The sequence below is a fragment of the Pipra filicauda genome, unplaced genomic scaffold (genome assembly GCF_003945595.2).
Source record: "Pipra filicauda isolate LSUMZ 115617 unplaced genomic scaffold, ASM394559v2 scaffold176_size3548034_pilon, whole genome shotgun sequence".
In the NCBI taxonomy this organism is placed as follows: Eukaryota; Metazoa; Chordata; class Aves; order Passeriformes; family Pipridae; genus Pipra; species Pipra filicauda.
In genome coordinates, this window is record NW_024104283.1 from 2969251 (window position 1) to 3545966 (window position 576716).

General features: G+C 40.3%; 9 protein-coding genes and 1 long non-coding RNA gene across 22 annotated transcripts; 6 read left to right on the plus strand and 4 right to left on the minus strand.

Annotated features, from left to right (window-relative positions):
* Window positions 1-20257: 20257 nt before the first annotated feature.
* On the plus strand, window positions 20258-28713 carry GTF3C6 (general transcription factor IIIC subunit 6). Of its 3 annotated transcripts, none has more exons than XM_027742113.2 (6): window positions 20258-20404; window positions 21825-21905; window positions 24271-24334; window positions 24875-24919; window positions 25052-25162; window positions 28070-28713. In XM_027742113.2, exons 1-6 carry the CDS (start codon window positions 20273-20275, stop codon window positions 28363-28365), a joined length of 729 nt encoding a protein of 242 aa, XP_027597914.1. In that variant the 5' UTR covers window positions 20258-20272; the 3' UTR covers window positions 28366-28713. The 3 variants fall into 3 exon arrangements, with proteins under 3 accessions (XP_027597914.1, XP_027597915.1, XP_039235756.1); XM_027742114.2 differs by having other exon boundaries at window positions 20322-20404; window positions 25049-25162; XM_039379822.1 differs by lacking the exon at window positions 20258-20404 and adding an exon at window positions 20992-21636 and having other exon boundaries at window positions 25049-25162.
* A 2034-nt stretch (window positions 28714-30747) lies between these two features.
* On the plus strand, window positions 30748-44382 carry RPF2 (ribosome production factor 2 homolog). The gene is made up of 10 exons (XM_027742139.2): window positions 30748-30825; window positions 31984-32116; window positions 32872-32909; window positions 33446-33485; window positions 36156-36237; window positions 36330-36406; window positions 37565-37664; window positions 42461-42563; window positions 43509-43653; window positions 43958-44382. Exons 1-10 carry the CDS (start codon window positions 30803-30805, stop codon window positions 44135-44137), a joined length of 921 nt encoding a protein of 306 aa, XP_027597940.1. The 5' UTR covers window positions 30748-30802; the 3' UTR covers window positions 44138-44382.
* A 25639-nt stretch (window positions 44383-70021) lies between these two features.
* Window positions 70022-135827, plus strand: SLC16A10 (solute carrier family 16 member 10). The gene is made up of 6 exons (XM_027742122.2): window positions 70022-70748; window positions 107636-107780; window positions 111116-111554; window positions 127562-127705; window positions 129177-129405; window positions 130511-135827. The coding sequence occupies exons 1-6, from the start codon at window positions 70382-70384 to the stop codon at window positions 130744-130746; spliced, it is 1560 nt and encodes a 519-aa protein (XP_027597923.1). The 5' UTR covers window positions 70022-70381; the 3' UTR covers window positions 130747-135827.
* A 1641-nt stretch (window positions 135828-137468) lies between these two features.
* MFSD4B (major facilitator superfamily domain containing 4B) lies at window positions 137469-145790 on the plus strand. The gene is made up of 4 exons (XM_027742121.2): window positions 137469-137936; window positions 138044-138212; window positions 141017-141133; window positions 143697-145790. Exons 1-4 carry the CDS (start codon window positions 137583-137585, stop codon window positions 144947-144949), a joined length of 1893 nt encoding a protein of 630 aa, XP_027597922.2. The 5' UTR covers window positions 137469-137582; the 3' UTR covers window positions 144950-145790.
* Window positions 145791-149654: 3864 nt separating this feature from the next.
* REV3L (REV3 like, DNA directed polymerase zeta catalytic subunit) lies at window positions 149655-275120 on the minus strand. Of its 2 annotated transcripts, XM_027742119.2 has the most exons (32): window positions 274907-275045; window positions 229899-230088; window positions 227086-227160; window positions 225499-225659; window positions 220119-220215; window positions 211214-211308; window positions 210540-210644; window positions 209518-209602; window positions 209284-209432; window positions 208875-209000; window positions 206069-206306; window positions 202052-202191; window positions 195500-199700; window positions 194159-195135; window positions 193485-193567; window positions 192289-192414; window positions 190532-190724; window positions 188070-188181; window positions 177724-177839; window positions 172590-172708; window positions 171780-171898; window positions 170672-170813; window positions 164401-164645; window positions 163296-163404; window positions 162247-162453; window positions 161506-161615; window positions 160348-160462; window positions 157230-157367; window positions 156131-156321; window positions 154815-155061; window positions 153231-153440; window positions 149655-150820 (listed from the first exon to the last, which is right to left on the minus strand). In XM_027742119.2, the coding sequence occupies exons 1-32, from the start codon at window positions 275043-275045 to the stop codon at window positions 150680-150682; spliced, it is 9501 nt and encodes a 3166-aa protein (XP_027597920.2). In that variant the 3' UTR covers window positions 149655-150679. The 2 variants fall into 2 exon arrangements, with proteins under 2 accessions (XP_027597920.2, XP_039235762.1); XM_039379828.1 differs by lacking the exon at window positions 149655-150820 and having other exon boundaries at window positions 150836-153440; window positions 274907-275120.
* A 463-nt stretch (window positions 275121-275583) lies between these two features.
* LOC120322963 lies at window positions 275584-309529 on the plus strand. Of its 3 annotated transcripts, XR_005562960.1 has the most exons (6): window positions 275584-275873; window positions 277643-277749; window positions 300523-300670; window positions 304482-304599; window positions 306708-307167; window positions 308964-309529. It is a non-coding gene; the product is annotated as an uncharacterized LOC120322963 (long non-coding RNA). The 3 variants fall into 3 exon arrangements; XR_005562959.1 differs by lacking the exon at window positions 277643-277749 and having other exon boundaries at window positions 275587-275873; XR_005562958.1 differs by lacking the exons at window positions 277643-277749; window positions 300523-300670 and having other exon boundaries at window positions 275592-275873.
* TRAF3IP2 (TRAF3 interacting protein 2) lies at window positions 308687-334605 on the minus strand. Of its 2 annotated transcripts, XM_027742115.2 has the most exons (10): window positions 334199-334605; window positions 327426-327510; window positions 326430-327185; window positions 323250-323442; window positions 320880-321055; window positions 319384-319472; window positions 317545-317613; window positions 315122-315238; window positions 313950-314024; window positions 308687-309329 (listed from the first exon to the last, which is right to left on the minus strand). In XM_027742115.2, exons 1-10 carry the CDS (start codon window positions 334403-334405, stop codon window positions 309183-309185), a joined length of 1914 nt encoding a protein of 637 aa, XP_027597916.1. In that variant the 5' UTR covers window positions 334406-334605; the 3' UTR covers window positions 308687-309182. The 2 variants fall into 2 exon arrangements, with proteins under 2 accessions (XP_027597916.1, XP_039235713.1); XM_039379779.1 differs by lacking the exon at window positions 315122-315238 and having other exon boundaries at window positions 308688-309329.
* Window positions 334606-341957: 7352 nt separating this feature from the next.
* Window positions 341958-485642, minus strand: FYN (FYN proto-oncogene, Src family tyrosine kinase). Of its 5 annotated transcripts, XM_027742126.2 has the most exons (15): window positions 485290-485642; window positions 424950-425020; window positions 399595-399729; window positions 383515-383772; window positions 382860-382956; window positions 377970-378068; window positions 376765-376868; window positions 372405-372554; window positions 369012-369176; window positions 368384-368539; window positions 364650-364829; window positions 362826-362902; window positions 362572-362725; window positions 354072-354203; window positions 341958-344866 (listed from the first exon to the last, which is right to left on the minus strand). In XM_027742126.2, the coding sequence occupies exons 4-15, from the start codon at window positions 383759-383761 to the stop codon at window positions 344658-344660; spliced, it is 1770 nt and encodes a 589-aa protein (XP_027597927.1). In that variant the 5' UTR covers window positions 383762-383772; window positions 399595-399729; window positions 424950-425020; window positions 485290-485642; the 3' UTR covers window positions 341958-344657. The 5 variants fall into 5 exon arrangements, with proteins under 5 accessions (XP_027597927.1, XP_027597926.1, XP_027597924.1 ...); XM_027742125.2 differs by lacking the exon at window positions 369012-369176 and having other exon boundaries at window positions 485290-485641; XM_027742123.2 differs by lacking the exon at window positions 368384-368539 and having other exon boundaries at window positions 485290-485637.
* A 61830-nt stretch (window positions 485643-547472) lies between these two features.
* Window positions 547473-556019, plus strand: CCN6 (cellular communication network factor 6). Its single transcript, XM_027742133.2, has 5 exons — window positions 547473-547568; window positions 550888-551164; window positions 551525-551767; window positions 554165-554358; window positions 554774-556019. The coding sequence occupies exons 1-5, from the start codon at window positions 547506-547508 to the stop codon at window positions 555053-555055; spliced, it is 1059 nt and encodes a 352-aa protein (XP_027597934.1). The 5' UTR covers window positions 547473-547505; the 3' UTR covers window positions 555056-556019.
* Window positions 553736-571187, minus strand: TUBE1 (tubulin epsilon 1). 3 transcript variants are annotated; one of them, XR_005562973.1, is made up of 13 exons: window positions 571114-571187; window positions 570964-571037; window positions 568070-568122; window positions 566069-566144; window positions 565388-565503; window positions 564251-564372; window positions 562792-562979; window positions 561825-562000; window positions 560943-561083; window positions 559326-559466; window positions 558189-558363; window positions 554910-556952; window positions 553736-554240 (listed from the first exon to the last, which is right to left on the minus strand). XR_005562973.1 is itself a non-coding variant. In XM_039379800.1 (12 exons), the coding sequence occupies exons 1-12, from the start codon at window positions 571136-571138 to the stop codon at window positions 556794-556796; spliced, it is 1428 nt and encodes a 475-aa protein (XP_039235734.1). In that variant the 5' UTR covers window positions 571139-571187; the 3' UTR covers window positions 553736-556793. The 3 variants fall into 3 exon arrangements, 2 of the variants coding, with proteins under 2 accessions (XP_039235734.1, XP_039235733.1); XM_039379800.1 differs by having other exon boundaries at window positions 553736-556952; window positions 566087-566144; XM_039379799.1 differs by having other exon boundaries at window positions 553736-556952.
* Window positions 571188-576716: the final 5529 nt, after the last annotated feature.

The following is a 576716-nucleotide window of genomic DNA, read 5'->3' on the forward strand; positions in this document are numbered from 1 at the left end:
AACAGGATACTTCAGTGCTGACCTGTTATGTTCCCATGCAGCCACAGTAATGACAATTCAGTAGAAAGGTTAATGAATAACTGAGGAGCTACTCAGTTGCATGGAGCTAAGCAAAATGGGCTTAGCCCATTTGGGGACTTGTGTCAAACGGATGCAGAGAATCACCTGCATGTTCTCAAACATACTTAAAAACCATTCCAATTTCAAATGCACGTACAGCCACAATGTGAATGTACCTACAGGCAAGCCCTGGGAAGAGAACACTGTCATTTGGAACATACTGAGACAGGCATTTCCCGGTAGTTTGTTCCATTGACTTTCAATTATGTGTTTAAGTTCAGGTTAAGTTACACTTGCACTTTTTCATCCTGCTTAATTTCATACTATGGGATTACTGATGGTGTGGTCCGTGGGGTATTCTGCATGTTGCTTACAGTTCAGCCAGGCCTCTGCTGTCCAGGAGAGGTTGGATTAGGGTAAAAATTGCTTATAGTGTTTGGTGTTAGTTTATTTCCTGCCAACAAGGAAGCATTGCTGGAAATAAGGTTTAACAAAATTTCAAGTTAACAATTCAGTTTTCTTCTACTGCTTGTTATACACTGTACTTACAATACCAGAACTGCTGTTATATTTAATAATAATAAAAAAAATTAGGCAGGCCCTAGAGAGTCTTGCTTCTGCAGCTGCCTGAGAGCCATAACTTTTTACAAATTTTACATTCTCTATAACATGCTTAGTTCTGCCTTTGGCAACTGCTATTAATTTTAAGTATATGTATACAACTAAAATATGTAAAGTCACATTTAGGAGCAAGTCCAGACATATGAATACCATAATCTCAGCATTTTTCATTCCTATATTAGCCAGAACATGAATCCACATTTTTATATCATAAAATTCCTAATGTGGGTACTTTACCTAATCACTAACTCCAAATTATGTCATTTATAGCATTCCTGTTGTTTTCCCTGTGTCTTTTTCTAGATTATACTGATCTTCTCAGTCCATCACTCTTTCTCTTAAAGTATTAAGATTTCGAAATAGCATGCAAGGCATCTGCAGAATCACAGAATGGTTTGGATTGGAAGGGAAATTAGAGACCATCTAGTTCCAACCCCTCTGCTATGGGCAGGGACACCTTCCACTAGACCAGGTTGCTCAGAGCCCCATCCAACCTGGCCTTGAACACTTCAGAGGTGGGGCATCCACAACCTCCTTGGGCAACCTGTTCCAGTGTCTCACCACCCTCACAGTATAGAATTTCTTCCTTACATCTAGGTCTACTCATTTTACGTTCACTTGATTAGGGAGACTTGTGTTCTTTATTTGCTGCACATTGCCTAAAGCCACATTATTAGCTAGGTTTATAGATGGGATACTCTGTCCAAGCCATCTCTCTTGCAGCCTGAATTTGCCAGTTTTAAGGGTTCTTACAGACATGTATTTTACAGACACATTCTGATGATCTAGCATTTAATAGTTTCTAAATCTCAAATCCTATAATTTTTTTAAAGTGAAAGTCTGATATAAAACTGAAAGCATTGATAGAGTTGCTGATTTAAATAAAGACATGATTTATTTATTCCCTCAAAGTGTTGTAAAATATGAGGGGACGATGGGGAGGACAGAAAAATACGAAAATTACTCATTCTGGTTACAGAAGGTATAATTTACCCAGTGAAAACTGGCATATATAAAACCAACATAAAGCTGCAAAGGCTTCAGGCCGTAACTGCTGAAGCTATGGTACCTACAACTGAAGGATACTGAGCAGAAAGCTGATGAGATTAGTGAAAGCAGTTAAGCAAACAAACAAACAGCCATTGTTGTAATTGTCTATGTTCTTCTATGATTAATATTAGTTTCAATGTTAGTATTTAATTTGCTCAGCTGTTCTTTCACTGCTTTTAGGCAGATAATCAACTGTAAATCCACATGTTTTAATACTCTAGTTTTAAGCATGCTAAAAAGTTTATTTGGAGTTGTATTCTGTTGTTAAGTGCCATGACACGGAAAAGATGAACAATTTATATTTGTGCCTTTCAACTCTTCCATTTAATGTGCTGCTACATAACAGGAAAATATGTTTTCTGATTACCTGCTCTCTTAACACTGTAATCTCTTAAATACTTCATTCTTGAAGTGTTTAAACTATGCAGACCACCCAGAAGGGCCCAGCAGACAAGAGGTTACAAACCAGTGATTTTCCCTTCAACTCCTCATGTTACTATGTCAAGCAGTAGGTAAGAAATGAATCAGCTATGCAAAAAAGCTATCCAATTTGATTTTTCATAAAGAAAAAAGTCTAGGGATACACAGAAATCGTGTTTAAACCAGCTTTCATAAAACTGTCCTAACTCCTTTTTAAAGATTTGTAATCCTAGTTATTCTTACTAAATTTGGACAACTGCCACCTCATTGAGCCACTGCTCAATTTCTTATAGTAGTCAAGCTTGACTATAGGATTTCAGTGTAAAAGCTGAACTATACATTTGTTTCCTGATATAATAGATCTCAATCAAATAATTGTAGTACAACACTTCATCTTATGTAACACAAGTATACTTCTTTATATACTTCTTTATCTGCCAGTATTATTTCAAAGCAAAGCATGTTATTATACATCTGGTTAAAATTTACTGAAACCTGTGTATAAATACAACCACTGCTTGTCCAGGTTAAGAGTTCTCAAAATACATAATTGTCTAAAATTAACATATATATGAATTGTTGTGGTTTGAGACCCCCAAAAATCCAATCTCCGAGTCCAAGCCCCCCTCACACAACTCACCCCAGTGTGAGAGGGGTTTTCTAGACACAAGACTCAATATGGGGGAAAGGGAATTATATTACAATTACTACACAAATAAATATTATAATACATTATATACACAATCCTAACTATCTCTCCTATGATAAAGCAGTATTTACATTGGATCAAATCTCGTCTCCCTCAAATAAAAGTCCAGAAGGGAAGAAGGAAAGATCCTTTCCACCTTCAGGGCAGCAGCGTCTCTCTCTTCTGCATGCAGCAGTCATAGCTAGAGTTGTAGGTGGATCTCTTTCCATTACACACAAGGGGGTCTCCTCTCACCCCTCTCGGCCCTTCGACTCCAAGCGAAGGTCTCTCTCCCATGGACTGCGAAGCAGGGACAAGGCTCGCCTCACCATGTTATATCACAAAGTGCAGGGCATCTTCATGAAAGTCCCTTTCCTCAGGTGATTTAAGTTCCCCTTGAGTCAGAACGTTTAGGGCAGCTTTCAGTTCAGTCTTTTGCCCCAAGCTTTCTACCAGAGCTCCTGTGCTGTCTCAGCTGCCAGCTTGGCAGCAGCAGCGGGGGGGCAAGGCCACTTCCCCCACATTCAGGACAACTCCGAGCTCTTAGCTCCTCTTTCTCTGCTGCATGCTGCATTTTAGGACTTCCATCCAGTAGGAGTCCACCCCCTCCTCCTAGGAGGTGTCTCAAAGGAGTTTTGGGGGAGTTTGATTCAGTTCTTACCCCAAAACTGTCTCTGCTGAGCTTTCTCTCTCTCTCCATCAGACATCTCTGTGTCTCTCTGCTTAGCGGCATGCTGTCTTTTGCTGCTTGTTTCTTATCTTCTTGGCTTTCTGCCACAGTTCTCCATTCACTGCTGCTCTGCCGCCGCTTTCAGTTTCTTTGGCTGTCCACTCACAGCAAGGAAACTTCCCCCAGCTCTTAGCTACAGTACTTGGTCCAGTTTAACACTGTTCCAAGTTCCTGCAGCCCCCCAGCTGGGGGCTGGGGGGGCCCCAGCCCCCAGTGGGGCTCCTGGCTCTTCTCTCTCCTCATGGTCTCAGAACATGGCCACTTCTTCAACAGCTATCTCATCATCCTTCTTTTCTGGTCTGGTGTGATATGTTTAAATTTTGCAGGGGCACTGATTGGGTCAACATCAAGACACCACCCCCTCGGGGGTTACCATTTTTTTAACTCCAGGGGAAAAACACTTTTTTTCCCCACTACACGAATCTCTTCAGAAATCAGAAGGGTATAAGTAGGAGGGAGTTGCTTGGTACTGTTCTGTGTGAATTTATGTGTGCATGGGTTTGCTAGAGAGAAGACCTAACACAGGAATACGTACAAAAGGAACAGAAAGCCAGTCCCAAAAGGGCTAAGAATACGACTCTTAAAAGAAAAGCATATGGTTAAAACTATTAGGTTGAGTGCTAATTGAAAAAGAGTGACCAAGGTAAGTCTCTGTTTGATGCCTTCTGTGCTCAGAGAAGGAGGACTCTGTATAGTTTTTTGCAGTATTGTATTCAATTCCCTGGGGAATTTAAAAGATTTGGAGAACAGGAGATATAATGGACAAAAAATACGTGGTTACAGAAACAGATGTTCAGTCTATACTGAATATCACAAAATATTTTCTTTTTAAATTTATGTGATGGTGACTCAAGAAATTAATACAATCTTTATATTCCACATTATACATATTTTAGATACCAAATATATATGCACCAGTATATATTTATATAAAATTACGCAAACTATAAATGACACCCAAAATATAAACAGTTCTAGACTACCTTTTTTGTAACAGTTCCTGAAGTTTTATTGGTTTGGAATGCTTAATTTTCAAGATTGTTTAAGACTCTGAAGGAACTTTAAATTATTTTGATCACTCTATCTGCAAATCTAACCAAGTCGCCCTCCAACAATAAAGCCCAAGCTCTGAGGCAGTGTGATATGAAGTTTCTGTTATTCCGGGAACCATACATCCCATACAATTTCTTAATGGACCTCTAGTCATCTGCAGAAAGATTTTTTTTTTCTGCGCTGTGGGGTGGAATGGGAAGATTTGAAGTCAGGCCTTTTTGCAGATGCTGGATCATTCCTTCCACCATTACAGGGACCCTATAAGAACCAGAGGAACGCTTCCTTATAGACTGATGAGAATACAAATGTCAAGTGCGTCTCCCCCTTAAAAGGACACTGTGTTGCCTTACAAAAAAAGACATGCAGGATTGTACTGTACTGATAAGCAACCTGGAATACAGTTACATCTGATTTAATCTGAAACCACATAGGAAGACAGACAATTATCTCTTATAAGCTTTAAGGACCAAGTGGGAATGAGACATGACCACTTCATCTTGAAACTTGGACTTCTGTTGAGTCATGAGGACTGTCTGAAGGAATGGAAGTCCTTACTCTTTTCACAATACTGTAAACCAGTTATACAGTATGGAAATAATGGTATTTACCTTATTTGACAGAAGCACCAGTGGCAACTAGAATGTTAAAAAAGGTGGCAATATGCAGAGGCTCAATGAAATAATCCTTCATTGGTAATTACCCTGACTCCACAATATTATGAGGATATTTTTTTGATAAGACAATCTTAAGGCTACACAAGAATACGTATATTCTAAGTCAGGTCAAGAGATTTGAACTACTCACCCTCTTTTGAGTAACCAAAATTACACTGATAAAAGACACCAGTGTAAAGATTGAATAGTGTAGAGGTTGAATATTTTTTAGGTTTTTTGCTGTCTCCAGCAGTGAAAATACTCATCATAGTAACTCTTATTTCAGTGCAGTATTAGGATTAGTTTTATAGTTTGTAAAATTCTTGGGCACATTTCCTGAAAAAAAAAAAAAAGGATGCAGTTCAGGAATTCCAGAGAAGCAGCAAAGCCAGCTAAATTAATAATTTACTGCTGGTCACTGTGTATGTGCTAATATGGGAGGAAGAGCTGACTGGAGTAGCATACAAGAAGGCAAGAGAGAAAATTATTTGTTGCTTCTAGTCCCAAATTCAGGGCTGTTGCCTGCTAATTCTGAGCTGATTAGAGAAAGTGAAGTAAAAGAGAGATGTTGGCAGTGACCACTGCTCCCGTTAGCAATGCCAGACCTGGCCATTCGTAGCTTTTGCCAAACACACAGTCCCTTGCCCAGACTGGTCCAAAGCTGGTCTTTTGAGCAGAATCTTTCCATCTGGACTGCTCCCAAAATGAAGACAACAGAAGGGCATTTGTAATGCTTGTAATGCTTTGCCTTGTCTTTTGTGGTTTCCAGAGCAGTAATGGCTGAATAAGCTTAAAGAAACTGAAATGGTGCCAGTTACACATCATTATATGTTTCAACACACCGAATATAAGGGAGAGCAAGTCTGAGGTGTTACTTAGCTTCTACAAGGGGAAAAACTTTTCTGCTTCCAAGGGACTGGGCATGCTTTCATGCACAGTGGAAGTGTACTATACTATACAACTCTTACTTAAAGACAGAAAGTCTTGGGTTTTACCATAATACCTTCTAAAAAAATTATCCTCCTCAAAAATAAAATGTTTTTGTATCTTAAAGTTGGTACCTGGTGGTTTTTTCAGAAGTAATATGTATCTGTATGGCAGCATAAACATCTATTTTTTAAAACAGAAGTCTCTAACTTCTTTGCAAGGGAATTTTGAGCCCATGATAGATACTAATGGTGGACCTTATGACTAAGATGTTCAAGTCTGACGTTTGGATGTCAAGTTCAATCCTTTAAGGAGGATAAAGCAGAAATATCAGCTCAAAATACAGATATGACAGTATAAACTTAGAGGCATCTTCTCTCATCTCCTATAATTTTGTTGCTCAATTACAGTGTGAAGACCCTGTAAATAAAAATAAAGCAATACTTATTAGCAATCTTTTAAAAAAAAACCACCCCATGCAGCACATGTTCAGGTGAATGTACTTTGGCATCAGTCACCATTCAATAAATAATAATTTTATTCAGTATAAACTACTCTGAATGCAAGAACTGCCATAAAAAGTTATTAGTTACAAAAGAAGGTGTTAGAAGGTGATGCACTGGGGACCTAGGTACAACACATGCTTGTAAGAACAGAAATAGGAACAGAAAGTCCTGAATTAATTATGTGAAGAGGGTATATATATGTGTTTTGCTACTAGCTGTAAAAGATGAACCTAAGTGTAAACAACATGTCTTCAGAATCTCCAAGAGAGCACATAAAGAGCTAAAAAGGTCAAGGCCAATAGAATTCAATATTTTCCATTTTCAATATGGACTTGTATAGAGCAGCTCAAGTCTATCCACCATTCAGAAATCCATATAAGTTCTCCTCAGAACAAATCTCTATAGCAAAAAAAAAAAAATCACATCAGCAGTAAGTACTGCTGAGGCATTTTCAGACAGCTAATAACTCCCTCCAGAGCTGGCTAGGTCTAATTTGGAATCTGAGCTGACAATTGTATTCCCCTCTTTCGACTGCTTGCTGGGAAAAAAACAGCTATGCTTCCCTGCAAATGTAAGTAATAAAAGATAGTGAGGTCTTCAAGCCTTAAGGCTCATAGATCTTTGGTTTTTAGAAAGATCGTCCACCTGCTTTTCTAGGGAGAAAAAAAACAAAATTAAAATTATTCTTTTTAAAAAATAATCTGTTCTGATATAGGTTAGAAATCAAAAGTCTACATTCATACATACTGAAAAATATCGTGAGCTTACTGCAAACTAAATGAGGCAATTGTCAGCAGTGACTTTTTTTTTTAATAAAGACAAAAATCTCATTGACAGCAGCTATAGAAATATAGATAAATTCTTTCACACTTCATCTCCTGACCTGCATTTCTGACTAGCTTACAGAAAGACACAGTCATGTCTTTGATCTATTTGTGCTTTGAGCCAGCTGGACATAAGACCAACTTCTTTTCAGAAATCCTGTTGCCACATTAGCACAGTTCTGAGCCCAAGCTAATGTACCCTGCCTCACAGCCAGCCTTATTAACTCACATTCAGCGAATCACAAATTGCAGCTACACAGCTGCTACACTGGAGCTGGCTCCCAGCTGGCTGGTTCAGGCCACAGGCAGAAGGAACATGTCACTGTCAACACCCATTCATGTAGATATACCCTCAAATGACCCTAGGCACTGTGTGCTGTAACCAAAGCTATTTTTAAGAATTGGTCCTCCAAATAATTGCACTTTAATTACATAATGCAAACCATATTAGAAATGGAGCAAAAATCTTACAGGATATGGTAATGTGAGTTTGTGTCAATGTAGCCCCAACAGTGTAGCACCTAAGCTTGTCTATGAACCAACTTTAAAAAAATTAACAGATCCACTAACCTGCTTTATTTTTTCATTGTTACTGAAAATACATACAAAAATTTACATCTTGTCCTGTAGCAGGCAATTGATACTCTACAGAATGCTTCTACATTGCCATGTAGTACTTTTCACCATTTCCATTGTTGCATCTAAAGCACTACTCTCCTCTTAAAACAGCAATACATAAAAGACATTTAAAATTATACAACAGTCATGGGAAAGATTATCACATTGCATTTGTTGCCTTGCTTTCCTACTTGAAAGAATGTGGTCAACCATGACAGTGTCCTTCTTTACACTTTTTGCTTGGTGTTTCTGAACAGTATTCCTCAGTCAGTGTAAATTACCCTTCCTCTTGCAAAGACAGAGGTAAGGCATGCTGGCAGTGGGTCAGTGCACTGGCTTTGCATCAGATCAACCTGACACAACTCCTCAAAATTACTTTTCCAATAGCTTTAAAGGCTTAAAACTCATTCACAACAGTACTTTTCACAGTCTTCCTACACAGAATTCCTAAAGAGCTCAATAACAGCTTTTTCCAGGTAATGACGCCTTCGTGAGTAAAAGCAGTAATTGTAAGCAAACCAAAGGTCATGGTATGCTAAGTGACAATGGGAACTTCACAGGGATTTAAACTTCTCGTTCTGTTATCTGCTGTGATTGATCTACTGCGTTCTATTCCTCTGCTTCTGTACAAGAGACGGTGGAGTTAAATAGTTGGAATTAAAAATAAAGCTACTAAACAGAATTTATTGTGGCTACCCACTGTGGAGGATGCAAGTACATACGGTGTGCTCCCAGCTGTTTTCAGTCCGGTTATGTCCTCAGTCTGATATCTGATGCCAGTGGATCCCTCCTTCAAGTACTTGTCCAGTCTCCCAATGAGGTTTTGCACGGCCCAGCGCGGGGAAAGACGCGGGGCAGCCCCGGCGCGAAGTATGGGGCGACGGCGGCGGGACTGCTCTCCGTTCCCCCTGCCACCCCCTCCGCCATTTCCGGGACGCGGGCGGGAGCTCCGGCTCTGAGGCGCGGTCTGGGGTCTCGGCGCGCCGCGGGCGGGAGCGGGGCAGCAGCAGCCCCGGGCGGCGTCAGTCAGGCGGGGGCCGCCAGGCTGTCTTAGTGCACCGACCCGCCCCCGCGACCCCCCGCCCTGCGCCCCCGCGGCCGCGCCGCCCCCGCACACACCCACACAGGCACATCCACACACGTGCACTTTCGCACACCTGCACGCTGGCACACGCCACGCAGTTACACACACACTCACGCACACACACACACACGCACTCACCCCACACACACCGTGCACCTCTCAGCACATGCACCCACCGCACGCCGCCCCCTCGCCGGGCTCATCCGTCCGCAGACGCCGCGTTCTGCCCCTCCGGCACACGGGCACCTCTCTGACAGAGTTCACCGCAAGGCACAGCCATACGCCCCCCCCCCCCCCTTCCGGCACGGAACCCGCCCTTCACACACACACCCGCACACATACACACACCTGCTCCCACTCGCCCCCAGCCCAGCGCCCGGCGGGAGCGCAGCCCGCTGAGGCGCCGCCATTTCTCCGCCCCGCGGCTCCGCGCTGAGGCGGCACCCCTGTTCCTGCCCTGCCCGAGGCTGTGCGGGGCCGGCGCGGCGCTTGCGTGCGGCCGCCGGGCCGCCCCGAGGCAGAACCTCCGCCCGGTGCCCCCGCAGCCGGACCTTCCCGGTGGCCCTTCTCGCAAGCCTCCGAGTCCCCGAGGATGGACGCAGCGACCAAGCGGGGCGTGGGGCATCTTCGCCCCGCGCCGCAATGGGTGCTGCTGGGGATCCCAGCCTCTGAGGATAGGGGACAAACCCTGGCTGTGGGGAGAAACTTGGACAATGTCACTCTGGAGCGGTTGGGCAGCACAGCTGCAGAGGGGTTTGGGGGCCAGGTTGTACCTTCCCACACTGGCTGTATAGGGATCCCATCATTGCACAGGACTGGTCAGAGAACGGGAAACTGCAACTGGCACTGGCGAGCAGATGAATTTTCCCCTCCAGAGATTACCTATTAAGTCCTCATGTTACTTAGGAGTAACCATCTCTAGCTACGTACCATATTGTATTAGCTGTAATAAGGAAGGGCTGAAAGAGAAATATCAGCAAAGTCAAGTGGCTTCAAGGACACTGGACATAAAAGCTACTTGTGAAATTGGGGCTCCAGGCAGTGCTAGGAACAGGCACCAGCTGAACCCAGCCGTGGCTGCACTGAGGGGCTCCGATTAAATTACACTGAGCCTTTTGAGGTCAATCAATAAATGTGATTAAAGATACCAGCCTGCTGACATTTTCACCAAATTTTTTTTACATTGTAAACATGACAGTAAAGCTAATGTTGTTTGAGTAAACATCAAAAAGCCACAATGGAATTAACAGCTCTGCAGCGCAAATTTATGGAAGCATGAGAGTGTGAGAGTTGTGGTGCAATAAGGAGACATAATGTAATGCCCCAAAATATCTTTGTTTCCCACTTTGGCCTGAAACATCTTAAAATACCAGCAGCTTCCCTACCGCTGTCTGGCTTCCACAGGAGACTTCTCGACAGATGAGTGGCAGAAGAGATGCTGTTATTTATAAATCACTGTAAACATTAATAGAGTGCTGGTCACACATTCTAACTCGGCATGATTTCAGATTTTATATCCATAATGATGTTTATTTTTAACTGAAGACATCACACTGTAAACTCTACACACACGGACAGTTGGGGTGGCTCGGCTGAGGTTTGGTGTGTAACTTAGTGAGGCATGGCTCTTGCTCATGAATCTGAGGGCTCTCAATGCTAGGTCTCACTGCATCTCTTTCAGGTGTTGAAACTGCCGGTTTCTCGTGCCTCTGCTCACAGTTGCTGTTAACCAACAAAGAGACGGCAGCACAAGGTGGGTCTGTATTCTCGCTGCTCTGGTGCAGAGCCTGCTGTACTATGTCCAGTCCATCTTCATTGATAGGGTTCATTAAAATGCCAGTACTGCTACTGGAGCAATCCCAGCCAGCGGGGGATAGCAGCAGAGCCACTGCTGAGATTGATCAGTCAGTTCCTAAAGCTTTACTTTGGTTGAAGCTTCCAGTTAAATAGGCATAAACTATTTGTGAAATGACTGAACTGCATTCATATTTGTGTGGTGCCAATTTTAATTGTGCTATTATAAAAAAAGTCTATCTAACAGAGATTAGATGGGTATATATACTACCAGAGTTTGATATACTATAGATTATAGAGCAGGCAACCACTTTTTGCATACAGTTGTATTTCAGATCATGTGACATGCACGCATAGATGTTTTATTATGATAGCTGAATATATGCTGGTGTTACCTGCTGGTGTTATCTGCTAAACCCTTTGAACTATGTGTCTTCTCTGGAGCAGGGCTCACATCTCCTTCCCCCTCTCTCCACACACACTTTCAGACCCATTCCTCATTCCAAATCTTCTGCATGGCTTTCAAAGTCTGTGTCCTCTTTGTAAGGCTCTGCTCCTCCTTCCAGGGTGACTCATTATCTGTCCTTCCTCTGCACTGCCTGGGCTCTGCTAATTCCATTTCTCATTTGCCATTATCCCTCTTGAGTGCCTCATTTCCCATCCTGCCCCTTGTAAATGCCCTCCCTTAGTCTGTACATGATAACTTATCTTCTCAAATCCTGTCCTGTAAAACATGGGCCAACCTTCTTTAATCATAAACAAAATCCTGACATGAGGGTATTCTCCTCATTTTGGTCTGTATTTTGTCTTTTTATGCTGGGTAGCTCTGTAAAGAAAATCAAATAAAAGGTTAAGTAGAAAATAGTAAAGATTGGATGTAGCTGTAAAAGAGAAGGAAGCATTCTAATTCCTTTTAGCATTAAAACTGTGTAAAACACATAGAATAACATGAATTTTCCACTTGGAGAGAACTGCAAGTTCCTAAGAGCTGTAAATCTGTTGAGTCTGTATGTACTGCTCCAGGGCTCCGCTGAAGTACTGGCATTATCCTCCACCTAATAAGGAATAGCTGTTAAAACAGCAGTGTCATGTGCTGTGTGATGGAGATACCTCAAACAGCTCCAAGTGTGCTCGTGCAGGCACTAGAAGACTTCTAGCCACAGTATCACGGATTTACTGAGTGAGTTACATTTTCCTCAAGGGCTTTATCCAGGCAAAGACACAGCAGGCACTTGCCTCTAGCAGCAGACTTTAGAGAACAGCAACATAGCTGTGGTTCTGTTGCCCACTTTGCCTGTACCAGAGCCCCAGAAAGTGAGGGCTTTTCCTGTATTGCAGGGTGGAGTCAGACATGCAGGGCAGTGGGGCCAAGAAGCAGCTGACTATTCCAGCAGCAGCAATCACCATCTCACTCCCTCAGTGGGTGCCTGAATATCGAGCCCAAGCCCTGCCAGGATGCCTAGCTCCACACCTTTAGCTCCCCTTTCCAGGAGAGGACTGGGCCAGTCCCAACCCCTCACCTTGACTAAATTTGGTGTCTCTTGTGCTGTCTAGAACCTTGAAGCTTGCTCAGTTTACTCTGCTTCTTATTCACAGGCAGTTTGGATATCTCAGTATCTTAACTAATGTCCGGCCAGTTTGGACACATCTATATCAGGGTGAAACATAAACACCTGAACCATCAGGGAGTCTTCCATCACACCTCTTTTCCAGCATCAGCATGATGAAATATTTGCTCTTTACAAATATTTTTCATGTTACTCATGTCAATTTTCCTGAATGTTTGTGGCTTAAGATGCTAATTCTCATAAGAAAAGCAGGTGGAAAAAGCAGCTGCAATCTTGTGCAACATGTTGGTGAATGCGGCATTGCAGAGATTGTGCTGGGCAGCTGGGTTCTCTGTTCTGCCACAGCAAAGGCATTACAATTGCTCATCTCGCTGGTCTTTGCTTCAGACTCTAAAAGTGAAGCTATAAATCCAGAGACACAGAAGAAGGAGGTAACCAGGCAGATTGGGAGATCTGTGCCTAAAGAGAGAGAAGGAAAAAAGGGAACCAACAGGACAGTGGATGTGTAACAAGGACCACCTGAGAAGACTGTAAAACAATAGTTCAGAAATACTGGGAGACATAGAGGTGATCAGGCTGAGTGGCTTCATGTATTGCCACTAGGATGTGGATTCTGACCCTTTTGGGTCAGATGACCAGTAAGATCTAAAATCTATCATTTAGCTTCATGGTATTTTTCATCTGGAGTTGAAAGAGGTGTAAAAAGTGAATGAGCATACTGTGATATGGACAAATGAACTTAAAACAGTCTTGATAACTTTCAAGTACCAACCAAAAAAGACTCAGGAAAACATTTGCCCAGGTTACTACAGTTTTCAGAAGTTGAAAGGATAATTTCCTACCCAGAACTGTAATTGAGCTAAAGATTTTTGTTAATGTGTGTATGGAAGTACCTGCTGAAGCAGTTGCACAAGAATGAAATCATATTATTTGTGATTAAAGATTTTGGGGATGAATTCTGCTCTGAGCTAAAACCCCATAAATTTTAAGGAATCCCAGTGAAATTTGTCACCATTGTATTACATCAAAGCTCTATAGACTCCCTTGTTTTTTTCCTTTTCTTTGATGTACAAAGGCTTGGCTTTAATTCACCAAAGTTTTTAATGCATTGAGATCCAGCTACTTGTCTTGTTATTCGTGTTGAGTTTGTTCTCTGCTGCAGAGAATAAGACTCAAGATGTTCAGAACAATATGATGGTTGAGATGACTTTTTATTCCAAGAGATGTGGATTGACTCCAGACTAGCTGAGATTAGTCTGAAGTACAAGATCTTCCAGTTGATAGAGTCTGTTACTTTCTCCTCAAAACTATGAGACCATGGGGAGGAAGAGGACAGACTCAATCCACTTTTGTACTTCTTGTTCCTTTTGCATAGCAATGTTGATGACTTAGTAAACCTTAGAAGGTAAACTGTAGAAGGATTCTGTTTCCACCCTTTTTTAGCCAGCACTGGCTGAAATGTGTAATAAATTACTTCCCTGATGTTTGCTTGATTTGGATGAAATATTTATGTGCCTCTGGCTCAGCTGGCATTGGTTCAAGAACCACTGTAATCCCCTGCCTTCACTTCACCTTCTGAACTTCACACCTAATGTTGGGAAGAATCAGATGAACTGTCAGCCATTTTATGTAAGTCCACTCTTTAGCTTACTAACTTGAACAGTTTTCTTGTTGTTGATGATTTGCTTGGATGAAAAGAAACAGTATGGAAAAGAAACAGTATATAAAGATTTATAAATGTTAAGAATGAACCACTGTCCTCTGACCTCACATACATACATAGGTCCCAGGATTTCCCTGAACTGTGGCATCAAAGCCAACAGCTATGGTTGAGCTAGAGCAAATCTTCTGGATAAAGAGATTTCGAAATCTTTAGCAATGGAAAATCCATTACAAATCTTGCTAAGTTGTTCCATGGTTAGGTTTATCCTTGGCTGTAAAGAAAAATGGCTTACTCTGCTCTGAATTTTCCTAGCTTCAGCTACTAGCAGTTTGATCTTGTGTCTTTACACATGAGATTAAAAATTCATTATTACATGTCTGTTCCTTTACAGGAACACGATTATGCTACCTTTTCCTTCATACACTTGGGAATGGCTATTAAGTATCCGGTGATTAAATCATCCTAAGAGTTGCTGGGCTCTCCTTTGAGCCCCTTCCAAATTCTTAACATCTTTCTGAATTGTGGACATCAAGAACCCAGGCTTCTTCACCTCTATCAGACATTAGGGGACATACACAGAGCATAGTCAACTTTGTTAAACTTGTATGCCTTCATTTCAACCTATAGAGATCACATCAGCATTTAATAATTTTGGCTCATGCTGAGATGAAGCCCAAAATTTATTTAGATTCCAGCTTAGACTCCCCATCTTCTCATACCCTGATCTGCAAACATTCTTCACTCCAGCATGTCACCTTACTTTGAGGGTGCAGAAGCAGCTGCTGAATGTGAGGGTGGTGAGGCATTGAAACAGGTTGCCCAGAGAAGCTGTGGACTCCCCATCCCTGGAAGTGTTCAAGGCCAGGTTGGAAGGGGATTTGAGCAAGCTGGCCTAGTGCCAGGTTCCCTGCCCATGGCAGGGGGTTGGAACTAAATGATCTTTAAGATCACTTCCAACCCAAACCATTCTCTGATTCTATGAAATACAGACAGGTCAGCTGAGATTAAATAAGAGCTTGGCCCTGAAAAATAGTTATTCCTGGTGAACTTTGAAGTCAAGGGCTTTCAACTGCTTTCAGCCCAATAGAAGTAAGAATTTCCATCTTGATACCTCAAATAACTGATGCCAAATAATCTGAGGTCATGTAAAAGATTCCAAACTTTGATATTTCATAAATTAGCAAGTCAGTTATATAGATAGATATCCTCTTCTAATCCAGCTGGATAACAAGTAGCATAATTTACTCCCTATCTGTTACCACCTGCTTCCGAAGCTTGTCATTTGCCAAGTTTTACTAGGAGAGATCCGAGTTTTAGGACTCCATGCAGGACAGTGCAGCTGTTCTCAGCTTTGCCACTCTCTTCCTGCCCCATCACTCACAGACATGAAGATGCATTCCTTCCACATGTGGATATAGCACCAAGTTTCCTCAGGATGTTTCCAACTGCTCTTGCCCTCATACGCTCCAGGACATGAGACTGGCAGGAGACAACTCAGTAGAAAGAAGAAGTAGTTGAAGCTCTGAGCTTGATGAGATTATTTTTAACAGCTAAGTTCTTTTTCCCTGAGGAAGACAAGATGGGTCTTTTCAAGGACTCTTGGTGGAGTCCTATGGGATAAGGCCCTTGAAGGAAAAGGGAGCTCAAGGTTAATATTCAAGGATCACCTCCTCCAAGCTCAACAGCTGTCCATCCCAATCAGTAGGAAGTCAAGACCTCTGTGGATGAACAAGGAGCTCCTAGCCAAACTCAAACACAAAAAGAAAGCATAGTAAATGTGGAATCAAGGACAGATAACCTGTGAGGAATACAGAGACATTGTTCAAGCATACAGGTCAGGAAAGTTAAAGAGCAGCTAGAACTGAAGCCGGTGAGGGATGTCAAAGAAAACCAGAAGTGCTTCTGTAAGTGACAAAAGAAAGATTAGGGAAAATGTGAGCCCAGTGCTCCCTCCCTCCTACTGTACTGCGTCTCACTCCATTGTCTTAGACTAGACACAGTAAACAAGCTCTGTGTAAATAAAGCACCCCTTACTACTTTACCCTACTCTTCTCTGAGTAGGGTAAGGATTTCCTCACATAATGTTTAAGGAGTTATGGAAAAGACAAAGGCACATATGCAAAGGAAACAAGCGGGTTTTGTTTTGTTTTTTTTTTGGCAACACCTACGAGCTGGTTTGGCTTGCAAACTGAAGAAACTCAGCAATGTAGCTGCAGGGAAATTGAAATCCTCTTCTGTAATACTACGGGCAAATTACCTTTGTCCTGGGGCTGATTTACCTTTTGTAACCCTGGCTACAGCCAAGAATACACATTAGCCTCTTACAAGCTTCCTTCTGCATCTCTCTGCACCTTACAATGCTGTATCTTTGCATTTAGCCATTTCACATGGTAACATTTTACTGAGAATCTCTTCTGATATCCAACTTTTGTCACATCATCACTTTTAGTTACCCTTCCAACTTAAAAAAAGCCTGGGAACTACAACACCCTTCTCCTGAGGCAGCCAATTCAGTAAACAGTACAGATACAAAGACTAAACATATAGTGTGTGTATAGATGCACGCATATGTTCTATTACCATTTTTAAATGCTAAATTTTGTGGGGTTTCACTCCATAATAAAAAAGGCTTTCAACCAGAGGCATTCACAATCAAATTAGACAGAAAAAAACCACAAGAACTTAAAAAAGACTCTTATCCTGTGTTTTTACAAAACATTTAACCTTTTACTTAGACTAGTGCCATAGCCTCACAAAGAAAGCAAGTGCTCAGGATGGAATGGAGAAAGGCTGCTTCCCTTCTGCAAAAGGATTGAGAAGGAATTCCAAGCATGAAGATAAAAATCAAAAGAAAATGAAAAAGTTAGACAAAGTAGAAAGCCAGAATTTATTATGTGTTTCAGTGAACTTTCTCTGATTTCCTATACTGTACCTTAACTGCAACAATGTTTATTTGCTAAAATAGATAGTCCAAGCCTCTAATCTATGAACTTCCACAACTAAAATTTGCAAACTACAGGGCCCAAAATAAAACACGTATTAATTGCAAGTGAACCCACTGAAACTACTGCATCCATATGCAGATCTCGAACATGATCATGTATTTTAAACTGACCATTTAGTTGTCACTGACTCAAAATGACCTAAGTGCCATCAAGTTACTGGCCTCTGGCAGCATGCATACAATAAATCTGCTCATGGACTGACAGCATTGTTAGCTGAGGCCTCAGAAACACAAAATCTGGATCCTCAACAGATGTATTTCCATATTTATCTCATCAAGCAGTTCATCTCACTGGCAGACTGAGGACAGTCTCTTTTAAGAGATAGGTTGTTGAAATACTCCTGCCAGGATATGAAAGACCACGGTAAACAACTAATGCCCATGGCAAATTTAGCCTGAAAACGAGGTATTCTCTTCTGAAATACATTTGGCACTAACACACCAAAAATGTCCCATATCCAACTGCATGCCCTGAACCATGATAACCAGGAGACTGAGATGCCCCAGATACTACGTGATGCTTAGGCTGATATAAAAGAAAACAAATATACTGGCTCCCTCACAGCATTTCATGCCAGTCTATGATTTACACAGGCTGATCTGGCACAGGTTTATGTTCCTATAAGGGATTTGTCTAGTTTTAACTATGAAACTTAACCTCCTCTCAGCTATAAAAAGAGAACAATGACATTAAATGTAACATTACAGAAGCACTGTCAGTTATGACAATTAATTAAAAAAATATATTCAGAATAGGGAGTTTATTCTGCTTTATTGAGGTAGAACTTTGTTTTAAAACAACAAAAAATTTATCTAAACAGAAAGACCTGGTGCAAAAATGTAACTGCCAAGAATAATGATTAACAAATAGAAAACAGTAGTTAAGAATTATTGAAAGGTTGGGTTTACACACATGTACTCATATTGTACAGCATGAGTACAACTAGCTAAAGTTACCAACATTTAAATACAGCTTTAAAAGTTAGACGCACATTAAAAACCTCTGTCAGAAATTCTGAACAAGCTATTCATAATTTTATTTATCTATGTCCTTCTAGTGGCAGAACATGAAATCAGATACTAAAAAAATTATTTTTGTTATCTTCTACAATTCCCAAATACAGTGGCCCATACTAACCAAATTATACAAATATTATTTTAAAATATCTGATATTAGTAGTATATCAAACATCTGTTCCACAGCTATTATCCCCTGCAGTCAAAATTCAAGGCTTTGCAATTTGCCTGGTGAAGAAGTAACATGCCCCAGAATATTTTCCTGTATTTAGAACTAATCCAAATTTACAGGCTGTTTTTACCACATTAGTATGTAATATTCTAAAGCAAGCTCTACGAAAAAATAATTAAAAATGTGAAGCTTAACAGAAAATTAGATGAAGCCTAATGCTGGCTTCCCAAAGAACAATCCTACCAAACTTATTTGATATAAGATCAGTGATTTTTCTAGGAAAAGCAGAAATGCATTAAATCACACCTACCTGGACACAGTTAAACACTTACTGACATTTATGTTTATCTTATGGAAGATAAGTAGAGGCCAGAGAAAAATTTACAGTGAACTCCCTTGTGATCAGTTTTTATTTAACATTTTAATAGATGACTTTGACACAACAAGTAGCAAGACACTTTTGGTACAAAATCAGAAAACATAGCATATGGAAGGAAAACAGGGAAGAATTACATTACAAAACCAGTATGAGACTGAGGACTATGGAGTGCAAAATTATTGGAATATATAAAATTTTCTTGAGGAAGGATGTTCTTTAATGTTTGATCTTTGTATAGTTTTAAGCCTAACCAACAAGAAGTGAGATTTAATCCATGAAACAGAGAGCAGCTAACAAGCTCTAAGTGATGTTCATGTGTTAGAAAACAAATTACTTGTTGGTAAATTGCCTTGTTAAGATTTAGGGCTTGACATGCTTCAATGATCTCGGACCTAGAGGGGAGTTACCAAAACTTGGGAAGAAGGATATACCAATATACTGATAGTGGACACAGAGAATACAGAATTTACGGGCCGCAAGGACATTTGACAGAATCCTCAAGGAAGAAACTAGTAAAGCCAACTCAGCAATTGTGCTGAAATCAGCTCCGACTGGGTGAAAGGTAATTCCAGCAGGAGGAGATCATGACCACCAACTCATGGGCCACTGACCCAAGAAACCCACTGACTCAGAAGAGAAAGCCTGAGCATGGGACTAATTAGCATGAGAAACGAGAGAATCATTAACCAACAGAAGACAGAATACTAATTAATAGGAGTACTATGTAACTTGCAGCCAATGAACACTAATTCCTTTGTTTGCTCAAGTGTATGAATGGTAAAAGGTTTTGTTAGTTGGTGTACTTGATTTGTGGAATACCACCAAACACCCAGGCATGTGCAACTCTGAATTAAATAATCAGTGTCTCTCTCGAGTGTGTAATTACTGGCTTATTGCACAACAAATAACAAATCTGATTTTTGTGGACAACAACGTCCTGTACTTACAAACACACAAGTCAAGAAGGTATCTCAAAAACCCACTGCAGATGGAAATCAGGCAGGGGGTGTATTTAAACCTGACAGGATCACCAGAAAGCATCAGGCAAAGGACATAACCCACTGAAATGAACTGTATATTTTATTATTTTATTATTTAATTATTTGATAAAACCTTTCTAACCCAATGGTCTGTACCGGAAGCAGTGCATTACTTGTGTCAAGAAAAAGATGTATCTGACAGCCCTTTCTCAAAACAAACAAACAAACAAAACAAACGGAGGATGATGGAAGATATTTTAGGAATCTCCATTTTCCAGTACCACTTCTGAGATTCAAGAAAAACCTGCAGAGCATTTGGGAGAGCCAAACAGTAATTTATTTATTTTTTTTTTAAATATTCAGCGCAGGGTCGGGGCTGTGTACCGCTGAGGGAGCGCAGGCCCTGGCACAGCCCGCCCAGGGGCGCTGTAGGGGCGAGGCGGGGCCGCTCCCGCTCTAAGATGGCGGCACCGGCACCACGTGGTGCGCGCCGAGGCGCGGGCGGGGCTCGGGCGGGCGCTGGTGATATGGCGGCGGCGGCGGCGGGCACGGGGAGCGAGAGGAGCGATGAAGCGGAGGAAGACGAGGTGGAGGTTGGTGCACGCCGACGTCCCCCCAGCCTTAGGGGAAGGGGCCGGCCCCCGGCGGGGCGTGTCTCGCCCGTGGCCCCCGCCTGGCCCTTCCCGGCCCGCCCCCTCTCCGCCCGCTCGGCAGGGCAGGCAGTAATGCGGCCCGGTGTTCCTGTGCCCGGGCTGGCAGCGGGGCCGGGCACAGAGAGAGCGCTTTTCCCTGGGTCCGGCGGGTTTTTCTGCCCCTGCAGCGGTGCCGTCGCCAGAGCTGCGTGGTTCTGGCGGTTCTGCTGCAGATTTTCTGGAAAAGGGCGCTGTCAGAAAGAGATCTTCCAGTTTCACTTGCTTCCTGACCTCATAAAATCATAGAACGGTTTGGGTTGGAAGGGACCTTACAGATCATCTAGTTCCAACCCCCCCCCGACGTGCAGGGATGCCACCCCCTAGACCAGATTGTTCAGAACCCCATCCAACCTGGCCTTGAACGCTTCCGGGGATGGGGCATCCACAGCTGCACTGGGCAGCATGTTCCAGTGCCTCATTGCCCTCACAATAAAGAATTTCTTCCTAATATCTAATCTAAACCCACCCTCTTTCAGTTTAAAGCCATTCACCCTTGTCCTATCATTACATGCCCTTGTAAAATGTCCCTCTCCAGCTTGTAGTTCCCTTTAGGTACTGGAAGTTGCTGTAAGGTGTGCCTAGAGCTTTCTGTTCCCCATGCAGAACAATCCCAACTCAGCCTTTCCTTGTAGGATAGGTGTTCTAACCCTCTAATCATCTTGGTGGCCCTCTTCTGGACTCACTCCAACAAAATCCTAAAATACAAACTTACTCTTCTATTATTATGTATGTTTATGCATGTGTAGTAGATGGTGACTCTTAAAAGCTCTTGTTTTCCTTGAATATTTTTCAAGGCAGACTTTTTTTTGCTTTGTTTTTGCATTTTGCTTACTCAAAATTGTAATGAATTGCATATAGGAATTAATTTCAGAACAATATGTTATAAAAAGTAACTATTTCAGTTAACACATTGCTTAACCTCCCCTGTGATGTCATATTTAGGTATGCACTAAGGCTTTAGGAAAAAAATTAGTTTGGAATATGCAACTGGTCATACTGTTATAATTCATAAATCACCATATTGATGCTCATTTTTCAAGGGTGGAGAAAAGAGCTCCATTCCTATCTAGGAAGAAGAGGCCAGGAAATTCATGTGTGAAACGGGTGTCTGATGGATCGCTACATTTCCCTGGGTATTACAAGAGCTGTCTGTCTCTTGATGAACTGTCAAATAACTCCCATTTGGGGTCTGTTTATTCTGAAGGTCTGGGTCTTTTGTATACTGTTCTGTTTGGTTTGGGTTGTGTTTTGGGGGGCTTTTTTTTTTTTCCCCTGAACTCAGATATCTGTTACAGGTGTACATTATAAACTTATCTTGTAGGAGCAGCTGGTCATGGTGGAACTATCAGGAATTATTGATTCAGACTTCTTAGAAAAATGTGAAAACAAATGCAAGATTTTGGTGAGTGATTACAGCACAATAGGAAAGGGGTAAGTCATTATAGATGTGAACAAGGGATCGACACTGCTTCTAAACTTCTTGACATTAATAACATTTATTTCAAATCTTTGATAGAGAATTACGTGCGCTGTACTTGGCTGGATGTTGTGGGCTCTATTCAGAAACAGCATAAGGTTTTTGAATATAGTATTGTGTAAATATAAGGAAACTTTTTCAGAGGTATGGATAAGTTAGTACCAGTATCCGCTCCGATTTCAAGCTCTAAGTTATTTTTTAAAAATTGTGTATTTCACATTAAAAATGTGATTTTCATTAAAAAATATATATTGTTAAGCACCCTTCTTCAAATCACTTAAATACATCTGACAGGTAAAGTCAAAATCTTTCTGATTTGCACTGTATTTATAATGTGTTTTTTTGCAGAGACTGCCTGGCAAGTTCAAGTTTTGTAAAGGATAACTGGTCATTAAGCATTTGGTAAACAGTTTTGGATGTTGTTTGCTTCACTGTGAGGTTCTTATAAGAATCTGGTTTACCTGTCCTTTTCCTTTTGAGTTGTTTAATCACTTTCTCTGTATGGGACAGATGCTATTTGCCCTTCAAACCCTATGTAGACTATGAGAGCTGTCTAGATAGTACTAGTACTATTGATTTGCAAATACTTTCTGAAAGTAGACCTTTATTACAGACAGAAAAGATGGAAGAGAACATCTGAGTGTGCCACTGATCAGAATATATGTGGGGTGGTAAAGTCAGTTTTGAATGTCTCAAATGTAGAAACAATCAAAATTCATAAATGATCCATCTTTGGATGGATATGCTGTTATAAGCAGATTTACTTCCTGGATCTGCCCTAATTCTCTTGAAATGTATTACACACGTGTTTCATTACTGGTGGCTGAAATGGCATATGCTTCAGTAGTGTTAATGGGATTCTTTTAAATGTTGTGCTTTGAGATTCTCTTGTAATTATCCTGTGTGATATGCTGTATTTTATGGAATTTACCATATAGTGCCTCATCTTCAAAACTTTTAGCATCTGCTTATCTTCATGTCCTGAATAATTCTGATGTTCACAAGGTACTTTTCAAAGCCATTTTGCCTTAATTAGTGTAGTCTGTTCAGACATCAGTTTCTATCAATCTATAATCTATAATTATAAATCATATTAAGAGATAATACATTATATTATCATATATATATAAGAGATATATAATGGGATCCTGGCTCATGTATTTGGAAAACCTGTGCTGTAGAGGAAAGGAATGAGCTGATAGAAGTACTGCCTTACCCTCCCACTCCTTGTTTAAAAAAATGCAATAACAACACTTTCCAACTCCTTCACGATATAGACACAGAAATCACAGAAGCTTCTGTGACCCAGCAATTGCACTTCTTGTGCTGATGCAATGGTTTATGCTGGATTTCTTCACCTTGTGTATTTTCCAAAGGCTTTTGAAAGTTTCTAGAACTTGCATTAATTGGAGCTTGGAAAATAACATCTTTTTCGTGCAAACATATACATTTTTGTTAATTTGAAATGGAGGTTACATTAATTTCCTAGAGGAAATAAACAGTAACTTAAATAAACTGTAAATAGACCATTTACAGTTGTAAATAGACCATTGGCTGCAGTTTGATCTAAATTTATTTTAACATACTAGAGCATTTCCTATGACAGTTCTATACTAAGTTCTGCTATGATTACTAGAAGGGTATTATCTGGTATATTTTTGTATTTAATATAGTTAAAGTGACATGTTTGATGATAGTCTGAAAAAATGTCATTACATTTTATTAACAGTGCACTGATTCTACAGTAAGATTGGCTGAACCCTTTGTAGCAGTTGTTATCGCTGCTTAACTAAGCCTCCTACAAAAACAAAGAAAACTCCTTCTCCCCCCCATCCCAGATGTTTAACATTGCAGAAGACCTCAGGGTCAATTGTAATGACTAAAACTACTTTTATTACATTTTTTTGAAAACTAATAAATATTAATTTAATTGCATGGTTTTTCACAAGTCTACTTGCTTCTGTAAAATCATATCCTCTGCAGAAATCTCTTGTCCACTTCCATAAATCCTGTTTTAAAGATGTACTTCTCTTCATATGAACCTGGCAGTTTGAGAAAGCTTTACAGACTGGAATCCATTCCTTTCTTCTAATAACAAAAGAAACTTTATCTTGTATTTACTTGTTTTGTTCTTTTTACCTTATGGTTTGGAGTTTTGGACCAATTATCTTTACGAGGAATTGATGTGATCTGGATTCTGCTATGTCTGTCTTCTCTGATTGTATAGCGAGAAATTTGCCTGGGCTAATAGAGACTTGACAACTGTGCAATTTTGTCCCTCTTTTTGTAGGGAATAGAGACAGAGAAGCCCATTTTACAAGTGGACAGATATGTATTTGCAGGAGAATATGAAGGTAGGAAAAATTACGATGAATACAGTCTCTCCTTTTTCATGTGACCCAGAGAGCTTTCTTAACATTAGTTAATTATCCTGCAATTGGTCCTATGAGATGCTGAAGTTCTGGGTGGTTGTATAACACCATACAGAGCAGCAGCAGTCTGAGTTCACTGCTAAATTAACTGTGCATCTGTGGTACTCCTGGGAAGTAGGCCTGGAAGCTGACTCCAGGGTGCACCAGCTAGTATGTCAGCAGACAGACATATGGGACATAAACCACCTTAAAGTAAGTGCCTATTGTCTCCTGTGTAAGCAGGACTGACGTGTTGTACAATCTGTAGTTCTCTCATTTGCCTTACGGTGACAACGGTGGCCTGGGAGAAATGGTCTGGGATCCTCCTGTGATACTCCTGTCTGTTCCTGAGTTGGCAGTGTGCTTACTAGTGCCTTTGGGAGGGGCTGGAAATCAGAACGTTCCCAGAGTTGGGCTAGTGGGTACAGTATCTGCAGCTGATATAAGTTGGTCTCTAAAACTTTCTCACTTTGATTTACGTAGATACCTTGGGAACCTGTGTGGTTTTTGAAGAAAACACAGAGCACGGTAATTGTTGTGATTTAATGTCCTTTTCATTGTGGTAGCTGGGGAGGTTAAAAATACTTATTTCAGTTGATAGTGGAATTCACTATAATGATTGGGGTCTGGGTATTGTTTTTTCTCCTCTCTTCTTAGTAGATGCGGAAGGCAACCAAAAAGTACAGCTGAAATACAAGTGTCACACAGTGAAGAAGTTGAACATGACACGGACCCTTCTGACAGAAAAGAAGGAAGGAGAAGAGAATGTTGGTTAGTGCCTTTATGCATACAGACATGGATGACATATGCTTGGGAATGTCAGCCTTTATTAAGTGTTTGATTCAAGAGCATGTAGAAAGTTAAAGGAGCTTTCTTCTTTAGGCAGCAAATATGTATATTTCAATGCAAAAGTACAAAACACACATGGAAAGAGGAGAGATACTCCTGAGCAGTGCTGCCTCCAGAAACAGCTAGTAGGAGACTCCTACGAAAGAGTTTAAGAGCAGGGCAAACACGTGCTGATGTACCCTGGTATGTTTTCCTGTCATCTAAAAGTTTTGAAATTGGAGATGTTGTTTAGTAGTTCTTTGTTGATTTTGTTTTTTCCTACTTTCATCAATTTTTCTAATTCATTTTTGAGTCTCTGTGACTGTTGAAAATAGTAGTAAGAAGTTCCATGTTGTATGTACTAGAACTGAATTGTACTTTCTGAATTTACAGCTAAATGCAAATGAGTTTAACTTGCAACAACATACCTAGAAGACCATTCATATTGATTTTCATTGTGTAGGCAGAACTCAGTGCTCATATTTTTGTTTTTTATTTTAGTGGTGCTTTTTTGTACAAAAGTCAGTACTTTTACATAGTGAAATATTGAGTATCCTACTATATATAGTAGTATTCATTAGCAGTATCCTATTGCTTTTTATTGCTTTTTTCGCTCAAGTCAGCGTTACTGAGTCATATTTTAAGAATATGTAGCCATTTTACATTAAATCTGAGCAGTCAGCTGGACATTGGTCATAGGGGATATAAAATGAAATGCCATCTACAATCTAACCAAACATCAGCATTCTTATCAGTACCATGTACTGTTTCTTCTCTCCATATATTTAACTATTAAACAAACTATTATTTTTAAAGTACAATAGACTAGAGAATATTTTGCTTAATAAAAAGGCCTTTTTTGTTCTGGAACAGCAATAATGATGATACTTGCTGAAAAACGTTTTTGTTTCTGTACCCTAACAGAAGTTTAATGTTGTGCATGCAGAGTAACTACCACCTCTTGTGAATTGACAACATGTAATGCATAAAAATTGAAGTGGGAGGTGAATCCCAGTTCTATTTAAGGTCTGTTCCAAGAGCTTGATACACCTGAGTTTCAAGGAACGATTCAAATTCTTGCACTAATTCTAATGTCATTCCTTATATTACCAGATGTTCTAAAATTTAGGTGAAGAAACATTCTGTTCTCTTTATTGCATTTGTAAAATATTTTCTCAGCATTTTGAATTATGTTTCAGTTATTTTAAGAGTCTAAGGGTGGTGTCAGACACTTAAATACAACAGGAACTCTCATACTGGATCAGAACAAATGTGGTTTTATTCCTGTATTGTATTTCTAACTGTGGGCAGTAGTAAATCATAGAATCATAGAATAGCCTGAGTTCAAAGGCACCATCTAGTTCCAACCCTCCTGCCATGGGCAGGGACCCTTTCCACTAGACCAGATAGCTCAGAACCCCGTCCAACCTGGCCTTAAACGTTTCCAGGGATGGGGCATCCACAACTGCACTAGGCAACATGTTCTGGTGCCTCACCACCCTCACAGTAAAGAATTTCTTCCTAATATCTAATCTAAAACCACCCTCCTTCAGTTTAAAGCCATTCCCCCTTGTCCTATCACTACATGCCCTTGTAAATAGTCCTTCTCCATATTTATTGTAGGCTCCCTTTAGATACTGGAAGGCCACAATTAGGTCACTTAAGCCTTCTCTTTTCCAGGCTGAACAATCCCAATTCTCTCAGCCTTTCCTTGTATGAGAGGTGCTCCATCCCTCTAATCACCTTGGTGGCCTGCCTCTAGACTCGCCCCAGCAGGTCGATGTCCTTCCTGATCTGGTATAAATGGGTGTATAAGAAGTAGTAGGAGGGGACATACACATGAGTAATTTTTTTTTTGCTATCCTTCTGGTATTCAGCAGTTCATCAGTACCCTGACAAAAGTTCTCATTTGGACTACTATTTCTTTAGTCCATAAACGCTCTGTCATTTTTACTTGCTTTTTGAACCTGTTTATACTTTTGACTTCTTCCATTTTTATGACAGTTTTCAAATCACATTTCTGTTTGGAAAAAGTGCAACTTTACTGTGGGTGTTCCTGATTGTTTGTTTGCTTTTGTGGTTGTTACAAATATGCGATCTGGTGCTTTCAATGAGTGTGTGTTACTTATTTTGTCATCAGAATTAGGAGATAAGTCAGTCCCTACTTGTTTTCCCAGGCCAGCCTTATAAACAGCTGTCTCCTTTGAGTGGAATTCTAGTCTCTGTCTTTTGTTGCAATTGTTTTATGATTTTTGTAGTTGTTGGTTACTTGGCTTCCCTTTCCCTGTATAGCTAACTTGACTCACCAATTCTTGTTTCCCTTTTCTAGTTTTACAGTGTGGGTTGAGCAGAACACAGCACTCATGATATGGACATAGCATAGTTTTGTATCTTGCTTTTCATTACTTTCATAATAATTTTATCTCCCTCATGACTGCTCTTTAGAGATGGAGCTGGTGACATAAGGAACCTTGCACAATGCCTCCAGTATCTGGATAAGAACCTGTAGCTATATGTCTTGGAGAAGTTGGTTTAGCCTGTGCATGTGTTGTTAATTTATCAACAGTCAAGTTTCTCTTCATTTTAAGATGGCCTTTCTTTACCAAATATCTTCCTGTTATTTGTAGCCTTGTTTACAAGGAAGATGAGTGGTTTAAGCCCCACACAAGGCTTGCAACAAAAATTAGTGTTGGTTCAAATTCTTGAAAGACATCCTTTTGTCCTAAGCGGTTCTTTTACTTAGATGTTGGTCAGGCTCAGCCTTAATAACAGTGAACTTAGCTAAGAAAAAACTGCCGTTAACTCTTAACTCCTTTTGTCACTAATACAAGTTTTCCTTCTTTGCATCAGGTGGAGTGGAGTGGTTACAGATCAAGGACAGAGATTTTTCCTACAGCAGGCCTAATATGATTTGCAGTTTTATGCGTGAAAAGGATGATTCTGAGGAGTCAGGCCAGACCCAAGACAAATTGACTGAAGAGTCAGAGGGAGAGGTGAGTGGTGAAGGAAATTCTGACATGAATTGTGATCTGGAGAAGCAGCACACCTTGGAAATAGATGCTTCTATTCCTCTGCCTGAAAGCCCTGCTTCTGGGACAGAGGAATCTCCTTCTGGAAATACTGCCTTAGAGGATGTCCCTTCATGATATAAACTCTGATTTTGTCATGATTTTTTCACGGAATTAACAGGCCAACTTTTACAGGCTATGACGTGATTTCCACTTTATCTGAGCAATTAATAATGGAAAAACAGACATTGTGTTCTTGTGCATTGCTTTTGTGTTTGAAATATAGTGGGAAGGGCTGAAGTGTTTTTAAAAAACTGATTTGAAATGTATGTATCTCTACCTCAAACTTGAACAAGGGGAAATGGTTACATAATTAAAAGAAACTCATAACTTAGAAAAATGTTGATGTATTGTACAGTCTGGAACATTTTGTAAAAATTAAAAAACATCATTATTTAAAATAAAGTCTTGAATTTTTCAAATATAGCTTCCCCTTGTGTGTCATATTCAGCTGCATATGTGTCTGCTCTTATTTGATTTTTTTCCTTTCAATAACTGCAGTACAAATATGCCTTCTATTGACTGTTTGAATAGCAGATTGCTTAGTTTGGATTTTCTCTAGTGTCCTTTGTCTCCTTGATGGATCTTAGAAATCCTTCATGTGGGAAGGGACTTTAGGAGGTCTCTAATCTAGCTTCTTATATAAAATAGGGTCAACACAGGGCAAGTTGTTCAGGTCTTTGTCCACTCAAGTTTTGAAAACCCCTGCAAACTTGTCAGCAACTGAAACCTAGGTCTTAAAGAGGCATCTGTCACTCTCCTTCCCCCATTTTCTGTATAACATAATGTACATTATACAAAAGGAACTGTGGTCCCCTCCCTTTTTATTTTTCCTCCCAGTAACTTCTTGGCTCTAATATTCTCCTCTGGCATTTTTCTAAAGGTTTTTATACTTAAGATCCTGTACCCATGCATCAGTGGTTCCCAAACTGGTCCATGGAAATGTATTGTGGAGCCTAGCTACTCTGTGGGTTGACACTACATAATGCTACATAATTTATATTGCTACCCACCATTTTATATCACAGTTGAGTGTGTGGTGCACTCAGAATAATGTTTTTAAAAGCACATTTTTTTAAACAGAAAACATTTTCTTCCTGACCTTTCTACCTTCCTACCTTTGCCTCCCTCAAAACAGTGTAACTGCAATAGTGAGGATGGGAACACCTAACTAATTCCAGATTAATTATGGAATAGTTTAGTAATGATCAGAGAAGTTCACTCCCAGCGTTGTTCACAGCACAGGATCGGTAAAGACAAGTCATCAAAACACAGCAGTTGCAAACCATCAATCCCACTATTCTGCTTTTTCTATGTAGAAGCAACTTGAATCAAAGGGGAAAGGGAGGCAGGGAGAGGAAGGTGAAGAAGAAGAGGGACCATGTTCTGTATGCCTCCAGCCTGGGTATGGATCTTTTACATGGTAGTGTCTGCGCTTGAGGTTTCAGGGAGACCGCTCAGTCGTCTCTCTGGCTTTAACTGCAACCACGGAAGTTTAAAAGCATCCTTCAGACTTGATTTGTGTGGTGCTGATAGAGGATAATTATAACTGGAATAACGATCTTGGGAATGTTATGAACTGATGAAACACGTGCTCTTGTCTGCTGGGGGGAGCATTTGCGGAGCTGGGCTGCACTTGCTGACAGCTGAATCTCCTGCAGAGGAGGCTGGGTGGGTGGTAGGTTCAGCATGCTTGCCATGGCCCCTTGAGAACAGAGAGGTGCTTCCAAGAGTTTGTTCTGTCACAATGCAACTCTATCTCATGTTTTCTTAACCAGTTGCCAAGTCTGTAGCTACGTATGCGTGAGCTTTTTTCCTTATGTACAAGGAATATTCTAGCAGAATTGGTTTCTGGCCTTTTTACCAATTTTGTAGAAAAAAAAGGCCCAGCAAGTTGTTTATTTGAAATGCAGTTAAAAATTGGTGGGCAGGGGGGACAGAATCACAGAATATGCTGAGTTGGAAGGGACCCACATGGATCATCCAAGTCCAACTCCCAGCTCCACACAGGACCATCCCCAAGAGTCACACCATGTGTCTGAGAGTATCATCCAAATGCTTCTTGAACTCCGTCAGACTTGATGCTCTGACCATTTCCCTGGGGAGCCTGTTCCAGTACCCAACTACCCTCTGGGTGAAGAACCCTTCCCTAATACCCAACCGAAACCTCCCCGACCCAGCTTCAGGCCATTCCCTTGGGTCCTGTCACTGGTCACCACAGAGTGCCTGCCCCTCCTCTTCCCCTCGTGAGGAAGCTGCAGTGAGGTCTCCCCTCAGTCTCCTCCAGGCTGAACAGACTGAGTGACCTCAGCCGCTCCCCGTATGGCTCCCGCTCCAAGCCCTTCTCCACGTGGGACGAGTGACGCTGTGAACTCAGCCGGACGCCGGGGTCCCGCAGCCCTGCCCCGCGCACGCGCATTGCCCGGCCCGGCGCGCTCCCTCCCGCCCGCTCCCGGCGGACGTGACGCGACGGACGGCGGTGCCCGCCCGTCCTTCCGCATGTGAGGCGGCGGCGATGGATCCGCTGGACCGCGTCGTGTGAGTGTGCCAGGGGTCTCCTCCCGCCCTGGGCGGCCTCCGAGCTTTGTTGCCTCCCCGGGCTCTGGGAAGCGAGAGCGGGCGGCTGCGGGGCTGTGGGGAGGGTCGCGGAAGGGAAGTCAGCAGAGGGAAAAGCCCTCTGCAAAACATGCGGGAAGGAGGAAAACGGAGCGCTACCGTCTTTTTAGTGATGGCCCGTCAGCCCTTACTCAGTTGGTGGCTTAAAGGAGTCGCGGTGCCCAGCTGGTATTGAATTTGTGTGTTTCTGTAAACCTGAGAGAACTGCCTTCGTCTCTGCTGGAAGTTTCATTGGTGCCAGCGACAGGACGAGGAGCAATGGCCATAAAGTAAAACACAGGAAGTTTCACCTCAACATGAAAAAGAAGAACTTCTTTAGATTGAGAGTGGCAGAGCACTGGAACGGGCTGCCCAGGGAGATCATGGAGTCTCTCTCTCTCTGGAGACATCCAAAACCCACCTGGATGCGTTTCTGTTTTACCTTCCCCAGGTGACCCTGCCTTGGCGAGAAGGTTGGATTAGATGATCTTCAGAGGTCCCTTCCAACCCTAGTTTTTCTGTGGTCCTGTGATACCTGTGTGTTTGGGGGTTTTGTTTGTTTTGAAAAAGAAATTAAAAATAATGTTTAACGGAGAAGATAACCTGGTGGAGAAATGTATTTCTGAAGCCGTGTAGTTACGGATTTATATAAGCTGTGTGCCCCTGCGAAGGCTGATGTATTTCACTTGACTAATGCCCTGCTCTCTGGTTCCTGCCAGCAGATGTGCCATACTCTTCCCAGAAGCAAGTCTCTGGCTTGGGGAGGGAGCTGGTGTGAGGGGAAGCTTTCAGCCTGTCAGTAGGCTGGGAATCCTGGTATATCTTAACCTCTAAATTAGGAGAAACGGAAAAGTACAAGACTGTAAAATCACCTTTTGTACCTGGGGGGAACAGAGAGGAAGAGGAGTGGCAGTAAAACACATTCATCTGAGACTGAGCTTTTGGCATTGATTGTATTTCTGCTGGTTGGGATTAGTTTGAGTCATTGAAACAAGTTACTTGAACATAGCTTGTTCCAATTCTAGTTTGGTTTCACTGTTTTCTGTGGTGTCAGGTGTTGTTACTAATATTAAGTTATTAACTATTAATTTATTGTTACAGGAAGCCTAAAACTAAGAGAGCAAAAAGATTTCTTGAGAAGAGAGAACCCAAGCTTAACGAAAATACAAAAAATGCTATGCTCATAAGAGGGGGAAATGCAAACTTAACAGTGACTGCAGTGCTTAAAGATATTGTAAGTTGTTGGACATAGTGTGCAGCCTTCCTTTCTCTTTCTTACAATTTGCATATTCTCTGCTGGACTGTCAGTATTTTCATACTCTCCCTGTACCCCAAATCTCAGATTGACCAGTACTCCAAAGGTGTCATTACCTGCTTATTGATGGAGATTATTTTCTTCCAATTTCTTCTTTGCCAGAAATTTTGAGCTTGCTCTCTTATTTTTTCCACAATTGTCCAGTATATAAAGTGAAGTTCTGCCAAGTCCCTTTGAAAACAAGAGGATTAGGTACAGAACTGGGACTGTATCACACAGCTAAGTCATATCCCAGAATCCTGTAAACTGCTTGTATGTATTGATATGGAGCTTTCAGCCTCTCCTAAAACTTTAAGTTACCAATTCTGTCTCCTAAGTCCATAGCTGAAAAACATAGCTGTTCCTACACTCTTTTCTTACATTGCTTTGTTGTTTTCTTACCATCTTAGGCTGCTGTTTGTCCTCATATCCCTAGAAGCAGAGGGATTCCTTTACATGACTTTGATTTCAGCTGCTTCTCAATTTCTACAAATAACTCCTTCAATTAATTTGAAACCAAGATTGTCACCAACATGAAGGGTGTTACTATCAGCAAGCTTTTTGAGGTGCCTTCTTCTAGACTGATCTGCACAAACAGTTACTGTTTCATATGATCATGTAAATTGTAGGGTTATAGCAAAAACAGTGCTGGGCATGTTTTAGAGATGACACGTGTTTAACTTTGTGTTTTGCAGTATGCTGTGAAGAAGCCTTTTGCTGTCCTGTATAAAAAGTAAGTGATCTCACTTTGATGTCTTTGAGTCCTCTGACAGACAGACAGCTTTTGGTAATTTCAGACCATGAATAAAGATGCTGACCAGTATGGGGGCTTGAACAATGACAAGGGTCACCTGAGGTGGCTGAGATTGATCATAATTTTGAATAGACTGGAAACAAGCTACACATGATCAGCATTGATGCTGAGCCCTGTTCTGTGGCAGGTGGTATGGAGCAGGATTCAGCTGTAAGTCTTGCTCAAAATGGGAACCCAATATCTGTATGGCTGTAGTGCAGAGACAGTCGTAATTGCTAAATTTAATGTTGAATGAACAGGCAAATGCAACTGTTCATGGAGTGTCACTGGTGGTGATGGTGGTCTGGAAGTCTATTAATATGACTTGTGGTTTGAACTCTAACTGAGCCTCTACTGCTGGAGTTTCAGTAGAATGCAGAACTTTATTATTATTGGAGAACTAAGTAGAAGTGGCTATCTGAGCCTGTTGTCTTTTTTTTTTTTCTTCTAACTTTTTTTTTTCCCTCTCCTCTCAGGAAAAATATTACCAGGCCTTTTGAGGATCAGACATCATTGGTAAGTATAAACAATGTTTTCTCTTACAACATTTTTGAGCAGGCTCATGTGCCTCATGTGCCAAAAGATGAACCATCAGGGAAGAAGACCAGCCTGGCTGAACAGAGAGCTTTGGCTGGAACTCAGGGATAAAAAGAGACTGTATCACCTTTGGAAGAAGAGGCAGACAACTCAGGAGTATTACAAGGATGTTGTGAGGGTATGCAGGGAGAAAGTTTGAAAGGCCCAAGCCTAACTAGAATTTAATCTGGTTACTGCCATAAAAGACAATTTAAAATGTTTTTACAAATACATCAACAACAAAGCGAGGGTTAAGGAGAATCTCCATCCTTTACTGGATGCAGGAGGAAACATAAAGACAAAGGATGAGGAAAAGGCTGACGTACTTAATGCCTTCTTTGCCTTGGTCTTTTAATAGCAACACCAGTTGCTCTCTGGGTACCCAGACCTCTGAGCTGGAAGACAGGGACAAGGAGCAGAATGAAGCTCCCATAATCCAGGAGGAAATGGTTGGTGACCTGTTACACCACTTAGACATGCACATGTATGGGGCCACATGGGATCCCATCCAAGGTTAATCAGGGGGCTGGTGGAAAAGCTCACCAAGCCCCTTTCAATCATTTAGCAGCAGTCCTGGCTAACTGGGGAGGTCTCAGTTGACTGGTGATTAACCAGTGTGATGCCCATCTACAAGAAGGGCCGGAAGGAGGATCTGGGGAACTACAGGCCTGTCAGCCTGACCTCAGTGCTGGGGAAGGTCACAAACAGAGTGTATTGAGCACTATCACACGGTATGTGCAGAACAACCAGGGGATCAGGCCCAGCCAGCATGGGTTTGTGAAAGCAGGTCTTGCTTGACCAACCTGATTTCCTTCTATGAGAGGGTGACCTGCTTAGTGGATGAGGGAAAGGTAGTGGATGTTGTCTACCTGGACAATAATAAAGCCATTGACACTGTGTCCCACAGGATTCTCCTAGAGAAACTGGCTGCTCGTGGCTTGGACAGGTGCACTGTTCACTGGGTAAAAACCTGGCTGGTTGACTGGGCCCAGAGGATCGTGGTGAATGGTGCCACATCCAGCTGGTGGCTGGTCACCAGTGGGGTTCCCCAGGGCTCAGTATTGGGGCCAGTCCTGTTCTGTGTCTTTATTGATGATCTGGACGAGGGGATGGAGTGCATCCTCAGTCAGTTTGAAGACGACACCAAGTTGGGTGGGAGTGTTGACCTGCTTGAGACTTGGCAGGGTCTACAGAGGAATCTGGAGTGGCTGGATTGATGGGCTGGAGCCAATTGTACGAGGTTCAACAAGGTGAAGGGCAGAGTCCTGCACTTGGCTCACAACAACCCCATGCAGCGTTACAAGCTGGGGCAAAAGTAGCTGGAAAGCTGCCAAGCAGAAAATCAGAGCCTAGAAAGGTATAGAAAGTCAAATAAAGTTAGTTTGTGGGGTTTTTTTCACTTGGTTACAGGCATTTTTTTAAAAGGGCAACTTTGCAATGTATGTGTTGTAGCAGTATATGCAGGGCACATATGAGGCATTTGAGTTTTTTGCATCTCTTTAATATACAGCTATTAGAGAGTGTATAGATATCAACACACAGTAATTAACAGAGCTGTATGAGCACATGTTTCAAGGGTAGTCCCCTCTGGTCTGTTCTTGGCCTGTCCAGAGTCAGCATTTTTCAGGGACCTGGTGACAAAACTCTGTGCTGAGCTGTGTGATTTGTACATGCAATAAATCCAACCTCTCCAGGTGTCTCTCGACCTCCCAGAGGGACAGAGCTGCTGTGTCCTCTCTGAGCCAATGCTGTTGCAGGAGTGGGAGGAGTTGAAGTGTCCTTTTCTGCTTCACAACTGCTAGGTGCAGGTATATGCTTCTGGGGAGTACTGGATAAATAGTGTATGTGTGTGTATCACAGAACCATTGATACACAAAATGAGGAGCTGCCCTGAGAAGCAACAGTGTATAAAAAGACTTTGGAGCTAGACATCCTCAAAAAGAACTACTGTAATGTTGGCTCTGGACATAATATCATAATAGGTTCTCTATCTACTCCACATGGAAAAAAGATCTTCTCTATGATAGTCACTACTGGCGTGGCTTTAAGTAGCATCTTAAATAATTGATAGGAAGTTGCTCTGTAGTAGGACTCTTGTGGTGAGTGTGAGAAGGTTAGATATTTAAAGATATTCATAGACTTGCTGTTGAGGAAATTAACTGATTGTTCAGAAGCTGTTAGGCAAAGCTAATGGGCTACGTAAAGTTTAGCTGGGGAGCTAAAATGAGGCATTACTACTGCACCCAGCTTGCAAATACTTACTCTTCAGGCAAAGAGAAGTGGATGAAGGTATCTTATGTAAAAGTAAATAATGAGAAATTATGAAAAATGGTGTTACAGATAAAATGACAAGAAAAAAATTGCCTGGGTTGACCTTTAAGATGCAGTGGAAAATAAAAAAAAAATAAAAAGAAATTATTTGAACCTTAAATCCAGCTGCCAATTTTAACTTAAGTGGACCTAGACATGCTCAAAACTCTTCTGGTAAGTGCAGTAGCTCTTCTCATTAAGCAGCTCCTAAACTCACAGGTTTGTGATCTATACCTTTGCAGAATATTTTAAACCCTACAATTTATAACTCATGGGTTTTATTCTTTTCCTCAATTGCAGGAATTTTTTTCCAAGAAATCAGATTGTTCTCTGTTTCTGTTTGGCTGTCATAACAAGAAGCGACCTAACAACCTGATAATAGGTAATATGTCTCACTTTGGTTTTTATTGGGATGACAGGTGTAGTTTTCAGTGAATATTTAAATAGCTAGATATTCTTGTTTTACTCTCATAGGTCGCATGTTTGACTATCACGTCCTGGACATGATTGAGCTAGGCGTGGAGAAGTTTGTATCCCTAAAAGATGTCAAGGTAAGGAATCACTAATCTAGTATTTCAGTGACACCTACTGGTGGATTTTTGGTGCATTTTTTTTTGTTTAAAAAAGTGTTTCGTGCAGTATGTGAGGATTGGTAATTTGTGTACTCCAAAACGTTAATTTTATGCTCTGCTTTTTAATTTATTTTGGTTGTTTTAAGTAAGCTTGCAACTTTCTTTGCAAATTCTGTTTTAGTCTTGGTTTATTTCTAATATTTTCCTTTTAATTAAAGAGCTACATTTATGAAATTGTCAGATTCTGCCCATGGTTCCTATATAAACTGGTGCAATCTTTGAAAACTGAAATCCTTGTTCACAAATTATAACTAAAGAGAATCACTCTGCTGACTGAGATAATTCCAGAACTTTCTTTAGCTTTTAGTAGCACATAAATGCCATTTTTCAGGGAACTATACTTCATTCAGACAAGGAGCTAACATCTTTATTATTTAAACACAGAGAAAATTCACATTTTTGGCTATGGTAGGCTCATTTTGACAAGACTAAAACTTATTTCATATGTGTGTACTTCTGTGTCAAGCAGTTCATGCACTGGAAAAATAAATAATTTTTACGGTACTTATTACAGTGTATAAATTGGTAGAGCAGTTCAGAAGGATAGTGAAGAAATTATGGTTTATAAATGTGAATCCTTCCCTTGAAGTCAGATTGTAGTGTGTCTTCATAACACTGTTTATAACAGGGAAGTTACAGTTAAATAAATGTACCTGTTTTCCAGAATTAAAATTATGTGATTGACTAAACTGTTCTTTTAGCCTTTTTCGTGTACTCTCCAATGTCAGAAGTAGAATAAACTTGTTTGCCTCTAATTTTAGTTTTCTTGTTATTAACTGCAGTCAAATTCACTCTTTTTTTTTTTCCACTGGAAGCTGTTATCTTATACATTTTATAGTAAAGAAGCCCTCTTTCTTTGATCCAGAACAAAGAATAATACAATTCACCCTTTTAAAAACAAAGTCCCTCCATACATTTGCAGCATTGTTCAGTGAAAAAAAAAGTGTCTATTCTGTCTGCAGTGATCATAGGTCACCACAGTGTTTTATTCAGTGTTGAATGGCTAACCACCTAAGTCAATAATATGTTCCTTAACACAGTCTGAATTTTTGTTGTTTTAAAATTCTTATTCCACAGAACAGTAAATGTCCCGAAGGAACAAAACCTATGTTGATATTTGCTGGCGACGTGTTTGATGTAAATGAAGAATACAGAAGACTGAAGAGCCTTCTTATTGGTCAGTATTTTGATTATTTAAACAGTAGGATTGCATAAATCTGTAGTAATGGGATCTATTGGGAAATGCTGGTTTGTCAAAAAATGTTTGCTTATGTTCAGCACAGAAAGAAAACAAGAGCAGGCACTTGTAACTTTCATGTCACACTCAATTAAAGTTAACCAATCATCATGACTCTTAGAGGGGGGAAAAAAAAGACTAGCCTAAAAGACTCTGAAATTGAAACTTTGGATTCCTAAAATTCATTACTTTGATTATGGGAAAACTGTCATTTTTCAAAATGTCTTGACCTTGTAATTGTACTGAATTGTCACTTTTCTAACCAAATAATATTTTTGAAGTATCTAAATTGAAACCAGTGGATTAAGTTCAGAAAGTACAATATTTTTGCTTACAGAAAAGTCAGATCAGTATATTTGAGGTTCTGTTTTGTAATGAAAGCATTTTCTGTTGGAAATTCCACCAATTCTAACAAATGTGCCATTGATTAGAGTACTTGGAAAGAACATGTGCAGTAAAAGTCAGCTGCAGATAATAGCTGTGGCCTAACTTCAAGGCAGGCCTGGAGCTTAGGAAACAAACTGGCATTTCTTACTATCTCAAGGTTGGAGGCTCTGGAAGATAAAGCACATTGTAGCTCAGTCAGACATAGAGGTCATAGGGTACTGTGTCTCTTGACACTTAATGCATCTTACTTGGTAGAACTAGACCTAATAAGTAGGGTGGTGTGTTTTTTCTTTTTAATAGGTTTCCTAAAAGTAGATTACTTATTTTTTTAAGCTCTGATAAAATACTGAAACTGGCCCAATAACAGTCTTGTTCTTTCAGTTCCATTCATGGGTTTCTAGGCAAACAGGTAAATAATTATTCTTTGGAAACAGACCTTAAAAATGAGAATTTTTTTTCCTTAGCATTATAATTCCTTAAAGCAAGGTGTCTCATCTGGAATGAGACTGAAAGGGAGCAGGAGAGGAGGAAATTTTCATCCTCTCCATACAGCTGACTGGTTCTCGGGGATGGGTGAAAGGCTAGTGATTGAGCTTATAAGTCTGTGAAATTGGGTGAATACTGAATACAAAGATAAGTGAGTTTTAATACTGGATGTTTATGTTGTTGTAAATGAGTATTTATACTGCAGGAAGCAGGTGCATTTATTTTCTGAAGTGTATTTTGTTCAGGCAATTTCACAGAATCACAGAATCAGCTAGGCTGGAAAAGACCTCTGAGATCACCAAGTCCAACCTATGACCAAACAGCACCTTGTCAACTAGACCGTGGCACTAAGTGCCACATGCATTCATTCATGGCTGGGCTTCACGAACGAAGATTTGGGAAGGCTCTAACCACATTTGTTACAGGCACGTTGGTGACTTATGAGGCCAATACGAGATAGACATATCCGATTGCAAAAGGCACAGCAGAAAGACTCTTTAGATGGTAAATTCTGCAGAACACGGTTCTTTCTGCGTTGCCTTTTCTCCTCAAGAGTGATCCTGCGTGTGTTCTCAAAGGAGACAGCTGTGTTATAGATGGTGTGTCTCCAGGCCTCCCGATTTGAGGCCAGAGTAGACCAGTTATGTTGATCAATATGGCCAAGGTTGAGATGTTGCTTCAGGGAGCCCTTGTATCTTTTCTTCGGGGCTCCTCTCTTGCGCCAGCCAGTGGCAAGTTCACCATAAAGCAAGATCTTAGGGAGGCGGTGGTCCTTCCCTAAGATCGTGCCACATGCAGTGTTTTCTTAAACACCTTCAGGGTCAGTGACTCCGCCACCTCCGTGGGCACCCCATGATCAAACAGCTTCAATGGGAGACATGCATAGCAAGATAGTTACCCAATAACTAAGTAATTTGTCCTGTCCTTTTTCTTTGTTCATCTGTCCTTTTCTCCTCTCCTATTTATTTGCTGTTAATGACTCTGCAGTCAAATGTACCCTACACCCAATCATTCTTCTTGAGTATATGCCAAAGTACTCAAGGTCTTAATTGTTCTGCTGACTTTTGTGAAATACCTGGATGCAAAGCAATAGACAAAGGAAAAGGTTAAGGAGAGTAAAGGCTTGAAGGTATTACTAATCAATTAAAATCATTTGGGTAATAATTTGACCTGCTTCAAAACTGGCCTTAACTGATAGGGAAGAACTGATTCATTCTGTTTCTGCAAAAGATGGTGCCTTTAACCTGCCACTCGATTGCTAAGAAAGATAGAAAAATGTCTTTGTAACAACAGCAGCAAATATTTTGTTGCTGTACCAGTGTTGTTGGGATCCCAGAGGGAATATTAGATAGCTAGCAGCTTCTTGTTGCCAAAGCACTGTGATGCCAGTGATGCTGGTGAACAACCAAGCTTTCATTGGCTTTTGTGATACCAAAGGGGCTAATGCATGTTTGGAATATCATCTTAGCAGCAGTTTCTTTGTAAAAATAAAGGCAAGGGTGATTTATTGTCTTCATGGTAACCAAAACCTATAGTCTGGTTAAACTGTGAAGTGGAAGAATTTATTTAGGAGAAATAAATGACAGCTGCTTTTTCCTTAGAGACCTGGAAGACAAAGACATCCCATTCTTTCTCTTTTGGTTTTCATTGCCCTCTGATGTGGTAGTGTAGGAGTTAATTTACAATATAAGTCTTTGGAATGCAGTTCATGAAATTCTAATAAATTTTTATATAAAATGTTTTAACTCTTACAACACTGCCTGCTTGCCAGTTCTGTTATCACACACCCATTTTATCCTAAAAATGGCTAGGCACTATAGAGCTTGCTTATATACTTTCTAAAACATTGGTTTGCAGGAGACCTCTGCAATTTTAGATTGACTGTGACCTTGTTCTGCATACAGCCTTCCTCACGCAGACTTTTTTTGAGTATTTCAAAAGATTTGTGGGCTCCTTCTGGCCAATAAAGGGCATGGCTGGGAAATGTCTGGGATAGAGTTTAACTGCCTTAATGCTAACTATAGCTACATAGAATACAGTGTTACCAGCTCTTAGATACAAATTGATATAGAAAAAACTGCGTAGACTTACGTTCCAAAATAATTTAGAAATTTAATCTGGAAATGGAAAGGTCCTGTGAAGCTCTCTGCAGGAAAGAGTAAATTAGAAGTTCTAGAAACATGTTTGAGGACAAGGGGGAGAGAGAACTAGGAATGGAAAGAAAGGAGAAAGCAAGTCTGTAATCCAACCAAAGCCAGAGTTGTAAATTAGGAGTACATTAAAAAAAACTTCAACTCTCTGGGTATACTGAAGTGTAAGGTTTCTGCAGCTCTTCAGTGTTGCCAGGAAACAGAAATTCCTGACCACCTGCGTTTATTGGAAGAGATCATCCTGTGGGTAAAAGGATGTATGATGCCACAGGAAAATATGAAGGGGAGGTGTTGCCAATTAAACCACTGTAAATGTAAACTTCAGAGAACTAGTCGAAGGGGAAAAAATATGCCACAAGCAAACAAAATGTTTTATTTGCAACTTTTCCTCTAACTACAAGCTCGACTCAAAAGAAGAGGAAAGAGAGTATTTAATTGACAAGGAAATTTCCTGGCCTGACTCCAGCTGGTATTTGCCAGCAAGACTTTGTTTTGGATGTCATTCCAGTGCTGATTCTCTTGAAAAAAGGTAGTGGAGGAAAGGACAACTAGCCAAGGGATCTGAAAATGGGACAGAGCAGGAAAGACTGATGGTTTTTGCATCTGTTAGCGGTTCTCCTATGTTTCAGCATTGCCCTGTCGTGTTTATTAGCACACCTTGTTCCCTTGGTCAAGGTCACATTCTTTCTCCACCCTCTGCATATGTTGGACAGATTGCTGTGCTCCTTGCAAGCTCTCTGATTGCACAGTATATTTTCATAGCTTGATATAAGAACCTCACTACAGGCAGCTTATTATTTAATCTGTGTGTTTCAGTGTTCTCTTTGCAGACTAAGCAAGTATTTCAAGTGCCTTAATTTTATAGATGTGTTGCTTATTAAATAGAGAAAACATTAGATTTAATGCCAAATATTGTTCTACCCAGAGGACAAAAGTGCCTTGTTGTGAGGGATGTATGAAAGAAATTATACATCTAAACGTTTTTCCCAAGTCAGAGAGAGAGAGTGTAGGTAAGAGTAAACAAGATACAGTTTCAATCTATTGTGTAATGGTTTTGATCCCTCTTTCTGTTCTTCCAAATCTGGCTATGATTAAGAACCAAGTATCAGGTTTGAACGATGTCTTTAAACAGACACCTGAGCTAATGGCTTCTTTGTACTGATCTGTACAAAGATCTGATTATTAGCTAACTATTAACTAACCTAAACACAAGATAATTTTTTTCCCTGACTTTAGAGCTGAATATTTAAAAGAATAGACAATGCAATTATTCCAATTAGCTTAATAATGTGAAGCCACTGCTCTGGAAGTACCTTTGCTCTTTTCCATGTACTTACTTTTAGATAGCATATATTGCTACCACATTATCTCTGGGAAGTCACTGTGTTCCTGTCAGGATTTCTACACACGTTTGGATTCACCAGTGCACACTAACACATGCACTGAACTTTCTCTCTTGTGTTTTGGCCAGACTGCAGTTTTAAGTAGCGGCTATTTTGTGAAATTCCCACTGAACATCCAGCTTTTCTAGGCCATCCCTTGTATAGTCTTGCTTAGTTAGTTAGATGCAGGAAAAATATCCTTATAGGAATGGAGTTCCCATCAGTGATGTGGGCCTGTTTTGAGATAAACCAGTTCGTTATAGCCATCTGTTGGTTTTATTCTCAGCCAAGAACTTACTCTTGCACTTACTCTTTTTAAATACTCTTTCAGATTTCTTCAGAGGTCCTACTGTGCCCAGTATTCGTCTGGCTGGTTTAGAGTACGTTCTGCATTTCACAGCTGTAGATGGCAAAATTTACATGCGAAGCTATAAGTGAGTATGTGTTTTATTTATTTGGTTTTTGGTACACTTGTCAGCTTTTCCCCAAATTTAACCCATAGTTGTGTAATTGAACTGGCTTGAGCTGCATTTAAAACATGCAGTGTGTAGAAGTGCTCCAGCGTAACACAGAGTAACTTGTACTGCAGAAGGAAAACACTTGAGCCCTAAATCTGCTGGTTCCTTCCTTGTTTAGCTCCTCCTTCTAGCTTGGATTAGTAAGGTGATGTGAATTAACTTGGTAGATTCTGAGTACTGTGTAAGACTTCATAGACTTAGCCTGTTCTCAGGTTGATTTCTCGGACTCTCCTCACTTAGGTGTTTGCTGGAGAGCGACAGGTGGTAGGCTGCAGCCAGAGATACACAAGGAAAAACAGAAAAAGGCAGGACAATCTTTCTTGCTGAGTTGGTGTTCACCCTCAGGTTCATGACCTGCCTTAGGAGGCTGTGAACATTCATAGCTTGTGTTCCATGCGATTTTGATTCCTTTTATTACAAAATCACTTTAATCAGTCTCATTCTAAAAACAAAAAACCAAAACACTTCCTCAGATACTGCTCAGGTTATTTTGCTGTAAATGATAATAAATATTTTTCATGTCTGTTAATACCAAGGGTGCTGTTTTGGATTTGAGGAGTAATATGGCTTTCAGGGTACTGGGACTGAGTTTTAACAGTAATACTGATTATACTGGTCTCATTAAAAAAAACCAGACAAACAAACAACATTAGCCAGGTATTTTTTGGGTATGTTGAAATAATAATGGGACAGATTTTGTATTTTATGAATTGTTATTGACAGATGTCTTTCTTGATAATACAGTTAGTGGTAGCAGTTGATTTCTGTTTTGAACTGCAAGATTGAACCTGCCCTTCAGGAAGATGGATAATTCTTTATCACTTGGGACAATATTTATTTTGGTTGTTTTTCCCCTTCTAGAGTGCTTCTGAAGAAATCTGGCTGTAAAATACCTAGAATTGAACTGGAAGAGATGGGACCTTCATTAGATCTGGTTATGAGGAGGACACATTTAGCTTCAGATGACCTTTATAAGCTATCTTTAAAACAACCAAAAGCCCTGAAGGTACGTACCTTCGAAAGTGCATTACTTTCAGCTCTATCTGTAAAGAAGAAAAAAAGCTGAAGTATTACTTATTGTATGTTTGACTAAAGCTGACTTTTATCTAGACCAGCTGAGATTTCTAGGGCCACAGCATTTCTGTGGTGATCAGCTGGCATCCAAACTCTCCTCTGGAAGCACTTAGAACATACAGCACAAATCTTCATCTCTAAACTCTAGACAACGTGCCCTTGCTTTTGGGCACTTGATTCTCGCCAGAGCTCCTGGGACTCTACTCAGAAATAGTAACATTGTTCTTTCCTTACAGCCTAAGAAGAAGAAGAATATCTCCCATGATGTGTTTGGTACAACTTATGGTCGAATCCACATGCAGAAGCAAGATCTTAGTAAACTGCAGACGCGGAAAATGAAAGGGTTAAAAAAGAGACCAGCAGAGAAGTTGGCTGAAGATGGCGGGGCTACTCCCAAAAAGTCAAAATCAGCTTGATAGCCTGGAACAGCTTTGAAAACTCACTGTACCTTCAAATTTAGTATATATATATATATATATATATATATGTAGTAATATAGGTTGTCAGACATAAAAGATTTAGCTGCTGTTAGCTTTAGTTTTATAAAAAACACCTTTTGAATCATTTGTCATTTTAAAGGCAACATTGGGGTATTCAGCTTTAACATGGAACTTGGTTATTTAAAATAAAAAATGTGATATGACTTCCTTAGTTTTCCAAAGCTGAGTATTTGTTCTCTTGGTATTAACAACTGTATGCTAGTCAAGCAGGTGACTCATTTCCCGAACAGTTTTCATAGAATGGTTTGGTTTGGAAGGGACCTTAAAGACCATCTAGTTGCAACCCCCCTGCCGTGGGCAGGGACACCTTCCACTAGACCAGGCTACTCAAGGCCCCATCCAACCTGGCCTTGAACAGTTCTGAGGATGGGGCATCCCCAAGTTCTCATGGGCAACCTGTTCCAGTGCCTCACCACCCTCAGAGTGAAGAATTTCTTTCTAATACCTAATCTAAACCTACTCTCAGTTTAAAGCCATTCCCGCTTGTCCTGTCACCACATGCTCTTATAAGAAGTCCCTTTCCAGCTCTCTTGCAGGCTGCCATTAGTACTGGAAGGTGCTATAAGGTCTCCCTGGAGCCTTCTTCAGACTGAACAGCCTCAACTCTCTCAGCCTGTTGCCATAGGAGGGATGCTCCAGCCCCCTGATCATCTTTGTGGCCCTCCTCTGGGCTTGCTTCAATAGGTTCACATGCTTGTTATGTTGGGGACTCCAGAGCTGGATGCAGTACTCCAGGTGTGATCTCAGGAGCATGGAATAGAGGTGCAGAATCTCTTCCCTCAACCTGCTGGTCCCACTGCTTTTGATGCAGCCCAGGGTATGGTTGTGCTTCTGGGCTGTGAGCACACATTGCTGACTCATGTTGAGCTTCTTGTCCACCAACACCCCCAAGTCCTTCTCAATCCATTCATCCCTCAGCCTGTATTTGTGCTTGGGATTGCTCCAACCCAGGTGCAGGACCTTGCACTTGGCCTTGTTGAACTTCATGAGGTTTGCACAGTCCCACCTCTCCAGCCTGTCCAGGTCCCTCTGGATGGCATCCCTTCCCTCCAGCGTGTCAACCTCATCACACAGCTTGGTGTCATTGGCAGACTTGCTGAGGGTGCACTGTCCATGTTGCTGACAAAGATGTTAAACAGCACCAGCACCAGTACTGACCCCTGAGGGGCATCTTCACTTGGGACACCATCCCCTCCTTGTTGAGAACAAGGTCCATCATGGCACCTCTCCTTGTTGGCTGCTCTATCACTTGGAATTTGTCATCAGTGCACTCCAGGAATCTCATGGATTACTTATGTCCTGCTGTGCTGTCCCTCCAACCACCCTTGAGGTGGTTGAAGTCACCTGTGATGACCAGGGCTTGTGAAGGTGAGGTTACCCCAACCGTCTATAGAGGGACTCATCCACTCGGTGTTTCTGGTCAGGCAACCCAGTATAATGTCACCTGTCTCTGCCCTGTCTTTAATCCTTACCCATAAGCTTTTGGTTGGCTCCTCATCCATCCCCAAGCAGAGTTCCCTGCACTCCCTGATCACTGACATAGAGGGCTATGCTCCTTCCTCATCTCTGCTGCCTGTCCTTCCTAAAGACCCTGCAGTTGTGGGAGCCATCCCACTAGGTCTCAGTGATGAAAATGGGATCATAGCCCTGCAGGTGTGTGCACATCTTTAACTCTTCTTATTTATCTCCCATGCTCTGTGTGTTAGCATAGAGGCATTTAAATTGGATCTCCAAATAAGCAACTTACTGATAGCAGTCGCTGAAATTTTTCGGTGCTGCCCCTCAGGTGCTCTCCTGTTGACCTGCAATCCCTCTCCAGCCTTTGGGCATCTCTTGCTGGCATCAAACTGGAAGGAGTGGGATAGATTGAGTTTTCCTTCCCCCAGTAACTTCAGTTTTATTGCTATTACGTTGGGAACCTTTCATCAATCAATTCTTCTTGAAACTCCGTGCAGGACCAGAGCAGTGTATGTGCATAATATACACTTCTCTGTTCATTTATTGTTTATGTATTTCAGGTTTTGCACAACTGCAACACTCAATAAACTATAAACCATTTTCTAAAGTGTGAACTCAATACGTGTCTGATGCCATGCTATGCTTTTAACTGTTGCATCAAGCCCTGCTTTACACTGGCAGAATCGGGAATGATTAAGGTGTTTTTACTGTGTTCATCACCATGGTAACAAACTACCTGGTATTTACTTTAGGCATAAATGAAACCTTTACAGTTTGAATTTCAATCTTTGCTGCTCGATTTGTGCCCAGAATGGAAGTATGTGAAGCAACCACAAAAGGTACATTGTTTTTAGATCTTTTTTCTTCTTACCCTGCTTTCCTCCCAAGTCTGTGCTCATGAATTAGTGAAGACTCAGCAAAAGACTTGGGTGAAGGGGATGAGAGTTTAAGAGTTCAGTGGGACTTTGGTGTGGTGTTCTGTTTTGGAACACATTAAAAAACCTGGCTATTTTACTTCTGCTTGTCTCTTTTGAAGAAGCCGTTACTCTGACCTTAAGCATAATTATAATAAAAGCATTATTAAGCATAATTATGATAAAAGTGTACACACACTTCATCATGAACACAGCAAGCTTGCTCGTCCTAGTTATGTTTTTAATGCTTTATCTTTTCTTGCTAGTTTTCTAATCAGCTGAAAAGTCACATCAGAAATAGGCGGTTTGTTATTTTCAATTGTCTTCTGCATCCTGGATGGAAGCTGCTGTGCAGCTTTGCTTTCCTTATGGGAAACAGAGCCGAGCCATAACTGTGGCTGTGCAAATGCCACACATGGCGTTCTTGCTGTGTTCATTTGATAAAATTTGTAGTGTGAAAAAGGAGGGGCTTTACAGGTTTGGGATCACTATGGGGGTGCAAACATATTTATCATCAATATATTTGCATGGCTCTCTCTAAATCCTTTTCTCTGATCTATAACCATGTGATTGAGAAATTGATGATTCCATAAGGTACTTCAGATTTGTATTTCCCACTGCATCTTTCTGAAGGACGAATCACTAGGCTTTTTTTCTGAAAGCTGTGTTTGGTAATTGCTGTAGAAGAGCTGTACTAATGGGCATGCTGTCTTTTACAAGCTTAGACTTGTAAAAGTAATAGTAAAATACTGTAAGTTCATAAAAGACAGCATGGCCATAAAAAGGCTGTAAGTTGTATTTTCTTAATTTGGAAGCTAATTTTGGTGCTTAATTTGGTATTTAAAAACTTCATTTCTTAGCAGTAGCGTAGACTATCTAACATCCTGCTACCTCTTAATGTAAAAAGTGAGACAGTTGTTCAGTAGAAGCCCTCAGAGATATGGGTTTTGTTTAATGCTGCTGCTGGGTTGCTCCTTGTATGAAGAGGAGTCTCAGGCAGGTGAGGGCTACTGTAGCTTCCAACACCTGAGTGTGGTTACTGTGCAGCTTCAGAGAGATGATAAAGCCTCGGGCATGGGAAATCAGTCAGTGGGGAGAACCCAAGTGCGTTTATTCGCTCTTTGCAGGGTCTTTTGTCTCTCATAACTAGAGGTGGAACTTGAAGTGTCTAATGTCCCACACCTGTAGCTGTTTGTGTGAATACCCTTTTATTTGTAGCTTTTGTCAAAGTTGTGCCATTTTGGTGCAAATTCTTGTGTGGGAAGTGGAAAAGCTCTCTCTTATTTTTCGTGGCAGAAATGAACCATTCTGATCTCTCTATGACGAGATAGGATGAAGCCAAATTAACAAAAGAGATCACCTCATGCCTTTCAGAGAAGTTTCAACCTTGATATGAAGCACTGATAGGCAGGTGGCTAATGCATATGGCTTGTATAACAGCACCTCTGCATGGTAGGCAATTGCTACATTCCAAATATCTAATTTAACTCAAGGTGAGTGGCAATGGGAAGGCTAAATATAACCTTTCTAGTGACATGATCTTATTTCCCGGAGTCTCTCAAAGTATAGGAAATTTGTCTGTAGCTGTGTGCATTGAGAACAGAATATGCAGTGCTCAAAGGGCAGCTGATGAAAGGGGCTTGCCTTACCTCAATTACCCTTGCTTTCAGAGTTCACTAGGCTCTGAAAACACATAAACATGGCCCCAGGGTCTGCATGGCATGGGCAAGGCAAAACTGGCATGTTCATCCCTCTCCTCTGGCTTTCATCTTACCTCCCAGTGCACTGGAGAGATAACTTTATTTATGGGCTGAGCATAGTAATTGCTTTGGTTTCAAGAAAATCCCTGTGGGCAAAGCATGGCTCCCGAGGCTGTACCTATATGGTAAAACAGAGGTAGAGTTGCAAATCAGCAGTCAAGCCTGTGCTCTCTTTAGTCTAGCTGGTAGGATGGTAAGGGCAAGGAAGGTATGATTTGAGCTTTCTGTGGACCCTCGGTCCATGTGCTGATGTTGTCCAGCTGTGCTGGTGTCTTCATTGCTGCTGTTAACTAGTCCATTGTGTCATTATAAATAACTAACAATATACATATAATTCATAGCCTATCTGCACTGTAAGTTTACTTGGCTGTTTTTTGTGTGGAGGAATTATAAAAAGTAGCAAGAAAGGTAGATACTGAGTGTCAAAACCCGCTAGGTTCTTGGGATTCCTGCATTTTTGGGAATCCATCCTGGGTGCACACCATCACAGCCTTAGCTCTGTGCTAGTGTAGTCTGACAGACTGAGCGCTGAGAGCAATGAGTGGTATGTATTTGAAAAGAGCATATGAACTCCCTTCTCATTCCTGGATTTTGTAGGTTTGAGTTTATCTTTACAGTTCCTTAGCAACCTTATTTGTTTTCAGTAAGTACTTTCTGGGTTTGATTGTGAGAGATTCCCTCCCCCACTGGCTTGGTTGCATCTGGGAAGGGTTAGAAAAGAGCGTGAAAAGAGGACATGGCAGACACACTGGGTAGTGCACTGACTGCTGCATCCTCCAGCCAGAGGAAAAAAGGCTGAGCATTGCTTATTCTAGATACTATCAAATACAGGGGAGCAGGGTAAGGAGACTAGAGCAGAACTGTTAGAGACATTTTCATTATTAAAGAGAGGAAAGTGGAAAATGTTAGCTATGCATGATATATATAACATAGCCATACATAATACATGTTGACATGTGTATTACACACGGTGCAGAGAGTTCTCCCATGTCCCCAAGCGCAATTTATCTCCTTTTGAAATCTGCTAAAGTGCTTCTAGCAGTGCTGACACATCCCAGATGCAATCCAAAGACATAGCTGAGAAATAGGTCAGTTGCATGAGAAGTCAGGTTTCCTAAAAATGTACAAGGAAAAGAGACGTGAGGCTTCTGAATGTGAAGTCTCTGTGGGATTGCCTTCCTAAATGGGTGAATGTTCAAAGTTAACAATATGGCTAACATTGTATAGGAAAAACTGCTTTGCTGTCACACTACTACGTAGAACATAGTAAGGAGAAGTTGTCAAAAACTCCAAAACTTTGGGAGGATGTGGTTTCTGAGAGACCTACCTGATGAGGATGGGAATCAACTATCTTGGAGATCATGGTAGGCAGGAGGGATCTAAGTGCTGTGTGGGCAAAGAAATGAAGGTGGGCATTGGGAAAGGAAAAATTTATAGGTAATCTGGGATTAAGTCTTATCCTAAATAACATGGGAATCGTCTACTCAGAGCAATCGGTGAACACAGTAGATATTCACTGATCAAGAAAATTCTAAGACATCTCAAGTTCCTTGTTTGTTCTTCTTTTCTTTGACTTTCAGTCATATTCTCTCTACTTGATCTCCCCTGCCCCACCTCCTGTTTATGTAACATAAGCACGGAGTAATTCAGGGGAAGTAAATGTAAAGTTTTGAGTAGAACTTAGCAGAGAGTATGCATGGTTAACGACATTCCCCCAAAATCTCATTTTATTCCTCCTTTCCCCCTTGATAATCCCATAAGTCTTCCTGTGATGCAACACAACACCTATGACATATGGATTTCTCACTTGGTTTCATGATCCTGAAGTATGCCCATGTGGGCCCTGTCTCCTGTTTTGATTGCTGCAAATTTCTCCTCTTGACTTCCTTCACTCTCACAACCTCCAAACCAAACCAGACACAGCTGCAGTGACCCGTTTCCTATTGTTTGTCCAGACCATCTCTTTGTGCTGGCAAGAACTTGAGTTTCTTGTTCTTTATTGTTTATGCACAATAAACTATTTTTCACATATACAGTGCTGCAATACAAAGTAAGATGAACTTCAAAATCTATGTTTATCTCCCTCTTTCCTGACATTAGCATGTACTCTGTGGAGAAGGCAGTGCTCAGCAGGCATGCAGTGAAAGGGCCTTCACTTAAGACCAAGCTCTGTGTGATCAATTCTAAGGCTGATTTAGGTGCTGAAGTTATTTCTCCTCCTTTTAAATCTGCAAAATTAAACCACTGATCACTACTGCTGGCCTCTAGGCAGGACAATTACTGGTACTGCTTTATGCTCTGGAATTATTGCTGCAACTCTAGCTGTAGAGAGGCATGCTGGGGCCTTACATCATCTTTTGCCAAAATATAGTTTAAAAGCCTCTTCCCTCTCTGCTTGTTTTTCAGATAAAGGCATATTCTTCATTCTAAGTCACGGTTTCTCTCTTTCTAATCCAAAGAATTTCATGAGTAGTTACGTCTTTTCAGTTTTAAGTGCAAGTTACTAATGTTTTTCTCCAGTGGCAACTGAGCTCCTTGGCTCAGAAGCTGCTTTCTCCTCTGGAGGAAGGTGAGGAAGGGAATGCAGAAGTGAGGTGGAAGAAAAAATTCAGGCAAAATGTCTCCTCTTTCTCCTGGTGTGTCATCCTCTTGTGTGTGACAGGAACTAGTCTGCCAGTGCAACAAAGAAATGTAAAATATTTAGCAGTACAAATTCACCCCAAACGTGTCTAAGGGAAGTTAAACTCTCCTGATTCTCATGAGCAAGGACCTGTTTGGCATGAGTCACTGCCAAAGATGGGCAGTCACAGCTGCTGTATCAGGGAGTTTGTACTGGGATGGTTTGCTGCAAAGAGTGTGATGAAGAACTTGCATTCGCCTCCCATAACCACCTTTTTTTTTTTTCAATGAAAACATATTATTATGAAGAATTAATGAGGCTCTCCAAAGTGCACATACAGCATGCCAATAAATAGTAATGAGCTTTTAATTCATAAGAGATGATGAATTTTGGCTCCTGCTGGCTTACTTTGCATACAGAAATAATTCCTTGCTCAGTAGGGTTATTTGAAAGAAATATTAGACAGGCTTTATATTTTATGTCTTGAAAGGAAGTTTGTAGGTGGTTTTCTTCTTTTTTTTTTCTTTCTTCTCCTTTCTTCTCTGAACATACCTGAGATACCTAAGGGCTTCTAGGGTATTGTAGGCAAACAGCTGTACTACTCAAGTGCACTCTGTAGTTGATGAGTGAGGGGTTTCTGTTTGTGTTTCAGATGCTCGTCTCTTCAGAGCTGAGCAGAAAGGCACACTCAAAGATTCAGAGACCTGGTAACTGCTGAGTGTTTCCTTCTTGCTTTCCTTCCAGGGAGAGAGGGATACCCACCCTTCCTGCCATTAGCCTTCCCCAATTTCTCAGAGGCAGTAGGTCATACATAATGATATTTCTTTGAAAAAAACCCCAAACCCACAAACCAAACACTTTATAGATAACACCATGTGGGGAGTTCAGCAGCGGTGCTGACTTAAGGAGCTTGGAAAGTGCAGCTGTTTATGGGACTGGCAACCAGGTCAGGGAATTGAACTCGCTTGAAAAGGTGAAGGGGGGAGGAGGGGAAAGGGGGCTTGCTTTGTTTTGAAGCCTACATCAGCTCCCTGATCTGACTCACAGCACAGTTAGGTGGTGGACTGCTGCACTGGAGAGGAAGTAAAAGGCTTGGGGTGGGACAGGAGATATGAGGGAACTCCTGCCTTGTATTGCTGCTTAGAGTAATATCTGTAAGATGGTGCCCAGGTTTTGAGAATTACTATGGTTCTGAGTTTGTTCTTCAGGAAACCAATGGGGGTTTTCGGGACCTACATTTGCCAGTAAGCTTCATCACAACTTTCCTGATGAAGATCACTTTTAACACTATTTTACAGATGAGACAGCAAAAGTTAACTGACTTTTTCCAAATGGATTTGCTTTGGGAACCAAGGTAAAATGTGAAAGTTGTGAGTTCCTTGTTGGTGTGGGCTCTGTTGGTGGCTTTCATGTACCTCCCTGTGGCTGAAGCCTGTGCTGTCTGTGCTGTGGTGGAGCTGGCACGGCTGTGAGCAGCACTTGGTCAGGAAGAAGTTGACCTAAGTAGAATCGCTTAGGATTTTTGATTTTCTTTGCAAAGAAAACCTCTCAGAAATGCTGAGGTTTTTCAACAAAGATCGACACCACCCAGCCCTAGTCAGTCATAAGAGAGATGCCAGGTCATTCTGTGTGCCTTTTAGCAAAACATGAAGAAATCTGTACAGATTGGTTTTAAGGCAACCTTCAAAATATTCAGGAAACTTCTCCTTTCCATCAGGAGTAATCTTCTGATAAAACTCCTTATGTGGCCTCTGGTTTAGATGAAAGTGTTTTCTATGCTATAAAGATTTTTCAACACACTTCTTTTCCCTCTGATGCTATGGAGCCATGGCCATGAACAAGACTTTCTGAGCTGTGTTAAATGATTTTGTTTAATGAACTTGAATAAAAGATCAAATTGGGCTTATTCTAGTCTGAGCATGATCAGAAATACTGCATGGTATATTATGCTTGGAAACCTAACACTACATTCTAGCATGAGCCTCAGGTCTTTTGAAGGCAGATTTAGTTATTTTCTCCAGTTATGAAAAATATTTTAAACTTCATTTAAATTCCATTAGACCCATGTTGGTGTTTTCAGGATGCAATAGCTGATTAGGTTCTCAGTTACTTTTAATTCCTGGAAGGAAATCTATTCTGTGGCTTATGTGGTAAAGTGACTGAAGGGTTTAAGTGTGTATAGACAAAGTTAAGGAAAACGTATAGTTATAGGAATATTATGAAAAAGTTAAAGGTGAAATGCTTTCTCAGCATGCAGGCTTCAAAGGACACAATAAACCTACCCGAAAGATGGTCTCGTGCATGAGATTCTGTCAAAGGGAATTTTTGTTCCTTTAGAGACTCATGCTTGTGGCAGGAGATTTATGCCACCTGACTGGTATGTCTGGAGAAAAAGATGTTTTAAATGTTAGCAGAGAAGAAGTAAAAAATTTGTCAAAACTTGTGGTTTATTAAAATGGTGCCAACATTTGGTCAGAGACAGCTACACTAGACTTGTAATCGATTCTGGGAGCTGAGTTTACAGGAAAGTTTTGTCATTCTATTAAAAAGTAGAACAGGATGAACTTTTCAACTTAGTAGGTCAAGAGCTAGTTTCCATGGGTCTAGCTCTGTCAGCAAAACAAATGAGTGCTGAGAAAGAACAGGCAAACTATTAAGACAAGGCAATAGCAGAGGTGTTTTCTCACAGTGAAAGCCAGATGACTGCAATCAGAAACTTTCTGGTCTTCTATGTCCCCTCTTGGACATTGAACTAGACACATGACTTGGAAGACAGGAAAAGGAGAGATAAAAACTTATATGATACATAATCACATCTGCAAAAATAATTTTGCAACTTCTATGAAAAGTGTTTTTTCTTGCAGTGGAGAAAGAATCATCTGTGTGCAATCACACAGCACCTACAGGATGGACAAGGGATCAGACCCAGCCAGCATGGGTTTCGGAAGGGCAGGTCCTGTCTGACCAACGGGATCTCCTTTTATGATCAGGTGACCTGCCTGGTGGATGAGGGGAAGGCTGTGGATGTGGTCTGTCTGGACTTCAGCAAAGCCTTTGACACTGTCTCCCACAGCATACTCCTGAAAAAGCTGGCAGCCCATGGCTTGGACAGGGGCACTCTGTGCTGGGTTAGGAACTGGCTGGAGGGCCGGGCCCAGAGAGTGCTGGTGAACAGTGCTGCATCCAGTTGGCAGCCAGGCACTAGTGGTGTCCCCCAGGGATCAGTGTTGGGCCCAGTTCTGTTTAATATCTTTATTGATGATTTAGATGAGGGGATTGAGTCCACCATCAGCAAATTTGCAGATGATACCAAGTTGGGGAGGAGTGTTGATCTGCTGGAAGGCAGGAGGGCTCCTCAGAGGGACCTGGACAAACTGGAGAGATGGTCTGATTCTAACAGGATGAGGTTCAACAAGGCCAAGTGCTGGGTCCTGCACTTTGGCCACAACAACCCCCTGCAGCGCTACAGGCTGGGCACAGAGTGGCTGGAGAGCAGCCAGGCAGAAAGGGACCTGGGAGTTTGGATTGACAGGAAGCTGAACATGAGCCAGCAGTGTGCCCAGGTGGCCAAGAAGGCCAATGGCATCCTGGCCTGGATCAGGAACGGTGTGGCCAACAGGTCCAGGGAAGTGATTCTTCCCCTGTACTCAGCGCTGGTGAGGCCACACCTGGAGTACTGTGTCCAGTTCTGGGCCCCTCAGTTCAGGAAGGACATTGAGGTGCTGGAGCAGGTCCAGAGAAGAGCAGTGAGGCTGGGGAAGGGACTCGAACACAAGTCCTATGAGGAGAGGCTGAGGGAGCTGGAGTTGTTTAGCCTGGAGAAGAGGAGGCTCAGGGGAGACCTCATCACTCTCTACAGCTACCTGAAAGGAGGTTGTAGCTGGGTGGAGGTTGGTCTCTTCTCCCAGGCAACCCACTGTAAGACAAGAGGGCATGGTCTTAAGCTCTGCCAGGGGATGTTTCGGTTGGATATTAGGAAGAAATTTTTTTACAGAGAGGGTAATCAGATATTGGAATGGGCTGCCCAGGGAGGTGGTGGATTTGCTGTCCCTGGAGGTTTTTAAGATGAGACTGGATGTGGCACTTAGTGCCATGGTCTAGTAACCATGGTGGTATTATATCAAGGGTTGGACTTGATGATCTCAGAGGTCCCTTCCAACCCAGTTGATTCTATGACTGTAAGTACTTGTGTGATTAAAGTGCTTTGTTGTTGTAGATCGATAGTTTGGGTGTGGGATGCATCCAGCTTCCATGGACCCAAAAATCTAAGTGAGCTCACTGCCGCTCTAGTTTCCTGCTGAGGGAGAGACCTCAACAGGATCACTAAGGATTAGCAGTTGTATGAATAAATATATCTACAAAATGAATGTTTTTAAGTGACACAAACCTTCCTTTTCCAGACAAATACACTGATATTTCATAGTCAGTCTATGACAAAGAACAAGCTGTTAGAAAAATGGAATTTCTGGGAATTCCAACATTTGCAAACCTTGTGTTGTTCCAAATCAGAATTAAAAGCCAAAACGTCCCACTGTATGAAAACTCTGGGGATAGGAAGAAGTTGATTTGTCACCATGTCATCATTCATACCTTTATATTCAATAAAACATGCCAATAATGTAAATATCAATTCTACTGTTTTGTAAGTTGAAGAAAAAGAAAAATTCAGTTAAGTGGAAGCACATTGCTTTACTTTGACATTTTTTACTTCAACCCATTTTGAATTTTCATCTATGTCACAAGACAACAACTACACTCAATTCTCATGAAAGGTTCTTTTCAGCTGAGTGGACATGAATTAGACACTTCCTTTCCCAAAGGTAAGACTTATCCCCTACATGCTGGATGGGTTGTCCATGTGACTTCCTCAAATATGGGAAAATACACTGCAGTGTCTGCAGTAGCAGGGAATGGCATTTGTGCTTCACCCTGGAAGTTTAAAATGAATATTAATTGTCCTGTTCCTTGTGCTTTGGGAAAGAGTGTGAGAACATGAAAACTCGACAGAGCTTTATTTCAATGCCTTTCTTGTTATTTTCCAGTATAAAGAAAGTTCCTGAGCTGGAAGTAATCTCCAGTTTGTTGTGTTTTGTTGTTACTGCATCTTTCTTTTCTGACTCTTCTCATTGTTTGGTTAAGTATGCAGTTTTGGCATCTTAAACACCCTGTATTGATTAGTTTCATAATTCAGTTTTGTTGAGTGACATAGAAATTACTGGATTAAACTTGAGGCCTGATCATATTCTTGGATCTTCCTTGGGTCTTTTATTTGCGAGTTAGCAGATAAACATTTTCTTTCAACTGTTTCATGCCAGTCATGATTTTACATGCCTCAGTTTCTTTACTGATTTCTTTCCCAAGCTGAAGAGTCTTGATCAGTTTAAATGCTTTTCACACAGAAACTGTAACATATTGTTTATTTGTCCTCCTTGTACTCTTTCTAGTTCTGTTATATTCTTTCTGAGAAAAGAATTTTATGTAATATCAAAGGTATTGTATGACTAATTCTGACGTGTTCGGCACTTCCTTTTTTATTTTCTCTTCTTAGTAATGATTAATGTTCATCTGGAATGTTTACATGCAGCATGGTCTTGGCAATGCCAATATCAGCAGATGAAAGTGCTGCAGAAACAGGAGGACCCTTCCAAAAAAACTGCTGCTGGGGCTTTTGCTCAGCTGCAGACTTGGATATATGGTGCTTAGGTACATGATGTAGCAGTGGACTCGGCAGTATAATGTTTATGGTTGCACTCAATAATCTTAAAGGTCTTTTCCAACCTAAATGATTCTATGATTTTATATACCTGTTAGACATTGTTTAGGGAGCTATTGCTACCACAGAAATAACCAAAATAAACCCAAGATCTCTCTTCTCAAATAAACTTTCAAATTATAATAATATACCAGGGACCATTATTTTATGTACCTGGAGAAGGGTTTTTTCACATTGATGTTTCTCAGTATCTAATTTAACCTGCTATTTTTCTTCCCAGTTACCGGCTATATTCAAATTCTTCCACAGCTTGTAGTTTTATAACATGATATGACAAAGTTTGATGATGATGTTGGATAAATTGGTGTGTAGATGAATGCCACCTGCAAAAGTATCCAGAAGACTCTTGTGAGGGTGAGGGTGCATTCTAATGCCATTCAAATTATGTGTTGTATGTACAAATGATGAACAAAGCTGACATTGGCTTAAAAAAAAGGGAATAAGACCTTGCAATTGTAGCAGAGGGGGAAAGAGTTATCCTGATACTTACAGCCAAAAAGGAAATCAAATGTTAAGAATTACTATGGGAAAATAAGAATGAATAGGAGGAAAATGAAATCAAGGATAAAAATTTGATGCTGTATAAATTCAAAGTATGCCCATATCCTGACTGCTGTGTGCAGTTCAGCTATGCCTGTCCTCCACCTTGAAAAGGATTGTAAGAGAACTAGTTCAGAGAAAGTGAAAGACGATCTTAAAATATGGAATGGCTTCTACAGGAAGAATGAATGAATAATCTCTTCTGCCTGGAAAAGATATAACTGAAGGGGAATATTGCAAAAATATATGTATTCATGAATGACATGGAGATCACAGAATAATTTAGGCTGGAAAAGACCTCGAAGAGCATCAAGTCCAACTATTAACCCAGCACTGCTACATCCAACACTAAGTCATGTCCCAAGTGCATAATCCACATGTCTTTTAAGTACCTCCAGTGATGGTGATTCAACCACTTCCCTGAGCAGCCTGTTCCAATGCTCGACAACCCTTTCTGTGAAGAAATTGTTCTCAATACCCAGTCTAAACTTCCCCTGGTGCAACTTCAAGCCATTTTATCCTGTCCTAGATGTTCTTGTATGGGAAAAGACAGTTAATTTGGGACTAGCCAATGAATAAAATAGATGGCACATAAAAGAATGCAACTTTTTAACACAGGCGGTTAAGCTATGGAACTCCTGCTAGAAAATATGAGTGACAGGAAAAAAAGTCCATTTATCATAATTCCACTAAGGCTGGGGAATACTAAGAGGAAGTTACTGCTTTACTTCTTTGTCAACCACCTGCGCAGTGGGATGGTCTGCACCGGCATGCAGCTCATGAATAACATTGAACTGGAGAAAGCAGACACTCTGCTGGAGGGCAGGACAGGTCATTCCTCTATTTTAGCAAGTTTCTTCGAAATGGCCAACAAAAACCTCATGGAGTTCAGTAAAGGTAGAGGCAAGATCCCACACCTGGGATGTCATAAGCCCATGCACCAGTGCAGGGTGGAATACAGAGGATAAAAATTAGCTTTGCAGAAAGGTTCTGGTGAGCAATCAGATAATTAAGCATCTGCAGTTTCTCTTGCAGCAACGAGGACTAACTGATCTGTATTAGCAAGAGCACAGCCAGTAGGTGGAGGAAAATTAAACCTTCTTTGCATCTGTGTTTTCCAAGACTTGTCATACCTTTCCACTTGCTCTGTCTTGTCTTGACTTCAGAGAGGTAGAATTGTTCTGAGCGGGTGAAGCAGGAGAATTCAAGCAGCTGGGACAGATGTGAGGGCCTGCACTGGGGGCAAGGATGTGTGCCCAATGGGCTGGAGTTTCTTGGAGTAATACAGCTGAGGATGTAGAAGAGTGTGAGAGTTAATACAGTTGGTATGAAAGAAAGTTTAAGGAAGGATGGGGAAGAAGACTGAAGATGTTAGGGTTTCTGAATTGAAAGGATGAGGAGAAGTGGTTTGACTCTGAGAGCTGGGGGGGGGTTGTGAAAGGAGTTTGGAGATAGAAGGGCTTGGGAGATAAAAAAGTCACAGCTGTGAAAAAGCAGATGAGAGAGGAGAGTCAGGGGATGAGCATGCTGTGCTATATAGGATTTGGGGTGAAAATGGGCAGGGAATATTGTGGTGCTTCCCTGATCCCTCTAACCAGCTCTGATCTGGACACGGAAATTCGCAGAGACCTGGCCTTCCTCTCCCAGCAGCAAGGGTTTTGTCACCCCTACCTTCTCTTTTTGCCACTCAAAAGTATAAAAATTAGAGTGTCATTTCCAGATGAGAAGATAAAAATAGTTTTACTGGCTATCTATTTTTAAATCAACACCTCAATAAACCATAGTAATGTCATGGATCCCCCAAACTCATCTTCTCCTTTTCCAGTGTGACAAGGAGAAGTATGCGCACACTTCTGTCCCAGTGGGCAGACTTGCCTGCCAGTTGCATTGTCTCCTTTGTTCAAATCCATTTCCAAATTTAGCCAGAGAGATGTAGTAATAAATTGTGGACAAAGCCCATTCTCGGCTTGGCCGGTAGATGGCAATTCCTGCTCTGTAAGATATCCTTAGGTGGCCTTCAAGGCATACAGAAACAGGAGTTTGCAGTAGTTGAGTATCCGTAATTTATATTGAGCACAAAAACACCTCTGGAAATTGAATTCAGGTTTCCTGTCAGCTACTAACAGATCAGATGCCAGAGCTATTCAGTGTGTGAAATAAGTGCTGTCAGACATTGAGAAGAAAAGAACTTCATATTGTTTTGTTCACTCAGCAGTTAACTCTGTTTCACTACCATAACAGGCAGCACAGGAATTTTGGTCCCATTTTAAAGGTATTGCAGGAACTACATTGTTTTGGGGATGTGTCCTGTCACATCAAATGGTCCTGATATGCATTGACATGGAAAGTTGAAATTAAAGTTAATGTAAGTGGTTGTTTCCTACTGTTGTTACAGATCTACAGGAAATGAGCTGTTTAATTTCATAAGAAAAAATAGCAGAGCATGCAGGTACAGATAATATATGTATTAAATTACAAACTTCTGGAACAGATTAGCAGAGAAGGCTGCTGCAGAAAAATCAATATAAACTTGCATTACGTTCTTTGCTGTATAAGGAGAAAGTTTCAGGAATGATATAAAAAGCTAGCAAGGCAGAACAATGGTTAATGGACAAATACACTGACATTTTCCTTTCCTAGCCCAAATTTCTCTTTCATTTTCACAGTGAAATGGCTCTGTAGAGCTAACTACAACGTGATACATTTGTTATTTAGGGAATGTTGTGAGTTTTTATGTCTCAGGAGTGGTAACTCCCAATGTAGGGAGGAGGAAGGGTTAAGAAGGGAGTCCAAGCTGGCATCACAGATTGGTTCCTAACTATCATGCTGACTGGACAAGAAAGGGGTACAGAAGTTCTCAGTAAGTATTGGGGAAAACATTTCTTAAATCATTCCCTGGTGACCTTTTTGCCTGGAGAAGCATAAATAGGATATGAAGCAAGCTTTACCTACCTTTGTGTGGCTCAAAGTTTAGTTGCCCTGATGTGAGACTGAGGCCTGAAGGAAGAAAAAAAGGAAAATTATTGGAAGAGGTACTAGGGGTCCTGCCAAAAAGGCCTGGTTTGCTTTTAAACAATGAATATTTGAGGCTGACCAAAAGACTGATCAAAACATGTTTTACTTTCCAGTCGTACTGATACGATTGAACTATAACGGGAGAATTCGTTCCTAGTCTGAGAGTGTGAATAACACCCACTTGCGTGTAACAAAACACTTCAGTTTTTGATTCAAGGACCTTTCCTGAGCTATTGCAGATACACCAGAAGCGTGCAAAGTCTGCCTTTGTGTTTCTATCGTTAGTGGTCTGTGCTCTGTGACACCCCGAGTTACAAGTTTTCTCATTCTCATAGAAGAAAGTGCTTCCTTGAGTAAGAGAAAGTCTGTACCGCCACAAACAAGGCAGCTGAAGCAGAAGTCTAGAGGGGCTGTTTGGCCTCAGACTTCAAAGAAAGGCCAGGATTTGCTGGTGGTGAATAGTTTAGGCAGACTGCAGGGACTATGTTAAAAAATTTGTTTAAAAACAAACAAACCTGTAACTCTTACATGGTCATGGGTAAGAAATTCTTGTACTAAGCCTATGCCCCTTACTTTAACATCAAAATTGTTTCTGAAAACCGTTAGGAAGCCATGTTTTAGGAAAGAGAAAGATAGAGTCAGGAGGAATTTCTCCAAGTAATTAGGTGGGTTGGTTTGGGGGTAAGAGACAGAAGAGGCTCATGGTGGTGAGAATGGAATTAAACAAGGAATCTGCATCTGGAGATTTGCTCAGGAAATCCAGAGTTAGAACTCTGGATCTATCTGTATCAGCAAAACTTTGAAATGTGAGAGACTGTGTTTGGATACAACCATGATAAGATGTCTAACCAGAGAACATACATCAACCCTCCTGTGACAACTAGTGCTTCCAGCTAATATCTCATGCATACATTGCTTTCCAAAAGGAGAGTGACATTTCATCTTTACAAGAAGCACACATCTGGACTGGAGACAGTCAGAAGTCTGTCTCTCTCACATTGCTCCTGCATATCAGGAATATCTAGGTGGAGAAAAGTGCCACTCAAATCCCCATGGAAGTTACCCTAAAGTATCAGTGCTACTGTGAAAGCTGAAGTCAAACACAACGTTGGGGTTTTCTGTTAGTGTTCGTAATTCCTGGCTATGCTTGGTTTCATTGCACAACCAAAAAACTACTTTTTCCAACCAATAGCCTTGCAAAGTCGTAATGAAAACAGAAAATACTGTGTACTTTGGCTGAGGTACTACCAGCCATAAAGATCTGGCAACTGCAACTTGTGTAACAATCTTGCTAATTGTATTTAAATTGGAGTGAATCAACCCTCCCAACACTGAATAAACGACAACTTTATTTTTCCCCAGGAGAAAAGCAGATAGGAGACTGGATATATACAGATGAGTAGGGTTTTACCAAGTGTTTCCACACCAAAATTTGACACAGTGTTAACTATTCCCATTCCCTAGGAGGGTGCAAGTTATTACATTGTATAAAGTAAAAGACAGTCTGAAGTTAAAGCTCTGTAGTTACTCCTCAGTATTTCATATGTGAACAGTCTTTCTTCTTTTTCAAGTTTTTTCACATGTCCGTGATATATTAAACTAACTTATGAAAAAATAAGCCCTCTTCTATATGTGGATATGTACTGGCATGAATAAGAAAGGATTGATAGTCCCCTGGCTTCTGCTTTTGTACTGACTGGTGGCAGTACATCAAACATCCTGCAGAAATACAATTAGTAAAATGCCTTAAGATCACAGGAACTACAAAATTACAACGTCTGGGAACAAAGTGGGTCATAAAAGGTTAGAAAACATTATTTCTGTAAAAATAAGGGTCCTGAGTTATTTGTAAGATCACATCCTTATGTCAGTGGTGACTTTCTTAGTGAGAATACTAGGTATGTTTGGATAATACAGAAGCCTGAGATGACTTAATGATTAATAATGCTATTCTCCATAGCAAATTTACCTCAAATAGAAGAACTGTACACAGTTGAGTACACAGTTTTCATTATAGGTCTTACTAATAGTAAAATCCTGCTAGTACACAGCAGTATCCTTCAGTAAATTCCAGCAAAGTGAATTCCTTAACTGTGATACCACTCCTTGTGCATGGTTATAAATCAGTTTTCTAAGTGTCTGGGAATCATTCATGTGATTTAAATGGCTTGGATTTATATCGTCTTATTGCTTATTTGGCCCAATTTGAGTACGTGAGCTTTCCCTTAGAGGGTGGTACTCTGTGTGCTATTATTTTAACAGCTGGCAACTTTTTAAAGGTTTAGAAGATGCTACTTGAGGAGCTTAGAGGAGTTGAAGGCTTTTAGTAAAATAATTAGGTAGAGTGTAATTTAATTTTAAATATTACTATCCCAGAGATAGTAAGATGACCTTGATTTCACCCTGGTGAGGGAAGGAGGGAAGACTCACCTTTTCCTTTCAAGTGTTTCTAACTAAAATGTAAGACACGTATGGCCACTTAGGTAGTTAGACATTTTATATACTGAACAATTCTGCCTGAAAACTGATACTGCATCTGTTATGTCACATTCCTGTGATCAGAAGCTTCTGTAATGCAAAATCTTTCCATGGTCTTTCTTTTAAATAATTGGGAGGATCATTATGATGACAAAGCAAAATGATTATTAATTTTATCTGTCTTGGGGAATGCAGTTAGGTTTTCCTGAGAGAAATCTTAGTCTATTTGAATCCCTTGATTTACCAAAAATGCTGTTTCAGAGGGAATACAAATAGCACTGGGATCTACTGAATCTGAGTGATATACATCTGGCTTTCAAGTAAATGCTGCACGACGAATGACCAGCTATACGGTAACATAGTAGTCCTTATGGGCAAGGCTAGCCGGGGCAGTGCATTGTCTCTCTCAGCCTAAGCAATATGGAAGGCAATTTAGGATTCCTTAATGAAATTTATTTGTGTGAATATATCCTATACTATAAAATCCTTCTTTCTGGATTAATTTATTCTATTTCTGTATGTAAAGTAAGGGTTATCCCATTAATCTGGTAGGGATGGATTTTATCAGAGTATAAATAGAAAGTGCAGGGCCTATGTGTGTGGTTACTTTTCAACAGCTGGAGTATTTTTATTTAGCCACAAAGTAAATACATATTTAGAGGAAGGCCATTGATATAGGATTTATTTAACTTAAAGATAATACACCCTGTCAATACAAGGATTAATTTAGTTCTGCTTTTGAAAGAGAGGATATATTTGATGGTGTTTATTTCATGAAATACAGTCATTGCTAACTAAATGAGGCATTTCCATGTGCCTTTTTTTTAAAAATCTGTTTTACACATATTATCATATATGGGATGAATTGTGGGTTAAATAACCTATCAACTGGAGAAAAGTGAACGAGAGATAGTACATAAATTTTTTTCTGAGCTGACCTGCAACAGACTAGATTTTTTCTTGTGGGATACTCGACTTCAAATTCAGGATTTGAGATAGTAGTTAAGAAATAAATGTAGACTGAGGACAATAATTTAGGAAAAAGAAATTGGAAAAAGATTGCTTTTCTGTTAATTTTCATATATTAAAACAACTATCTGTGAGTAGAAAAGTAGGATGAAATTAAGTCTTTTTGTGCCAGCTATGGGGTAGCTGCATGAAGTTATTTTTAATATATTTAATGTCCTATATAGTTTAAGTATTTCAATGCAAATATATACAACCCCAAACTATTCTTTGCTATATTTAGTACTCTTATACTACTCTTAAAATGTCATATTTTTTTAATATTGTATTTCTCAACACAAATACGTTCAATTTGCAAAGGCAAGTAGACTTTCTACATGGAAGACTTTGTTAACAATTTTCGTATGCCTTAATATTTGAATTGACTCACTTAGATACATAGTTTTGCTTACCTACTAAGTAAAATGCTGACACTGTTGTAAATCATACCTTAAAATGGGGCTACTAACACCTGCTAACCCTTGCTATAGCCTTTAATGCAGAAACACTTTTGAAGTGACAAATAGAAAGTTATGATAAACAAAGTTTATTTAACTTCCATAGAAACTAGAATTCTTAAAAATCAAGTGAGCAAGAGTAGTGTCGCTTGTATTCCTTGTGGTTCATTACTCCAGGTAGTACTGGCAGAGGTAGTAGCTTTTTGCTTTTTGGACTTTTTGCAACCTGAAATGTCAGTTGACTGATGACTGAGCAAACAACCAAAATCTGCTTCTAGACAACAATTGGATTGGGTTTATTTGACAAAACATTTTCTTCTAGGGCGCTCCAAACTTTTGTTGGAAGCAAAATTGAGTTCTTGAGATTGCAAAGGTGGTCTGGAAGATATCAAGTCTATGCAAAACAAAGAAGGAACACTGAGTTGCTTAAATCCTATGATAATGCATGTAATATGAAATACTTGACCTGGATTATGGTATCAAACCAAACCTGAAGACAGCCTAAAACAATGACTTGATGCAGTTCCTGCTCATTCGAAAACTTTGAAGATGAATGATGTTACCAACAGTGTTAGTTATTTCACTGCCAAGAAAGAGGTGAATGATCATGCTAGGAGAATGTATTCTTAATGCTTCCTCATTTAGCAATATGATCAAAACAAATTCCATGTTTGAGGTCAGAATAAAAATTATCTTAAGTTGTTCTTCAACTTAATATACAAGGGTGGGATTAATTTCGCCAAATTTTAGGTATCTAGAGTTCTCATTTGTACATCTAAGCTAGTCATCTGGGCTCCTTCAATATCAGTTATCATAAATGTTAATGTTTAAAGTAATTGTGCCCCCGTCCCTGTACAGTCACAAGGTAGGCTAGAGGAATACTACACCAAAAGTCTACCATCAAAAACTTAGCTTTGTACAACTGGAGATTTACAGGGGCAGAGGGCTTTTACAGGTAATGCCTGCCACTTTCTTTCACTTGCCTACCTTTAATAATAGCTCTGTGTTAACTATGTTCCAGACAACAATCTGTCTAGTCCCATCCACACTTCACTGAATAATGAACTAAACCTGAAGTTAATTTGTAATGGAGCCAGCCTGAGCCATAATCCATGCTTTAGGTGAACCTAAAAAAGGAAAATGTTAAGTCTGGAACTGATGTTTTAAATAAATATGGAAGTGGGAATTGGATGTGTTGCTTTTCCTTTGCTTCACTAGTTAGATTTTTAGGTTACTTCCTTTCTCTCTCTCATTCTGCTTGGTATTTCTGTTGCTAAAGCACAAATAAGAAACTAGCTATTATTGAATTAGGAGGGAACCTATATCTTGACAACTAGTAGCAGTTTAGGAAACTTCTACTGTAGGTATTATCAAATTAAGGCTAGATGCTCCCAACACTTCCCACAGTAAACAAATAAAATCTGTGGGTTTTATCTTTGAGAATGTGACTCATTTGCTCAGCAATCAGATGCAGCCCTTGTACTTCATACGACTCAGCTGGAGCCCAGTCTGAAACATCAGCAGAACATCCTGTCTGGCTGAGAGATGCATAAACACTGCTTACTGAATGGGATTTAATGTAATGTTGATCTTCACACAGTTGGCGATACCGTATGTTTTTGTGTTTTAATGGTTATCCTGTTTATCTCATCTTTCTGACTTAAGTCCAAATCCTTCTGCTGAATAGGTGCCTTACTTATACTAGCTGAAAATTATACAACGAAAAAGCTTCATCATTAAGAGCATGCGTTAGTCTAAGTGGTCACAAAATTTTTTGTTAGCTTCGTGTCTTCTGTATAGTTCCTCAATCTCTTGTGTTTGTATCTATTGTACCACTTGTAGCAAATTGTGATAAAGTTAGGCATTTTACTGAAGATTTTTTTTTCCTGGATGATGTAGGTATACCCTTTTCATTGATTACAGTACAAATTCGAATCAGATTAATGGAATAAGGAAGAATTAAACTCTCTGAACATGTACTCTCCAGGCTTTGTATCCTGTTCACTTTACCTTCGCAGAATACTACATAATTTTGAAACACTCTACAGATATAAAGGTTTATGGAAAAGTCTTGGTGTGTCACTAACAGAGTACTTCAACAATAAAGGTAATTTTTTTAAAGTCACTGGCAATTGAAATATTCCTTATGGTCAAAGAAAATGCTGCATGTGAGAGCTACTGAAGTAGTGGTCTATTTTCAATAGCTTGTGAGAAAACAAGTGAATGTTTATTGGGAAGCTGGCTACGATTCCAGATAGGGTTGCAGAAGATGCCATTTTGTGGTCTCTGGGGCTTTTGAGAGCCCACAGGTGACAGAGCAAATTCCTCCTTTGGCACTGGCCTTTATGTATTGATCCTAAAAGAGGCACAACCTAAGTACCATCATAGCAGATGTCTGTCACGAAGCATTATGTCTTTTGAATGCACGGTTGCTGTCTGTTATCAGCTGTAAGGTATTAATAAAACGTAAAATAAGTACATTATTATAAACAGGAACACATCTTAGACAAACCCAAGGTTTTTCTTACATCACATTTTTCAGCTTATCCATCCTCTCTTGATTTTTTTCCACTTTTCTCTCTGTTTTGCCATCATGATTCTTTTTCATTGCTCATAACAACAATTTAGCTAAAACAGATACCGTTACCTGTATACAAGGTATATCTTTTATAACTCTAACCTCTTTATTTTCACAGGTTTTTATGACAATTATCTCATGTTCATCTCTCTTCTTGTTCCTTTTCAACTGTTTTTCTTGTGAGCATACAGGGCTCAAATAGCAGAGCCACAAAGGTGGCTTTCCTTTCACATATCTTTCCACAGTATTATTTTTTGCAAATAATCTTTTTTAAATTCTTTGACAGTAATAATTTAAGCACCAATGTTTTTACTGTGAATGATTTGGGTTACAAAAACTTTAGCAATCAAACTGAAGTCAAACCTGCCCATTTTCTGTTTGCAAAGTACATTTTCCGTGGAAAGTGATGGTTGAAAATCATCTGACTATGAAGAGTGAGCTTTCATTGTTCTTGTTCTTGGGAACTACCAGGAAAATAGCTGAGATCTCAAGAGACTTCTCTCAAAATGGAAGAGGTTTAGCTCTTGACAGGAGCAGAGTGTACCAAAGTTTCCCTAGATGTCTACTTGAGGCCCATAGAGGAAGGCCCCATGTGCCCTAATTTAAAAAAAAATAAAAATTAAGTTTAGATAGATAACAATAGGACAACAAGGTATAGAATATGGAAGAAACATTCAGAACAGATATAGACAACACATTTATAAAACCTGTATATACTGAAGAATCAGATTTTATGACTCTCTATTCCCAAACGTGAGGAGAAAGGGAAAATAATTAGTTCATACTAATCAGGGTATAAGAAACATTCAATGACTGGAAAATAGAATTTGTTTTCAAAAATGCACAGAAGTGGAAGCTGTTCACAATACATTCACAATGGGTTTTTTCAAATACACATCCTTTATCTTAAAGACTGGGGGAGTTGTTACAGTGTTTGTAGGAAACAGGGAAATGAAATGCAGTACCTAAATATTACACCGAAAAACATGCAGAGAAGGAATTACTCTCGTGCTTAACTGAACACTGTCCAAAACTGAAAAAATATCTGGTTCTTCCCTCCGGCTGATTTGACTATCTATCATACAGTTTGCAGCCCCCATTCGGGGAGGTAAGTGAAGTAATCTGAGGAGTCTAACTAAAAGTTAGAAATATATAATGTTGCACTGGCAGAACTGTGCTGCTTTGTATCAATCGTATTAAGATCCAATCTTGGATTCTGCCTTTGTCTATTCTTACGCAACCGAAAGTTTAATTAAGTTAATCATTGCTGGCAAACGTAATGAAGATTGATTCAAAAAAAGGTTTTCTCTATCACAACTGTTCAAAAAATGTTATATTGGGGTGGGGAAAATTATTGTAAGAAAGCTCTACAGATCTGGAAAACAGCCTCTGTACAAAGACTTACTGGAGAATGTGAAGTGTTAACTGTTGCGTGTTAAATTGCTTATGAAGTAGATTGAGCGTAGTTAAGCTTGGGGTTTTTCATAACCATCAAAACTTGTTTCTTGGGGGAACAGATGTGTTTTTCAATGGTCAGCCAAGTGTTCTCTCTTTGCTTTGACAATTATTATGTATTTCATACAGCTAGATTGTGTTTTGTTATAGGCTTTTATGTTTTCCATATTCTACTGCTGTTGTACGTGTACATGTAATGTTTTTATGTTTAACTCAGATGCACATAGGCAACAAGACAAATGGAGTACGCAGCAAGATTAGCGCATCTATAAAATGCACTTCATTGTAATCATAAATGTGTTTGTAAACTTTTTTAAAAAGAAACTTATTTTAAAACAAATGCGAACCCACTAATCATGCAAAATCAAAAATCCAAAGGTCGATATCGTTCTAAAAGCTAACACCTGCTCAGTGTACATTACACAGGCTTTCATTACCCTGTTACATGGTTTTCTTTCTTTAGCTGCTACTTTTCACGTGGAGAGTGACCAAGTAATGTGTGCAGAACAAGAAGACATGGTCTTATGGATCTGTGCTTTATTTTGGACTAAGTTTTTTCTACCCGTGTGGCCACTGGTACGTATAGGACGGAGAAGGCGATTCAGAGTCAAAAAAAGGAGGAAGAGGCTTTAACAGGCAGGCAAAGGAGTTGCATGGTGCAGATGATATAGCAGTAACAGCCCAGGTTCTGAGGGAAAAAGTCGGGATAGTGTACAAGAGCAAGAGGCTGCTTTGAGCACCCCAGGTTTCACAGGGAAGGACGAAGCATCCAGATTTATTCTGCTGATTTTCTTTGAAGAAGCTGCTCTTCCCCATCAAGCCCAAACTGCTTAAAACATAAGTAGCTGCCAAATGCCGGAACAGATGTGCAGCTGAAAGCTTGGAAGCAAGATCATGGGTCAAAAAGCTTGTCATCTAACACTTCAGACCTCTCCTTTCCCTATCCTCTTACTTTGTTGGCTGTGGGGAAGAAAGGTCAAGAGTTGATGCCTCTGTGCAAATGGGAGGCATGCCATGAGGTGTGCAAGAGCAGTATTTTCTCTTCCTTTGTATACAGAGAGTATTTTCCCTGCTTTTAAACAGAGATGACAAACGAGGAGACGCGGTTCCCCCATGGCCCCCTCTGGCACAGGGTGGCCCAAGGAGAGGTGGACAGCTGTCCAGGAGGACAGCGGATGCCCCGAGGGCCCCGAGGCCCCTGCCGGGGCTGGCAGCCTTCCCCTCGGGAAGGAGGGTGGACGATGGAGCTCCCCGGAGGCCCAAGAGCGCCGGGCAGGGCCGAGCGCCAATTGTCATCGCGTGCGTGTCTGTGTGTGTGTCGGGGTGTGCGCATTTTGGGGCGGTTTCTCTTTACTTGGTTGTTGTTTGCAAACAGCCGGGGCGGGAGTTTCAGACTTTCCCCTCTCAGCTCGGTCGGCTGCAGCGGGTGCAGCTGCCCTGCCTCGTGGGGAGCGGGCTCGGCCTGGGAGCGGGGCCAGGGGCTTGTTTACCGCCCTGCCTGCCGAGGGCAGTGCGCGGTACCTGTGTGCGGGCTCGGGGCGCTCGCTCGCTCGCCCGCCCGCCCGCCTCCTGCCTCCCTCCTCCCGCCCAGCGCCCGCAGCGGCCGCTAACCGCTGACTTCCAGCCTCGCCCCCCTCTTCCTCGATTCCCCGCTCCCCCTCTCCGAGCGGCCAGGGCAGGAGCTCTTATCGCCGCCGCCGCTGACACGGCGCGGTCCCGCCCCGCTCCACCCCCTCCGCTGGAGAGGCAGAGCTGGAGGGCGGGGGGGGAAGGAGGGCTGGCGAGGCGCGTGGCTTCGCCTCCCTTCCCCTTGCCCCCCTCCCGTCCCGCCTCCCGTCCCGCGGCCAATCGGCGCGGAGGGAAGCGCTCGTGCCGCTTACGCCCCCAGGGGAGCCCCCCTTTTAAAATAAAGCGGCGGCGGCACGGCGGGAAGAGGGCGGGTGTGTTGTGGCCTCGTTAGGTCTGGCACATCGACGGGCGGACACATAGACGGGGCGCTGCAGGATGCCCGCGGTGAGGAGGTGAGGCAGGCGGGGGACGAAAGGTCGTGAAGAGAAGGAGGAAAGCGGGAGCGGCGCGCCTGAGGGTCTCTTGCCCGCTCCGAGGATGGCGCCGGTGAGCGAGCAACTGGAGCCTCAGGGTGCGGAGGGGGACCCCGCCGCCGCGCCCCCCCTACCCGGCCCATCGGCGGCTGAGGAGCCGCGGCGGGAGAACGGCAGCGAGTGGCGCCCCGGGACCGGCGAGAGTAGGGCCCAGCCCCGGGCGGCGGCGGAGGCCCCCGGGGGCGCGGGCTGCCCCGGGAGCGCGGCTGCGCCGGAGCCCCCCGAGGGCGGCTGGGGCTGGGTGGTGATGCTGGCCGCCATGTGGTGCAACGGCGCCGTCTTCGGCATCCAGAACTCGTGCGGGGTCCTCTTCGTCTCCATGCTCCAGCTCTTCGGCGGCAGCGAGGACAAGCAGCTGGCCTTCAAAACAGGTGAGAGGCGGCCGGGAGAGGGGTCGGCGTCGCTTACAGCCCGTTCCGCCTCGGGCCTTCCCCGCCCCCAGCCCGAGCGCAGGAGGTGTCCCGGCCGGGGCTCTTGCTGCTGGCGGTGCCGCCGCCCGGCGGTCGGTGTCCGAGCCCCGCGGGGCTCTCGGGGCCGGCCGCGGGCAGCGAGACCCTCGGCAGGGGCGTGAGGGCCGGGCGGAGCCTGCCCGTGCCCCGCCGCAAGCACGTGGGGCTGGGCTGAGGCTCTCGGAAACACTCCTTTCATCGGGGGCAGGAGAAGCTGCTGTCGCCTCCCGGCGAAGGTGCGCGCTCGCAGCCGTGGCCCCGAGGCAGTGCCGGGGGCAGCAAGATCCGGGGATATCGGGGAGAAGCTGCAGGGAGAGAAGCAGGTGTACTCTGGCTTCTTCCGCAGCTGTATCTTTGTGTCTGTCATCGTGCATTGTTGGGAAGAGTGCACGCTCCCGGTCCCAGAAATCTTTAATCCCCTGCCCTCGTGAGCCTAATGGTTAGTCTAAATGATTAATTAATAGTGGGGTATAGTGGCACTTAAAACATTTCAAAAATGGTCTTAACAGTTGCTAAAAAGAGCATGTCAATGTGCAGATTTACTGCTGTAACCAATATCACAAAACTCATGAGTAAAATTAATGGTGTTTACTCGACTTTAAAGACCTTAACAGTACTATCACAATCAAATATCCACTCTGCCATTACTGATCTAAATCACTCTGGACACATAAGTATCAATTAGTTCAAAGATGAGCATAAATTCTATTTTATTTTACGTAAGTTTTCTTTGGAATGTGTCTTGTGCTTTGACTTTGCAAGCTGAGGAAATGCAGTTTTTGGATCTCGCAATAATAACAAATTAATAGCTATAATTATTATAGTAAATAAAGTTGGCTTATTTAAAAGGTAGCTTCATTTAAACTATTAAAAATGAAATATTAAAAGAGCAAATGTTGTCTTTTATGTTTTTGTTCCTTTCTAAAAAAAAAAAAAAGGTGTTCCAGGTAGTAGCCTTGCAGAGGTGGAAGCCTTCTAGGAAACTCACTACTTAGTAGGTGATACAGATCTTTAAAAGAGTTTTGAAATCTATGTCTTCCTTAATAGTGAGATAAGTGGGCCTAAAGTTGAGATGTAGGAAACAAAGAGGCTAATTTTCCTCCCCCAGCTTAATAACAATATTTTTGGCTGAAGTAGAAAACCAAGGCAGGTGTTTCTACTGAAGTAGGAAAGCTGGAAAGCTGTGGTGGAGCATTAAGTGATGTGTTCTCCAGCATTTGAACTGTTTATGGTGATATAGAAGGTGTATCCCTCAGTGTCCTTGAGCTATAAAGATGAGACGCTACATCTACACGTCAGGTATGGCAGTATCTGCTTTGCAGCTGGGAAATTCATATCCAGAAGTAGGTGTCTGGGCTCCTTAGCCTGCACAGGGGAAGAAAGAGGTTCAGAGAAGGTGCTGTGAACATTTGCATACTGACCTGGGAGTCCCTGGCCAGTCAGAAATGCAGAAGCAAATGGGTGGCTGATGCTCTCTCTGTTCATGATGCAGAGGTGTAATTGCTTTTTCTGGTTCTGTAGTAACAACCTCTCAAAACTGTTGTCATGTACTTAAAAAAAGTCTTTAAGTACTAGTGCAGTAGTCAAAATAATCCAAAAGAGACAGATTGAAACTATTATGTTTTACCTTCCAGAAGAGTAGTTGCACCACTGGTGTTTGAGTGAGGCGAGATTGTGGGTGTGCTCCACCCATGTTTTTGAAAATTTGCCCAATTGAAGAAAAGAGTGTGTGGGGGGGAAATGGGAACTGGCTTTAAAGCCTAGATCTTTTGCATCCTGCTTAGAAGAGCAGAAAGAGTCCTGGATGGAGCCAGCACCTCCTGCATTGCTTTTTAAGTGATCTGAAAAACAAAACCAACCAGCTGCAGCTGCAGTTTGTTTTGCTCTATCAGATGTGCTCTGGTTTGGGTAATGCAGAAGACACTATTTTTGCCTTTTTTTTTAAACTCAAGTTGGTTTAAGTTGGGGGAAATACCATGAGATAGCTGCCTTGGCTAGACAACTTGTGTGCATGTGAAGGAGGACTGCAAATTAAAAAAAAAGGAGTCTCCTGTGAACAGCAGATAAAAAGGTGTCCTTGCTTTCAATGCCTAAAAGTACCTTGATGAGTCAGGGGCACTGTAAGAGCTAAGCAGCAGCTGTCAGAGAGAGCTTTTTGTTTCTTAATGTTGAGCCTCATTGGCTAGTTACTGTTTGCTATTTTTTTCTTGTCTTGTGAAGATAGGACCAAATGTGAACTGAATTAAAGTCCTCATACAATATTTAGCTTGCCAAAAGGGGGAGCTATGATCAGGATGGCCAGTTGCACTTAGTGTAATGTAGCTCTTATTGAACACTGATGGATTAGCTGGCACTGGTGTAGAAAGAAAAAGAATGACTAATGGAAAAAGTCACTATTTAGTGTTGGAGAAAACTCTAACCTGATTATTCCCATTATATTGATTATAGTACTTAATCTAGTTGGTTTATTTGTTTGTTTGTTTATTTTTTTTGTGCTAGGACTAATTGCTACCCAAATCTGGGAGTGGAAACTGCATTTGAGTTAGATTTAGTGAGTTGGAAGACTGGAATTTGTAGTGAATTGCTGTGTGGTTTTGATTTTTTTAATAGTCTAATTCTTCTGAAATTTTTTTTTTTTTTTTAAATCTAAAATGCTGATTTTTGAGAGGTGTGAATATTCCAGGTAATATCTTCAGGGATCCCAGGTGTCTGTTTCATCTTACTTTTGATCCAGAGTACCACAGAATTCAGATTTTTTTTTTCTTTTAAGTTCCAGGATTACTTAGCCTCTGCCATAAACACATGTGTTGCCAGAGGTTTCTGTGTGGCTACTCTTTTGGGACTAATCAGTAGTTGTCTCTTGCTTGTTTTTCTCAAAAACAGGAATTAAGTAGGTTATAGTACATGCTGTTTTTGTTATCTCTTAAGAGCATTTTGTAATATCTTAAAAATGTATGCCTATTTCTTCGTGTAAGGCAAAATGGGATGACATTAAGTATCATAGTCTGTGCTATTTTTATTAGTTTTAGTAGATGGATGGATATTTATCAGTACGAAAGGCAAAAAGGGAGGAGGCAGAATGGAGTAGGATGTAGTCAAGAAGTGACTCTGCCTTGTAGATGAGAAGTGGAAGGAACCAAAAGTACAGGCAAGGCAGCAGGGCCATTTCCAAAATGCAGCATCAGCACTGGATGTGTAAGGTAAATAACTATAATTAACATTGTTGCAGGATTTAGGAGCAGCAACGGAAAAACCCGGGCTGCGGATAATAGAGGGTTCACAAATGTCTTCAAGGAGCACCTTGTTATAATTATTTTTATGTAAAAATTTGAACATAACTAGTATACAATATTTTGGTATTCTATTAGTAAAAAGCTCACTTCCTTGCTCATGTAGTGCACTATATAAGCAAATCTATTGTTTCCTTGGGTAGCTACTTTTTTGTTCAAAAGCTAATTGATGTACAGCTGCAGAAGAGGAAAAGCCCCCAATGTAAGTATAAAACTTCTAGAAAGGTGTGCCTGAAGTCTCAGGAAACTACTCTGTTCATTGTTTATAGTTCATTGTGTTTGAGGAACAAGTCGGGTGGAAAAAACCCATGTCAATGAAATACAGGACGCTCTTGGCCCTTGGAAATAGAGCAGACCTAGTGGGCCTCTAGTGCTCAAGTGCAATTGTAGCCTAATCATCCTTGAAGGGAACGGATCACGTTCTGGGACCATTCCAGGCTCTGGCAGGAAAAATGCTTGGTTCCTTTCCCTGTTGGAGTTGCCACATGGGGATGAGGAGCACTGAGCCAGTCCCATTGTTATCTAAGTTAGGCATCTGTGTGTGAGTCTCATCTAGTCCTGTGTTGTGCTGTCTTCATAGATGCCTCTACTGTACAGGGTTTTGTGTGTGTATGTACACATACCTGTTTTCAAAAGGGAAGTAAATACTATGATACTAGTGGCAACAGAGATAAAAAGGCTAGGTTTCAGTTTAAAAAGTTAGATAAAACTAGTTTAATTGCTCCTTGTTCTATAATTTACAATGCCGGTTCTGTAATTCCCCTGGATTATTATCTCATATGTCTGGAGCGCTTCTCTTGAACTCTTGATAAGTTGTCTGCAGACTGATTAGCCTTGAGTCTGCTAGTTAGGTTGGGTTTTTTGTGTTTTTTTTTTTTCTCATCTTGAATTCACGTTGGTTAGATCATTTTATTTCCAGGTGCAGGTTAACTTGCAACAAGTTGCTTAGTTAGGGAGAATACTCTTCCTAATGTGTCTGAAAGCTGGTTACCGGTTTATTTTTGTGGGTTTCTTAAGAGGCAGTACTTTCATTTCTCTCTAAAGACGGCTGGCTATTGCCACCACTCTGCCTTAAATTCACATGCCTCAAGTTATTAGCTTTGGTGTGCTGCCTGTCAGACAAAACTGTATCCTCTAAAATCAACTTCATACAAATCCATTGAAATGCTAAGTTTTTACCGTACTTTATTCATAACAGTTTTGTTCCATGTGAAATACTTTTCATACTTTCAATGTTACTACTTTGTCATCGTCTCTGCTCCCATAAGCTTCTGTAATGTAGAGAAGAAAGGTACTGTGTCATGTTACAAAATGAGGCTTTGCTGTTTTCTGGCATGAATGATGTACTATGATAACATTGTGCTGTCTAGTTTGCATTATTTACATAACCTAATGTTTTTCATGCTACTTATTATTAGTACCTGCAGCCAGTGAAGTTTAGTTGACTTTGAAGTTTTCCAGTGTGCATTGCTCCTTGCTCTTCAACCTTGTTTTGTTTAACTGATCCCTGTAATCTGTTCAGTGTCATCTTATTCATCCATTTTGGCTGCCATTCTTTGAGGTTTCTCAACTCCCTTCCTCATTTTGAGTTGGCCTAAATAACTGCTGTCTAAAGGGGAAGTTAGTAATATGTGTGTGTTTATTAATAGACCTTCTTCTTGGACTTAGCTAGATGTACCAGGGCTTAGTGTTTGCCTATCTATAAAGATGATTTCATTTTTCAATGCAGTCTGCTTTGTGTCCAGACACTTTAAGTTTCTTGATAATGTTCTCTCTCTTATCATGATTTCTTTAGCCTCCTTAGATGAGTACTGTTAAAAGCCATCTTGAAGTTTAAATGTAATGGCCTTTTTTTTGTGTGTGTGTGTGTGAAGAAACAGTAGACTGTTCTTAAACTATTATAGCACAATTTGTCTACTTACTCTTTTAGCAAGTTTGAGTTAATTCAGTAATTAGAAATAAGAACAAAATGGTTAAGATTGTGGCCTTTCTGCCTGGAGCAATGTCTACTAGAGCAGGCTGCTGAGGACCTTGCCCAGGGAGGTTTTGACCATCTACAAGGATGGAGACTCTGCAGGCTCTGAGGGTTATCTGTGCAAGTGTTTGACCACCCTCACAGTAAAGAAGATTTTTCTTACCTTTGAATGGAATTTTCTGTACTGCAATTTGTGCCCTTTGGCTCTTGCTTCTTGAGAAGAGTTTGACTCAGTCTTTTTTAATTTCCTCTCATCAGATATTTATGCATGCTGGTAAAATTGCTGTCCTTCCCCCCAGCGTTTTCTTGAACCTAAGCAACTCCACCTCTCTCAGCCTCTCACCGTGTGTCAGATGCTTCAGTTCCCTTCTCATTTTTGCAGTCCTTTGCTGGATTCACAGTAATAAGAAGACTACCTGCTCCACCTTTGGCGTAGTTGGGGGTTCAGACTCTTGAAGCTTGAGGATGTCAGAGAAGGTAAAGTCAATCTCTTGCCACCTCCAGTGCCGTGCAGTGTTCTGACCCCCTCCCACATTTCCTTCACCTGGTAACACAAGCATACGCCTCCTTAGGCATCTGAGTGCCTGCCTGCCTCAGTGGGGAGCCACAGACCTGTTCCATGCATCCTTCCTGAGGAGCACAGTCTGAGTTGGGACCTATGGTGTCATGGGAGACATTTGCTGCAGTGTGTGCTGGGGAGTGTGCCCTGTGGCAGCACCACTGGTGAGCGAGTGTTGGCTGCTCTGAGAAGAGCAGCTGGTCCCCTTTGCTATGCCCTGTTGTTGGCCAGCTGCCTTGGCTCTGCTGTTGGAACTGTGCTCTAGGTCAGCCCCTTCATGATGTGAGGGCTCAGCAATCATATGAAACTTAGTATTTAATGTTTTCTGAGTTTTATATACATATTACCCACCGTTTGAAGAGCCACATACAGATAATCTTAACTGAGGAACTCAGTGGCAGTTCAGATTTAGCTGTAGCATTGTTGTTGCTTGGAGACTATCCTAATCTGTATTTCAGTTCCTCATTTCTAAATTTGTGGATTAATTTATTAATACATTTGGGAATTAGTATTTAATCAGTCACATAAACATTTTCAATAAACATTGATCTATAATGCTCAGCAGGTAATTACCCAATTTGAAATGGCTTCTGCTCTGTGAACTCCATGGAAGGAGATGCACTGATTACTTGCATCCAAGCTAATGCAGCGCTTATAAGGTAGCTGCTTGACATTAGAATAGTCAATTCCTTCATTATGTGAAGGAATTATATAGGTTGTTTCTTATATATTCTTATATATTTTGTATATTTATTCTTTCATTTTGTGAACAAACAAACAATGCAGTTAGACTACTGCAGTTCAATCTTCAGCAAACATGTACAGGAAGGACAATTCTATGAGAAAACATTCTCTTGTGATCTTACACTATCTGTTCTAGTTCCAGAGATCTAATTTATTACAATAACAGCAGCTCTGGTTTATATCTTGCTGTTAATTTTCATGGGAACTGGACAGGAATGACTGGTTTTAATAGCGAAGTTAGAGTAGCAGTCCTTTAGTAAGGATGGGACCAATTTAAAAATCATCAGTGTTAGTTCCCACACACAGGAAGGGATTACTGGGATGTTGAGCCCAGGCTCTTGCTATCAGCAACATGTCTGTAATCCCATGGAACGCGGTCTCAGACTTGAAGTTGCAAAGCAACTTTTTTGTTCTCTTTTTCCTGAATAAGAGAAGTAGTGAGTTCTTTGGCTGTTTATCTTTTGCAGTGTGCTTTGTACAGTAGAGCTGTATTTTATGTATATGTCCAAAGTAACTCAATAGTTCTTTTTCTTTTGCATTTTTAAGAACACAGATAGGAAGACTAATAAGTAATTTAAAACATATTAGCTATTAATTTAATTCTCTTAGTTTCTAGCTATTGTCCTCTGGGAAGTTCTTTGTAAAATTGTCAGTAAGGGTTGTCTTTTGGCTCCTGCTCTGGGTTTTAGCCATTTTTTCAAGATACTTCAATAAAAATGTTGCAAATAGAAAATGCATTGGGTAAATAAAAAAAGTCTTTCTACTTCATTGTAAAGAAGTATCTTGATATCACATAATTTTAGCTGTATTTTGTCAATGCTCTAACTCTAAACAGGGATAATACACTATGGCATAATGTTCTAAATATATTGTGATCTTTAAGCTTTTGCAGTCTAGAAGGAATAAACAATCCTTTCTTTTGGAACGAAACATAGCTTTCATAGTTGCAAGTTCATTATATGAGACTAGGAACAGTGTTCTTGTGTATAAGGTAGGAAACCTGCTCTTTTACCAAAAAAAAAAAAAAAAAAGAATAAAAACAACCAAAAAACCAACACATCACTTAACTAAGGCAGCAAAAAGAGATTGTTCCAATTAGACAAATCCTAGTTTTAGCACTTACTATATTGCAGTGAATGCTTAAGAACTCAATGCAAGAAGAAAAGAGAAGGTTAGTATTCATTTAAAAAGTGATCTTGAGTGAGTGTTGAGATGGGCTGTATCTTTGTAGGCTTTTGTGCTGTCTCTCTAGAACTCCCTGTTGTCCTTGGACTGACTTTTGTGACTTTGTCTTGTCAATTTTCTATACCCAGGCATGTACTAGCCATGCTCATGTTAAGTAACTACTCAGTCTGCTCTAGACTGGAATCTGAATGGCAGCTAAGGCACATAAAGAATGAACAGTTGAACAACAAAGACATTGGTATAGAACAGAAACCAATTTGGTTTGTCCAAGCAGGCCTGTATCTCTTGTCAGAAGAACTGGAAGCACTAAGTGTGCTTGGCCTACACAGCCAGGGCTTACTTGGACAGTAACCTGATCCTATGTTATAATTAAACATGTTGGAGATGTGCTGGTTTGGAATAATCTCAATGGGTTGCACAGGTGAGACTGAAAGCCTACTTGTTGTCAGTTTGCTCCATGTTTAGCACATGTAGTAGTTTCAAAGTGGTTTGATGTCAGCTTCTATGTAATGCTGCTTGTTTTTATGAGAGGGAAGAAGGTGTGGTAATGGTGTTTTACCTAAAGATGTTCTTAATCTCAAGCATGTGAGATTGAAATTGAGAAGCTGAACTGTGGTGCGTATTTTGGACATATTAGTGGTATGTGTCATAATTCAGAGTAACAGCCTTATTAGAAAGTTGATGTAGTGTTGCTAGATAATATTTTTTCAAATCTTGAGTGTGCTATTTATATGATGACTTTTGGGTTCTTATTCAGTTTATTTATGAAAATACTGCCTGTGGCCCCTTGAGTTCATTGATTTAAGTTGTCGTGTGTGTGACAAAACTGAAGGTATGTACTTTAAACAAAGCCTTTGTGGTTTTGGCACACGAAAAGGAATTTGAAATTGACCTTTGTTCTTTTGTAACTTAAAGTAATTTTCTACCTTTGAAATATTTATGTAGCTTATGCGCATCAAAACCCAACCTTTCATTCCAGACTTGAAAGAAATTAGGACTCTCAGCTTATAGTTTCTGACACAGCTGGGTTCTGGCAGTGATCTAGAAAATTAAATCAACACTAGGGAGGCTTCTGGAAGCTTAAATAAATTGTGCAAGCCTGGGATGTATTTTATAATCCTATCAGAGTAACCCCATTTTTTACAGATTGAAGCACGAAGCATTAACAGCTTTTTATACCTCTCTGTATCAAAGTATTTTGTTAATGGTGCAGCAGTTTAATGAACGTTTAGTTTCATGCAGTGAAATCACTGACCCTTGAAAGATGTGTGTTGGGGGACTGGGATAGAATTGGGTGGATTACTGGGATGGCTGGAATAGAACTGCACAAAATCAGTATGGACAATATTAGTCTTTGCGTAGTCAGAAGTTTAGTCAGAATGACCCAACTCTGGTGTTCTGAATTTTTATTGCTTTTTCTGATATCAGGCAAAGAAAACAGTATGTTGCATGCAATTTGTGCTCTCTCATGCTGTGTTGTTGATCTTTTGTATATGTGGTATAAGGCATTTAACTTAATGTATGTTATGTGATACAGGTTCAGTCTCAGCATCAAGGTCTGTGACAACAACTGTATACTGTATTAATAATTTTTTTAGATGAACATGGTCATTAATTCAGCAATTGGTCAAAATTTTAAAATATTTTAAAAATAATTTAACTGTATTTATTAAGGATAATTGGGAAAATACAGGTAGGGAAAGGTGGATATCCTACAAACTACTCTGCTGCTTGTTCTTTGGGACATTGTCAATGCTACTTCTGAGCATTTGAGATTTCTTTTCTGGTTTATGCGGTGTCCCACCTACCAGCATTCTAAGTATGTATTTTCCTGATCATAGATAAGTGAGGTGCTATAAACAGTAATTTAAAAGCCAGGTGAAAAATTCTATAATTTTGTTAAAATTGCCTGCATCTGGACCTATGTGGTTGTTCTGGAGTTTCAAACAAAAAGGATATGGATTCTTAATGTGAGAAGGATTAGAATGGAAAGGATAGAAACTTCATTTCAATATGAAAATTTGCTGCAAGTTTTATATTGTCTTCTGAAGGTGATCAATCTTAGCACGTCTCACAATTTCTTGTTTATAAGCAGTTTGGATTCTATGGAAGCTTTGAATGCTAGTTCTTTGGGATATGATCTCTGCCAGCTGAGATGCTGATTGCTGCTCAGTGTTTACTGTGCAGAAGATGTGGGTATTACAAACAGTATTCTTAGAATGAAAGGATTTCCATCATTTTTATCAAGACATTGCTTTACAAAAAAATGTTAGATCTCTGCTTTCCTTGAGCTTTTGCAGAGCTCTATAGAGAGTGCTGTGTGAACTGTTCTGGGATTCCTCTTCAACACACCTTTTTGGTTTTTTGGAAGAGAATAATTTCTGTGACTACAACAGCACAGCTTTGTCACATTGCCTTAGAACCTGGTCACTGCTTTTCTTTTTTGTGTTAAACTAAAATCTGAAGTACAAGGGGCTCAGTGGACTCTAACAGATAATTAGGAGTGGTCGTATTTAGAAATTAGAATTAACAGTTTAGAAATGAGTACTAACAGTAATGTGAATAAGGTGACTAGGCTTGTGACTCTCTGGCTGGTGTGATTGTAGCCAATCAGTGGATTTATTGGGTCTTACCAGAAATTAGGTAAATCATGCTTTTTTTTTTTTTTTTTTTACATTTTAAGACATTAAATGCTACTTTGACCACACAGTTTTTAATACTGTTTCCTGTGCTGTGCACCATTGTTGATTCTGATAAAATACGTTACCATGGTTGATTCTTAACTATATAACTATTTCCCATTCTAAAGCTTAAGATTCATCTTTTCATTTTACTCTGCATCCTGCTTAATAGATAAGTAACATGTTAATTTTATATATATTTGACCTATATGTCATAAAATCCGTAAACCTTTCAACTAGAGTGGGGGAGAGGTTGCCCCTTAGCAACCTTACTTGTTTCCTAACAAGCTACAGACCCTGTAGAGTATGTAGACTCTATTTTTACAAAAGGCAGTGGATTTACTCTGCAATGTAGAGCCCTCCATTACAGAATCATAGGATATCCTGAGTTTGAAGGGACCTACGAGGATTATCGAAGTCCAGTTCCTGGGCCTGCACAGAACAGCCCCAAGAATAACACCATGTGCCTGAGAGCATTGTCTAAACACTTCTTGAACTCTGTCAGGCTTGGCGCTGTGACCACTTCCCTGGGGAGCATGTTGCAATACTTAACCACCCTCTGGGTGCCCGCCCCTCTTCTTCCCCTCATGAGGAAGTTGTAGACTGCCATGAGGTCTCCCCTTGGTCTTCTCTTCTCCAGACTGAACAAGCCAAGTGACCTCGGTGTCTCCTCATGTGGCTTCCACTCTAGACTCTCCACCACCTTCGTAGCCCTCCTTTGGACGTGCTCTAATAGCTTTACACCCTTCTTATATTGTGACACCCAAAACTGCATACAGAACTTGAGGTGAGGCTGCACCAGTGCAGAGCAAAGCAGAACAATCACCTCCCTCGACTGCGTGGCAGTGCTGTGCTTGATGCACCCCAGGATATGATTTGCCCTTGAGTTTGTAAGCTCTGCTTTTTCTTAACTTTAAATTTCCTGACAGAAGACTCACGAGGGTCATAAACTGTTTTTTTTCTCAGGCTATTACTGCCAGAATTGCCACGTATCTTTGTGCAAAACTCATAGCTTGGGAGTGTGATGAATTAATTTTAAGGTAATCTTGCCATTAAGTGTGAAATTGTATAATGAATAAAATCCTTTTTTCTTGAATAAGTGCCTGTAGTGGCCAATGTTTTAGTGAAATGTTGTGTAGCTTTGTGTAAAACATCAATTGAACTGTGTGATTAAGGGTTTGTGATTGGGGGAGTACGTGAATGTTTAGTGGGAATCTAAGAGATGGTTAAAGAAGGGTTTAGCAGTATTTACATAAAGGTAGTTGAAATAAGGGGAGTTTAGGACTTGTGTAAATGCAGAGGAAGGAAGAAGGAGCCTCCACCTATTGTTAGGCCTGGTGAAAGAGATCAAAGGTAAAATCAATCTGCATATTTTGAAAGTGGGACATCTTGTTAAACTTAGTGAAAATGCTGCATCCACACAGATTTATTTGCTTTTTTGTGTACGGACTTGCCTTTTAAATTGACTGTATTGCTTCTGATAACAGCTATGCTTTGCTGTTGACATTGTAATTTGCTTTAGCAGTTACTTTTTGTCTTTAGCTACTGTGTCCATTTTTTATGAAGTAACTTCACGATTGAAAAGCCTCTTCCTGTGCAGTTGGTTTAGCTTAGGATGGGCACATGGCCTTTGAAGTTCAGTAAGTCATGAATTTCGGTTTAGTGTAAGACAAGGATATCACTGTTTTATGATAGAAAACAGTACCATGGGCTTTTAGAGCTGATCTGTTCATATGCTTGACTCAATTTAAGGATTATCAGTTTGAAGTATTATAGTTACATTTTTGCCCTCGGTAGTTATATCTGGCATGTGTTAAAATATTAAATGGGCAAACTATATATAGTCGTTCCCCTCCGTACCTTTTTTCCTGTTTTTATCTGGGTCACTATGGGAGTGCTGAAGCAAATGTGATTATCAGAAGGTTTTGTTATGTTCTGAAAGGCATGATATGTACTGAGGTGAGAGGCAGCCTTCCTAAATGGCACTGGTGCTGATCATTCTGTGATGCTTTGCATCACACTGTACCAGTAATGTGCGTTTTGCGTTCATTGGTGTTTTTTTCTTTTGCCTTGCTCTGCTTGTCTGTTTTGCTGCACTGGAATGTCGGGGGACGTTTTCAGACAGTGATGTAAAATATGCAAGGGTGATATTACACCTGGAGAGACCTGGCAAGGCATAGAATTCAACTGGCAGATTATAGCAGATGGAGATCTATTCAGTTCATTCAGTGGTGTGTGGAGAGTTACTCAGCTGGCCAGATGCGGGCTTTAACTTTAAGGTGGGCTCAAACTCTGCAGTTTACCCTAGCTTTGCTGACTGGATCTCCACTGACTCTAATGGGAGCTTTGACTCCACATTCACATGGGCATCTACACTTGGGTTCTTTAATATGCTTTAACTTGGAAGTTGAATCCAACTCCAGGTGTCCTGTAGTGACCCTGGGCACAACAAAAAATACTGTCATACACTTGTGTGTGCTGCATCTGTATGGTCTTTGTTCTGACTAATAATATTCCACTTTGGTGTGCAGACCAGTGCATGCTACTTAGAGACCACATTTGCAAACCCAGTTAGTTGAATCTTTAGGGGGTTTATTGTCAAAGTTATCTTTCCTTTTGAAGGTTTATCAGAGCCTGATAAGATCGATACAGAAAGCAATGCCCCATAGAACTCTTTGATGCTCTTGATGTAGTATGTAGTCAGGAATTTAGCTCTATTTGCCGAACTGTCTTCCATGTGATGTTATAGGAGCTTCAGCTTCTAATTGCTCTAGAATTTACTTAATGGCATATAGAAAACAGGCTGATACTGACTTTCTGTGGCCAACACTTTTGTATGATTCCATTCCTCAAAGCAAATGTAAATTCGTCTTGTATTTGGAATGCTTAAATTCGTTTATATAGCTCCCAGCAGTTAGACTGTAATTGTGGGTGCTGTGTTCTTTTGAATTATTTCCAAATATAAGGCAGTTATAGGCAGCTTTTCCCAGCATGATTGTGGCCAGTGGTTTGTTGATGAGCAAAGTTAGGCTACACAGAAGAAAATAAAAATTAATGTGAGAACATCAATAAAGTTGAATCTTACCAGCCAGCAGTGGTAGACCTCTAAAGCGTGTTCTTGGAGACAAATTATAGCTGCTTGGTGGTGTGATTTCTTTTTTTTTTTTTTTTTTTTTTCCTCCTCCTCCCCTCTGTAACCTTTTTGTTTCCAGTTTTTGTCTTGGCAAGATTACAGAGCCCCTGGCATACACGGCGGCCAGACAGTGCTAGTCAGTTATGTCCTGTCTCTGGGAGATGGAGTTCATGCTGAGCACCACATTTGGTAGAAGTTGGAAGCTGTAAATTGCTTCCCTGAAATTTGTCATGGCAGGACCTAATGCTTTGCCAAAGTATCTGAGACATGCCAGTTGGTACCTGCCATTCAACACTTTTTTTTTTTTTTAATTTAAAGTGTTGGCTGGGCTAATATGCTATTTGAGACTTTTGGTCGTATGTTAGTTATATCTCATCAAGATCTCCAAATTTAATTTACAAGTATTTGGTTGGTTTTTAGGAGGAAACTGTCTAATAAGTAAATGATCTGACTAGGATTTAACTGGATATTACCAAATACAAGTGGAATCATTCTGGTAATGTTTTCTGATTCTAAGGAAAACACTTAAAACGTTGTAGCGATTAAAACTTGAAAGTATTAGCTGTACCATAGAATTTGTAGTTACTTCTAGGTTATGTTGGTGTTACAGGTTAGATAGAACAATAATAGAAAAATTGAATCTGAAGGCTTAGACATTATTTATGCTTATCTCTTGATGTAAAAAGCCCTGATTATGATCACATTGGTACTCACTCTTATGTATGCCAAATATATATTATATAGGAAATAATTGTATTTTGGTTTTTTTTTTGTTTGGTTGGTTGGTTTTTTTTTCACTTACTTAACTTGAACATTCTGCCTTTTATGTTTGTTCTGTAATGTTTTGGTTTCTCTGAAAATAGACCAGTTGCTATGAAAATAGGTTGTTGGAATAGCATGCTGCCTGGTTTTGGCTTAAACAGGCGTAGGCAACCAGTGGCATTACTGTGGTTCTGCCTGTTAATGAAGGGCCACTTTCTTTTTTTCTTAACAGTTATTATCTGTATGTGGGCAGCATCTGGAAAGGTCAGTGCTGTGCTATTAGAAAATGACTCCAATGCTATTTTAGTTTTTTTCTTAAGAAAGAATGTTATCTAGACAACTTATCTCAAGATTTTGCTGTGTTGTTGATCTTCAGCATCAAGATGTAAGGTCTACATGTTCCTGTATGTATTAGCTCTCAGTATTTTACTGATGTGAATTGCCAAGATGAAGCACTGGTTTCTACAGTTTCTGTTTGCAATTGTCTGCTTTTCTGAGCTTTCAAACCAGAGAAGAAATGCAGGAAAATGGAAATGCTCTTCTGTTATTTTAATAGTTTTACTACTCTTATTACATTTACTTTTACATTTCTTATATTAAATGAGTTAAGATGTTCTCCACTTTTGATTGGAAAAGAGAGAAATGTAAAAGTAACACTTAATCCAATTAATGTATTTTCCTGCTCCGATTCATTGTGATGACTTAGAGCATCTGGTGGTAACTGAGCATGAGCTGCTTAAAGTCACAGAAACCCAATTCCCATTATTTCTGCTCATTGAAGGGAATAAATAAATTACCAGACACTAATCTTGGGATAATTGCTTGCTGAGCAGGAGATCTTAGCTTTTAAAGAAATTAGTTTTGTAAGTTTATGGAGCTGTCAGAACAAGTGAACTATTAAAAAAGGTTAACCACAAATGAACAGAAACCGAGTTTTCAGTCTTTTATTTGTAACTATAGCAGTTGAACTTTGCAGCATACAAATATATGCAGTGAAGATAGATATTTTCTTTTCCCCTATGCTGTGGTGTAATCACAGCCAAAACTAGGACACCTTTATGAGTTTTACTGTAATTTATCAACTGAAGTTTAAGCTGGAGACTAAAATTTATGTCAATGTTTCTGGCAGTACAGAGTTAGGACATGTGTGCAGTAAGATACAGTGTGTACTGCTGTTTTTGAATGACCAAACCTTTGAGTTTGAAGTAACTGTTATTTTGGGTTGGTACTCTGATTTGGACATAGGCATGTGTTCTTTAGGTCTAGACAGTCTGCCCTGTGACATTACATGAATTTTCCTTATTCTCCTTTATTTGACATGACTTAGGCAGGTCAATATTCAAAATCCTTTTGTTCTAAAATAACTGCGTGGCCTTGTGATTTATGTCTTTAGGGTTTTGGTATTTGAAAGTCATGCCCCTTGTTGCTGGTGGTCCTCACTCCTTTGTCTTTGGAGAGCAACTTGAAAAAGGGGGTGTTAGGAGTCATCATTCATAGCTCCTGCTCAGCAGCCACCCTTGCTGCATTGACCTCACTGGAGTCGTCTTCTTTGCCTGGCAGCAGACTTCCTCCCCCACACATATATCTGTAAGTATTCAGAGCCCACAAATAAGTAGATAAACAAGCCTCAAATACACCTAGATTTTTTTTTTTCCCTGTAGAATAAAATACCTAACATATTTTCAACACCTTCTATTTGCAGGATAACTAAGAAGTAATTTCTGGCCTGATGGGTATTTTCTATCTCTGTAGCTTGTTGCTATGGGCAGTTTATGCATTTTTTTGAGGCTATAAAAATCTGTATTTGCCTCTGTGTCAAATTCCTGTTCTGTAGCTGGTCTTTACATATAACAGTATATGTTCATTCTGATTCTCTTATGCTGTTTATTATAATGTTTACTAGATTACATCTTTGATCAAAATTCCACAGGGATTCTGGGAAAGTGATGACAATACCCTGGGTTAACTTGGATTAAGTACTCTGATTGGAAGTAATTGTTTCATGCAATATGTTTTTGTCTGTCAATGAGAACTGCATTTTTTTTCCTGTAGATAGTCTTTTCATTGTGGAATCTCTGCTTGAAACTTCCTCAATTTAAAGAAGTAGGCTTTACTTATTCTCCTTCTGTTTATTTTAACTACTGTCAAAATATCAGGATGTAGCAGACTTGCCATATAAGGACACAATTATTAATATTCTTTAAGTTTCAAGTGATCTCAGTAAGTTATGTTTAACTTGTATTTAGAGGGGGCATGGAGGCTTCAGAGCACTCCTTCAGTTCATGTTCAGATATCATCCATGGGTTGGCAACAGCAGAAGTGTAAAAGCCGTGTAGTGCCACAGGTACTTGCTTCAGATATATGATGTTTTAGTTTTGACACAAGCAGAAAACAGCATTTCCTTTTGCACACAGGGACTTCTATTGCTGAATGCACACACATACTTATAGGACAGTACAAAAGCAGAATCAAACCCAGCCTGCTGTTTGCAGATTTGTTTCTGCCACAGCAGAGCCCTAGTGCTGCCTTTTTTTTTTTTTTTTTTTTTTTTTTTTTTTTTTTTTTTTTTTTTTTTTTTAAGCTGTACACAGTAGAAATACATTCATCTAGGGGGAAAAAAGTCAGTATTGTATGTATTTTTCATTGCAGATCTGAATTTTGATATTTAAAATATTAATTAAAGTCAGATTTATTAAAAAATTCTTTAGTAGACTGATACAAAATGCAGAAGTGTGGGGCTTCATATTTATGGGTCTTCTGTACCATGCACATGCAGTTGTTGTAGAAACAAGAAAATGGATTATTCTTGGCCCTTTCAGGTTAGGGACATCATACTGTTCACAGTTTATCAGAAGCAGAGCAAATTGAACTGTGTTACTTTTTTCCCACCGTTGTCCTGGAGTTTGTAAGTACTTTAACTAGTATTTTGCTTTCCTGGGCTACTGCTAGTAGAGACTTCCTTGATTTGGCATTTCCCAATGTCTTTTTAATGCTGATTTTGAGTTAATTAGAGTTGCTTTATAGCTTTCTCAAACACTTGAAAGTTTGTTTTAAACTGAGATGGCTCAAATTCTGAATTTTATGAAGAAGTTAGTTCTTCAAAAGTTCTGTAAAAGAATTTATACATATGTTGTAGAATCACAGAATTGTTAAGGTTGGAAAAGACCTCTGAGATCAAGTCCAACCATTAACACAGCACTACCAAGTCCACTAATGAACCATGTCTGTAAGCCCACATCCACATGTTTTTTGAACACTTACAGGGATGGTGATTCCACCACTTCCCTGGGCAGCCTTTTCCAAATGCCTGGCCATCTTTTTGGGGAAGAAATTTTTTCCTACTGTCCAGTTCCCAATATCCTCTCCTGGTACAACTTGAGGCCGTTTCCTTCTGTCCTGTCCTGGGAGAGGAAACCAACCCCCACCTCAATACAAGCTTCTTGCAGGTTTTAACTTCTGAATGCAAATAGAGACCACGACACAATAAGCAACGGTAGCTTTTATTTTGCACACAAATAACTGCCTACATCCCTGGGTGTGTGACTTACTGCTTTTTTTAAACAGGATTTGAGTGGTTGTGACTGAGTGGTTGTGTCAGTGTGCTCAGTGGCATGACTGGTTGAGAAAATAAACTAACTTGGTGCTGAACTTGATTATAAAGATTTTTGAATAATTAAATTCAACTTGTGTTTTTTAAAGTAGAATCTTCAGTGGTATGATAACTCTCTTCCAAGAAGAATCAGTAGCTGCTGAAAGAAACATGTAATAGATTCTGTAATTTTCTGGCAGAAATTTAATTATTAAAATTGAGATTATATTTATGATTATCAACTTAAGCTACTTGGGAACAAACCTCCAGGGTAAACTGAGGGATGTTTAATTTATCAAGATATATGGTTGTTATTTTTGTTGTATCTTCTATTTGTGTTTGGTAGCTATGGAGATGAGAAATTCATCACATAAAAATGTCCCAAAATCTCAATGCATGGACACTCCTATTAATTTGCAAGAAAGATCTATGACCTTTCCTTTCAAGTACGTTGGCTGTGGATTTTAGAGGAAATAGCTGTGCTTGTAAAAATTCTTCTAGCTGTGGTGTCTCTATTTGTAGAATTGCACAGTGATAGTAGGCTGGGTAGGATCTCTGGAGACCGTCTTGTTCAACCCACTCTTCAGAACAAGTTCATTCAGATCAGGTTACTTGGCCCTTGTCAGGTTGGGTTCAGATAGAGATCCAATATTCCATCTTCTGTCTCTTGTGTAATAGCTGGGCCCCTTTGAGCAGTGTAGTTACACTTTCACTGTCTTTTAGGTAGTTACAGATGTCAATAAGATCTGCACTGCTCGTGCCTCCCAAGCCTGTTCTTCAGGTTAAAAAAAACCCAACTCTCCCAACCTTTCCTCCTATGTCAGGTGCTCCAACCCTCAGTCACTTTGGCCTTCTCTTGCATTCAGTCTGATACATCAATGTCTGTCTCTTGTTCTGGAGAGCACAAAACTCAGTGCAGCCCAGATACAGCCTCATGAAAGTGGAATGCCCATGTCCCTCAGCCTGCTGGTAATGCTCCTGCTAATGTAACTTGGAATGCAGTCAGTTTTTACTGCTGAAGGGCACTCTGCTGACTCAGATTCAACTTGTGGCCGTTGGCTCCCAGGTGTCCCTTTCTGTAAATCTGCTTTCTAAGCAATTGACCTGTGGTCTGTACTGGCTTTCATCCCAGGTTGGAAGACTTTACATCTGCCTTTGAGTTCCTTCTGTTTGCTGTTGTCCCGTTTCTCAGCGTTGAGATCCTTGAACATAGCAGCCCTTTCCCTCAGCAGATTAGTCATTCCTTCCAATGTTGTATCTGGTGCATGTGAAGTGTTTCTTTTCGTACGTGTTATCTCTTGTACAACCAGCTGTATATTTTTAATGCTTAATGAAAGACTTTCAGACTCGAAATTATTTTAAGACAGTGTTCTGTATCCTATACTAGTAACTGATTAAAAAGTAATCCATCCTGCCATATACCTTCTCCCCTTTGGCCAGTCAGTGATTTTTGAACTCGGAGAGGCAGAAGTACAACTTATATCAATTTCTTTTTTGAAGGGTGCTTAATACCTGTGGACTTCAAAACACTCAGTTGTAGGGTATGCACAGTTAAATATTTTTTCTTAACATAATTCACTCTTCCTTGTGTTCTAAATGTGCCTTCTGATAACTTTTGGGAGTCCCGTTTATGTTGGAGAAGTAAAAAAAAAATTATCAGATCATCTGTATGTATTCTCTCTTAAAAAAAAAATAAAAAAAATCCCAAAACACACAAAAGCAACTAAACCAAAAAGATACCTTTCAACTACAGTCACCTGAATTGTGTTTTGAGATAAAGAGTTTTGTCTCTCAGCCCTTCTTCCTTTCCCAGGTGATTTGCTAAGATTGCCAAACAGCAGAGACTCAACATGGATTCTTTCTGGATGTTGCTGGTAACTACTCTCTGTATGCTAATTTGACCTCTCTCTGTTTCTTTCACTCCGTTTATTCATACCTCCAGGGGGTTTTCTTATATCCAATGGAAACTTTGTTTTTTCTAAGAATCTTTTGTGATGGATGAACCCTTTGTTGAAAGCTGCTAGAACATTAAACTTACTTTGAATGGCATGTTACTTTAGCATATCCAGATAATTCTTAGTAAGTGATTATATCTAAACAGAGTTTTTTCTTAAATCTTTTTATTCAAAAGATGTTTAATTGCATGATTCATGATTGCTTGATGACTGATAAGTATTTAAAGCTGCTTTTAGGTGTGCAAAAGCTTATGATATTCAGCCCCTTTGAAGAGGCCTTGTATCAGAGGTAGTGACCTCCTCATTGTGGTGAAGAACTATTTCTGTCTTGTTTTATTGCTTTCTAGAAAAAAATTAGATGAGGGAATACTCCTTAAAAACTAAGCCTTGTAAAAGAATAAGGTAATTCTCACTTCTTGTTCTAAGTTTTATTCTAGTTTTTCTAAGAAAATGCAGAAAACATATTTAAAAATATAAATTTGCTAGTCATGTACTGAAGAGCCTTTGTTCTTCTTGTGGAGTAGTTATATCTTTGCCATGTGGAAATACTGGGTTTTTTCCCCTCAAACAAGAACAAAAATCTTTTTTCCTTCCTCCATTTTTTTCATAACACTTTTGTTGTATCTGGGTATATTAAAGCTATGAAAAGGATAAGTATTCTTCTTAAAGCTCCTACCAACCTGCACCTAGAGGATATTTAGTTCTGATTGTCATGAAAACTATTATTTATGGTCACTAATGCTGAAGTGTATGGTGTCATCTGTTTGCCTTGGAAGGATTATGTGAAGAAATTCTTTGATTGGGGGAGAGGGGCAACGAAAAAAGATACTTTCATGTCTTGTTCCTTGCAGGCTTTTTAAGAATAGGAATGACACAGTTTGATAGAAGCCATCCTGAGCATTAGCAGCTTGAGTGAATTTGTCTTCTGTCTTCTAAGGATCTGTCTACAGTTGTATTTATCAAGGGAAGATAAATACTTAAAAATAGCATTTTTATTTTGGGTCTTTTTACTTTCAAGTTTCTGTAATTTCTTATATGAAGTCTGTAATATTCTTAAGAGTAAAATGGTTGTAGAACTACCATAATCCTTTGTTTTCATTATTGGATATGTTATTAAGTGGGTTTTTTTTTTTCTTTTAATTGAGTCACTTCAGATCTCCTGAAAGTAAAAGCATTGCCTCAAGCTAGGCATGATGTTGGCAGGAGCTGTGCAAACTTCTTTATGTTATTTTGCCAAAGAACCTCATTCTTGACCTGAAATATCCCTCCTGTTTCCAGCTGTGAGCTTCATGAACAAACACTGAATTTTGACAAGCTGATCATTATTCATGCAGAATAATTTATTAGATCAAATTCCTGTCCTAATTAGTCTCCCTTTGTTTTTTAACAAGCTCTACTTTTTTTTTATTTTCACTTGTTTTCTTAACAACTCTTACTTTTTGCCAATTCCATTGGGTTGAGTAGGTAATCCTAAGAAATGACTGAAGGATGTAAGTGATGTGGGACATTGCATTGTCTAGCTTAAATGGAAGGTTCCACATGTAAGTTACTGTCTCAGAATGTATTAAAATGCAACATCCTTTTATTGGTGCATGGAATTACCTGAATTGATCTTTAAATTGTGATGTTCATAAGCCAGGAATACCCAGGAAGAGAATTAATTAAATTTAAAGCTTTAAAAGAAGATTGAATTTGGAGTGCTTTGGCATTTTTTTTTTCACAGTAAACTAGTGTTATATGCTATTTAGGAAAGCAGGAATTTCTCCTGCAACTTAGTCTTTCCCTCAGTCAAATAGTGGGAAATGTTGAGTCAGACATAAAATGGCTTGTACTAAGGCTAGTACATGTGGTTCCTTAATGTCTGAATGATATGTGGATGGAAGTTATGGACTGCTTCCCTTGTTGATGTAGTATGATTTCCCCCCCCCTTCTTACCTGTCCCATTCATCCTCTTCTATTTCCATGATGAATAATGTTGAAGCAAATCTCATGAGTCCTTTGAGGCTGGGAGGTGGTTTTTAAATGAAACAAACCAACCCAAAAACTCATACAAAACTCAACCAAAACCTGCCCCCCACACCAACATTGACACATGCATACAAGTCATCTCCACATACCCAATATCCACTGTTGAGCAACCAGACCACATAGATGAATGTATCAAAGTGGCCTTGCTAGAAATCCTCCCAATGAAATGAGAGATGAGAGGTTCCTGCTATCAAATCCTCACGTCTGCTGGGTTTTCTTGGGTCAGCATTTGTGTGCTGATTTTGGATGTGACTTTGGTACCCCATGAGAACTCACAGTGGCGAGAATTTCTTCATCCTGTTCCACCTCTGAGTCATTACTTAGATTAGGATTTACTCAGTCTTTTGAATCCCTTTCTTGGCTGCCTTCCATCTTGAACCCTGTTATCTTCCCACCATTATCTCTTAATGACTTAACCTATAGCTTGTCCCTTGCTTTACTGTAAATGTAGTCCCTGTTTTATTGACTTGGGAGCAGATATGGAGGTGTTAGAATCTTTTTGCTCCTATCCTGTCCTCCAAGAAATCTCTCTAGTCTTCTTTCTCTCCTTTTTCTTGCTTCTCTACCTTGCTGGTGCCAGACAAAACAGAAGACTCTGTCACACCAGCTTTAGTGTTGGGGCTTATCAACTTAATGCTTTTCTTGTTTTTGGTATTGTGGGCTCCTGTCTTGTTCATACCTGCAGATTTATCGATCCTCAGATCCTATTAATGTGCTCAGCACTTGTCAATTCCTCTGTTTCATGCTTCTGATTCACTTCCTCATGGGCTCAGTATGCATTCCTTGCACAGTAACCTACTCTTGTTTTCCTCGAAGAAACTCTCTGAAGAGCAGCCACCTTCTTCTGGAGATGGATTACTAGAGAACTGGTGGGGTGGTTGTCACCAGGTTTGAACTGCCAAGGTCTCCTCACATTACTGCTTATTTCATCCTTTGGCACTCAGTGCTTTTTACTAAATAAAGCACAAGCCACAAAGCTTTCTGCACTCCCGTCTGCAGGGTGAATTGAAAGCAAGTGGGCTTTCTTGATTCTTTGTTTTCTTTGGGCTGCCTGTGGGGGGATGCCAACTGTCAACAGCTTTTCTTTGAAGTGCTTCAGCTAAAGAAACATGCACGGTATACTTTAGTCTTTAATAATTTCAGAATAATTAAAATAGATACCATTCTTCTGCTGTCCGCACGCCCAATAGACTTGTGGAGTCTATTGGACTGATATTTTAATTTGCAGTCTTACCTGAAAATTCTTCCAAACTCATGAGCAGGCACACTATTTATGTTGTTTGATTACTTTTACCTAGTGCTGGTTTACACTATGCTATGTTATCAAGGTCAAGCTATGTGCACTAAATTTCCATATTTCTGTTTAGGAATCAGTCATGGAAGTGTGTTGTTTTTCCCGTAAAAATATTTGGACTTTGCATTGTGGAAATTTAGAACAGCTGCTGAACTCACTAACTTGTATTCCAGCTGCTGCAAGGAGAGCATTCTGTGCTAGCAACTCTTATGCCGGGGGACTCATTGGGAAGTGCAGAGCTTCCCAGAGGTTTTCTTTGTGATAGAGTAATACTTGTAATTACTCATTTTATCAATATAAGAGCTACTTGTGACTTAACATGACAGAGAGACCTCTAGGGTGAGGGCATTATTTTAGTGCAACTGAGATGCCTTCTTGCCCCCTCTGATACAATGTAGCGCTCCTGATACCAGATCAGTTAGCTCTGTAGTAGCTGGGAGTAAATGCTACAGTAGCTCTCCAGGAGGACAAGCTTGTTTCCAAATGGACAGTGTGCATGAGAAACCCTTTGTTAAGATGGTGGAATTGAAACTGAACTTCGAAAATTGGAAATGTCCTCTTTAGACAGATCTACTAAGCTTTGCTATATCGCTTGTCTTTCATTGACTCTTTTACCAGACGTGGTGTAGGAAAGAACTAATTGTTCTTGTACAAGTGCAACTTTCTGAAAATACAAGCTTAGACCAGAAGGGAAGGACTAGTGTATTTTAAATAGGACTATAATTATTTATTTTTTTTGTCTTTTAGTTATAAGTGTTTGGGGAAATCTCAGGCCAGATCTGACAGCCTGAGGAGGGTGAAGCTGCCTCAGCTTTGCGTCCCTGGTTTAGCCAGTAGTGAGGCTGAAAATGTGTTTCCAGTAGGGTCTTGGAAAAAAACAAAAACAACCAAAAAACCCAAACCCAACTTTCATGTATTAAGGAAGTAATAAAGAATGTTTTAATCCAGGACCTCAGAGAAAAAATTTGCACTGGACGATGTGTGCCTGTTTGTTTGTTCATGGTGGGTACAAAGAGTCTTTTTAATAGAGACACCCAGAAGCTTGAAGGGCTAAAGGCATTGGTGAAAAACAGGGGAGGAAAAGAACCAGCAGTATGATTGGCTCAGTTTTGTGAGGTTTTACCTAATTGTGTTATAAATAAGAGCTTTGGACTTCTGATATTTTTCCAGAATATAGCAAAATAGTCACCCATTGGTTTTGTTACTGAGATAGTGTGATCTTTATCAAGCAAAACTTTTTTTCTTTAAAAGAACCTTCAGAAGGTTGTAATCCTAACCAAAATTTGATTTTTTTTCTTTTTTTTTTTCTTCCTGGAAGCAGGTATTGTAGTTGTGATAAAGGAACACCAATAGGTGAATACAAAGTCAAATAGTCATATAAAAAAAGTCAAATAAGTCATATAGTACCAGTATTATTGGAATGGAATGCTGTGTTTCTTGACTTAAATAACAAATTTATTCCAGATATCACTGTTTATACATGCTTTTTGTTTTCTATATAAGATATATAGACTTTATTACTTTCTTATCTTTGACTAGAATTTATCTATATAAATAGATAACAAAATTATTTTTTTACAGGAATACTCAATATTTTGAGAACTGATTTGATGTCTTAAGCATAATCATATTATTTTTGGAGAATAGTACGGTACAATAAGGGAGACAGCTTGTAATACTAAAAATCACTTATCGATGTGACAAATGTTGCAGAATAAAACTTGTGCCCTATCTCAAGGAAATGGAGTTTTAGCTCAAAAGACATATTGTTATTTTAAAATTATAAAACAATGCTCAAGTAGCTCAATTACTTGCCCATTTATTTGTATTTTAAAATTAAGTTGCTACATTTTGCTATGGAAGTACTTGGTGCTGAGTGTGAAATAACAAACTTATGTGAAAATGGCTACAAAAAATGGAGTCTAAATTGTTTTTATGAAGGAACCCACAGTGCAGCATGTTTGCTGTGATCCTCTGGGGGGACCCATGCTGGAGGAATCTGTTTGTGAAGCACTGCACCCCATGGAAGGGATCCACATAGGAACAGTTTGTAAGAACCGCAGCCCATGGGAAGGACCCCCACTGGAGTAGTTCATGGAGGACTGTCTCCTGTAAGAGGGACCCCATGCTGGAGCAGGGGAAGACCATGAGGAGTCCTGCTGCTGGGAAGGAAAGAGTGGCAGAGACAATGTGTCAGATGAACTGACTGCAGCCCCAATTCCCTGTCCTCTTGTACTGCTGGAGGGAGGAGCTAGAAAATTTTGGAATGAAGTTGAGCCCAGGAATAAAGGAGAGGTGGAAGGTGTGTTTTAGGATTTGGTTTTTATTTCTCATTACTCTGATTTGATTGGTAATAAATTAAACTAATTTCCCTGAGTTGAGTTTGTTTTGCTTATGACAGTAATTGGTGAATGATCTCACTGTCCTTTGATCTTGACCCATGAGCCTTTAGTTATATTTTCTTTCCCCGGTCTGGCTGTGGAGGGGCAGTGAGAATGGCTTGGTAGGCACCTGGTGTCCAGCCAAGGGCAATCCACCACAAATTTAAATTCTCAGCTCTAGATTATTAACTTAAGTGTGGTGCTCCTTTAAAATAGTTTTTGGAAATGTTTGCTTTCATGTTTGACTCAGTGTTTCCTAATTAAAAAAAAACAAAAACAAAAACCAAAAAACAAACCCAAAAACCACTTTAAGCATAAAAGCTTAGAAAGGCTTGAGACAGAAGGGACCTTAAGTATCATCTAGTTCAACCACCCTGATGCCATGCCTGGATGCCACCCGTGGCTCTTGAGGGGGTCTGTTCCTTAAGCCAGAAATTCTTATTTGAGATGCCAGGAAAGCATCACCAGGGCTGGGAGTGTGGGCTGCTTCTACTGCTGCAGTAGAAGTTTGGGAACCACTCTTCTGGGAAACCACTTTTGGTTTATGGCTTGTTTTTAACTAGGGGAAAGTGGCATGTTTAGAAACATAAATAACTTACAGCCCTAGGGCATGCTGGCATTATAAGGGTAAGTACTTCTGTGGTAGGTGCTCAACCCATGCTGTCTTTGTCAGCACTGAGTATTCAAAGCCTCCTTTCCTTTCTCTTCCACCTCCTTGTGGAAGGAAAAACATTAAAGATTGATCAAAAGAGACTTTCCTACTTTGCTGCCCATTTGTTTGACTCCAGGATCTTGCCGAGAATGGGCTTTGGACAGTGTATTTTATCTTGGGAGAGTGTATCTATGATTCAGCAGCTTACTGGGAAGCTTTTTGTTTAAAAAAGGTTTGTGCCTTACTAACTGTAAATATCTAAATTGTAACTGCAACCTGTGGTACGTATTTGCAATGTCAAGATTCCAGTCAAAACCTGTTGTTATTAATGGAATAAAAAAATATATATAACCTGTTGTTTTTCTGTTGTTTATTTTCCCCCAAACTAGATATTAGACTGGATGGGACAGATGTGAACTACAAATTTGCTAAGTACCTCAATAGGCTGTATTTCACATACCGTCCATCTGTCAGACTGATTTATCTCAGTTGGGTATGTGATATATTACATATGCACTAAGTCACATCCAGGAGGGTTTATCAGCTGATTATCTAAGATAAAATTACTCTGTGTATGCAAAGTAGCAATTTGTTCAGGTTTTCTAGATGTATGGCAACCTGGGCATTTGGATTGCTGGAAATCAGATAATTGCCTGAGTAGCTGGGCACTAAATTAATGAGAAATAGTTTGTCTCAGTGAATTACATTGTCAGACTTGATTATTTTATATGGGGATGAGATAGAAGAACAAGGTCAGGAGTTACAGGGGCTGGTTCACTTTGTTGCAAGGGTTAATGCACAAGCTGAGTCACAAGTGAGTGTAACTGATGTAAAGGGCATATGCTGACATAAAGATTTACCCTGTCATACATCCTTTTTCCTGTATCTGCTCTTACTGAGCTTTCCATGCAGATGATTTCCTCTCCCTATTAGTCCTCTGAAAGGGACAATACTAATTAATTTGTTTGCTGTGCAAAAACTTAAGATGCCCCTGTTGTTTGACTAAGCTTTCAGTATTTGAAGGGAAGAGATTGGGTGACAGGGGTGAAAGAAAATGAGATTCATGAAAGTCCCCTTTTTTTCTTCAGCCTAGGACAACAACATCTAATTCTTAGTGTTGCTTAAAAATATTGCAGTTTTGGACTTCTGTGTCCACTTGGCATTGTATTTGTGATAAGGCTGATAAAATTATATGAAAATATTGGAGAAACAAGAAAACTTTCTTTATGAAAGAGACCCATACTGAACTTCTTAATTGTCACCTCACTTTATCTGAAGATTCCTTGCTTTAAAGTCAAATATAGCTTTCCACATAACTTATAGCACAAAATAATGTTATGATTGCAAGGACAGAAATTTGCTGTATAGTTCAGTTTTGTACTTATATTGCTAAATGCAGGCACTTGAACACTTGTCTGTTTTTTGGATTGTAGTGTTCTGTTTCAAAATAGACACTTTTGTGTCTGCTTCTCCTCTGAAGCAGATGTAAGTTAAACAACCAGATCTTACCTTGAAAAATACTTACCTGATACAGCATCTAAATGATTTACCCTAAAATCACTTGTCCTTATGTTTTATTTAATCTGTATAATAGTATTTGGTTTGGTTAGTGTTTTCTTTATGGTAACTAGTCTGTCCCTTGCTTAAAATGGCTATTGACTAATGACTATTTTGGGGTGGAGAATGGGAAAGGGTGGTTTGTAACACTGGAAGATCTTTTAGATAACAGTTTGAACCTTGAAGGTATGGATTTAAAACCCAAATTAAGTTTCATTATTTTGGTAGGGACCCATAGAGCATAAGAGAAATACACTGATGTAATCAGGAAATATGTACTGTTACAATCTGTCCTGAGGATGTGCATGAAGTTACTGAGATGTGATGGAGTCCTTTAGCCAGTTCTGATGGATTCAGAAGGGTGTTTGCATTTTAAAAGTTGGGGTTAGTTTGTGAGTTGCTCGATGGAAATCTGTGCTCCTGAACTTTAAATAGTGTACCAAACGTACTGGTGAAGTAAGATTTCTTTATCGCAGCTGTCTTCATCTTCGTGGTCTCCCAAGGGCTTCTGATACTGTAGAAGTGAAATGTATGCCTGTGTCATTTAAAAGGCAACCTTGATATGCAGGTCTTGCCCCAGTGCAAGTGAGGGGAGGGTAAAGAAAGAAGACTGGTAGTTCTGATAAGAACTTAGGAATTTGGATCTTGAGGTCTAATCTATGCTATAGCTCTAAAACATGAGACCGTTGTATGACATGTTTGGTTGCAGATATGTTTGGAATGTGTGTAACTGTTGGTTGTGAGAGCAGTTAGGATTAAACCTTTCTGGTAAATCAGACTGTCACGTTTGAAATTAATAGCTTATACTTTCTTATGCAGAACATTACCTATCCTAAATCAAAACAACATAATTTTTGGCCTTCAACTGTTTGGAATTGAAAAAAAAAAATGAATAAACAAACCAGTGCTAATTTGGAGGGAGGAAAGGGAAGATAAAAATGTGCCTGGAAATCAGTTCTGGAATTCAGCTTTTAGGCCATTAGTTAAAAATATGATTACCTTGTGCTTTGAAAACCATCTCAGATAGTCAGCAGAAAACATTCTTGTATGACTCCTAAAAGGAAAAACAAGTGGCTACAACCTTTTCTTATCGATTTGTTCCTTGTTTATTCTTCCTGCCACAGCATTTTCAGACTTTACTAAGTGTCAAAGGTCAAGCTCAGTTTGCTATGAAATCTGAATGCACGTGTTTTTCTGTTAATGATTTACTTCAGCCTTCCTTTAAAGGTTCCTGAAGGCTTAATACTTATCTCTAGCAGCAATATTTTTTCTAACGCTGCATTTTTTAGCTTTTGCTTTAGCTTTTACTAACTCAAGCATTTGTTTATTTTCTTCTAACTTTTTAAAATACACAAAGAGCTGCAGTCTTTCTAGTAGTAAACATTGTTTACCTATAAGAACATCTTTTTCTTTAGCTGTTCAGGTTTCTATTTTGTGACTTACAGTTTGAAGAAAATGTTATGGTCAACTTCCCACGATATTTGCTTTGGGTTCACCATTACAAAACTGTGCTTTGTTAAAGGGGGAACTAATGAGAAAAAATAAGAAGCCCACAAAACTCTGCCTAAGCTAGTGTTATTATAGCACGTGTAAATTGTATGTTAGTTAAGTAATCAGTTAGTTGAAGTGGTATGGGATGTTTTGTCAGTATATGAATACACATTGGTTTTACTTTTCTGTTGCTTATGCCCACAAGGACTTGATTTCAGTAGAAATTCTGATTTTGTGTTGTCATTACTTTTCAAGGCAGAAGGTGAAACTACTGTAGTCCAATTTTTGTAAATGGCAAGTTTGGGGAGGCTCACTGTATTAAGGATGTATGTGAATCTCTTCTGGCCCTTGGTTTTTCACCTATCACACATCTTCAGAGAATGATGTATAAAGCCTTGAAAGAAATAGGTCTATATTTTGGCTTGGTAGAACATTTGGTTTTGTTTCTTACTCCTACTATAAGCTTATTTTACTGATTTTACAACATATTTGCAAGTTTATGGTTTTTTCCACCTTCTTGCATCAAGTTCAACGTGGCTTATACAAACCTGAAGTAGCATTTTGGACTGTCACAAGGCACGTATGTTGAAGAGATGCTATGCATAAGCACAGGAAACCTTACAGCTATTGGCAAAATCTGTGAGCTCAATCAGAATAAACTCATTCAAACTGCCTGAGAATGACCTCATGTTTGCTGAAAGCAGAGGTTATGCTTTCATGCTTGTGATATGGAAACAGGGTATCTATTCGAAGGTCTCTTTATTGTGATCCAGTGGGTCACATATAGTTCTTGGTTTCTGATTCCAATCATAACTAGTAGTACCTTTCAGTAATAATGTTATTCAGTAAAAGGTTTGTTCCCCAGGAAACAAGAAAAAAGAGTAGGGAAAAACCTCCAATATCTTGTATTGTGGTTGGGTACTTCCACTATTGCCTGGTTTATAAATCTTTGTGTATTGACCATGATCTCTTGAGTGTGTTGTGGAAATCTGAATAGATCCTTTACAGATAACTGTGATTTCCAAACCCTGTTCAAGATAGCTTTGGTGTCCAAATGAGATAGTATTTCTTTGTGCTAAATTATCTTTGCCCAAAATATTCTAGAATTTTCATTTAAATTAGGGTGATTTTTGGGGGAGTGGGGGGGTAAGGGAGGGTGTTGATAGTATTGGTTTAAGGGAAGCCTAGCTCAGATGTCTGCAAACTAAACACTGGAAAGTAAGCGAACTGAAAGCTGTAGTCATGTAACCTGAGTTCAGAGTATAGAATACTTCCTGTGGCAGCATTATGTCATAAATTTATTTTTAGTCTTTAAACAGATAGTTTCTCTAATGGCATCAGCAGATCTCTTTTTGGATAGAACTTGCAGTGCACTTTTTTGACAGTAGGAATTCTAAATGTGTCAGTGCATGCATTTTAGCATCCACTTTTTCCTTTTCTACTGGCATACTGATCTGTGATCTGTGGATTGCTCAGTAATAGGAGCAGCTGTGTGGAAACCAGTTACTCTTCCTTTTGCACCTACAACTAACGAAATTCCTCGCGATTCATGAGAAGTTACTGAGCAGGCTCTGAAACAATTTTCACGGGCATGTGTAAGCAAGGCATGTAGCACAAGGTATTTGGTGCTATAAAAATAGGATGGCAGTTTCCAGGAGGCTGACCTACAGAGGCTCTCAAAGGACATGGGAGGATATTGGAATACTTGTTGCGTGTAATGGTTCTGTTGATCTGTTGGTTACCTAACGTCTGCTGAACAATTCCCTCTTTTGGAAAACTAGCTTGCCCTGGAGAAAGAAAAATAGATAATGGATAAAAGAGGATGTGTCTGGAGTGCCTTAGGCAAAGGGTAAACCAGTGCTTCTGGGCACAGGCAACAAGAATAAAACGATACTGATGAAAAAATTGCCATCAGTAGGAGGTAGATACAGTAATTCTAAGCAATGAAGTTTACATCTATGGTGCTAATAATAGATTTCAAGAGATTACTTATAAGGATATTTTTGGCTTAGAATTCAAGGACATCTTCAACTCCTTCCCATTTTTGAAGGGGGGGAAAACCCTAAAGGTTTTCATTTCATGGCTTAGTTTTATTTCTTTTTTTCTTACCTGAGCAAGTTAATATTGCCAACTTAATTTTTTTTCCTGAAGAACTGCTGATGTTTAACATGATCTTCAGAATCCAGTTTCAAGAAGCAGGGGTTTAGAACAGTATTCTTGCATACATTATATGCAGTTACTTGAGTTGGAGGAGACTCTCTGGTTCTGGTCTGACTCCCTTCACTCAAAGTCAGGCCAAGCTAAAATACATTGAGCTTCTCAGTTAGATCAGATTGTTCTGTATTTGTAGCAGGAGGAATGTTGCAAAGTATTATGGGACTTGTAGTCTTTGGTACTCATGCATGCTCAGTGGAATACTTTAATGTCATTGGTTGAGAGATCATGTGACACGATTTAAACACTGTATTTAAACTGATGCCCTTTGTAATAAAGTTTAATTCTGCTCTCGGACTCCTTGGTGTGAGTAGTGGGGTTCGTGCAACAACAAGCACCTCAAGTATTGTCCTGTCAAGTTTTGAATATATCCAAGGATGGAATTTCCGCAACTTTCTTGGATCAGACCTTCTGATGTTTGACCACTTTCGTTGTGGAAAATTTTCATAACATCTAACTGGAGTGTTCTTTATTGCAGTTTCAGTTGGGATTTTTTTGTCCTGTCACTGTGCATCAATGAAAAGAAGCTGGCTTTATATTCTGTAATGATCACCTGTTAGATACCTGGAGGCACAGATTAGATTTCTTTTGAGCTGCTTGTCTTCTGCACGCTGAACAAATTCAAACTCTATAGCCTGTCCTTATATGAGTGTGTTGATTGCTGACCTCTAGACTTGCTGAGTTATTCTGTTATTGCTGAGTGATTAATATGACAGATTAAATTCAGTTTATGTATGTGTCTCATGGGGAGAAATGTAATGCAAATAAGTGCTAAAAAAAAAAGGCATCTACCTCTTTAGACAGCATTGCTATTTGAAGGAAAATAAGGTCATGGATAGTTTTTCTAAACATATTTACTCTGAACCAAAAAAAAAAAAAACTAAAAAGAAAAAAGAAAGGATAATTACAACATGGAGACTGTAAAAAAATTATTTTAGCATAGAAACTTATTGTTTGTCCTGTATTAAATGCTGTATGCAGTTCTGGCTACCCCATCTCAGAAAAAGTATGATACACTCAATCAGACTCAATATAAAGAGGCAAGAGGGAAGAGTACATCTATAAAAAGACAGACTGAATCAAAATGTTGCTTCAGTTTGGTGAAGAAATTAGTATGAACAGATCTGATTTAGGCATATAAAATCATAGGTTTCAAGAGGAATTTTGAGCAGGGATGATTAATTCATATTTCTCACGGTAGGGGAATTAAACTATGGGTAAGTTCAAAACAAAGGGGGTTTCTGGTGTTGCTGGTGCTTGAGCATGTTCTGTAACTGATTACAATAAAAGCAGTGAAGCCAAAGTAATACTGATGGAACTAAATGTTCTTAAAGCTTATTGCTGGATATTGGGAGAACATAGCCAGTGTTCTTTGTCTAAGTACTTTGTGGTGATCAGAAACAGGATACTGGGCTAAATCAGTCTTCGATCTACACAGTATTGCAGTTATTTTGTTCTTAAAAATAAATGTCATGTAAATGTGATTATATGGGCAAGAAATTATTAATATTAGCTGGAGATGAGCGAACTGGCTCCAGAAATAGCTTTCGACAACCACTTTTGTTTCCTCCAGAACAGGATCTCTCAAATTCTTGAACTATTTGTTTATTCTGAAAAGAATTACACGATTTGAGGAACTAATTCTTAACTTCTAGTGCCTCAAGGAATGTTTAAGTCCTTAAAGTAGGAATAGCTTTTCTTCTATGGCAATCAAAATGTTTTGTGTATGAATATGAATGCAGTTATATGTAGTAATTAAGAGCTGTATTAGTATCTGAATTAGCAGCTCTGGAATATAGCCAGCTTGTGGCCAGGAAAGCAGCCAATAGCCTAGAGGAGAAATGCTTTAATTATTATGTAATAGCTGCTCTAGAGAGCTCTCCGTGTTCTGTCCAGCTGCATTTGTAATTTTTTTGTATTATTTGGGACAGTTGTAATTTCTATTTAAAAAACTGTGGAAGACAACTCATTGTACATTTTTCATACTGCATAGAAAGTGTAAGACTGCTGGAAAGCTTACTTGAACAAAGCAAAATTGAAAGTTACTTGATCTATTGAATATACTTGATAGCCATTAATTTCTTCATAGGATGAGAATATTGCAGCAAGAGTTACTTGCCTTAAGGAACTTAAAGATTTATGCATGTGCTGTTTTGTTTATATCTTAATTATTTTTGATGCTAGGTTTCTTCATAAAGGATGAATACGGTACATTTTCTTGAACTCTGGATACATGTGAAGTTTAACTTCAGGAACATTTTGTCCAATAAATAATAAAGCTGTTCATACAAGACATACCAACAGTATCTATTATGTTTCTGTAGACCACAAGAGCCTCGCATTAGCTTGACATTGTAATTTAATGACTCCAGTTTTCATTAGGTAGATAAGTGGTATAGTATGGGCTTCCATTTCTTTAGTGGGACTTCTTTGCACATAACCAGTCTGTTCTGAAATGCTTCAGATAGGGCTGTTGTTCTTCCTGTTAACTGTCTGTTGTGTTGAAAACCAGTGGAAACCTTTCTTCTCTTTTATGCTTTGCCCTGTCATTGTTGTAACAAAAAAAAAGAGAGAATCAAGGGATAACTAAGGCATACTTCTTTCATTAGTACCTGGAAGCATGAAGAGCAAAATCAGCACATTGTTAACTCAGTGTAACTTGTGCTGAATGGCTTCACTTCAAGCTTTTATATTCCAATTGTTTTATTAGCTGTATAAACCATTAAAAACACAGTAAACTTGATTTCAGTAAGGAGAATGCTAATTAAATCACAGCCTGTAGCTCTGAGGTAATTTAGTCTGTTATTTCATGCAAGTAACAGATGGCCACTTTCTTTGCCTGTGTTCATGAATAGAGTGCATGTACCTGTCCACGTGCAATGGGATTCTCAAAAGAAAGTAACCTGTGGTGGGCTTGTCTAGTGCCAGTTGCCTTTGTGTCTTCTTGTACCTCGGCAGGGAGTGTGATAGGAGGTTCAGCCATTTCATGGTACCTTCATACCACATGAAACTACTGTTGACAGTGAGTCTTGTGATGCCCACTTCTCAAGATTTAGCTGCCTTTTCTCTTGGCCTTGCAGATACCCCCAGGTATCTGGTTACCCCCATGTACTTTGTTTCTTAGTGCTGCCCTGCTAATCAAGCAGAGATGCTGAGGACTGTTCATGGTGGTGTAGCTACCATTTATTTGGGAGGATGACAAGAAGACATGGACATTCCTAGTGTTTGCAGTTCCCTTTTGTACGGTAAAACTGCAGGCTCACTCTGGGAAAGATAAGTAAAGAGGAGTCTTGTAGGAGTTGGACTGCTTGGAAGCTTTGTAACTGGCTGGTCTCCAGGCTATATGAGAGCATCTGTTCTCTCTGACTCCTGCTTACAAATTGTAGTTGGTATCATGTTGTCTTGTACCATCAGTAACCACATAGGCTGTAAAATGGGGCAGATCTTCAAGTCGTCTCCTGCAACACCCAAGGTGCATTCGAGTCTTCCTTAACAGCAGAGGAAGAGTAAGTACAGACCTTTCATAAATTCAGTCTTTGCTTTTCAGTTGCTGTCACAGGCCTTGTTCCTGAGTCCTTTGTGCTCTCCCTTCATATTGCTTGAGTGTTTGATGCAGAAGGGCAAGGCTGACAGGGGTATTATATATGGGTTAGTCCTACCCAGGAAACACAGAAAATGCCCATGAAAGTACCTCACTCTTCAGACTGTGCCTTGAAACACATTTATCACATGCTCAAAAAACATGCCCAATAACACCACCCTCCCACCCCAAACAGTTATGTCATGGTTCACTGAGATCACTGTTTGCCCTAAAATAAAGGTTTTGTTTCTTGTACTAATTTCTTGTTTTCTCTAGACATCTGTTCTCTTGTCTTTCATTTACATTGTAAATTCTTGGAAGAAACAATTTTTTTGTTTGCTGGTTTGTTTTTCTGTCTTTAGTGCCTTGCACAGTGGGTCTTCATCAATGGGTCCAGCTTACTAGCACTTTAACAACACATCTTCTAAGCCTCGGTATTGGTAGATATACTTGCAAATATTCTTCATCAGGTCTTGGGGTTATATATGTTTTTTCAGATAGTTTTATTTGCCCTTATAATTGAATCACAATTGTTTATCCAACTGTGTCTTTAGGAAAGATATTGTAAAAAGAAATCCCAGGTTACACAGATTTATATCAATTCCAGGTTGAAAGAGGTCTTATGTTTTCTGTACCGTTAAAAAAGAAGCTAAAGTGGTTTTTTTCCCTCCAATGTATCTTGCATCAGCAGATTTTTCTACTTTTTGTTCAGACCATTTTTTCCCCGAAATAGATGGGGATATTTGCAATACATGGTAACATATATGCCAGATATATTAGTTGTAACTATTGTGCTATGGCAGTCTGATTGACCTTTATGTCCTGGGAGAACTATTAAGTGTAAGATCAGTAGTACCTGTTTCAAAGATTGTTAGATTATAAGTGGGGAGTGATGTGGTCCTGAACACCCATATGAAGTAAAGCAGAAAGCTGACTTTTAATTGAAAATTAAACAAATTATGTTCTACCTAAGCTATTTGAAGATATTCTACCTAAGCTATTTGAAGTAAAAAGCACTGGTAGCTGAAACTATAGTGGACTCATCTGAATTGAATCTTAATGATTTAAAGACTCATTTATAACCAAGTACAGTTTTAATGAGGTCTGTAAAGCTGGAGAAGCATCAGATGTGGTGACATTGTTCCATCATATATGGAAATGGTTTTACTACACTGGTTTGTTTAGTATAAAGTAAAATCAAATTCCTAATGTGCATATTACAGTATAAAAGTCTGTTGTTGTTTACTCGTTATTGATGTTCAATATGATCTAGAACTAGTAATTAATTTAAAAATTATTTTTTTCAGCAAACCTACCTATTTAAAGTCAATAAAGTCTAGAATTAAGTCAAGTGACTTGAAGTCAGAATGGATATGAAGCCTCAAAGGTATTTTTAATGACTTAGTCATCAGACTGAATATTAGGTTATTTACTAGAGGAATGTTTCTGTGTTTTAAAAAAAAGGTAGAAGTAATAGCTACAAAAAAGTTAAATGCATTCTTTGAGCTGATAAAATCTAAATTAGTTGATTATGTACATTGTTAGGCTTTTTTTTACCATGTTAGGTAAATATATTTAAAAATGCATTTAAAGGTTTTTAAAATAGTTACCTAGTTGCTACCCTGCTTTAGTTGAGCAACATAAAATCTCAGATGAAAATAAATACTAGTTGAAAGCTGAAATCTCTTGGTCTTCTAATTTTTTTTTGTTTTTTTTTTGTTTCTTTTTTAATTTTGCAGCATGGGTGAACTCTCTTTCTATGGGGATGGTCTTCTTCTGTTCTCCAATAGTCAGCATATTCACAGACCTATTTGGTTGTCGAAAAGTTGCTGTTGTTGGAGCTGCAGCAGGGTTTGCTGGACTCCTTGCAAGTTCTTTTGTAAGGTAAAAAAATTGAATTCTTAACTTTCAAAGTATTTTATCAGTTTTACAGGGTAGAGGTAATGCTGATTCTAGCAACAGAATATGAAGGAGTAAACATAAAGTGCTACTTTATATTTTCTGTTAAAGTAGAAAACTTGTTTTGTTTTTTGTTTTGTCTTTCAAACTATGACTTGTGAATGTTCAACTTCAAAAGTAATTTAAAAAATACAATAGAATGTCGTAACAGCACTTGCTATTTAACAGAACCTCTATGTATAAATGTATCACCAACGAGACTATTGCTATAAGATAATAGCATTGTCCTGAATAAACTTGTTATATGTTTGCTTAATGTATGCTGTGTTTTAGCAGGTACAAAAGCATTGCTACTGTCTTCCCTCCCTGCCCTGTCCCCTCAATTTGCTTTTAAAACAGTTTTAATGTTGATAAATACACAGTAGGGCCTCCAGGAAAGTGCTTATGTTCTAATAAAATTTGTTGTTTTCATCTGTTTTTAGTGATTTAATTGCCAAACATGGAGATAGCAAAAACCTTAGTGTAATGATATATACTTAGGCCTTATTTTCTTTCTTAAGAAAATCTCTGGGATTTTTGTGTTACTGAAAAAAACTTTGAGTGGGGTTTTTTCTCCAGTTTACAATTTTTGTACGTTTCTATAACTTCCACAGAATAAATCCTAAGAAATTCAAGAGTGACAGATTTGTTGGACGTGCCTAGTAGAAGATGAGGAAACAGGAAGTTTACTTATTCTAGTTATCAACAGAAATTGGTTAGTGAAGATAGGCTAAGAAGCAGCAGGAAAATAAGCCAGTTATCTCTAGTTCTCAGACTGCTGTTTTTTCCCCCCACCCTTGTCAGAATAAGTAGAGGAACAATCAAGAGCTACATTTGGAAGAATTTCCTACATAGATGAAAATATATTTGTACAGATAAGCTCATGAAAATGTCTCTTCTGTGCTTGTCCTCTGAACCAGATAGATGTGAGCTGGCTGTGATGTGGATGGATGACTGTCCATGCTATGTGGCACTGTGCCTGATCTATTATTACATCTAGCTTGGACATATATCCCCTAATGTGAAAACATGTCCACAAATTGACAGGAAGAGAAGGCAAATATTTCTGTCTTAGATACTGAGACTAATGTTTATATTTATTCTTGGATTAACCTGTATTTGTAGGAAAAATAAAGTTTGTTTTCTTGTTACTTGAGCTACTTTCCAATTTTTATTTTATTTTTTGGTTAATCGAAGTGCAAATATTTTGCTTAATTCATTTTATTAAAGCAAGCAAACAAACAAAACCCCCACTTCCTGATATGTTTTAAGAAACTGCTTACTAAAGGTGAGGTAAAAACTAAAAGATTCATCTTGGAAAAGTCTTTCTTCTTCCTTGCTTCCTAGTAGTATGTTAAGTGTTGTCTGATATCCAGTGGAACAAAGGCAAAGAAGAGGCATGCGAGAGGAATTTGTTTTGTAAAGGCTTTAAAAATATTTTAGCTTAATTGAATTTTGTTTTGAAGAGCCTTTTGAGAGTGAATTCTTCTAAGAGTACATGCCAGGTTGCTGTGCATACTTGGTGTTTCATTATGTTACTTACACTAAAATGATTTATGACTAAGATGTTATCAGTTAATTGAAGGAGTATAATTCAGATATAGAAGTCCGTGTTCTAAAAGTAAAGTATTGTAAAGTAGATAAATGGAAATATGATTTACTGCTGTTTCTAATTTCTTAATATAAATTTTATCTCTTAGGAAGTTGAGATGTAAGAGTGTTTATAAAGTAGGACAATATTTTAATATGTATGTTGTGCTGCAGACTCTTTGAATGAATGTACAGATTGAAGCACAAGTTCTTTGCCCTTACTGTATTATATTCCTCCTCTCATTTTATAATGTCTGTTCTTATTTTTCCTGGTTATTTTTGGTTGATAACGGTAAAAAATAAGTCTTTCCCCCATATGTTGTTTCCGCTGGCTTACGCTGTGTGTAGTCAGTTTCAGAAACTGATAGTTTAATATAGAAAGTGACAATATTATATTATACAAATATTTTTCTCTGTAATACGCTAAACCAGAGTTCCTGGTGTCAGACCTTTATTAGTCAAATACTATTTTCTAAGAATTTCTTCAAATGTATGGGAAGCTTGTGGAGTGTATTTTTCCATAGAGGGGTGCTGTAGAAGTGCTTTCCTGTGATGGAAAGCACTACGTAAAGCATTCATACTCCCCTGAAAAAATTAATATGTGGTCTAACAGATTAAACTTTTTATAACGGTTTGTTAAAACCACTTTAAAAGTGGGTGTTGGCTGATAAAAAAAGAGATGATAGTTCATTGAAAACATAATATTAAAAATAATTATATGAACCATCATGTGCTGCCTCAGAAAGCTTGTATAAAAATTTCTCCTCCATCATCTAAATGTAAATAAATGTTTCCTTTGACTTTATTAATACTACAAAACTAATTTAATTAGTTATACTGATACTGTTGCTTCATACCTTTAACATTTCTTGCACAAATACCTTTTAATGGCACATAATTGCCTGTGATCCCTTAAAACAGCTCTGCTTCATTTCAGTTGTATAGTAGATGGTAATGGTGGAGAACCTTATGATGAAGATCCACCTTACTATGAGTTGAAATATTTCATGATTAACATTTTTCAATTTCTTTCTTAGCATATTCAATATATGGATTGCAACACTGAGTTTAAAATAATTAATCTAGAGGGAATTCGTTGTCTGAAAAATTTAATACCTAAAAAAGTTTATCATTTGCTAATAATGTGTTATATTACCAAAACTTGTCAGTATTTAAATGTTTTATTTTTCATTAATAATGATGTTTACTACTTTGGTACTGTATTTTAATAAGAAATTGTTTAAATATTTGACTTTTCTGCGTTCATGACAAGTGTTCAGTATTACGTTTGAACTGCTAGCACAGTGAAGAAATGTCTAAATCGAAACAGTATGCCGTTCTTTGGAAAACAAAAATCCAGCTACAGTTTAATTTATATTTGGCTAATATACCCCGACAATGATTTTTAAAACTTTTTAGCTATAATATTTGTTGTAATTATAATTGAATATAATTTTTCTTTTTGACTTGTTCAGTGAATTCTGTCAAATTTTCAGCGGAATAAAATAGAATAATCATTGAATTAAGCTGACACAGAGCATTTCAACTATAAGTATATGCAAACTCAACTCACTTCTGTAATTATGTTTGTTGCTTGAAAAGCTGTCATGTAAATAGTGGGTGAACATGACATCCACTATCTTACAAAACACTAATGATTTTTTCTTTTTTTTTTTTTTCTTTTGGTACAGCACCATTGAACCTCTATATTTCACCTACGGAATCTTGTTTGCCTGTGGCTGCTCCTTTGCGTACCAGCCGTCCTTGGTCATTCTTGGGCACTATTTCAAGAAGCGCCTGGGACTAGTGAATGGCATCGTCACTGCAGGCAGCAGCTTGTTCACAGTGTCACTGCCCTTCCTCTTGAGAGTTTTGCTCGATTCTGTCAACCTGTTCAACACCTTGCGGGTCCTGTGCATCCTTATGTTTATTCTGTTCCTGGCTGGATTTACTTATAAACCCCTTGTTTCTGACACCAAAGACAAGGAGGGAGGAAAAAAGGGGAAGTTCAAATTTCCCCCTGGAAAAAAGATTTGCAATTTCTCCGTTTTCAAAGTTCTCAGTTACCGAATCTGGGCTTTTGGGATCCCAGTTGCCCTTTTTGGATATTTTGTGCCTTATGTTCACTTGGTAAGTGCACATTTCTTCCAACATATGACATGCTTGAAACTACAGCTATTTGCCTTTGTGTTATGGACTAAGAAAGCAATTGCTGGTAGGAAGCAAGATTTAAGCTGCAAGTTGTGTTTGGGAGAAATGAAAAATTAACTTGGTTGTTGTCTGGTTGAAAGAGGGCTTTAATCAGGACTGTTAGTTAAGCCAGTTAAAATTTTTGCTCTTTGTCCTCGGTCTAAAGTTTAAAATACTTCAACCATGAAAAGAGACATTTGAAAAATATTCTGTGCTGTTCCAAAGAGAATTCTTCATTTTGGTACTCAGTTGCATACATTGCCAATGACACTTGTGTGTTTTAGAGGAAGTGTGAAAGGAGTAGAAAACAGAAATGGGTAAAAATTGTAATTTTTGTTCCTTTATATTGAGGTGTGTTAAAGAATTGTTTTTTTAGGATGCATTTTATTCACCATTTTTCAGCTTTATTAAAAGCAAAATACTTGTATTTTTCTGTCTCTCAAACTTTAGCTTTGTGGTTTACTACTATAGCAGTAATATAACTGATCCTCTTACCTGGTCCCTACTAGCTGCTAGTTGAGCTGTGTTTTACTGCTGTCTACAGTGACTGACAGAGCTTTGGCTTCTGATGATGGAGAAGCTGTCAGTCAGCCATCATTTCTTGTACATGTGCTAGAGTTAATTTTTTTCCCTAGCAGATTTTTTTCTGTAGTACACTGTTAAACTACGAAATTTAGGTGCAACTGGGGATACATTGTATCTGACAGGCACTCATTACACTACTGAAATGGTGAATTATTTTTTTAATGGCTTGCTGGTGGTGCTGTCTAAACTGAAGTGGTGTAAAACCAAAAGGCTTAAAAGGGACAGATGGGGGGGGGGAAAGAGCCCACGACCTGCAGTGAGGTGCTCTATTTAGACCATTACACATCCTTACATTCAAGAGTATTTGATTGGACTAGTAGAAGTAGTATGCACTGTGAAAACAGAAGAATCATTTTAATATTTGTTATTCACCCATGATAGAACATTAAGATTAATGATAATAAATACCTTTTAATTCTGTCAAAAAATTTTCAATGACTTAAAAGCCCAGGGGTTTTTATGCAATATAACAGATGGTGTCACATCTTTCTGGTAATACATTGGTTAGATTACTGACTCTGCATCAGATACTTATTTTCAAAATTACCTTGTGTTGGGGGCTAGTTTGTTTTTGAGCAGCTGTAAACTGAATTTTATTAGTGGCTAGTTCTTGTTACTTAGTTTTTAATCATGTAAATCTTACTCTTTAATACTTTGAACCAGGCTATTTCAAAGGACTGTACAATCTAAATGACTAAGCTGTTGTGACATCTTATGCTATTTCCTCATAAGCTTCATAGCGATATTTTGAAATAAGTCTTCAGAGGAGTTGGTGGTGTAGAGAAAGCTATTGGTCAAATCCTAAATGATTGTTAACTCATGCAGAGAATTGAAGAGTAAGGCTATACAAGCAGTCAAATAGAACTTCTGAAATACATTTATTGAACAAAAAGCTTGTAAGTTTTTACCAAGATGCTTGTACAAATGCTTGTAGTTTATAGGCTGGACTAAAGGTGCTGGTTGACTTGTAGAGGACAAAGTTCTTTATCTTTTTTTATACTATAGTATACATTTTTTTCTTTTTATAGGGTGCTTTCACTCCTGTTGAATGAGGATAATACTTTTAACGGAAAGAGGTGTTTATTTTTATGGAAACATGAATAAGTGAAGTGGCGCTTATTGCTGGTGGGCAATGATGTATCCTGGGGGGACTAAAACCTTAGAAAGTCCACGTGGATCTGTATTTGAGACAGTGAATAAATCAGTGTTCATGAAGGAACAGTATGGATTCTGCCTTCAACAGATACTTCAACTCAAGTAGATAGCTCTGGACATTTTTTATCCTAGTTTTGTCTGCTTCTGATAAACCCCCCACATTTTATGTACTTCCAGAAGTACATAGAAGTATGCACTCACAAATAAGTCAAGGGCTATAAGAAAAAATAAGGTTTTTTGCTGGTACGTCTACTAAACCACAGAGTGCTTACCTGATCTTTTGAACATGAAAGTTACTATTGTCTCATTGCTGCAATTTTAAAAATGCAGTAAACAATACTGGAAAAGGGATACGATCCTTAGGTGAGTGACAGCTTATTCTTGAATTTTTCCCACTGTTGGGGTTGGCCAACAGCAGCCAGACTGCTAGAATGCTGGTTGCAAGCACCTTAAGAAGTAAACACTTATACAAATGAACCTGCTGCCTACAGCTCTCCTCTTAGACCTCAGAACTGGCTTCTCTACTTCACCAAGTCCCATTTTTCCCACCTGGAAGGATAGTTTCAGCCGGAATGGCTGCTCTTGACCGTGTGATGGAGTGCAGGTGCCACAGGCCCTATGGATTGGGGTCCTTGTGTGTCACCCCCCAGGCCCATAGTGGCTGGAGGTCACAGATTCGGTGTGCTCGAGTCACTGCATATCAGCTGCTGAATGCCAGCTTGGCACAGCTGAGGAGCTCCTGAGGGTGCAGGCAGGGTCTCCATTTGCTTCAGGGCCAGCCCTGATTTCTGTTCATGTCTCTTGCATTTCCTGAAGTATATTGGAAAGGAGAACATGCACTGTGAAACTTGTAGTACGAAAGAAGTGAAAACTCATTTTGGGCTTTGGAATAATAGAATTGGCCAAGTATTTGCAGTTTTAACTATCTGCACTGTATTTGCTTCATCAAGTAAAAACTGGAGAAATAACCTGCTTATGAAGTGGGCTCTAACTAAAACACATTGATTATATGGCAAGCTAGATAGTATTCATGTCAAGGAGCTGGCAAGAATTACCAGTCCCTGACTGGTAGATATCAGCTGCATGTGAAATAGGCATCATATTCCTTTTGGCTCTTGCAAGGGAGAACCAAAAGGGAAAGCTTTTCTTATCCCAGTTTAATTGGTGTCAAATTCCATTAATAGGTGTTCCATTACATGTCACTTGGAAATTGGGTTGAGATAAACACTATAAATAAGTTTTGACTTAATTTTATTCTATACTTTCAGCATTAATTCAGATTTTTGAAGAACAAACTGATAAGTCAGAAGATTACTAGATCAAATAGTTATTATTCCTCTCAATTTTAAAATCAGTCTAAACTGCAGTGATTGAGAGTGGGGTTTTTTTGATGACCCTCTAAAATAGGCAAATTTTTTGATGACCCTCTAAGATAGACAAAGAAAATCCTAGTTTAGTCCATTCAAGTTTAAATAGTGAGTTCACAACAGCACTCTGTCAGATCAGGTGAAAACACTTTCCAAGTGTTTTTAGTAAGGACTATCTTACAAGGAAATTATTAAGTACATTTGAAAGAAAGCGTACCTACTCTCTGTGTCACTTGTCCTGTGCTTGTTTTGATAATAAATAGAGAACTTCTGTTTTTCAGCAGTCAGTCTGATGTTGAAGGGTTTAGTGTTGTTCTTTTACCCTTAGAAAATATTTACTTAATCAGAATCATGCATCCTTAATTCTTATGAGCTTGTTAGGTCAATTCCATTAAACTTTGATACAAAGTCACGTGCCAGGTAGCTTAAAAGATATGTTGTTGCTTTTTGTACTTTATTTAGCCACATTGAAAAGAAATACCGCTTAAAAAGAAATACTGTTGCTGCCTAGTCTTTTCTAAGCAGTGGCCAAGGTCACTACCAAGTTTCAGTATGCGTTTAGGACAATATTGATTATGACACACTTTCAAAAGAAGGGGCTGAGTATTGTGTTTTGTTTTTAATGCAGTGTTTCAGTCCTGTAGTAATTTGTCTTGGGACAAATATAGTTTAATTTAGCAGTTACTTTTATTAAATGCCTCTTGCTAATGGTAGGCCCTGCCTTATTTATAGTGTCTTACACCTTGCAGGATGAAAAACTGAATTTAACAACTGAATAGTTGAACAAAATATTGCATATATTTCTTATGTGTTTTACTTTTTTTAAAAAAAGCAGCTAGATTGTAGATAATGCAATAGAAATATGTATTGATAAAGTTTACCTTTCTGTGTTGAAATATTTTTTAGCAAAGGAAATACTCTTAAAGAATTACTAGATATATTTGAAAATTAGGCTTGCTGTTCAGATATGGCTACAGGCTTGTATACAAAGCTACTAATGAATTGATATGCAATGTGGAAGTTACCATGACGCTGACTGTACTTTTAAAACTTCAGAATAGCTCAAGAAAAATATTTCAGTATTTTGCACCTTGCTTTGCTGCCCATTTCTTAATTTACTGAGTAAATCTGACTTCTCCTTTTGATGCTTATCCACGATCATATTCCATGATGGGTGCATCCTTGTATATGTAGAGATTTTTGGTAAGCAGTAGCTATGTGGAGTGTATGTGTTCTGTGTCTGTTTGCTTCATGTTTAAGATATGAAAAAATGGTGTGTATCTGGCCATTTTTTCCAACAACTTTCTTGGGAGAATCTGTCTTGGGAGGGAGATAAGTACTGGATTTAATGTCCTCTGTAGATTATACTGAAGATCCAGTGTCTCATTGCTTCACTGAAATCTGCGTTGCCAGGAATAAGTTCAGCTGGAACTCCAAGGAACAGGGAAGTGAGACTGGACTGCAGACAATGCTTGGAAAAAAAATGTTGCCACTGAGAAACAGAGCATCACCTTGGACTCTGCTCTAAGATTCTCATAAACTGTATTGGGAAAGAAAATGCACCTCAGAATGAAAAGTAAAGATGCTTCCAAGCATTTTTATTCATGGGAGAGGCATGATGCTATTTGGAATCTCTGTAGAGTACATGTTAGTCATAAGAACTTCTTGATGTATATAAACAAACTCACTTTCTTGGCTGCATTGCAAAATATTAATCTGTCCCCTGGGTGGCTTAACCTGTCTCCAGATCTTCTGTGTTTTTTACTTTAGAGTTGCTGAGTCTAGTGCTGTGCCCACATAGTCTGTCCTTGGACAAAAAGATAGTGCTGTGTACTGGTCTGTTACTTATCTTTTGCTGGAAAATCCATTTTTTCCCCCACGTTCTTTAGATAAAAGTAGTCTTTTTCACTTTAGAAATATAAAAATTAACAGGAGGACTTGCTGATATGGATTACAGATGACACAGACTTCTGTTGCCAGATTTCATTCCCCCACGCTTCTGGTCTGTAGTGTAAGTTCTGTGCCTCTGCGTGATTTAACTGTTCTACAACTACTTTATCACCTTGGACTACCTTCTTAAATTGAACCAGGATGACTTGACCTTCAGCTCTGTTCTTTACAAGCCAGCTATTTTGACTTTTCCCAAATCTTCATTCGCAAAGCCTAGCCATGAATTTTGACTTTTATCTGCCCATTTCTCACTCTGTATCAGTGATGTGTCTTGTTTTTGTTAATAAGAGATCAGACTCTGCTGTGAAAATTCAGTGTTTGAATCTTTGCCCCCAAGAATATGTGCCAATAAAAACTGTTGACTTGTGCAATCAACTTGGAGAAATGAACAGCTGAGTTCTTGGAAGATCCTCTGTAGCCACAGTTTTCCTAGGAATTTATCTGAAATTCTTGCTCTATAATTTGAAAATTGTATTCACTTCCATATACTCTGGAAATTTATGAGAGGCCTTACTTATTCAGGACAAAACATTCTCTCTATTCTGCCAATACACAAAAATTGACATTTTCCACTTGTGAATTGCACCCTCCCCAAGCAAAAGTATCGGGTCACTTGGAGGAATTACACAGGAAAGTATGAAGGGGGTATAGAAACCACCTAAGATTCTTGAACCACATTTGAGCTCTGCTGTATCAGGATAAGCTATGATAGTCAGGATGAATCTCACTGCAATAGTTCTGCCTGACAAGACCCTAGTCATCATCTATAACACTGCTTGCAAATATATTTGTAACTCTTCAAGCCTCCCCTACTGACATCGTGTTCCCTAAGTATTGTCAGATGTGATATCTCTAAATTAGACTCTTCATTTGAGAAACCAGTGTTTCAGTTGCTGTCCTTGTAAGAGGGGTCATCTCTACAAAGACAGTGGCAGTTGCTCTGTGTCCTTTGCAGTGGGAGAATTGCTCAAGGAGCCATAGGAGAATGGAGTTCTATACCTTGCAATAAGCGAAGCTGGTCAGGTTGTGCATTCTATGTGTACAGTCCTAGTCCTGCACCTCTCTTCTCCCTTTAATTCCTATGCCCCTGGATTCCACAGTGGAGACAAACAGAAGCACAGGGATAAATGCTGTCCTTTATGTCTGTGTGCAGAGCATGGTGAAAAGTCTGTATGGACTCTGTTAACCAAAAATCTCTAAACTTCACCGTGGATATGCAGATTTTATAAGTTAAAGTGCATACACATAACAGCTCTTAAAGAAATTCAGTTCTTGTAAGGTAAGTACTGTCTGTGTTTTGTGAACCACCTGTATTGTGTCATAAATTTGCTACTTTTAGAATGTTATGTAAAGTAATGCTTAATATCTAATTGGTGTGTTGCAATATTTTTTCCTGAAACTGGAAAATTCAGTGTCCATCACTACATTCACTTGCTTTTATGGGCTGCTGTTCAAGAATTCTCATTTCTTCACATCTACATCAGTCATTTGTCTGAGGTCTACTACATCTTTTATTTCCCAGAATCTGCTGTTAGTCTGTTTTGTAGTGGTAGGACAGTATCTCTTAAATTATGTCCAGTACTAACAGATAACTGTGTGTCAAACAGATATTTCTCTGTACTGTAGGTATAGCTGTCAATTTTAGCACTATTACCTTTCTCATCCACTTTATCATATTTCTGTCTCCAATGGAAGACTAACAAGGCTCTGGTTTTGTAAAGGTCCAATGTAATTATTAAGCAGATACCTCTGAGACCCAAAGTCTTCAGTGGCTCCCCATGCTTTACTTGCTTTTCTAATCTTTGCATTTATCTCCCTTCAGATCTCAACATCTGCTGCAGTTTGACTGCCCAGGTTAGTGAAATTTTCCCCCTTTATCCACTTCTGTAATTATCCTGTGCACCCATTTCTTTTTCAGTATTCCTCGATGTTGACCTGGCAGTATTTATTCTTGGTTAGATTGCCCACTTTGGACAGTGGGGGTGGGGGTGGGAGAAAGAATTAAATTAATTCCTATTTTATCCTTGTGATTGTTATGACAGTGTATTTAAGCTATGCTTTTCAAATAAGTACTGGAGATGAATAAAAAATATATAGTTTCAGAAAGAATAGAAATGGAAAAGAATAAAACTGATATTTTCTGATTTTTTGAGAAGTAAACGTAAATGAAAGTTTAAAAAAAATAGATTGCAGGTATACTCGTGTAGAAATTAAAAGGATAAGAGGAAAGGAGTCTTCCTCAGGTCTGGAATGCTGGCAGATTGAAAGGTCTGAGTTACATTGTGATTTCCTTTGTATCAATCTCTAACGCCGCATTAGTTATTGTACTACGACATAATACAAACCATTCTAATAGCAGATAGAGCATATAAGTCAGAGTAAATTGTGTGGTTTTTTTTTTTTAATGCTATTTTAATGGTAGACTCGGCATCTTAGTTTTGAACGTTTGAAGCATTTTGACCTGAACTAAACTCTTCAAACTCCACAAGTGCCCAGAAGCCTGAGATCACAACTGATGTTTTTTCCTTGCTACCCTCCTACAAAGTAGCCAAATACCTTCAGTCATATACAGACCAGCTTTTGTGTCCAGTTTCTGCTCCAAGAAGAGCTTCGTAGAAACCTTCTTTGCTTTTTAAATCCTGTTCAGATCTGTGAATTTTTTAGTATGTGTTTTGATTCTTCCTTTGAGAAAATCTCAGAACCTAACTCTTTCTATTTGATTGCCAGTAATTGTCAGGCTGTGAGCTATTTTTCACATTCTTTTCTGATGATTGAGTTAAAATTTGTCATTACTTCTGAGCAGAATATTTCCTAGGAAAGGAGAGAGGTGGTTTTGGATTAGTCCAGGTGGGAAAAAAACCCAGAGCATAAATATCTGTATCCTGATGATTGAGTTAAAATTAGTCATTACTTCTGAGCACAGTATTTCCTAGGGAAAGGGAGAGGTGGGTTTGGATTGCTTCAGGCAGAAGAAAAAAAGGGAAAAGAAATGTTTGTATCCTGAGTAAGGACTGTATCTCTATGAGGAGGAGAGGCTATCATCATCTTTTTGTTGTGTTTTAAATGAAAATTTGACTACTTGATTCAATTTCTCAGATCCTGGTCTGGTAGATACTTGCCAGTGTATTTGGGACTTGCAAGTGGAATTGAAACCCTTGTGAGAGCTTTCTTCTGTTTCCCAGTAGAATAAATAAGGTATTTCACTCAGGTCTGTGAAAGCTGAGGTGATTATGGCGATGTACACAAGTAGATTTCTAATACTGAAGTGTCACGGATGCCCTGGTGGCTGAATAGAGGTTTGAGAATCAGTTTTGATCTTACTCACTCCTTAAACTTCTGTGTTTAAGGAGTCTGTCTAGTCCTGAGAGACATAATAAAAGCAGCACAAATTCTGTTGTAGAGTCAACCTCTCTTAGGACATGACAATAGCATTGTAGCATGTAGGCAGATAATGAATCCTTAGTTTACTAACCAGTTGACTCTAAGTTGCTTACTGTGTTGTTCTTCAAGATAGGCAAAAAGTAAAATCTTTATATTTGTAATTTTTAAAGGGGCTACTCTAAGAAGCTGCCTTTTGACAATCTTGTCTGGTAATCTTATTGTTAATTCTACTGGTGAGCTGAAAAATTTACTTGAGGTAGCAGCACTCTTCTGTAAAATGAAAACCTGTCCTTTTGTAAAAGCTGTTTGTTCCTGGCTAATTACTTTTACTGATGCAAATAAATACTTATTTTCATTCTGATCTTAGTCTAGCTTCCATTGTTTCTCTTTGCCATTGTCACCTTCCTGTCTGAGTAGTTACAGAAGAACTCTACTGGTAAATTTTTTAGTCTGGCAGATTCCAGAGATCTTGAATCAGTCTCATAGCTGTCTTTCAGAACATCTTTTAAGCTGAGGGATACTCTTCTCACTTGACTTGAGGATTTTAGTTTGACTGACTAGTCCTTATGGTCCAAGAAGCTGCTCCACAGAGCAATTTGGAGCATTGGAATCAGGCTTCCAAATTACCTCTCAAAGAATTTTTTTTTTTATCAGTTTGGAAAGCTAGCTGTCTAAGAAAAACACCTTAAGTTAAGAAGTGAGAAGACATCCTTTTTGTGAAATGTAAATGCTGTAGCTAACACGATATTGTAATAAAGGTCTTGCTTCTCGTAGTGGTGTGTTAGCAGTTCTCTTTTCCTACTTACTATGTCATTTAGTTGGTCAGTACAGTCCCATTTGTCTTCCCATATATTCAGTTGTAAATTTACCTTCAGTGTTGCTGAACTGAACTGTCAGAAGCTAAATGTATACTTTCTGTAAAATCTATGTAATATTTCCAGTGATGTCTAATATAGGCAAAAATAAGGAAAGAAATTGGGTACTTAACTGAAGTAACTGTAACTACTAATAGATCTTGGTTTAAGAAAATCACTTTTGTTAAGTTGTCTTTCCATTTCTTTCTGCACAAATAGTATATGCTGCTATATTCATCTTCTCAAGGTTTATTATTGTTATTTTTAAGCTGGAGTGTTGAAGTCTGACCATATTTGTTTGAAAGTCAAGGCCAAAGCATTATCATCCCTAAAGTGAATAGTACAATAGGAATTTTTTTTTTTTTTTTAGAGTTGAGGAAGACTAAACTGGATGTGAAGCAGCAGACTTGTATTAAAATTTTACTGAAGTATGCTAAATAAAATTAATCCATACTATAAGCTTTTAATTTAATATTATAAAGGGGATGGAGTTGCTATATTAGGTTTTAGTTGCTTCACTTGTATTAGCTACTTTGAGAATCCATCTTAAATGGTGTTTAAAACAATTAGCCAAAAAGTGTGTGTTTTTTTTTTTTTTAAGAAGTCCAGTACATACAATATTAATCATCAGTGGTTAATGAAATATATTCTTGTTTTTTTGGGTGTTTGTGTAGGATATCTTGATCCATAGTTTTGATATTCCATAATTTCATAATCGTAGAATGTCATGTAATGTGCTCACTTTTAATTACGTAAATTGTAAACTGATAACACTATATCACATTAGTAAATACCACAATGATTTGAAAATAATTACTTAGCTCTTTAGGAGTGTAACGTAAGTAATGATGTCAGGAAATTGCTTCCTCCAGTCATAAGGTTACTTTTTATCAAAGATACAGCAATGTTTTACCAATCTAGAGCTAAACAAAGATTTTTTAAGTTTTAACACTCAATAAGTATGCATTTGTGACTATTCTAAGACATCCATCAAATCACTCCAGGAATCATAGAAAATAAGACTGGAGGTATGCCAGTACTTCATCCAATTTACTCAATTTTTTTTGAGTACAGATTTGGTGTAGGACCTTTTTTAATATTTCTTTTTAAAAATCTTTTTTCACAGGTCATAGTTGTCAAATTTCTGCTTATTGCCAGGTCTTTTGTATTCTGTACACATGGTCCATGTCTTTAATAATGAGTAATGGACAAAACAGGACATAAAATCTCAGCTGAGCCCTTACTGGTACTGAGCAGTATGTGAAGGTCACATCATGTAATAAATTCATGTCTTTTATTACTTTTGTAATATGACATTATTGGAACATGCTGAAGTTTTAATCTGCTAAAACTTTAGTTTCCTTTCTAAAGAGCTGTTGCCAGAGCATTCTTCCATCTTGTATTCATGCACCTGATTTTTTTGCCTCAGTGTTTTTTCAATATAGTTTAATTTCCATAAAAACATTATGAATTAATAACTAATTTCACATTATTGACTGAGGTGCCAGTTTGCCAAGATCACTTTGAATTCCAGTCTTTTTCTTTACAGTGCCTGCCATATTCATAATTTGATGTAATTTGCAGATTTAAAAGTATATTATCTATTTCACTGTCCATATAATTAACAGAAATGTTAAATAGCAATACATTGGGGAAGATTTTGGTTGTGCCTTCTTTGGCATATTCAGTTTTGCAGTGAATCGCTATTTTGAAATAGCCTTTCCAAACATTTGAACATTCATCTTTACAATTGTTTCATTTAAGACATGTATTCCAAACTGGCTCATAAGAATTATGTTTGAGAGAATTCCTAAATGCTGGCCAAAGTCAAGATTTGTTACATCTGCCCTTACCCCTGTAGGCAAGGTTTGCTACCCACCACGTAATAGAGAGAAATTAGAGTTGTTTGGGTTTTTTCCCCACAAATCTGTGTTGATCCTTAGATTGTGATGTTGCCTGCTAGATGTTTACAAATAGTTCTGGTTTTGTTTCCTTTTCTGCTGTTATTCTGGAAATTCAAGTTAATGTGATTGACCTGTAACTCTCTAGGACTTGCTGATAGTAGCTAATTTTGGACATAGTGGCTAGTTGAGTTTTGAGAGTAGAATAAGCCCTGAAACACTGTTTTAGGCCACAAGAAACAGATAGAACTGAGACTCTAAATTATGGATTGTAATCACAAATGATAATTTTAAAAAATACTTTAAAAGAGTAAGTTATCCAACAGTTTAACTCTCATCCCTTGTGTATGTTACAGTTCAGTTCTTGCAGATCCCTGGCTTTATTCCTTGTTCTTGTTCTCAGTCACTGCGAGCTTCCTCAGATATGTGTGTGCCTTATCTGTCTTGCTGCTGACACCCAAGCCACACCAATCCACCAGTGTGCTTGTGCCCATTTCTTTATACTGTCTCTTGTGGCTCCACCCTTACGAGAAAGGGAGCACCTAGGATTGATAGAAGGTCATGTTCAAAAGGAACAAAACAAGTGAGAGGGTCTGCAAAAGTTTACAAAGTCTTATTAGTAAATTACACACTTGGCATGGAAATTGGTATGTTAGTCTCTGATCTCCTAGATAAACACATGGCAGTGAGTTTTGGATAAAGTGAAAAAGAGAGATGAATTAAAGAGTGTGAGAAAGGAAAGAAGGAAGAAAGAAACAAACCCCCAGTCAGTCCTGGATCCAGTGTCAATCAATCCAGGTGATAGGGATGTCCAGGGTTTTGGGGGCACTGCATGGACTTGATAGGGGTACGTCTCTCTGCCCTGGAGATTTCTCATTTTCTATGCAAATTAGTTGCTTATCATGTGCAGCCTGTTCTTTTAGACCTTTCTGGAGATGGATCAGAGGGATTCTGATGTCTTTAGTCTTGCTTTTTCCCTACAGTCCATGCTTGCTTCTCAGCCTCATTCCGGTGCGCTGCACCGTTATGCTTATCTCTTAGAGCTAGAACAAGGACATTTGTCCTGGAAAAGTGCTGCCCTCCCTCCATATGGCCCCCTTCTCCAGCCACATCCTGTTCTTTCTCACAGTGTGTTATTACCAACAATCCTTGGCTGTTACTGATTGGTTCCAGAGCTATGTGGCTATCGGTGTTTGAGACATACACATTAGCCCCCTTATCATCTAGGCCTCTACACCCTTTCAGCTCTTTCAGGAAACTTAATTTGGAGCAGTTAGGAATAGTATCTCCAATATATGAATGGTACCAGCAGTACCCCATAAGCATTTGCTTTTTTCCTTACACTTGTCTTGAATGAAAGTGTCAGACGTAGGGACTTGAATCAGTCCCTACTGAGCGCATTAAACCCACTATTTTCTTCAGAGTTTTCTAGGTTATATGTTGCTGTTGAGCATCTCTTTCGGTGAGAAAGACTGTATTATATTTAGCCTACTAAGGCTGTGCTTCATTGGGAATCCTCAAAATGGAATATACATGGGAAGAAAACAGTTGACAGAGAAAGAGTTGTTTCTTGCTAGCTCATAACCGCTTCTGTGGATTCAAGTTCTTTGTGTTTGGAAAAAAAAGAGCTACAGCTCTGCTCAGATTGCTGTCTTTGATTTACTGCGTGAATATAGCTGAATTGTATGTGCAGTGAAGGGAAGGTCTTGGCAAAATCTGGTCTTAGTTGGATGGAGAGAGGTTAACCAAGACTATAAATCTTAAAGCATTGCAGCCATGTGTAGTGGCTAATATTTCTTCTAGTCTCATTCTAACAGTAATGAGAATTTGGGCAATGAGATCTGTGCATGTTACCCTGATGATAGAGAGCACAGGTAGAATGCTGGTGCCAGGGATGCATTCAGTTATGTTCTTCACTGTCTATGTCTTGATTTGGAAAACTGGATTGTATGAAGTTAAATTCTAGCTTTAAAAACAAAGAAGCTGTGCTAGTCTGGGATGTAATTTTGCCTGAGCCAACTAGGTCTTTTCTACGTGTGGAAAAATCAGACCTGCGATTCAGCAATGAAGAGCCAACCACATTACTGAGAAGCAGCAGAACCCATAGGAAAATGCTTCGGAAATGCTTTGTATGCCTGGGTCCCCATTTAACTGTGGTATCTATACTGCCTAAAGTATCTATACTGCCTAAAGAGTCATACAATTACAACTTGTATAATTCTGCAATGACAGGAACGTTAATACATGAAATGCTGCCTGAGAAGGTTCACAAGCAATTGCTCATCATGGGATTTTTGAGTAGTTCTAGCAGCTAAATCTGCGGAAATCTGAATCTTGTTTGAGCTACTTCATCATAAAGATATTTAACCTATAGTTAATAAGTGTCTCTAAGTCCTTAAAGAGTTAGCACTTACAGTAGTGAATTAATCCTGAATCACTGTATTTCCAGACATTTAGTTAATACTGCTGTTGATTAAAGTTTACCTAGTGACTGCATTGCTGAAGGCTGAATATGCTGTTAAGAATCTGAGGATGAGACCAGGTTGCTCAGGGCTTTGTGCACTTGGACCTGAAAAACCTCCAAGGAAGGAGACTGAACAAGCTCTATGGGCAGACTGTGCTACTGCCCTCCTGTGGGAGAAGTTTCTCCTTACATCTAGTTAGAAGCTTTCTTTAAGGTTATGATGTACTTAAAAACAGTGAAAGCTGGAAAAAAAAAAAGCTAATTCAGATATTTGAAGTTTGAGATGAGTAGTGGTTTTTTTCCTGATTAAGGAGTTGATTGAATCCAGTATTTTTCCCCATTGATCTAAGAGGACAGCATTTCACCCTGCGTGCTGCTTTGAGAAACCCAGTTACTGAGTTGCAGGTGCAGGGTTAAAAGTTATCTAGATGTGGAGCTTTATCTTACCTCTTGAAAAGTCTCTAGGGAGCAGATGAATCAGGCCTGCTAATTAAACAAGCTAGAGGCTGCAAACACATGGAAGTGGAACAGGTGACAAGAATAGCATAAAACACCTTGGCTTCTCTTGCCAGCTGGGCCAGCCTGCAGGTGTTGACAGGCACGTGAAGGTAGAGGTGGAAAAACTGTCAGCTTTTCTTCTTCTTACCTTTGATGGAAAGGGAATAAAAAGAACAGCTTATCTTTTATGTTTAAATATCATTCCAGATGAAAAATTTCATCAGATTCTGTTCCCAAGTGTGTCTCAAAAAGCAAAGAGAAGAATAAACTTAAAAAATAGAAAGAGCATGCATCTGTCTTCAATTTAACTTAGAGGGAATTTTTAAAAACCAAACCAAACCCACTAACCCTTATTTTTTTTTCCCTTTCTTACAAAATCAGTTATATGGGACAAATTAATATTGGATTTAATAGGCTTTCTGTGCCCAATAGATTTTATACTTAAGAAAATTACTATCACTAGCAAATCCTGTTTATGTTGGAAAAAAAGGCACTGCTTGTATACTAACATTCTTGCCAGAAAAGAATCTAGACTATTTTGCTTTAGAAGTGTTTACTAAAATGGAACTTTTAAATTTTATAGATAGGAAATTAAGGGTTCACTTGTTTGAAGTTTTATCACGTACTCAGATTTAATAATAAGTTGGTGTGCAGCTTTTACTATCTGGGTCCGTCAGCCTCTGGTTACCTTGTTTCTCAAATGTTTTTACTACATCTTTACTTAAAATCTGTTTCTTCTCTTTGCTCTTTCACACTTCTGAGTCTTTACTTTCTTGTTCAGAACTACTTATGAGCACAGAGTTTGCAGGGCTGTGCAAATGACTTCTACATCTTCTAATGCCCCCTTTGGCATATTTGGTATTGGCAAATGTGTTTCAAAAGGTAATAGTGCAAAAAAATCTTCCCTGTGGGTAATTTCTGGTCTTTAAGGTTGATTTAAAAACCACAAACACACAAACAAACATAATCCACTGTGGAACCAGGGAGGCTATAAAAAATCCATCAAGCCATGGTAATATTTTTTTTTTAACAACTTTAAAGTTGTAATGACTGATACAGGGGTCAGGACCATTGATCAGTTACCTTAGTTCTTTAGGTTGAAGTGGCTGATAATTCATTCTTCCAGGCTGCCTTGTTTGTCGCTGCTGTAGCTGTACCCTCTTGAGGAAGTGCTTGCTGTAGTGTTTGGCGTTGCAAGTGGTTCCTGCTCCTCTGCCTCCTTGCCCCTGAACATCATAGTGGTGGTTGTGGATGTCAGGATGAGGCATTCTGGAGGGCCTCTTCTACTTGCATTGTCTGGTTTCTTACTTGCATTGTCTGGTCTCCAGCTCTCTGCTTCTTGCTCCTGCCCTGAGCTGTGTTGCAAGTTTGGTGGCCTGTGTCTCTGTCTTACTGCACAGAGCGGAATTGCAGTGATTCCAATTAATCACTCAGTACCTTCACACCTCTGAGTCTGCCCTGGCCAGGGAAGCAGCCAGTTTCAGTCAGCCCTTGTGGATTCTATGTTACATTATAAATATGACTAGTAAATTAAGAGTGGCTGGGGAGAACTGTTCTAAGATCGATCTCTCTCTCTCTCTCTCTCTCTCTCTCTCTTTTTTTTTTTTTTTTTTGGTATTAGACAGAGCCTACCTGTTCTAAAATCTGTAAAAGCAGAGTAATGTAGATGACCATTTGTAGCTGAATTTGTAAATCTGAGATTGACAGATTAACTTCTATTTAACTCAAGTTTTCCAAGGTCTATCTTTTAATTCTAAAGCAAATTTATTTTCTCAACCTTCTTTTTAAACAGATGAATCATGTAAAAGACAGATTTGGTGACAGTGTGCCAGAAGAAGTCCTTCTGCTGTGTCTGGGCATTACTTCAGGAGTTGGCAGGTTGATCTTTGGCAGAGTTGCTGATTATATTCCTGGTGCAAAAAAAATTTATTTACAGGTATGTTTTTGTTATTTCTATATTCCTTCAGAACTGTGTATTCTGAAGGCTTTGGTTTCAGGTACTGCTAATAAGTAAGCAGAGCTAACTGATTGGAAATTCAAATTTGAAAACTTTCAAAACTCTGGGAAATTCAGTGTATGGTGTTTGATACTAGGAGTCTTTGGTGCAAAGTTTATGAATATGACTTTTATTTTTAATGCTAAGAAAATGTCTATTTGCTGCTTACTGTTTTCAGCTGGGAATGGAAGAAATTACAAATCATTAGCATGTGAGTGAGAAGCTCTGGAGATTCTCTAGATTCTACTTTCTCTGTTTTATCCCATGATTTCATAATGGTTGCAGAAAGGTTAATTTTTTTCCACATGTTCCTCTATTAAGGATTTTGGATCTCTTTTCTTGATCTTTGATAGGTGCTGATTTGGTGTTAAGTATGTTCTGAGTATAGTACGCAGTGGTATGGCCGTGGGAACATAAGAGGTGCTTAATCGAGGAGATTTTGCAGAAGGAGTCACAGCTTTGAGAAATGCTGAAGCTTGGGGATGAAGGAGGATATACACTTCTTTCCCTCCACACTTATAAACGATATTTTTTTAAGGCAGAATGTGGGATTTTGGAAAAGCTTTAGTCCACTTGCCTGTTGGCAACTGCGAGGTGTTCTCCATTTGGTCTTTTAAAATGAATAGCAAGGGAGGCATCTAGTGGATGTTGTCTGCACTGCATTATGGAAAACAAAAATTCTTAGGAAATAATTACCTTCCTGGAGTATTCGGTGTCATAGAAAAACTTAGATTTCCTGATGTGTTTGGGACATTGATTTCCTATGCTGACATATGGATGGTCCACAGGCAAAACTATTACCTTTTTTATTTTCTTTTTAATTCTGCTTTATTTTGCTGAAAGACAGTTTTATTCCTTTAGTCTAAAACAAATAAATAATCTAAGGTTATATTAGAAAATCTTTGTAAGTATGCATGACTACAGCAGTACACTTTTTTTGTGGAAAAATTGTAATGGTTTCACTTCTATTGAATATAAGCATCCTGAAGTAATCATTCACAATACTGATATTTTTACTTAAATTACAATAGTGAGGAGTCTAATTACAGTGTTTCAGCTATAATAAACTTTTGATATTTCTGTGACTTTCATTTGTGGAAAGAGCTGGGAACAACTTCTCAAAAAATTTTGGTGCATGAGAAATGACCTTACAGAGTCACTGCAGGATAGTTGATTACAAATGCATTTTCAAAGCTTGCGAAATGGGTAGTGGAATTTCTTTGCCTGTCATGAGTTATATATTTGTTTTATCTTGGTATGTAACCTCTGATGGTGGTAATCCGTGTATGTATTTTAAAGCAAATACAGGCAGATAATTTAATTCACTACAAATGCAAGGAAGCTTGTCTGTCCCTAATATTTGTGAATTTGGTGCAATGTGTTTTTAAATCTCTTCCTTGGTCATGTTTAGGTGGCCTCATTCTTCTTTATTGGCTTGATGTCTATGATGATTCCACTGTGCCATGTCTTTGGAGCTCTCATAGCCGTGTGTCTCTTCATGGGCCTATTTGATGGATGCTTCATTTGCATTATGGCTCCTATTGCCTTTGAGCTTGTTGGGGCTCAGGATGTCTCCCAGGCTATAGGATTTCTACTAGGACTCATGTCAGTCCCTATGACAGTTGGACCACCCATTGCAGGTGAGTATAATGTTCTGTGGCTGTAAATATGTTTCTATGCTTGCGTGACTTTTTGGCCATGTTTTCCATTCCTACATCGTATGCAGTGCACTGACATTGTAGGTTTTCTTGGTACATTCTTGAGAAGATGTGGTGAATTTAACTGCTGTGCATTGATTATTAGTTTACTGCACTCTTCAAAGTTTGATCGATCTTTTTCATTAAGTATGCAGATGTAAAACATTTCTCAAAAGAAAGGTAAGTTTCCAGTTGGATTTAGGACCTGACATTTTCCATGCTATTGAAGTGACAGCCTATAGGTTGCCTGTATTAGAGTAGGACTCCAGATTAGAATCCGAAAATTAACTGGATTCCAAAATGAGCTTTATTCATTCTTTGATGAGAGACTGTTTGATGAAATAAAGGTTTTGAAGCTGAATACTAGAAGTTCTTTGGGAGATATAAATAGCTAAAGCTGTGTTCCTTACCGCTGATGGTTTTCAATGCTAATTTACTCTGAGATCTGGTGAGTTCTACTGAAAGGTAAGTTGTAACTGAACTATGCAGCATTATAAAGGACAACATTTTAAAGCTAGAACGCCATAGACTAGGTACTTCCTGATCTGGATATACTGTCACAGCTATTAATACTTAAATAGAATTTGACTAATGGGAGGAATTTGGAGAGAGCAATTAGAGTGAATTATTGGCAAACATGCTTTTTAATAAGAGGCTACTAGGAATGCAATATATGCAGTATATTGAGAATAAGAGGAAGAGGCACATTTAATAGAAGCAACTGTAACTAAAAGAGGGATAATTTCTCCAAGTCATGGCAAGATATAAGTGCTGGAGAAGCTCAAATGAGCAACTTTCAAATAGGAAAAATTGTACTTGTTTTTGATGGGTGATAGTTAAGCAGTCGAGGGGTGATATACTCTGAGCTCTTCATTACTACTTTCAAATCAACTCTGAAATACCTTTCTACCTATATGTACATGTATATTTGGCCATCAGGTTGTCAGTGGTTATAATCTGTGCCAGCTCTCAGGTTTCTGAATCCAAGACGTGTTTGTAGATTCCTGAGGCCCCTTTATTTATGAGTGGTTATTTCCTGTCTTTCCAGGCTTGCTGCGTGATAAGCTGGGCACCTATGATGTAGCATTTTACCTGGCTGGAGTCCCTCCCCTCATTGGCGGGGCTATTTTATGTTGCATCCCCTGGATCCATGAACAGCAGAAGTTAAAAGAAAGAGCAAAACCTGTTGATGGAGAAACTACTGAGAAAATGCTGGAAAATGAAAGCACTTTGGTGTCAAACACAACAGAAAAGCTAGTCAGAGAACTGGAATCTGGCATTTGATGTTTTCTTTTCCCTATACCATCCTGACCTCTACTGAAGTTTGATTTCTACTTTTTGGCTGAAGATATTATACTACACTGAAGAAGTCTTGAACTATTGCTCAAATTGCAAAACTGTTACAAGAATCTTTTATACCATTGAACTTTCTTGATGAGTCGTTGAATTTGATCTCAAGCCACATTTTCAAGGTATTTGAAGTTTTGTAGCTTTTAGTGTGTATGTGTGTAGTGATTCTGTGTGTGAAGAGAATATTTTTCTAATCCATCAGAACCGATTTCTGGAAATGTGAGAGCTGTTTTTGGTTCACTGACCCAGGATTCTTCAATCAGGTCTATGGCCCATCCAATGCAGGCACACCCATGGGTGTTTATACTGGATAATGTAGTAGCTCTTATGACTGATTTGTTTTTTGAAGTTTCTCATGCTGTTTACAGTCTTTTATAATTCTATATCATGAACATGAATATGCATATTTTTGATTCCCTAAACTCTTGATGAAATGATTTTTCATTAGAAAACTAAATTATTAAACATCTTTTTTATTTTCTCTAAATACCCCAGCCTGTTTAGTTTGCCAAAACACTCACTTGTGTTTGCATTCACCTTTCACGGTAGCCCAAACAAAGAATGTTCAGGAGGAAATTCTTGGGCTCAAGTTTTGAATATGTACAAACTAAGCTCTGAGTGCGAACATGTTCAGAAGTAAAGCTGCTGAATTATAGACTTTTTTTATTTACTGAAGGCAATACTATTAAGATGCATGTGTATAATTTTTTTTCAGTGAAACCTCAGAGTAGTTGATAGTTTTGAAACTGTAATGACTAATTCTTTGGAGCAGTATTGTGAATTAGACTGAATTTCAAATTATTCTGTTGTACTTGTTAGAGGGTTTTTTTATTCTTAAAAACAAGACAGCTTTAAAAGATACATTCTAAGTGCAATACCAAGTTGTTTTTAATGTGGAAATATACATGAACTATTAAAACGAAGTTCATCAATTAAGGATTTTTGCACTAAGTGAACATGCAGATTGATTACAGGTCTATATAGGTGTGTTCAATTACCTGTAGGATATAGCTCCATATTTTATTCAAATATAAAGAAATGTCTTTGCATGTCCTATTTCTTGCTTAACATCCTAAACATATGGCTCCATTGCTTATGTATTCTTAAGTATTATACACTGTTTGTCAAGCAGGTATTTCTGAAAACCTCTTTTTCTGAAAAATATTTAAAAGCATAACACTTTGAGATGAAAACGCTGCTTTTCAGTTTATCATAAAACACTTCTAAGTGCAGTTCTTATTTGTGGATATGGATCAGCAATCACTGAAATAATTAATAATTCTTTTTTTCAGGTCCATTGAATACCAATAATTTTTGTTTCCTTGTTTAGAACTGTCATAGTGAAGAGTAAATTAAATGTGATCTGGACAAAGTGTATATTTAAGTGCATTTTCTTAATTAGTAACAGTACTTGTTCTTTACACAAACCGTGGAGGCATACTGTTTTTTTGAATTATAGCCTTTATTGTCTTTGCTATTTTCATTATTTTTCCTTCTCCAGTGTTGTTGTAGTAAATTGCTCAGAAAACCCACGTGGGTTTGTGATACAAAACAGCAATACTATTGCATTGAATGTTTACGTCTAGCAATTGATGGAAGTTCTTTAAATATAATATACAGAGCATCCTAATTATTGTAGATGAAACCTCAGACCCTTTTTCTATTGCAGACTTTCAATCCCTACTTTACATGAGTGAGCTCTGAATAATTGAATCTTAAAATATTAGAGGTGTATAGGGAAAAACTTGGAGGTGGGGAAAAAACCCTAAACCAATCTGGAAAACAGAGGTCCCTTCAGGTTCATAGATGCATAGTACTGTTAATTAAAATTACTATGAAATGCTGCCTTCATTACAAAAGTGATGTTAACAGTTGATGTTGCTCTTGTCTGGAGTGTTTCTGTAGAACATGTTATTCAGTATTATTTTCCAGTTGGGCAACGCAAAAAGTGTTGTTGAGTAAATGTGGTAAAAGCCTCTTATTTCCTAATGCTTTGTTATGAAAAATTAATGTTCATCACAGATCTTGCATTTCACGTGTTTTAGTGTTGAGTTTTAAACCAAAAACAAGGCTGCTCTTTATCACTGGTGCAATTTGAAATGATTGTGATCAGATATCTTGATATAATTGTGACATGGTCCCGACTTGCTGCTCTGTATCTCTATAAATTATCTAGCAGAGTATATAAAGTAGTTGTTGTTAGGTTTTAGAAATGACACAGAAATGGTATAACAATAATATGGATTAATTATTGGCATGCCCTTTAAAAATAAAAATCCAAACTCTCACATTTGAGTAACGAAAAGCATTATATTGCTCACAAATACGAAGGACAGCATTTATTAAAAAAAACCCCAAACCAAAAAACCCCAACAAACAAATGACTCCAGGAGGAGGTACAATGAGTGAATAACTGTTTAGGAGTCATTACTATGTCAAAACCAGCTAGTGAGTGGGGTATTAAATGAGAGGGAAGCAGAGTTAAGGATAAGGAAGCTATGCTGGTGTGGTGAGGTGATGTTGGAATAATGAACCTATTTCTAATGCCAGTGCTTGTTTTGCAAGAACGCTAAAATTGGAAAGGCTTCTCAGAGAAGATAAAGTAAATTGATGCAGAAGAATTCTGTTAGCATCTTTTCTGTTAGCTTGTATCTATGGGGGAAATGTCCAATAGAAAATACTCTTTTTTTGGACAAAAGCATAAGGAGTTTGTGTCCTAAAGCTAGATAAGACATAGCTAAAAGTGAAAAAAAAATTCAGATTTTTAGTGGTGAGGCCAACCAATCATTGAGAAACTTACTGAGAAATATACTGAATTCTGTATGCCCTGAGTTTTAAAAATGAGGTTAGCTGTCTCCCTTTAAAAAACCCCAAAAAATCCCAACCCAAACCAACACAGAAAACCCCCAAACAAATAGCTATTTATTACATTGATGAAAATGATTAAATATTGTTGAAATGGTTGCAGTTCTGAAAACTAGGAGAGAAAAGGACTGAATACTCAATTTTATTCTAACTGAATAAATGTAAATAAATTTTTGTAGCAATTTATTTTCAGGTGTGAAAACCTGTTCATGGGAAGCCTTGCTGAACTTACATTTTGATGACTCAGTTCATTCCAGACTTAATTTTGTTGGCTGGTAGATTCTAAAATTAAAATATTAGCTTAATTCAAGAAGACTCTTAAATTATTCTGATGTATCCCTCTCTTGAGAACGGTTCGTAAGAGTACTTTCCATAGACATTGCTCTCTCATCCTATAAACAGAGTAATCATTTTTTTTCCATTGAATGTTCTCAGGGTAAGCTTCAGAAGAAATTCGGTCAAGAGAAGTTCACTTAAAATGGTGATGTGAAATTTCCAGTCCTACTTAATGCTGTAATTAATACACCAGAAATTAGTCTTGAAACCAAGACTAATTTTGAGCAAGGTTTGATTGTCTTCATGTCTGGCTGACACATCTTTTCAGTACATATGAGATCCTTGTAAATCTTAATATAGCTGTTCAGCAAAGAGTCAAATAATGAAAACCCTTCAGGTTATTATTACATCTATGCTATACAACAATATGAAATTATTAATTAATAAAGAAAGTATTGTTGGATTTGCTTTGGCTACAGTAGAAGACCCATACAAGTCTCAAACCAAGACTTCAAATTATAATTAGAATTGTTTTCATCCAGATCTTCTTCTGTTCAGCATTAACATTTTAATTATTTTTCTAAATTTATTTTCAGTGACCATTTATTGCCCCTGAAAATTGTTCTCTCACCTCAAAGATGCATTAGGCATTCTGTGGCCGTTCCTCAGGGTATATTTGGTACCAGAGGTAGACAGCGGACATTTTTCTCCTTTGGTCCTTCACGTCCAATGTCTGGGCATATACATTCCCCCCTGCCCTTCAGAGACACTGGATTGTCAAACTGATGCACACCATATTGGATATGGATAGTACTTTTCAGCCTTCCTTGCATTAAATCTTTGAGTAGCCATAGCCTGGCAGACCAGCCAAGTTTTGGTGAAGAGAGAGGGGTGAGATTGGATCACCTCCCAGGAGCACTGAAGGCAGCTCTTGCATATGCCAGGTGAATGCTTTGATCACAGGCTTGTGATGTAAAAAAAATGGACACTGCCATTGTAAAGAAAAAATGCCCTGCTCGATTCTTTGCATCAGGTAGTACATGCCAAAGGGATGGGAGATGCTTCCTTGCAGCCCCAAAGGGAGTATGTCAGGATGGGAATCAGTGCTACTATTCTTACTATCATTTGTGTAGTTTAGCTTAAGCAGCCGGGCTCTCCCTGTGCTGGCATGGAGCAGCTCCCTGCCTCAGGAGCTCACATGGAGTGGCTCAGCTGTGCCCTCTGAGCAGGGAGCAGAGGTGGTGCCTTGTCTGGGGCCTGGATTGCCCTTCGGAGAGCTGGAAGTGTTACAGAAGCTGGCATCTGAAAGCTTGTGTCAGAAATGACCCTCTGCTATTAAGAGTGTCTGTGTATGTATATATCAATACAATGTATTTTGACCTGGGCATACACAAACTTTCTGCATTTAACTAGAGGAGGTGTAGCACTGGAATGTGAGAGATGGCTGAGGAAAAAGTAATTATTTTCATTGTGTGTTTCACTGTTGACAAGCACAGCACCATTACAGTTCCAGCCGGCCAGTGAGTTTCCAGCCCTGTAAACTTTGGCATATGTTCAGTATGCCCTTTAGAATATATATATTTTATCAACAATCGTAATGTTTTGGAACTGCATATGCTAAGATTAGAGTGATTTTTATACCAAAATGTTTGCTAATATTGATAACACTGACATGTTTAAGTATCTTTATAGACATCTTATTTTGTATGTTGTTTTTGATATTAAAGGATATATGTTTTGCTAGCCTTAACTACTTTCTTTCAAGTTCTGCTTTGTTAAGAGGGTAAGAAATGAATGTCTAATGTTTTTCATGGTGCTAAAATAACTGTGATCAGCCTCAAATTATTCAGAATAAAGATGGTAGTTCTTAAGTGCCCCCTTTGTTACTGCATGCATCATTTTTAGTCTTATTCTCCTGTAAAACCTGTAATTTTTAAAAGTAATTTTATGTTATATTATGATAATTATTGAACTTAGCGTGCAGACTTCTGTCTAAAAGATTTTACATCTTTTGTTACCACTGTGGTCTGAGTGAAATGTCCCCATTTGATCCTAAGTTAATATATGGTGCTACCCATATAATTCTAATTGTACTGACAATCCATTTTAAGATTAATTATTTATAAACCTTTACTTCTTTCTGAAAAAAATTATCTTCTCTTTTCATTCTGGGGCTTAATATCAAACTTACAGAAAGAGATACATTCACAAAAGGCAAAAGTAAAATTGAGGGGGGGGAGAGAAATGGGTAGAATAAGCTTGAATGGTGTTTTAAAAGAATTCCAATTTTTAATATTTTTTTTTCTTATTTTTGCTTCATGAACTGCCAGTGTAATTCAGTAGGGCCTTTGATCATTTACTGGCCTGCTACCAATTTCATTTTGATTTACCTTGGCGGCACGAAGCATGGAGTGTTTCCTCATTGACAACTTAGGTAAATCTCAGGAGTTCATTCACCTTTTCTTTGTAGTAGGGTCAAATATTTAATTTTCTTTAATAAACGTATCTGATGATGTGGAGGAAATATCCCCTTTTCACCTGGGGTTATTCTCTAAGCTGCTTGTAGTTCAAATTTAAATTTGAAAAAGGTGCCCAAAACCTTTATAAGAGCCTGGGTGCTGTTTCCATTTTTACACTCTTGAGGTACAAAGCCTCTTTGTAAGTGTTTAAAACAACAGTGAGGACAAGCCTAGGGAATACATTTCAAATACTGCTGTATCTTTTCTGGGAAGCTGTTTTTATAAAAAGGCAAAATACTAAAACTTAAAAATGCAGTTTGACTTGTATATGACTTTCAGAAAATAAATGCTGATGTTTTATACTTGAAATTGTTTTATCTGGAATTGTCTCTGCTGCTGGACCTATGAACAGAAGCTCAGCAGTGTTCTGCAGATAGCTCAAAGTTCAGACTGCACTCTTGCAAAAGTATTGACACGGCTGTGAACTATCCAGGTTTAAATGTTATCTCTCGTTGTTACTTGTGGCAGCTAAATTTTTTTAATGCATAAATTCCCCCAGGCTACCCGGAACAGGAGTGTACTTGCAACATGCTTGCCAGTGCCAGGAGAAACAGGAATTGGTTGCTACATTCTCCATGCACTGTTATATTCCAGTATATATTTGTTATGAACAACTTGCAAAACAAAACAAGCCAGTTTGGAATTATCTTTGAGTTGTTTTTGAGGCTTAAATATACCAAGTAGGCTGAAGATTAGAGCCTTTCTTACAAAGAATAGCATCTCTGTTGCAGATAATGAGAATGAAACAAAACATGTTGCACAGCCTGTGAGCTGCTCCAGGTGAATGGTGGGAATTTATAGAGTTTTATAATACTTTTATGATACCACTAGGAATGTTTTAATACTTGTTCTGAGGAGACCCAGCAGCTCTTTGCGTCTTGAGAAGGTTTATCAACATAACGTGACAGTCACTGTAGGAGATAAGGACCTTTTATGCTCAGTTGTCTGAAAGGTGGAGTTCTGTGATAACACAGATTAAATAAATAAATAAATAAGTGCTGGTTTATAGGGGCTTATTTAACTAATGAGCTCCTCCCGAGCGTGATAGCGGTGTGGTATAAAACAGCAGCTGAGTGTAAGGTGCAAAGTGGAGTGTGAACTGCCCTGAGAATGCCGGTCCTGGAGACAGAGCAGTGTTCCGAGGAGAAGGCAGCGGCGATGGCAGAGGCGCCTCCATCCCCCTCCCCTGCCGAGTCCGGCGCTCCGGCAGCTCCTCCCGACGCCGTGCGCGGGGTGGAGCCGCGGCCGCGCTCCCCGGGCCCGGAGCGGCCCTCGGAGCCGGCGCAGGGAGCCATGGCCCGTGGGGAACGGGAGAGGTACGTCCGGTTCTCGGGCCCGGGGGAGCCGGCGGAGGAAGAGGAGGCGGCAGGGCCGGCGGACGGCGGGCGCTGTGGCTGCGGCGGGGATGGAGCCGCCCTGCGCTGGTGCATCACCGGGGCGCTGTGCGCGGCGTTCCTGGGGTTGGTGAGTGAGTCCGTCCACGGGAATGGGGAGAGCGGGGGGCAGTGCGGCCCCTTCCCGGCCCGGCCGGGGGAAGGGTCGGGCGAGGTGACCCCGCATCTGCCCTGCAGGGGATGAGCATCGCGGTGCTGGGTCCCACCTTCCCCAACCTGGCCGCCAACGTCGGCAAGAACGTCAGCGACATCTACTACATCTTCGTGGGCCGGTCCCTAGGATACCTGGGCGGGTCGGTGATCGGCGGGGTGCTCTTCGACTGCATGAACGCCAGTCTCCTGCTTGGTGAGTGCTGCCCCGTCGGCCCCAAGGCCACCAGGAAAATCGGCCCGCCCCAAACTGTTCAGGGCAACTTGGCCTTCTCCTCAGCGTGCACAGCCCGAGGGGGAGAGGTGTCGCCCTTACGTAGCCGTGCCGAGTCGTGGGAAGGGGCGGCCGTGTCACATGGTGCTGCAGCTCCCCGTAAATCCCCGTGGCACTTGGTGCTGCTCCCCGTAAATCCCGGCAGTTACGCTGCTGCTCGCTGTCGCCATATTCCACCCTGCTGGATTCCTGACACTACGTGTGCTCGGGCACTACAGCGTCACTGCCAACAGGCTGGGCCCGCCGGGCACATCAGCAGTGGTAGCTGGAATTGAACTGACAAGATCTGTTTGGACTGAAAAGTATGGTTGGACTTTTCTTAGTTTGTATTAAGTAATGTGCCTAGCGTAGATCCTGTTGGAACATACAGTGCCACTCCACGAAACACACAAGCAAACCAGGAAGCTGTGTTTTGGCTGTCATGCACACAGCAGAAACCCCCAGCAGTCATGCTGAGGCACGTTTCTGTGGGGAGAGTTTTCTAAAACCCTTCCCTTACTTAACACTCATCAGACATGATCATCTTCATGTGGACAGAAGTCTGGACATTTTGACTGGAGGGCCTTAGCCAAATTACAACTTATTTTAAATGGAAAACATTAAATACTGTCTGTGATGGTGGAAACATTTAAACTGTAGGAACTGCAGCTGATGATCTTAACAGTTTTCTGGACATGTGGAAACTTGCCTTGGACTGGCCTTGTTCTGGCAGACCAGGGCTGCTCAGCCGTCAGGGTGCCAAGAGCCACACTCAGCACCCAGAAACGAGGGGCTCCTTTTAGAGTTGTGTTAGTGTCACATTCCAGTAGAGATTCTCAGAGCACACCTGAAACAGTGGAAGCTCTGCCTTTTTTTCTTTCAAGTCCAGTAGTGTCAGTGCGTGCCTTGATGCTGTAAATTAGGGATTAAATCATACACCAGGGCTCGCTCTTTTCTTCTTTATTCAGGGAAATTCAAAGAGAGTTGTGCTTTTCTTGAGGGTCGTGTTGTAATCACAGGGTAAGTTCAGAGAATATGAGAAGATCCCTTTTTCCATTGCTAAATGTTTGAACAAAGTCTCTTTGTATCCCCATGTGCCTGTCTCCTATAAGGAGCAGTCATATCATATGTCATTCTCCCCTCTCATCTTCATTTTCATGGATCAGTTCTTATTTGCTCTTGTTCTAAGATGCCTATATTCAGTCTTCTCCCTGTCCTTTTCCTGTCTTCTCCAGAACACCTGCAAAGTGGGTTTCCTTTAGCCTCCTCCTTGTGCATCTGACAAGGTCAAAGTTGTCTGTGTCTCGCATTTAAGACTTTATCTTCCATAATGGAATCAGTACACCTGTGGAAGTGCATGTCAACTTGAAATAGTTTAGTATTTACTTCTTTTTCTGAGGTATCACGCAGGATAGCTTTCTGTCAACAATGCTTGGAAAATGATTGATCTAATCCTTTCCAATCTGGTAGTGCTATGGCAAGACCACAATTAGAACTACTGACCCTCCTCTCAATTTTTATCATCTGAGGGCTGCCTGTAAGAGATTTTGGCTTGTGTAGTTTTACCTCCTACCTTTCAACTGCTGGAACCCTGCTACTGTACTGAGAAAAAATTGAAGACGTAATCTGTCTTTGTCAGGGTTGCTTTTAAGTGCCAATCTTCAGGTGTGAAGCTGAAATGGGCAAATGAGCACCTGCTAAGAAGTTAGTTTTCAGCTCTGAGTGGGGCACCTGAGAAGCTGTACTCGATACACCCCATCTCTAGCATTTTCTTCACGCAGCTCAGCATGCATGCCTTCAAAAATGTTTGGAGGCATATATTCCAAGTATCTTGATAGGACTTCAGGGTTCTGGGTATTTATTTTTTCCACTGTTGTTTTTGTTTGGAATTAACCAAAGTTCTTAATTATATCAGTCCCCATCAATCTTTTTAATATCTGCCGCATCTATGATCAGACATTGATTTGAAAAATAAGAGAGACATCTGAAATGATACAAGCCTTCTAAAAACATAATACTGTATATTCAAGATATTAATTGCAGATTATTTTATTATGCAGGTAATTATAAGCATAGAATTTAACTGCTGAATTTCCTCCCAAATGGTAATAAAAATAATTTTCATCTGCTAAAAAACATTTTTTTGGAAAGGCATGTTCGAAGTGTAGTCAGTAATGGCAAAACTAACAGAGTTAGTGAATTGCTGCTAAATTTATGACGAGAAATTTTGTAACCCTGTCTCTTAAAACTCCAGAAATCCCTTGGAATATATTCCTCATGTGGGAACAGAATATAAATGAAAGCCAGCATATACAGAGGTCTCTTGGTGGCCAAGGTGCAATTACTTTAAAGGATTTTAAGAGTTTAGTGATTTGTGTTCTTTTAAAATGGAGCCAAATAAAATGCTGTGCAGTTCTCAGAGGGCAAACTTGATACTGGTTTCATGGTGAAGTAGATCAGAAGTTTGCAGAAGACTTCTTAGTGTCCTAGCAGCAGCTGCTATTCCCTTAGCTTCAGCGGGTTTGTCACACAGTGTTTATATCCTGATAAAATTCTTTTTTTTCCAAACGAAAAATGATCTGTTGAACCTTCTGTTACTGCTCAAACCACGGATTGGGTTGCATCACTTATTAGGGTTATCTGTAACTTTGATAATATGAATGTATTTGTTTTTCTTGGTCTTCTGTGTAGTTTAAATGGAAACTGCAGTACATGAAGGTTTTGTTTTGTTTTTTTAACCTTTCCAGCGTTATCCATGGTTGCAACAACGGTTGGTCTTTATGGGATACCCTGGTGTAAGGACTCCCTGCTGTTAACTGCCTTGATGTCAGTTATTGGAGGCTCCATGGGAATTCTGGACACAGGTAAGGTTCCTTCACCAAAATAATTGGAAACTTCAGGCATACCAAAATGATTGCTGTTTTTTTTCTTGTGACACATCTTGAATTAAAAGAGGGGAGCTGTTTTACCTGACTGGGATTCTTGGATTAATCTGGTCCTGAGGCTTCCAGTGTTTGTGTGTCTGTGACAGGCCTTCCTTTAAGGGGCTTGGGGCGTGGGGTGACCAGTGTGCATTTCAGTGGAACATTACAGGTGTAAAGGAAGTGTCCTGTGCTCTTTAAGCAGTGTTTTCTTTAAATTACAGGAACCAGTCAGGATACGGTTCATTAACATTAGCTGGAGCTGAGTTAATCCTGAGCAAGCTCTCATGTTTGAGAGAGAGATTCTCACAGTTGTTGTGTTGGACTGTTTCCCACCTAAAGCCAACTAGGCAGAAGTTGGGAATTCACAGCAGGCATTTACTGCCATAGCTCACAGCACCTATCTCCCTGAATCAAGGAATATTTTCCACCCTTGGCCGGCTTAGCTTAGGTGGCTGGGAATACAAATTTGCTCTGTCCCCCAAATTGTAAGTCTGTGGCATGTGCATCCTGCAAATGGCCTGGAAAGAAAACCAAAAAACAATGACACTTTTGCTGGAAAACTGTTCAAAACCAGGTTTTTAATACGTTCCTTATTGGAGGGAGATGATCTCAGAGATCTTTTCCAGCCTAAATGACTCTACGATTCTAAGATGTACCAGTGAAGTTGCAGAGCAAATGCTACAGGTGTGGATAGAAAGGTCAGTCATACTGAAGGTACAAAAAATAAACTCCCACAGAAATAAGTTCATAAGTTCATTGGGCACAGCTTAGAAAGGATGAGTTAGGGATGACTGGCTTTAGCAGGCAGTTTTCATCAGGAGGCAAAGACATGGCAAGAGACCTGAGCACACTTAGAGATGTCTGGGAAATGCCATCATACTTGCATGTGGAGATTAGGAAATGACTACAAATACATCAGCAGTGGAGTGTTCTGGCATTGCTGTAGAATGTGGTGGTGCAGCTGCAACAGGTGGCCACTCACCCGGGACCTCTCCAGTGATGTCCCAGCAGCGTGCTGGGAGCCTGGGGATGCTTACTAGCCAGCAAAGTACTTCGGGATCCAGTTGACCAGCTTCAGGGAAGCCTTTATTTCTGAGAAAGAAAGAGCTGGCTCATGTATTAACCTAGCTGTCCAAACACTCTGGAAGCATCCCAGCCAGGGCCTGGTTGTTGTGGCTCGCCTGGTTGGCCACACAAAGGAACGATGGCTGCACGTGTGAACCATCTGCCATAATTCTGTGGGGTTTGAGGGAGCTCTGGTAAGATTGAAAAGAGCACGATACAGGGATCCAGTAGTGAAAAGATGGTTTTGTGTGGCACAGGCCATGGTAAATAACCCAAGTGCCAAGGTGCATTTGCTGTCTCTGGTAGGATCATTATACACAGCACTTGGTTGAAAAATTCTTCAGATGGGAAAATCTTATTGGATAATGGTAAAAATACCTTCAGTGGGTGGATGTACTGCTTGGAAGTCAGATCTGAGAGGCAGGGAGACCTCTCAGCCTGATCAGGAGTAGCAGAAGAAAGTAAGAGCAAGGCAGTAAAGCGTAACTGAATTAATTTGGAAGAGCGTTCATGCTGAGTGATAAGGGCTGCTGTACTGCAGTACAGGAATTTGATTACTGTTCTTGTTTTCCTGCATTTGTCTGAGGGACTACTTTAAAACATCTCTCCGGGATCGTATTTTCTAGCATTATTGTTGATCTGAAGGTATTGTAGTTTGATCTTTGCAGCAGTATTGATGTGAACCTTTCTGCTTCTGGAAAGTCCTTTTAATGCAGTTGAGGTAGTTCCAGCCCATCAGAAGCAAGTGACTGATGTTGTTTCCTGGGATGTTGTTTAATGGGACATCTGATTCTTAGTGCTGTGCATTGTTGCTTTTAATACTTAAAGAAATGAGCAGCAGTTAAATTTGTTCTTTTAAAAAAGGCTGAAAAATGCTGCATATTGTCAAGTAGAGTAATTAGATACACAGAATCAGTCGTTTAGATTGAAAAAGACCTTTAAGGTCATCAAGTCCAACTGTTAAGCCAGCACTGCTGAGTCTACCACTAAACCACATGTCCCTAATGCCACATCTACCTGTCTTTTAAATACCTCCAGGGATGGTGACTCAACTACTTCCCTGGGCAGCTTGTTCCAATGCTTGACAACCCCTTCTGTGAAGAAATTTTTTCTAATATCCAACCTAAACCTCGCCTGGCACAATTGTGGCTGTCCACTGTTGCTGGATTAAGCCACTGCGTGGCTCTTAGTTTTGACTACTGTGAATACCCTCCTAAAGCTCAATTAATCACATGGATTTAAGGCAGAATTTCAGTTAACTACTGTTTTGCACATTGTATTTGCTAAATCTGAATTAGTAATTGCACAATCTGAATTAGTTGCACATTGAATTAGTAATACAGGTTATGGTTTGTTTTGTATATGTTTGTTTTTTGTCTTTAAAACAGTATCTGGTCTCAGACTAAAACGACTGAATCCTCCTCTCTCCAATCTGCAGGTGGCAATGTACTGGCACTGAATACCTGGGGAGCAGAGGCTGGGCCACACATGCAGGCCTTACACTTCAGTTTCGCTGTCGGTGCATTTGTGGCTCCAATCCTGGCTAAAATGGCCTTGGGAGGTTCTGAATCTAAAGAACTTCCAGTGGTTGAAAAGACAAACCAATCTGTCCTGAAGTCTGTGCCAACAGCATCAGCTGCATCAGCTACACCAGCACTGCAGGACCATCTTGAGGAAGACTTTTTGTGGTCCTATGTTGTCATAGGGACCTATCTTCTCTTAGTTTCCCTCTTCCTTTTTGTTTTGTATTCAAAGGGCAGCTCAGCTCGAGACAAATCAAAGACTTCTCTGCAGAAGGACAAGCTTGCCAAATACCACTGTGCTCTAATTGGCCTCCTGTTCATATTCTTTCTTTTCTATGTGGGAGCAGAGGTCACTTATGGCTCTTATGTATTTACTTATGCAGTGGTCTTTGCTGAGATGAAAGAAAGTGAAGCAGCTGCTTTGAATTCTGTCTTCTGGGGTACGTTTGCTGCTTGCAGAGGACTGGCAATATTTGGTGCTGCTTTCTTGTACCCTGGCACCATGATCACCCTCAGTCTTGCAGCATCTGCTGTCTCCTCTTCAGCCTTGGCCTTCTTTGCACATTACCGAGCCTCCCTGTGGGGGGGAACTGCCGTGTATGGAGCATCAATGGCTTCTGTCTTCCCCAGTGGCATTTCCTGGATAGAACAGTACACGGTCGTGGAAGGAAAATCGGCTTCTCTGTTTGTGGTTGGTGCTGCGCTGGGTGAGATGTGCATTCCTGCTGTGGTGGGGTATCTCCAAGGCAGGTTTCACCACATTCCTGTGGTTATGTACGCTGCCTTCGTGTCTTCTGTAATGACAGTTGTACTCTTCCCAGTGATGTACAAATTGGCCACCTCTCCCCGTGAGAATGACTTGAAAGAAGTGAGTGACAGCGAGACCCAGAAAGCTTTGTTGTCAAACTCAAGGCTTACGGAGGATGAAGAGGATGAGGATGATGATGAGGATGTGAGAGAGTGGAACGAAGCAGACTTTGAGGTAATAGAAATGAATGACAAGCTCAAAAACTCTCTGATAGACACCTCCCAGAAGATACCAAGGGACTCTCCAGCCCAAGTCGCTCTCCAGCCCCCTCTGGACAATGTATCAGGTGATTCTCCAGTGGTTGCTGGTGGCTCCCCTGGGAGACAAAATGGGAATGTTGACTGGGAGAAGAGTGATTAAAGTTAAAGCTGACTTCCTTTTTTTAAAATGGAAATTCGGCCTGCAGCGATGTGTCTCAGAGTTGGCAGGTCCTCAATGATGTGAATGGGGTACCATGATAAATGTGTAGGCTATGCCGAAACTGTTAAAATGTTAAGAGATGTTTTCTAAGTGTGAGGCATGCATCCAAGTATGATATGCTGTGATAAGTGGGAAAGAAGGGGACTGCTCAGACTACTCAGTTTTTTGGGATTGGTGAACAGTGCAGGTCCAAGGTGCTTTGTCACAAAATGTTTTCACGAGAGAGGAGAGAGAACTGTTATCTGTTACGCTGAACTGTCTTACCCTGTGAAAGAGGAATATTTTTATTGCATTTGAAAGTTGTGTGTGATCAGGAAATCAGTTAAAATTTCAGGTGATGCCCAGCGGCTGTAAATTGAATAACGTTTTGGCAAAATATATAGATTCCTGGTTCTATCACTAAGATGAGAAAAAACTGGAAATTATTTCTTGGGAGTGGAACCATGCCTTTGGGTCACTTCAAAGCAGTTTATGCGAAGAGGCACAAAATGGGTCATTGTTAATCTGCTCTAATGCACAACTCTGACTTATTGAACAGTGGTGACAAACCTAAATAATCTAAAATATTTGTGATTTTAATTACGGCACTACCACTGAAATCAACAAATATATGTAGAAGATGATAAAATTATCATAGAATCATAGAATGGTTTGTGTTGGAAGGGACCTTAAAGATCACTTAGTTCCAACCCTCCACTAGATCAGCTTGCTCAGAGCTCCATCTAGCCTGGCCTTGAACACTTCTCTGGGCAACCTGCTCCAGTGCCTCAACACCCTCACAACAAAGAATTTTTTTCCTAAAATCTAATCTAAACCTACTTTCTTTTAGTTTGAATCCATTCCCCCTTGTCCTGTCACTACATGCCCTTGTAAAAAGTCCCTCTCTGTCTTTCTTGTTGGCTCCCTTCAGCTAAAAGAGATTACTTAATATATGGTATTGGCATAGGGATGTGTTATTTTTAAGCCAGTTGTTTAAATTAAAGTTACAACAACTTCTCTGGTTTCCTGTGCCAAGACGTTCACGAAGTAATGTGTTAAAATGAAAATTTTAGAAGGAGAGGGAATTATCAATGAGACAAACCTTTCCGGTTGTACTGTATGACTACTTGCCCCTGGCCAGTTGGATTGGTGCCATTTGGGTTTCTGTGGGGGATGATATTAGCAGAGAAGCTGTGGCTTATACGTGTAGGTTCATTACTGCTAAGCAGGAAGCCCTGGGCAGGAGCAGTCACACCAATGAGCCCTTGTAAGAGGGGGGGAAAAAAAAAGGAATAGTAGCCAATGGCAAAAGCTGCCTCTCAACAAATTTGGAGTTTCAAGTTGATAGATGCCAAGATTACTGTTAAGTGTTGTATTTTTTAAGGATGTGTGATCAGAATGTGCTCATGTTTGGTTTTTTTAAACTATGCACTTTTACTAGTATTTTTCTTGCTAAGGGGTTTTCATTTACTAACAAAAGAGCTCTAGGTGTAACACAGGTGCCCAGGTGGCCAAGAAGGCCAATGACATCCTGGGCTGGATCAGGAAGAGTGTGGCCAGCAGGAGCAGGGAAGTGATTCTTCTCCTGTACTCAGTGCTGGTGAGGCCACACCTGGAGTACTGTGTCCAGTTCTGGGCCCCTCAGTTCAGGAAGGATATTGAGGTGCTGGAGCAGGTCCAGAGAAGAGCAGTGAGGCTGGGGAAGGGACTCGAGCACAGGTCCTATGAGGAGAGGCTGAGGGAGCTGGGGTTGTTTAGCCTGGGGAAGAGGAGGCTCAGGGGAGACCTCATCACTCTCTACAACTCCCTGAAGGAGGTTGTAGTGAGGTGGGTGTTGGTCTCTTCTCCCAGGCAACCAGCAGTAGGACAAGAAGGCACAATCTTAAGCTGTGCCACAGGAGTTTTACATTGGATATTAGGAAGAAATTCTTTACAGAGAGGGTCATCAGACGTTGGAATGGGCTGCCCAGGGAGGTGGTGGATTCACTGTCCCTGGAGGGTTTTAAGATGAGACTGGATGTGGCACTTAGTGCCACGGTCTAGTAACCACAGCGGTAGTGGATCCAGGGTTGGACTGGATGATCTCACAGGTCTTTTCCAACTCGGCTGATTCTATGATTCCATGATAGCACAGAACCTTAGATGTTCCCTGTATTTGAGGTCTGGTTTTGTTCCCTCTCTCGTCCTCCAAATGTGCAACCTAGAATTGCATGGCTTTTTCCTTTCCTCTGAGAAGTTAGTGAGCAGCTGGAATCAATGTGCAGTGAAAATGCCTTTTTTTTTTTTTTGTTTGCATCTTGCCATGTTGCAGGGTGTCTCCCTCCCTCTGCCATCTGTACTTAAATGCCATTGTGGTTTTGCCAGATTCCTTCTGTGGCAATTTTTCCAGTGCAATGCATAAACCTGCACTTAAAAATGAGGCCTTGTTTCACTTGTGGCACAAGATTTCTCTCTTTGCTTACGATGATGGTAAACGCTTTTAAATATCGGGCCAAGTCCTGTCCTAGGCACAGGTGACAGGAGCAAGTCAGTGTGGTCTTGTGTGCTCAGTTGGTTTGCCCTGGTAACAAATGGCACGGTAGGCACACGTGAAATGAGTGCAGCTCCAACGTGCATTTCATCATTTTTTCTTTTTCTATTTTTCCTCCTGCACACGGCAGGAACTGCTGTGTGTGGAAAGTAGGCGGTGTTTGCTGACAGGGAGGACAAATCCCACTGGTGGATGGGGAGAAAGTGCAGGACACACAATGAAAGATATGGAAACTTTTCTGTGGCAGCTCCCCACTGCAGCCGCAATCCATGGGCTTCACCTGCATTGACATCAGTGTAACAAAGTTTCCCTATACCCGAGATCTTGTTGCCAGAAGAAAATTATTTAAAGAAATAAACCAGGCAACCAGGAAGATTTTAAATATCCTCAATTCATACATTAATTTTTGACAAATTTCCATATTGGAATGTCCTGCATGTAAGTTTGTTCTCAGGGATACTTTACATGTCTTGCATAATTGAGTACTAAAAATCCCAGAAAATTAAATCAAAACTGCATTGGGAAATACCCTGTAACCTCTTTGAAGCTTATCTATTATGTATATACACACACTTATTTGTGTTTCTGACCAATGTCTTCCCAACAAATGTAGAAATATTGCGCAAAAGAAAGATTTATTTTTTTAACTGTCTGTATTAATTCCTGTGTAAGTAACTTGAATTCATTCCCATTTCCCCCTTAAAAAGCAGGAGGCCTGTGTAGTAGGAATGGAGCAACAGGCTGGAATGCCAAGGTAAGAGCAGCCTTTTCCCAAAAATAGAGGATCCAAAAAGTAGTGGCTGTAAGTTGAACTTGCAGAATTATCTTGAATGGTACCATGTAGAATCGTGTCCTACTGATGCCTGGAGACCTTTGTCTGAATGACATCTAAATTTAGAGTCATCTTAGCCAGGACTTGGAGCATTCAAGGTCTTAATTCTGGTCTCAAACTTGAACTGGGATGTACTGACAGAAGGTGTTCTCCTTATCCCCTAACCAACCTGCTTTTAATTGCAGGGACTGTCCTTGAATGAAAATTAAATGTTTGAAGCAATTTAAGTTTAAAACAAGTCCTAGGACATTTCCAATAATGAGTCCAGCTCACAACAATTCTAGGCACCCTTGATGTTCAAGGCTTAGCTTTCCCTGTTCTTGGATTTTGGTGTTCCTCAAGGGTTGTTTTTAGACAGTGAGTGTTAGTTTTCACATGTTTAAATATCCTTTCCAAGTAAGTTGCTTCCTGGCCTATAGTTAGCGAGAGTCTGTTTACAGTGCGGATCTATTTACATTGCCTTTTAAGTGACAGGTCCTCCAGAAAGTTTCAGTGCTTACATGTTAGGGGTTGAAACTACTTGAAACAAACTGTATTATGTTACTATCATCCTGCTTATGCTAGAAAAGTAATCTCTCTGTTGAGGACAAGAGCTGTGATCCAAGGATTAGATATCTGAATTTGGTAAGAATCCTATTTTTGTTCATAAAACCAGGAATGGGTTGAAGATGAGCACTCTGCTACAGTGTGAAAGGTAACCTCTTGCAGTTAAGTGTTATTTAATACTTTATCTCCATAGCACTGCCACGTACTGGAATGTACTGCAAGCACTCACACTCCTCGCATTTGCACTTTTATTCTGTACATGACCAATGCTTGAATGCAGGAGCAGGCAAAGTTTTATGCCTTGATGGTTTATTTTTTTATCCACTTTGCATACAAGTACATTGCAATCTGTGGATGTTCCATTATATATTTAATAGTTTTTATTCTGCTTGGTGTGGGCTTTACATCATACTGTATAATGTGAAATTTAATAGATTGACTTGTGTCTTGACTGTAATAAATCCTTATCTGGAGAAGACACTCAGGTTCCTTGATGTAAATAAAGTTTTGGTCTATTTTTCAAAGCTACTCTGGACTCTAAATCTAAAACTTAGTCCTGTTCTGACTAATGCAAAACTGGAAATATTTATCTTCTGGTTTGGGGAAGGCCTCTAAGAATTGCTACTGAGATTTTAGATCCTAAAGTTTAAGCTGGATTCTTAACTCTTATTTGAGCAGTCTTTTTCATATTACTGTGTGTGCCAGACAAGGGAAACAAAGGTATCTGCAACTGAGGGTAAATATAAAAAAAAAAATAAAAAAAATTTACCATATTGTTTTATTCAATTTTAATATGGTTTCCATTATTAACTTCTAAAACAAAATGATTTCCAGTTTAGAAAACAATGCACTGACCACATAATTCCTTTTCCATTTTATACAGTTATACAAATATTCTAAATACACATTTTGTCAAGATGGTGGCAAATAAGATTTAACTGTACAGTATGTAAGGAAAGAAAATATTTTAAGCATATTTAGAAGCAATAGAAATGTCTATACAAAACAAGCAAAAATGGAATAAAATTTTATATTTAAAGTATTGCAACAGTCCCACAGGTTTGTAACAAAAATGTCTTTGCACAGTTCCTCACAATGCCCCATTAATAGCTAAAGCAAGACAGCAATTTTTAGAAAATGATGTTTCAAAATGCTACACATGATACTACTGCTTGCACAGTTTGATCAAATAATAATCTACTTGGAATCAAGCAAAACTTAGGAGGAGATATACCAACCAACTTTAAAATTATCTGTATAAAAGTCATTGCACATTATTTTACTCAGTTGTTTGAAAAGTAAAAAAGTGTATTTACAAAATATTTCGCAGACAAAATTATAAAGTGAATGGATAATATATAAGTAACACGTCTTGATACTGACAGTTCAAAAACACACACAAATGGTTTTATCATTTCAAGAGGTTTTCAGTGCTCGTTCCTCCAGGAAGTAAACGACTTCTACTTTGAAATGGATTTACAAGATGGTACACAGAGCTATTTCAACATCAGCATTATAAAACAGTATGTTAGAAACATGAAAGGAAGAAGAAATTTGTACATCTTAAAAAGTGAGCGATTCATAGATCAACAAATGGGTTGGGTTTGGTTTTTTTTAATTTAGTTATGATAAGTGTTCATTATTCTTCAGATAATAAACCCAACAGGTAAAATGGAAATCCTGGACTAGATGAGAATTGAAAAAAGCACCATGCACAATAGTCTTAGTGTGGTAAACACTGAAGAAAAAAAAATAGCACCTGGAATCCTGTAACACAGATCATTTAAAACTGGTCAAGTAGCTGGCGAAGATACGGTGCCTTTGACAGTTCTCTGCTTACTCTGGAGAGCTTGAAAAGTATTGGGCAGTTGAGGGAGATGCACTGGATCTGTCGATCAGAGCAGCCTGTACAGTTCTTGCATATCTACATTACATGTAAAAAAAGCAAACCAGATTATTTTAAGTGACACAAGCAAGGCATAAACCACTTGGGACTACTAAGTCAAGACTATCACCAGGACAGGCTGCTGCACTGAGCTTTTCCCCAACACAGAGGGATCCAGAGGAGCTCCCTTCTCTGCTGCAGCCCCTCCCGTCGCTACCAGGTGGCTCATTTGGCCGTGGGTGGGGTGGCTGGCAGGCACCCACTCTAAATTGGGCAGAGAACAACAGCAGGACTGTATAGCCCGGGGTTCAAATCCTGCTAATTAAATTCTACTCGCACGTGGTGGTACTTGAAAAAGCAAGGTAAATACGTTAAGTGGATTTAAGCGGGACAGAGCGTTCTATTCATGATAAAATGTATAAAAGTTTCCTAGTGAAAAAATAAACATCTCTTATTCTGCAGTTATTCTCTGCAGAGGAAAGGGACGTTAAATAAATTACTCTTGTTTCAAAATAAGCTTCAATTAGAGTTTTATCTAGTCAGAGTCAATCACTCCTAAGACAGGAATACACAGGCCACATAAGTTGCACTGCTCTCCTTGTTCAAGGAATTCCTTGTTAATGCTGCTTGAAAGTACTTTTAACATGAGATACCAGGTTGACTAAAATAGCAGCAGGCACAGTTTTTCCAATGGTAGCTACCTTCAGAAAACTAAAGTCCTCTGCTTTGCTATTTTATTTTTATCCTTTGCAACATTTGCCACCTCCAGTGGTTTTTCCAAAACCTCAGAAGTTTCCTTCCAACCACACCTGTGTTTTGTAACATTAAAATGTTACACAGTTTATCCTACCATTTGCATAGCTTGAACAACAAACCAAAATTGTATCACTTTGCTTTTAAAACTAGTTCTTTTCCTTCTTTCCATGTTAAAATTATTTGGGAACCAGCACCCTCTCAAGCCAGACCTGCATCAGCACCAAATTCCTGCAGACCAGAAACTCAGACTGACAATAGCCAGAGAGGAGCAGCCCCTCTTGGCCAAGTCCCCGTGTGGTACCTCAGAGGATACCAGTCCTTTGGCCTGCAACCATGACCAAAAGGAACAGGATTTAAACAACTTGTTCCAGGGTTTGTAACCTCAGAAATACATCTGCCCTAGTTCTTTTAAAAGAGGCTGTGGCTGGTTCAAATGCAAGAGACCAAACTAAACTGTACTTTGGACACGTTCTAAATTCAGTTTGTGAGGGGAGAAGTCTATTGGTCTTAATCTACAGCACATAATTTTTAAGTAATTTTCTGCTGGCTCCAGCATGTTTATAGTCACAGAGGGCCAAAAATTTAGGCTGTGAAGGATATATATGTCTTCATATTAAAATAAGACAGGTGTTCTTACAGAGACGTCAAACACTGACTGGATCAGGATCCTAGGCCTTGCCGAGCTGTTGCAGGGACAAGAGAATGTTCTAATCAAACCCACTGATCCTTCTGTGGAGCTGGACCAATCTGCCAAGTTCTGATTTATTCCAGAACAAGAGCAATGTAGAAGATTCAGAGTACCGTAGGAAAACTGCAGAACATGCATCTCCTTACTTACTGCCATTTATAATGCAGATAAGAGCAAATATTACAAAATACATCAAGAAGTCCACACCTCAGTAATGCAATATTTATGAATAGTAAATTACTGTGGGTTTATAACTACCCCATGAGAACCTACTAAATCAATGCTTAGACTACAGGAATGTTTATGTCTCTGAAATTCAGACAAGTCTTCAAAATCGTTCTTGTGGTAGTGCAAAAAATAAATTTTAACCAATATATTTATTAATTATAAAATACAACAGTATGAAAATTAGGTGAGGGTACATACGTTTCCACAAGAGGAGACACTGTGCTTTGCTATCATATATTCACGAGCACAGTCAGCTACCCTCTTAATTGATTTCTAGCTCAAGAGAAAAAACAGCTTGGAAAATTCCTATGGAGAGGAAAGGTAACAGGAAAGGTAACAAGAAAACCTCCAAGCTAAAACACATCCATGGTATACATATAAATAAATAAGTTTTCTGGCACAAATGTTTTTGTTACTAGAGCATCATCCGTTATCTTAATGCAAAAAAGGTGAATCTTTCATACTTTCACAGCTCTCCATCACTGTCATTATAAAAAGGCACCTACAAACCATACAAGATGATCTTAAAAAAAAGAAGAAAATGAGAAAAGCATCTTCTGTTCTGAGCCCCTCTTTGCCTTCAGTTTTATGCAAAGCTAAGGAGAGTAACAGCTGCTACGCTGCCTGCGACAGCAATGGGAAAAGCAAACAAGCTGCAGTGCATTTAACACCTGAACTGTACTTCCCATTTCTGTTGTGAGCATTCAGTGACACCCCGTTTTGAAATTCCAGCCCCTGTCTTTTGCTGACAGACATATGACAATGCTTTAATCGTACCTTGACCAGCTGTTCTTGCTTACGCTCCAACTCTCGGATTTCTTGGTTGAGAATCACTGCCACATGCTGTGGCTGACTTCTGCATTTATTACAGATCCCATACTGGGTCAGTTCATCACACACAGGACAGTGTAAGGTCGTGAAATATTGGGAGATGGTGCCTTTGCGTCCTTCTAGCTCAGTGCGGGCAGTTGAGGCAGCCTTCTGAATCTGTTAAGAAAAATAATTAAGAGGTAATGAACTTTCAAAGAGCAGCTTGCCTTACTTCTAGATTACATAAGTGTTTTTTTTTAAGGAATAAGAAGGTACAAGACAGCCTGCAGGGCATGAGTTCATATACAAATTATGAACATGGATTGCATCACTCTGAAGAGTGCAGCATTGGCCTGAAGTGAATAGAACCCACACCTACATTTATTTCACAGGTAACCTCACCAGAGAAGAGAAAGAATAACCAAAGAAATCCTCGGTCACATGCTAAACTCCTGATCTCAACTCAAACTCCACCTCCTGCAGTTGTTCCTTTTTTAGCTGCTGATCTGATTGACATCTAAACATGCCCTGGCTGCAGCCCCAGTGACTGCCTTCCAGATTCTGCCTGCCTTAGAGTTTCTGTGCTGGTGCAGTCCTGGTCATAGAGCTGCCATGGTGCTTTGGTCCATGGCACTAACTCATGCTCTGATTTCCTTGGACAAGGCTCCACCACTGCTCTGTCACCCAGAGAAGTTTGTTCTCTTCACTTGCTCCTGCTGCTGCATGACTTAAGCTTTGTGCTACCCTTCAGTCTCCTGCTACTCTGCTCTCTGTGACTTCCTTGGTGCTACCTGGCCTTGCAGAAAGCCAGGGCTCTTTTCACCTTTTTAGAGCAGCTTATTTGAGATACTTAAGGTGACTGGCACAGTGCCATTGGAAAGGTAGAGAAAAGAACTGAAGTCAATCGAGGCTGTATTAAAAGTCTGCAGTGGGAAATATGAGATACTACTATGTTGCTGAAGTCCACACTGAGCAGAGTAACACAGATACACACTGTCTTTCGCTATCCCTTTTTTGTAAGGAGTATCATGAACTAAAATCCAGCTATCTAACGCTTCTCTTCCTGCATCCCAATGACTTTTTTAACTTTTAGGAAAGTCAGGTTTGGATATAATTATTTTAAAATTTCGGGTGATACAAATTTTTGATGTTTTCCTGCTGCTGGGGCATACCACCTTTTCTATACAGAGGAAGAATCGTCAGAATGTTTTGGAAAATAGGATTTCCAACATCTGTTTGCTAAACAGATGCATATACACATACTACTAAAAATATACAGCACAGCAAAACATTCTCACGAACTATGGAAGGGGTCAGAAAACAGAATATGACTGTGTGACCAACCCTGCACAGAACAGCTGGCTGAAAAAATTGAAGTGAAAAAACCACACAGAAGATCTAAGAATCAGGACTGCATGTTTGAGCATCAAACACTGCTTTGTAAAATACTCTCTGCTGTTGCCTCATATAAACCTCATTCCATTACAAGTCACAATGAAGCCAAACCCTGTACAGATGCACTGCACTTGTTAACTGTTTGAAAACATTTACCCGTGGCAACTCATGGTACCAGCTGAAGACGTCTATGCCGATAAGTGAGAACACCCTGGCCAGTGGGGGCAGGATCTGTTTGGTGATATAGTACGTGGCGTTCAGCCTCAGGTTGGGATCCTGCAGGACTTCGATGGGCCGCCTCACCAGCTGTATCAGGGGCAGGCCGGGCATGCCGTACACAATGACGTAGGGCACTCGCTCCCCAACCCGTGGTTCAGAGCGACGGTCATAGGCAAGCATTCTCCTGTTTAAAAAATAGTCTTTGTAATGCATCCAGAGGCAAATTCATAGTTAATCCATTTGGTTATAAGCTTCCCCATCTGATTATATCAGTTGCTCTCCAGATGACTGGAACTAACATCTATTATGAAGTACAGGACCAAATTGTTTCATTTTTAATTTATCTTGTGATCAGACCTGAATTTTAGAACTTGGAACATGTGCCCTAAAAACACATTCTGTTTCATGTCACTTGGATTTGCATGCAGGTTGCTTTTTAGCTACCTCTTCCTTAAAGAAATATTTTAATAAAGAGCAGCCATGGAATTAAAAAGAGCTCAAGTAGAATTTGCTTTCTGGTCAAATTGTCCTTTGCTTTCTGAGATTGCTTGCTCAGTAGATTGATACCTGCTTCAAATTGAATTGTCCTTTGCTCAGAAAGCAAAGGACAATTCAGTTTGGACTTGGATTTTATTTTACTAAAAAAGTATAGCTTAATTGGAAGACCTTTTGTATTAAGCAAGGTGGCAAAATGTGCCAACTCACACTATCTATTTCTAATAAACATTATCAGTGGAATGAAATATTAACTTTAAGTAAAGTACTTTTTTAAAAATGAAAAATTATGCCTGGTAATGTATTTCACAGCACTGGGAGACATCATTATTACAATTTTTATCATATCTAATATCTGTGAGTGATAGGTGGAGAGTCAAGCCCCTATGCAAAACCCAAAACATAAGTAACAGGAGTGAACACACTGTTACAACATCCGGACAAACATGTTACTCTCAAACATGTGTGGCTGCTTCCAGGACTACGAAATGGCTTTCTAGGACCATCTCATGCCTGATCTCTTTTCACACACAGAAGGAAGCCAGGGACAACTGCTGCAACAGTATCTGAAGGAGAGATCTTACTGCTACCCACAATTTGACAGTATAAAGGTCAAGAGAACAAATATCAATGATCTACTCATAATGTGTCAGTACAAAGATCAAGATAAAAAATACCTATGATCTCCTCCTCATAACTTGTCAGCACAAAGGTCGAGATAAAAAATATCGATGATTAGCACTTCTTAATCTCATTACCTGGTGATTTCTAGGGCAGGTACACAGGCTCCAGGTCTGTAAGCTGAGCTCCCTCTGTACTCTTTTGCAAAGATAAAGTCTTGCATGCTGGCTTTTCCTTCCAGTAGCTTCATGCATTGATTCTGAACATACTGTTTGATCTGACTTATGTCCCGTGTTTCAAATAGCAGCTTGATAGAACACTCAAGTATCTTTTTAAATAAATGAGAAAGGTGAGAAAACCATGTATGTTTAACTAAAAACAATTAATTCCAATTTATTCAGTAAATTATAAGGAAATATGAATACACTGCTCAGAAAAAGTACCAGTGGTGAACTAGAATGTTAATATGACAATAGGTTACAATCACTTCCACTCAAAGACATTCGTAAACACACTACTCGACAACTTTTTCCTCAGTTCGACATATCTTTCATGACATCATCCATACTCCAGCACTAAGACTGCTTCAACAATTCCAGAGGTCTTCCAGAGTATGAGAGAGGTTTTTCCCTGTCATCTAAAACATTTTGCCATGACTTTCTGACCACCTCAGCAAACAAAAGAATAAGGATTAAAAAAGAAAAAAAAGAAAAAAAAAAGAGAAGGGAAAAGGAGCAGTAAGTCCTCCTACTTGGTTACCTTTCTTACTGTCATAAAATTGTTTTAATTTGGCTAACAACAAGAGCCATTTCTTTACAGCCTCCCAATATATAGTTTAAAATATACAGGTAAGAAAGCTTATTTTAAATGAATTCTTAACAAGCCTAGATTTATGTAAGTGAGCTATTCAGCAGACGTATCAGTGTGTCTCACTCATCTGGGAGTTAATACTTACTTTCCATTAAAGTGAACTGGATCAAGAATGGTCTTTTAAAGAACTTACATGGGCCAAGGGCTTTTTATGGGGTCTTTAGGGATGAAATATAAGATTTAAAATGCAAGTCCTTGTAATGCTGTGAAAGATCTTCAATTTATCTTTCAAATGGCTCATACTAGAAAAACAGATGAAGTCTCAGACAACTCAAAAGGACTAGGAACTCTGAGCAAAGAACAAATATAAAATGAAATAACAGAATACTATAATTTCGCTCAGGAAGAAATCTACGAATATTTTACCTTGGAAACAGCAGGACAGGAGTCCCTTCGGACTGTCTCTATGCCTTTTGCATCAAATACTGGGTCCTTCTGGTCCAATGTTTCATACATGTAACCCACGTACCTCTTTTTAGTTTGCAGGACACATGGCAAGTACACCTGAAATGTTTAGAAAGAAGATAGCCCAATCTGGCATGTGTTGAGAATATAAGGTGGTTTTGAACATAGATGGTTTCCTAAGGAATACTTTACTTTGTTGCCATTGTTGTGTTTTGGTTTTTTTGTTAAATCATTGAAACTGATAAACTAGAACAAAGGACTGTTAAAGGATGGCTGACGAAGTTGGGATTCTGTGGAGTTCCATTCTTAAATCACTTTCTACTTCATCTAGCTGAAGCTCAAATGAAAATTGACAGTATAAATTGTTGCAAGTACCCTTAATTTTTGGATTGTACCTGTCACCATTTCTAATGTAACTCCATTATCTTTCTTTCTTATAAAGGCAACTTCATTTTAAACATCAGAGAAGAAAATGTTCCCAGGAAAAGTAGTGCTTAGAATTTTCTGTTTTCAAACTTTATCTAATTAGGAAGTGCCAAAAATCAGCTAGTATCTCCATCTGGGAAAGTATGCTTTCTTAATGTCTATGCTTGGAGGAATGGTTTTCTCATGAATGGATATTTAGGGTAATGTCTCTTTTGTTTGTTTTCTCCAACCTATTATTTCATTCTTGATTGTGTCAGTATTCCTTGACCAGTTTTAAATGAATGAATGGAGAATGAATGGAGAATGATTTCTTCACAGTGTTATTAGGATAACACCACATCTTCCTGGCTCTTGTGGAAGAGGGAGCAGTGAATTTAGATTGCCTCAGGCTGAAGAGGGTCCTGCATATAGGTATCCTATCTTCCTGAACAGATGCTCCGGCTTTGAGGCATTTTCCTGTTCCTATGCAAGGAAGCTACTGTATAAAGTGTACTCAGTATTTTGACCCACAGGTGAAGAAGAGCACTTAAAAGCGAAGCACTCAGATATCTTCTCAAGTGGATCCTTGCACCTAGTGAATTATTTTCTGGCCAATTAATCCTTCAGCTTAATGACACAGAAATGCCTCAAAGTGGAAAGGGTCCCTGTACATCACTCAGTGAGCAAAAGTTGCTGTGCCTTCTACAGGAATCCTGACTTTTCTTGCTAATATTTTTCTACTGTATTTTCCATGGAAAATGGCAATTTGCTTACAGATTCTGACTGAACTCGTTGAGTCAGGTATGTACTTTGAAAATATCCGGATCGCTAGAACTAATGCTAACTCACGTGAACACCCTGCTAAGGATTTTACAATTATAAACTTTCGGCAAAATTAGTAACACATTGCCTTGCTCTTCTACAAAAGACTTGTCATCAGTATTTCTTCCAGAAGCCTACTGAATGGATTTTTATGATTTTTCATTTTATAGGTATATGTATGTATCACATGGACATACCCTGAAGTGTGCTAAGGCTGACTAAAGAATAAATATCAGGCTTGTAATTAATGCACTGGCATCAGGGATGGTGAACATTTTCTCTACTAAGTCGCACAAGTTGGTTTGAATGTAGGTATGTAACAGAGAATGACAGAATATGCTGAGTTGGAGAGGACCTACAAGGATCACCGAGTCCAACTCTTAGTCCTGCACAGGACCATCCACAAGACTTACACCATGTGCCTGAGAGTATCATCCAAACGCTTCTTGAACTCAGACTTGGTGCTGTGACCACTTTTCTGGGGAGCCTGTTCCAGCACCCAGCACCCTCTGGGTGAGGAACCTTTCTCTAATATCCAACCTAAACTTCCCCTGACACAACTTCAGGCCATTCTCTTGGGTCCTGTCACTGGTCACCACAGAGAAGAAATCAGTGCCTGCCCCTCCTCTTCCCCTCATGAGGAAGTTGCAGACTGCAATGAGGTCTCCTCTCAGTCTCCTCTTCTCCAGGTTGAACAGACATGTGCCCTCAGCAGCTCCTCATACAGCTTCCCCTCAGGGCCCTTCACCATCTTCGTTGCCCTCTTTTGAATGCTCTCTAACAGCTTAATATCTTTTTTACATTGTGGTGCCCAAAACTGCACACAGGACTCAAGATGAGGCCACACCAGTGCAGAGCAGAGCGGGACAATCCCCTCCCTCGACCAGCTGGCAATGCTTAGCCTGATGCCCCCAGGACACAGTTGACCTTTCTGACTGCCAGGACACTGCTGACTCATATTCAACTTGCCATCAAACAGGATCCCAGGTCCCTTTCTGTGGCACTGCTCTCCAGCATCTCATTCCCCAGTCTGTACAAACATCCAAGACTGCCCCATCCCAAGTGCAGAACCCAGCACTTTCCCTTGTTGAACTTCATATGGTTGATGATTGCCCAGTCCTCTAATTTGTCGAGGTCTCTCTGAAGGGCCTCCCTGCCTTCAAGGGAGTCAACAGCTCCTCAGAGTTTTGTATCATCTGCGAACTTGTTTAGTATCCCTTCCAGTCCTGCATCCAAGTCATTCGTGAAGATGTTGAAGAGCACAGGGCCTAAGATGGAGCCCTGTGGAACCCCACTAGTGACAGGTCACCAGTCTCATGTTACCCCATTCACTATCATCCTCTGTGCTCAACCCATGAGCCAATTGCTCACCCACCACATGATGTGTTTATCCAGCTGTGTGCTGGACATTTTGTCCAGAAGGATCCTGGGAGAGATCTTGAAAGCTTTGCTGAAATCCAAAAAGTTTATATCAACTGGCTTCCCTTGTCAACTAGGGGTGTTACCTTGTCATATAAGGTAATCAGTAATGCCAAACCCAGGGAGATGCTTCCCAAAACTGATGAGACAGGAATTTCAAACTGTCTGATGCTGCCAGCACAACAGGCCACCATGCATCCTGATGTGAAAGTAGGAATATTTCTTTTTGTTGTTGATACTGCAGTGCTCCTCTGACAAGGTCCCTGAGGCATTAAGGGGCTTGCAATACATACCCAGAGAAACACCACAGCACATGACTGTTGTATATCCTTATCCTACATTAGGGTCCAGAAAGATCTTTTATCTTCTTTTTTTTTTTTTTAATAACAGTGTTTTCACTCAACATACTCAAAGTAAAGTATTTTCCTTTTACCTTTTCAAACTTCAGTTTAACAGGTTTGGGGTTTGTTGCTGTTACAGCTTCAGCAATTTCTTGACCAATCTTAAAAGACTGCTCCTTCGTGGCTCCTTTCAAGAGTACAAACATGCTACAAGAAATCAGACATAGGAAATAAGTGCAAATCTGCTCAACTTGGTTCCTGAAAATTATAAACTATAGTTTCTGGGGTAGCAAGGCAGGGATTTTGTTATCAATTGCATTCCCTTCCTTCAGCTAGAAAAGTGAAAAATCTGAGAAACTTCAGCGTTCAGTATGAAATGAGGAGTGCCAAAGGCCTGACGAAGCTGTGACTAGCTGCTGAGGCAGGCAACACAACCGTTCTCAGGGACTGCAAAACTTGAGTTCACAGGAGAGAACTGTAAAGAACTCTGGGTACGCCACTTTTGCTGTCCATGAGCAGCAATAGGATTTTACTTCCTTTCTCCAACAATTTTTTTAAGTGAAACTGCTATGAATGCAGTATCTTTGAAATTTCAAGTCTTTTATCAAATCGAGCTGAAATCAGTCATTGGAGTCACAAGTTGTTACAGAAGGACAGTCAGACAAGCTTTGTTTCCCAATGGCTGAAAAATTATCTGAGTGTAGAACAGAGATAGGTATGCCTAGAGCATGGCTATTATTTAGATGAAAGATTGACTGAGAAAGGGGAGATATTTATATGATGTATTTCAGGCAGCCTAATAATATCTTTGCATGCTCTGGTGGCTGCTTCTGAATTGTATCCACTTTTGAAGCTTAAAATAGTGCCTTCCTCAAGAGGTAATGCCTACTATGTTATAAATACTCTATTTTCTAAAATAAAAGCAACATCAGAAATGGGCACAAAACCAGTAATTTGGTAAATTAGATTTATACTAATTCACAACTGAAATAATATTATTTCCCCCCCTCTTTCTGTTCCACATAATTTTCAAATGAAAGGAAACCTTCAAAGTTCTAAGAGTCCTAACAAACTTGAGGAAACTGGATATTATTTACTTTGCATATTCTGCAAGACAGTAAGCAACATCCAAAGAGGGTCCACGTACTCTTTTCAGCATCATACGTTCCCCTTTTTGAGACAAAAGAAAAATCTATCTACAAAGAATTACTATGATTTTAAAACATTATAAGAAGCAGACCATTAATTACCTGTCTGTATCACCATACACAACGTGAGCACCCCATTTTTTTGTATCATTCACCAATTTAATGGCACGCTCCAATGTTTCTCTGGCTTTGTGGACAATGCTATCTCCAATCTGCAAAGTTAAAGACAGATTGAAAGCTTTATTCTGCTGTTAAACCAAACACTAGCTCATGGTAAACACAGCCTAACTGTCTTTGATCTGTTTATGAAAATTACTATATTGAGACAATATATTTTATTTTATGGTTTAAATGCATATAAGAAATAAAAAGCTTGCTTAAATTACCCTAAAATAACAAGAATTGAAGGAATAATGACAAAAAACATTAAGAATTAAAAGAAAGAAAAATTTGGTTTAAACTTCTTCAGACATATTGAAAGTGTAAGGAGCAAGACATGACTGCTTTGGACCACTTTCTCTAGGTTTTGGATTCTGCTGATTCCTCTGAAAACTATGAAATAGCTACAATGTTTTATTTTATTTCCACTATTAGAACTGTAATCCAATCCACCTTTGGAGATAGTTCTATAGAAATGCCAACTTCAAATGCTCTTTATGGGAAGAAGAAAAATAAGACATTTCTTTCCAAAAGGTCACAAATAAATCCTAAGTTGCTGATTTGCAGTATTACAAATAAAACCAGTTTTTTTTAGTTTAAGTATGTTTCAAAAAATTATAATACTATGTTATCTGACTAGTGCCTTTCCCACATTTTTTATGTGTTTTTATTTGTAAGCCTTACCTCAGTGCACGGCATTCTTCCAGAAAAATTAGCAGCAGTATAACCAAATGTAAAATTAGCAATATATTTAAGACCCAACTGACGAGCTTCAAGCATTCGAGTCACAGCCTTGTCATGCTTATAAGCCTTCATTGACTGTTTGACCATTATCCTAGTCTTCAAGATTTCTTCCAGCATCCTTGGCAGCACACCCTTTCTTACTGAAGGCTGCCATAAAGGGAACAAAGAAAAAAATTATGTTTAAAAGCGTAACCTAAACAGGTAGGAGTAAAATCAAAACCCTGAACTGTTAGTTAACCTCTGTCAGGAAGACAAAGTAATTAGTAAGATGCCCTAGCCACCAACAGCTTGGCTTTTCCCACAAATATTACAAGGAATCTAGAATATAGGCAAAGCTCTTAAGGGCAGAGTAAACAACTTTTTGTTATTTGTTTTCATCAGCCCTGCTAATGCAATGTTCAGATAATCTTATTAAATAAAATGAGACTTCAATACTGTTAATTCTCAAAATATTAAATGTTGAAGGAATATTGTCTTTTAAAAATTCTGCAAATATTCTTTACTTAAAGTTTTTGTTTTCCATTAAATACATGTATGCTGGTGATTGGCTAACCATTTGTAGGAACTCCAGGCCATATCCATTACAAATCAGCCAGCAGAATACAAAATGAGAACAACAGTCAGGGAGTTTCATCTCCCAGTCCATGACTCTTTTTCTAGGAAAGCATTCTACAGGCAGGAGAGGAATGAAGAGTTACACACAGATAATTACTGCTTGATCCCCAAACCACACAAGTAAAATACAATTTAATTATAGATGAAATAAGCCTTCAGTAAAAAGGAAAACATAAAATGACATTTTACTTCCTGAACTGCCAGAAGTTCAACGCTTTGACAAATATCAAAGAACATTGCGAAATGGGAGATTGAACCTCCCTTTTCTGTCTGCTCTTAATGTAGCAAAATATAAACTACAATATCAATTTGACCTTAAGCTAGGCAGCCAACACGGAGTGAAAATGCCTGTCAAAGAGTACTAGTATAATTACCTTGACAAAAGCTACTCCACTGGGTGACACTGTGATATCATGCCTAATCTGGTAAAGTAAGTCAGGAGGTATTCTGAGAGATGTACAGCCAAATTTGAATGCATCATATCTAATAAAGAGAGAATTTATATAAGAAGACAAGTCATTCATTTACAGCCCAATCAAGCACAGCATCAGCTCACATTGAAATGCTGATAATGCCAGCAAGGATAGAATAAACTCAGGTATAAACAAACATAACATAATTTCATATTTTTTAGCCAAAGGCAAAAGGCTCTAGGAATAAAGTACTAATAAATGGCTAAATTCCAATGCATGCATAATTTATCAAGTCTCTTCTGTGTTAATGAATTATTTCCAAATTCTGAGTTGGTGGAGGCATGTATTCATACAGTAATGCCCTATGGAAACCATACATGTTTACCGAGTACCACATTCCACAAATTTTCTTCCTACAAACTCAGAATTTCAAATCAGAAACTTAAAAGCCTGATGGTGATGCCTAGCAATTACCGTATGCATCTTCCCATTCTTCAAAATACTGTTTTATAGAGGTAATTATAAAGAGCAATGAGATTTTTTTCCAATTAACAGAATAACTGTTAAGCTCAATAAAAGATGCTACACATCTATTCATGAGAATAACTCATTGTATCTTTTAATTTTAAATAGTTAAGATCAGAGTGAACTACAACTGTTAAAAGAACTACCATAATCTATTAAGGAGTAGTACTAGTCCAGTTTTGAAGATAGGTTGTGCATTTACATTACCTTATTTTGAAGCAATATTAAAAAACAGCATCACCACGATAATGAAAGAGGTGTATGTACACACACACACATACACATCGTTGTTTGTTGCTTTTTTTAACAGAACACAGTCTAATTCTATATTTAATTAAAAATACATATTGATGTGTATATGTATATATGTGCTTACGCACACATCCACATGGTATATTTTTATCATCCCTACTGTGTAACAGAAAATGATGCTATTCATACCTGCCCATTTTTTCCAAGAACAACCAAGGGTTCTCAGTATCTTAGAGAAGACATTAAAGTCTCTATGGAATAAAAGTTTGAGAAAAGAAGAATAACTTACTTTCCTAAGTTTTCAACGTGTCCCAGGCAGGTTGAAAAACAGTAGTTGTACGCTATCACAATGGAAGGATATAATGACTGGAAATCTAAGACAAGAACAGCATTGCTGTAGAAGCGGGATTCTGGTTCCATTATTAAGGGAACACATTGTGGGGCTTTCATTTGAGCTCGCTGTTGGACACTGGGTGTCACAGCAATGTAATTCATTGGCTTCGCAATACGCAGCATCACAGACTCCACACGATACTGCAAAATAGTTTGGATATTATATCAGTTTGGATATATATATTATTTGGATATATAATCATTATAATTTCAAAACACAGAACAAACACGTGTGCATTAAAACAGTGCAAATGCACACTTATATTTTCTAAATTTAAAGTACAGAAAAGTAGTTTTCCAAAATAAATAGCTCCTAATGTATATTTTAATGGATTGTTTTATCACCAGATCATCTTCAGGGTCCCTTCCAACCCTAAACATTCTATGATTCTATATTTTCTACCACATATAGTGACACTTTTCCATGTTTCCTCTTCATTTAGCCCTGATCACTGAAAGTAAAGTACTTCTTATTTTTATCTATGGAAAAAATAAACATCTAACAGGCTGCAACAACATATATGGATAGCCATGCTACAGTTGTTGAATAAGCATTTGCTAAACTGTACTTCTGTTAGAGTTGCACATTATTGAAGAAAACAAAGTATATACAGTTGATGACCATTTTCCATAGGACTCTGCACAGCAATTTTATTTCAATATTTGGGGAAACAAAAACAATGTGTGAGTCGTATAAGCTGATAATTGTGCCTCCATGCTTTTAACCATGAGAAGTAACTGGAATGTACTTGGCAATAAGAGAACCAAGGGAAGAATTTAAGTCAACTCATCTCAAAACTCTGCCATTTTGCACTGGGTAACATGCTTTCTCCCTGATGATACCACAAGTAGTACAGGAAGCATAAAATAACAAAGACCTTGTTGAAGACATGACAAAATGTCATATTTGGAACTAACAACATGAGTAAAAAAACAGCTCTATTTATTTATGTCTAATTCAATGCTTTAGTAAAGGCTTTACAAGCAGGTATTCACTGTATCCATTCACAATAAAAACCCAAAATAGCTGAAAAGTATACATGGGTGGCAAAGGACTGAAAATCACAAAATATAAAAGAACAATTCTATATAATGCTGTGCATTGTAAGCAACTAAATCACTACTTAAAGGCCCTCTGCCTGATGCACTACATATTCAATCATTGTACTGAATAGGTTAGATATAATTTCTTTAACCTTGATGTTATAAATGAACCTACAGAAACAACAGCTTTAACATGATCCAGCACCTTACAAACAGGTTGGAGTTTGAAAGTGTAGGTAGGCAGCAACATTAGCTGCTGCTGCTGCTGTGTACTAATAGCACACTAATTTGTGATCAGTGATGCGCTCGGATGTGTGACAAAGTGGCCAGGGAGTGGATCTGGCAAGAGATAGATTTTCGTTTTTTTTCCACCTCATTTTCATAGAATGATTGATTTAGTTTGGAAAAGACCTCTAAGATCATCAAGTCCAGCCATTAACCCAGCATTATCAAGAGCCACATCTACACATCACTTAAATACCTCCAGGGATGGTGACCCTGGGCAGCCTGTTCCAATGGCTGACCATTCTCTTGCGGAAGAAATTTTTTTAATATCCAATCCAAACCAGCCCTGGTATGAATTGAGGCTACTTCCTCTTGTCCTATCAGTTGTTACCTTGGAGAAGAGACAGATGCCCAACCTCCTTTTCAGGTAGTTGTAGAGAGCGATAAGGTCCCTCTTGAGTCTCCTTTTCTCCAGGCTGAATAATCCCAGCCACTCCTCACAAGATTTGTGTCCAGGTCCTTCACCAGCTCCGTTGCCCTTCTTTGGACCTGCTCCAGCACCTCAATGTCCTTCTTGTACTGATGGGTCCAGAACTGGACACAGTACTTCAAGTGCAGCCTCACCAGTGCCGAGTACAGGGGAAGAATCACTTCCCTGGTCCTGCTGGCCACACTATTGCTAACACAGGCCAGGAAGCCATTGGCCTTCTTGGCCACCTTAGCACACTGCTGGCTTATGTTCAGCCTCTGTCAACTAGCACCCCCAGGTCCTTTTCCTCTGGGCAGCTTTCCAGCCACTCTGTCCCCAGCTTGTAGCACTGCATGGGATTGTCTGGAGCCAAGGGCAGGACTCTCATGCAACTGGCCTCAGCCCATCAATCCAGCCTATCCAGATCCCTCTGTATAGCCTTCTTACCCTCAAGCAGATCAGTGTCTCACCCAACTTGGTGCCATCTGTGAACTTACTGAGGGTGCACTCAGTCCCTTTGTCCCTTTGATCATTGATAAAGATATTAAACTAGACAGGTCCCAATACTGAGCCCTGGGGAACTCCACTGGTAATCAGCCACCAGCTGGATGTGGCACCATTCACCATCACTCTCGGCGCCTGGCCAACCAGTCAGGTTTTTTCACAGTGGAGAGTACACCCATCCAAGCCATGAGCAGCCAGTTTCTCTAGGGGAATCCTGTGGACACAGTGTCAAAGGTTTAACTGAAGTCCAGATGGATAACATCCACTGCCTTTCCCTCGTCCATTAAGTGGGTCACCCTGTCGTAGAAGGAGATCAAGTTGGTCAAGCAGGACCTGCCTTTCCTAAACGCATGCTGGCTGGGCCTGATCCCCTGGTTGCTGTGCACATGCTGCGTGACAGCACTCAAGATGATCTGCTCCATGACTTTCCCAGGAACTGAGGTCAGGCTGACAGGTCTGTAGTTCCTTGGATCCTCCTTCCAGCCCTTCTTGTAGATGGGCATCAGATTTGCTAATTACCAGTCAACTGAGACCTCCAGATAAACTGAACTGTTGGTAAAGGACTGAAAGGGGTTTAGCGAGCATTTCCACCAGTTCCCTCAGTACCCTTGGATGGGATCCCATGTGGCACCATACAAGTGTGTGTCTAAGTGGTGTGGCACATCACCTGGCCACTTTCACCTGGAATCTGGGGGCTTCATTCTGCTCCCTGTCTTCCAGCTAAGGGGTCTGGGTACCCAGAGACCAACTGGTGTTGCTGTTAAAGACTGAGGTAAAGAAGGCACTAAGTACCTCAGCCTTATCCTCTTCCTTTGCCACTATATTTCCCCCCTGCATTCAATAAAGGATGGAGATTCTCCTTAACATTCCTTTTGTTGATGATGTATTTGTAAAAATATCTTTTGTTGTCTTTTATGGCAGTAACCAGATTAAGTTCTGGTTGGACTTCGGCTCTTCTAATTTTCCTCCTTCATAATAACTCACAACATCCTTGTAGTCCTCTCAAGTTGCCTGACCCTTCTTCTGAAGGTGATACACTCTCCCCTGTGTTCCAGCCAAAGGTCTCTGTTCATCCATGCTGGTCCTTCTCCCTCACTAGCTCGTCTTTCAGCACACGGGAACAGGCTGCTCCTGCGCCTTTACGATTTTCTTGTATATCCAGCTTTCCAAGACTCCTTTGCCCCTCAGGACTGCCTCCTGTGGGACTGTCTCAACCAGTCTCCTAAACCGGATGAAGTCTGCCCTCTGGAAGTCCAAGGTGGCAATTCTGCTGAACCCCCTCTCTACTTCTCCAAGAACCGCAAACTCTACCATTTTGTGATCTGTGTGCCCAAGATGGTCTCCAGTCATCACATCACTTACCTGTCCTTCTCTGTTCACAAACAACAGGTCCAACCTTCCCTAGCTGGCTCACTTACCAGCTGCATCAAAGTTCTCTTCTACACACACCAGGAACCTCCTGGATTGTTTCCTCTCTGCTGTGTTGTATTCCCAACAGACACTGGGTAAGTTGAAGTCTCCCATGATAACAAAGCCTAGAGATAATGAGACTTCTCCCAGCTACTTACAGAATATTTCATCTGCCTCTTCATTCTGGTTGAGTGGTCTATAACAGATCCCCTCCAGGACATCTGTCCTGTTGACCTTCTCACTGATTCTCACCCTCAAACACTCAACCCTATAATGATTGTCAACATCATTAAGCTGCAGACAATCGAAACACTCCCTTAACATACAGGGATACCTCTCCTTCCTTGCCTCTTCCTTCTGAAGAGCTTATAGCTGTCCATTGCAGCACTACAGTTGTGCGAGTCATGCCATCATGTTTTCATGATGGCAACAATGTAATAGTTTTCCTGCTGCACAATGGCTTCCAGCTCCTCCTGTTTGTTGCCCATGCTGTGTGCATTGCTGTACATGCAGTTCAGTCAGGTTATCGATCTCTTTTCCCCTCTTTTGGGGGTGGGGGGTGGGGGGAAAGCCCTAATCTCTACATGACCGTTCTCAGGCACATCTGTGGTTTCTAACACAGTAATAATCCTTTTGTCTTTGCTGCCACATAGATCTCCATCCCCTACCTCCACTGAGACAGCAGACTGAAAGACTTTGCTAGGACACGGTTTCTCAAACATTGGTGTGATGCTCCCAGGCTTATCTCTAGTGAGCCTGGTTTTATCCCTTTCCCCCTTCAAATCGAGTTTAAAGGTCTTTCAAATGAGCTCTGCTAACTCCTGTGCAAAAATCAGCAAGTTCTTCAATCATCTCACTAATAATTTGTATGCCTATAACCCTTTCCTGTTAGATTTGTTTAGTCTACTATGGAGTGTTCAAGATGGTTTCATACAACAAAATAATAAAAAGATACTTTAAAAAGTTATTGTAAAACTTAGTGAGAGATAGAAACATGGAAAAATAACTTAAGATATCTGAAATCTGTTCTTACTACTATTCCATTTTAAAATCTCTTTCAGCTAAAGAGAAAAGGAATATCTTCACAAAAGGAAGTGATGATTCTTCTGAGTGAATAAAAAATTATTTGAAGTGACTGGGAATTGTTGCAACTGCTGTTTCTGTGATCCAGAAAGTTTCACTGGAAACAGAACATAGGTGCACAGAAGGGAAGAAAAAAGAACAGTCAGGATAGAAAATGCAGTATGCTTCTGTTGCTCACTCCCACTCACAGACATTTGAGAAAATGACAGGCAGAACAGTGTTTGTGGGCTGCAATCATGACAGTTTAAGCATATCTATGTTGGCAGTATGCCAGTCCCACACTCTCTGTGCATTTCTCTTCCCTTGCTCCAAGAGCGGTTATTTTCTGATAATATGGTAAATCAGGGAGATAAACTGGCAAATACCTACTGAATGCCACCATGGCTCTGCTATGGGTGCCTGCCTGCCTGCTCCCCACTCCCTCACAGAGGGCCATTACCAGCAAAACCAACAAGAACCTGCACTGGGTCAAGAGATGACATAACAATTGCAGTCAAAGGAAAAAAGCTGGCAAAAGTTTTTTAATTGGACTGAATTGTTAAGGAAACTGCAGCTTTAGACACTCCCATATCTGCCTGTCTTATGACAATGGTGTCTGCTTAGGACATTAGTCTTTAAGTTGTCTTTTTGTCCATAGAAGTTGGCAAAAAAAAAAAAAATCAGTTTTGGTCTGCTGTTTTTTAGAAAGCAGAAAGATTGTAGGAGAAGAAGTATGGTAGGAAAGAAGATGACAAGAGAAGAGCTGTAACACATGAGAGAGTAGCTGCCTCATTTCAGGTGCTGTTCAGGTCTCACATGAAGCCACGACAACAGTCGAGTTAGTCAAGTCACTCAGAACCTGGGCAAGGAAAGCCTTTAGTAGTACTGGAGCATGCTGGGGTCTCAAACAGTAGCTCTCACTCTGTCCTTCTCCCTTTCTCTCTGATGCTAGTACCAAAATAATAGAACTGCACACATCTTGCATGGCAAATCTCACTCAGAAGTCTGCTTCACAGGAAATGTCACTTAGAATATATTCGATGCAGCTTTGTCTGCCTGGAAGAAAATAATCTCATCTTTCTAAAACACACCCAATTATATTTATGTTTTAGAGAGCACTCATTTTCAGACTCATCTAAGTATGAACAATACCAACTCAAAGTGAAAGCTTAGTACTTCTGAAGTGAGTAGAAGACAGAGATTTACTGGTATGATTAAATTTGGGCAACTCTATTTTTAACAGCTATTTTTAAACTCTGAGACTAGCCAACTCAAAAGCAGCAATAATGGACTAAATGGTATTCTTTATGTTTCACTTTCACACTAATTTCATGTCAACAGTCTTCTGTGACCCTATGAAAATACATTTATGGACTGAACAGATACTGAAGAACTAAAACATTTTGTAAAACCTATTTTGATTTTGTGAAGTATAAGAAAAACTAAGTCTTACCTGGGAGCCTCTTGTTAATACATGTAAGAACTGAATGCCAAAAAGTCTCGCCATTTCACTTGTTCTGTCAATCAAATCCAGTTTGTCTAACAACAGGAGATTTCCACGGACCCGGCTAACATAATGATCAACCATTTTCCATCTGTGAAAGCAAATGCCTCGTTATAAACAATCCGGAGAGTGCTGCTCCTTCTACTAAGAAAAAGGTATTTTTATGATAACTTGTTAAAAACCAGCAAATAAAATTACCTCTAGGACATTTTCATATGTTTTTTTCAAAAATGTTGCATACATAAATATATACTTACATATTCTAAAGATATTCACAGAATGTGTTACAGCAAACTACTTTTAAGGCATCTCTCAATGACATGTTATATTCTGTTTTCCTTACTGTCCTAAAGGATTATCAAAACAGAAACTGAGTTTCTCTTCATGTGTTTACATGTTTTTTTTAACAGAGTGACCTTTTGTGGAGACATCCTTCTATATTAAGAACGCCTATCTCAGCTGAACATAGATTTAGAATTTCAGTATAAACCAAGTTTCTACCTAGTTAAAAAGTATTTAACTTTTACAGAAATTATATGTATGTCACAAACAACATGCAGATCAGTACTCAGTTTTATGAATTGTTCATATCATGCAATACCAAATCACTCATGGAAGAGTGAAGCTCAATATGACACACGCTATATAAAGGTATTTTCAAGCAGCTATAGTTACTGTCTTAACATGTTGCACACTGTTTTGTACTACTTTTAAGCCTAGTTTGTTTGACATGCACTGTGAAGTGAAACAGAAGTTGACAGTTCATTAAAAGCCCTGATGAATAGCATACACAAAATAAAAGACATTACAGAACTTCAAAATAGTACATCTATTCAGATATGTTGAAACTCTAACTGAAAATGTCTTGTTGAAATATTGAGGGTATAACTATACAACAGAACAGCCAAGTAAATAAGCTCATCTTGCTGCATATACACTGTTCTAGTGCTTGAACTAAACTGATTATTTCTTCCTATGCTGACTTCAGCTTATACCTATCCAATGTTAAGAATCTGGTCTCAAAAACAACAAACAAAATGGATTAATAGATCATTACCTGTAGACATCTGCCTTATTATCAAACCAATCAGACAAAACTCGGAAAGTAAATAAAGGAAAACGATGATGAAGAACATGAAAGCCCACATTTTCAAAAGTGTAATTTGTTAGATTCACCTAGAAAAACACAGTGGACACATTAAAGATGAACAATGGTTTTCATAATCAAAGAAATCTCTACTTTTCAAAAACTGTAACAATTAAAGTTTTTTTTTTTTTTTTGGTATTTTGTTAAAAAGGTAAGCATTTATACTTAGAAGTCCCTAACAAGTCAGGAAAGAGTATCCCTCATCAACTGAAAAGAATATGCAGAATTAAGCAGTTCATAAAGATAAAGTCTGAATTTAGTCAGAACGAGATTTGTAAAGACTGAACCATTTGAGTATTAAATGTAAGGTCATAAATGGAAAAAAAAAAAAAAGAAAAAAAGAGAAAAGAGTAAATCTGACAGCTTAAAATAAGTTCAAGTATTTAATTTTGTAAAAGAACCATATTAGACAAATTTAAATTTTTAAAACAGGTAAGTTGTTCTCCAAACCCACAAAGAAGGGAAAAGGAATATATCATTATAAAACATTACTGATTCAAGACTTTTTTATTTTTATTTTTTTATTTTATTTATTTTATTTTATTTTTTATTTTAGCAATATGCAAAATCCATTCTCAAAAAGCAGCAAACTACTCTATTTGAAAAGGTGTAGAAAGAAAAAGATCAAAGAGTTACACAAATTACATGAAACTTTCAACAAAGTCTACAATAATTAAAAAATGCCAGTAAGTGAAAACATTAACCTTTTAAAAACTTTACCTCATTTCTCATCATTCTCCAAATATTCAACATAATTCGCCCAACAATATTTATTTCACTCATTGTATCCGATCCATATTCATCCAGCTCGGTTGCAAATCTGTTCTCCTTCTTTTCATCTAAAGACATTAAAAGAGAATTTTATACGAATTATAAGACAGTCAAGACCAGATCAAGCTATCCCTCTTCCAGCTTGAACTCTCTAGAAAAATAAGAATTCATAAAGACTGTTACTGATTGCACAAGATTATTTATTTACCAGTCATCTACATGATCTCTAAATAAAAGTCCCCCAGGTTTTTCTGCTCTTGCACATTCCTCCGAATGAAACTTCAGTTTCATTGAAATGGTGTCCAAGGCAATATATTCTCTACAGTGAATACATTGGTTAAGCAATGCTGAATGTTACTTGAGAGTTAGCTGCACACACATTAGTGCACAACATAAAAAAATTATAATTGAAAAAAAGTGACTTCTGCCCGAAAGAGTTTATAACTCAAGGTTTTACTTGCAAAGATCTTACACAGTTGGAACCAGGTCATGGGAGAGAAAAGTCAGTGCTTTTCATAGAGTAAAAGCAAACCCACCGCAGTGGGACCAGGTAGACATGAGTTCTGGATAGCACAGAGAGAGAAGATAAAAAGAAGGAACAAATTCAGCACTCTGCATCTTTCTGCGAGACAGCGGTGACCAAAGTACAGAACTACATTGTCTTTTGCCATCCTTGATTTTTGTCATGCTTTGGAATACTAGAACACAAGAAAAGACAGTCTTTTTGGTATACATTTCTTGAAACCATCTTTTTTTTTCAGTCAGCATAAGTCTACAGTTTTGGTATTCTTTCCAGAGTTCACATAGACGTTTTTTTAAATGTACCACGCAGATTTAAATTCAATAGAAAAACACACTGATTTGATCCTCCTGTCTTATTTCTTCTTAATAATTTAATGGAAGAGAAAGCACTTTGAAGCAATTTCCTCACATTTCTAAATTCATACCCATTTTTCAACTGTTGGTTGTTTTGTATTCTGCCATCACTCATTTATCAGGTATACCTGTACAGTATTCTGTTAATAAAAAGCAGAACATTTTGGACAGTGTGCATCAGTGTGGATACATAACGCTTTGCAATAATGATCTGAACTGAGCAATCAGTTCCTCAGACAGCCAAGAAACACATTTACTCTTGAAGACAGAAGTAAAAACTGCATGAAATTCTGCAGAACTGCTGTGAAACACAATACAGACTTAATTTCATCTGTTGACCTTTCAAATGTGTATCCTATCAACTAAAATATGGCTAACAAAACCTATTTGTCATTTGCTGACCTAATCAATTCTGTTTTGAGTAAAACTTTAGCAGACCTTTCATTTGCTTCACCAAAATGCATACTATCTTTTTAACAGCCTTGTTTCAGATTTTTAAGGAACAAAAATAGCAATTTCTTTTTTCATGTTTGCATGGAAAAAATGGCCTACAAGCAGCAACATTTTGTCTTCTGCTTTTCTTCATTTCCACATGCCAGATCTCCCGTGAACGCGAGGAACTTATGATTTCCCCCCCTCAATTTTTTTTTGTTTTATTGGAAGAAGAAACTATTGGTTAGTTCTAGTTTCTGCAGAGTCTCCTAGTTCTCTTTTGACTTGTTTAGGAGATGCCCTGTATTTCTCAAGTTTGCTTCATGTCTTGCAGGTAAAGACAGGTAACAAAGTGTACTGTGGTCACAAGGAAGACCCATTACCCTGATGAACCAGACTCTGCATGTGATGAGCACTGCCAAATTACAAAAACCTGTACTACTCTACAACTGGTATGGGGAACGTATCACCGGAAATACCTAAGCCTCTTTGGGAACTATGCTGTTGAGAAGCAGAACTGGACATTCTTCCTATCTTTCAAGTGTATGAGATGAAATGAAGTCTCCTCTTATCCTCTGTTATCCACTCCCTAACTTTGAGCTGTGATGCAAAGAAGGAAACAGGAGGCCACAGTGCACACACAAAAAATTGCCACTACGCACAGGCACAGTACTCACTTCTGTTGTGATGTGTCCTAATGACTTATGAATAGTTCACTTGTAAATGGCAGAGGCAGCACCAGACTCAGCCAATAAAGCAAAACCAGAGAGAAGTCCAGCTTTCTTTTTGTTAAGTTGAAATCACAGGAAAGGGAAGGAAAAGTACCTTCCATCTTTATTTCAATAGGAGGAAAGAGGAGCATACTGCTTGAAGGAACTTCCTGTTCTGAAAATACAGCATGTGAAGAAGGGAGGGAAATATGAAGCATAGGGGTTGGAAAAGCAAGAGGAATGGGGTCAAAACTGTGGACAAGGAGGCCACAAAGCAACAGAGAACACAACAACTTGAACGCATATGATCTTGCATGCAAGCCCACACTTATGGCATGACATTTTTGGGAAGAGCTCATCAGTGTGAACATATTCTTATCTTCTGCAACTGTGTAAAAAAAAAAAAATTACTTACCTTACAATAACACCAGTTCTAAGAAACACTTTAAAGTATGTATTCTACTTCTGAATGTGCATCTACCAAGATGCACAAGAACATCTGCACTATGAATACCAGTGCTGTGGACATCAGGCCTATGTCCTGCATGCCCCCTTGAATTTCATGTTCAAAAATGTTAAGGGCTACAATCCTAGTTTCCTTCACTAGAACTGAACCCACGTTGTGTGGGACTTGATATTTGTGGGGAAGGAAGTCCGACTGTGAAATACATAATGACATCACCATTAAGAACCATACAGTCACCTTTCTCTGAGGACTGATTAATGTGTATCTCAATACCAGTAACTTGAGTAAGAGCTTATGTCAGGAAGATGGGTATTATTAAGAGCTTTGCTGATCTAACTGTTGATTCTGCATCAACTATAGTGCAGACAGAGCTGCCCTGCAAGACAAGAGCTTTGACTCAGCCTTTGAGAACAACAGTAGTTACCTGTCCCAAACTGAAGAGATTGTTCAGCCATACTTCTACAGTAGAGCAGTAAACCTTTCTGATCCTTGGAGGTTAAAGAACCTTTGACTACAACACTTACTGCTCCTCTTACCAAAGACATTGAAAATCTTGAGGTGTAACAGGTCAAAAATTTTTCAGAGCATTCTTCAGTGCTTCTGAAGACTGAGTGCAGAGGCATTATTATTGCAGTCAGTGTATTATCTCAATTTGAACCATCAGGGGAATTGCATAACAAGATTCATGCAATCAGTTATTATTTCTAAAGAACAAATTTGAGAGCTTTGTGCTAAAAAATAAAACTTGTGAGCCAATTCATATTTAAACTATCATGCGCTCCTGTTTTCACATATTAAGTATTTAAAAATTCACCAAAGTCCAATTCCCAACTTTCAACTGAAGATACAAATTTTATCTTATGTTTTCTTGTCCCTGGGAGGACTCTATAACTCAGATCTTTTCTAAACATGTCACAGGTATCAAAAGCATCAAGAGTGTACAAATATTCAAACCTGAAGGAAGGAGTATGTGAACATAGTGCTTCTAAAACATCGTGTTCTTCTGCACAGGCACATAGGACTCCAACATAAAAGATGCTATTCCTATGCTGGGTATGCCCAAAGATTCAACTAGCCCATATCATGTTCTATCATGTACTCAAAAGCAGATGCTTCAAGATGGGGGAAGCAATTATTGATACTCCCTCTAGGTCTCTCCCAGCTTCTAACCATTTGCAGCTTCCTGGCGAGACATTATTTTCACATATATCATAGATCCCAATGGATTTTTCTTCCAATAATTTATCTCCTCTTAAAGCAATATACACCTTAAGCATTTGTATTATCTTGTGACAAGGAACTCAACAGTTCAATAACATAGGGATGAAAAATTAACTTCTATTTTGTAGCTGCCATTTATTAGCTTCACTTGATTTCTGGTTCTTGCATTGGAAAAGACCATGAAAAACCAATCCATATTTCCCTTTATCCCTCAAGATTTCATAGGCTTTTAGCTTTCCTATACAGTTTTGTCTCTTCTGGAATCCCAGCTTATTAAATTACTAGACACATTTGGATTATCCTTCTCATCTTTACCAGTTCTCCTTTATCCACTTAGGGAGGGGGGAAGGTTATGAGGAAGCTAGAACCACAGTACTTGACGTACAAGCACACTACAGATTTTTACATTTTTCACATTTACATTCATTGCTTCATATTCTCCTTGCTCCATAATTCCTAAAACATGCTTTTGCAACCACTACAAAGCAACAGGCTCAAATTTTTAATAGAACAATCACAGTAAAGTACTTCTTATTTCATGGCTATTTAGTTTCTGTGCAGATCTTTGGCAAGAGCCCCGAAAAAACCATTTTTTTCAATGGGTTTGATTTTTAAAATCTCCCTCATCTATATCCTCTTCATGACCGCAAAGAGTAACAACAAATTTTTGAGACAGTTTGTAATTTTACAGTCATCTTGGTTCTCCTCAGGTGCAAGAGCACATTTATTTAGCTCTTCACTAACTGCATTCTTCAAAATGATAGCTTCTTTTGATTGGCTAAATATAGACACTAGGCTTACCATTCTCATGGATAATTTTCTCTCCAGGTTTTCAAGAAAAAAAATCCAAACAGACTTTTCCCCAATGTTGGAGGAAAGCATCAGCACTTGGGCCCAATAAAATTTGCCCACAGTAAAAGAGTGGGTATTGAAGGTGAGGACTTTATTACAGTGTTGCTGGCCAGGGCAAGTGCTGTGCAGGAGCATTTTTATATCCTCATATTCCAGCCAGAGAAACCACAGGTGATGATTATGATAGGTATCTGAATGACTGAAGTCAATGAGAAGCAAGGGAAGGTTTGGTGCAGAAGCACCTCCAAGAATTGAAAAGTTAACATACAATTATAGAAAATGAGTTCAGGTTTATGAATAGAGGACACACCCAGAAGTGGAATACACAAGGAATTTGACAATTCAGAAAACACCAGAATCTCACTGGTATTTCAATTTTTGGTGTGTGTGATTATGCTATAACAACACATAAGCAAGAACAAAAAAGAGGTCCATCTGAAGAAACACTCTACATTTATTTTTTTAATTTCATAGATTTCAACTTGCTTCTATTGGAACTGAACTGAAACCCTCTACAATAACTTACCTGGCACACGAGAAATCATCTGGCATAAATCAACATTTAGTGCAGCAGCCCTCTGTAAGAGATAACCCCAGGAATGCATCTGGACTTCATAGCCTAACAAAATGTCTGGGTCATATCTAGAGAGGTGGGGGGAAAAGAAAAAATGAGCCTCATATTATTTAAGAAAGTATTTTCCATGAACAGAGTATAAACAGGATTTCATTCAAATCATGTTGAGTTTAAAAAAGATTCAGTCACAATGGGTTTCTATAACAGCAGCATCTGGACTAGGAGACTATTTAAAACACAATCTTTTAGGATTTTCAATAACATTCAACTGCAAAGATATTTAGAAGGAGTATTTTCACTGGAATTTTTTTAGCATATTTCTGTTATTTCAGTCTTTACAAATAAAGAACAAAATTGAGGTCTTGTTAGGTTTTATTGATGGAATCAGGATGTATCGAGTATAAACTGAAACCTAGCTACTGGCACAAGACAGATGTGGAATGAAACAGTCATGCCTATGGAACAGAATTTGCCACTAGATTTGCCACTAGGTTAACTTGAATGTTTTGCAAATAACAATGTGTCATGCATGCTGCAGTGTAGCTTATAGTAATCATGGGGCACTTCTGGTCCTAAATGATAACCCTTTATTAGGAGTTACAATTTGCAGTTGAGTGAGAGCTGTCTAAAATGAAACACAGAGCAAAGCAACCATATCTACCAGTTCTCTTTAAATATCTCTTCCTTTACGAAACTCTCTTTCTAGAAGATATGCAGAAAAAACTCATTTTATGCTGTATCTCATTCTAGCTGGCTGGTTTAAGTACAATAAAGTCAGAATTGTCTCCTGAAACAGTAATTGCCTGCCTTACAATAAGGCTCAGAGAAGAGCTGACTAGACAGAAGGACAAACAACATGCCTTCAAAGACAAAGCACAGGTAGGAATTAGCTCAGAGCCAATATCACCTACCTTTTGAGTAGGCACTATTAAAATCAGAAGTTGAGATCTGGTTACTTGCCAAAGAGACTAAGAATGATTTTCTTGGACTGGGCAGAGAGACTGGCCAAAGTAACATCTGTCATTCTTATAGCAAAAAAAAAAGAAAAGAAGCTTCAGTGGGAAGCTTTTTGGTTGGACTAGATGATCTTTAGGGTATTTTCCAACCTTGATGATTCTATGATTCTTTCAATGCAGCTCAGTCAAGGGGTTTTGAGTTCCAGCAGGCAGCATTTAATACAAATGAATGACAAAAGGGCAACGGTCAAGGGGTGGAGGACTGGACAATAGGCTGAGCACAGTCTATGCCCAACCCCACAACAGAATGCAGGTTTGTAGACCTTAGTTTATGGGAGAAGTAGACAGGGGCCTTGGTTTAACAGGATCTCTGTATTTTTTGCATCCTTAGCACATAAAAAAATGCCGACATTTCCTGACTGTTGAATATAAGAGAACACCCTTTCCCCAAATACTGAGTTAGCTGTATCACAGCCATTACAAATGAAGCTTCACAATTTATCAGGAAGTGTCTTCCTCGCTTGTGAGTCCCAGCCAAAGGCAGATGACTACTCACTTTGAAGTTACTAATTATTTTGAGAATAGCTCCAGAAAAGAGCTTCTCCACACTTCTGTCATAGACAATAACTTCCAGTGAAATATATTTAAAGCTTCTTACTCAGTATGACTATTGCTTTATTACAATTTGGGCTTTAGCAAAATTTCCCTTTATCACCTGCTTCTACTTGTGAGGGAATCATTTTTTGATACAATTTTTGCATAAAGCAGAGGATTCTAAAGTAAGTTTTTGATTTCTAGCATTATAGAGAAAGTAAAAGAACTAGCACTTTGCATTTGCTGCAATCACACCACACCTACAGGATGGACAAGGGATCAGACCCAGTCAACATGGGTTTAGGAAGGGCAGGTCCTGTCTGACCAAGCTGATCTCCCTTTATAATCAGGTGACCCGCCTGGTGGACGAGGGGAAGGCTGTGGATGTGGTGTGGATGTGGTCTATCTGAACTTCAAGCAAAGCCTTTGACACCATCTCCCATAGCGTTCTCCTGAAAAAGCTGGTAGCCCACGACTTGGACAGGGGCACTCTGTGCTGGGTTAGGAACTGGCTGGAGGGCTGGGCCCAGAGAGTGGTGGTGAACGGTGCTGCATCCAGTTGGCAGCCGGTCACTCGTAGTGTGATCAGTGTTGGGCCCAGTTCTGTTTAATATCTTTATTGATGATCTGGATGAGGGGATCGAGTGTACCATTGGCAAATTTGCAGATGACACCAGGTTGGGGGGGAGTGTTGATCTGCTGGAAGGCAGGAGGGCTCTGCAGAGGGAGCCGGACAAGCTGGAGAGATGGTCTGATTCTAACGGGATGAGGTTCAAGAAAGCCAAGTGCCGGGTCCTGCACTTTGGCCACAACAACCCCCTGCAGCGCTACAGGCTGGGGACAGAGTGGCTGGAGAGCAGCCAGGCAGAAAGGGACCTGGGAGTTTGGATTGACAGGAAGCTGAACATGAGCCAGCAGTGTGCCCAGGTGGCCAAGAAGGCCAATGGCATCCTGGTCTGGATCAGGAACAGTGTGGCCAGCAGGACCAGGGAAGTGATTCTTCTCCTGTACTCAGCACTGGTGAGGCCATACCTGCAGTACTGTGTCCAGTTCTGGGCCCCTCAGTTCAGGAAAGGATACTGAGGTGCTGGAGCAGGTCCAGAGAAGAGCAGTGAGGCTGAGGAAGGGACTCGAGCACAAGTCCTGTGAGGAGAGGTTGAGGGAGCTGGAGTTGTTTAGCCTGGGGAAGAGGAGGTTCAGGGGAGACCTCATCACTCTCTACAGCTACCTGAAAGGAGGTTGTAGCCGGGTGGAGGTTGGTCTCTTCTCCCAAGCAACCCACAGTAAGACAAGAGGGCACGGTCTTAAGCTCTGCCAGGGGACGTTTCGGTTGGATATTAGGAAGAAATTTTTACAGAGAGAGTAATAAGACATTGGAGTGGGCTGCCCAGGAATGTGGTGGATTCACCATCCTTGGAGGTTTTTAAGATGAGACTGGATGTGGCACTTAGTGCCATGGTCTAGTAACCATGGTGGTATTTGATTAAGGGTTGGACTTGATGATCTTGGAGGTCTTTTCCAACCCAGTTGATTCTATGATATTGCGCTATCTGCTGTTCATGTCAAAAGAATGATTCTTTGGTTTTGGAGAGAGGAAATTATCATCAGGATTGGATGCAGTAAATTTAGTCATTTTGGAAGCTTACTCTACCAATGGTACAAACCCAAAGCTACTTGGAACAATTTATGGACAAATGACTGAAGCTAGCCTGCAGTTCATTCCAGCAACGAAATCAGCATCAAAAAGAGTTATGACCACTTGCTGCTCTGCACAACAAACGATTGCCAAATGACATTCCAAAATTATGAATAGCTCCATCTAAGCTTTGAAATAAGAAATTATGTGATGGTTTATACAGGCATAAAAGAAAAGTTACAAAAATCAACATATTTTCAAATTAATTCTGATAATTAAACTATAGCATATTGAAAAACACTACTGATTATTTAAAATCAGGGAAGTACTCATTTATGTTCATATTTGAAAACTGATTTCTAAATTCTAAAAGGAAAACACTTGCAGATTTACACAGTGCAAGGCATTATGCAGATAGGTTCCATGATAGATGCAAATGTGAATGAGAAACTCGTGAAGAACTGCTTATGTGGTACATAAAACAGTATTCATTATGCCAGAGATTTGCTTGCTCTTTTAAGCCTGTTCTGAACTGAAACAAGCATACAGTTTGGAAGCAGCAAGTTGCCATAACTGCATTGGCACCTACCACCTGTGATGAAGGACAGTTACTTTGAGTTTTAACTTGCCCAACAGTGCATTACCTTTCTCACTTCCTACTTAAAATTTTAGTGGGCTATTATATTACTACTGTAAATATCCCTGTATTAAAACTGAATACATTCCATCAATTCTGGACCTAATCTTCCTATTCTCTTTTAACCTAATGAACAAAATGACCTCTGTAATCCATCTGCATATAATCTCAAGAACTGTTTCTCTAGTATCCTTCAAATGGGAAGATGTTTTATAAGACAAGACATAAAAGCACTTTAGTTTATGCTGTTTTCAGACACATGCATTTTCTCACATAAATAAATTGTATCTAACTTAAATATCACATATTTTAGCACAATTTTGCGGAAATTCACATGTAAATTGGAAAGCTTATCACTCAAACGATTTTTAAAAAAAACAGTGTGCTAGTTTTGGACTCAGTCTTGCTTGTACAGGCCATTAGGGATTGCCTATAACGGTACATTAGTGAGTCATAGACTATCACTTTACAGCACATGACTTACTCTGCTTTTCCATCCCAACCAGACATACATTGCACATGTATTCATTCAGGGAAGGGTCTCATTTCAATTAATTTTGTCACCTCAAGTTTTCTAAGATGGTTTCTTTATTGTCATTGAACAAAAAAGGCTTCTTTGGGTAATCTTTTTTTTATATTTTAGCCACCTCTTGTAGAATGAGATCCTGCTCTTTCCATTCAACTTCCATGGTGATGAGGGTAGCTAGTTAAGACACCAACAATGAAGTACAGATGTCTAAGTTTCAGTTAGATGAAAAGTCATACAAAGCTATCTACATGGAAAATCAAGGTTGAATAGCCAGTAAGTGGTGAAATCAAACCTTAATGTAAATTCCCTGTAAACACAGTCCCTTAATGTCAGTTTGCCCATATATAAAACTTGGATCCAAATGGTATCCTTCTAAAAGCATAAAAAAAAATAAATATACTACCAGCAACTGAGTTGCTCAAATACTGCAGAAAGTCACACATACATGTATTTTATGTGTATCTGTATGCATTCACAAGTGTATTGCTGAATTATCTCCAAAGGAAAAAATGAAGATAGATTAAATTGAAGAGCTCCTTTCTGCTGAACAATACTTAGAACACCAAACTCTTGCATGACAGCATGCGTAAGATCTACCTTACAAAACAGGTTCAACAGACCTATCAGATTTCTTGCACCTAACAAGAGACACTGTTGTTTCTCGCTTCTAATTTCCTTGTTGATCAATTCTGCCTCAACTTATGCTGCAGAAATGCCCTCTCCTGTAGCCCAATCTCATGTAGCAGCTGTACCAATGAACCAGTGTGTTATCTGTCAAGACCTCCTGTGGTATTCTTTTTCCTATTACAGAAGAAGAGACATCTGGAGCTAAAAGATGACATTATTCCAAATGGGAAAATGAACAGGTAAACCCAAGTTTAGTTGATGTGAGCTAAGCTGAAGTCTCTCTGTCTCTCAACCCTTTTCATGCGGTGCCACAAAGACGACAGGCTGTGAGCTAAGAGGACAAGTTTTGTATGTTTCATTCTCCCTTCTCACAATTTTTACAGTATACTATGCAGTTGGTCTTCATCATCAGTGTAAGCTGTTTTATTAAAAGAAATTGTAATGAGACCAGCTGTTACAAATGCAAGAAACTAGTAAATTGTAATACTGATATTTGAAAGCTGCTGGCTAGGACTAACACAACAAGAATAAGAGGTGCGTCTGCCAACATAGTGCTCTTTTGTTAAAAGGATGGGCACTATACTGTTTTGCATGCTGTTGCCAGTCTCTGTGCAAAGATGAAAAGCAGTATTTATGCCGGCAGGATTTAAACACAACAGCATTAACATTCAACCCATACATGCTGCAGAGAGAAGAAATGCGATTATTTTCCTTTCCAGTTAAGTAGTATATGCTGTTATGACATCTCTTTCTCATTTGACAATTTCATGAATGAATACTAAAGCTCCCAGTTATACCTTCCCTTCTATTATGTGTCTGGTTTTCCTGACTGCTATTTTTCTTCCAGCTAAGATTAAGGGAAAAAGGGGGGGGAAAAATTAGGTCACACCTAGGATACAGACAAAAGCAGTAACTGTGCACAGCAACAGAATACTTGGTGACTCAAATACAAAACTGAAATATCTGAAACATTTTTCCATTTGCCTTAGACAATAAAAATCCATAAAGTTGATATAGGACATTAAAGATTTCTACAGGAAAATGCCACAGAAGATGATACTGGCCTGGAAAAAGAAGGTTAGTTTAACACATCCCTATTTTAAAAAGAAAATGTTGCTAGAGCATTTATAGAAGAAGAAATATAATGCACTGTATTCAAACAAGAAATTCATTAGCATTATACCTTACAAGAAAAACATTATACAAAATATTTAAGTGTTAAACATTAACAGTTAATTATTATGCAAATGTTATCCCCAAAATCTTTTAAGTAAAGTCTCATGTTATACTCTCATTTTGTAATTTTATCAAAAACTACTTAACTACTTCCACGGAGAGAGAGAGCTGTGGGTGTCTGGTAAGTCTCACGCAGCAGTGAATCTACTACTCTTTTTTTCAAGCCCATCCTGTTTCTACGTTCTCTGTGTGTCACAGAGACAGAGACTGTGCATTCCTACATGAATTCCCCAAAATTTTGCTCCTCTCATGCCTGCAGGACCAGCCCTTTTGTACTATCTAGTAGTATCTGCACTTATAGAAGAAAAGCACAGTATGCCTTAAAAGTGTAGGAGAGGCCCAGACATTTAATTTCTCTTTCATGGGAATCCACTGCTCCATCAGGCTTGGACATCTCTAATTTTCCCACGTTTTAAATCTCCAAGACAAACATTCTTGTAGCATTCCCTTCCACCTCCTCCTCTTCAGTCAGCTTTCCTGTGTTTTGTACTGGCTAGTTTATGGAGCTACGTAAATATGTTTACTCCTTTTCCTGCCTTCAGGCTCAGAGAGATGGTTCTCTTACTTTCTCAAGCAGACAGATTCTTCCAATTTTTCTCACAATTCAGTGCAGCTTACACCGTAAGATAAAGAGAGGGTTTATTCAAGGAAGCTGTTCAGGCAGCATGACAGAATTCTTCAGGACAGCAATACAGATACAGGCTCCATTTCAAGAAAAAAAATGTACAACTTGGATCTCTGTGGTTGTAGATCATCCCCAGTGGCTGCACAGGATGGGAAGGAGGTTGTTTCTCAGCTGCTTTTTGCCAGTTTTGAGCTGAAATCCCTTTTTTTTTTTTTTTAATTGTTTACAGCTAGAGGATAGCTTACCAAAGAAGGGAAATTTGGACCCCTAGTAGGTGCAGCTTCCTCTCAAGCTCTAAGATGGTTGTCAGGGTACCAAGAACCAATTTATCGATGGTTTTCTTTGTTGCAAATCCATGCTGTTTATCCTTCCCTGCTTCCTCCAAACTCACCTCCATGGCTCTTCCTGTCTGTTCCCTGTCTCTCCATCCTCAACCTCAGTGTTTCACTACCTTTTAGAATTAAAGTTGTCTCTACATAGACTTTGGTACTCACACTTGTAAGTACTCCCATTTCACAGATAAGTCACTCTCAGTAATAATCTCCTAGAAATAAAGGTCCTTATTTCCCTCAGTATTTGGACAAATCTAGTTTTCAGTATAGATGAAATCACAGATCACAATTCAACAGAAACAACCAGGTCTTCTTCCGGTCTACATCTATGCTCGAGATGATAATTCTGTTTGCCAACAGCTCTGAGTTAATCAGAGACAACATCTACTAATTCCACAGAAGAATATTTAACCTGGTATTTACTTTATGGATGTCTAGGCAGAAACACATTAATCTTACTGTGGTCATTCAGAGCTAGCACATGCTGAACAACTTCACAGTGAAGGTGTTAACTGAATCCAACTTCAGCTCATCAATTCCAGTGAACTTTCAGGAGCAATACTCAATGTCAGTTGACAGAGAGTTGACTTTAGCTCTGCTACAAAAAAATTAGATTTGGGAAACACTCTTCAGTGACAGAAGCCTAGTCAAAACAAGAGATCGATGAGCTAAGAGTGTTGCAGGAAGTTACAAATTGTCCGGGAATCACTTTGCCCTCATCTGTGTGCTGGAAATAGTGGTCAAGAATTCTCTGTTGTGCTCTTCCAGAGTTTACATCTATTGACAAGAAGTGACAGAATCAACCTTCTTTTATTTTCAGTAACCAGGACAGAAAAAAACCCAAAAGGCCTAAGCAGAGGAGTAGAAGGCTGGAACTTGAAACAAATGAGTATGTTTCACAACTTCACATATATGAAATAAGAGAAAGAATTAGGCCAACTACTAAGAGAATGACTAGAAATGGGAACAAGAATTCTTAAACTGGACTGCATAAGACAATTCCTCCTTCCTTCTTACTCTCTGTTCAGTGCTCCAAAAAGTTGATTAAGTCTGTTCATGATATTGACAATCAATATTGAACAGATATTCTGTCATTCATTATACCAGGAACCTAGAATTTCAATCTTCCATCCTTCCCTCCAACAGCCAAAGACACCAAGAACATGAACCAAAAGCAAGCTGCAGTCATGCTGGACATGCTATTTGGTCACAAGAACTTATTGTTATCTAGCCTAAAGCATGTATCAGCATATAAGATACTGATACGATCCTCAGCTGAAAAATTGAGGTGATTTTGAGTTTTACTCTATGAAGTTGAAGCGGTAATGTTTCTTAAACATGGCCCGATAGTTTTTTTCTTCTAACCTATCAGACCTACTATTAAGTGCACTATCAGAACAACCAAAGTACCTAGCTTGTGGTGGGAAAAATAACACTAAGAAGAGCAACAGAAGATTTTTTTATAAAATAATTACTGATTTTCACTAAAGCTGTTTCCTTGTTCATTTCTCATTGAGGAAGACTTTTACAGTCCACTACTTTTCAATCATGTAGTTTTATCATACTTTTACCTTCAGTTAAAGCTATTCTGGGCCAAGACACTCATTTTGTGCTTAAGAAATACAAAACATATACTCCAACAAAATTTCTTATTCTTTTTTCCCCAGGCTACAGAAAATAAAGGGATGGAAAAGAGTAGCAAACTGTAGATGCAGTAGAAGTTTCAAAATCATCTTTGTTGAGAGTTCATCAGAAGTCTGATACCTGAGGTGTTATTTAATAGAGGAGGGAGGATAGTAGGCTAAGACAATGACAGCAGGCTGCCTCTCCATTAATAGATCAAACCCTTCATCTTCCAGGAATACAAGTTAACTAACTCAATCTTTGATGATAAAGTTGTGGCAGCAAAAAGGCATGATAGCACATGCTAGAGAAGATCTCTCAAGCGGAGATTTCTCAGTCAGCAATCTGCTGATTGCTACATTCCATCTTGAAGTACACCAAAACTGCATGCTTTTTTTCATTCTGTAATGCCTTCAATATGTACAGATATAGATGACTTCTGTTCTTCAGCGATAAATATGTATTTTAACTGCTGAGTTCTCTCAAATTCCATACAACTGGTGGAGAATTCTTAATTTATTGATAGTTTCTCATTCTCAGTAATTTTCCTAAGTTTGATGGAGCACTAGATTTCCCAGAAAGAGAAAAATAAAATTATGTTCCTTACCTGAATTTTGTCTTCTCTGAACAGGGATCTGCTGCTCTGTCAGGACCCACCCTGTGTTGGTTGCATTCAGCAACTCTTTTTGTATTCTGGCTTCATGGGGTTGGTCAAAGTCTTTCTCATCAGAGGTTTTCTGGTTGGAGAGAGAAAGAATTGCAAATGTACTCTGCCTAGTTTTTTTTTCTTGTGCCTCTATTCCAGCAGGGTGACTCATAGTTTAAATCTGTTTATTTTTCTTTGCAATTTTACAGGTTTGCACCTCTGTCAGTAGGGTCTGGAGAGACGTCTGTGGTTCCACCTATTCACCAGCCAAGAGGGCTTCCAAAGAGGCTTCCCAGCCTTGGTGGAGATGGGGAAAACCAGCAGTTTTCCAAGTCTGATGGAGCAGGGGATTTCCATTCAGAGAAGACAAAGCTAATGAAGGAAACTGGTTTTTCAGCTAACCGTTATTTTAAACTGTCCACAGCAGTTTCAGTACCATGTAGGGTTCTTTCTGTCTTGCCTCAGAGTTTCTAGAAAACTCTTCTTGTCTGAGGGATTTTCTATAGCTCTCAGCACTGTCAATAACTACTATTCTGAGAGTTTCAGAGAGAGATGTGTAATGAATTCTGGGGTTAACAGGAAAAGTTATATGTTAAAGAAGATTACTTATATGGCTGATTAGTTTCAAGACTGTAACTCAGCTGCTTAAGAGGATCTCAATGTTCTTGCTGTCAGAGAAAAAGAGAAGCAAAAAGTATTTTTATTTGAAAGACCACCACGCTTGTCCACTCTAGAAATAAGCCTTTGAGGGAAACAACAACAAAAAAATCAGTATTTGAAAGACTGGTAAGGGTTGAAGGAACTAAATCTGCTGTTCCAAGCCTGAAAAATAAAAGCAGAACGTACAGATATGCTACCTTTTTACAATATTCACTACTTCCTGGAAAAGAGTTCTTTCATCAGTAGCGTAACTGACTTCTAGTCCTGTAACTCCAGATCTTGTGAGCAAGGGGGCTTGGTCTCTGCTCCCTAGAAAATAAAAGTAAAAAAACCCATTACAATTTAGAAGGAACTCCATTACTTCAGTCAACAATATTGCTTTAGAATAAAACATACAACTAAAAAGAAATATGGAACATAACTTGTTTTTATCCTTAACACTAATAATTAACACAATTAATTCCATGGACTTATTTTGTTCCTCTTGAGTGGAAAAAATTATTCTTTTCACTTTGTAAATTTTAGTGGTAATCCTGCACAAATTGTCAGATATATGATTCAAGAGAAATTTCACCATTTTACATGTACAAGAGTCCACCTATTAGAAAATTATTTTTAATAAGAAATATTGAAGGACTATATGAACAGCTTACATAGTGTTTTCATGAAAAATATATATTTTAATTGCTAGCTTAGAGTAGTGCTTTGTAAAAAGCCTTACAGAATGAAAATGCTAAATAACAGTACTTTTTTTCAGCACATTGCTGATTTACTAATAGAAATGGAAAAACATGAGCAATTGCTCACTTAGTGACATTAGGAGCGTCTACACTGATAATGTCTGAATAATATCTAAATTTGTATGCATACAGAACTCGTCATTTGCCTTCCATATTAAAAAACCCCTCTTCTGTGTTTTCAGTTTCTCTATACGACAGATAGTAAGATTTCTATTAAGGCAATGCTGTGGATTTTAAAAACTGGAGTTTTTACAAGGTATTCTACTTTGACACATTCTGAGGATTGAGAATTTAAAAAAAGTGCTTTCAGAAATAAATGTTAAAATGAGTACTGTAACACAGAAAGGGGAAAAAAAGGTGTATTTCAACGCCAATCACTCCACAGGTATCTCAAAAAGTTCTAACCAAGAAAGTATTGACAGTACATATCCATTAAAACAACGAATGTCACAATAACATTTAAACACATCATTTTATTTCGCTAAAAAAATCAGATCAGAACCTTGTTTTTTCAAAATATCACTGGACCTCTTTACAGAGAGCTTTTTCTTGATAAATTATCAGTGGCACACACCTAGTGAGCCATAGTGACTATACTGTGGAAAAATCTCACTTAATAAGGTAATGGAGATAAATTTTTTAAAGATAGTAACAAGCATATAATACCAGAATAAAATTCATTGAGAATAATAAGAACTTAACATGATATAATATCTACAATACTTTGAAAAATAAACTGGTAAAAGAAGAAGCTGTTGCCTTAATGCTAAATTTATTTTTGCTAGGTTTTTGTCCACACTTAAAATTTTAGACAGTATTTTGTGGTTTAATACACATCACAATGCCAAAGAAACTCTGAAAGAAAGAGGACTACTCTGGGGATGGTTTCTGTTTGGTTTTTTTGTTTGTTTGTTTGTTTGATTTTTTTACTAGCCTAAACCAGTGGTACTCAACCTTTAACAGCTGGAGAGCCACTTCTGTATAAAATGGAATTGCAGAGCACCATATAAATCAAGTATCAACAGTGTGATTTTTTTTTTTTCCATCATGACACTTCAATGTGTGATGATGCTGCCTTAACATCACCACACATTGATACATCACGATATGACACATCAGCATCCTCTCTCCTAGCAGCATTCTGTCTTCAATCCCTTCTGGCTGCTAGGAAGGAGTGGGGTGGAGGGGTGGAAGGGGCAAAAGGGCAAGTTTTTCCCCATTTTGCCCCACAGCTGCTGGGTGGGAGGTGATCTCTACTCTTACCTGTGGGGGGATCCCAGCAGCTCCTTTTCTTTCCCCCTATGGGAGGGGGAACTTCAGCGACTCCCACACTGCTGGTCCATTTGCTCAGTGCTCCCCGCGCTGCCTGATAGAGTGGAGCGCCGATCAGATGCCTACATTGCGAGAGCCGCCTGTAGGGCCATGAAGAGCCACATCCGGCTCTAGAGCCACAGGTTGAGTATCACTGGTCTAAACAAAGCCAAAAAGGTACAATAGAATAAGGGCCCCTGTTTAGATCCTAAAAGGATCAGATAAAACCACAAAAATAACCCTTAAGTAAAATATAAAACATACTGTCTTGCTTTTAACATTTTCTACTTGTAGCTTCCAGCAACTTGAGTAGGAAAGTAAAGGCAGGTTTTCCTCTTTACACTTTCAGAACACTGCAGGAGCTTGTCCACAAGTACGCAAACATCGGTATTTTGCACACGTGTATGTTATTTGTGGTTTACAGCTCATGCAATAGTTCTTTTGAAGATATAAGCAGGAAAACTCTATATTTAATATGGCCATTCAACAAGACAAAATTAAATGAGATACACAGTAATATAGGTACTCAATTACATTTTGCTTGCTACTGTTTGATTAGTATGAAATAGCATTTTTGTAAAATACAGTAAGAAAAAAGAAATAAGAACCTTGGCTTGAGAGAGTCCTGTCTCTATAGATCACTATAGCACCAGTGATTTCTTTTTTATCAGTATTTGGCAGTGCTGTGTCTGATGAAATGCAATAGAATAAAGCACAGATCGGATCGAACTCTGGGTCTGGTTCCAAATCTCGTCTCGTTCGAGCATGTAACTCCATACTGATGAGGGTAAGGTGTTGGACCTACCAACAAATAAACACAGTAAGTTAATTTGTAAAAAATTAAGAGGAGATTATTAGTGCAAATTAAGACAGTGCAGACATTTATATGGTCATATTATATTGTAACTAAGAGGTCACACCTGAAAATTAACAGAAGTGATTAAATATGCATCTCTGGATCTCACTTTTTGCAAAAAGCACCATCTTAGAAAAAAAAAGATTAATCACTTAATACATTTTTATACTCAGTTATGAAAATTCAGTATGTGTTTCTGAGTACTGTACTCTTCTACCAAAAGCAGAAAATAGGAAAAAAACCAGATCATGTTCACTGTCAACAATTGTAAATTCCTGTAGAGTTTTCAAACAGCTTTGTATATCGAGCTGAATTACATTTCTGAACTGATCAAGAACAAGGAATCACTCCTGGTCTTTGTTTTCCTTTCCCTCCCTCACCCAAGACGTGCAAGCAAGCATGAAGACTAAGTCATTTACAGGAAGGTATGAAGAATACGTAACTTCCTCTTCACTTGCATTAATAAATTATATTGCCACAGCTTTTTGCAGAATGGTTTACATTAAGAAAATGTTAATCCCTATATACTGTCAAGTTTTGACTCTACAATAAATATTTAATATCGTTTCAACTCTATATCTTTGCTCTGTTGTCTTGCATAATATAGCTGATAATGTGGATTAATGGACAGGTTGGAGGGATTAGGAGGGAAGAGTTACAAATACTTCTGTGCATGTAACCTGCCCTGGGGGCAGTCTGATTTCTTCTAGATTTGCATCCTAGAATCACTACAGCCATCACTGAAGTGAAATTTTACTATCCAAACCCTGTCTCCACTTCCTGCAACATTATCGGTTTCTTGTGGCTTCCCCTGTGTTATCTACTCAGCACATAAAACTGCTATCTCCCCATCTCATCTGCAAATTGGTCAACAGCTAATTCCAAGCCATGGATGTGGTGACTGTCTAGGAGCACATATATAGATACTGGTTGGCCAGTTATCAGCCAAACACAGTGGTACTGTATTTACATTGCTTCCCTTTCTCCAGCACCAATTTTGATTCCTCTTCCCAGACCGAACACTCATCTACATTAAATATATAGAGACCTTCTTTCAGACAGGCACCATTTTGTTAAATGTAGTAGAAACCGGCCAACAAGTTCAGAAGGTAACAAGTAGAGATACCAGGAGGGCCTGACTGAATGATGTCAGGTGCATTACTTCTTAAGGAAACAATCCATGAAAATTACAGTCAATTATTTTTTCAAGTAATGTTTTTATACAAAACTTTTTATTTCTTCCTTCTGATCTTTCCTTTGTTTTTATTTTTAAAGGAAGATTTACCATCGTATCAACCGGAATACTGTGAAATTTAGTTCAATACTATTAAAGGCACTTGGAGATCAAGCTGAAACTGGTAGATCAACTATTTAAAAGCTGCAGACATCACACACTAATAAATGTTAAGTCAGGAAGGGACCAAGGAGGAAAAGATTTTTAATTTTTGCCATTATAAAAATGGCCCGATAAATGACAATTTTTTATAATGACACGTAACAGTAAATTACCTCATGTAAAGATTTTGCTTCCTGCAGGTTTTCCACACTGACTTTAAAACCATAAGTGTTATTTAAAGATGGTCCTTCAATCTGAGAAGTCTCTTTCTTTGGAACGCCAAGGGCAGCAAATTGATTCTTATTGGGCAGGAGAAGAAAAAAGCACAGGATAATTTTGAAAAATCACAGGTTGCTAAATTCAGATGCAATATTAAATAATACGCAATATTAAAATATATATTTATCAATGAAAATGCAAATGCTACACCATTAATTACTAAAAAGAGAAAACCTTTTACTATCTCCTCATGTAATTTTCCAACATGGAAACAGGAGTTGTATCTTTCTGCCTTTTAGCAATAATTTTAGTGAAACCTCACAGTAAAGCAAGAGGCAGTTTGAGATACTTAGAAAAACCCCTAAAAACCAAAAAACCCTGAAACCCTACGACCCCCCCCAAACTCAATCCCACGCTAGCTTTCTTGGAAATCTGAGGACATGGAATCCAGAAATTCTGTCTTCTCTCTTGAGCAACAATTTGTCAGAAACCTCTGTTTTAGTCATCACTTTTTAAGGCACTGAATTAAGGGTACATTAAGTACGCACTTGATATGGGTGAATACCAGCATACAGGGATGAAAAAACTACTGGATCACTCCACAGTAGTGCACCTAGCCCACTGTTCTGTTTCCAACATGGGGAGCAGAAAAACTGTTTAGGAAAAACTTGTGAGTGATCATTTTATGCAATCCAATCCCTTTCTACTGTCAGGATAACATTATAACTGCCCTCGTTGTTTCCAGAAAATGCTTAGAACATTGTCTGAAAACTAATATACATACAGACACGTAAATGTATGCTGGTCTGTGTGTGTATACATACAAAAATGGAAATCACTACAGAACTTTAAAAGGATGTTATAAATCAAAGAGCAAAACAACATCCTTACATGGTGTCTCTAGTGTTTCATTAGTCTCTCACTACCCTAAAATATAAAACTCTTAATCTCCAATTCACACCTGCTCCACCCAAATTAAACTCATGATTTCTTCCTAACTTTGTGTGTGCTCTGATTCTACAACTGTACCCAACCATTTTAAATGTATTTTCAAGATCTTAACAGAAGACAAAAACAACACAGAAAAAAGAATGGAAATGTGTATGTGCGGCATAATACAAATACATCTGTACTTAAAATCTTAATTTACCTTCATTTGTGTGGTTAGAAGTACTCTTCGAAGACCATCAGTATTATTTCCCCTCTTGTGGCTCAGTTTCTGAGCTTTTGGTTCTGTAAACATGAGTGCAACACTACTTAGCCTCAATAGTTTTATCTAGGCATTGAACAACACGGTAGAAACATCCAGAGGCATTTGGTTAACATTATAGACAAATATTATATTTATAAGCAAATACAACTTTATCCTTTGTCAAATTCAAAGCACAACTATTACTATTTGGTATTTATGAATATTTAGGAACAAAAAGTACAAGGCCAGTAAGTTACAAAGCCTCACATGTTTACCACCTTGAAAACTGCAGTATTATTCACACTCTACACTGAGATGATGTTTCAAAAAATACAAGCAATATAGTCAATAATATTACAAAATCCCCCGAATAAGCAATATTTTAAATTAAGCTTTTAACCATCATGTCAGAGTTCAGATGCTAGAGACTATTAGGAAGCAAATGAGTGTTCTACTTCCAGACTTTTAAAATAATTCAGTAGTTACTTTAACAATACTGCACAGGCCTTTTCCTTTCCAAAACTAGTTTTAAATATATATTTTGAGGAGATATAAGTACTTTGTCAGTATGTTAAAAGAAATATATACAGATTTTTTTTGAGTGTATCATTACAATCACTTAAGGGATTTACCTGCAGATAAAGGAGTAAAACCAAGAACTTCAGGTATTCCATCTTGGTTTTTTCTCTGCACAATAGGTGTACTATGTAAGCAAATGGAATTTCCAGGATCTTCATTAACTGGAAAAGGGGATGTGTCAAAGGATGTCCTAATGTCCTCTTGGGTGGATGGAGAGTTTTGTGCACTTCCAACAGGTACTGCACCATTTCCTTCCATAGAAGACAAAATAATATCCTGATTTTTCCACTCTGTGTCTTCTAAATCGGACTGCTTGGGATCTGGAGACGCTACCTGCTGCCAAGGAGGAAGCACTGGAGAATCTGGTGAACTGTAATTGACGTAATAATCTTCCTCCTCCTCTTCCTTATCGTGTTCTAGTGCTGAAGTAGTAAGTGTCTTGCTTCCACATGAAGTTTTATTAGAGTCTATGTCATTTTCAGTATTTACAGAAGTTCCTATAGTGCTTATAGACTTATCACAGGCTTCCTTGGTTTGTGTTTTTGTATTTTCTGCCACAGAGGCAGGAGAATTCTTTGTAGGCACAATAGGTCTCTCATCTTCTGGGCTAGATAAATTTAAATCTTTAGCTACTTTTATTACTTCTACAGATTTCTCTTCAGACAATACTGCAGAGCTGAAATTCTCAGCTGCCTTTGCCAGCTCAGCAGGATGATTCTTAGGCAATTTCTTGAAATGTTCATATTCTTCTTTGGCATGAAGCCATATCTGAACTTGCTGTTGGCTTGGAGCACACTTGCATGGCATTATGACTATTTTTTTGTCTTCACTAGTGTTATGGCTATTATTTTCTCTTTTATTAACAGTAGACTGACCATAATGAGGAGGAGATCCTGGTCTAGTACTTTCTGTCATTGCTGAAAATGCAGTCTTCCAGAGTCGTAGACCTTCTAATGAGAAGTCCCCCTCAAACTCAAGGAGGTCATTTGGAAGTCTAGTTTCCACTGTGAGAAGCCGCCCTCCAATCTCCCTGTGAAGAAAACTAGTTTGAATTACCGTTTTGCTCTGAACTGCATTGCAGGCAGTCCTCAAGATGAGAGAAAAGCAGTTTTTTCACTATGCAATTCCTGTGAGCAGTATCTTTATTTTACAAACCAAGAAGGCACATTCCCACTTACTATAACAATATCACGCAATAAAAAACCCCAACATATCGTGAATGAAAATGAGTATTTGGACTGGAAGTACAGTAATTTTCAACTTCAAATGTATGTATATCAGATGAGATCTTTCATGCATCTGTGTCACATAACAGCATAGAACTGCTTACAGGAATAAATTAAATTTTTTATAATCACAACCACATGTAGACAGAAATGCATTTAACACAGTACCTCGGCTTTTCTGGAGCATCTGAAGGATTGCTGCAAAATGGTTCCTGATAAACTGTTTCTGCGAGATCATGATCCAGCAAAGTGGCCATAATTTCTTCACGACTGGGTGGGGACATGAGAGGCTTAAGAATGTGAGCAGTACGAGGTGTAAAACTTCCATTCTTTGATTGTGAGGGAGAACTGGTTGATCTTGGTGAACTATCTGGAGTTGGAGTTAATGTCTCACTGTTTCTTGAAACGTGTAATTCTAAATCCTCAGAAGCTGCATCTATAAGTTCACAATCAGGAGAAGACAATATGGATGTAAATGAGGTACTAACTGAATCAAGTGGTTGACAGGGCTCAAAAGTGGTTTCTTTTCTAATGTGGCTTGGAATCCAGTCTGAGCTGGTTGGCTGAGAAAGATTAAGAAATCTCTCTTTACTTACGGTATTTCTATTCAATTTGAATTTTTCATTTAAACAGACCTCGGTCTCTGGCGTACAAGAGGTATCAATAAAACTAGATCTAGAAGTTGAAGAATGAACGTTTTTCCTCCATTGACTATGGCAGTGGTTCTCATTATTATCTAGTGAGGTTTTCTCAAAAAGCTCAGGGCTCAGGGAACCAGACCGTATCCATTTACTTGTGCTTGAAGAATGTTGCTTCTCTTCCTCAGATTTTTGGTCATTATGACACAGAAAGTCATTTTCTGCTGTTTGCCCAGAACCAAGATCTTGAACTGCGTCACTCAAGAATTTCTGGGGCAAATTTTGATCTGCCGGGACGAACTGGCTTGCAGAATAAAAACTGCAAAATCCACTTTGCCCTATAGTATTAATATCAAAGTTGTAATTGTGGTCTGGAGATAAGCTGTCTTCAAGTGAGTAGCAGCTTTCAAAACCAGGGTCTGAAAAAAAAATGGGGCTGTCATCAGATACAGAGTGATCAATGCCACTAGTGATCTGCTGGCTTAAAGACTCCATTTTTGAAAGTTTTACTGTTTTTTCTTTAGGTTTTGTACTCCTGGGAGCACGAGATTTTCTTGACGATGCTACTGACCGTGACCTTTTGATGGCTTTATTCTGTTCAAGAGGGCAGGGTACACCCCTGCTCAGCTGGGGTTTATTCGGCAACGGCTCCTGCGTAACACTTGCATTCTGAGCCTTCTGCTGTCTCTTTTGGAGCAACTCTTTCAAAACAGCTAGGCCTGACTGTCCTTCACCAAATGCTGATGGGGCCACTATATTCCTGTTTTTATACTGGGAGATGGGTTTTGGCTGTATGGTTGTTTCTGACAGAGACCTCTGTTTTACTGTTTCAGGTTTAAAATGTGCCATGTCCAAAATAAATCCTCTCTGGCTTTGATCGCAATTTAACTGTTTCACTGGACTCTTCAAAGATGTTACAAAACAGTTCTTAGGCAACTGAAGTGGTCCTGGGTTTTCCTCAGATGGCTTAAGAATAGAAGGACATGGATCAGAGTGCTTAGATGCCTCTGGTAAACAAAAAATCTGCTGTTGATTATTCTCTTTACAATGCAAATAGTTAGAGGCATGCAACTGATCCATCTTTGCTGTGTCCAAAGAGTCACGAGTTTCATTTAATTTCCCAGCTGGTGGTAAATATCTGATTTGCAAATTTTTTATCTCTTCTGCTTTTGCAGAAGTATTCTCTTTAGAGATGTGTGCATTCTGGATTATGTGAGTTGAGTGATTAGATGGATCAAATATGTTTTGAATGAGAGCAGAATCCTTCATTCTAAATATAGCACTCTGTGTCCTGGGCCTTTGAGAGTTCATCTGTGGTACTTCCCTTCCAGATGCCACAGGAATAGATGCAAAAGATAAATGAGGGTCTTCCCGTGGAGCAGGCAAACACTGTGCATCTCCAGGCTTATCGATTTCCATCAGTGAATGAAAACAGCCTGAAGAATTACCTTGTGCATCAGTTGCTGAAGGGAACTGTGCAGACGGTAGATATCCCACTGAATAGCCAGAAAGAGGACTGTCTTTCCGGTTATGAAGCGGCTGAGAGCTGACAGAGTTGTACGAAATCTCAGGCAGATCTTGATGTTTCAGCACAAATTTTACTTCTGCAGTAGAGCGACTATTTCCTTTTTCATCTTTAAATACAACACGCTTTCTTGAGGACACTTTTTCAGCCGTTTTTTGCCTTTGTTTTGTTCTAGGTTTCTTCTTTCCATCATCTGGTGTCTTATCGGCCTGATTAATCTTTTTCTTTTTCTTTGTAGATACAGTGGTGCTAGCAAATTTCTTTTTACATTTCTTAACCTGAGTTTTTGCTCGAGTATTTTTTCCTACACTAGTATTAACAGCCTTACTGTTGTATATATTGGGCCCCCTACTAAATAAAGCTTCTCTGTCCAGGTTGGTCAAAATTTCTTCTGCTTTTGGATCAGTGGGAGACCAGCAGCGAGGTGGAGATGTGTTTACTGGGCTTGTGCTTCTCTCAGAAAGAAAACCTAACTTAGACATAACATCACTATAGTTATAGTCACAGTCTTCAGCTTCAGCACTGTAGGAGGGCGAAGGAGGAGAAAGAACTGTGTGAGTCCTTTTTCTGAAAGCTAAAGTTCTTTTAATGTTTGTACTACCTGTTTTTTGTGGTTTTCCAGCTTTTTTCTTGGTTGACTTATGTTTTGCTTTCCTTTTGTGACTTTTCTTTGGTGTTAGTGGATAAATAGGATATTTGGTTGCAGGAGAGTCAGGAACTTTTGGCCAAAAGTCCTTTAAAGGTGCAAGCTTTTTATATAAGTTCATCTTTTCCTCTGTGAGTACTACTCTTTCCTCACTAGAATCTACTTTCCCCAGTTTAACAAGCATATTTTTTCTCCCTCTAAATCTATTGATGATAATATACTTAATAATAACAGGTGGCAATTTTTTAGAAAGTTTTCTACGCTTTCGAGACTTCTGAGACCCATCTGAACTTTCAACACTTTCCATCGGTTGAGGTAGATTGATTTTTGCGTTGTGTGCGACAAAGCTCAATTCACTGTCTTCAGTCTCATAGTTTACCTTCCGTTTCGTTCGGAGTGTGTATTTATTCCCACATAGTCCAAATGACTGCTCAGTTTCAAGAGATCCATCTGCAAACTGACAGTCAGTATAATTAGCAGTACTCGTAGGCATTTTGTTTTCAAAAGCCTCAAGAGGAACTTGAACTAAGTCACTTGGTAAAGCACTGTCCTTATCAGGAATGCTACTACAAGCATTACCTTGTGTATAGCAACTTTCCTTCACTGATGCAACATCATTTATACTTGCAGGCTCCTGATGACTGATAAAACTATGCTTCTTCTTATTCAGTTTCAACCTGGACTGTTTGTTGCCTTGCTGTAACTTATATGTCACGGGAGCTAACTTCTGTGGTCGACTGAGACAATTAGAGAGAACAACACTAGGAAAGAACATATAATGTGCTGCTTGTTGACTGAGGCTTGGTTTTTCTGCCTTGTGCTCCTGGAATTCTTCATACCTAATTTTAAGTTTATTAAGGCCACCTTCATCAGTGTTATTTTCAAGTGAATGTACCACAGTTCGACTGCCTCCTGAACAAGACACCAATTCACAATTTTCTGTAACTGTTGCTGGAAAAAAACTATTTATACTTGCACTGCTGGATTTTTCATTTACTTCAGAAGACTTTTTACCTTTGGAGTGGCTCAAATCAGAAAAGTTATATAAGTTTTTATTCAACATGCTGTCACCAATGTGGCGGCCCACATGCATAAAAGACACATCCTTTTCAGCCTTTCTGATGCTAATGTACTTCCTACTAGGTATTGGTCTGTTCACTGATGAAATATCATCTTCATAGTCAAAAATATTATTTCCACACGAAGGAACTGGGAGAGTATCTTTCTTGTTACTCTCTTTGTGAGAGTTTTCTGCATGGGTACTATTGCTGAATGGAGTTGGGTACTTTGCTGAGTAAGCGCTTTCTTTTGTAAGAGAATGGACCGAAAGTTCAGGTCTTGTTTCTGTGTTTGGCTTTGTGAGGTCTTCTACGAAATCTTCATTATTCAAAACATGGTTAGAAAGGGCACTTGTGTGTTTACACTGAAAAGTAATCTTAGCAGAAGATGGGGGTTCTAGCGTAGCAGCATCTTTGTGAAAGATTGAGGTCTTTACAGACATTTTGCTTGTTGCAATAACAGAGGAGTGAGTTCGAGAACTTTCATTATTCAAAGGATTGTCTGAAATGGAAGATAAGCAATTTTATTCTAGTTAATCTGTAAAAAAAGGCATTAACCATTCTACTAATATTTTCCTGAAAGCCCTCCCATCCAAACAATAAACAAAACTCTTGCAAATCACATTACATTTACAATCATGACAGCTATAAACCCTGAGTATGAGTTCCTTTATCAAAATCCTATCATCTGTACATTTGTGTCACAACCATTTTGTCAGTTAACCCTAAGTTGTAGACATGCATACAATTGTCAAAGAGTAGACATGCACACAATTGTCAAAGATTTCATGCTGACTTTCTGAGAGAAGGCTTTTTAAAATCACTTTCAGATAACTAAGTACAAACAGGCTGATTTCCAGAAAAGGTTTTACCCTGCTTTGTCCCTGAGAAGTATGTATACTCATTGGCTCTGAAAACAAAGAATTTATTTAGATGACTTTCCCCATACAGAAAAGTCATTGCACAGAAGGCTAAAGTAGTATCTCACAACGTGGCAAGGGCTTTGTATTAACTGTTCTGTGCACTAAACATAGGTAGTTTGCTGTCTTTTTATAAAGCAGAGCAATACACCACCCATTCAGGTGTTTATGCAAGAATATTGCAGCAGTTAGTTTGATCCTGAATTCATACCTATGTATTATATTTGCACATAAATTTGAGACCAGCGGGTGAAGAATTGAAGGAGGTTATTCCACTGCAAAGAGGGAGCTACTGCAGACCTCCTGGCACACAAAAATTTGCTCATCTGTCCACATCTTTAGCTATAATCTTGAAGGGGGATAGGAGATATGAAACATACTGTATGACCTGGAAGCATGCGTTGTATACTCATGTACTAGACAGGGTGTCCTTCGGGCCTTTACTGTAAGTCTAAACCAATTTGGGGATTATCTTAGACTCATGCTGCCTTCAGCTTAGCAATTTATTTGTTGCTGGATGAGAAAAATAAAAGGAAATTCCAATCTGATTCTAATAACATTTTGTAATGCATACACAAAGTCCATAAGCTGTGAAACACAACGGAGAGATGCTGCCTATGATTCTTTGAGGGTAGGGGTCAACAGAAAGAATGATGATGACTAACTGAAAACCAAGAAAATGGGAGTTTGGCAGTGTCAACAAACACTTGGAAGTTACTTGGCTATTTAGACATAAAAATTGCAAAAATACTTGTCAGTCGGTCAGATGTTATGGATACAAATTCATGTGTGGATAAGCATTTTCTAATTTAGAGGATCCAGACTGAGATCTGTTTTGAATTTGTTGTATCTCCTATTATAAGAAATTGATGTAGAAGTTCACAGTAATAAACTTTCTAAGCTGACCACTTTCTGCATGTGACATTTCACTTGCTTAAATATTCTAAAATTTAAACAATTATTTAAGATACAGTTTCATTAGCCAGTAGCATCTTTGGTTTACAATAAAGGAGAAAGTACTGCAAGTAAGGAAATTACAACTGTATATTTTACAAAAACAAGTCATATTAGTAGCGCATCAAATCATGTATTAAACCGTACCATTATAGCTAGAAAAGCAAAGGAAAAAGCAAACTATGTCTTAAACACTGAACACAAAAGAATAGCTGTGGTTGTCTATATAATAAGATTATACAGCTCACTTTCTCAACAGAACACTGTAATGTGAAAAACTGTAGATTTTCTAATGAAACAAATATTATTTATATATTTGCCTAACCTCAAAGTGTGTATTCAATTGAGTAAGGCTATTTGATCAAAGACACGTTGTAAAGACAGCAAGAGGTATCTCTACTAATTTTTTATAGATTTTGACAGGCAGTTTCTTCTGCATCAGCTTTGCCACTGCACAGTTTTTTCTCATGCAATTTCCAAGATATGAACATGCAATCTGCTCAATGAAACATAGGCCCAAATGAAGGCTCACTATATTTTAGTATGTGTGGCCAATACTTGCAAAGCAAAGAATCACCTAAATTTACACACTAATATGTTTGCTATTTATAATGAAACTCTAGGAGGATAAATGATCCTAAAGAATCATTACTTTTAATACCATATTTGCATAACAGATACTAATAGAAAAATACTCCTTGCAATAAGGTTTTTTTCTATAAAACTAATTAAACAATGTTCCTTTTTTGATCACTGATACAATAAGAAAACAAGATTCTGGTAATTCATAGAGGACATTGAGATTAAACTATTGGTGTTTTTTAAGGAAGATGTTAAGGGCCTGTTTCTGCAATCCGTTGAGAACATTTCCTTCCAACTGAAATAAGGACTGAAAACGGTCAGCACTTTTGAGAATTAGCAAATTGATGTGAAAATGAACAATGACTCAACTTCCAAAGCTGATTTTCTGTTTACTTACCACCATTTTCATCTGCAGTGCCATCTAACTGAGGTATAGAGAGATTAGTTAGGAGCATACTGTTACCACTCCACTCCATTTCTTCTTCGGAAGATGAATCCTCTTCTGCTGAACTTCGATGCACGTTTTTGCCAGCTGACCTAAAGGAGAATGAAGGAACTAACTGACGCACAATACTTTCCTTAGGAAAATCAGTAGCCACAGGGACCTGGAAATCATGGGGTGTGGTGCTATATGGTTTTGTATGTTTTGGGGAAGCAAAGGGAAATAAAAATTGTTACATTTCTCACTGAGAATTAAAAAAATTATCCAGTGTTACTACTTTAAGAGGCAACAGTGGCAGCCAACCATTTAAAACAGCAGGATTCACTAGCTTAAGAAGACACAGAGAAGGCATTTTAGATGCTTAATTTTATTTCAATTTTACTGAGATTTAATTTCACTGCTTGAAAATGCTTGAAACTTGAAGACTAAGCCAACTATGCAAAAATCATTTCAGTTCAGCTGTTAGCAAACAGGTGTTTACTTTTCTGGTTTTTTGTTTGTTTTTGGGATTTTTTGCTAAAAAATCTTTACTGTTTATAACAATTAGCCTCTCTTGGCAGGCTTAACTAAATCACGACCACTATGTTTGTTTCCATCCCTCATTGAACATTAACTGTTGCTAATACTAAGGTTGTTTTTACTAAGTTAACTGTTCTACGCTGCCATATTTACATTCATAAATTTGCTGGGGAAAAAAGAAGTACATCTACAAAGAAAAGCTTCTATGATTTTTTTAAATGTTTTTAAGGTGGCACGGCTTTATTGGGGGATGGGGGGAAGGAAGAAAAAATATAATAGAAAACCACAAAAAACAAATCCTCCAGTATATTACAACTCTAAAAGTGCTTAAGAATTTGATTTCTTCTTCTTTAAAATAAATTTGATATGGACATAATTCTTAATAGAAACTAGCTATTCTGTGGATACAAGAGAGGAACCCAGATACATGGTAAGGGACTGAGATTTGTTTTTTTTTTTAATTTGTGTGTTGCTTGTTTTTAAGTTCGTGTAGTACCTTATAGGATGTAAGTATAAATGTCTTCAAGTTACAGGAACGAAAATCCACAACAACCTAAATATACTTTTGCAGAAATCCTCTATGAGTGGAGTTAGACCAGAATTATATGTATCATAACACCCCAGACATCTGAATGTGCTCAGCACTGAGCTAATTTAGATCAAGTCACATTTATTAGTTCAGAAACAATAGGCTCAAATATAGTTACTTAATTTCCGCTCAGATCTGAACACATGACTTGGAAGAGTCAAGTAACAAGCACAGTGAGGTACCTAAGTGAGCTTAGTTCTCTCTCTTCTTTGTTCCCAAAATGTGGAAAAGTGCAGTACAGAGACATTCAGCTCTATATGCAAATTAACATCAAACTGGGGAGAGAGATCAATACTCTGGAGAGCAGGTATGTTCTGCTATTCCAAAGGGATCTCAACAGGCTGGAGAAAAAGCAGACAGGAACCTCACACACTTCCAAAAAGACATATCCAAATGTCCCAAAAATGGGATGAAATATGCATGGGTACAGGCAGGGAGAGATGGGCTAGGAAGTGGCTTAGCAGAAAAGGATGAAAAAGCCCTGGTGGACAACTAGTTGAACATGAGAGTGTGCAGTGTGCCTTTATAGCAAAGAAGGCCCGTTGCATCTTGGGCTGTGACTGCCAGACTGTAGCTGATTTCAGTAGTTGTGGGGCTGCATCTGGAGTATTGTGCTCAGTTTTGGGCATCCCACTACAAGACAGGCACTGACAAGCTGGAGCAAATCCAGCTGAGGAGCAGCCAATGACTGGGGACTGGAACACACGACATATGAGGAGTGACTAAGCAAACAGGATTTATTCAGCATTAAGAAAAAACTATGAGGAAATCTTGTTGCACTTGTCAAGTACCTGATGAGTGCGTATATAGAAAATGCAACCAGATTCAGAATGCACAGTGGTATGAAAAGGGCAATGGGTACGGGGCTGCTGCAAGGAATGTTACATGTAAGGAAAACATTCTTCATTACGAGTGTGTCTAAACACTAGAACACGTTGCCCATATAGACTATTCCATCTCTGTCTCTGGAGGTACTCAAACCTTGACCAGACAAGGCCCTGAGTAACTGATCTATCCAAAGCTGCTTTGACCAGGGCACTGGACTACATAGTTACATTTAGATGTTTCTTCCAACCTGAATTATGCTCTAATCCCAGGTAAATCTTTGTCAACTTAAGTCAACCCAGTCAGACTGGAGATGACTTCTGCAGATAACAACTTGGATTTCTCTGCATACAAGCCCATCAGTTTGGATTCCAGGAAAATTTGTGTAACATACATACACCACACATGAACCAGTCCAGTTCAACACAAATCAAACCCAAGTATTTTAATTAATTCAGTAGGGTGTGGTTACTCCTCAATATATTTTATTATCTTATTAATTATCTTACAATTATCTCAATATATTTTCTGAGATAACGGAAGACTGGTGAATGCTCAATAACAGAAAAGTGATAGTATGGAAATGGTAGGATGCATTAGGAAGCAGTACAGATAGAATGAGCCTGAGTGCAGACAGAATAAAACTGAGCAAAGTTAGATCCATCATCAGATTCAAACTGGCTCTTTACGAACGAGCAGAATCATGCTGGGGGCAAAGATAGCCATGCTTGTGTCTGAAGTCAGTCCAGATTCTGCAGAGATCTCAGTGAAACAGAACTTGTAATTCCCTCTGAACACAAGCTGACTCCCTGTGGAAGCACCTGGTATGTACATTCTCCCTAGAGCTTTCTGTTTGGAATTAAGATGTAGGGATATATGAGCAAGTTATTGGTGAGACAGATCATCAAGTCTGTTGAGCTTTTAACTAGGATTCTTTACTGCGTAAAAGCACTTAATTGCTTCAGGATCCTACCTGACTGCCAAAGTTGTACAGTCATGCCCATACGAAGCTGTGCCTGAGCTAATGAATTCTGCAAGATACAGGTTGGTTTTACACAGAAACTACCACTAAAATGAAGATTAATGTTAAATATTTTGAGGTGGAAATTTCAACTTTGACTACTATGAGGGGAAAAAACCCAAAGAAATCAAAGGTCAGACAGGAAAATTAGCTTTAGAGATCAATTATGTCTCGAACTTATGAGACTAATGATCTAACTTCTGATTCTGTTACAACTTTTGTGTGTCTTCAGGAAATCAAAGAAATATTTCTATACTTCTCTGATTCTCCAAAACATAGTATAATTATAATTTGTGATCTAAAAAAACTGCCAAATATCAGGTTGGTATGTCTGTGAAATCTCTCATATTTCAAATGGAATTATAAATATCAGAAGGCCTGATGAAAGCAGGGGTGAAGAGAAACTGGATATAGCTGCTTTCAGTGCCTCTCAGTGTGGACTGTACAAAAGGTCATTACAACCTGAAAAAGTGTTCCAAGAATCTTGGCCTTAAAAATATTCAAGTTGCTGACCTTTAGCAGTTGAGCAGAGTGAGCAACATTCATGTTTTGATTTAAGCTTTGAGCATGGAAACAAATGGGTGTTTTTCTCAGGCATCTTGGTCAGTCTTCGCATGAATACTTCTTAAATATTCACTTCAGTTAAAGATGTATGAGATATACCTTCATATTTGTACTACATTCAAGCTGTGACCTTACCAGGAAGTTACTACCACTGAAGGTTTTTTGTATTTGGACTTGTAGAACAAAAAGCCTGCGCAATTTTTCCTCAAAGTGGAAATTGGAAGCTTATGTCTGGCCAAACCTAAACATTTAATCTTTATTTCCACATAACATCAATGATTCACAGCATCATCTAAACAGCTGCATTCCATCCCAAGATCTGCACAGGTTTTTCCAATGTTGTCAACAGAGACCTCTCTACAGCTCACTGGGATCATTGCACACTTGACAACAAGGTGGGAAGGAGGAAAGATCTGGCAGAAAAAAACATTAAGAAAAGAAAATCACAAAATACCTTCTTTTTGGCCCAGGTTCTTCCATGCTACTGTCCCACCTCTGGGACATTAACAAGCTAAGTTCCATTTCTTCTTTCTCACACTGTGGCTCGTTTTCTTCATCATCACTGTTCTGAGAATTTCGACAGCTTCCAAGAGAATGATGGTGAGAGAATGTTTTTTGATGTTCCGTCCGATATCCATCAGTCTCCAATCCAGCCAACAGATCAATCATGGCCTCATCAGCACTACTGCCCACTGCAGAAAAAGCCCATACGAGTAGAATCTATATTTTGTTCTACTTGTAAATGACCAGTTATAGTCTATCAGTAAAAAACAAACCCAAGCAAAAGAAAACAAACAAAAAAAACCCCTCACCATTTAAAAATCTACTAGTTTGTTAATGTCTATGGCAAAGCAGCCTACAGAATCAAATCTTTTTTCATATCTAATTTTTTCAAATTTTATTATTTATTTTTTCTAGCTCTTTATTTAAAAATTTGACAACTTTCTTTTTTTCTGCCCTATTCTTCTGATTGTAATAGATTTAGTGGAAGCACTTCTCCCTCTCTCTCCACTCTCCTATTACCTCCTCATATTCAGTAAAGCTTCACTCTCCCCTTTAATTTCAGCACAAGTGCAAGCTTCTGAAAGCATCACCACCTTTTCAATCTCCCATGATTTCAATAACTTTGTTGGGTGCTTCTCTCTGTATCATTCAAAGACTTTCAACCACTGCATCTCGTGAAAAGGGATACTGATTTTGATCTACTAGTTCTTCCTCCTTCTCTCCTTTACAATAATGCTTAACTTCAGCTCTCTTTTCACTATAATCTATTATCTTCACAGGTTTCTCTAAACACTGAAAGTTTACCTGATTTCGCTCCTCTCTTAAATTTTGTTTTTTATTTTGTTTTATTTGACCCAAGTTTACACTAATTCATGCACTTCCCTTCTCATTTTTTATTTTTGTTTCTTAAAAATCCTTTCAAGTCACAAATTTTTCTCACTCTCTTCCTGCTTACCTTTCATCTGACCTCATAACCAACTTACGATCTCCAGTCTACCATGCATCTTTGTTACTTCTCTCTTCTCCTCTGGCCGAAGAACTACAATCTCTACTTTCTTTACTCAGGGAATATCATATGATTTACAATGATCTTGAGAATTACATAAAATAGATCTCAACATCAGTGAGGAAGGCATTTTTCATATTTTACGAAGGCTTCACAAGACACCATACAACCCTTTACAGTGGAAACCATCGCCTTTGCCAGAGTTCTGAATTAACCCGCTTTCAATTATGCTTTATGTTCTTGGCTCCTTTGCCCTTTGTGAGGTCCCTCACTAAACTCCAACCTCTATTTCACATTAATATGAACCTTGTTGGGTAATTCACAGTGAACAGTAGAAGTCATGCGGTTCACAGTCCCTGTGACACTACAACTCTACAAAGGAATAGTGAAGACTAGTGCATGAAAGAGCATAAGAGACCTAAATATGCAGCATGTTACTCATGGTCACAGAAGACACCAGGAATTAGTAGCCCCATGATAAAAAGAAGAAGTGGGGAGGAAAAAAGGACAAAAAAGAGTCAGATAATCTCAAACTTTTCTTGTTTTTTTTCCCTAGTCAATGGAAAAAACATACCACTTCAACACTCCTATTTGGTTGAGCAATTCAAATGCACAGTCAAAGATATACCCTATATATTATTTTAGCCACTGCTCATCCTCTCAGGCTTGCTCATGTTTGCCAGTTCCCACATAACTTCTTACAGTTCTCCCAATAAATCCAAATCCTTGCCTTTAACACTTTGATAACGAAAATCTTGCCTACTCTCTGCAAAATAAAACAGCATCACAAACCACTCTTCATCTAACTCCTCCTTCCTTAGCAAGAAAAGATTTCAAGGTGGTATCATTTTTTACCCATAGACATATACTCTTGCCGTATTGTATCTTGTTGCCCATTAACATATTCACACCCTATAGGTATCAAAAACACTGGAGGATATGGGTTTTAGATACTCCTCCCTGCCCTGAACCATGTAGTGCATATTGACATTATACATTATATTTACCCAAGAACATATATAGAGAGATAGCAGGAACTATGTGCTTTTCATCTTCTCTAGAGTATTTGAACTATTTCTACCCGAAGTAGCTTTTCATACAAGTTCCTTTCTTGGTTATTTTATTGTTGTTTCCCCCTCATGCCATTCACATTTTTTTGGTGTCATGGTTTTTCTTCCCCTCTTTAATGCTCTGCTTCTTGTTTCTTTGCCTTCCACCATTCTTTTATATTTACAAATTTTGGGAAATGCTCTGCTGCAACTTGCCTCTCGTTATCAGCCTACTATCCCCCAGTATTTCCAGAAAACTGAGCTTCTAAAGACAGATCATAAGTATGTCCCCTACCTTAACTGTAAGAAAGATGCAGTCAGTAACTGCAAGAGTACCACAGACAGACAGTCAAAATCTTCTTTATTCTGATAGTTTTAGCCCTATAACCCTAGGAACACAAGGAAGAGCAATACTCACAAGAGATTGCATTGAGTTGACCTGGCGAGAGGAAAGGGCTTAGTGAACCAGTAAAACACAGTAGCTTCTACAAATACAGTCCTGGTGACATTTTTTAGAAAACATAAGGTGTTTTAGTGCTGGTGGTGGTAGAATATGCATGTACATAAAGTCTCAATATGCTTGACAAACTCCCTGAGGTAAATGACTTATTTTCTTTCATGACTGGTTACCTAAGTGAACACAACAAAGACTGCTGAACAATAAAATAGCCTGGAAGAAAAGACATTCCAGTCATACTCACTAAAAACTGTAGTCTGACTCAGTCTTTGAGACAAAGGCTGAAAGCTCTGACTGTTCTCCACAATGTTTAAAATTGCTTCTTCATTAATAAGTGCCTCCTCTTTAGCAGTATGCATCATATCGGAGTCTTTAAAAAAAAAAAGAAAGAAGAGAAAGCATAAAACACATAAGACACATCACTACATTATGAAAGCAAGCCACTTCAGAATGGATTTTACTATCCAAGTATATTCCCATTATTTGCTGTGGCAATTTTATAAAGGCTTACTCTAACAATAGTAAAAATAAAAGCAAAACTACTCTTCATTTTTTCATAACTGACAATCATGACTTCCTTCTGCTAACAGTATAAACAGCCAAACCATGACACAGATTTATGCCTAAACAATCATGATATTAAAAATACTCACCTTTGTTCATCTTTTTATCATCATGCACTTCTACCATATTAGCTGGTGCACACTGAAAGGCTTCAGGAGAAAGTACCTCAGAATGTAGTGTTAGCTCAGCAGAGAACTCCTCTGATCCATTACTGTAGTCCAATGATCCTGACAATGTTCTAGTTAATTGAAAAGCAATTTTTAAATGCATATTTAAGGTTTGCATAGAATACTATACTTTATGATAAATGGTTAAATACTTACACAGAGAAGTCATTTTGCTTGAGAATTTCTTTAAGTCTCTTCTGAAAAAATTTTTCACTCTCTGTTGCTGGTACAAATCCACGGTCTTTAAAATTTGAAAAATATTTGTTATTCAGTTTTACTTTGACCTCTTACACAGAGAGCAGCTAAAATTACTAAATTTATTAGGAAATGGCTCAAAGTTGAAGTATCTGCTAACTTTAAGTGCCAAACTGAGGGCTGATTTTCCAGGCGTATTTAAACACTTTCAAATACTTCACATACTCTGACTGATCTCATCTGTAACTGTGAGTATCAACAGCATTTACAAATCATGAAATTCCACTAAGGTGAGCATCCAGGAAAAGAAAAATCAGTGAACAATTTTGAAAAGTCTGGTTTATGTAGCCTGAATAACCTTACACAGAAAAATAGTCAGTGAGAAAGCAGTCTGCCTTAGCCAGGAACCTGCCTCTTTCCTTCTTGCAATCCTCTGGCTTACTTGCCAAATGTCATTCATATTTCAAAAGAAACATGGTCTGGGTTCTGCAGAGAATAGCCTGTTCCTTATGCAATTACTTTGCAGAGCACAGTCTTCCCTTTGTAATGAATTTTACATAAGAACACAGAGATTTGTCTATCCTATTAGAATTTTAATCTAATATCACCTTAGATATAATTCCACAGAAATTAAAAGGAATTGCTCTCATGCATAAATTACAATGGAAAGCTTCAAGATAAGAGATTTAGTTTTGCCAGTATTTAAACATTTAAATGTTTTCCATCACAAACCACGCAATCTTAGCTGTCATTATCTTTCATTCTGTCTAGAATGTTTTGCAGCTAGCAGAATCATGATGTTTTTAGGCAAGATTATGTATCTTGCTTTAAAAATTGGAATACACATATTGGACAATCAGTAAGCTTGGAAGCGAAAAAAACCAGTACATCTAAAAAGCCCTCAAACTTGATACACCAACTTAAATCCTACCCTCTTGCTTGCTTCTCATTCAAAGTTTGGATTAACAGCTGCACAATTTTACCTTGTGACTCAGGTGGCTTAATCTGAGAAGATTCACATTTCTGTCTCCGTCGCTGCTTTTCATCTTCCCATATAGCTTGCAAACCAGGGTTCCTGCCAATCTGGGCTGAAATAGGCAAGAATACATGAAGGGAAGTCTGTCAATGTGACAAAGCATTCTCTCCCCAAATCAGATTCTGACATTATTCTTCATTTCTTTTGCAATTCTAGTCTGTTATTTTTTAACTGTAATTCTTGCCTTACTCTAGGATTCAGTGTTATGTAAAAGTTAAGGTGTAATTTGATTTGTTTTTTAGATCTCCTATTTTAATGTAAATCTTTGGCTCTTTATGGTCTTCTCATCAAGTATGTGTGCGTATGTATATATAGGTGTATGCACATACACATGCATACTCGATGTTGATATTTCCATTACTATTCTCTTTATAGGTCTGAAACCTTCTGTTACGCATTAACAAAAATCTCTTTATATTGCTCTGATAATAGGCTATTTTTATAACCTGTTTTCTTCCAGAGTTAATTCAATTCTTTTTTTAAACTTTATAAATTTTTAAATCAACAATTTACTAACACTGAAATTTGGATTGTGATTTAACTAAACTGAGCTTTAAAAGAAGATGACAACATAGTTTCTATTCTAAAACCATTTTACATGGAATGTTGTTAACACTTCACCTTCAATATCCAGTTGATTTAAAATGTCGGCAGCTACTGCATCCACCTCCAATTCACAGGTACTTTGTGGCTCAACACCTTTCAACATTAAAGAGCTGTGACAACATAAATACCACAGGTTAATTTTATCAATACACTGATTTTGAAACATGGACCACCATTTTCTAACTGCAGTAACATCTAAAATATTTCACGGGGAACGGAGTAAGTAACTGAATACAGAATTATCAGTTCTTATCCTCCCCTGCAAGTCCTTAAATTAATGGTCATATTCAAATCTAATTAGATAAGAAATTTGTATCTTCAACTTAGAGGGTTCTAGCTTTTTTCTTTTGTGGGAAGAAGAGAAAAGACCTGGCAAACAACGCTAAGTACAATTACAATAATGTTCTCCTCCTCAAATACAAGATGAAATGTTCTGTAGAACTCAGCTAATAGGACCACATCCATAGGCATGATCTTGCACCCAGAAAACACAGTGGCAAGAATTTTTCTCTCTCATTCATAGTTAAGAGCAATGCAAAACACTTTAACATTTACAGATAAGGGAAGTGAAGCAAAAAATATTTTATTTTTCAGATTTTTTCTTTATGCTGGTGAATATAAACAGAGCATTAACAACCCAAACACATGCTGAACTAAGGATAACTGGCTCGGTGAAGACTTAAAATACTAGAAACAGATTCAAGGTTGTTGTGCAAGGATCTTGTAACAGCTTCCTGCTGTGCCTTTTCAGAATTGCAGAGGTCAGTAACCTTCCACCTGTTGCTGTCAGTGAACCACTTTTAAGAGGTTCATGGAGGAAGCTAAGAAAGAGAAACCTTTTCCCAGGTTTATGTGAAAGTCTATTTACCCTTTAAAAATTTTTAGGGAAACACTGAAAATCCCCTCAAAGCTCTTCAGGACTATTTGTCTGGGTTAATTAACTGGTGATTTAGAGCACCTAGTTGTACTCCTACATTCCCTGACACACACAAAGCCTCAAAAATCTCAGCAAGATCATAAGATAAGATATAATTCCTTAACATTTTCAATGCTCTCTAAGTTTTGAATAGAATTTACTATAACACAGGAAGGTAGTAGATGATGTAATTAAAAGCTGGAGATTCCTGACACTTCTTTGAAAATTAAGTATTTAACTATCTAGAAATATAAAATCCAAAAGAAATGTAAAATTAAATTCCCTCACTTATGTTGCAGTTACGTTATGTTATGTTGCAAGCTGAGTGATCTGGTTGACGCATCCAAGTGAAGGGATGCCATCAGTAGAGACTTGGACAAGCTTGAGAAGTGGGTCTGTGTGAACCTTGTGAGGCTAAAGAAGGCCAAGTTCAGGGTCCTGCACCAGCACTGGGGCAACCCACAGTATCAATACAGGCTGAAGGACTTGGGGGTACTGGTAGAGGGAAAGCTGCTCATGAGCTGGCAATGTTTGCTCACAGCCACGAAGGCCAACTGCATCCTGGGCTGCATCTAAAGCTGCGTGGCCAGCAGGTCAAGGAAGGTGATTCTGCATCCATCTCTGGGGCTCCCAACATAAGATGGACATGGACCTGCTGGAGCGAGTCCAGAGGAGGGACACAAAGATCATTAGGAGACTGGAACATCTCTCCTACAAAGACAGATTGAGAGAGCTGGGGTTGTCCAGCCTGGAGAAGGCTCCAGGAAGACCTTCCAGCACCTAAAGGGGTGCAAGAAAGATGGCAACAAACTTTCTAGTAGGGCCTGTAGTGATAGGACAAGGGGTAATGGTTTTAAACTGAAAGAGGGTGGGTTTAGACTAGATGTAAGGAAGATTTTTTTTATTTTTTTTTAAACAATGAGGGTTGGTGAAACATTGGAACAGGTTGCCAAGAGAGGCTGTGGATGCCTCGCCTCTGAAAACACTCGATGCCAGCCTGGACAGGGCTTTAAGCAACTTAATCTAGTTGAAGGTGTTCCTGTTCATTGCAAGGGGGCTGGACTAGATGACCTTTAAATGTCTCTTCCAATTCAAATTATTTTATGATTCTATGCACACTTTTAAGGACAATACATTGCCATCACTTCCCTCTCATCCCAGTTAAACTATCAGTTGAGAAAGAATTCCATAAATATGCTCAAAATGCATACTTTTCATGTCATTCACTTTGAGTGTTCATCAAAGCATTTAAACAGAGCTGGCCTCTTGCCTGCACAATGGGTAACAGGAACTGCAGGCAAGCTGAGACCTGTATTTTGATCCCACAACAAGAAAGAACTGCAAGATCATTGGGAAACAAGAGTGAGGGAGGAGGCTGCAAAAATTGTTGGCTCCCTTCACAAAACCCAAAGCATTTCTGGGAACAAGCAAAAGAGGACCACAATATATAATGGCCACTGATATCAGAAATCTGGTAAAGATCAGCATTTTACTTGTCTGGAGGATACAACAGCAAAGCTCTGAGCTTTCCACTTTTGTTAATTTCCTCTTTTAAAAGAATACAATAAAAACAAACAAACAATGAGGGGAGGGGCAGGGAGAAAGAAAGAACGAAAGTTCTTGAAAAGTTTAAGAAAAAATGTATTTTAGGGTTAGTGACCTATTTCTGAAGAGTTTGTTTCATGACCAAAACCATTAAATGAAGCATTTGCCGTTCCTCTGACAAAGACAGCTTTCTATTCTTTTCCCTTCAACTAGTTAGGACACTTTTTCCAAAAAAATCTCATGTCTTGGTTTCTTACATCCCCATCAAGAGTGTGGCCAGTGAGTTTTTTTGAGAACTGATCAAGACCAAAGACAAAATTGGCCAAGAGCCTTCCAAATAATCAGATTTCTTATCCATGAGAGATTCTAATATGGATTTATCATATAAAAATAACACTAAATTCAACACTGCTGAATTCAGAACAAACTGGTAGTTGTCAATGTAACTTAAGTATTTTTCCATAATAATATTAATTTGAAGCATGTTCTTTGTCTGCAACTCATTCAAACAATTTGAGCAACTAGAAGCAGAAGAGTTCATTTTGCCCAAGCTCTAAATCAAACAGATTTAAGGAATCTCTTTGCCAAAACAACAGTATTCCAATTCACATGGCTTATTATTCAAATTACAAACACTGAGCTAACAAGAGCCCTTTTTGAAACAAATTTAAGATTTATCATCATAGTTGTCATTAACATTTTCAAGATGAAGGCAGGGTTGGCAGTCAAAACTGCATGCTCCAAGGACTGATGTGGAAGCTAATGAAGACACCTGACATGCAGAGTAAGTTCATAACACTTGAAAAACATCTTCCCAATACAACCAGTTCATTAGCTTGGCATTTAACATCCTTGTCAAGGTGAGCTGCTAGACACTTGCTAGACACTTGCACTAGTTGAAGTCAGGGCAGTAGCACTACAAGCTTCTGCCACATTCAGGTAAGCTACTAAGGCCAAGAAGCCATTTGTTCCCACTTCAGGAAAAGCCTCAAAGGGCTCATGAAAGCAGAGCAGATTTAACTGGCCCTTCTAACATTTTAATTTACGCTGATTAAAACAAAAATGTCAGGAGGTGAGGGAGGAGCACAAACTGTCCTGAAGTGCAGTTATTTAACATTATTACATCCCGCTTGGGAACTGTTTAATCTGAGTATTGTCAATAGTTTGGTGAGAAGAAGTCAGAACATGTCTAGTCTCCCAGCTGTAATCAGTTGAAAATATGAACTAGCAGTTGTAAACCCTTGGAAGATATTCAGAATGGCCTATTTGACACAGATTGCCCTACACAACAGACTAATCACCTGCTTCATATCACAGGCATCAGTTTTGCAAAGAAAAATCGTGGTTTATGTAATGTCAAAACCGTGATTTGAGAATATCTGTCTTAGAACAAGATTAGAAAAGAAGACTTAGTCCCAGACAACGTGTCTAGGTTTCATTTTGTAAAAGAGAATGTAGAGAGAATTGTTCACAAGATACAGCTTGAATGCAGACACTTGAAAGGCAGAGTTAAGTGAGGTGGCATAGGAACAGAAGCAACCCAGCTGCAAAAGAACAAAACTTTACTCTCCAAAAAGCAAGATAAATCAGGGTTGCGCAACACTGAGTTGCCACGCTAGACACTACTTGGGATACTCATACCAGTCCATTTTAAATTGCCCTTCATACCTATACGCCATGCTGAAAACCTGCAATACAAATCCATCTTACCTTCGTATGAAACTCTCCAAACACATTATTTTGAGAAGAGACAGAGAAAATGGTCATTATTTTTGAAGAAAATAGTAGTTTGTTTGCACTATCCACTGAGATGTTAAGTATAGTTTAGGATGAAATCTGTGCTCAAAGAAAGTACCATGGTTTGGTTTCTCAGATGCTGAGGCAATGAATTAAAGCTACAGTCAACTACCTACACCACTACATACAGCTAGATAGATCAAAGCCCTCAAAAACTTGAAGAATGAACATCAGTGTCAGTATCCTAATTACCAATATTAATGACAGCCTAAGGAAACAAGTTCTGTGATGATCGCATCTGAGGTATTTATAATGTTAAACTGAGCATAGCAGACAAAAATTAACTTCACGGAGAATCTGAAAAGTGTCACTCAAGTGCACTGGTAAGGACTCTAAAATCTGACATCATAATTTTCCATATTCTGTTCATGGAAGAAAACATGTCTCTGTTTTCGGTATGTTCCAGTGACTTTAATAACATGAACATTATATTAAAAATCAAATAGCTAAATAAAAACATGCACAACCAGACAAGTGAGAAAAGTAACTATGACATCCACAAACTTAGTAAAAATCTGCTAGACTGTGCAAAAGTGTTATGCGTCAGATGTCTGCACTTCCATATAAACTAGTGTCTAATAGCAAATCTAGGATTTTTAAAAAGCGCTTCTCAAAAGCAGTCTACCAGTCATTCTGCTTTTAACGCATCATGTCCAAGTGGTAGATTTGACTGGCAGTTTACTCCAAGTCTGATGTTTACCAAAAAGTTTTCTCAATGGAACTCTTATAAGGGTTTCATCATTTATTATTACCTACTTGAGAGATATGTGTCTCATGCAAAGAACTCCTGATGTCAAAAACTTTAGGACAGCACTGCCAGATTCAGGTGTCTACTGCCCATTTTAAGGCAGGCTTTGCAGGTTCCAGGGTAATAACACTGGCAAGTATTGTATCTAAAAGCCTTAGAACAGCAGGCATTCCTGGGCACTAGGGGCTTTGGACATTTGTCTACTTCATAACAGAATCGCTCTAGAATTACATTAAAAGACATGTCCCTGGCTCAATACAGTATGCTAATCATAGCAGCAAGTTAGTAATTCAGAGATTTGCCAGGAGCATGACAGGACATAGCTAGCTTAAATACTGTTTTGGAGACGTGGTAGAGTAGCAAGGTGCTTTCTAGTACTGAAGAGGGAGTTCAGTTACCAAGAAACTTTGGCAGAGTTCTCAAAAGTTCTTTGAAATAAGGAACCACCACTGGCACTTACTCATGCAAAATGCCACCCATGTTACATACATGACTTCTAAATAGTATTTTGCATATTAACTTCCAAGTACCCAGAATCATAGTTCAGCCAACTGATATACTGTGTTCCAAAGCCAAGAAGTGCCAAATCACTGGCACTGCTTCGTTAAACAAGAGAACTTGTTAACTGCCACGTACAGCAAGGACTTGGCAGATACATGTTGGGCTATCTCTAAAATGTATTCTCAATGTACACAAAACAAAGGATAATGAGGCCAAACAGACATCCCAGTCACTAAGAATACAAGACTGGTCTAGAAGTTTTGTGGTCTCAAACAACATGTGAATGTCTTTTCCCTCTTTGCTTTTTCTTGACATAACAACTAATAACTTCAGTGTACAGCTGAAAGGTAGGCAAAGATTTATGTGATTTTCATATCTGATATAAACAACAAGCAAAGAACTTAAAACTTCAGTGACAGAAACTCCAAATGCTGTTGAAAACATTCAAGTGGTGAAATACAGCAAGTAAATTTTTTTTGCTAAACAATTCACAAAACAGATAATTTCTCTTAAACTCAAGAGGACTGGAAAATAAAGTGTGGGGGACTCTCCTGGTATTGCACATGAAACTAGAAATCAATACAGCTGTTGATATAGCTACACACAGAAGTTAAATATGTTGGGAATACAGAACTCATTAAGGAAAGACAGAAATAAAGGAAGAAAGGCAGCTTTACAGATATCGAGTAATGCTGTAGACTGCAAAAATAAAAACAATTGAGTCACAGTCATTTTAAGAAACAATTACAAGGGCTTCCTTGGATAGCTATCTCATATGATCTAGGTCAGATGTACTCTAGGCAAGGTTGATCATGACAATTATAGGTCCATTAAAACGACCTAGATACAAATTTTCAGAATTTGAAAGGAAATAAAGTAGGAAGGTAATCTGAAGGAGGGACTGCAGCATGGGTTTGATTACAAGAACACTGTTTTAAGTTGATGCCTCCCATAAATAATCCAGGAGAAATTATAACAGGCAATTAATTTGATGTAGATACAGAACAGAGCAAAATTAGGACTGGAAAAATTTAGGTTTTTTACTTTGCTGTGGCATGTACATCCTACAGCATAGGAAAGACAGACATGCTAGAACACCTTTAATAAAAAAATTAATTTTCTAGACAAAAGAGTGTTTGACACAGTATCATATGAGAAAAAATTTCAGTTGGAGGAGTTGTAAATGAGTTCCTAATTCATTAAAGCATTTTAAGAGCTAAGTAAAGATGAAATTCCTATTGGTTATATAAAAAAAACCCAGAGCATTGATAAAAAATTTGTATAACTGAATATAGACCAGTTTCTGTGACTGAGTCTACTTCACTTCTCATTAATATTTTTGGCAGAAAATCCAGCAGTGTGGTAATGAAATATGCTGATAAGACAAGTCAGTAGACATAAGCCAGTATCAGAAAACAAAAGCAGGATAACTTAGAATTAGAATAATATAAACAGGATGAAATATAAAAATGGGATGCAAGATCCTACAAGAACTTCCAAGGGATTCCAAACAGAAGATGCTTCATTGGAAAAAAAAAAGGAATAGAATCATCTTGTACTAATAAATCCTAAAATGCTTACAAGCCAAAGTGGCATGATAAATGAAACTGTAAAGCATATCAGGAACTACCAGTATCATTGCATACAGTGCTAGAGAGAATCTGTCTGGCATCTTATGTAGTATTCAGGCTTTATGTTCATGAAATAAATTCCTGCTGGCAAAAGTACAGAGAATAAATATACTAGGGAAATGGATAGGTTTGGATTTTCCCCATTACTGCTAACATCCCACTTCTGGAACAAGCGTGAGTGCTGGAGAAGGACTGGCACAAGTAAGGTGCTGCATACACAGAAGCGTGGAAGAAGGCAGAAACAAGGCCTGTAGTTATAGCTATGAGGATGCACGCCTTGGCTCCTGCTATGCTGACCTTATCCCTCTCTGGTTTTGACAGCCAGGAAGTGCTACTTTGCTTTCTTTTCATCTTCCTTCCCCACATCTGTGTAAAGTAACATCAGATGATCCTGGTCCAATTTACAATCCAACCTTCCAAAGGTTAAGTAAGTTGTAAGTAAGTAAGTACTTATTTACAAGCCAAATACACGTTGAAAAGGACTGTGAATGAAGTGTGCAGCCAAAAAGGAGAAGAAAGAGTTGTCCAAGAACAACTGGATATAAAGTGACCACAAGTAAAATCACAATACAACTGTCAGATGAATGTTGTTACAAAATCTTAAAGTAGAAGTAGAATCAGAAAACCAGATGCTACCTAACGCAAGTTTTTGCACACTAGAAAAATGTGAAGTATGGTTTAAGGCATGCACTTCCTACTGGAGAAGCAAATGTTCCCAGAACATAACACTAGCGGGAAACAGGGAATATTGAGCCTGATAAGCATTTTGGAGCAGAATGACAGGAACCACTCTAAGACTGAGAAGACCACTAGATGACAGAAGGACCTGTCAAACATCAGGAAGTAGCTTAAAGAAGAAACTTGCTATGGATAAACTGTACAAATCAAAGTAGCCCCAGATACTGCCAGTTTCTCTCCCCTCCCCAACTCATCAAGTCCAACTGTTAATCTAGCAGCGCTAAACCATATCCCCAAGTGCCAGAACCACATGTTTTTTTGAATACTTCCACAGATGGCAATTCCATCACTTCCTAGGCAGCCTATTCCAATGCCTGACTACCTTTTCAGTTAATAAAATTTTTCCTAATATTCAATCTAAACCTTCCCTGGTACAACTCAAGGTCATTTTCTTTTGCCCTGCCACTTGTTACCTGGGAGAAAAGACTGACCCTCGCCTGACTACAACCACATTTCAGATAGTTTTCGAGAGTGATAAAGTTCTACCCTGAGCCTTCTTTTCTCCAGGCTAAACAACTCCAGCTCCCTCAGCTGCTCCTCATGAGCCTTGCGCTTCAGACCCTTCCCCAGCTTCGCTACCCTTCTCTGGACACTTTCAAGCACCTCAGTGTCTTTCCTGTAGGCAGGGCCGAGACCTGAACACAGGATTTGAGGTGCGGCCTCATCAGTGCGGTCATGTTACTTAAGAGTGATTACAAAACCAGAATCTGTGAACTGATGTGTAACTATTCTCTATAACTACTAAACTCCCTTGGCTCTTAATCAGAAGTCATTAGCTAGAAACTTATCTTCCAAAAATCAAAAAGTTGAATTTGCCACATATATTCCCATTGTTATGTCCTGGTTGGATTTTTCCAACCATACACCAGAAAGTGTCAGATGACCAAAACTATACCAAAAAACTAAATAACGATAATTTGTGTCATATCAGCACCTTTTTTGAACATATAAGGGTCCTTTAAATGAGACTGGAATCCTGTATTACATACAACTTGATGTATATAACAAAATACAGCACAGATTAAAAAAAATTGGCAAGCTGACCTTGGTATTTCATCTTCTTCCCATTCAATGAAAGATACATGGCTTGAATTTTCTGGCAAATGAGTTCTATGATGTTTACTTACACCTGATGTATCACCTAGGAAAAAAAAGTAGAATGAGAAATTAAGTCATTTAATGTGGAAATATTTTTAAACATATCATTATATAACTGCATTTATTATTTAATATTACCAGTACAGATGCTCCTAAAGAATAAGTAGCACTGCATGATATCATCTTCACAAATTACTACGCAATCATATAAATGATCTTTCTTTCTAACATGTAGATACATATAAAAAGAAAAACACATTCCTAACACACTGATATTACTAGGATTAAATTTGTTGTGCTCTAGTCATATCTTAACCTAAATTCAATCTTTTTCTATTTGTACAAGTTTCAAAATAAATTGTACAGATTCTGATGTAAACTTCAGAATTCCCAAGTGCTGAGACAGAACCCAACGGAAATTAGAAGCCAAAGAAAACACTAAATTCTACTTCACACTTTTCCTCCCTTTTATTTGTGAGTTGAAAGGGAATATACAATATATTCCAGATGCAGTGGTTGTAGCAATAAGTGGAAACCTGCAATGAAGGCAGATCTCTGATCTACAAATAAAGAAAACACCATCTAAGTTGCTCAGAGGTCTCTGTGTAAGGAAATGTGCTACGAAGTCATGCTGGAGAAGTCTACTCTGAAGATTTACTACCTCCCTTCGATCTCTGCCTGAACCTTCAGTCTTCAGAGGAAGGAAAGACAACATACACAGGATATGGCACAAGAAATCACAAAGCTCAGGAATGGAGGGAGGCGGAATGGAAGAAGACTTTGAAAATTACTTAGTCTCTCACTTCTATCTAAAAGACCAGATTGAATCTTGAATTTTCTCAGCTATGTTGATGTCACACACTAGCAGTTTTTTGGAACTAAATTTACCTTTCAGCCACAGTAAACACTTTTACATTTGTTAAAGATACACTAACTAAACAACTCAGTTCTCAGAGGTCTTCATTAAGTAAATATTTATTAGAACATGTATTTTTATTCTATAAATTTCATAATACTCTTGCCAATGTGAATTCCACTACTTGGACTAGCGGGGATAGGGATATGTCATATAGCAAAAAGCCTTGAGTACTATAATTACTACGGAAGCAACTGGCAAATACCATGCCAAAACACCTTAGAAGCTACAAACAGAAGCAAGCAGGCTTAATTAAATACATTCCAGACCAAGCTTACTGCACCCAGACTAGTTCCTGCAAACCCTGCCTCCGCATCAGACTCTTAAGTGCACTGACATGGTACACAGACACTAAACACACATGGGATATGTGGCACTCAAGTGTGGTGAAGAGACACGCCTGTGCTTATGCAGGAACTAACTCACATTTCAGCCACACCAGCACTGTTAACATCTAATGCACTGTGATGCTTAAGCAGGTGATTCCAGGAAGACAACACAACGTATCTGATCCCATTTGCACAGATTCAGCTCAAACCTAGCATAGTTTCGCGTCTGTGCTATTCCAAAGTGATGATTTGTCCCCTAGGCAGAGCTGGTCCAGGAAGAAACACAGCCATGTTTTTACTGTGTGGCACATCAGCTAATTCTCCCTATTAAGATGCAAGCTTACTAGGTATAGAAACATCTCTTGTTATTTTTCATCTGCAACTTGATTATTCTGAGTTGACAAAACAGGGCTAAATAGTTGTATATTTTAAAGGAAAATACATCCCACAGCAGTTGTGCAAGTTTATAGGTCAACTGACGAAATATATACTATTATTTTTCAAATTTATATGTATTTCAAATACCACACCAGAGCAGTTTTAGTGCATTATTCCCTTTCTTCCCCATGAACCCTATTTTCGTATACTTCTAAAAATCAAGTCTCAAATTCCTGTATCAGTTTGTTTCTTCAGTAGAGTTACTCATAGGGATAGAGATTTAAGGATACTCAATATTCCCCTTTTCTTGATATAAAGATCTTTAAAGACAGTAGGAGTACCACAGACATGGTGTTTGTTCTCAGACAACTGCAAGAGAAGTGTAGGGAACAGAACAAAGGACTCTATGTAACCCTTGTTGATCTCACCAAAGCTTTTGATACTGTGAGCAGAAAAGTTCTGTGGCAGATTTTGGAACGTTTAGGATGTCCCCCCAAGTTCCTTAAAATGATTACCTTACTTCATGAGGATCAGCACAGCCAAGTCAGATATGGCGATGCACTTTCTGAGCCCTTTCAAATAACCAACAGTGTGAAACAAGGCTGCGTTTTTTTTCAGCATGATGCTTCAAAGGGCCACAGCAGACCTCGACGAAGAAAATGGTACCTACATCTGATATCGTACCGATGGAAGTCTATTTAACCTAAGGCGACTGAAGGCCCACACCAAGACCTTAAATCATCTTGTCCAGGAGCTGCTTTATGCTGATGATGCCGCCCTTGTCGCCCACACAGAAGCAGCTCTGTAGCGTTTCACGTCCTGCTTTGCAGATGCTGCTGAGCTTTTTGGGCTGGAAGTCAGCTTGAAGAAGACAGAAGTTTTCTATCAACCTGCACCTCAGGAAGTCTTCCATCATCCCCATATCACCATTGGCAAATCAGAGCTCTAATCGCTCCAGCAGTTTAATTACCTGGAAAGCATCATCTCCTCAGACGGTAAGACTGACAAAGAGGCTAGCAAAAGCCATAAAAGAGTTTGGCGAAATAAACACCTGAAGAGAAGTACAAAGATCAGTGTTTACAGAGCCATTGTACTGTCTACTCTTTTATATGGGTCCGAATCATGGGTCATCTACCGCCACTACCTGCGACTTCCAGCAACGCTGCCTCCGTACAATCCTAAACATCCACTGGTCAGATTATGTGACTAATACAATGTCTGTTCTTGAACAGGCAGCAGTTACGAGTATTGAGTATTGAGGCCATGTTGCTGAGAACACAGTTGCGTTGGGCAGGACACGTCTCAAGGATGAGGGACCACCGCCTCCCTAAGATCTTGCTTTATGGTGAACTTGCCACTGGCTGCTGCAAGAGAGGAGCCCCAAAGAGGAGATACAAGGACTCCCTGAAACAACATCTCAGCCTTAGTCATATCAATCATCATCACTGGTCTACTCTGGCCTCCAATTGGGAGGTCTGGAGACACACTATCTATAACGCTGCTGCTTCTTTTGAGAACGCACGCAGGATCACCCTTGAGGAGAAAAGACAACGTAGAAAGAACCATGTCTTGTCAATACCACCTAAGGAGTCTTTCCGCTGTGCCTTTTGCAACTGGACTTGTTGCATTGGCCTTATTAGCCACCAGTGCACTTGTAGCAAATGTGGGTAGAGTCCTTCCCAAATCTTCATTCGCGAAGCCCAGCCATGAGTGGCATGTGGTGCATAAACGAACTTGCAGCCTTCATCACTGTCCATAAAGACAAGGACTTGAGAAAATGAACTCCTGCATCTTCTGGATACAGGCTGATGAAGGCAGAATATTCCTGCTACCAACAAATTTGCCTGCTGGCCTCTCTCAGCCTTCAAAATAGTCTACTTATCTCAGTGAGAAAAATACCACTGGAAATAGGCTCCTGAGGCTGCTTACTTATATTTACAAACAGATCTACTACTGAATTTTCTACTACTTGCCAGACCAAATTTTAGATCATCATCTGCAAGGGAAGTAAAATAAGTGTTTGCTGCACAGCTTAGGCAAAGGCTTTTACTGCTGTCTAAAAACGATGTTTGGCCTGGCCTGCATAACACAACTATACTTGACTGAAATGAATGCATACTCCCAAGACACAGACGCTGTGGAACAGGCAAGTAAGTGTGTCAGTTGTAAGCAGAGGCTGTGCCTTGTACACCTGTCCAACAGGTCTGAGCTTAGAAAGGGTTGCTGTACAAGGACAGCAGTGCCTCTGTAAGGCTGTACCAGGGACAAACCACTTGTTGTTCAGCTGCTGTGCCAGGAGCAGTAGATAGTGATCCTGTGCCTGTCCAGCAGACCAAGGCTGGCTACTTATGGATGTGTGATGTGGAGCCATGCAGAGCAGTATGAATGTTGCTAGGAGCACTGCAGCCATTATCTGGTCAAGCCAGACAAGGTTGCCATTTTCTTCCCTTTATCCCATTGGGTTCTTCCCTACAAGAATAGTTGAAGTCCACTGGTCTCAGTCCATGCTCCTCTTTTATCCTCTTGTTCCCATTCAAGATTTAGGTCTCTCATCCTTAAATAAATGATGAAGGAGAATAAAAATAGCCTATGTCCTTAATCTATCATCTGAAAGAGAGGAAAAATAGCTATAGAAAAAGAATGGAAACAACTATTTGATATAATCACATTGAATGTTTCCAGATGGCTGCTTTGGACACTTGGAAGACAAAAGGTACCTAACTATACTTCCTCAGGACTGAAAATCCTGAAGATGCTCTTGTCCATGGCTGACCTTTTGTCTTCCTACAGTTCTGACACCAGCAAAAAGTGTGGCCTATTGGTGTGCATGAAGAGTATTTTCCTTTAAATGAGAATTAATTATAAAACTCCATGCATTAGTCTACTGCTGTAATAAGGAAACAAAATTAAAGTCAGTACGATTATTGCTTAGCATTTTAACAGGAAGATACTTTACCATTCTTTTCAACTTCTGCATTAGCTGTAAGAACAGCTATGATCTAAACAATCCTTATTTTATTAAGTTTTAAGTATGAAAGACATGGTTTTCCTGCTGTTGTCTCCTTTATAATGAAGCATTTAGATAACATTAGGGACATTCTTATCAAACTTAATTTCTGTGTCAGTGTGTACATTCAAAATGCCAAACTACTTTTTTAAAATACTTCCTTTGCTCAGATGTTAATACTTCAAATTTCACCTTAGAGCAAACAGCCTTAGCACAAACACAAGCACTTTGATTAAAAACATTGCTTGTCATCAGAGCATAATGATTAGCCATAATTTTGCACAGACACTACTGCAGCAAAAAAAATAATTTGGACTGACATAAGGATCAGAAACAAACATAAAAAAATTAAGCAACAGTATTAGTATGCTATCTTCCATGTCAATTCTTCAACCAAATTACAACAATTCTTAATCTTCTAACTTGAAAAGAGGTATAGTCACAGCTGCACTGCTGACCGAACATGTGTTTCTCCTTATTTCAGGAAGCAGGCTCTTCCTCAATCCCACACACAGGGATAAAAAGGAAAAATGATACACAGGGACTTTGTTTTCACACAGAAAGCAAACTTTAGGGAAACAACACTATACACATTCAGCCAAACTACAGCAAAAGTCCGACAGCTAGTGACATTTTGTTCAAAATGATAGCTTTTAGCCTCCAAAACAATTTGCTCTTAAGAAATAAACACCTTACTTTTTCTCCTTGCCTTTCTGAATTTGACAGCAGCCAGGTTTATTAAATTCATTCCATATAAGTTGTAGTCTATGAAGAGTTGAAGGAGGTAGGGAATATGGGCTTCATGAGGCTGGTAAGATTTGTTCATTATGGCTCCACCTTGCAGAAGCTCACAAACTCTAAAATTAAAGATAAATTAGGACATAAACAAAAAATTATTCCAGAACAACAATAATGACACTTTATTTTATCAAAATATAAAAGATTTTTTAAATTTTGCCTTAGTTGTATTTGTAACTTAAGAACTGTGTTTTCACGCTAAGAGATGCACAAAAATGATCTCTGCTAATATAGATAGAATATCTGGGTGTTAGTTACAAAGGAGCCTTGAATCCTTCAGCCTAAAAAGCATGAAACTCTCCGAAAAAAACCATCCTGCACTGTTCCTGCAACTGATCCAAAGCCACTGTAGGCCATGGAAATCTTTTCCACAAAGTAACTGTGGCAGATGTGTGCATACACACCAGTAATAACTTCAAAAGTCTTTCTAGTTCTCCTTGACAAGTATATGATGACATCCTGCTTGGTTTTAAAGTTACATACTGTACACTCAGAAACAGTATTTTAACTACTCCCTAGAAGCATGACAAATCCTCTCTTTTAAACAGCTAAACATTAAAAAATAACTGCAAGTATTTGGATTAATTATGAATTGGTGCGATAAGTTTATCTCAAACTAATAGTATATATCTATAAATCAAAGAAAAGCACTAAGCATTTCTAAATGCAACAAACTGGGATTAAAAATAAAGTTTTCGACAACAAAAAACAAAGGAATAATTTAAGTGAATTGTCAGTGCTTATTTGGATAGGAGCAATTCATCACAAGAAGCTCCAAATTTAAAAACTGTCATATCAGCTATACATATAGATTACACTAAGACAGAAATCTTAAATCATGCAAAATTCCACTAGTCTAGAAGAAAAATCAGACAATCCTATCTTATGATCATGTATTAGACCTTTTAAAAAAAGTTCCAGCGGGTACTAGGGGTTTCAGTTTATGCTTGAGAAATAATTCCTCCTTATTTGTTCCTGAATGTACTGTAACTACTGTGATAGTAAGACTGAGATCGATGGTGCTTTCATTTAACAGAACACTGTTGAGAAACAGAGAAACTGTCTAATAACAAAAGCTATTCAGTTTTCCAAATGTATCTTAAATTTAATAATTGTCGCTGGAATCATAAACCTTTTAAGAAGTATCCAAATTTACTTCATAATATATGAAAGATGGCTACACAGTTTTCCTCAAGAGTTGCAGAAAAAGTAACCAGATGCAAATTTCTCCAAGTGTTCAAGAATTACAGTTAACACAAGACAACTAAAGGCAAGTATGTTTTGGTCTTGCTTTCCTAACATGCTACTGCTTTAAAAAGGTTACTGATGTGTTTAAAATTAGCAATGTCTAAAGTGTCTTGAAATCTTGGGACAATAATTCTGTAACCTATTTTGTTAAGCTATTGGTGAATCTTGTTTCAAAACTGACTTTTTAACTCAAGATATAACGAAATCAGACACAACTTTGTATCTCCACATCTTTACCTTTTTACCATTGCAGGATTGTAAAGATAAATCTTCATAAACTGTCTCTCCTTTTCATGGTAACCATAAAAAGGCCTGGAGAGAAAGAAATAAAAGCAAGAAGCTAGCTAGTTATGCTGTGGCATTTATTCAAACACATTTTACTATAAAGAGTATTAAATTCCAGGGGGCAAAAATTAGAAGATAAACCAGAGAATGAAAATTTCCACATCAGGCCAAAGGGGAACATTATGATTCTGTATAAGGATAAAAAGAATAGGGGCTATACATACAAAAATATATAAAAAAATTAGAAGGCACTTATGGCTTAACATTGTTTTTAACTTTCCCCACGTGAAAACACACTGATGGCACACCATCATAATAGTACTTTTAAGAAGATGGACTTCTTCAAAAACAGCCTTCACACTTTCTGACACATGTTGCAACAAAGTCCTTAAGGACATTAATCCTGCAGATCAGGTGTAAATGAGTAAATACCAGTTGTGTAACATAAATAACCGAACAATGCAAATGGCTTAGAAGAGTGAATAGCTGCCCATTTTCAGTGATTACTAATCACCTCTTGCACTAAATGAGGCATGAATCCTGAAGAAAACAGGATTTGAGAATGCAATTAAAGAATACACAGAACAATGAATATGTCAAGACTAAACTGAGGCTGAACAGGCAACATTAATTCTGGTATAACTTGACTGAATTACTGACTTTTCAGCATCTAGAATTCTAATTTAATCTAACATGCTTGTAAAACAGCACGTTAAGGAAACAGGCCATAATTCAATGTGTTGGGTGAATGCAAGAAGTCAACAGTTTGCAGTAATCACAACGAAAGTCAACAGAAATTCAGGAAAGCATAAATTTACTTGTTACCTCTACAAACAAAATAAAATGTCTTCATCAAAAATATTATTTCAAAAAATTTTAAAGTGGACGTTTACCTGCTAAGTCAAATGAAATGAAGTTCAGTAGTAAGAGGGATTTCAGCCCTAAATAAAACACAAACTCAACAGAACCTCACAACTACTGCTACCTTTGATATGGTTAAACATGCATGCACGCATTTAGTACGGCCAAAAGCTAGACTGAACTGATAAAAAATTTTGTTTCTGATGTTAAAACCGAGCTACATTGAAAGAACAAATTTAAAGCTGCTAAGCTGAAAAGGAGATCTGATTCATTCTCTCTCTTATAGAGATAGTATAAACCTAATGACAGGTTATATACATTAAGCTATAATGGCTCATCCTCACATTGACATGGCAGCAAGGAGGACAAAATTTACAACACTTTCAAGGTTAGCTATGAACACCTTATTTAACTTCACAACAGACAAGGACAGAATATTTTGCCTTTTTTTTATTCTTGGATCTCCACTATGTTTGGAAATTAATGCAACAAAAATTTTATATTAAACTTACAGAGGTTTAACAAACACTTTTAACACAAAACAAAATCTTTCTGCTAATGCAGAAGGTCTCCAAGATAGGCTTCTTATCACAGAGATACTATATCTCTGAGTAGAATTTGTCTCAGGTGAGAATAGATCTGTGTCACTACATAAACATGCCTATCTACCCAGGTAAAGATGAAGATATATTTCAGTTAGGCTCTTACACAAGCAAAATAGCTGAAACACTCTTTCCTATGCTGCTTTGAGGCAATGAGCATCTGACTTTCAGTAATGGCTGTTTTGAAGCTCTAAGACAAGGGAGGTAAAAACCAGGCAGGTTCTCCTAATTTCTACCTGTTATTTTCTCATTGATTCAAGTAAAGATTGTCTTCAACAGTTTACTCTGCCCAGCTTTCCCTGTTGAGATGAACAGCTATACTACCATTTACATAGTTCCCACAAAAAGAACAAAATTAAGGAATTTGGGGGGGGTTACCTTACCTGTTACTGTAAAAATAGTGGAAAGTTCTGATTGAAAATAAAAACACCTTATTGCAGCCACTTTACTACCAATATCTAGAAGCCATTAAAACTGGCTGGGACCAGAAATATTATCTTCCGACTCTTAACAATTAGAAAAAATATATTTCAGAAGTGCAAGAAAAAAAATAGGATAGTGCTGCACAGTACTGAAAATTAGCATTTACATTGCTTTGAAGATGAAAAATTGCATGCATGTATAGACTACTTGTGTTCCTCCAAGACAGTTTCCTATTATTTGCTATGATTTGACATATTTTTTCAGCCCTTGATTATGCAAGATACATAAAAATTAACTAAGAGAATCCTTAAAATGTTAAAGGTCAATAATAGCATGTAGTTCCAGCAGCAGCAGAAGCTATACCACATAAAACACAACAGTCAGCCTGGTAGATAAGGAAATGAATGTTTAAGAGCCTCCACTTCATGGCCTGTACTGCTGGAAGAATCAGATGCATAAACATGACCTGAACTGTGAAGGCCATTTTAGATAAAAAACAAAAGGAGACCTAGAGTCAGTCTTCTGCAAGGCATGCCTGGTCTTGGGAAACCTAGAATAATCCAGAAAGGTACAAAATTGTGGCTGGAAAGTACTAGTGCAACAGCAGAGCTAAAACCAACAGATTTGGAAAAATTATAGACACTGGGATACAAATTTAGGTAAAAAAGGTTGTGTCAAGCGGGTTTTTTGGGGAAAACCTGTTGACTATGTTAAAGCAAGTGAGAAAAGTTACTTAAAGTTGTACAGGCCTGTATACATGAGGGGAAAGAAAAAGGAGTGGCACTGCAGTCACCCAAGTGCAAAGTAAGTGCTTCAATGTAGTACAACTGCAAAACATTTCAAAACAAATAACCAAAAATCCTAACAGGTCATACTTACATTCCAGATACTAATGACACTTTGAAAACATGCTGAACAGTAGAAGATGGATTGCCTAAAGCCACATTAAGGGCTCTGTCAATGCTGAATGCCACTTGACGAAGATGGTATTCTGGATGCTGTCCAAAACCATCATATGGTATATAGAGGTAAGGAAAGATACCATGTAAGTGGAGACAAGTCTTCTGACCTGAAAATAAAAGGGTAAACATTTATTTTCTAACGACTACATCTTTTTCTTCTTTTAAGGAGTCACCAAATTTGAATTTTTTCATGTTGGTTTCTGGTTCCGCAGATAGGATAAATTTATGAAACAAATGCGGCATATTTCAAACAAAAGGTATCAATGTAGAGCAGTTCTCACATTTGATTAATTGACAAAAACAACACAGAACAGATGTAGTTACATGGCATACATAGGATTACACCTGTGTAATAGCAGAATTCACTACTAATTATTTTTTTTGTAGTCATAACACAACACATTCCTAAGAATAATTTTGCATACTGAGTCAGTGTTGGACAGTTAATGGTTTTTCAGCTTTGTGAAAATTTTTCAGTATCAAAGCTCTTCCCATTCTTCACTGGGATGAGCACACAACCTCTAAGAAATTAAAAAGAACGTCCTGAGCACCTAGGAGGCCATTTAATATTCTAGTTACTAAGGCATAAGTTGAGATGTGGAAAAAAACCAGGTGATTTTCAACTTCTAAAATCTGTGGATCCCTGAGAGGTCTCTACCGTATACGCAGATCTCTAGACTTCTAATACCACACTTAGTTCTCAGCATTAGCTTCCACAAGCCTGCAGTAACAGCAGAATGAAAGAACACACCATGAAAACCTTTGTGCCAGACCACAGCCTGAGCTCCTCATTCAGACAAGGCAGTACAGTGATGCAGACTGGGATCTCCCAAACCTGCCACATCTTTTCTTTATTGGAGGGGTGAGGGGAGGGCTAGTCTCAACTGCAATGCATGTTCTCTGTTCTCTTAGCACAATACAACAGAGTATGCGTTCACTGCTGAAACAAACATGAGATTCTGCTCACAACCTTTTCAGTCCCAAAGATCATTCATGACTTTTCACCGGCCAGTGAAAAACTTCCACAGAAAAATACTATAAGCACATGTTGCTGATTAACCCATCACCACAATGACAGGCAGCACACATCATTTTGCATTGTCTGGATGAACTCCCTGCACAAGGACAACAAAACAGGCTGTGCTTTCATCAGCCAGGAGATAAATATTAAAAAGAGGCAGCACAACTTCACTGGTCCACAAGACCAACGAAAAGACTTCCAGAAGTCCACTCTTTCAAACTGAGATTATTGCTCAGCAGGTGGACCTTGCCTGAAGTAGTTATACTCATTCATACCCACATCAGTGCACCAGTGGCCACCCAGTGAAGACAGCTCTAGATCCATTAAAGCGCAGGTAGAACAGAGCTTCAGTCTCAGGACTGCCTGCAAACCTTTTACACCTGTGAAAAGCATGCCTCCAAATACCAATAACAGCATAGCCTTTTTTTTTAACTGGGGATTAGATTTATTGCTCCTCAAATAATGTCTAGAAGTGAAAAAAATGCTCAAAGGATGGTACTACAAGTCCATTTTAACAGTGAATTTTATTCTTCTTGCAAGAACTCCATCAAGCCTCTTCATCAGTGTTGAAATACAATCCATATAAGCATTCATAATGTTGAGGTCATCATCTAGGAATTCTGTTCATGCCTTTAAAGTATCTCAGGAAAAGAAAATTCTTATTTATGTATCATGTTTTTCAAATAATAATACACTAAGAAAAAGGGGAAACTAAAGACAGAGACACTATGAACAAAGGTTTGTTTGGGGTTTTTTTTTAATGGAAAAAAATAAAGCACAGTAAAAGCTTTATATCCCAAGAAACTTCCGCCCCCCTAAGGTGGAAAAAGTAATTTATTAGTAGCATGTGAACCGCAAGAGGACTGATTTGTGGAGCGGTACCAAACCATTTATTTTCTGTACCAAGTCACTAACAAATCTGAGTGTTTACTCCTGGTTGTACTTAAGACTGATTTTGAAATAAAGGCTTCCCCCATCCAAATATAATTAAAGTTCTACAGTTTCTCTATTCAAGTTTGGTTTGTTTGTTTGTTTTTGGAAAGGGTTTGAGGTTGGTGGGTCTTTGTATTTTTGTTGTTGAGTTGGAAGGGGAGCGGGTTGTTGGTTGTGGTGGGGTTTTTTTAATGTATCCCAGGATCAGATTCAGGGAGAAATTCAAACTCATTCATATACATAACTTGTCTGAATGCCCACCAAAGCTTTTAAAAAACAAGTGAACAAACCAACTCATCCCAAGCTAAATCTGATATTGGAGCTACAGACTATGAATTCCTGGCAAATAGAGAGGTCTATCCCCCCCCCCCCCCCCCCCCCGTGAATTTTATAAATTCAGGTGTTTTCTACCTATGGCCTGTCACTCACAATCAGTTATGCACTTACACTTCTTTTTGCACTAATAGCTATAAACTCCTGCTCTTTTTGATACTTTAAAAAATACCTTTAATGGTTGCTCAAGTATTTTGAGTTATAGTTAATCTATGTCCCCCTAGAACACAAAATTGCAAAGCACCAGAATAAAAAGAACAGCGAGACAGCCAAATTTACTATACCTAAATTAAGGTTCCTTTCAAGTTAAGCAGCTATTTAACAGTTCCTGCTGAGCTGAAAATAAAATCTTATTGTTGAATTAAAAAAAAGGACACATACAAAGAATGTTTCCTTCTCTTTCCTTCTGTCCCCTTCCCCTGCACTCCCCTTTATGTGCAAAAATCCCATGAAAAACACACTATAGCTTAAAATTGAGTAAAGAGTCAAATTACCACTTAACTCCAGGGAAATCTTACAGAACATATACAGTGAGCTGCTCTTCATTTTTGATTCTGCCAAGAAAGCAAACAAGTTACTGCTGATGTAAGACTACTATGAGGCCAGTAGCTGTCAAATTACATGGGTTTACACAGCTACTTACTTTGATCCTTGATAGTATTGACTTATTTACCTTAATTTTTGTTATACTGCTATTTTTACTTACACCCACATTACTACAAGTCGTACTCTGCTAGTATTAAGAACAGTCATTTATTTCCATCATTTAAGTAAAAGCATCAAAGTGCATCAAATGTCATGGTATTGAGTTTGAGGACAGACTCCAGTAACAGCAACCATGGTTTGCACTAAACCATTACAAATTCTAGTGAATTCTTTCCAATAGAGCCACAAGGACAAAACAGATCTACCCACTGAGGATTTCAGGCCGCAAAGACCCACCAATTTACATAAATTAAAAACTTGGCTTGGGAAAAGGTTAATGAGTTTTATGCTTTAACTATGTTACTCTTAAATTCCTGTTTCTTTTCAGAGATATAGAGAAACAAATTTGTACCACTAGAACAGCACCAACTGCTACTACAGTGCCCACTTACAGTGACCAACAGATGTTATTTTTTATCTATTCATCAGGTTCTTTACATCTGTAGAATCACTGGAAATGGTGCTGGACAGCAGATTCTGCATATGACTGCTCTCCTCAGAATTTCCAGATACAACACTGGGTGACAGATGGGACAGGTCGCTAAAATGTTTTGTTCTGTGGCCTCATCATGGACCAATTGTGCCTGTTCATCAAAATCATTCTGTACACAAATGGCACACATGATGTCTCTATTAACAAATGAACATAATGTGCACATTAAATGTGGTGGGCTAGTGGTGATTACATGTTAGCAGCCAGGACGAGGATGCTGACCCAACAGTTTCTCTGGCCTACACTGCCTAGAAGAATGAGGTCTGCACTGCCTGATTGATCCGCAGGTCACAGATCAAGCATTCCAGTACAACTCAAGGGAACTGCTAAGTAAATGTACGGAAATCTAGAAGTAAAGCTGAAGTTTGATCATGAGTTTTTGTAAGGCACTGAATGAAGCAGCAAATGAAGGAACACAAAAAATGTTGCTGTAACGTAGAATAAAAAGGAAATACACAAAACCTTGAGATATTACAAGATACTCCACTAGGAAACTGGTTATTTTCTCTGAAAAGAAGACACTGCGAATGAAACATCAATATAGATGAATAGCCATAATAATAATGAATCAATACTTCAAAAATAATATAAATGCAATATTTCATACATTATAGAAAGTGAGCCCACCCCCCAAACACATACTTAGAAAAGTAAGTGGCATAAATATTACTGAAGTATTAAAATATAGCATTTCATGGACTTGAAATCCATGAGAGAGAGATTAAGAAAGTCTGGTATTTTTTCTGGAAGAGGATTGCCATATATATTACTATTAGGAGCACATACCAAGCATAATTTTTGAGTTACTCTATAATTTATAATATTACAAGAAAAATCTATAGCAACCCTAAGACAGAAAACTTCAATATTATCAGAAGAGAACTAGAACCAGTACAATAAAGAAATGCAAAGATGCTCAACAACTACTTAGTAAGATATAGGATGTCTTCTGACCACCAAAATGCTCAGCCACACATGATGATTTGGTACAGATAAAACTGAGATGCAATCTACACAGAATCACAGAATGGTTGAGACTGGAACGGACCTCTGAAACTCATCCTGTCCAGCCTCTTGCCCAAACTTATGAACACCTAATTTCACAGTACAGTAAGCTAGAGAACCCGAGGATTATTATTCAAGTGTCCTCAGAGAAGTGCTATTTCATAATTTGAAAACACTGACTTTGATTTTAACTTCTAAAAACTTCTTTCCACTGGGATCAAATTGGACGAATTTCTGTACAAAAGAAAAATGTGAAAATTACTAATAAGGGAACTTACTGTATTCTCCAGTTCAGGAACAAAGTCTGCAAACAAGACAAACATGGAGCACTTCTGGAGTCATCGCAGCTAGCACATGGAAATCTGTATATACATTCAAGGAGAAGATGGAAATCCATCTGTTCTAGATGGAATTCCACACAGACATGACTACTTGCTGGCTCATATTCCATCAAGGGGAGAGCTCCTGCAGACACTGCCTCCATTTATCTCCTCCAAAAGACTTATCTCATGTCTGAACAGAGCATGTGGATCACAGAAGGCAATCAGGTTGATCAAGCATGATTTACCTTGAGTGAATCCATTCTGACTACTCTATTATTTCTAATAATAAATGAGAGCATGTCCTACAGTTGTGATACAGTTTTACTAACTTCTCATAAATGACACTCAAAGCCATTTATTTAGCTCCTATCCTGTAATTCTTAATTTAGGAACCGACTACAGAACCCTCGCAAGCTGAACTTAATAGTGGAAACATTTTGAATAGACATCACCTCCTTTAATATTTAGAAAACAAAAACTAAATCTAGATAAATATGACTTCAGAAAACAGTTAAATGGTGGTCTACATGCGGATATATTTTGCTGTGTTATTTCTGCTATAGAACAAGCTGATTCCATTATAAGAAACTAAGCAGAGCCATGGGGAACAACTACATGGAATGCAATCCTACATGTAAATGAACAACCAGTATTGTTGAAGTTGTCCCTAAAACTGTTATTTTAATTGTTGAACTGTGATCCATTTCTCCCAGACCATTGTAAAATACAATGGGGGTGGGGTAGGGTGTGTTAAAATGGAGAATGCAGCAGCACTTAAAAGCATGGGAAAAGCCCAAGATTTTAGGAAAATTCTGGCTGGGGATTAATAAAAAGATGCATAAGATAGAAGACAAAGGGCTTTTATACATTTGCCATCCATTAGAAGTACTTTAAGTGTAGTTTTGTTAAGTGGCAGGACTAATTAAAAATGGGCAATATTAGCAGAAGAAGACATACAAACACATCAAGGGTGTCACTACAGGATGCAGAAAAGGCTAGGCAGTTATAAGGGATTTCCTTCCTTTAACAGCAACAGTAAAGCAAAATCATTAGAAAGAAACAGACATGACACCACCATCTTAAAAAGATAATAGATATTTTCAAGTAACTTTTGAACTACCTAGATTCAAAAATATTTGAGAAACAAACTGTGAACTGTAATGCCTACAGAGATGAGAAAACCAACAATCCTGTTGGAAAAACAATTCTAAAAATGAAAATTCATAAATGGGATAGACATTAGAACTCAATTTCATAGTAATTTCTTCACACAATAAAAGGTACCATGTTGTAGGCAATCTCACCCTTTCTCCAGGAACAAGCTTTAGAGAGCAACATCAAGTTGTAACAGGAGTACTTTATCTACCCTGCTAGGTAGATGCAACACGAACATCTTGCACACAGTTTAGATGGTGCTTTTAAGTTTAATCTATGTCGCTCACTGAGGTGGACTTGTCAAATCCCTGAGTACCACTCAGAAACGAGTTACTGAAAATAGACAGAACTCGATTCCTTTATGGTGATAACGCAGCCTATGAAACTATTGTCACCATTCTTTCCCTCTGACACAAAGCAAATGAATCACATACGTGGACAGACACCAGTAACGTAATGCTTTGATGAAGATAAACCCCTTTCCCAGCAAAACCTGGGAAGGTCTTTCCGTCTCACAACTCTTGCTATGTCATTCAAAAACATAAGAGTTTAATCTTTTAATGTCGCAAAGTTCTTCAGCAGTATATTACGTTAATGTAACTTCTTCGGTGATTAAATGAAACTCTCAACCTTTTCCCAGAGTCCTGAATCAAGTCAGCTTTTTTTCCAAGGGGTGAGAAGAAAGGGAAGACTACACTCACTGTAGTCTTGGATACTAGAGAATACTGGATGTCAGAGAAACAAGAATAATGAAATAAGGTCTTGCAGCAGCAAGGTATTCTCAAAACAAAATCAAGAACAGAGCACAAAGACTTTATTTCATATATATTATTAGATATCTGTGTGAAAGTTTTCAGTTTTTCCCTAGGATTGAGAAAACACATTTCAGTAACACCTGTAAATGGGATAAAATTTTTTTTCTTACGTTTGTTGGAATCCAAATGGAGGGTTTAGTTATTTTTAATTCTTTAGTCAGCAACTGTTCATGTAATACCTCTACTCTTATGAAGATAAAAAATAAAAAAAGAAAGCTCATCCACAAAGAAAACAAGGGTCTTTGACTCATTAAAATTAGACTGTTCCTTACCCTTGATGTAGAGATCCTTAGAGAGGGAAAAGAGCTGAGTTTTCTATTTGTAATTTAAAATCAAAAATCTCTGTATAACTAGGTGCATATTGATGTAATATCTTGAACTATGGGGAGAAACAAAGATAAGAGAACAGCAGATCTCTGGGCAGTATCTAGATTCGAGCAAGAAGTCCACAAGCTTCCTTGAATTCATTATCTTCCAAAAGACAAATTCCTCTCAGGTTCTCTAGCAAAAATGTCAGGTCCCAAGGTCCAGATGCCTGAGAACCTTGGAACGAGTGTTTCTACTGCTCCAAGGTTTAAAGATAATAGCTGAGGTAGCACTTATGTAAACATCTGAAACACTGATTTTTACATTGGGCATTACTGTTGATGGAAAGTATCAATTGTAAGTTCCAAAACCAAGGCTATTATCTGTGTCTTACTGAGAATATTTAACATATATTTTTTATTCTAATATGTAAAAGAAGCTCTGTTATTTCTTCCCACATAAGTAACGAGCAAACCCCAAGAAAAAAGCATAAAAATTGAAACAGGTTATTTAATACATCAACTCAGTGAAGATATTCTGATGATCTTCACAAAACCACCTCCTCCTGCCTTGAAATGAGACGGATGGACCTTTTGGAATTCCTGTTGTGATATTAGAAAACAATCTCAGAAATACTACTGATGAACCTAACCATTTATAGGATGCAAAGGTACACTATCAGAAAGCAACAGCTATTACCTACTGTTATCCCCAAGCAAAAATAACTGAAATATAACTAATTAAATTTATTGTTACACAGTACAACTGGAAGCAGGAAAATCCAAAGATGCAGAAGATAATTTAAAAGTACAAGTCTCCAGAAATAACAGAGACCAAAGAAGCTAAGCACCTCAAAGAGCAAGGATGAGTTATATACAAACCCTTCTTCATTAGATGATGACTTGTGAGTTGCAAGAAATAGCAACAACATTTTCTTCCTTTCTTAAGACATGCAAGGCAAGGTTAGGTATTCACTTATTAAGCACCCATCGCTAAAATGAACCGCATACAAAATGTTATTCTTGCTTCCGCTATTGACAGATTGCTCATGTAAGCAGCCGGACAGTATCAGCAGTTATTTCTAAAATGAGTGTCAAAAATCACTATGAAGTCAGCTAAAATGAACTAAAAGACATAAAGGAGGCAAATGCAGCTGGCCTGAGCTACAGATTCTAGCAATCATACTGGGCTTCTGGCATTCACAGGTTGGTAACACAGGCAAGCTGCTATTCCAGTAAGAAAAACAACCACATGAAAGCAACAGAGGCAAAGTATGTTTGACCACACTGACCAGAGCACAGTTGAATAGAAAAGAATGTATTTACTAGTCCCAGGTAAATTAATGAGGTGTACTTTACCACATCCTGTAAAAGATGAAAAAACAAGTCAGTAGTAAAGAGGGGGAGCAGAGTAGTCAGACAGCATTTGGTTTCCATTTCTCTCAACTTCATTTCATTAAAGATTGATTCTGCTACACAAGTTCTGTTACCTATCTTTTTGGTCTTTCTTGATGCAAGTAACACAAGCCACATGTAAATGGAAAATGGTGAATAGATATTCAAAGAAGAAAAGGTTCTGGTGGTCGGTAACCGAACTTGAACTTTCATCTCTGTATGAGGCTCATCTGCCTGTTTAAATACTGTGATGTGTGTGAATTGTTCCAGCCACAATTTGTCTCTTTTCCTGTGTCAGACAAAACCAACTGAAACATTTTTGTTCAACAGGTGTTTTCCTGTCAGCTACATAGGTAGTTAGAGAAAAAGCACCATAAATTATTGCCAAAAGTTTAGTTACTCTAAACTGCAGGTAAAAAAACCCTGACCTTGTGGTAAAGTTAACAGTGTTTTCATCAGTATTATCTTTCATAGACACTTTCAGAAACATTCGCTATTTATAAATTCCCGAACAACACCAAGCTTGTGCAATCCCCCCAAAATTACACACTCTAGAGTGCGCACACTCTCGTGAGTCAGATTAGTTTATGTTAACAAGTAAATGACACCACATTGTTTGTTGTTTTCTCTTCCTCTATTCTTCAAACAGCACTAACTAATTCTGTGAATATTTCTTGGAATTTTTCTTTGCTTTTGTATTTGCATTAAGATCTCCCACTTGTTGGTAAATGTCATTTCAGCCTACTTCTCTAGCTAATGAAAGTTAGAGGATGTGCTCCACAAATATGAGCAATGCTCTTAGGCTACCCATAAGCAAATTTGCAGCACTCGGTACTCCTTATCACCCCCCCCCCTTTTATTTCATTACAGAAGTTCTTACCATCTTTTGTATGTTCTAGGCTTATAATTTTTGGGCAAGTAGTAACTTACTTACAAAATACTTCCTTACTATAGACACCTTTTAAATTTCTGTATAAGCTTTTGAAATGACTACGTGGTGTGTGACAGTAATAGCAGGAGAAAAGAATCTCATGACCCAGAAAATAAACTGTGTTCTTAATATCTTACTAACTCTGTGTTCAAGGTTTATGTGGCAAGCGGTTGACAGAGGGGGGGCTGCTGCGGGAAGAGGCCAGAGGCTACTTGGTATGGGATATGGGACACAGCCAGATCCCACAGACACACTGCAGAGAACAGCTGAGTTCTTCAGCCAAGCTGCAGACACTTCTGGGAAAACATATTTCAGAAAGAGAACACCAAAGTAAGAGAAAAGTGGAGGAGGAAGATGGAACAGCAGATATCCCCTGCAGCTCATGGAAGAGCCCACATGGAAGCAGATATCCCCTGCAGCCTGTGGAGAATGTCACAGTGGAGCACAAGAATATTCCTGAAGGAACTGCAGCCTGTGGAGAGCCCACATCAGAGCTGAGGAAGAGGTAGAGAGATACCACTATGTACTGGCTGCAACCTCCCTGCCCCATTATGTACTGGCAGCAACCTCCCTGCCGCTCTCCATGTGAGCTTGCACGGCAGGGGTAGGGTGTGTGGTCTGGGGAGTCTGGAGTGCAGAAATAGAGCTGAGCCTGGGGGGAGCGGGGAGGAAAGGTGTGCTGTTTTGAGTTTGTTTCTCACTACTTGAATCAATTTTAATTGGCAATAAGTTAGTTAATTCTCCCCACATAGAGTCCGTTTTGCCTGCAATGGTAATTGGTAAGCAATTTCCTTGTGGTTATCTCAACCTATTGTTTTAATGTTTCTGTTTTTCCTATTTTATCCCCCTGTATTACCAGACTGGGGTGGTAGGTTGCGGAAGGAAGCAGCTGGGTGGGAATTTTGCTGTTTGCCAAGTCTAACCTGGCAGGCACTGGTCAACAGAAATGATCCTCTGGATGTCAGCCTCTAGAGCCCTACAAACTCTGCCAGAAGGTTTGAAAAAGGTAACAAAATAAAGGAAGTCTTAGTGTTAGTAGACTTCTACCTGCTACCTTGTGATCTCTAACTTCACCAGGAGACTTCAGAGGGTGTTACAGCTATAAGTCTCTGCTTTAAACCTTTATTCAGAGTAGAAGTTCCAGCCTACCTGTATTAACTTAATGAAAAACAACATACAGCCTTCAATCACCAGAGTAATAAAACCTTTCAATGCAACATTAATATATTTAACCACAAGCTTTCCATAAATTAGTCCTATTACCATAGCTTACATTAAATGACATGGTATAAACACTGTCCATTTGTTGCATTAATATATAATTAAACAATGTGGGAGACAATATTACCCTTAACAACAAACCTACTTAAAAACATATGAGTGAAAGATATGCCTGTTCATGAGTTTTCCAAAACAGATTATGCACGACGGTGCAGAATGTTCAAGACATTTCCAAGTGAGGGAGAAAGAGAAGCTACAGCAAGCAGATAGAGTGACAGAATGCTCTAATCCATTGCAGCTTTTTAAAAAAATGCTATCGATTGAGATTGCATATACCTCAAATTCTTATTCAAAGTTTTGCCTAAAGATTCTCATGGCAGGATCCTTCAACCAGCTACACAAGGGAAATGATTTTCAGCTGCTAACAGCAGCCTTTGGTTTGCCATGAACCAATCCCCAGCCAAATTCAATTCTAGAGAGCCATTACAGAGGGAGCAGCTCGACACAGGAGCTACAGAAACCGTATTCTTGAAGGCTGGTGGTCTGAATCCTGATTCACCTGAGCAGTTCTATACTTCATATCACACACACAAAAAAAAAATCTTACCATCCTCTTTTCCTTCAGATAATTTTTAACTTCTTCACTCCCAATTTAGCAGTTCTTCAATAATTATACTTAAATTCAGTAGTTACTCAGGATTAACTTGAAAGATATTGTGCAAGTGCAAAACCAACTGTTTTAAACAGTAGAAAAAACAGCAGCATTAGAAAAATAAAATTCAGATTACAGCATTTTTCAGTGGGTTTTTTTTAATTGTTTTCCTTCACACTAAAAGAGCATGGTATGTGGAAATCACACTACAGTAATGTTATTTCTCTATTTTTATTTTGCCTGTCAATATATTAGATAGCCTCTTTGCTTATCAAAAACATGGGAGGGTAAGAGTCATATACATGGAAAAAAGTCCTTGAAACCAAAAGTCAATGAAACTAGCCCTTTTTAGACTTTTATCTACAGCATATCAAAAGAATCTGTATTTTAGTTTTTTGCTTTCTACTGCAAATATAGTCCTCGGGTCTCTGCCACACCCTCAGCTGTGGGTACTAACAAGCAGGGTTTTTCTCCCCCACTCCAGGTAAACAAAGACCTTAGCATCCACTGAAGAAAACAGATGCTAAATACAGGCACAGCATCCGTCACTCTTCAAATGTGATCTTTTTATGCCTTCTTCCTTTATATTTTACAAAATATGTAAATAAATGCTCTTTCAGTAATACAGCTGGTGTTGCTATTTTATTTTGCACATTTTGCAATACTATTAAGTACTGTACTTCCTATTTTGGTTTCTCTTGCAACATACTACTTTACTTCCTCATCCTTAATTAGACATCCGTCCCCCTCTTTTCATCTTCTATAACGTCTAGGGTCTTGTGGCAGCACTTGAAGGGTTTCATGGCTATTTGCCTGCTTGAGCCTTTCTGCAAAGAATGCCCAGTCTTTGCAGCATTCTTATCTTAGGCTTGTTATAGTCATTAATTGATAACACACACACTGTTTTACCTCTTCACATGGTTAAAACTACAAAATCTTTTTCTGTCTTAGTGCTACAGCAAAAAAATTTAAACACCTGAGCACTTTACAGAAAGAATGTATCCAAAGACTGCTTGCTGTGTACAGATCATTTCATGTGGTTCTTGTATTTACTCAATAACCTTCACAGTGGCCGTAAAGACCTCGCAGACTGGATGCTTCACTTGCCAAAGCAAAGTACTTACAGCAATGTCTGCATTCTTTAAGAAAGGTTTTCAAGTGTTACTCAGAAGTATCTGTCACAGATGTAGTGTCATCCAGTCCAGATACTCCTATTTTACAAGGTCATGTCACTGGCTAATAAACTTTCAATGGCTGAAATTCTGTGTACAGAACAACTAATTACTGACTACCATTCTGTGCTGAAAACAAAAGCTCTCCCTCAAAAACAATCTAGTTTCACATATTAAGCTAATATCTCAAATGCTCTAAAGGACTAAATATCCATCTCTCCATTGCTCTGTTCACATCTGAATTCTCTCCATCACCAGTTATCCCTTTCCCCAAATCTATGACAATGGTGATACATAGGCAGTACCACAAAATCAATTAGGTTGGAAAAGACCTCTGAGATCAAGTCCAACCTATGACCAAACACCACCTTGTCAACTAGACCTCAGCACTAAGTGCCACATCCAGTTTTTCCTTAAACACCTCCAGGGACGGTGACTCCACCACCTCCCTGGGTAGCCCATTCCAATGTCCAATAACCCCTTCTGTGAAGAAATTCCTCCTAGTGTCCAATCCCATGATGCTGCTTGTATCTATGTCCTTTGTGACTGATACACTACAAGCTTTTTTTTAAAAATAAAAACAAAATTTGAGCAATGGGGATTTCTTCTGTGGTTTTGTCTAATAGCATGAATAAAGCGTGCAGCAAGAGCAAAACAACTGCATTAAAATACATAGATTCCCTCTCTCTGGGTTCTCAGTAGCCCTACTGCTGGTATCCAGCAAGGGCAGAAAGAAAAAAAAAACAAAACCAAACCCAACAACAACAACAAAACACCAACCCAAAAGACAAAACCTTGCATGAAGAGGGGGAAACAGAGAGATGAAGAAATGCAGAGTGGGGGTTGTGGGGGTGGAGGCAGAACATGGCCAACCTAGTCACTGAAAGTAAGTGCCAGAACAGTGTGCAACTAGTTAAGCCTTTGGCTCCACACATATATTATTAAAGTGTATTTGTGCAACTCTCTCACAAAACATCTTCACCTGATACAGAGGAAAGACCTGGAATCTGCAGTAAGTCAGAACTACATGCTGAATTACTTACCTGCATAATGCATATCTCATTTGTCACAGTAGTTTGAAATTTATGCCAATGAAGGAGGCACCAATGCATACAGAAACGTTCATCATCGAGGGAGATGAATATCATTCTAGTAAACAGACAGCATTCCCACCTTTCTCTTGGAATTTTTATTGTGATGCTGAGTAAGTCATATGTTAAAAAGGCAGAGGGAGTCTTTATTACACTGAAACACCTAAAATGGTTTAGAAAATGGCAAAATAATCCTATGCTTAATTAAAGCATTAAGCACTGTAAAGTTATAAAAACTTAAACCATAATACTTTCAGGTTAAAATCCCACGAAAGCTTAAAAAATTAAAATCTAATATTTTCACTTTGTAATCTCAGCTCTTCATGTACAAGATACTATCATTACCATAGCTCTGACTTGCAGATAACATCACAAAACATTATAACTACATTAAGATTACAAGGAAAAAAACCCTCTCTATGTGAATGTTTTATTTGGATTAAGTTTTTGACTGTGGATAATAAAAAAGATTGCCCTCACTTGCCGAATAATTGGTTAAAAAGTTACTAAGCACCATATGCTAATTGTTATGGAAAATGAGAAAAAATAGCATTTTATCACATTATGGAAAATCATCCTAATGCTTTCACACGAGGGAAAAGATTTCTGCCATATCTTCACTCTTTTTAGTGACTGCAACCCTGGTGTTCTTTTAATAAAGAATTTATATGCAACACTGATAAACAGGGACTGCAGAACTCCTACAGCGGATGAGGAAAAGAGATGGGAAGGGAACTAGTTAAAATTTGGCAACTCTGAAGGTTGAATATGTCCCTGCTCAGTGCAAGGGGGTTGGAGTACATTATCTATAAAGGTCCTTTCCAAGCCAAATCATTTCATGGTTCTCTGAAGGCAAAAAAAAACAATTGACCTGTAGATGCCACTTGACAGACTATGTTGATCTAGATCAAGATCTAAAGTCATCTGCTCCTTTTCACAGAACATAGAACGTAGACATCGACATAGAAGAACATGGACACAGAAGGACCAAAAGTCTGTATCAAAATCTTTGTTAGTATTTCCAAGGCTCTATAAGGCTGTATTTCTCCTCTGTTGCTTAGGTTTAGCTTGTATTTCAGGTTAAGCCTAAAATGATTTACTACACTTAGATAAACAATATAAAGAAGCAAGCCAGTTAACAATAAGACACTGAATAATGGAAAACTGAGATAGGTAAAAGGTAAATGTGTTCAAGAGGAAAGCATCAATTTATTGAACTTCAAGGTTGCTGATAAGTCACAAAATTCCTACAGGAAACTGCAATATATTAACAGAACATACAGAACTAAGCAACAAGAAACGGTACCATAACACATATGCTTTGCCAGCATAAGAATAACATCAGCTCTTACATATCAGTATGAGAACAACTACCTACCAAACCTAAACTGATTGACATTTGACCTCAGCACAACTGACATCTATCACACTATTTAATGTCCTCAATCAAGATCAGGCCAGGCCAAAAAGAGCAAACCTGGTAAACAAAAGACATTTGGTTCAGCTACTGCTGTATGCTGTCCTTTATGGTGAATACATATACTTTCTCATACAATTCAAGCTCTAAAAGAACAAGTGCACGAGTCACCTTGTGGCTGGAATGAATAATGTACTAGATTCCTTATGAATTTCTATCTAAAACCAGTTTTATGACAGTATTGCATGTTCAGCATTTGCACACATCAACTTCAGTAAGTGTATCCAAAGATGAAATTATGAGTGCAGTTGGTTACAAATGCTTCATCTAAATTGCTAAAGATTTACTTCTCATACCAACACAGCAGAAGCTACATTATAAAGGTATATGGATGTATGTGAGTTAGAAGTAAAGTATTTGCTTACTGATTTTTTTTCCAAATTTAAATGTCAAATTTATTTAAATATTACCTATGAATTACTGCTGAAATACAAGCATGTTTTAACTTACTACACTCTAAAGTAAATTTTAAAAAATATATTTATTAAAGCATCATTTAAACCTAGCATATAGTAAACTGTCCATTTAGATCTTAGAGTTTTCAGATTACAGTGAATTGAATGGAAAACACTTCAAAGTTTGGATACTACTTCCATTTCTCCACTCATTTTTAACCTTAACAATACTTAGGAAGAAATGAAATAACACAGTTGTACAAATCCAAAGTATTACATCTGCTATATATGTTCCTCAGTTTTTAATTTTTGTCTTTCTAGTTCTCTAGGAAAGTCAAGGAAAAAAATCAAAATACAGCATAAGGAAAGCAAAAAACACAACCTCAAAATCAACTTTGTGTTCCAAGTATTTCAATACAAAAATATCCTCCACGTGTTTATACAGAGAGAAGACATGACAGAAAGATAACTCTTTAGAAAAAGCCATTTGGCTGTACAGTAGAGACAAAATCAGACAAAAACTAAGCTGTCTAGGTCATCTGGTCTTGCTCCTGCTCTCCAAGACTCTGGACATTTGCACTAGGAACTGAGCAGGAACATTGACCTGGATAAAAAAATCACCCTGCAAAAATCAGCTTGCCAAGTTCACTATAAGTGCACAACTTACTGTGCCAACACACACAGATACAAAGCTGCACAGGGCAGTTGTGCACAGTTCTTGCTTCACACAGTATCAGTGTCAGCTAATAGACAGCATAAGCAGCATTCAAAATGATAACTTAATTGTTATCTACTTTAAAAGCAAAGGAAAACAACCCTGCACTATCACATTCTTACAAGCGGGAAGGAACAGCTGGTACACCCACACAGCTTTTACACTGTGTCTCTTCCATGATTTTACTAAAGAAAGATAAAAAGCAGTATTTCCTGCAAATACTACTTAACTAACTGCTATAACATATTTGAGCAAACAACATCTCTAGATTTTTCTTCCTTTTAAAGCAAGCTGGCCAGTCAGTACTTTACAATAGTTTCGGCAAACTGGACTGACAAACCAAGCAACTTCCAAAGACTAATTAAACAGAAAAGGATTTGTTCTACAATTTCAAGACTCTCTTATCACTTTTAAACCACATTACTTGAGTTTCATGTTTTGGTAATATCCCTTATAAATACAGATCTATATAATGAAAACAAATGTTCATGAAAGTTCTCAAAGAAATCATAGCAGAAGAAATTGGCTCAGCGTTGGAGATTCAAACATATCCACATAAAGTTACTGTGTCAGAATTATGATTTATCAAAGCACTTTAAAAAGTGGAACAAAAGCAATCTAATTGTAATACACCCAATACAAGATTCAAGACACACCAACCACTATCTGTAGTTAGGCAAAAGAATGCAAATTTACTTAAACATCAAAAAAAAGTTAAGACTATTGTTAAGAAAGCTTTTAAGAAGTACTGATGATAGAAATCAACACCGTGGCCTGCCATGTGACCAGGTTTACATTTTTGCTCCAGAGAAGTTTGAGGTTAACCAACTAATAATTAACATCTGCACTCAACTGAAAGATATATAGCTCTAGGGATGTGTATTACAAAACAGGCTATTTTCTCAAGTACCTTTATTCTGGTTAAAAAAAAAGCTTAAAAGTCTAATTTGCAGCTCATTGCTTATAAAAAACTATGCAGACAAGCCCCAAGTGTACACTATAAACATGTATGAATATGAGTTTAATTTTTCTAATGGAAAAACATCTAATAAAGGACCGTCTAACTTCAAATGGAGGTAATACAAAGTAATTTTTAAAACTTTCCTAGTCCCAAGTTGACTATTTCAGCAAAAGTAGAATCATTGCAAACACAAGTAGACAAAGACAATTGATATTCATACGACAAAAATAATTGATAAAATTACTCTTCATGTAGTTATCACACCATGTTCAAACAACATGATCTGTTCAGTTACCTGCCTGCACTTTTAGGGCCCATGCAGCCTGCCTATATGTGTGAGGCTCTTCATTTGCAGTTCCCTATCTCGACTCATTTCCCTATGTGTACTTCAATCCAAAACTTGTATCATATACTTTGTGCTACCATTCACTACATGAAGATATTTCTGTACTGCAGTTCCCTGAAGGGGGAGAGAACAAAAACCAAATATTTTCATGTGTTTAATTGTCAGAAGAACATGTTTACATGAATTTAACAGTGAAAGGACCCTAAGGACTCCTACCACTAACGTTTGACCGATGAGGAAAGAGGTGTTGAGAAAGAACCATAAAAAATAGTAGGAACAGCACAATCACCTCTACCAAGAAGCATATACATTCCTCTGCCTTTCTTAAGCAGAGGAGTGGTCAATGGGCGCCACCTCCTAAAGTCTTCCTAGGAACACATTCTCCGTAAAGAATCGAAGCCACAGCAGTGTTAAACCAGAAACATCAAATGTAACTTACATTGAAAAGAAAATCATGGTGATTCTATGCTATGAAGCTTTATGAGAAATACAATGCAGAGTGCTTGACAGTTTGCCACTGAAGTGTATGAAGTCCTCTCAACTAAGCCCATAGCTGGACTGCCCAGAAAGCTGTGATGTTCTGGTAAATACTTTTTTCCTTTATTAGTTCTCCCTTTAAAAACTGGGTTTCAACCAGGACAACATTCACTCAAGCTGGAGTGTATATTTCTGAAGGACGTAAATGAATAATACTGAATTCAGTGAATATTCAATGATGGACATCAACCTTCAACAAATGAAGCCCATTGTCTAGAATAGGCTCAGTCCTTCTGTGATTGCTGAGGGTAGTGGAGTAAATATGACAATGTCAGCGGCTTCTTGTACAACAATCATCTCTCCAGTTCCACTTGAAAATTCTCCAGTGATTCATTCTGACTTGTATTTTACCAAGATGTGTTGAGGAAAGTATGATTGAGTAAGAAACCTCTAATGGGACTGGAAGGGATGAGGTTCTTTCAGAAGGGTCTGACTATTTGGAAACATTTTTTTCCAAAACAATACTGACCCATATTTTGCAATGAGCTCTCATGCTCTCGGGAAGAGGCAAGTGCAATGGTAGTGCCAGGAAGGTCTCTCAGTGCCATAAATCAAGTCTGTATCACTGAAATACTTGTATTGCCATAAATAAATCAGTCTAGAAATAAAGATAACTGTTTCAAAGAATATTGTGATGATGTATTTGGCATCAGTGAACTTAGTTAAGTTGAAGTGCTTAACACTAACTGGAACAAAAACTCACTCGCTTTAGAAAGGAACAGCAGAGGCTTTCTATTTCTATTTCACACACTACAGAATCAAATCACATCTGGCCTGATGCTGTGCTCTCCTGAAGCTGCTTTTTATGTGCTAAAACCAGGTTTGAATAAAAATAGACTGGGCTTGCCAAACTACACTTCTGCTTACTAAATAGTGGCTTTATTAGGCTGAGACACTTGCCTGATCTTTCAGTAGATCTAACCAGATCAAACATTAACTGAAAAGGTATCTCATGTGTCCTATACATCATTCTGGAGAAGGATGCAATAAGCATCAGAAATATTTAACAATATTGGATATATAATAAAGTCCAATGTTCCATGAACCCAAACATTTCTGGTTTTGCACCTGGACAAAATGCTACTACACAGTGCTTATCTTACCTGAAAGGGAGAAAGAAACAAGGGGCAAGTAAATTCTATCCACATCACATCTATTTTATAAGGTATGCATTCATTACAGGATTCTCTTTTAGAACCAGAAAGAACAGACAGCAGGTAGAAACCACTTGCCCTTTATGCCCTGAGCTACAAGGCGTGAGAGCACTCAGTATTGGCATCTTCTCTTAGGTCACAAGCAGTCAGAAGAATCCAATCCTGCCCATGCTGAAATATTAATCAGATAAATTTTTAAGGACAAGCACGTCTCAAAAAGCTGGTTTATCAACCTAAAATTTACTCACATTGTGCATTTAACAGCTGCTTTTAGAAGATAACATAGGCCTCCCTGCTCTATGACACTACTCTCCCTCCCCCATAGTAAGAAAATGGCAGAGAGAAACCCTGATTACCCATGGACACATTTCATGGAATAGTTACACTTAGTTTCAAACTCTGATTCCACTACAGCAGTGACACCAGCTGAAGACACTAAAACGGATTGCTCAAATGCTTTGAAAGCACAGGCATGATGTTTTGCCTGTCATCCCTGGAAGCATGAGCACATGCACAAGTTACAGCAGGTTGAACCAGCACATAAATTTACAGCGTATCAGCTGCTCCTGCCATGGCAGTTTGTGTAGCTGTTACTATAGGGTAACACCATTAGAGCGGTGCTGCAAAGCTACTGAGCTCTCTTATGAGCTCCAAGATAAGAGAGCACAACCCTACCCACAGATTTTATCTAAAACCCCAATACTTGGGGTCAGCTGTTTACATATAGCTCGGATCTGCACAGGCCAGTAAGCTCTGAAGTAACACAAGGACCCTAATGGTGAACTGGAACTTAAATCTTTCTACTTCACACACCTATAGTTAGTACTCTGCAGTGCTGAGACTGAACCAGAAGCAGTGCTTTCCATCCAGGTGCAACCCTGCACTGATAAAGCACTGAATCATACTGATGCAGTGGATTGATATTTAATGTACTTTTTTTTTTTTAAGTTATCCTGTATTCCAGGACATCTGGTTGTCCAGTAGCTCACGTGACAAAAGCAGGCATTTTAGAAAGATCTATGTCTAGCTTTAGGAGAAGAGGTGTTAGAATGAATATTGTTGTTCAACAGGCCAGAAAGAGCCAGTATGCTTGTACTTCAGGGCATATGGCTAAAGAACAATAAATAAAAGAAACATTACAGGAATAAAACCAAAAATGAATCAGTAACAATACCAAAAATATATGTGCAAAAGTATGCAAGAATGTTTATCTTAGAGCTCAAAATCAGTCAAACCGAACACGAGATACATTGTGTATTAAAAACATTGTAGCATTTCTAACTACATATATTTTCTCTCTCTCTCTATGGTAATTACAGTATGGGGTGTGTTCATTCCAATAAGGAGCATTCCCCCTGAAATGTCTGCATTCCAAAATTTTACTTGCGGGACTAACAGAGCACTGTCTAACTCAAGATTTATTTATTTACTTATTTATTTTTTATTTTCATTTCTGTTGAAGTACTCCTACTTAAAAATCCTTTGGTACTCACTGCAATCACCAAAGCTGACAAATGTAAATCTGCTGAAGGGATACTCTGCATGCTAACTGAGCTCTTAAATGCCAACAATCAAATCTAACTTAATCTGAACTATGCAAATTTTACTAAGTGTTGGCTGTTTGCCTTTATTCCAGTGATTGAAGATTTAATCACTTACTGACATAACAGTATGCCTCTCCTGAAACTCAATTCTTAGAAGTCTGTAATGCTTGAGTACAACAGCTGCAGTGCTTCATCATGAGCAAGAGTGCATCTCTGCCAGCTGTACTAACTTCACCTGGATGAAATGCTCCTTTATCCAAATAGTTAACCGCCACCCTTACCCCTCCCTTCTTCCTGGGCTAAATTTGACTCACAATTTTCTCTACCTCCTTCCCCCAGCAGCACAGGGGGATGGGGAATGGGGGCTGCAGAGTTGTTTCACATATTCTCACTCCTCTCTTCTCTGACTGCAGTTTTCTTCCCCCCTTCTTAAATATGTTATCCCAGAGGCATTACTACCGCTGTTGATGGGCTTGGCCTTGGCCAGCAGCAGGTCCATCTTGGAGCCGGCTGGCAATCAGACATACAGGAAGGTTCTAGCAGCTTCCCGGAGAAGCCACCCCTGTAGCCAAAACCTTGCCATGCAAACCCCATACATAGTACTACTCATTAATCATATTTCTGAAAAGACTGATTAATGTAAACTAAAATACCATCAACCTAGCCCTGAGATGAAATAAGTGGTAGGCAGACCCTCACACAAATGGCTACCAGAAAACCCTCAGTAACTGAATACCACAAAACTATTAAAATCTTTTGATAGTGTCTTATTATGAGACAACAGCCATAAACCCAAATTATTCCCATTTAAGTAACTTTCAAACAAACCCTCTCCTTTCAAAGTAAACCTTTTAAGAATTAAGTCTGAAAGTGAAAAAACTTACACTGAGGTTTATGTTTGCTGTAAGCCACTAACATAATCTCAATTAAATGATTTTAAATGCTAAGGAAACCATAGAAATGGAAGAGTGACCTAGAATTAGAGTTCTTCCAAATACACCTTGTGACAGAGCATCTGTCTAAAGCAGGTGCAGAACAAGTATCTTCAAGTTCTGTCAAACAGATCAATGATATTCCTTCAGAACTGAGAAAGAGCACCATTAATATATACCATGTATAAATGACTTAAGTATTTTTTAATTGAAGACAATAGAACAAGATAAAATATTTCAACAAAACAAAGAAGAAAATCTGAAATGCAAACTAGTTGGATAAACTTATTTTAATGCAGCTATATTAAATCCAATTCTTCTGTCACATAACAGATTGGCAGAACAGTTGAGGTTGGAAGGAACCTCTGGAGACCATCTAGTCCAACCTCCCCACTTAAAGAAGAGTCAGCTAAAGCAGGTAGTCTATGCCAATGTCTAGTATTTTAGTTGGTTTTTTTTTCATTTGATTCCGTTTCTGCACAAACGTGTCTTAACAAATGTTTAAGCCATTTAATCAAAATCATAGTTAGCTTTAAGCCCAACAAAAAAGGTAAACAAAAGAAAAAGCAGTGGGGTAGTTTTTCTTCAAGGAAATAAATATAATTTATTAATGTGTATGCCCTACAACTGAAGTATCCTGAATTGACATTAATTATATCAACAAGTCTAAAGTTTTACAATAGTTATTTCAGAAAACAAATTCCAAATCTAAAAGTTTGGTTCTGTTCAGTTTAATATCCATGTACATATGCTCTTTTGCTCATTTTATTGCCTCTATCAGCTGGTCTGGGCTCTACATTTTCAGAATGTGAATAACATACGCATAAATATGGTATTATGTTCTAAAGCTCAAGGAACAAACAGTAAAGTACTCTGACATTTTAGAACATCACTACTGGCACTCATATTGGCATCATTTTAAGAATGGGTTAGTGCATACCTCAGAACTATTGTTTCAAGCTCTCTGACAGCTCAAGCGCACAGTATTTTAATACATTGACTTAGTTTTGGTGTTGAATGTTTCCTTGCAACTGCAACTACAGAACTGGTTCTCTTTTGAAAATGAAGTTTAGATGACAAATCACAAAACAAGGGTTCCCAAGATCCTTTCTTTTATGTCCTCTGGAATTGCTGCTATTATTTTAAGAAGTCTGACTTTACACAAAATTCTGCTTAAATTGAAGATGGCAAGGAATAGCATGTATTATACAAACCTGCATACAAAGTTAGACTAACAGAACTTTATTGATTCAGGTTTTGAAGATTTATGTCTATTAGCTACCATGTTTAGAAAAAGGTATCGAATATCTATACAAGTTGAATATAAATATTTCAAATCTTACAGTATTAAGCCTTTGAGCTGAACGGATCATCAAAAGCACGTTTAGAGAACTTGCACTTCCAACGCACTGAGAAAATCACCATCATCATCCAGTTGGATCAAAGTAAGTCCTCAGTTTTGATCTGTAATCTGTTTAAAATCTGCATATTTTAGTAATAGGATGGAGGCCATCCACATTTAAGACACCCACCGGACTTCATTAAGCTCTTCACTAGAACATGATAACTGAAACAGCAACATCCAAATCCAATTCAGACATCTCACTACATTAATCAAAGGTCCACGTGGACTAAGAAGTTTTCATACAAATGCAGGGCTAGTACAGATACAGAAAAAGCAAAACAACAAAAAGCGTGTTGGAGAGTTTTAGGACTAAATGTTAGCTAAAAGAGGGAACGATGTGGAGGGGACAGAACTCTTAGTTCTTAGTAAGTAAACTTAGTAAGTAAACTTAGTAAGTAAACTTAGTAAGTAAACTTAGTAAGTAAACAAGATAAATTCTCCTTACCACACTACCGGGTAAAACTTGCAGATAACACTACAGATTAGCTATGAAACATAATTTTATATGGTTTTAATATATTTTTTGATTAAACTAATAAACATTTGAAACAAATTTATTCCACACTAGTTGGTTTTCTGTAGTGGATTCATTGCTTTTTACCCAAGGGCTTACAGAAGCAAGCATTTATTAGGTCTCTATTTCAGCTGATGGTAGAATACACATATGGTAATCTCCTCAAACTATTGTTTTCCCATGCTACAACTACTGGAATAGTAAAAGCTAGCCATAAAAGAAAACAAAGAGGACTAGAAGCTACTGAACATATTTTTCTTTTCATTGTCAGAGAAGCAATTTTATCCACCTCTCCGAAAATAGCTTTTGCTTTATTCACATGTGTGTTTAGATGCCCATGCAGCTGCTCACCCCTTAGAGAACAAAAAAATTAGCAACCACACCTGAAGAACCCAGGTTAACCTTGTAAAACGCCATTCAGTGACTCTGCATCTTCAATACTCTTCGTTCATCCACATACCTCTAGTGGTATGTTCTGTTTTTCACGTTGAGATCCTCTAAGAGGTTTTACCAGCAAATAATGTCAGCTTACATGCCCCTCGAGAACAACTGCAGCAAGAGGACTGAAGGACTAAAAGCCCCTAAAATAATTCTAGCTGTATAGTCACAACAAGCTCGAGTAAGAAATGTGCTTGAATTCCAACCTATGATTTTCCCTAAAGTCAGTAAGCTTGACCAAATCTGAATAGATTGTTAATGTAAATGATATGATATACTTTTGGACAAGAACCAAAAGCACTACTCCTAATTGCTTAGTGAAGACACACCTTATTAGACTTACAGTCTTCCTCAGAAGCAATTTACATTTTGAAGAGTTGAAAAGCCATCTTCCTGAAACCATGCAACAACTTCAGACTAAGCATTCAGTGTCAGGAGATAGATGAAGAAGTTTATACAAGTTCAGAAGTACACTGAGAAATCACAGCTCCAATTTTTTTTGTCCCTGAGGTCTGTTGGACAATTACTGCTGCAGTTAACTCACAGTCTGTAAAGATTACCAATTAGTAAAATGTTTTGGGGCTGTTAATGTATAAAGTTGCCACCATCTCTTGCTCGTTTAAAAAAGAAGTAAAAAATTTCTCAGGATGTACTGTTTTGCAAAGCAATAAAAGCACTATTTAACTAGAGGCCCCACTTCAAGTCTAGAAAAAGTCTCCGAGAACACCAATATCACAGAACAGAAATATTCCCATTCTCATGTTTCAGATTTGGAAGTATTTGCATTTTATTTCCAGTATTTCTTCTCTCCTGGACAACGAAATTTATTTAGCTGTCTCAGCTCCAGGTCCTTTTGAGAGAAAGGTTTAATTCAATCCTTTGAAAAATAATGATGAAATTATGAATAATGAGTTAAAGACACAACTGACACACTTGAACTTGCTCAGGCATCCAAAACAGAAGAACCTGGAAGTACTGATAGCAAAGTTCAGGACAATGAAAAAAAGGATATTTTTATTTGCAATCAGACCAAAAGGTGAAAATAGGACAATGTAGGCTCAAATTATTTAGATTAAATTACCAGTGCAGCACTGTGCCAATTTATAAATTAGGACTTTACTTCTACTTTATTTTGTATTTTTATAGACAGTAGAAGCATTTTCCAAAGTCTCACAGGAAATTGATGGAAAGAACAAAATCTAACCATCAGACTGCTCTTACTTCTCCAGTGGGCATTCGAACACTTGGACAACTGGAGGAAATAGACCATAATCAGGATTAAAAATCTGTGCTTAAAAATTATTTTGCATAGTTACGGCCCACACTTCGCCGATTATTTAAAATCCAAGCCAATTAACTTGCATGTATTTATTTTACTCTTGATACAAAGTGCATCAAGAGCAAGGCACAGACCAGGAGAACTTCTCACACAGGTGAGGCTACATCACAGCATTAACAGTGATGGCTGTGGACTGGGAAAACAACCCGAAAATCTCCTACTGAGAGAAAGTAATAGTAAGCCTTGTGCAACCTTAAAGAAAAGCTGACTATTAAAACCTCTGGGGCTCTAGCCCTTTAAAGGATAACAAATTCTCTCTAGAAAAAGCAGAAAAGAATTGCCATCAAAACCACCAAAGGACCCTGAGATATAAAAACACAGGTAACGCTATTTATTTTCTGTTTTGCATTCGGTCAGAAAAATAATTAATTGCTGTGACTGGGGAGTTTCTGCACTGTCCTGTTCTAAAATTAATGTTCAAAAATTTTTAATTATATGTAGCATAAACAGATTTTCATTTCTTCAGGAAAAAAAACTTTGAGAGAAAAATCCGTATATTTCTAACTCTTTGATGACAAAGGCAGAGTTCCAAATGAAAATAATTTCAATCCTATGCCTGCAGAAAAATTGTTCCTCTGCCTGTACTGTTGCTATTCATAGATCTCTAAGCAGCTACTAGTCCAGACCAGATGACTAACAAATTCAAACACTTCTGGCAGAGGCATGTTTATTATTTTCCAATATGACTGCCTGCCAAGTATCCCTGTCCAGGAATTTTTTTTTAAAGAAAGGAACTGTGCGAACCAAACTATGTCAGGGACTATCTTTCAAGCAATTCTTTCAGAAAGTGGAAGTGCACTATCACGTGCACTTAATAAAACATTAGAAGACACATCACAGTCAAAACTTTAATATTCAGAGCACAAAATGCTATCCCGTGAGTCTTGTCATTTATCGGTACTCAATAATCAAAATCGTTCTTAACATAAAAAGAGCATAAACTTTAATAAAATAAGCCAACTTTAGTTCCCCTCAAAATACAACCTTTTAAGGAGATTGTTTGTTTAGAGACTATATATTCTACAATGTCTGTTTCCAGTCTATTGCTCATTACTGTACAAATGTGCACGCTCTGTTATGGCATAAAGGAACATATCTTGTGAGGAGTTCTTCACAAGTGCATATCATCTTAGCTGATGGGCTTCTGATTAAAACACGTAGAGGCAAGAAAAGGAGGATGAATCCCACTTCAAATCCCTCATGACCTTGTACAAAAGTCATTCAATCCCTCAGTCTTGATTCCAAATCTATAATAACCAAATTAATAATTAGTTAAATATTTTAAAGCACAAAATCACTCACTAACCGCATACATGGCATTCAGAGACAAAAGCAGTCACGCAGTCTATACGTGTGATAAACACTCAAAACCCCCTCTTTGCAACGGAATTAGAAGAAAGATCTTCGCAAATGTCTTTGCAAAGATTCTGCATGGGATTTTCAGCTTTTAATCTGAATATAATATTGAAAGGCCAACTTGAAGGAAATATTCTCTTGCAAGAGTTTAATCCCATTTAAAATAACTCTAATATGTAAATCTACAAACTACAGAGATATCGCTTAAATGGGCAGTGGTTTGATATGGCAAGTCTTTTGATTTATCTTCCTATTATCAGGTTTTCAGGTCTTGACATATAACATTCTGTTTAGGACCTGAAGTGGGGAGTTGTGGGGGAGACAAAACCTTAAATTATGACTGCATGAAAAATGGCAATCACTTAAAAATTACAGTCATAAAGAACTAAAACCTTAAACTCATACAGAAATCACAAATGAGGCTGTGGGTTCTCCTCATTCTCTCCTACAAATAAGTAACTAACCTTGACAATTACGCATTAAAAAAACCCATAGGAATCCAGTTACTGTTTCTAAATAAAAATACTTGTAGCACAGTTCTTAAAAAAAAAAAAAAAAGACAGCCAGAAAGACATTGATTTTATAGGAATCGTGTTTCTTATATACTACTGAAAAATTAAGTCTTGATGTTATGAAACCACATAATCTAGATCATCTACTGACAAACCTCCTTGCACACAACTTATGAATTGTCCCTTGAAATTCTGATAATGTCTCAAGTGTTAAGAAACTGTCTTAAAACAAAGATCTAATACATGATTTCCTACAACAGTGGCAAGTTACCAAAAAAATCTTTGTGTGACATTTTTGACATGTTAATCCCGTTATTGTACCTGCCACTGTTCAACAGCTAGGGATCAAGAACTCTGTTAACAATTACAGAACATAAATATTTGTCTCCCCACTGCAAAAGTTGCAAGCCATTTCTAAATAAATATCAGCCATAATCATCATTATCTACTGCATTTCTTACCCTTTTTTCACCTTTCATTTAATGGAAATTATGAGTTTTAATTTAATCAAAAATTCTTTTTGTTTCACTTTACTTTGGAAAAGATCATTCCCTTTTCACTAACAGTAGAAAACAGGTTCGCTTTTTTTTTTAAAACACATTTTGTAACTGCTCGAGCAAATTCTAATATAAAACTCTCTTTGGAGTAAAGACTTTTGTCTATGATTGGGCCTATGCAACTAAATACAACTAAGCCTCATGAGAGGTAATCTTCAGAAGCCTTTTTAAACCTAAATACTTCAACATACAGCTTGACAATGAGAGACAATGATGTCCAGTTGCAACTGAGCTTATTTTAAAATGTGACTGAAGTTCCTGAAAGGAAAAGGAGCTTTTGACCTTACTGTGCAACTACAAAAATGGTCAAAGAGCAACAATTTTCACTACATATGTGACCTATGCTTCATGACTTCAGAGCTAAACTTGAACTAACTCATAAAAGCAGAAACTACCTCAGGCCAGATTTACTTCTGAGTTAGGGATGAGTATACACAGAAGTTATTTGCCAGAAAAACAAACAATTCATGCAGTTGGCACCTTATCCTTAACATGGCTAGCCTCCAGTGTCAACTTGGAGATTTCCTTCTTCTAAATGCTAGCAGCTACTAGAACACAGCTTGATGAAAAAAAGCACTTTTTGCTCCTTGTAAAATATGTAATTTCTCATGGTCATGGATTTTGTTGGTCAACTGAAAACTAATCCAAATCAGAAAAAAAACACAAACAACTCAGGTTAAAAAAAGACTGCTTCCTTACATGCAAGTAACTTGTATTCTTTTCTTTCAATTCCAATCCTACCTTGCAAACAAGAATATAAGACAATATAAAGTTTCTTTATATTATGTACTAATAAGCACATTACATTTAACACTCCAATTAGAGACTGCTTGAAATAGCACTTTGGAAAAAACAATCATTGCAATCAGATGCTGTAAAACAGCTGCTGTACTTTGGAATAAGTAATCTTTTCTTTCATAAAGTGATTTTTTTTAAGTCATTACATCAAACTATATTTAAATCTCACATTTCTTCTAAAATTGAGAGGACACAAGTGCTACAAGGAGGAAAGAAAAATCATACTTTAAAAAGTAACTGATTAGCATTCAAACAGTAATAACAACTAGGATTTGATTGTTTATTCCTTGGCTGGAACACTGGAAAGAATTTTTGGAGTTGCAGTTAAAGTTCAGTTTACTATGAGTATGAAAAGCACAACATGCCATCCCTTTTACCAGTACTGTAAGTTTCATAGAAAGAAGTAACAAAGCCACACCGAGAGATTTTGACTTGCACCAGTGACAATAGTTAGGAAATCAACACCAAAAAAACCCAAATTGCCATCACTTCTACAGAAGTTTACTAGAAGTCATTCCTTTTGTACAGATGACACTACCATCCTTAATCACAAATTTAATCTTTAAACTGATTTTTAAATAGTATTTTCCCAAACATTTGAATTTTCCCTAACAAACCCACACCAACAAATGAAACTTACACTTCCAAGTATAATCACACGGGACTGCTCTCATACCCAATCACTCTGGTATTGACAAAGCCAGATTTAGCAGATATCTCTCCCTATCACACATTCCTCCTCTACTCCTCTAAAAACTTGAAGAAAATAAAGGACATTAGTACAACAGTTGCAAAATTTTCCAAGTATTACTTAAATGTGAAAAAGAAAAAAGTTAATAATTAGAGTCATATTTAATTTTAACATTCAAAATTTTGTTGAAAACTGTACCATAACATTTGTAACTGCTATAATAGGTTCTATTCAGTCAAAAAGACTATGGTTCTTGGAATGCACTTAAATATGATTTACAGATATTGAAGAGCTGGGCTTATATTCAGAGTAGTAGAATACATCTAATTATATTACGTCTAGTTACTTTAAGGAATTATTAGTATCTGTAACAGATCAGTACACATTTAAACAAATTAAGAAACCATTTTAATATGTTTAGATGGAAAAAAATGAGATTCCTTCATGAATGCAGATGGAATGGATTTCTAATTCCCTCTCCGAGCTTTATTTTTTCCTCTTTTTTTCTTCATCTTTTTCTGTAATCCTCACATAAACATGCCACCTCTAGTACTAGAAGTACACTGTTTTACTGTTCTGATGTACTCAAATAGCACACTTCTGCAAAGCTGTGGTGTGCAGTAATTCAGAACACAACCAGTAGAAAATCATCTACCTTTCTTTAGTTACTCATTACAGAATCAATATGCAGCTCACAAAACACTCTGAAGCAGTAAGTTATTTTCAGCTCTAGAACAGCCGAAACCTCAATTATGCTGTGCTAACAATGAACCCAATTACCTGAGGACAACAGACTGAGTCTACCTCCATAAAAAAAAAACAAAACTAAAACCACCACAAACACTCCCTAAAAGTCTCTTTAGCTCAGCAAATATATATTATCAGTCCTTCACCCTTTCTTGCCTCTTCCTAAGCAACTTTCTAGTGTAAAAGCACTAACAAATAACCACACTTGTCCATTTTCGTGCTGAAACACAAGCGAAATAAAATCAGAAGCCTTCAGAAAGCAGTATTGATGCAATGTGATGGTTACTACATCAAATTCTTGGACCAAGAAACTCTTCAATACTGCACACCATAAAACATTTTAAATCATTAACTATAGTAGAAAAAAAAATGCAAGCTACTGGTTTTGGAAGCTCATCAAGTTATCTGATGTATAGAGATTCAATTGTATGATTAAGCTTTAAGTTTCAACTGATGGTTGCAGCAAAGCAGCTGTAAAAACAGCCAAGTTTTGTATACTCAGTTTCAAACAGTGCATGTGCTTCTCCTGACTCTTGTATACCAAATTATGTATCTTCAGACAATAAAGCACTACACTGCAGTCTTAGTCACCAGGTTTTCTCCTAAACCAACTTCTTACTGAACTTTCTCTGGCCAACTCCACTCTGATCTACTGTTATTTTTCCATCACCATTTAATCTCCACAACTTCACTGCCAAATGCATAAGCTTCAGCCTCTCATCATTAAATGTTCTGCTATCAACATATCAAGTCCCTGGTCATCAGGGTACTAGAAGTAAAAAATGCAGCCCTCATCCCTTAAAAACTAGAATTCAAACATTCAGTGAAATTAAATGGTGTACTATGAGTCAGATGGCTACAGAAGCCAAATTATTAGTGAACTTAAAACGCTACAGTGCTAGTGGTTTCCGTAAGAGAATGACATTTTGAAAAAGCCAAAGACTAACTTGGAAAGAACAAGATGTTGCTAAGGTTTTCTTTCAACAAATCAAGCTTACACAAAACAAGTAAGATTTTTATGAACGTAACTGAAAAACATGACAAACAAACAGGCTACAGGAAGCCCATTTGCACTAAAGAGATGATCGGTTGAAGAAAAGTCCTGTTTTTCATGGGTTTTGTTCTGTTTTTTAAACCTGCCACATATGCACCTAACATTATACAGGCCCACCTATCTTTCTCCGTCAGCAAAAGACACATCTTGTGCACGCATCACTGCAGGGTCAGGCTTGAAGTCTAGTTGTTTTAATTTCTTTCTACCGAAACACTGGGAAGATGAACACCAGATATTTATTTGTTTTATTTACTTTTTCACATTCCTTAACCTAAAAATAATATAAATTTTCATCAAAGTTGGCAATACAAAGGGTGTTCACAAACAATACGGTGCTCATGAAAATGTTCTAGTTCTCCACTATGTTCTACACCTTTTGGACTGTTCTCAGTCAGCGGACTTTGTTTTCTTTCTCTCTTCTCCCACTGCACAGAGCAATAAACCTCATGCAACACCTCAGTCTACTTCCAGCCACAAGTCTGGAGATAAGAAATTCCAGGGGATGAATCAGCCCCATGAGCCAAAGCAAGTGAAACCAAGAGGGAGCAGCCTCAGATAACTGGTCCCTGTTATTGCAACTCCAACATCAATATTTTCTGCAGTCCTGGCTCTCAGCACTCTCCTTCGTCCAACCCTTACCCCTCCCCAGCTCACCTCATATGCTCTACATATTCCTTTCCATTCCCAGTCTTCTTTCAACACATCCTACCCTCCTCCTGTTTTTCCATTCAGGAAATCACTCCTACAAAATTCCACTTCAAAATAATGACTAACAATATTGCCATGCCATCTGTTTTCATAACATATCACTCTTTCTACACCTTTCAATGCTCTGTTTATACAGAACATAATTTTTCTGGAGTGAGAACTATCTACTATTATCTGCACACTGCCTAAAACAACTGGTTTCTGTTCTTAAGCCTTTCATCTTTAATACAGCAGTGGTTAAAAACGGCTATTTATTTCCTTGATTAGGTTTCCAACTGCTGGCATAGGAACACAGTCACCAAAACCTGACATGCTGGCACAGTCCATAAATGCTTAGCAGCACTTTGTTCTGTTCTTCCCATCTATCCAAAGGTGGGGAGTTGTGTTGATGGAGGGATCTTTCATGGTTTAGGGTTTTTTGCTTGTTTTGTTGTGGGTTTTTTTAATGCATCAGTCTACAACCAGGAATCTATACTGTAAAGATACTAAATTCATCTCTGCATGGGAATTGCAGGTTTACAAATATACAAGTATTGATGTGCACAATGCACATGTTCCTTAGGAACAAACAAAAACAGAATAAAGAATGACCTGAATTATCATGGCAAGTTAAATTACTTTATGTACAACATACACCACTCTTCTGAAGTAAGGAAAAAAATGGAACCATTTAAAACTGTATTTCTGATACAGAACATCTTTTTAGTCATACAACAGCTTATATTCAGTTATTTTACATAATTCTTATGTTTTCTGTCAGGTAAAACCATCAAAAACCAGAAAATACAGATTGTTACTTTTACAGTCATACCATACCTGAGGTATCTACATAGAAGTTTTATAAATGCTAGAAAACAAACATTGCTGTAATCAGAAATGAGATGAGGTGTGTATACTTTCACCTCAGAGGATGGTATGCTACAAAAGGAAGGGGTACCAACAAAACACACTGGAGATCTCTAAGACAGATTTGACTGTTATACAGCAGGGAGAGAAATGAAACTTGAGAAGAAACAGCCTTGTCATAATGGAACATGGAGCCAGTCATTTGTTGTGTACTCTAGAGGTCAATACTAAGGCCAATGTTGTTCAACATCTTCACTAAAGAACTGTACATTAAACTGGTACACCCTCAGCAAGTTTGCAGATGATAAAATTTGAGGAATGTCTTATACACCAGAAGGTTGTGCTGACATTCAGCAGGAACTTGACAGGCTGAAGAAATCGTGAGGGAGAAATCTCATGAAGCCCTACAGGAGAAACACAAAGTCCTCACCTGGGCAGCAGTTACTCTGTACATCACTATGGGCTGAAGGCAGACTGTCTGAAATGCAACTTTGCAGGAAAGGACCTAGTGGTCCTGAATGAATGCAAGCCAGCAACATTCCTCAGCCACAAAGAAGGCCAAGAGTGTCCTGAGTGGCATTAGGAAGAATAACACCAGCAGGTCAAGGGACGGGACCCTTCTCTACTCAGCACTGGTGAGATGTATCTGGAGTGCTAACTTCAGGTCCGGGTTTCCCAGTACCAGACATGGGCATACTGGAGACAGGCCATGAAGACAATTAAGGCTTGGACCACACAAGGAAAGGCTGAGTAAGCCAGGATTTTGTAGCCTCAAGAAGAGAAGGACTAGGGGTGGGAAGGATCTTAGCAATGTGTATAAATACCAGACAGGAAGCACTAGAGAAGAGTGAGTCTGACTCTCCTCAGTGGTACCCAATGAATGGACAAGAGACAACGAACACAAATTGAAATACAAGAAACTTAAAAGAAGTTTGGTGATTTTATTTATTTATTTGGGGGTTTTTGTTGCTGTTGGGTTTTTTTGTTTTGTTTTCCCTGTTGTTTGTTTTAGTTTACTGTGAGGATGGTCAAACACTGGAAATTACAAAGACAGACTGTGGCACTTCCATCCTTGGAGCTGGTCTAGGTGGCCCCACTTTGAGCAGAGTGCTTGGACTAACTAGACAATTTCTAGCTGTCCCTTCCAACATCAATATTAATCAACACTGAGTGAAAACACATTTCTATTGTAGGAAATAGATAAAAAGCTAATCCACACCAGAATTGGGTTGTTTTTACTGATACTATTTAGGTGTAACAGTAAAGATGGCTTAGTCTTAGTTCCAAAAAGCTAATCTGAACAGCTCAAAAATTAAAATATTTGACACAAAGTATTTACAAAAATAGATTAATTTTATGCCAACATAAGAAACTGCCTGTAATCTCTTCTAATTTCCTACAGACAGCAAAATAGGTTTCACTGCTTACAAATGTGAACATCACAAACCCATCTGCTTAATGGTTAATGGATAAAGACATACAAAACCACGAAGAATGATTCATCTGCAATGGAAGCACTTTGTAACATTTTAGCTAGGTTGAATACATAACTTTTAAAAAGAAAATACAAAAGTTTCATATCAAGAACTCCAGAAAATAGCCTCCTCATCTGGATAATAAATATAGTAGGGGTGGCAGCAATAAAAATTTGTTCATTACTGATCTGAAGGCAGTACCTGTAAAAGTGAGGGCTGAATCAGTTTCCAATTCCCACTGCTTAATAAGATCTATACTATGCAGAAACCCACCTAGGTAGTTTCAAACGCAAAATGAAAGACTCATTATACATCTTATTGTACAAAACTTGGAAAACTCATGTTGTAAACCTCCCTTGAGGAGTAATGTCAGGTATTAAGGATTAGGTGCAACATTCCAGAGCCCCTTCAATATTCACACTGAGTACCGCATGTTGATATTGCATCTAAAATAGGACATGCAGCTTTTCTGTAGTAAACACTGGTTTAGTCAGAAATAGCACGGAGGCACAACTTGAATGTAAATAAGCAGGTATGCTCCTACGTTTTCTGTAATTTTTAGGAAAAGAACATGTCACTGAGGGACAAACACAACTTAGCAATGGTTTCTGTAGTCAATATTTTTTCTTTACTTCTCCTTTCCAAATCTAAATCAGTTTTCACTAACACCACAAAACCTTCCAGTAATTTTTACAGCTATAGGATAATCAACTTAAAGACAGCTACTTGGTAACCTTTCCATACCATTTGGATGGAACTGTGTTTACCTGCACTGCACAAACAGGCTGTACAGAGCACCTGGATTACTCACTGATCATAGAATCAACTGGGTTGGAAAAGACCTCCAAGATCATCAAGTCCAATCCTTGATCCAACACTGCTGTGGTTACTAGATCATGGCACTAAGTGCCACATCCAGTCTCATCTTAAAACCCCCCAGGGATGATGAATCCACCACCGCCCTGGGCAGCCCATTCCAATGTCTGATTACTCCCTCTGTAAAAAATTTTCTCCTAATATCCAACCTAAACCTCCCCTGGCACAGTTTAAGATCGTGCCCTCTTGTCCTACAGCTGGTTGCCTGGGAGAAGAGACCGACACCCACCTCGCTACAACCTCCTTTCAGGTAGCTGTAGAGAGTGATGAGGTCTCCCCTGAGCCTCCTCTTCTCCAGGCTAAACAACCCCAGCTCCCTCAGCCTCTCCTCATAGGACTTGTGCTCGAGTCCCTTCAACAGCCTCACTGCTCATCTCTGGACCTGCTCCAGCACCTCAATATCCTTTCCTGAACTGAGGGGCCCAGAACTGGACACAGTACTGCAGGTGTGGCCTCACCAGCAGTGAGTACAGGGGAAGAATCACTTCTCTGGTCCTGCTGGCCACACTGTTCCTGATCCAGCCCAGGATGCCATTGGCCCTCTTGGCCACCCGGGCACACTGCTGGCTCATGTTCAGCTTCCTGTCAATCCAAACTCCCAGGTCCCTTTCTGCCTGGCTGCTCTCCAGCCACTCTGTCCCCAGCCTGTAGCGCTGCAGGGGGTTGTTGTGGCCAAAGTGCAGGACCCGGCACTTGGCCTTGTTGAACCTCATCCTATTGGAATCAGACCATCTCTCCAGCTTGTCTGGTTCCCTCTGCAGAGCCCTCCTGCCTTCCAGCAGATCAACACTCCCCCCCAACCTGGTGTCATCTGCAAATTTGCCAATGGTACACTCGATCCCCTCATCCAGATCATCAATAAAGATATTAAACAGAACTGGGCCCAACACTGATCCCCGCAGGACACCACTAGTGCCTGGCTGCCAACTGGATGCAGCACCGTTCACCACCACTCTCTGGGCCCGGCCCTCCAGCCAGTTCCTAACCCAGCACAGAGTGCCCCTGTCCAAGCCATGGGCTGCCAGCTTTTTCAGGAAAATGCTATGGGAGATGGTGTCGAAGGCTTTGCTGAAGTCCAGATAGACCACATCCACAGCCTTCCCCTCATCCACCAGGTGGGTCACCCGATCATAAAAGGAGATCAGGCAGGTCAGACAGGACCTGCTCTTCCTAAACCCGTGTTGGCTGGGTCTGATCCCTTGTCCATCCTGTAGCTGTTGTGTGATTGCATTTAGGATGATCTGATCCATAACCTTGCCAAGATTACAAGAGTAATCTCAGTAATCAGAGAATGGTTGAGGACAGAAGGGACCTCTGGAGGTCACCTGGACCAAAATCCCTGCCCAAGCAGGGCCACCTACAGCTGGTTATGCAGGACCACATCCAGACTTTTTTGAATGTCTCCAAGGACGATGGCTCCATAGCCTGAGAAGGTATGCACATATACACTAAGGTAACATAACATGAACTCAAACGTGCAGTCAACATGACAGACTGCATATATACGAGTCACAGAAGAAGTTATCTGAAATGGCCATTCTGATCACAGAAAGACTGGAACATACAGACAGACATCAAATGGTTCCCTAAAAAGCCATATGGCTCAGCCCAGCCAGCAAGTGTGAAGATTTATTTAAATGCCCTGCCAAAAACCCCACAAAGTTCTATATACCTAATAACTTCTCTGTAATAAAAAGCAGCTCTTGAAAGAAAAGAACCTCAACAGACATGCATGAATGAACCCTATGCAAACAGTGACATTTCAGACAGTCCCTATATCTAGTACAAACTCTTCTGGTATTTGTTTAGGTTCTTGTATATTTTGGGCTCTGTTCTCAGTCTTAATTGCATCCCTGACAGAAAAATACTGCCTGTTTGCAAGTTCCTATATTTGATCATTCCACTGCATTCTTAAAAATTATTCGTTTCACCAGAATACATATAGGTATTGTGAATAACAGAGCAATTACAGCCTAACTATACGTATTTCATGGCAAGTCTTTGCAACCAGTCCCTGGACCTTGTTAATCAAACCTAGGCCTTAATGTTGTAATTGCTACCACAACTATAGCTTTGGTCAACATACAAAAGAACATTATTTTACTGTTTACATTAATTTATTACTGGGCAAGGTAGTAGCACAGAAATAACACTGCTTGTAGACAGTAGCTTCTTCATTGTACTATCAGTTCTGCAACTTATTTGATGTGGGACCCTAAGTAAATTCATTCTTTTCCTTACACACATATACCTTGCTGTCTGTCAAGGACATATTCTTGAAATGTGAGATAACAATTTAATATGGTGAACCAAATTTCCTGATAGAATAAATGTGATGTAGAGGAGACATAGATAGGAACTTAAAAAACATATATAATTGTAACACAGAAGACAGTGCACATGACACGGCAGACAGAGAGGAAGAAGCAAAGAAGGAAGTTCAGCAGTTGTTACCTCAACATCCAGTGATTACAGATGAGGTTGAGATGCTGGCTTTGCAACAGCTGGAGATACAGAGTGCTTAATTAAAGATGAAAACGAAAATTTTGACTGCCAGTTGTCCTGAGATTTTGATCAGCAGATCTCCTGTAACATGAGGCTGAATCTCCAGTGACCCTGTCCAATCATTATAAAATATTTTAGCTGCTTCATCTGTGAGACAGAACATAAACTATAAATCTTTTAGTATCAGTGTTCATACTGCCTCTTTCCAAATGGTTATATGCTCATTGTCATCATCATCCTTCTCAGAGTCCACTGCACACAGAGGTCAATCAAGACAACCAAGGGTAAAGGACAAAACCAGGACAATGACAACAGTTAGCAGAACACGGTATTATTAAGTGATCAATACTGGAACTCTGAAACGAGAAACTGAGGAGAAATGGATAGCATGGTATTACTACACCTGTTTCCTTCTTTCAGATATTTATCTTGTCTACTCAGACTGCAAAAATTACTAAGCAGGAGCTGTTTCTCACTGAGTGTTTACACATCGTCTAGTCCTGCCAACCTCAGTTGTGATATGCATGTGCTACTCTGGTAAAAATAAGAGAGACAACTATTTTCAGACTAGTGTTCTATTTTGAGGAGTGTTCATTTTACATGCTGAAAAAGAAGATATTTCAACAAGCAGCCAAAAAGCACCCTTAAGAAGTATGTAACAGAACTGGAAGTTGTGGTTGAGATAGATAAGCTCCTAGTCTACTTCCAGGGCCACTGACCATAAAAGTCAATCCCAGATTCAATTCAGATGCAGCTACTTTGTGAAACACTTTGAAGTCAGCAGCTGATCGAGTTTTAAGCACATAGGGTCAGTTATGCATGTATTTTTTTTACTGAATTACAAAAGCACAAATATATTCATGATGTGACCGAAAGGTACTCTACAGTAGCAAGCAGAATATTGGTTATGAACCCAATATCTGGATTCTACCTAGAACAACGATTTTGTCACAGTATTTTAAGGTTTATTTAAGAAACAGAATTTTAGCAAGTTGTATATATAGGAGTATGAAATTGGCTACTTAACAAGTTTCATGTCAGCGGAGCAGAATCTCAGTTCATTCAGGCAGCCTCCCTTTGCTCAAACAAGTCAGCAGGCAATCTATACAAAGTATAGAACAAATGCCTCTAAAAAAAACCAAAACCCAAACCAGAAGATTCTCAGGAAAAAAAACAATCAAACACAAAAATCCCACAAAAAAGAAAGAAAGAAACAAAACGCCACTAAAAAACCAACACAACAACCAAACCAAAAACCTAGAAAACACATCCTTTTAAGAACCAGGCAAGAACAAGCTAAGTATCTCAAATCACATCGTTGACAGAACTCAAACATTAAAACCAATCTCAGAATAAACATATTATTTCAAATTCCTCAAACCCACTGGAGCCCTGTTCACATCTCACAGAAGCTATAAACCTCTGAATTGAAAAAAATAGACAGAGACAATTCTCCGGTTCTTCAGAAGTATGAGAAGCCTGTCAGTCAGTGCAAGATGCAGAAATGGTACAATGGAAGTGAAGCTACACTGTACAACACAAAAAAATCTTCTAGGCCATGCTGCAGCCCACAGAATAACTCCCTTAGCAAGAGTTGTATGCCGGTATATTTTGGGAAAGGGTGTGAAAAGGGAAAGCAGAGGCATAAGCCTCACCATAATGGCTATATTCTATTTTGCATCCTCTCACAGTGAAGCCACAGAAGAAACTGAAAGAGTACTAGTAAGTAGTATACACTTCTGGGGAATGGAATATGGGAAGTAGCAGCAACTGGAATGATGTTTGGCTGTGAACACTGGGATAACGAACTAAGGAGGCTGCAGGAATGACCATTGTGGGGCACAGTGTCTGAAACGGTAGCAAAAATGGGGAGAGAAAAAAGTTAATCATGAGCTCAGCGAGATCTTGCAATGAGCTAGTCCTTCTCAAATGAGCAACAGAGGACAGAAAGACAGACACTGGGATTGGACTAGATATAGAGCCTAGTCAGGTCAGTGAAGGGGGAAAAGGGAGAGAGAACAGAAGAAAGAACATAAGCAGGCCCCTTCACTGAGTCATACCAGAGCTACTGCTGCTGGAAGGGAGCCAGATCTGAGCTGGAGCATTTGCCTCTGCTTTTTTTCCCCCCTGCTCTCAGAAAACCAAGGTGAAGTCACCAAACTTAAATGTCTACATGAAATACATTCAGATTTTACTGACTGTAAGCCCCTACTCCATATTACATTTAGCCTCAGAAAAACTCCTAATCAAAAGCATGCAAGAGTAACTTAAAAACATCCTCTTCTTTGGCTGAGTTTTTGTGCTGCCCTGAAATAAGATTCTTTCTTGGATCAGTGATTTCATAATGTAAAATACAAAACCTTTCCAAACAAGACAAATACATAAAGTTGAGGACAGCAGAGCTCTATTACTCCTCAACCTACACATTGCTTTTTCCTAAGTAAATTGCTAATCTACCTTCTCCAAAGGCCCTCCTGTTAACTGAACACACATTTCTCAGCCTAACACTCTTCAAAAGCAATTTTAACATGTGCACCTATTTCTATAAAATGTATCACATATCAGCCTTAAATCAAATTCAAATAAAAATTATCTTTCTTTTAATATTTCAACTGTTTGACAATACTCATTATCACACATCAACAAGTATCTCATATGCGGTTTATGGGCACTCAGACTTGTTAAGCAAAGGAATAATTTAGCAACCTCAGCTTCTTGTTAATGTCTCTCCTAAAATGACATCTAGGCTCACCCTGATTTTTTTATGGATGGATTTACAGCTTGTTTCTGTCTTCCTGCAGTTGAATAAGCACCTGACAGAAGCACCCAACTGAGCATTCATATATATTCTAAAGTGGTCAGTGAAATCTTGAGGACAGACTCCAAGAGCTTGAAATGGCCACAAGCTAGCAAGAAAGAAATCAAAGCTTTGATACCTCCATACACCACAGGACATCTCATAGTAAACAAATCTTCATAGTACAAGCTAAATGGAAGCAACATGGGATAGTGCTCTTCTTCTGAGGTCATCTAAATTTAATATAAAATTAGAAGGAGGTTTAGGGTGACTTATAAAGCTTGATTAACAAACTGGGAAATAAATTCCATATACTTTTTTCAGAGGAATAAAAATAATACAGCCCTTGCATCCGGTCACTAATGGGGTTCCCCAGGACTCCATCCTTGGCCCAGTTCTCTTCAACAGGTTCATTATGGACTTGGAGGCAGGACTTGAGGGAAGACTAAGTAAGTTTGTAACTACACTAAATTGGGAGGAGTTACCAACTCCCTAAAGGGCAAAGAGGCCCTGAAGAGAGATCTCAACAAATCAGAGGATTGGGCAATCACCAACTATATGAAGTTTAACAAAGGAAAGTGCCGAATTCTGCACCTGGGATGGGGCAACCCTGGTTGCTGGAGCACAGCGCTGTGGAAAGGGACCTGGGGGTCCTGGACAATGGCCAGCTGAATATGAGTCAGCAGTGCCCTGGCAGCCAGGAGAGCCAGCTGTGTCCTGGGGAGCATCTGGCAAAGCATCACCAGCTGGTCAAGGGAGGGGATTGTCCCACTCTGCTCTGCACTGGTGTGGCCTCGAGGACTGTGTGCAGTTTTGGTCACTGCAATATAAGAAAGAAATTAAGCTGTTGGAGAGTGTCCAAAGGAGGGCCACAGGGAGTGGTTGAAGTCACTTGGCCTGTTCAACCTGGAGAAGAGGAAACTGAGGGGAGACCTCATCGCAGTCGACAACATCCTCACAAGGGAGGAGCAGGTACCAATCTCTTCACTCTCATGACCAGTAACAGGACTTGAGGAAACGGTGTGAAGCTGAGTTGGGGGAGGTTTTAGGTTAGATATCAGGAACAGGTTTTTCACCCAGAGGGTGGCTGAGCACTGGAAGAGGCTCTGCAGGGAAGAGGTCATGGCATCAACCCTGACAGAGTTCAAGAAGCATTTGGACAATATTCTCAGGCACATGCTGTGACTCTTGGGGTATCCTGTGCAGGGCCAGGAGTTGAACTCAATGATCCTGAAGGGTCCATTCCAACTCAGCATATTCTATGATGAAGACCTATGGAATAATCTCACCCAAACAAAACTATTACCATACAAGACTTTATGATTACAGGTATGTCTTACCTTAAATATATCTGTTTTGAAGCTATAAATTAAGGTACTTATGTGGTTGCAAGAATCTCAACAAGACTAAGATTAGGAACAAGAATGACAATTCAAGAAATGCCAATTCAACGACCAACATACGTTAACAGAAAAATAAATTTGCGTTACGATTTCACTCTAAACAACAGGCCTTGCTGTGTTTCAAAGGGTTTTTTCTATTTTTACAAAAAGCACTTACAAAAATTGATAGCTAGTAGACAATACTGCCTGAGAAGATAATGAAACTTTGTTTCATAGTTGAGCATTACCCAGTGAATTAAAACCTATTGTTTTTAAATATAAGCTGCAATATTATGAGGCTCCTTTGGAGATACAAATAGTACTGTATCAAATAATATTGACGATTCTACGCAATAAAGCATGAATTCAACACTGGTTTCATTGTATTACCATCATGGCAGTGTTGCAGCACTTCTGAAATTACACTTTTGTCCAAGTCACTATGTCAACAGATATGCCAGTCTGCTTAAAGCACCAAACAGCTAAAATGGAATGAAACAGCTCAACCAGCTAAGATACATTCAAACATAAATTCCAGTAATGCTTCACTTCACCTTTTGCTATTGTAATCAGAATTTTACTGTTTTTATTTCACAGAATAACATAGTATAGTAAGCAGATCTTTGGGTTTAAACAAAATTTTGATTCCTCGCCTTTCAAGCTCTTATTACGCAAAGATGTAGGACATCAAGGGATGATTCGCAGTCTTGCCAAATATAACGAGATTTCTTCCTCAAAAGACATAAAGAAGTTGTTAAATATTATTGCCAACACAGTCTGTTCTAAGAGTTGATCCTTCCATTATTTTTAACTGAAGGTCTGTTTTTTATCTCCCCCAATCACAAACCCCTTGAATTTTATACTAGTAAACTTTTAGAAATTAATTGTTGGGTTCTGGATTACATAAAAGCCCTCAAAGGTCAGAACACCGGCAACCCTTGTCATTCATATACCTCACGAAGCAGTACCTCCAGAAGATGGGATGGGAAGCACAGGTGGGTGCCTTCAGGACCACTGTCCATAGCTGACAGTAGACACAAGGATACAGGGTTGCCAGACGTTTGACTTTCTGAACATCTGCACAAGCCACTGCCACATACCAATCAAACCCCCTTCACTCAGCAGGTGAAATTTGGAGTCCGTTCTGAACCTGACTCCCAATTAACTACACAGCTTGGGCACACAGTAAACACACTAAGATTCGTGCAGGGCTAATCACGCCAGAGGTGGAGCAGCCTATACAGGCATAATGGGTTGCTGCCATGGAGGTAGCAAGGCAACTGAGCACCTTTCCCGCAGTCAATATACACACGTTAAACCCAGTGAGAAAGGGTTATCCCTACCCAGACCAAACCAAGTGGAGACAAGCATTGCACTGCCTCTGTAAGTCAAAGAATACAGATACCCTACTGTCTCGGACAGTATACTAGAAGTTGTTTTTACTAGTTCTTTTTCTCGAAGAAAATGACAATGTAGGTGTAAATGATTATACTTCATTTCACTTTGTATTTCAACTCTCAAGAAATAACCTGAGAATCACTGCCAGAGTACTTCTGACGATGTCTGCCTAGGTTCAACACCTTTGAAGAGATAGAATTACATTTGCCTCCTTGAAAAAAACCCAAACAACAGTGCAGCGATGCAAACATTACTAAAGGTACAGAACAGAAAAAAAAAGCCATTACACAAAGTTTAAAAAGGAAATAAATAGAAGATAGACAAGTCACACCGCCTTTGCAGACACTAATGAATTGTCTTCTCTAACAAGACAAATTAGAAACACTTCTATTATGCAAATTAATATTAAAGTTTAGGGTTAGGGAAGCCAGGGATTTCCTACTGTATTCCTAATAGCTGGACAACTAAACTACTTCACTGTTTACTTTATGATGCCACATTCATGATATGGCATAGCCTAAACATTTTCTTAAAACAAAATAAGCCTTAATGAGTTAACCACACGCATGCAGAGAAATCCTGCTACCTGCCAACAACCTCAGGCTCTGCATTTTTTAATAATGAAATAGTTACTCGTGTCATTACATAAATATTATTACATAATATCTCCTTTGTATGCAGAATTAGAGCTATAATAACATAGGTCCCACTATTTCAATACTCTATCTATTAATCCCACTCATCCATTTAATAATTTGGAGCTGTAGTTGCATCAGAGCACAACAGCTTTAATGTCTCACATTCCTCTGTGCCTAAACAGAGAACAGAGAGGTAATTCTGAATTAAAAAAAAAACAAAACAACAAAACAAGCCATCAAGAAATACAACAAAAAGGTCTGCTCTACTATAATAACTGAGTGAAGGGAGACACCTCTGCTGTGCCTTTTTTATTACGTGCTTTTTGTCTTGCCTAACATTTAATGTATATACCAATACACAATTTTCAACAGGCAAGTCAAAAAAATACGCAGAAATTCCTGAATTCCCAAGGTCAGCATTACACAACATTTAAGTGTAAAGGGATCACAAGCAACAATGCTTAATATGCCTAATATCTCAAAAAACATGTTGGGGGGTTTTTCCCACTTAATATTTAACGTATGGGTAAACTACAATACATATCAAATTAATTTTCTTAAGTATTAAATTTTAGAATTTTTTTCCGAAAACGCTTTTGTATTGGTCAGAAACACATTTGAGACGTGGGACGACCCATAAGGCCACGGAGAAGAGGCAGCGAAGAAGCGGCATGTGACACTCGGGAGTCCCGGGGGGCAACATGTGGCCGGCGCTCAGGACGCCCCTTCCTGCAGTGCCGCACCGGTGCCCCCGGCCGTGCGCGATCCGCGCCGCCACACGAGCTCCACTTCCCAAGTGCCGCGCAAGTCCCACTTGTGGCCGCGCTCTGTGCTTCCCCCTCGCCCGCTCACTCTCCCGCGGTAACACCTCCCGGGCAGGGCAGGAGAGCGGCGTGCGGGCCCCGGGGGCGAGGGCGGCACCGACCGCCCCGGTGTTTGCACAGCTGCTCCGCTCTCCCGGGGCAGCCCCGCACAAAGCCCCGGCGGACCCGCAGCCCCCGCCGCCACCGGGCGGGCGCGGCGCGACACCCGGGCAGGTCCCCCGCGGGGACACCCGGGGCAGGTCCCCTCTACTCCCAGCTCCCCCCGGCAGGTGAGACGCCGCAGAGGCGGCGGGCGCGGAGGGGGGGGCGCGACCCAGCCACAAAGAGCGGGAGCCGCCGCTGCCTCCGCCGCGGGGTGGGCGGCGGCGCGACCGGCGCCGGCACGACCCGCGGCGCTGCAGCGGGGGGACGTCCCCGCCCGTCGGTGGCGGCGGCGGGGGGGGTCACCCCTTACCTGCAGGGGTGGCGCCGAAGACTCTCACGACAGGCACCCGCCTGGCCGGGGCCTCTCGGAAGCTGGACTGGCAGGGGTCCAGGCCGGGCAGCGGGCTGCCCATGTAGTAGTCGGCAGTCACGATCCGCACTGAGAACATGTTTGTTCGCCGCCGCCGAGGCACCGCCACAGCACCGAGCGAGCGAGCGAGCGAGCGCGGAGCGAGCGCGGAGCCCGCACGGCTCCCCCCGCCCGCCGCCGCCGCAGCGAGCGCGCGCGCGCGCGCGCGCAGCCCCCCCGCGCCTGCCGCTCCTAGCCTGCCCGCCTGCCGGAGCGCGCGCACGCCCCGCGGGAGCGCGCACAGCCCCGCACGCGCCTTCTCTGTCCCTGCTTCTGCTCCCCCCACCCCCCCACCCGTCCCTTAGTGCCGCCGCTACCGCTCCGGGCGCGTGCGCGGCGGCGCGCCCCGCGCGCGCTCCTACAGCCCGTGCAGCCGGGCGCGCCTCAGGGGCAGCGCGCGCTTGTCCCCCCCGGACGCCCCGGCGGCGGCGGCGCCCCGGCCCCGGGCGGCAGCTGCTGTTGCCATGATGATGTCGTCACGGACGCAACCATTGCGGGAACTCAATGGGGGGGCGGGGTGGATGGGCCGTGTGTTGTGGCGGGTGGCGCAACGAGCGAGGGAGGTGTCACTCACTCCCCGATACAGACACACGCCCCCCCCCCCCCAGCCTTTCGTGTGGGCTCGGCGGGCGGGGCGCGAGCGTGCGTGGGAGCAGGGGGGAAAATCTTTCCAGTGCTACCCCCTCCCTTCCCCCCTGGCAGAATAGGGAGGGAGGGCGGACCTCGGTAATTCGGCGATCGGCCGCGCGGGCTGGGGGCGAGGCTGCGGAATCCCGAGCCGCGGATGGCGCGTCGGGGCGGGGGAGGCAGCGCTGCCGGGACACGACGGGGTTAAGCTGGGTCGGCCGCCATTTTGGATGGCGGGGAGGTGAGTCTCCGCACGCCGCAGGGGCCAACAACGCTCACACAAAAAAAATCAACCTAAAAGATGGGGGGGAAGGAGAGAAACGCGGTCACCTCCCGGGACTGCGGAGGGGTCGGGGGTGATGGGAGTGGAACGGAGCAGCAGCGCTCCCGCGGCCGCCCGCGCCCCCTCGGGCTGTGACTGTCCCCGCGCGCGGCTCACGGGGGGCGGGACCGGCGCCATGGAGGGGCGGTGGCGATTGGTGGCGGGGCCGAGCGCGCGGGAGGGGGCGGGGCCGGGCCGGGCGCGCTGCGGCGGAGCGGGGGGGGCGGGGCCGCGGCCCCCCTGCTCCTGCGGGCGGCTCGGCCCCGCGGCAGCCGCAGCCCTCGCGGAGTGCTCCGTAGTCTTTCCTGGAGCTTGTTTTGCGTTTTGCTGCGCTCTCGTGCATGTTTTTATTTAGAGTGATAGCAGAACCCTTGACTTTAGGTTTAAGATTCCTTTTGCAGTCTCTTTGTTTCAGGGCTGAGGATTCGGGGGAAAAAAAAATCAATCCACAGCAAATATCCAGAGTTGGCAGGGTGGAAGATGAGCCTGCTAAAAGGCCCAATACTCTCACGCTCCCTCAGAATGGTGCTGTTACATGTGCGTGCAGGAGTGGATAATACGAGGCAAATGTACAGATCTATAAAACCTGACACAAGTCCAATATGTAGAACACATGTTTCACATTTTGGTTACATATGTTTTGGGTTTAGATTTGAACAAAAGACAGGTCAGCCAGTTGCTACCCTTCATTTTTTCATTGTAATGAACAGGAAGCTTGCCTGTCTACTCAAGAGTAACTGGTTTCCTACTCTTTCTTTGTAAGCTGTTTATTTTCTCTAGCTCACATCTGTTTTCATCTTTAAACTCATTTTATGCTAACAGAAGAAAAATCCAACTACCTAGTCATGAAGAAATCTTGAGTCGCAGAAGTCATTGGTTGAAATAGGGCTGAAATACAAAGTATTTTCATTGTATCTAAAGAATAGCTGAGTTACAACTTTAATTTTTGACAGTTGTTTGCATTTGCAAAGCTAATATTTAGAGAACCTTTGCAACTGCAAGAATACTCTTATGAATACTTAGATTTCACAAAAGCTAATAAATCACTAGAAGCTTACTGGTGAAGCTTGTTAATAAACACCATCTCCAACTATTGTTATTTGAATACATTTTGTACTGCTGCTTCACTAATACATTTCCCTAATTTTCCGTAGGACTCGGTAGGGGCAATAAGAGTTCTTGTGTTACTCCATTCTGTGCTCTGTTTTCTTTCTGTTCATGTGATCATCTTGACTTCCTGAGCATTGTGTCTTCCCACCACTGTGTATTTCACTGACGCCTTAATGCCGTTGAACAGTGGCACTTGTGCTCTGGTGCCTCTTCCTGCATGAGCTGAAGATACATCAGCAGTCCACTTATGTGCTAGGGGATACCAATATGCTACTGTCTGTCGTCATACACATAGGCAGCAGAACATGATGTGTATCAGCCCCTCAGCTGGGTTGATGTATAAACAAAGACATTTAAGCTACTGGTGGATTCTGGCTTCTCCTAAATGACTGCGGTGTGTGAGGTGTGGGCACAAGTTCGTACCTGGTAGTCCTGCTGAAGAGAAAGCAATTGACCACAACAGAATAACGTAGAAAGATTAACTAACTTTTTAGGAGCATAAAGCAGGATTCACTAAAGCACGTCATTCAGAGTCTTCTATTTAATTACAAAAATTTTTATGTTGTTTATTAAATCAGAGAGAACCATGCTTTGAATTAGGAAGAGCTTGTGCAAACAGAAGACAGCAGAACTGAGATGAGAACAGTCACTACCTAACTTAGAGCCAGTTTCTTGTTCATATGAGGTATGAATTGATTTCTGAAAGTATTGAGTGTTACTCTCAGAAAAAAAATGGTGTGACTTTCCTTTTTGATGTAAATAGCTTAATCCAAGTGGTAGTTTTATAGCCATGCAGACATTTTTGTGGAACTCACGTGCTTTCTGAGCTGTGCTTTTTCAGTTTCCCTTCGTTTCTTACAGCTCACTTCTGCTTTCATAGTCATCTTGCAGTCAAGTCAATAAATTCGTCTGCAGGGTCACACCATGGTAAGACTGTATTTTCAGAAAAGGTTTGAGTCAGCACTGTCACGGGAGGTCCCCTGCCTTCCTCCTCATGTCAGTGCAAGCATTTGAATAGCTGCACAAGAGACTTGATTTGGAAACTGAGCCAGGTAAAAGTGATCCCACTAAAAACTGTGAGTTAATTTTAACTTAGATCAGGTCCTCCTCAGTCTGCCTCATTATGTTTGGGTGTGGAAGCCTGTGCTTGCACAGAGAAGGAGGCAGTGCAGGGGCTGAGTTGGATCAGCAGGAATAAAAAGAGAACACTTCTTCCAGAAGTCTTGGCTTGTGGTAGCTGAAGTTGCTGAAGTCTGCAAATCAGTTTAACCCTTACAGTAGATGAGACACACAAAGCCTGTTTCTGTATTTCCTGCATATCAACTTGTGTGTCAGTGTTTGTCTTTGGCGGTTGTTTTATGTGTTGTTCATGCACATGTGCATATACATGTATGATATATAAATTTTCTTGTAATTTACACTCTTATTACCTGAAAATACTGCCATTCTACAATATCAATAATTGCAAAAGGAAACATCCTGGTTAGAGAGCACTACCACCCATTTTCCCTGGTACCTCCAAACACTGTATGTTCTCTCTCTGAGGTTTCATCCAGTTTTCTGTTATAAAGCAAGTCACCCCCTTTCTCTGTTCATCCAGTTGCTAAGCAGCAGCTTTTCTCCCCATTAGCCAGCCATGTATTTGCATGAAAATAATCAAGCTTGAATATATAACTGGTTTTAATCATGCACAGCTAAACAGCTGTACAATCAAAATTTGCGTATTAATAGTGTTAGTTATAACCATAACCGATGACTGTCTTTTAAGTTAGAATTTCTCTATAGAGTAAAATCAATATAGGTTTGCCTTTTTTTTTTAAACAAAAGGCACGACCATTTCTGTTTTTCCTTAATGCTTACTGTGTAGCTACTTAAAAAAATTGGTCACAAAATGGTATCGCAGTTCACAGAAAAATTATAAATGCAAATATGAGCAGACACAGAATCATCTAGTGACTAAAGATGATGGGGGCCAAGAGCCACATTTTTCAAATATCTAATTATAGTAGCAGAGTGCAACAGAATTTGGTGATAAAAGTTTAGACTATGAGACAAAGGTAAAATTTCTAAAAGTACATCTTACTTTCAAAACCAACTAAAGAATCTGTGTTTCAGTTCTTATTGATTTCAAGGATGTTCAGTATTTCTGAAATCCATGATCTGAAATCTTGGAGTGCTCTCTCAGTATGAGGGTGCCCTGGATTTATCCAAACTATATTTCAGAATGAGGGCTGAGGGTGACACATATTTTCAGGTGTTGATTTTTCAGATGACAGAAACACGATGTTTTTCTGTGCCCAGGGAGAAAACCTGGGCACGCAGACCAGGAGTAATATATGAACCATCCAGTTGGTGTCCTAACCTAAACAGTCAGATTGTCTTCATTACACAGGAAGTTTATTTCCCAATATACCCACAGACTAAGGGAATGAAAAAAGTCTAAATCTTCAGACTGAAATATTTGGTACTATGCTGTGTAGTTGTGGACTGCCAAACCTGTATGTACTTTGCCACGTATGACAATCCATAGTCTCATGTTAGATGTTCCTCAGATGTGACTCAGTGCAAGAAGTCATCCTCTTAGTCCACAAAAGTGCTTAAGGTCCTAATTAATGAGGTTTATTTATTTATTTTCATTCTCAATTAATAGATATAGGCTAGGCAATAGGCTCTGAAGCGTAGTGCATTCAGGTTCTGTCAGAACCAGGGCAGTCACACATTTAATCAACAGCATTACACCAACAGTGTCTTGTCACTAGAAACTTGATTGCAAAACTAACCTAATTCTCAATTATGAAAATATAAGAAGTATCAAAGCAGTCTTTTGGCTGAGACTTAATAAACCTATCAGGGCAAGAATGGTGTCGTGATTGGAAAGAAACAAATGTCTTTGAAGGAGAGCCCATGGAAGTGTTATGTGCATTGTGTGGGACATATGAAACAAATTGTGACATAGGGTGTGCAAAGGCATAGAAGTAAAAAAAGAAATATATCTTTGGTGTAGTAACATTAGATTTGTTCAGATAACTGTGTAATTTTTTTAATAAAATAATTTATTGACAAAGGAAATCAAGTCAATTTCACGGAAGCACTGAACCATCACGGTTGGAAGAGACCTTCAAGATCAGCTAGTCCAACCATCATCCTAGCACCACCACAATCGAATTTAATCTTTACTTCATAAAATGATTCAGTATAGTACCCTATGAGAAATGAAGGAGGATGCATAACATAAGAAAATTGCTGATGGGAAATTATGGTGGATTGTGTTGAAAGAAGGACTATAAAACTGGAAGTTGGCTACAGGTAGAGTCTACTCATTTAATGTCCTTAGTGCAATGCTAGTTAGCATATAAATAAAAGTTGCTAGTAACCTTAATCTTGAAGCAGAACAGCATTTTATACAAGATCCATAACTTTGGAGTTAAGGAAGAATAAAGAATATGTAAGCCTAAGAACAGTGTCGATGTAGAATGATGAGATATAAAGTGGACATAACCTTGCCATGAAAGAAGGTTTCTAGCCAATAGAGGAATGAATTTATTCTCTCAGTGAAAATAGCAGGGCAGAGCATTCAGCAAGTTTTAATATGGAGATTGATGAGATTATGAAAAGGATTTTGTGATGTTTGCTGGTAATCGCATCTGACTGCACCTGATTATCAAATCTTCTAGCAGGATTGCACGTAGATCCCTGAACATTTCAATAGTGGGTTCCTCTAATCGATGCAGACAATTTAGCCATTAGGATAAATGAGTTTTCATCATCATGGTACAAACCACATTGTATACCATAGATATTGCACAGGTTTCGGTTTCAGAAAATCTTGACTGTAGTGCAAAATGCAACCCTTTTACAACATACATTGTGGCCTCATGTATGTTCATATCTGTAAATGAGTTATGTATACAAATTCACATACATAATGTTTATATGAAAATGCAAATCACCTTTGAACATTTTTGTTTCCTGGGTTGTATTTGCATTTAGCAACTTATATTTCAAACAGAAGCTTTGATTGAAAGTTGCTCAATTTTTGGTGGTTTTTTGTTGTTTGGGTTTTTTTTTAAATAATGATTTTTTTTCCCAACATTTTCAGGTCTTGCTGTTGCCTTGTATCAGAAAAACTTGTCACTGAATGTATATACAGGAAAATGCATAAGTATTCAAGAAAATTGGATAAACTGAAATGTAAAAATTAATAAATAATTAAATGTGTAACATTGTAGAACTATGCCATTTTTTAAAAAAATTGAGAAAGTGTATTTAATTGAGAAGCAACGTATGTAACCTGTAAGAAAATGGACAGTAAGCACTTAATTGTAAAGATGAGATTCCAGATCTGCTCTTTGCTGACAGAATTCTACATGTCAAGAAGGGATTGAGGTTCCCTTCCATGCTTGGAAAATGACCTACTATCAAGAATAAAATATTTATATAAGGAATTCAGTTTAGTGTAAGGACACACACATTGTTAGGGAACAGTTAACAGTATAATAATGAGTGATGTTTAGGGATTGTATGTATGACAATGAGAATTCCGTAGATGAAATTTGATGAGGATGAATTAAGTCTTAGATAATTGAGTAGTGCTAAAGTAGTTTTTTTGAGTGCCATTGCTGAATCAGCATAATTTAAAAGCCTGCTGTCTAGTGCTTTAGACTAATGACTGTAGAAGTTGGGTATGGAGTTAACAGAAGAAACAGTGTGTAATGACATATCATAACATTTCAACATTAATACTGTTTGTGGGATTGGTATGTTCAACAGTGTTACTGGCAAGTAGTGGAGTATACAAGGAAAAGAGACTGAGCATTTGAATAGCTTTTTTTAAAAAAATTAAAGTAATTGGTTTATTTTAACAAGAAAACTGCCAGTCCCTACCAAACTCTGAAATGTCTACTCTATACAGTGCAGCTCAGGTACATGGTTTTAAGAACTGTTTTTCAACAGGCAAGTAAAACATAATTTTTCATATTCTAGTTCTGATAAATAGCCAAAGCATTTAGTTGAAACTCTTCATTGGGAAATATGTCTGGTGTGAAGAGAGTTAGTCCGAATGGTTCAAATAATAAGTAATTAGAAGGATGTCATAATGGAAAATTTTCAAGTACTATAACTGCCAAAAGCCCTATCAGTCTTCTATAACTTATGTAGCAAAATATACATGAGTATGTGGTTACTATTTGAATTTTTGTTGTTTTAAAATGGGAAATGTTTTTCTGTGAATGAATCACAGAAATGGGGCTGGATGGTAAGTAGTGAAAGCCATTTAATTTTAGATGCTATGTTTTTTTCTGCCATGTAGTCCGACTTATGGGAGGCATTCCTCATTCATGCATCAGACAAAGTGAAAGAAGCCTCAGTGCAATATGTAGATCACAAACAGCCATCTGTTATCCAAAAGGAAAGAGGAGTGTTGCTATAAGAGTAAACTTATAATGTTTTAAGATGAGCTTAGAGATGGCAGAGCTCCGTTAAATATTTTGTCCATCTCTGTTGGTATTGGTCCCTGTCATATATGAATGTATACATTATACTGCAGTTTCAGATACCTGCTATATTTTTTTCTATTAGGACAATTACCTCTAGTTTAGAACTCTCTATAGGCTTTCTCTATTGTCTGAATTAGGTTACTAGTTATGTGTGTGTGTATATATATATATATAAAACCTTTTATCACCTCAGGTAATTATTTTTCCTTCTTGATGTTTGTTCCTTTGCAATAATTTTCCAGATCAACCTGACTTAAAAAAAAACATTTTGAACTTCTTATTTGCTTAGCTTAAGCAAGTAAGTTACACTTGTTTAGGTTTGTAGCATTTACTTTTTATTCTTTCCAGCTCCCAAAGAGTTTCTGTTATTTTTATGTGAATTCCATCCAATTTGCATAGATATTTCTTGTGATATGCCTACAACTCATTGGTGAATTCCAGACATGGTTGTAAGGAGCGTGTATGAAGAATTTATGTTTTATGTCCAGGCATCCATATGACCTCCATTCGTAGGACAGAATTCATTACTTGGGAGTGTTAATGTTTGGTCCACCAAGAAGCTTGAAGGAAGAGAAACTGTTACCTTCCTGCTCCAGGATACAGTGCTTACATATGCAAGTGGAATCTAAATTAGTCTCTGTTGGTACTCTGTTACAAATCTATTTGTAGTTTCTGCTTACTTGTTATCCTTAGATCCTTTACAAATATGATGCCTTGGGGGTATTTCCGTCCTACTGAATATATTCCAGAATCTGTTCCACAATATTTCTCAGACTTTTCTATTACAGTAGCTTGCTTTCTCTTGTAGTCAGTTTGATTTTACTGTTTTCTGACTGCATTTTAGCCTCACTAATTTACTTTGAGGTATCTCAGTGCTCTCAAAGATGTCCACATTGTAGCCTCTCGGGAATTAATGAAGCTGTCAAATAAAACAAGGCCTCACAACAGTTCCTGTGGCACCACATGAATAGATAGATTGCTACTTGTCCTCTATCCTGGGATTCTTTTATTTTCTGTCAGTTTTCACAGTTTCATCCTGAGCCCTGCATTATTCACTGTTTTTCTTAAGCTTCAGAATTTTTACCCAGTCCTTGTGTCGTTGGACCTCCTGTTCTGCATTGTAGTCTATCCCGTACATTTGGAGTGATTTTTGAGGTTTCGTGAGAGAACCATATGCTTTCCAAAAATTGAGTTATGTAATATCTAAAAGTTTCCTTTGGATTGTGTATTTTGTTTTGACTTTTGGGGAAAGTGGTGGTGTTCGTTTTATTGTAAGCTAAGTATTGTCTAGTATTCTGTTGTCCTTTAAGGCTCACATTTTCATGCTTGCTTGGACTGAAATTAAGTTCAATGTAATTTCAGGGGTAGTGCTCTTATCTAGATGTTTAAACAACTAATTTTATGGCTACTGAAACCTGGTTTCAAAAATGTTCACTTATTGAGCACTTTCTGATAATGTTCTTTTTTTCCCAGTGCTCACATTGAAGGGATGATGTTATTATGTTGTTGTTGTTGTTGTTATTATTTTGAGACTATGTTATTACTATTATAATCTACCAATTCTTGTAGTATCTGCTAAAATATGACACTGAAAATGTGGACCCCATCAGCACACAGATCTACCTCAACAATTTTGGAGTCTTGCAAACAAAATTAATTTTCATACCAATATATTGATCATTTTATGTCTCAAAGCATGAGATAGCTACCACTGGAGATGCAAACTTGGGAAGAAAACAAATTCATAGATTAGCATTAGATCTGCTAATCTAATGTGATGTGTTAACTGAAGGTAGGGAAGATTGGAAGGTAAGGTACTGTGATTCTGTTTCCAGTTTTTTCGGAGGAAAAATCCTCTGTGCTGCTTATGGACACCTGGTCAAGTACAGAAATTGGGTATGTTCTCTCTGGAAGCTGTGCAGTTGAGCAACTGAGACTGGATTCTGTTATAATACAGTGCATGTTTCCTCCTGTGTCTTCAGTAATCTTGCATCTGCTTTACTTAGAAAATCGGTGACGCTTGTTTTCGTTCAAAAGCAGAAACTTGGTGACTTGGCTAGTGAAATGAAACAACACTGTCCCCAAAATCTGTGATTAAATACTATGCCATATTCCAGCCTCCTCACCCATGGCACCTCCACCTTCCTTTTCCTGTGCTACTCTTGAAGCTATTTTGTGGAGACAGTATTTTGTGCTGTTTTTCTGAGGACAAAACTGAGGCTTTTGACCTATTTAATTTTTAAACTGTAATAATTAAGTGGTGTGTTCGCATTAGGATGATGCTTTTTAAAAAAAAAGTAATTGTCATGTGAAAGTACTAATGCAAAGGGAAAAATAAGAAATGATTATGCTGTAAAAATAACTTTGAAAGAGTCTCACATTGTTCAGAGAAGGAAGAGAACCTTCCAAGAAGGGATCACATTCTCACAGTCAGCTTTGAACACATTCTTTATCTTTAAAAGGAAACAGAAGATAGTCAGTAAATCAAATGTAGTTGTGGCCTTGTCTGCAATACTGTAGCATTCTGAAATGAAGTGTTAGGACTGGGCATTTGAAACAAGAATTGTCAGTGCCACAGTCTCTTGTGCTTTGAGAAAAGTGGGTGTGTCTTTCATTAAATAATACCTTTTCTGCACCCCCTGATTTTTTTCTTGATCGTTGTCTAAAGATAGCAGTTATGGTGGCTATTCTGGGTAAATCTTTAGGTACACATTAAAAATGAGACTGCATTTTTGTGCTGTAATGAATAAGCTTTTAAAAGCATTGTAAGGTTTTCTAATATGTGTTCGTTTGAAGAGGAAATTGGATTTCTTATGAAGAATCTCCTCCTTTTCTTAGTTGCTATTGGAGAAAAAAAATGTTTTAAGACCACGTTTTAGCTGCAACCTGTTTTGTAATCAAGCTTTCAATACCAGTAATCTGAGTTTCTCTCTCTTGTACCAGCACAAGATTACTAGTCAGTTCCCTAATTTCTTCTTTTTCTGACTGGCACAGAATTGCTTTTTTCCTGGAGTAGTTCAAAAATTACTTTTTTTAAACAAAGGAAATCAACAGCATCCATGTTTTTCAAGCTTATTTTGAGTAGCTCTTATCTTTTATCACACTTTGAAAGTATTAGCATTTTTTAAATTAAATAGTTCTGTTTAGAAGTAAATTTCACTCAGATAAAGTGAAAATACAGAAGTAGTTGCCAAAGGAATGAAGTGCATTACCTGGAAACATATATTTTATTTCTCATGTTCTGACAGAAAAGGAGATGAATGAGCATGTTAGAGACACAACTTTTCAGTAAATATTGTATTGTTGTTAGCATAATTTATTTCTGTGTCCCTAAGAAACCCAAAACTTTTTAAGCTTATTTTAATTTAATAATTTATAAAATGATAACACTGCTACTTCAAAGGTTTGAAAATTCCAAGTTATTTGGTATGAACGACAGTAGAATTCGTAATTTCCTCCTTGGTTCCTTTGTAATCTTCCCTACCTTATATTGCATTTATACTGAGAAATAAAAAAGGGCTATAGAGACCACTGCATCCCCCTGCTTCCAAATGCTGTCCCTGAGCAGCATGGGAGTGCTACTTCAGGTGGCAGTTGTTTTGGTCCTAAGCTGCCCCACAACACACTGGCAGCTTAAAGGCCAGGGTGATGAGCAGCCTGGTGTTCAGGTTTGTTCCTTGGTACCATTTTACTAAATGGTATAGGCAGAGCAGTGGTGTCTCAGATGAGGCTTTTAAAATGTACCAATTTGCCAAATTCAGAACAAGACTTTAGGAGTATTCAGTTCCACTGATTTCTTTCTTTTCTCAGTACTTCAAGTAGAACCACAGAATGGTTTGGAAGGGACCTAAAGCATCATCTAGTTTGAAGCCCCCTGCCATGGACAGGGACACCTTCCTCTAGATCAACTCACAGCCACGTCCAGCCTGGCCTTGGAACACATTACTTACTTTTCATAGCTTTCAAATAAATGAGTAATAAGGGCCCCTACTTAAGAGTCCTTAGTCCTGCACTCTGTGCCATGTATGCAAGCTGTATAAGACCTAGGAAGTTAAAGGTTCCTTACTCGTTTTGGCCTCTAAGTTTTCTAATCCTCAGCACTGCTTGGCAGAATTCTGAACTGAAGGTAAGAGATGCTTTACATGCAACCACCTGCTGATGGGGGCACTCTCCTAGGAATGTGCCAGGTCTGTGAGACAGGAGAGGCTGGTTTGGTGTCCTTCAAGCAAAGGAAAACCTAGAATCTGATTTACTGTTGCCTAGTTCAGCTACTGTTTAATAATGCAGTGTCCTAACTACTCTGCAGCTACATGAAAGTATGCAACAAAAGTATGTGTCCCAACGGAGGGGGAGATGTCCTTAACCCCTGCCAAGACTTAGTTCTAGAAAAGCCCTTAGGCAACAGGTGCAAATTTGTGCCTGACCTAAATTTTGCCAAGGAGAGAGACAGACTGAACAGCAGTAAATGTCCTTCCATAACCTGCTGTCTGGGCTGTCATAAATATGTCTCTGGTTCAAGCTCTTAAGAAGGCAGTTGTGGTACATTTCTGTTGCCAGATACTGCTGTTGAGGGAGTAAACTCTCTAGTTCATACATTCACCCATCTTTTTCAATCAGGTGGCGTGATACGTAGTGAGAATAGCCGTGTTCTGTGCACTGTTCATATGGGGCATAAATGGCTACACGAAGGACAAAGTTCTAAAGAATTAGGTCAGTAGGTTTTATATCTAATTAGGCCTCTAATCCTACAAACCACTTACAGTTTTGCATTATTATATGTTCATTGTGTCTTAAATGGAACTACTCATTTGAGTGAAGTTATGGGCGTAATTGCATGCAGGATTATATCTGAGCAATCACATTTTAGCTTATTATTCGTCTTGTAGCATTGTTGCAAATCAGATATATCTGATGTTACCCCTTGCCCAGTCAGGGTGAAGGGGTATCTGAAACTGAATATGTTTCTGTGTAATGGTTTGCACTCCATTATCATGCCTGTCCAAACCTGGCACTTATAGAAAGGCACGTCATAGAGAGCATTTTAACTTTTAAGAGAGTCATAAGGCATAGATTTTCAATGCGGAAGGTCATGAGGCTGCAGTTTCACTGGGTAATGTGCTGCATTTGCATAGACAGATATTCAGACAGTTAATGGTAGTGCAGAATGCTTTAATGATTTTCATTTGCATCAAGCTGTTCTCACCTCTTAGGAACATAATGGATAAATAAAAGAGGCCTTTTGTTTGCTCTTCATGAAAGTTACCAGTGATTAAGTGGTGCTGAGGGAACAGACTCGTGCTCTCATTTGAAAAAAAACCCAACACCAACAACAAAACTGCCCATCAAAGCTGACTTCAAAGTGACCTACTTCATTTTGATTTCAAATGGCACTTGAGTAATTTATTTTAATGTTATGCAGATTTCCTAATTCAAAACACAGAATTGGTCACTCTTAACTGAAAATACAAAAACACTTATTACATCAGACATGAAATACTAATAATTTGTTCGGATACTCTTTATAGTGTTGCATTACAAACAAAGCTATATACACTTAGAACAGCTTTTCTTCCAAATGGATTCAGCAGTCACTTTTTTCATTAAAAATTATGTCCAGAATAGTTGTGGGTAATTTGATACTTTTTGCACTATGCTATGGTGTTTCATCAGAAAATTCATGCCAGAGGCTTGCTAGAGAAAATCTTGTCATGATTCCATACTAGAATCTCCCTGTGGAAGACTTTTCCAAGCCCCCTGGAATATGGTATATGCTCATAAAGGTATACAGACTTCCGCACTATGTCTTGGACCCTTGCAGTTCAGTATCAGCTTCTTGGGCTTCTCTTTCATGTGTCAGCTCAAAAACCCCTTCTTGAAAAGGGCTCAAAGGAAGTTATCTTAGTCTCTGGCTTTGTTACATTTTTAGGCATTTTCTGAACGATTTCATGTGCAGTTCAGTCTCTTTCAGTGTAATCCTAAAAAAAAAAAATAGATCTGGGTGGCTTTTTGAGAATAAAGCTCTGTTCTTAAATGCCTTTCTGTCAGAATGGTCATGTGTAAATTTTTGTTCCTAATTTGTAGGCACACACGTCACGATTTCATTGCCTCGATTTACACATTGACACCTTGGTGCCAGTATTTTTGTATTATATTTTTCTAAATGTGTTTCAATTTTATGTGTCACACTGAGAAGCACAGCCAATACAGTCCATATTTCAAATACCCAAATTTCAGTAGTCTCCCCTTCGGGCACAAGAGTGCAATGTTTCTGAGAACTGCTAGGATGAACAAGCTTTCAAATACTTGGGTCTTTTGTTTTCAGTTAATGACTTCCAGTTCTTTCAGTTTCTAACCTCCTGCCTTCCACATAGTGATCTTTAGCACTTCTTGTGGCATTCAACTTCTCTCTCTCAAGCCTGTCATTTAAATCAAGATACAGAACTTCACTTCATGTATTTGAAATATTCTCCATTTTCACAGAATCAGTAGGATATTTGGGGAACACAGAATATGCAAATGCAGACCTGCTGAATACATAATTTTATGGCCCTTCTGTTTTGTATTGGCTTTGTTATTTGTCCAGTGTTTGACTGGGGGCTAATTAAATTACTGAATTTACAATGAGAATATATTAGTCCATCCTTCTCTTCACTGATTTTCATTCTTTACCCCTCCAGTTAATTTTCTTTATATCTGCCTTTGTGTTCCCAGTGTGGCATGAAAGGACTAGTCAACAGCCTGAGTACAGGGGCAGTTGAGGGTAATTTCCGTCTGCAATCAATCTCCCCAGTACAGGAGGAGTGCTGGATATCCTTACATGTACAATAAGGACGGGAGAATTCAGTGACCACTGCCTGACCAGCATAACAATTCCTTAGCAATTTGTGGCAGGTTGGGACAGCAAGGATTTAGGATTACATCTAAGAAGAGGTCTGTGCATGCAAGGATATAACTATCTCAAGTTAGGAATAAAAGACCTGTTTGTACGTATGTGTAATTTCACTGTATGGTAAGATGCAAAGTATCCTCACACATGGAAACAAGATCCATTACTGACTTTGTATTTCAGTACATGTAGATAAAAATGTATTTTACATGTATTATCAGTGTAGATTTTTTATATTTTGTATATATGTATCAAGCCTCACAATGGCCTTGATCATCTTAATCTTGTTTTTAGTCATGCGCTTACTTGCAAAACATGGAAATATAACTTACTAAGTATCTTTGATTAAGGAGATATTCCAGAAACAAATCCTAGAAGTGAAGGTGAAGCATTGTAGCTGATTGCGACAGAATTACAGAAACTCCTTGCTGTACTGGGAAAACTTTGTTCAAAACCAAGAATGTTCTAATGGTTTTAATTGAGTGGCAGAAAATTACTTCTGTGTGGTCATCCCTGCTAAGAGATTCTTTTAAACCAACATTTTCCATTTTTCCTTGTTTAATTCTTTTTTGGCTAGTAGTTGCCTCCATGAATTGGATTTATAAATTATGAATCTGAGGAGGATAAAATGTTTTCTGGAGAATTTGATCCAGATGTATATTACTGTTTCAATAAAAATCTTTTTAGGATTTAGGGTGAAGAAGTTTTTTTTGGGATTTGGGGGTTTGGTTTTGGTTGTTTGGTGGGTTTTCTTTTTTTTTGGTGTGTTTTGTTTTGGAGGTTTTTTTTAATATCTCGGTTAACTTAGAAGCAGCCAAATTCTTGCTGTGTAAAACTACAGGAAAGTCTATAGTGTTTCAGCAGGGATTCATGCGGCCCTTGGGTTTTTGGACTGTATCATGTTGCAAGCTCCTAAAATAAGACTGTTTGGAAAGCTACCGGCATCCCATCTCTTTGTCTGGAAAAGTTATAAAATGGAACAGGCAGGCTTTTCACTGAGCTGCTGAGAATGCAGTTCTGGCTATGCAATCAGGACTAAATAAGGAGCAAGATCTGCACTAAAAATAGAAATGGAGGCTGATCCAACTGCAGCGTGAGTTATAATCCTCACACAGCAAAGGGCTGGTAGGTTCAGCTGAGGACACTCCGTTACAGAGAATCAAACAAACTTTACCCTGCTCCTAAAAATCCGTCATACTCTAGCTGCTCTAACCAGATTTTTACTAGTCAGCAGAACTATTAATCATGCCTGCAAATTATTTAACATGTTTTTTCAGATGTAGATTTTTTTTTATTATTATTTTATTAGAGAGAGGATTATATTTGCCACATAGTAAGAGGGAAATGTGGCTTGGGTTTATGTAACTGTGTTTGAAGAACGTGGAAGAAAATGACACAGAGAGATATACTGCACTTTTCTCTCAGCTGGATGAATACATTCTTATCACTGCTTTGTGCGTTAAGCTGATGTGTCCACTGACATGATGTGACTCCAGTTGGGCAGGATGAGCTGATCTGAGTATCTGGGCAGGCCTGGGCTCTTCTCACAGACTGTGCAGTTCACAGCATGTGCTTTGAAGGAAGTTACTCTGCTTGTTTCAAGAACAAAGTACAGAACTGTGTAGGTCATTCCTGCACCCTCCCCTCCTCTTTGTTGGTAAAATAGTTCAGAACAAATTTACCTTTTTTTGTGTATTTCTTTTGACTAACACATACCTCATAAGCTTAAGTCAAAACTTTCCCAGGGAGTTCAAATATATCCTTTGATACAGACTAGATTGCTATTGCTTTTTTATTGTTAGGAACATTTGGCTATTAAATATTTGGATTACATGAGCACAGCCAGCTACAGCTATATTCCGCTTGCTTTCTTTACCTGTTCCTGTATCTCCCCAGGCAGTGATACACATGAGCAATCTTTCTGTTACTTAGTATTAAAAGGCAGAGATTCTGTAACGGACTTTGATAATTCATCATAGAATTTCAATTTCTCTAAATATGATTACATACAAAAATTTTAAAAAATAGTAGATACCAAATCAGTCATCTACTAACTAAATGTTTAAAAATATTTTAATGAAAATTTAGTTTTCAGTGAGCCGCAGAATTTGTTACTGAAAATGCACACTGTTTGTGTATCTCTTGCCTGTTAATCACAGGAGTTGCTCAGTCAAATTGGAAGACAGTCGGTGGAGGAGAAACATCTGGGTAGTTGAATGCATGGGAAATCTTACATAGCAGTGGGAGTACGTGGAAGAAGACCAAAAGACAGAGATCATCAAATGTGCACATGCCAATAACAAGGCAAATAAAATAGACAGTGTCAGTGAGTCACAAATCAATTGGCTTGGTTGCATTTTCCTTCCTCAGCTCCTTTCGCACCGTAATACGAACTACAATATTCCCTGTTTCCAGACTCCTATCGCAGCACCGCTATCTCCTCTCTTCCATGTCCCATACTGAGTGCAAAGCTTAGCAGAAGCTGTGAGCAGCTGCCTCACAGAAAGGCAAGCTGATCAACACCATCTTGTTGCTGGGGAGGCAACAGCCTCATTCTCCAGCTGAGTTCAGAGGCCTTTTTCTTGTTTTGTTGTTATATTCTCATTATTTATGCTTGTATTTGAAGATCTGTATTTTCTGGTGGAAAAAAGATGGAGTGTGTGCAGCCCAAGAAGCATAGAGAAGGGAAGTTGGTTGATAATTGCTGTGAGTGCTTTACGGTTTTGGTCACATTCAGAACTTAACTGATTAATTGTCTAATTTTTTGACGTAAGCTAAGTCTATAAGACTGTGTAGGGTTTTGCATTAGTTTAACTCACTAGTTTTTGTGTACTGTTAGCTATTTGAAAGAAATAATTTGGTGTAATAAAAGCAACATAAGCCTGCAGTGCAGGTGCAGTAATTTTAGTGAATTTATTAAAAATAAATTTATTAAATACTTCTATCAGCTTAATGATTAAACTTAAAAAATGACACCCAATCCAACAAAGAGTTGTTAAAATTATATATGGAAAGACAAAAATCCTTTTAATAGCATATTTTAGGTAACTGAAGGTTGCACAAAGAGGAAGTGACATTACTTGAGCTCAGAGGTTCAGCCCAGCTACAGTCTTACATGAACGCCATATCAATTTACAGTGAGTAATTCTAGATTAGAAAACAGTGGTGGTGAACTATGCAGTATAACTGAAATATTAAGGGATAACTCCAAAACTAAATATAAACAGGTATGAAATTCTACCTTAGCTGCCCCTTCACTATTAATTCTGAATGTAATAAAAACATGGAATACTTTTGTGGGTCCTTACACGTGCAGAATGAATGAATTCAATTAAGAATTTTTTCTTAAAGAGGGTGTTTGTTTTTTGTTGGAGCCCTTTCGAAGTAGAAGGGGAGGTCGCAGCTGTTCTTTTCATTCACATGTAGTCTAGTAAAACAAACAACATATGTATGGGGCACAAGAGTTTAGCACTCAGAACATAGGGATTTATATATGATTTTGAAAACTGTAAATAACAAATTACGCTTAACCTTTATCCTACTGCCCCTCAACCTGATTTGTTAGTACAGATCTGTGTTGGAATTGAGGTTTTCATGTGTTACATTGTTCAGAAAAATAAAAATTCTCTCACAAAATGCAAGATAGCAGGGTCTGCATTTACATTCTCAGCCTTAATTCCAATTGTCATAAATCTTATAGATTTACATAATTACTGCATTTGCATAATCACTTAAGACCTTAATCTGTGCTCCAATGAAAACAGACCTGAAATGTTTTTGAAAATCACACTTAACCACATTTTGTACTGTGAGGATATAGGATTGACCTCAGATATGGGCATATTTCCATTCCCTTAGAGCATGTAGGGTACCTGAGTGAGTTTGGTGGGTTAATACAGTAGCATCTTAATGGTCACAAGCAGCCTGAGGGTGGTCCTTGCTGCCATAATGTATCTGGAATGGATAAGGCTTGGAGAGGAGGATTATACCATGCTTACTTCTGGTCCAAAGGACTTTTGATTCCCTTGCAGTGTAGACACAACTATGGTGGTCTCATTTACTCCCAGAGGTGGCGCTTTCAAATAGTGAGGATTAAAAAACAAACCTCAAGTGCGTCACTCAGTTTCTTACAAGTCAAGTGGGAAGAAAAGCTGAATATTTCACAAATACAAATCAATTCATTCCTCTGTTTATTTTAATTTTTCCTGTTGGAGACAGTGAGCTACAGAAACCCATCAATTTGCACATGATCACAAGGAAATTTGCTTTTGAATCAGGCAGTGAATTTCCCTTTGACTTCCCCAAACCACAGAACCTTACATCTCATTTTACTCTAAAAATTCTGTCAATTCAGGAGAATTGTGCTTGCTAGACTGAAACATTAGAAAGCAGGCAAGCATTTCAGTGCAGAATAGGTCGTTGCTATTGTGTTATATGATAGTATAAATGAATTTCTTGTCAGAAATGAGTAACTCATAGGATATAGGTTAGTTCTTGACACGTCACAAGTCATGACAGAAAGTTGTCATCTGATAGTTTTTGGGTGGCCTCTTTACAGTTAAGTCAGACCCTTAAACCAGTTTCCAGTGGACAAATATCTAAAGCAGAAAAGTCATCATGATTGTTAGCAATCTTCTTATATGGCTTCATGTCAATAGTGTGAGAATGTGGCATTACTCTCTGTGCCAGGAAGAAATTAAATTATGGCACTTGATAAAATCTTTTTTTGTGTTGTGCTTAGTCTGCAGAATATCTCTTTAAAAGATTTCAGCAGATACTCCTCTTCAAAACACAGATAGGAAATCAAAAACTGTTGAAGGCATCTTCTCAAAATAGAGTTGTCCTGAATGGACATCTTCACAGCACAAGTAGATAAGACAATTATTTCCTTGTTCCAGGGACAGCTGTTTCCTTTTATTCTTTCCTGTCAGTCCTTCTAATTCCCAGATTACTTGGAAAAATCAAGTAAGACTCAGCAAAAGTAACCTTTTTAATCACTACTTGCCGAAAGAGTCCTGTTTTCCAGATATCCTGAATAGATTGACTGCAGAACTGATGCAGGACTTCCAGCATTTGGAACCAGCAAACAAAGGATTGGTTTGGTATCTGAACTTAAAGTGGTTCCCTCTCAGCCAGCATTCTGGGTGGCTTTTAAGAATAGGAAGTGCCACTTTTCACTCAGTCTTGCAGAATGGTAAGAAGACGTCATTGAGGTAAATCTAATTGGCAAAGAAAATGAGATTTTCCTCCTAGACCCATGAAGTATCTTGAGTACATTTAAGGAATTGCTGTGTGACACTTTAAACTATCTTCTGGCTTTGGAGCAATGGTCAGTCCTGAAAAGCTGAAAGAAGTTGAACCTGCAGCAATCTATATCCATTGACTTCACCCACCTCACTGGATTCTTCCAGTGTCTTGAAGTGTCCAGCCAAGGTAAATACGCTAGATTTACCTCAGATTGGAACCTGTGTCTGGACCCATCAGCTCCCAGAAGTCCCTATCCTTGACAAAAATTTTATGCCTTTGATGACTTTTGTCAGGTAGGATAATCTTCTGAAGGCCATTGCTCTAGTGACAAGAGAGATGGGAAAGTACAGCTGATCCCTCCCCTCTGAATGGATACAGAACACTTAATGGAATCCTTCAGTTTCTGCCGATGGTGGTTACGGAGCTCCATCTAAACTAGAAAATTTGTCTTTTTGTATTCTGTTATCAAACCACATGCTATTGGAAACAGTCATCTCTCCACACTTGAGATGTAACAGCTGCCCTGTTAACGACAAAAAGTGAAGTATTTTAAGATATTCACTTGACTTTTCCAACCTAATTATATTGCAGACTGCAAGTCTGTTTTAAGATTGTTATGGCAATTCCAGGTAAACCGTTAGATCATACTCTGTCAGAGCAGCATCTGTGCTGACAATTTCAGCAAGAAAATTATTTATCTTAGACATCTACAGAGCATCATCCTGAAGCTCTGTCTTCCCAATTCAACAGATGTTACATATATTAATAACTCTTGATGAGTTACAACGTAAAGTGTTGTTACAACGTAAAGTGTTGTTACAACTGCAACTTCTCAAGAATCTCAGTCTGCCATGAAAGAAACTAGTGATTGTTGTTGCGTATGCTGCAGTGGAAATACAGATATATACTGCATGTGGATAACTGCTAGGAGGAAAACAAAAAATGATTTACCCATAAGTAGCGATCAGTGCTAGATGTGCACATATCCCACACAGCCCCCATTCTCTTTTCGTTGCACTTCTGCACCCTTGGGATTCTCATACCCATAAGGTGCACTGAGTGTGCTATTGCCCAGATTAAAATCTCAAGGTGCCTTAAGGCTTACATGTGCTATATAGCTATATCAGGCCTTGCAGTCCCACAAACAAATGTGCAAATCCACCAGATAGGCATGTATCTCATTGAACTCCTAGTACCATACTGTAAGTAACTTTTCATTCAATGAGATGAATGAAAAGCTTTCCTATAGGTTCTTTTTGTAGTGAAAGTAGCATTAGCAGATAGCATAAGCATGTTCAGTCATACAGAGGATAAAGTAATTTTCAAATGCACACACAGAGTGTGTGAGTACCTGAACAAACCACATTTGAAATAGTGTGAGTTACTACTTTTTAGATATTGTCCTAAAACTCCAAATTTTAAAACATATAATGGAGTGCGACACCAATAAATAGCTTGTTTTAAAACTATATCCGCACAGTGAGTGTGCAATTCTACTGTTATGAGTAATATTTAAGAACACAATCAAAATTACCAACAAATATTACCAGGCAAACAGTTATAAGACAATGGTAAGCCATCATCCCTAAAAGCAAAAGTACAGAGCAATCCACAAGGAAATAAAAATTGGCAAGAGCGCATGAACATTTGCTCTTGAAGAATTCTGTACATTTCCGAATCACAGCCAAGCAAAACACAGGTAGACATCTGTCTGCAATCTGCATAGTTGCAGGATGTGTCTTCTGCCAATTCATCCCTTAAATAATGAGCATTTCTGTGCAATCATATTATTGTCGTACCTTATATACAGTGGCTTAAACTTTTCAATATCTCATAAATAACAACAGTAAACTAAACTGGGGATTAGTTAGTGTGAAGCTTGATAGGAAAATAAGGATTCAGGAGACTATACCAAAAAAAAAAAAAAAAAAAGACTGGGAAAATGAAAGACGAGCAGAAGTGGAACAAAATAATAAACTCTGAGGGAAAAGTCAATGCCAGTAAATGTAATATCCTACTCTCAAGAAAAAAAAAAAAAGAAGAGTGAAGCACAGATGGAAACAGGAGGGCATGTTCATCCAAACCCATTATAGGAAGGCAAGACAATTGTTCTGCTTTTGTTCTTTACCATGTTTTAATACTATTGCATAAAGTCATGCATTGTAACTGTTGAGGGAAAGGTATACCTAGAATTTACAAGCAAGCACATGCCATAGGACGAGTCATGAACCACACAGGTAGGAAATGGTCATCATTTCTAGAGAATTCATAGGCCTTCTGAAAGCCAGGGATCAAAATCAGACTGGGTCCCCCAGTTTAGTTAAATATGGCACAACTATTACCAGCAGATTTGTTTTCTTGTGAATCAAACTCCGGTCTTACCTTTACCCTTTTGTCTCAGTGGAAAATCAGCGAGTACATATGAACACAGAATTATTTTCTTTTCCATAATGATCGAACCCAAATGTTATTTTACCTTTGCCAGCTTTGTGTAGGGTGATGTGCCATCTTGCATATTTATTTTCCTGGAGTGATTCCCAGAAGTATGCTATGCTTTTTCTTGCTCATGTCTTACTAACTTTATTTATGAGTTGTGTACACCAGGTTTTCAGTCCCTGGGGACAGGCCTACACAGGAAATCTATGGACAGCATTTGATACATACAAGTATGAGACCAGTAAAAAAGCAGCTGCTGAATGGTACTCCAAATTGATTCACAATTTCAGACTAGATTGTGGCTAGGTTAGCATCCGTAGTTTAAACCACAAATACCTGTATCTGTTTTGTCATGTAGGAGGAAGACTCCTTTGTCAATTGGAAACAACTGAAATTGCAAATTTTTGCTTGGTTTACATATTTAAAATTCCACTGTTCTCTGATGACAGAGTCTAATAGCAGTATTGTTACTGTTATTGATTCTTACTGATTGCATACAAAGCATGCTCTAAAGATACCTTTACTCCTCCATGTTAGATGCATGAATTCCCTTTGGCTGTAAAGTAAATCAAGATAAGGCCCTCTTTCTCATGTGCCATCCCAATTGATGAGAGCTGATAGGTATATTATCCCTTCAATTACACCTGTGCAATCCCATTAATTGGAAAATAACACGACCTGGGGAGACTTAATGGCTAGTAATGGTATAGGAAAGCTGATATACAAAGGTTTTGATGTACATTTTAAACTGCAGTTGTGTTTGCAGGTTGGCTGTTTGAAAAAAACCCCAAACAGTTTTTACCATCCCCTAGAACTTCTGTGAGGTGACATAATTGCTGGAGCATTCCTCAAAACAGAACTGATGGATAAGAATTCTGATGGGTCAAGCCAGGGAGCAAAGCATCCTGCCACCTCTCTGATGTTCTAATTCATCTGACAAGTCAGTTTGGTATTCATGAATGTGTTCTACATCTGGAAAACGTTCCTCCCTAGGTCTCTTTACAACATCTGCAGTAGGTGTGATGAGGCTGTCAACTCATGTAGCCTGTTAAAATGTTGGTATTGTACTTCAAGGATGCTCCTAGGCTTGCCTCTAGGCCAGCTCTAGTGTCAGTGCAAACTGCAGCCTCTCACTTCAAGGTCATCTGCGTGCCTGTGCATATCCAAGTGTTTGGTAGTTGGTAGTCAGCGAGGTGGTTTAACACTCTGCTCAGTACAATGGAGGGGTGATGTGGGGCTGCTCTTCTGCACGAGAAGCAGGTGGAGTGAGGAGCCCAGTTCGATGCCAACCACAACCAAGACCATTCTCCGAAGTGCTGTGCCAAAGCAGCCTTTCTAGTGATGGTGCACAAGTGATTGCACTTCTGTGCCAGCTGGGCACTCTTGCCTTGTGCGTACTGGCTGCTGAGCAGGAGGGAAATGCGAGGGCTGTAAGTGTGGTGGAGGAATTAGCAGTGCCAGTTTCTTCCACTGTGCGTCATTGACAGCTGTCAGACCTACTGGTGACATGCAGGACAGAACTGCTGAGGTGACATGCTGTTTACCACCCTTTACCCTCTTGTTTCTACTGACATCTGAACTCCCAAAGCAATTCCTTTTAAGGCCATTCACCCAGTGACACTAAAGAGCTGATTACTCAGTGGGATGATATGGAGTGAGGTAGCCTGAGGACAGGCATTATTACTGTGGGCTGGCTTTGCAGCTTCTGCCATCTCTGCTACCACTCTTGTAAAGTCTGGGATCTGAACTTGGGGACAACCAGCCAGTAAGTAGCTTAAAGGAATGGGATTGTTCATGCCCTCACCACCCCTTTATTGAATTAAGGGTCCCAAGTAAAACCAATTACCTTACTCAGAGCCTAGCACTCGCATATCTTTCTACAAGCTCCCTGACAGCAGGACCATGCCCAGCTGAAACAGTTGCCTCCTCCACCCTGACACCTCAAAGACCCAGCAGAGCTCCAAATCCTCTTCTCTGTAGCACAGTCCTGACAAATATTTTAATTGGGTATTGGATGAGACCAGTGTGCACATCCTGGTGCAAACAGCCATTGCCCGTGGTTGCAGGAGCACGTGGGTATTGCTAGTCAAGGAAAAGAGGCTATTGGGGTCTTTGCTTCATCTCAGTCACTGGACCTGAAGAAGACTTTCTTAAAGGCACCCCATCTGTCACACATGCTGCAACTGACACCTGAGTTAGGGATTTATGTAATTTATTATTGTAATTTATGATGAGTGACAAGGCAGGGACAGGTACATACATCCCATGCTTCATGCCAGAGCCAGGATGCCTTTTGTGGAGACACTGTAGCTTATTAGGCAGAAACAACTTAGTAGGGGGGGGGAAGAGGAGAGGCTGTGCTGCCAAGGAGGAGGAACAACAAGCTGCTAACTGGGGGTGAGGGGAGAACAGAGCAGATGCCGATATATTATCCTGGTCATTGGTCCTACAGGTATTGGGCTGGCAAAAACTGCAAGGGATGCACTTGGACATTTCCTGCCATTTTTAAATAAACCAAATTAGCATGTGTTACTTGTGAGTTTATGCTCAGTGCTTGTTTAGTTGGGTTTTTCTTTTCATATAGGATCATAGAATGGTTGGGGTTGGAAGGAACCTTAAAGATCATCTAGTTCCAACACGGGCATGTTTGTTTGTGTTATTTTGTTTTCTTTAATAAGAAAGAAATCACTCAGAAGCTTGACTAGGCTTGCTCACATGTAGTTACATTTAGCTGTAATCTGCCTGGTCAGTTGTAGGAGAAAAATAGCACTAGTTTGAACTGGATTGAGTAGCAACAAGCCTTTAATTTGGGGCAGCAGAGAGAAAATTGTATAACACTGTTGTGCTGTCCTGAGTGGGAGAACAATCCAGTGAATTGCATGATTTTTCCGTCTTTGTAATCAGTTTGTTATGCATAGAGCAGTGCCGTGGGATTCAGCATTTTATCTGCTGGGCTTTCCCTGGCAGCATCTGAAGACGTTCATTATAAGTGTTTATCACATGATCCACTTAATCAAACCACTGAAACTTGGAGAATAAGTCATTTTTACAAGACCCTTCAGAGCTGCCTTATAAGCTACTTACTGATATACTCTTCCTTGGTGAGTGTACAATGAGTTTCCTTGTATCCCGGTCTATGATACAGGAAGTTCATTATCCCCAGTCCGAATTCAGACATAAAGAAAGGAAGCAGGTCTTACAAAGAAGTGACAGATAATTTGCAAAGGATTTCAGTTAGCCACTCAAATTGCAGATAGAGTCAGACTGTAAGCTCTTCATAAGAACAGCCTTCTGGTATTCAGCATTAGGCATGAGGCAGCTATCTACATAGCTGTTTCTAATGTTGTAAAACACAGACAACACATGAAAAAATATTTTCTTCTTTTGATTACAGGTCTCCTAGTGGAAGCATGTGAGAAAAAAGAGAAATCGGAACTGAAACCATGTTTTTGGTGGGGTGATAGCACTGCATGATAGTCAGAGCTGATAACTGAGCTGATGCAAAATGCCTTGAAAGCCTGCTAAATCCAGCTTGCACTAAGGTATTGAGACACTGAGACTTGTCTGACAAGCTCAGAGCTTGCAGACATGCTGTTTGCAACCTGTGTTTGTACACTGTACGTTTGGTAGGATAAAGTGCATTTCCCTGTTATGTACCTAAGAAATGTTCTGGCTGTTGGGAGCAGGTAGGTTGGGGCATTAATTTTACTGAGCTCTGTCACACGCAATGTGACACCAGATTTTCTGGCACTCACTGTATTTTTTTCACCAATGCTGTTTCACAGGTAGTGTCTCATAAAGGCTTGTCTTCTTGCTACCTGCTGAAGACAAGTTTGGATATCACCACAGATGTAGGCTTTGGGCCAGTCTTAGTGTAGAAATGCCCTGGATAATTTTCCAAAGCACCACCCTACCATTGTCTCCATATGATAGCACTGCTCAGCTACACCTCTTCTTTTACCTCCCAAACTCTTCACAAAATGTGAAGGCAGTACAGGCAGTACACAGACCCAATACTGATTTTGTGTAGGGTTGCACAGGCTGAGTCTGATGTGGGCCTCCAGATTAACATTTTTTTTTGATATTGAAAATTGCCCTTAGGGCAAAGAGCATTGGGCAGTTCAAAACAAGCTACTCTGTAAGACATCAAAACCAGGGAAGTGTGCAGAACTGAGAAATATGGGCAACAGAAAAACCCTATGCTTGTTTGATGGGGATGATGCATTTTCTCTAGTATAGCTCCAGTAAAGCAAGTCACAAAATTGACACCATTGTCTGGGCACTGCTTTGAGGGAACAGTGAAACCTGTCTCTCCACTGCTGATGTCCATGCAGCCCAGAGCTTTAAAATTCAACCTGTTAATTTCTCCTGGGAGTAATTAACTCCAGCCTGGAGTGAGCAGAGTCTTGACTACATCAGTCAACAGATGTGAGGATTTGAGATGTGCCGTTTTCATTCACTGTGTTAGAGGAAACCTCTTTGTTTTCCATGTACTGTGTACCTGTCTGTCTTGTCTTGATACAGCTGTCGGTCTCTTGACTGCTGATATACTGATATATCAAATTGTCATTAGTATGGCTGTGTCCTCAGGAGGGACTGTGATGCTTTAGAAGGTTGGTTTCCAACTAGTAAGTTAAAAAGCCTGGAGGAAAATACTGGTTTTCTATCTTTTCGCTCTTCATTTTAAAAATAGTAAATGCTAAATTATTTTACCTCTTTTAAAATAAAGCATAGCACCAAAAGAGATGAATCTATGCTAGCTTACTAGTTTTGCTACTTCAGTCAGTTTTATTACAGTATGATTCCTTGCTTCTTTTCTCACTTCTTTATTATACTCTGTCTTCTGAGTTGCTGTTGTGCCTATTTAAAGAGCCCCCCTTCATCTTTCTTTTGGGACAGTCTTACTACTGGCTTTTTGCTGTTTCAGCCTCTACACAGCTGGTGCTTCAAGAAAAAACTGTATCTTGTAAGGCTGGGAGAAGAATGGACCCATAAAAAGAAATATTTTTTTGTATGTGTGTAGTTCTTTAATTAGTAAGTCTTCAACAACCTTACCTAAAGCAGCTATTTGCTATGTCTCAGCTTCTTAGGTAAGGAGACCGGAGCAGAGTGAGTGGGTAACTTTCTGCTGTCTGCAGCAATGCAGTAGTAAGGTGGAGAATAAAACTTCTGTTTTCCAAATGTTCCATGGCTCTGTGCATGGGGAAGGCCAGGACTGAGCATCTGGAATCATTGCTGGCAGGGATATTTTTAGTCTGCTGTAAAGAGAAATGGTCAGTTGTCCACTGCGTGCTGTTTGTTTGGCATTCAGGAACCATTAGTGCCTGTATTATGCTGAGGCTGGATCTCAGTGTCTCTGTACAGCCTGGTAGGAGGGAAGATTTGGGAGAAAGACTCTGGCAGGTGCATCTGGCTGTGTGCATTTGCACATGTGTGGGGTGCACACAACACCCACTGAGAATGGATACTACCAGATACTAACCAGACTGGGTTTGGTCAGTGCCAAGCTGGGCTAAATTCTCTCTCCCAGCTTAAAGATGAAAGATTCTTTAATGCACTCACCACTCCTGGGCCATTCCACTCAATCCCCAATAATGTTATCTGTTTAGAAGTCTTTCTCACTGAATTTCTTCTTTTGAAGACTGCAGGGTTTTTAAGAATGGACTGCAGCACCTGCTCCTTGCTGGAAGTCCTGAGGCTGGCACTTGCAGTGCCTAACATGCCAGTCACAAAGCATCACATTTACCAGACTTTCACTGGGTGTAGCTAATGAAAAACAGAACAGATGTTGTAAGGACTGTCAGCCTAAGTAAAGGAGGGTAGCTTTGAATAAAGCCTCCAAGATAGTATTTCCAGAATATACTTCTTTAGAAAAAAAAAGTGGAAAATCCAAAGAATGAAATTCAGCCAGAATGAGCTCACTGAAGGTGGTGCTGGTCCTGATTTTTTTTTAATCAATTTTATTTATTTTAGTAGTTGGTTTTTCGTCTAGTGTCTGCCATTACAGTACCTTTTTCTGCAGCCCCAGAAAACCCACATTTTTGTGGTGTTTTGGAGCTTTCCCACAGCATATATTTCCCCATTCTTAGAAGGCCAGTATGAATCAAACAGAGAGGACTTCACCTGCCCAACCAGCAACTAGGTATGGAGAAGTTGCCTACACCCTGGCAGATGCCTCTTCCTTCACAGTCAGCCTTGCAGAGATTTACATCCACTGGTTTCATCCATGTATCACCTGAGATTCTCTGGATCTGTCCATTAGCTCCATGGACTTGGTGGCTGCAGAGGTTGCTGCGAAGCTCCCCTTACCCAAGGGTTAGGTGGGCAAGCATGTGCTTGCCCTCTCACCCTCTGGAAACTGAAGAAGTCCTTGATACCTTTCAATGAAGAAAAAATGTTTTAAAAACTCCTGCCTTTGCTTTTGGTGGCATTTTTCCCAGTTTGGATGGATCTGTGCAGTGGTGTGCAGTGGCCTGCAGTGCTCAGGGCCATGATGGGGAGTACTCGCATTTATATTTGTCTGGTCCCATCTACATCAGCAAGCTCTTGAAATGTAGCCTACCTGGCATATCTGGTCAGGCTGGGAAACTTAGCTTTAGATGTTTTTTTGTTTGCTTACAAGTGATCTTGGCCACAGAGAGGGACACACAGCTGGTGGCCTCTTCACGGCTCCATGATCAGGCTGAGGCTGGGCTCGGAGCTGACAAAGTCTGGAGTGGGGCTAAGCAATTCCAGCTTATACTTGGCTTCATTTGGAGGTGGATTGGAGTGGCTGCTACTCTGCTCCCTTCATCCACGGGTTGGTGTGTCAGGGCCCTGCCATGGCCCGAGGGGGAAGGGAATAGGAATGTAACACTGCACAGAGGGTTCTGACACAGTAGAAGGTCAGGGTGCAATGGCCCGTTTATTGAGGGAAACGAGGACTTATATAGGGTTTGGATGAGGGGAGGTCTGATAACCAGGGGGGAGCATGGGATTGACAACTCAGGGGAATATGGGATTGGGGAATGAGAGAAAGGTAGGAGGAACTTGGGAGTATCTAGGGGAAGGGGACCAGTAGGAGCTCACTCTGCACTGCAGCACTCATCGGCCAGTCAGTGGGGGATGAGCAGGAAAACAGGGGAGGACAAGGTGGTAAACAACTTTTGCCAGGAAAACGTGAGGGCAAGTCCAGACAGGCCCTGAACCATACAAACCAAGGGGATTAACAAAGAAATATATGTGGGGGTACGTTAAACATGGTATAAAACTGGGGAATAACATGAAAGTCCATGGATTGTTAGCTTCTTCAGGCTCTGTATAAGTCTCTCCAGGTTTTGAATCTCTCCCAGTCACTCTGATGTTCCTCCACAGGGCCCAGTTTGGCTTTGCCTTCATGGACAGCAGCAACCATCACCTGTCTGCCACGGCAATAGATGCCTCTGCTTGCTCCAGATGTCCTTCTCCTGCAGACCAGAGAACACCTCTTGCTGTGAGTTATAACTTGTAATATAAATACAAATATAGGTATTGTTCTTCCTCCATTAGTTGTAATAGCAGTAGGCAGGGTGGTAGAGGTGTGTGTATGAAGGCCTAGTCTCTCAGAGAGGGTTTTAAAAGTGGCTTTTGTGAGATGTTCATGTGCCAGTGTGGTTTGTGCTGGTTGCAGGGACCCATGTGAGTGGCTACTGGCACAGCTCAAGGAGATATGACACAATGGGCATTTCTAATGATACTGATATGCTGTGTGCCACCCTTGAACTTCAGAAGACCTATGCTGGGGATCAGGGAGAAGGAGCAGTGCCAGCCCATCGATACTGCAAACCAGTGTTGTGGCAGTGCTTCCCTGCAGCAGCATCATGACAAAGGATGATGGAGGAGGAGGCTGGCAAAAGCTATGACCTTCCAGCAGGATCTGTTTCCCAGAAATGGGTTAAACAATAGCAGACTGCTGCAGGTGTAGGCATGGAGGAACCTGTTAAATTAAAGCCAAAGTGTAAGAGGAGAGATGTTTGCTTTGGAAGATAACGTGTACCTGTTCTGTGTGCTGAGGGTGAGGAAACTCTCCAAGACGTGTACTTCATTACCACAGTAGACCTTTTGCACTGCAAGGCCGCATAGCTCCCAATTCTCCCCTCCCTTCTCCCCTTCCCTGGTAAGACCAGAGGCCTCCCTCAGCTTTACCAGTGCCTCCAATCTGACAACCCAGAAGCCTGCTAATGGGTGGTAATTGCTCCTTTTTCTCCATCAGTACATCTCTCTGGGGAGCTTCCCTGACCACACTGCCCAAGTTTGCTGCCTGAACTGATGCTGTTTTTAATATGCCCAGGTCTCCAGTACCTGCAGCCTGGTCAGTGGCTGAAGATGAGGGAAAGGAGTTCAGCAAAGCGCCCTTTGATGAGGCTGCTCTATGGAGCCAGCTTTGTTATCTGCCTTGCTGCTGGTCTCAGAGAGACTGCAGGGAAATCTGCTGATTTATTTTCTTAAATGGCATCAAATTATGGCAGTTAAGAGCCTACCAGGAGAAAATGGGCTCTTAGGGCAGCATTTCTTGTCTTATGTACAAGGCTTTATTGAATTAACTTTGTACTAGAACCACTTTACACTTCCTTTGCTGGAGAGGCCAATCTAACTTAACTGTGGGATAAAATTTTACAACCATATTTTTGTTATACAGGTGATGTGCATAAAGAATTCTTTACATGCATTAATATCATCGGAGTTTTGGCAAGGCCATAAATCAGGCTGTCTCTCAATCATCTTATCTCTATCTTAATGCTGCACTCATCCCTGTGGTAAGTACGTAACTCTCTTGCTTTGCTTCTTATTTTCCACATTAGGGACAGTGGATTTTCTCTCCCACGAGCACTTTACAAATGTTCAGGTTCTGTGAGAGAAATCTCTGGCGCTACTGTCGCTGTCCAAGCCATGCCTTTTGCCTCTGTGGGTAACTGCAGCTTGGCAGCTCCAGCTGGGCAGCAGCACTGCCAACCTGCACGACAGAATCTTGCATACTTTCAGCTACTTCTCCATTATTTGCACATAAAGTTAATAACTGACTCAAGAGTTCATCTACAAATACATATTTAGGGCTGCTCTTGGTAAATTTTTCCCCTCTCAGCCACAAAGCTCTTGTTTTCTGCTATTTCCTTCCTCTATTTTCCCTTGACCCTAATCCACTGTAACATTAACATGTTAGTTTTGAAACAGCCAATGTATTCTTAGTCTCTTCTTCTCCCTTACCTGCTGATTATTTCTCTTTTTTTTCTCTCTGTCCTTTATACTTTCGCTGTTTGCAAAAACCAGCTTTTCTCCTCCCCCTCCCTCTTCACAGCTCCCACCATCTGTCTCTCTACAAATACAAAGCTTTAGGGGAAATGATTCACTAGGCTGGTAGCTCATTACTCACACTCTCCCCATCATGGTTTCTGTCCTTGTAGGATGCTCTAACTAATGTAAAGATCAATGAATCCCAGGAATTGTTATTTGATTTAAAAAAAAAAAAAAAAAGCCCCAGCAGTTAAATAGATTGGGCTCTTTGTACTTCCTAAACACCAAAGCATAGTTTTTCTTCCTCACTCTGCTTACATTGTTTTTCAGAAAAGGATCGTTGAAACAGAAGAATAGAAATAATCACTGGACCATTTAATGTAACCTTGTGCATCACGTGGTGCAGGAGTTACTTAATGAAATTCCCTGGCCCAAACCAAGCAAATCTGTGGTAAATCTAGAGCACATATTTTCGGATGACAGCCAAAATGATGAAAGGAATTTACTACCCAGCCTCGCTAATCATTTTGAATGCTTAACTGGGCTCCCTAATATGCTGCTTTGCAAGCAGCAAAACTCCCTACACATTTCTCCAGCCTTGCCCAGGCTGTGCACCTGAAAAAACCTCCCAGCACCCTGCCAGCCCTGTCCAAGGGCAGGGTGGCCAACTGTGCCTGCTGTGAGTGCTGGATGGCCAGCTGCCCTCCTCTGGGAAGAGACCTCTGCAGGGCAGAACCTCTGCTGCCTCTCCCTTCAAAGCATGCCGGTTTGGGACTTGCTCTTTGCTCAGGTAATTATTACCATGAAACCCCGTAGCTACTTAGTATCTTTGAGCTTTCCCTGTTAAATGTGGCAGAAATTGGCTAATGGGTGCAGAAGCCATTTCAGACAGACTAGTTCACAGTGTTAAAATGTTTCAGATACCTTAAAATACCAGAGTCAGCCATATTGAGTTGGCAGATGTGCCACAGCCTTTCAGAAGATTTATTCAACCTAGAGGCTGAGCTCCATGCTCAGCGTACTCCAGGTAACTCTAAATGGTGATGGTCAGGTATGCACATTCCACTCCTTTTGTCTTCATTTTGTTGACCATTTGAGATGGATTTCTGTCATGACTTTAGGCTTCTCACCGTATACTAAAAAGTTATTTTCTTAATTGGAAGCTTAGTTTTTCAATTTATCACATGAAAAACAGACCTTCCTTCCCTGCATGCAAGTAGATGCCAAGAAGTACCACCACCTAACACAGTTTTATTGTGCTTTGTCAGGAAGCTGCTGGCATGGCAGGTATTAGCCTATTTCAGTTGTTGAGCTTCCCTTTTGAAATTGGAGTTGTAAGAAGCACAGACAATACTACAATCAAAATTATAGGAGCTGGCAACACCGAATGCACCCTTCTACCAGTTCCCTTAAATGGCTGCAACTCTTTATGCAAAAGGAAATTCCTTTATGCTAAAGGAAGGTCTGAGTTTAAATTTCTCCTTCATAAGCACCACAAGGCACGTCCTGCATCAACACACCATGCTGGCATCACCTTTGTGGAAAGCTAATTAAATAATTTGGATACTGTAAGAGGAATATAAACTTCTGGGCTAATTTACTTTTCAGACTACCGAATACATGTACTTTTTTATAAAGCTGTGTTTGGGTCATTTTGTGACAAATAATAAAGCTGAGGAGGATCTTGGTGAGAGCCTGCATTGAGCAGGCATGAAGTGCTCTGGTGTCAGAGCAAGACATTATTGTGTGACTGCTCTAAAGAATAAGGGCTGCAGAATTTCAAGCCAATTGTCCACTGTTACCTCAGTAAGGTTAAGGCTGTTTAAAAAACAAAGACTCCTCACCAAAGTCATGGTTATGTGCTCTGTAAAAAAATGTTCAAATTTTAGCAGACGTGATGTTGCTGAGCCTTCCCGGTTGCCAACACCCCATGGCTCTCCATCTTTGATTATTTTATTGTTCTATACTGCATACAAGTTGTAGGAGTCAATGTTCTTTCTCTTAGCAATTGATGGCTTTCCAAGTGCCAACTGTCCTTTGACATGGTCTGTTTTAAATAAGGGCTGAAGAGCACTAATGAACCTAAAGGGCTGCTACAAAAAATACTGCAGTGTTCCATGGCGCTGACAGCACACACGTAGTCATGCATTTAGGTCTCCTGTTCTGGACTATTGCTGCAACACGCTGCAGGTGTGAAGGGCACAGCTGTAAGGAAAGGGAACTCCAGAGATTTCAGATCTGAAAGTCCTCTAATTGAAGACAAGTGTCTTTATGCAAGACAGGCTAAGGAAAACTTGCGTTATCCAACCCATTTCTCCCTTGTTCCCAGCAATAATAAAAGCAGACACAATATATAAGGTGCCTTAAAAAGGCAAATATTTAATAGTGTATATACAAATTAATGGTTTGATAATGCTATACAAGGCAGGAATATCTTTAAAGAAACCCTGAGCAAAAAGGAGAATGTAATTTTTGTTTTACTCTCATTGCAGCATTATTTCTGGTATTTGTTTGCTATTATGACTAATAAAGGAATATGTTAAAAACAGATGTTAAAATAAAACTGGGCATTCTTTCCATTTGCAGCTTATTTAAAAATCTAAAGAAAAGAGTTCTGCCCCATCAGCTTTGGAAATAGTTGTTTAACATGGGAGAGAACAAGCTGAGCCTGCGTAACCCAAGACAACCAATTCCTTTAGCAGAAAGTGTCTTCTGTCATCAAAAAGAGCCATCTGGAAGAGCGTTGGCTCCGTGCCAGGAACAACCCTTTAGCAACTGCTCAACATACACTTTAAGTTATAATGTTCATAACGGCACAACCTGGAGTGTTGGTAAAGGGCCTATTGGAGGAGCAACATATTCCTCCTCCCGCAGTAACCGCAAAAGGATGTTCTTCTTATTCTTTGGCCAGTTATAAATGTGGGTGTTCTGCAGCCAGGTAGGCACATGTTCCTGAAAAAACAAGGAAAATAAACACTAAATCCTGTAAATCCTCCTGAATCTGTACCAGAACCTTGCAGATTCTGTCAGGCCCTGCCAAGCAAGATTTCATTTTGTCTGTTCTAGGCACCTCCTGTAACAACAAGAAACTTTAATTTGGCTTCAGAATTGTATTTGGGTTCCTAAATAAATGAACTTTGTGTGATCTCACAGCTTGCCTGTCTCTCTTCTGCCATCATGTTGGCTAATTTCACATTTCAAAGGAAGTCTCATCTCAGTGACAGGCATCGAAAGGCTTGTGAAAATAAACATTGAGAAGAGAAGGGAGACATTTCAGTGTCCTGTGCAGGGAAAGACTGCCACCTTAGTAGCTGCTAAAGGATCCACACAACATGTTCAACCTTGGAATGAGAATCAATAGGGAAAGAGTGGGACCCCATGGGAGCATTTCACATCTTGGTAGCCCTCTCACCCTCCCCTTGCACCTTCCTTCACCAAGTATGGTGTTCTCTGACCACCTCCTGAGCAGGAGGTTGAGGCCAATGCTGAGCTTGAGGAGAGACTAATGCATCTCCAGATTAGCAGGGTCAAACCTCCACCACTCCTTGCACCCTGGGAAAGGTGCAGTCTTTCATAGGGGTTGGCTAATGCCCATTAACATAATGAAGCCAGGACCACAATGGCCCTAGAGAGTGACAGCAGGCTGATGGAGAGAGACCTGCTCAGACTTCATGTTTGCATGTTTCCACAGCGTTGTGAGGTTTCCATATGGACAGCCTGGATGTTTAGAGGTGAAGGGCTATTATGATACCATTAATTGACAGATGGACTGATCCTTGAGCAAAACCAGCTCATGGTCACCATGAGATGTAGATTTCTTTTGGAGAGCTGAAGTTAAAGATACTAGAACACAACCAAAGTGAGAAAGGAGGTAAGCAACACAAGCAGCCAGGACATCCAGCACTTGCTCCCTGGACCTCTCATTTAGCAGGCAGTGTTTCCCAAGGTGGCTCGTGTTAGGAGCAGCACAGTTCCTGTCAAGGTAGTGGAGCTGGCTTCAAGAGGACAGAGCAAAAAGATGCTGGTGTGAACCATATTTCTGGCACCTCACCAGGGGATGCCCTGGCATGGGCAGCACATGTCCTGCCTGCCAGCAAACAATCTAGCTGCAGTCCAAATCTTTCTTTTCCAGGTATCGTGCTTCTCAAATTGGATGTCTCTTCCTTGGCCTGGACAGCTGTAGGAATGAAGCTGCATCGCTTTCCCTGCTCAGGGAGCGATTTGTGTTAATGGTTGCAACCACTTTGTTAGATCTATAGCATTTATGTATAGGAAGAAAGAGGTAAGTCACACAGGCACCTACACACCTATTAGTCTGAACTCACCTAGGCCTCTGAACAAGCAGCTTCGTGAGTGGCAGAGGTATCTATCAAGCCTGACCTTCCTCTTCCTCCAGTGTTCAAGAAAGTATAGGCTTTGGTCAGTGCTCTCCCTAAAGTGCAGGTTTTAAACCAGGTGGACACCTCACTGTGAGGCAAGATCCCACAGCATTCCCTTCGTTAGGAGCACAAGTAAGATTTCTTGCCTCCACCTGCTAGGGTTTTTTTTGCATAGGAATGGATTTTAGTCTTTGTGAATTGTACTCTTTTGACAGAGCTGCTTGGAATTGGCCAAGTGATTCAGATGTTACTGGGAGAAAAAAAGATGACTGTGTTTGCATGCATGTGCGTACCATTGTTACATGAAATTCGTTTCTTTACTAAATCTTGTTAAGAGCTATAGAAGGAAATGCAATGAAAGCATTTACTGAAGAGCCCTCTCTCTATCTTTGATAAGAAACTACAATTTTTTGAGGAAGGAAATGCATTAGATATAATTGGTCTGGACTTCAGAAAAGGATTTGATATAGGTCCATATGGGAAATCATTAGTTAAGATGGAAATTAGTGTGGGAAATATGTTATAGGTAAGAAACCAGTAAGTGGGGATATAATGAGAGAGGCACTATACATCCAGAGACAGACTCCGCACCTTTCTTCCAGAACTGCTCCTGCAGTTTCGTTTAATATCCTCCATAATGAAGCCAGTGCAAAAAGCACCTGCACATTAATCAGTAATTTTAACTTGATGAAGGTGTGTAAAGGGGTAACTGTAGCTGCTATTTTTACCCAGGGGAGCAGGGAGAGAGAAAAAGGGGCTTTTCCTTGCCATATGACACCTGTCATTACAGGTGGGAGTAATGGGAAAATGGTTTACTGTCCTTTAAATTCTTTTATCTTGGCTGTGCATCTGTAAGCTGAGAGGAAATTCTCTCTATGCCATAGAAGGAGTATTTGTAACTCTGAGGATTAAACTGGTAGGAAGAGGGTAGAGTGTATTAGTGCAGAGGGCAGGACTGTTTAGGGCTATGACAGCAGAGCGTAGTTTGAGATGTCCTGGCTTCCCTGGCATCAACTCTGTTCATCTCACCCCTCCAGCTGCTTCCACTCTACCAGAGGGAGCCTTCAGCATGGGGCAATCGTGGCTTAATGGTCATGAGGTGGCCAGATGAAGACATATTTCTGTGGATTGCTGCGATGCAAACCTTGAACCAGTAAGACCCATGTCTCCTTTAGCAGTGTACAATGGGAAACTGGAAATCCCAATTCTACCTTAATTGTGTGTTATGCTTTTGCCCCCTCATTATTCAGTTTCCTAATGAACGCTCCTTGGATCACATAGATCTCTTCCTGTTGGAGGTTGACTAATTTTCACATACCAGCAGTGCTTTATGGTGTGCTTTGTATGAGATTAACTCATCTAATAGCCACATCCCCCGATGAAACCTCCAAACCTCCATTTTCTGCTCTCTTCCACTGCTACTTGAGCATATAAAACACAGTATAAAAGACAAAATTGAAATAATTTGCCCACCAACACCATCCAATTGTACATATACTTGGCATTTTTTCAGGTACCTCACTTTCTCTGACTGCTTATGGATTTCATTACTGCAGCTTGTTCAGGCTCTAGTGCTCTCCTTCCACCCATGACGTCCTCAGTTACATTATCATTAACTAGCTGGATGAAGGTAGGTGATGTAGCAAAGGAATACGTGGAGAAAGCTTAATGGCAGTAAAAAATTCTGATCTGCATAATGTAATGAGAAAGGCACCTCTCAAAAAACTGAAGGGTGATGTGGACAAGAGAGGACAGGCAGAAAGGATGCCTGGAGCCTGTTGCTTCGATAGAGGCAGCTGGATAAGCCAACCCTGGACATTCCTTATAGATCTCTGTCTGACAGAATCACTGCTATATGCTAAATAGTCTTCCGATAAATAATGTTCAGCCAAAATTAACATAACTTATTGTTCTGTCTCAAAGCCCAAAGGGAGCTACAGTGCCTCCTGAGACACTTCTCTCTGCAACCAGGGTGTAGGGTCTGTTCATGTGGTGGGCACTTAAGTAGCCCCAAGGTTAGGAGCCATCCTGCCCTTTCCACTCGATCAAGCTGCAAAGACTGAGTGAAAATGCTGACTGGTTCCCTGCCTTTGGTCTGCACAATTTCCACCAGTGCTGTCTCCCAGCTTTTCACACTTAAGATAAGTACCAGACTGAGACCATTCAGGAAGGGATTACATGAAATACCAGAGGTACCGTTCATTCCAAAGGACCTCACATATTTTACAAACCCAGGGATGTATTTTCAAATTTCCGAGCTTAAATTGGTGCCTAAATAATTTTATTACACTAAAATTCAGAAGTGCAGTGGGACTTCACAGACCTATAATCATTGATAACATTGTTTAAATTTTGACCGACGTTCCAAAATCTTGTCACACAAGGAAATATAAAGAAATTTCCACACTTTTCCAAAGTGCAGCCGTACCTACCTGGGGGTAGCATGACAGCTACCCAAGAGTGCACACAGCATTTAGTTATGAAAAGTGAACATGAATCCAATGCATGAGATTGGGCAAGAATGCTATTTCTCAACTATATATGAAGTCATTTAATTTTTCTGGCCTTGTAAAAATTCAAGAGATTCTCTCAGAGTGAGGTAGAATCTGTTGCATTACTTATTTCTTATTCTCAAATGGGTCTTCAAAACAAGTAAGGAGGGCAGATGAAATTGCAAGTCCTAAAAAATCTTACAGTTTGCCTTTGATGGGCCCATCAAAGTTCAAGAACAGCCTAGTACTTTAATATTTATTATACTCTTTATTTTTATATTCTCAACACACCCTTTTCCAGATCCTCACTTCACATCAGTCATAAATCTTGCCCATCTCACTCATCGGCATTACATCTGGACAAAATTATAAAAGGGTTAATATAAAAAGCAGGCTTCCTGGATAGATTGTCTCTCCCCATTTAAATTCTTTCAATGCTAAAGGCAATTTGAGTTTTATTGTACGTTCATCATCAGAAATACATTTATGCACTGATTTATATTGTGGATGAAATAGTTTTTATTTGTATGTACATAAAACTATAAACTTTTAATGTAAAATGGAGCTTTGGAATATTACTAGTGGAGTATTAAGAACCAAGAAATTGAGTGTTTTAGTTTTAAGATTTCACCTGGTGCATTGTGATCAAAATAATAAGTACTTAATCATGCAACAAGTTTATAAGCATGCATGTATTTTACCTTTTTGGCGTTTGGAAAAAGCACAGGGATGAATCTGAAGTTCATACTTCCTTGCTGTATAAACTCGATCTGCATCTAGAATAGAACAAAATGCCAGTTCTATTGTAACGCCATGATAATTTTTCTTTGCATGCATCTGAACCCTATGTGTAAAAATATTTGTTGCTTACTTAACCTGCTCTTCTGTTAAGTGATTTGATCTATCACTGGTGGACTTGGTTTGGTTTGGCCAGTTAATCTGATTCTTCATTACTACAGAAATGATATAGGAAAGATGTCAGCCTTTTTTGAGCATTTAGTTCTGTGGTATGAAATAAATATGGGTTTAGCTGCAGTTGCAATCCCACGAAATCCATCTCTAACTGATGAAGCTTGACTTGACTAAGGCCCCTGTTCAGTCTCCAACAGGGTGAAAGACTTCAGCCAGAGGCCAGGTCTGTGTCCAAGCTAGGACCCAGCCTGTTCCCCATGGCCCTGGACACAGGCATCCCAGGGGTGATAAGGACAGCAAAATACTGCTGAGAGCTCATCTGTTGGTGACAGCTTCTGAGAAGTTTGACTGCAGGACGAAACTATGGAATCAGATGGGTTATAGGGTGAGAAAGGCAGCACACTGCAAACCGAGGGAGAAAGGATCAGTTTCATGGCTCTGTGGCATCTTCTGGGCTAAATGTCCATCCTGTGACAGGCTGCGGAGAGGGTGTCTGGTCCTCTGTCACCTCCCAGGAATCCCCCCTTGCACCTCTGGCCTTTGCTTTGCAATTCCACCTTTCAGTCAGCCTTGCTGCCTGAAAAATACCTCAGTTCCGGGATGGCTGAACAACAGAGGCTGTTTATATGGAGGAAGGTCAGGCACTGTTAGATAAGACTGTGCTCAGGGCTATACAAGGGCTCAAGAAGGTGAAGGAGGGAAAAAACCCTGGAACAATAAAGAATATGGAGAAATAAGATGAGCACGTTTAATAGGATTTTTCTCCCTTGAACCTCTTAGCAGATGTTAATGAGCATACGGAGCTGATCTGATGAGAGGAAGGATTAATGAATTCCAAAGAGGGGTGTTTAACTACAGGGATTAGGGAAAACAAAGCAAAGAACCTGCCATTTGGAGACAGATTTGTCTTTTGAGAAGAGACAGAGTCTTTGTAAAACAGCAAATGCATGTCCTTGCTTACCATCCTGTGGATGTATTTAGTATGTAAGCCGTGTTCATCCCTGTCCAGCTGGGATTCAGCCCCTTCCACATCCTGTTTGTATTTTGGACTGATTGCTATGATTATCATCACCGTCTTCTGTTAGGGAGAAAAGCACTTTTATGAAATTGGGAAACGCAGCGTGTTTGGTAGAAGCAGATCGGAAATCTGCCAGTTTGTGTTTTAAGTGATCTTTGTGTTCTTGGCAAACATGAGAGGATCTCATTCATTCTGGCAGGAAATACAGGAGAATTCATACACTCGTTCGCCTCATTATTTCTCGAGATCTTGTAATATAGAAAATCTAAATGTCAAGAGATATATTAGCAGCTACCAGTTTACACTTGGAATCTCTGTAATATGAAGCTACTTTTTATCAGTGTAGAATGTCTATGTGCATACACAGAAAAGTTTTATCTTAAAATTCAGACCTAAATGTTTTCCAACAGCTTATGTAAAAGTGCATCTACTTAGCCATCTATGGCTTTGTATACAAAAAGCCACTAAAGGCAGTGGTCTACGGAAGCTACCCTGAGGGCTCTCAGCAGCAGAAATGACATCTTCTCTTGCTGATCTTAGTGGTGAAGTGTGCAGAGATGGGCTGTTGTGGATGGCCTGGGCAGGTTTAGGGGTACCTAGCAGCTCTGTCCCACCTCGCCCAGTTGGCTGAAAGCAATGCTCCTCCACCTTGCTAGGACAGCCTGGATCCAGCCCGTGACCTCTTTAATCCCAGCCCCCCACTGGAGCTCAGGTTTCCATGGAGGGGCCATCCTTCATATCTGGGAAACATCTCTCCTCCTTAATGGCAGGCCAGTGGAGAGGCTTGGCAGATGAAAGCTTCCTACTTGAGTTTACCTAGGGCCTGTCTTTCATCCCCGACACAGCCACGTTAGGCTGTGTAAGGCTTCGAAGTCTGTGGCTCACAGTCAGCCCGGCACCTAATTAACTCCTTCCTTCTGTGCTACATCAAGAGAATTTGCCCCATCACAGGGTCAAATACGGTAAGGAGCCATTATCCTTTACACTGACTTAACATACTCCAGAATTACTTTTGCTCATGCCTGACATGCATATAAGCATTTACAGATGTGGAGGGTTAGAAAGACACATGCCCAGTTGCATACATTCCCCTGCTTGTGTCCAAGCAGTCCCTTCCTCCTCACACGTGTAAGGGTTTTGAAGTTAGAAAGTGCCTCTACAGTAAATGGAGGAAACCAAACATTTCTAGGGTGGCCAGTCAGAGAAAGATCCTCATGTGGAGGCATGGAATTGTTCTCTGCACATACTTGTCTCTCCTATTGACCATACCGGAGTCCTAAAGGAGATCTGCCAGTTTGTATTTTAAGTGATAATGATGTTTTTGGCAAAAGCAAATTCATGCTGTCTTCTAGTTTTAGTACCTCCATTACGCATGGTGACACCAAGCGTAATTTGTCCTGATGAAACTCCAAAAGGCATGACTGCATTTCCATGGCAGAGGCTTCAGGCTGGCTCTGCATGCAGTTGTACCATGTCTTGAGTACATGAGCTAAGGTGTCCCGATGGATATCTTCAGGAAACCTGTGTAGTGCTGTCAGATGGTTAAGCTTTCTTGCTCAGGCCAGGGAGAGCCCACCACTTTTCCATGCTGTTCCTGAACCACAGAGATCTGCTCAGAGTGAGTCAGAGGCTTGGTGGCTACTCAGCAAGGTGTGAATCCAAGGAATTCACTCCATGATTACATGTCTCAAGTGACAGAATCACCAGTTTGCGTCCAGCTGTGCTGGTATAATGTGACCAACTTGGCTTAATCCTAAAGATGTGCACTCACCGCTCAATTGAACTTCAGAGGAAGTTGTTGCTGCAGGGAACTGCACTGGCAGCAAGATAAATCTATGTTTTACTGCTTAGATAGATACCAAGTCATGAGAACAAATCTATCAACCAATAGAATACCAATTTCCAGTATACATATAGGATTGTTTATCCAGAAGAACCCTTCAGTGTTTTAGGTAGCAATTTAAAAGCTACAGGTCAGAAGGATGAACATTAGCCACAACTATGCAGCCTGGGATGAAATACAGATACCACTTTAACCAAACATAGCTAAACCCCACAATTTAAAAAGGAGATGGAGGAACAACTTGTCCAATGGCAGCTTCAGGCTGAATGTAACAGCCAGCATTGGAATTTGGCAAGAGTTCCAGGATTAGCACTTCATTTCTTAAAGAGAGAGCTTTGGGACCATAAGACACAGAAGTGAGTGAGATTTGCCTACGCTCTCTCTGTAAGGCCTCTGCCATTTTTGTAGGGGCAGGGAAGATGACAATAGGGTCTTGCATTTTGATTCTGTCCCTGTTGCTATAATTCAACCATTTTCCTCAGGTCACCTCTGCTATGAACAAGGTTAAATTGCCCTTACATACATCACCTAGGTAGCGCTCCATCCACTTAATGATGTCAATACCTCGTACCGTGTCTTCAAAGATATCAATCTGCAAGAGAATGAAAGTCCATGGTGAACATCCTCTCACCTTTCCTTCCATTTGATGGCACTGATATGGCACCTACTCTTTTCTCTAGTTTCTAACATGCATGCCCGATTCCCTTAGGAAAGAAATGTGTACATGCACAACTTCTCCCCTTTCCCTGCAGTTCAGAGTGGAGCTGGATGGGCACCAGTCAGGCACAGAGGGGCTGCTGTAGGCACACTGCTGGGCTCCTGCTCAGTCGGCCTTTGGCTGCCCTGCCCTGCCAGCTCCCAGCTCCCAATCATTTTTTCACGTGATGGAACAAGAAAAAAACAATGCTGGTGAACATTAGATATGTGATGTTTGCAAAGTGGCTTTTTTTGCCACTCTAAACATCTCATGAGGATGGCTGGCTGCCCACTTTCTCTATCTGTATAGCTGCAATCGCCCACTATCTTCTGGCTGCAAGGGTATACCGAGTGTGAAGTTTTAGCTTCATATTGAACTAAATGTTTAGGGTGTGTGGTGGAAGTCAGCCAGGTCACTGATACTGGATGCAGTAACCCAGACTTCAGCGACAGCAGAGCAGTGGAGGACTTCATAGACTGAATATGACCAACACTGCTCGCTTCTCTGCACACCCAGTAAACTCAGAAACCAGAAATCAGTGACTGTGACCAATGGAGGAAGTATTAACTTCTCCAAGTTTTGATAGATGAGTCATGTTCTGCTCTTAAATCTTTCTTTTTCCCTTTTTGTACATAGAAAGCATATTTGTTTCTTTGCATTGGGGCCATTTTGCTGTATTTATTATTCTGCAGCAGGGTCCATGAGTTTGCCCATGCAGCAAATTAATGAGCCTTCTACTCTGTAACTCTATGGTGCCCAAAGCTTTCTTACGAATTGGTCATAGTACAGAACTGCTGGAGAGAAGTATAATTGCGGTCTCTGGAAAAAAAAATCTTTGATTCATGAAAATAAATAAGTGTGTGCAAAGCCCCCCACCAAGTCTCATTCAGTTTAATGACAGTCACTTGCTTAAATGGTTTCCTGAATTGGAGCCAAAGAGTGAAGGTTGAGGGGTCAGATAGCATATACTCCTGAAATAAGAAAATACGAATCAAGATTTTGATGAACACTGAATCCTAGAGCCTCTGTGGATAGATCCCTTAGGGAGAGCTGCTGTGTCGAAGCAAACTCATGAGAAGTTCAGTAAAAATTTGAATGGCTTATGGGATTAGACAGTGGGACACAGACCTTTTCAGGCCAATGATTTTTAGAATCCCTTTTAAAAGTATAACAAAACAAATGAAACCATGAGATGGGCTGTTTCATTTCATTTTAGATAATTTTTTAGCAGAAAGGTATTCACGTCTGAAGAACTAACAATGTAATAGCATCACAGAAAAAAAAGCTGGGATGGGAGGAACATGAAAATTGACCTTTTTTAATATTGATATTACAGATCAAATATGAGACAATCTTAATGGAACAGCTCACAAAACCTCATACAATTGCCCATCTGGTATCTGGTGGCACTAAATGAGATTTTCCAGGGTCATTTTTAAAGCACATTTCAAAGCATAAAATTCAGTTAAAATATGAATCAAGAAAAAGGCAAATAATTTAAGTTACAACTTGCAAAGCCAAGGCTAGTTCATTCTGTGTATCTTCTTTAACCTACAGAATGTGATGATAAACAGAAAAACATTCAAATGGATAGCCTCTGCTTTTTAAAAAAATGTTTCTTTTCTTCCCTGGTTGAAATTAATTTTCTCCGGAAGGAATACTTACAGCAGTTTGAAATCCATTTACAGACAGGAAGTTCACAAATTTCATAACCTCCACTGCTGTGTCCACTGAATAGGTTATAAAGACCTTGCCTGGGAGAGAGAGTCCATATGAATATGAAACACATTTAAATATACCACTCAGAGGGTGAGACTGTCACAGCCCTCCCTTTCCTGCTGTTCCAGAACTGCAGGTTCTGCCCACTTCGGTTTCTTAGGATTATTTACAAAATGCATGTGGGGTAGTGCAGTGCCTTGGTGTTGAAATCTGCCCCCTGTACAGAACCTTGCTGTAGATTTGAGGTCCTACTGCCTTGTTGCTGGCAAGCTGCAGAGGGTAACATCACTGCTGCTCACTGTGCCCTGCGGCCAGAACTGCTTTTCCCCATCCCTTTGGCATAAGTGAGGCTGGGCTCTCACCCAGAGCTCCCGCTGCCTGCACCGGCTGCAACCAGCACAACTTTCCCCCAGACTCCACTGATCTGATATGGAGCTGGAGGGGCCCTTATGCCACACTGCCTCACCTTGGAGCAGCATTAACCCCCTCGGCAGGCAGGATGCATAGCTGATGACAACAAGGCCTTCAGCTGTCCTTGCCCTTGTGGAAGGGGTTTCTGTACCAACTAAAGAATCATGGATTTGCACCAGGGTAAACCAGCTGGCTAATCTAACCCAGCTGAGCACGTGCCACAAATGACACTATTTTATCCAGTAATTCCTCCATCTAACTGATAAAGTAGGGTAAATCCAAGAGTGGCACCCGGTATTGTAACTCACTCCTACAGGCCAGAGAGATGCCACTCTCTGGAGTAGAAAGGTGATGTGCAAAATGAAGACAAAAGGAAGAATCAAAACCTCAGGAGAGATGTGGAGGGTATTCTTAGCAATGGTACCTCTCACCTACTAGCCACCTTGGCATTAAGAAGGAACTCATTTTTCTGAAACCTGACTTTCTTGTATGAGTTGAAGGTGAATGTGTTTGTGGGGCTGGTGGCAATAAAAGCACCTCAGCCAGAATCTCTGCTGCCCTCAGCATGGGTTCCTGACCCAAAGTCTTCTCCATTCACCAGGTCAGGGAGAAACTGGGTTCAAGGCTCAACATATTTGTCTCATTTGAGACAGGCAGCAATGCTTTATCCCTAGAACTTTGTTTGTTATTAGGCTTTTACTGTAAGCTTCAGCCCCTCCTGCCTCAGAGGCACATCCTGTTTAGCAAAGAGTCATGAAAACAACCTAAACAGTGTTTACTTTTTGTAAACAAAATAACAAGCAATTAATGACAATTACATTTTCAGGATTCAAGGGGATAATTCCATCCCACAGAACACAGACACGCCCTAGAGATGTGATGACACTCACTCTTTTCTTGTTGTCTTTGTGTCAGTGTCATTCCCCCTGCCATTTCCTGCTCCCTTCCCTCTTCTGGAGCTTTCCCACCTAAAACTGTTAGTCTGCGCTGTAAAATCTTGCATAGAACAAATTTGCTAACCAACCACTTACGCAACTCCTCCGGCAAATTGCTGGTTCTGAGAGTTCCCTTGGCTGCAGGGTTACTGAGAGGTCTTGGGACAGCAGCTGGAGATGGAAAATTGTCAGAAGGACAACCGCATGCTTCATCCGGGCCACATGCCTTGGGTGGCATCTGACCATTAGGTAGCTGGTTGTATAGCTGGTTTCTACAAAGAAAAGCAAGTGGGGGTTTTAAAAATACTTCTTTTTGGGCAAAATTCAGAATTTCAGAATTTTTTTATTCTTTTAATAACACATTAAGAACTTGATCTACGTATTAGCTAGGAAAAGTTCTTGTAGAGATGCTTGATTCAGCATAGGTACTAAGTCATTACAGCGTCTTTTGAATGGATACTTTGGTGGCAGTCTACCTCAAGAAGCAGTTTATTGCTGAAGCAACATCAGTCACAGGAAGTAAGTCACATCATAGCTGAAAGCTGTTCATCTTGCAATTAGCAGAAGCAAAGGCCATTTCTGAGCGAGAAATAGTGCGGTGTGGATGTTGTTATGTGTGTATGGGAGCAGGGTGGCCCTTGGGTAACCTCTTCCCATTATCTAAGGGGTGCTTCATGGCACCTCACATGCTCTCATGACATCCTGTGCAGCACAGGAGGCACAGAGCAAGGTGGGAATTGGGAAAAATGGGGCTACAAGGGCACTCCACCTCCAGCTCTGGAGGGTCTCCAGTTCTGGACAAACACAAAGTTTTCCTAAAGGATACAAAGTTAATTTCTTGACCAGGAATGGCAAACCCAAAAGGCTTTCTCATGTCACGGACTGGAGATCCAGACGTGCAATAATCTTGCCTAACATCTTCATTGTAGTGAACAGATAGAAAGGTATGTTTTTGGAAGCTTAGCAGTTCCTGTCTTGTGACGCTTTGGCTTCACAGTTTAAGAGATTTTTATGTGAGGTGTGCTGGAAATCTGCTGGGTTGAATCTGTTGGATGAGCATTAGGTTTCTCTGAGAGCTTTTCCCCACAGAGCTGTGATGTTTAGTCAGTCAAGACCACTCTCTTTTTTTCTTAGCCTTCCTTAAATGAATGATGACAGGCTGGTCACAGCATGTTTTCTGTTGTCACATTAAGATTTGGTTTATTCATTTCGGTGCAGATGTTTTCTGTTACAAAATACTCTATAGGCAAATATTACCAACATATAACTGCTGTTCCGGGAATCAGCTTGCAAACACCAGTCACGCAGCCACAGGACAGACTCCGCATATTCTGCATCTCTTTTAGCATATAAAAGCAAAACGCACCTCAACAATGGCCACAAAAAACCTACCCTGTGGCTAATTTACAGATCTTCCCCTAACTTCACTTTATCTAAAAAATGTGCCAAAAATTATGAGTCTGTTTTTAAATTTTACTACTGCAAAGGACACCCGCTATTCCCCGACATTTTTACATTTCCGTACAAACTCTTTAGTGCAATTCTCTCTGCTGCAAAGAGAATTGCCTTATCTTGCTGTCACTTTTCTGTCACAGCCCCTAACTTTTCACAGGCCAGAGCAGAGCAATATTTCAGTCATCTGCCCTCTTTTGTCCTGCCTATTCTCCCAGTTTCCTGCCAAGACCATGTCACATAAGTGGACATTTTCAAGCACAGATGCCTGTAAGTTTAACACCACTAAAAGTATTGTGGCACTTAAATAAAAACGGTCTGATTTCAAATATCCTCAGTACCTGAAGCTTCAATTTGTTTTTAGGTAACAGAGTCTGGAGGTAAAAAATCCTGCATGGATAGGTTTCCCATCTGCTAATGATGTACATATAAGAATATGAGGCCTGGTAAATTAATATTTGAAAACCAATCAAAAACCCCTGGATGAAAAGTGCCAGATGTGTGGTGTTATACTACTACATGAAAAATCATAGAAAAGGCTGCAAACTGCAGTGTAGAGATATATCAGCAATTGATGAGGTTTTCTCCCTTTTTCTCTGCGCTACAGAAGAGAGAAGAAAATCACTGGAAGCCAATGACTGAGTTGTCCCAGGCTGGTAGAGCGCAAAGCTGAAGACCACAATGAGCCACCAAATTGACCTTTGCCCTTGAGCAGGAGAGCTCTAAGGTTTCAACTGAGATATTTTTCAACCCTTCATCCCTTTAACCTTCAAGCATTTATCTTTCTTAATGTGTGCATTTCAGGGTGTGCTGTAACAACATATCAGGTATCTGGCTTTGAAGTTCTCTAAGGTAAGGTCAGGCCCCCATTGGGTGTACAATAGCAAATAAAGAAAACGACCCAGCATCTCACATGCCCCCCTGCAGCCCGGGCACACTCACAGTACAAGGATTCAGAATTTCTGGTTGGAGCTTCCAGATTCCCCAACCCCCAAAGCTCCCAGGCATACTTACGGGAATCGAGGAGGACCAGGGGAGGAGCATGTCCTCTGGGGTGGTGGTCGGTCTCCAGTGCCCTTGGGAGCACGAAGGTTTGAGTAATTTGGGATGACTTGCTGGGCTGGGCGGATAACTCTCATGCAAGGTCCAGGAACAGGAGGAAGTGGTTGCGATGTCTGTACAAAATGTTGGTAAGGAGCTCTGCCATCTGGGAGGGTGAGAAAATAAAGGCAGCAACTATCATTTCAGCCAACACATTTTTGCCTCAGTTTGTGTTTATTCCTTTCCAGGCACGTCCTCCTTCATGTCTCAGGAAACTGAGCAGTTTGGAGGCATTTGCAGGTATCTCACTCTGGAAGAAGCCAGATGAAGGAACATTTTATAGTTTGAAGCTTTCTATTTTCCATTCACATCTGAACCTGGCGTGGTTCAGATCCTCGCTCTGGGTTGGGCTGTTGGGACAACTGACAGTAAAACATTCAGGGCTGCTTTGTCCCTGCACTTACCATGCCTCAGTGTTTTTCAGTAGGGGTTGGGGTTTTTTTTTAAATTTTTTTTGGCAATAACTTGTAAAAATGAATCATCCCAAAGTTCTCATGAAAGCAGATGCAAAATCCTGGAACAAATCAGTTTGCAACACTAAGGCTAAACAGACCGTGATTATTGTAAATGAAAAGAGAAAAAGTAATCTCTTAGTTTGTTACTTCACCCTGTGTGAATTTTCTGCTGAAGTGACTTTTTAAGGCCTTGCTGCTGCTCCCATTGCCATCCAGGAGGCTGCAGGGGAAGCCCAAAGTGACGATTTTGTTCAAGTAATTCTGAAAATTCCCTCACTGTTACTGAGCACAAGCACATAATGCTGTTCAATAACTAACGTACAGTGGAACTGTTGGCATAAACTGAAAGAGAAAGCAACGTAAGCTGTTTGCTTTTCAAATGGGGAAAAGTAATTTTTTCCCCCCAGTCTTTCTGCTTGCAGTTTTCATTAGGCAGCAGCTCCATGCACCTTCAAACTGCTGTGTGCAGATCAAAGTCCAGCCTGGCAGCGCTTACTAGCACTGCTTGATTATGGTGTTAAGAGTTGATTCTGAAAGCTGCAGTACTCAAATGCTCTTTCCCCCAAAAACTATTTTTTTAAAATCCTTTTAGCTTTTTTGGGGTCATGCTTTCCTTTCCCTAGTAGCTGTGAGGACTATCGTGTTTTTTTTTAAAGTGGAGGAAAAAAGAAAGAAAACAAAGCTTTGAATAAATAGTCCAATTCCAGAGGCAAATAACAAAAAACCCCCAACCAACCAACCCTATAATTACAAAGACTTTCCTGATGAAATTGTGAGTTGGTAACATTGCATTTGTTGAGATTGTTTTAGATTTTCCCACTCCTCCTCTTAACTGTTTGCAACAGGGCAGGGTGAAAAGGGCTGGGAGAATAATATTACAAATCAATATGGTTTTCTCATGGATTCCTCATGACCAGCTCTAGGGAAGATGGAAGGGATCTGGGAGACTCAGTTTGGTTTAGAGGTTTTAAGGCCAGTGTTCCACTGGCTTCCTTTGGATCTGTCTGATCCACAGCACTTTAATGGTGAAGTCACTGCCCTTCAAAGCACAACGTGGCCAGGGAAATATGCCCCCATACACCGACACACCTCTCATATAGAGATACCTGAAATAATCATCCCCGGGCACATAGCATTGTTTCGAGAATTTGACTTCAGAAGCAGTTTTGCTTTTGTATCTCAAATAGCAGGTGTCCGGAGCCAGTTTAGAGCCTCCAGGCACAATTGCTATTCCCCAGGGGAGGCATGTTGCAACACACAAACTGCAGAGCTTTGTTGTGGGTTGCCACTGCCCAACAATTATCTGAAATGCAAGGAGCTGTCGAGGTGATTTATGCTGTACCAGGCATGTGAGAAACAGGAGTACAGTTGCCAGCTTCTTGGTCTTGACCAAATCTGCTCCAGCCATCTGAGTTTATTTTACTCTTTTTGCCCTCTGGATATGGTTGAAATGGTAGTGATTTTTCTAAAGAAAGCCTTTCAGAGTTCCTGCTTTCAAACAAAATGTCCCCATTCAGTTAAATGTCCTACTTCTCATGATGCCCACTTGTGGAGGAGGTAAATGGATGTAAATAGTGAGGGGTGTTGTGCAACCAGCTCTTTGTCTGCTGAAAGCTGAACTGAAAGGAGAAGGTACGAAAAGAAAAAATTAGAGCTGAAAACCGAGTTTCTGAAACCCTCTCTCTTTCATATACCTAATTATAGCACATTGCTGGAATGACAAAACTCTTTAAACAGCTGTACAGTCAACAGAAGGTTAAAAAAAAAATAATAAAGGGTTATCAGCACAAGCCTACAGCTTTTTATTACAAAGCCAGCCCAAAACAGGTTGGGGTCTCATGAGTCTAATGTAATATAAATTGTATTAAAACAATTATATTGCTGTTGAATGTTCAAAGCTCACTTGTAACAGATAAAAATCTCAGAGACTGAAAAGGAATACTAATTAATAGCAAGCTGTAAACTGTGTGTAGTCTCCAAGAGCCAAAACACCCATATTGATGGAGGCACATCAGCGTTCAGCGATACAATCAGCAGAAGCTGAGAGGGCTCCATTTTAAGTAATGAGCTTTCATTTCAGCTCACAACAGAAAAAAATGAGGATGATGGATGTCATGCTCTTTTCACATAGAAATAAAAGACATGGGTGAGTTTGGTCATAGTACTGAGGGATACTATTTACAGAGATCAAGGGTAACCTCCCATCCTGATCCTGGCAGGAAATTCTCAACTTTGGGGATCCAAGTGGGAGCAAGTAAATCTATGAAAACAACAGGAATTGAGTCAGTATAGGAGGCTGCCGAATGACTGATGCAAGGAGGAAGGAAATGACTAGAATATGAAATAACAGCAGGGAGAGGCTTTGTATGCTCAGTGTGACCAGCAAAGGCTAGTTTCTAGGCAAAATCATTAGCCTGCATTTATAAGTAACCGTGATCTCTTTAACTTTTTATCTGGCTCAGAGGTTTTGCATCAGAGAGTCCAGCTGCATAACTCAAAACCCTGAAATTGTAAAAGGACTGTAAATAGATGTTTAAAGAGGTTAATAATTGCATGCCACACTGGGAAACACTGCCTGGGTGAGCGATGGCTGTGATACACCCAGAGAACCTCCTGCAGGGTGAGCGGTGCTACTCACATGGGCCTTGGGGGTGCTGCTCTGCCGGGCACTGGTGCCCAAAGCAGCCGGGGGCTTGCAAGGGCGCATTGGGATGGGGCAAGTGCTGGCACATAGGACACTGCTGGTGCTCAGGTCCGAAAAACTCTCTGGAGATCAGTGGTCCTGGGAGGTCCTGGGAATTCAGTACAGACACCAGCGGTAAGGGGGGCTCCAGGTGCCTGATGCCCATTACGTCTCGCGACTGGGAGTTGTACCCTGTATCCACAGTCCCCAGCTCTGCTGGGTGTCTGTTTCCTGAGGGTTGTTGTGACTGCGAACTCCTTTGGCTGCTCTCCTCCAATGAGTCCTCAGGAACATCAGACAAGATCTGCTCTGATTTACTGGATTTGTGCCTGGTGTCAGCTGAAAGCTGTGATCTTGGCTGCATGCCTGGTTTGTCCATAGCTGTAAGATGCCTCTTGGAGGGAAATACTCCTGCTATTGATTCACTGGAGGAACAGAAGTGTCCATCTCCATCAGGATCAGTATATTTTGACCACAAGCTGCTGTCCAGCTCAACAGACGGTGCTGACTGATGATATGCTGCTGCTCTGCAAAGGCATGATGGATCGCCCGCAGGCTGAGGTGTTTGAGAAACACATGGCCTCTGGGCCTCCTCATCCTCCATATCCTCTCCAGAAGGGTGCAAAGCCTTTTCCAAGACATGTTCAGGTAACTGGGACCATGGTATGGATTCATCCACTTCAACTGGTATGCTTCGTCCCACAAAAGTCCCTGAAAAATTGAAAGAAGAAACACTGTAGATGGGCAGCCATAGAGGCAAATGCCTATCCTCAGTCATCATTCAATGACTGTGAGCTGGAGTACTGAAAAGCAGTATGTATTCTTTATATTTTAATATTTTTTAAAAAGATGGTAGAAAACAGCAAGAAAGGTCTGGGTGACTTTTGGAAAAACAAAAAAGTAGAGGGTTAGCTGAAAGGTGGCTAGTACAGAGTTATAATTTGGACTAACCTGACACAGAGGCCATTTCCAAGTTTTGCAGTTGAACTGGAAGTGAGTCAGCTGCCTTACTGCAAGGCCAGGATTTTTCAGCAGGCTGGAAAACAAGAGAAAGGGCTCTTGTGAACATGGTACAGTTTCACATGGACAGTAATCCTAAAATAACTCTGTCTGAAAAAGAAATACCAGTTAAAGTTTTGGAAATCGTGTTGTGCAAATCAGTTGTTTTTATGGGAGTTCTGGAACTTACTGTTCCTGCTGAGACTGGAGATGGGCAAAAGCAGATGGACTGTCTCAAAGGTAATTTCTGCACCTGACAATAGATCAAACTACTTAGGTCTGGCGGTTTGGTTTAGGCATAATCCAGGGAATTCAATCACTTGCAATTATTTTACTCCTGACCTTCTAATAATAGCTTCATACTGATGCCTCAGATCTAAACTTCACCACACACCTAGCTGAGTAATTTCAACCCCAAAGCTTGTTTCCAATTGTGGCTGCTTATTTTATCATACCACTTCATCCAGCCTATTATCATATGACTCTTGTTATTTTAAATTATTGAAAATAAAAGGGCAATTTAGAGAGATTAGTTACTGTTCGGAATTTTCCTCCCTTCCTTCAGAATTGACCTGGGCCCAAACATGGGCCCAAATCAAAGTTATCACTTCATTTTGGGAGTGCTGTCAGTAAATTTGGTCCAGACAAGTGATGCCCAATGATGGACAGTGCTGCTTCACTCTCCCTCAGAACGACAGCAGCAGTGATGGGTAAATGCTGAGTGGGCTCCAGGAAGTGCAGCCATCTTCATCCTCTTATAGAGTGCTGATTAGCTTCCTGCCAGCAAATTTTATCTCTTACCATGGAGTATAGAGAAATAAGCCCAGTGGTCATCATTTCCCCAGCCATTTACCTTCTATCACATTGAAGGAGCTGAAATCCCAAGTAAGAGAGTTATCAGAAGAGAGTGGACTAAGCACTCAAGCAATGACTTCAGTCACGGTATCTTGAACAGAAGGGTTAAATGAAGAACATATTTAAATGACCACAGTATAAAAAACAGTAGAACAGGATCACAGAGAGGTACAAGGCAGTGACCCAGCCTTTACCCTGGCTCTCACAACAGTTCTGTAAAAGCAAATGTTGTGCCCCATGTTAAGAGGGCAAGAGTGAGGCTTTACATTCATGCTGATCAGATCAAATGACACAACCTCCCCCTGAAAGTACCTCTGACATAGAAAATTCTGGGTGTAACATTTTCTGGAAAGTAGGAGAAAAACTGTGCTTTAGTGCTGGGCTGCAATGTAAATATTGCTCCTCTATGTAACTTAAAACCCATCTGTGTAGAAGATTTACCATATATTCATACATACCCTATGTTATATTAAGCACGTCCACAGGGAAAGTTATCCTGGGATAACTACAGTGGGATAATTATGCTGGTAAATTTTCCCATGTAGGCAAACCCTCAGAGCAGCTATTAGTTGCACCAACACAGCACACACGCTGCTGCTCCCACAGATGCAGCCCCTGCATGAGAGCGCTGTGTCTGGTGCCAAACCAGCTCCTTCCCATACCAGCGACCAGGCTTTAAACCCTGATGGTCAGCTCACCGCCATCACATATCTCTCCCTGTGATTTGCATCCCTTTCCCTCTACACTACATCACAAACACTGGCCAAGCCCGCTGAGTCACGGTTCTCTGACAGTCACAACCAATGTGATGGGAAAGGGAAAACCTTGAGCTCTCAGAATCAGCACAGGGCCATGATACAGGGACTTGTGCTGTGCTCTGCAGAGGTGGCAAAATGTCCTTTGCCTGGGACCTTTGGTCAGATGGCAGTTTAAATGATGACTGTCTTTGTGGTGGTGACTCACAGGGTAGTACTGCACAAAGTCAGATTTACAAGAATCAAGCCGTAAAGCTGCTGAGTGGTCCCCTGATAGGCTTAGAGAAGCGCCTATGAAGGTTAGGTGTCAAACACCCTACAAACCATCTGTCTTCTGCTCATCATAACAGCTTTGTAAACCTGACCCTTGGATCATCTGGCCCTGAAGTGCCTGCTCAGACATGCTTCAACTTGTGGCTATCTCTGCCCATTTGGTTGTAAAATGAATGACATGCGCTCCAGTGGCACAAATCACGTTGCAAACTCTTATTTTCCCTCTGACCATCTCCAGTAAACTTGTGCAAAATTCACCCTGGTGTTCATAAAGCACAAGCTCAGCTGTGGCCTGGGGACAACTGGCCACACAACTGGCCACATGCAAATGAGACTTTTCAGAAACAAATTTGCAATATCTCATACACTAAAATGCTTCTTTGATGGTCCCTGAAGTAGCTGGATGAAAATGCTAGAAAATACTTTGAATTCAGATCTTCTGTATTCAATAGCCTTTAGTTTAGCACCATGAAAGGAAGAACAGATTTCTGTGGAGAAACCGAGAACTCAATCCAGAGCTTAGTGAAATAAATTGGTTTTGGATTGGGTGTCAGATGGGATTTAAAAGTTACTAAATTCCTTTGGAGGCTATAACCTCCAAAGTTTTTGGTCTTTTTTTCTTAGTTGCATTGCTAACATCTGGCTATCAGTAAAACAGATCATGCACAGGCTACATGATTCTAATGAATGGCACAACATGGGCAGGGAAAATTCAAACTTGTTTTCTTCAAGTTTGCTATTTAATGTATTTACTCTGCCTTTTGAAGGAGGGATATTAAGACTTTATTACACTATTGCAAATGATCATCTACAAAATTCTTAAAATGTCTTTCTTCAGAATAGTTTAAAAATGTCTTTCCTATTAGTTTAATCTCTGGAAGGATAAACGCCTCTTTATCTCCCAAATCGACCTAATATTTAAATGAGAGCCTTATTTCCTTCCTGTGTAACATAAGCTAAAAAAATTACTTCAAATATATGAGTAAAATAATTTAGTCAGACAGAAAAGACATTCCATCACTTGTTTTTTTACCTGCAAAAACTTCTAGTTTTTTTAGACAGGTTTTTGCTTAGACCCTGATGCAGGATAGCTGAGCTTTGACACCCACGCACAGCCCCTGCTCCCACAGGGCCAAGGAAGGAGGCACCAAAGGGGTGAGGGCTTTGGCATTAAAAAAGGGGGAAATGTGACTTCATCCTCCTCCTCCCTTAGTAGCTCTGGTTGGAGAGAGAAGCTGTTACAACAGCAGAGCTCTGTCTGGAGAGATAGTCCCAAGGATAAATCAACCCCAGGACATGCTGAACACTTTTTGAGCAATGCTGGCAATGGTATGTGGATGGGAATTCCCAAGAGAAATCCTCACACTGCTGGAAATGTAACACATGATTCAAAAACATCCTCCTCCAACAGCAGTACTTCAGGGTGTTGTTTCTGCTCAGCTGAAGATCCTTGGCTTTCAGAAAAAGACCCGACACCAAGCCCATTATCCCTGTATTTTAGGTTGCCTTCTGCTGCTGAGTTTCATTTGACTTTTCTAGTTAGCTTATCCTGTAAATATAGTTATGCACAGGACAGAAAAATTACTCACTTAGGTCTCCCGTGTTGAAGAACTAGGGTAGAGGAATGCTTCAGCATATTGAAATACCCTCAGAAACCTGTAGCCTGATCCCTTTTCTGGCACAGAGACTGCTGGAGAGAGTAGATCGCGCCCAATCTCATTTCTAAACACGCTGCAGCTTCAAGTCAGATCATGATATTGCCAGAAAGCTTAAAGAATTTAATATCCCCCCCGCACCTATGACTATTCAGGAGATTACTGATAACCAGCTGGAGCTGTTGCATATATTTCTGCTTTTAATGAAGTGAAGAGGCCCTTCCTAAAGGGACAGAGTATCCAGACCTGTACTGCTGCAAAAAAACGTCAAGGGAGCTCCTTAAACAACCCTTTTTCCTTCTTTTCCTTCCTCTGCTGATACACCCATTTCTGCACCATGCATTAACTCAGCAAATAACCTTTGTGGGTGGGTGTTCAGTGACTCAAGCTCCTGGGATGAAGCCCATCCCAGCTCCCTTGTGAGGCTTCCCACACCTAGAGAGGTTCTTTCACTACTCCTGCCAGGAAGACAGGAAAGGCCGCCCAGCCCTCCTGCTCACAGCCTGCTGCTGCTGGCCGTGGCCACTCCTCAGAAGCTGTAGGGAGAGATAAATGAAGGGGAGCAAATTCTTCTGTAGGTAAGTAGAGTACCCAAATTCGAAGCAATGGCCAAACTCCCATAAAAATTGTCCAATGGAGGCAAGGGGCTGGCCAGGGGCCGGGAAGGGTGTTGGGCTCAGACTCATCTGTGCTGTTTTCTTGCAGCTGATTGCAAAATCCATCAGGTATTTCATCTGTTTCCCAGCACAAAGACTTGTCAGGATGTGCTGTCCCAAAACACACACTAACCATCTATCTGCTTTTGATTAGAAACCTTCTGTCATGAAGAAACAGAAGAGAGATTCTGCAACTTGAGCATGGCAGTGCTCCCTGTTGCTTCTGGAAAGGGAGACAATACCTTTGCTCTTTTGATCAAAGTTATATTTGTCTACCTTGTTAAAACAGAAAATATTAAGATGAGAAAGAAACCTCACCTTCCTTGGTGCACAACACACAAGGACGGGGTTTTTTATTCACTAGTCATGGCATTTCTGAAATGGCATGGGTAGAGATTAAGGCAAAGTTGAGATCACAAGGGGTGGGGATAGACAGAAATTTCTTGATTTCCAAGTAATTCCTGCATACTTTGGTTGAATCCTTTAATCTCCCTGGTGCCACTGATATCCATCTGCAGGATGGGAGTAAGCGGATGCAGAATTTGCAAGCTGCTGTAAAGATGCACACATTGAGACTGCAATGAATGCTGTTGCTGTGGGGTTAGGTAAGCATAAGTGTCTAAGTACACTTGCTCTAAGTGCAGCTTTCTCTACAGAAGCACTAGACGCAACTTTCCTCAAAAAAATCTCAGAGAGAAATCCTTTTAGGAAGAGAAAGTGCAAATGTGGGAACTCTCTTGGGTCTATAACCTAAATAAACACTGCCAAAGAAATCCAAGCTCCAGAGTTTCACACTTCACCATGAAAAATTTTGGCTGCTGTCATCACAGACGCTTACCCTCTCCCTTGGGTACCTATACAGCAAGGACTAAGGCAGTGTGTCACATTCCTAGACCAGATTTTTAGGCATCGAGGGCCTAAAATGTGCTTGTTTTCCAGAGGTTATTTCCCACCCATTGGTGATAAAACTCCCATAAGCACTGAATAAACCCCAACGGGGGATATCCCATGGCCCTGGCACATCTAAAAATCCTGTCATAAAACCTGGAGCTGGTTGAATGGGGTGGGATGGAGGGACCACCACGAGAGGGATAAATGCCCTCAGCCTGCTTTCCTATAGCTTCATGCCTCACATAGAGGATTCTGGTTCCTAATAAGGAAGAACCTCCAGTATTTCATGGGGCTGATGTCTTTTGCATCCCCAACCACTCTCCCTGTTCTGCAGTTCGAGGGATGAGGGGTGCGTGGGCGGTGGGAGGCTGCAGAGAAGCCTGGGAGACCTGACTTTCTCCCTCAGCTGTCCTCAGTGAGGACAGCCTCACTCACTTGTTGTCATGAAACATGCAGAATGTGTATCTTTCAGACATGTACCCTCTGCCAAACTTCAAAAGCCACGGCTGGGAGTGAGGGGCACTGACAGACATGAACAGCATAATTGCATGTGCCTTGTTTCCTGCCTTAGAAAGACAGAAAGAAAACCCAACTGAATAAAAAAAAAAATACAAAAACCCCAGCATGCTTCAATACATTGCCAGCACTCAGCAGGGGCAAGCCCAGCCTCAGAGGCATTAGAGGCATTGCAGGCAGCAGCTCCATTGGCAGATGCTCGCCAGCACCAGCCCTGCCGCCTGTGCCCCTCGCACCCCTGTCTTTGGCATCACCAGCTGTGGGGTTCACAGGCCTATCTAGTCATGGTGGGGCATTGACGCCTGCCTGCAATGGCACCGATGTGACCAGTTCAGGCCTTGAACCCACCCAGGGCTTGCAGGAAATGGGAATTTCTGATCTGGTGGGCAGTGGTGGTGGTCAAGGACCAGTAAGCCCAGATGTGCTGTTCTTGTTGCCCAGTCAATGGCAACCCTACAAAACCTGTATCCTGAAACAATTAGTTACTGGGTGAATGGGTTTTATATGGCTGATTTTATCTAATTAAGAATAAATACTACCACCTTGCTCCCACTGTTTCAATACCAATGCTATGGAGGACAATGCAAAAGGGATCTGTGATCCTGTTTTCTCCATGCCTTCCAGTCAGCTCTCCCTCACCAGGTTCATGGACCTATCCTATGCGGCCCCAAGGCAGCAGAGAGGAGAGAGGAGAGAAGGGAGGGGAAAGGAGGGAAAGGGAGGGGAGGAGAAGCCTCGGCCAACAAACCACCTTAAGCTTGCAGAGCCGTGCAGGGCGGGAGCGGGATCAGGCCTGGCTGCCAGGCATTGCCAGGCAACTACGTAAATAGGCAGGACAACATTTCGACACCAGGCGTGTCCGTTCCCAGTGTTTACCCCAAACCCCTCCTGATTAAAAAAAAAAAAAAAAACAAAACAAAAACCCAAAAAATCCAAACAAACTGCAGCGAAATGGCTGAAACATGTTGTAACCATCTGTGAAGCCCAGGCTATCATTACAGGAGAGAGGGGGAGAAAGCGAGCGAGACAGCAATTTGAGGGGAAAAAAGCCCCACTTAGAGCCACAAGTGGGTCAGCAGCTAATTACAAACAGGAGCCGAGAAAGCATCGCTGACACTTCTTACCTTGCGGGCCAGGGAAGTTCGCTCTGAGCTGACCGAGGAAAGCGGGAGGGCTGGCGTTGCCTCCTGCGCTCCCCGCCGCTCTCCGGGCGTGCCCGGGTCTCCTTCCTCAGCCGGCTGGGTGATTTTTTTCCTCCTTTTACGACACCCTCCCTGCCTCTCCCAGGTAAGCGGCAGAACTGGCTCTGCAGCAGGAAGTGGAAGAGGCATGCACGGCACAACGTGGCGGCAGCGGTGCGAGAGCCTCTCTGGGGGAGTGACACTTTAAAGCTCAAAACCCTCTGGAAATGCCTGCGTGCAGCTCGCTCCCTCTCTCGTGGGAAATCAGGCTGCTTCTGCCTGAGCCCCGCAGATAAGTTACTGTAGGGGAAACCCGGTATGATTCCTAAACGATGTGCCTCGCCGGGAAAGTCATCCTTTGCTTTCAGCCCTCGATCTCTTACTGTCAATGCCGAATGTTAAAACAATTGTGATTCAGAGTACTGGAGACAATCACATGATGGGTGCAAGAACTATATAAAGAACAAAAAAAAAAAAAAAAGGATTTCTCGTCTGGTTCTTTCTTTTAGGTTAGACTTCAAGGCACTTCCACTTTTCTCTCTACACTCTTAAGGAGCAGAAACTCGCTTTTCCTAAGAGCTGAAACGCTTCTGTATTCTCACAGTTCCTGAAAGCCGAGTAGTGCTGGCACTGCTGGCATGGTGCAGTGGGGTTCCAAGAGCCCTGCTAAGCCACACCAGCCGCTTCATCGGCACAGTGCCAGGCTCTGCAGCAGCAGTCCCTGGTGCGCCCACTGTACACAGCTGCGCGCCCCAGCCCACACCGCTTTCCTGACCCCACACTCAGTGCATCTCCCTACCCAGAAGCTCTTCCTGATCTCCAGGCTCATTTTCTTAGTTTAACCCTAGAAGGAGTTTCACTTAGCTGCAACTTGTGCATGGTTCTTCATCCTCCAAACTGAGAATGGGCTGCCACCACATGCTGCCTCAATGCCTGATAGATCTGCCTGTGCACATAGGGACATCTAAACCATCCCCCAAGCTCCTTGCTCTTAGCAGTGCCACTGCTGCTCCTTCCTGAGCCCTTCCTGTATCACGGGGGGGGGTGGAGATAGGAGCCACCTGCCTGGCATTCCTTCCCCCTGAAAGAGCCCTCTCTGTGCACCCACTGCTCTGCCAGCCCCTCTTTATGGTCTGGAGTTGAAGCTGTGACCAAGGCACTTGCTTCCTCTTGTCAGGGAATGACTGCCCACATTTTTGGAGGGAAAACTCAAGCAGCTGGGAGCAGCATGTGACCCCAAGCCAAACACTAACTATGACCGTATCAATGGCAGTGCAGCGATGCCCTGCAGCCTGACCTTACCCTTCCTCCCTGAGAAACCCTTGTACCTGCGACTGGCCATCCTATATTCCCTCCTTCCCTCCCTCCTCCATCCTCTACCAAGGCACAAATCAGCAGGACACCAGGTCTCCCTTTTAGAGCATCCTGAAGTTTTCCTTCACTGCTGCCAGAATTCCCAGGCAGTCCCTGGTTGTCTCAGCCAGACCCAGATGTGATGGGCAGTAGATGCTTACGACTGAAGTGGCTGCATGATTAGCTCATCTGGTTAGAGCATGGTACCAATAGTGCCATGGTTGTAGGTTTCATCCCCTTACAGGCCATTCACTGAAGAGTTGGACTTGATGATCCTTGAGGGTCCTTTCCAACTCAGAACATTCTGTGAACATTCTGTGAATACTACAGCCACAGTTGTTTGAGTCAGCTGAAGGTTTAATCCCTCTGGCTTGGCCTCAAGCGTGGTGGCTCCGCTGTGCAGCTGCTTTGCACCATGACATCTATCATTTTCATCAGGGCTTCCTCAGCCCTGAGTTGCACCACACTGGGCTTGGGCTGCTGCCTCTCCCTCCAGCCTTCCCACCGGCCTCCTGCCCAGGAGCAGAGATTGCTCTGCTGCCACCTGTGAGCCACAGTGGGTAAGGGTGGCAAGGGGCCCATGGCCACACATGAGCCAAAACCAAGGCCTTGGTGAATGTAGACAGGATGAGAGCAGGGAGCTAAAGTTCCTCTGAGGAGTGCCTGACCTTCCTGGGGCTTATGTGAAGGATACATGTAGTGTTTGCAGTGCCCCCCAGGGAATGCAGGCAAGCCATGGCTGGGCGTGGGGACTCAGTAGGCAGTCTCCCCCAGGGACATTGTATCAGTACCCACCTTTGTGGGGTTTCTTTGTAAAAGGCTCTGCTGTGAAGCCATCTAACACCTCTCCCTTCATGCAGTGGAGTGGCCTCCCTTACCAACAATGGCTATGCACAGTCTTCAGTTCTCTGCTAAGTCTTAGCCTGGACGTGGGTCTGTAACACCCAGCAAACAACAGTGTCCACCTACCAGCCCTGTAGACAGCTACTCATTGTCCAGGGGAGGGAAGGTTATGGCTGTGAGTTCTGTCCTTTGTAATCTAGGCCCAGTAATCTAGAAACCTAACGGTGTCTTCAGCTACATCCAAAGGACCAGTCTCTGTCCCCTCTTTTACTTGCCAATCCCCAGAAAACAGTAGGTATTTGGAACAGTTTCCTCTCACTTGAGCTTTATGTACTTTATTAACAGCCTGAGAAAAGAGAGGGAGAAAAGCTTGAAAATCACACTCTGTTGACTTTGTTAACAGCACTATCTGCTGAGTGGGTTTCAAAGCAGAGTTGAGGCCCAGCCCAAATGTAAGTACCCTCCCACAAAGCTGTAGAAACTGCTGTCAATTAACTTGTTTTGGGATTAGGAAACTTGGAGAACAGATACTCAAGTTTATTTCAGCGTTTTTCAAGACTCCTTCCCTCATCCCCCAAACTAAGGCCATCCTAATTGCTTTCTGAAGGCCTCTTTTGTATTTCTGAAGTCTTCCTACTGACTTCACTTGTCCTAGTTAGAACTGCTGGGACCAGTTCATCACTGTGTGGGTATAACTCAACCTGTGTATTCTATACCCTCTATGTCATTTTCCAGGAACTGTTAACAATAGACCATTTGCAGCAGCTGCCCAGAGCACACCTGACCCCTCAGGCTATAGTTATGGGTAATATTAACTCCCCTCCAGGGAGTCACTAGCACCTCCACACCGAGCTTGAGGGGTCATGTCTGCTAACGGGCTACCAAGGATTCCAAAAATATCTCACAACTCACAATCACCCATTGTGGAACTCCCCACCCTGGGGGAGGTATCGGGCATCCCCACTCGAACTTGAGTGTATATAATCTTGGGGTCTTGGGACTTCTGGTACCACTCGTCGGATCCAGAGGAGGACCAGAACCTCAACTGGACTGCGATCACCACTCTAGACCAGACTGCGACCAGCACTCTCACCGACAGGTTTTTCTCCCCTTTTTTTACTTTGGACTCGGGGGGACCACATGGGGCTCAGCATGGGGGCCAATGAGCACCCTTCTGTTCGTGCCCCAGGGTGCTGGGTTATACGTCTGGGTTTTGTGGGTTATATGGACAATTGCTTGTCCATATAATTGTATTATTGTATTATTTTTTTAAAATTAAATTGTAACTCTGACTTACGGTCTCTTTTGAGTTGGGTTCATTTCTCCTGCTGGTTTACCTTTAAACCAGCACATCACTGAAAGCCAGATCAAACTCTGAGCTCTCTAAAGTTATTATATCATCTGTATATTGTTAACAAGCGAAACATGATGTGTCATATTGGGCCTGTCATAGAAAGTACAGATTAATATTCAGGTGCAAGACGAGTGTTTTCATTGGAAGGCAACTAACGTGGAGCTTTTTTTTTTTTAAGAAGTGGTTCCTAATCCTTCAGGAATTGTAATGTTTCTTTTTCCATTAGGAAGATAATGTTGGTATCAAGTGCTGCTTTTCGTATTTCCTACCACATCTATATATTCAGGGAACTAAATCCGAAATGATTTTGCTTCCAAATGATCAACCATTCAAATAAAGCACTGTCATGTTGCTCTCCTTTTAACATTGGTGCTGCAAACTAACCTGGAGACATTGCAATGAGCCTTTCATCCCCTCTGCCTCAGCATAACGCACATAATGGTCTCACTCCTGTTCCCTGCATTTGGCTTGCCCCTCACTGCTTTTGCATTGTGAGGAAAAACATGGCTTTCTTCTATTTCTTGCTGTTTACATTGCTAGGCACATGCCTACAAAAATGTTTGCCACTTAGTTTATTTTAAAGCTCTTGCTTTGTCATTTTTCAGTCACACCCTGGAGAGACACCTGAAAGGAAAAAAACCAGTACCTGGATGTTAGCTTGTGCAGTGCTTCTAATTAAACGCTGCATAATGACACAGTCCCCTCCTGCCATTTGTTAAGATTTTCCCCACAGCATTATGCATCCTCTTAATTAAGAGCAGAACCTAAGTAATACCTATTTTATTCCCTCTTGCTTCCAATTAGTCATCCATTGATCATTACCTACTCAACATTGGACAGTTAAAGAGCCCCCAGTCTCTGCAGGACTCTCAGAAATGACATGTCTAGAATAACGTGAGGAGAGCTGCATCGGCAAGTAATGGGGAAGGACGTGGGGGTAGGGGGAGGAGAAGGCCACCCAAGTGGAACAAAAAACATGTAACATATGCAAATGTTCAATATGTGGTATGTGTTTTATACACTGTATGTATATGAAGTCATATACAAAGCTCAGCTGGTGGCCACACTGCTTTTGGGAGGCCTGAGAATTTGAGGGAACGTTTAAACTCTCATATGATCCAACATACCTAGTCCTCTGTCTTTAAGATACAAAGCTATTCCCCATGTGGCTCCTTGCCTCTGCTTTTTTTAGGAGAGCAGGAGTTAGCATCTAGCGTCTGTTTCTCTGTTGTCATTGGGACTACAGGCTGTACCAACACAGTCCCTGCCAAGTCACTCCAAGACCCAGCAGCAGCTACATGGCCGTGCCTCGGCCAGGAGCATGGCAGTTTGGGGTGTCAAAGGGGCCTCCAAGGAAGCTGCAGGCTCCTTCCACATTGCCACTGTCTCCTGGAAGCCAGGCCCAGGAGCAGGGGTGGCCCTGGCTCTGCACAGTGCCAGGAGCTGGGACCACTTCAGACCTTTTCCAACACCAGGAACCCTTTCTGTATGAGTACCATCTTCTAGCTAGGGAAATCCAGCAGCCTAGTGGGTCTGGGAGGCAGCCCAAAGCCTGAGCTGCAGCAGTGAATAAAGCACAGGGGATTCCACGGCTTATGGACAAGCCTCTGGCATGAGGCTGAGCCCCAACAGTCAGAAAGCATCTCTGCATTCTTTTTTCTTTTTCCAGATTAAAATCCATCCATTACAGGGCTCAGGAATTTTCTGTGAAGCTGTGACAATAAGTAGCTGAGCAAACTTCACAAGGCTCTGGGTGCGGGGACTCAGCAACAAGTGCTTATGCACAAAAAAAGCAAACCAGAGCCCTTGGCAAGCTCTAGCCTGGCTGTAGAGGAAGGAGGATAATCTCATTTCTTTGCTCTTTGCCCTTTTAGCCATTCACGGAGCTTAATGCTGAGTTATTCCCAACAATGAGCCAAACAATCAAACTTCCATCTGGCCTGGTCATGCAGATGCAACACTTGCCCTCCAGTCACAGGCCACACCAGTCCTGTGATTTTTTTTCCCCATCTTGAACATACACTATTTACCCTGTAACAGAGAAGATGTTTACATCAGGTAACAGAAAATGCAGTTCATGTTCCTCGGCCTGCTCTAATCTCATCACCCAAATCCCTGGGCACAACTAAGCACAGGCGCTATGAGCACAGCTGGTGCTGTGAACACAGCTGGTGCTGCAACCTTTGGCTCTCTCTCTCCATGACACGAAGCAGTGCCTATCAGCTAATGACCTGTTTTTCCTGGGAGGGCAGTTCTTTCAGCCCTCCTGCATATGCACGCCGCAGGCTCCAAACTGCAGCCGCGCCCTTGGGAGAAATGTTTTCTCTCCCTGACTGAAATCAGCTGCAGGTTGCTCTTTGCAGTAGCCAGAGACACAGAGCATCACTGGGACATGGCAGCAGCATTTGTTGCTACCAGCTCTCTCCTGAAAATATGGATTGTAACTGATCATGTAGTGGGAACCATCAAAAAAAAAAAAAAAAAAAAAAAAAAAGAAGAAAAAAAAAAGAGAAGCTCTTTTGTTGTTAACACCATTATGTCCTCTAATCTACTCATGTCCTGGTCTTACATTTTTGTTAAGCATTCAGCTGCAGGGGAGGAATACAAGGAGATGGAGATGGATTGATGTTTGTGTAATGTTTTTGTGTGTGAATTTCCTTTTGAGATACAGATAAATGCACACACACACACACACACACACAAGAAGAGTGTCTGTATTAAACGTCAATAGAAATATCTCACAGACTTAAGTGAACTCAGCATTTCCTCCCTAACATTCAAAATGAACTTCAGCAACCTGGTTTTAGCTGTAAGAAGTTCTCCTGAGAAATTTAGAAGCACTGAGAGGGAGGGATCAGCACCCTACTCCAGTAGCAATCCTGGCAAGGGGCCTCTTTTCCTTTTCTGTTAAAAGGACACGGGTTCTGGCTTGGTCTGTGCAGGAAAATTTGAAACTAAAGTGCCCTCTTCTTCAGTTAAGATGGCAGAGAATGCTGCTCCAGTCGACAGGAGTCCCTCAGTGATAAAATATCCCTGCATATGAGTCACAGGAAATTATAATCACTGTTTTCCAAGACTGCAGAACACAATGAGATTTCTGAGCTACAAACAGACTTCAATTATTCTTGAAAGACAGACAGACCCTCAAACTGACAAGACTGGAGAAAATAAATATCCTTTTGTCTGCACTGCTGGTGGTAATTTCCCATTAGACAGGAAAAGACTTCTTTGATGAATGAATATTGTCTACACTTTAGAAGAGGAGCTACTGTATAGCTCCTAATAGCTCTTGCATACTTGGGCTCAGCCTTGTGTGAGGCCCTTAAACCCCTTGGGTACAATATGGTTGCATTCATTAGTGTACTGCATTTTTATTGCAGAGCTTGAGAAAAGGATGGTGCATATTAAAATAAATCTGAGCAACTTTCAACTCACCTTGAAGTTATGTGGCAAGGTCAAGTACATTTACAGTCTGCCTTCTTGGTCTGCAGGTAGTCCTTTCCAGTCTAGAGGCTTCAGGAGAAACACTCACACTGGAGACAGATTTTCCGTTTGTGATTATTCTTGTAATTTTAGCAGTTAATCACTTTTCTGTTTTGTATTTACTTTGTTTTTTCTACAATGGTAATTAAATCAAAACCAGAGTGTCACATAGAACTAAGTCGATACATAAGCCAAAGAATATCATGTTAGTGCCTTTGACAAACGTTGGTCTTTTTTGAAGACCAAGTCTCACATCATTTCCTTCCCACAGAAATATAATAATTGTACTAGCTGTCCCTTTGGCAGCAGTGTTGCATTTCTGCCTGCCATTTTTCTTGGGAATGGTGTTGAATTAAACTTGGCCTAGAGATGCCTGTGTCACCCCACAGAGCCCTTTCAGCTGCTGGGATGTCTTCTGAAAGACCTCTTCTGGAACTTCACCACCGCACCTTGGATCGGTTGGGAGTCAGGTGGGCAGTGGGGGGAAGCATTTGGCCACTTGTTTTTATCTGGAGTTTATTAGCCTTACATTAAAAAATTACTGGAGGGAACAGGAAATTCTTAGTCTCATAAATTGTACTTTACAGTCACCACACAGCTATTTGTGGTGTATACACAGTGTTAAGAAATGGCTTCTATGAATTTATAGCAAAAATGCTAACAACCTTGTTTAAATTTTTTGCTAATGTTTTTATTTGAGAGATTAAAAAACCCAAACAACAAAACTCCCAACATTAATAAAAAGAAGCAGAAGAGCTACCGATGAGAAATGGTCTGGATTTGCCACTCAACAGTGGCACCAGTCTGCACACAAGCCAGCTGCAGGCAGAGATCCGGCAGAGACCCACAAGGTACTCATAGACCGAATGCAATACAAGGAACAGCAAACCCAAAGAATCAGAAATAAAGGCCATAAAACCCCAACAATGCCCCATCTGAGTCTTACTTCCAATGAGAAACATAGGCAAACTAATGTTCTAGGCTCATCCCGCATTACAGATGGAAACTGCACTCAAATTTGTGTCACAGCAAAGGCTGCTAAGGAACTTGGCAGAATGGCCATGCTTTGCCACCGAGCACTGGGCTGAGTAGGTGACATTTTGGCTTCACCAGGCCCGCTGAGTTACTATGGAGTCCTCAGTTCCGTGGAGGATGTGTTAAGGCAGGGGGGTAGCTGTGGGAAAAAAAAAGAGGACCACGACTTGCTTTGTAAGTACTACGAGGAAGCTAAAAGTCCAACAAGAATCATGGCCTCTTCAGTACTCCACAGCTACAGGTACAGCAACATTGAATATATCATGTACATAACATTGCTCATAGACTCTACATGTAAAACGTTAACCAATTTATCATGGAAATCTGGTAACAAGCAACATTGCCATATAAATTCACACTTTGAGAAAGGCTAAGTGTGGAAGCCTCCTTTGCAAGAGGATTTTCAGTCAAAGTTTTGTATAGAAAATATTAAAACAATGACAATTTGTTCTCTGAATCTCAATTCATTATTGGGTTAGTTTTCACTAAAGGTTCTCTTTAGAAAATGTGTGAATCTTCAAAATATAAATTCACAGTCTAAGTATTAAATAATTAAAAACAAGTTTCAACTGTTGGGAGGTCTTACTCGGCTGCAATCTTTTAAAGCAATAACAGCAATACAAGGCATAGAAAATCTTTTCCTGCAACACTTGTAAATGTAAAAGTAGTCACGTTAAATGCAACAGAACTAATAAAGAACAAACTGTTTGTAGAACAGAAAAATGAGAGACTAGCTATGCATTCAGCCGTCTTCCTTACAGTTGAACTCCAGTTGTTTAAAAACATATTGACTTAGTAATTTGGAAAATGATGTCCCATAGGTCTGCATACTCCTATGAAATATGATGCCTCAAATGGCATGACACCCCTTCTTGAAAAGTTTTTAATCTCATCTCCACCATTATCTCCACAGTTTAAACAAAAAAACAACTATCCAAATGTAAAATGCTCCTTTTTTTTAATTACTAAATTAAGAAAGTTAAACAGTTTTAAAATGTAAACTTGCAAATAAACCATAACAAAATGTAATTAAGACTTTAAAATTTGCAACTCAGTATTAAAAACTCAATAGAAATAGAAATGAATTTTTTTTTGTTTTTTGGTTAAACGTAAGTATTTCAAGGCTGGTACAGACAACTGAAAAGGTAATACTTTGTTCTGTGCATCCCCCATGAAATGTAAAGAAGTGCATAGTAATTCCACTGGAGAACTTGCAGACACAGAGAAAGTAATTTCATTAGCAGTACAGGACATTTAACACACTTATTTTACAATGGAAAAATGTTACACATAAAACAGAAAAATCCTAGTTGCATGACCAACAATTTAGCAGGGGGACATGGCTAAAATGCTATGATTTTAAGACCATCTGAATGCGGTTACACTGCTTAATAAATCTTTTTGAACCATTTCAGTATACATGTTTTGATACAATAAGTCCTTGCAGTTTCAATTTCCAGTTCAAACGGTGATGGTGTAGTTTTCTTGCTTTAAATATGTTCGTTTTAATTTCAAGAACAAATCATCACACACTTGTCAAACATTGGAAACATTACTGTAAATACAGCACATGATTCCTGAAAGAGCAAAGTTACAACCATCTACAGGTACATAATCATAAACAAAAAGTGCAATCCAATTTAAAAAAATCATGCTTGGCAAAAGCCAAAAATTAGATCACTGGCTTTCAGAATCCCACCAGTGTTTTCATGTCTGCAGTAAAATTATCGCTTTCTGGGTACTGCTGCAGCAGGATTCATTCAATCCAAATGAGTTTCCTTTGCAATAGCACCCGTATACTGTATGTACAGGTATGTATATATATTATATATATTTTATATATAAAAAAGCAAAAACCAAACACCTGTCCTGATTTTTTATTTGTTAAAACATGAAAAAAAATGTTTTAGACAAAGAGGCCACTTCTGGAAAATAATACTTTTAGTTGAATCAGGAGAAGACTAGTTAAAATCACATAGGTTTTGCATTTTAAAAAAAGGAAAGCACTAGGATCAGTTATTGGCACTGAGTTACTATTTACAATGAACAGAGGTTTTGCAGTTTACATAACATCAATACAATGCAGTTTTGGAGTCTTTGATTCAGAAAAAAACAAGTGTTTTTCTCCTTTTCATCCAGGACATTCAGATTATTAGGACAAGTGGTCATAGGCAAGGGCTGCGGAAGTTCTCAACTTCAGCCCCTCCTGTGCACTGAGGTGCTGGAAGATGTTGCACTCTGGAGAAGCTGATCACAGAGTTGGAAGATAAAGGGCAGGTGGGACAGGGCTGAGAAACACCTGGTAATTCATGACAGTGTCTGAAAACCAGAGATTTACAGGTTGTCACCCGGCTGGTACTGGGGTTCTGTTGCAGTGAAGTAGTCTTCAAGAAAACCCTGTAAATATTCAAAAGTTGGACGCTCCTCTGGGTCTTTTTTCCAGCAGTGAATCATAAGCTCGTGCAAGGAGATGGGACAGTCCTGAGGACATGGCATCCGATAACCTCGTTCTACTTGCTCCAAGACTTCACGGTTATTCATGCCTGTAAAGGACATACAAATCCACAGTTAAATTACAGGAAAATGAACTCAAGTATAATTATATCTATACGAGGTTTTCTCAATCATACTTATTTCTTTTGGTTAAGACAAATGAAACAAAACCACCCCAATGTCCTGTTTCAGCTCTTCATCTACTTCAAGGTAACCTGGATTATTTTGTTTCTCAGTAGAGGGTTTTAGGATCCAGTGATGAGCAAAATGCTGCTCCCATGTTTACCCTCTTGGCTTACTCACAATGGGCAGGATTTGGTGCTTTCCCTCTCCAACAGCAGTAGTTGTGAAATATATTATGTAAAACGCTTAAGGAAAATAAATCCATTGCAACAAATAGAAAATTCAAAATTAAAGAAATTAGGATAAATTTTTGAAACCCTCACACTGAGTGTGGGCCTTTCTGGAAGCATTCTGTAAGGTCATGCTTCAGGAACTTCAACACAAACTGCCACTCTGGGCTGCCAGAGATGTCCAGCAACATTGCCCTCAATGTCAGTTCAGAAGCTTATTGCTGCTGATTTGCCCTCTCTCCATGTGAGCTGGTTAATATTGTTTCTATCACATTCCACTGTTCCATCCCAGAAGAGAGCAAAGTTGCTCAGAAGACAAGTCACATACCAAGCAAAACAGTTCCATTGCAGAACCACAGTTCTCTCTCAAAAAGGTAAAAAGTTACATTACTGTCACAGAATCACAGAAATATTTCGGTTGGAAAAGACTCTTAAGATCATCAAGTCCAGTTGTTAACCTAACACTGCCAAGTCCACCACTAAACCACATCCCTAAGTGCCACATCTACAGTCTTTTAAATATGTCCAGGGATGGTGGCTCATCTTGCTTGTCTCTAAGAGGCAGGCCAGGCCCTTTGCTACCTTGTCTTTTCTATACAATCCCTTCAACCCTTGATTCCTGTGCTGAGGTGCTTTTCATTAATTGCAGTCAACCTCAGCTTTAGTTTACATATCTTTTCTAGTAATTCCTTTGGCTTTTTAACAGTACCAAAGGTAAGATTGGCACTGTATGCAGAGGTGTTTCAGAGAAACATGCATGCTGACTGCAAGCTTTGTGGCTTGACAGTTGGCAAGCCTTGCCCCAGTCCTCTGCAGAAAAATATTGGTAGGCTTCACTCCCCTGACTTACTGGGTCCTGCCAGGCAGTTCTGCAGGAGAACCAGCAGGGATACTTAAGTTTCTCCAAGACCAAATCTAGAAACCAGAACCTCTATGTTGCACTTTCTGTTAGCTTATCCTCTCCCTGGCTTCCATGACACCATCCTTCCTTGTGAATCCTCCACTTTCTTCTTTCGGGTTGTCCTCTTGAAGAATTTCCTTGTCCCACCTTCAAGGGCCAGGGAATTCTCTCTACCTTGTATTTTTTGAAAACTTATTTGTTAGGAATAATTCAACCACCCTCTTCGATACAGATTCATTTGTCTACTCTACACTTCGACTAGTGGCAATGTCTGGTTTTGGCTGGGATAGAGTTAATTTTCTTCCTAGTAGCTGGTACAGTTCTGTGTTTTGGATTTAGTATGAGAATAATGTTGATAACACACAGATGTTTTAGTTGTTGATAAGTAGTGTTTATCCTAAGTCAAGGACTTTTCAGTTTCTCATGTTCTGCCAGTGAGGAGGTGCACAAGAAGCTGAGAGAAACTGTATTGTGCATCCCTTGTTTTCCTTGGCTTTCATGCCTCTCTTTTTCACTTTCATTAAAATTATTAATGTATTATACTTTATTTCAATTATTAACTGTTTTTATCTCAACCTCTTGGATGGACATCAGCAGGAGGATATTACCCTTTCAAGGTAGAAGAAAAGGTTTTACCTTTATTCCAGTTTTCCACCCCATCCAGCCTTGGTGGGGGCAGGGAGAGTGAGCGAGTGTCTGCATGGCACTTAAATTGCCAGCTGGGGTTAAACCATGGCAGGGAATAATATCCTTACACTACATAGCATTTAGGCTGGTAACTTGGCTGTATCCTTGGATTTGGTCTTTAGCAGTGATAATTGCAAAAAGAAAGATTAGATTACTAATTTACAGTGTTTCCTAACCTGTAGACCAACACTTTAGCACTGGTTTCTTGTATTTCATTTATCACCTGCATCCATCCACTGTATTTTTGGTGTTAGATGTTTATAAGTAGGAGCAAACAGTTTGTATGGCATCTAAAGTAGACCGTGGTTAGGACTTCAAAATGATGAATATAGAGCGATAACTGTTCTCTGCAGACATCAGATCCTGCATAGAGTTAAGGCTCTTTTCTATTATTGTCTCCAAACTGATGTTGTTAGGTCACAGAGGCTCATAACAAACCAGATAAGCTTGCCACACACTGAGCAAATGTTTGGGTGTTTTTCACTATCCCACAAAAACATTTTCAAAGGTATTTTACTTTTTCATTAAATTACAAAACAACACTAGTGGTCTGTTAGTCATCACCAACTCAAGGCAGCATCAACCCAAACTCTCTGGCCTTGCTGGTTTCAAGATGCTGTGAGAAAAAACATGGGCATTTTGTTCACATTGTATTCTCAATATTAGTTTTATAAATTTGCATTTTGAACAAAAATCTGCATCCTTTTTTCATATCCTTGTCTTTGAATCAGCTGAATTGCCTCATATTTTGGGGTAAGAACTTCTGCTGTGTTTTGCTTCCCTTACATATAACGGCTATGAAAATAACTGTTACTAGTACCTCATCTATTGTATATACCTAAAAATACTAGCAAACTGCATTCTTTGTTTTTATTTTGGCAATATGCCTTTAAATACAACATGGATGGAAGCAACAGCAGCAGAAAAGCTTCTTCCCAACTGATTTGTTGTTCTAAGATATCAAATGTTTGGTATTTTTACCCAGTGCTTTACTCAGTGCTGCAAAGCACACTCTGAAACCTGATAAGGAACTGTGTACTGGAAGAAAAACCCTGAGGAAACAGAGGGGGGAGGAAAAACATAAACAGCCCTTCACTTCCCTTTGTTTAACAAAAAGATAGAAAAAAGAACATGAAAGAAACATTGCTGTCTGAAATCATAGTAATTTTTTTTGTCCCTGGAAAGTGAGTCAAGCCAGGTTTTCTTATCATGGTTTAATCCAGGAAAATGCCCTTCTTTTCCTTTCTCTTTTCCCTTCCCTCACAGTAAAACCCAGATATGAAACTAAACCAAGTAATCCTCATTTTCCTTACTGGAATTCATATATCCAGCAAGGGCTGAAGCACCTAGGATTTGCCAAAGAAATTCTGTTGGTTTTGACATGTGCTGCTAATTTAAAAAAGAAGTTTCAAAGACTTTTTTTCCCCTAAATCTGTTGGATTATTAGTCGGACTTATAACAGTGCTTCAGGTACACATTTTACCTCTTAAAAGGCCTAGTGATGTTTACAAACTTATTCTATAGATTCACTTATCTTATCAAGCAAGTTTTAGTGTTTCTCTTTTGATAGCAGGAGCCTGTCGTATCTGCACTTCTAACACCTCACAGAGAATATCTGAGCATTTGTACAACTCCTCTCTCCTAATGAATACTCAAGAGTTTCAACTCTTAGTAAATAATAAATGACATTCTGCTTGCAGTATGCTTCTAGACCCCTTAAAACCTGGGTTGGGGCAATCCCTGGTACCAATACAGGCTGGAGGGTGAATAGACTGAGAAGAGCCCTGTTGAGAAGGACTTGGGGGTGCTGGTGGATGAGAGGCTGGACATGAACCAGTAATGTGCACGTGCAGCCCAGAAAGCCAACTGTGTCTTGGGCTGCATCAAAAGCACCATGGCCAGCAGGTCGAGGGAGGTGATTCTGCCCCTCTGCTCTGGTGAGACCCCATGTGGAGTACTGCATCCAGCTCTGGGGTTCTCAACACAGGAAGGAAGGACATCAACCTGTTGAAGGAAGCCCAGAGAAGGTCCACGAAGATGATTAGAGGGATCGATCACCTCTCCTATGAGAAACGTGTGAGAAAATCAGGATTGTTCAGCCTAGAGAAGAGAAGGATCTAGGGAGACCTTATTGTGGCCTTTCAGTGCTTGAAGGGGTCCTATAAGAATGATGGGAACAACATTTTTAGCAGAGTCTCTTGCAATAGGACAAGGGGTAATGGTTTTAAAATGAAGGGGAGTTGATTTAGATTATATATAAGAAAAAAGTTTTTTTACAATGAGGGTGGTGAAAAAACTGGATCAAGTTGCCTGGAGAGGTCATGGATGCCCCCAACCCTATGAACGTTCAAGGCCAGGTTGGATGGGGCTCTGAGTAACCTGATCTAGCTGAAGATGTCCCTGCTTATTGCAGGTGGATTGGACTAGTTAACTTTTGAAAGGTCCCTTCCAACCCAAGCTATTCTATGAAGTCTACAAATCTATGAAAAACCAGTTTATGCTCATGATGTTTCTAGAATTACAGTTTGATCCAAGAAGAAAACATCCTGTTTCCAAAAAATGGCTTTTCCATTAGCCTTTTAATTCTCTGAGAAGACCAAAAATCAAATAACCTCACACCACTCAGCTTTATTAGTGGAGCCTCCAATAATCTTAGGATGCCACAGGATATGGCCACTTTAATGCACAATACAATAAAAATCTACTGCTTGTATGGACTGGGGACAGAAACTCAATAGTGCTTGGCTTTTCATAGAAACGTTGTAGTAACTTTAAGTTACAGGCTCTAAGAGTTACTTTAAGAGTTACTGTGACACAAAAGAGGATGTGAAGTTTCCATTTGTGGCTAAAGAAAACACTGGAAATTGCTTTGGAGTGCTCTGAGCAGCTTGATTAGATGGAGCACAACAGACGTGCAAATAGCACAGATCTGGGCAATGCTGCTCTTCCAGAGGACCAGAAACATTACTGTAACAAGGCAGAGTCCCCACATACAAAGCTAATGAGCTATATAGACTACTTTTGGCCATGTGAAGCCCAGCGAGGAGAGTGATGGTTTCAAACCACTTTATTCTTGCTTTCTTCTGCTAGGCTGAGAATGATGTTCTTTCTAGACCCAGTGCATGCTTTCAGACCAATGATCAAACTAATACAGTGCACTGAAGGGAACAGGAAAGCTGCTCCTAAGGGAAGACAACCTTTGGAGCATAATGCTGTTCTTACTGATAACAATGTGAACCTAGTTATTTCTGTGGAAAAGTAGTAACAAGCTTTAAAAATCCAGAAGTCATATCACTTCATTTAGAAATTAAGGCCTGAAAACACCCAACATTTCCTTATCCTCAAAGCACCCACAAAGCTAGACTGTCAATATCTGTTCTTTGTTTTGGTTTTGTTTTTTAAAATAAGTAATCATATGCTTGGTGTAATAGATGGTACAGCATTTGTGACTGGAACTTTCCTGCTTACAAAGAAACACACCTGATCTTATCTATGTTGTGTGCTGAGAACACATCTTTCTCAACTCCTCGTCTACCATCCATGGGGATGCTACACACACACATATGTTGGCTTGCTGATACATACTTGGCCTCAGGCTTGGGCACCATGTGCTCTCTGGCACCTGTGGCTCAGCTTCCCCCAGAGATGTGGAGGCTGAACACAGCTCCCCAGAGACTGCAGGGCTGCTTGGAGCCCAGGCTCAAAGACCTGCTTGGCCAGAGGCAGCAATGTGGATTGCACCATGGTGGCTGTCACAACAGACATAAAATGTAAATGCTCTTGATGTGACAAGTGCAGCAGAAAGCAGAAGGGGCAAGTTCAGAGGTGCTTGTTCAGCGCATCTGAGATTTTTGGCTATCCAAAAGGCAGCATGTTAAAACCCCACAAATTCTCTGACTGCTGCTAGAGAAATTCAGCCTCCTACTCTTAAACTCCATTAAAACAAAAAACAAACTAAAATCCAAAGGGCATTTGTCAAAGGGAAAGAAACAGACACTGAAAAAGTTCAACAAGCCGACTACTTTATTAAACTTGTCTCCTCCTCTGCCCATATCTATTTTTTATTTTCCCACTGTAATAATGGAAATATTAATCCCAGCAATGAAAATATGAATGCCTAGAAAGACCATGAAAGTTGCTTATTTCAATCTGCTGCCTTGTGAAAAGAATAAGAAAGCATAAAACCCCCCACGTAAATTAGTTATCATAGCGGTCCATTATGACCACTGACAGTAAAACAGGCTTAGTTGAAACATGAACGTGAGGACACCTATCAGAAAGTTGGTCTTGCTTGTGGGAGCTATGGGGCTTGGGGCAAGGCTTGATTAGGAACTCTAGCTTGATCTTCATCTCTGTTAACAAAACCTTTACTGCTCATATATCTCACCACTGCTCCAGCCTCTCTTCCAAAATGGGGCATCAGGACAGGAAATCCTGGGGACAAAGCATGTTAAGTTTTGTTCTACCCATTCTGTTTCCCTCCTATAAACTGCCTGCTTTCTCCTTCTGTCCTCCTCATTATACTTCTCCATCCTTCTACACAAGTTTAAAACAATGCCTGATTCCAGGCACTGGAAGGCATAAGGTACAGTGACCTGGGGGCATGGGTACCACACCAGAACTAGGGTGTGTGCTATAAATAACCTCTCCAGGCACTAAGAGCTTGTCAAGCAAGAGAGCAATCCCTTTGTCTGAGGGCCTCTCCCTGCTCCTCCCCCAGCCTGCTACAAGTTGTAAGCAGGAACATCAGGACAACATGCCCACATCTGTTTCAGAAACTGGATATTACAGCAGAGTGACAGTTCATGATCCTCTTTGTTTCAAGACTGATGCTTTTCAGAGCTCGTAAATCCACACGCCTCGGGTGCCAAAGTGGCTGGCAGTGCCAACAGACTGCATTCTGTCACCTATAAGTTGTCTACTTGGGTGAAGATGCCTGAGTCTTGCTTCTCAGGGTGATTGAAATCTCATCTTTTTCTCCTTGTGCAAGCCATGCCACAGTGGCAGAAAAAGTCTTGCGGGTGCATCTGAACCCTACTCCACGCCTCAGACAGGGACACGTATTCATGAAACTTTGTCCTTCCATGAGGTCCTTCCTCTTCCCAGCATGTAGCAGAAGATGGATGGTCCTTTCTATGTCAGGGGAAGATAGTCTTTTCTACAGACCTCAGGAGGCCTTTGTCACTTTGGGAAGTCTGAACCCTCTTTTCAGCCCACATGCAAAACCAGAACCTTCTGAGAAGGCTTCAGTTCCCCTCCACTGTTGCCTCAATCCATAAAAACTTTCCCAGTTAGGGTCTGGGGACTGAGACTGGATTGAAATCTGTAAAGACTTTGGAAATTCAAATGTAAAATAGAGGCTGCCCTTAGGTAAAACTGACAGAGGGGAGTGATGGTGGCCATGGGAATGGTTAAGGCCTTCCGGATGAGCAATCTGGGAGTCCCGGCAACGAGGAATGGCCCTGGCATAGGGCACAGGCAGTGTGTAACCAAAGCAGTACATGACTGTCCAGAAAATTGCTGACTTTGTGATATGTAACACACAAAAAATTGCTTCCAGCTACTTCATGTCTTTCCAGTGCAGGTGGGGGAGAGTGAGCTGGAAGGACTTTTGGTGTGTGAGGGCTTTATGCAGTGAGGGATGAAGGGGGAGGACTGTGCTGAAAGAGGAGAGATGCTGCTGGTTGTCTTTGATGTGCTCAAATTGCCACGTAATAAAACTGTCCAGAATTTCAGGACACAGCCCATGCCTGAGATTACTGTCATGACTCCCACAAGAAGTTATGTATTGCAAGCACTTAAATGCAGATCCAGTGGACTTTTTTCATTTAGGGAGGGAAAGAAACATTTGTGAAGTGCAGACATCCAAAGCCAACACTGTGTTCAGCTACAAACTTGTGAGTAAACATGGGGCTTAAATTGTCATTTTCATGTGAAATGGTATTTTCCCTGCATGTGTGCGTGTCTGTTTGTGCTCATGCACGTGATAAGGCAGATGGTTAAGTCACTAAGCATCTTTGCCCCACCAATATGGAGCTCAGGGGAAAAAAATCACCTTAACTCTACAGAGGGACTCATCCCTCCTACAGAAACTGTTTTCTGTTACCTCATTCTGTGGTCTCAGCTTCGCTAAGCTGCTCACTGTTAATCAAGCCAGAATTCACTTCTGATCATGAGATGCCTTTCAGTCCCCATATTCTCTACCCAAATATCAGCTACTGGCTGTTCGGTGCTAGCAAAGTTGACATTCCTAGTGAAAGTCTGGGACATGAGTTTTGCAGAGTTCAGGCTTCTGAAGTGGCATGAGATACCACAGGAAACAGAACTCCACCTTGATGCTACTCCTGCTCAATCTGATATACGGAACTGACTGCTTAATCACAGCACAGGCTGGAACATTGAAACTGCTGTAGGGCACTTTCCATTAATTCACCTGCAGTGCACAGTTGAGTATTTAGAGAATTTTTTTTTTTATAAAAAGAATAAAAATGCAGCTATATACATCTTCAGATGCAGGGCATCCCCTGTTGTTAGTATCTGCGCAGATGAGAAAATGAAGGGATTGAATTCTTTTCTATGTAATGGACAACTTTCACCTCACCCCTCTCCTTTTCACTTGAATGCCTACAATCTTCAGGGGGGCAACAGAATCAAAAGCTCTTTCTGCATAGGCAGATCCAATCACCCCCTCCTACAAATCTTAATCCATCGGATACTTGGCAGGGTTTCAACAAAGAGCCATGAGGCCTCTGGTTCCCCCATGCAGAGAATTTAGCCCCGCTGTGACCCTGCTATGAGCTCTGGCCTGCACACTGCAGAATTATTTTCTTTCCTTTCCGTCCCTCTCAAAAGCAAGGATTGAAATTTAAGAGTTTATAAAAAAGAGATTTGATAATACCAGATGTTTAGACCTTGTCATCAAACCTTGCAGAGAGCCAGACTGACAGAAGAAATGGAGTAAGGCCTCTCTGGGAGTTTAACTGTTGATATCTTAAAGCGAATGCAATGTTATGGAGAGTTATTTGCCCCAGAATATAGTAATTTTATATTGCTTTCATTAGTTGTCTAGAAATTACATTAATTGAATTGAGAACAACTACAAAATTAGAAATGAATATGTTGAATTGTCCCCTTGTCATTTTTATAATGACCATTGCACAGTAGTTTTCAGTTAGAGTTGTTTCCAAGCATACACAGAACTTATGCATTATAACCATCCTCATTTGAGCTCAGTGAATATAAACAAATGTTCCAGTTTAAGCATATGGCTCATTCTCATTCCTTTTTCCAAGTGAAGTAGGACTGTTTTCTTACCTGGGTATGGCACTCTCCCTTTTGTTACCAGCTCTGTCAGTAGGATCCCAAAAGACCACACATCTGACTTTATTGTGAATCTTCCATACAGTGCTGCTTCTGGCGCAGTCCATTTAATGGGGAATTTTGCACCTAACGAAAGAATACATGTGTCTTAACCAGAACAGAGACAGAATCAAAGTACCAGTTCAGAGGTGACTGTTGTGTTCTGCAACACGTGCAGGTAGAAAGAGTTGCAGGCAAGTGTTAACAAAAAGCTCCATGGAGTATGGTCAGAGAGGACAGGCAGGTGGAATGTGTAGGGCACAAGGAAAGACTAAGCAGGGAAGGGGTGGGTTTGTCCCACATCCCAAGAGAAGGCTAAGAAGACATTTTAATTCCAGTTTGAAATTTTATAAAATGAAAAAAAACCCCCAAGCTGTTTTAAAAACAATTAAGCCCAATATAATAGAAATTCTTTCTCCCAAAATGTTTTAAATTAACATTTCCCTGAGATACTTGCAAGTCAAACACAGTTAGCATGTATAAGCAGAAATGAGATATATTTGGAAATGTACCTCCTAGTTTCGCTGCTCAAGCTGAGCAAAATGCAAACAGACAAACATGGTGAAAACATAAATTAAAACCAAACCTAATATTTCATTAGAAACATGCAAGGACTTAAAAATAATACTGCCATTCGAGTTGCTTGGAGTGCATGATGTTGAGGCACAAATTTGGCCTATGATTTATAACTTGACAATGTACTTTAAGTTCCTGGCACTGAAAAGCCTGTAGTGCCTTAAATACGTGCAGTTCTAATGTGTTCATCCATCATCAGAGTTTGCAGAAGCCAGTTGTGGCAAGGATGGTAAGATAACAAGTCTTTAAACACTGATTTATTTGCTTTTCCAGTAATTTGCTGTTTTCTTAGGGAAAATATTTTCAGTATGACTTTAAAGAAAAGTCTTGTGGTAATAATTAACTCATAGTATGTATGAAAAAATATGCAGACATTTCCCCAGTGCCTTGTATTAACATACAGGCAAAAGAGTTGCATTGCTTATTGCTGATCCCTAGTGACAAACACTCTTCAATTTGGAAACAGACTGACTTTGACTTCACACCACCCTCTCATAAAAGTTCCCGTAGCTTTCAGGAGGAGTGTGGAAAGTGTAACAACGTGGACAAATCACTCTCAGGGAGTGAACTTATGGCACTGTTTAGAGTTCCCTGCTGGTGCTGTTCTGCCATCACACCCAGTGCTCAATGTCCCATACCTTCAGCTATACAGCCCAATCTATTGTGACTCAGAATGCAAAGTAAACATGGTTATTCTCATCTCCTTACTTAGTAAAAATCTGATGTGCTAAAATTTTTTCTGCTCTGCATATAAATGATCTTAAGAGACTATTACATAGAAACAAATACATTTTTTTTCTAGGCAAAATTGCAATTGCTCAAGTAAGTCCCCCTAAATCAAAAGAAGCAAGACAAAGTTTCAAATCCCGAATGCCTGAAGTCAGGAACTTAAGTCTAGTTAAGCATCAGCACATCAGTGATTAGATTCACAAAGGTGCTGGAGGAGTTTTGGATGCCTATCCACTTTTTAAATTCTGCCTCTTTTATAATTTCATTGGTTGGTATGTAGGCAGGAACTAAAATTTGGGTGCTTGGCTTTGGTCTCAATCTCCCTAACTTACACTTCTTCGTGTGACCAATCTTAGTTTACCAGACTCAAAATTTGCAGAACTTCATCTTCCCTTAAAAATTGCCTTGGTTGTGACAGCAGTAGCTGCCATCACTGGAACCTCTGTCCTGGAAGTTGGCCCTGCTTCATCAGCACCAGCAGCCACCTGGGGTTGGCAACGCTGCTCCAGCCACCTGGGGCTCTATACCCCATGCTGATCCCTGGAAAAACTGCAAGCTGTCTGTAGCTGGTGGTCAGGTTCCCTAGGCCTGCAGTGCATGGTTTAAACGGGCTTATGTAGGCAGCCCCAAATGTAAGGGCCAATGTCCCTCTGCTCTTTCATATGTGCAGCTGAGATAATACACACAACCCATGCCAGCTGAACAAAGGAATAGCTCCAGGCTGGCCAGGAGCCTGAAGCCTTGAACATCAGCTGGTGGTGTATAAGATGGCCAAGCGTGAGGGTTTGCTTGTTCATGTTACATACATTTATTCAACAATTTTTCTTTCTTTAATCAGTTGTGTTTTTCTGAGAAACTTAGTCAAACCTGTTTTAATTCCCATGTGCTTCATACTTAGATCCAAAGGTAGCAACCACCTACAACTCATCTTTGGAGAAAAGAAATCTCTTCAGACTCTTTTGTGGCCAGTTTTCCTGGTATTTTTGCCTTTCTCATATACTGCCAGTGTGGCTCTAGGAGACAAGTATGTGGTGTGCTGAGGAACCATAGGAAGATGAGAAGCAAGGTAAGTCCCTGAGAAGAGGGGACCATTCCAGCACATCCCTTTTCCTGAGAGCTGGACCTCACTGGACTGTGATGAACACTGCTGGAGAAGACAAATGGTCTGTGCTGTGGATTTTTGAATGACAGGACAGCTATTCATTAGTTCTTTATGTTGCCCCTGCTGTGGATAATTCTCTGACTAAAACAACTAATATCAAAAATCACGTTCTGCAGTTTGTGCAGTATTTCTTGATAGATGATAGATTTGAAGAGATAAATGGGGAGGAGAAAAAGGCAGGGTTGGTGGAGAGCTTGCTAGCAGAGCCCTGCCTCATGGTTTTCTGGCCCTGCAACACATGCTGGAAGCTAGATGGTCCAAGAGAGCCTGCAATCCAGTAGGGCAGAGGCATCAGTAAGGGGAGAACAGAGACCAGTGAGGACATGCCAAATTGGTCATCTGCACGTACAGTGCATGCACTGCCATAACACAAAGAGATCATATGCAGCTTGTGTGAGTGGGTGTGTTGTGTGTGTTTGTCTAACAGGGCTCCCCCCAGGGTGCTGCCTGCCATCCAATGTCTTGCACTGGAGACTGAGACAGTGCACTGCTATGAAAGCACAAAAATTCCCAAATGTGTTGAGCGCTGCTTCGAAGCCTCCTGATTGCTGTTGCTATAGGAAGCGTTCAAACAGACTAGACACTGTGCATGGCTCCTGACTGACACACACAGTTTCCGCGCTTACTCTCTTCCCAACGCACTGATTAAAAACTCCATCCCCTCCCTCTGCCCAGGCCTCAGCAGCTTATTAAACAAGATGACTTTGTGCTGCAAACAAATTACAGCATCAAATAAAATGTGTATTACCGACAAGCACGTTAATAAATCTGATAAGCCAAATTGCCCCAGCTGACAAGGCAGCCCATCTCCTACTTTGAAGGCAGATTTTACATCATTAGGGGAGAGATTTCTCTCTTTTTTTTTGCTGAAACCTGTTTTATTACAAACTAGCACATCAGTAACCCCATGCATAAAACCCAACCAAACACTGCATCCATCAGGTCAGGATAGCCTGTCTTTGCCCCAAAGCAAGGTACTAATCTGCAGCTTTTATCTCAGTCCTTTTTTTTTGCAATGTTTCAGCCTGGGGAAAGCCTTTTTTGGGTTTCTGCACTGCTTGCAACCACATGAAACCAAAGCTGCTGATACAATTTACTGTTAGGGCAGCCAGCCCTGCCTCCTGCCTCTGAGGATTTTTGTTAGGTTCAGCCCTGTTCTTGGGACCTCTGCCTGGCTCTGCCCAGGCATTCACACAGGTTATCTCCCAGGAGGATTTCCTTGGGAAAAATCAATCCATGGCCCTCCTTTAATTCTTTCCTGACTACAAGCAGGCCATGTGATGAGAAGGAGTGGAGGGGGCTGGGATGATTGAGTGACCTTGACATACAACTCTCAGCATGATTTCTTCTGAGGCAAGTGAAAATCCCTCAGAGCTTTGTTTTTCTTCAGATCTAAATCTTGATGAAGCAGAAACCTCTGAAATTCGTGCCCCAGAGCCACTGCCAGCTTGATAATGATCCTGTTTCTGGAAATGCTACAAAGCTGCTTCCTCTAGTACCTTAAAACCAAAGCCGATGCAGCACCCCAAGCTCTAAAACCCCAAAACTCAGGGAGTTCTTGGGTTAGCTACCAGAAAATGCAGTGTGGCACTGAATTGCTTCTGGGTCTGGAAAGGATAAGCTGCAAAAGGTAAAAATGAAGTGCTGAAGCAAGCATGAAACAGGAAACGAGTCAGCCCCAGTAGGCGATGATGAGTGCAGTGTGGGAGGGACTGTGCAATTACATTTTTTGTTCTGTGAGAACGAACATGAAATTACAAGCCTGGTAAAACATCAGCGATGAGAAGCAGGCTCTGCAGGCGGACCACTTCCCAGGAAGAGGGGGACAAGGGGCGGAACTGCAGGTCTAAACATCCCCCTCTCTCTCTCTGCCTGTACGCCCCCCTTCCTCTTGTCCTTCCTCTTGACCTGGCCGCGCTCCTTCTCATAAAGCAGATGGCAGCTCTGTAAGAGCATATCAGTGACACCCTTCCCAGACCCAGGTGGCTGGCTGTTGAGAAGTAAGAGTCCTTTCTCCTGTCTGCTCCCGGGCTGGCCCAGGGAACGGCAGGTAAAGAGCAAGAACAAAGCCCTTGACAAAGCCCTGGACACTACAGCCCGCAGTACAGTCAGTCACAAACAAGATATATCTGATTAGTTTGTGAACAAGTCCCTACTAAAGGACTGGAAAGAGCCTGTAAGGAGGGGGAAAAAAATCCCTGTTTATTTCTAGGAAATCAAAACAAGAAGCATCACCTGTTTTTAAGCAGGGCAAGAAGGAGGTATTTCTAAGTGTTAAGGAGGCAAAAATCATCTGAGAGTTTACAAACACGTACTAGAGCTCCCAGAATAGCTCTGACTTGTCTGGAAGGCATCAGAAAGATTCTTATTCTTTCATACGTGCTTGGAGTGGCACTACTGCAAGTGCTGCCAGTGTATGCAGTAGAAACATGGCCTGAAAAATAACTCTGCTCTTTTTTTTTATTAAGGAAATTTTAAATTTGTATCAGCTGCTACTGCTTAGAATAGTAACAACTCTAACCCAGCAACTCTGTGGAGCACTAGGCACTCTCCACAAAAACGCCACGTGCTTGGCTCCACATAGCTGTAAACCAGATCAGTAGAAGGGTAGCAGAACTGCATGGGAAATTCTGTGTTGAAAGTGATGTGAAGTTTTTCTTTGTCCTGTAGGATATCAGGAGTTTTAAGTCTTGTCTTAGAGGACTGACACAGCATTAACACCAGTAAGGAATAAGACTCAGTGTGACACTATGTGTGCGGGGAAGATGTTGCAACAGCACCAGTCAAAAGAAGCAAGACCCAGTGGTGCAGTCTGCAATACAGTCCATCAGTGTAGCCTTTGAAATGGGCGTCACATTAACAGGCATGTTTTTCCCCTTTGATTACTCACTTCCTCTAAAAGCAAGAGAAGCCAAATGCTCATTACAAGCCAAGAACTTTATTTTTTTTTTGTATTATTTAATGGCAGTGTATAGCTGCTAGTCACACACTTTAAATCATTAGTGGCATGACCATCTTTTTCCTTCCTGACAATTGCTGAGAAATGGCAGTGCAGACAACGAACTACTTTTTATTTGCCTCTCATAAATCAGGAGCAGTCAGGCCTCCTTTGTTCAAACCAAAAAGAAAATAAACCAGTCAGTAAAACATTACCACCAGGCTAAGTAATACCCACACAGGTTCAGGAATCCTGCACTCTAGCCTGCTGGGGCTTAAAGCATCCCCATCTGTTTCCTTTCAAAATATTTAATCGAAGACAAAAGTGACAGTGGGGGAAGGGAGGGGGAGATCAAGTGAAGCTGGAGAAAACCACCTCTTCCCCACGCCAACAATGAGCTCTGTACTAACACACTTAAGCCAAGAGAAGGATGGCTGCTGAGGAGAGAGTGACTAGAGACTTTAATCTTTGGATTTTGCAAGGAAAAACATTTCCTTTCTCCCACAGGAGCTGCCAGTCTGGAGCACTCCCCATCCCCCTCCCCTCTGCTGGCCAGGCTCTCCCGTGTCAAAATTCCCACTGAAGCAGTAGTCAGCTAGATAAACAGAGCAGTCCCCAGACGCATCTCCTTGGAGGCTGAAGTAATAGGTCATGGGAAACAAGCATAGGCAACCATTTCCTTCTGATACTGTGGTCTCCACCAAGCAATGCTCAAACTAAAGTTTAACTAAACACACCACAACTGAATTGCACTTGAAAAAAAATAATCCAGTGCCACATTAAAAACCATGTTTCTTCCTCAATAAATTAAAGGTCTTAGGCTCACCTTGGCTGCCCAGCTGGCTTGGAAGCCGGGTTAATTGCAATAAAGCGTAATTGAGAATGTGCTACTTGGTCAGAAAAGCATCCCTTCCTAGAACAAGCTACCACTCAAGAAAGGGTCTAAAAGACATTAGTGAAAGTAGGAAAACCTTTCTACAGGAATGTTTGTGATTACAGCTCTTTGGGTCTCTCTTTTAATGAATTCTGTAGCTCTGAAGGACTTCAGCCTGACCCTGAGGACAGTGGAAGTAAGTATTGTCCATTGCCCTCAAGTATGGGAAGGATGGATGACCTCTTCATACTAGCACCATGAGATGAAGCCAGGCAAACACAATTCAGATCTCCAGATCATCAGCAATGCATTTTAAAAGCCAAACTAATTGTCCCTTCTCAGACACTTTTTCCTCAATACAAGTGATTTCTGCCATGAAGGAAGGGCAGGAGATACCTATGGCTACACTCCCTCTCCTTGCCAGTCCTAGTGTTATGCTTTTCTCAGCTCAAAGTTTCCCCACCCCAAATCCAGTAATTTCTGTTGTCTTAAAAATTGAAGCTTCTCCTCAATATCAGTCAGGCAGGTTTTCACAGCTTTTTTAAAATGTGAAGAGAGTGAAACTGTTCTGAGAGATTTAAACCAGGAGGCAAACAGGTCATCAGAGGATTTTCTAGGGATCAGGAGTCCGAAAAGATCTGGTCAGAAGTAGGTCACATACTTGTCTATGAAAACAAATAATTAATCATGTAAAACTATACACTGGGTAGTTTCCAAAGGGAACAAAAGACATGGCAGCAAACCAGACAGAAATGGAGATAATATAGGACACCATTTCAAAGCCATTTTGCAGACTGGATCTGTCTGCCTTGTTTAAGGAAAACTCTTCTTGTTTTACACAGGGGAAGAGCAAGCAGCCAGCTTTCTGTTTACCAGAGCCCCCAGACACTCTTATTTCTCTGGAGAGAATGATACAAGGCTATTTTTTTTCAAGCAATAAGCAATTCCCACGCTCAGGCTGAAATCAATAGTGGTTAAGTCTCTGCATTAGTATCTGCCACAGGTACTTCAAGGACCCCATCAAAATAATCAGGCCTCACTGTCCAAATGCGAAGCAGGCAATTTTAGGGTGGATGCACCCTGTGGTCCACATCCCTGTGACTAGGTACTTCTGACAGCAGTTCAGAGGAGTGAGAACAGCATGAGAGCTGCTGCTGCTCCTAGGCCAAGGCAATGCTGGAAACTCTCTGGCTCCTTCTGTCAACACTTACAGAAAAAGTTACAGAAAGAGGTGAGCACTTTTCTAAGAATTAATGGCAAGATCTATGCTGAAACAGGGACTCAAGAGAAGAAACAACAGGAAGGAGTAAATGTAGGTAATGAAGCACTTAGCCGACCTGTGATTTCTGGTGACATACAACAGGGTTTAGTGGGACCTTCCTTGGCTTTGGCACTGAAATGGATGGAGTGCTGTTTACCAACACATATTGAGCAAACACTAACAAAGTCCTGCCAGCAGAAAGAGAACAAAAATGTAGCTCTACAGCTTGGACCAACATCTGACAACTAAGCATGACTTCTAAAGAATGACTAACTACAAAGAGCCTGTGTCATGACACACATGCTTTTTAAAAAAAGCTACAAAACTCTTTGATACATTTTCATAGTGTATCAGTGGTTGTCTATGCCTAGCACTCTGTGTGGCACTGGAAAATGGCACTTCTATTAAAATAATGTTTTCAGTTCCCAAAGAAAACATAGTACTCTGAAAGGCAGCTCCATTGCATAAAGGTACAACTAGTTGACCTGTTCAAAATAAAGAAAATAAGAATAGCACAGCAATAATTATAGTTGTTAGTAAATACTAGAAGGCACATTATGAAAGAAATAGCTTACATAGACTTTTCTGGATTACCCCATTCAGACTTTCAAGGCTGGTAAGTAAAGTATCCTCTTTGTTATGGCACCATGAGGATGTTCATCTTTACTGTCACTGTACCAACTGTGCTCTCACCCATCATCTTTGTTTCATTCTTGTCAGTTTTTAAAGGGAAGACAACTAAATAAGACATTCTCTTTAGGACATGCATTCAGCAATGAACTTCTGGCCTAGGAGTTAATATGACCTCAGGATATGCCAAACCCCAAAACATATGAGAGAGCTTTTCAAAGCCATGTTCCATTCTTTCCCTGTCACAAGAATGACACTCAGTGCTACATCTGCCATTGTTTTTACCTTGTCTGGCTGTATATTCATTGTCTTCAATCAGTCTTGCCAATCCGAAGTCGGCAATCTTGCATATTAGGCCGTTTCCCACCAGAATGTTTGCAGACCGCAGATCCCTGTGTATGTAATTCATTCTCTCTATGTAGGCCATTCCTGCAGCCACCTGTGAGAAGCATGAGACACAATTGGTGCATTTAAAATGAACTCAGACATACAGGGGCTACAAAACATACATCTCAGTGCTCAATACTCTGAAGACAGACCTGGGCTGCCATGTCCACCAAATTCGGTAACTTCAAAGCTCTTCCTTCTCCATCTTTTAAGAAATCTAGCAAACTCCCTGCAAATGCAGAGTTGACACAATAGAAAGATGTTAGGAAAACAATGGCAACTCATCAGGATGGAAGTGCAGCAATACATGCCATATTAAAGACAGCAGTGTTTCAAGTTTAAGAGACAGTTTAAAAAACCCCCATGATATTTTAGAATTCTATTATATTTGCTTTGCTCTTCTTTAAGGTTGTCTTGCAGAAGAATATGCCACTAGTACAAGGAGAGTTGCAGGGAAAAGAAACAACATTGTTTTTAGTCTTCCTGACCATTACTGAGAAAGCTGGTCTTTCTTAACTTTTCCAGTGCTCTTTAAAACTACATACTTGCTGCTCTCTAAAGGCCTCAGCTAGCTGAAAAGCAGCAGCTCAGTTCCAAGCCACACAAGCTATGGAAAAAGTCAGATCCCAGCTCAACCAGCTCCAAATGAAAGGTCGGCCTGAAGCCTGATAAGCCCAAAGGGGATAGCATTAGCAAAGGCTATTTTTCCTTAGAAATGAGTAGTGCTCCTTCTCTAGGTAACCCAGAGCTAAACACAGCATGAATCATTAGTTTTAGAAGACTGCTAGGAAGACAAAGCAGACATGAAATGAAAGTAACTTCAGCAAAAACAATAAGGACACAGCCTTCCTGTGCAAAGGAAAACAAGAAGGTACCCTGTCACTTTAAATAAAATGCCTATAGCTTCCATCCCAATCTTGTATTCAAACAGAGAAGTGTGGCAGTCTCGCTTGATAAATTGTCAGCCTCAAGCTCAGATCCAAAGATGTAAAATGTTACCGTACAAACTAGTAAAGTAAGCCAAAATAAACCATGTACTTCAGAAGGATTTTGAAAAGTATTTTTTTTTTTTTTTTTTAAAGGGAAAAGGCATATGCTTGTCACCGACACATATGATTAAAGTGTGAGTTAGTCAGGGCTTGGATGCCTCTGAGGAGGGAGGTGGGCAAGCACCTGCCAGGAAAATAAAAATCAACTCCAAACAGACTGAAAAAATGGACTTAAAATTTCAGAGTACATCCTCCAATGTACAATGAAACTTCCCTGTGAGAAGTTATGTTTCCTATTTGGTTCATTTGCTTTTCCAAAACAAGCAGACTTTTTGCTCTGCTCTCAGCACCCCTGCTGGAGATCGGAGGAAGCAAAAAGTTTTCCTTTTCTCATTTTACATCATTACCAGTTAAGTAGCTTAAAGAAAGAGAGAAGGGAGAAGGGGAAAGGGAAAGGCAGAGAGGAGGGGAAAGAATAATATGTGCAAATCATGTATTAAAATGATAAATGGGGTGGACTGAAAATGAAGCTGTGATCTGAGAGCAAGGTGCATGTGACAGAACTCAGGACTGCTAAATGAAGAGACAGAAATCCTAAGCTGACAAGTAAACACTGAAAGAAGATGCTGCAAGAACTCTCCGGTGCTGGAAAAAGCTAGGATCTTGGGAAGCAGCATGTAATATCATCAAACCTAGAAAATGCACATCTCCCCTTGTCAGTGAAGTTTGGATGCTGATGCTGTTAAAATCACTTATGCTGCACCAACTTCTCTCTTCCCCACCTAGTATAAATTTTCTTTGTGCATCAGGTTTTGGGCCCAATTCAGAGTGAAATTCATAATTCTTCTGAAGACAAAGGTGAATTTAGTTTCCTGTTCTCACTCTCCTTCCTCACATGCTGTTCATGCACCACACTGCACCTCCGTCTGTATCCCCAAGAAGCATCAATAAAGAAAAATATTATCGAGCCAGCAGCTCTGGCTTCACCTTTACTCATGTACTCCGTGACAATATAGATAGGCTCTTCAGATACCACAGCATAAAGTTGGACCAATTTGTCATGTTTTAGCTTCTTCATGATTTGGGCTTCCTCTAAGAAGGATTCTGGAGACATAGTGCCAGGCTTCAGGGTCTTGATAGCCACTTTAGTATTTCCATTCCACGTACCTACAAGCACAGACACTTAGTCAGATTAAATATCTTCTCCTCCTTTTTCTGCCTGATGCCCAGTGTAACCAAGGAAAAACCAGCAAAGACAATTAAAATAAGGGTTATTTTTTTAATTTGGTTTCCCATGCTGCCTTATCATTATATTCCTCCCATGCCTCCCTCATATTTTAGTTTTTTTCTTTATACTGAAAAATAATACTCCCATTGGCACTGGGTCACAATTGCTGTTGTCCTACTCAATGTTTCCACTGATCTCCACAGAAACCTCCTCTGAGTAAGAAATGTGGGACTGCTGAAACCCATCTTCATGTTATCTGTTGTCTGCTACAGACAACTACACAGTTCCAGTCACAGATTTAGATAACAAAACTGGTTAAAACCAGAACTTCTTATTTGCAAGACATTTTAACATTTTGGTTTTGTTCTGTCAGAGGAAAGAAAAATATTTTAAGAAAAATTCCCCAAAACCAAATCCTAAATTGATTTGATTTTAGAAACACTTATGTTTCCAAACTGAAATACAATTTTTTCCTTCCCCTCCTCATCTCCAGAAGCTGCTGATTGAAAATGAGGTGGTTCTTGTCTACTTGATCTTGTTCTTTACTTGTGGTCAGCACTGAAATGGACAAGTTGCATCATTTTTCAGTCATCAGCTACCAAGCCTTCTCTAACATCCGAAAGCCCGCACAAGGACTTGGAGAGAGCTGGGGAAAGCTGTCTCAGGGCATTTCACAAGAGATAAGGCTTCACTCAGGTATTTGCAAGGGGAAGAAGGAAGACTGGAAAGAACTGGAAAGAACAAAACCCCAGAAGACCTATTTATGATAACAGTGGGTTGGTTTTTTTTTTTGGCAAGGGTGGGGGTGGGGGGCTAGGGGGGGAAGGGAAAGGAAGGGTAGAAATACCACTTTTCTAGTGCCTTCTGGTTGTCCTTTGCCCAGACTTGCCAGAACCCTGCTCCAGAGTCAGGGCTGAAATGGCTTTGAATGGGACCTGTGATCTGTTGATAGGGAGCTGCTGTGTAATAAGGGCAGAACAACACTAAATGACTTCAGGAATTAATCACATTGGGTAAAAATTACCCCTCTGCACTTAAGCGTGAGTATAAGCAGAAAGCCTATAAAGTCCACAAAGGCTCTGTCATCAAAAAAGGTAACATGTAAAAAACCCGGTTTGTCTTCGCTAAAAGTACATGAACATTTAGCAGGGCTCAGCTGCTGCAGGGGAAATGGTTAAGCCAAAATAACTTAATTGTGAGCTTTTGCAACCTGCCAGAGCACAAAATGGGCTGGGTCCTTTCCTCTGCAAGTGCTCAGATCCCAGGTCCATCTTGTCTAGCTGAGGACAGGGGAGGAGCAGTGGAGGAGCTGCTGCTCCTGTGTCACGCATCACTTAAAGGGCAATCCCAAATGTCTGGGTGGGGGCTGGAGGCACATATTAGTCAAAACCGTGCAGAGCAAGTTTGTTTTCATTATGCCTTGATTTTCTGCCGAGTGTCACTGTACTGTCAGCGGATTAATGTCCTGAGCTACCACCTCCACTACCCCAGCGCACTTCAGGAAGACTCTTGAGGTCTTAATTTCACTCAGTCCTCCAAATCAGAGCTGAAGCAGACTTTGCTTTAGTAACACTCCTATGTAAGCAGGGAAGGATGCAGTTTTGCCTCCTAACTTCAACCACGGGGGCCAAAATCTTTTCTGATGGGTGACAGGGAGTGTGTTTTGTCTGCAGTCACTGAGGCTCTGGATCCCAGCATGCTGTCAGTCACAGCCACTCTACAGAGGCACCGCAAATTATACAAACCAGGAATAAAACCACAGTTTCATGGACACCAGTCTGGCATTAACAAACTAGGATTTTACCTGGTGTGTTAACAGGATTAACTGTGTACTATCTGTTTACATTGCCTTAATAAAAATTCCAGAATTCATTCTGTTACCATGAAGTGTTTTCAGCAGGTCTGTTTTTAAATACTCCTATGAATTTCTCTGGTTAAAAAAAGAAAATCAAGCAAAAATGTTAACTTATCCTCTCAGCCCAGATTAGAGTTTAAATTGTTAAGTTTTCTTGTTGTGGTTTGGTGTGTTTCTCTACTTAATGTATTTTTTATTAATTTTTACTGTGTTAATCTACTCCAGTTTGGTAATGCTTCAGGGCTGTTAACATATTTTTATTATACATTTTTATTATACATTATTATACATTAAGAAACATAATGTCATAATTGTAATAATAATTTTTGCATTTCTGACAGATATTTGGTACTGGTACTTGACCCTTTATTTCCCAGAGCTGATTTTTTTTATTTTTTAAAATTTGTTCCTTTAACTGCTGTATCAGTTTAAGATCTACTGCACACAAAGCTGACCAGTAAGCATTATCATGAACTGGAAACTTGAGCATGCATTCAAGATGGAGAACAGGAAGGTGAAACTGCAGTTATCTGGAGGTGCCAACAGAAAACGTATGCAGCTTTCTTCGCAACAGGTCAACTGTAATTCTGTGAGATTCTGTGACTTTCTCTATTTCTAGTCTATAAATTCTATAGATTTCACAGACTTGCTGCCGTGCTCCTTGCTGTAATCTTGCAATGGGAAACAGCTGCAAGAACCAAGGAGAACTCACTGGCTTTACATACTTTTGTGTCACTGCAACAAAAAGTGGCCAAACTGCTCCACCAAATTTTTCTGAAGAAACAGCACATAGTGATTCTTAATTTGAATTAGTAATTTTAAAGAGTCTCTACAGAATGCAATTTGGCACAAAAATTGAGCCACCTCTCATGAAATGGCCACTGTATTGTGTTTCAATGCTATGGCCATACTAAGATTTATGCACATTGTAAACTGCTATTGTTTTATACTCATTAAAAGAATGATGCCCACGGGGGGGGGGGGGGGACGGGGGTCAGTAAGTTTAGCTGGCAAGTGTGCAGGAAACAGAGTGTCAGTGGATTTGGAAAATGTCAATATTTCTGGACTTCAAAGTGGGGGTTCAGCTGGGCCCAGCAAGTTTTGCCTCTATTGTCCCTGCTCTCTATATTGAGTTACTGGGTTCTGCTGCAGATACAAATTTCAGACTTAAAGAAGTGGATGCATGGGAAAGCTAGCTCGACAATATCAATTTGCTGATACTTGTCATTATTTTTAAACCGGAAGAGTGGATGGAAGCATTTTCAGGGTCTGATCCCATCAGTGCTAAAACACATGATGAAAGAAAAATGTCTACTTACCAGATTAATTTCTGGTTAACAATTCTGCCTTAGAGGTTTATCATCATTCCTATTTTAATATCTAGCAATTGTGTAGTTACCCAAATAAACCCAATGCAATTAATGCAGTTTAATGCCCGAGCCTCTCATACCACTGTGTGCAAGTGAAAGGAACCTTCCCCATGGATTAATGTATTTACGTTCGACTGTTTCAGGCAATATAAACTAACATTTCATACTATTCTGATCTTTTAGCTTTAAGATCTCTACTTGAAATGTTTATTTCTGCCAAGAGGGCCTTAAAAGATCCATCCAAAGCAAAATATATTCTCTGCCTTACCACGCCACACTTCAGCGAAACACCCCTGACCAAGCTTCTGTTCCAGAAATAATGAATCACGTGCAACTTCCCATGCATCTTTAGCCAATCCAACAGTTTGTGGGGTATTATTCGTAGCAATCACAGTTAAGTTAAAACACAAACCATCAGCTTTCTCTATAGGAGAGGAAATTAATAAAAAAAACACACTTATAATCCAAAATTATGCATGCATTGAGAAAGATGGAAGGTGATTTGTTTTTCAGAGTTGCATTGAAGTTCATTTGCAAACACTGGGTTTTGGATACTCAGGGTAAGGACTTTTTTGTTAGCTTGCAGAAAAAGGTTTCTTGGTATAACTAACAGATTACTGTGTGAGCCTTGATTTATTTTTAAGACAGAGGTAATTTGTCAAAATCAAAACCTTACAGGAAAACATGGTATTTTAGTTTTCTTTTGCCATCAATTACAGTGAAAGTTGAAGATTAAAGAATTTCAAAGTCAAAGACATGATTCTAAAGCCATTTTTCCTAACATTTTGAGCATTACTATTTTTTTTTCTTGAGGGTTAGAGTGTCCTACATTTTCACCTTCCATCTTGTAATCCCCACACAGAGAGCTATTTTAGAATAATTATTTTGCTCCATACCCATCCATACTTCCCCAAACTGCCCATTTCCCAGTCTCTTGATCAACTGTAGGGATTCTCGTGGAATTTCCCAGACATCTTTGGTTTTGACAGACAGATCAGTAAGCCTTGGCATTCCTTTATGACAGGGGACTACTAAGCGGCAGCAAAGACCTGCAGCTCTCTCTGATGGAGCCAGAAGTGAAGCCAACAGCAAAGGAGAGGAAAGAAAAAAAAGTGTGACATAAAACAAAAACAGTAAGCATAAAAACAATGCTACTCACAACAGCTGTTAGTTGCATACCACAAAGCATCCTGGAAGATTAGAAATTGAACACTGAAACATGTTCATTTGAGACAGAACAGGAAATATTTTAGTCTCTGCTTCCACAGCCTGAAACGGAAGGTGACTGCCAATGCTTTCTCTCATGGACTCAGAATTTCCCTTCTCCCACAATGCTGCATTAAGATAACCTCATAAGAAACTGGTTCACCATAGTACAGCATACAAAAATTAAAAATTATCTGTAAATTACAAGCTGGATTGTTTCTGTGCTGAGCAAAAGAAGAGAAGATATTTTTTTCTGAAAATCACAGCAATGAAAATTTGCTGGACTTCTTGTATCCTGGGAAAAGGTATTTTCTATATTCTGCTCTGTGAAAAGGTGTTTTTGTAGGTGTCATGTAAAAGACTTTTCCTGACATTCTTTCTAGAGCAAACCTTTATTAGCATATGCAGCCAGTCCTACATCATTTGGGCAGGTTCATTATATTGTCTCTTGGAAAGCTTCACAGAAGACTGAACTGTGACAAAAGTCACACAAGATATTTTAGCAGGAGTAAAAACAATTACATATATATATATAAAAACCCATATGTATACATACATATTGATGAGTAGTATATTACGCTGTACAAAGCAGACTACAATATAAAGCTTGCACAGCGACTTGTATCTTAAAACGGTAAAGCAGAGCGGAACAAGGTGAGGAACTGCAATTGTATTTCAGACTCAAACATAGTCTGTATTCTTCTGTGCAAGATTTCTTTTCAGGCAAGTGAACAGTTTGTTTCAGCATCATAAGTTGGGCAAGCACTGAAGCTCCTTGCAACACCAAGCTCTACCTCATCAGCACAAATGTTGTGTAACGGTGGGGGAATCCCTACAGACACCCTGACTGTGGACCTTGTTGTGTGTCCTGTAGCAAGACAACAAAGATCACAAAACAGGGAAGATTAGCCAAACAGTTGACATGTCTTATTCCAAAATAATTCCAAAGGGCACATTAGGATAGGGACTACTAAAAATATGGATTGTATCTTAAAAGCTTCCTTATGAGTTTGGACAGCTGCAAGAAGAAGCTGGAGGTTTTTAAGACCTCCTTCTTTTCTTTAATTTTAAAAAATAGCTTGGCATGGTGGTGCTCCAGTTAAGTCCAGATGGCACAAGAGCTTATGCTTGACAGGCCAGCTTTTTGGGATTGGGGGAATGGTGCTTCAACTTTGGACGTGCTGTTACTGGACTTCAGTCTGACATCAGGACACTCTGGGGATCTCAATATTTTTCCTTTGTACATCTCACCTGTGAAAGCCCAGACATTGCAGTTAGCTTTATATCTAGGTGAGAAGGGGCTGGGATAAGAGGTGAGTATGGGTAATAAGGGTACTTGGCAGTGCAAAGAGAGCACAGTGCAGGAATGCCTGTGCTCTGTCTGCACAAAGGTCCACTTTGTACATCCAGCTCCTGACCTAGGACTGCTTACATGAGAACAAACTGCTCACTCCACCTGGGTAGCCTGGTTTCCAACTACCTGAACAGGAGGGGTCCTCCAGCCTGGACAGCTGTGGGATGAAGACTGAGGGTGGGTGGCCAGGAAGGGTGTCCTGCCAACAAGGCACTGACTTACGGTCTCAGCAGTGGTTCTTCAGGAACCACGCTGATCTTTGCTGAATCATTTGGCATCTTTGAGCTCTCCCTAGAATTAAATCTGGGCACTCACAAGGCATTGTGGCTAATCTACCTCCCACAATTCAGAGTGCAAAGCAGGTAGTTAGAGGCAGCCTTTATGTTTCAAGTCAGCAGGGGCTTGCGTGGAGTGAGGGCTCCTTGTTCGCCTGGATCTGGGAGACAGCAGATGAAACCTCTACAGTGTTGATCTGTACCGTGCCTCCAGAGCTACCCTATCTGGATATTACTGATTACTGATTTTGTGCAACTCTGTATTGCACAAAAATGGTTGTTTCTAGATCTATTTGTTTCTGCATCTTTGCATGGAAAATATACCACCCAAATAAGCTGACCAGAGAAAACTAAAAGTTGACATATATCAACTGGTATAGCGGGGTTGAAAATTATCTTTCTTACATGTGAGTTTTTATGCCTCATTTAGCTTAAAGTAGAGTCACCAGAAACAACTAGAAGTTCTCCCTGGCAGCATGTACCCATCAGAAACTGGGTGGAGAAGACAGCCAGATGTCTAGTATGAATAGCATAAGAATACAGCAGACAGAATACAAAGAATACAGAAAAAATGCCCCACAGAGAAGCTGACTTCCCAAGTAAAAATTATGAAAAGTTTTTGAGCAGCAAGCATTTTGGGTCATCTGTTAATATTATGAAAAGCTAAAGTAAAGGAAAAAAAAAACCAAAAAAGCAAAATAATTCAAAATACAAATTTCTGTTCAAAAAGAAGCATGGCAGTCTTCTATGTAAGAACCAGTTGTCCTACGCAGGGGCTTAGGGGCCTTTAAAGTTGTATCTGTTGTACACTAATCACCAGTGACAGCAGGATGCATTTTTGGGTGGAATAGTGCATGCCACATTTTAATTACAGGAATTAAAAAAAAAAAAAAGCTTGGTGGGTGGACACAAACAGTATGCACACAGAAACATCCACATTGCCTCATTTATTTTTTAAATTAGACCAATTATAATTTAAATGCTAATACTGTGCACATTGAACACAATTCAAGCAGGAAAATTTGACTCAGGTAATATATGCAAACCTTTTGGTCATTGCTTTCAGTGACAATTCCATAATGCAATTCCCTATTTGCTTTATTAGCAATAGTGTGCTGCAAAATGGTACATATTAGCACTCACTTATTCACAGGGAATTCATGCTTTGAGATGTGCAAGTCAAGTTCAGTAATTCTGTTTGCTTAGAAGAAGGAGAGCAGGCAAAACCTTTACCTCAGTAAGCATTAGGTTTTAAAGGCTCTGCCACTACACTGTGAACAGCATTCAAAGCCATTTATAACTGCAATGGGAAAGGCATAATGGAAGATGCACTACAACAACCAAGACTCATAGCTCAAATGACTCTTTAGGGTATCTTACACATACATCAGCTCAGCAGCAAACACTTTTGTTTTAAAATACTTCAGAGTGCCATGTATTATCTGAAAAATTACCTGAATAATGCTGAACCAGCTGCTGAAGAGTTTCAAATTGTGCCCGAGTTGTGATATAATATCCACCATTGTCAAGTTTACGAATCTTATAATGTTTGACATGGTCTCCTTTCATATCATCCCAGTCTCGAATAGACAGGGAATAGGCACCTGTTCCAAGCAAAGGAGAAACCAAAAATTGTAGTTAGCTTTTAGTCATAAAGATTTTGTATCCTGGTCAGTTGTTACAAAGTGAAAGAGAAATTGCTTCCAAAAAATGCTTACCGTACCCTGAAAAAGAACAGAATTATTTAACACAAGGAGATGAGTGTCAGAGAGATCTTAGGATGTTCACACCACGTTCCTTTCATGATGTTCTAGAAAGAAATTGGGACTTCTAGATAATCGAAAACTCACATTTTAACATTTACTGATTCAGGCTGCTAAATTTACTTTTTCTATTCTAAGTTTCAGGTTACACTGGAAATACTACACTTAATGTAAATGACAGTGGCTGGTAAATATCAAGTTTTCATAGGAAGCACTGGAGAAAATGTCTTCATACGTGCGTAGTATTGTTACCTAGATGGATACCAAACTTCTTTATAAGCATTAAACAACCAAATAAGCATACTTTGTACACCATAGTCTTCTGAAGGTGATACTAAATGAAGACTGTGCACCAGGAGATCTGCAAGAACTGCATGTTTAACTTCCCAAATCCATGCAGGGGCTTTAGAGCTTACTAGTGGGACTCAGATGCTGAAGCACAGGGATTAAGTGCCAGGCGAGATGCCTCAGGACATGCTGCTTGGCAGTTTTCCCACAGGCTGTCACATTTTTCCATCCATGTTGATACCCTGAAGGCATTTCAAATGTCTCTGGATACTCACGACCAGGCAAAGGAACCTCAGTAGTTTTAGGTGTAATGGTAGCTTCTCTGCAGGTGGGCTATGGGCTTGATTTAGATGCCCACACATAAGCTTCTGGTGCTATTTGGGCAGCTGAATGCCAGCCTAGTTTCTATGAGTGTTATGACACTGTGGTGTCTGTAGTCATGGGCACTTGAACAGAACCCCAGCTTTCTGCTGACTGTAAAAGGAGCTCAAGCCACCTACGGAGGGCACTGCACATTCAGGTGTCTTACTTGAAGGACAATCCTATTCAACATATAGTGGCACACATGTCGGTTCTCTATGGTGTCAAAAGCAAAGCCCCTTTTTACAGCATAATGCAGCTTCTGAACAAAATCATGGCCATTTCAAAGGCAGCAGAGAAGACAAATCTTCACTCATGGTTCAGGCAAATACTGTGTTTACTTGGAGGAATTCAGGCATTAAAAGGAAAAGAGGTAACTGGCAGCTGCAGAGATCTCAGGAAGGTCCTCCTTCCAGAGTCTCTGCTACTTTCACAGGTAACCACGTCAGCTAAGTGCAGGAAAGAAAAACCATGAACAGACAGTTTTGTACAATGTGAAAGGTGGCCCTGGTGTAAGATCTCTTTCCTGGATATCTCCTCAGGAAGAAGCTTCCTTGACCACATTAACTTGCAATAGGTTGCACTGGTGAGTGGCTCACTGCCGAGGGAGCTGTGGTGAGTAAAATGTCTTTACCGTGACTCCAAGGACTTCTCAAATTCCCTATTGTTTGCCTTCTATTTGGGAGGAAAAGAGCCAGCATTTAAACAGATGATTCTGGTTTAAGCAAATGGGAGGCACCCTTAAAGAAGTGATGGTGGGGTACTTTTTTTTATATTTTATTTCTATTTATTTATTTTGGTGGGTTTGGAACTAGCTAATCTTTAAGATCCCTTCTAACTCAAGCCCTTCTGTGATTCTATGCCCTCTAAGTGTAGAAAAATACTCCTTGTTTAGGACAGTTTTCTGAGGTCAGTACTGTTACTGAGTCAGTACACCTCAACTAGTTCTCTCTACTCTTTTTCAACTAGGAGTTCAAAGCTTCTTGAGGGTCTGCAAGCACATATTGTGCATGCTTTGTACCACTACTCTGGGTTGTACATTGTCAGCTTCCTTTCAGAATTTTCCAGGCAGTGTTCTCCATGTCCACATTTGTGAGTTTTGATTCACTGGCAGCAGCTGTATTTTCTTTAGTCACGCTCCCTGCCTATCTGGTCACTCTTTTAGATTCTTTAGGAAAATGTAAACAGTCTGTGGCTCCAGGTCTGCAATCACAGCTGTGTGGGTGGCCCTCTGTGGACCCCCGTTGACCTCAGATCAAGTTGCAGGACTGGAGCATTAGTTCAAATCCAGACAAAAACAAGAACCAAGATGGATTTCATTATTCATTTATTTAGGCTGTTGGTTATTTATACTACATGTTATTATCTGATGATAAATTCAAATATAAGAGATATACATAATAAAAATTTGGGATAGAAATATGACATTACAATATATCATACTAATGAATTTTAAAAAAACCCCAAACCTAAAACCAGATAGCCTTGAAGAGTGGCTATTGAAAGCAGGTGAAAGGTTATACAGACAAAAGCTGATGAAGTATCTGGGTAGTCAGACATTGAAAAAATGAAAAGCCAGCTCCATCTGATTTATTTTGGAAGTAAGAAGAGAAGACAACCCTGATCAAGGCAGGTTAAATTCACGCTAAAATCATCTACAATGATACTTTTTAACATGATCCCATATAATTTTATTATTGCTATTATTTAAAGCAGAAGGGACAATTCTAGGTCACAAAACAATTCCTGCCTCAAGCCCAAGACAACTAGCTGGAGTAAAGCATTTCAAGAAGACTAATGGCAGAACACACCATTTAAGGCCACCCAGCCAATTTTTTTCTCTCTCGTGAACAACAAGCTTGCTGTTTTCTTCTAACAACATACTGAAACACAACAAGGATAAGAAAGGAAATAGGCATTTTTGACAAAAACCATGCATGTTTGGTTCTTTCCAATGGCTTTGAAGAAAACTTGGCCTGAAGATGTAGAAAGCCTTAAGTTCAAATGCAGAGAAATGAAACTTGCTGCTCTAAGTCCATCCATGATGAATTACTCCATTTCCCCAATGCTTTTGTGTCTCACAAGAACACGGAAAAAAGCCCTGATTTAGCTAAGTAAACAGCCCTGCAAAATATATCCCCTATCACAGTATAAAAAATGGGAAAACCCGACTAAACTGATAATGTGGTTTAGAGAAACAGTGTTGTTGTTTGTTTTTAGGATCCATGGCTGCATATATGAGCGAGTTTTTAAACTTGGCACAGAGTGGAATAAAGACTTGTTCCTCACACACATCATAGCAACTGTTGGTGAAAAAAAACAGGTGGAGGCTATTTGCAGAAAAAGAGCAAGTTAGAGCCTGTCTTGCTCCTGGTGAGAGTGCCTCACTGTTCTGTGAAGCATGATTAAGTTGTGTGGTGACAAGAAATTGGCTGTCTGGAACAATAGCCTGTCTATTCAGATTTTGTATCAGAAACAGTCTTCAGAGTTATAGGCAGCAAAGGAAGAATCCAGTGACTACAAGAGTCAAAAATGTAAAACTCACAATTTTAGATGACAGAATGCAGCATCTGAAGACAGATCGGGTAGAGGGGAAGTACTGCTTCTCTCCTTTAAACCCCTTAACTAGCCATGACTCCAGCACTTTGCATGCTAAGTCTAGCTGACAGTGTGCTCTGATCAAAGCACTGACAAGTCAGTGCTTTAAGCACGTGAACCATCATTAGACTTCAGAACTTACATGAAATTAATTCCAGTGACTTATGCCTCCCACAGCTTTTGTTTTGGATTGCTGATTAATTGAGAAATGGCCAGGTTTGTTTTTACTTAGTTGCAGTTTTCTCCTCAATAGTTATATGAGTTAGAGAGATCTTTTCATATATGTGAAACTTTTGAAGAAGATGTTGACAGGCCTTGTGAACAAAATGTAAAAGCAAAAATAGCACCAATCAAGAAAACTGGAACTCCTTCAATATTTTTAGAGGGAAGGAGGAGAATACATCCTTCCACTTGACTTCAACAGAATAGATACAGTTGAACACTTTATGAATATATTAATTAGAAATATATTCAAGTTTTTTCCCTGTTAATATGTGAATTTGAAACTGCTACATAATTTTTTTCCTTTTCTTCCCCCACCACCCAAGGATACAGAATTTCAAAGGATCACACTGTGTGACTTGCACTGCAGATACCATGGGTTAAGCATGACAGAGGTTGCACTTGGGTTGTTCTTTGCTTTAAACACTCATTCTAAGACCTAAGATATCCAGACATCCACAAATACATGCAAGATGATTCTTATCCCTACCTTCATACCACTGAAAATGGTACATCACACACTTAGCACAATTTTTCTTGTTTATTGTCTCATTTGTTATCAGAATAACTTTGGCCAGCCTACCTTTGGTAGTTTCGCTTTCCCGGATCAGGAAGGTACCTCTGGGGTTTCCAAATGACAGCAGCTGCCTCTCGGCATCTTTTCGGCCAAGTTTGCCAAAGTACCACCTTAGGGAAGCATCAGAAATAGTAAGACAAATGCCACATAGCATTATTAATTAGTGTCACAGATCTCAAACATGGAGGATTATTTGTGGAAACTATGGTTACTCAAGTATAGTCAACCATTTTTGTCATACTGTGTCTCTTAGCATGGTGGAAAGCCAGTGTGACAAACTGTGTAGTAAATGTTGCATATGTTATGCAGTAGCACTTTGCACTAAGCCTGTAATCAGTAGTTGCTGAGAATGCTCGCTTGGTATCCTACGAAAAAGGCAAGACTTGGACAAACAGAAACCAAGACTTGGTGGATGGAAGGAATAGACAAGGTAAAGGGCAGAAAACTGTGTGGCTGCTGAAGAGCAGTATTTTTACAGATGTTGCTATAAGCTACATATTTGACTTATACAGTGATGTATTAGTAGCTAATATTTTCGTTGAAGCACATCTCTAAAATCTCAGCAGAAGGACCAGATGTAACCACTTTACTGTGGTTCTCTATGAGGTTTTCAGAGTTACTGCCTTTTTTCCTTCCTGCAGCAAATGGTTTTTTTTGTTTCACAATCAACCTGAAGTGCAGACTACACCAGCGCCTGCTCAGCTGTATAAGCTCCTCCACTGTATCTCTTATTTTGGAAATAATATGGATACACACATCACTCATTTTCTTTGCATAGATATGTCCTCATTATGCTGCCTGCTGCATGTGTTGTAGGCATCCTACTATCGTAGGATTTGTATTTGTTGATGCAATGCGCCCTCTTTAATAGACATGCAGCTGACTTGCACACTAATTGACTCAAAATATTTTTACAAGTTGGTTCAGGAAAAGCAAGGGCACCTTCTGGTTAAAGCTTGAAATTAGTCGACACCTGAAAAAAGGAAGCAGACCTATGTTCCTTTAGGTTTTCTTCCTTTGTTTTGACATTGAAAAAGCACTGAGCTTGTGCTTCTTTTGTTACTAATTACCTAATTATTTATCAGTGCGGTTAAGAACTGGAATAAACATAATGTAAGTAATCTGAAAAATCACTGCAATCAATCAAAACCAACTCCTCACACCTACTTATACAGCACTAATGGGTCTTTACAACAAAAAAGAAAACATACTCCTCTGCTTGGATGGAATCAACTGGAGCCACATAATTACTGGGAATGTAACCAGTTTCGCCTGTTGTCAAGGAACGGGCCTCCCACCAGTCTCCTTCCCTGCAGAAACAGAGGTGAGGAGAAGTCAGAGTGAGACACAGCTGTAAAGACAATGATCTGACTTTGTTAACCGTGTGGCATAAGAAGCCACAGCAACTCATCTCTTTTATCACCAGCATGCTTCCAAGACTGCTGTTCACATCTAAACCCAAATAATAAACATATTTCTCTATACCTGTAATTATTTCAGCAGTGATTAGTAGTGTAGCCTTCCAAATGTAGCATAATGGCATAAAGAGGCATAACAGCCCAGTAAAATCAGGTTTGTGCAGGCTGGATTTGGACTAGAATACTGAAAACTGTCTCCATGGCAATTATTTTAATACAGACCCTTGAGAGAGCTTACAGAAAAATTGCCAAGATGAATACTGTGTGCTGGTTTTGGCTGGGATAGAGTTAATTTTCTTCATAGTAGCTGGTATGGGACTATGGTTTGGATTTGTGCTGGAAACACTGTTGATAACACAGGGATGTTTTAGTTACTGCTGAGCAGAATTTACACAGCATCAAGGCCTCCTGTCTCTCACCCCACCGCATCAGCGAGGAGGCTGGGAGTGCACAAGGGGTTAGGAGGGGACACAGCTGGGCCACCTGACCCCAACTGATGACAGGAATATTTCATACCACATGGTGCTCTGCTCAGCATATAAAGCTGGGAAAAGAAGAAGGAAGAGGTGGGGATATTCAGAGTGATGGTGCTTGTCTTCCGAAGTCACTATCACGAGTGATGGAGCCCTGCTTTCCTGGAGAATGGCTGAACGCCTGTCTGCTGATGGGAAGCAGTGAATGAATTTCTTGTTTTGCTTTGCTTGTGAGCATGACTTTTGCTTTACCTATCAAACTGCCTTTATCTCAACCCATGAGCTTTCTCACTTTTACCACTCTAATTCTCTCCACGATCCCATCACGGGAGGGAGTGAGAGAGTGGCTAGGTGGGGCTGAGTTGCTGGGTGGGGCTGAACTGCTGTCTGGGGTTAAACCATAACACTATGTCACAGCACATTCACTGCTAATTTTAAACTTCTATGAGCATAATTAACCTGAAACCCAAAGATATCAAAAAGCCATCTATCAACATGGCATTTTAGATGGCTCTTAAGGAGCACGCTTCATTGACTTGATTCCCTCTGCTGGCTACCTGGAGGAGGTATCTGAAGTAGCAAAGGACTAGGCTGCTTTTTTAAATACTTACAAAAAATATTGCAGAATCACAGAATGTTCTGAGTTGGAAGAGACTCACAACATTTAAATGTGAAGAGGTTCATGCAGGAGTATCTTAAGGCAGCGTTCTGTAGGCTTAGCATGAATTTTTGTCTTACACTGGTGTGCACAGTGGGACCTGGTACTGCCTTTCAGACAATGTGTGCTGCTGTAGGATGTTGTCCCAGTTAGAACAGCTGGGACCAGTTCATCACTGTGTGGGTGTAACCCAAACTGTGTATTCTACACCCTCCATGCCATTTACCAGAAACTGTTAACCATAGACCACTTGCAGCAGCTGCCCAGAGCACACCTGGCCCCCGCAGGCTATAAGCTGGGTGTTAAGAGGCCTGTGAGACAGGAGCACGCTCCTGTCCTCACACCCATGACTTACAATCACCCATTGTGGAACTCCCCACCCTGGGGGGAGATACTGGGCACTCCTGCCTGAACATGAGTGTATATAATCTTGGGGTCTTGGGACTTCTGGTACCATTTGTTGGATCCAGAGGAGGACCAGAACCTCGACCGGACTGCAACCACCACTCTCGACTGGACTGTGACCATCGCTTTCAACCAGACTGCGATCACCACCCTCGATGAGACTGTGACAGCACTCTCGACTGGACTGCGATCACCGCTCTCGATCAGACTGTGACCAGCACTCTCACCAACAGGTTTTCCCTCTCCTTTTACTCTGGACTCAGGGGGACCACGTGGGGCTCAGCACAGGGGCCAATGAACACCACTCTGTTTGTGCCCCAGGGTGCTGGGTTATACATCTGGGTTTTGTGGGTTAAAACCAATTGTTTGTCTATATAATTGTATTTATGGTATTATTTTTATTAAATTGTAACTCTGACTTATAATCTCTTTGGAGTTGGGTTTGTTTCTGCTGCCGGTTTACCTTTAAACCAGCACAGATGTGCAGCTTTAAGAGAAGTTTATTTTTCAGCTTTTTACAGGATGCAATGATTTGGGACTTAGCAATTTGTCTTTCATTCTCAGCACCAGATTCACCAGTATTTAACTCCTACCGCTAATAATAAGCATTTTCTTTTCTGTTTCTGGACTGCTTAGAAACTCTTTCACAGTTCCCCTCTCTGTAAACCAGAATTTTGTTCACTAAATAAAGCACTATTATCAAATGTGGCTGGAGAATTCAGCCTCTTCTGGAAGCAAGCAGTTACAGAAAACACACTGTCTAAGCTATTACCGGCAAGAAAAGTTGTGACAAGGTGGGTTCTTACTTTAAATTTACAACTCCACTTTCTTTAACAGTTTGAAGGAGCATGAACTCTAAGGAAAACAACTAAAAACCAGCTGTGATTAGTCAAAAAGGAGCTGCTTCCAATTTTACAGTTCAAAAAATGTGAAGAATAAATAGCTTTTGTAGATGCTGGCAGTTGACACTATTTTAATACACCTTGTATGAATTACTATGGTAGACTATCTGTTTGCATCCCTAATTTCACCAGCTGAAGTGCTAACCCTTCCCCCATATGCTGCTGTAGAATATTTCTGAGACAATACTGTGGTTGATAAATTGTACCATTCCATTTCTTCTCCTTACTGTACAGAGAGTCCACTAGATGGAGGTATTTTGTCGTATCTAGGGAGGGGAAAAGCAGCCCCGTAGATGATCACAAAATCAGCAACAACCCCCTCCACTTTGATAGAGAAGCTTAAATCTCTCAAAGCATTGCCAGAAAGGAGGAATGCAGGCTTTTTTCACAGCTCTTAATTTTAGACATGCAGCTGAGGTAGGAGGAAATTAGCCAGTGGGGCTAGACAGGGTGTGTGGGAGTGGCGGTGGGGATGCTGGGCATAGCTGAGTGTTTTGGAGCCCCAAAGTTAGACTCTGCTCTGAACCACTCCGCAAGTACCTCCCCCCCCCGACTGTAATTTCTGACTTCAAATCATGGGGATACCCCCTGTATGCCATTTCAGGTATTGCTGCCCTGAATGTTTACTTCAAAGCACAAATCAAATTTGTTGAGCACTAAAGAAAAATCCAAACCCCTCCAAAAATTCCAGACAAACTAGTTTTATGCACATATATGCTTTCTGTTTGCAAGCACCATTGGCAGACACATAAAAAATGGGCTTTCATATAATTTCTGACACAAGTGAAGAGAGGAAGCATTCTTAGAGAAACACAGCCTTCTGGAGGTCCCCAGCCTGGATGTCACTACTCCGGGAGTGTGGTTAGGTCCATGTTTAAATGCAGAGCTGACTACAATGGATACTGAACTTCTATAATCCTACAGAAAAATCAGTGGATGTTTGGTCTTTTGTTAGAAAACCTTCTTCCAGGCAGTAATTACCTGCATCAAAATGCATGTACTGCAGCCAGTCACATGTAGGAGAATCTCTCTGTCTCACCGACTTCAAGGATGATTGCCCTGCAAGCCCCTGTGAGCATCCTCTGATTTCATCAACTGGCATATGTATTTACAATGTGTGGAACTTCTTCTTGTTTCAAGTTATAGCATAGTTTGTACAAGGTTAGGAAAGCAGCAGGCAATGTGAACAAAAATGGATGATAGGTTAAAAAAGGGTTTGTTTTCAAGCACTGATTTAGAAGTAGAAAGGTTTTAAACTCCTTCTCCCTTTACTAATCATAACTGAAGTTTCTGTGCTTTCATCTACATCAAAGCCCTTCAGCTTCATGAAATATTCCACAGAATTACCTGATTTTTTTTAACTTCAATGCACATTGAGCCAACTCCAACCCTGCAGTTGTTATATTAAAATTAACAGGAGTTGCACCAGGGATGGATTTGCCTCATTGTCACACAGTGTAAGAAAAAAAGAGACCAATATCACAAAGCCTTTAGAAAGTGACATTGTTGTTAACCCATTTTTACTTCTTCATGATAGCAATACTGAACATAACACAGAGCCTGCCACTTTATGTTCTTAGCCAAGAATTACAAGATGTTCAGATATAGGTCAGTAGCACAGTGAATTTTAGATGTTATTTTTAAGTTGCTAAGGGATTTTTTTTCTATGGGCAGTTGATAAAATTAATTTTAACTTGATGATTTCCAGGATAGAAGTGTGGTTTTCATGTCAGATGCAACTGTGCAATGCTAACAGAACTTCCTAACATGTTCTGACTGCATGACCTACCTTTAAGAGGAAAAAAAAATGCTTTTAAACCTGGCACGCAAATCTGGATAGCGCCTCTTTTGTAAATCAGTTTTTAGCTCATTTCTATGTGGAGATACTTGCATCAGATTGCAAAAAGTGTTAGTACCTGCCTTGCAGAACTTCTGTGGCTACTGGTAAAGTACAGAGCTGGTAGTCTCAGTTCTGAATGTGGGGTTACTGTAAAATGTAAGCAGTGAATCACACAATCTCACACTTATTTTTGAAGTAAAGCTGCATGTGGTTGAAGTTTTTTTTTTTCCCCTAACAATAAAGCACTTTGCAAAAGTGCACTAAATGCAAGGACAAGAAAGTAAGCATAGAGTAAAACCCCTCCATATCTTGAATATCCAACATCAGATTTTAAAAATAACATAAGCAAACATGACTGTAAACATTATAGGTTCGAAAGTATTAATTTCCCAGCCTAAAACTTACGAGCTGTTAAGTATCTGGAATTTTTCTCCTTTGTGAAAACTCAAGTCATCTTCTGTTCTTGCTTCATAGTCATAAAGTGCCACAAAAAGAGTTACACCTAAAGGAAAAGATAGGTGCGTTATACTCTATCACAAAAAGCAGGAGAGAAAGGAACCTGGAGAGATGAGGTGGCTAAGCAACATGTAAGCTACTCAGGTTGCAGAAGAGCAAAATAAACTAAACCCTCCTACTTTTTGAACAACCATTCTAATTCCTCTTGTCTTACACAGCCGGCAGGCCCTCCACCTCCTTCACTCCGTACGGTCACAGAACCCCAAATGGGCAAAAGGGGTTTGAAGAGAGAGTGTAGACATAGCCATGCCAAGTATTTCCTGTTAACAATTTGAGGTGGCTCAGCCCACACTTTCCATTCCATGCTAGAGCGATGAGGCAGTTAGCCAAACTGGGTAAGTACACATAATTTCTCACCTCCCAAGTGAACTAGCACCTGCAAATTAGCAAAGGTAAGGATGAAGACTCAACTCCACCCCTACTTCAATTCTTTACATTGTTTCATGAAATAACTCTCCCCAAAAGCAGCATGCTGAGACAGTCATGTCTCTGCTGTAGGCACATGATTGACACTCACTAAGAGAACTAAGACTTTCAAACTCACCTGTTCCTCCTCTTGTACGCAGGGTCCCTGTATGAGAGGAAGAATTGACTCCACCAAACACAGTCAGTCCTTGGCCTCCTGTGGCATGGAAGTTGTTGTAGTTTGGGATTGAAGTCACACCAAAGCTAGGATAGTGCTGTGGAGTGGGATCTGTCCCATAGCGGTAGCCTGAGCTTTGAGTTAAACTGCCATCCCTCTCATCAGTCAGTTTTGTTGCTTCTTTATCCTTACATTGCACACAGCCCATTATCTAAAATCCTAGGAGAGGAAGGGAAGGACAGGTGTTTATATGTTGATGCTCACCAGATCTCCCCCAAACACTCATATGATGAGGCTCAAATTAAGTTCACTGCTCAAAAGTAAAGTACTTTGAAAAAACCCTGCAGTGGTTTGAATATAAACAGCAACATGTTGGAAAAAAGCTCACACAAAATCTCCCTTTTGGTAGTTTCCCATTGACTCCTGGGGAAGAGGTCCTGCCTGCTCTTAGAGTAGTGGCAGATCTCTGCCAAGCCCTGCCAGGCAATAGCTTGCACGGTGGGCAAAAGAGGATGAAATCCCTCTTGCTCACTCTTCACCAGGAGGGTATGACTGACAGGCAAAGGACTCAGCCAAAAAAGTGCAGCTTGAGGTGTTCAAGTCTGCCCCCCACCACACAGAATGAGGCACTTGGCTCATGGTTCATATTTGACCCTGCCAACTACCCAGGAGCAGACTTCACCTAAAGACAATACAATCTTCTTCCATTGCTGGAGCTCTGCATGGCAAGCAGAAAAGCAGTCACGGTGCGCCAATAGTTATTACAGTACAGGAAAGTAGTAGGGAGCTATTAGAGGACAGAACTAGAACAAACTGAAGGCTAGAACCTGCTAATAGCAGAAGGTGGGGCTGCCAAAGGTACACACATTAAGAAACTAGAGAAAGTCCCAGAAGAATTAACATGTCAAATGAAGAGCATCTCAAAGTCTGGATCCCGGAAAGGATGAAAACAAGAGTGTTTGAAAAGGTTGCTCTAAGTTTTTTTAATTCTTATAACCTCTTGTTCCGCACACTCATGGGGCATTACCAGAGCCTGGGTTAATATCTCTTAATTTTAGGTCCTGTCTCTCTCTACATAGAAGGAGACAGACGGTGATTCACCACATCTTAGAAGCAGTCCTGAAAGGAGGTTAGTCCTGTTACCTGGTGTTGCCTTTCATCTGCTAGCTCTAACATTTTATAAGCCATGTGCTGGGGTTACCGAACTCTTTCCTATTGACTCAAGTTGATCCTAGGCACAAAACCTGAGTTTCTGAAGCTGGGTGTGATTAATCTAGGGAATCAGATATTTATCTGGATGCATCCTTGATCTGAACCAGTATAGCGACTCTTTAGATGTAACCTGGTGCAAAAACAACATAGTCTAAACACTGAGGCTGGAAGAGCAGTAACAAAAGAAAATCTTTTAAAAACTAGACTTACTAGACAAACTTTTTCCAGAATATATAAATAGACAGGGAGAAAATGTGGAGAACAGAAAAAAAAAGTGTAGTGAAGCGCATTTTTTTTGCCCCATATTTCTCTTTCAGATTTCAGCCCATATCTGTCACTTAGGGTAAATAAAAAGCCTATGTTTTTTTAAATTTCCTAATTTTTCTGTAGCTGCCAGGCTGGTTATTTTCTATGCCTTACCCCAACATTAACACAGGAAGTTGGTTTTGACAAATTCATGGGATTCAGAAAAAACATGTTTCATGAGTGCTAATGCTTGAAAAATTATGCAGCAGCTCCCTGTTTGTTTGTGACAATCCATAGTCTTGATATCTGTTTCCTACCTCTAACCTTGCCTAATTAAAAAGCAGAACACTTCTGTTGAAGTGTATTCTCTAAAATTTGCAGACACTTCCAGTTATTCTACAAGCCTGTTCAGAAAAACAAGCACCATTTTGGTTGGTCAATGTGAAGCCCATCCACAAGAAGGGATGGAAGAAGGATCCAGGGAACTACAGGCCTGTCAGCCTGACCTTGGTGCCCAGCAAGGTTATGGAACAGATCATCTTGAGTGTGGTCACACAGCACATACAGGACAACCAAGGGACCAGGCCCAGCCAGCATGGGTTTAGGAGAGGTAGGTCCTGCCTGACCAACCTGATCTTCTTTTATGATCAGGTGACCCACCTAGTGGAGGATGGAAAGGCTGTGGATGTTGTCTACCTGGACTTCAGCAAAACCTTTGATACTGTCTCCCACGGCATTCTCCTGGAAAAGCTGGCATCCCAAAGTCTGGACAAGTGCACTCTTCAATGGGTAAAAAACTGGCTGGATGGCTGGGTCCAGAGAGTGATGGTGAATGGTGTTGCAAACAGTTGATGTCTGGTCACTAGTGACATCCCCTAGGGATCAGTATTGGATCCAGTCCTGTTCAATATCTTTACAGACGATCTGGATGAGGGGATCGAGTGTACCCTCAGTAAATATGCAGACAAAACCAAGTTGGGTGGGAGTGTTGATCCGCTGGAGGGTAGGAAGGCTCTGCAGAGGGATGTGGACAGGCTGGACTGCTGGGCTGAGACCAACAGTATTAGGTTCAACGAGACCAATTGCCAGCTCCTACACTCCAGCCACAACATCCCCACGCAGCGCTACAGGCTGAGAGAAGTGTGTCTGGAAAGCTTTCCAGTGGAAAAGGACCTGGGGGTGCTCGTCAATAGGCAGCTGTAGATGAGCCAGCAGTGAGCCCAGGTGGCCAAGAAGGCCAATGGCTTCCTGGCTTGTATCAGGCCAGCAGGCCCAGGGCGGTGATTGTCCCCCTGTACTCAGCCCTGGTGAGGCCACACCTCAAGTGTCTGTTTCTGTGTCTGTTTCTGGGCCCCTCACAACGAGAAAAACATTGAAGTGCTGGAGCAAGTCCAGAGAAGAGCAACAAAGCTAGTGAGGGGTCTGGACCTTAAGTACTATGAGGAGAGGCTGAGGGAGCTGGAGTTTTTTAGTCTGGAGAAAAGGAGGCTCGGGGTGACCTTATCACCCACTACAACTACCTGAAAGGAGGTTGTAGCCAGGTGGGGGTTGGCCTCTTCTCCCAGGCGACTAGTGACAGGATGAGAGGACATAGTCTTAAGCTGTGGCAGGGGAGGTTCAGGCTGGACATCAGGTGTTCAAGAAATGACTGGACATGGCACTTAGTGCCATGGTGTAGTTGACAAGGTGGTGATCAGTCAACGGTTGAATGTGATGATCTCAGAGGTCTTTTCCAACCTAAATGATTCTGTGATTCTGAAATTTTATTGCATTTCCCTTACCTGTATTGCCTGCAGTTAGCACGAGTCTACCCTCCCTTCCTCTAACTTAAAAGTGCCCTTTTTGCATTTCTTTTTTACCTTGAAGACACCATATCCACTCAGCAGGGTTCCCTCACCAAAATGTTTTTTTCAGGAGAACAAGAAAATGGACTCCTGAGTCTGCACTTGCAGCAAGAGGTGGCACGTGTGGGTATCCCTCAAGAAACTAAAGCAACAGGACAAGGGAAAGGGTTTTGCAGGCTGGAGGCTGCAAAACACACTGCTGCTGCTACTGCTGTGGCAGCTGTGTGGACCTCCAGCCTCTGATCGCCTTGGAAGCTGGGTTGGAACTGGAGGTGCAGAGTACTGTGCATGCCCAGCACAAGTAGTGACTCCAGGTGAGCCCACAGGGACCACAACAGGAGCAGAGGTGGCCCAGTTGGCTTCATATCTATCAGCTGTGAAAAACTGCTTGTGGAGAAAACGTCTACTGCTTTTACAATTTCAACAGCAGGATGGTCTGGCTCTGGAAACCCTTTGTTTGGAGATGTCACACAGAGCTGAAGTTTTCCTGGTTCCTCTCAGAGCCAAGGGGTCTCACGGGCAGTGCCAGGAAGTGAAGCAGGACCATATGGAAGACAAGAACCCAGTGTGGTGGTGGCTCATCTCACTGCTATAGCACGGGCAGTGTCCAGGAGGCTTTGGGCAGGGTTAGTCTGGGACCCTCTGTGAAAGCATGGCTGTGGTGTGCAGAGAGCAAAACATGGGCAAAGAGCAAATGTTGCATGGGAGATACCACGAGAGAAATCCCAGCTCAAAAGGAAAGGCAGAAAGAGATGCTGACTACCCGAACAGAGAAGAGTGAGCCATTAAATCAGACTGGTTAAAAGCTGCAAGTGCTGCAACATGCTTCACCTTAAAGCAGTGAAGAATCTCACAGCCTCTTTGATTGCCTGCAGGCTTATGTCCCTGTGAAATTCTATCACCTCCTCCCTTTCCCCTCCCAGCTCTGTTTCTTCTCTTATTTTTCCCCATGTGCTTCCTTGGAAAAAAGTACAAAAGAAAGAAAAAAAGAGATAGGAAACATGAAATCTGGGAGAGCAGTGGGAGGGAAAGGAGTTTTCTTGTTGCTCATTCACTAAGATTCAGCTGAGCAGGAAAAGAAATCCCCACTGAAATCTGGGTATATTTCACATACAAATTTACAACTGCTGACAAGACAGCCCTACACACCTCATTTACACATTGATGAGGAAAAAATTAAAATGACAAATCAGCTGCAAAACTAAAACTGCTCAAAGTATTAATTCTGAAAAAAGTGAATAAACAAGGAAATGGTATACATATGTACTGTAGTTCCAAAAAAAATGGTTTTTTTTACTAGGAATGATATGTATAGTAAACCAGTGAATTATCAGTTTCCTGATTTTTGTTTGATTTTTGCTTGCTTTAGCTTTTTGCTGGCAATGGCAGCACACAGGGAAGGAGATGCAAAGAGAACGACTGACAAAATGGGCTTTTTCTTTCACTTGTCCCCTCCCACTGTCACAGTGTCTAGACAATCCAAGTATAAAGACTGCTTAACTGTAGCCTCTTGCAAAATGTGACAGAGTGTTACATGCACACATCTTTTCAAGCCAAGTCTCTGCAAGTTGTCTGTTCCTGGCTCAAAGAAACAGCATCATGGGGAGTTGGCTAAATGTGAGAGAATACATGTATGCACGTACATGCCTAAAGTGATTTCAGCTTACTCAGGGGTTTCATAGACAATAAATATAACCTCCATTCAGCATTGGTCTTTGTGTTAATGAATGGATTCCAAAAACTAATCTCCTTCAGTATCACAGAGCAGGCTTTTAATATCCAAAAGTCTCGTCTCCCTGCATGTCAGCATTTGGAGCTGTGGAAGGCTGAAGTTATTCAGCCAGCTCTGAGATCACCAAACAAAATCTGGAGTTGTTTTACACTAAAATCTCCAGAGATGAGCACACAATGTTGTTCATCCAACATGCTGTGCATCTTACAGTAAAGGAACAAGTTTTTATTACATTTTCATTAAGAAAGGCAGCATTTCTCAGATGTGTGAGTTATGGGTCATGCAGAATTATCATAATTTGACACTGGGATTGTAAAAAGGTATGTAACTCGTCTAATTAAAATGAACTTTTCTAATGTAAGCAAGCTGAATTTGTTTATTCTAAAGTTGTGGTTTTATGGGCAATATAAAACATGTGTTTTCATGAAAACATAAAAAAACCTCACTTACATGTTTTTTGAGACTTCCTTAGTGACAAATGAAAATAAACATTATGTTATTTGTCTCCTTTCTTGCCTTTGCTATATTTCTTGGACTCCAACACTTACATTGCAAGCAATCCAACATGAGTTTAACCAGAATAGTAGTTTCCTCCTACATGGTCAAAGTATTAGTTGACAAAGATATAAAATTCATTATATCATTATTAATTATTTATATAATCATAGCACTTTAATTACTTTTGGGTAAGGCTAGGGAGATGTATTAACACTCTTATTATTGTAAATCAACCTCCTTTGGTTTTTCTGTTGGTTCTTGATACAAAATGGAAGCCAAAACTGAAACATTTAACAAAGCCAGGCATCCACTCCATTTATAGAAACAAAAGCAGTCCGCTGCTAGTTAATCAAATCCTAGGAAAAGTCAAGGAATACCAGGAAAATTCTTTTTTTTATACTTCTATTTTAAAATCTATAACATGTAATATTTGAAGAGCAAAAAGTACTGATTAACCTCTACTTAGTGTAGCTTCTGCATCTGTAAGCATATGGATGGGAGAAAGACTGGTGTAAATTCACTCCTTCAGAGCATCAGGACACCGAGCTGTGTAGTGCAGTCGACACACTGGAGGGAAGGGATGCCATCCAGAGACCTTGGTAGGCTTGGGAGGTGGGACTGTGTGAACCTCATGAAGTTCAATAAGGCCAAGTGCAAGATCCTACACCTGAGTCAGGGCAAGCCCAGATACACACCTACAGATTGGACAGAGATGTGACTGAGAACAGCCCTGTGAAGAAAGATTTAGGGGTGATGGTTAATGCAAAACTCAACATGAGCTGGCAACGTGCGCTCGCAGCCGAGGAAGCCATGAGAATCCTGGACTGTATCAGAAGCGTGGCCAGCAGGTTGGGGGAGGTGATTCTCCCCTTCTACTCTGCCCTTGTGAGACCTCACCTGAAATACTGTGTACAGTACATAAGAAGGACATGGAACTGTTGGAGAAAGTCCAGAGGAGGGCCATGCAGTTAATAAGAGGACTGGAGCACCTCCCCTATGAAGACAGGCTGAGAAAGTTGGGGCTGTTCAGCCTGGAGAAGAGAAGGTTGTGTGGAGACCTCATGGCAACCTTCCAGTATCTAAAGGGGTTCTACAGGAAAGCCAGAGAGGGACTCTTTGTCAGGAACTGTAGTGATAGGACAAGGAGTAATGAGTACAAATCGAAAAGGGAAATTTAGGTTAGATATTAAGAAGAAATTTTTCACTGTGAGGGTGGTTATACATTAGAACAGGTTGCCCAGTAAGGTTGTGGTGCCCCAACCCTGGCAGTGTTCAAACCCAGGCTGGATAAGGTCTTGAGCAACCTGGTCTATTGGGAGGTGACCCTGCCCACGGCAGGGGGGATTGGGACTAGATAATCTTTAAGGTCCATTCCAGTCCCTTAACATGCCATGATTCTATGATTCTATGATTTTACAACTCACAGCTGAATTATGGTGCCTTTTCAGAACCTGCTTTTTTTAGAGTTGTAAAAGAAGATAGGCCCTAAAATGTTTGAGGGGTACAGGGAGATGCAGGGAAAATCTGTCTATTCTGCACCTTTCCATCCATGCCATAGCCTCTGTTCTTGAACTCCTTGCACAGGAAAGGGGACCAGAATGGGAGAGGGGTCCAAACTGCTGAAGAGATGTGGAGCAGGTTCAGACCCAGTAGGGTGCATTCTCCTTCCCCTTGGATTTCTGTGGAATGAAATTCAAAGGGATATTTTTAAGACAACTTCTTTCAGTGAAAGACATGAAAGGGAAAGGCTGGATGACTGGTAACCATCAACTGTCTTTTTCTGACCAAATCCTACAAATCTTGTCTGGAAAGCATCAGCAGGGAGGCTGAGTTAAGAAATAGTTATGTTAAAAGAGAATCAGAAGCACAAAATCCTTGGCTTTTATTCAGTCTTTGTGGTGAACATGCTTATTAATCACACCAAGGGATGCATCCAGCATGGCTGTGAAAAATAGATTCTCTAAGGGACATCTTTTTGGTGTTTTATGTTTTGCTGAAAGCACCATAGAACTATCAGACTGTGACATCAAATAAGCCAAATTTTATGAGCTACAGTAGGATTTTATATTCAAAATGTAACATTCTGAGTTACCAAGAAGATGCAAGAAGGACAGAAAAGGCTTTCCAAGAGAAAGAACTACAAGAATTTTTAAAGAGATTTTAGTTTTCTGTGGAATTCCTCCTGCAGGCTGGATATGGATAATAATCAACACAGAAATTTACCCTGAAGTTGAAATGTCTTACTTTCCATTCCACTATTAGTAGCTCCCTAGAGAGAAACTGATGGAGTATGTATTTTGAAACACAAGCCTGAGACACATTAAACCCCATAATTTTCCGAGAAGGTTCACTCCCCCACTTTGAATATTACAAGTCGCTAGGAAGGCATTCCAAGTTGGGCAACAAATAGGCACTTAAAACTAGTCCTATGTAGGTCAGTAATTCTCATGCTGTCTGCTTGCTGACCTCTCTCTGACTCACATCTATGCTGATGGGAACATTTTGGATTTTCAGAATTAATACTGTGTCAGTTTCGAGCCAACTCAAATGAAACAGATGGAATAAAATTGCAACACTTATTGAATTATTTTTGTTTTTATCTATTAACTCTGGTACCTTTCAGAGGACTGTCTTCATTCCAGCTTAACCAGTGATTCCACAATTTTTAGGAATCATAAAGCAGGTCAGGAAGATACAACAAATACTTCAAAATAATTCAAACTTTTGGGTGTTATTAGTTATTTCTCAGGCTTGTGGGTTGCAGGCTAGTATATATATATATAATTTTTATACTAATGTCTGATCTAGAAAGAATTTTATTGTGATGTGATAATGTGGTTCAGCCTTGAATGAAGCTGGAGATTTGTGTAGAATTCTTGCAAATCTATATGTGTACCACACCCATCAGACAGCATTAAAAAATGTAAATCAGATGCAGTACTACCACTGGATGTCCTCTGACTGTTAAAGATATGCAGAAAATCTCACATACACTATGTGATATTTCTGAACAAAAAGCCAGAAACACCAGGGCAAAACTTCAAGTCAAGTATGTTTCAAAACAGCACTGAAAAATTCCTAGGCTGCATTAATTTGATTTTTTAAGGGAGTCCTTTAACGCTTCACTCCCAGATTCTGCTTTAGCAACCTGACCATAAAAATCCCAGCTGTTTAATTGTTCATCTGTAGCAGCCTAAAGTCAGGCTACTGCCCAGTATCAATGGAATATCTATGGCTGGAGGAGTAGGAAGAACAGTCTTAGATGAGTTCCTGCTGCCATAGTGCTCTGGTTCAAAGAAAATGTCTTTTACAGTGCTGGAGTGCTCCTACTATTGTTTCTTGTCAGCATACAGTTGCTTTGGAAATCTTATACAATGGTGACAGAAGCAGTTCAGGAAAAGGAGCAGCTCCTGCTACCACGAGAAGAGCAGATCCTGCAAGGAGCTTTGAAGTGCCATATTCTGCCCTGCTGTTTCTCCCTGTTACCAAGTGACTGGGGACGCAGCCCTGGAAATGACAGCTTCCTGACACTACAGACAAGATTTAAGTTGTAACACATGTCTGTGAAGTATAGCCCTGTGCTTGCCTTCCCTCTTTTTCCTCTTTGGGACCTGAACTAAGAGTCAGTTATGAAAGATGGAAGGTTTGGGCTTCATCCTGCTGTTTAATTTCAGCCAGCCTCGGGGGTCAGAACTGACAAAGACAAGGCACATGTTGAAGGATTTCAGTGAGCTACAACCAGACCCTTGGTTTCTGCCAGAGGCTGTGAGCACAGCTGTCCATGGGGCAGGGCGGGTGGCCACTCAATGCCAGAAAGAAAGAGCGATGAATGTCTTGACAAACAGATCCATCACCGTGCCGGTGAGAGGATATGATCGTTCTCTGGCAAGAGATTTATTACAACCCAGATGATCTATTTCTTAACACTATAGCTATACGAGCTGTATTTTACAAACTAGAGAAGAAAAAGGAAGTCAGCGCTCCAGCTGGGCAGGAGGGACAATAACCATGTCCGTACGTGGTTGTTTGAGGGACAGTTGTGGTGGTGGGACTAGCTGGTGAAGAGGTCACCTGGCAAGGCCACAGGAAGCTGCACTAGCACAATGTGGCCATTTGAGCAGCTGTAATCGAAAGTTCCCCAATCCAAAAAGAGAAGACAAACCCTCCAAACTGCTCCCAAAGGGACATGTTACCACCCTTTTGGTTTTCTGTGGCTTCTTTGACAGCTGAATCTGTGAATGTCATGGCTTCATCTTTTTCAAAACACAGTGAATTCTCTTCCACTCTCTGTGATACATCCCTTTCAGCAAAACCAAACCAGAACAAAACACAAGAAGCAATTAAAGCAGAGGCTCACCCTGCAGTCTCTTAAACTTGCAGTAACTGAGTTATGCCTTGTACTGTCTCAGGGCTTTTATTACTTTAAGAAAAAGATGCCCTAGAAAAACACAGAACAGGAAGAGCAGTTCTGAGAAAAGGTCCTTCTGTGTCTTTTTCTTTTCCCACCAACATCCAAACTTCATTTGTAATCTAAAAGAAAGAAGCTTATGTATAGCTAACTTTAGAAGGAAGGCCTGCAGGTTTTATGCTCATAAGCCAAAGAGCAAGTCAGACTCAAAGCTGCATAAAGGTTTTTTTTTTATGCTTAAAATGAGTTAAAGGAAGCTTTGAAATTAACAGCTAAAGGCAGTAGCTACACACAGTAAACACAGTGCTTACTCTATAGCTAAACCTCCCAGAGGATGGGTCTATCCTTAGTTTGGAGTAACACATGAGAGCACCATGCAAATTCAATAGCGTGATTTCAAGCTACATTCCTCCTTCATCAGGCTGCTTATGGTAGCTCTATTCACAAGCAGAGAGAAGTGGGTGAATGGTCTGCATAAGCATTTTTAGCTAATGCACCTAAATTGTAAAGTGTCTTTTAAGTGTATAAATTAGAAAACCTATATCAAGGGAAAACTGCTGCAAATGCCAGAATAATTTTGTCTTGGAAAGAGAAGAAGTGAAAGAGTGTCTCCATTGATTTCCTCTTTTATTTTCTCCCATTGAGAGAACAGAAAGATGATTGCAGTTTGATTCACACTGTTCTGATATTTTTTCTTTCAGTTCTTATTTTTAGAATCTGCCCAGGATTAATGGGTGTTCATCTGACCTGCAGTATGGGAGCAGCACAGAGCAGAGTGCAAAATGTGAACCAGGATGGGCAGGGAAGGAAGAGGGGAAAAGGGAAGGAAGCAGTATAGAAGTTCTGCGTGTTTGCCACTGTGGACTAGGAAAGAGGCATAGAAAAAGATTTTCTCTCAAAAAAACCCTCACTGCTCCCTCCCCACCCCCCTTTGCCCATGCACAAATGAAACTAACCTCTTCTCAGCCTTGTCTGATTTGTTTTGTGATGAAGACCTCGGAGGATGTGACGGCAAGGAAAAGGGAGCAAGCTGAGTCTCACATCAGCAGATGACTTTCTTCGAGACCCTTTCAGGACCCATTCCCATCCCAAGGTGCTCTCATGTCACCAAGGTTGCTACTGTTAATATTTTAAAAGTATTATTTAAATCCCTTCTTTGTCCAGTTACAACAGGTTAAAAATATCCTCCTTCAAAAACACAAGCAAAAATTTGCCTGTGGTTATCTCACAAAGAAACCCCCAGTCTTTTCACCATCATTGTAGCTGGCTCCATATACAACAGCAAAGACATTTACAGGTGGAGACCCCAAACAGAGTGGCAGCCACATTGTGGCAAAGGCCAGTAAGGGACCAGAGTGCTGATCGTACTGACTACATCAGTAACGGGAAGACGCAAAAACTCTGCCCACACTTACACATACACACACAAAAAAGTGCTCCAGTGAGACCTGTTTTCTCAAACCCAGCTGTTGCCACTGTGGTTTCAGTGTATGACAGCTTACTGCTAGGTGACAGCTTCGGATTGTGTATTGGGTCTGGATGGAGTCAAGTTCCTTCATAGTGTTCCAAACTCTGCTGTGCTTTAGATTTGTGACCAAAAGGATGTTGATAACACACCCATGCTTTAGCTACTTTAGCTTGCACAGCATCAGGACCTTCTCTGTTTCTCTCTCTGGCACTGCAGCAAGTAGGCTGGGGGTAGGCAAGAGGTTGGGAGGGAACACAGCTGGTGAATCTGACCCCAACTGACCAAAGGGATATTCTATACCATATCATGTTGTGCTCAGCAATAAAAATTGAGTTTTTTGAGAGTAGTCATTGCTCGGAGACCGGGTGAACATCAGTCTGCTGGTGGGAAGTGGTGATAGTGCATCTGCATCACTCATTTTCTTTTCAATTCCTAACTTTGCATTCCCTCTTACAGAAGAGTGTCAGTGTCGATGCACACAGTCCAACCATGAGGTGATTAAGACCAGTGATTTTCAACTCTCTTTTGCCAACTACCCTACAAACTACAGTTCCCCATGTTCTACCCCAGGCTGCAACTGTGCTACCTGGGATGACTTCTAGGAAGTCTATGGTCAGTCTCTACTTCCTTTTAACCACATACACTCCCAAGTGCCAAAAAGCTGAGAGATGCCCCTAGAAGCAGAGATAACCTACACAAACCTGGATGGGGCAATCACCAGAGCAGGAGATGAGTAAGGAAGGGAATTGAGGCAGAATCCAAAGTAGAGACTGACCACAGACTTCCTAGAAGTCATCCCAGGTAGCACAGTGTAGTGAGTCTAAGCTACAGGTCCACAACCTGGTCCTTTAGCTTAAAGCTACTGAAATCTTCTCAGCACAGCTATAGGAATAGAGTTCCTACTTTAAACCTTCATGGCCTAAGCAGGAAGTCACATTGGACTAACTGGAAGCTGTGGATATTTAGGCTAGGTGTCAGGGAAGAAAATCCTTTCCATTGGCAAGGACAGCAAAACAACCTGGAATAGACTGCCTAAGGCAACATGAAGGTTAAACAAGTATCCGCCGGGCATGGCACTGTCTCTGGAGGCATCTTCAGGGGGATGGGTGAGTCTCTTGCAATCTGGTTTTCTGTTATGCAGTGAGTTACCAAAACAGCAGATCCTAACTCTATTTAATAGCCTATTCCCTAAAGCCAGAGGAAGGTTGATTTCTTTCTTTCTTTCACTCTCTCTTTCATTCTTTCTCAAAGATTCATAAGCTTAGGAGAAGAAACTGTACTTTAATTCTGGTCTGCGAACCAAGGTGCATTTGCCAAGCTCAAAAACCCATCTGAAGATCCTGTTAGTCACACAGAATCAAGTGTGGAAGTTTGCCAAAGTGGACATTTGCTCAATTTAACATGCAGGAGTATCTACAATGGTGCTCCTTGTCTGGTGGTCCAGAGAGCATTGGAGCCCACAAATCACTGGGTGGTCCACAAGCCCATAGCAGACACCTGACCAAGCAAATACACATCCACTGGACGCTGTGGTAACATTTTGCTGGTGGTGTTTGAGCTACCCTTCCTACTGCCTGCATGCCCTCCCCAGTTTGGCCCTCTGAGTAAGAGCAATTGACCCAAAGTGCCCCTGAGGATGGCTCCAACCATCCTCATCAGCAGAATGAAAAGAGCAATGTGTGAGGAAGAGGTAGTCAACAGAGGTTTCTCTGTTTCTGTGTATTTAAGACACAAAGACAAGTGTAGGACTGGATGGTAATCTGGAGCAGACAAACAGGGTTTCACTGAAAATTACTGTTTTGCAATATGCCCCATGAACTACACATCTCTCAACAATTCAGGATATTGCAAGATTCTGTTTGGAGTTCCTCCCTGTTTCCTAGCACAAAAAGACAAAAAAATGAAGGCTGCTGAAATTAAAAACTAGGTAAACAGCACAGGGGACAGATGTCATATTTGTGGATTGTGTTGTAAAAGGAAAGGGACCTCTTGATAGGGAACAAATACACACTTTGTAAGCCAGGTTGGCTGGACAAGTTGGGTTAAAGAAACAACCACAATCATATGCAGCACAAACCCATGATACTGAGGACAACATTAACCAAAGCAGAGGCTATGAGAAGATAACCCTTTTTAGTTACCTATATGCTAATTACAAGAATCTGAAAAAAATGGATATACCCTCTGCCTGCAAAGTAACAATGCAAAAAATACTCCTGAAAAATAATAGCTACATTTAGATTCTATTACTAACAGAAACAGTTGTAGTTGCAAAGTAACAATGCAAAAAATATTCCTGAAAAATAATAGCTGCATTTAAATTATATTATTAACAGAAACAGTTGTAGTCAATTTTAAAAGTTCCAAATGGAAGAGGGGAGTTGACAGGCCATATATGTCACAAATGATGTCTGTCCGAGTGACCAACAACTTGGAAGTAAACAATCTTGGAGAGTACAGGGATGATGGACTTCTTCAACACCTATATACAAGAAGTACAAAATCCCTCCCTGTGTTACTTAGGCTGGAATCCTTATGTCACTAGCACTAAAGCACTCTTGTACTTTCCAAAGGGCTACAAATGACAAGTCACTAACTGCTAACTTAAAAGAAAGATCAGCCATTCTAACCCCATGAAATAAAGCTCTTGCCAATTAGCTAAATGAGTCATACACAACATAGGCCTTGCAGCACCAAAGGGGAAAGACAATTCAGAAGCAGTTCACAGCATGATCACCACAACATGAGGACCTTATGGGACATAGCTAAACTCCACTGCACACAAGCTAAACCCCGTGGTGATCACACAACCATGCCATGCTCAGCAGGACCCACTTACTTGCTTCCTTCTCCAGCCAGGGACTGCAACTGGCAGGAGCTGCAGGGCCAGCACAAGTACAACTTACTGCTGCTGGTCCCATGATGGAGCTACCTGAACTGCCTGTGAGTCATATGTGGTTTAGTAGAGGAGTCAGAGCATCCCTGCTCTCCACTTTGTCTCAGAGGGAGGAAATGATCACAAACCATAAGGTTTACTGGTTGTTTAGACTGAAAAGGACCAACGCTTCCTGTGCAGATAGCTAACATTGTCTGCAATCAAACCCAGACTAGCAAAATTTTAAGCAATATATGAACATATGCTCTTTATATATGCATAAAGTAAAATCACAGTGCATGCTTTCTGAGAGGCAATTTCACAAAACTAGAGCGAATGGGAGTCAAATCAGGCTGAAGGCAGAACATACAGAAAGTTGCTGACATTGCAAGCAGTTTAAGACATTTCCTAAATGCCTACAGTGCTACAACCATGAAAATGGGCTAGATAAAAATAACACACAATAAAAAAACCTAACAGCTGAGTTGTTTCACAAAGAAGTGAAAAAACATATAAAATGTTATATACAAAACTGATACATGAAGAGAGAAAGGGGAAAAGATAATAAGCAAAAAAGCTAAATAAAGATTATATAGAGGAATGAAGAAGACACTCGGAAAAATTAAGGCAGATAAAATCAGATGTGTAATTTTTTATTTTTCTAAATAGATTATAAATGCTGAATCCTGAACAATACAAATGGTAAAATAGTTCATAACAATATGACGGCAAGAGGAGTTACGAAAAAATATTTCTGATTGGCACACAGATAAAAGGCTGGATGATCTGTCTATGGTGATGATAATGAAATAGCTTCCCACCAGAGTAGCCCCTGGAGAGGGGTTGTTAAACAGCAGATAAACAATTCTGGGTGATTCAGATGAGTTGCTAGCAATAAACTTGTTTCAGAAGCTTTTAAAGATCTAGTCTTGGAGCTGCTACTGCTGCATCTAAAGCAGTTCTGGGCCACTGGGGAAGGACCAGGGGCAGGAGGAAGGCTCATATTGGGCTACTGTTTAAGAGAGGTAAAAAGTAATTACACACCGATTGGCTGAGTCTCCAGTGTTTTGCAGAGGATAAAACAACCAATATAGATCTCGATTAATAATTTTTTTTAAATCTCTGTAATAAAAGTCAATTAACTTGGCTTTAAGGGAAATAGATCCTGTCAAACTAATTTGATGTAATTTCTTGCAAAAATTACAAGTTCACTTGATGAAGGCAGCTTTGTTAACAGGATTACAACTCTAAGTCATTTGACTTGTTCTATAGGATATCTTTATGAAGAAACAATGCTTTGAAGCCTTATGGAGTGTCTCCATCTATACACGGAGAGCAGGACTCCATAGGTGGAGAGCACTGTATGAGGTCAGGCAAAAACCTCGAACTTATTTTATACTAAAGTCACTTCTGAGTCCACAATCATATTAAAAGCATTATAAAGCTGATAAATGAAGGAAACCAATGTGCAACAGTAAATGAGAAACTATTTATTAGCAAACAAATGGGTTTCTATTGGGTTATCACAGGTATTGGTGATCATCTCTTTACTATTTAATAGCCTTATCAGTGACCTGGATTAAACTTAAGTCATCGTGGTTAGACACGAGACTGTGGACAGCAGAAAACAAACCACAAAAGGATAAGCCTTACAAGAGCAACTGGGGTCTGTAGAAAGATGGGAGAAACCAGTTTAGGTGTTAATATGGCCAAGTACAGAATCACCTTATTAGAATAAAGAATACAGGCCATACTTACAGGGTGAGAGGGAGAGAGAGGACTCTATTCTCCAAAGCAGAGACTGAATATAAGACCAGGGATCCTGGGAAGCAATCAGCTTGACATGAACTCCCCACGCAAGGCTGTGGCCAAAAGGGCTAATGTGAGCCTCAGCTGTACAAACAAATGAAAATCAAAAGATGAGTAGGTAGGTTATGGTGATGCTGTATCTGGTTCTCATTCCTCTGCTCCATGAATAACATATTCAGGTTCTGCTGCTTCATTTTACAAAAAAGTGTTGGAAAAATTGGAAGAGTGTTCAGGGAAAAGAAATTAAATTACTGAAAACTGGTGGCAGAAGGCTTTGTTACAAACCAAAACCTTAAATGGCATTTTGTTATTTTGTTCACAGTATAGCAGTATTCATACAATGAATAAATCTGGCAGCTGCGGGCTCTAATCTAGCAAAGGTGGAAAATGCATTGGAACGGAATGCTATTCCAGTTCAGACTGTGAACAGGCAACTTTGTTCTGCTTTTTCAGCAATGATCTGTTATGGGTAATTAACCAGTAATTAACCCTTTACACAACAGGTTGTGATGTACTGTCTGTCTCTGCAAAGTTGTGGAAGTTAACTATGCTTGATTTAAAAAGGATGCACACCCACATGGTTTGGGTTAATTGGCACAAAGCAGGAGCTCCTGCAGGTAAGACCTACTGCCTGCCTAAGGCTGGAGGTCAGGTGAGTGGTCACTGCATCACACTGGGCTTTGTGTTGCCACCAAGAAACGCTCCTTCTCCAGGGTAGTAATCCTGGCAGCCCTCCTGCTCATGGCTTACAAAATATCTCCAGGGGAAACCCCAACCTTTTGGGGATGAGATGCCATCTAAGTACAAATAACGCCCAACTGTCTGTCTTCTGCAGGATCTGCAGGCTCTCAATTCCCAGCACTTGCTCCACACAAAGCCTCACTGTACAAAGTTCCTCACACTGAAACGCCAAGGAAACCACTTTCAGGAAACTGATGGGTGTTATTACAGCTCTGACACTGAGAGAGCACCTGCGACTGCAAAGTTGTGGAAGTAACTATGCTTGATTTAAAAAGGATGCACACCCACATGGTTTGGGTTAATTGGCACAAAGCAGGAGCTCCTGCAGGTAAGACCTACTGCCTGCCTAAGGCTGGAGGTCAGGTGAGTGGTCACTGCATCACACTGGGCTTTGTGTTGCCACCAAGAAACGCTCCTTCTCCAGGGTAGTAATCCTGGCAGCCCTCCTGCTCATGGCTTACAAAATATCTCCAGGGGAAACCCCAACCTTTTGGGGATGAGATGCCATCTAAGTACAAATAACGCCCAACTGTCTGTCTTCTGCAGGATCTGCAGGCTCTCAATTCCCAGCACTTGCTCCACACAAAGCCTCACTGTACAAAGTTCCTCACACTGAAACGCCAAGGAAACACTTTCAGGAAACTGATGGGTGTTATTACAGCTCTGACACTGAGAGAGCACCTGCGACTCCTCACTTCAACAATTCACTTCGTCTGCTGCCTGCTACTGGGACCTTGTCCCAGGGATCTACCTGGGATTTCATCCCAGCATCACCCAGTCACAGAAAGTGACCTCAGAGAATCATGGTGAGGGAAGAAGTCCTCCATATCTCACAGATATTTCCTGTCCCAAATTCATCCTTTTGGGATGAATTGTTGGACTAGCTACCTTCTTCAGGAAAACAAGTTAGTGCCTTTAAGCAGGATGAGTGGACGTGAGCATTGCTCCTGCAGGCACCTCCTAGGTCACTCAAGACATACATATGTCTTCTCATCCCCTTCCCCCATCCTGAAGGAACTGGGTGCTGCCAAGAAAGGTTTTGGTGCTCTGTCCCAAGGCTGAGGTTGGGTAGGTGGGTTCCTAAGGACCTGGCAACTGAATTTGCTTCATCCCACAGCATGCCCATATTTAGATTTGGTGGTTCTTAAAGAGGCAGTGCAAGCTTTTGTCCATGCTGTCTGTTTCAACCTGGGCCTTTGGCCAGAAAGTATTAATCCTATCAATGTGCAGGAGCGGGAAGGCAGGGAAGTGTTTGATTTGTGCCAGTTGCTGGTATCATCTCATTTTAAGCTTCTCGAATGAACCCACTTACGACTGAATGCTGCAGTGTAAATTCCGCAAACAAAACAGATAAAATAATCCCAATTGCTTGAGCTCAGGACTGGTTCACATATGTCACTCCAGAGATTTAGAAGGCATTATTTCAAAGAAACATCTAATTATATTTAATTATGATTCTACGTATATACTTCTGTTCAACAGGTGGGAAAAATGTTTTTCAAACTTTCGGTCACTCAGTAAGTGATGCCTGCTAAAACACAGCAACGCTCAACATAGTAAAATCTCAGTGCTATGTTACAAACATAAAAGAAACATACATCTTCAGTAAAATTGTAGTACAAAACTTCTGCAGAGTGAACTAAAACAAGAAAGTCTGTGAAAATTTTAGGGAGGAAGATGGCCTGTCCAAGCGTGGTGTGTGTATATATTCGTGTACATGCACTCTTACACACCATCACTTCATCCCTGCTACACTCAGTATTCCTATCAACAGTTCTCAAGACTCAAACCTGCAACTCTTTAGTCATTAATAGAGCAAAAGTTTTGGGAAAGCTGACTGAGAGTGAGGTTTCAGAACTACTAATAAAAGATGAATCAAACCCTGCAAAAGTATGGTTTGAATTGTGCACTTTTGCATCTTAATACTTTCTGTCCTCCTGGATGCATTTTTCTTCCTCTTCCTCTGGCACAACTCCAACTACATCCTACAGCATGAGGATATTCTGTTAAGCACATGTGCAACTGTGTTTTTAAGCCTTGTAAAGGCTTGCTTATGTCGAAAGTTGTACCATTACAAGGATCACAGAGGCTAGACTCCACAAATATAATTTTACAGATGAAGTAACTGTGGTAATCTTCCTAAACATAAATGATAGAAACTACATAGAAACAAAGCGCTTTAATGCATGGATTTAAAAAAATCTTTTTTTAAAAATATTACAAAATAAATAGATGCAAGACTTGTCCTTTTATTCCAGACACACAGACAAAGAATTATATGGGAGAGTGAGAGACTAACCATCCCATCTGCCTTTGTAATTCATCCAGACTAGACACAGAAACGCTATGGAATTTAATGCAATGAACCCCAGAAGTGTCACTTTCGCAAATCTCAAGAGGCATCATTGACCTGAGGCTGGCTGCAGTTTCTGCCCCAATTCCAGTTTAATGTATTCCAGTCTGACCCTCAAGCGACAGTGCTGCTGGAGAACACGCTAAGAAACAAATGCAGGCAATTGCTTTGACATAATTCTTTTGGACACAGGCAGATCGAATGTGCTGATGTCAACAGAGACCAGAAAAGAGTTTTATCCAATCACCTTTCCCCACTGAAGAAAACGAGAGAAAACAAAGTACAACCCAAAACCTAGCCAAACACATGCCTATCTCTCAGCTGCAACACTGATACATGCTATCTAAGAAAGGGAGAGCTAAGACAAACATTTCTAAGTAGCATTTGGATGTATACACAGCATTTAATCTATAGCTTAAATTTACATGACTTGTCTATATAATTGGCTCGTTGCACATAACACGCATGAAACATCTGTTCTATAGAGGATATTAATTTAAAACCTCAGGAACAGCCTAATTCAGTCCTTTATGGCCATAGTACATTCAAAAGAGTTCCTAATATAGCTCCCTCACTTCAAAACAAAACACTCCTCTTTCTCCCATTCTTCTAAAATTTAGGGGACTGCGTGGACCTGTTTTCAATATGATTGTCCTGCTTTGCCACTCACTTCAATATCCAAGCTCTAGCAACTTTCAGGCTGCATAGTTTGATGTCAGAGAACACTGAGGCAATACTGATGTTTTCTGCACAAGGACAGCAAGAGGAGAAGCTGGGAATATTTTTTTCCATGCAAAACACGAATTATGGTAGGAAACCATATCAAGGATGATACGATGCCTATCTTGAGAATAAAAGGCTAAGCTAAAGATTTTCTTCTCCAGCTGGTTGCTGTTGCTCCTGAAATAACTTCAGTACAAAAGGAAAATATAAAAATCCCACATATCAATGGTACAGTTTTTCAGAACTCATGAGGGAAAATACCAGGACTGAATGTGGCTTGTCTCTCAGCTTTATACAATGAAAACAGAAAAAAGAACAGATCCCAAACTCATTCCCTCTTCTCTCTTTTACTTCCTCTCCTAAGAAAGGCTTCCACCTCTGCTACTCACAATTTTTTTTTCTCTCATTCCTCCAGCTCCTCCCTGCTTCAGTCCATGCAGAAAGATTGTCTGCAATGGTATAACGCAAAAACCAGATGAAACACTCAAGGTTTCCTCTTTCTGTGTGCCTGGAGTGTTTCCAAGAAGAGAAAGTCTTGTGATGATTCTCACTTTGCTCTTCTGCAACTACTTGAGTGGGTCACTCTACCACAATAAAAGCCTGCATCTGCTATCTGACCATGATCGAGAGACAGATAAAAATTACCATTTTGAATGTCCATAAGAAGTGTGGTCCCAGAGAAGACATATCATGTGTTACAACCACTGAAGTGGAACATCAGACCACCTCTAGACAAAGAAAAACCAGACTTTTGTCCTTCTTCGCCTACCACTCTTGATGTGACCTGCCCCCAGAATGTGGCCACAAAATGTGGTCCACAGTCTGGCTGAGCATCAGAAGCCACAGAATCTTTTAAGATGTGTTGGGATGTGTGTATATGTTGTAATGTTTAGGCAATAAGGGTTTTAAGGCTGCAAAGCATCAGGAATTATAAATAATTTAATCATAGAATCATAGAATGGTTTGGGTTGGAAGGGACCTTAAAAATCATCTATTTCCAACCCCCTTGCCCTGGGCAGGGACACCTTCCACAGATGGTTCAAAGCCCCATCCAACCTGGCCTTGAACACTTGCAGGGATGGGGTATCCACTTCTCTGTGCAACCTGCGACAGTGCTTCGCTACCATCACAGTAAAGAATTTCTTCCTAATATCTAATCTAAACCTGCCCTGTTCAGTATCTTTGTTAATGACATAGGCAGTGGGATTGAGTGCACCCTCGGCAAGCTTGTGGATGACACCAAGCTGAGTGGTGCCATTGACTACTGGAGGGAAGGGATGTCATCCAGAGGACCTTGACAGGCTTGAGAAGTAGGCTTCTGTGAACCTCATGAAATACAACAAGGCTTAGTGCAACATCTTGCACCTGGGTCAGGGTGAAGGATGAAGGAACTGAGAGCAACCCTATAGAAAAGGACTTGAGGATACCGATGGATGAAAAATTAGATATGAGCTGGTAATGTATGATTCCTGCCCAGAAAGCCAACCATATCCTGGGCTGCATCAAAAGAAGCATGACCAGCAGGTTGAGGGAGGTGGTTCTGGTCAGCTCTCATGAGACCCCATCTGGAATACTTCATCCAGTTCTAGGGTCCCCACTACAAGACCTTGGACCTGTTGGAGCAGGTCCAGAGACGGGCTACAAAGATGATCAGAGAGCTAGAAAACCTCTCCTATGAAGACAGTCTGAGAGAGCTGGGGTTGCTCAGCATGGAGCAGACCCAGGAAGACCTTACAGCAGCCTTTCAAAACTTAAAGGGGGCTATAAGAAACATGAAGAGAAACTTTTTACCAAGACCTGTAGTGGTAGGAAGAGGGACAACAAGTTTAAACTGAAAGAGGGTAGATTTGAACTGGACATAGGAAGAAATCTTTTCCAATGAAGGTGGTGAGACACTGGAATAGGTTACCCAGAGAAGTTGACAAAGTTCCATTGTTGGAGATGTTTAATGTCAGACTGGATGGGGCTTTGAGTAACCTGGTCTAGTGGCAGGTGTCACTATCCAGGGCAAGAGTTTTGGAACAGATGGACTTTAAAGGTTCTCCCAACCCAAATTATTCTATGATTGATGATTCTGTTATTGAATTGGATTGTCACCTCCATGGCTGCTATCACAAAACAGAGTTCATAGAATCATAGAATCATAGAATCGATTGGGTTGGAAAAGACCTCCGAGATCATCGAGTCCAACCCTTGGTCCAAATCCAGTCCACTTACTAGATCATGGCACTCAGTGCCACGTCCAATCTGCGTTTAAAAATCTCCAGGGATGGTGAATCCACCACCTCTCTGGGTAGCCCATTCCAATGCCTGATTACTCTCTCTGTAAAGAATTTTCTCCTGATATCCAACTTAAATTTCCCCTGGCGTAGCTTAAGCCCGTGCCCCCTTGTCCTATTGCTGAGTGCCCGAGAGAAGAGACCAACCCCCACCTGGCTAGAACTTCCCTTCAGGTAGTTATAGACGGTGATGAGGTCACCTCTGAGCCTCCTCTTCTCCAGGCTAAACAACCCCAGCTCCCTCAGCCTCTCCCCATAGGACTTATGCTCCAGTCCCTTCACCAGCTTTGTTGCTCTTCTCTGGACCCGCTCCAGCACCTCAATATCCTTTCTGAACTGAGGGGCCCAGAACTGAACACAATACTCAAGGTGTGGCCTCACCAACGCAGAGTACAGGGGAAGGATCACTTCCCTGCTCCTGATGGCCACGCTATTTTTGATACAGGACAAGATCCCATTGGCCTTCTTGGCCACCTGGGCACACTGTTGGCTCATGTTGAGCTTCCTGTCAATTAGTACCCCCAGGTCCCTTTCTGCCTGGCTGCGTTCCAGCCACTCTGTGCCCAGCCTGTAGCGCTGCAGGGGGTTGTTGTGGCCAAAGTGCAGGACCCGGCACTTGGCTTTATTGAACTTCATCCCATTGGAATCAGCCCATCTCTCAAGTCTATCCAGATCCCTCTGCAGAGCCCTCCTGCCTTCCAGCAGGTCGACACTCCCTCCCAGTTTGGTGTCATCAGCAAATTTGCTGATGATGGACTCAGTTGGTGCAGTTCATGCAGCTGGGCCTTAATGGTGCTGTAAGACAACTTGTGGAGTGGGGCTACAAACCCGTATTACTGTAGACAGAAACAAATAAAGCACCTGCACTCTAGGATTAAGGCACATGAAGAAGAGAGGATAAGATATCCATATGATTCTGTCTAAATGTATAGATGATACAAAACAAAAAGCAAGAATCAAAAGCACCCATATCTTCACATTGTCATTTGTATGAAGAGTCAGTCTTTTATTTCTTCCATAATGTAAAGCTCCAGTTGTTATGACAATCACAGCAGTTGTTATGTAGTTCACGCTCACTGTCTTTCCAGAGAGTGAGAGGTCTGATCATCTGCAGTCTTTGAATACTTCCCTCTAAACATGCTCATCTAATATGACTCCAGTTTTCAGCAACAACAGATTATCTGTTGTTTGACTACTGCAGGCTGTTACAATATTTTTACAACAGGAAATGTGTGTTCCATACGTAAGAAGACTACACTTACAAGAAATAATGCAGGAAGGTGATCTAATTTCTCTTCTGCTTCCTTCCTTCTGCAGTGTGCTGCATTGAGATGTTTGTTCCAATACACAGATATTAATTCAAGGCCAAGATTTTATTTAGCCTGATCCCACAAAACTTAAGTCAGCAGTTAAACTGCAATTCAAACACCTCAGCTTTTGTGCTGCATTCACATTCTTGTAAGTTATTTAGTTAAGTGGGTTGAAAATTTCCCTTTTCAAGGTTATTGAGCCTGTCTTATCCATGGCTGGATATTTGTGTCAATGCTACAGTTTTAAAACTTCTGCAAATCAAGAACACCTCCCAAAGGTGCAAACAGTACATCAAGCAGGAAATGTCAATTTTGAAGGGTCTTTGTTGTCGCCCTGAACCTCAGTACTGCAGACTGTAAGGAAATGTCCATTTTGCTTCATTTAGGGAAAAAGCACAAGATCTTCACAAAGCGCCATACTCACCCGTGGACGTTACCCAGGTAAAACTGCTGAACGAAGGAATCTGTGTAACTGTTATGCTTCACTCCTCTGCTTATGAAAATCAGTTTTTAATTTAGGAAGTCTGAGGCAGCCTTTAAATAGGAAACTTTAAAGTATTCTTCTATACTTATCCTTGACTGGTGATACATGTATATAATAAATTATAAATGGCCACATGCTACTGCCTCCTGTCTGCAAGCTAAAAGCTGGCAAGACAGGCTATACTGCTACAGGGCCAAATCTGCATCAGACAAGTTGCTGAATTTGGGAAGTTGGGAGCACTAGAATTCACAGGCTGACCGGTCAGTGCTGACTTCTTGTTGCCAAAGTTCTTGGAAAGGGATAAACAGATGGGCCAGGAAAGGGCAGTACTCTGAACTGGATTGCATAGCCATAGAAATAACATCTGAGCTCATTTGCTCTCTATCTTCTATGCTAAAAACCATTAGACCATTAAAACCCTTCCCACTATATCCTGCATTATTTGTGAGATAACAAGACTAGCTCTTTCATATTTATGTGTTAGAGAGGTATATAAAATACCAATAAAATTAAGGGATACTTCCAAAAGTTATGTTTGTTTTGTTTATGATGTCAGTAGTGTATTCTTCTGATGAGGCAATACTGACTGAAATGCAATTTCCCTATGGCCTGGCTAGAGCCTCTGTCTTTTGTTTGCATTTTGGGCACTCAATTGTCTTCAGTAAAGATGAAGTGTGAAAAATGAGGCTCCATGTTTTCTTTTGTATATATTTTTTTTTCCAAAGCAGGTTTTCACATGCCAGGAGCATAAATGAAAGAAAACAGTCCCAACTGTGTCAGCTTCCCAGAACTATATTTTGTATGCTGGTGCTTTTGTTTTCTTGCAAGTTCAGCATTGCTTTAATGGCAGCACCCTGGATTCCCCCTCCCCCCAACAAGTGATACATATTAGTACATCTGTTTTCTCTGTAAAGTCTTTCTGCATTCTTTGCAGGGCACAGGAAGGATGTGGGTTCCTTTTCACATTCAAATGAGGCAAATTAGCCTTTGCCTGGTTCCTACAGTATAATGCTTATTTTACATTTAAGCATGAGAAAAAGGGAGGAAATAAAACCCAACATAATAGGTGGGTTATGTGTTTCATTTTGGTACAAGCTTAACTGAGTCTTCTTTTGCAAACTGCATTCCACAGGGCATAATTTCAGAATGATGTTCAATAGTTTAATAATGTAAAGTGACTGAATAGTCTGCACAAAGAAATAGCAGCCACAGATACATTAAACATGTTGAAAAACGCTGAAAATGTCAACCTGAATCAGCAGGGTTCAATCCAGGAGACTTCTGATGTGCATTGATGGTAAGTCCCTAACACAGGTGACTGGGTTCACAACTGGAAATGCTGTGCTGGACTTAATACTTAGACACAAACCTATTTGAGCAGATCCAGCAAAAGTCCGCAAAGATGGTTAAGAGTTTAGAGCATCCTTCCTATGAGGAAAGGCTGAGAGAGCTGGGACTCTTCAGCCTGGAGAAGAGAAGGCTCAGGACAATCTTATTAATGCATATAAATACCTCATGGGAGGCAGTAAATGAGATGAGGCAAGAGCTCACAGTGGTGTCCAGCAACTGGCAATGGGCACAAATTAAAATACAGGAAATGCTATTTAAACATAAGAAAAAAACTATAGTACTGTGAGGGTGTTGAATGCCGGCACAGGTTGCCCAGAGAGGCTGCAGAGTTTCCACTGCTACAGATATCCAAACCCCATATGGATATGACCCTGAGATACCAACTTTAAGTTGACCCTGGTTTGAGCAGAGGGTTGGAGTAGATGATCCCCAGAGGCCCTTTCTAACCCCAGCAATATGTGATTCTGCCAGGTCATACGCAGACCTGCTGCACTTACAAAAATCCTCCTCTCACTCCTTTTAGAAGACAGAGACAAATGCAACAATTCAGTAAGTTAACAAAAGCATGTATACATTTTGCAGGGAAAAGATGTGGTTCAAATTCCTGCTTTTTTAGATCCTGTGCTCTAATTCAAGTGGTAAAGCTAAGAGATGGGATGCAAGAAAAAACAAACAACTGCTTGGTAAACTGTGGTTTAGCACAGACAGGTAGCACTAGGTGGAAATTCAGTGCACACTCTTTACACTACAGCAACTTCTTGCACAGTTAATGCACCCTATGCACAAGGTAACATACTCCACATACAGAGGACAGAAAATGAAGTAGTCAGGTGGTGTAAATTTACACTAGGCTTTACTGATAGCAATCTCCTAGAGCAACACGCCCTTAGCTCTGTTAACAGTCATGGGCCAGATTTGAGATATTTTACTGAGAGACCTGAAAGACATTTTGACACAGCTGCTAATGCATGCAAGTGCTTTGTCTATCTTGGTTGCCATCCTCATCCACAGTACTGGAATGCACCAGTCTTGCAGCAACCAGTGGATTGTGTCCTTGGTCTGGGGACTTGCAAGACCCATGTCCCAAGTCCTTGTTCTGCTCATGAACTACCTCTTGAAATAAGTTACTTGCTGTTGTTCTTGGTTTTCCCCCTGTTCTGACCTGAGTCACTGTACAACGCACTCTCTTCTCAGTCTGTGTGAGCAGTCCTGCCATGGCCTCCCATCAACCCCTGTGGGAGACTTGAAGCCTGCTCTGGCCACAGAGCAGCAATAAGAGTTCCTACACCCTCAGAGCTGACACTGGTTTTTCAGACACCTGGCAGTCCAAAGAACACAAGCACCTACTGTTCTCATGCACCTATTTCCCCTCCAAAGCCAAAAGCATCCAAACTGATTAGTTTTGCAGCACAAAATGGAATGGCAACGCCATTGTGTGTCAGCCTGAACTCCCCTTCACCTTTAATCTCGCTCCTTAGAGCAGCAGTACAAAGCTCCAGCTCAGAGACCTAGAGTAAAGGTAATCTGGTCTGGCTTTAGATCCAGACTTCCCCCAAGTCTGAGCCCACTCAGTGTCAGTCTCTAGCGATCCTCAAGTCGTAAGAGGAACAAGGTTGCTTGATTGGACCCTGATGCCTTTAACATTGGTTACTTAAAACTGTTGTGCCAAAGAGGTAAGTGGAGGGACCTGAATAACTCAGAAAGTTCTCAAAAACTATATAAGTGAAAATAGATTTTAGGCATCCTAGGAAGAGTAAGTTTCTCTCTACCGAGGTATCCATAGCACACTTAATCCATAATTTGTATTGTAGCTTGTTAAAATAGTGAGATTTATTATTCCTGTCACGTGTCCTTTCTGAACACTCTGGGAGGGTGTGGGAGAGGGAAGACAGAAAATTAGTTATCAGTCACCACTTACCAAGAACAGATTAAGCATTCAAAAGTTATACATTCATGTATAAATGACTCAAGGGAGTTTCATTTATTTCTTTTCTCCTAGCTTATATTTTTTGCCTCCTATCCTGTAGCCCTTCTTCCCCTTGCTCTTGGACACAACCTGCCGGCAGCGGACAAGTTGGAGAGTAGCAAACTATTCTGGATTTTCATCATGAGAATTCATTTGGATTCTCTTTCCCAGACCTCAGAGCATGCCTGATTCCTGGGAGCAGAACAGAGAACAAGAATAATCTTTAGCAATGTGATAAAAATCACTCTCTCACACAGACAACTCGAGAGGGATTTCAACAGAGCTGTTCTGCCAAGCACCTGATAGCAAAATCTGAAACTGTTGCCAACCCACACCTTCCTGCTCACAGACACAGCTAACTCAGTCCCTCCCCAGCACTCCCTCTTGTCTACCTGGAACTAAAATGTAAGTCACCACTGAGCATACCGTCTCACCAAAATGAGAGGCCACTATTTCCATAACAGTCACAGCATTGCCACTTTACAAGTGGAGGCACCTCATCTCTCTCTTTTTTTTTTCTTTTGTTAAATTAAAAAAAATAGTAAGGAAAAGCACATTAAACTATCAGATTGGAGAGATGGGATAGGAGGACAGGACACATGGAGATTTGATGGCTTTGGTGCAATCTAATCCACCAAGGAGCTGGCAGGTGAGCTGAGCAGCTGGGAAGGGAGGGGAGGGGGGGCAGCAGGAGATGCGGGAAGGGCTAGCAACTTGCTCTCCCAATGCCAGAGTGCCAGCTGGCAGCTACATGTTGCTGGTTGCGTGTGGGCTGTGAGTATAACTGAGGAGATGAGCCTTCAGGAGAGAAGCTGTCTGATAAATCATTAATGAATGAAAATATGAAGTAATCTGTCTGCCTGGGAGGCGGAATCGTCTAATGATGAGGATGATGGACTAGGAAGCCGGAGATGAGGTTCCTATTTCACCCACAAGACTGCGGGCACACCACCTCCTTCTGCTGTGCACAAGAAGATACATCCGCTTCCTTGCATTGCAGGGCTGTTCTCTTAAATTCAGCACAGGAATTCCATGATCTAGGAGATGAAATTTACAGCATCCTTTGTGAAAACTGCACCCCCAGCTTTGTTTCTGTCGCAGGCAGCACACAAAGAACCAATATTCCTTCTCAGAGACAGCCTTCACTAAACTAGATTTTTTTCAAAGCCATAACAAAACCTACTACAACCTTTCACCAGCGCAAGTAGCATTTAATTTTAAATTGATTAACTACATACACAGTACTAATTACCCACGGGTTCTTTGGGGTTTTTTTAGCAATCAGACTGTTGTTTGGAATCATAAGGGTATGTCTCTGTGTGAACGGGGATGCTCTGCTTTCACTGTGCTCTCTGAGACAAAGAGGAAAACGCTTGAGAAATGATGTTGAAAGGTGCATTTGTGTTTATGGGGATAGCTCCAGGGGCACCATACACAGGCAGTCAGAAAACGATGAGGACGTCAAGGGAAAGGGCAGGAGGTTAGCACAGCTTCTTTTGCACAAAGACCTAGCAGAATGTGTCATACTGCACAAAATCAATACGGACCTTTCATGAAAAAGTAATTGTCAGTTTTGTACAGTTCTCAGGCTTATTTGGAAAGATGCTCACAAAGGTGATTCTTGATTTGTGTGAAATCTTTAACTGCTCTCTTTTCTTTGTCTTAAAATCCCTGAACATTCAGGGGTATTGTTTTAAAATAGTATTATTCTAAAATAAACACATTCCAGGGTATTATTTTAAAATTAATACCTAAGACAGACAGGGCACAAATCAACGTGAATCTGTCTAATGTTGGCACACTTGTGGGGTAAGAGATACAACTGCTTAATCATTCAATGTACTTAAAACATGATTTTTCAGAGAGAACAATGCACAGACTGTAGCAGAAACCATAAACAGAAGACACATATGGCCATGACAGAGACTATGTTTACAGAAACTTAACCAAGCACCTTAGCAGATCTGTGGTGTTTAACTATATACCTATTTGTGGCACTACAGTCCAGTTTAATTATTCTGCCAAACACCCCTGAGCCACAACAAGTTTATTACAGTTTACCAAAGGACTTGCTCAAGCAATTTTACAAGGAAATTGCATGTGTCTAATCTAATTGCTAAGAAAGAGCTAAAATTACATTAGTCTCGAAAAGACCAAGAAAGAAACAGGAAGCTCCAAAAGGTTCAAGAGGTTCCTGTAAATCACAGTGTTAGAGGTTTGAGGACAAGTTCCCTGGAGAGGCTCCCAGTCATGGTCAGACACTGTTTTTCACCCAGAACACAACACAGGTGAGATGACTTACAGCACATAAAAGTATGATTTCTCACATACTTAAGCCTTCTACTGGTTTCTGAATACATTTACATAATCAGTGGGGTTTTTAAGTTATCCACTGAAGAGGTAATACAGATTTAAATGATCTGGAGTGTCAGTTTCTGCTATTTGCATACTTTAGCAGTCTTTGCAAAAGATTTAACTGGGCTCCACTGAAGAATCCTATTTTTCAAGTCTTTGTTTAATCCTAAGATAAGCAACACCTATAAAATTTAACAAATGGACTGGGATGGCTTAGATGTTTCCAGACCCTTACAGGATAACAGCATGCAACATCAGAAGGAATTGCTTCTGTAAATTACAGAAAGCGTAATTGGAGGTTGCTGGACATGTTAAACTACTGTCAAACTTGTTAGCACAGTAAATATGCTGAATAACCACAGAAGTACCTTTGGAGAGTCACTTGCTAATTTATATCTTGCCAAACTGACCAAGAAGAGATTTCTGACATCACCAACAGTTATGTCATGTCATGTCACCACATGACACTTTGCATGAACTGCCATGATTTCAACTGACCTATTGTTTTCCTTGTGTGTTCTGGGTTTAAAGAAAAAAAAAAGGAGAAAAAAAAGCAGCTCCCTTCACACTCCTCCACTCCACTGACACAAATAAGCCTAGGGCAGATGACCTGGACTCAAACTGGTTAAACACAAGAAAGGGCAAATTGAGAGCAGACAAAGCAAGCTCCAAGGGGATTTCTCTTCGACTTTCACAGTTTTCTGGTGCTTCAACCAACCCTGACTTGCAGAGCATATTAAATTTTCTGCTCTCACTGTCCACTATCATTAGAGAACTGTCCATCAAAGAACAGATTTCTATCAGAGCTGGTTATAAACCTGAAGAAAATATACAACTAATTGCCAGCTGTGCCTAGGGTGTTTTCTTCCTCCACCATGGAACTGGAAAAAGGTTTTATATTTTTTGTTGTGCTTTTACCTTTTTCTTTTTTTTTTTTTCCTGGTCTTAAATAATTAAGGAAAGCTCTTGTCTGGATGACAAGTAGAAGCATCTCCAACCCAGAGGAGCCTAAAGCTACACCATAAAGCTCCTGGAACAAATCCCAGACATAAGAAATCCAAAAAAAGAGCATAGGAAGACATTGACTATATTCATGGGTAGCTTCAAAACCAGGAGAAATATTCTGGGAAAAAAATACCACGAGAATTGCTGGTTACAGTGGAAGCAAAGCAATCTCAATAACTTGACAGCAGCACTCTTATAGCTCCTGCTGAAGCAGGATGGTGGCCTGGAATTGTACTGGTCTCTCGTAGTACTGAGGACGAGGTCTTTTAGAGAAGAGGAAGTGTTTAAAAGTGGTGGCTTAGGAATTTTTTGTTTCTTTAATCAGAAGCACAACTAGGGAAATATTTAATATAGTGATTGAAACTTTTGATATTAAATAACAGAAATATTTCATACAGCAATTAGAAGTCCTGCACAACACACATGACTTTCAATGATGTGTCAAATATATTCCTCAAAGAAAAAACATGATTTTCTTTTGATTTTTGGAAAATTAATGGTGCTATAAAAGGGGTCTTGCAACAATACAGTAGCAGGTCTGTGTTTCCCACAAAATTTAAAATTCAGGTCTCACATACATTCACCCAAATCACAGATGCAGAAAAGCATAAAAGCAGATGTAAGTTAGGGGACCTAAGCTGGATGGGAAAAGCAAAGTACCAAAACCAATGTGAGTGTGAGGTCTTTGCAAAGACTACTGGCTGTGCACAGCAAGCAGCTCTAGTGCTTTGGTCTCCCTGTCTGGAAACAGAGCTCCTTCCTCAGAGATATGCCCAACATCCATCCACTTTTTGAAATGTTTTCAAGCTGGACTGCTTTCTGCCTACTATGCAATACATAGACCCTTTGCACACTGTTGTAAGAGATATTAGATGAAGGGTGCTACATCTTTTGCTGAGCATAAGCCACATGAAAGTACTCAGAGCAAGACAGGAGGACCACAGTTACGTGCAAGATTTACTATTGCTGATAGCAGTCAATGCCATATTCCATGTGCATGACCAGACAAGTTTCTCCAAGTAACTGTTTCTGGATAACACCTACACCACATGGAAGGCACATGCTGCACTAACACAGAAATTATGAATACTTTAGTATCAACATGTAAGAATTCTGTTTTACACTAGCAATGCAGCTTATGTGTTCAGCATGTTCTTACTTCTTTGGGATGAGCAAAAGGCTGCTGCAAACAGCGCTGTAAGTCAACACAAGCTTTCCTTCTGCTTTGTCAGCTTTGATGGATGCTCTCTCTCTGTGTCATCTGAAACACTTGGTTTATAAACTGTTTAATCGAAAAAAGAAAATGAAGACATATACGGTAATTTGCAACTGTGCATGCTAATCCTCCAACATCATCTAATGACACAGAGGAAAGCTAGTGGTTAGACTCAAACTAAGCCTCCCTGTGTAATTACAGTCAGTTAGAGGGTAAAACTCAAGAGAAAAGATATTTAAAAAAGCAAATGGAATGATCTTGGGTTACTGCAAAGACATTTATCAATTTTATATATTTTATTTTATTTACCACATATCAAAATGGTCATGAAGTATATCTTAAAAATAGGACTGTGGACATTCCATTGCCTTCTCAGCCAAAAAATGTGCCACTTCACTCATATCCAAATTTGTTTTCCTGTGTTTTGACACATTTGGCATAATCACCATGGTAGAAAACAATGAAAAGTCTACAGCATCTATCAGCTGTCAGTCTCTATGCTTTCTATATGTTTACGCATGTATTTTGAGATATCCTGCTCTATAGATAGAGAAGAATTTCATGTAATGGATCTTTCATCTGCTCTGTCTGACAAGAATAAAGACATGTAGTGGCCTAAATATTTCTCATCAAAGGATGTAAACAGAAAGAAATATGGGGAAAAGGAGATTATGTTTGATAGTAAATGGCATGCAGAGAGAGATTAATGTCCTTATATTGAGGAATTAGCACAGGGGGAAAACATAGACAAAAACTCTTAAGTGTCACGCACAAGCAACAAATATCATAGCAAAATGAGGACTTTCCTAGACTGATGATTCAATCCAATTAAAGCTAACCACACTCAGCACCCATCACAGCAACAGATGCTGGTGCACTGATATAACCACTAGCTTTAAGCATACTGTATTATAATTTGGTGTAGGTTCCCACTGAAAAAAAAGACAAACCTCTAACTTTTGCTAAGTAGCAAAAGAGGACAAGAGGCAACCTAAAATCTGTTTCCACAGTGTGCAGTTGAAGTTTCTTTCACATAGAATCTTTTTTCTATCTAGCATCTTCACTGCATGAATGGGAACGTTTGTTAACCTAAGGAACCAAAGTAGTTAACATTTTAGATCCCATTTAAGATTCATGCCTGATTTAACTGATAATTTTACAAAGAATCTAAACCATTTAATGCTATTTTTATTTTTATCCTTCTGTCTGTAAAGTCACTTGCTTTAGTTATCATGGTTTTGCACAAAATAAAATACAAGGTAAGAAATGCAATCTGATTAAATAAAAGCACAAAACTTATGTCAGTAAATCAATGCTGTCTGAAATCACAGAACTGCAGAATCCCACAGAATCAATTATATTAGAAAAGACCTCTGAGATCATCGAGTCCAATCTATGACCGAAGACCACCATGTCAATTAGACCACGGCACTAAGTGCCATGTCCAGTCTTTCCTTAAACACCTAGGAGGTAGTGACTCCACTACCTCCCTGGGCAGCTCATTCCAACATCTAATCACCCTTCCTGTGAAGAATTTCTTCCTAATGTTCAACCTAAATATCCCCTGGTGCAGCTTAAGACTATATCCTCTCGGTCTGTCACTAGTTGTCCGGGAGAAGAGGCCAACCCTCACCTGGCTACATCCTCCTATCAGGTAGTTGTAGAGAGTGGTAAGGTCACCCCTGAGCCTCCTTTTCTTCAGGCTAAACAACCCCAGCTCCCTCAGCTGCTCCTCATATTGCATGTGTTCCAGACCTTATCATCACTATCATCAAGCTCCATACAGTCTAAAGACTCCCGAATATACAGAGCCAGACCACCACGTCTCCTTCCTTGCCTGTCCCTTCAGAAGAGCTTGTAGCCATCCATTGCAGCACTCCAGTCATGCAAACCATTCCAACCACATTTCCACGATGGTGGCTATGTCATAGCTATCCTGAAAGGTTGTTGTTGATTCAATATCATCTTGTATGACTAGAAAGGCAGGATTCTCAGCACTCAGCACAGCACTCAAAACCCTAGCAGAATGAGATAGTAGATTTTATATTTCTCACTACTACTGTTGCATGACATGATCGAGGATGCACACAATATTCAAGGTTTTTCAAGCTCCTGCCAGAGGGAAAAATTCAAAGCAGACTTCTCCCTGTCTCATAACACTAAACAGGCTGGGCAGGAATGACATTTACACAGTTGAATCTTTTATTATTTTCTCTTCCTTAGAAACCATAGGAGCAATATGACTTGCTGTATTATATTCCTATAGGTGGGTAGGGAACAAGTATAAAGGTCACCAGGACAAAACACTATTTATGAGAAGGCTGTATAAATCTCTGTTAGCTCTGAGTTTTCAGAGCTAACATGAATAAAAACTTGTCATGAATTTAAGCTCGCTGGACATTTTCTAAAAATCACCATCAGCAATTTCCCTGATAACATGTCTTGGGAAGAGCTGACTCTTCCAGACCAGTGGAGGCTGTATGGGACCCCTTGGAGCCCACAAATGTTGTTTACCATTGCTAGCAGGGCAACTGCAGAACAATGCAGAGTGCTCCCTGACAGCTTTCCACCTCAGCTAATGGAGTGTAATGTCAAGCAGTAATCTTCCCCATCACTGAGCACTGGCCTTCAGGATCCACTCATCTTCATTTTTATCTTGGAATGGGCATTGTGATATAGCACTGCAGGCATTCTCAAGACATGCACGAACGCATGATCTTTACACTAGTTTCTGTTCTTGATTTTTCTGGATTGCATCCAAGGCTTTCTTTTATCTTTGAGCATAGCAAAGTGATAATATAAATAACTCAATGTCCAAAAATATTCAGCTTTGGTAATCTGCAATGAGATCTCTCCTCCTCTTCATGATCCTTTATATGCAGTTTCATTATGTTTGCGTCAGATGAGCATTTAAGTGAGAGGGAGACGTAATGAGAGATGAACTAGAGCAGTGTGCTTCTGCTGTGAGGTGGAAACAGACACTTACGCCTAGAGATCCATACCAAACTCTTGTTGAAGAGATCACTTGCCTATATGCAAAGTATTTAGTGCTCAACATAAAGCTTCACAAATAGCACAGAGAAATCTCCTAAATAAATCCCATAATAATTAAATCCCGATTCCACAGCATCCTGTATCACACATGCATGCATTCTGTCCTCTTAGTTTCAGCAACCTCTGCTGAACTTGGCAGATAAAATAATCTCCCAAATGACTGTAACTCTAAAATCTATTAAATCCATGAAGTATTGATGAGGCAGAATTAATGTTGAGAGAATTACTTGAACATCTCCCTCCCCCTATACTTCATAAAAGAAACTCTAGAAGTAAAGCACCACTGTGGCTGTACAACAAAGTACAGCACACTCAGGTCAGGAAAATCTACATCCCTACTCGTGCCTTAAACCCTGCCTATAGATCTATCTGTCACTATAACACCTATTCCTTCAGTAAGAGCAATATCCACAGAAATAGCTTTATCTGATGCCCAGAAATCATGCTCTGCTTTCTTTTTAATCCAAGATATGATCTGTGTCTTACACACAGCATACCAGGCTCTCTGTGCAGCACTCCTCACTCCCTGTGCTGCAGGGCTCATTAGCTGTGGGTTGAGTGAATTACCTACCAAGACCCTGTTGCTGCCTGATTATAAACTTGGCACAAACAGACCCAAGTTTGGCAATATTCTCCGTGCTGGATGTCTGTTGGGCGGGTTTTTTTCCCCCTTGCTTTGTTGCTGTTTTGGATTTTTGGCATGACGTCAGCCAAGATTTTTCAAGCTAATTCTGAAGCAAGGCATGGGAAAGTGGAGTGATTGTTCATGTGAAAAGCTTCTAGTTGCTCCCGGAACAGCTCAAGAGGTTTTGTGAGTTGGACCATAAACTTGCAAGGTGTCAAAGCAAAATCTTTGTGTTTTGATCTTTGCAGAAAATTGCCAAACAAGGCTAAGTTACTAACCTCTGAAAAAACTCCCCTCAATTGGCATGAGCTCACTAAGGAAGTGATGCTTCCCAGCAACTAAATTCCCACCTACAACACCCCAGGATCCTACTACCAGTTGGGTGGGACCTGCCTGCTCCAAGCTGCACTTATACTTTAACATTAAATGATCAGAGCTGGACATGAAACCAAGTGCAAGGCTGTTCCACATCTAATTCTGTACTTCTAAAGGGTTGGATAGCCCTGTAGGACATAAATGTTTGTATTCAGTTCTCTAGACAGAAGGGAGGGGAACATAAAGTATGAGAACATACCAGTGTGATGGAACAGGAGGTTTTGTATCGACTGCACCAATGCATATACAGAAAAGAGCAGTGTTGATATAACACTCCCTAAAGCAACATCTAAATTTTCAAACTTAATGTTTTTCTTTCAACAGAGCACTTAGAGGGCTTATTATCTAGATTTAAAACAACACAACCAATTTACCACTTGCTAAATCCTATCATGGATATTCAAGCTGCTGTAACGTGATCCGCTGCACACATCTCTACCATTGAGCCAGCTAAAACAGGTGAGAGGTACAGCTCTGCTCCACCTGATGTCTTAACTGTTCTTCCCTATTGCTTCTCCAGTGGCTAAAGCAAGAGATATCCACATAGATGGCCCGTGGACTAACACTCTTTTGCCGAGCAATTCCAACAATTGGATCACCTCGAACTCAGGGGAAAAAAAAAAAAAAAAAGCTCTAATAAATGAATTACCAGTGAAAGGTAGGAAAAGACTTGGGAAAATTACAGAGACTTAGACACAAAGATCTTTTCTGCAGGAGGCTGGAACATAATCTCCCTGTGTAGGGTTATCTGATTTAATAAACTGAACACAAGTATAACAATGCTTCACAGAGAGCAGACTAAATCCAGTCTGGTTGGGACTGGACACATGCAGTTCTGGGCAGGGGACAAACTGCATTTCTTAGAAATCTTATGGACCAGATTTAACATTTACTATACTCAGCAGTACCAACATGCACATCTTCCGCACAGACTAGACTGGAAGAAAAGAAATAGACTAAAATGGAAGGAATCACAAGCATTGCATAGCAAATCTTGGTAAGCCCCAAATATATTAAAATGTTCAAGCACTCTGCACACTTTCCTTCCTAGGGGGGAAGACAGTCTTCAGCTCATAGGAAGACATAATGATGGTAGGCAACAGAAGCACTCTATGAGGCACATCAGTGCCCAAGTTAATGATTCTGGAAAACTAAAAGCTATTAAAATAGGACCAAAATACACCAGGTCAGCCCTAATTACAGAGAATGGCTAATGATTCTGGCAACGTCTCTTGCGTGTATGGCAGAGTACAGGTAATAAAGCAAAAGTTACAGCAGGTTATTTTTGCAGTGAGAGAACATATTCCAAGTTCTTTGCAGATACTACATAGTTGCTCTATAATACTTTTTGTCAGAAACCTAAAAAGTGTGAAGAATTACCAAGAGAAATTCAATAGCATTTCTGGTAGGCATCAGAGATATAAATAATTGTACCATACAAATTGAACACCCAGGAATGCACAAGGCATCACTATCCTTCTAAAGGCAAAAAAATTTAAGATGTGTAAAGATGCTGAAAATCTGTTTTTATATAATTTCTTAAAATCAAAGCAGTCATTATCTTCTTTTTTTTTTTTGTTTGCTTAAAATAGAGAAGAAAAACCTGACTGTTCTTAATGGGAAAAAACACCAAAACAAAATAGCAGATGAGTGTCTTAGCAGCTGAAATCTGAATTTTCCATGATATATCTGAGCAACTAGAAATAGCTGAAGTCATTGTTTAAGATGTGCAGTTGCTTCTAATCTGCAGAGAAGCGTGCAAATAGAAGCATAGCATCTCAGATTTCAGCTGAAACATCAAAAAGCCCTGAACTTGCAGGGAGGTATCCCTGCCTAAATTCAGAGGGCAAAGAGCCGTGCATTTCCAGGCCCCAAGATATACATTGAGCTTCAAGGCCTGTGTTTGAAACATTCACAGCTCTCCCAGGAAGAGGAAACTATAGGAAATGGACGAGTGCACAGTGCCACACCTGGCACAGGAAGATGGTCAAGTTTTCTGTACAGCAGTCCCTCTATTCACTTCACAGCTTTATCCTCCTCTGATCTTGATGGCTGTAACCAACTACAGGGTTTAGATAGACAGGGACAGAACACCAAATTGTACAGCATAAGTCACACTTAGAAATATAAAAAGCTGTTACAATAGGCAAGAGTTTCAAGGGGAGCGCGGACTGGCAAAGAGCAGTCTGACTAGGGAGAAAAAATAAAACACGGACCACCCCAAGGTTTTCTGTCCTACATCAGTCATGCTTCTTGTTACTCCTTGCAGTTGCATAAGTATTTGATGTGGAGGGTGGCCATTCTGTGACTGCCTGCCGTGTGCTATGGTCAGTGCAAGACTTACAGTGCCATGTGAATATCTGCTCTGAAATCTACAATGCTGCTTTAGAGAAATCTCATCAAATGAGGGGTCTTCTCACACTGTCATCAGCTTAGCTGAGGGAGTTTTAAATTCAGCCAAGATTCCCCTCCCAGCATTCAAGTATACTTCTCTAATCAGTTCCTAAATCCATTACGAATTTTTGATCTAGAGGTTGCATGACCTTTTCTAGGACTTTGATACAAGACAAATAAATAACTGCTGAGCCTCTGAGCTCAGCTGCTATGTCAAGATAAATTCAAAATGTTCTCTTGATGTCCAGTACTTCTTGGATTCAGTGGGTTAGGGACAGAGACTGGGCAAAATTGTTTCCTTGTTTCATATTTTTTGCAATTATTTTTAAACTCCCTGGGAATTTGGAATGCCACAGGCAACCATACAGTGGCATCAGAGATCCTTATAGATGAGGAAGTCAAGTTCTCATGATTATTCTACCTCAAAATAAAAGATTGAAAACAGTTTGAAGTGGGAAGAGTGAAAAGAACATCTGTGAAAAGAAACAAAATTTGCAGAGACTGTTTATGTACTATAATGGCTGTAGGAAAACAAATTCTAGAGCAAAATCCTGAAGCATGGAGTGGTACAAACCCAGCTCCAGACTGGCTTGAAGAAATTCCAGGATGTTTACAATCCAGCAGTGAGAAGTGCCTCTTTTCATTGATTTATATCTCTAAGCAAGTCAGGAAAGCAGGTAGTTTTCAGGAGCATCAGTTTGTCAGCTAACCTTCTTCCAAATTTCAAGATTCAACCGTCAAGCAGCTCTGCTCTTCAAGTCTGAACTTCATCTATAGGTTGAGAAACATCATCCAAGCAGAACCTTTGTGAACCAGATAGTGTTTTTTTCCCCACTAGCAAGTTTACTGCATCTGTGTGGCACCACATCTCCTTGGAGCCACAAGAAGGAACTTTCCTGATTTTGAGGCCTTCCTCAAGACTTCTCTCTCAGAGGCAGAGAAGATTCAAAGTTTGCACTGCTCAACAGTGAACAACAACAAGCAGCAACAAGGAAGCACTTTTTTCACTCTGAAGACAGGGAAGTTTCCCAGGGGGGCTGTAGAGTTTCCAGCCAGCTGAATTTTGAAAATCAAGGCCCTGAGCAACCTGACCTAACAGGACTGGTTTCAAGTGGTGGTTTGACAAGATGACAGTTTGTTCCCATTTCTTGGCAGTTTGTTCCAACTAGAATTGTTCTATGATTCTAAGAAACATGCTTTTTCTGTCTCTTTCCTCTTGCTGTTCTTGGCTATGCTCTTTCATTAAGGTCAGCCACGGAGACTAAGCTGGTCTTAGCTGACGCATCTTTGAAGGGTAGTTAGAACACGACCATCTGACTGAGGTCTGCTGATAAACTTTTTTCCTTGGTGTTACAGGCATCACTATTTCTGAATTATGGCTCTCCTTCACCTGTGAGCACCATAGCTTTGTCACACCCCACACAAAGATCAGTTGATCTGTAAGGACACTGGACAACTTTTAGGATGAAACTATCATTACTACCACCAAAAAGAAAACTAGAAATAGATCCTATCCTCTTCTGTAGTAATCAAAGTCACCACAAAATCTTGTGGGCTAATGAACTCATGCTCTGGCCTGGGGCTCATCTTTGGCCCTACAACTAAATTATAAATAATTTTTCTTTGTATTTCTCAGTATATGGATATAGGTGCAAACTTACAACATGAACAATTGTCAGAAAAGCTGACATGAAGAGAGAAAACTGTTTAAAAGAATGAGCTGCAGTAGGGTTTAGCCAGGTACAATTGTTCAGGACTTTTCATCTGCTTGGCCAGTTTCTTTGTAAAATTCTGATCTTGACTATCTTATCTTTTCTTACCTTATCTTATCCCTAAGAGTATAAATTTTACAGAAGGACACTTAAACATCTGTTAGTTAATCCAGATCTTTCTGTATGACGTAACATCTAGGGTTTTTTAAATGGCAGAAAGGAACAAGTGTTCTCACAGAGCAAGTCTTTGATTTTTAGCTTTCTACCCTGCAGGCTATCCAATTCTGAAGTCTTCTGCCAGTGGAGAATAAGCCAGTTTTCATCTGCAATCTGCACGTTCTGCCTGAACTGGACTGACACCAGTCCAATACTGTGCTTGGCCAAAGGAAAGGAGGGACAGAGTCTTCTGCTGGCATGTTTTTTTCCCAAGGGTAATGGTGATTGATTGGTACTAGCCAGAACTGTATATATTGATGGTTTTCTAGAGGGAAAAGCAAGATGAGCCTACAAACTGCTTCAGATCTGCTGCCTTTTTTTTGCAGCTTGAAAGAATTTTCTCTGAATTACTTCCCTCTAGTTGGGGCATGTCACTAATTACCTCCTGTTCTTCTCTGTCTCCTTCTATGAGAGCAGTGCAGCTCAGCAGCACAGACACGTCACCCATGATGTGCCATATTTCCACAGCAATGTAGGACTGGAAGCCTGTTGGAAGCTGATGCCTCTGGAAGTGTTGCATACAATACAGCCAGACAAGCAGCAAAGCTTGTCACATGGTATGTAAAGGAGGAATAGAAAAGTGGTATAGTATACAGGAGTATTAACTATCTTTAGCATCAACTATCTCTCAGACATAAGCAAACCATCTGAGTTCCATGTGGCAAGTATGCCAGTCAGACATCCTGGGAAGGGATGGAAAGATTTTAGAGTGATTGGACACCCCCACCACTTTGGGAAGTATGTACTCTCTCTGCATTACTTTTGCTCTTGATCTTCTGTAAAACTAGCATGCTTTTTTCTGTACCCTGTGTTTTTAAATTAGACCTTTTTATTCCTTCTACTCTAGGTTTTAGCTCAACCACTCTTCAACAGAATGGAACAGCTACAAACACAGGAGCAGATGCCACTGGAGCAAATGAAAACACATTCCTCGCCCTGAGGCCCAGCATGCTGTTCTCTGTCAATGCTTCTCATACTGCTAGTCTCCACACCAGGGGAAGACAAACACATATCAACTATATAATCAACTATATCTCTGTATTTCCTGTCAGGCTAAAAAAAAAATTAAAACTGAAAAAAGCTAAAACATAAAACTTTCTGAAGTTCTCATTGAAAACCAAAATTGATCAAGACAGCACCACTTACCAAAATTTCCCCCCCAAAGAGAGTAAGTTTACATTCACCACATTTCCTCAAAAATGGCTTGAAAACATACCCTGTAAAATAAGAGAGAAAGGAGAAGAAATAATTAGTGACTGGAACACCACAATTACGTTATGCTTTTTTCTCACTCTGCTAACATCTATCACCAACTTCCACTATTTTTCCTGTTTTAGGGAAGGAGGTAATTGGATTTGAACCTTCACAACTAATTATTTTCTACTGGTATTATGCAAAATATTAAAATAATTGCAGGACTCCCTCAGACTGCTCAGACACATCACTGTCACTGACATGATGGTTATTCAGACTTCAGGGAGACAAGGTCAACGACATGAAACGCGCAACAGCACACAGCAAGTGTGCCAATTATTTTAGATTCAACCCTAAAAAAAATGGTCAGCCCCATATCTCTTAGTGATTTTAACAAACTGGCTTTGAAATTTGATTCACGTAGGTTCTTGACAGCCTCCTTGTTTGAAAACTACACGAGAAAAAAAAAGGGGCTGTGCCACACTACATTTTTATACTGTATTAATTACTCGGCATTCTCTGGAAGAACAAAGAGGGAGAAGAAGGAAGTCAAAACAATATCCAGTTTGACACACACTAGGGCCTATTTGAAGAAGATAGAAAGCAAAAGTGACAAATGCCACCATTTCGCCAACCCCAAGTAAATTTCAAATGACAGCTATGCCTTATTTTTCCTTGAGGTAAAATCTTTGAAAGAAAAACTGGGGAAGCACAGACTAACAATGATGTTAAAACATTTAGTTTGTAAACTCCTAGAAGACGGAGGAGTAAGGATTCTGCTGGTGTCCACATTTGGGAATGGTAACTGTGTAGCAAATGGAGGATACACTTTTCAGTGCCCAGGTGTCCACACCAGTGAAGCCAGACTGAATTTGAACTGCTTTAAAGTCCCATTCTCCCCCAAGTACATGGCCGAACTTTCCACAAGGGAGGTATCTGTGAAATTACTGCTAGATGAGTAACTTTACAGCTATACACAGATGACTTGGAGCCCTGCATTACTGATCGTGAAAACCTGTTTCAGCTGCAGAAACAGCAAATCTTTGTGCCAGCACCTCTCCTGAAGGATGCTGTAAGCGTAAACAGGAAAGGAAAGGGGAATGGCTTCGTAGGTCAAATTTTTTCTACTGGTCATCTTTAAATGAGGAGGAGTTACGAAAAGACAATTTACATTCAGCAATAAACAAATGAATATTCCTCTAAAACACGGCAATTGGATCACATTGCTCTAAATCCTGATTAGCAAGCAGACATCTGATATCATAAAGCTGAGACTCCATTTGGGTGGAGGGTTCAGGTTCAAGGGAAAAAAAAAGAATCATTACAAATCAGAGGAGGCTGTTGAGAGAGGTTTTAGGAACACACTTTTTATCAGTAAAGTACAAACCAAAGCATCTTCTTCTCTGCTTGCTTTCTTTGTTTAGTGGTTGAGAAAAAACCCGAGCATTTCAAGGAATAAAGAGAAAAAATGAACACCCCTCCTCCCCCATCACTTTTTGTATATCTTGGCAGAATTTTTGAAAACACTGAAAAAAATTGGGTCTTAACTGCTTTGCTCAAACTGAGGGAAGGTGGTTATTATTCTAGTGCCATCCACTTCCCTCCCTAGCTTCCAGGCATTTGGCCTGGAAAGAAAAAATCAAGTTAAGAAACTCTACTTCTGCCTCCAAACTAATTGGATAACATCTGCATGCAGAAAAGTTAGAGGCTTAAGAAATGAGCCAGGTCCAAAACAATCCAACAGTATCTCGACTCCAGATTAGCTCATTATTTTCTTCTACACCAGGAGACTGATTTAATAATTTCCTCAGAGAAGTGACAAATAAGGCAAACTCTGTACTCCATGCTGCTGGTCCCATAAATACTTGAGACAGGGGCTGGCACCACTGCCAGAAGGGGCTGAACCCCTGACCAGCACTGGTGTGGAACTTCTGGATGCAGCCCCAGCAGTACTTCCTCTTTCCCTCACCCCTGCATAAATGCCTGTGCAGTGACCAGGACTGAAATCAACTGGGGGAATTCTTCAGTCTAGTTTGCAAATAAGTAAAAAAAAAAAAAACAACCCCCCAAAAAAAACCAACAACAACAACAAAAACATAAATAAAAAAAAAGAAAAGAAAAAAGAAGCCTATGCTGGTTCTAGGGTAAAAGGATGGAAGGGATGGAAACGATGACAGGTCCACTTATTTGGCTGTGGTGCTTGTTTCAACCTACAGTGGAGTTCCACTGTTACAGTACAGGATTGCAGGCAGCTACTTTAATACATGCCAAAGGAGTCTAGTCCAAGCCCTCCACTGAGACCATGTATGACAAAAACTAGCAAGGAGCGTCTAGTTAAATCTGAGGCAGAGACAAAATTTGCCATGCCTCTAGCCTTGAAAGATCTTCAGAATTTTGGGGGTAGAAAGTTTGAAAGTTTTCAGGGGATGTCTTTGGCTTTGGTACAACACATGCCCTGTCTCTTTGGCTACAATTGAGATGATAGGTTTGAAAGTGGAGCGGCAGTAAGGGAGAAGGGAAGAGAAACTCTTTGCTACATAATTAAGGGCAAGGGCTGGACATGGATTGCAGAGTAAACCAAAAATTATTCACTCTTTCTTTGTATTCAGCTGGGGGCCTGTACAGAACTCAGTTTTAGTCTTAATGATTTTCATTCTACCTAAGCATGTAGGAGGAATATTTTTTTTTTTTTTGAAGGCTCTGGATCATGTTACATATCTCCAAATTCGGACCAGTACTTTTCAGAAGAGCTTCGGAAAAGTACAGTTTTGGAAAGTACAGCATAGGAGATGAAAAATAAATTAATATAGGTTTCGAAGCACACCAATATAGGCTTCTTTTACAATTAGTATAATAAATAGAAGAGGTGACAAAAGGTTTGTCTGACCAGAATTACTAAAAAATGAAAGCTTGTCTTCCCAAGTTTCTGTGATTGGGAAAATGAAAATCTGGAAGCAGCCATGTGACTATTCAGTGAAAGGTGCCCTTCTTATGGATGTCTATTTTCACAAATAGTTGTTCTAACAGAGACATTTACCATAAACTATTTTGATTTGCTTTGGTTATGAAGAGCTGGTTATAAGTGTACAAAGGTATACCTTAATATCCAAGAGGTTGCTGGCACCAACTGAATGGCTTATAGTATATGTTTGGATTTATTTGTTACCACGGTCAGGGGAAGGAAGAGAAGTTGCAGGTGAAGGAAAATGCTAAAACAGAAAATCTTTTCTGAAAAAAAAAAACTCCCATTCTGCTTGTCAACTAAAATCAAATAAAAAATGAAGCTGTTTTAAAGTAGAAGCAATTGAATAGTAGTAGATTTAAGCAACATCAGCCTCCTATAAGAAGCTGGAATTGCTACCCATTCCAGTCCAAAACATTTATAACAGAGTCACGCCAAACTGTGACACACACATCACTGCCAATACAGAAGCAGTGTCCAAACGAAAGCTGCCCAAGCATCTCCTCCTAAATGGTAAGATACAGAAAATCCTTAGCATACCAACACACATGGAAAGTTGAGTTGAATCTCAGAGAGACTTGATTTGAAACGTTAAAGAAAAACAAAACACTCTTGGGAGGTAATCAGAGTTATCTGCTAGGAACAGCCTTTTCCTGTAGGCAGCAGGATCTTCAACAAATTGTCATCTTTCACCAAAAACACATATTCCCCTCCCAGTGTTACATATATACCAGCAGTGTATTTATGTAGCCTTGTATAAAAATTACTTTCTTTTTATGAAGAAAGAAGTATTTTGTGAAACAGAATGTGGCGACTAGCATAACTACATATCATTTGCGTGTTCAGTTTCATGACATTGCTTCATGAGACAACCTCTGCTTTGCCTCATCAACTTTCAGATATGTTTATGTCAGTTCACACTGGGATCAGAATTAAGTTTATTACTACTGGTTAAAAAGAAATCACTGACAGTAGACACAGTAATTCATTTTTGCTCAATTCTGCACTCCCAAAACCGTTTGCATGCACCAACTTCAAGGATCTTTGGATCAAGTGTACTGTGAAAAATCCTAGTGTGAACCCACAAAACTCCTGAGTTTAATTGAAGCAAAAAATTGTTCAGTGACAATTCACCCACCCTTTAAAACAGATATTAACATGTATGAAAGCATAAAAACAGTCACACAGAGTATTCCGGTCTGGTACATGTTGCAGCTCAAATGAGATTCATCCTGCTGGAGGAAGTGGCTGGTTGAAGTCATAAGTGGCCTTACATACTTTTCAAATGCTAGTAGATGCAATTTAGTTTATGATACTCAAACACAGAAAAATATCTACATAAACATCTGTCAATTTTATATTAGCGACATGCTTCTATTGTTGTTTTTTCAAACCTCAAGAAGAAGCAGGCATTCCTGGTGCTTGGGCTACTATTTTACTTGGCAAAAACTGGGAAGATCAAGTTTTTCATGCTGGAGAACAGTTTACATATGAACATGTCTGGATCAGCATGTGTAACTTGTAAATAAGCTGGATCCACTTCGTAAAGTGTTGACTGGTCTGCAGAGCAATAGCCTGTCTAATGCCATGCTTATGTTAGAATACATCATACTACATAGATTTTGGGCCATGAATTGGTCTAGAAGGTACTTTTCAGTATTAGGTTACCATGGCCCTATAACAGAGTCTTGAGTTACCCTTTTTAGACAGGTTGAGGACCCTGTTACCCAGGACACTGCTGACACCGGTGTTCGAACAAATGCATGGAGGTGTATGTGTTCAGTTTTTAATAGGGTGCATGTTTTCCACCTATTCCCACCACCTAAGATTTGTAATCTTACTAAAATCAAAACCAAACAATCCCCCTCAACCAACCAAAACCAAAAAAAGCCTTCTGAAAGCAACATTGAACAGAAGAAGAAAAACAATCTCCTGCATGCTGATTTTATATGGCCAGTTTATAAAGGAACTGCACATCTTAACTTACATAAAGTAATCTTTTACAGTGCAATGCCAGATTACATATAAAGACCCCTTATTCCGTGAACATCTGAAAGCTTTCTAACAATAAAACATTTAAGGTTTAAGGGAAGCTTATAGGTTTGCTCTTAGACAGAGACAAAAGCCTCCCTGTTGGTCTGAAACTACCCCTTTCTAAGTGATGGTCCCAGATAGCTGTCACACGATATGAAAAAGCCTGGTCATCAACAGGCTTGGGGAGAGAGCTGCGGGAGAGAGCCGAGGACAGAAAGAGGGAGCTTCCATCAAAATCAACTCTTGCAACAAGTCCAGGCATAACCCTGGAAAACAGCAAAGGAAAAAAGAAAGCAAACAGCAACACTATTAGAAGACTCATACTAAGACTAAACACTATTACTGTCCTCCCATGCAACAGTGCCCAAACTTGGAAGGAGGACGGTGGCTATGGGACAGGCACCCTGAATTATTTTTTCATGTGACAGTCACTGGATTTCTGAAAGAGTTACTTGAAAGCTTCATGCACATGCACGGTGTAAATAAGGATAACTAAGGTCCCTCTCTAAAAAGGAGTCCAAAAGTAGATTAGTAGTTTCAAAACTAGTAGTTTCAAGAATATTTGTCTGTACCATGAAACTCGTTGCTGTCCAAAAACACACCTTTCAACCTGCTGCTCTTTCTGCTTGGAGAAGAAGGAACTCAGATGCAAAGTCACTTTTGCAGTGGCAACAAATCTTAAGAAACAGGAAACTTGGGAGAAAAACACCAGGAAAATACAGAGGCTTTCCCTGAATGTTTTCTGCTTTTATAAAATGGAGTTATGAAGAGAAAGAAACCTACAAACTCTGTTAAAGATCATAAGCTGAACTGTGACAGTGTTTTTTCTGTGACACTTCAATTTCCTCGCACATTGGCTATATTGACTTATCTTTAACTGATATGCTGCTGTTAGCTGGTCCACACGTCCTGCAGCTGTCGAAGAGGGTTGCTTGCTGTCCTTCACCCTAGGACGCTTCCCTCCTACAGGCAGTGTAAGTCCCTTGATATTGACAGCTCGGTATTGGTGATATTAGTACCTTTTCTCCCTCTCAACTTTAAAGCTGGATAAACTAAACAAAATCTTCATTCACAGCTCCTTTACCAGGCTTCAACTTGCTTTGTAACACAGTAGAGAGCTGAAAGCATAAAGAAGCTAGGATCTGAAAACACGGCACTATCTAACCAAGCACTCCTGCATGGAAAGAGCCAATACAGGTAGAATGTGTGGATGTGTATAGAGAGGTAGCAGGGGCAAATGCAATGAATCAGAAGATGCCAACAGCATTAAGAAACCCTTGGTGGGACAGCTGGTGGTTGTGGTGAGCAAGTGGAACACAACACGGTGAGGGCACTGGTGACAGAAAGGCAATTGTGACAGCACTCACGGCCCATTCCTAAATCCCGTCTTTTTGTTCTGAGAAGAACCCACAATCTGTCGCATCTCAGGCCACTCACACTGCAGGGGAGAGAAGGAAGTGTGTAGCTCTGTGTGAGCTGAAAGCCAGAGTGTGTTCTGCACACCTCAGTCTCCCCGCCTGCCCCTGCGTCAGGTGGCTGTCGGCAATCACGAGGGCTGAGCAATCCATAGGGAAAGCTATTAGCAAGCTCAATACTGAGTATGCACTCAGACTGAAAATGTTACTCACATGTGACGAACATGTGATTGTACCAATGTACTTTAGTTCTCAAAATAGTAGGAAAATTACTTCATTAATTGCAGGAAGAGTGCTTGCATTCCTCTTTGCAAAAAAATGAGAAGTACTATGCCCCAAACAATTTTTTAAAAAATAAATGAATGGAGCCCATAGTCCTAAAAATAGACTGAACTCTCCAACCCTCTGAGCTGGCTCCTAGAGATGCTGCTGGGCATCCCTGGGGCTGAGAGAGAGCACAAGCAGATAGTGAGGCAGGGAGGTGGTGGTTAGAGCCAGCGCTGTGTCCTTCTCCTGCACCCACAGCCTGCATATCCTTACCTGCCCCATACCCCAGTGGCATCAGTGAAACACTTTTATGGCTAGAAATAAGCATTCACATTATTCTGAAAGTTAAAAAAGACAGCAAAGGGAAAAAAAGCATGCATAATGTAAGGTTTCAGAAGCTTCTATTTTACTAATTGATTTTGCAGTGTCTCTCAAAGAAGAAAACATTTTTTTCTGAAGATACATGATTGGCCTGGAAGTAGAACCTTTAGCAGAAACTGGCTAAACAGCATATTTACAAACCTTCTGGAGAGGCAGTAAAGGCCATTTAGAAGTGCAATTACATTACAAGGCAAAGGTAGGGTTTTTATATACAAAAATTTGTTTTTGTAAACAATTGTTATTATAAACAATTTCCCCTTTCCCTCTCAAGTGAGAATCTTACTTATGCAATAAATATTTTTGCACTTTGATCAATGTGCAAGATTTTAATTAAGGACATTATATCCATGACACACAATGAAAATGAACACATCCATATGGAGTATATATAGAATATAGATGCTAATATGGCAATAATATAGTACCCATAATGTAAGCCATTACCATTGTGCAAGAAATCATAAAAAATACACACATAGGAAGAAATAGTCTCAAGTCCTGGCAAATTTACCTCCAGGCCTCTAAGGTTTAAAGAACCAGCAGATATACTCTTTGGACAAATTGGGGGTAAAGAGGGAACTATGTATTACTAAGGACTTCTTGTAGTTCAGTCAATACAGAGATCTAGCTAATTTTGAGTGTCTCAAATAATATTTATATCTTGTACATGTAATACATAAATGGATTGATTGTTCCATAGTGTGTACACTTGGTTTTCCTAACTACTATAATTCCAAACTGTCAGAGTGAAAAGAAAGCATGGCACAGTCTGCAACTGCACCCCACAAGCTGGGGGACTGTGGGGGCAGGCAAGGCGTGTCTTTGCAGAAGATACTCCACCTATATGTGGTCGCATTTCCTGATTTGAAATATTAAAATGTTGAAAAGAGGATGAAATAGTGCAAGAGTGAACTATCCGTAAACCTATTTCTGTATCAAAGAAAGCCTATGAAGCAAAAAGTAAACACTGTAAGAAAAGGATATAGCAACAGGATTAGAACACAAACAATGAGAATGCTGCACTGTAAACTAATTATTAACTACAACAAGCTGAAAATAAACTGTTTCCTTTTTGCCATGTTCACTTTAATCTTCTGAGAGGCAGGAAGGGGGAAGACAGGAGGAGACAGCAGTTTCAGACTTGTGGAGTTTATCAAATCCCAGATCGGATGATTAGAGTGAAGCTAAAATGAAAACATCCTCTCTCCCCACCTCCCTCCCCCTCCAGAAAGGAAGCACAGCCTTTAGGACCAATCTGCACTATTTGTTTGCTGCTCTTTAAAGGATTACTCTGGAGAGCATTTTTCTTAAGCTGTTTTTATCTCTTTCTGGAAGTTTCAAAATAAACAAGAGTACTAGAAATAGAAGAACAAAAAACTTGACTTTCTGGTTTATTTTTTTTCTAGGGAGACAAGTAAAGCAAATAAATGAGGTCCTTCCCTGTCACACAAGACAAAACGGAAGGAAATATAAACTTTAAATCTGAGAAGCATCTTTGCCAAACCTAGGAAAAATCACCAATGGGCTGAGGGTGGGGAAAAGTGGAGAGGGAAGAGAAAAAAGAGAAGGGTATCCCTCATACTACTTAGTTGATTATTTATTTACTTACTTTAATGATGAGATTTCATGTTGTTGGTTTCTAAACTCAGGAAATAAATAAATAAAAGTCACTGTATTTTGACAGTTTACTTTCAAAAAAAAACCCCAAATAACCAACCCTGCTCTCTAAAGGCTTCCAGAAAAGTCTCTCCCATAGTGAGAAACAGGAAATTAAAAGCTCAAGACACCAGAAGTACCAATGAAGTACCAGAAGTACTAATGAAATACCAGAAGTATGGATGAAAAGATTTTGCACTGACATAATGCTTCAGCCTCAAGCCCAAGATCAAGTCTTTATACATTCACATTGCCCTTAAAAACATCAGGTTTCGCCTTAGAAAGCAAGTGTCCCAGTGTGAACCAGAATAAACACAAGGTTCATGTAATTCCAGGATTGTGCTACATTAATATAAATCTCTTTGCAATGCAAAAGCCACACAAAAGTATTTATTTTGCTGAAATATTCTATGGATTTAAAATGTAATTACTATTCAGTATAACTCTCTTACTTTTTTTATCTTTTGTTTTCCAAGATTAAGCAAATGCCTGATCAGTGGAACTAATGAAACTGGATTTCCAGCTCATTTGGGCTTGTGATGCTAAATTTACAATGAGAGTCCCTCCGAGACTGCATCCTGGTGCTCCTGGCTCTCCCATAGCCCCAGATGCCCAGTACCCAGTCACATTTGCTGTGCAAGCTCTGTTGCAGCTGCTGGCTGACTGCTCTGGGGATGCCTGGGGCACCCTGCCCCTGCTGCCCCTACATCCAGCCCATCTCCTCCCAGCAGCTAATAGACAGGAGAAATAACCAGGAAATCCAATGCTGCCCCCAAAGGCCCCTCCCTGGTTGGAGACAGCCTGCAAAGTTATAAAGACAAGGACTGGCGCACAAACACACCGAGTTAACAGCCTAACCTGCACTTCCTCAGGAAACGAGGCTAAAAAATCTGGTTTTTCTCCTGCTATGCCTCCTTCTACACTCCCAACTATGCAGCTGCAGCTTTAAAAAAGAGTAGCAGAGACATGAAAGCTTAAGGGTCTATATCCCCGAACAGCATCTGGATTTCTGCCTCAGACATGTTTCAGAAGTGTCATTGGTTTCCTTTTTAATATTGATGTTTTATTGCTGCACAAAGTCAGTCTTCACTCATAGAGCGATATATTGCTCTCATATACTCCAAGAAGATCCTTAATGAGGTTGTTCTGGTTTCTTGATATTCAGAGGCCTTCTGTTGGTATCAGCAGAAGATCAGCATATGCTCAAATGCACAGCACACAAAAAATGAAAAGTCAGCTCTCCCTATTAAAACAGAGCCACAGGACTAAAATGGACCTTGACTGACCATCTAGGCAGCTTCCCTGCTCAAGGTAGGATCAACTACACTTATGTTATTCTTTTTATTAGGCCACCTGACCCAGCTGGGGAAAAACAGATATGCTTTGGGGTTCAGAGTCCCTTCATGAGCCTGAAACGTCATCCCTGTGTCACCCTGGTCCAGCCCTCAGACATGCCAGTTGGTCTAGTAAGAGATCCCTGCCTGCAAACCCTGCCTTCCTTGCATTGCCATGGTTACAATGCTGCTATTACCATGCATGTTGAGCCTATTTTTAAAAGCCTGCAATGACAGAAGATGCTGGTTAAGGCCTTAATCTCAATAAGGTCTAAATTTACTACAATGAGTGCTTACTACTTGTACAAGTGCTATACTCTGAAAGTGAAACATGGCTGGTGAGGTGCTCTGTGTTGCCTGCATCCCAGAGAACAAAAAAAAAAAAAAGGGAAAGAGTATTTTAAAGGAGAGACCTAAAGGAGAAGAAGAAAGTAGTCCTGCCAACATTAACAGGGTGGGTTAGGTCAGCAGAAAGATGCCCTCTTGGAGCTGGCTGACAGATGGGAAGTAGAGAGGGAGTGAGGGGCTTTGGTGATAAGGATAGGTACATTATGCTGAACGATAAAGAAATCAGTAGAGGAACACATAGGGGAGGTTACATTTAAAAAATGAGGAAATGGGACAAATTCCATTTGTAAAGACATTCTGAACAGATGGAACTATAATTTGAAAAGGCTAGAGAAAATGATGTTGCAGTAATTTAAGACATCAAATGAGTGTTTAGATGTGAATTTCAACTGTGTGGTCTGGATTTCAACTGTGTGATCTGGATAACACAGGGCATTTATTAAGAGACAGTATGCAGCAAGAATCTGCTGATCTCAGAGTCAAGACAGAGAGAACTGAGAGATGGACAGATCTTGGCCTGGCTGAGGGACACTGGTGTTGTCCATGGCAACAGAGGCGTGAGATAGTGGAGAGCTGCAGGTGGAGAGAGGAAGGGATGTATCAATGGATATCTGTTTAGTCATGTTGAATGAGACTTGATGGCTTGGTATCTACAAAGAAGTGAAGAAAGACTGATTGAGGTTCTAGGTTAGACGAGGAGAGAGAGGACTAGTTTTATGTTCCAGTCTTAACAATCTTATATATCTACATACCTATGACTCATGATTTTATATATATATTTCCATAAATACATATTTGCATACATACATGTAATAGCTCTGTCTATGGCACTCTGTCTATGGTAATCAGAGATAAAGTTATAGTCAGAAGAACAGGAGAAGAGAAAGAACACAGCCCTGCACTCCCTGACAAAAAATGAAGTGGAAAAAGGCCTTTCTCCTTTCTTTTTCTTAGTATGACTGGTTACAAAGCACATAGTAGCAAAATGCTTTCCTGTTAACCCCCTGGAAAGTTTAAGCAGTCAAAAAAAATTTAGCAATTGTTGTAACCAGCACTGCATCGTGCAGCTCAACAAATCTGTCCGCATTCGGAGGGCAGGTGTCCCACGCACTCACGCTGGCACACACCTCACAGGACGTGGGAGCAGCTACTGGCCCTGTCAGCAGTGGCTTATCTGATACAACTCCCTTCACAGTACTGGAGATGTGTATTTTGGTCCAGTGATGGATGCGTGTGTAGCCATGTATCAAATTTGTCAGCATGCTGAGTGCTGGAAACAAATGGCACTTTCAGAGCAGTGCATCTGGGTCACTGCCTGCTCTTGCTGTGCTTGTGAGGACTGCGGGGAAAAAGAGTGGAGCGGGGAGAAGCAGGCTGCAGATTTGAGGAGCTGTGCTGGCAGGTATTATCTAGGCCACTGTTTGTAAACTGGATACTCTCACCCTGGAACAACAAAAGCGGATTTTTGGTACTGTAAGGGTAAGTCTTTTGCACCCCATTGTGATGAAGTGACAGTGGTTTATTTTCTCCCTACTCTCAGTTTTCCAGGTATAACCAGGATAATAAAAGCACATTCAACCTTCCTCCCATCTCTAGTAAAATAGACCATAAATTGCTGAGAAATAACACACAGAAAGCACTCACAGGCTCCACTTTTTAGTGCTGTAACTACTTTGGAATTGTGCATTTAGGAAATGTCACATTTGGTTTTGACCTAGAATCGAGTTCACTCTGCCTCAGTGAAACACAAGATGCACCATTCATGTGATGCCTGGAGTGCAGCCTCCAGCTGCAGAATGTGGGTTACCAGAAGCAGGAGACATCTGAGAAGGAGCATTCAGAACAGCACGTGTGCCGCTTTCAGCCACAAACACATTTGATTATGAACTCTACAAAATATGTGAATGGTACAGGCTGATGGTACAATCTCTGAAAGTACATATCCATAACAATCCTATGGAGAAAAAGAGGGATGCACGCCTGAGAGTTACAAAGAGATAAGACTTTTTTTTTCTTTTTGAGTATTCAAACCAGCTAATTTCTCCTCCAAAAACCGTTGCACAATCTGTGAGCCACTGCAAGGGCAAGTGGAGAAGATTTCAACAGCAAACACCATCATCAGCTAATCAATGGCAAATTGTCAATAGAATTTGGGACCACGACAGTCCCACAAAGCCATTGGCACTGCAGCTGACAGTCTATGCAGAAATGCCACCTGCCATGTCAACATGCCCTACTCCCTTCACACTGCAGTATTCACCTTGGATGACAGACAATGTGTTTGGTCTGCTTCCTCTCCCCATGTTACACATGCTCATCCACTGCTTACTCCACTTTTAACTCACCTATGCAGACATAGAGCTATAGCAAGCTATAGCGAGCACACTTCATGCATGAAAGGGTATCAAGAAAGGGAATTGTATTTGACCTTGTCATACATGTGTATGGGGAGGGAAGTCTTCACAAGTAGTCTCCACAAGCAGACAGATGCATTTTAAAAAAGGACAAAAAGCAGGAGTGCATGCTTCTTCATAAACATGTGTGTTTTATCAACTGCCTGAACACCAAAGCATTTCCCTTTTCCAGGCAGACACCTCTGGGTCACATCTTTCAGCTCTGTTAAAATTTCAACACCTTTCCACTTCATGTGAAGAGGGGAAAGAGACATGGACTGAGAGCATCAGATAGTCAAATGCAGAAACACATTTAAACAGAAACAGGAAAATCTTCTCCCTAGGAGAGGACTTCCAGTACTAGGACTATGTCAAAGGAAGAAAATAAAAAGCTGCAGAGCAACAGATGAATATCATACAACTGGGATCATTTACGTCTAGAGCTTATAGCAGTAACAGAAGACATTTTCCTCCTGGGCAAGTTCTTTCTCACTCTAGGATTCACAGCGGAGCAATTACAAGCTTCCTAAAAGCCCTGCAATGCTTTCAAGGCTTGCAGTAGCTACAGCTTCTGACCCAGACTGACTGCAAGCATTAGAGAGCAGAGCAGTAGAAAACATTGCAGCCTACTTGAAGGGTTAAACACCGATGAGTGCGGACTTCAGAGAGTCCTGCCCTACTTGCCTTAAAAATGTCCAGTGGTCCTTTTGATACCAACGATGTAAAAATTTAAAGCTGTAGCAGGCCTGTTTATGAAGGCTGACTCCCTCACTCCACCAAGAGAACAATGTTGCCCTGCAAGTGTGAGGCTTACCTCTCATTTTGTGGCGGGAAGTGCCGGCATCAGCACATACAAAGTAACAAGAGCATACAAAGCATTTTGTAGGCTTGGAACAAAACCCTATTTGTAGGATTCACTTAGTGAAAGAATTTATGTTAACAGAGCAAGCTATTTATAGCAACTCTCCATAGAAAAAAATTGCCTCTTGGTTCCTGTCCTCATGAAACACAGCTTTCTAAGCAGAGAAACCCTCTCTTTACTCTGAAAGCATGGGTGAAGGGGGGCATCGAGAAAGGGAAGGTGCTCCCCGACATACACCCTGCTGGTTCCAGTTATACTGGAGATAAGGTCTTCCTGTGCCGTTAGCACAAAAGGGGACTCATGGTTTGAGTCGAAGCACAGTCGCAGCACCCTTCCCCAGCCCCCTTGGCTGGACAGTCGTGGTGAGAGAGCTGCCTATGCCATGGCCTATTGCTCACAGCTCCAAGCTGTGCCTGTCCTTGGTGACGGATGCACAGAATGGAGCAGGACTGCTCTTTCCCAGGTTCCTCATGCCCCACATGTTTAATTACAGGCTCTTAGGTAACATTAATCCAAATATATCTAAGGAAGACTACAATTCCTTGAAACAAGTAGAGGGACAAACCAGGACAGAGAGATGCCAGTCTCTCCCCAGCCAGCCCTTCAGAATATCCCAAACCAGAGTAAGTGCACATATTCTCACCTTTCATACATTCTCTGAAACAAAAGTATACATACTTTAATTCTGATCACACACAGCCAGCCAGCTAGAAACTCACATTCTTGTATACACACCTCATCATGTTAGCAAAATCATCACACAAAATCTCACCTATTTGTTACAAATGACCCAGATCCACAGTCTGCTTACTATCCAAGCTTAATTAATTATTTCTGCAAGTTTGCTCAGGCGAGGAGCTGAGCAAACTGCAGGCACATGACTGCACCCTCAGCAAGTTTGCCAACAACACCAAGCTGAGTGATGCAGTCGACACACTGGAGGAAAGGGATGCCACCCAGAGAGATCTGGACAGGCTTGAAGGTGGGACTGTGCAAACCTCATGAAGTTCAACAAGGCCAAGTGCAAGACCTTACACCTGAGTTGGGGCAATCCCAAGAGAAAATACAGACTAGAAGGAGAATGGATTGAGAGCAGCCTGGAGGAGGAGGACTTGGAAGTGTTGGTGGATGAGAAGCTCAACATGGCCCAGCAACATGTGCTCGCAGCCCAGAAAGCCAACCATGTCCTGAGCTGCATCAAAAGCAGTGTGACCAGCAGGTCGAGAGAGGTGATTCTCTCCCTCTAATCTGCTCTTGTGAGACCCCACTTGGAGTACTGCATGCAGTTCTGGGGCCCTCAGCATAAGAAGGATGTGGACCTGTTGAAGCAAGTCCAGAGGAGGGCCATGAAGATGATCAGGAGGCTGGGGCACCTCTCCTATGACAACAGGCTGAGACAGCTGGGATTGTTCAGCCTGGAAAAGAGTAGGTTCCAGGAAGACCTTAAAGCAGCCTTCCAGTACCTAAAGGGGGCTACAAGAGAGCTGGAGAGGGGCTTTCTACAAAGGCATGTAGTGATAGGACAATGGGAATGGCTTTAAACTGAGAGTAGGTTTAGATGAGATATTAGGAAGAATTTCTTTATTAGGAGGGCGGTGAGGCACTGGAACAGGTTGCCCAGAGAAGCTGTGAATGCCCCATCACATCAAGCATTGAAGGTCAGGTTGGATGAGGCTCTGAGTAACCTGGTCTAATGGAAGGTGTCCCTGTCTATATCAGGAGGGTTGGAAATAGATGACCTTTAAGGTCACTTCCCATCCAAACCATTCTATGATTCTGTGAAAACAAAAAGCTGTTTTAGAAAACAAAGCAAAATGGAGCAGATTCATCGTTTCAAAGTACAAAAAAAGTAGATGAATAAATCAGAAACTAAAACATGCACATGTAGACAAACCCCCAATTTCCTCTGTTTAAGTACTTCCACAAATAAGATGCAATTTTCTACATCCATATTGGTAAGAGTTCTGTTGGTGGGCTTTTAAAACTCCAGATCAGTGCTATCTGGCCAATAAACTACAGCACAGTGTTTAGTGATTACAGTTTAGACTGACTTAGAGAAGAAGAAAAGAAAGAAAAAACCTATTTTTGATCTATGGAAACTTTTTACATTTTGGCATTATTTCAGATTAAAATCTCACTTTTCCCAGTTGGGATCCTACATATCCTCACTGTCCCCCGCCCTTTCCAAACTCTAGACAGAACACAGGCTCTCATTGCATACTCTTGTTAATAAATCTTGTCCACCAACAGCTTTGCAATAAAATCCCTCATACATGATTCCCTCATACTGCTTCTTTTCAGTATCTCACACTGACACTCTTCGTTGGTTTAAAAAAAAGGCATATCTTAAATCTAATGATTGTACCAATAATCCTAAATTAGACTAATGGGAACTCTGAACTGAAAATAAAGCTCTAAAAGCTATAAGGTATACATATATCGGTAGACTTTATTAAACTATAAATCTGTTGATTACAATCTTATTTTGTAAAGACAGAATTATCTTAAGCCAATTCGTTGCCCAACATAATAGCATTTGGTGTCTATAATGAAAATTAGATTGTATCAGGGTAAATTTGTTTATAATTTTAGATCAACAGAATTAGATAAAGTGTTCACATAGATGAAATAATGAAATGCAATAAGTTTTTCTTTCATTTTTGTGACATAGTATTTGGTACTCTCCAAGTCATAAGCAAGCAACTTGTTTCGCAGTACTTGAAATATTGTTTGAAAAGAGAAAATTCTCCCTCTGTCTTTTATGAAGGGTTAAATTAAGCTGATACATGGCATCACCTATTGTAAACATGTAGTTCCAAAGCAAATTGGAAATGCTGATGAAGAAAAACCCTGAGGTCTCCCTATCTCAGAGGCAGAGGCTGTTCTGCTGCAATTCTTCACTACCTCAGTTCAACTGATTTGCCTGTCAGTTACACTGCACTGACCGCTGAGTCTTGGAAACATGAGGATTTAAAATTAATCACTCCAAAATGTTTTGGTTTAAATTATGAAACAGTAGTGGGAGAGTGAGTGAGAGCAGGAACTTCAGAAGTTGGCTGTGTCACTCCAGAAGACCTGTCTTGAACCACGGCTTGGAGAGAAAAACAGATAGCATCCAAAGTTTTTACACCCTTGCACTCAACAGAAGTAGAAAGGTACACACACTAAAATACAAGCGATATTTTCTTGGAGTCCTTCAGACTTACAGATCATTGACTCAGAGACTTTGCACTTATTCATTGATGGCTGACCAAATCACAAACCTCCTGTACAAAAAACATCATGCAAGTTTCTACATGGCCTTTTCACCACCCCCATCTTCCTTCACAGCAATGTCTGTGTGATACAGTTGTGTTCATATCATCCCTAGGTCTTGGTCATGGTGGCATTCAGCTTCCTTCAGGAGGAAATAAATTACATTTGCTCTGCCTCAAGCCATGGTTTCTATGTATGGCCTGTTTGGGAGGATTGTGAGGAGATGAAGTGATGGTGGTGTGCAGCCAAAGCTGCTTTTAAGTTTTTGCTCTGCCCTGCTCAGCCCTTCCATAATGACTCAGTTTCTTTACAGTGGCTGGAAATCAATTGCAGAATAAGAAAGTTTTCCTTCTGGCAACCGGTATTTTTATTTCTCTCTGTCCAGTGTCATAGGCAAGGAAGGATAGGAAGGGGAAGGGAGATCCCACTAGCCTCAGCTATTTATTTAGATTTGCTACAAACATTCAGAGGTCTCAATTGCTCTGTTACCTAAACGGTAAACAGCACTCCAAGATGCACTCCAAGAAAGTATCTCCCAAGCCTACTCTGAACAACAAAAATAACTACTGCCAGCACCAACTGTCATATGTCAAAACTCAATGCTATTCTTGGAGGAGATACCGGCTCAGGAATTTTTCTTTCTTTTTTTTTTTTCTTAAAGCAAAGTAATTTCAAACCAGTCCAATCAACACATGTGATGTGCATGATGGTTTTGCCAGCCACTAATTTTCTAAATGATAATTACTGGCAGTTTATCAATCTTAACAGTTTGAGACGGGCAGTTTGACAATCTAACGGATGCTGCCGAACCAAAATACAGTTCCCACAGGCTCTCTTGTGTACTTTTTCCTTCCTGCTGGTTGGAGAATTTCAAGTGCTCAGCTGTGATCTGGCAAATCCTTATCCTGGCCCTGCACTGCTCCTCAGAGCACTGCCAGCATGGTTCCATTACATCTCCATAGCATACTCCATTAATAAAAAAAAAATATTTTTACAATGTATTAATTGTACCCCCTCTGACACATGACAGCAAATAGCTCTGGCAAACAACTGCACTTCAATGAATAAAAAGTTTGTTTGACCAAAGAGTAATCGGAGTTGCTTGGCACTGAAGATGAATACAGCAAGGCTCCAGCTGATACATCCTGCACAGACAATCCTATCAGGTCTCCTGTACTTATCTGTGTATACAAATCACAGCAAATAACCTTTCTTGAAGCTTTGGACTCTTTTAAGTTTTCTTAAAAGATTTCTGGGCAAACTGATTGCCCGAGATTTTTGGGCAAACTGAAATATTACACTCTTCAGACTGTGAATGACTGAATTTATCTACTAGCCCTTTACACTCTGTAAGCCAGTGAAGTGTCTTCACAGATGAATGTTGACAAGTTCTATTTTTTCCTTTAGCAGATACAGAATTTTTATGAAACACACATTACACAAATACCAGCAAGGAAAAAAAAAAGAAGATACCTTTTATGCTTTTTTTTCCTTTTAACCTCAAAACTGATCTTCCATACTGCACTAAAAAGCTGTAGGTCTATATCTTAGATTTTGGTGAGTTGAGGAAGCAAACCCTACAATATATTGGAAAAGGAAACCCAAGTGCTTCTACAGATGACCCCCTTGATTCCTTCTCTGCCAGGGAGCTGCCCTCCAGCTCTGAAGCCAGAGAGCACCTGTAGCAGGTCTATGCCCAGCTGGGGAATACCCCTGGGCCACTAGCACCATTGCTCAGAACGTGGCTGATACATGAGGTAAAAGCAGGACCTGTGGTCCCATGCACACCCCAGAGGCTCTCAGCAGAGACTACAGACAGGTAGCCCAGCTTCAGCCTCTTCTGCCCACCTGACAACTCCCCTCATCGTCTTTTGAGAGGAGAGACTCCCTTTTCTGGAGGGTGCTTAGAAAACAGCATGCAAAGCATCATCTTTGTCTAGTTACAAAACCCCAAACTGTGGGAGAGGAACTAAAGAGGACACACACCGGAAGGCAGGTTGATAGCAGATCAAAAATTCATGCCTGTGTAGGAACCTCAGAAGAAATTTTAACTGTGGAGAAAGAGGTATGGGGAAAAAATGTACCTCCTTCTGCCTACTAGTGTCAGAAGTTAAGTCCTTTACAGAAGGTGAAGGAAATGTGTATGTCAATGTCAGATGATGCTGCCCAGTTACTGGAGGGAATTTCCAGGACAGTGAAGTAGATATGAGGAGGAAGTTATCTCCAGAAAAAAAATCCCCACCAACGCTTCTCTCTCACACAGTGACACAAGAGCTTACCACTGATAGTTTCTGTTCTACAACCTGCACAATGCTCCCCTGGTGGGGATCAGGGCAGGAGGGCACAGCTGGCAGCAGGTGTGAAAACCAACTGGTCAAAAATGTACATGTGTTTGGGTTCTGGACACACCAAATCTAGTCTCTTCTCCTGGAGGTATGGGGAGACCTTCTACAGAGTTTCTCCACTGCTGCACACCTCATAGCCAAGACTCCAACAGCTCTATCTTAGGATATCTGTGTGCAGATGCCCTGAATACTCATAAGATAGAACCTCATCCAGCGAGAAATACCCAGACTCTGGTCAGACAACACAGGGAGACAGAGTCCCATGGGCTTGTACGAGAGCTTTGACAAGCAGTTGTCTAAATATGAACTTGCAGCATCATCTACTTCATACCACCATTTTCTTCCAAGTAAGTACTTCCTCCTGCTACAAAGCCATCACTTGCTTTTTCAGAGGAGTAAGTGGTTTCAGAGGAGGGAGCAGCTAGAACATCCCTCTGGACTACATCCCTCTGGAAGGGTGAATGCAGATGCAGGCTGTGTCTGCTACAAATCCCCTGTACAAACATGAGTGACCAGTGCTAGCAGTGGCTCTCACCTTATTGCTCTGTGGAGGCAGTTGTGACTGCATGAGGCTTTGAGAGGAAGCCTGTGTTGCTGTGGAGGCAGGCTCTAGTTTCACTTTCTCTTCCATTCAGGCTTCTGCATAATGAGTAAGGAGAACTTCACCTCAGGGTAGTAAAAAGCAGTCTAACAATTTTGTGGCTTCCCTTTAATTTGTGCACTCTGCTCTCATCTCTGCTTTTACATGGGAAGATGGTTTGTAGCTTTCTCAGCTGTGACAAACTGTGAAGACGAATGTGTCAACTGTTGTTAAAAGATTTAGGAACAAATCACAAAAATGGTATTTAGGAAACTGGTTTTTAAATCCTATTCATTATAAGTTTAAATCCTTAAGGACTGCCTTGACTTTAGCTCTACAATTTTAACAGGGTAGCCAACAGTATTTTGAATAATCACATGTTCCTTCAGGTTTGTGTTTTTACTTCCATGAAAGAGAATGTGGGAAAATAACTAGATCGTGCTTCTAATTTAACTCGAAAATGAGAAAGTCTGTGGTATACACAAGCAACTGAACATGAAGGATTTAAAACATTTTGCATTAATATTTCTGAATGCAATCTGCATTAGAAACACCCATCCAGACAGCTAAACACAGTTGCAAGCAGACATTAGATTTACACAACCATGCAAAACACAGAAGCTTTCCTTACTTGTAACCTGATTTACACGAGTGACCACACAACTCTCAGATTGTGAAACATCTGTGTCAATCTGATTTCTCTTTCCCTTTGAGCTTATCTCTTTGCCTTTCTCTGTAGCTGTGATTAGTCATGTGTGCTTGGGAGAGGAAGATTACTTGGTAACAGCAAGGTCAGTGGCTGCATTTATCTGTTTCTGTGGTCACTCTATGTTCCTCAATGCACCCAAAAATAATATCCTCTGAGCCTCACCACGTTCAGTAGACCATACAAAGAAAAGTCAGGTCATACTTGAATAGGCTTGTGCAACCAGTGGGGATGGCAACTCACTAAACAACCCCCCATCTATTTTGAGGTGGGGAGTTTAAGTGATTACCTGAGCATGGTGCCGGAGACATCATTGAACTTTCACTGAGAAAGAAAAAAAAAGAAGTTTCCTTCCTTGCAAGTGTAAAGACCTTGACAAACTGTTAGGGACCAACATTTCTTCAGGAGATAAAGGGAGCAGTGAGGAATAAAATTCATTCCCCTTCCAGAGGCTATGTGGTATCTGAGATGCCTACTGCCAATTCCCCCAGCAGTGCATTCCTAGAAAAGTAGAGAAAGAGGGAAAATAACCCAGGGCTCACCAAGGACACTAACAACTTCAGCAACACAGTGTTCTCTTACCTGTAATTTAATACGTTGGGCCAGATATCTCATGAAAGAAAAGGCCTTCCAATTTCAAAAGCTATATTGTGCTGCTCTTTCATGGGAGACTTCTGCTGACATCCAAATCCCACTGGAAGCACCTAAGCACCTCATTGTTCCTAACAGAAAATTGTCCCAAGAAGAAAAACATTCCACTAAGCACCCTAAGATCTCATAGTCCACATGTCTGCCCAGCTCTCAAAACTAATATTGAAAAAGGGCAAATAATTTGGGATTCCACACATGTGCTTTTCCTCTATTACATGAGATAATAAAAGCTCAAGGCTTCAGTTTGCAGAATTAAAAATACAACAACCCCAAAACTATTCAATCTATATATCTTGGGGAAACAGCACTTGTACAATTTAAAATTGCTTGTCTAATCTTACTCAGAGCCTCAAATGGAAACATTATGAATATCTCCTACTCCTAACAAAATCCCACTTAAAAAGTAGGATTCTACTCTGAGCTAGCAAAGTATACTCACTCATCCTATGAAGCACTTTGAGGTCTATGCAAATAAGGATTATACAAAACTGCTCTAAAAAATCAAAGACGTAGACTTCTAAATGACAGTTATTATTTTAATTTTTTAAAAAGTGATTAGTTATCCTAGGCATACAACTTAGCATTTGGATGAGGCTAGATTTTTCCAGGCAGTTTCCTCAAACAGCCCAAAAAAGCATAAGTCACTTTGTGGCAGCACCACCTTCGGTTGCCCGATAAACAGTTAGAGATCAAAATTATAAGCATCCTTACTTCTTAGGAAGCCTGGTATGGGGAGAGGTAGCTGGAGAAGAATGAAATCTTAAACCCTCATCTGAACATCCCACAAGACACACATTCTTACAATCAAAGTAAGAACCTAATATGCTCTCAGATTAATTACACACTGTTATGTGTCCCTAGCAATGCCCTAGTTGGCAAGCCTCTCAATGCATATCTCAAGTATGGGACAGTGATCTGGGCTGCCAAGGCACTGCACACCAGATAGCCCTCTTCCTTCACACCTGAGCAGGAGATTCTTGAGCAGCGCCGCAAAAAGCACCACTGTGCAGAAGGATAGCCAGAAACACGGAGGAATCATCTCTTTTTCCTCAAGGCACATGATTCTCAAGATGGTTACTGTTATTGCACCACCAGTTATAAGCTCCTACACAGGAGGTTAACGGCAGCTACCTCCCTTCACACTTACTACTGAGAAACATTTCACAGAAACAGATAATCTTTACTATTTATTCACCAGTTCCTTTTACAGTTTAAAAATCAGTAGGCAGTATTAACTCTTATCTCCAGATTTGTCTTCACACAGTCATTCTCTTCAGCAATTCGATTATTTTCTTGTAGGAAATCACTCTCATTTCCATCATCTCTTGCTCTGCAGTCGCTCCAGAAGAAGACAAAGATATATGATTAATTTAGATATTGGTCATGTGCCATGAGATCAGAGTTTTTATTTCAATGCTTCCTCTTTAACTCTACCTCTCCAAATCCACTATGACGTGCAGTTACCGTGACTTACTCAACAGTCAGTAGGAGAGTTGTGCGTAGAATGGTAGCTCTACAGAAATGATCACAGAATCTGCTGAGTTGGAAGGGACCCACAAGGATCATTGAGTCCAATCCTTAGCTTTAGGATTTTCTGCAGGAAATAAGTCATCTGCCTGTATCTGAAACAGTGTTACAGTTACACCAATGGATAGCCAAGAGGCAACTCTGCACAAGTGACATGTGTGGGAAGGAGACCGTTCAGTGTTTGGAAGCGGTCACAGAGTGACACCTCATAGATCAGTCTCTCACTTGAGCAGACAAGAGTTACAGTAAATGCCACCACACCGGAAGGAGCATCTTTAAGCATGAGTCAGTATTACCCAGAATATTACTACTTCAACACACCAGCTGGACTTCACAGGATCGAACATCCTGATGGTAGCTTCAATTTAACAGTTAATATAGGCCCATGAAAAAACATATTCACTACCAGTTCTACCAAATTACGTGTTATTTTCAGGTAGGGACAAGACCTAGGTTACTGTAACATCTCTGTGTTGAGTGTCTGCTAAGGAAGTACCACAGGATTCTTCAGAAGTTGGTTAATTATTAATAAGTTCATGTAATACATGCTGCAGTCATTTATTTTCAAGATGGAAAATACACAAGGAATCTTCTCATGAATAAAATTTTTGGTGCCTTTCTTTTTTTTAAACTTACTCTATTGGATACTGCTCTCTAAGTTTTTACGCAACCTTTATTGAACTTAAAAGCAGTGAAGTAAATGGAAAAGTGCATTCATGATCTGGTGTTTTAAGGAAAGAACATATTAGGATGTGTAGAACTGTCAATATCAGAGCGAAAAACAGGGGTAAATTCAGGCTAACTTCATATTTGCTTCTTTTTTCCTAGCTCCAAATGAGGTTAGGAAACAGGAGACTTCTTCAGCTGCCGATTCATGCAGGAATAAAAATGGAACACTATTTGGGAAAAAAAATCCCAATCAGCTGTACTTTCGATTTGGAGAGGACCTCCAACGGAAGCAGGTGGAAACCCAAGGGAGGCTGTGACCCCGTGAAAGCCCAGACTGGAGCAGGTTTGCTGGTAGGACTTGTGACCCTGTAGGGAACCCATGCTGGAACAGCCTGTTCCTGAAGGACTGCACCCTGTGGAAGGGACCCACACTGGAGCAGTTTATGAAGAAACATAGCCCATGGGAAGGACTCATGTTGGAGAAGCTCATGGAGAACTGTCTCCTGTGGGAGGAACCCCACACTGGAGCAGAGGAAGACCGTGAGGAGTCCTCCCACTGAGAAGGAAGGAGCAGCAGAGACAACATGTGAAGAACTGACCACACACCCCATTCCTCATCCACCCTAGGCTGCTGGGTGGAGGACATAGAGTAAATTGGGAGTAAAGTTAAGCTGGGAAGAAGGGGTGGGGAAGGGTGCTGGGAGGGTTTTAAGATTTAGTTTTAATTTCTCGTTATACTACTCTCCTTTGATAGGTAATAAATTAAACTAATTTTCCCCAAGTTAAGTCATTTTGTTTGTCATGATAACTGCTGAGTGATTTCTTCCTGTCCTTATCTTGCCCCATGAACTTTTTGTTATATTCTCAGTCCCTTGTCCAGCTGAGGAGGGGAGTGATAGAGTGGCTTGGTGGGCACCTGGCATCCAGCCAGCGTCAACCCACCATAGCTCCTCACTCATCAATAACATTAGACCTGTCAGAAAGAAGTATATAGCTGTGATTCTGCGTGGTTTATCTATTTGAAAGAATTAGGTCTCTGACTTGCATTGAAAAGACTTCCTGACTTGGCAATCTGAGGTATTTGGAGACTGTGTCAGTAATTCAAATACACGAATCAGGCCATTTCCTTCCTTATACCAGCTGTCCAAAAGGTTTTGTGAAAGGGATACTTGCTTTTTCCCAAAGCATCCAATAATACAGAGAAGACATACAGCAATACAGATATTTTGTACAGAGTGCAAACATGAAGGAGAAACAGGAAGGGAAGAAGAGAAAACCAGACAGATTTGAGATTCAAGAGAGCTCTCCACAGAAAGCTAGTTTTTATGGCATATAGGTTGAAGAAATTATCTTCCTTAGTTTGCATTACAGCAGCACAGTAAGGCCTGACTGCAGATGATGGCCTTGTCAGTTTTCCTCTAGAACACACAGACATTAAAAATAAGAATTATAAAAGCAGATTATTTCAGCAGGTGAAGGGAGGTAGTTCTCCCCAGGCCTCAGACATGCTGAATTCACAGTCTCAATTCAGTCAGGATGAAAGCAGCACACTCTTTTGCTCTTTGGCTAGCATGAGAAAGGAGAGATGCAGAAGCAATAGTCACATTCCCTGAGCCAAGATGAGGGGACTCAAGTGACTGCCTCAAGAACAATGCTTTTGGGCTCCAGAGAGGTTATGTTAGCCACCTCTGATGCTTAGGTCACCTTATTTATGGGCTCTTAAGTGAGATTAGAAGTCATGGGAGAAAAGAGACACATTTCACCCTCAAAACTGACAGGATTTGGAGGTTTCTTAGTGAAAATAGCCTCATCACTGTTTTGCCCAATTAGCCACAAAAATAATTAAAAGCATGAATATCAGCAGTGCAGTTTCTGGAATTAGAAATCAAGACCTGCACAATTCTCAGGCCTTAAAGTCTGAATTCAAACAACTTCAGGCAGAATCTTTTGTGCATCTCTCCTAGGAGCCATTGTAATTAAGTCAGTCACTACAAGAAAGCAGATGATGAAATCTTCACATATAATATATGCAAACACATTCTTGGAAAGAAATATCAACTTTTGAACCAATTAAGTATGTGAAATTATGCTAAAAGGTACAGGAAAAGTTGATCTTGACTGAGGTAATTGCTATTTGTTCTCGATCCATAAGCCGTGAAGAGAAATTTTCAACTGAGGAGATGCTTTTGTCAGAATTTTATTTCCTGTATTTGTCACTGGGAAGTATAATAAGGCAACAGCAAAGAGAAGCTGTGGCTGAAGGGAAGTACAAGCCCTCCAGCTGCTTCATGGTGCCGCATTTTGCTGCTGGACCAGGACCAGGTATAGTAAGCAGCCAGGTTGGTCAGTCAAGGGGTCCCCATCACGGATTTACTTTTACCGCTGTGCTGAGGCTCCTGGCTCTTCTGATGTGGAGTGGGACAGAGTTCCCATTGTCATGCACAAAACTTTGAGAGTCAGAGACCTAATCGGCTAAGATCTATATTCTTCAATGTACAAAGAACAAATTGTAAACTAGGTAAAAATTCTGATCACCTTATGGACAGTACTACCAGCTCAGCACAAAAATTACTGTTTAAGGTTTCTTGCTAGTGGCATTATAGAATAGATAATGTTAGTGGTAGAATTAAAGAATATGTTGAGCTGGAAGGGACCCATCAAGATCATCTATGGGCATCAGCTTATCCCACTCCTGATACTAACCTTTCCCAAAGTGCTAATGTGGAAAAAAATATTCCCAGGGCAGTAGGTAATTTTTGTGTTTGTGCAAAGCTCTTCCTTTGGCCATCCAAGATGCCTATCAGGTTATTATTTTTCTTTTTAGGCTACATAAGATATCTTAGCATTCAAACTGATACACCTTCTCTGCACTGCTTTAGTTTGGTGTGTTAGAGTGAGAAGGTTCCTATTTGACAAGCACTGCCTTGTCGAGCTGTCACACAAATCAAGCAGTGTAGCAGGAATGACTAATGAATAAATCTCAAAAAAAGGGATGTAAAAGGATGTTTACAGATTTCCACATGGATGTGGTCTATTAGGAAAATATAACTTCCTATCTATTGAGTGTTTACTAAAAAGGCTGAGTATTAAGATAAAGTCTTTTGTGAACAGGAAATGATCCAAGAAAAATTAAACAGATACAGCAATTCACCATCAAAATGGGAGGAAACACTTTAACTGCTAAATAACTAAAAGCTCACATGGTACTAGAATACTATTTAAAATTAGGACTAAAGATTCCTCTTAGACATGCACGTCCTTAAGATCTTATATGAGATTTTATCCAGCCCTCCTTTACTTGATCAGATGGCTATATCGAACTATCCAATGGTAGTTCGACAGATTAACAACAGTAAGATTGGATACATGTTTATTTAAACACCAAACCACATGATGTGATATGTATATTTTAAAAGCCTATTCAGTTTAAGCATGATTGATGAGGTATCTACAGACACATCTACACTTCAACAAAAAAAAAGTCATTTCACCCCCACACACGAACAGAGAACTCACAGGAAATAATATGCAGTAATATTTCAAAACTAGGCTCACATCTAATGGTCAAAACACTGCTTTATTTTTTCCTGTAAAATTTTATGAAGTTGCTTTAATACAGACAACACTGAGCTTGAGGAAGAAAGATATAATCAATCAAGATTATATATTTAAACTTTCAATATCTGTTTTATGAATTATGACCTAATCTACATTTTTTTAACAACAGAATGATATGTTATGGGTGTCAATTTTAATCTAAATTCCACAGGAAAGGCACTTCCCATCTGCAGCTGAGCTCTCGGTGCACACCCAAAGGCTTCATTCGAAATCTGCTCTTCAGCAGCCAGCACTAGCACTGCACGTGTAGCCATGCTCACAGCAAACACAAAGAGCTGTTAACTATTCATGATAAAGAGAAACTAGCACATGAAAAGGGACTGAAAATGGTTCCATGCAGCCAATGGTGCTGTACTTTAGATAAGTACCCTGAATGAATACCACAGAAGGGCCTTTTTGCCAAAGAAATTGCACTGTCAATGCCTGGTTCGAATCCCACTGATTAGGGTTTTTCCATTAACTTCAGCAAGTTCCCTATCAATCTCTAGATTTTTGTTATTAAAATAGGATGACAAACAATGTAGGCTCAGCTCATAGCTGAGGCCGGCAGTTTATCACCCTGCACCATGTAACTGCCCGCACCAAATCGTCGCAGAAGGGTTTATAGCCCTCAGTGCTGTGAAGGAAGCTCAATGTAGGAGGGAAGTGTCACTGCTTCTGAACTGGATACAGAATCACAGAATAGTTATGGTTGAAAGGGACCTCTGCAGGTCATCTAGTCCAACTCATCTGCCAAGGCAGGGTCACCTAAAGCAGGTGACACAGGAACAGGTGGATTTTGAATGTCTCCATGGAGAGAGATTCCACGACCTCTCTGGGCAGCCTGTTCCAGTGCTCTGTCACCTTCAAAGTAAAGAAGTTCCTCCTCATGTTGAGGTGGAATCCGTGTTTCAGTTTACAGCCATTACATGCGAGGCAGTTGTTGATGGTGCTGCTTTGATTTTTGGCTCCTGTGATATGTTCATGCAAGCATACATTTATCATATGTGCAAGCATCATGCAGGTCTCGTTACTCAAGAAGAATATATTTTGGCCAAACTACTAAACTGAAAAATAATTGAAAAATATGCTAGAAAAATTATTTTTCATTAACAATCATTTGACAGGGCATCAGAATATTTCGTGGAAAGAAATATTCTTCTCACCATTCCACGGCTAAGTAGTGTTAAGTTTTTGGCTTCCTTACCACAACAAAGGTCGTGTGTTTTCACCAAGATAAATGTCAGCTTGACACATTACCAAAGAATTAAATTTGTGCTATCTATTTATATGGAGACAGGACATTAAAAATAATTTCAAAAAATCGGAGTTTGATTTTAGATTACTGACACTGTGAAACAGTGAAAACTAAAGAAAAGTATCTAGTTACTTTTGGGTTATTTTAAAGTAGGCTCAGTCTTAAAAGTTACACATCCAGCATGGCCAGAGACCAACAAACAATGGCAGCTCAAATGACTGATTAGATCCTGAATCCGCATATTGTAAATGATGACAGATGCAAGTTTATCTAGAAGTTTTAAATGTCACGGCCATTTGAAATTGAACTGAACACACATACAAAGATAACTACAGTCTTTACCCAGATTAATCCGGAAATATTGTTTACTATGAAGGAAGACAATGGTCTCCTTCAAACTGTCTCTGTTCTCAAATGCAGATTGTGCTAACATGACTACAAGGTAACTGTTCAATACACACTTCTGTGTAGAAGGAAATACAGTCTGCGTAGCCCAGATATCATGAACTCTTGGCCAGAAGTCCCAACCCACGGTCCCAAATGCTTTATAATAACTTGTGTCAGCTTGTGAACTCATATTAGGAGGTGTATATCGAGCGTTAGCTATCCACAAGCATACTTTTATTCTATGTTATAACTGCAGCAGAGCACAATTACCCAAGACAAAGGGAAGAACATTCATACAGCAGTTGCTGCTCAGAAACCCATGAGCTGCAGGCATACACCCCAACTAATCCCACACTTACTTGTTTTTTCCTAATGACTCCTTTCTCTTAAGTTTATAGTCCTCCCCACACTCATTTAATGGGTGCAATAAAAAAATTTTGCAAGCAATTTTTTTCTTCCATGCATGCACTGATGGCAAATATCTTAGAAGTTAATTTCTCAGTCAGAAGCGACTGAAAGGATGAAACTGTACTCATTAGAATACACAGAAAGAAAGCAATAATCCAAAGCTCCATGCATGCTTATCAGAGAACTATGAATTGCTCTTCATCTCACTGGTCAAATTTAAAAAGAAAATTATATTGACTCATTAGAACTCAGATTCACAAACCAACCATTTAAAAGTACTTTAAAGGTTAAAAATAATCTTTAAGACTCATACAAAGGATACTTAAACTAAAATGGGAAAACAAAAATAAAAAACTATAAAGGTTTTAATTAAACAGCTGAAGTTTTAATTTCTAGAATAAAACAGAAAACAAGTTGGAAGCATTAATAAACATCCTGCTAAATTAACATTTACCTGTCAACAACATAAATGTAATATCCAGTGCAGTTCCTCCCTAAAATGAAACAAATCAAATCCATTCACTAAAAAAACTACTATAAGCAACATTTTCTGTACTTTAAAAACTTAGGAATGTTTATGCCACACAAAAATGGGACAATCTAGAAGTCATTTTGGCAAAGGAAACGTCTCTGAAGTTGTTGCATTTCACATGCAAGTAAGCTCAGCTTAGGTTGCAGAAGGTCAAGGTTGCATTCTCAGACTTAGAGAGAAGATTAGAAAAGCAAACCAAAACAGTGAACTACTAGATTCAATTAAGAGAAATCCTCCTGGTTTGTGCAGTGAAATCTCATCAAGCCCCCAGAAGACATCATCATGCCTCCATTGACTGGTGAAGAAGTGAACAGAATTTAAATTTAATTTGGCCAAATCTAGCTCTGATTAGTGCTGCTGAAACACACAATAAACTGCCAAATTGCTTCAGTAGCCAAGATGATTCTGGCTTTCTTACTGCTGCCAGTGACAGATGTAGTGAAAGCAAACACCTTCAGCAAATACATGAGTTTGGTGGAAAACGCTGTTTCCCTTATATCAAAGCCACATAAATTTGGTCTGAAAAAATTCACTGGAGGAGGAACAGAAAAAGCTGATGCTGACACAGAGATGCTGACTAGGAGGAAGACTGGAAGCTGAGCTCCCCATCTCGCTGCCCAATGTCCTAACATGAACCACTAGGTAAATGGAGCGAATTCCAAAAAGAGGAAAACACTTGCTGGAGTTAGGCTTTTCATTTGGTTTCCCAGGACTTGAGAGTCCTGAGAAATCTCAAAAAAATACAGACTGATGAGACCAGGCTTACGAGTAAAGCCTTACAAAAAAATTGGGGGGCAGGGATGGGGGAGCACTTTCTCCAACATCCAGCACTACACTAGACAACCATATCTCTTGTTCACTTTACAAACTAGTCATCAGCATTGCACTAGTGTTTTCCTTCACAACTACAGTTTCATCTGCTACTGCAAGCTCCACCAGCAGTTTGCACCTTGCACAGAGCGAGGTGAGCTTCCCTTCCGCATCAAGATACCAGTCCAAGCTCACTACACTATATAACCAAAAATTTTGGCTCCTGTGCCCAGCTGGCTTCGCAAGAGTGATGAGATTTAAGATTATTCACAGAAGAGAAGTAGCAGGGGCTCGTTCACCCATCTGTTTTAACATGGCTGCCTCAGCTTTACCCAGGGTTGTCACATCAGAGGACCACAGGCTTTCCCCTCTTTTCCAGTTCATCACACCCTCTGCAGATGACGAAGAGAGGAAGCCTCTCCTGTGGCTCTGGCCACACGTCTCAGCACCAGCTGAACAAAGCCATAACCACTTGCCTCATTTTAACAGGGTGAAGATCAAAGAGCTAAGCTCAAGGCAAGAGCCTGACAGCACTGAGGAGTGCATTAGCAAGGGCATCACTAGAATCTCCCTAACAATATGAAGTGTCAGAACATAGGCTTTATTCATGCACCACGAATACTACAAAACCGAGTGAAGAAAAATTCTAAATAAGCTCCCTGAGGCAACACAGTTATTGTAATACTGTTTTTTGTATTATAAACCATAGTGATACTTGTTTATAAAGTCCTCCTTTTCAAAAGTTTGAAGCCATAGTTTTACACAAAATTTTCTTTCAGCAAGTGGAAGTCTGGCAATTTTGACCTGATTTTGCTGTTTATGTGATGGCTGCAACACTGAATATCCTGATGAAAGGAATCTCAGCTGAAGCCTATATTCTCTCATTTCTGCTTCTTAGAGCTAATTCTGCAGCACTTCAGAGAGCTCCAAGACATCACTATCTCTCCACCCTATGAGACACAGTACAGATACAGCTGCTGCTTGGGATTTCAAAAATAATTAAAGGCAAGAGACAAAAAAGGAAGGATGGAAAAAAGAAAAATGTGACAGAAGCAACATGAGCCTGTTGCAAACAAATACACGGACATTCAAGTCTGTTAAAAGGTGTACCTTTTTCCACGTTACATATTTATCTTTTCTACAAGACTAATTTGATGGCATTACCTCAGAGCATTTTTATTACAAGAAAGCAACATGGTTGAAGTTCATCCATTTTGTTACAAATTTGCTATGTTTCAAAACCCTCCCAGAATGTAAAATCTTCCTATGTTTTTTAAAAATTGTGGCAGAGATAATGTCTGATTAAATTTAAATCAACAACCGTGGCTTTGCTGAAAGTAGATTTATATTTGACAGGATTAAGTTTACAACTAGTGTTTTAGCTGTTCATGATTAGTGGCAGTTCAGAAGCTTCCCCAGTTACATTAAGGAAAATGCTACCAAACAAAAAAACAGCTGCAGCAAACCTAACCAAATAAAAAAGGAAGGGAAGACAGATTACTTCACCATAGGAGGAGCTGCCCTGACTTCCTCGAAGCCGAAAACCGCCTGTTGTCCCTGTGCAGGAGCCAAAGAGGGCTCTGTTGTAGAGGTCTCACCCTCCCTGCACATCTCTGCTTTAAAGCACTCATTCATTGCAGCAGGTGGTTAGAAAGTGCCCTCAACCTGATACACACAGAAAGGTGGGGAGACAATCATAGGCATGGAAATGAAGTATCACACGGCCTGTTTTAGCTCTCTTGCCATGTCCTTCTGAACTCCATGGATAGCATATGCTGTCCATATGCTGATAAGGCCAGGGTTGCTTCTTCCCCAATGCCCTAGGACTTCTCAAAGAGGTGAGGTCCAGGACCTCTGCATGCTCCTTGTTATCCAGGTCTCGGTGAGCTGCAGCCATGCCATGGCATTTCAGACAATGAAATGCTTAAAGGGACACCCACAAACAGTCCTCTTCCACCCATGGTACACTTAGAAGACAAAACCACTTCTTACAGGAATTGCCTTTATGTCCTATAAGGAAGCTGACAGAGGTATGACAAATGATGGTCATCACCCCCCAGTCTTATCCCTCAAAGCAGAAAGTTACTTCTCAAACACTTAAGTAATCTCAAACAGAAAGCAACAACAGTAGTTAGGCTGGAGATGAAATAATTCCTGTACATATACCTACACTAATGATTAAAATATATTAACATGCATTATTTATGGATGAAATCCATAACTTATCACTGCTTCTGTCTAGAGCATTTGCAGTTTCAAAAATGCGGGAAATGCTCATGAAGTACAAGTAGTTTGTCATTTTATCAACAGCTCTCAAACCTCCAAAAATACTTCACTACATCCAGAAAAATTACAGACCACAGCCATGTTTGCCTTGTGATTACTTGAAAGCTAAATAAATCTTCTCTTTGAAGTGGAAACAAGCTTTTTGAAGGTTTTACCAAGTTTTTGGCCACAGATTTTATATATAACAGCACACATTTAAAACTTATTATACCCCAACCAAGATAATTTTTGGAAACACCCTCCTTACTTCTTGGATGGGTTTACATTTGATTCAATCACAGTAATTCTACAGCTCTCATAGTACTCAGAACTAGTCAGAAAAACAAAGAATATGGCAGAAATTTCCATTTATAGATGAGCGGTCTGCAGTTTAGTGATCTTGCAACCAAGAGTGGGAGAAGTCATTCTTTTAGTTTCATTATCACATGGCAGAAGAAATTAGAAACAGTCTCAAATTACATGACTTCTCTTTTCCTGATTTCATAGATACGTGTGTGTATATATATTCTTATCTTAAGCCTTTAGATAGCCCTCAAGTCCCCAGTCTGAAAAACTAACACTATGTTTACATCTCCAGTCCCACCTTCGCCATCAAACTTTAACTGCATTTATAACCTGTGTTTTTTTGGGGAAAATTACTTCAGGACCACAACAATCCTGAAGAAACACTGAAACCTAGGTTAACATCCCCTATAGAAATCTCATGTGAAGAGATGGTGCTTGTCAACATCTGGCAGCTGCAGAACCATCTGGGCAGGTTTGTTGCTTTGAAGTGAAGGTGGGCATCTTTGAATACCGCAGACCCTTACGGAGCTCAAACTCAAGAAGAGGTATTATGGAAATTAAGCCAAAGTAGAGGGAATAAGTTTTTCTATAAGTTAGTAGCCCGCAAGGTCAGAATAGTTAGAACTCTGAGCAATCTGATCTAGTTAAAGATGTCCCCGCTCATTGTAGGGGTTGGACTAGGTGACATTGAAAGGTCCCTTTCAACCCAAACTATTCTATGGTTCTGTGAGAAAGCAGTGGGCCAGGAATGAAGGTCCATTTTTCCATACTCTTTTATACACAGAACAGCACCTAGTGTTGCTGTACTGCTGGTAATGGTGTTAGAGGGGCTATTAAATATCACATGTAAGATTTTATTACAGTCCAATTACAAAGGAGGTAAGAAAAGATTCATTGCCTCCTCTCTATCTCCTGTGGTATTAAAAACCTTTCCCAAAGCAACACAATCTGGTTAAGTTGAAAATAGCTACTGAATTTGTTGTGCCACAGATATGACTTAGATGTAGCAACTCTGGCTTTTGTTTAATGTAGAGGAGAAAAAAAAAAAAAGGCTGTGCAATGATTCCAGCAAAAAAGGAAGAGATGACCCAAACTGGATTCTGCCATGCAAATTTAAAATCATAAATCTTGATGGAAAAAAGTAGCAATCTACTTTTGGCGGTACCTATAACTTCCCAACACATTGCTCTTCACTGCTTAGGAAACCTTTGCAACTCTGTAGACCTTTTGTGCTGAAGTTGTATGCACCGAGTTCAGGCTGAGTGTTCTGAGAAGCTGCAGCCAAAACAACCCAGTCACTTCCAAGAATGTAGCTGGGCAAAAAAGGAACCTTTTATTCTGAGAACACAGGGCATTGAAACTTGTCCCAGCGTAAATTCTTTTCACTCCCCAACTTGTGAGTACTTGAACTTGGAATCCCAAGGCAGCTCTTCCACAGTGTTTTATCTGCAGGTTTGTATATGTCACGTGAAATAAAAACATCATTCTGACTATTCTTTTGCAAAACTTTCCCATTTAAAATTAGACATGAGGGAATGGATGGCCAGTCTGCTAAATCAAGGGATAGAATTAAGACTTCTCAGTTATTTGATAAGCACAAGTTTCAACAGTGCTTACTTGCACAAAAAGATGATGTTGGGATGTTCAATACTTTCATTTCACAGATGTAACTAAGTTCAACTAAACCCCACCAAGGACTCTTATCAGACGAAGGCTGAAGAGTTATTTACTTGAAGGAGATGAGATAATATTTAAACTTCTATCAGGATCCCTGTAATTTTCTTGAGAAATTTTTATTTCTAGCCATCAAGGATACGAAGCCTGTGTATAAAATGTACTGTGTGCTACAGCGCCTTCCCTTCCATTCAAAACCACTGATTCCTACTTAATACAAAGCAGAATTAAACTGCAATCTCAGTTTAGCATTAATGGGGACAGCAAATATAGCACCATAAGATAGGGTGCCTATAACATATAACTTATCTGTCCAGAACAAGCTGGCAGAGCAGTTACGTCTTTAGCAAATCAGACTCAATATAAAAAGGATTTACTTGCGTGTGAGAACATTTGCAGTCTCTATGCAGTTTTACTTTGAATAGATTTAACATTTAACTAGTTCAACCACATTAATCCTTGAGCTCCAGACTCCTAGAAAGTATTTATCATTTTTCATTTAGCACTAAAAATGACATTTGCAGCAAGCAAAGGTGGAATTTCAAAGAACTGTATGCAAATTTTAAAACATCAGTATCTAAATAAATATGAAAACCTCCCAACTTCTGCAAAAAAAGTAAGATTCAATAGCAAAGCTACATTTTTCTCATTTATATTAGAATGAGTTTTAAGCTTTAAAAGTCAGAACTTGGAGAAGCTTTTTCTCAGACAGTAAAGCCCATCACTTTTGAAATGTCCCAATTGCAAAGGCTAAATTGCAGCAGTAATGATGAAATACTCCAGTCAGAAGGACCTCTAGATTGAAAATTTAAATGAGAAACCAACTCAGTGCAGTTACTGATAATGCAAGTTAATTAAGAGCATTTTTGAACATTTGTCCTATTTCTTCACTGTGATTTCCAGGTTTGCTAAAGAGTTTCCTATTGTGCTGCACATCACGCTCCAGGGTACAGCAATACCCTTATGCAACTCCTTTATTTGATACTTTGAATTTTAAAGTTTATCTTGAGATAAAGGCATAGAGAAATGGATTAAAGGAAAGTGTGTTTTACTGCCATTACTCTTGTTTTTCCTAACGGAGGACAGATGGGTGTTCATACAGCTAAATGCATCTCTGGTTGTTTCCCATTCCCTGTCACTGCCCCCTCCCTCTGCTGCAGGCCACAGCCTTCCAAAAAAAACCCCAAAATGTAAAAAACCCACTCCTTCCATATGTTAATCCAAGAAAGGAAAAAACTATGAAGCAATTGAGAACAAACATGAGAGCCCTACACCAATACATCCCCCACTCCAAGTTAGCTAAAAATATGCAAAAGTGTTTTGACATTTTACCATGTGCACGTATGGACGAGCAGGCAGAGAGGTTGCCACGTTTTCCTATCCTGAGTAACATGGAAAATGCCATGGCACCTGGTCTGCAGTTCTGGTTTGGGGAAGTATTAACTTCACCTTGATGTAACTTTGTCCCTCTCACAAAGGGAGACTTAGACAACAGCTCCACTATCATTTTGACTGACAAAATTTCCTCAGAAGCCAAAGCCTCCTCTCCACTTCAGATGGATGCAAGAGATGACCCTGCCTTCTGCAGTGCAGTCTGATTTTTAAAAAATAGGTCACCTATTGGTTTGTGAAACTCAGTTTATGAAACACTAAGTGTGTCTCCTATTAGCTAAATCAGACTCTCTGCCTCTATAACCCACAACTCCAGAAAACCCAGGTTCCCTCCCATTCCCCAGAGAGCTGCTGTCTTGTGGATGGCAGGAGAAAGTAGACTGTCTCCAGCTCCCCATGCAGAGAATCCTCATCCCTCTCCAGTAGGCAGCACTTCACCTGCCTGTCATTCTCTCCAATAACATGTCTTGAAAACCCTCAACAGCTTGAGCAAGTCTTATCTGACTTCTGGGCCTGAAGTTTGATATTCTTTCACTGTCCAAATCTCTTTCCTCACACTTCAATCTTTCTCTTTCTTCTTACTTTTCATTTTTTTTATTATTATTTTATTTTTTAATTTTACTCTCTCAGGCAGACACCAGAAAAATCCCTTGAACAGCAACTTTTGCTCTCCTCACCACACTGAATTTGCACCTCCCAAATAAAAATTCTCATATTTTCTCCCACCAGTTGAGACTTATGCTGTCAACCCTCCTAACCCTCTTAATCAAGTGTATTTGTCACTAAACTTGCAAGAACGACATATGTGCTTGATAAAGCAAAGGTATGTGAAAGAAAGTTGCAAAACAGATTTATCAATTAAACAAGACATTAACCTACCTCTCACTTCCCTCTCCCCAGTTCAATCCCTCTCCTAGCCCTCATATCTTCCTTCTGCCTGCAGCCACCTCCATGCCTGCTGTTCTCAGCTGTTGTGTCCTCAGCTTGATTCAGCATTTCCACATTTCAGCATCTTCACCCCTTTCTCTCACCAGCCTCATGCTCAGACTTAGACAATGCAAAAACCATTATGTCTTTAGGAACAACATGGGTTAAATAAAAAAGCTCTGCCCTGCCACATTCCAAGCAAGTGCAGTCTGAAATACCAAAATGCATATTATATATGCACTTTTTAAAATGCATATTATATGCACATTATAATAACACAACCATGCAGCTTTCCTGTCCATGAATTTACAGCCTCTCCAGTGTTTTTTCTAAAAAATTCATTTGACTTCTGGGATTCAACCCACTCTAATTTATTACATAGTACTGTGGGGTTTCACTTATTTCAAGGCTATGTTTTTTTCTTTAGCTTCAACATTTCTGCTTTCTGTAGATGCTCTCCTGTCCTGGCTGTATGTTCTATCTCCACCACATCTGCCCTTGAACCTTTCCCAACCTTTACTAATAGAACCCCAAAAATCAACAAACCCACAATGAAAAAAAACAATAAACCCACCTATATTCTCTTCCTCACCTCACCCACATTCTGACAGACACCTGCTCAAACTCCCAAGCTTGCTTGTGATCTGCTGCCTGCACATTCTGGTTGAGAGCCCTTCCAGGCAGCTCTGCATCCTTGAGCTCCCTGTCACACACAACAGGGGATAAAAAAACCCCAAGCAAAATAACCAGCCCACCTGAACATTGTTGCTCTTTCTCCTGAAAAAACGGGCTATACTCTCCCCTAATGGAGAAACAAGCTTTATTTCCAAACAAATAATCAGCCTCCACTGAGAATGGGAGGAAAGCAGCACGAAAAAGAAATATTGCAAACACACCATTTCTAGTAAGGCTTTGTCAATGGATCTTCATTTCTTTGCTCCTTGCAAAGCCTATAATACCAACCCACTTAAATGTTATTTTATTTGCAAGAAACAGCACTTTCTTCCTCACCATCAATTTACTGACTTCAGCACGTTAACAGGGGGGCTCACAATCCCTTTATTGTCCACTTTATTAGCAAGTATAAAGGCTTTCACTAACTACTTGAGCTTTCCATGAGCTCTAAAGATCAGGAGATATACTCCTAAAATACAATTTCATTGCAAGTAAGCACAGAAAGAATAAAGTAGAACCAGAACCTGCAAGTACTGGTTATTTCAAGGCTTGTGACTGGTGCTAAGATCCCTCACTTTGTGGATGAATACTACTTTTTCTTTAAAGACTGAACAGCGCAAGCAGCATCTTCCCAGACTGTTCCACTAACACCACCTTTTTCTGAACACAAAGTAAGTCAATGTGGTTTCACTCCATTTTGTTCCCTGACCTCTCCAGAAGAGTAGCAGTTGGACACTCCAACTAGCCCAGGTTGCAGCACTTTTTTGGGAGTGGAAACTACACTGGTATCACAGACCAGTGGATTAGTGGGGGAGAGGGCAAGGAAAAACATTTACAGATAAATTAAAATCCTTTTTTTTTCATCCTTCTTATCTTTAAAAGTAATTGAAAATCATATAGGCATGGCATTTCCTACACCTAGCATGTTTTCACAGTGTTTTTGTGATACAGATGCTTTGGTCACACAGCAGTACAATATGTACTATTGTAAGCTTGCTTAAAAACACCTTTCCTGGACTCTGAAGCAAATAGACTAGAGTTCTATTTCAGAAATTTTTTTATTGAATAATTTTTCCTTCATATGCTGTTTTAACAGATGAGTGCCTCCAAAATGAATCACGAAATGATTACTTCTCCACAAACACATAGTACTGCTGTGTAGTAAAATTTGTCAGCACAGAATACTAGCAATCTTAAATAAAATCAAGTAAAAAGACAAAATAAGACCAAAGGACTGTATGGTCCATTTGGGAAACGCTTTCTGCAGCTGGAGCTAGAGAAGCTCCCTGCAGCGCTAACATCTGCACAGGCCAGAGGAAAATTTATTTCTCTCTCTCCCCAGAAAGAAACAGAGACAGAGGGAAAAGAGGAAATGGCAGATGTCAGGTAATCTCTACTTTACACAGACAGACAAAATGACAGTGGAAAAGACCAAAGACCACTGTCTTCTGGAGACCACAGGAAACCAGTCAGAGGAGGTGTCCCTTCCAGATCAGTAAGTTAAGTGTACACTCTGGTAGGTTGTGTCATGAAATACCAATGGATTTTTCTTAAAGTTACAATCACAAGCAGCATTACATTTTGCAGATCCTCTTACTACTTCTATGTTAAAAAATATTATTATAGTCTTAAATAAATATTTAAGACTAGAAGCAACAATAAAAGACCTGTTTGCTATACATATAGCACTTCTGATCTGGTTTACTTTGCGTCATTAAGTCCAAGGAAGAAAACCTCTCACAGACACAAGTGAGGGGGTGTTGGGGGTATTTTTTCTGTTTAAGGAAGCAAAAACAAAATAGCAAATCCATGTTCCATCAAAGAGCTTTCAGGTAACCTTTTCTCAGAGCACAGTATAAATGTTTACCCACTTTTCTCAAAATGTCATCTGCATGGTGTGGGGGATGCACTGTATGGGCACTGAACCAGCTTTTACTAATAAAATAATGTTATGGGCACAGGATGTGGTTGCGTTTTTCTCTTTTCTTTAGACTCAAAATGTTTCATCAAGTGTCTAAATACTACTGTCAACGGGCTTTTTGGGATTTTCTTTTTTATTATAATTCATAAGCAGCTTATACAAGCACACCAGGGATTATACGAATCAAGTGTTATTTTGTGGCTTTAAAAATATCTTTACTTCAAATAAAACTCAATCGCCAAACAAGATCTCCTCACCCCTGGCCTCCTTGAACAATGCTCTCCCCTTTCCTTTTAAAAGCCAAGGTGGCAGTAACAAAAAAGAAAACAAAACAGAAGAAAGAAAAAAACAACAACTTCCAATAACTATCTGACAGCTTATCAAACCCACCATGTTCAATGTTAAAAGTCGTTATAACACCGAAACTAGAAATTTTTAAAAAACACAAGAACATAACTTGTTGATTCTATTTATATTTTTTTTTCTGATTGACACACTGCCAGCTGTTCAATGATTGCTTTAAGGTCTTCTATTTCCTTCCACTCTATCAGCAAAAACAACAAAAAATTTCAGTTCACAGTTAACAAAGGATTCATTTACAATCACCTCATTTAGCAGGTAAAAGTTATACGTAGTTTCTTCCTTGCATGTCTTCTGTTCATCCTATAATCTCACTTGCCGGCACAAGTGCACCTCATAATATCTTATCACCCCATTGCAAGCACTGTAGAAATTTATATATATCCCTGAAGTCTCTTGCTGAGAGTCAGAAAAGGACAGATTGATGAGTTTGTGCTTTGATGTGCAGGGAGCCCAGACGGTTTTCGGAAGTGTTTTACCTCTTATTTTTAAACAGAAGACAGACTAGGTTATAAAGTTAACAGAAATTAACCTGAGAGCATCAGCCGTCAGATGAGATGAGGGAAGTGAGATCATAGGACTGGAGCCCTTCGCAGGAATGCATGGAAAGAGGTGGTGATGGTTAATAAGACTGTGCTGGTAAGTGCTAAAAGTCAGGTTCTCAATTTCCCCAACACCTTTCAAATATAATTAGCTTTAAAATAAAACAGAGTAACAGTGCTGACAGACACGAGATTGCTTGTTTATGTTCTGACTCTGCTTTGTATTACCCGTAAAGGACAGTAAGGTTTAATATATATCCATTAAAGAGCTGCTTCACATTCTTTAACCAAAGAGTTCTTAGCATGGTACAGGCTGAACTCCTTATTATTAGTGTTTAATAAAAAAAAAGAAACAAAACCACTCCAGTCACCCCAAAACAGAGCCAGATAATTAGAAAAACAGAAGTCAGAGTTGTAAGCTCCTCCAGGCTTCTTTGCAGTACAAGCCACGCTGTCCCTAACCCACTGGGATGCCTCAGAAAGCCAACCTGTGGCACAGACCACTCCCCCCCCCCTCACACACATGTACAACACCCTCCCACCCACAGGAACAGAGCCTGTGAACGCCTACAGCCCCCAACAGCACCAAATTTCCATTCTGCGTTGTGTCTCTGGTTTCTCATTCTCACAGAGGCTGGTTTGTCATCTTTGCCACAAGCACAGCAGGCAACAGCAAATTAGTGTGGTTCACATGTGCTGACTTGCAACACCATTTCGCGGTGAGACCTCTCCGGATATTGAGTGTGCTGCTTCATACCTGAACAACACAAAGCTTCACACCTCAGCTTTCGCTCTCTCTCATCTCACTGCAAATTCATATTAAAAGACCAATTACATGCATTTGCATGATAAAAATATTACAGTTATGTATGAAATTATGCACACAAATGCTAGACTTTCCAGGGCTGCTACTGGTTGTGCTGCTTGCATTTGCCTGCCCTCCCCCAGCCTGCCCATGACTTCACTGTGATGTAGTTCTTAATTACATGGTCACACGAAAAGTTCCCCATATGAGCACAGTATCCCCTTCAGTGCCTAAAATGGCTGGTCCTTATTCAACGTGGACATCTAATACCTTTTTTTTTTGTTTTTGACATTCACTGTCATTTCACAGAATTCTCTTCCCAGCCTGCTCCAGAAACACAACCAGTTCACTCACGGGTCCCTGCACCACTCAGTGCACAAGTTTTCCCTCACAAAGCATGCATTTTTTTATAGCATCCTGAGACACCAGGAGTACTATTGGTACTTGATGACAAAGAGAAGATAAATTCAAAAGTGTTCTTTATTTAGGTGCCCAGTTTGAGACAACCAAGGCCTGACTATTCAGTACCCCCACAGCAATGAGTCCATTGACTTCCTTTGCAGTTGCACGTACTTGACACTTCTCCAGTCGCTCCACAGTCTACTGGCGGGGCTACGCAGCAAAATAAGTCACTTCTCATAACGATGTGTGCTTAAGTGGAGTTTCTTTCCCAGATGCCTAGCAGACCCTTGCCTTTTCCTTCCTTTAAACTTCCCCACCTCTTTCACATGGCACTTCCCAGCTCCTGCAACAGATGAAGCTGTGATTCGGCAGGAGCCAATCTCTCCTGTTACTGTCTCAGTTTGCTCCATAGTGCACTGTAGGAAACAGGGATCCTGTCAGATGAAAAACCCAAGATCATATCATGCAACTAAAACCCAAACTGTAATACACACATTAATGCTGCAAGCACTTGAGCATCCTTGACATCAGGAAAAAAAATCACGGAAATGTTCTTTGAAATGAAACTATTTTAAGATTGTTAGGAGCAAACCTTTCCAATCCCCTGAGAAATTCTCATCACAGGAGTGCCTGTGATTAACCAACAGGCTGATGCAGTCTCTCCTTTTTAAGCTCAGAGAGAAATTGGAAACTTCATGCTGTTTTTGCCACTGTGCTAACCACAATCGAGGGGGAGGACAGAGGGGTACACACCACTTCATTTATCAATAGATTTCATGGGTTGTTGCTACCAGCAGAAGGAAAGAACCCAAGCCCTCAAATCCTCAGTTCAATTAACTCCAGATTAGACATAGTGGACTCCGGAACTCATGACCTCTTGTCAACCTGCTTGAAAGTCTTTTCTCTGCTGTGGCCTACGCAGAGAGGCTAGAGGATTGGTCAGCTTGATTAAAAAGGAGAGAGAATGGGAAGGCAGCACATGAGCCGCCTTGAAAGATGAAGAAGGTTTTTACAAAGTGACAGTGCATTTTACTTGCATAAGAAACACAGGCAGGAACAGACAAGCTTTCAGGACCTGTGCCCTTTTGGTTCTCTGTTTCTCCAAGTACACAAAAGATGATAACAGAGATGCTCTGTACGAATACTGATGATGTCTGGATATTAGAAGCTCTCCAATAACTGAAGTGTAAAGAGAGCAGTAGGAGATGCCCTTCCCTTGAACCCCCCTGGAATAACCTGTGTTCCCTGTATGCTATTGTACCGTTAGGACTGCAACGACTTAAGCCCCTCCCCGTCCTAAGTTTCTACAATGCACAACTTTGTATCACTTTCCGAAGCTGTTCTCAGAAAAGCAGGATTCATAAAACCTCACTGGCATCCGCCTGCCCTTATTTCAACATGCTTGCGTGCTTTTTGGTTTAAGACCTAGCCTGAGTCAATGCTAATTTAAATACATATATGTTATGTCAGTACTGGATACAGACACTGCAAAAAGCCATGTGAGATACTTGGTAAAGATTATGGGCAGGCACTCCTCCCACTTAGCACTTATTACTGAACATTGCTCATGTACATGCTCTAACAGCAGCCAGAAAGCTCTCGGTAAGTATTTGTAACTGAACTGGCAAATAAAGACTATTCTGTGGCATACCTGTAACTTAAGAAAACCAATTGCCCTTAGAGAAGCAGTAGATTATTAGTATAGAAGTACTGACAATACTTTTGGAGTGACACATCTCCAAACATTTCACCCTCCTCTATGAGGACCACAAAAAGTCCCTCTTGAAAACCAGCACAGCTACTGCAACTGCAAGCTCCTAACTCTCTGAAGTAGCTGTGAAATGATCTCTTCTGGACATCTATTAGCAGACCCCACAAATATATAATGCAGGGAAGACAATAAAACCGAATTACTATGTGCATTATATTTTTCTTCTGGACACTTCTCCATACCAGTTTAGGTGAAGATCACTGGAAAGAAAAGAGGGATTGTGCCAGACGGGAGTATCCACAGCTAAATCTTCTGGAGTTTAGAGTGGTGCATCTGGAGCTCAGCCAGCCTACAACTTGTGGGATGCCTTTGCACTCACATGTCAGCCCAGGTACGCTAGTAACAGCGGTGGGGACAGAGGGACAGACACCTACACCCCCTTTTACCCTTTTCACCAAGAGCAGGCTCAACACCCCGGTCTGAGCAAGCTACCTAGGTGTGAGCAGCCTATGATGGGGAGACGCATCCCTTCTGCTCTCCCACAGGCTTCTGTACCTAACAGGAGGGTGAAACCAATACAAACCATGTAACTCAGAGTAACTATAAGCGTCCAGCTCAGAGTTCTGTGCAGAAGAGTGCTACTTCATCATGACTACCAGGGTGCAGCGTCCACTAGAAGGGCAGGCCCCAGAACAATAACATATAGAAAGCCAAACCAAAGTAAGCCCAAAACAAACAAACCACCCCTCCCAACTCTGTCAAGTGTTGAATAAATCTATTAAGTAGAGTCCACACATGCACAGATAAATCCCTTTCACTGTATCAGTTTAACAAAAGATAATATCAGATTAAGCCAAGGTGGCACAATTTGTCCACCTCTACTCAGTGAGAACTAATGCAGGATGCTTACCTACAAAAAATAAAAAGCGTAAAAGATAGTTAATAAAATTGACAAACCATTTGATGTTTAACAGGAAGTCCCAAGAAACACCAAATTTCTCACTCCCTAAAAATTGCAGCAATACATTTCTTCCTCTCCCCTCACTCCTTCTTCCTTCTTTTGCTCTAGTTAATAAATTTATCTTGAAGAAGTCTAGTAAAAGAAAAAAAAAAAAGCAGCATGTACCTTCATTGCTGCTGAAAACGCAGAACAAGTATGATGGGTCAGATACTCCCAGAGGAAAGGGCTGGCCATAGTCAAAACTTCTACACTAAAGCACAGAGATATAAACCTCAGCCCAGAAATGGAATGAAACATTTTGTTTGCTCCCCTTTCTGCACTTTTCAGCCCCAAATTTCTCTTATACCAAGTAGTTTCTATAACTGTCACCGAAATCAGACCAGCAAGACCTTAAAGGGATCAAGCAGACCGCTCCTGAACTTCTGGAGCACGAGAGGGATACAAATGAAACATTACTTTTAGGACATTAAAAATCAAAGGAAGAAGAGATTGAAAATTTGTTTTATGCATTTTGCATATTATCTATGTGAATTTAAGTACAGTAAGGCATTATATTACACACAAGTCAACCATTCTTCCAACAGACTTGAAGAGAAATATTACTCAGCCATAGATGCAGTCAATTCATGTCACTAAAATGCCATGACTGGCTGGTAGAGTGAGTCTGGGAGATTGCTGGGTATGCCTAGAAGGCAAACTGGCTATCAGGTTTTCAAATCCTCTATTGAGCATTGTGAGTTCAAGTGGCTTAGGTTACTTTTGCTCTATAAAAGCCCGATAAACAAGCCTACTGATAAAGATTCTGCATTAAAAAAAAAATTAAAAATTGTTACTTCAGATATCAAGTAGCTACAGTTTTAAACTTCCTACAAATAAGGGTCACAATTTAAATACCAAGTTGTAATCACCGGGCCAACAAAGTTTTGTTTCCTGCTGGTGTATCCTCCTGTTCTCCTCCTTACTTCCTAGTCAATTGTATTGTCAAGCATTCCCTTTCACCTACCCTTTTGTTCCATGTCTCCTGACACTCTAAAGAAATGAGAGAAGAGCTATGCTAGTTAAGCAAAACGTACATGCTGACTTGGTTTGGCAGCATTCAGTTGTTTGACATCCACAAGCACCAAATTCAACAGTCCCTTCAGGAGGGTTAAAAGCATAGTGTCTCTTCTGCACACCTGCCTCTCCTGAAAAAAATCAGTCATGAACATCATTCACAGTCATTTTCAAATTTACTCCAAAAGATCAAAACACTCTAAGTTTGAGGGACAAGTGAACAAACCATTTAAGGCTTATGCCTACAAGAAATCTACATTATGCAAAAATCCATGCTTTTAACACTTATTTCTTTTCTGTATTAAACCCCACACTGTACTCTTTAGTATTTTTAAATTTTGCAATATACAGTCAACTGTACTGTATGGTCCCTCACACTACAGAAACAGGAGACTTCAGGTACAGTTTCAGAAAGCCATAAAAGTGGCACAAATCTTCAAATATTCATTATGTAGACCCAAAGAATTTCTTATACTTCATATTATTAATCTTTCTTTCTTTGATAAATATTCCTCCTAAAGAATGCAAATTTGTACAAAGGAAAAAAATGAACTGGTATTAAAAATTGAAGCAAAGGAACCTAACCCACAGGTGCTAACAAGGATCTTAAAATCTATTTGGGGAATTCTGGCAACTCATCACAAATGATCTGTCGTAGGAATAAGAAAATTAGGTTAGCAGTTTCTTGTGAACATAAGGTAAAGTAAAAAAAACCCCAAACAACTAACAAAAATACTGCCAAGAAGGTTTATGCTGGTTTTTTTCAAGATTCAGCCACGGCTAACTAATAAAAATCATCATCCAGGTCTCTCTCCCTTTGAGTCAAAAAGAGGTCACATGCCTTCTTTAACATATTCTTCCACTAACCCAATAGAAAAACATGTTCAAAACCAGTTGTGTATATATACAGGCAATGGCAGGTACTCTACCTCTAGTCCAAGCATGTGACATATACTCAGATTTAAATGCACCAGCAAAGGCAGTTTCCAAAATTAAGATTTAGAGATAAAGTTATTTGAGACCTTCCCAACCAGTTTTAATACATTATATTCCTTACTTTGCCTCTTAGCAAACATGATAATCGCTTTTAAGTTGCTAAAAAGTAATTCTTGACAAAACTGACACTTGGAAATTCCTACAACAAAGAACCAGAGGGAATAAAGAGGCACCTTAAAACAGCAGTCAATATGTGATGTGCTTAGGGTCAAAACCCAAGGCACTGCTTTTCAAGTGGTGAGCCACCACATTCTTGTCAGAGAATAAAGTCACAAGATGATGAAAAAAAAAACTGACTCACATCTGTAACATAAAAGGACTGTTTCTGACATTTTCAGTTCATACATATATTGCACTCAGGCAGCCAGTGTGTTTGAACAGCCCAAGGTCAGCTATACTGGAAGGTATCTGCATCTTCAGGAGGGTATGATATTTGGCCAGGGTAGAGAGGGTGAGGTGCAGGGAGTTGGTGAGCTTGTCTGTTTGGACAGTACTGATAATGCTTCAACTATTGCAAACCAGAGAACCTCATACTGAGCAATGTTCCAGCTCTTACCACTCCTTTTATAGAGGCCTTCCCTTTAATTTGTTTTTGTTTCGTTCTTTTTTTTGCCAGAGACATTAAAAAACTATATACAAAGAAGACAGCATATTGCTTAGAAACATCTGCCAACGTTAACATAAGAAAACTGAGAATATTTTTAGGATCAGCCTCTACTACACCCATTTATGTATCAGCAATTTCAAAAGAGCATACATCAGCCACAAATCAACTCTACCAACTAGTCTTCCAGACAGGGTAATCAAAATATATATATATTAAAAATACCTGAGTCACACTGGTGGAGCCAATTTCCAACATGATTTGAATGTCTTAGATTTAATTAGAAGGTGCTGACAAGTACACACACATTTATTCCATAAGAAAAAGATATCCACCTTTGAGATCTTCAGCAGCAGCTCCCACCAGACTACCTTGGACCTCAGTGTCCAAATGAACCCATGTAACATCTCTAGCTCCATACTCTGTCCTCTTCTTCCTCTCACCCAAAACCACTGCAATATTTAAACATTTGAGGTTGGTAACGCTTGATTTCAGTCTTGCCACCATCCAAATTTTACTCAAATGAGTGGTCAGGGTCAAGACACAGGAGACTAAAGGGCTGCATTGTCTGGAGTAGGTATTGATCTCCTACACTCAGTGCTGCTGTTGCCTCATTTACTGAAGTTTCCACCAAAATAATACACGTCACACTCTTTGGAGAGGATATCTTTTGTGATCACTCGCTAACAATAACCTAAGTTTTATCTTGCATAACTCCTTTAAACAAATACTAAGTATGAGCTGATACACATCCCCCTCATCTTCCCACTGAAACTATTTTACTTAAGCTGCAACCAAACACCAGAAAACTTGTGAGCTTTTCACACAACTTAAATCAAAACTGGAACAAAAATTCTAAAGGTTTTCAACTCTCACTCTCTCCCCATGAGAGCTTATATACTGCACCAAGCAACCATAGTTTCTGATTAAAATAAAAGCAAATAAATAAAAGCATGCACCTGCCTGAGATGGTCAACCTCACCCGAGCAGCCACAGTGAGAGCTGTTCACCATCACTGTCAAGAGTAGCTGTGGAAGGTCTATGTCCTCAGGGGGCCTAAGCAGGATATGTGTGCATTAATTACTGTCAACTGCAAAACTCTCCATTTCTCCATATAATACAGCGATCAGATTAGTAGTATGCCTCCACTTTGAATTCTCTCTTGCATACCGTCTTTCTGCTACGCAACAATGCTTGGGTAACCTGAACAAACTGGGTAACCCGAGGGTTGCTTCCACACCAGGAGGGGCTTCTTGTTTACCTCTGAGCTGCAGTCAAGTAAGCCTACAGTGATAACTGTACTGAGTGAAAAAATACTACTAATTTTTTGGGGTAGGGCAAAGAAATAATCTTTTTAATTTTTAATTGCTGTGAATATAAGCAGTTCTGCAGCATTGTAATCAGAGCATTGTGAGCACCCATTACCTCAAGGATAAACAGCTCGTTTTTGTTTGGACATGAGAGGATTTGAAGGCAAGGCAAGGAAGGTGAGCAATGGAGAAGACTGAGGTAAGCAAGCATGAAGACAGGATTGCTGTAAGTAGGGTTATGGAAACAAAACAGATGAAAGAGAGACCACTAAAAGAGCCTCTGGCAGCCACAGTCAGTGACACAGAGTGAGAATAAATACCCAAATTAAAATCACAGGAGGAAAACAGTGGTGACAACAGCCAGAGTAGGAAGGGAGACTTTGAACAAGTTCCCTGGTGGGGATAAATATTGAAGGTAAAAAAAAACCCAAAAAACCAAAACCCAAAAAAACCCACAAAAAAGCAGCCTGACGTTTCCCCTCTCTTGTCCACCTTCCCAGCTCAAAGCTCTCTACCAATGCTTCCTTTTACCCCATGGGACTGTTAAGGCTTCCTTTTTGTTTGATAGAACAAATACACAGGAGGTCCTCCAGGTACAGGAACCACGCAGCCCAGCCACCTACCTAACCACCAGTCAGTCAAGCAGCCGACAGTATCCACTCAACACCTCAGACGCTTCCCTTGCCACAGCTTTTTGTGAGCCAGAATTTCCTAAGCTAAATACTAACATTTTATACATTAAAGCAGGCATATGCATGTAGAAGATTTACACATTTAGCTGCTCTCCCACACTGGGGTGTGAGGATGCCTGAGCTAAGTGCTGTGAGCCACACACTCCAAGAAGCAGCAACAACTGTAGGGTAAGGCCCATGTGCACAGGTTCGGTGATGGTTGGGGGTTTATCTTGTATTCCAGTTGTTCTGTTTTTTCAAGCAAATATTAATTTAAGTACTTAAACCACCAATCATGAAATTTTCATTTTGTGTGTGTTTGAAAAAAATAATCAAATAGCGTAGGATGATTAAACCTTTTAAAAGCACAGACTACAGTTAGTCACATGTACTTTGTACTTCAATCACCTGTAATAGCCCAACTCACAATGACAGAGTCTCAGAAATCTAGTGGAGAAGAAACACCTTCTGGCTATAAAATTTTAAGCACAAGTTTTTGTCCCACAGCTCCTGTGAGGCTCATCTGGGTGGCACACCTGTTATTTCAATCTTCATATTTGCTACCAAACATTCACTTTAAAGTGGGTAACTAAGCAAATAGCTAAAGTACTGCCAGGAAAACAAACAGAATACACACAATGTACCTTTTTGCATATGCTGTTTACTATGCATTTTCTTCACTGTTTTACCAAAACATGTGATACAATCTTACTGCTTCAGGTTGTATTGCTGTATGAAGCGTGAAAGTCTGGTGCAAAAATTCTCTAAAGTGAAATGGAAAACCTTTGCAGTTTTCTGTATGTAAACACTAGATTGGTCATCTGCTTCATGTAATGGAAGCAAAGGGCCATCTCTGTTCCAGCTCTTTCTGAGATGACAGAATTCTACGAGTACTCCTCTGTAAGGGACAGTTTCCACCAGCTCCAGATTGAGAGAAATGAAGACAATTGACAGCAACTGAAGCTCTGGCACCAAATAAACAATTTAATTAGCTGACAGGTGGAGGGAAGTAATTATTTCTTTCTATGCAGCATTCGTGAGACCACATCTGGAGCCTGGTTTGAGGAGTCCTGGGAAAAGAAAGATTGACACACTGGAGTGAGTCCAGCGGATGGCCACCAAGATACTGAAGCACTTGACGTATGAAGGGGAGACTGAGAGCTGGGTTTGTTCAGTCTGCCCTGGGAGATACACAAAACCTGTCTGGATGAGGCCCTGGTTTTGAAGTTATCTATATTCTGTTCAGGGAGATTGTTTCCTTCAAACCTAGAGCTTACCTCAGAGAAGTTAGAAGGACTATTAAAAAGTAGTTTAATGGAAGAACTATTAAAAAGTACTTTTAGAAGGCAATCTTTTAGCTCCAGAGAGAGATCAGTTACAGAAAATAAATTTTTACAATATGATTGGGAAAAAAAATGTAGGTCATCATTCCTTCAAACAACAGTTTCTCCCCTCCCAATCCCCTTCTTTAAGGTCTGATGTGAAAGAGTTCAAAGCTAAATAATTGTCACAATTTACAAAGGTTTAGCAAGTTCCCACACCAACAATCATGAAGTAAATCTACATGATGTGGTTTGACAGCCATTTTCAAGATATTTTCTCAGAAATTATAACTCACAGTAGCAACATATTGCTGATTAAGGAAAAAATTCTTATCACAGTTTGGGGTGACTACGTTATCAGCAAACACACATTTTATTTCCCTTGCAGAGTTGCTTACACCTGCATTTTCATAAGATATTTCACTTTTGGAAGAGACTGTCAACAGTGGTCCAGTAGCATTAAGAAATCCACAGAAATGTATTACAACTTCAAAATTAAACTTGAGACAGCAAGTCTTCTGAACCAGTTTACTTTGGTAAAATCTCCCTCATCAAGAAATACTCTACAGTTCTCAAGGTAATAAAATTTGAATGTATCCTGCTTTAAAGAAGGATGATACTGTTGTAGCACTGTGTCACTTTTAAAGCATGTGGGTAGCTCTTATAGATGAAGCTCCTAAGGAACATAACCATTGTTCTTTGGTGGGGCAGATAATGTAAAAAAAAAAAAAAGAAAATAATAATAAAAAAGGATTTCTTTAAAGTTTAGTAACAACTTTTAAAAAAGCTCATTTGAGTAGTCTTTGGTGCTATGAAAATAAACATTCATGTAGTTAATCCACTTTTTCTGCTCACTGCTCTCATGTCTCTTCTCCTTTGTGTCAAAAAGTAAAGTGCAACCTCTACAGCACCACACATTGCCACACAGATACACTCACAGCAATCATGAACATATCATGGTGGTCCTGGAAGCAGTGCAGGCACATTAGCATGATGCTCCTCCTGGGACGCTGCGGCTATCCTGGCTCCCCCACATGAGCTCTTCTGCCCACCTTGGCATAGTGCCACGCAGATGTATCCTGAGTCCTAGACTTGCTCTAGCCAAGGAAGTAAAACCAAAGCTATGCTGTCATTGCTTTCAGGCCTAGATTATTCTCAGCACAGTCCTGCTGTGCCACACTAGCTCTAAAAGGATGACAGCTATCTTCTGCAAGACACAAACTTATGTGGCAAGTCATGGAAGAGCTGACCACAAAAGGAAGATTTGGGTGACTCATTTAACATCTATATCCATACAGCCAGCTTCATAAAGCAGACCTAGGCCTATTGCATGGGGAGGAAACAAAAAAAACCAAAACCCCAAACAATGTAACCTCACAAGTTTGAATTAAGACTTGCTAAAAATGTAGCAAGAGCAGAGACATCACCACCTTAAAGAGGTCACTGAATCACACTGGAGGCCAGAGGAAGCTCATGATTTTAGAAAAGTCTATAAATGAAAGAAGCTTTTTAATCTTTTACAGGACCAGCAGCAAATTGTTCTGAATGTCGAGTCATCAAGTTGTGCAAACTGATGCTGTCCCCATCCTGCCTGTCATGACTGAGGAGGAGGAAGAGGGACACAGTCTTCCCTGCTATTTTATCTGCAGCCTTATTTGTTCCTTTTTGGCAGCCCCACTTGAACGTTAGGACAAGAAGTTCTGCAGTTTTTAAGCATGTCAGTAATGCTGCCCTAAGCAAGAAAGACAGTCAATGCTTGTCTTCTACCTCCCCCAATGCACAAAAGGTCCCTTTCGACCTTCAGATGTAAGGGATGTTTCTTCCACAGGGTCACAACATTTAGTGGCTCTCTTCTCAGCCAAATTTTTGGGCTCGTTACTTTCTCTACAGAAGTGAAGCTCCTAGTGAAGTGGTCAAAAGAAACAGAAGTCAGTGCTATGTGTGGGGTTTTTGAGAGCATACAGTCTGCTATCCTGAGAGTTAAATCTGGCTCTTCAGGTTGTCAGCCCCTGTACACTGACCTTACCACAGTTAAGCTGATGGGCTTACAAATTTTTTCAATGGTGATTGCAGCTAATAAAATGTGTTGCATTAAACACCCCTTTTTTTTCCCTTTAAAGGTGGTTTGCCTCAGCCTTTCTGAGAAAAAATAGAAAAAAGGGTAAAAAATAAAAATAAAATAAAAATCCATTTGCTATTCCTCCTCACCTGTCCAAAGTATGAGGTCTTATGAATATAAAAATCACTGACCATTCAAAGATACCTGGAGAACCTAATATTTGGAACAAAAGGCCTGCATATTCAGCTAAAGACTGTAAATTAAAATTATGAATGACCTCAAATACTGTGCTATTCAAAGGATTAGCTTTAAATTGTTTTATTCCCTCTCAAAGAGTGAAACCATCAAGACATTACCAAATACTTTGGAAATGGGTCTGAGACTGTCTCTTGCTGAAATCATCAATCCAAATGTTGCCCATGGTGATAACATCCAGAAATTTCATAATCTATTGGCTTTATCACAATAGACAAAAGACAAATCCCAGAAGGAAATTTCGGAGTTTCCAGTTACTTCCCAGGGAGGCAGACAGGCAATAGAACTGGCATTTTTGTTGGTCTTTAGACAAAAATCTGATTGGATGTGGGCTTCCCCTCTGTAATCCTATTATTCAGATCTTCCATTTTCAAACTTTATTAGCATACAGAGACAGCGTGCAAGAGGACCTGTTCACAGAGAGGTCCAGAAACATGCAAGAGGTCATTAACTTCACCATAATAAAGCCCCTCCACCATGAACTTCACCACTAGGAACAAACACTGAGCATTTACACACAGTTTAAGACAAGAAACAGTCTAATTGCCTAGTCAGACAATAGAGGTTTTCATTCCGAGTCTTGGAGATGCTTTTTTTTTCCTGGAAAAAATATATCATAGCTTCCTAGTGAGGGGCTGCCCACAAATAAAAACACAGTCCCAGGAACAAACAAATATCCTTTCTTTTATGGGTTTGAGACATGCTTTTGCTTACATCTGCTCTCCTCCCCCATCCCCCGGGTGAAAGCAGCTGGCTGTAGGACACAATCATCACCATCTTCCAAACAGGAGTATCAGCTGGTCATATGCTATGTCCCAAGAAATGACCAGGCATGGAATTAAGTTGTGCTAGAAAAAGGAAAAGTACTTCTGTAGAGAAGTGACATAAGTCCAAAAATCAGAAAGTAACAGACAAGCTTCTGCTGTATTTTTCCAGACAGTTAATACAGCCATCAGAGTCCTGGGATGCTGGTTGATACAGACAGCTACAGCCCTCATTACTGTAGCTGTGAAGTTTGTACAGGCTAGAAAGAGAGGGAAAAAGTCTGTGGGTACTCATATTTTGAGTTTCACTGTCAGCTCAGAATCGACACGAGGTCATTCACCAATACCCCTGCTAATCTCAGCTCCAGCTACATGCCAAGCACTTTCATCTTCCAGCACGATGCTGTGACACAGCACATTGTGGTGGCTTCTGGCTTGGAGAAGTTCTGAACTAACCAGTAACAAGTCTTCCCAATTATTTTGGGCAAGAGCATCAACTTCAATTATAAGCCCAGAGCAATTCTGTGGTTTAAAGGTCAGGTACAAAAGAGAAAAATCTAATATATTTGTAAAAAAAAAAATTAAATAAAAAAAAGTCCACAATTATCTGTACCTTGTTATCAGGAGCCAAGATAGGAAATACATGATATTCCAAAGTCATGTCAGGAAAACCTTCAGAGCTGTCTTTTTTTAAGTGGTGCAGCTGCAAGTCAAAGATCAGTATTATGCAAAGTGATCTTTCACACACAGGTTCAAAAACGAAGGAGGTTGAAAGAGCTTTATTCATACAATAAAAAGCCTTCAAATAAATGTTAAAGTTTATTTGTTTGAAAAAAACCCATGCACTCACCCAACAAGTAGAATAATAAAAACTGTAAAGAAAAAGGATGCTAGGAACCACCAGATAGGTCATTAGAGAACTCTCATAGAACAGAAAAGTTTTTCTCAAAGAAAAACAAACCATGAGTGGGTATTTAATACTGATCTTCATTTTCATAGCCTGTTTAACTTCTCTGTATAGCTTCATATAGCAAACTGAGACCTGACATGATTATCTGGCGATAATATTTTCATTTTAGACTATACCAATAAGGCTCGAGAACTATTTTTGTCAAATCTGTTAACATGGGAAAACTGGAGCCAAGAGGAAACAGACAATTTTGGAGAAGATATTTCATCCAAGCCAAGCCAATCATTTGAGGTTTCCTCCTTGTTCCTCCCAAAATCACCAAATCACTAAATCAAGAGTTATTTTCATGTTTAAGTGGTGCCAAACACTTCTTTTCTGTTAAAGCAAATGTATGTACACACAGAAACACACACTCAAGAGCAGCTTTCTCTACCTGCTTCAGCCAGCTCTTCCCTTGGTCTGTTCAATATCCCTCTGCCCCAGGTACTTCTCTGCTTCTTCATATGTTGTGCTGGTGCCATTACAATCACTTTCAGCTTCAAAACATTTCCAAATTCGCCACTGCAAGCAACATCACTTCGGTGGATAAATCAACATTTTTCAAGCATTTCTGGAAACTCCCACTAATGATGGTACATTTTGTCTGAAATGTAACGTCTCTATTTCATGTTAAAATCACCCTTACATAGCCAAACCTTTAGATGTTTATCTGTCTTTTAGAGCTCCCAGAGCTGTTGCAAGGCAGCATCGAGGATGTGCAGAAGCTCCTCCATAGGTCACCCCAAGAGCTGTGAAGCAAAGTGCACCATGTGAGGTAAAGTCTTTGTTTAGGGCTGGTTGACCATCGTGCCTTTGTTTTGGGGACAGCTCAGTAACTGCTTTCACAGCACAGCATTAGATACTATTAAAAGTATCTCTGGCTCCTCTGAGGAGCTCTGACTGGGCTGCTTTGTACTCTAAAGCACTGAGCACATCACTCACAGACGCTACTCAACATCCCTCCTTTCTGGTTGTAGCCACAGGGTAACTAAAGCAGGATGGAACAAAGAATTTCCCTAGGCTAGAAAAGGCACCCAATCATTGCTGCCTCCTAAAAACCCCAAGAAAACATAGCAAAATAAATAAGTGCAGAGGGGTGACCTCCTCTGTTCTCACGAAAACATTCTCACATCACAGCTGCCCTGTATAATTCATCATATTAAACCATATCTCAATGTGTTGAATATCAACTGACTTGCTCTAAGAATTTAGGTTTCTAGCTTAATCAAGGACTTAATGGTCATAGATAATCTAGAAAATTATAGCATGGAACAAGCAACTTTCAGAGGTGCAAGACTTCCCTAAATCAGATGAAGCTGAGCTGGAAAACATGGGGTAACCTCTCGCCATGGCACCTTGTCACAAAAAACATCAGTAGATCCATCCAAATTGGGATGTCTTTGATACAAAAAAAAAGGAGCTGCATTTTGGGAAGCACAGGGAAGTTTAAAATTAATTTGCTGTTCTCTCCCCGCTTGAAAAAGACAATTTAACTCAGACTATCTAAGTCATAGCAGTTGACACTGCCAGGATATTTTTTTGATAGCTTTTTCAGATGAAAAATATTAATTCAAATTCATGGTATAAAAAGAGTAGAGCTGGTCAGGAAAAATCTGACAGTCATTTTCTGCAAGGTGATTTAGTTCTATCCATACCTAAAAGCTGCACAAAAGTGTTGCTGATTTTATACCTCAGTAAAAAGTCAAGATGTCAAAGGTTCTATTTTACTCCAAACAGATGACAGTATTTTGAGTTAAATCCTTGCTTTCGTAGCCAGTTACCACCTAAAACAGTCAGAAGCAAGATGAGGTAACGTGTTTTGATTGACTTTAAGTAATTTAATTTTTCATCTACGCCAGTGAAAGTGCTGATATTGTTTAGTTTTGTTCCCATTCCAAGTGAAGGAAAGTTCCGAAAAAGCTTTATAAAATGTCATTGTTTTCCTGCAGCCAGTGGTAAGGACAGCAACAGAGTATTTTTCGTTGGCTGCAAACTCCTCTAAGGTCAGGCCTGTTACCAGTTTCAGGGCTCAAGGACACCTCCCACAGACAGATTTAACTTGACCACTCTCAAATCAAGAGGCAGATTACCTGCCTGAAACCAAACCAATGCTCGAGTTAATAAGTGAGACTACCCTATAGCATAGTGCTAATGGGGCTCACGTGCTCACTCCTTAAGAAGTGTCATACACTTCCTGGATGGACCAAAACAACTTCAACCTTTCATGTATCATCTGTACTTGTCATTTCTCTGTCTGGAAGTCAGGCATTAAGAACAAAACCCATGACAGGATGCAAATGCTAGAAATCCCAATTCTTCTACACATGTTCATCATCTATTGAAACACAAAATGCAAGGTTTTTCTCTTTCTTTTGTTCTTTTTCCTTTTTTGGGGGGAGGTGTGTGTGCATTTTGGGTTTTTTGTATAAATTATTACTACCCTATCAAAAGCAGGTTAGGGTTTTTAAACTCTAGTAGCTAACCCTACTCACTGTGATACCAAGTGAGGCACCCAGCAGGCAGGCACACCCAGCAGGCAGGCAGATGCAGCCCTGGAGTTTCACCTCCTTCTGAGGCACTTTGCCCTGAGCGGCCCTGGCAGCACTTCCCTTGCCACTCTGGCCACTGGGAACGCAGCTCTGAGGTGCACAATGCATTCAGCATGGCACAGCAAGCAGCAACATCCCTTGCTCAGGGGAGTGAGATCCACAGGGGTCACAAGTGCCCTGGTAGCAAGGTCTTGGGGAGCTCCACATTGAAGCATGCAAACCCTTTTGTGGGTTTTGACTTGAGTAAATGGCTGACTTGCACAATACAGATCTGTAGGCCTTTTGTCACCAAAGGAATCCTTAATTGCTGGATTTCAATGAGATTGCTTATGTGAACTAGATTTGCTGGTTCAAGTTTTTGGAGTAATGGGTCAAAATTACTTGTGAAGACACTTCTGTGGGAGCCGCAGGGGTGGGAAAGGGACAGGCATTATTGGTTTTCTCCCTCTGAAAGGAAGGTCACTGTGACAATACACTCTCAGCAGCAGACCTGCCCATAAAGCAAATTAGAAAGCACTGTCCATGACACAAACAAACACTATTATTATATATTCAAAGTAGTGCCCAAACTGAATTAAGCAGAACTTTACAGGACAAGTTTGAATCAAATATTAATGTGTATCCCAGAGAGAAGGATGAAGAGAAAACATATGCCTTCAACTCTTTCTATCCCTGAAGTAAAAGCACTATAATGCATCAAGACAGCAAAATGAAGACACTGGTTAAATAAAAGTAATCAGGCATAAGATGGCCAACAGCTCTCAGCTTTCTTTAACACCATGAAATATATGATATTGTAGATGTATCATATTAAAGTGTTAAATTATCACAAAGGTGCTGGAGAGTTTTCACTTATTTTAGCCACAATTTTATTACACTATAAATCCAGTGCAGCCCATACCATGTCCAGATTAGTATGTTCAACTTAACTCAGCTAAACCATAGGACAAATGACCATGGAGGCCCTCTCCATATCAGACTCCACTCATGCATTTCAGATAACACCATTTAGGCATTTCACATAAAGGTATTGTGGAACCTAGTGTAGTATGTAAAATAACTAGTTCCTCAGCAACACTATTTCTACTCAGATGAAATAGAAATTTATGAATGGGTCCTAGCTTTTAAAGACACTTATTAAAATGATCAATAAGCAACTTCTCTGTACCACCTTCTTCACTTCTGGCTTACATTGACTGCCATGCCCCTATGCCAAAGTTGTTTGTCTGTCACTGAAGACATGTATTTACTCAACATCAAAATAATTTCCAGAGAAGCCTGTTCAGGGTTTTATACTTAACTGGTATTTCATGCCACCATATCTTTCACCAGCAGGCAACGCAGAATTTCCGAAACAACATGCCTGAAGCACAAACCACAAAACCCCACAGCCAGTGGCCTACCATTAGACAACTTCATATTGGAAATTGTTACTTTTGCCAAAGACAATTCACACAGATGAGGCAGCAATTTGTTAGAAGTGGAGAGGAAGGATGCTTACAGGTATCCTCTAAGAAGCATCCAAACATTTCAACAAACTATGACAAATCTGTAGCCTACTATCAATGAAATACTAGTTTCTGAAGCATTAATTAGGCAATCTTTCTCTCTGTCATCAAACTCACAGCTTCATGGGGTAAAAAGGGCTCAAGAAGGAACCCATGGTCTTTTTCCCAAGAGATATTCTTCTTAAAATTGTTCTTATATTGTGAAAATACACTGACCTATTGACATCCATCAAGTGCTACCAGTTTTCTGAGCATATACACCAAGGCGCTGAAAACTCGTGTACTATTGGGGAAAAGGTAACAACCTTTCCACTTTACTGATACTAAGTAAATGTGTGACTGTAAAAAAGAACTATCGCCCCTTCAGTTTCCCACTGGGTCAAGCAGTGGCTACAATGGATGTAACCGAGGAGTTGGAGATGCTGCCTTTCCTCCTTCCCACTCTGATATTTTTCTTCTGCACTCCTTTGTTCACTTAACAGAACTTTATTTGAAGTGTGTTTTTACTCCTTCACTGCATGACAAACCCACATAGTCAGAAGACAGGCTTATAAAAACCACAGATCTCCAGCAGGGAGCTCGACGGTGGGTGTAATATTGGACACAGCTCTCCATTCATCATACACATTCTCTGGATTTCAAGTTGACAGTGTCCCTTTAGCTTACTGTTCCTCCTCAGGAGAGACCAGACGAGTCAACTCTAATGAAAACACTTCCTCCACCAGCATATAAACAAACAGATCTTCACCTGTAATTGTTCTCTGCTTCCAGAAGCTAGTTAAAAAGACATCAAGACAAAAAAAAAAAAAAAAAAAAAAAGAGGGGGGAGGAGATCCTGGAAAGTGTTACAGCTGCAGGGATGGTGGAAGGAAGGATGTGGGAGTTAAGGAGGTTGTATACTAGGAGGAAAATGGCAAGGTCTCAAAGGCGTTCCCAGTCCTGTGCACGCATTTCAAAAGCCTTATTTGTTCTCACTTGTTATTTAGCACCTTAAAAATCGGAGCATATCAGAGCGATTGATGAGCAACTGCAGAAGGTTGCTTTTCCACTCATCCTAAACTCTCCTCCAGCACCTATTCAGGCCTGCCCTCCCCGTCACCAATGAACAGACCAAGGTATCATGCTTGTTTCCACAAAGTGACCCCCTTCCCTCTCCAGTCCTCTCCCAGAGCTCACACAGAATCCACAAGGAGCAGCAATCAGGCGAGTTCCCGAGGAAGCAGAGACCAAACTGAGCGTTATTAAGGAGGTCGGGCGACGCGTACACCGTAGCTCTGCAGACGCAGCAAAACGCTGGCACCCGTGGTGTGGCGTTTGGTATCTCTCCCTAATCTAAAATGTGTCTGAAAAGGAACTGGCACCAGATCAGCGGCCTCATCTGGGGAGGAACAGAGAGGCTCTAGGGGAGAGACAAGAAACAAGCCTCTTTTCACATCCTACCACCCTTGGGCGTTTTGTGCGTCCCTTCTTTCTTCCCTGAAAGAGGCCTTTGTCACAGACGAGAAAATCCTATACGATTTATTTCAGAGAGAGAGAAGGTCTTTTTATTTATTCCCCCCTCCCCTTTTTCGCAGTTCGGCGACAACAAATATGTCCCTGTGCTGCGCCCCCTCCCCTCTCCCCGGCCGGCGGCCGCGGGGGCGGACATGGGCGACCCTCGGGCACGCAGGGCCCCACGCAGCCGGTCCTCGGTGCTGCCCCTGGCCCTCCCCGCGCCCCGGGCCGCGGCCGGGGCGGAACCGGGCGCGGGGTCCGCGTGTGCTGCGTGGGGGACATCCACAGCAGCGCGGCCGCCTCCCCGCCCCGGTACCCCCGCACCCCATCACCGCTCGGGCGCACAAAGGAAACAAACTCGCCGCAGCATCCATGCATCCATCCACCTATCCAGCCCCCGCCCCCGCTCCCCCCCGGGCGGGCTTCGGCCCCTCCGTTACCTAAGGCGGCTCAGCTCGGCTCGGCTGGGCTCGGCTCAGCGCAGCGCGGGGCCGGGGCGGCGCCGCCGCACTCGCATCCTTCTCGCTCCGCTCCTCCGCCGGCTGCCCCCGCCCGCCCGCCCGCAGCGAGGAGCGCCGCTGCCTCTCCCCGGGGCGGACGCACTGCGCCGAGCCGCGGCCGGGTGCGGAGGCGGCGACTCCGTGCGGCGGCGGAGCCGCAGCCTGGGCAGGGATGAGCTCGCACGGGCTCTCCGCGCTGCTGCTGTCGCTGCCGCCTCGCCTCCGCTCCGCCCGGGCGAGCGCGGCTCGGGCGCTCCCTCCCACCGGGGCTCCTGACAGATGGCGCAACCGCAGCGCCGCCGCCTCCCGGCCCCGCTGTCCGCCCGGAGCCGGCAGCGCCCTCCGCGGGGCCGCCCCGACTGACAGCGGCGCCGGCCTATGGCAGAGCGCGCCCGACCGCCGCCGCCGCTGGGATTGGCGGGCGGCGCGGGAGGCGGGGCGGGCTCGGGGGCCGCGGGCGGGCAGTGCCCGCAGACACCCCCGGGCTGCGGCCGCTGCTCCTCGGGCACCCGGCGGGGCCGTGGCGCGGGCTGCCCCGGGCTGGCCGGGAGGAGAAGCCGGGGGCGAAGAGGCGGGAGCAGGAGGAAGAGAAGAGGTGGTCGGGCCAGGGGGCGCGGCCGACAGCTGCCACCGCTGGAGCCGTTCGCGGTGCTCTGCGCCCTGTCGGGGCGCCTCGGGAGGCGGGAGGAGTGAGCTGAGCGTCTCAGCATCCTCGATGAATGGGAGAACAACCTTAAGCAGATTATGCCTCTTTGTGAAAGACGACGTCTTGTTTTACTTTTACGATTTTTTTTTTATCCCTAATTCTTGAAATTGGCAATGGTGTGTTCTAAGACAACGGTGGCAGTGAAAAAGGCAGAGGTTTTCCAGGGTTATGGTTTTATTCCATTTTCCACATTTAATCGCCAGCTGTGTTGAGAGGAGCGTCAGCCCCACCATGGCTGTGTTCCAGGGGTGTACTTGCCGTCCCCACAGCACGGCGGGGCACCTTTGCTGGAGCTTCGGTCTTGCACTGCACCCAAAGATGTGCAGGCTTCGCTGTCCTCCAGTCACAGTGCACCCTGCCCCACAGACAGGTGATTAGAAAAGTTCTCTGTACACTTTGTTCCCTTCAGGTTCTCAGCACTGCCATAAATCCTCCCGGCATTTCTCAAGGTGTTGCATCCACCTCCAGTGTCCTCTGAAAGCATCGCATGCTCCAGCTTCAAGTCCTCTCCTCAGCATGACCCTGTCTGTGACCTTGGATGCTCCCATACTGATAGACTGGTACATCACCCTGTCCCTTATTTCCTAGGCTGGAAAGCTCTTCTGCCTTAGCGTTGAAGAAATTGCAGTTTGGCTCCAACAAGAACATGGGAGACATATAAAATACAAATGTAGAGGGAGAGAAACCTAATTAAACATGTTGAAATAGCAAAATATAACACAAGTTTTCGATAACTAAGGTTTACATTTCCCTCTCACTTCTCCTCCCTGGATTTCATTTTTGGCTGCTGATATTTAACCAGAGAGTTCTTTAATCTTGACAATTTGATTTCCTGATGAAATTGCAGTTTTACAAGTTCAAATATAACCTTGTTTCCTATCAGAATGTCTACAGATGTGTGTTCATGACAAGAAAGAGTTTCAGTTCTCTGTCTGGGTGACTGTAGGTTGTGTGTAGGTGACTCTTGATCATTACATTTCAGGACCAAACAGAGTTTGTTCCATGAGTTCAAATAAGGAATTTGGAAAGGATGGTAATTTCAAAATAAAATGTCACTTATGGCACTTCTCACTTTAAACCCGATTATAGACGTAAAAAGAAACAAAATTTTCAGGCTCCTAGGTAGCTAATTTTAAGTTTCCCTCCTAATCTTTTGATGAAGATTGTTTTTTTAAAAAAAATTATATTACTACATAAAACATATATACGACACAAGAGTATAAATGCATGGATCAATCGAAAAAACAATTTCCGCTTTTCATTCTCTTGGATGATAACAGCAGCTCAGTGGAGAGGTCTTATTCTGCCTTTCCAGAAACACTGATCGGGATCCTGATTCTATAGATTTTGAGAAGCACAGGCTGCAGCCATTGGGCCAGCAGCAGGCAGCAGGTACCAGTTCAGACAGAACAGAGCTGCTGCCTAGAGAACAGCCTGCCTCAGCTGGTCCAAAGCAGTCTGAAGGCAGAGCAGGGTTATGGAGACTATCAGTCTGTTCTGAATTGACTACTGGTTCCTGTTTGGAGACTGTCAGGACTGTAAATGGTGTCTTAATACTCTAGATTTCTCAGCAGAAAACCAGAATGTGGCTTTAGGAAAAGGGGCATTTTCGTAAACCCTGTTTGCCTTTTTTTATGGGATTATACATAATCTTACCTCTTCACAAGTCAATAGAGGTTTCTTGGGGATCTTAATATCTTGGAAATTAATCAAACAACCAGATAATCTTACTGCAAAAGCTATAGGAAAAAAATGCACTTAATTTTATAATCAAAAAGCAGGAATATAGAGTGTTTGTCCAAAACTTTGAATGCTCTTGCTGTGAATTAAAACCAGCATCGCACAAAGAGAAAAAACAACTAATCAATCAAAAAACTACTTACCACTCTTTTTTGAGTGAAATCAGAAAATAACCAACTAATCAATGAAAGCAGACCAAAACAAGATCACACAGCAGCCACAGAACTGCTCTAAGCCAGTGCAGATAAACTGGCTTGGCAACATGTCATAGAAAGCCTGATGCTCTGAGCGAGTATAGTTGAAGAGGAGCAAGGTGTGGAGTCAGGAATCAAGTGCTGGAGTCAGGAATCAAGTGCCGGTAGTTGCATGGGAAGGATAGGAAGAAACCTTGGGTTTCCCTTTAGGGTACCTGTAATTTCCTTAGGATCATAAAGGCCAGCAGAGCTGCTCTGAGTTCCTGCGGCCCCTGTGGCAGAGGTGAGATGTGTTGGAGTGTTCCCTCCACGAGTCAAACCTATGTGTGCCCACAGCAGGTCCTCACACAAGTCTTGTTCTTTGGCACTCACCACCATGGCTTGACTGTATTGATGTCTGCCTTCAGAAATCACCCAGAAAATCTGCCAGATATTCTCCCATTGAAACAGAAGAAATAATTAAATTTTCCCACATAATACAGGCACAGTTCTTTATATTCTCCTTTTACTCTCCCAACTTTTCTAAGCATCTTAGCCTGAAGTCCATAACACTGTTTTCTCTCTCCTCCCTCTGTGTGGCCTTCCTCCTCATGCCGAACTACTTTCTCCTTTCTCCAATCTCACCTTAAAACACTTATTCATTAAAATCTTGAAATAATGTCCATGGCTTCTCCATCAGCCATTTGCATGGAAAATATGAAGAATACTGTTAAAACCTTAGTTCTGCAGTCACATGTACTAAATGATGTGGCGTTGAGATTTTCTCCTTTCCTTCCTGTTCCCTGCTCCTATCTTCCTATAGAGCTACACGGCTTTTTTGCAGCAGTATGAAAATTAAGAGCCTGCTTAGGATTTATTTGTAATAATAATTTAGCATCTGGGAATGCGGTCACAAAATGACACACGAGTGACTGTTGGAGTTGTCAGTGGGCAAGAAATCAGTGACAGCTATCATGAATGTATGCTGAATAAATAATAGCCATGGTTTGCACAGAAAGGTAATGTTTTGAGAACAAAACATACTCAGCTTTGTAATAGCAAGGAGATGTAAAGGCAGCTCTCTTGTAGAACAGGGCAGGATGTGAGTTCCATTTTCTTGGTTGTTTCGAGCCACTGTTGGTAAAACTAGGCTGACTCTCAGAAAAACCTGTCAGAATTGTTTGCTGGATTCTTCTGAGCCATTATTTGTAAAAGTGAGATCCTAAGAAGCTTGTATTTTAAAAGACCCCCAAAGTGTTAAATTTTACACTTTTTGGGTTTTGGGGTTTTTGGATTTTTTAATCAAAACATTTTAATTGAGATTACCTTTCATAAGGATAACCAAATGTCATGTTCAAATTCTTCACTCAAACCAGTACATTAATCACAGTCTGATAGGTGACTAATCTGCTTCACCATTTTATCTTCTGTCTTACACTTCCTCCCTTTCTACATTGCTAACTCGGCAACACTTCCATTCATTTTGGTTTTGACTGTGCGTATTTTACCAGCTGTAGTCTGTCATGTATAGCATATTATAAATAATTACAGAGTAGTGGGGGAAAAAAGGGATCTGAACTTGCCTACAGTATTTTAGGAGGCTGACAGTATTTGCCTGGCACATCCCACGATATTTTCAGGAGGTTCCTCGGCTGGGGAGCGCTAAATGGGTCTTGCTGACTTACAGGTGATTACTGCCAGGGGGTGCTGAGGTGGCAGGTTTGCCTCCCTGGGAACACCATCTTTGAGGTGGGAACAGCAGCCTGGAAGCAGAAGGGAAGGTTTGAACTGAGCTCTTCATCCTGCTCGTCAGCACTAGTCACACTAATACACGGAAGCAGAAGAAAGGGTATTGGCAGGCATAGGAAAAGAGTGCTTTGCCTTTTGTGCAATAGTTAGATCATCTGTGGGAGCAAATAGACAGGAGAAACTTCATCACCTTATGTCTTCAAAGAATAAGCAGAAGAGGCTTTCCTTACTGCTGTAGAGGGTCAAATCTCAAATGTTTACATACATATGAACCTACTTTTCTTGTCTTAGAATATTCCTAAAACACAAATTGGAAGAGGTGTTTCCTCAAACACTATGCAAAGGTTTTCCCAAACCAACAACACAGGCATTAAACTGTAACCATAACATCTTCTAATGGGATCATGCATTTTCTAAAAGTTAAATGTCTGTGTTTATAAGCTCCATGTCTTTGCACTCTCTGTGGCTACATATGGACATGGAAATAAAAAACACACATGGGACTACCTTAGGAAATCCAGAAATAACATAAAAATATTAAAACCATGTTTTTATAACTTCCAGACTTATTAGAAGTCACATACTACTAAAGTCAGAAAAAAATTTTTTATTCTTATTTTATGTACTCAAATAAACATTTAAATTCTCTCTGAAAACTGGTAAAAGGTATTGACTTTCAATAAAAATATTTTTTAAATGACAGTGGGGAGCCTGTGGGATGAGAACACTCGGAACAAGAGTGCACCTATAATCCAGCCAAGGAATATATCAATTCTCTTCTGGGCATAGTATATTTTCAAAGGAGACAGTGTGTATATTACATTACATAATTTTGTAGAAATGAAGAACAGATAATATAGTTAAAGATGTGCTATTGTTGTCTTTCTGCTGTCAGCATTAGCGCTCTGCCGAGCATCAGGGAAATGCTGGAAAGGCTGGCTTCTTACATTGGGATAAACATGGAACAAAAAGCACAAGTTTGTTCTTAAATATCACTTTCTTAATTTACTTGCAGAGACCAACCCTATAGTAGATCCATTGACAAATTGCAGATATATTTCAAGAAACAGGCCCACATAGGGCTTTGTGATTCCCAGAAGTATACACTGTCCAAAGAATTATCTCCAAATGCCAAAAAATAGAAGTAAACTGTTTCTTGTCTGTCACTGTCTCCAAGCCACACTGTGTAACAGAACTAACATAGCAATCTTCAGGTCTAAAATGTCAGCAGGTGCTAAGAAATAACTGATTCCATAAGGATATCTCAGATTATCCAATGGAATACATTGACTACAGTGCTTCTCTCCCCAGCATATAAAATGGGGTTAAAAATGTCTTCTTACTTGTGCAGCATGAAGTTTAATTAGTATTTGTAAATAATTAAAGATATTCTGGGTATGCTGTATTGCAGAAGCTCATGGATAAAGTTAGTAATACTGTTTCCATTTTGGGACTGGATTTCTGAACAGTGCCACCTCCTGAATGTGAGGAGAGGAATATCTCTATTTCTCTCTTTAATCCTTTTGGCCATTATGACACAAAATGAGCCAGCATCCTCTCAAAAAAATGATCCATGTTCCTGTGACTAACTGCTGCATTCACTCGGGGAGGCTACAGCAAGGTTATGTAAACTGTCCCAGTTCTGGCACTACCCAACTGTTGAACTCTTGACCTTCCACTTCTCATGTTCTTTAAATCTATTTTTGCATGCTATTTTCCAGCTTTGGGTTTGTTTTTTTGTTTGTTTGTTTCTTTGTTTTAAATGGTAAAATAACCCAGAGATCTGTCAGCTGGGAGTAGACTGGTTCCATACATATCATTAGCAAAGACATATGCTAATGAGCTTATTAGAGGGTTGGGAGAGTTGTTTGCTTGCCTGCACTCCTCCTGGAGGAGTTACTACTCAGAAGCATTGGGCTGTCATCGCCTGTCTGGGACAATTATTAGGAAGGTGCAAAGTGCATATCTTACCATAGAGTTTCCACCTCTCTGCTGGCAGTGGAGTGCTAGTGGGTGTTCCCACAATTTGGGGTAAGGGCTCAACTTCTCATAGATTATCTTACCTTCTTTCCCAAATCTACCTCTTTCTACTTATACTCATAGGGGCTGTCTTTAGTGCCCCATAGGTTTGTCCTTGTCCCACACCAAGGACCTTGATATACTACTTTACTGATACTAACCCTATTTCTAATGACGTGAAAACTTGTGGACTGAGTTCCAAGTAAGGATTAATAAGATTTGCATTTGCTTTCAGCTTATTAATCAGAACGTCTTCCGCTGCTGTTATCTCCAAGAAAAAAACATCCAGCAGTGTGCTCATTGTGCTCTTTGCCCACACTGTGTCTGCTGGCCCCTGTAAATGGATGTGATTCAGAGTGAATCTCCCATCACCTTGGCTGTCATCATGTTGGCAGCACCGAGTGCTGTTGTGGAGCTGCAGGTCTGAGTGCCACTGTCCTTTTTTTGCATCATTCTCACCTCTTGTAGTGTTTTGAACTGACTGTTTTGTTGACAATGTCAAAATGAACTTGTGCCCTAATTGCCTTATTTTCTAACTAGGATCCTCAATTGCTTGTCAATTGTAATTGCACCTGTCATTAAGGATGAATTTTGGATCCTTCTGCTAAAGAAAAAACAATAGACATGGCACTGTACCACAGCTGCCTGTATGCAGATGACCATGCTCATCATTTGAACATTCCCTAGCTTACTCTGGAAAACAGATACAGGATGTAGTGAAGCCAGGCAGGAGGAGAAACAAAATAAATGCAGCCACTCTGCTCTCCGAGATAGACATGCAGGCACATGCTGAACAGATGCATCAACACTAAGCTGGTGAGTACCCAAGTGAAGAACTAAAAACTTTCTAAGATTGTTTCCACCAGAAAGAGTATCTGCTCCGTCTGAAACAGATGACCATCCTGCTGAACATATCACGATTCCTGTGATTATCAAATCTAAAAGTACCGAAATATGAGAATTTTAAAGACTTAAAAGAACATTCCTCAACAAGCTTCCAAAAGCTGGAGCTGTGTGCAAGGGTAAGGAGCGATTTCCCATGTAAATGCAAGGTTTAAGATGAGCCAGACCTAGAATAGTTAATCCACTAGGAGGAAGAGAGAAAACGTGAAAATGTACCCTATGAATGCAAACCCCAAATGCACATAGGTAAAAAGTAGGCAAACAAAATTAAAAGGGAAAAACAATCTGAGGAGTAAGAAGGGGTGCCCTGCACAAAGACTTTGTATATAATAATCATGGAAAAAGAAGTCATTGAGATTAATTGTACTGATAAAAGAAAAAATACAAAATAACATTGTCAAGGAGGCAGGAAGTGAGACCAAGAGTGAGATTTTGCAGACACATGGTATTAATGCAGCACAAAAGTATGGAAACAGAAATGCTGTTGTAAACCTCAGACAACCTCATGTTACAAATACAAGATGGCATCAAAAAAACCAACCCAAAATCAAACTCTATGATATAAACTAAAAAAAAAACCTCAGGAAATCAAGCACAAAATAAGCAGTAGGTTGGTAGTAAATATGTGAAGCGATAAGACTTCTTCAGCCTTGTTTGAGAGAAAAACTTGGTTAACCAGAACCAGCTAGACTACTATAACGGTGGTAGGATGGTATAAAATTCAAGCTGCCATCACTATTCTTAGTGCCTTGAGGGTGAGGTCAACAGGGCTCTCATGGGTGTCACCATGCGAATGACTGTACCAACTCAGAAAGGATAAGCATCTTTTTTACACAAGTCATGATGACTCTCTGTGCGTTTTTTTGCTGCACCCTTCTCTTGCGCACTTTTCCTATCAACAGGAATTTCTTTTCAGATACCTATGCTTTGCTTCACTTCGGTGCTGATTTCATTTAAGAACTTAAAAGAGTTGTCTGATAATCAAAATCCCTTTTCACAAAAGTGCCTTTGGATGTCCCTGAAGCACACACGAGTGTGCTTCCATTTTCTCCGTACTATGACTGAATGAGGAAAAACTAGGCAAGCACCATAGCCAGAGAAGTCTGCACATTTACAGACAACTAGAGTTCATGACTAAAAACCTTCCTGAATGAACATTACCTGCTTTGGAGAAGCAGAGTGATTCCCAGTGCTTCATGACAAACAATGGTAATGTCAAAAGCACTCAGGTAAGTAAAATGGCTCCTTTGAAAGATTATGGACCTCATCTAGATAAAGAAAACTGGCAATGGCATTTAGGATTCCATCTTCAGAAGTGAGTAGTGCCTGTCAATGTCAGGAGTAGGATTATCTGGATCTACTCAGAACAGCATGTGTCTCACAACCTTCTGCTGACCACAACCTGATTTGAGAGAGTTCAGGAAATGGAATAAAATCTGACTGAAAACACAGTAAAATGCACTTTTCTGCCATGCTTTCACATGCATTTGCTGACTTTTTAAGGATTATGTGCCAAAGAGGTCAAAGCAACACAGCTACATCTAATTTCTAAAGGGCTTTAATATTAGGTCTTTAAACTAGCTTACATTTTTTCTACTATTTTCCCATCATCTGACAGCTGCTGAATTCTGAATAAAAAGGAAAAAGATACAATAGATGAGGTTACCACACATAACCATTATAATACCAGGAAACAGGTAATCATTTATCCTATATGACTGAAAAGACAACAACACTATATGATGCTAGTGAATTGTACTTTAAAGCAGAAATTCCCTACAGCAGAGACAGCTGGTAGCTTTTGGACTGAGTTGATTATCAACAGAAAACCAAAAGACACTCAAACCAAGACGAAATGTCTAGCAATCATGTTTGATGTGAGTTGTTTCATCACTAAGTTTGAGGATGTAAAACAACTGAAGTAGAAAATGACACTAAATCACTAGAGAGCGTTTTAAAAGAGTTATTGCTTGTATCTCTCCATCATGCTGAAACTGCAATGCTACAATTTTGAGTTACCCAACAAAAAGATGGAATTAGATATATATATAGCTGACTTAATTTTCTGGTCATGAAAGTACAGCAAATGAACCAAAACACAAGATCCTCAAATTGCTGGAAAAATGGATAAGAGAAAGGCACAGAAAACAATCAAGTCAATTATTTGCCATTGTCAAGGAAGCATCTGAAAGGAATCTGACAACAAACCATATGAAACAAGTGCTCTTATCTATAATTTTGTGGAGCGGGGCATATGCCAAAGGAGAACTCCCACCCACATGCACAAAATGCTTGAATTTTTGAGGCAGTCTGAGCATACAAGATAGCATCATAGTTAAAGGCAGTTGGCTCACAGTGTTGAGATCACAGACGCTTCCTCAGAGCACCTTCTGAAACTGAAGTGTGTCTCCAAAAAACTGGAGATGTCTCTGTTCGGCAGACATGACCAGGGATATCAAAGACCTGGTAAACAGTTGGGGTTCATACGGGAGTGTCCAAAACCAGGCAAAGCCGATGAAATGTACATAGCATTTGGTTTGTTTGTGATCTAAATGAGGGACAGCGTGGGAATGAACTTGAACATTGGTAGTACGTTGTCCACACTGTTTAATTGTCGCTCCTGGTTTATCCTGGTTGATTCAAACTTAAGTTTCTTCCAAGTGACTACCCCACAGATGGGTGGGCATGATCTAGTCTGTTCCACTTGGAAATTGGGACCATCGATCAGTCCATGATCCTCCCTTATTCAATGGTGTAGATATAGATAGCTACAGGCGCCTCAGAAAAAGTTAAAACTTGCTCGTCCCCTCCCACCCACACTGCACATACATTTTTCACTACTGCCTAACTGACCTGACCCAACTGAGACCCTGAAATTGCCTTGGCTTCTCATCTCTCCCTATCTGTGCACACATTGTGGGCTGTCTTTCAGGCTGATGGGAAGCAGATGATTGTCAGACACTACAATGATCACAGCAGGAATCATTTCAGCGGGCCTGGTATCTTCAGCCTCTGTGCTTTCAGAGAGTGGCCCTGAACTGGGCCACTCTGTTCAGATGATTTACCTTGGAAGAGGAGTTTCACGTCACCATCATGTTACAATGACGAAGCTTAATCACTGCTTAAAAGTGCTGCAGACCTATTAAAGCAAGCTGCTAAAGAGAAAATATATGCAAAACCATTCCTGAATAGAGAAACGTTCCCTGCAGAAAGTGTTAACAGCAGCCTGGTAAAAATGTTTGCTGTCAAGGTAAATATATACCTTTGGTACTCAGCTCCATCAAACAGCAGTGGTAATAAGAGCAAGAGATAGGATGAAAGGATAACACCCATGGGCCAAATCCTGCCACTGTGGGCAAACTACAGTTCTCCAAGAATTTATGATTAAATTGATAAAGCCAGACAAGAAAGTATCAGCCCACAATTAATAAATACTCAGGGCCAGAAGTTTGGTTGTCGGTGCGAGAAAAACCTGATATGTATTTCAGTATTGAGCACCTGAAAGTATACACCTGACTTTTTACAATACTTCACAAACCCAGGGGTTTGCAGTCAAGCAAGCGGATCACTCAAAGAGAGATTATCTCTAAAGATAGTAGATTAAGTGCTATAATGTAAACAAGGAGACCGTATCCATGCTCATTTTTTGAGACAAAACTGTTAGAAGGAAAATCACCCAAGTAGGGGGCATTATACCAAGACTAGGTGTGGGATTGTGTCTAGTGACCTCAAAAACTCAGCATGTAGTGTTTGATAAATGCAGAAAACTGCAGCCTAACTCTTGGCTATGTTGGTATTGGCAGCTGCCGTAGAGTGGGAGTAGCTGGGGAAGGCTGGGGTGACTGCCGAGGGCTGCCTGGGACAGGAGGCCTGGTTTGTTCCCTACACTGCTGCCACATGAACCATTCCATGCCCCTTGGCCAGTGCACATGGGAAACAGATTATTATCTTGTCTCTCCCTCTTTCTCACTGTGCTTGTGTACAGAACAAGAGGCATGATGTTTGGGAAGGACTTGAAGGCCAGCCAAAATGGAAACAAGAGAAATCATTGAAGCAGCCAATGGGCTGCAGCAAGAGGAAAAGGGAACCCTGAAGTAAATAGCAGTCTTTCCATTGATTTCAGGGCAGGCTGCATTAAACCCATATAAGCCGAAGGCTAGAAGGAGGAAATATCATGCTGAATATTAGGAAATAAACTGTGGCAGAGAGTGCAATTAAGCAATTGGTGCACAGGGAGGGAACAGAGCTTTGCCCTACTATGGATGGCGACGTACTATTACAGCACTCTAGAATCCTTTAGAATGAATTTCCTCACTGTTATATCATTATTTAGGATTTGTTTGTTTGTTTTTAATCCATTGTACTCTGAAAGAAAAATACAAAGAGAACTCTCTTCTTCCCTCCATCCTTGGGAATAACAGGCTGTTTCAGGCAAAGAAACCTCTGACACTTCAAACAGATGCAGTAAAGCTAACTTTCCTTAATGAATTATTTGGTGACATAACATGCCAGTGCCCAAGAGATTCATACTTTGAAAAATATTTTTGTTATTTAAATTTAGAGGAGGGAACACTTAAATCTCAGGCCAGGAATCTCCCTTTTCTCTTTGGGGCCTTTTACTTTGTTCTGCTTTGAGGCATGCAAAATTTGCTTTGACATCTCTTGCTTTTGGAATATTTTAAGTGAAAGATGATTTTTTGACAAAGCAGTTTAATTTTCAGAAGTTTGTGTTTCACACTTCGCAGACGCCTGGAGTCAAACGGGCCAGATTCTCAGCCCTACAAAAACAGCAAAAAGCCATGGTAACTGCCTACTGAGGGAATTGCCAAAGAAAAAGGGAATCCTTAGGTTCCACACAGTGAAAAAAACGAAGGACTTCACTATGAACGTGTCTCACAGACGTAAAGAAACAGGACAGGTAAAACTAGTATTTTGTATCCCACCATGTCTGGTGTGCACTTTAGTCACGGTCTTCTCATGAATCACCATGGATGGTTTTCTCTGCAAAACAGGTATTGCTAAATACTATCACTGAAAAAACTAGAGCTGGGGAACCCTCCATAAACAATCCCCAAATGCCCAGAAGATCAGCATTACTGACAATAATACTCCATGAACAACGAGCAGAAAATCAGCATCCATGGCTTCTCCCCTGGGTTCTGATCTGGGCTATTCTTTTGAGCTGTATCTGGCACAGTATTTTTGCCTTGTCCCCAATCTTTTTTATGTGCAGTGACTCCAGGCTGCACAGAGCCCCACCAGTTAGCATCACATGAACTCTTCTGGAAAGGGAAGGACACACAAGAAATTTGCTAGTTTTGTGCAGCTGTGCTGCTTTGGGAACCAAGGCAAAGATTTCTGCTAGGTGCTTTGTATGCCTCACGTCATGCGCCAGCAATTCAGAGCAAGACTTCTGGCATCTGGTGGGTTCAGACGTGTTAATGCTACGGTCTTCAGAGTAGATCTGTAAAAGTAACTAGAGCTGCTAAATATAAGATCCTCTCGAAAAAGAAAGGGAGACACTAAGATTAGAGGGCTGGCCTAGGTAAAACTAAAACTTGCCTATAATCATTATTTTTGTCTGTATCCTTAACAGAACTTAATTTCTGTTCTTCTTTATATCAGTTTGGGAGTCAGCAGCTGTGGTGACATGTATGTGCTGGTATACCTTAGCTAGATGAAAGGAGTTCTTCATGGAGGTCTGCTGTGGTGCTTGTGTGAAAATCTGAGAATAAGCAGTACATCTGACCTGGCTGTGTCTCACACCCTGGGCAATAAGGAGAGGCAAAGCTGCTTCTTCTCTGGCCTCATTATGGAAAGCCTTAAAAGTCCCTATTTCCTCTTGCAGACTGGAGAGAATTATGAGCTTATGACCTGAGATGAAAGGATGTATGGAGGAGATGCTATGCCTGGACAGAACTAGAAGAAGCAGTGTTTGAATAGGGCCTTGCCTATACAAGTTATATCTCAATTTGCAGTCAGCTTGGCTGTTGAAAGAGCACTCCTTTGAAAAGCTCTTGCTCCTTGCTGCCATTTCATGAAGGGTTTAAACCTGAAGATTTTCTTCCTGTATGGGGAGGGAGCACAGGAAGTACCTACCATTTCTCTACCAGCTCTCTCATGTCTCCAGAGCCAGTGACTACTCCTGTGGTAGCCCTGACTCCAGCATGCTCGCTGGGCTTACTTCAGATATAGTCTGCAAATGTAGAGGAGTCTTTGCAGAATTACATACGCTGCTAGCTTTACTGGCAGTCACACCAACTTGTACACTAAAGAGCAAAGTTCTCTTGGAACTGTAGTCAATAAATGTGGTAGCTGGTATTAGATTGCATATTTAATGTTGCATTTTCCATTCTAAGGATCAGTTATCAACAGTGATATAATCTGTGGTAGGACAATTACGGAACAGTTTCAAATTTGCAAGGAAGGACGCAAAAGCGTTGCAGTATGGATTTTTTTTTTTAATTAGTAGTTGCATGAAGCTACAAATGACACAATATAAATAGTTCTCAAGAGTGTTTGGTAAGTCAAAAGCTAGGTAAGATGCTCAAAAATGTCCGATAAGTACCATCTGAGGATGTATCATATCTAGAAACTGTAACACTTAGTTTTTATATTTGAACATTCACATAAGAATAAAGGGAACGGTGAAAATAACTGTGAGGAGCTTGACCAATTCATGACCTAGGATAATAGCATGAGACTCAGGCACAAATTCAGGGTACCCCAGGATACGTGACAGATAGTTAATAAAAGAAGGAGTCCCTTGCCATATAGACACCTCTTCTCATTACCTGAATATCCTCTGTTCAGTGTTAAAAACATATGAGGGAGAAAACAAAAAAAGGTCAGTTTTTGACTCCAAACGTAAGCACATATGGCATTAACTATCTGCACTTCTATGCAAGTGGGGCTGCTGCTAGTGAATAGGATGTCAGTGTTAGCATCCTCACTGATGGCCAAGAAGGAGAAAAGGAGAAAAGTGGCTCTGTGATGAGCCCTTACTCCATACAGTCCATGCTGGCAGCCCCAGGGTCCTCTATTGCAATTACTTTCTCCTGTGAAAGAAATTCCCTACTTGTGCTATAATTTTACTTGGTATATTATGTCTTATTCTGAAAAAGTTTTCTCTTTTAACATCTTTCCCTTTAATATGTGCATACAAAGTGAATGTATACTCACATTTACATAACTATGGGTAATTGTACTAATTTATAAGAATCTGTGATTTTTGCTGTTATTCAGCATGGGTTTTTCATACATAGTTTTGGAGTACTGAAATCTAGTAATTTCTTTTTTCTTCACCAAGAGTGTTTTCCTTGATCAAAAGTATTCATATATCAATAGCTCAAAGACATTCAAGCTCCATAAATTAATCTACACAATACGAACACACAACATTCCCTTGTCTTCATTCATTTTCACCAACTGCTGTCATTTAGCTATGAAGTCATTCTATTTCTCTCCTCCCACCCTGATCTTTCCCCTTTTTTTGTTATAGAAACTTGGCATATTTAGGCTGTGTATTAGATGTTTGATGATTATGCTTTTGCTTTGTACTTAATAGACTCAAAACATAGTTTTCTGTTTCAAGAGGAAAAAAACTAAGAACTTAAAACTATACTTGTTGGAAATGCTGTCCTCTCCAGCTTTCCAATTGAAAAAAAAATATTACTAGTTGTATGTGGTTTATGAGAGACTTAAGTGGTTCATAAAACCTGATCAAAAGTCTCCTAATTTAAAGTTATTTAAAGAAGTACAGACCATTCCAATAGGTCAGACTTGAGTTTAAGACTTACACTTCTGTCAGGATAGAGAGGGGGTTCTCCAAGTTTTTTATTTACTTCTGAATGAACTTCAGTATTTGTGACAGATCTGAGTATACTGGAAAGGAAAGGGAAGCATTAATTGCAGTTACAAGTCCACTTCCCATGGCTTGAAAATCTTGACTGTCTAAACAGCCTGTATGTCATTTTAAGCAGTATTCTGCTTCTTTGTCTCAAATGTACCTTTAACCTCTGAAATGCCATTTTTTCAACTAATCAGCCACTCTTCATATAATATCCCCAAACTAGCAACATTCATTTTGGAAATACTTTATTGTTTTAACTATTTTGACTTTGCTGTGTGCATTTGGAAAGCACATCACTTTTTTAAACAAAAAAATATTGTTTTTCTCTTTTTTATAAAATGCCATTATGCGGTGAGAAGAACTGTGAAGTGCTTTTATTTGTTTTCTTCTCAACTATTGCTAGAGGCTTTCAAAAAAGGTGACATCTAAATGATAATTCATGACAGCACTTTCAGAATTGATCATGATGCCACAGTGAGACTACACTGATGTGCAATTGTTCGGGTTTTAGGCCATATTTAATGGAGCTGCTCCCGGTTTATACTATCACAGAAATAAAGTTTGTGAAGCTCTTAGAAACATGTCATCTTATGTCTTTGCTGTTTTAGACCCAAATTTCCCCATCATTTGAATTTTGCTTTGAATCTCAACCATTCATTAAATAATGTTTGTGTCAATGAAGTCAAAATTTGGAAAATCTGTTAATGAATTGCTATTGTGGAAAGCACCTTAAGATGATGGATGTTGTTTTGTATTTAACTGAAGTAACTGTGAAGAACGTTAGGAGGCTTATATAAAAGTACTGGATGATTTAAGGAGAAAAGGAAGTTAACTGAAATTCTGAAAGATGGTACTGTTGGCTTTGCAAAACACATACTCCTCTTGTTTCTTTCACGGGAAAAGGGATAACCCAGCAACCTCCTCCTCAGCCTGGATGTCCAGACATCCTTGTATATAGCATGAGACATGAAAAATTGAGACTCCATGACCTGAACTGTGATTAGATCTCTAATATTGTTATCATAAACGTTTACGACCAGCTTAATTCTCTCTTCATTTTTGTATGTAGTCCTTAAACTTTAGTACAGCTTCCTGGAACTGGAATTTGTGTGTGCGCTTTTTTTTTTTTTTTTAATTTCTACTTTAAGCTTTGAATCTATTCCAAAAGGATTCTGAACTTTATAGCACAAACCTCTACTCAGTCAGGCAATATGTGCACTTCCTCTCATGAGGCCCACCACCGGGAGAGATATGAGAAACTCGATGAGGTATCTGAAATTACTCCAGTACCCACCCAGCTTATCCCCCTTAAGTGACCTTTTTGAAGTCAACAGGCTTCTTAATGCTGCCTACAAAATGATAATTTATATTCATTTTATTCAAAACAAAACGAGATCAGAGGACTGTCTGACGACTAAAGCATACCTCTAGCTCCTCAAAACTTGACAATGTCCAAGGCCTTTTTTCCTCTCTTCTTTTCTTGAGATAGTTTTGTTTGTTGTATTCAATATTTAATCCTGTCTATGAGACTCATTATCACCACGTATTAAATAAATAGCTCTGGAAGATTGCCTTGAGGAATAAACTTGTGCACAGTCCTTGCCCAAAGCAAGTCGAGCTATACCAGAATGATTCCTGACTCATATCTGTCACATTTGCTCTTAGAAACCAACAGTGATGGATATTCCACAACCTCCCCACGCAATCTTTCCTACTGTTTACTGTCCTTATCACTAGAGGAAGCTGTCTCTAGCACCAACTCTCTTGGTGCAATCAAAATACATTACTCTTGTCCTATCTCCAAAGAACATATGAATAATTTCTTTTCTCCCTTTTTGCATCTCTCTTATCCTTAAAGGCTCTTAATGTCTCTCCTTAGTTTTCTTTTTTTTTTCTGCTAATTCAGCCTTTTAAATTCAACCTTTCCTAGTAGTCATTCTTCCTACACCCTCACATTTTTGTTTCTGTCTAAATCTTTTTTGAAACATGGTGCCCCAAACTGGTTGATAGTCTCCATCAGAGATATTATCAGTAAGCACCAAATAGAACAGTAAGATTATTTTATATGTTTTAATAAAAATTCTTCAGCATGGGTTACTGGAGTCCATTAGAGCTCATGTAAACTTCTTCAGTCTTGTAAGTCCAAATTTCCATCAAGCTGAGATGCAAGTCACTTCCTTCAAGGGGCTGCTCAAGCTTACATTAACCATGAACAGAGGTGCTATTTGAAGATGTAATAAGGAAAGCCTTGAAACTAAACCAAAGGAGTGTGGACTCACTGTAGGAAGCACTGTGTGGACATTCTCTTTGTGTTTTAAATCTGCTTGGAGTCATGGAATAGAAATGAGTTAAGAGGTTTTAACTCGTTCAACAAAAACCCCCAAACAACCAAAAAAACTCCTAGATGGTTAGTGTATATAAGCTGTAGTTTTGACTAGTGCTGAAGGGATTCAAGAAATTATCCAAAATGAAAGCAACTGAGTTCATCCAAATATGAAACTGCCAGAGTATATGGGGAGTTTCAGAAAGTGTGACACAAGTGCTCTGGTTTTAGCGAACCAGAAGCAGCATTGGAACAAAAACCTATGATGTGAGATGATGAACTTATTCTGGGGTGATTAGTAAAAACATCATAATTATTCACTTGCATACATTAGAGAAGTAAGCCAAATATTTAGCCACTTACTAAGGATGAGTTAGATTGTACAGAGAAGATCCAGGTGCTACCATCTGACCTGGAAAAATGCCCAAATGAGAATGTTAATTTTTCAGATGTTTTAAATTAAGAACTGTGCCTGGAAGTTAACTTTTCTCTTAACAATGAAACCTCATTTTAATCCAATGTCTGTCTATTGCAAGTAGAGCTACCAACAGTCATGCCTTTCTTAGAGCAGTGCTGAATTTATGAATTGCACGTGGTTGGTAAATGAGGGAATAAATAGGTATCAAATGCTCTGTGCAAATTTACCACAAAGACATCTGGATTTGAGAACCTCTCAGCAGGCAAGTTTCTAATGATCTCACATATTTCCTTCAAAGAGAATGACTTGGTTGGGTCTCTGTATTCTTTAAAGATCTACAGGAAATTCAAACAGGGAAATGGAATAGGTTTATTTTTAGTCATGGACATGACTTCCTTCAAAATAACACTCATCTCAGTCTTGTGAAGTAAGCTGCTTCTTAGTGTAGTGGATTCGTAAAATGCTCATGCCTTCCTGCCTTGTAAAATTAATAGTAGTCCCATTGAAATGGCAATATTTCAGCATGGTAGTCATGAATGTCCCTGTTTTATGGATTGTCTTTTGTGCAGGGATATGTGTCCCTAAGGGAGGCCTAGTTTGGGTAACTTTGCATCAAGGGTTACCTTTCATCACCTTTGAGACTGAGGAGAGACAAGGCATGGTAGAGAGACAGTGATGCTGTGGCAATTCCTAATCACTGGTTCAACTTCCTGGTGCAGTTAAGTAGATCCTGCTTGGTTGCTCTTCAGGACCAGCCACTACCAGTTTGACTTTCAGCCTTAAAGTATTGGTTCAGTTTCTTGTCTCTGCCCTGCCTGGACTGGCTAATGGAGAAGTCACAGCATTGTCTGAGCCAGGTTTTTGCTGCTCCAGCAGAAATTAAGGGCGATGACATAAAAGCCTTAGGGATCTGTTTAGTTATGGATGTTCTAGCCCAGGTGCTGGGAATCTGAATAGCCTGTGTGTCCCTAAATGACTCACCACAACTTTTGCTGAGGACTGGAGCAACAGTCCACGGTATTGATGGACGTGAAGCTTGGTACCCTAGGGCTGCTTTGCATTGAAATGCCCAAGGTTTTGCTCAGTCTAAATGAATATGTTGCTAAATGTTGCTAAACAAAACACTGGAGTGCTCAGGGAGCCCAATCTGTTTAGGCTGTAGAATATCTTTTAACTTTTTTTTTTTAAACCCACAACACAGGTCTTTGCCTTTAAGCCCAGTCCACTCAAATGTGTACACAAAGTCCATCTTTTCACAGAAAGCAAGGCCCCAGGATAGAGGATGTTGACATTGGAAAGATTTCCTAGTCAAACTATTTTCCTGCCCTGGTTCCTCTCTGGGGTCCTGGGCATGATGTGGTAAGGGCAGAGGGAGGAGGGGAAAAAAAGCCTTTAAAAGCGTTTGTGCTGCAAGTTGCCAAGTTTTTTGTAGTAACTGGCTGCAGAAGCCAAGCTTCTTTTAGAAACCCATCCTTGGGGAGATCCCTCCTTCCTCGAGGTGATCATCCCAGGCCCATGCTCTAGCTGGATCACATCCCCCAGAAAAGAAAGAACTACTTAATACTACTGGTTCCTGTCCCGCTATTTTCCAAGAGCTTGTGTTTCACATTGCCTGTAGCCTTCTTTGCCTGTCTTCAGGTGAGCTTCGGTTGTTTTTACCCATAAACTGTTTGGGCAGCAGGGCTTTATAAGTCTTGTATGAATCCCATGGTACCCTTAAGCAGAAAAGACCACTGTAGTTGTGGCACTGGCAGTGAGAGTCCATACAAACTCCGTGTAAATCTGATGGGGCTCTTTAGCTGATGATGAGAGAGGGGTATGTCTGGGGATGTCTCCCAGGGCTAGTACCAAAAAGCGTAAAATCCAAGTTTTCCTCTCCCCTCTCTGAATGGTTATGTGGACAGTTGAGACCAAACAGGTCTGCTGAAAGGAAAATGTCTCAGAAAAGATGTGGCTTGTTACTCTGGCAGTCCATATCAGGATGCAGGCTCCTCTATTTGTAGTTCCCTTTGTTCTGCCTGGAGTGGCTGTGTACAGCAGATGTCCCCAAGCAGGTCCAGTCTTCTTTCCTCCGAAGGAAATGGTTTTGAGGCAAACAACCTCAGTTTGGCTACAGGAATTTTGATCTGAGGAGAGAAATCCCTGCTATGACAAGGGATATTTCTCTGGCACCAGGCAGTTTTGCAATGACACATCTGGGCACGTTGCCTCTGTGCCCAGAGTCTGTCTGTCAACTGCCAGCTGGTAGTGAAAGGATAGGACAGATTTACTCACTGGTCAGACTTTCCCATCTCTTGTCTGCACTAACTGAGGCAAACAAAGCAAAATATGGCCAGATACAGGTGTGTATGACCTCATGGAAATCCTGGTTTGGATTCACTGGTGACTTAAACTGGGATGAAAAGTTACTGCAGCTGTTGCTTAGTCAGAAAATTGTGGGAATAACTGCACAGTACAATATACAGTGAGACAGCATCAACATGAGCTCTGTGATAAGGCCTGTGCTGATCCCTTGTCTGCACTTGGGCACTAAAAAAAAACAAGGGAGGGGTTTTCATTGCCAGGAAGGCAGGGCAGCTCTGCTCTAGCCCTACTCAGCCCCTGGGATGTGGTTTAAAGCAGGCAGCAAATGTAAAACAGGAAAGCAGCTAACAAGATAAGGTTGTTTCCACACCCTACTTTTACATATGCCCAGATCCTCCCAGGTCTGAGGCTGGAGGTGACTAGGGGCAGTCAGAAGCCCTCGTGACCTCGGTGGAGTCTCTTTCTAGCATTCCTCATCTTGCTGTTCCACTCTGTCACACGCATAGGCATGACTTCCACTGCCATTTACTCCCTCTAAGTTTGCATACACTGACATGGATTTGGTGTTGCTAAAAAATGGGCAGGGTATTCCTCATGCAGCCATACCTGGGATTTATACTGAAATTGGTGGTTGCCCATGAGGCAGGAGGTGAGCTAGAAGGAGGCCATCTGTGATGGAGCTGACAGGAGTTGCTAAACTTCTTCCAGGGCTATGTACATCTTTTAATATTCATACCCTCTTGTGAAAGTCTGGAATAAACCTTTTAGCCTTCCACTACTCCTACCTAAGCCATATTTTCTTCCTTTCTCATCTCCATGGAACTGCATCAGAACAGTATCATTCTAGACAAGCTTCCCCCTAAACAAATGCTTTAGTTTACTGCAAGCTTGGGGAAAGGAAAACATGAATTTTAGATCTCATGGTAGAAACAGTTGCTGGGAGAGGTCCAATACTCCATGTTCAGGGATGTGAATATCTCCCTTCTATTAAAATAAAGGACTGCCACTCACCTATGAGAGTGACAAGAGAATCTCAAAATTAATATACAATAATATACTTCTAAAATTATTTACCACTGTAACTCCATACCTCTTTGTGCAAGTTTTGAAGAAGTGACTAGAAGATAGAATTGACCTCTATTTGGCTATACTTGCAAACCAGGAAAACGAGGCAGCATTCACTGATGCTGGGTCCAAGTGGTGGGGATGGGAAAGGTCCCTGCTGTCCAAATGAGAGTGACCACACCCAAAGCATATTGGGGAAGTGCTCTATGGCACTCATACTCCTCTGGGAGTATGCTGAGTGGCACCAGCTCTGTATTGGGCCATGTGGGTGCAGGGCTGGGCACATGTCTGTGCCAGAGCAGTGTTTTATTTCTAAACATGGGTGGACATGACAGCTCAGCACATACCCAGCTGCATGGACAAGCTTATTACAAGGGATGAGGAGTCCACACATGGTGCAGTCCCACAGAGCAGGTATGATGGCTCTGCCCTGTGGCTGATGGAGCCAAGGTGGTCCTTGAACGTATGCTGGTTGCAGATCTAAAAATCTCCTCATGATTGTTGATAACTCTGGATCAGTTTGAAGACATGAGGCAGGTGACAATGACAAACTCTCCTCTGCAAGGCAGATGCGGGGGATATAGGGGCTACTCTTCCCTTTGGGTGACTTATTGTGCTTTTTTCTTGGGATCATATTAACACAGATAAACTGCTCTTTACAGCTTTGGAATCAGCAGTGCTACTCAGAAGCTGTTTTTCTGGTCAGTTTTTCTTTGAAGCTGACTGTTTCCACTCCCAAAATATCATGTCAGGGTGAGTTTTGATCCCTGTGAATGGGTGAGGATGTTTGTTGCTCCCAGCAGGACCGCTGCAACAGGTCAACTAAAAAGAAAGAAAACAAATCCCCACACCACCATCAAAATCAGCTGTGACAATAAACATCACTGTCCTGAGGGGTGAGAGGGGAGGGTGGTAGGTCAGGAGGCACGGGAAGACAACGGCTTAGGTCAGCTTTTCAGATCACCGTGGCTAAGGCTGATTCTGTGTGAACTGCAGCAAAGAGCCTGCTCCAGATGAGAGGGGAAATTGCTCAGTCATTCTGAGGCTTTTCCTCAAAACTCTGGTAGAGAGAGCTTCAAAAGACAGTGTGTTGAGAAAGAAAGGGTAAGATTGCCAAAATTTGAGGGGAACACCTGATTTCTGCTGTGAATTGCAGCAAAACTCCTCTCCTCCCAGGCAGTTTTATGGTACATCTGGTTTACACGGATGGGTTGTCCTGAGTGAACTGGGTTGGTATTTATCAAGCCTTCCTTCAGTACAGCAGCATCTTCTAAGGTTGTATCATCTCATACCCCCAACTGGCAAGCTGTTTAGCTCTTCTCTCTTTGCCATCCCTCTTAAAGCACAATTTATCTTATAAATGAGATCCCGGTGTGACTTGCTGAATAAATCTCATGTTTAGGAAAAGCCTCTTATGTTTATTTGAAAGAATCACCAGAGAAGTGAAGAGCTTTGATATGGAACGTAGGAAGCCAGATAAGGAGGTTGATAAACTCTGTGTTTGCTCTAGGTTACATGGTTGAAGAAGAGTATTTTGCTATGTACCATGTTGCAAGCCTCTGAAACAGACTGTTTAGGTGAGCTAATTTCCAGACAGGTGTAGTAAAACTGTGCATTTTACAAATGATGCCATTAATGGGCTTGTCAGGAAGGCAGAGGGATACTAAATGTAAACAAATCCACAAAAAGGACCATTTCTTCATTTGTTTGAACAACTCCAGCACTGGAAGTCTCCAAATCACTCCTCTGAGGAGGCCTCCCAAATCCTACAGTGATAGAATTGTGCAGATTGAACCAGACCTCTTAAATCTCAGAATAAGATTAAATTATTAAAGTGAACTTCTGTAACTGCAATGGAAGACAGTATAGGTCTGGTGACAGCTTCATTTTATATCATGCAATGATGATGCTGCTGAGCCATGATTGCAAGCCACAGACCTGCTTTCTTATGTGATCTTGACAACTAAGAATGAAGCGAGTTTGGATGGAAACCAACATAAGGATTCAACCTGCAGAACACTATTTCTTACAGAAGAATTGTTTTCCCACTCTGCATATATACGTCAGGTTAGGCCTGTGTAAACCCCAAGAGTCCAATGTTTATCAGATTTCTTCTGATATCTTTCGGTTTTGTTTTAAAGGAAGAGTTCTATTCTGGGAAACTTTTATACCCTACAGTCTACAATCTTGCTTTCAGTATTGAAAATTTATATTTTAAACACATACTTTTTTACCAGTGCTACCAGAAATCCTGTCATTATTAAATTTGAGATGCGTTAAAGATATCTTCCTTTACATTTTGTGCTTGTTTCTCAGGTTGGGAACTGAAATGAAGTTTTTAATTTGGGTGGTTTTGCTAGGTTTCTAGTACTGCCTTGCTTGTGATGTGGCTATTGCATAGTAACATAATACTTATTTACCTAGACCCAACTGTTTTTACTGGAACAGAACATTCCTTCCCATCAAACCTTTCAAAAATTTTTTATTTCCTTCAAGTTCTGGCAATAAATAAGGAAAAGAGAAAAGAAGAAGAGGGTTGTCTGTAAGCTGACAGTAGCCTTTTAATGGCCATGTAAAGGTGATAATGGTGAGACACCGCTGAACTGAGCCCACCCTTGGTTCATCTGAGCAAAGCTTGGAAGTGGCAGTGAGGTCCTGTAGGTTTGTTTAGAGTGACCTAGGTGGATTGCCTTCCACGGCTGACGAGCTCCACCTGCCCAGGGGGCCGGGAATCGAACCCGGGTCGCAGCGGTGAGAGTCAGACACTCTAACCACTAGACCACCAGAGCCTTTTAAATGTAATGATAATGGCCCAACATTGGTGAGAAAAAAACCTGTGCTACAGGCAGACACTTAGAGACTGCCCTGCACAAGGACTGTGCGTCTGTGGCCACCAATCTGCATTCCTGCTGGGGTCCAGCAGTGGGGCTGGGAGCATGACAGGCCAGCTACACCTGTGCCCAGCACACTCTGCACCCCAGGGACAAGTCGGTGAAGCATAGTTCCTTATCAAGGCACCATCCTGCCCCATCCTGCCTACCTCAGACTAGTGGCAGAGCTCTGGGGCTCTGGCACATTAGGATCTCCCCTGTTACATGTTCCATTTATTAGTTTCTTTACCATCCTTCATGGTGGAGCTTTCGTTCCTTCCCTGCTTTTCTGCTCCGTCTCTGTCTTGGGAAGAGGTTATTCAAGTCTGGTAATTCACTGTTCAAGTGAAAAGTTTGTCCAGCTGTGTACTGAGTGTTTCTGAACACCAGAAGTAAAGAAGTATGCTGTAGTACTTCCCTGAGTATTTTTTAGTGTTTATTTCATTTTAGTATTTATTTCACAGTCACTGCTACTGGCAGCACAGAGACGCCCTGTCCCCTGGTTTGAAATCTGAGGTTTCCAGACAAGGTCTTTAGGAAAGCTCTACTAAACGTGTGGCTGTCCCACATGGACCTGAGACACTGATGCTGCTGGAAAGGCACATGAAACCAGGGTGTCTCCGCACCTGGTGTATTTATAGAGAGCAGTTGTGGTCCCGCTCAGCTAAACTGAGGCTGTTCAAACCTTGCTACGCTACCTCTGTCTGTGCTTTGACAGCCTCTGTCTAATAAAAATTCAGTCCCTTGGCTCTAAGTCTAGAGCTCAAATCAGCATGTAAAAACAAATGTAAATATGGGAGAGGTCTTGCTGGTTGATGCAGGTGAGCAGAGAGAATGGTTCTGCCCTTCTATTCATCTTTTTCCTGTCTCGGCTTTCATTTTTGACCTTATTGCAAGTCTTGGTTCTGGAATTTCCACTGCCTTTTCCTGTGGCATCCTTTGTATACGGACAGAATACGTTAGCAATCAGATTCAGCATCATTTTTTCCACTCTGTCTGGAACTGCAGCTCTGGGGTATCAGCTCTCCTGCTGATTGCTTTGAAGCTACTTTTTACCATCTCAAAAGTGTCACTAAATTTTGAGACATCTCCTTGTTAGAAGAGACAGGGAGGTGTCGCTGCTCAGTTTTCTTTCCATTTCTCCACTCAATTATTCCTCCTTAGCACAATTTATTATAACATGCATGCAGTCATTCTCTTTCTGACCAGCATGGATTTCAGCCGGTTGATTTCCCATCAAGTGCAATTTTATTATTTTTTTTCTATTGCTTCACTTCTCTCTTTTTTTTTTTTTTTTTTTTTTTTTTTTTTTTTTTTTTTTTTTTTTTTTTTTTTTTTTTTTTTGGTGAGTGTATGTAGCACACAAGGTTTCTATAAAACCATTAGTAGACTTTTTGAGCCTATTTCTGTAGCTTTTTTATTGGTATCTAGCAATATTTATCTAATGTTAGTTTTGAATACATGTATTTTAGAGCCTGAGTTTTTGGCAGTTACTTTCCACATCTGGGTCATCGTCTTGTTGTTAATTTTTGTACAGCTGTTCCTCTATCATGTGTTAAATACTGTTTTTGGTTAGGGATGGGCCAGCCCACTTATTTCAAGTAAGAACAGATCAGACCCGTCATGCCTTACACAGACTCGGAGAGGATCAGCCAAAATCGTGGGAATAGGATAGATTTTTTTGCCCTGAGGCTGAAGAGGAAGTTTCATTTAGGGGATTCACTCTTTCCCTCTTCAGATGTCAGTCAGGGAAATTGTTCATTCAACATGGCTGGCATCTTTTTCTTGGCTGAAAGCAGACAGACAACTCAATCTAATTGCACAGAAAGGTTAGCCTGCTTTCCCTTTTCAAGTAAAACAGGTTTATATGTTTCTGTGGAGCTGACTGAACAAACAACAGGTGGATCTAAAAAAGCCCTCTGGAAAATCTCTACAGTTGATGCACTGGGAAATGACAGGGGAGTGTGTTACAGCCACTCCCCTTGCTAGGGCAGCTCGTGTTCTGCTAATGCCCTGAGAGAGTAGAGGAGTGGAGGATAGCCTGACGGTAGCCTGACAACAGAGAGTGGGTTCTGAAAGTTTAAGTAAACTGTGCCAAAGTCATGACTTTATGTGCTTGTCCATATTCAGTCTAGAATCTCAGTGAAATTTCTAGGGTTCTGCAAAGAGCCCACTTTAAATATAGATAAGCATTTGTATGCTTGTTATAAAGATCAGTGTGAACAGGGAGGTGGCCATCTAAAAGTGGGACATGATGACTTTTCACATAGTTGCTAAACAAAAATGTGACAGCACAGCTCAAGGTGTTAAATTACTTGGTTGTTTTTGAGGATAGTTTGACTTAAAATATGCAATTTGTACCTCTTAACCTTACTGCCCATACTAGGTCTGTTACTGGTATAATGGGACCAACCTCCAAAAAGTTCTGAACTTTTTTTCCCTTTTAAGTCTTTCAAAAATAGCTTGCAATTGGATTAGATTTCATTCTCAATCATTGCTCTCTAAATCTACTGTAGCCTTTTTCCACTTGAGCTATTCAAGTAGAGGAAGGGCAGGCTGAGTGGTCCACACTCAGGTGTGTGGGGTGAAGAGCAAAGGGTGAGGAGGGACCCTGCACCACTGACCTGTTCCTTAGGCATCCAGAAATAGTATTGTCAATACTTTAGGGCAGCCAACTGGCCTGTTTGTAGGTGAATGGAAATACCGCTGGCCTTTCGTATTAAAGAAAAAACCCAACCCAACCAAAAACAAATCAAACAACCCATCTAGTCTGAGTATTTTATACCTCTACAATAGGAAACTCATTTGGCAGCATTTGCCCTGGCAGTGGCTTGTGCTGGTACACACTGGGAGATGCTTGGAGATGTGTCTCCTACTACTCTGGAAACATGGTTGGAAAAAAATCTACATGAAAAATTACTACTCCAAAACACGCACCTTTGGTTGCACCGTGATGCCCCAACTCAGCATATGTGCCTCTGTTCTGGAAAGGGATTCACACTATTATCAAAAACAAGGGCTGGGAATGCATAAATGCATAAATCTAGCCTGCGGCCTTGCCATGTCTGGTCCCCACATCCCTGTCTTCTGCTATGTTGCCTGCTATGTTGCTCCCTCTTGCCCATCCTACAGGTTTCCCTCTGCCTGGAAGGAAAGGGTATTGTCTTCCCTATGCCCCTCTGCCTTGCCTCCTGTCTGCATTGAGGGAGGTGGTATCTAGTAAGTTTAACAAGAACAGAAAACAGCATTTAATGATCATGTGGCCAGGTGGGGCTGGTCACTTCCAGTGAAGTGCAGGATGGCACCGACAAAGGGGCTGGTACCTGCTGCTGCCTGGTTTTACTCCTCTGCTGGATGCTGCCTACTTGATACCCACCTTTGTCATGCTTGTTTGCTCATGGATCTGATCCCTCTAAGAGGTTTTTCTCCTCATAGTGGCAAAGTACCACCCAGCCAAGTGAATCTTCACAAAGGTTTTTCTGCAATAGATGAATTTCCATATTATGGGAAAGGACCTCTCTGAAATAGCTAAGTCATGGACATTTTTGGTGTGCTGCATGTGGTATTTTTTTTCTTTAGTTAGTTTTAACTTTTGCTAACAGTTCTCTGGTAAGCAACACTAAAGCTCACCACAAAAGCTGCAGTAACCTTGTGTATTTCTCTCAGTATAGAGCTCCTCCTGGGAGGGATCCACAGTCCTGTGGTTCAGCATAGGCTGTCTCTGTTTCCTCTGCCTGTGAGTCACAGGGCTGTGCCACTAGGAAGGTCATGGGACTACAGAACATACCAGTGGGTGGATTTGGGTTCTCTTTCATCATAACCTTAGCTGATACCTCTTCTCCTTCAGTGACCTTTTGCGGGTTTTTACCAAAGCTAAGCCATATGCAGTATTAGCATATAACTATCCTGTCAATATTTAGGTTCCCGGGAAGCATCCCTTCCATGCGGAAGTCACCAAGTTCCATACGCACAGATCAGTTTCCATAGTAACTAATGTGGTTCAATGAGAGGGGAAAATCAGAGGATTTTGAAAGGCAAAGACTAATACTGCAAGAGAGTAAGTGGAACGAACCCCATGTACAGTGACTTGGGGCACACCACAGGTTTTATGATGTGTGTTTCAGGCAGATTTGCATGGTTTGTGAAGCGTTTCTTTCCTCAAAACTTGGCAGTGCAAAGTAAAATGGTACTTCACAGTATTGCACACTTAGAAATCCTGTGTTAGCTATTCATGCACTTTGTGAGCTCATGAAGACAAGAGGAAAATGAGTTTTACTGCCTATTTCAAAGCAAATTGTCATACCACTATTTTATGACCTTTGGAGAAGCAAACATGCATTCTTCCAATGCTCCTTCCTCATCTCTGCTGCAACAATAGAAGATGTCAAACAGCAGAAAAGAGCAGGACTCAGGCAGAACCATTTTTCAGTTTCTCATTTATTCCATGCTGTCACAAATACCACCATCGGTGGGTATAAAATTATGATGCAGCTAACATATTCTTATATATGCTGGTCAGAGTCACTACTACTGATCCATTTTTGCTTGAGCTGTGGGATCTGATGAACTGAACAGAAGTGTATATTTTCCTTCAGCCATGTGCTATAAGTCAGGGAACAAACATATTGGTTAAAAATATATCTGAAATTAATTTATTATGTGAATCTAGAATCTTGTACATCACAGATTGTATGGCATGACATATATTCCTGTGGAAAGCAAATGTTCAGAATGTTAATTCTGCAGAAATAGTTATTCAGAAGGCAGGAACAATCAGTTAAAAAAGGCATAGGAAACTTTGCATTAGTACATTGGTATCAGTAGGTGTACATGTTAAACTAACAGCATGCATATTGCAATGCCTTTTCCTTGGACACAGTAAACTAAGAAGAAGCAAAACCACATAAAGCAAGATTCATGTCACCCAAGTTTAGCTGGGTTATGAATGTTGCCTGAGTTAGTCGTCTTGGCTCCATTTTTAGTTAGTGCATAGTAATGATGTCTCCTGTTGTTGACTCACCCCATCTATTTTAGATTACCCATTAGAGGTTCCTGTTGCTGCTCCTTTACTAAGAGAGAAACTAATGGATGATTAGATTTAAATAACCAAAGGCTGGTGAGGTGAAGCCCATGTAGAAGTGTACATCCAGTGAAGGTCAGAGGGCAATAGCTCCACAGAGAAAGAAGTTTGGCTCTCTAGTCCTTATTCCCAACCACGAAAAGGGCTAGGATCTATTTGTTTTCCTTGAGGCGCAGCATAGGCTGTGTTCTTCTAGTTATACATTTCAACCTCCAGATCAAGATAATTGCACCTACTCTGTATATTAGAGATGGCTCCTGCCCCTGCTAACCCTAGACTGATCCTGGGCACTGTCTGGGACAGCACTGTGGGGTCTCAGTCTGAATTGTGCAACTTAATCACACTGATAGTTTGACAGTATGGAAAAATCTCAGGAGAGGAGCCATGACACAGCATTGCTTACTAGTGGAGGTGTAGCTAGAGAATCAAAACCAGGAACCCATTATGTGCAAAGGCACAGTGGCTGGTGTGACATTATGCCTGTTAGATAGAGAAATGACTAAGAAATTTCTATAAGCTGAGAAGCGGAAGGGAGGGCTGCAACAGAATTAAAAAGGAAAATCCACACGGACGTTGAAGATCTTGGGCACACAGAGAGCACGGCTATTCTGGGCCTCGGTGAGACTGAGAAACAGACACAGCATTTCCTGGCAATATGCTCAGGAGTGGAAGCGTGATGTTCAGATCAGATGTAGAGCTACTTCTTGACTCCACAGTCAAAGCAGGTAGGAGTAGCCGAGCAGGGAACGTCACACAGCCACAGCTCCCTGTCTGCATGCTTCATCTGTTTCTGGAGAAGCCGAACACCCTGCAGGGCTGCAGATGAGAGAAGCATTTTACTAATATTCTCTGTGCTCTTTTCCATGCTGATTCATGTTTCTGGGGCACAAAGGTGAGCAACCAAGCAGAGGTTATCATTTCTCAGCACCTTTGAGCCCTGCTGCACCAAAGGAAAAGAATAAAGACAGCTGCCAAGAGGTTAGTGCCCCAAAGAATGCAGGGGATGCACAGGGAAGGGCAGCCAGCCGTCACTGTGTCTTGATGGCAGACAAAACCACAACCCAACCCACAGAGCACTGCAGCCACTTGTGCTTTAACACATTATGCCCTGTGATAAAGAAATTACATAGATTATAGCTGAACATGGAAAATGTGATTCATCCAGTCTCCAAGTACTGATCCCTCCATCCATCAGGTCTGAAGTGTACAGTGGAAGCTGAGGTGAGCTGGAGTTTCCGGGGAGCGGTCTGCAAGGCTCCTCCTGTCTTTCTCCCTTCTTCCTAAACACAAGTGACAGGACCCTGTTCATGCTAATAAGACATGAGGGGGACATTTTGAGCTGTGGGGGTGACCAGAGGTGCTGCCGGTGCCGATGAGCAGACAGTTGTGCTGTGTGAGCTCCCCCATGGTCCTGGCATCTCTGGCACCCTGGAAGACCCTCAGTGCCTTCATTCTCCTCTGCCTTGGCCTGCCATTGCCTGCCAGGGCCATGGATCCCTACAAGAGTGCCTCAACCCAGACTCACTGCTCCTCTTTGATGAAAATAAATCGTTGTCTTCCAGGTACTGAAGCGTTAATGAGAACAGATGAAACACAGTGGATGTGCAGGGGAAACTGTGACTTCCCTTACTCATGTAGAAAAAGTAACGCCCCATATGCAAAGGTGCCAAGGTTTCCTGTAGTAACATTGTTGTGGTTAAGCCGGTATTCCGAGAGAGTAAACTGAAATTGCTGAAGTTCCATTTGCATTTTGAATGTGCATAATTGAAAGTATTAATTATTTCATTGAAGGTGCAGGAGCCACAGCCAAAGCATCTGTATAACTCCACTTGAAGCTCAGGTATAGCAGTAGGATATAGATAGTCCTAGGACATAGGATAGGATATGCAGCAGCTGGTGTAGTGCTAAGCAAATGAACAGTTCTTACTTCTTATCCACCAGCACTTTTGATTTACAATAGTCACATGAATTTGGAGACTGCAGCAAAAATGCTATAGGGCTTTGCATTCCTCGATGGAGTTAGAGAAAGCTTTAAAACTTGGGTAGGAGAGACAGATAAGCTGAGAAATTGTAGTAGAAGCTTTAATATTTGAAATTTTTCATTCATATTGAAATCATTACATGATTTTGTTGTCATAGAAGCCTTGAGAGCCATCAAGGACTAAGAGCTTTTAGGTTTCAAATAAAACACCATAATTTCACGTGATACCGTAAGAAATATTGCTTGGGTGTGAAAGAACAGGCAGCATATAATCTCATTAGTGCAAATCAATTTTATACCTGCCTGTCAGCCAAGCTATTGATGGGCCGTTCATAGCCTTCCCCAGCAGAAGGTAACATTGCTATACCAAGCTTCAGTGAGGGTGGATTAACCTAAGGCAGGATTACTCAGCCTTTGGACGAGTCTTAACCTACCTCCTCACCTCAGATATTATCCTAGCAGACACATATGGAACTATAAGATTCTGCTGCAATTTCCTTCCATTCTCACCCAAACCACGTGCTAACACCCAATTTTTGGGACAAGGGACCCACAACTGGGACAAGGCAGGGACCTCTGGGGCAATCCTGTCCTCTCTTGATGCAACATCCAGTGATGAAGCCTGAACTGCTTCAGGGGACTGAAAGACATGTAACTGTGTATGTCCAATTCTACTTGCTTTGCTATGCGAGGTGGTAGCGAGGGACAGAGAGGTGGTGGTAAACAGTGTGGAAACAGACGATAAGCAGTTTGAGAAGTGTGTGTGCTCTGCGAATATTGCACACAAGAAGTGCAGCATCCCTGCAGTTCAACAGCAACTCCCAAAGCCACTGCTTCGGGATTCACACTATGTGCCCAGAAAAGTAAATGATGTTCAAGAACTGAAGTCTGCAGTGGTTTTTATGCCTGTCTTTAGAAGACTCATTTCTAGCTATGCCTTGGCCTCTTTTATGCTTTTGGGAAAATTGCTTAAAGGCACATATTTCCAAATAATGAATTGGAAACTTCCTTTGATGCCACTTCCATGAGTGTCTGTTATTACCTCCTAGAAGCCGGAGCATGAGAAGGTGTTTTAACTTGTGTTTGATGGCAGGACATGGGAGAATGTCCCAGCCTAGTCAGGACAATTCCTGAACACGGGTAATTCCCTTTTTGCTCTCTACAATCTGATTTCCATTGGATGGAATCCTTCATGTTGGGAGGGGGAGACTGCTTGTTTCACTTAGCTCTCCATCATCTGGACTAACCCCACTTTAGCCTCTCTGTGATGAGGCTAAAATACCTACTGATGCTGTGAAACAGCTCAGCAATAAAGTGAGCTTCTGTTAGGGCATTCAGGATTAATTTAAGGAAAACTGCTCCTAAGAAAGTAGAGAGACAGAAAGCCCCTGAGGCATTAAATATGTTAGTTACACAGTCTGGTTGGGGTGTTTAAATGCATACAGGGATTAACACTTAAAGACTGTCCACCCAAACTCAAAATGCCACTCTAATAAAGTTTGCAAATGTGTATGCAAATATTGAAAGTGGAAGATTAAAGACAGAATATTAGAAATAGAAACCTTGAATAAGTAAAATTGTTTTATAACTTGTTACTGTTATTTCAATCTTTCAATATATTTCCTAAGTTTTATTATGAGGCAATATTTTGACTGGAAAGGAGGTGTATGACCTGTGAAGTAGTGTTCAAAGGGAAAGATTATATAAGCAGTGAGGAACCAGCTAAGTCCCTCTTCCACATAGGGTAGGATAAATGAAATTAAAACTTATTATTCTGGGTTCCTAATTCATTTTGCTCCCCATGACCCAGCACACACATATTTGCAGAGAGCACATGAGGTTGTAAGTTAGTGAAGTTCTGAAGGGAAAATGCCCAAATCCCTTTTTTTTTTTTTTTTTTTTTTTTTTTAAGCACACGTGATTTCTTCCTTACTTTACAAAGCAGAAGGCTGGGGATGCAATCACTGGCCCCTTTTAGCCTCCAAGCTTGAATCTTTTCCTGTGTTTGGTCAAAGTACTACTGTTATCCTTGCAAGTAGTATCTCCTGCTGACTGTGCTTTTTGGCTGCAGCTCTGTGTCTGGTTTTCTTCATGGACGTGAGGCCTAGTAGAAGATTTAATGGTTTCTTTTCTTGATGGCAGCATCTCAGGCAGTATTTTCAGTGTTATCCTGTGCTAGTAAAAGCAATCAGATTTGGTCCTACAGATTTGCTTGTAGGTAGGTATTCTCCGTGGGCACCCAAACTGAACAGTGTATCCCTAGAGCCTTTCTGTTACCTTTCTTTCTGAAAAAAAATCAAACCAAAAACTAAAATGGAAGATTACCCTCTAACCTTCCAGATTCCTCAGGCTCATATTGCAGTTTATTGTCTAGAAGTAGTTCATTGTAAGCATGATATTCAATAAAGTAACACACTTTATTGAATATGTTCTTGGGATGGTAAGTCCCCTGCTGCTGCTATGTATGATTAACTTGTTATAATCTTTGTAGATGACAAACTTTTATTCTTCTCCAATACTTTGTGGAGAGAGAAATTATGTTTTTATCTGGATTGTGCCTGACGCTTCCTTCTCCCACAGATGTCCTCATGCTGCATGTATACTTGCACAGCTTGTTGTGCCCCAGTGTTGTGTTACACTCCTTATTGTTTGTGAGTAGCATTAATAATTTTCATTGTGCTTCTTTCTAAAGGGCTGATGATCTGACTCCCTCTGTTCCTCTATTTTGGCATATACATTTTTCTTGCACAGCTGTTAGAACAAAGAGTATTCTTTTGAGATGACATCTTTCAAACTAAACTGGAAAATGGTCATCTGGCAGCTCCTTGTCCGGTCTGAATGGCAGCAGTGGGTACAGTAATACCCAGTATAGAGCTGCTAAAGAAGTTTTTGTGCAGAGCTGTATTTCTTAGAAACAAATGAATCAAAGAAACTCAAGCTCTGTGCTTCCCTGGACTTACCATGAGAGAGCTGTGCTTTATGGTGTATTCCTTCACCTTTTTATCCAAAACATTTTATAAAATTCGTTTGGTTTTAGATTGCAGACTGCTTATCTCCTTCAGATACTGTAAAGATCAGCCCCATTAGCACCTTCCTCTGAGCTCATTTCTTGACAGTGCTTCCCATTTAAAGTCTGCAGGTAACCTTGCAGACTGTTCTGTGTGAAAGCTGTAGTAAAAATGTATTTCTTTTGACAGGAAAAATTATATTGATTCAGACTTCACAGAAATGCAGATTAACACAGAGTTCAATGGTGACAGGTAATGGTTTTCATTAACAAACTTCTCAAGGCTTTACCCTCAACAGCTCAGCTAAAATGGAAGGCCTTCAGATTAGTGAACAAGATGTTGTACTTCCTAAATTGTGCATCTCTTAAATTACTTGATTAACCAATTGTCCTGTTGTACATAAATAGCATACAGCGAGAATGGTTTTAGTGCTAGACACAGTCTTTGCAGATGTTGGGTTAGCTGGTACCATCTTATTAGGAAACTTGGGTGACCCATTGAATTTTACTTTTCTTTTTTCTCTGCACTTATTAGGCCATTTGGTACTCCCTTGTTGCCCCTAATACTTGTTAGATATACTTGTGGGCCAAAACATATCCACTCCCTGCTGCAGGCAGGGAGTCCTGGGACTCTGCCCTCAGACTTTCCTTCTCCCTTGCTTGTGTCATCATTATTCCGAGCCTTGAGATGGGAAGTGTGCTCACCCTGCCCTTGTCTCTGCAAACTTCTTTGTGATACTTTAATAATTAATTATCAAAACCCTTCTTTTCTCACAAGAGATGACTTTTTATATCTGATATGTGACACCAGGCTTCAGTGCCAGCTGGACTTTCTTCAAAATGCATTTACAATCTTAAGTGATTTATAATAGAATAAAGATTTGTTTTTATCAAGTCTTCCCCTCCTTACCTATTTTAAAAATTTATTCCAGTTATTGGTGCCAGCAGCGTCACAGTGTGATGACAGAGCCCATGAAAGCAGGAGCATAAGAAGGATGGAGGCACATATGTACCATGGAGGTAAGGGTCTGCCAAAGTGAGACAGGGCACGGTGGAGGTCCTCTGCAGCAAGGGTGTCTGGCTGTGGCTGGAGGATGAGGCCACATTATGCCAGTGTGGCATGGTGGTAGGTCAAGCAGTCATCCACTAGGAAGGAGTTGAGGTTCTTTTACATGGAGGCTGTGTTGCACAGGCGTGGGGGATAGAATGGCACATGTCACCTTGTACTGCCTCCAGAAATCCTGCATCACTGTAGTCATAAAGCTGCAGTTTATGAAATGCCCCATATCTGTGGAAAGTTATCTGGGCACTGAAAACCTTAGAAGAACAATCGTCTCTGTGAGCAGAAGAGTCTCTTGCATGTCTTATTTCAAATTGGGTACCTTTGCATGTTTATGTTTTCCTTTGTTTTCTACTAAGAGCACATAAAGGCATTGAAATGTGTAAGTGTCTTTATTTGCAAGACACTCCAGTCAGTGTCTTGCAAATAAATTGATGAACTTCTCCAGGATCCTCTAAGGCAGAGAGACATTGTTAACATTACCCTTCTTAGATAGCTTGCCATTGTTTTGACATGTTTTCCACATGAAGAATGGCAATATACTTACAATCGATACCTTTTATTTTGATCAGGAAAAAACAGGGATGGAGGAATAGTAGGTGAGAGCCAAACTAAAGTCTTTATGAGGACACATGCTCTTTCCTTTATAACGTGGGGCATCTGTTTGGTTTGGCTGAGCAGCAGCCTGCATAACACTGATCATCCTTTGCAAACCAGGGGGGAACCTTCCCTCTGCAGTCTCAGAGGCTTGTAAGCTTCTGCAGCCCAACCCTGTGTTAACTACCGGTCAATGAACATAAAGAGTTTTGAAAATGTTTTGTAAAAGTCCCCCTGAGAAGGCTTACTGCTCAGAGGACCTCTCTAGTCACACACTATCCATGCTTGCCCTCAAAGGGGCAGCACTCCTGGGCCACATGGACCTCTTGGCTATTTTTATGCCATGGAGACAGATTGTTCCCCTATTCAGCCTTAGACTGTGGGGGAATCAAAGTGGCTTAGAACTTCCTGTCCCAAAAGCCTGGGAATGCCTCAAATGGCTGAGAATTAGCTGAGTCAGTCTGTGCAGTCTGGTATTAGTCTCCAAGAACTTTCCAAAAACATCCTTGGAAAACAGCAAGGAGAGGGTTATAAGGAGGCTGGTGCCAGGCCTTTAACATTCTCAAAAGCCTACCCAGGAAAAAAATAAACCTCAAACCATTCAAACAATGCAGTCCTACACACAGATTTCTACAACTCAGCGGTACAGCATGCTAAGTATTAATATTGACTTGTTTAGTATCAAAAAATTCATCATACGCCTCCATCCCAAGGAGCATTCAGCCAAGTGACATGATGAAATTTTGTGTGTACAGTTGCAATCCTACTCGTTGACAACACTGGAAAACAATGAAAAGCTTCATCTATACAAATACCATGTGAGAGCATGACCTTGCTTAGACAGAAGTGCAGTACGACCAGACTTGTCCACTGGGGAACTTGGACAAAGCAGATGTGGAAGTCCCAGTCTGGAGAGGACCTGGGGGATACTAAGGTCAGGGAGCTGTGTCATGAATCTGATTCCAGCTTCATCTTCAAGCTAACTAGGGGGTTTGTCCTTCCTCCATTCCTGTTTTGGAAACCTTTTAATATTTAATCTTAATAATTGCTTATATTTGCAACTACGTATCTTCATGCATTCCAGGTAAATAAGTGATGAAGCAACACGTTATGACTCACTTATTCTTCTTCTTATATACAAGCTTAAAATTTCTGTAAATGCAAAAGAGAAAAAGATGCCCAACAAAAATATTATATAAACTGTGGAGTTGGAATATAATGTATTTGCTTCTAGGCTTACCAGAGTCTTCTAAACCACTCCTATGCAGGATGAATTTGTATGAATTAGGAAAATGAATGAAGGTATCCACTACCTAGGCTGCTTCTGTTTTATGATTAAACTTGAGAATCATTCGTGTCGTGGTCTTCTGACAAAAGATCTGTCCTCCCCAGGTGCCACCTGCACATTACCGAAAAGCTTTCCAGAGAACAGTATGCTGATGCTCATGTACAAAACCTACAGCAGATCTCAGGGTCCCAAATCCCTTGAAATAAGTGACAGGAGTCACTTATTTGTTCAGCTTATGCTGAACAAAATGTGTGCACACAGGATTAGACCTCAGGAGGAAGAATGAAGAGCACATGTAGATTCAGAACATGTAAAGCAGCCCAGCTTAGAAACTGAGTCAGTTTTTTGATTTATTGCATGTAACATCATCAAAATACACCCAACCTGAATGTTGTCTCTGCTATTTCTTATGACACATTGGAAAGGTCATTGTGAGCAATAATTTATAAAAGCATTTGAAAGAAGTCCCTTTTCAGAAAAATTTACTTTCTGAAGCAGTGATTTTCAAACTTTTCCCCTCATGACCTTGTTCTTCTGTGGCCTCAAGTGGCAGTGTCCCTGGCATGAGTGCTTCCAAGCTAACGGCTCCAAGAGAGGGAACCGTTGACCTGGAAACACCGTCTGGCCAGCAGCTCTGAGGCAACCCCCTTGCTTATTATTTATCTGTATTGTAGGTGGCCTAGAGAGATGGTGCAGGGCTGGGTCCCGGCAGGGTGCCTGGCAGTCAATGGCAAAGAGGGGAGGAAGCAGTGCAGTGGCTGCAGCAGACCAGCTGGCTCACCATCACGAGGCTTGGGGGATGGGCAGTGTGGCAGAGGGGTGTTTGAGGGAACATGAGAGGGGACAACGCTGGGCTGATGGTGGAGGTGTTGTGGGGACTTCCTTTTACAGAAGATATATGGCAGGGCAGGAAATATTTACATATTTTCTAGAAATTCTTTGTAATTATTGTGCAATAGCAAGGGAACTATGCTATGACAGGAACTCCTACAAATGACCAACATATTACAGTTTGCTTAGTCTGTGCAAAGCCCGGAAAAGAACTGGTCTTTTATGTTTGTTTTTTTTTTCCTAGTCTCTCTGCATTTCAACAGTATCATAGCAATGTTGTTTTCAATTAGAAAGAAATGTCAGGAAGGTAATGTACATTACCAGAGGCATTTTGGTAGAAAGCAGCCTCATACTGTACAGAAAACACTACCAATACTCATAGTTCCAGATTGCTTCTATCCAAAATTTGCTCTAGCACACTGCATGCCTTATATAACAAATACTACTTTAAATGAAAATTATTAGACCAAAATAAAGCATACATTTTTTTCACATATTTTTTTCTTGGGTGAGGAGAGACTCATAGCAATGAGATGAATGTTGGAAACAGTTTTCTGGTGTATACAAATTGAAAATGGATTCTCAAGCAGAGGTAGAAACCTGGGTAATGATCATGATAAAAAAGTCATAGGAGAGATAACAGACTTGGGCAAAGGTTGAACTGGACCTGAAACGGTAATATGAAGTAGCTTTAAAAAGCTGACTGTAACTTTGAGTTGCAAATGTGAAACCTAAAAATCCTAACAACATATCAAATTTCAGAAGGAAAAAAATAATTTGCAGATATTTGACTGGAAATGAAGAGAAATTCTTTGGCTACCCCTTAGCTGGGGAAAAGAAGCAAGAAAAAAAGAAATATTAACTCGAGATAAGAAAGGTAATAGCTACAAAATAAATGTATAAAGCTGTATATAAAGGTGGGTGTCATGAAGAATGTTTTGGCAGAAACAGGGATGGAGTAATCTGTGCAGAAACTGATTAGACCATAAGTGGCTTCTGTAGTGATGGTGAGTTTATCTTGGTGTATGACATCTGACCAAGACGAAACATGAGAGTACTTACAAGAAGTTAGCACAGACATGGGCCAGGGCTGTGAGATGAGGGGATCTCGTATCACAGCTGTCCACTACAAAAATACCTTCCTCTGTCATGTTCATGCCTGATGTGTCATTTGATGCAAGAAAAGAACAAAATTGTGAAAATTAAGTGCCTGGGATAAAATAATGCCAGAAGAATGTGAAATGCTGAAACTAAGACTGAATAAGGAGAAACAACTTAAAAAAAATATGTTGTTGACTACTGTGATAAGAAGTTCCCTGCACAGGATGTGCCACATGAAGATGTGCAAAATCATCAGGAACCATGGTTCCTATAAAGGAAACAAAACAGGAAATGTCATGAATCATCAGCAAGCAGGCACTGGACAGGTTACATGGCTTGATCCTTAATGAAATTAATAATTTAGCAAGGTTGGAAAAAAGATACTTAAATAGCATCATAATGTTATGACACAAGCTTAGGAAAGACAGACTGAAAATTAGCACTGATCATCTCTGCTCAGCAGCAATATGCGAGACAGAGAAGTTACACTGCCACAGTGTGGAATGCCTCATTAGCTAAACAGTCTCAGACACTAATTAAGACTATATAGAAACAGATAAACAGATACAAAAAGGCGAGCATGCTTGGAGACTTAGGAAACTTCGGGAGTTGCCTGGCACACAGCAGGGACAATCTCTCTATAGAAAGCTGTTTCATCAGCATCTCATCTGTAATCTTCAACTAATTCCCCACTTGTATTGTTTAGCAGAACCTGAATGTTGGAGATGAAGGCAGCATTGGGCTTTTGGTCAAGATGAGCCAGCCCAGTAAGACCCAGTAAGACCTACTTCAGAGGGGAAAAAAAAAAAAGAAAAAAAGAAGAGGACCAGTGTGATGGAAATTCTACAGGCTGACATGATTTTCAAGTTCCAGCTAAAGCAAGAGAAACAGATGAAAATGAATACAGTATAATTTGATGAATACAGTATAATTCAGTTGGCTGTTGCTTTTCATTGTGAGTCACCTTATAATGAGGTGCCTTAGCTGCTAGCTAGCTCTTTCCTTTATTATAGCAGTGACCTCTAGTGTACAGCTCTCAGGATCCAGACCTAGCGTTTCCAGTTTACAGAGCAACGCCATTTTCCATCTCATGGGAAGGAAGTATCCTTACAAAGTGACCTTTCTGTTAATTTTGGATTTTTTTCAAAGAAAAGAAAAAAACTCCCTTGAGACTTTGATAGTCAATAAAGTCTAGCTACATCCATGTGTTTGATTTGTGACTGCCCAGCCCTAATGCTCTAAAACTATTTCATTTTGAAGTGGCTCAGGAAGAAATTTTGCAGCCTCTAGCACTGTCTGCACTGTTATTTTATATTTTGATGAGATAGATTACCTTTTTCTTTGTTAGAAAGCTAAATGTCAGATTCATTTTAGTGCAGGACATACTAATCTAGTGCCTAGTAGGTAAAGTCAGCTGGGATTTCTTGAAATGAAATGTGCTAATTATTTGTAAGATGAGTTACGTTTAATTTGTTTCTGCTGTAGAAATTCCAGGGGAATCACTAGGACACACAGTAATAACCTTTCTCTAGCTTTGAGATCTGTCTTTGAGGCCAACACAGGAAATTTCATGACTTGTGTTCCTATAGGAACACTGTGCATTTCATTGTATGATGCTTCTTCTTTACAGCACCTTCTCAGTCAGTGAGGATGGAAGCTGCCCTATTCCACTGTTGCTGCCTGAAGGGAGGCCTCCCATACAAGCTGCCACTGCAGAGGGGTAGGGTGACTTGGGGGTATCAGAGAGTTGGTTCTGAGATATCCTTCTGTGGACTACTGAGGGCTCACAGAGAACTAAATCTTTTATCCCTCTCACGCAGAAGACCTACAGCCACCCCATCCTTATTTCCTCTGGAGGTAAAACTAGATGGTGCTTGGAGAGGAGCTTGCCAGAGGCAGTGGTGGGCACCACGGATCTCTCCAGGCCTCCCTCTAAGCCATAGAGCTTTCCTGGGATTTGCCCCTGACAGAGTGAGTCCTGTCATCCAAGGTGTGATGTTATATTTCATCTTCTGGTGGTCTGGCTGCATAGGCCACCTCTTGCCTCCCACAACCAAATTTCTCTGACTGCATTTTCATACTCAAGGGCTATTGATAATTATCAGTACTAATTTAACTTGAGGGCATAAATGACCATGTCAGGAAAATAACTCTTCCTAAAAACACAATTGTATTTAAATCTGTTCATCTTGACAGGCATTTCCATTCAGTAGTCACAGATGTTTCAATATAATTGATAAAAAGAAACCATAATCCAAGTAATGAGGAAGTGAATGGTGTCTGACTCGTAGGGTCTATGCACTGTCATAAATAACACACCCTCACCTGTAAATTGCTTTCTAGATGGTGAAGTTACAGAAGATCATGGAGAAAGGGGTCAGGAGCTTTCAGGAAAGCGAAGAAAAGACATTTTAATGCAGTGGCTTCCTGATGCAAAACATCCAGCCTTACCGCTGAAGTATTCCAAAAATAGACAAGCTTGCTCATTAGCCTTGTGAGCATTTAAATAGGAGAGGGATCGTTACCCAAATTATATCCCTTAGAAGGGACTTTCACACTGGGGTAAACTCAAAAAAGAACATTTATGGAAAAAGCAATTTTCTTTGCCTGCAATCTTCTGTATTCCCCTAAGTCTCATTGAAATAAAAAACTTCCTCCTTCTCCAGCCTGATTCTCTTTTTTTCTTAATCCAGCTGTGAAATCATAAAGCTCAGTGTTTATGACAATAGTTTGCTACCATGGAAACAGCTATGTCGTCACAAATTTAGCCTTATGATATGACCTCCCTGACTGCAGGAACAAGTCAAAAATGAAAATGTGTTAGAAACGAGACCTTGTTTAACCAGAAATGTCTATTTTAAATCCTTTTGCATAGAACACCCAGCAGCTCTTTAACAAGAGGACCTTTGATACGAACTGTGTACCTCATTACATACTGCTTTATTATGCCATTTGAATTGCTTTGAATGTCACCTTTGAATGCAAGCTGTCCTTTTATTGCTGAACATTTTGAATTCCCAGTGTCCTAACACAGCACTGTGATGATTTCTACAACTTCAGATCATTGCCCTTCTGAGCAGTTTACTGTACCCTGTGGTTTTCCTTGTTTTCTTCTTTTAAAATAAAGTAAAAAAAAATAAAGGAAAAGAAAAATCCATTATTGAGCAGATGTTGAAGTGAATCTACTGGGATTCTGGGACACCTCCTGCCGCCACATTGTATGTTCAGTCCTCTCATTATTGCTCTGCAGAGGAAGGGTCTTTCATGCAGTGGTATAGCCAGATATTTTAAAATCTGTCATGCCTTGACACAGTATTGTCTGCCTCCGTGTGAGATAACCTAACCATGTATACATGGACAGTGGTTTCTAATATGGAAGGTGCTGTCTAAACTAAACACAAAGATGCCTGATGAAAGGTAAGAGTAGCATGACCCTCACTGCACACCAGACATTAAATTTGGCAGCTGAAGCCGTAAACAATCTAGTCCTCCTGCATCTTTGCTCACCAAGCCCACAAGATGTTTCCCCCCAGACCTCTTGCTTTAATGAGTGAACCCATGTGCTTTTGTCATGCAAACCCAGAGGCTTAGGGGAGCTGCAAAACATTGTGGGGCTCCAAGGGGCTTCCTGCTCCCTAACTTCTGCAGAACAGAGCTGTGAGAGGAGGCTACTGCATAGCATAACTTTCCCCCAAATAATAAAATAAATCTTTTAGAACATTCACAGCACATTTGGGGAAAAAAAATTAAGCTCTGAAGTTAGGAAAAGGATTATAAATTTCTCCTTGCATTTCAGAACAGCAACTCACCATTTCTGCAAGAGATGGTGTCCGGCTCCAGCACAGGGGAGAGGGACCCACTTGAAGTGTCACACTATGGGAAGGTCACTCTGCACCTTAATATGCTGGCTGATGTGTTACTTTGGATATCCGCACAAAATAAATGTACGTTATTTTCAGCATAATACGTGTGATATAAACCAAGAAAAAATTAAAGCCTCTGTAAGCAAGATGAGTAACATTTTGAAGTTTTGAACTAGTCTGTAAGTAAGCAAATCCTTAAGAAGATCATGTGTTGCTGTGCTGAAAATCCTCATTAAAATAATTACATTGACTGAAATGTGGAAAGTGTTATCACAGGGGCAATGGGGCAAGGCTCCAGTGGGTGGAAGGGGGAGGAGAATTCAAGTGCCTGGCTAGCACAATCTGGGGCACCAGCATCCTACATCTGCAGGAAGTGCCAGCTACACTGCTGTATGTAACTGGTGTGGCTGTGGTCTGCCCACACTAGCTTCATCCAGGAGCACAGAACTGCCTGAACTACACAGCATGTCCCATCAATTTCCATCAATGGAAATTCTGCACAGTTTCTTAAAAATGCATATAATTTTATCCTTGTTTTCTTCTCTTGTCCTCTGCTTGTTATTTTATCCTCAATAAATGGACATGGCAGTGTTCTGTGTGATCGTAGAAATGCTCTTCTACACCTTACTGACCTCTCTGGATGTCTTCCCACCCTGCTCAAACACATGCAATTTCATGTCCTTCCATTGTTCAGATTATTTAACAATTTCTCTCTTTGAATTTCCTCCACGTTTTTTTTGTCAGTTGTAACAGAAAGATGCCCCCAGATGGGTGTTGTGCTCACACTAAGACCTACCTGCGGCAGTCTACTTCAGGAAAAGCCCCCACTAGTTTTACACTTGAGCAGTGTTCCTGCTTGGAATGCCCTTGCATTTGTGACAATGCCTTCTGTACTGCTCAGGATCTGCTCTCTTTCCAGGCTGTGCTGTGCTGTGCAAAAGCAACATCCCTGCTTTCTGTGTCTATGCAACTGATGTTTCCCTTAGATAGAAAGCATTTCACATTTGTCTTCTTAAATTTCAGTTTGGTTGCACTCTATTTCTGCAACTTATCTAGCTTACACTGCGTTTTAAATCATCTCCAAATTGTAATACCGACTTGACTATGAACATTGTCCTCTCTGGTGACAGCAGAAGAACATTTACCTCAAGGAAGGCTCTTAGCCCTAAACAACCTTCATCTGTCAGACTGCCCCAGTGTCTTCTGCGCTTAAGTACTACAGAGCCTCCAGAGCATTCCCACACTGTTCCTTCAGCCTCCACCCATTTTAGGGTGGCTTGTCAACTGCTGGGGCCTCCTTTTAATATGTTGCTTTTTTTCCCCTCCAGTGCTAAGCAAAACTTGAAGGGCTCGGTCCTTTTGGTTGCTGTCTGTGGCTTGTGAAATGCAGATGTACAGTAAATGACAAGCCTGGCGAGGGGTGTTGAAAGGAAGCAGTGGTGGGAAGCATTTCAGTTTAAGGAAAAATAGTGTGGGTGTGGTGCAGCACTGAAAGAAAATTGGATAGAAAAAGAAATTGGGGAGCAAAAGTCTATTTTCAACAGGGCTTTGAAAATCTGGCTGGGGCCAGGCCCTGTCTGAAATGATGTAGAGCCATAACTATTTCCTGGGGCTTGCATTTTCCATAAGGGAGAACATCTGATAGCAAAGCAAGGGGTTTGTTCTTTCTGAGTACATCCAGTGAAAGCCTTATCATTCTTATGGGAGAAAACAGAGGACACTTGCTCCCCTGCACACAGCACAGATGTCTGGCTATTCTCCATGTTAGGCGAGATCTTCTGGGCATGCAGGGAAAACGAGAACTCATATGGTGAGAGATGCATCCCTTTGCAGTAAAGACAGCATCTCACCCAGGCAGACATTGTACTTAATGGAGAACTGCCAGGAAAGAGATATGCAGAAAGAGGTGGTGCGTGTAATTACTATATCCATTGAGTTTATAACAAAAATATATACTTTTGTTTCTACAATCAGGATTCTCTGTGCTCTGTGCTTTGTGAGGGTGCTCACAGGAGGGAAAGCTTCACCGTGATCAAAGCAGATCTCTGTGCGGTTTCAAGGTAGGATTCCCTGGGAGCCAAGAGGGGTATTGGGAAGCACCTGTGCTGCTTGCACACACCACTGGTGCCCACTGCTGTCCATGCTCCCTTTCCAGCTGAAGGACAGGAGTAGATGCTTCTTGCATGTGAATCATCTGACCTGCTTAGACACCCGCTTCCTGAGGAGACAAATTGCACCCAAAAAGTACTTTTCACTGAGGACACAGGAAGGGCGGTTATCCTAGATGTGCATTTGGAGCAGAAATCTGCCTTGTTTGCAAATGAAGACCTGCAAAAACTCCAGAAAACCTGCAGAGAGCTGCGTCTGGCCTGATAAGTCACAGCCCCAAGTCTCCCCAGTGGAGGGCCCAAGCCCCAGCAGGAAGGATCTGGTGGTCACTGTGGCAGTGCACACAGATGAAAACTCATGGCAGGATCAGAGGAAATGGTTCAACAGCAGCTCCTGTGGGTCACTGCTGCCCTGCAGGCACCAGCAGAGCATCTAGCTGGAAACCATCTCTTCCCAGTACCAGACACTTAGCAGCTGTGCAGTGTCGCTGAAAACAGCACTAAGTCTTTGAGGAATTTTGTTTCCAGGCCTTGTGGCAGTGCCTAGTGCACTCAGCTGGGTGCTGATGAGCTGGCTGCAGGGACAAAGACTGTGCAGGTTGACAAGGACTGTGCTGAAATGGCCCATGTCATCAGGTGACCCTCCAAAATGTAATAAATCTCACCCTGCAGTGCTTCAGGGGGCCATTTCCAGTGAAGTGCAGTCCTTGAGCCCTCTTTCTGCCTCTTTCTGACTTGGCTGCTGACACCACAGGTACCTGCACCCAGGTGATGGACACCCAGTACCACTACTGCCTCTCTAAGAGGAGCCTGGCCCACTGAAGGAACAGTTTCAAAAGCTTCTCTAAGCAGTCTCCTCATAGGGATGTCAAGGGCAGATGGTAACATCCCTGGGGCCAGGCCCTGGCTTCCCTCTGCACAGCCTGAGCAAGAAGAAGGACTGACGGCAGGTGGAGGTGGATGCTAGTACCACATTCAGGGGACCTGGATTGCTCTAATCAGCCCTGAGGAGGTTTGTAGAGCCCTGAGGTCACTTGCTATTATGCTGAGGTGATGGGAGGATCTGGTTTGGCCTACAGTGAAGGAAGTGCAAAGGCGGTCTGAAAACCGGATGCTGAGGATGGCCAGGTAAGAGCAGCAGCATCTACTTTTCTTGCAGGCTACTGAATCTGGACACAGAAACTTCACACAGCAGAATGGCAACCCTCCTGATAGCCAATGGCACTATCTCTCTGGCCAGGCAGTGAATTTGGCCTTCAGGCTGTAGAGGGGAACCCAGCAACCAGCTGGTGTAGTTATTATCTACATTTCGCATAGCAACCTCATTTCTTCTTTTCATTGTTTTCTTTTCCTCTTTTTTTTTTTTCTTTCTCCTCTTTGTTCACCTGAATAATAGCTACTAACAGTTTAGCTATACTGTGCAACACATCCGTAGTAGTGCTGTGTATATGTATACAAATAGCGATCTTCTATTTCTGGTATGGTTAGCCTCCTTTTGAAACACATCTTTTACTGCTAGCAGCTAGTTTTTAGCTATGCATGAAAACCATGACACTGAAACCTTCTTCCTTCCTTCCGCATGCACTGAATCCAACAAGAGAACAAACAGAAGAAGAAACTGCATTGCTGATAATCCAAGGTAAATTCAGGTAGGAGAAGGAACCTCTCAAGTTGAAGTGTATTCCTTATCTCCGCATGTCCAAATGTCTGAAATCACTCAGGTTCAGGAGGGAAGTGTTGCTCTTTTGGCTGCTGCTGCATAAAAAGTTCTGCATTGGGTAAGGAGCATGGTCCTGACAGGATGATACTAGAGCCAGTGTGCACCTACTGCTGTGGACCTGAGTGCCAGATACCTCTCAGGTGAGCACTAATATGGCACGCTTTTTCAATTTCACCTTCATCTTGTTTATGAGGGGAGAATCATGTCCTTGCTTATCAGCTGGTGGCTGGTAAAATGGAACTGTGTTGCTCTTTTAGCAGGGCAATTTCAGTATGTGTGCGTGCAGTCCCTCCACTGTGCTCCTTACTGCTCTCCCAGCAGATCCTCGCAGATAGTGCTGCAATACTGCTTGTTTTCTACAAAGACAAAAGCTCTGGCTGGGGAAACTGTCAGTGCAGCATCAGGAGAGCTTCAACTAAGAAATACCAGGGTGTCTAAAAGTCATTAAGGTGGATAACTAGGAAGCATCAGGCTGGAGAACTGCAATACCCTCCAATCTCCAAAGAAATGTTTACTATGAAAGACGTTTTTCCTAAGCAAATATTCAATTAAGCCATCAAGGAATTCTTTTAAATTCACGTATGGGCACCAGTGGGGGCAGACACTGCAGCTACAGGAAGGGGGTACTGCCTGGTTTTCTACAAAATACAAGATAGTGGAGGGAGCTGTTGTGACCCAAAGCCACCACCACACAGATTTCAGGTCCTCGGGGTCAGCTTGGTTTGTTGGCTGATCATATGCAGCTTTCCAGTCACACTGCAGTGGTAGTGGTATTACTGGAGGTAGGAAATGTTGGGAGGCTTTGTCTCATTGGAAATAGTTTCTTGAGGGGAAAGGAGAAGATGGAGATGCGCTGTAGAACTTTGTCATTTAAAATGGGATTTTCCCTTAGGTCTAACTAAAAATAAATTAGCTAATAGTATATTCAATTAATTTTGCCAAATTTGAGCAATTCTTTTAATTAGGATGGAAGAGCTTAATCTCACAGAAAACAGACAATTTCCAAAGGCTGGCACATGAGTATGTCACCAGAGTATGCACCTATGAATTGATGTGAGATGAGGAACATAGACTTACACAGAAAATATAATTACATGCAAGTAGTGGAGACAGCAGTGCAAAGTGAGCTATTTAACCTTGAGGAAGTGGGCATGTACTGTCAGGATGACAGGTATTGTAGAGCTTTTAATTTCTTTTAGCAAGAGACTGGAAAACTACTGTATTATGGTACAATTGGAATTTCATTTTATTGCTAAGGCTAGGCCTATTAATCGAGTGTCCTTACACGCATACTGGTGAGTGGAAGAGGGACTGAAGCTTTCATGGTCGTGTTTCTGAAAAGCACATTTTGTCTGCACCTTAGCAAATGCTGCAAGAAGTTTATTTATTAAAAGTGGGGAAAGCAGGAGGGGAGAGACCCAGCGTGATCATGACTTTATTGAGATTACAGGGCAATGGCACTGTAATGCTAAAAGGTGAAGATGTCAGGGCACATAAAGGCATTGGGGTAGTTGTGCCTTTTGCCTTCCTCTCAGCACATCCCAACATGAAAGGCCTCGTGGTGGCAGACACACAAACTCTACAGCTATAAAAATCTCTATGATGAGTCACTTTTAATGCCTGGTACCATATATTTGTACCTGCTCAGACCTTGGAAATGAGGGCATTTAATTCTGATTTCCAGCTACTCCTCTCTGCTATCTTACTGACAGCACAAACAGAAAAAATATGAAATAATAAAATGTTTTGCTGCTTCCTATTTCTTATTAAGGTAGATGTTAACCCATTGGCAGTCAGCTATGTAATTTTACTATTTCTTTAACCAGGTTAACAGAACTGTGTGTGGGATTGCAAAGAAGAAAATTTGACAAAACTCTTTTTACCTATTTTACAAACTCATTTTTCAGGTATTACACATTTATTTCCATTTTCAGTCTGTCCAGTTGCACAATAAAAGAAACCAATTTAGTATTTACTTCTCTCTTCTGTTATTAGAGAATCTGAACTAGGGAATATACTGAAGACATAAGTGAGGTTTCCTAGCTGAATCTAGATGAATGAACATAAAACTGCTTCTTTCTGAATGCTCTGTGACATAGTCATATTCTGAAATACTAAGTATATAAATACTGTAAGTACTTCAGGTACAACACTAGTAAAAAAAAAAAAAAAAAACAAACCAAAAAAGGATGCTCCCCAAACCCCCCAAACAAACAAAACCCCCCAAACCAAAACAAGAAAACTAGAGGAGAAAAAAAGAAAAAGAAAAGAAAAAGTTAAAAAGGAAATCCAGTACGCCGTTCTTTGGGAGTTTCCATAAAACCACAAAGCATTTCTGAGGATTTTGAAACCACCTTTCTCCACAGGCTTACATGACAAATCATGTGTGATGACAAGTCCAGAAAATTATCAGGAGTCTTGTGATCTTTGGTGGTTTTTTGATGTTTTTTACAGTCTCAGTTTGTGTGACTAAACAATTCCTTGATAAATTTGGCTTTCAGTTTTGGAAAAAGTTCGTAGCCCTTTGGATGCAGAGCTGACCTCAGGGACCAGAAGTCTAGAGATCTAGTAAACAGGAAAATAATAAAAAATGTTCATTTTTTAAAATCATGTGCTTTTAAAAACAACTTTATGAGTTTTGAGGTTTGTGGCATGATTGTTGAGTGTGTTCATTTAGCAGTATCGATTCACATTTGGGAGTATGTGCTCTTTCTTCCTTGTGTGTCAACATGTGACTGCTCCTTCTGCTGGGGACAGTTAAGGGCACTCAGTTGATGAACAAAGGAATCATGTCCCTGTGGCCCAAAGCTTTAGTTTTTCCAGGCAAATTGAGGAGTTGTGTTGCCTTTTTGTGGCAGAAGCTGGTGTCCTGCAACCCCAGATGAAAATGTGGATTGGGGCATCTAATCCGGCTACCGCCCCTTTGTTTTCAACAGAGATCATGCCTTGGCCCAGCGCTGTCATGGAGTTCAATTTGGACAGCTTTTCAAATGAAAGGAATTTGGCTTTTTACTGTGTATTTTCCTGCAACATTGTGCTGTTTGATGTGACTCCTGACATGCAGACACCTTTTCCTTCCAGCCCTTAAGGATAGGGATGACAAAGGGCCCTCCCCAAAAAACCTGCAGGGATAAACAGGAATGAATGCCAGAGCCAGTTCAGGTCTGAGAGAAATCTGGGAGTCTCAGTTTTCCTGGGACTATGCCAGGCACTGCCCAGGTAGCATGTGTGGAGGAGATCCCTGTTTGCTCTCCCTGGTGCAGGAGGGGGAAACACTCTCAACTATACAGATCTGATAAAGCCAGAGCATGGTCTTATCTGCCCCACTAAGTCTGACCATACACTTGATGAAAGAAGTTGTATTTATGGGGCCCTTCAGTATTTATAGAATCTAATATAAGAGTAAGAGCTGAGGGAAGAAAGGTAGAAAACATGGATATGTGTTATGTGTTATATGTATACCACAAAATATCTCCTAAGGCTCAAGACTTTTTTTTTTGGAAACCACAGCAGTGGTCACTGTAGAGATTCCTTTACAGTTTCAGTGGCCCATTACAGCTATGTTTAAATTACATGTATTTCTATTCTTAGCCAAATTAATACATCATTGTCTAAATCATTTCCCAGGTCTAAATCTTTCCCCAGATTTCCCTGGTCAGATGAGCAACCTGTTTTACTAACCTATTTCCTCTCTGAAAAGCATCCATTCATTATTAATATTTCTTGGCTCACAAGTTTTGCTTATGCCTTCTTTACTTACGTAGCTTCTGAAAATGTCTCTGGGGCAAATGCCATAATAATTCCCTGCTTCCCTCTGACAATACAAAGTAAGCTGCTAAATCAAGTGTAGCATGTGCTCCTCTACTATAAGTTGCCCTGGTTGCCGTCTTCACACTGGCAGCTGCCTGAGGCCCTGTCTTGTGTCAGGGGCACCCTCTGTGTCAATATTATCACTCCCTTCCCACTCCAGACCTGCCTCACCTCTCCTCTGGTGCTGAGGCTTGATGCCTTTTCCTAACGTGAGGCATGAGTAGCGCAGTTATGGGCTGGCTGGAGATGGGCAGGGAAAGGGTAGCCCATTGCCTGGCAGTAGTAGTCTGTGAGCTGGCACACTCCCAACCCGTTACCCTTGTAAAAAGCACATTTTTGCCTTCCAGGCTTCACAGTGTGAACCGACAGTTGCTTAGTCAGAAGCTAAATAGCTTTTCCCTGGGAACAAAGTGTTCAGCAAAGGCTTCCTCCACCACAGGGAGTGCAGGAGTCCACTGCCCATGTCTACTGTCCTGTCCCTCTTCATTAGGCAAGGCAAGCAGTGCTCTGCCTGCAAATCCTACTGCAAACCTTCCTGGCCAAGCCCTGTTAACACTGCCTGTGTGATGCCTCATGATGCAATGGAAATAATGTCCCTCTGGGAGTTTTGGCTACTGAGACACAATGCTTCAGAGTGGGAAGGTGGGAAGAGCAGTGTTTATCTGGGTGCCCCAGTGCTGCATTTTCCTCTCCTACCTGCCGATTCTCAGTGTGCAACACCACACAGAACAGAATCACATTTGGGAAAGTTGCTTTGCAAGAGCTCCTGCTTATGACCCAAATTCTCAGTCCCCATTAGGTGACACTGGCACTGTTGTTGCTATAAAAAGAAATCTTCAGTGGTTGCCTCTCAGAGCTGTAGCCATCCATCCAAGAATATCACAACAAAGCCACTTTCACATTTTCTGTGGATTTTTTCCTGATTATCAGAATTTAGTCTCCTCCACGATGCTCTGTTTGACATTTCCAAAATGGTGTTAATAAGCATGTGGTAAGAAATGTGGGATCTGCTGGACTTGCTGCTGGATGTGGGGCAATTACTCTCTCCTATCTCCCACCAGATATGCCACCTTCTGCAGAAATAAGGATTTCTGCAATGTGTAAGATCTTGACAGGACACAAAGGGGACTGTGAAACATGCACTCTTCCCCCAGTATGAAATTCAGCCCAAAATCCCCTTCCTGCCCCGCTGTCAAGGAGAACCAATGTGTGCTGCCAGCCACACTTAAATCAGACAAAATAGGCAGTGTCAGGAACACAGGCTTCTAGTCTCCTGCCAATCTCACCAAGGCAACTGCCTACAAGAGCCTGGACAAAACCAGGACGTTGTCAAACTGATAGTCAAATCAAAGCCCTGATCTCCAAGTGGCTATGGCCAGTGGAGAAATACCTTGCTGCTGCTGGGTATGCATGCACCTGTGTTGGCTGGTTCATTGCCTCTATTTCTTTTCTTTTACTAACCCTGCATTTCAGTAATTTTCCAGCCCACAAAAAAAACCCCACAAAAAACCAAAAAACCAAAACCAAATAATAACCAGAGACAAAAGAAAAAAAATTACTTTTTCTTTCCTCCTCCAATTTCCAGGAAGGCTGGTTTACCTAAACAACAGAAATTCTGAAAAATCCCATTCTGAAAAATTCTTGGAAGAAGTGACCAGCTCCTTTGTAAGTGCTGCCTCTGTCCATGGCCAACCTGTGCTGAGGGTCACTGGGGTGACGATGGGAACAGAGACAGTCAGGTCATTTGAGAGGGCTCTTCTGCTTTGGGCTGCTGGGTAGCAGCTATCCTTGGCTGAGGGTAGCAGTTGAGTCTTTAGAAAACCTGTAGAAGATTTTGTTCTGATCCTATCAGGCCTCTCATGCCACTGGTTTCCTCCTTTTCTTATGTGACTTGTGATTTTAGGTCTCAGGCCGATGTTTTAATAGCGTGGGACAAACCAGGTTTTCTTCAAGCCCAGTTTGTTTTAAAGAAATATCCATTAGATGCTCTGAATGATTTATCACCTTTGGAAAGGCAAGCAAAGATATACTTCTGGGTCAGATTTCTGTGCTGGCATGGCAATTCTGTTTGCAGGACACCATTTTAAAGATATACTTGGTATTTCCACGAGACCTAGAAAGTTCTGACAGCCATGTAGACATACTTTCAGTGTGCACTTGAAGATATAAGTTGGAAACTGACAGATGACCATAAAACTGATTGAACAAAGTGATTTTTAGTGATAGTAAACTCATGATTTAATGCATAATAGGTGACTGTACTCTAGATCCTGTTAGCAAAACGTACATGGAAAAATGATCAGGCATGTTTTAGACCCAGAGGCTGTCTCTCCACTATAATAAAACAGAACAGAGACCATTACCTGGCCCTGAGGCTAGCAGACACAGCACAGCTCATATCTGTACTATTAAATTCACTTCCCCTCAAAACTGGATCAGTGTCTCCACCCCAACTGCTGCAAAGGGTGCCAGACACATGCTGACCCCTGACTGTGTTTGGGAGAGTACGAGCAGCTGGAGGTCCAGCATCCATGAGGAAAGGTCCAGTTTGGCCCAATGCTTTGAAGATGCCCGAAGACCACGTGGGCTGTGCATGGAGCTGAGGTGTTACGATCTATAAATGGCCTGCTTAATTTAGATGGTGTGGCCACCCTGACTGAACTGGTGTGTCTTTTTGTCCTCCCCTCCAGCCTCCCCTATGGCTGGGCAAAGTTCAGGCTGCCCATTCATGTGTATGAGCAACGTGGATGCTAAATGAGACTTCGCTGAGATTTTAATTGACAGTTGTGCTTTAACCTTCCATACCAGTGTAGTTACATGCTTTGGGCTATGTCCGTGAGAGTGTGTTTACCCATGGCAAAAGTCTGGAGTGCGTGTTCTGCGGTTCACTTAATGTCACTTTCTTGCTACTGTCATAACACAGACTGGGTGTCAGGCAACGTCGCTCATCCATGCATGTTCACCTCAGGCTGTCTCCTAGTACACTGAGACCTTGCCTTGCATCAGATACATGACTCAGGGAAACATTTTTGCCTGGGTTCTCCATTATTTTTCTCAGGTTCCAGCTGCAGTCGGGGCAGGACCAAATTCCCTGAAAGGTTTTGAATGAGTCTGTTATGGGGAAGAACTTCCTGGGGGTTGGAAAACCTCTCAAGTGCAGATTAGATATGAGCTTTTTCCTGTTGTTTCTGTTACAGTATAGAAAACCCACAGCATTATTTACAGTTGTTTCCTTTAGCTTCCTCCTGGCTTTCAGAGTGGAAATCTGTCTGTGTTTTGACACAGAAATAAGAGTTATGGTGTGAAACTGGACAAGGCTCTTGGAAGAACAGTACAAGCTCCCCACTGTGAATACCCCAAATGTTCTAAAAACCCTGCTTCCAACAGCGTACTTCAGGGCGCATCTTCTGCCATTGTCTGCAGTTGCAACAGCATCTCTAATAAGCAGTTTCTAAACCCTGTCTTTCATATTTTCATAAGAAAAAAGAAGCAGTTACCAGTTTATCTAACCTTACTTGAGTCCCTCGATAAAAACCATTTGGGCCTTCTTTTCTGTTGAATGTAGCTTAAGTGTGTAGAAACAGAAGCCAGAGTGCTCATTTCTTCTGTTCAGAGTGAACGAGTAATGTGAGCATATTCAAAATGTTCAGAGGCTTGATTCAGAACAATGGCAATGAATATATCCTCCATGCTCAGAAGTTCTCTGGTAAGTCACTTTTCATTTCTTTTATTGAAGCCCTCTTCATGCCGAAAGGAAGAAGCTGGTGGTGGTGTTGTGCTGGGCAGCTGCAGCTGTTTTCTCCTGTGACTTGACCCTGGATGCTGCCAAGGAGGCATCCCTCCCATTGCTCCTCACATGCAGCAAGGAAACAAAAAAGCACTTTTCAAGGTCATCTGGATCATGGGCTGGCCCTGACCACCTATGCCAACCCTGTGGCAAGCTGTATCGTGCCTATGGCCCTGCTGTGGTGCTAGGCCCAGAAACACAGAGAGAAGGCCAGAAGAGACTGTGAAATCACCTGAGGATGTCTAAACATCAAGTTTTACGCTGTACCTGGTCACCCGAGCTTTGGGAATCATTACTTGTGTTTCATTCAATTAGTTGTGCCAGAGAGATGCTCAGACAGAAAAGGCATGCTTCTCTGATCAGCTCTCACCCCAAAATCCAGCAGGGTCACCAGAGAGAAAAAGGCACAAAGGTATTTCGAAGATGCAACTCACCTCAGTGTGAGGATGAAGTGTCCATTTGAAGCAATACACCACACTGTGGGAGTACCTGTTGTTCTCCAGAGATAGAAAGGGTTTCTAGTTGACATGTAGCTGTCCCCACTGAAGGACATGTAGGGGAATCTTACCCAAAGAAAGGCAAAGAACTGCCACTTCCTTCCATATATTGTGTTATAGTTCATCTTCTGTTAATTATAAGAATTTTTCTGGCTTGAGATGCCTAGCTCTAGGGCTTATCCCTGCTTTGTTAGATTAAAGGGTCTTTTGGGATTACCTGTTAGTCTTATGTGAAAAAACTCAATCTTTTTCCCTTGAAAGCAACCTTTCACTTTTCATGCAGGAAGGTGCCCACAGAAGTGGGATGTTGCCATCACTGAAGCCAGTTTATACCTTTGGCTAGACAGGCTCTGAGGCAGGAGCGCAGCCTTGGGCTGTCTGGATGGGGTCCCAGATGAACTGGCTTCCCCAGGAAATGTCAGGGTTGCTGCTGGTTTCTGAACTCTTTTAGGAAAGCAAACACATATTTGACTGAAATAAATAAAAAAAAACAAGCCACTGCTGTATTTTTTTCCCTCTGATATTAAACAAGCGTTTAATTTAAAAAAAAATCCGACAGATGGCAGGGCTGTACCTAATGCTAGACTGAGTACTTCTCCAGTGAATTTAAGGTGGTCTGCAAGAGATTTTAAAAGATAAGGTTTGAGGGATAGATGCATTATTGAGGTTATATAAAAGAAAACCCTAATATTTTTTTCCTTTAAATTATGCTGGAAAAATTTTCTTCTTTTTTTCCTAAAACTTTTTAGCTTTGCAGTGCAGGGCCATCCCTGGTTTATCCAGAGGCCTCCTGGGTGTGTGCTCAGGTACCTCCAGGATTTCCTCCCTCTGGTAACTGGTCAGCAGGAGAGGCAAGACAAGCTGTTAGGTGCAGTGCCTGCACCCTTCAGCCCTGTCTGAGGTCTCTGAGGCAGGAGATCAGAGCAGTGATGAGGGGACACCAGTCCCATGAATGGTCTGGCTCCAGCAGCACTAAACCTTCTGTTTCTCCCCCCTTTGCCATTTAAATTTCCCTGGTTTTGCTTTCTGCCACTGCACGGTCCCACCAGGAGTCAGCACCATGTCTCCCAGCACATGGGGAGCCAGAATTTTAATGAGGAAAAAAAAGTAAGGCAACATCTCCGAGGTCCTACTTTTGCAGAAGCAATATGGAGAGGTTTGTAACTCTCAATAGGTCATGACTCACTTATAGAAAATGCAAACGAAATAATTCTTTATGTAAAACATACTGAGAGCCTTGGATCTCAGACACATTATTCAGTTGTTTATGTTTGAACTTTCCTGTGGGTTTTTTTTGGGTTGGAAATGAATAAGTCAGGCACAGTCATTCACTAGGAGACTTCTGCCTTAATCCCTTCCTGTTTTTTTGTTTCCCCCACTTCCACCCACATGGCAAATGAGGTTTGGGCAACCTACCTGCCGACTCCTGCCTGCCGTCTCTTCTCCTTCAGCTTGTGGTGATGGTGAACCATTACCAATTATTTGGACAAAAGCATTGGGGTGAAGTAAATGGACACAGAGGTTGTTGCAACAGTTGTGCAACAGAGGTGGTTGTTTTCTTTTACCCTGATGATTTACCGGGAAATCTGCTGTAGGCATGCAAAAGGAAAGGTAACTATACAACTGAATTACTGAGGTGGTCAAACCAACACAACTCAGCGACGTTTTCTCTCAAGCTAGGCGAGCTTGCAAGTCCTCTGGAGGAAAATTAAAAGGAACCAAACATGAATGTTCAAACTGAGTTTTCCATAGGTTTTTCACTCTTTCATACAAATATGCTGAGGTGAGATTCTTACATAGAAACACAAAAAAATTTCACACTATTCTCCACACTCTTACAATAAAGAGGAATGGATTTTTTTCTCTCTTTGATACCTGAAAGACACAGCCTGAGGACTGGGGTAAGAACTCTCTTATGTCCTTTCCAAAATCTTCCTTTACAAGATCCTGAACACAGGCTGTTACCATCTTTGTGAACCCTGGACCTTAGCCAGATCTGATGTGCTCACCCAGCACTTGCTCTTTGGACTCTCCACCACCAGTCGTCCAGCTTCTGCTATTTTTAATGGACCTCTCCAATGAAGGGATAAATCCTTTCAGCCCTGAAACTTGGAGCAGCTTCCTTGTATGCAGGAGGAGGGATGTGGAGGTAGCCTTCATACATGAGGAGAAAGAAGTGAAGATAATTGCACTAGCAGGAAGGAGAGGAGCAGGCACAGCCTTCTTTCCCCTCTCTGGGGCTTTTTTATCTCCCAAGACACTTGCCATGAAAAATGGGCACCAGATGAAGCCAGTGCTCTACAATTTCTGTGTGTCTCTGAGTCTGTAGAGAGCATTATATACTTTTCCTGTAGGCCAAAGAGATGAGTTTGTCTTTCGGATGACTTTGTGCCAAAATAAATCTGGAGATAGCAATGTGAATGCACCAGTATTTATGTGGGATTTTTTTTTTAAAGGTTAGTAAAGTAGGTACTGGGAATAAAATAAAATTTAAAAAAATCCCCAATGGGTGGTTTGGGGAAAAATACAACTCTTTTTCTGTGTCTCTCCCACGCCTTACCCTTAAGGATGGTTTGGGTAGGACATTGGCTGAGACCTTATTTTCATTTCCATTGGGAATGTTTTTTATCTGGCACACAAGCTAGATGTGTAAACAGCCCAGGAGTTTGGGAAACTGCTTTACTATTTCCTCCTATAACTAACAATGGAAACCCTTTGAGAACTGTATAAGTCTCAGTGGACATTCGCATGTCTCCTGATATGCGGAATTGGCTGCCCTGCTCAAATATTTATCCTGATAGTGCTTCTCCCTGAGGAGCAGCTGTCTGCCTGCTCTCTGCAAAGCAGGCCAGCTGTGAGGGAGAAAGGTAGGGGAGGCTGGAGCTGCCAGTGTTGGGGTGCCCAAAGAACTGGTTTATGAAGAGAAAAGCTGCTTTTACAAATACGGTTTGGGCTGATCTGAGTTTCTTTTGTTACAGTGAATTCAGCATCACACTAAAAAAAGCAGAGCCATTGCACTGTATGCAGAATCGGCCAATTCCAGCATGTAATAGGTTAGCTCAGCACAGTTGCACTTCTTTGCCTTGCTTGGTGGGTTCCCAATTTGTCTTCATTTTTATTCCTGTCCCCACCTTCACTTTGGCCTCTTTTTTTTTTGCAGGCAGTGCCTCTTTGGATTAATTGCATAGAGCCTGTCCCACAGAGCTAGGCAGAGTACAGACTGATCCAGTGTGTGTATAGATATTTTTAAATGATCTGTTAACCAGAAACATAAAAACTCAGGCTCTCTTTGATGAAAAATATTCAGCTTAAACAATTCTGAGAATTCCTTGTTGCACACGGTTGACAGTCAAAGAAAGATGAAACACTTCAGAGTTGTGTCCTTAGGAATACAGACTTTATGGCAACTTTTCTGTGTTTGTGGCCCATTAAAAGAAAATAGGATATACACAACTACCTGCATAAATGGGAATTTTTTTTGAAAAAAAGATTTTGAAAATGGGACCTATAATTCTAAACCTGCATGTAAATATCTTCCTAAATTAGGCAGCCTGTTATAGCTCAGAGAAGCTTTATAAATTAGTTTGTAAGTAGATGACAGCTGAAATAGAAACAGCAGCACACTGTGAGGAACTCATTGTAGCTGCCCTTGTACAAAGCACTTCCACCCTTCCAACAGTGGCCTCAGTGTTGCACATGGCCTTGCTGAAGTGCGTATGCAGGACAAGATGAATTTTTGTCCCACTGGAAGACCCCTGTCAGCCTGAGAGAAGTTCCTTACTCAGCTCATTGAGAAATGTGCTGTTGTTGGTGGTACTACAGGAGGAGAGGTATGGGGCATTTTTGAGTGCAACTTGTGTCTGAAATTCAATGTGAGGAGGAGCAAAAATGACTCAAATTTGCAGAAGTTGAGTGGCTGACCAGCGAAGAAGGAAGGGACCTCACAAGAGCACATAGGTGTTGGGCAGGTGATTCCTTCTCAAAGACCATCACAGCTCCTGGCCTCAGGCATCCAGCTGGAAACTTCACTGCACTTTTGAGCGTGGCTAAGCCCAGGACCTGGGGCACTCCATGCTGCCTGTGAGCAAACTCTGCCACTCCCAGCAGGGAGATGTCTGTGCCTTGGTGTGGCCAAGCTGCCAGCAATAGAAAGCAGACCTTTTAGTGAAGTCCATTGGTGTTTTTGGAGCACAGTTGTTTTGAAGAAGGCAGCTTCTTTCCAAAGCCTGCCTGAGTAAGCAAACAGCATGTGAGACAGGGTGAGCCAAGGGCAATACACTGTCATATGATGTGCCTATTTCTTTTTACCCATCTGTTTGGTTTTTTTTCTGAATGAAGAGACATGGCCAGTAGGTTTGACTGACTGAAACAGAGGAGTCTCTTTGTAATATCCATGCACAAAGAGCGACAAACCAGGCCAATATGCTAAAACCTTTCTGCCAAAAGGTGACTCCCCAAATTTGGTGTGTGTCTGGTACTGGAACCCAAGTATTAGGAATGACCAAACCCAATCCTGGCTTTCATGGATTTTATCTCAATAATTCCACTGAGCCCAGTAGGGAGTATTGAAAATCCATACAAATATCAGTAATAAATACCTCTGGCATTTTGTCTAAGACTTTGTATACAGTTAGAATGCATGATTATGTTCATTTATGGGTTTATATTTCATACTTTTCCATCTCTTAAGACAATGGTTTTACATGGCATATTTCACAGAGAGGAAGATGATTTTTTGGCACCAAAGAAATATGTGCAGTATTTAGAGGTCACTGAATATACAACTAAATTACATTTCTGTTCGGGGTGGTATCAGAATGGCACCACATAGCAGAGCAGGTTTAGTTCAGGAAATGAATGATACTTTATGTAATCAAATCTGCAAGGGAGATTTGGCAAGAAGGATGCATACAGACAAACTACTGCTGAGTCTGCCCATGGCATTAAAAACATTAATTTTTAAGTTGTGGGGGATCACTAAAGATCTTCAGGAGAGGAAAAGGGCATATAACCTCCATTTCTTTAAATCAGAGCCAATACTAGCAGAGACACTGACCCTAATACTCAGTCAAAGCATCAGTGCACTATTTATGTGTAGGAGTTAGTGCTGCTGTCTTTGTGGTCTTATGGCTACTTATTATACATGCAGGGGTCAGTACTGCAGGTACTGTAAGGTCCAGACAGTCTCATTTAATGTATTTGTTAGGGAAAGGCAGTGAAGGCATGTTATCACTTTGGAGACCTGAGCGGTCCCAGCAGGAGCCCTGCTCCTAGCAGGAGGCCCTTTTTTGGGCTGAAGTACACTGGTTACTTTGCACACGTGAACAACCATCCAGACACCTAAAATCACATTTTAATGTGTTCTATCATCAGAATGTCTTCCTCAGGGAGGACCATTCCTCCCACTCCTTCCAAACCCATATTTTCCGTCAATCAGCTTAATTATACTCAAACCTCAGTTTCAAAGTCTCACTCTCTAAAGCTCAAGATATCATGTTATCTGGGTAATTCCAACAAAACACACCATTTAAAACCAAAGGTTAGTCCTACAGAAACATCTGTCTCCTGTTTCCCAAGACTGGGGACCATTATCCACATCAGACCAGTCTTAGCCAGCTCACACAGAGCATTCCCAGTCCTACACTGGCCACATGTTTTATTTCTGCAATGCAAAGAGGAACAGCACAAATGAATGCTGTGTGCTACCCTTGCAGTCCTAGGAGGACGAGAATGGATGTGCTAGTCCTCTGACCTTCCTCACTTCTTCCAGACAGGAGAGTGAAAGGGTTATCTTTGGGGTTGCAGGAGAAAACTGTACCTGGAACCTCCTCAGACAGCTGGCATTGCTCTGAAAGGCTGTCAGGAAAGATTTGGCAGCCTCCACCCTTGGAGGTTTTCCAGATCCAAATAGACAGAGCACTGAGTAACCTAGTCTGATCTCAGCTCTGACCCTGCTTGGGCAGAGATTGGACTAGAGATCCCCTGGGTCTCTTTCAGCCTCAATTATCTTCTGATTCTATGAAAAAAACTCTGTTTTGATAGTATTCAAAGGAGATGTTTGAGAAACCTGGGTCTATGTTCATAAGATTTTAATGGGAAATGCAAGGAAGACTTGAGTCAGACCCGGTCTGCACTGCTGCACATGCAGAGAAACATCACTGAAATGAACTGATCTGCAGCATCCGCTTGTCACCTAGGTACTGCTTGGACTTTATCTTGAATTATGTGACAAAGTGGTCATGCCAAAGAAAAGCAGATTTTCAGTGCTTACAGCTGACTCCTCAAGAGTTTGGAAGGGCAGTTCAGGGTGCATTTGTAACTGCATGCAGAGAGCATGTGGTCCTCCAAGTCTGGGAGCAAAACAGAATTTTTTGTTCTGGATTTGATTCCATACTCCCACTACTGCCTCTGTTAACACATGGCTGCTGTGTGAGTGTGGTCTTTGGCAGCCTCCCCTAGTAACGCTTGGGCTTCACAAGAGGTGCCTAAGCAAGGACAAATGCAAAGGAGAGGAGGAGCATTCACCAGGGCAACACCAACACCAATGCTGCAGGGCTGGGGGTTTTATGTTATCCTGGAGACTCTCACCTTTTAGCCTAAAAATCAAGCACATCACCTTGACAGCATTAGGAGGGAGGAAATTTGAAGATTTGAACAATATTATCTTTAAGTGGTGGCACAGCCGTAAGACAAGGTGCATACTTCAGGGAAAAGTACATTATAGTTTGGGCTTGCCCAGTAGGATTCCATGGAAATAAGCAGTGCAGGACATGCAGTAGCATTATAACACACTATAGTTTATCTTTCCGTATTTAGAAAGCATGTATTGACTGTTAATTTTTATGCTATGATTTGTTAGGCACAATTGATCAGAAATTTCGAGAAACTCTTCTTTCTCTGTCTCGAAAAATGCATGTATTTGGAGCTCTGCCCCTCAGATTTCAGCAATTCTTGTAATATGGATTTAAGGACAATAATAACACTACATTTCCAGCAGCAAGATTTCAAGAATCAGATGTCACCCCACCCGACCTCAATTAAGTCTGGCTGAATCAGCTGGATGGGATCAAGCAGGGTGTGAAAATCTGTATTCTAGCTCTGGGCAGAGAAAAGAAGATCAGTTGGAAATTTCAGTGTGAAGCTGGTTCTGTATGAAGTGGAGAATTTCAAGTGTGAATGCGTGTATGTGTTCGTGCATGTGCTGGGGAAAGTAGGGTTGGCAAGGGAGACAGAGGAGAGCTTTGTGTTCAGTGCTTCCTCTGACACAGCTCAGCCTGTTCCCTATCTCTCAGTTTCACTTCTGAATGTGCAGGAACATGCGGTGGCTCCTTGTTCCCACCATCTTCATCATCCCTTGTACGCAACAGGTAAGTTCATTAAAAAGAAGAAAAAGATTTCTCCCTTCTTCACCTTGTTCTGGTTAAAAGTTTTTATTTGCTTAACAACAAATTAAATTTCAGAGAAGCAAATTCCTCATAAAGAATAAGCAGCGATTCCCTACTCCTGAGTAAATTTCATTTGCAGCTTATTTACTGCATCAGTCCTGATTCTGGTAGTTTTTTTCTCTCTGTACATTAACATGATTTAGTGGGAAAAAAAGTGTTAGGGAAGCTTAAATTGCCAGTGACCTTGTGTTTTTTTTTTTTTTTTTTTTTTTTTTTTTTTTTTTTTTTTTTTTTTAAATTTAAGCACAAATGATTATCTGATGCAGTAAGGAAGTAAACATCCATGCTCATATTCCATATATGCTCATATTCCATATATCTATGTATATATGTGTGTGCAAATATGTATATATACACACAGTGGTCTGACTTCAGGCTAGTTTTACAAAGAGAAAGGTACCTGGGCTGTGTTATGCTTTATCTCTTATACGAAAATTTTAAGTGATAGCTTTTTGTGAAGGTATTTGCGTCAAAGCCCAGTTTCATTACTTATTTACTCAATTTTGAAAATTTGTCCTTTACGATCAAGATGAGTGTCAGATGAAGAATTTTCAAATGATTGTCTCCCTCTGCTAACTTTCTGCATATTTAGAGCCAGACTAAGAAAACTGAACATTAGTGATAATACATTGCCTACTTCTGCTCTTTGCTTATTTATGCCATACTGACCTTGTTCAATCTTTAACACATAAGAAAACAAACAACACATGAAGGGTACCTACACAATGGTCTCATTTTCTGATCTGACCATAGGATCAGGAAAAGTATGCAGGGGGCTTCTGTGATGTGAATAGCTTTGGTATAGAAACTTGGGGAAGCACAAATTAGAAAAATATTTGACCTGTAAACTTGACAAACAAACTTTACATTTTCATTGTAACTTAATAGATATTTCAAGATTTTTCAGCTAAACCAAAGTTTTCGGTAATTTCACTACTAAAACTGTCAGATATTTGCCTGATGGTGTTTTTTCTTACTGGGGAACTTTGTAGTCTCACACCTTTCAGCTGACATCTTATCCTAAAAAAAGAGAGAAAAATCACTTAGGTAGAATTCTGTAGGTTTAAAGCATTCTTTAATTTGTAATACAAATTAAACATATTGGCTGAAGCACGTAAGATTACTTCCTGCTACACATACCCATTTTGAAATGTGGTATCTGATTCAAGCCACATAACCTCATATAGCTGGCACACGGCCGGATAATAATAATAATAATAATAATAATAATAATAATAATAATAATAATAATAATAATAATAATAATAATAATAATAATAATATAATGCTCTGCTTAAAAAGAAAAAAAACAGCAAGGAAGCGTTTCCTGAACAGACCATACAGTCTTGAATACTGCTAAATGTATAGGTACACCTGTGTGTCTTGTTTCCATAATGATCCTTCAAGAAGCTTTACATTTCAATGCACATCTTCATCAAATTAATGTTATGGTTTATAGGAAATGCTTAGCTGCCTAAAAAAAAGTACACTTAAGTTAGTTGCTTCTATATTATGGCTGCATTTAGGTAGAAAGGATTAGAAGAAATCCTTTTGCAAAATTACACATTTATTAAACTATCTTCTTCATGCTGCATGGAATGCCACACGACATTCTTTAATTTTCATTTCCTATAAGAATTGCCTGTGTAAATTAATATCTATCTTAAAAATCATTCAGCCAAAGGAACTTGAAAGCTACTATTTTGGAGCTTCATTAGTAGCTGTGGATTAAGATATTGTAAGTATAGTTGTAAATGACCATGAAAAATGGAAATTAGTGTTAGAAAAAAGGCTTTTAAAAGGTCATTTACTGCTGCATGCAATTAGGCCAGCTTAATTATAGTGTGAGAGCTTCCATGGGCTATGACATATGAAATGCTGAATTTTGCAGAGATTTCCAGTTTGAAAGTTGAGCAGAAAGGAAACCCAGCTGAATGACCCCTTCATGACCTTTCCCTCAGTATCTCTGCTGGAGGTGATTTCTATATCAGTAGAGCCCTGCGGTTTGGAGGAACAGAGAAAAACCGATAGGTTGGGCTTCATGTGCCTAGAAAAAAAATATAGACTACATATTTTATTTTTTTTCTACAAGCTTGATGGTGATACTGGCACCTGATGAGGGGCTGGATCTTGTCTTGCTCTTTTGCTCTTTGGGCAGTCAGAGCTGCTTGACGAGAGCGGCTCCCAGGCCTTATGTTGTATAGTGGCCAAGTGCTGCATGTGCCTCTACTTCATTATGGAACCGGTCATCTGTGGAGAACAAATATAGCATGATCTGCATTTCTGCTGAAATCAGCAGCATGAAAAGATCTAATGCTAAGATCTAAACTGTTATGTTTTAGATGTAGTTCTTAAAAAATGCAGATAGAACATAGTTGTCTCAAATAGATCCTTTCACACTCTGTGCTGACTTAAATCTCCCCCCATGCCTCAGAAAAATAAACCCGTCAAGAATTACTTAGGTTTTCCTTCACTTAAAAAAACCCCAAACAACAAAACCCCCCATGAATTCTGAGACAGAATGTGCAAAACAGTAAATTCTGGCTAGATCTCGACTTCTTACTGCTGATACAAATCTCTTTGCTCCATAAGCCCTGGATTCAATGAGGACTTAGTCATGCAAATAAATACACTCTTAGAAAGCAACCTATTAAGCTCAGTATGACTACTAGCCTCCCTTATTAGGATTAAATTTTTGTGTGTAGCACAAGTGAATTTGTAAATATTATAATGCGTACTCCCAAACAACTACTCAAATTTTAGAGGAAAAATAACATTCAAAAGAGGTTCATTATTTTAAAATGCTTTTGCCACCAGAACTGGCACACAGGACTGTGGCTGGTTATATAACTATATGACGAATCAAAAGTTAATTAATTTGATAAAAGGTTTGTAGGAAGGAATACTTAAAATAAAACCACCTACTTTAAAACACTGTTTTTTCTACTTCAGTTCTACTACAGGTTTTGTTCTACGGAAGGCAAAGGAAAGACCAATGAATTGTGTTTTGTGCAAGCAGTAGGCCAGGCTCACTGTTAGAACACCTCAGTCCATGACAGTGGATGAAGATGGTCCTCTGCCTCTTACCTAAACTCACAGCCTTTCACTTTTCAATCCCATGAGATGAGAAATGTTATGTGTCTTCATCCAATGTGACAGTGTTTTCCACCTCGACTTTATTTTATGCTATTCCAGGTACACATAATACATTCAGCGCTCAAAATATCCCACTGTGTGTAAGTTTTTCCACAGCCCACCAGTGCAGCCTGGAGATAAACCTTCAGAAACTGGTGAAGTCCACCAGCGCAAGGAGGTTTGTCACTGGCCATGCAGATGTCCACCTGTGCCAGCCTGCACCCCTGGGGTAAGCTTGGTGAAGGATGGCTGTGGCTGCTGTAAAGTCTGTGCCAAGCAGTCAGGAGAGCCCTGCAATGAAGCAGACGTCTGTGACCCCCATAAAGGTCTCTACTGCGACTACTCGGAAGACGAGCCTAGGTATGAAAAAGGCGTGTGTGCATGTAAGTTGTTCTTTCACGTTTCCTTCTTGAAATGCAGGAGGGTGGGACCATGCAGGTAAACGGTTTTGGAGGAAAATTCTGCTTGCAGGTGCTGTACAGCTCTGTGCTAAGCAATTTATCCTAATTTAGTTCTCTGACTGCTCAATCAGAGAATCTAAGAGTAGTGCTGGGACTGGCTTTAAACTTACCTGCATATGCATTAGTGAAACCAGTTCATCATGCACAAGCCTGTTATTGGCAGACATGTTGGTGACTGATTTAAAGAGCTGACCACATTTATGGCTCACCACATTTTAGCACTCTGTTAAGCAAGATCCACGTGCTCCTCCTGTGTTAGTAACTGTTGTTCACCATTTTCAGATCTGGTAGCTGTAGGATGTGAGCTCAATGGAGTTTATTATCCCAACGGGCAGACCTTCCAGCCTAACCCACTTTATAAGTGCCTGTGTGTCAGTGGTGCAATTGGATGTACACCTGCATTCACACCGAAACTAGCAGTGAGTCCCTGCACCAGGGTCACGGGCAGAAAGAAGCCTGGACAATCTATTTGTGGCCTAGGACAGCACAAGCAGCTTCAATCAACCAACTACAGACTAATGTCAGGTGAGCCTGGCCACACTGGTAAACTTTTCTGTACATGAGCCTTTATGCATTTAGTGTCCCTGGCTCCAGCAACCAGGCAGGCAATGCACTGGCACTTTCTCAGTTCTTACTGAAGGCCATTGCCAGGGTGACTGTTCTGTCCCACTTATCCCTCTTACTCTCAGGTCACAGATTCTTTTCTCTAAACCTAATGAATGTGAAAAGCAAAAAGGCTTTTGGCTTCTGTCACCAGGGAATTGGGCAAAGCATCATTCTGCAGAGGTTTATTACTCATCAGATCAGCCCAATTAGAGATGCTGGTGGACAGCCATTTTGCAGCTTGGGAGCTTTCTCACTTTCTCCTGCTTTGTGGTGGTACAGAGTCTTGGTTTTCACATACATAAATTAACATGCTGCAGGCCTCTTCTTCCAATAGAAAGCAAAAAATGATAAAAATTGCCTTAGTGGCTTTCCTGACAAATTTGAGGTCACTGTAAGGACAGCACTCCCCCTTACTTTCTTCTCTATTCAGTCTGATAAAAAACATCCACAAGCTCGTCCATGCTTGTCAACTGCCAGGGTCAGTTGATATTCCCTTTAACTTCATTCCTGCTCTCCTGCTAACCCTGTAGTTTTCTTTTTCACTTTAAGGAAGCACCATGACAGAAGCAGCTATCCTGGCCCTTCCCTGGCCACAGCTGCCTAAGCTTGCGCCATCTCCTCCCCTGTGCATGTGCAGCTTTCCATGGTGAAAGTCATCTTCATCACAACCAATATGGGTACCAGACAGCTGAGCCATTTACTTGGTGGCAGCTTGAATCATGATCATGGATCAATAAAATAAAACTAAAAGGATTGCAAAGCTTATCAGAAAACCTTCAAAGGCTGCTGAGTAAACAGGTAGATGCACAGAAGTCAATCTGCAGATAAACAGACCTGCTTACAAAACCTGAAGTTCAGTTTGGACAGCTTCTTACACATTAGCAGTGGTTATACAAGTCAGTAAAAATAAAAAAAGAATCCTTACTTCAAAATTATGATACAATACCTCTATCTAATATCAAAGCCTTTTAAGAGAAATGTCCTTAACGTTGTTGTATAAACATGCATTTGGTAAGGCAACTGACTTCAAGTGAAGAGTGATTTCTTTTCTAGAAAACAGTGTTAATCTGATTCAAGAGAGAACACACTGAAAACAATGGCAATCAAACCATTTGACCATTTGACATACAGCAATTGGGTTTGTGGGGAGATATATCTCAGATATCTGGAGAACAGTATTAAGCCAACATTCATTCCAGAATTTGAATCAACTGTGCAGAATAACTTTGAGAGAAGACACCCAGCTTGCAAATCCTTCCTGTTGGCTCAGTTCAGAGACCTAACACCCTGTCTCTGTGGTGGCTGTATGTGCTGAAGGATGCTGTTCTTTAGGAACCTTCTAAAGAAATACACCTTGAAATTTTTGTTTCAAAGTCTTTCCCCTTCCATTTCCCAGACCAGCAGAAGTATCATGTCAACTTGTCATGAACTCCACGGATGGCTCAATATCTATTTTGAAAAGTCCTTTTTCTGTTAGCGTGGATAAGTGCTAAGTTTCATTTTACTGCTCTTGTTTTGTTTTCTAGCTTTCTGTTTCAATTGAATTTACCTAATTCAGACACATAAGGATGTAAACAGGTCATACTTTAAAAAATATACCAAGTATAAATGACCATTTAGCTTCTCTTTATTTGTTGCAGTTCTGTGAAAGGCTTTTAAATAGCTTGCTTCAACGAGATCTTTAAATTGCTGTCTACTTCCAGGTATTCTGGAAAGCTGACAGCAATTCTGGCAATTTCAGGTAATTCTGCCTCTGCTCTTACATAAATGTCCAGATTCCACATAGTTTTTCTGCAGACTTTCACCATGAACTTTTCCACTACAATTTTATTTCTTTTTTTAAGTGTACTCCACCAAATTCAGGCGTCATCCATCAGAAAAACAGGCTTTTTGGTGATTAGAGTATTTTATTCCTCAACACAAACCCTAAAGTCTTCACAGTATCTACAAAGAAATGAACATTAATGTTTTGCAGCAGCCCTTTACAAGCTATGTTTGGCCTGAAATAAAATAAAAAGAATCTGGACATTCCATAAAAATTCCACAAATAACCCTCTCCACATAACATTTCCATTAAGCGGAACTGGAGAGTCATATAACATATGCAATTTGATAGTCCTTACTAGGATCTGAGTATCCAGTGTCAGTAATGTTTAACAGCAGCTCAGCTGGCTTTTGTATAATGTTATTTATGTCTCATTTCTGCGTTTACCTCCAGAAGTACCTTCAGGAACAGAAATCAAAGTCGTATCCTTGTATTTTCGATTCATCCTTTTGGGGCTGTTCTGCTGCATAAATAATATATTGCTGTCTTAGCTTACAGAACCTTACCGCTAGTCTTGAAGAAAAAGTGCCTTGTACAGGCAACTCCCTGGACACCCTGCTCCAGGACCTGTGGTATAGGTATATCCAGCAGAGTGACCAACGACAACAGAAGATGTGAGATGAAAAAAGAAAAGAGATTATGCTTCATCCAGCCTTGTCTGACTAATATGCTGAAGAAAATAAAGGTATTTTCTAATATAAAATTACTTCTTAATAGAAAACCAAAATGTTGGAGCTAGTGGAAAAATGGATGTATTAGCAGTTACTAATAAAACATTTACTTCTTTCTTTTTTAAGGGTTTTAAAATAACTCTTATGTTTTCTACATTCAATCTTCAGGCTTCAATAGTAAACTACAGATGTGCAATTTAAAGCAAAAAAAATGTAATGTCCTGATATAGATGTGTTGCTAGTGCTGCACAGTCACTCCAAAAGTATTTTCTATTTGTTGACTGCTAAAGGAAAAATAAGGCAGTTTCAGACCAAGTTAGTTTCAGACTAACTTTTAAGATATTTCTAAGTAAATGTTCCAACTATTTCTTACACGGTCTGTTTTTAATGCATAGAAAACTCAGGCTTTTCTTTGTTCTAATATTAAAGATTTCAAAAGGAAAAACATGTCAACCAACATTCCAGCTTCCAAGAGCAGAGAAGCTAGTTTTTTCTGGATGCTCAACTACTCAAAGCTACAGACTAACTTTCTGTGGGGTGTGCTTGGACAAGAGGTGCTGCATACCTAATAAGTCCAAAATGATCACTGTACAGTTTGAGTGTCCCAACGAAGGCTTCTTCAAGTGGAAGATGATGTGGATAACGTCATGCGTATGTCAGAGGATTTGCAGTGCTCCAGGAGATATGTTTTCGGAACTCAAAGTCCTATGACAAGTTACACCACTGACTGTAACACACTGACAATGCAAAAGCACATTCACACCCTGAAGAGTTAGCATAACCCTCTGCCACAGCAGTGTTTATACTGTGGCAGTATAAACAGTATAAGCAGTGAAATAACATAAGTGAATACTTACTCATTTTTTAAATGTCACTGAAAAACACAAGCAACAGTGCATCTTTTTAATGCAACTGTTTTTATATGGGGAAATACATTCTTAAGAAGGATGCATGTAACACTAGTACTGTCCAAACAAGAACTTTTGGTAATTAAGAAAGGCAAAGCAAGACAGCTTCATGCCTCACTGTAACAAGATGCTGCCCACAAAAAAAACCCAAACATGCTCTAACCTATTACAAAAAAATATTACCCTGTAATACTTCATCTATCATTCCTGATTCTTAAATTAACCTTTTCGACTATGTATCTGCAACAGTAAAACACATCAATGCTGTTTGAAAATGAAGAATTCAACTTTAAACTCAGATTGCTTTTTGCAGCAGATAGTGTTCCTCTAGTGTTGTGAATACAAACAATGCATGTGTAAAGGACTAAAAAGTGGGCGGGCAACTGCAGATAATAGATGCAACATTTCAAGGAAACTATTATTTTTAGAACATTTTCTTAAAAAATGCTCTCCACAAATGCTAGCACAATGTTTTATTGAATGCTTCTGGACGTGTACATTGAAAATTGTGCTTACTTATACACCCACTCCAACTCTGCTAGAAGGACTTCAAGCTTCAAGAAATCATTGCATTGATCCATTCTGATGTTAAAACAGTCCTGCTGTTTTAAGACAGCCGAGGCTGGTAAGCAACTGGAAATAGCTGTATGTTCTATTTCGTAAAAGTTCTTACTGTAATATAAAAAGCTGCTTACCCTGATAATTATAAATATTAAAACATCTATTTTACTTGCCTTCTTTCAAGCCTATAAACTCTATTCTCCAAACACTCGTTATAATTCTTTACATATATATATAACTTCACTATAAGTGCATGTTTTGGTCAGAGGTATACTGTATTATCTCATTATTAAGTGCAACTCAGCATTCAGGAAAATGAGTCATTAAAATAATATGTTAATTAATACTCCAAGTATAACACTTGAAACAAAATTTATCTTGTGGAATTTTCTGATATTGCCAATTTTGGTATCAACTCAGAATGCTCTAATATAGCTAAGTACAACATAGAAGCAAAAATATTAAAATGATGAACATAGCTTAGAGCATTCTGAAATGTCCACTGTAAAGCTTAAGAAAGTAGTTTCATTAGAGACTTGCTTTCATCTTTGAAAAGACTACATAAGCTTTTCTTTTCTTCGTAGTTGCTTATTAAAAACCAAATCTAGCAATGGTGATCTTTCTTTGAAGCAAGGCCTACCTTTAGTTTACTGTAAAGTCTGAGAAAAGAATTACATTTTTGGCTGCTAAAATCTCTTTTCCTTCTCTTCACAGCATATGGTGTGTCAATTTACTCCACAGTTAGGATTACTGCTCTTACTGATATCAGCTATAATTAGGTGCTGTCAAATCTTTCTTACAGGCAGGGCTTATCACTTAATATGACAACTCTTGAGCTGAGGAAGCCGTTGTCCTGGTCCCACTTCAGAATTACAACAGCCAGGCATGCTGCAAGTCATTCTGGTTAACTGAAGTCGCTGGATGCTTAGGAAGTATTTCATTCTTTTTAAACAAAAAAATAAAGAGCAGTTCTTCCTTCTTTAAACAGCTATCTTCAGTCTTGATGGGTCTGTTCTAGGCCCACCTTTTGTCACATCCAGTTCATTGTACTCTTCTATTAGATCAGACAACGAGGACACAGCTTCAGAAAAACAGCTTTGCTCCATCCCATCTATTTGCAGATAATGGTGAAGGTGAGCCTACAAGAATAAAAAAAAAATAATTCAGTGTTATTATTTTTCTTGGCTCCTAATTGCTTTGGCTCAGTAAGTACCATTTAGCCTGCACTGAAGGGGGAAGTGCAAGCACTGTAGAAAGGAGACTTAAAGACTTGTACCATGACACCCCTTGTTTAAACACTTCACAACTTTAGTAACAATCCTCTATGCAATCACAATTGATATTCCTGATTCCTTAAACATCCATCTTTTCATACTGGTCGGGTGTACCCTAGGGGACAAACAGCGTTATTGGGTTTATGTGGCAAGGTTTTGGCAGCAGGGGGAGTGCAGGGCTGCAGGGGTGGCTTTTGTGAGAAGATAACAGGAGCTGCCTGCATATGGGACAGAGCCAGTTCCAGCTGGCTCCAGAATGGACCTACCACTGGCTAAAGCTGAGCCCATTAGTGATGCTGGCAATGCCTCTGTGACAACATATTAAGAAGGGATAAAAAGGATGCACAACAGCTGAGATTGGATTTAGGGCATTGTGAGAGAAACAGCCCTGCAGACACAAAGATCAGGAAAGAAGGAATGGGAGTGAAATTCTGAGACTGGGAAGAAAGGGCAGGAATGGGGATGAAGGTGTTTTCAGTTTTGGTTTTATTTCCTGCTGTCCTACTCTGTTATTCACTGGCAGTAAATTAAAATAATATTCCCTGTCTGTTTTGCACATGCAATAACTGGTGAGTGATCTCCCTGTCCTTATCTCGACCTACAAGCTTTTCATTGTATATTCCTCCTGTCCTGCTGAGGAAGGGAAGCGAGAGAAAAGCTTGGTGGGAATCAACATTTAGATTAGATATGAGGAAGAAATTATTTAGAGGGTGGTGAGGCACTGGAACAGGTTGCGCAGCAAAGCTGTGGATGTCCTCTCCCTGGAAGTGTTCCTGGCCAGGCTAGATGGGGCTTTGAAACACTTGGTCTAGTGGAAAGTAACCCTGCCCATTGCAGGGGGGTTGGAATGAGATGACCTTTAAGGTCCCTTCTAACCTATACCATTCTATGATTCTGTGATATTGCCAGGTAGTACAGATTAATAAGGGATTTACGCTTTTTAAGAAGCAGCTGTTGGAATGGCTCCTTTTCAGGTAACATAAATAAAAATCTTGGGCTGTTAATTTTAAGCAGTCCCTTTGCCATACTAAGATTTGCTTCCCAATAACACAAGATGCTAATGATTAGTGACTACGGATATTACAACAATAAGAGTTGCACCTTTTTCTTGTAGAGCTTCATAAATCTCTCCTTGAGTTCAATGAAAGTTGGCTTTACGCAGGTGTTGTTTGCTAAAGCCAGAAGTGAATGGGAATGGCCCACGGGAGGTACTGAACACAAACCAGTTTTCCAGCCCTCTTGATTCCAGGAGACAAAGTGCAGAGAAGGTTTTAACCTGTGACACAAAAATTTAGTTATCTAAGGAATGTAAAGAACATGAAGGCTAAGTTTTCTGTCTTAACTAACAATCTGAAAAGGTTAACATTTAAGCTTTCAGAACAAAGCAGGACAGTTATAACTATCATTGTGAATAAGACATTTTAGACTTCAGACTAAACCACTGAGTCTGTTTGAAAGTCAAATTGCAAACACCAATATTGTTTTGTTAATTTAATGTATCAGGATTTGAAAGATGAAGTTACAAGTACCTATTTCTATAAAAGAGACTGTAAGCGCTCTGAAATTTAGGAAAGGGGTAGCTTAATACTGTGTGGGGACAATCAGTTGACCTGTAGTTTTGAAATAAGTTAAATGCTTTAGCTTAATACTGTGTGGGGACAATCAGTTGACCTGTAGTTTTGAAATAAGTTAAATGCTTTAGCTTCTCAGAAATTTTCCCCATGCTTCCCTGTCTGCCTATAAACTCCCTTCTGTATGTGAAGCTTGCCTGCCTTTCCTGTTATATCTGTGTAGCTCAATAGTGTAAAAGGTAGTACCAGGGTGCTAACAATACAGTTGTCAAAATAAGGATGATTTCCTATCTACATGACAGTAACTATGAAAGAGAGATATCTTCCGTTCAGTAAAAAAAAAAATTTCTACTACAGAACGTACTTCTCCAATATCCTTTACTGTCAGGAGACCCCTGGAAGGTTGGGTTTTGCTTTCTTTTGCATTTTTGAGAAAGGGAGGAGCAGTACAGGGATATCTAGTCAGCTTCCTTTATTTGAAAATCCAGGAATGCTGTGACTTATTCTCACTCATTGCATAAGTTAATTACAGTTTCTTCCCTTCTAAAATTCAGAAAAATATTTCTGAGTAAACTGATTTGGTATTGAAACTCTTCAAATGAAAAGTGGGACTGCTCTGGATGACTGACAACAGTTTCCCATGACTACTTTGTGTGGTATTACAAACCTTTCAATATTTCGGCGAAGGTCTGAAACCTGCACATTTCCTCGAACAAGAAGTGCACAGGCAAGGTAGAGGCTGTGCTTTGGATCTGCTTGAATTAGTTGATGATCTCTACTAAATGCATCTGAAAACATCTGATCCAACCTAGGTGAAAAGAAAACAGTTACCTACTCTTATTAAAGTAGGATACAAAAGCTTTTCAGAACACCCACCTGCAGGGTTTGAAAGTTCATAAAATTCTGGAGATAAAGGTACATCTAACCTGGGACCATAAATTATAGAAAAAAGATTCAAACTTTTACACATACATATGTTGGCATTGCAAGTTTTTAAAAATACACTGGATGCATTTTTTACTCTTCTCCCTCATGTTACAAGCCACTGCTGAGTCAGAGAAGTTGCCTTTATAAAGGCAATTTGAGGTCAATAGTTACAAGGTCTTATGACAATTTGAGTGGACAATCTCACTGTGAAGGATCTGACAAGGAATATCAAAGTGCTGCTGACCCTTACAGAACTGGTTACCTGCCTATTACAATTCATTATTTAAAAGGATCAACGAATCATAGAACAGTATTGATTTGGATTAATGATTTAGAAAAAGACAGACTATACATACTTGTCTACTTATTCTAATTTTATCAGGCACGACTGCTGATCATATTCTTTCTCTCTTCACTTCCTTAAGCAAGTTTCACTGTACTGTGGGATACCAAAGATGGTGTCTTGACGTTCCTGTGGACCCACAACATCTAAGCTATTCTTTCCATTTGTCTCAAACTCTCTGCATTCATCACCTCTATTTCTTTTTTCTTATATCACCTCTGCCACAATCTGCCTACTACAAAAAAAATAACTAAATAAAGGAAACAAAAATATTACTGTTCCCACTTCATTCTGAGACATCCTTGACTGAGCATCTCCCCATAGTATGCTTCCTTCCCCCAGCACTGTACTGTCTCCTCAAGGAATGTTTTCAACAGATACAACTGATTGTCACAACTTGCTATCACAGAATAGGGGTGGTCCTGCCCTCTCCTCTGCTTTGCATACTTTCATCACTTACCTTTAGTTGCTTCTATCATCATTTGGACCTCTAGCTGATTGAACTTAATTCACTAAATCCAGTAAAATCTATTTTAACTGGTTATTTTTCTGCTACGTCAGAGGGATAAATACCTCAAAGAACTTTACAATAGTGTTGGCTTATCATTACAATAAGTTGATAGGCACATTGCACCTCCAGACTCAATTAAGATGCCATTACTTCCCAAAGAGTCTAGTTTAATTCCTTGTTTGTCTTTACAGTATTTTGTCAGTCAAGTGCAAACTGTTACTCAAAAGAACTTGTGGTGTGGGTTCTAAGTAATAAATTTTTCCAACAAAAACATTTCCCAACAGAGATTAAAAAGATGTCAAGTTTACTGGTTCAACCATTACAGAGAAAAGAGACAACAGATGTTCCAAAAATCAACAGGATGAATTTGAAAATGTGGCAGACTTAAAAGTTTTAGAACTTCCACCCTTAGTTTTGCTACAAAATGGAATTTTTTAACAAGAACTACGGAAGAATCAGAAATTAAGCTTTAAATGTGAAACTCCCATAATATTTTTTCCTACCTTCTAGAAGGTACGTTAACATCCGCCAACGTATACAGAGGAGTCAAGCTTGAAACCAAATAATGAAGTCGAGGAAATGGAACCAAATTCATACTGATTTCATTAAGATCCATGTTCAGGGAACCTTCAAATCTAGCAGAGCTGAAAATTAAAAAACCATTATAAAACTATTATAAACCAAGGAAATCACTTCTATAATGTCAACCTCCATTAAATCTATTTTTCAACTGTTCTGTACAATAAAACAGTAAAACAACACAGTATTCAAGAAACCCTTCACGTATAATTACAAAACTTTCACATCTGGCAGAATCAGTGCTAAGTCTTATTTACTTATACTTCTCATTAAAGAACAATAAATCATCAAGAATAAGACCTTGTTTCCCAATTGCAGTCTTTAGCACTGTTTTTCAGTATGTGGACATAGTTGACTAATACCAGTTAATTAATACCAGTTTTACTAAACAAGCTATAATAAAACATGTGTGACAGCATTCCTGACAAGCTGTTTAAAAGAAAACCAGGCCAATACTCCAGAAGTATATTTCTTGCAGTAATAGACCATTTAGGAGCAAAAATGATCTGACAGTATTTATAAAGTAATACAACTGCGCTAGAAAGGCAAACCTTTCTGGGCTCCACTGAGCACCTTCTGCCTACAAATTTACTTCAGTTTTAAGACTGTCATGGCTAAAGCAACACCACTACAATCTGAATACTTCCAAATACCTCAGCATTTAGTAACCAATTCTTAAAAAGAGAAGACTCATATCAAATGAAAATCAATTTATATTATTCAAGTTGATCCAGGTCTGCATATTTGCAGCAAACACCACCTCCAGCAATACCACTTTTTTATAGAGGAATAACCTGTAACTTTACCTTGTCAGGTTCAGCAGCAAGTTGGCTACGATATTATTCATTGCATCAAATGGCTTCTCTTGGAGAGTTTTTACACTGCCTGTACTTGATGTTACCAAGCTATTTTGCTTCACGGTTGACCCCAGTTTCCCAGAATTGATCATCTGATTAATTTTATTAACTATATCAAACAGAGACTTTAAGAGAGAAAAAAAAAAGCAAAGAAGTCTTGAGCAAAGAACTTTCAAATTCAGTACCCCAATTTTTCACTTCTATTAATCTTAAAAACCTGTTGGCTTTTAAGTACTATTAGCTCAAAGATTATTCCTTTGATACATCTAAGTCCAACTTTTGAGCAATTCCAGTTGACTGAAGTGTTTCTAAAAGCCTGTTCCTTACATGTCACAAGTATGTATAAAGCTTGACACAGAAATTTGAATTCTATTCAAATGTTTAAAATCCTTATCCTCTAAAAATGAATATTAAATTTCCATAATGCCTGTGAAACGAAAAATATATTCTCTAACTATATATCACTTTCTCTTGCTTTTTTCATAAACAAATACCAAGACAGTCACCGAAGTTAGATTCAAACGGGTCTAGTACTTTGCAAGGTCAGGTATGCCTATGGTTCTCCTATCAGCCTATCTCCTCATCAGCACAGTTAAGTCTGTTGGAATCTGGAGTGGTTTGTCATTTCTCTTGCAACACTCTATTAATACTATGCACAAAATGATTGCTAAAAGAAGACACCCTCTCTCAGTAAATAGAAGCTTTTTAATGTTTACCTTGAAAAAGACAAAAAATTCACTCCAGACTACTTTGAAGATGCAGAGCAACTTTTTAGTGATACTCATGTTCATTTCAAAAGCCTGCGACTTAGAACTTTAATTATTACTTTAATTGGTACTCAAATCAATACAGAAAAGGGAGAAATTTGTGCAGCCTAATTAAAAAAAATTGACAGAAATATAATATTAATTCTTACTTCATTCTCTACTGGTAACACACAGTCTGCATGTTCATTAAGCTCCTTCATAGCCAGAACACTATTATATGGAGAAGTAATAACATCATCTTCACCAGAGGGATAAACTGAAGTAACAAATCTATACACTTCTGGGAATTCGTCCTCAAGCAAATTTAGTACAAAAGTTCCAAGACCAGATCCTGTCCCTAATTATGAACGAAAACAGAATGAGAGAAGATAAAAGGTTAAGGTTCCCCATGTTATCTTAGGCCCTAAGACTCACATATTGGAGACATACAACTTTTCGATTATATATGTTAATGAATATTTTCTGAAATATTTGGCTGACAGTGGAGGCTACTCAAATGTAACTTAAGGTAGGAAGGTTTTTACCAGACAGGAAAATAACTAAGTAAAAAAAGTATTTTCCACAGTATACCACTCAGGATGAAGTATATAATCTCAAAAATTTCTGCAATCCAAAAAGTCCTATTATGTAACTAACATTTTCCAAGTTAGCATTTCTATTTCTTATTTTAAAATTTTTATTTGGATTTTGAAACAAAACATTTGCTTGAAAGCACTGAACTGCCCCAAACAATTACCTTCTTTCCTTTTAGGGTTTCTTTATAAAGTTTTCTCATTCTCCAGTCAAAACAGAACCATCCCTTTCTACCAGCACACAAGCTTTTTTCCTCATTATCACTAAGAACACAGCAGTGAGCTCAAATTTGAGAACTGAACTGTGATCTTTTTCTGAATTTGCAGCTACATTCTCAGTGGCAGACAATTTATTCTTATGAACAAGACAGCAACTTTCTGCAATAACAGAAACAGTATCTGCAGGGTCTCTGAAATTAAGCAAACGGCCACAAAAAAGGCCCTTGACAGAGCTCTTGCTTCATATTTAGAGCTATTTTCTGTGTCTTTTTCCACATCATAGCCAGTTATAATACATGCTGCTCCCAGGTTTCTGGGCTAGGAAGGCTTAGTGGCAAAGGATTCTCCCTTTTGACTTACTAACAAAGCAACTAGATTGGATTCAAGAGAATTATGTGGAAGGAAAACAGAAAAACAAAATTTTTCTAAAGCAACATTTGAAGTCTCCTTCAAGCCTTTCAGAAAACGCTTTCCCCATGATTAAAAGCAATTTGATTACAACAATGACATCAGTGTTCAGAGGCCACTGACCCTTCTTCTGGTCAGTAATTCCGAGGAGTTTATTTGTCTTTGGTACCTGCCTTGATCCATCCATTGCATCACATTTAAAATTTTAGCAGCATTTTTGCTCTGGGTAACACATTAGGGCTCCTTAGTGGTCTAACAAAATAAGTAATAAATCACTACAGGTCCACTGTGTTTTTTTTTTTATTACACATTCTGAATAATGTGAATTATTATGTTTATCTTCTTTTCAAGATACATGTTTTTCATCTGTGGCTACTGCAACCATACTCACTATAAAGACATTACTTACCACCTCCCATGGAATGAATTATAAAGAAACATTGCAGACAGTCACAATGTTCTGCGGTTTTCCTCAGCTTTTCCACAATGTTTTCCCGGTACTGACAGCCATATAGCTTATGACCTACAGCCCTGAGGATATAAAAAGTACTTTAGAAAAATATTCCATCAATCTTTCAATTTTTTATTTTATCTCCTTCTATTTGACAGTTTAGACTTCAGAGTCCAAAGCTGGGTGCAACATCTCATCTGTGAGAGTTTCCAAGCTGTGTCTACATAATGAGAATATGGGAGTCAGGATATGGTTTTAATTTTGAGGATGCAAGCAGCACTAAGTTCACATTTGGAGCATGCACTGTTATTTTGTACCGATCAGGAAATAAACTCCCACATTGGATGATCTAATTGTAATAATGAAATGAAAATTATATACTCCTTAACAATAAGGATACCCCTATGCAAAATGTGTACTGATCTTCCTTTGAGTACTATGCAAGTCAAATGATACCAGTAATTAAAAAAAAAACCCAAACAGCTCATTTTCCATACACATGCCTGCTAGATGGTGAAGTTACAGGATGTTTTATTCCCTGTATTGCCCTCCCTTTTGGCACATTTGCTGATGATTTGCTTTCCAGTCTGTAATGCACCGAATATTATTAGAGGCACATTAGGGTCTCCATGAAAATTTGCAATCTGTTATGTTAATCAATCTTTTTCTGAATTTCTCTTTTTGGGAACGTAGTTTAGACGCACAAAGCCAGACTCTGTGGTGCTTAGAAATGAGAAATGTATTTGTTCATATATCTCATTTCCACAGTAGTTGCACAGTCTCAAACTAGATTATGGCTTAGACTGAGCAATGGAAGCAGTTGAATACCAAAGAAACAAAAATAAAAAGCATGTTCTTTTGAAACAAAAATCAAAAAAGAGGAAGAAAAAAATACACAAAATGGTGTATCAGCAAAATTATTGTTCTGTAAAAGCCTTTTCAAAGCCCTCCTCCAGGCAACAGTGACTCCAAGTTTGCTGGTAAAATGCTGCAGCTCCCCAGGTGCAGAATGAAACAGAAAGCTACGGTTATCATTTCCCTTTTCAAATGCCATCTAATTAGTTGCTAAGAAATGTGTTCTGAAGAGGTTCTCACCAGTTGTTTCCTGAACCAGAAACATCTGTGATAAGCTGCTTGCTATCAAACATATCCCTCAATGGTCCCTGCAGAATTTCATTTACCACACCCTCCTCCATGTCAATCAACAGTGCCTTTGAGAAGAGAAAGAATTAAAATTCAGTCAGTAAGCAAACCACCCTTGAAATAACCCACCAAGAAAGGTAAAATTATTTACAATATAAAAGGTATACTGTTTCTACTCTGCTCCAGAGAAACCTTTTTTTTTCCCAGTTGTTAACTAGGACACCAACTAGATTAACCTTAGCTGATTTGCCAGAAGTTGCTCAATAGGACAGCATTTCAGATAATGACATTTTGTTAAAATTTTATAATATTTTCCCGTGACAGAAATGAAGACCTTAAAATATTTTGTTTCAAGTTTTCTTGCTTCTTAAATCATTTAAAGTGGCTTAAGGAAACCCACTTCTTAGAGAATTCAAATAAATACTTAGTTACTAATATCTGCAATCATTTTATTGGAATTACAATTTAAATTACTCAACAAGACTGGCAGCAAACTGTATTACTTGAATGAACCATGAAAGTTACTATTAGAAATTCTACTATTCAAGGCAGTATTTAAACCTGTATGCAATTTTAAGGACTTTATGAAAATTCCCACAGTTGGACGTAAATATGCAATGTAAAAAGAATGACCTTTATAGATTGCCTTACTCGTGCTTTTAAAGAGCAGATTTTTCCTTTGTAAATACCAGGACCATCACTGCCACTTCTGAAAAAAAAACAGTAACAGAAAAATCTAAGCTCAGATTCGTAAGAGAAAATACATAACATAATAAAATTTTCTCTTTAATATTTTGTGTTCAAAGGAGTATGACAACGCAAACAAACAGAAACACCCTGAACATACTGCTAAGAAAGACCTCACAATTCCCGGAAGTAATGCAATTACAGGACACTACCTCAGTCAGAAATAGCCTAAGCATTACTTCAAGAAGCTGAAAAGAGAAGTATTTAATGTTTAATCTCAGGGTAATTCTACGGGAATTCTACAGTTTGCCAGAACTTGAAAGGATTATCTTTTATCAGCATGTAATATGTGTATCTGCATCACATAATTGAACACAGCGCACCAAGCAGCCCCACAAGGTTTTCAGTGGGGGTCGTTACGACACTGTACTTCTGCTCAGGTGTGAAACCCGTGTTACTGCACTAGCACAGCACTTTTTGACTTACTTTGCTATTAAGATTTACCAGTTCAGAAATCATGCTGGGATGACATAGCTACTTCTTTCCCAGGATTGGTTGTAATGAGCCAACATAGGAGACTATGCATTGTGCTACAATCATATTTTTTCAACAACGAATGCTGGTGCTTCTGCACTCAAAAAATGAGATACTCCAGTCTGGCCAAACTATATTGAACAGAGGGGAAAAAAGGCAGGGATACTGGGAGATGGATCTAATTTTCCCCTCAGTTATTTACCTGATTTGGGAGCTGGCCAAGCCTAAAGTATGTATTAGACCATTCTACATTCAACCACAATAATATTCCCAAAACATCAGCTAAAATTTGCTACAGTGCCAGTGTTCTGACCCTACTCAGTCCCATAAGAAATGAGGGGAAAAGAGTATGGGGCTGCGCTGAATTCTTCCAGGATTTTCCATCTTCTCACTCAAAGAAGCTCTCCAGACACTTCTCATTAGCTGAACAGCTCATAGCAGCCTCCAGTACTCATGTGATTCCTCTAGCCTACACAACACCTATGTGAGTCTGCTATAGCAGCACTAAATACACCTAGAGAAGTTCTATTTCTCTTCAGGGACTAACAAAACTCAAAGAGGAAAAAACCCAACTCCAAAACAACACTTCTTTTTCTTCCTGTTGTCTTTGTGATCTTTCATGAGAGACCATTCCTTCAATCACTTGGATTCAATTGCTGAAAAAAACCCTCCATGTTCCTAGAATCACAGAATGGTTTTGGTTGGAAAGGACCTTTAAAGACCATTTAGTTCTAACCCCTCTGCCATGGGCAGGGTCACTTTCCACTAGACCAAGTTGCTCAGAAAGAAAACAGATGTTTCTATTGCAGTCAACCTCCCAACTAAAAATTTGATGATTTCATCAGGCTTGTACAGAAACATGGGCATTTTTTACAATCAAATTTTCTTGGTTTAAAAAAAAAAAAGTTATTCCAGGAAATACCCACAAGGAGTGGCAATCATAAACTTCAATGCATTTGCATTGTTCTTTCAAAGAGGTAAAATTTGAGATAAAACAGTTTGTATTTCAATGCCATTTTAATTAAAATCACATGCTGTACTATAACCTTGTCATATGATGGAAGGAAAAAGAGGTTGGTCAAATCCTTTTTAATTAATTTAAAGACAACAGCAATATCCAAGTGCACATTTTATTCTTCCAAATTGCAAGGATTTTTCTAACTAGACAGATAACAGATGACTGAATGCTCTTAAGATATGAATTGGTTAATCCAAACTTTCAACATCTTTAACTACTGAAGTTAGTATACTTAAAATGGAAGTTTAGAGAAGAATACAAAAAAGCAAAATCTTTTCCTAGCACAAACTAAGTATGACTTGAAAAAAAGAAAATTATTACTTAGGTTAAGAGAAGACACTTGAAGTGTGGATCCACTGCGTTAAACTCATGAGCTTCTTGATAAGACAACTTACCTTGTATCTACGTTCCTAAAGAAGCTGCTTAAGGCTTCATCATAAATTCCTTTCTAAAAGGAAACAACACAAAATGATGTGTAACGTCAAAAATTCTCAGTGTTTTTTCATAAAATAATTTAAGTTGGAAGAGACCTCTGAAGGTCACTTGTCAAACCTCACCACTCAAAACAGAGTAAACATCTATGTTGAATCCAGCTAGCTCTAGTCAGCTCTAAACAGAACATTTCACTGAAAAATCAGGTTGTTATTAAAAACTGACAGGAAGACATAACTAGAAAATTAATTTTTCAGCACAAGATTAGACAACTGTAGTGGCTTACTGAAGATCCCAAGGCAATTATTAAATCAAATAGCTGCTGTTTAGCTGACTCAGTTTATCACTTACACAATACTCAGTTCATCATGGGCTCAATGCCCATGAAGTTCTGTGAAAAGGAAAACATATCACACTGCATCAGTGATTCCAAAAATCCCTGCTGAGAGACAGCACGCAAATTACTTACCCCGCCATAAAGCTAAAGAGACCTGGCAAGTTAAAATACTTTAACATTATTATTTACAGATTACTTACCATACTCAAGATCTGGTGAGGGAGAATTTGGAAGACACTGTTTTGTACTACACTACAACCAAAAGACTCTCCACACACAATAAGAACTTCACCCATTGCTTCTAGAGAAGGCACTGAAGACTCCTCATCATTATCTGTTAATATACTGTGTTAACTAGGAAACAGTATCTTTATAGTCACAGCAAGGAAAGTGTGATTTTGTTCAAGGTACTCAGCACAATCCTATGCCCTCTTCACAGTGCTATTTTCTTTAGCACAGTTGTATGGCAACTTTACAGCACAAGCTAAAATGGAGAACAACAGTGGAATTTGGGGGGCTGTCCTTCTGCTTTCCTGCCAGTGGCAAAGAACTCACACTGAACAGTCCTCTCTTGTCACTTACTGCCTCAAACCTGGTAATGCCTGGCTGTAGGGAGACATCCTGGGCTTTTCAAGGTGGAAAGGCTGGAGAAAGCTGATCGGAATTAGGGATCACAGAATATTCTGAGCTGGAAGAAACCTGCAAGGATCATCAAGTCCAACTCAGCTCTACACAGGACCACCCCAAGAGTCTCACCATGTGCCTGACAGGATCACACAAATGCTTCTTGAACTCTGTCAGGCTTGATGCTATGACCACTTCTCTGGGGAGCCTGTTCCAGTGCCCAACCACCCTCTGGGTGAAAAACCGTTTTCTAATAGCCATCCTAAACCTCTCTTGACACAACTTCAGGACATTCCCATGGGTCCTATCAGAGCTTAAATCAGTCCAGCAGTTTAATTACCTAGGTAGCCTCATCTCCTTGGATGGTAAGATTGAGGGAGAGATAGACAACAGGTTAGCAAAGGCATATAGTGCTTTCGGAAAACTCCATAAGAGTATGGCGTAATAAACACTAGAAGAAAAGTACCAAGATCAGTGTTTACAGAGCCATTGTGCTGTCTACTCTTTTATATGGCTCCGAATCGTGGGTCATCTACCGCCACCACCTGCATCTCCTAGAACGCTTCCATCAACGCTGTCTCCGTACAATCCTAAACATCCACTGGTCAGACTATGTGACCAATATGTCTGTTCTAGAACAAGCAGCAGTCACAAGTATTGAGGCCATGTTGCTGAGAACACAGCTGTATTGGGCAGGGCACGTCTCCAGGATGAAGGACCACCGCCTCCCTGAGATCTTGCTTTATGGTGAAATTGCCACTGGCTGCCGCAAGAGAGGAGCCCTGAAGAAAAGATACAAGGACTCCCTGAAGCAACATCTCAGCCTTGGCCATATTGATCAACATAACTGGTCTACTCTGGCCTCCAGCTGGGAGGCCTGGAGACACACCATCTATAACGCTGTTGCTTCCTTTGAGAACACACGCAGGATCACTCTCAAGGAGAAAATACAAGGCAGAAAGAATCGTGCCTTGCAGAATATACCACCTAAGGAGTCCTTCTGCTGTGCCTTTTGCAATCGGACATGTCTGTCTCGTATTGGCCTTATTAGCCACCAGCGTGCTTGTAACAAATGTGGATAGAGCCTTCCCAAATCTTCGTTCGCAAAGCCTAGCCATGATCATTGGTCACCAGATAGAAGAGATCAGTGCTTGCTCTGCCTTTTTGCCTCATGAGGAAGTTGTAGACCACAATGACATCTTCCCTCAGTCTCCTCTTCTCCAGGCTGAATAGACCAAATGACCTCAGCCACTCCTTATATGGCTTCTGTTGCAAACCCTTCACCATCTTGTGGCTCTCCTTTGGACGCTCTCCAATAGCCTAATGTCTTTTTTATGTTGCACTGCTCAAAACTACACACAATATTCAAGGTGAGGCTGCCACAGTGCAGAGCAGAGCAGGACAATTACCTCCCTCGACCAGCTAGTGATGCTTTGCCTGATGCCCCCTAGGACACGGTTGGCCCTCCTGGCTGCCAGGGAGGTATATTGATTCATATTCAACTTGCCATCCACCAGGACTCCCAGGTCCCTTTCCGTGGCACTGCTTTCCAGCCTCTCATTCCTCAGTCTGTACACACATCTGGGGTTGTCCCATCCCACGTGCAGAATCCAGCACTTTCCCTTGCTGAAACTTCATACGGTTGGTGATTGCCCAGCCCTCTGACTTATCAAGGTCTCTTGGCAGTTAAAACTCATGACTAGTTAAAAGGCACAAGAACCTGGGGGTAGTTTTGCTCACAGTGAAGCGGCCTTAGTTTAATCAAACAAACACAGAGCTTTGCAGTCACAGCGACGAAGGCGGAAGGGAGCGCAGGGGCACCGCTGCCTCCCCACGGCGAGGGCGCTCGCCCCGGGCCAGCGGCAGCCGGAGCCGCGGCGGTAGCGGTGCCCTTACCTTGTTGACGGCGGCGTGTTCCCGCAGCGCCAGGTCCCAGAACCGGCAGCCCACCTGGTTCCCGCACTGTCCCACTGCAAAGGGGAGAGACACGGCTCAGGCACGGGGACGGTGTAGCGGCGGGGGGCTCTGGGCACCCTGACTCCTTACCCTGCACCACCACCGACTGCGTCATGGCGGGGCCGGCGACGCTCTGCCGTTTCGAAGTGGGCGCCCGGAAGCCGCGCCCCCTGAGTTCCTGCGGTGGAACGTCCCACCCGTTGCCTTGGCTGCGGGCGCCCGCCCCAAGTGGAACATCCCATTAGGGACCGCGGGGGGGTGTGAGGGGATCGGGGAATTGTGGAGGTGGTGAGCTGCTCAGACAGCCGCTGTAGTGAGGGTGAACCTGTGAGGAGCTGCAGGGTCTCAAACACAGGAGACTCAGCAAAGACCGAAAATGAAGTCCTTGTGTGGGAAAACAAGTAATCGAATCACAGAATATCCCGAGTTGGAAATATTTCCATACAGTACAGTTTATTACCTTTTATGGCTAAAAGTGGTGCGATGAGAAGCGTTTTATTTTCCCCAAATTCACAGTTCAGGAATATGGTGTGAAATGTGCCAAACGGTATGAAAATACAAATTAGAAATTAAGTGAAAAAGTGGTCATTCGGAAATGCTGTTGTAATGTACCTTCCCACCAGGCTCGCACGTTATGTTTTTCTTTAAGCTCAGTTTCGTATTTCTTGTGCATATAATTTTCCACAGTGCAACTGGGAGGTGCTATTGCCCATGTGTTTAACTTCAGGAATAAAAAAAGGAAAGAATGAAAAATGTAGAGATGCTATTGTCTCAGCACAGAAAGACTGGTCTAGAACAGCTAAGCTGCAAAATCGTAGAACCGTTTAGGTTGGAAAAGACCTTTAAGATCATGAAGTCCAACTGTTAATCCAGCACTGCCAAATCCACCACTAAACCGGTAAAGAATGTGCGATAAGCAAAGCTGTCGCTTGCAGAAAGCTGTCTTGTGACACAGATGGCATTTCTGCTTCCTGTGGGAGAACAAAAGCACTTCCATGCAACTCAGTTCATTAGGTTTTATGGCTAAAACTATCCAACAAAATAGTCTTTTCCCAAATATATTATTTCTAGTGCTGGTGTGCAAACAAAATTTGCTAAATGAAATTCCTAATCCTTTATTTGCTCCTGGACATGACCTAGGATCCTGTAGAGATTAATTATAGGTCCACAGGAAACTAAAGTTATAGCAAAAGACTATTTTGAAAAACCTTCTTGGAAAGATTATGTACGTACTGCAGCAAATAAAATATTGTACAATACAATCTAATAATGTATTGTATACAAGAAATAGATATACACTAGTTTTTTAAAACTTAATTGAAAGAGAAGAATCTATCTATTGGAAATTAGTATTATTCTTAAGAAAAAGTACTGAGTGGCCCAAGGTTACTCAAGTGTCATGTATGAAGTTGTAAAGGACCAATAACTTTAGTGTTATAGGCATGTTTAGCATGAAAAGAGTAATACTGTCTCAAACACTTCTTTTATAAACTAATAAACAATGTAAAACTACATGAATATTAAGAAGGAAAGCAGGTGGTAATTTCTCTCTGGACACTCTAGATGTAACTTATAGCTTAATTTTGTTCCCTGTGATTATCTGAACTGATTTATAGGCTGTGCTCTGTTCTAGCTATTCAATGTCAAACTGTTTCTATACTTCTTGCCTACTATCACGTCCTTAAAGTCTCCCTTCACATGCCTTTTTGGTCTTACTTAGGCTAAAAGCAGTACAACATTGCTTATAAGCATTCTGAAGTTTAATTTAAAGTCTGCGGAATCTCTTAATAATAATGTATCTGGCTTGCTTTCTTCTTGTGTAATTAGCTACAGTTTCTACTTGTTCTTTCAGTTAGTTGTAGGTTTTGTGTTCTATGTCCCATCAAGATTCAGCTTAATGGGATTCACTCTGTTGAATATGAGATTGCAGAAAGACACTGTGCTTTAACTTCCAGTATGCTATTAAGAGGTCAGTGCTGGCAAATGTTAAGTGATTATTCTCACTGAGCTTGGAAGCACTAAATCAGAGATGCAATTGAGATTCATATTCATATGGGAATATTTTTTAGCTTCCAGGAAGTTGATGCTTAATAGCCAGGTTGGCTTGATGAATATGCCCAGAGGTTTAATGAAACAGTCAGCTCAACTATACAAAAGAAATCATCACACACTGACTTTCTGTTTTGTTGTAGATGAAGCCCTACTTCATCTACCATGTTATAAATGCATGAATCTATACAGGTCCCATCAGAGACTTTTTGTCTAGGTTAATCATTTAATCAACAGACTTATGTTAACGTGTGTTTCTTACCCTAAATTTCTCAGTAACTTTGTGTTGAAGGTGTTATATGGGAATGGTGTTCCACAGATTGTTGGAACACAGATTGAATAATTGTATGAATAACCTACTATGTTATTGAGAGGAAATGAGTTGCCATGGACCACAATGAATCTGCAAATAACCATTAAATCCCAACTGTAACAACAGCCAATAATGCATAACAAGTTAAATATGTGTGCTATGCTTTCAGCATCTTTTTAATAACAGTCATTTGACTATTTAGGCCACATGCTGCTGTAGGGAGAATACACTGGAATTCGAACTAATGCTATCCCTTGATTTATATCAGGTCTTAGTTCACATATGAAGGTTTGTTGGTTTGTAGTTTTTTTTTTTTTTTTTTTTTTGGGGGGGGTGTTTTTTGTTGTTTTTTTTTTTTTTTTTTTTTTTTTTTTTAACTTAAAATGGCTGGCTTTTGGGGAATTACTGTAAGGCTTGTAACATTCCATCTTTAATTTTCCTGTCTAGGCTGTTGTCCATACTCTTGATCCTTGAAGAGAGGGGGGATCTCAGATATAAGAGGTGGAGGAGCCAGAGATCCTATTTAAATACTTTATTTTGAAGCAGTTTGAAGAGTATTTCATTTTGAAATTGGATTCTTTCTTATATATACATGTAAAGGTCCAGTTTCAAAATATTCCATGATATAATAACAGTGCTCTGATTTAGATAAAGGCTGCAACAACACTTATTGAAATGTTGAAGGTGGCAGAGAAAAGTTATCATTTCTTAAGGTCAGTGCTCTTTTTTTTGGTAAGTTTTCTGCAGAATTGATATAGTTATATTGAAAATGCAAATGGATAATCTGACAATGTAGCTCAGAACGTGAAGGTTTTTCCCAAATCTTTGGAGATTAAGGGTTTTGTACTTTGGAGCTATAATTTTTAAGATAGATACAGAAGACAAATTGAATTCTGGGAAGATTTCTCCTTAGGCAGTCACCTTCTCTTAAACACCAGCAGCTTTGAAATGAATGCGGAGGTGTGTGTAATATAATGCATCACATACAGACTTTCTTTGGTGCATATGAAATGGTAATTTCAAGGTCTATGTGGATGTTGGGGGCAGGGAAATTTGCATTATTTTCTGCTCTCTCCTGAGTCTGCAAGTATTCTCTGGTTTATAGTATTTTTCTTTGGAAACCCTATTCTGCAAAGGGAAAACCTACATCTCTGAGGCCTAGAAAGAAAAATTGAGGAAGATATCCTCCACGAATACTGCTATGTTTGATTAGCTGATGATATAGTAAAGAGAAGTAAATTGAATGGTAGCAGTTTATGAATTTTAATGTGGTTTTTATTAACATATACTGTTTTAGTGTATTTTTAGTTTTCCATATATAAAGTATGCAAAGGACTGATTAATCAGGTTCACAGAACAAAACCAAATCACATTGCAGCAAATATGGCTAAGAGAAATATTGTTTATTGGATGTGGATATGAGAAAATATGCTTTGGTTTGAAGTAGGTATAAGACAGAAAAACATTCTGAGTATGTGAGTACCATTTAACATACAATGCTCCACTTAATACCAACATTCACTAAACTGTGATGCTCTTAGGGGGCACAGGCATATGCTATTCCTGGCTATCTCTGCTTAGCAGCTGCAGGCAACCTCAAAAGGAATTTCAGTAATCCTTGTAACAAACCTATCAGAGCAGGGTATCTGCTGTTCTTTTCTCTCCAGCAATAGGGTCATGGAGACTAGGGCCTGAGGAAGCTTAGCTCAGGTTGTGGTGTCCTGAGCTTGATTGAGCCAATCTAACAACTCATTAGCACTGGAAGGAGGGAGACTTCCTTTTTTTTGCCCCTGCTCCCAGCTACACTGCGATGACATCATGCATGGCCTCTGCTACCCACTGGGAATCCAGCACACTGATCTGAGGACATTCCCCCTCAACACAAATTCCCAAAACAAAAGCCCTAAATATTTTCTGTTCTGAATCTGCCAGGAGCAGAAAAGAGTTGAGTGGGCATAGTGGTTTTGGTATCCGAGACAAAGATGGCATTTGAAGGCAACTGAATTCAGGAGAGACCCATGCTGGATTCAGAGAGGCTGCAAAGGTGTCCTCTTAACTGCTTGCTTATAAACAGTGGACTATGGAGTGATGAAAGGAGGAGTCTATATACCGCTGCCAGAAGTACGGGGCCTCCATAAGGAGTTGGAAAGGAAATCAGTCCTCAAAGCACATTGCCTGAGAGTTCCAGGGAAGGGAAGTGGAGACATGTTCAGGAGAAGGCAGGTGGAACAGGCATGGGGACTGAAAGAAAGAGCAGAGCTGACAAGGCTGATGAAAGGAGAGGCAGTGGCTGCTGGAGCCATGCTGTCTTCTCTCATCCACCTACCACCCAACACTAGACTCTAAAGACAAGTGGAGAGTCAGTGATGGGGTCCCAGCTGCTGGAGAATTCCTGTGCCAGTGTATCCAGAGCTTGCAGTTCTTTATCCAAAGCAAGCCAAGCCCAATCTGTCAAAACCCTTTCCCCACTAGGGGTAAAGTAGTAGGGAAGCTGCTTACACATGTCTTATTCTGGTGGTTCCTCCAGCTGTCCATAGATTCAAGATCTTTGGATTCCAGTTGTCACTTGTGTGTTTTCCAGATGAATTCCCAATCAATTTTTAGTCTCTAGGGTGTTGTCCTTTATTTTCGCCTTTCATACTTTCTGCTTTGCAGCTGATCATCTTTTGAGTTGGTTCCAACAATAATTTTCCCAACATTCGTAAAACTTTCTGTCAACAGTACTTTATTCTTAGAGAAAAGAAACCTAAATGGCTTTAATGCCTTTATGTGATCACTGAAGAGACAAAGTTTTGCAAGTGACTTGTGTTCAAGCCTACTGTGAGTTAAACCCTAGCATTAACTTCCATCTACCTTCTATGGTTATAACATAGCTCAGATTTGCAGGCCTTTGCCTTCTGTTTACATCTTCCTGTTTCACTCCCAGTTCCTCTGCAGCATCATATCTTCCAGAGGAACATATTCTTTGTTTGAGTATTACTGCTATAAACTAAAGTCCTGCAGCAGTCTCACAAGGAAGTGATGAATTTGTAAAATAAGAGAGTCAACTGAAATTGGACCATGATTCTACTTTCTGTGCTTCATGTTTACTTGTGTTACATTACTGCAAATGAAATCACAAGACTGTGAATTTAGTGCTATGTTTCTATGTAAGTGCATTTAAAAATTCAGAGAAAAAACTTGGAATTTGGAATTTTGTCTCCCTCTTTCTATGTAAGGCAAGTATTACTCTAAAACTGCCCAGTTTTTGTAAATGATCAAATACGAAAAGCATCTATGTTAAAAGATATACATCCTGTCTTTACTCTGTGCTAGAACATATCCATGAAGT

What these genes read in the sequence shown, in the direction of transcription:
- MFSD4B (XM_027742121.2), top strand. Translation starts at nt 137,583, where the DNA reads ATGCCGGTCCTGGAGACAGAGCAGTGTTCCGAGGAGAAGGCAGCGGCG. An exon ending in GCGCGGCGTTCCTGGGGTTG is followed by an intron (nt 137,937 to 138,043) that starts GTGAGTGAGTCC and finishes TCTGCCCTGCAG; the next exon opens with GGGATGAGCATCGCGGTGCT. An exon ending in CATGGGAATTCTGGACACAG is followed by an intron (nt 141,134 to 143,696) that starts GTAAGGTTCCTT and finishes TCCAATCTGCAG; the next exon opens with GTGGCAATGTACTGGCACTG.
- TRAF3IP2 (XM_027742115.2), bottom strand. Translation starts at nt 334,405, where the DNA reads ATGCCTCTTCCACTTCCTGCTGCAGAGCCAGTTCTGCCGCTTACCTGG. An exon ending in GCAGCACCCCCAAGGCCCAT is followed by an intron (nt 323,443 to 326,429) that starts GTGAGTAGCACC and finishes TCACCCTCCCAG; the next exon opens with ATGGCAGAGCTCCTTACCAA. An exon ending in CCTGGTCCTCCTCGATTCCC is followed by an intron (nt 321,056 to 323,249) that starts GTAAGTATGCCT and finishes TTTTCTTTGTAG; the next exon opens with AAACCAGCTATACAACCAGC.
- FYN (XM_027742126.2), bottom strand. Translation starts at nt 383,761, where the DNA reads ATGGGCTGTGTGCAATGTAAGGATAAAGAAGCAACAAAACTGACTGAT. An exon ending in TTTCGCTGAAGTGTGGCGTG is followed by an intron (nt 364,830 to 368,383) that starts GTAAGGCAGAGA and finishes CTGTGCTTGTAG; the next exon opens with GTACGTGGAATGGAAATACT. An exon ending in TGGTGGACATGGCAGCCCAG is followed by an intron (nt 362,726 to 362,825) that starts GTCTGTCTTCAG and finishes TGCTTCTCACAG; the next exon opens with GTGGCTGCAGGAATGGCCTA.
- GTF3C6 (XM_027742113.2), top strand. Translation starts at nt 20,273, where the DNA reads ATGGCGGCACCGGCACCACGTGGTGCGCGCCGAGGCGCGGGCGGGGCT. An exon ending in CGGAGGAAGACGAGGTGGAG is followed by an intron (nt 20,405 to 21,824) that starts GTTGGTGCACGC and finishes CTTATCTTGTAG; the next exon opens with GAGCAGCTGGTCATGGTGGA. An exon ending in GGAAGGAGAAGAGAATGTTG is followed by an intron (nt 25,163 to 28,069) that starts GTTAGTGCCTTT and finishes TCTTTGCATCAG; the next exon opens with GTGGAGTGGAGTGGTTACAG.
- SLC16A10 (XM_027742122.2), top strand. Translation starts at nt 70,382, where the DNA reads ATGGCGCCGGTGAGCGAGCAACTGGAGCCTCAGGGTGCGGAGGGGGAC. An exon ending in GCAGCTGGCCTTCAAAACAG is followed by an intron (nt 70,749 to 107,635) that starts GTGAGAGGCGGC and finishes TTAATTTTGCAG; the next exon opens with CATGGGTGAACTCTCTTTCT. An exon ending in AGTTGGACCACCCATTGCAG is followed by an intron (nt 129,406 to 130,510) that starts GTGAGTATAATG and finishes CTGTCTTTCCAG; the next exon opens with GCTTGCTGCGTGATAAGCTG.
- CCN6 (XM_027742133.2), top strand. Translation starts at nt 547,506, where the DNA reads ATGTGCAGGAACATGCGGTGGCTCCTTGTTCCCACCATCTTCATCATC. An exon ending in TCATCCCTTGTACGCAACAG is followed by an intron (nt 547,569 to 550,887) that starts GTAAGTTCATTA and finishes ACTGTGTGTAAG; the next exon opens with TTTTTCCACAGCCCACCAGT. An exon ending in ATATGCTGAAGAAAATAAAG is followed by an intron (nt 554,359 to 554,773) that starts GTATTTTCTAAT and finishes CTAATATTAAAG; the next exon opens with ATTTCAAAAGGAAAAACATG.
- TUBE1 (XM_039379799.1), bottom strand. Translation starts at nt 571,138, where the DNA reads ATGACGCAGTCGGTGGTGGTGCAGG. An exon ending in AATTCATTCCATGGGAGGTG is followed by an intron (nt 562,980 to 564,250) that starts GTAAGTAATGTC and finishes GTTCATAATTAG; the next exon opens with GGACAGGATCTGGTCTTGGA. An exon ending in GTTAACGTACCTTCTAGAAG is followed by an intron (nt 559,467 to 560,942) that starts GTAGGAAAAAAT and finishes CTTTTCACCTAG; the next exon opens with GTTGGATCAGATGTTTTCAG.
- RPF2 (XM_027742139.2), top strand. Translation starts at nt 30,803, where the DNA reads ATGGATCCGCTGGACCGCGTCGT. An exon ending in GATCCGCTGGACCGCGTCGT is followed by an intron (nt 30,826 to 31,983) that starts GTGAGTGTGCCA and finishes TTATTGTTACAG; the next exon opens with GAAGCCTAAAACTAAGAGAG. An exon ending in ACTGAAGAGCCTTCTTATTG is followed by an intron (nt 37,665 to 42,460) that starts GTCAGTATTTTG and finishes ATACTCTTTCAG; the next exon opens with ATTTCTTCAGAGGTCCTACT.
- REV3L (XM_039379828.1), bottom strand. Translation starts at nt 275,045, where the DNA reads ATGTTCTCAGTGCGGATCGTGACTGCCGACTACTACATGGGCAGCCCG. An exon ending in GAGTCAGACTACAGTTTTTA is followed by an intron (nt 206,307 to 208,874) that starts GTGAGTATGACT and finishes CTTTTTCTGCAG; the next exon opens with TGGGCAGTAGTGCTGATGAG. An exon ending in GGAGAATGATGAGAAATGAG is followed by an intron (nt 171,899 to 172,589) that starts GTAAAGTTTTTA and finishes GTGTTTTTCTAG; the next exon opens with GTGAATCTAACAAATTACAC.